Source organism: Zosterops lateralis, assembly GCF_965231275.1.
Source record: "Zosterops lateralis genome assembly, chromosome: 12".
Lineage (NCBI taxonomy): Eukaryota > Metazoa > Chordata > Aves > Passeriformes > Zosteropidae > Zosterops > Zosterops lateralis.
Window position 1 is genome coordinate 9688760 of NC_139772.1, and position 545065 is coordinate 10233824.

General features: G+C 37.6%; 5 protein-coding genes across 22 annotated transcripts; 3 read left to right on the forward strand and 2 right to left on the reverse strand.

The window, feature by feature from the left end:
- The first annotated feature begins 38757 nt into the window (after positions 1 to 38757).
- Positions 38758 to 124017, forward strand: CHD9 (chromodomain helicase DNA binding protein 9). Of its 8 annotated transcripts, none has more exons than XM_083870513.1 (41): positions 38765 to 38874; positions 46815 to 46892; positions 47693 to 47781; positions 51963 to 53565; positions 71908 to 72242; positions 81541 to 81652; positions 84805 to 84954; positions 86090 to 86158; positions 86247 to 86302; positions 87679 to 87796; positions 88306 to 88392; positions 89713 to 89850; positions 92003 to 92124; positions 93348 to 93591; positions 94678 to 94854; positions 95687 to 95830; positions 95933 to 96188; positions 96999 to 97209; positions 99196 to 99391; positions 100185 to 100352; positions 100923 to 101102; positions 102397 to 102507; positions 103153 to 103349; positions 104124 to 104323; positions 104793 to 104952; positions 105877 to 105966; positions 106760 to 106863; positions 107002 to 107119; positions 107757 to 107814; positions 108158 to 108200; positions 108360 to 108579; positions 108700 to 108902; positions 109133 to 110041; positions 112144 to 112307; positions 113236 to 113508; positions 114302 to 114443; positions 115386 to 115525; positions 115979 to 116200; positions 116999 to 117127; positions 119138 to 119242; positions 120569 to 124017. In XM_083870513.1, the coding sequence occupies exons 4-41, from the start codon at positions 52129 to 52131 to the stop codon at positions 121424 to 121426; spliced, it is 8646 nt and encodes a 2881-aa protein (XP_083726639.1). In that variant the 5' UTR covers positions 38765 to 38874; positions 46815 to 46892; positions 47693 to 47781; positions 51963 to 52128; the 3' UTR covers positions 121427 to 124017. The 8 variants fall into 8 exon arrangements, with proteins under 8 accessions (XP_083726643.1, XP_083726642.1, XP_083726639.1 ...); XM_083870510.1 differs by having other exon boundaries at positions 38766 to 38874; positions 114275 to 114443; XM_083870512.1 differs by having other exon boundaries at positions 38766 to 38874; positions 112147 to 112307; positions 114275 to 114443.
- Positions 124018 to 127236: 3219 nt separating this feature from the next.
- RBL2 (RB transcriptional corepressor like 2) lies at positions 127237 to 147097 on the forward strand (the record flags this gene model as incomplete). The annotated part of the gene is made up of 22 exons (XM_083869990.1): positions 127237 to 127431; positions 128745 to 128875; positions 130069 to 130269; positions 130961 to 131025; positions 134303 to 134431; positions 135250 to 135410; positions 135516 to 135580; positions 136424 to 136610; positions 137311 to 137477; positions 137993 to 138102; positions 138955 to 139058; positions 139410 to 139547; positions 139756 to 139920; positions 140457 to 140568; positions 141153 to 141419; positions 141717 to 141988; positions 142553 to 142729; positions 142901 to 142972; positions 143317 to 143428; positions 144455 to 144657; positions 144877 to 145041; positions 145455 to 147097. The coding sequence occupies 22 exons, from the start codon at positions 127237 to 127239 to the stop codon at positions 145623 to 145625; spliced, it is 3369 nt and encodes a 1122-aa protein (XP_083726116.1). The 3' UTR covers positions 145626 to 147097.
- Positions 147098 to 149720: 2623 nt separating this feature from the next.
- Positions 149721 to 163392, reverse strand: AKTIP (AKT interacting protein). 3 transcript variants are annotated; one of them, XM_083870469.1, is made up of 10 exons: positions 163374 to 163392; positions 158872 to 158987; positions 157394 to 157599; positions 155802 to 155866; positions 155619 to 155719; positions 154256 to 154344; positions 154086 to 154184; positions 153772 to 153879; positions 153157 to 153217; positions 149721 to 150560 (listed from the first exon to the last, which is right to left on the reverse strand). In XM_083870469.1, the coding sequence occupies exons 2-10, from the start codon at positions 158911 to 158913 to the stop codon at positions 150450 to 150452; spliced, it is 882 nt and encodes a 293-aa protein (XP_083726595.1). In that variant the 5' UTR covers positions 158914 to 158987; positions 163374 to 163392; the 3' UTR covers positions 149721 to 150449. The 3 variants fall into 3 exon arrangements, with proteins under 3 accessions (XP_083726595.1, XP_083726596.1, XP_083726594.1); XM_083870470.1 differs by lacking the exon at positions 163374 to 163392 and adding an exon at positions 163169 to 163233 and having other exon boundaries at positions 149721 to 150557; XM_083870468.1 differs by lacking the exon at positions 163374 to 163392 and adding an exon at positions 163169 to 163233.
- A 39624-nt stretch (positions 163393 to 203016) lies between these two features.
- RPGRIP1L (RPGRIP1 like) lies at positions 203017 to 253217 on the reverse strand. Of its 9 annotated transcripts, XR_014590994.1 has the most exons (13): positions 253144 to 253217; positions 249636 to 249708; positions 248836 to 248927; positions 247915 to 248089; positions 235663 to 235728; positions 231737 to 231876; positions 228697 to 228871; positions 218600 to 218781; positions 217255 to 217318; positions 211862 to 211963; positions 208481 to 208599; positions 206114 to 206234; positions 203017 to 205093 (listed from the first exon to the last, which is right to left on the reverse strand). XR_014590994.1 is itself a non-coding variant. In XM_083870246.1 (7 exons), the coding sequence occupies exons 5-7, from the start codon at positions 235698 to 235700 to the stop codon at positions 208529 to 208531; spliced, it is 249 nt and encodes an 82-aa protein (XP_083726372.1). In that variant the 5' UTR covers positions 235701 to 235728; positions 247915 to 248059; positions 248836 to 248927; positions 249636 to 249708; positions 253144 to 253217; the 3' UTR covers positions 208481 to 208528. The 9 variants fall into 9 exon arrangements, 5 of the variants coding, with proteins under 5 accessions (XP_083726372.1, XP_083726371.1, XP_083726374.1 ...); XR_014590991.1 differs by lacking the exon at positions 228697 to 228871; XR_014590993.1 differs by lacking the exon at positions 211862 to 211963.
- A 69-nt stretch (positions 253218 to 253286) lies between these two features.
- On the forward strand, positions 253287 to 474401 carry FTO (FTO alpha-ketoglutarate dependent dioxygenase). Its single transcript, XM_083870085.1, has 9 exons — positions 253287 to 253411; positions 291200 to 291277; positions 296144 to 296801; positions 304734 to 304877; positions 310809 to 310888; positions 311222 to 311359; positions 317214 to 317333; positions 349717 to 349841; positions 474082 to 474401. Exons 1-9 carry the CDS (start codon positions 253373 to 253375, stop codon positions 474233 to 474235), a joined length of 1536 nt encoding a protein of 511 aa, XP_083726211.1. The 5' UTR covers positions 253287 to 253372; the 3' UTR covers positions 474236 to 474401.
- The last annotated feature ends 70664 nt before the right edge of the window (positions 474402 to 545065 follow it).

A 545065-nucleotide genomic window follows, 5' to 3' on the forward strand; every position in this document is an offset into this window, starting at 1 on the left:
AATTGTTATGATCTCACTATGTATTCACTAAGGAATGCATTGGGCAAGAGACAACATCAACTCACAGTCTTTATTTTAAGGAAAAAGAAAACATATTCAGATTTCCTTTTTTACATATGCTTCTCAGCACCTGTTGTCTACTTTATACTCTGTAGCTGAGCACAGTAATTATTTAGACAAACACACAATGCACAAGAGGAATTTGGAAAAAAAGCATAAAGTAAATTGTTGTGTGGAATCTTGAATTCTTGATAAAGCAATACTGGAGTTCCTTTTGTATTAGAAAGATACAAGACAAATTTATTCAAAAGTCGTGTTTCCCATCTCTTCATAGCACATCTGAATGTCAAATTCACCAACATCCTATTTAAAGTTTTAACATCAAAACCAGACACCAGCATTCCTATTTTGGTCTCAATAAAGCCATCTAGAAGGGAATATTAAGTAGATATTTTCAGTACCTTTGCTTACACATTGAAGAACATCCTTCACTTCCTTCAGGGCTAGTTTCACTTGAAAAGATGCTTAGGGCCATCTCTTAGCATTATGTGTCTGGTCCTCAGCAAGAAGTAAGGGGATTGAGTTCATTAATAAAGCTCACCATCTTTCAGGACACTTTTTTTTCATATTTCTACTTACTACAAAAGTAACAGCCAAAAGGGAAAACAAACAGTATTTTGGTTTTAAACACGTGGGTCTCTTTTTCTGACCTCCACTGCGGTTCTTGTGCTGCCCCAGGACCATATCTGAAATCCTTACAGACCTTTAGACTTACTTGAAACATCCCTTGTTTGATTCCACTTCAGCTCATTATTTAATTACTCAGACATACACTCACATACACAACCAGCTGAACATGACTTAAGAGCCAAGCCTAGAACTTCAGCTTCTGAATTTATGTTCCCATTCTATTCTTACAATAAAAACAGAGGAAGAGCAGTGAAGTCAGTAACATCATTTGCTTGAGGAGACCCATTGTAAATGTGAAACCAGACAGAGCTGCAGTTCTGCAGGATAGTTAAAAGTGAGTATGGCCAGCTGGGAAAAGGGTACCTTGTTCACTATAAAAACTGCATGCACTATCTACAATCTGAAATGGGGCACACTTCAAAGTACAGCTACTTTTCTTCATCCCTTTTATTTTGGAATGTAGGAAGCTGGAAGGATTAGTCAAGAAAGCCTGCTAAAGCACCTTCATTGTTAGGACCAATCCTTCATGACTGATTTTTCAGACACCTGACAGCATTCTGGTCCCTTCTGTTGAAATGATATTTTGTCATCAATTTAAAATAGACAAAATTCTGTTCAATCAACACTACAGACACCAACTGTTCAAATAAATTATTACAGTTCACCACTACATTGCATCTTTTTGGAAAAATTGATGTCATTCTCAGTAAGTAAAGCACAAGTGTTGTAAGATTATTTCCATCTTAGTTGTTACACAATATTTGAAATGGCCTTTTTCCTAAAATGTTTTTTTTTCCCCAGCTATGCTCTAGATGCAGCTCTCATTCTGCATTTAAACAGGGTTTCAGGTGAATTAAAAAGGACAGATACGGCAGCCCTAAAGTAATATATGAAAGTCTTACTGTATTAGTCATTTTTCCTGTCATTTTGTATTAGTGTCATATTAGTCTAATGCAATACTAACATGATACTGAAATGTTAGCATATCACAGATTACTCAGTGTGTCAAGCTTGAGTCTGATCATATTACTTTACTGTGTGTACTCCAGTGATCAAACTCTTCCTTTCCATGCCCTAAAACTGAGCAGGACTAACAGAAAACACGAAGGATGTGCAAGAGCCTAGGACTTGCATAACAGGTATTAACACCTCTTGTGCCAAAGGAAAGAACCAATCTGCAACAGATCAGATAATATTGATTCAGTCTAGGATTCTGTTAACACAAGTAACATATTCCTTTTCACTTTAAGAAGATTTTTATTCTCTTCACACAAACTGAAGAACTCCCATTGAAACAGCAGCATTTCCAAAGATTCCTATGATACTCCTATCATATGTCTCCTAAATCTTCTTTGCAGAACCAAGAACTGCTAAAATTAGGCAATAAAAAAATCTGCATGTTTTCTTTAATTGCATTTTATTCTAGTGGCCTATCATCAAACAGGAAGTCAATCACATAACTGAGAACTGGGAACTGCAGCTGGGTCAGGTCTAGAAAAAACAGCAGAAATGCAAAGAGTAACTTCTGGCTTAGGCAGTAATCAAACTGGGGAAATAGCATGTTAACAAAAACAGAATAAAATCCCATCCAATCCATCTCCATTACATCCTCTTTGGTGATAATTTGTTTGTTGAACCACTAATTGAACATTTCTAATCTGGGTGAGTACCACAGCCATTACAGAGTGTTCTATTTCCCCTTCACATGAAGAGCTGCAATCTGTTTCTGTTTCAGGGGTCCCCATTCTATAATTTAAGTAATTACAGAATTTAAAATAAATATTTAAGTAAGTAAAATATTTAAATAAAGGGTTGAATGCAAACAAACACAGAACCCAAGCAAAGAGACTAAAGTCACATTCTAAAGGCCTTTGGAAATTCAGCTTCATAGACTTTTACAGAGAAATGAGAAACTTTCAGAATTTGAAATGCTCCTGTGTGAAAACAAATGCTGCTAAAAATTAGGAAACAGTTTGGCCAAAATAAAATCCACTTATTTAAGAATCCTGTGATTTAGGAATCAAGTACATTGATTTATTCCAAAACTGCAGTTAGCTAAGGAAGAATTCAGGGGAAAAAAATTCTTTTGATAGTCTTTGCCTAGTGATTACCCTGCACTGCTTTTGCAATAATTATTACAGATTACATTTTAGTGACATTACACATCTTCCCTGTCTCATTAAGTTTCTTCATAATTTTCTTTTACATGTTCTCAGTAACAACCACATCATGACAATTAGTACTGTAGAACTGTCTACTGTGACCAGGAAGAACTATCATGTGAGATTTACATATACGGACATTCACATGTACCCTGACAAGAGCCACAAGAGCAAGGGTTATTTCTAGTTTGTTCTTGAATAAGTGGGAAATGATGGATAGAAAAACATTAAGTAATAACAATAACAAACAGCAGAGCCATAATAACCCACGCGTGAAGAATTCTGCTGCAGTATTTAACTACACGTTCCAGTCGAATATTTTTGTATTTTAAAGGTTAAGTGTGCATATTACACTCACCTCAGTTCAACTCTAATAGAATGGTATAAAAATTTCTCTTCACAGTACACTAGAGAGGTATAGGCATGGGCCAGCTTACTGCTTTAATCCCATCATTTGTACTTCACATGCACAAACATGCAGTTATTTCTATATACGCAAGAATGAACCCCTCACACATCACTTCCCAGCTATCCCAAATAAAGGCAGGCTCTTGTACAGAAATATATTGTTCACAAATATTAAGTAAAACACAACATAAAATTGATGCTTATTGTTTCAGTGTTTTAAAAATTATTTTAGGCTCCCTGTTTACTGCAAAAGCTGGCAAAGTTTCATCCTAATTTTGCAGGTTTTAAGTCAAGACTCAAAACATCAGATTTTACACAAACAGGCACCACAGAAAGCTAGACTACTATTTTAATGCATTTCAATGTACTGAAAATACTGTAAGCATGTGATTTGATGAACAGAGTTTTATTGAGTTTGGTTAAATATTTAAAGCTATTTAGAGGTCTACGTAAATCGAATAAACACACATTTGATCAAACTGCCATCTGCTGGGCATTCCTGGGATTTAACTTGTTTGGTTAAACATGCACACTACAGTGTATGAAAACATTGCAATAAGAACTATGAGAATTTTTTTACATTTTAATGGTTTTTGGGTTGTTTTTGTTGTTGTTGTTGTTTGGGTTGTTGGTGGGGTTGGTTTGTTTGTTTGTTTGTTTGTTTTGTTATTTTTTGGGGGTTTTTTTGTTTGGTTTGGTTTGGTTTGGTTTGGAGTTTTTTTTGGGGTTTTGTTTTATTTGGTTTGGTTTGGTTGGCAATAAGCAATCACCCTTGTTCCAGAAGAAATCCTGTCCACAGTAGCTGTGTTACAGACATCCTGTGACCTTGCCCAGCACAATCCTTCCTCCTCACACAAAAACTCACATTCAGCTTGCTGGGCACAGCTCAGGGAGCTTCACCTGTGCAGCCCTTGAACAGAAGAGAGGACATGGCTAAATCCAGATTGCCTGAAGCAACCGTTTCCTATCACCACAGAACTTAATAGAGGTGCTGAGTGTTTGTTCAGAAAAAAAAAAAAAGTGACAAGAACAAAAAACCCCAGAAATTAATAATAAAGGAATAGGAACAAATTACACAAATTACTCCCATAAAAACAAGTTGTATAAAACAGAGTGCCAAATTTGCAATAACTCACTTTTCAGCACTTTAAGGAAATATTTCTCCTTGGAACCATCCAAGGTTATATCCATTAAGAAGCCAGGCCACTCTGATAAACTTGTTTAGCACATTAACTGTGGTACAATCAAGTGCAAACAAACTGTTCCGAGAAAATTATCATGATAAGAAATAATGGTTGCATGCAGAACTTAAAAGTGAGATTTCAAACTACTTAGGTCCTGAAGATGAAAGCAAAACTAAAATCTGGAAGTTTCCAAAAACTACTAACAAAATACATGCATTATACAGAAGAACTATATTTTCTTTTCTATTCTTCCATCTGAGAAGAGGGTAAAGTTATGAATATACAGAAGAACTATCTTTTCTTTTCTATTCTTCCATCTGAGAACAGGGTAAAGTTATGAAATACAAGCACAGAACCATCAGTGGGGAATTGGGCTGATCTGAGAGACACAGAGGTGTTTGTTGAGATATGGCTTCAACTTCTCCAAAGCAACTTGGATAGAGGCCCTGAGGCTTATCTGTGTTGCAAACCCACTGTGTTACCAGCTGCTTCTTTCCTTGAGTCCCTGATTACATTTTAAAAATCCTAAGTCACCTTTCTAAACAATTTCTAGGATATTCAGACACAAAAGTTCAGGTACCACAGTTTTTCCTGCAAGTAAAAAATCCCCTCTAGGACAGAGGAAGGTAGCAGTAAATGGCTATGTAAAAGGAACAGGTGCTTGGGGGTGCAGTTTAGAAGCTCTGCTTGGGAGGTAGGAGTGCAGCTCACACAGTTCAACCTGGCCCCTGAAGCAGGACTACTCAGCCAGCTCATCTGGGGCTTCACCTTGCTGATAAACCTGGGGTTCCAAAGGTCCATATGCATCTAAGTTTGCACAAAAGCATCACAGATGAGAAATACAGATGGCCATGGTAGTTGTTGGGGGTCTTTGAAATGCAGGGGCTCTGACCTTCAAAAGGCAGGACATCTGCCAAGATTAAGTACTTGGGATGAGACTACACTGAAAATCATCAACCACAAACTTATTTAAAGCCCATCCTTAGACAACCCTTGTTTCTATCTACTGTAAGGTTCTTTTTGGGGGAACAGAAAGTGATGAATTGCATGCACACAGGATGGCAGGGTGGGACCTCAAGCTTCAGAGATTTTTCTTAAAGCTCATCCTCCATATGAAAGAGGCAGCTGGAAGGGTAAAGGGAAAGGAACAAGAACATGAACATTTGTGTCTCATAATTTCCTTCTGGAGCACAGGCAAGATTTGGGTATGGGAGAGGAAGGTTGACGCAAAAATGGCTCAAGACAGAAGGATGCTGTCCTTCCTTCTCTAGGCCTTAAAATTATGCTACTTTACCTGCATTTGGACAACACAGAGTTCACTGTTGATTAAAAAAAAACCAAATCCCAACAAGTCACATGCTTAGCTTTCCTGTATAGGGAAAAATAGAGGAAGAAATAGACACTTGCTTGTCACACTTTCCTACTGATGAAACTCTCTCCATAATAAACGGGACTGATAAAAGTATGCCACACTAGAAAAGTCATCTCCATAGTCAAAGTCAAGAATAATGTACATTTTACAACAAAACAGAAATCAGCCTAAATCAAGCCAAAGCAATTTAGCAGAATTTAGTACATAAGATCAGGTGACACTACACTCTAATCCTATTCAGAACCAAGCCATCTATGCATAATTGCAGGTTTTCAATAAGAATGAAATAGTCTCATGGTGATTTCCTCAACATTTACAAGTGCTTGGGGATCCTGATGGGTGAAAATTATTATACAGAGACATTATTGTAATTTCTATTTCTATAGTATTTGTATTTTAAATCCACATATTCTACAAAATTCATATAAATAAGTAGGATATAGTCAGAGACACACTTCCTATATTCATAACTTATTCCCACTAACAATGATTAACTAAGAATGGTTTACATGGTGTAATGTTGGATTGTTAGTCCTTTATGACATTTTTGTACACTGTTTGAAACTGCAGGCTCTGGCATTTTCTAAGAATTACAGGATCATCATCTTATGACAGATGCTTGCAAAACCTGCACTTAGTTTAGTCAGTAAGGGCCCATTAAGTTCTTTGGGAACTGCACCAGGAGAAAATGCACAAATTGCAACTAAAAATGCTCACTCAAGAAAATCAGTGCACAACAAGTCAGCCATGCATTCATGTGCCATATTTCAAAGGCCAGATATAAAGTGGTGTTTTGGCTTTGTCTAAGTGAGGTTTATGAAGTACCTGGATCAAGATTAGTTATTCCTTAGGGAGGATTGCCTGTGCTGTCAGGGAAAGTGATGCTGGAACCAGCCGGAACCACCAGACTGCTATGAAAATAGGATGATGTCATATCTGCATTAGGGTATGAAGAGAAGGATTAGAGTTCACTTATTAAACCAAATTTCTCACTTTGAAGACTTAAATTCACCTGGATAAGATACATGTCCTATTTGCCTTTGAATGCACAGGAAAAGCACAGCCCAGAACTGCAAAAGTTCCCTCCAGTCTACAGACAGCAGATGATGATTTCTGACAAAATCTAGAGTGAAGACACTTTACACAACCAGAAACTTTTCCAAACTTTCAGGAAAATTGGAATTTTACATCAACCCCAATGCAGAAATAACCACAAGCACAATATTTGCTTCTATTAATTTCTTTGATTCTCTTAAAACATTTACACTCTTTGACCAGAGGATATTACAGTAAAGAGTCTACATTTATATTATTAGTTCATATACACTCCAGTCACTTGCTGTTTATCTGAAAACTTGACTGTCACACAACTGCAATCTTTAGGTTTGGAGCAAAGAAACTTGGTTTATTAGAGTTTGTGACTTCTCTTCAACATCCTCACCAATCAAAGACCTTATGAAATTTTAGAATGAGATCACTACATGCACACCCTATGTGAGGTAAATTACTGTTTAATAATAATCTAGGTTAAAACTACTGTTACTCTGTGCAAAGTAATAGGGGTAGCTCACACAAAATATTCTATTAATGTTCATATTAGAAGAAAAAAAAAAAGGTTTTAAGTACTGCATTTTTAAAAATGGTTATTTATACAAAAGTATACATAATTGGCATTTACACACTGAATTATATGAACACAGCAATCAACAAAAAAATTAAAACATTAATTAACTTAATTCTAACTTACTAGAAGTCCCCTAACTTACTAGAAATCGAAATGTACTGTAAACAGCAGCATCATGTTTGATCATGAATGCATGACCTTACTCTATCCACTTTAATACAAAGAATATATCTCAGGGTATCAATTAACATATATAAAAGAGTACCTAATTTTTATTCCATTTATATTTTTCATATATCACACATACATGTGAATATGCACACATTCCATATAAATACTCTTTTTTATATGTAGCTGAAAGCACTGAAACAAATAGCACAAACTACTTACATGGTCATGCCTGAAACAAACTACATTAAAGTTGGGAGCAGGTGGGGATGTCAAATCCTTTTGGAACCCTTTTATAAAGTCTAGTCCACCATCCTGCTCCATCAAGGAAATTTTATGGAGCAGATTTTTCCACCAGTTTCTTAATAAGCAACATGCAGGGATTACACCCAAAAATCATGCATATGGAAATCTGACACTGCACAAAAAAATAAGATTACCTCTGGCCCCAATCCTGACAATGAAGGGCTGGCACAAATACTTCCACTGCTGAATTAAGTAAATGCTCCTCAGGCTGTACTAATACTTTACACTTTCACATTATTTTTCATCCTTGTCAAACTATTGCATTTCTAGACCAATTCTTCTTCTTCATGCAGTAGCTTCCTACATTTAAGAGTAAGCATTTTACATTAAAATTATTTTCTCCTGTTCTGACATTACTATATTCACATAAAAGTAGCATAACATACTTGATTCCTTCTTGGATGCTAGGGAATTGAAATACTTGAAATATTTAAAAGTTACTTTTGTTGATAATTCAGTGTTTTAGTACTCAATATTGCACATAATTGGTGCTTTTACTTATATGATATGGATGGAATTGAATGGTTGTTTTCGCTCCACTTGTGTCAAAGAATTCTCATACAACGGTCAAACAATTTAACCCTATTTTACACTTGTTACTTGTACACTGCATTCCCTTATGTAAAACAAAGTAATTAATTTCCTTTTGTAAAGAATTTTGTAAATTCTTTATTTACAAAATAAATAAAGAGCTGCTCTCTTATCTGTGAAGAAAGCATGAGAATTGTAAGGCAACAGGCAGCAATAGAGATTGATTCACGAAGCACATAAAAATTCTTAAGTGTGAAAAAATATCCTGGATATGCTGGAGCCAGCCATTCTGGCATCAGTTTTTGTAAAACCCATTTTAAGCAACTGTTTTAAGTATTCCACAGAATAGTTAGGACAACACTTGATCAAGTTTTGTTTTCTGTATACTACAAGCCATACTTACATATTTATGAACAGGTTGATAGATACCATTCTCTATTAAGCTGGTGAAGGATCAAAAGTATATATGGACAGGGCACAAAGTACTACAGGACAAAGAAAATACATTTACATCACCAAAACACTTGAAGTTACATTTATGGGATTTTTTTTTTCATTCAACTATAAAATATATTCCATTCTGAGAAGAAAAACTGTCATTTTCAGACAGTTTTTCATATCCTGACATTCCCTTCCATTGTTAATTTTTTTCAAGTGTGGCATCATGTATCTCTAGCTAATCAGTAATATAACCTGAAAGGCAGCACTAAAGAGTTCTACCAACTATTGCCATGAAAACATTTATTTTTATATCTATAAAGACAAATATTGACTCAAAACAGTAACAGGCAGGAGCAGAAGTGATTTCAAGTCTATAATACTTTTCTATCTTTATCGTGTCATATTGAGGAAAAAATGTTAGAAATGTAAAAAAAACCTCTAAAGCTCTGAAGAGGTACCAGCAACATCTGAAATTGCAGCTTGTAGCAAATTGCAATCTTCAAGTTACTGGCAAATCTCTGCCGACTCTCCTCAGAAAAGGTAAGGTTATAACAAAAGAACCTAGAAAAGGAGATCTGCAGAACAGCACGTAGAGATAAATTACTTTACTATTACTCTTTGAAATCATATTCTGTGAATAAAGAACCAATTTTACACAAGATTCTCCAAGAGACAAGGATGTTACAACAATATCCTACATCTGATCCTTTGGGTGTGAATGTTTATGTTAAAACATAGAACCAGAGTCATCAGTTTATCTGCTCTGGAAAAGGGTGAATGCTGAGTGCTCAGCCTTCACATCACCCGCATTGCATTAGCATCCAATCATCTACACAGTACAATTCAGAGGATTATATATCACTAAATATATTATGTTTCACAATTCTATACAAGCACTATATTACAAAGTGCAAATTTAAGATGTATAAAATATCAATATTCCTGAACACTGGTGTTAATGTAACTGTATTTTTTCTCAGTTTGAAGGAGATGAGACAGCTCATTACTGTATAGATCAGCTTATGGAACATTAAAGAATCTGAAAGCTGTGACTCTTGAATTTGAAAATCACTAAAGCTTGAATACCTAAAAATTTAACAGCTGTTGTTTATTAGATGGCTGTCATGCATCCATTTTAGATGTTTTAATACACACTAATTTGAATTCAGTGTTGCATCAGTTAAATAGTTTCCTTCAAGTCTATCAAACAGCATCATTGGAAAGATTGGCCAAGAACAACTTCAAAATACTACAAAATAGCATTCTCCTACTCTATGTCATTTTTACTGTCTGTCAATTTTCTTCAGATCACCATCTTAGTGCACATTTTTCTTCAATTATTACAACAAAAGCTCCTTTCAAGTCATATCAAGTGATGTTATTTTCTTCTTGCAGCAAGCAGCACTAACGGAAAGTAGCAGTGATACTAAACATTGTCTACAATTGTTATGGAAATATATTTATCTGTATCCTGTTGTCAAGGAAGCCAAAGATCAAGGCATTCGAGCTACATGCAATAATTTATGCTGATTTGAAAGAACATTTCAAGGAAACATTCGAATGTATAGCTCTATAAAAATCAGACTAGTTTCAAAGGCACTAGTTACCCAAGGCATGATTCTGAGAGAGTGGTATTTCAATCAATATTAAATTCATTTCTTACATCCTCTAGGTTCTATTAATATCCAGAGTACATCCTATTTAACAGTTCAGGCACTCTCAAACTTCTAGCACTTTACTATCCTGGCATTAGACCAATTTTAGCAATGCTCCAAACTACAGAAAAGTACATTTGCTGACATTCCATATTTGTTTCTTTTTCTATAAGGCAAGGCTGTTTATTCAAGTCTGTTGTTTTGCAGTTGACCAATTTTCTAAAATGGCAAACACATGTAAAGTTTGATTTCCCACAACATAGACCTGCTATTCTTTTATAAGTTATGTTCAGTCTGTTCCACTTTTACTTCTCAAAAAAGGAACACTATCACTTTTTATGTATTAACAAGTCCGAACACTTCCTTATAATGAATTTGTCTTTTTCTATATAGGTGTGAAACATGGTTTCACCTGTGCATATGCATAACCACTCTTCCTGGAGAAATACTGAGTGGCAAATAGCAATTTATTTTAGAATCTTTATGCAGAGCAAAACGTGATACAAATGTAGTTTTGTGAAATATCAATGCATCCATTTTGTTTTATCTGCTATTCAGGAAAAAAACCCCAAACATTAAACCCCAACTTGAGAATTTAGAAAAAACCTCACCAACAGTTATCTTTACAGGATGCTCTGATTTCCTGCATTAAACCAACTCCTTAGGGCTACTAATAAAGCAGAAATTATTTTGTCACTTGCATTATGACTATTATGTCACCATCCAAATGAGAAACTGGGGTATTGCGCAGACCTGCATTAGAAGGGCATTACCATTTCATTTAAATCTACTTGTCACTGTGACTACATCTGATAATTGGAGAGACAAAATTTTCATAAGATTACATCAAAGTAATTCTAGAACAGGTAATAACAGTTTTAATTAATCAAATTGACAGTGTCACAACTTCCACGCTCCACACAGGTGACCTGAAATTGTTTTGAATTGTATTGTAATATCAACCACAAATGGAGTGGTAATGGAATCACATCAGAGTCTGTTCAATCTTTGCATTCCTTAAAGTGGTGCTATTGTCACAGTGCTGCTATGATGCAACACTGTTATGGCAGAAGGATTTACTCTTTTCCTGTACTACAACGACACAAGTTAATAATATATGCACAGTTCTCAGCTAACAGGATACTGAGAGAATACAGTATATTGGCACCTTAAAAAAGTGTGCAGTATTTTACAATTCTAGCTTGGACATTTTCACAGAGGATCAACACATTAGCACTCAATTACACCAATGCTAGGAAATTCTCTTCCCACAAAAAGTTACCCAAACAATGACAGGAACATGCAGACTACAAATCTAAAAATATTTCAAGATACACAACATTGGTTTTGTGTAAATCTGCTCAAGAGTGCTCTGGAAAAGATCTGTAAAAGCAGCTCTACAAGTAAAGAAACTTTAAAGACACCCTTCCCATCTCAATTTAGTAAAGGAGTAGAAAAATGTTCCTCTTGACAAAACTACAGAATGGAAGCAGAATTGTAACCAAGGTATGAACGGCAGGATTGTGCGTGATATTATACACAGAGAAAAAAATCTCTATGCTTAACAGTTGCATGTCCTCCAAAAATCTGTCCTCAGTTATTCAAATGAAAGCACACTAAGGCCTTCTATCCATATATTGTGGCTCATTCTATTTTTGGTTTTGGTTAGGCCATATTGTTAAGTCCATTAAAGTACAGCAATCTTCTCATTGAACAGACTTTCCCCTAAAATGTTAATAATGGTCATATAAGTTTACTCAAAAACATAATATGCCTTTTATAACAAGAATAAAAGGCAAAATGCCAATCAAATAAAAATAACCTCTCTCTTGAACAATAAATATTTCAAGTGCACAAAGACAGCAAAAATTAATTTTGAAGTGATCCATTTCTGAATTTAAATGGACATAATTATGTAATCATTACATTACTTAATGGTTCTCATTAGGCTTATTTCTGGGTTTGATGTCATTTTTCTTTCCAATTAACTCAACTGTTAAAATTAATTTTATATTAATATAAAAATTAAGATCAGATCTAAGAATATATTTGGGTACTGTATGGTTTTGTGAAGTAAATACTGTATTTGGTTTGTATTTCAGCACAAATACTCATGTGCAAATGTATGCACACGTACCAGAAGAACACTGGGTTACTTATATTTGTTCATCTTCTGTAGTAACACAAACAGCAATATTGCAGCACCAAAACATTCAGTTAAACAGAAAGGTATATATCATCTGCAACATCAAAATTACTAAAGAGAAGAAAAAACAAGAGAATTGAGAATCCTAGATGACATGAACAAATCTTGTTTTCTGCATCCTTTTACAGCTGAGAGTCTATTAACTAGGAAAGAATGCAGGTAATTTGGACTAACTTAAAAAATAAACCCAAAGTTTAGGTTATTCCATTAAAAAAAGAAAGGTATTTAGTAGGGAGAAATGGCTTTAATACTTCCTAAATGCAAGCAGAAATTACTTTATTGCATTTATAGTAGTTTAGGAACACAACATAATAATGTGAATTTTCAAAAAACATATTTGTCTCAGCTGAGAACAGAAAAATAAAGCTGAAGAGATGAGAGAAAAAGAGAAAATAAAGAAGCACATTAGCCATAAAAAGAATCTATCTAAAGAAAATAGTTAAATACAATTTAGATCCTGAGATTACAAGAAGTCAGAGCTGATTAAGACAACTTGAAATGACAATTTTTCAAGCTTTTCTCCAAAACAGGCTTTCAACTTTCATATATCAAGTATAGCAATTGTTCTTCTTCCTCTACAAGAGCCTTTTAAAATCAATATTTTTACAGCACATCTGAAGCACCAATACAATACACAATCCTCAAGGAGAGAGGAAAACTGGATTTATATCATTTCCCTTTATGAAACTCATCCACAAGTCCCAGACATCTGTTGATTTGTATTTAATTGTGCTGGCACACCCTGAGACCTACCTAACTCAGACATATTTATCAACACTATTCAATACCTACCATCTACCCTATATCAGCATTTTACGTTAAATGAGATTAATTGAACAAAGAAGAGATGCTGCTTCCTGTATTATTTTTCATCCTCCTCCTTCTTCCTACTTTAAAGGATCAATAGAGAGGGGATCTTTACATAGACACACAAATTGTAAGTGCATACAGTACTTATCCTATATATTATATAGAAAATATTTTGTACACATTTATATACACATATTTTATAACTGAACCTTTAATATAACCTTTTTTTAAATAAAAGCTCAAGATGGTCCCAGGTGCTGGTTCCCAAAATTCAGACTTCAGTTAATTCCTGTCACCAGTTTTATACTTATAAAAACATGACCAGGAATAGAGACAAACATTTTACATGCTGATTTAACTGTCCAAGTATCAACTGCAAGAGTTTTGCCAGTATCAGTTAAAAATCCATGGACACATCAAGCTAATTTGTCAAAGCCAGGAAAATCCTTATTGAGTTGCAGCAGGTCAGTGCCCAGCTGCAATATTCACTACAGCTTAATTCTGCAGCAGAAACACTGCTTGTATAGAATTTAATATGAAGCTCCAAAAGAGAATATGTACATTGCATTACTAGTTAGAAACCGGAGAGAAGATATTCAGTACCACAGAAGTCTCTTCTCTGATTAATCTTCATAATACTGCACATTTTTGTGGGTTTTTTTTTCCTTTAACACATCACATGGATTTTGGCAAATCTAACACAGCTTATGTGCTCTGGTATGATGTGTCACAACACAAACTGTCAACCACTACATCTAAAAAGGTACTTTTATAGAAGTACTCAAGACAACAGCAAGAACAGAAAGGGACAGTGTGGAACAGGACAGAAAGCAGAAAGGGATTTCAGAATACCCAAAGGGCTCCTAAAGTTTCACATTCACAGCTTTAATCCATATATGATTATGGGTCAGAGATCATTAGATCAAAGGATTTTCTGGCCATACTGAATAAGCAATGGTCCTAGCTGCCTAATTCTGAGCTTATTCAACAGGCCGAACAGAAGGCACAGGCAAACACAGAACTAGATGGATGTGGTCCTGAGTTATTCAATGATCCAGTGGCCTGTTGGTTTGGCTGCCTGGGTTACATTTTCAGGGTGCACATACAGGAAAGCTCACTCAGCATCTGAAAATGGGTAATACTGGAAATAATTCTGCCTCCCTCGCGACCAAAAAATAAATCCATATATAAACCATAGAAGGAAAAGTGATTTCTGCAGTTTCTGCAGTATAATGTTTATCTTCAAAGTCTGCGCTTTGGGTTTCCCCATCCCCAGCTGAAAGATGCTAGAAATTCTCAAAAAGGGAAAAGTTGGCTTTGTGTAATTTAATTGTTTGGGACACTTAATTGACTGGGGACAAGGGTAGATGTGCTATTATGTCCCCAAGTTCTTGCTGTCAAGAGAACCTATTCACTATTCATTTAATTCTCCAGGTAATACCTAGGAAATTACTGGAACATCATTGTGAATTACAAATAGGTGCTCAGTAATATAATGACAATGATATTTCCTTCACACTTAAGTGAAAATATAAACAACCTCAAGAACTCTGGAATCAAATAAGTATAAACAAGCTCTCTCACTGTTGCCTCATTAAAGAGAGAGCTTTTAATTAGTACACAAATAATAATTATTTTGTCTTTGTCTCTTGTTTTTGTGTCAGATTCCACAAAATGACACTGATAAACTCTTAAAATACTAGAGGAATTTAGAACTGATATTCTGAAGAAAGGGTAACAGAGTAAAAAAGCAAAATAAATCTATACATTCAAATCTCAATATGATCAGATATTAATATTTAATACTGTTATTTCAAAAATCACTTTAAATTCTTATGTAAAAGAACAATAGTCTTGTTCAGAACACCCTACTCAGCTCATTTTCACAATTGTGGAATAACTTGGAATATTTAACTGTAATTTTCAAGTATTCAGCTATTTCAAGACAGGCACAGTCACCTGATCTAGCCACAGTTTTAAGACGCTGGGGAGGAAATGGAAATTTGAAAAAAAGGCATAAACATTCTATGCACAAGTCAGTCACCTACAGGATACTTTGTTTTTCTTCTTCTCAACAGATTCAGGCATCAGAAGTCAGATCAAATGCAGTACAAAGATAATGAAGCCTTAGGCTGGAAAGAAAGAAAGAGTATGACAAATCTTTCACAGAAGATTTAGCTCCCTCTGATGAACATTCAATAGAGCTACAGAGTATGAGGAACTTCAGATCAATAACAGGATTTGCTACAGCAATTTAAAAAAAGAGAAGCTGGGGAAAGCATCAGCAGTAATAGTCTCCCTAAGCAGATGCCTACAGAGGTCATCCCTAAGAAGGACTGTAATGAGTTTACTCTTACTCCACCTAGCCTATCCATAGGGGTAGGCTACTAATGATTGTTTGGTCCTTTTGCAGCAGTTAGTGTCTTATGCCTCACTAGATTAGATAAATGAGATAATTAAGCGTCATGGGGAAAAGCTTGCTAGTGATTAAAGCAGACATTGAACCAGTTTTCTATTTACTCCTCTTCTATACATTTCAGTTCTACTCAATTTACATCTGCAGTTATACAGTTGTGAATGACCAAATATCAATGGGCAATTTGCCTTCACCTCAAATTTTGCATATCTCACACACAAGAAATGTAACTAAATCCAGTGTATACAGCTTGGCAGATATCGGGTATCTGCTCAAATAATGGACAGTAAAACTGATACTCGATTAGGATACATATTTCTGAATGATAAGAACACTCTAGAGAAATAAACAGGTAGCCATACACTTATAAGCTATTATGGCTCAAGTATCACACACCAAGACATATTCCCTTCAAGGCATAAAGTTCTTATAGGGTCACAAAAGCCTTTTCTTGTGAATTCTTTCTGTCAGCTGAAACAGTTGGTAAGTCTCTTCTGTACATGAAATGCAAGACTGCGGTTTTGAGCATATGGCCAGGATGTTTTGTTCTCCAGGAAGAATGCACAAAGTTAGGTGACAAGTTCATCACAGTGTCTGTGGAGGCTTTCCAGCTCATCTCCCACTTGAAAGCACTGAACTAGTGTTAAGGAAACTTCCATGTCCAACCACCCTCACCCCACTCTGGCAGTCACACTTGCTGGGATTGAAGCCCCTGACAGCTACACCACCCACAAGTAGGTTTCACTTGTCTGAGCAGTGAAACCTACTCAGATAACGTTTCCTTACCAACTTGACCACAGGATTCCCCAAGGAGAGTCTCAGACATTCTAACCCTTTAAATAGTCTAATCTTGGTGCAATAACCAAATAACAAAATAAGAGCTGGAGCTGCTGTCTCTGAGGAAGGACCCTGAGCAAAGGAACCTCTGAGCCCATATTCCCTCACAGTCTGAGCATTTGTATGGAAATCTCTTCTGACTTCCAGAAAAGTCTTTCTACATTCTGAATATTAGAAAGTCTAAATGCAGAGGCAGTACTAGCAGTAGTACAACTCATAAATTTCAATATGATCAAAATAAAAGTTTGCTTCAAAAAAGTATCCATTTAAAGCTCTGGAAACATTGAAAAGATTTTTAAATCCTTAACAGAATTACTAATTTTTTCCCCCCCACACGACCTCATTTAGCATAGCAGAAGACTACTTTTCCTCATCTATTAAGACTTCAATAAAATAATTCATTTACAGTTAACGGCCACAGTATTCACATTTAAACCTGAATATTAATTGACTGATAATGAGATGATAAAACTGCTTTTCTCTGCAGGTGCACCAATCAATTTCAATGAAACTGAAGGAGTATTTTTTCTTACTGCATTTACAGTTAAAAAGTTACTTTATTTTCTAATAAAGTGCTTTACATTGATCTTCTGGAAAAGTATGGTTTCATTTTCACCTTTTTTGAATTATAATAGTTTCTTTTTGCATGGAAATTATTTCCCAATACTACTTTTCTCCAACTAGTGATTAGCTTCCATATGATTAGCTTTTCAGAGTTTTAAAATCACTCCAAAAAGCTCTCTAACTTCTGTTAAACTTTCATTCTATTGGCTGGAAATATTAAACTTTATAAAAGACACAAAAGCATCAGAATGATTTTTAAGCAAGTATTTCTCTTGGACTTCTCCATATGTACCAACTGTTTAATGTTGGTCAATGTGGCTCCAAGACTACAATATTAAAGGCTTTTGATAGTCATCAATAACAGAATCCAGCCTGCAGCAATTCAAAGTGCTCATTAGCTATCAAAATTTTCTAACACATGTTTGAACAGAGCAATCAAATTTCACTCCAATAATATCATTGTCTTTCAAGTGCTAATAATTAAGGAGCAATGAACACTGTATTCTGTTTTCATGTTTTCAGATACCAGATTCACTGTAGGGACCATGAAAATTTGGTATAGATTGTTTCAAAATCAGACCACAAGTAGAAAGAAAATATGTGATATGTGTAAAACACATACAACTAAAGGCATAAATATTAGTATAAACTTGGAGAAACTAAGGACGGAAGCTTGACCTCAACTCCTTTGAACTTCAGAGGTCTGATACCTTACCGGGCACAGGTGGACAACCGACCCATGGTATGTGCAAACAACACTGGTACTTGATCAAAAATAAAGAAAAGTTTCATGTTTTAGTATTTATAGATATAGGATCACTGATTATTAAGAATTGTCTGAAAGAGAAAAACAATTTTTTCTTGACTGAATGAGAAGCCAAAACAGAAGACATCATCTACAGCATTCTCAGTGACTACATGACTAATCACACGTCAGTAACTGCTTTTGATATTGGAAGCAATGTTAAATTCCTCTGTGATCTAACAAAACTTTTTAGAGCTGTACTTGCATGTTAGACACTGGAGTCCTAGATATAAACTCTGGATCTTCAAGTGACTGTCATCCCAAATCTCTTACCAAAACAAATACTTCATAACACAAAACTAGATTTAGCAAAAACATTAAAAGTAAACAAGCAAGAAATGCCCAGTTCTAACCAGATGATTGAAGCCTGTCCAGATGGGATTTAATGTGAGCACTGTAGACTGCAGCCATCCCAGAACAAACCAAAGCGAACAACTTGCAAACCAAGAAATTGCATTCTTCTGATGAACATTGGGCAAAGAATCTGATAGATAATAAGGGAGAGTCAACACAAACTCTGAAAAGTTTAAATACAAGTTAGAAGGGCTTGGAAGCTGACTCCATAACAAACCAGAAACCAGTACACAGCTATGGAGACAAAAACAATGCCAGGAGTTAAGGTGCTAATGCATAATGTTAATGGAGACCATGTGTGTAGCTGAGACAAAGTACTCAGCCTTATTTATTTATGCTTCTCTTGAAGGATCAGTCTAGATAAATAATTTCCCATCATTACAGTGCCTAGAATTTAACCACAGAACCAGCAAGTATTTATAGTATTTATCTAAGGCATTTTTGGTAGATAATCTAAGGTAAATTCATCAGAAAGCAGCAATTTTGTTGTGACAGAAGCTACATTGGTCAAAGAATCAAGGATGTAAGAGAGTAACATTTACTATGACAGCCATTAAGTAGACTTTTACATATACTTTACAGGCAACAAATATTCTTTTTAATTTGATATCACCTCCACTAACTGCAGAACTACATGAAAAATGCAGGAAATAGCTTTCAGTTAGAAAATCTCCTTTCAGAATTTATTATGTTTTAAGTATTCTCAAGCTACATGCATAAACTCATGAATAAAACATAATTAATTTTCCACTGATCTAAGTATTTCATTTGAAGAATTTAGTTTTTTAATGGTATCATCTAGCTATACCATACCTCTGTTCATTGAAAAGTAATTCCTTTTCTTACTGCACTGTAAGAGACTGAAATACATTTAAATTAGAATAGATTTTAATTTTAGTATTTTTCATCACACGCCCAAATGTATCCGTTTCCATTTTATTAAGAATCATCATCTAAAGACAGCAAGCCTAAACTCATCACAATTTAACTGTACATAAAGAATATTTTCTTCTCACATTTAAGTACACAGCAGTTTGAAACATTTACTATAATAAAAATCTTACATCTCAAGCATTATTCTCAACTCTCCCCAGAGTGCCACCATCACATTTCTGTAAATCAAAAGTAGTTTTTTTCCATGCACTGAAGAACAAAGGAAATGGAAAGCTCCAGAGTAACTGTAGTTTAGAGGCAGCATGTGTTTCCTCAAAGGTCTCCCAACAGGATTCTCTACTAAGCCACTGACCTTATCTTTCACTACTGCTTAGCTCCAAATTTAGAAGTAATTTGTACCCTTTTGGAGTCGTAATTGACACAACATCAAAAACAATTTAAAACAGCTCAACACACTGGAGTCACAGGGAAAAAAAAAAAATCTGTCTCAGAACAGTCCCCATGACAGTGCTACAGATGCCCAAATGTGACCAACAGGCCCTGCTTCCACAGCACAGCAATGGCCACAGAGAACACAAGCACTGGGTGAGACTTAAAAACCTTCGATTCAGAAAAATGGCAAAAAATATATCAAAGCCTTGACAGTTAAATCTACTAGTCTGAAGGGCTACATATTTTAAGGGAGCTATGCAAGGTTAGTGTTCTGTATTCTTTCTTCCCTGCTGGCCCTCAGCAAGGATTCCCTAAGGTTCGACAGATTTTAGTCCTGCAATTCCTTTTACAGCACTGCCCTCCAGTGGGCTTTGCCTGCAGAGATTTTCCTCAGCAGTAGCTAAGTTCCTTCGCTGCAGAGATTTACAGAACCACAGAACTGTCTGAGCTGGAGGGGACTCAGCTGGATCATCCATCAGGTCCATGAAAGGCCCATATGGGGATGGAACCCACAACTGTGGCACAGTTACCACTGCACTCAAACCAACTGAGCTCATCTCAGGGTCATCAGCACTTCTAAAAAATGTAATAGGTCTCACCAAGTACGTTTGTAGGCATTAACTGTCCTGTAGCTAGAAGAGGAGACGGATATGGCCATCAGATCTCATTTAACCCACCTTTCTTGGAATTTCAGTTAATTATAAAAATTATTTATAAATGAAGATGGCAAGAACTTAATTCCAAAAAAAGCCTGCCACAAGGATCTTGCTACCAATTTCAGAGTTTAACTGCTATTCATACTTAAAAGTCATTGCAAAAGAAACTGTTTCAGAGTCAGAGAATTAAAACATAATTTATGTTACTCTGGATTAAACAACAGTTGTTGCTGGCCTGAGTTTCTAATTACGTATGGGCCAGCTTCACAAATTTTAGGCTCAAGTTTTAGTGGCATAATTTGCGTTTGGGCTTGAGTACTGTTGTGTGCTGTAATAGGCTCAGTTTCGGTGTTTTAATTATAAAACCCAAACTTATATTTTGGGTGTTGTAAAACCAGTAATGTCCAAAATTTAGGGTCTTATTGATTTCTGTTAGATGAGTTTAGTTTCAGCATGACTTCTCAGGAGGATATGTTGATGGCAAGGCTTCTCATGCAACTTACATGGGCTTCCTTCTGTATTCTTGTGGTGAATTCATCAGCTGAGATAGCAGATCTCACACCAGTGTCAGTCAACACAGATTTCCTTAAGATCCAATATGAAACCTGCCTTTAGCTCCAGTGTCAGTAACACAAAGATCAATCCTTTCAAGCACAAAATGCCAATAAACAAGTTGCTTACTTCATAGTTACAGTGTGTATTTGGAGCACATCAATATCCAATTTCAGCCTGTTCAGTCACATGCATTGTCCTTTATACCATCAGCAGTTGTTTCTGTGCCAGGTTCTTATTTTTTTTCTCCTTCCTCGGGTTGTTCTCCAGGCTTCTGGACAGATTCCACAACTCTTGTGCTTTTACTGGTATTGCAGCCTATTTGGTCTTAAGCAGTAAATTAAAAGATTTATCTTCTTTTGCAGATGTCTACAGAAGGCTCCCTGCATTGCAGGAGTGAAGAACAAGGAAAGGAACTCCAAGCTAAACAGCTTTCACTACTGAATTGTTAAGATCAAGTATCTCTAGTTTCTGTAACACCTCACTTATCCTGCCACTCAAACACCAGCTATTAAAGACCCATGGTTTACTTCAGGTTGGAAAAGAAAAGTTTTGAGACTAGGAAATTGTTCTTCATTAACATTTTTCCCAATAGAGTAACTCACAATTGGCTTGCCCAAGAAAACCTATTTTAAGTTTTAAACATCCTAAATCTCAGTACCAGGAAACAGTGTCTGGAAAAGGGGAAAATGCATGTTGTCAAATTAGCAAGCCTGTACAATCCTGTAAACATCTTCAGAATCATAATTTATACTGCTATATAATAACCAGTCATTTTAAATGAACAGTAACACCTCCATAGTTTTGTTCCTGTTGTTTTAATGGCTTTGAATCCAAGTCTTTCAAGTTTCCATACAAGTTTTAATAGAACTTCTTGACCCATTCACAAGGGATAGTTTGCTCAATTCACTTATAAAACCCAATTTACTAATTTAAGTCACAAAATTAGTATTTCATGACAACTTCTTTAGGAAAAACTTGAGCTATTGGCATCTTTCCTGTTGACAAATTGGGCTTCCTTTTTGACTCAGCTGTGAAGTAACAGTAGAGTAGTAATTACAAGCCCATCACTACAAAGATGATTTTCTTGGTTTAGCACCATGCCTCAAGTTGTGATTTTCCCAAGCTTGCTTTTTTTTTTTTTTTTTTTTTTTCTTTGTTACAAGCCCCAAGAAAAAGCCTTAAGAATAGGGAGACACCTTGCTTGATACATTTGTCTCTCAGAAGTGAGAAAAGTCTACATGCTCAAACCCTCATTAAATATCAGCTTGAATCTTAGACTTAAGAAACGCAAAACAAAACAAAACAAACAACCAAAACACCCCTGCTCCCCCACTCCCCCCCCCAACAAAAGAAGTCCCTCAACTCTGAAGTATCTTGAAATTTTCAGTTGAAAACAACAAGCCTGAATATATGCACTTAAAACCCAGGCCTGTCAAATTGCACATCTCTACCAGTTTCTAAACCAACAAACTAACTTACATCCTAACCCACAAGAAATTTTCTATTGAGTGACACAGTGAATTCATATGGTCATCTACCCATATAAACGGGCTACAAGCCAGTAGTACCCTCACATACAAATGGACCTCTAGTACTTGGTTTCCCATTAATAAAACTGTCTTCTCAATTTTTTAAGCAGTTAACCACAAAGGTGTATCCCACAGAACCACAGAATTCTTTCATAGAGAAGTGCTCAACAATACCAGGCCTTAAGTTGAAGGGGACCCCATCTATCAAGTCAGAAAAGGATTTAGGAGGGAAAGTTCCAGAACCATTTCCATCCTCGAACTAGAGCGAGCTAGTTTAACCTCTGACAACCTAACAGCATGCAGAATACAGCTGCTCCAGAGGAAAGGAAAAAAAAAAAAAAAAAAAAAAAAAAAAAAAAAAAAAAAAAAACAAAAAAAAAAACCAACCAGATGAATGCAAATATGAGGATCAGGCAGGGAAGAACTATAGCTGTGCTGGAACACTGGAACATCTTGTAATAACTTTTTCACCGTGTTTTTAAATATGGTATGGGACCACATTTTCTCTTTCTAGTACACAGAGTGCATTTCAGCCAAACTCTGAACCAGGATGAGTTTCACCTCAATTCAATCATCTTGGCTATACTGATAATATTGGAACATCCAGCCTAAGGGGCTTTTGGAGTGAGCTTGGCTTGAAGTTACATGTAGTCATAATGAAGTCCACACAATCACAAGTGGAGCCTTCAGGATTTTGATCTGCTGAACTGACTTAACCCAGCATGTCCATTTTGAAAATACAAGACTGGAGCCATTCAAACCCTAAAGTTACATAGGTAGTTTTTAGTTTTATAAGAAAACCCCAGGAATACAATTCTACATTTCTATGTTTCACCATTTGTATGCTTCATCCACGTCAGTATCCCTCCTCCTTTTAATTCAGGTTGGCTTTAATAGCCAATATGGTTTTGTAAGAGTCTGACAGGAACCTCAGCAGTTCTCCAAAGTGCAAATACTGGACAAGTACTAATTATTCTGCAGTTTTTACTGGTCTGCATTTTCAGAACACTATCTCAAATTCTCCACTAGATGGTAGCTGAATACTATGTTGATGGTGCAGTATTATGCAGTCTGTGATAGCCTCAAGAGCCACACCTGGTGACTATGATTTTTCAGGATTAATAACAGTATCTTAGGTTAAATATAAGATATGCTCAGAGATGACACTGACAAATATTTAAAGGTAAGAGATGCCTTTGTAATTACAATATTTTGCTACCTACGACTACTGTGGTCTCACAGCCTTCTGCTTTTAGATCAGTTTTGTATTTGCCCACTATTGCAATCATGTTTGTTGGCCTTCAGGGTCAGGCATTTCTTTCAAACACCTATTTAACACATTTACTTCCATCATCTGTCAAAAGACAATGTATTTTTTCTGTAAGGTTCTTCATTACATTCCTGAAAATGCTGAAAATTTTGAAAATGCATTGCTTCAAAATAGGAAGTCAGTCAATTGAAGTACTAATGCCCTTTGCATTAGTAGCTGCTGACAATAAATGCAGAAGCACTTTACATAAGAGTATTTAAAAAAGGCTTAAGCTGTTGTTGATTATACTTACATCTCATTCTCTAAGTTTCTGACCTCCCTCCACTCCAGTCTGGTTACACACTGGTTTAGCACCTGGGCAATAGTCCATGTACTGATGTGCTAAAAACTCCAAAAGCAACAACTTCTATTCAATTGCACCAAGCTATTGTTCCCATAGCAACAGTACTAGGTTTTTCCCATCCCATATTTCCTTTTCAAAACTGGAAGTACATAACAGCCAGACAAACAAGAAAGTATTCCAAACTTAACCATGCAGCAGGCCACTTCAGTAATTTTTAACAGATTAACTAAGACACTTCCTGTAAATGAGCTAAAAGACCACTTCTTTCCTTTGTCTATTTATTAGACTGATTATTACTTGCCAAGTACTTTCACAGAAGCATGCTAGAAGCAGAAGAAAAAAGTCTGCACTGAAACACATTATTCATTACATTGTGCTGTTCTAATTAAGTGGTTTTGTATCCTTTATTTCTCCTGACAGCAAGGGAGATCATCTAATTAATCTCATAACTAGTCCATCATCTTCAATATTTCAAGGCTGCCTAGTGGACCCCATTTACAAAGCAGTTTCAGTTTGACTGTGCTTCTCCCAATTTGAATGGATGAGCTTTCATCTCTCTCCCCTAAAACCAGAAGAATACCTTCTCTCAAACCTTTTGCAGCAAGTTCCATGCAAAGTCTAAAGGTGAAAGTCAAATGTACTTCTAAACCACGCAGACCACAAGCATGGCAGATCTGTCCAGAGGAGTTCCAGGGTTTGAAGAAGCCAAAGCACAGGGACTACTAAGCCAGTTTGCCATGAAGAATCAGCTACATAAATTAGATATTCAAACCAGTAATTGAAGAAACTTTCCAAACTCTTAAAAGGGATTTTCCAGCACAATTTGTGAAAAGCATGCAACACTTGAATAAATTATAATTTAAATGATTGACTGATAATTGTACAAACAATGCCTTGAATCTAGCTGAACAATTTTACTGTCAAGACAAGAGACAACAAAGGGGTTTGGGTCCCAATTTACTTAAGTTAGACAGAGAAAAGTTACAAGAATCAAGAGAGACCAGCCTAAGAAATCCTATAATCACATGAATTTGAGCATTCCCAATTTACCTAACATAGCTCTTCTGGAACAAGTCTTCACAGCTTTAGCTAGATTCCATTTCAAATGGCCATAAAATTATTTCTATTACCCTGTTCATGCTTTCTCTAGATTGTTTCCATCTTCATCCCAGCTTCTCATGGAAATTTGTTCTAATAAATTGTATATTTTTACAGTAAAAAATTTACACAAACTTTGAGACTTTTAAAGACTTCTTCCTATTTCTTCATTAAAGAAGTACACATTTATTCAAGTAGCATAGAGATATTCTCCCAGAGTCTTTTTATAAAGAGGTGAATTCACTCACATACGAGGTCCTCAGTCTAGAGTTTACCATACCTAGAAAAAACATGGAATTGCTTTGGCACTTACAGTAACTGAAAAGATAAAAAAATACTCGTTCAAACCAAATTATCTAATATGCAAAGCAAGCCTCTACACCATCTAATCAAACAGCTAAACTGAAAGAGTTTTTCTTCATTACCACAGGTAACAAAGTAGAAGGTTTTGCAGATGTGACCCCTAAAAATACAGGTCTATTGGAAAGGAAAATACAGTGTATAAACATTTCAGGCTACTTCAATGAGTCATACAGGAATACACTAGTGATTTCATGCTATGACTACAGCACATAGTAAGATATTAGTCCTACAGCTGGTTTTGAGCAGGAAGACTCAATTTCTTAAAGAAAATCCAGCAATCTTCAGTTTGAACCCCTGCATGGAAAGATTTTGTATCACAAACAGCCACATCTCCCCACAGCAAGCAGGATATGCACACAGATTGCTCAGCACACCTGGGAAAGGTTTCCATAATGTAAAATAAGAGCTGTCCTCTGCACCAATGACAATTTACTCAGCACTGCACACTGATGACAAGGCCCATTGGCATATTCTGGAGATTCACCTTCTGTCATGCATTCAGCTAATGTTTTATGTGCGTTACCTCCTAGTGACCAGAGTTTGATAGCCAGCAGCCAGATCCACTGGTCAAGCATTTCCAAGGCAGGAAGAAGAAACTGCAATTACTTTGCAGGTACACAACTGAGATAATTAAATTTTGGGTGTACTCAGTATATTACTTCCTTCCCCACTACTGTGCTCTGTATTTTCAGTGAAAATCTTACATTTTCAGTGAAAATACAAGCGTGCCATTAAAACTTCCAATGGCACATAAAGTATATACAGTCATCCCTGTATTTATCAGATTTTTTTAAATTTGAATGGCTAAACAAGACCTGTAATATTCTCTATTTATATTATGCTTCTCAAAGAAGCTGTCTGCCTACCTCAGCTAGGTAATCTTAAAAGATTTTTTAAATGAAATTCATGTCAAGTATGCCTTTTTAAGCTCCAAATAGGGATAGGAAAAGATACTATTTCCTAATTATTTTTCATTAGTAGATATAAAGAATTAATTTAGCAGTATGCTCTTAAAGGAATGTCTTCTTGCTATTTATTAACTCAAAAGAATAAAAAAGCATATACTGATGAGTGTTCTGTCAAGCTATCTTTGTGCCTCCATGCTAACATGCTGTTCTGCTGCTGTCAAATACGCCTGTGTTTCTGTACACTAAGGAGAAGGAACCACGACAATCTGTTCTCTCTTTAAAAACACAATCTGTGTTTGGCTGGCTGAAAGAAAAAACAAGAAGTAAATATGTTACAGCACTTGAAAATTCCACTGAACTAAGTTTAGGAACTAAGCTTTTAGAATTCTTAAGAGTTGTTTCTCTAAGATTTCTGTGCATGTTTTTTCAACATCAGAAAGAGGTCTATTGCACTGAGTTTTTAAATGCCAAATTTCTGCCATTTGCCAGGTGAGGGAGAAAGAAATAGCAAGCCTACAATATGACATGATAAAGATCATGAGATTATAAGCTTTTGTCTATTTGCCAAACAAAGATGTTACCTAATTGGTGACATTGTTTGCTGTACATACACACACTCGGTCAGCTCACACTTAATAAATCATTCTTTTGAAGACTAAGCAAAAACCCTCTGCTTAATACATGTTATAAATCTCACAAGAATCCCATTCTGGCAAGAGAGAATAAAAGTTCTACACATTCCAGCACGATATGACAGACAGTAACAACAGCCTGACCCAGTACCTCAGGAATAAGAAACTGCAGAGCAAAACAAGGAGAAAGCCAGACGAAAAGCCAGTGCAGGTTTACTGCAGTGCAAAGTTTTATTTTTATAACAGTATCTAATCATATCTTATCACTTACTTTCAAAGAAAGACTGACCTGAAGTTTTTGTTGTTTGTTTTTTATTTGGGTTTTTGTTGTTTGTGGTTTGGTTTTTTTTACTGAGGGATTTTGGATATTGACATATTCTAGCCACAAATCACATGTAACAAGGTTTTCCAAATAAAGATGCTGTAAGATGTCTGATTTGGATGGTAGAAGTCACAAAAAAGTGCTTTCAGTCTGAGACCATGACAAGTTCAGGAAAAAAAAATCAGTGTTTAAGTGGTATGCTCCAGGTGTCAGATCAATGCACAGAAAAACAGTGTAGTGCCCTGCCAAGCCCCCAGCAGGACAGATCACAACTGCAGCAAACAGAATATTCTAGAATGGAAGGGGCTCCATTTATGAAGCATCAGGTTGTTAAAAATAAATCAAGCTAGGCATTCTAGCCACAAGTTCAAAACCAACAATACACAAAAGTTTTATCACCACAGTCACAATTCCATCAGAGATTATAACACTTCAGTCATTTTTGGGACAAAGCTCCAGTTGCTCTGTGAGTCACAAAGTAGTGATTTCACAGTACTGCTAGAAAGTTACAGTCTTCCTTTAAGGTCCTCCAGAGAGGACCTTATTATTCTGCATCTCGTAGAGAGTTTGGACATTATAAGACCAATAGACTTTATAGCAGGCTGTTGATGCTGTGATTCAGTCCTTTCAGCTCTGTAGAGTCAGATTAACTCTGCAAAAAACCTCACAGATCAAAGTCAGCTCCATCAGTTGCTGATTCACCTGCTCCAAATTCACCCATTCCTTAATGAGATGGAGTCCAGTTGCTCAAACTTGTGAATAGAAACCAGAAAATTTAAGTTTCAATACACAGGCTGCACTTGATGAAACACCTTCTGGGAATGTTCTTGATCTTTGTTCTTTATCTTTTCTGCTACAGTTTAAGTAGCAGTTACTACAGACCGATCAAGCCATATAATATATGAGTAGCCTGATAGTACTGTACAAATTGTGCCACACTTACTAAGAAAATCCACCATAGTCAAAATGTTTGTCCCAAAAACCACTGAAATCTGATTTTGGCAGACAATCTGTTCACGCCTATTTGCTCTTTGAGCCAAGCAGAATGCACTTGACAATTCATTTTGTATCATTTTCAAGAGCTGGGGAGATGCTCCCAAAATAGAGGTGAATCAACAACTGGAAAGGGAAAACTGAAAAGGCAAAACTACTGAGGGGTGTATTAGCATCATGGGAGAAGCTGCTGAAGCAGAACTTGGAAAACTAGAGCATAAGCCTCTGTTTGTAAACTAGGCTCCTTAGCTGAAATTAACACTAGCCCTCACACAAATGACTGCAGCTCTTCACACATAGCTCATATTCCTGGGCAGCTCTTCACACAGACTAAGTTAAGGAGTAAGGTATTCAGGCTGGTTGGTTCTTTTAAGATAGATCACAGCAATGTCACTGCAATACACTGGAGTGATTTACTTCTTCTCACATAGGATCACATCAAATTCAGTAAACCACACTCATTTGCCATGGACAGCAGTCATACAACATTAACAAGAAGACACTAGGAACACTATTATTATTATTATCTGCTCTTGATTTATCTAGACATTCCTACTTAAGAATTATTGCTCTCCTTCTGTTTCAAAACTGTACCATAGCAAGTTTGTCCCAATAGCTCTATCTGCTCAAAATTCAAAATTGTGCCTCTCACCAATCTGAAGTCTTATTGTTTAAAACAGAAACTACCTTCCTTTTTGATATCACCTTCAGAGCATTGTATAAAAACCAATTTTAATGCTTTTTAGTTAAATCCTGTCCTTGAGTTCCTAAATTCATTCTGTTATCAGAAGCTTTCCTTACTCTACAGAAACACCTTACATCATTTCTTACTCACTTCTTGTAGAAATCTTTTTTTCTCATTGTATATTTGGGTGTTTTCTATAGCTTTTATCAGCTCCCTGCACCCCTTCATAATCCTGTAGTATACATGCTTTTCAAAATCATATAATAAATGACAGTTTTTCTTCCATAGCTTTTCATGGACCCTTCAGCTACTGGCAAAGTGGCTCCAAACCTGCCTTGTCTATTCAGTGACACACACTTTTACATAACCGAGTTGGTGAGTGTCTATGCCATTTAATGAGAAGTAATTTCAGAAGAGAAAGAAAAAGCTGTTATGGAAAATTGTAAAGCCAGCTTGTTACAAGAATTTTTTCAGCAGGTAGACACTAAAAGCCCAACAATTTGTGAGTTGCCAGTCATTCATACTTTCTCTGAGATAAAAAATCCTAAACCAAAAATTATTCAACAATTATTCTTAAATACAATAAATGTGTGTATTAAAGGTAACCAATACAAAAAAAGCCCTAAAACAACAACAACAAACCCCTGTGCTTTACAGTCCATGCATTATTAGAGTTATGTATTCACAGCTTTGGCATCCAATCCAATACTTAATTTTGTTTTACTCAAAGCACAGAAATAAATATACACCAAAAACAGTTTGCAGAATTAGAAACAATTCACCCATATCAACTAATTATTCTTTCAGGAGTCAGACCTTGAGGCAAGAGAATGCTATCAAGTGTAAAGACAAACATGTTCCTCCAGCTGTTTGACATACTTATTGGACATAATAAACTTGATATGCTGGAGGCTATAATTAATCTTTACTAAGTGAACACTCCCCTCATGATGACTTGCCTACTGAGCTGTCTGATGACACTTAAGGCTTTGATAAGTAAATAAATTAGTTCATTATGGTCAGATACTCTTCCCTTTTTTTTTGAATGAGATCACAGCTTTCTTTATCTTACTTGTCCCACTCAGTCGTCACCAGCTACAATATTCTGACCCTGAAGCTGAGAAAAGGGCATTTCATTCAAAGGTCCCAACTCTATTTTCTGTATTACTTCCAATACCTTAATTTCTGCTTAAAAAAACCCCAACACCAAACTAGCAATCTATACTGGTAAGAGCTTTGTTTTTAAACTACGCTGGAAAATGACAATATTATTTGCTTTTCTGCTGTTAGACCTCATGGCTTACAATAATATGCACAAAAGTAAAGCTGCAGTGCCCTCTTGTGAGCAGTCAAATCTCATTTTTCCAGAAGTAGATTTAACAGTCTCTTCTGAAGGTGTGGCCCTGTATATATACACTTCATATATATATATACACACACCTCCTCCATCTGGCTGCTCTGAAACTGATAAAGAGGCTCATAGAAAAAAAGTTAAAGACAAGTATTGTCCTTTTTATTAAGTTCAGTAGAATTTAGGTCATTTCTTTATTCCTAACTTCCAAATAGGAGAAGTCAAAACCCCAGTTTCTTCAGAGCCATAATCAAGGGGCACATTCATATTAAGTGCTACTGAAAAAAAATTAAAATAAATAAATAAAACAACCAATACAAAACCCCTGTGCACACATACACAATTCAAGTAGCCTTCCAATTTAGTCATTAAATAACTCAACTGACAAGGACTGGAGGGAAAAGTAACTGTTAGAGGAATTTTTTTAAAAAAATAGTCAGTAGTAGGGAGAACAAAAGCAATAAAGCAGCTAAACAACCAAAACCAGTATAGCCAAAATGCAATCCTAATTCCTATATGGAATAGGAATATAGGAATAATTCCTAATTTCCTATATGTGGGGAACCATTAGAAGATGGTGATAAAAGTCCTAAGTGTTGCATACCTAGTTATGTAGAACAAATATTTAAAATCTCGTTTTCGTGAATAACAGGAGTCCACAAAAAGTCAGCAGTTAAGTCTCATACTAAGGTAAATTTTAGTATCCCAAAGCATTACATAATATAAAATCAGTTCCAAATATCTGAAAAATTACTAAAGTTTATAGCAGCAACACAAAACTAAACAAGTGACACAGAAACAGTACCACACAGTTGAATCTGTTGCCCAGGAATCATATTAGAATTAATTGTCTAAAAAGTGATGGTGTGTTAACTGCCAGGAAATGTTGTGCTAAGACTCAAATTTCTAATTTCCTTTGCACAGATGTAGTTTACTGTATGCAGTAACCCTCAATCATTGAGCAGACAAATACTAGATACACACTTAGGCTGCACATTACTGCTTCAGTGACGTTCCACAGGTGACAATTATAAAGGCCTTAAAGTTTAATTTCACCATATTCTTCTATTTTGTGACTGGTAAAGAACTTATACAGAAGTGAAGCTGAACAAGAAATGCAAGTCAGAACATTTGCAACTCTTTAAAAGTTCATCTTATCATATTAACTAATCACTTGTGAGCAGATGTTAAATATTTGACTTCAGCCCGGAGAGTCAAGGTCCAAAGGAACTTCATTTGTTTAGGCCTAGATTCAAAAAATTATTTCAACTGAATTTAGGCAGAGAGGTCCAAATTACCACAAAACACCAACAAAACAAAACCTCTCTCCTGTGGCTTCCTAAAATTCCTGACAGACAGACACATCTCTGTTCTGCCTTCACTCCCTCTTGAACTGCATCAGTCCTGCAGATGGACAGAGCAGCTACAGCCTGTTTGTGTGACTCTTACAGCATTCAGGATACCCAAAGCACTTTAAACCAAAAGACTGCTGAATCCCACAGAGTTCACCTCGAATCAGCCCTCAGGAGAAGATACTTTGGGGCACACACACACAAAACTTCTTTGGTTTAGAAGTCCTACAATCAGTATCCTACTGCAAACCCTATGGCAGGCACAGCGAGATTCCTGGTCTAGAGCAGATGATGCAAGTTAAAATACATGTGCTGTAGTAATCAAGTGCTCAGCTACACCAGTTACAGAACTCAGTAACATTAGCAGTTACTCCATCACACCTCAGAAACTCACAAGACAACCTTCTGCACAAGCTGTATGGTACTGAGCAAGTTCACACAGTATTAAATTCCTTTTACACAAGTGCTGAACTACAACCTTTCACTTATTCAGTTGAAAGCAAAGGGAAGAAGGTTCACTTTAGAGATGATTGGTATTACTGGCACCAAAAAAGAAATTCTTTTTTCCAAATTTACCAGGTGAGTTTTATTCTCAGTTAACAGTAGAGAATTATAAAGAATTGAACTCATGAACTCATTTTCAGTTTCATGATTACTTGGCTATTACCTCAGTGGAAATTTGAGGTTTACTTATTGAAGCCAACACTGAAAAGAAACTAAATGATGAGTTTATAGTTTCATTACAAATCTTGCAAAGCAACAAATTAAAATCCACATTTTTCATCAAAGAGTCAACTAGTTGGCTTGACATATTACATTTAGATTTAAAAAATTAATTTCTCAATTTGTTTAAGACAGCACAGGAGATACCTGGTTCCTAGAATGTGTTCAGATATTAGAAAACAAGCTTCAGGAAAGCATGTCCCTGCCAGTCCTGTCTAGATTTGAGTGACAGCTTTGTCATCCAGCATGTCACCTGGCCCTACCCCATTTTCTTGTCACCTGCAAACCTCTCTAATAAAGCTGTTAACCAGAACTAGTCTCAGTATGGATCCCTGGGGTATTTTTCCTGTTACCAGCTTTTGTACAGAGTATTAAACACTCTCCCATGCCTGTTCATCCAGTTTTACATTCATCTGATTACTCACCCATTCAGAGCATGAAATCCTAACTTGGACAGATGAATACTGCAGGACATGTGATGAAAAGCTTTACAAAAGCTGAGATAAGTGACATCCACTGCTCTTCTGTCATCCACAAAGGCAATTTTTACCACAGAAAAACATTCCATATCCTGTAAATAGCTCTTCCGTACAGAAAAAAGGCATCTTTCACTTTACAGACAGCTAAAAATTCAGCTCTAAAAGAAAATTAATATTCCAGCAGCTTCAGAACAAGCCCATATCAATGGGAAGGACCACAGGAGGGCAGCAGGACCTTTCTCACGGAGAAACGAGTGGGTTGGGCGCACTCACCGGCACTGCTCGGCAGAGCTCTGCTGAATTAAACCGGAACGTTTTAGGGGTTTCTTTCATATGCCGCTCACAACTGACAGATGGATGCCCGCTTTACGTAAGACAGTATCTCCAGCTCAGTTTTCACAGGTGCTTAAATGAACTCTAATAACCAAGGGGATGTTTTCCCTCAAGTTTAAGAGATCCCAGTGTTACCTAGTTTTACAGCTAGCTGTGGATTGAAAGCAGTCCCCAAGCTACAACCTCAAAGAGTTTAGTAGAGCTACGTGGGCAAGCCCTCAATGTCTATTGTTTATGCTTTACAATTATTCTAAGTTGCTTATCTTTTGGGAGGATTCTCTCCCTACTACAGTACAAGAATAAGCAACTAACAAATTAATAACTTACTCTTACTTCTGTTTTGTACATTCAGACTCCCTGAAGAGTTTCTAAGCCTCTTTTTAATTATTCTGAAGTGATGTGCTATCCAGTATTCAGAATTCCACTCCTTACCAAACTTTAACTAGAGGCCCATTTTTGTATGGAAAATCAAGCTATGAAAAGCCAGTGTCCACAAAGGAGGCAGAGAAGTTCTGTATCTTTATTTGAAACAGCAAAAAAATCCACATTTCTACAGCTATAATTGATGTCTTTCTCTCCTGAAAACTCCTCTCTGCTAAAACCACTCTACAGAATACTGCAATGAGGCCTCAGTGCTGTCTTATGGAGACTAGAGAGAACAAGGTGACGTGAACTCCACCTGGTCATCAAAACCTGCAGCTGGGTTTAGATGGTTATTTTCTTCCTAACACAAGTCTAGAGGAGGTCCTGCATGACCCTTCTTCTTTGAAAGTGATCTTTACAGACAACACTTTAAACCCCAACTCACAAATCTTAGCACCTAGATTCACAAACTGACCTTAGCCTATCAAGATACAAACTTCTGATCTTTTTAAAGACAATGCAGTAAACCTTTGCTAAAACCTAAAACTAGGCACTGCCAGGAGTTACCCTGAAATATGCTTCATAAGTTTCTTAATGAAAAACATGATGCAGTAGAAAAATAATTTTTCAGTAAGCTCAGTTTTCAAATGTTCTCCTTTCATGCCTCCTACTTCATGACAGATTTCAGTACTATCATTAGGGTTTCATCAATTAGCAGTGTACTTGTGGCTGTCACTGTGGTAAGCAGACACAGATGTGTTTGAGGAAACAGCAATGAAAATAGTTTCAGAAACCAACACTTTGATGCCTCAGGTGCAGGTATACTCAATCTACATCAGTAGTACCCAGCTGCCAGGTAAACTTTTAGGACATAGTAAAAGCAGAACATACTAGCTGCTTTCCATTTTACAAAACAGACTGTTTGCACATTTAATTAGACATCAGATCTTTATTTGTAGTTGTTTATCACAATATGATTCATATGCAGAATTCCAGCTTCTCTTTCTGATCTGTATATCCTTGGACAAAATTGTTCTCGAGCACTGTCAAAGAATTAATTTTTTTCCTAATCTAACAAGATTTATAACACTGTCTTGGTTTACATCTGCCTCTGCTAGGACACAAGGGGAACCATCTGCTTCCGGGTACTTCCTTTGCATCTGCAGTGTTTCAGATGTGCAGGTGCACAGCAGAGCTGCTCCCTGCAGGAGTTCCAGTGCTCATTCCAGCTCACACAAACTCACAAACTGCCACCCGGCAGCACAACGAAACGAGCAGAGCTCCCCAATTTGAACCATATGGGAACATGTGATTTGAATATATTCAGAGGCAATATGATGTGAGCAGAGCCCTACACCTTGAAGAGTTAACAGCTCCAGAAGCTACCTGGAGAAAGTGTGTTCCCTGTTCATGCTGCAGGTTGCAGAGGCACGCACTGAGCAGCTGAACATCTCAGCCAAGGCTTGTTTTGTGTTGCTCTGCAGGTCTTCACCTGCACCTCAGATCCTGACCAGGCTTTTAGAGCACATCAGCAAAGACAGCGATCTGTGCACTCAGCTGCTCTCTGCTTTCCCAAGTCACACGGGGTGGCTGCTGAGAAGGATCAAAGCAGTCACTGTGGCAACAGCAGAATCTCAGCAGCACAGCTGAATGAGAACTTGATTGCTCTCTCCAGCTACCTGAAGGCTGTAGTCAGGTGGAAGGTCTCTTCTCCTCAGAAACAAGTGACAAGACAAGAGGAAATGGCCTCAAGTGGCGCCAGAGAAGGTTTAGATGGGAGATCAGGAAAGGTTTGTTAACTGAGAGTGTTGTAAAGCATTGGAACAGGCTGCCAGGGAAGTGGCAGAGTCACCATCCCTGGGGAGATTTAAGGCTTGTAGACGTGACATTGAGGAACATGGGCTGGTGCTGGGCTTGGCAGTGCTGGGGAATGGTTGGACTCAATGGTCTTAGAGGTCATTTCCTACCTAAATGATCCAATGGGTCCTTTGAGCCCTGACCTCAATACCTCTGCAGAACTTCCATGGATAACCAAAGCACAGGAAAGCACAGCAACTGATTTCGTCTGTTAGAGCTTTTCTTGCAAAATTTTATTCCACAATTACAGAAGGGTAGAGGATGAGTATCCTTGGATTATAAGACACACACATGATAAATCCTAAGGCAGAATAAATCACTATAGTTCTGTGGGAACCAAGAACATTAAAAAAATGCTTGTGTTCTAAATCTGTGGTATATGAGACATCTGAAGAAATGCATTTATTAAAATAAGAACAAAAGAGTGGAGGGACAAAGTATTCTTTTGCTCTTACCAGCTGCAGCATTTTGAATGAGTGACCAATACACTATGATCAAGACAATATAATTACCTTGTGAAGTAGTGCTGCTGAGAAAACAAAGATACCATAAAATGTATAAAACCTGCTAAAATTATGATTGCTTGAAACAACAGTTGGATTTCAGGGTGGTGATGTAAAATCTCAGAAGTTTTGATGGAAATAAAAATTAACACGGTGTAAAAGACATCTCCAAAACTGATGAGACACTGACACGTTTAAGAAAATGAAGCCTAAAACAAAAACCACCATTTAATTCTGTATTTTTATGTAACCTATTTGTTTTCTAAATTCTAAAAGGATTCATCCAAACATGAAGTGCTCATGAGTTTCAATGTCCTTTTGAGCAGCAGAATAACCAGTCACATGATCCTATTTTTGGTCATTCATGTGATTTATGATTCTAAGCTTGTGCTCTCAGCGTATGACACTGCCATTCACACTATCCAGAGCTGAGAGCACTTCACAGTGTTACACTGCTGTTGATAGTTTTATTAAGGAAGTACTGGCTGGCTAATTCTAATAAAAGGGTGAAGGCCAACTTTTTTTCCATTGAAGTACTTGTTTATTTCTTTATGGGGGGTAGTGGAGCAGAGATATCATAAAGGTTTTGATTTAGAAGCCATTAGGATTAAAAAAAAAAAAAAAAAGCTACATTTATTTTTTAAAATATTTTCTCAATGAGAAAAAGGGAAATCAGAAAGAAAAAAAATCTATAGGGCTGGCTAAAAGAAGAGAGTAAATACAGAAAGTTTAGCATGGATATTAACAGTAGTCTTCTGAACAGTCTGAGAGGAAGACTGAAGTTTTTGTGATGAAGGAATTGAGAGATACGGAAAAATATAAAGGTACTGTAAAGCTAAAGCATTTAAGTAGCTTGTTTAAAGGCTTGTCTTCTAATCTAATGCTGAGTAAGAACCAACCTTATGCTTGTACCTACAGAATGTCAGTAAAGAAACTATTTAGAAATTCTGAAATCAATTAATGAATTATAATATATAATTAAGCATATACGGTACACAACAAATCTGACACTTATATAATAACAAAATTTGCCTTAAATTATATCCTAACCATAGAATCAACAGGTTGGAGAGAATCAGAAGCATATCCCTAGTTTCCTGCTAGCAAGGAATGGAAGCCAGGGTGAGATTTCTGATTGCCTCTAATCCTGTAATCCTCACAGACACATTATCAAAGTGTAGATAACAGACTGGGAATTTTCTTGTACTCCTGGAACTTGATTTAGTCATTCGGTCAACTCACAAGAGATATGTAACTGTTCACCTAAAGCAGTTCTTTTTTTGTTTGTTTGTTTTTGTTTTGTTTTGTTTTTTTTCACCCACTACTTATTTGCCCCAGTAGATAAAGCTGTAGGCAAGACCCAGCAAGGTTTCTCATTTCAGCCGTGCTAGAATCTCCCTCCTCCAGCTTTTTGCTCTGCTGTCCGGCTACAGGGAAACGAGTCCTGTGACAGCTTTGTAGCTTGACGCTTCAAAAAAGAAGTTATTTCAGATAATACTGAAGTGTCTTTGGCAATGGTTACTTCTAAATTTTGATCTTGAAATTAATACTTGGGGTTTAACGCACTTCATCTTAATATGCTTGAAAAAAAAATACGTAAAAGAGAAGGCTTACAGTTAACTTTGCTGGAATGCACGTGCCCTGTCAGCATGTTCAAGAAATGTATTCCAGAGTGGCTTGACACAGCGCACCTGAGGCTACACTCGTCCTGCCTGGCATCCACCTCTGCCTTTAACAGGCGGGAATTCCCCTCGCTCGCCCTGCAAGCCCTTGGATTGCAATGGAAGACCTGGCGATGCCACGGCTGGGTCACACGAACCGAGCTGCCAGCCCACGGGTTCTGCCTGGGGAGAGGGAGGGAGGGAGGGCCGAGCCTTGGCCGAGGAGCCGGTGTCAAACGCGCCCCCGCGGTTTCCTAGAGCGAAGGCGGCATTCCCGCTGCCGGGCGCGCTCCTCGGGAGGCACGGCCGGGGCGCCCACGGCGGCTGCGTGAGCGCCTGGCGAAAAGGCGCCGAAGCGCCAAGTTTCCCTTTCCCAGGGAAAATCCCCGCTCCCCCGCCCCCCGCCGCCGCCCGGGGCCTGCCCCGCATCCCGGCCCGGCCTCCGCCGGAGCCTCCGGAGTAACCGCGCCCGGGATTGGCTTCTCCCGGCGCAGGGGCCATATTGGATGCGCCCAGCCCGCCGCACGCACCGCTCCATCGCCTCCGCGCCGCCCTCCCCCGCCCCGCCGGGGCCGCTCCTCCCGCGGGGGCTGCGGCGGGAGGGCGAGAAGGTGTCTCGGGAAGGAAATTCGCACGCTCCCGGGTCCCCTCTCCGCCCCCCGCGCGTCCCCGCCCCGCGCACGCCCCTTCCCGCGGCCCGTCCCCGCTCCGCCCGCCTCTTCCTCCCCTCACGCCGCTCCCTCCCTCCCTCCCTCCCGAGCCCAGCCGAGCCGCCGTGTCAGCGCGCGGCGGCGGCCCCCGCGCGGGCGGCCAATCAGCGCGGGGGTGACAAATATGCAAATGCGCCCCCCCGCCCGTGCCCGCGGGTTCTCTGGGGCCGCCGGGGTCGCGGCGCGGAGCGAGTGAAACTTGCCCCCCCCGCCCGCCCCCCGCGCGGGGCCCCTCCCGCGCAGCGCCCGCGGGGAGGAGCGGGGAGAGGCGCGGGGACAGCGCCGAGCACCGCCCGCACCGCCCGCCCGCCGGCCTGCGACACCGCACGGTGAGTGAGTGAGAGAGTGAGTGAGTGCCGCCCTCGCCCGCCGGCTCCCGGGAGGGGCGGGAGGGGGGACACACACGGAGGGAATCCCCGCGGGGGGGAGGGGAAGCCGCCGCGCCCGCGGCCGCCCCGGCGCGGAGCTGTCACAGGCGTGGGGCATCGCCGCCTCCTGCCGGGCAGCGGCGGCGGCTCCGTAATGGCGAACCGGGCGGTGAGTACGTGCGGAGGGGACGGGCAGGCCGCGCTCCAGGTGCCGGAGACACCGGGCGGCCCCGCCGGCCCTGCCCGCCCCTGCTGCCGGCGGCTCGGCGCGGCGCGGCCTGCTCGGCACCCGGGCTCTCCCCGCCGCCGCCCCCGCCCGCTTCCGCCCCTCGCCGACACCGCGGGGCTCCGCGCCGGCCCCTCGCACCTCGCCGGCGGAGGTGGGAGGAGGAAGGGGGGCGGCGGCGAGGCGAGGCTGTTCCCGGGGGCGGCGCGGGTGGAGCGGGCAGGATGGAGGCGGCGGGGGCACCCGGGGATGCGGTCCCGGCCCCGCCGCGCCGCCCAGGGCTGCCCGGGGGTGGGGGCGAAGTTTGAGGGGAGGAATTGGGCCTTCCCGGCGTGGGGGAGAGCCTGAACGTCCTGCCCTCCTACAGGTAAGAAGATGGCAGGGCGAAGGGAAGAGGGCTGGTCTCCTTAGGGAAGTCGGAGGAAAAGGCTGCATGTCCCTTTCCCCCATCGAGGAGGTGGCGGTGGGAGAAAAGGGTTGGGTGGAGGAAGGCAGGGAAGGCAAGGATGTCCCCGGCCACCTTCTGTCGTTGAGGCAGGGAAGGGATGCAGAGCCTCCCAGGCAGAACAGTGGGCATGGCAGACCTGGCTTCTCACCGCACAAGATAATAGAGGTGGGTGGAGGGAGGAATTAAAATAATTTCCCAGGGCAAGTGAAGTACGAAAAAGAGGAGCTGAGTCTGACCGCCCACTGGCTTGGACTGACCACAGCAGGATCCGTGGGAGCAGGGGAAGGGAAGGTGACAGGGCAGGGTTGACACCGGGTGAGGTGTGTCTGGCAGAGATGGAGATGGGCATGCAGTCTGCTGTCCTTCTGGGCTGCAAGATTTCTGGGCTGAGGAGAGCTGATGGTGCATGGCCACAGCTTTCCACTGCATGGGTGGAGACTTAAAAGGGGATTTGGCTGTCAAAGTGCAGGGTTAGAATTTACAGACAGGCGTTTTACAGGCAGGGACTGCAAGCTGACCTCCTCCGGGGATGACAAGGAGAGGATTTCCAGGCCAGCTCAGTACTGTTGGTAGATGGCACTGGGTGGATAAGTGGCATGCATCTTTATTCTAGTGAAGTGGAGAAATTATCACATTTCCCACTGAGGCTTAACAGGCTGGAAGGTTAAAACCTCTTCATTCCTTCTTTACACACAAATTTTTGTGAACAGGGATAAAAGCCAGGTGGAAAGGATTCTGAATTCTCTCTTTTTGGCTGCATAGCTTTGACAACAAGGTTGATGCACACACTTTCAGTCTGTAAGAAATGGTTTGCTCTCCTCACTGATGTATCATAAGTGCCTTGAATCTTTAGTATCTGGGAACTTCGTTCAGTTCATGAAAGCCATTTAACTTCATCAGTGTGAGAAAACACAGCTCGATCTCTCTCCATTATGTAGAAGAGAGCTAAACCCTTCAGTGTTACAATCCCTGCTCATGGGGGACAAAGTAACAATTTGTGGGGCAGGACAGGGTTTCTAGTTCTGTTGTGTATTTTTTGAGACTTTAAGAAGTAGCCTTAAAAAGTAACCCTCCTCTCTCAGCTAACTAGGGTACTCCTGAGAGCTCACTGCAACTGTTTTTAAACCTGGATCATCCAACACCATCAAGTTCCCAGTTGGCAGGTGTGAGGTAAAAATAATTATTTCACCTTGTTTTTTACATGTAACTGTTTGTGTGCAGTTACACACATGTTTATAATTCAAAACAGAACATTAATATTCAGTAATTTTTGAGCAAAATCTGCATTTTTATCCTGTCTCTGAATTTTAATTTGTTGTTGCACAGATGAACTTTTTTGTTAGTTTCACAAGGTAAATATTTTAAAATCAATAATTATTCCTGTCTTAGAGTTTGTGACCTGTTAAAGAATGAATGCCTTTTAGGTTTTCTAGTTTCTACACAGCCTCAACACCTTATACCTGTAACTAATAATGACTTTTCCATTCTTCCTGCATCTGCCATGAAGTTTCCAAAGTGCCACGGACTTCCATGCCCAGATTGTGTAAACCAAAGAGCAAGATTTAATATGCATGTTTTTGAATGTTAACCACTTCAGGGATCAGTGTGCCAGGCCCTTTGCCCATAACTCACAGGCACATGGAGAAGTTGGTGGGATGCAAGGTAGGATGTGAACTTCAGGTATCAACAGCTCTGTGCTTAAGGGTCATTGTGGACTCAAACCTTAAAGTAAATGTGAAGGAGTTTTTTTTCTTTCCCTGTTAGTAAGCTGCATCAATTTACTTTGAATTTATAAGATGAGAAGGGTAGGCATCTGTGTAGTTACAGTGCATCTGTGCTGGTTTACTTTGTCCTAACTGGCTTATTTGTATTTAACCAAATTGTTCTATTTATACAACTTCATGCTGCTTTTCATGGTGAAGCTGTACTAATTCATGCCACTCAGAGAAAGGCTATCATTTCTACTGTATAAAGGAGTGGAATTTGAAGTTTTAGAGTTCTTCAGAATTTTGAGGAGTCCCTTCTCATTTCACATGAGCTGCTCGTGCTAAATGCTCCTGAAGATTAGTCCAAGAATTCAGTTATCCAAAAATGCTGATGAAGGCAGAGTGTGGTTTTTAAAAAGTATTCCTGGTGGTGTTATCTAAAAGATGTATGACATGAACCACTACTGAGAGACTATAAGGACCCCAAACCAGACAATTTTGATTTGTTTCCTTTTATGAGTGAGATAAGTTAATGATGCAGGCAGATTAAACCCAAAAGATTGACATGCTGCTTTAGAATTGCCTTTTTTTGAAACCTGTGAAGTATGTAGATGCACATTTGTTCTCACTTCGTTTATAGGGTTAGTTTTAAGGGGTTTTTTTTAAATGTATCTTACAATAAAAGTATTCCCTATATTTATGGTACATGTATCCTTCAGACACTTCAAAAGTACAGGTAAGCTGGACTATTACATATTTTATGGGTTCAGATTCCTTGCAGTGCATTTCTTCTTTTTCTGTATGAGTCTTGTAGAAAGAAGTGCCCAAATACCTGCATCATCATATTTCTTTGATAATTTTCATGCAATTGAGGGTGGAGACAAATGGTATATCCTATTCATCACTGAATTGCAGTATTCTCTTTCTTTCCACCATCATATATGACTTGAATTCTCAGTAATGCTTGGTACTTGTGTTTATAAATTATCCAGTAGTCCATCACACCCAGATTCTCTCCTAACCCTAATTTTGTCAATACTTTATATTCTTCCACTGACCTATCTAGAGTTGCCCTTTTAATGATCTCAGCCCTATCAAGCCATGGAGATGTGAGTTTAATGAAGACTTTGATATCTCACACTTACTCAGGTTCCCATTCTATTTCCCAATGCTCTTCCTGTAGTCAGAAGTGGGGCCTCAGGAATGTGGAGCATCCGAGTACACGGGAATGGGTGATGGAGAAACCAGCTGTTTATTCAGTCAGACCTTCAAGAATTGATAGTTAGCATTATTATATTGTTGAAGTGTTCACTTTCTCCTTCAGCAAAAGAAATTGTCATGCTAAGAAGTGATTATTTTGCTGATGAAACAGCAACTGGAAAGTATTTGCAGCTTTTGCTTTGGCTGAAGGAGCAGCAAGATTCCCATATTTAATCTGACCAGTTCATAAATGTGAGAGTGAGCTGAACACACAACTTTCTTATTTACAGCAGTGCAGGGAGGAGAGATCGTTTTTAAGCAGTATTTTTTCCTAGAAGTGTTACAAGAAAAAAGTATAATGTGGTTTGCAATGACTATGTCTTTGAGTAACTGCAGTGTTGAAAACTTGCAGAAGACCAATTCTAAATATTTTTAACAGTGTGCATAAGATTTATCTTGACTTCAGAAACATGAGGACCTTAAGAGTACTTTCAAAATGTGTATTTAATAGAATTCAGACATATACTCTGCTACCTCTTAGAGTGAGCTTTAGTGATCAAGTAAAAGACTACTTCTGGATGCACCTTGGATCCAAGTTCCACCTTCAATGCTGACTTTACATTACATTCACTTTCTAAGCTGCAAGAAAAATATTACAAGGTAGGAAGCATTTTTTTTAAAAGTCAGAATTCAGCAGAAATTCATTGGTAAGATATGGCATCTGTCAGTGAGCAGATGTGTTGAAATATTCAACTTCATTCATACAGACTATCCAGGCACTGCCAAATATTAATGTCTTTAGGCTGACAGTGTACATGCATCTTTCTCTTTGTAAGTGATATATTTTTGTTTTAATCTTAAGTCAACAGTTAGAATTTGCAGGAAGATGGAAAAATGTTCCCATCCTTTTTTTGGAGACAAATAGTAATTTTGACTTTGTTCTTTATCTGAGTCATATTAGAAAATGTAACTGGTTACCAAATTGTTTCCATCTGCAATGTTTTCTTGGGCACTTTCCCTTGTGCTGCGTGAGCAGTATTAAAAGGTTTGTTCACTCTTTTATGTTGGTCACTAAAATTCAGGAATTCCTCCAAAATCTGTTCTGTAAATGGCTTTTGAAGAGAAATGGTTTTATTACATTTGATACTTAACACCCTAGTGAAGAAACTTTTAAGCGTCAGAAAGACTTCATTGGTGTAATGCCATGAAAGTCTGCCCATCTGATATTCCATATGTTATCGGGAATCTGAGAATTCAATACAATATATTTGTGTTTTCAATTACCCTGTAGTAAAGCTACTGTAGTTGTGGCTTCCACCTACATGAGAAACAGTGTTAGGTAAGACAGTGGGCTTGAGTCCATATAATGTGATGTTGCTGGTTTCAGCATGTAGTTCTTCAAAGTATTTCTTTGCTGTTTTTCAGAAGCTAAATCTAAATTTAGCTTCAGAGACGAGTTTTTAGGTAAGTTTATAAGAATCAATTCATAAATACTCTTGACAAGGAGATGAGTATTGTCCCATTTAACTGGGGAAGTTTCTTAAAAGTTCATTCTGACTGTCAGACTCTTGTGACAGAGTATTGGTGTCACAGGAAAAGTTGTCTGGAGTCTCTTTCTGTTGCAGGAGAATTCAGGAACATGTCCTGACTATGCTGGAAACCATGAGACAAGATAAGGAATGATGTTTTGCTTGAGTTATTAGTTGCAATTGATTTCCTAATTTAAGAACAGTATACTGAACAAATTGTGAACTCAGAGTCTCTTGCTTAACATGTGCCTAGGAGGAACTCTTTTAGGAAACTTTCATATCAAATCTCCTTAGAAATACTTTTTAAAAAAACCCCAAATAACAAAACAACAGAAAACTTGTACACAGCCTCCCTCTGCATGGGGCAGGCCTGTGATACAGATGAAACTCCTTATGCCAGTAAATGTAGTGTGGAGTGGGATGGCTGAACCTGGTTTGTTCAGTAAAGTATTGGCATATCCTAATCTGGCAGTGTCAAGACTTAAAATTGTGCTCTTTTTTTTTTTCCCAAATGCAGATTTCTGTCAATGTCAAGCCTTCACAGCTGCCTGTACTCATCAATCAGGATCCATAGGCATCTGTAAAACAGATCCTTTGCACTGTTCTAGTTGGTACTTCCAGGTTATAAACTTGCAGTAGTTTGCAGAGATGCTTATCAGAACATGAGACTTATTTGTGCTCTGAAGTCTTCTGTCTCAGATGTTTTGTAACAAAATCTTGGGTTAGGTCACATGTGAAAATAAAAAGGTTTTTTTTATGATTTTTAATGCAAATGTTTCTCTAAATCTTAAAACAGCCTAAATGTTCCTGAGGAAAAGAACCAGAATTCAGAAACATATTTTGTAGGTCTAACTTGAGATGTAACACTGAAATTGATGACAAAACAATAGGAAGCTTGTAATGTTTACATGTGAAATCTCAGCGGCACCAGAGGATTTACTTTTTAAACTTACAAGGAAGTTTGTGTAATTCTTTCTAGTGATCAGAAGTAAACTGCAAACTATAAATACATTACACTGAGTATGTTACTCTCTTTTAACAACTAAACTTCCAAAAGAGAGATTTGTAATTTGTACAGATACACTAAAAAGGAAAAAAGTTGGGTGTAGCAGTACTTAAATCTGAAGAACAAAACATGGGAGGTTTTCATTATCAGTATTAGAAGTAGAAGGAAAAAAAAATCACTGAAATCCTGAAATTTATGAAAATTTCCACAGGTACACTTCAGAGAAACAAAATTGCAATATTTCAAGAGCAGTACTGGTTACTAATATGGATTCCTTCAGTACTCTCATGGCCAAATGCATTAACTTCTTAACAGCTATTTTCACTAAAATAAACTGTTCTTTGCAATAAGGTATTCCAGACTCCTGGTATCTCTAGATTTCTATCAATAGCAACAGATTAACATGTCATCATTCTCTGTATTATTATTGTCCCTTTATTGCAATTGTCATTTTCATGCTGTGGATGTTAAAATAGAAGGTATATATACACTTCTGCCGTTTTAATGCAAAGTCTAATAGGTTTGATAAACAAACAAGAGGAAGGGTTAAAGCTAAATTGAGAGACCGTATGCTGAAGCAGCAAATGCACACCTACACGTTTTGTTCTGCAGGTGTGCTTTGAGGGCAATAACCTTTGGCAGAAAGGTGAAGAAGGTAGTTGCAAATAATAATGTCTTCAACTGATGCTGTTAAATTTTCTAAAGGTATTTGCCAAGACTGAAGAGATAAAAGCACACAAAGATGTTGTGCTAAACAAAACTGTTTTATTACATTTTACATGATGTTTTAGAAAACAGAAATTTGTGTAGAATTGTTGGTTTCCTATTAGAAAATGCATATAAAAATCTGTGGTTTAGTGTCCAGAATAAGAATCAGACTCACAGAATGGGTCAGGTTGGAAGGGACCACAGTGGATCAGCTGGTCCAACCTCCTCGCTCAAGGAGAATTACCCAGGACACAGGGTTGTGTCCAGCCAGTTCTGGAATACCCCAGTGAGGGAGACTCCACAGCCTCTGGCGGGTCTGTTCAGTGCTCGGGCTCTGCACAGCAGAGAAGTCCTTGCTCAGGTCCAGGTGGAACTTGCTGGGCATCAGCTCCTGCCCCTTCCTCCTGTCCCACTGCTGGGCACCAGGGGCAGAGCCTGGTCCATCCTCTGACACCTCCTGCAGATATTTAGAGAAATTGCCAAAATACTGTTGTTGGCTTCTTTTTTTTTTTTTTCTTAGGAAGAGTAATGCTTTAGAAATTCAGAAACCCAAGGAAAATGTGTGCACTTAGGGAAATGTATATTTTCAGTATCTTAGGAATACACAATATTAGTTGGACTGTGAAAGATTTTGTTTAGAACTTTGTAAGGTGGTTCAGTATGGATCTGGGCATGCTTAAAACAAATGTAGTTCTGGTTCTGATTAGTAAAGTATAACTTGTATTTTATATCAGTTAATTGTACCAATTCAAGATTTAAAAGCAAGCATTAGGACCTTCTCCCAAATAATTTTTTAACATATTACACTTAGAGATACATATGTATGTATATATGTGTGTTTAAAAGTTCACATGCAGTATAGCTTATGTGAGAATATGTGGAGATAGATCCTATTTTGGAGCTTATAAAAGCTCTATGTTCCTTTTGTGTGGATTTCTCTTTGGCACTTCATCTAATTATTAGTGAATCTTCTGCTGTCAGAAGTATTTTTTATATTTCAAATTTAGTATACGGTACTGAAGACCTGGTAAATGTATATCTAGTTACATATGGTTTTTTTTTCTTCCTTTCAATGTAGGACTTTTCAAACTTTTAAGTATTTCAAAATTGTCTCCGTATTGGAAGCTGTTCAAGCAAGTGGACACTGTTCTAAAGAGTAAGAAACATCTCTTTTTTTTCTCTTTATTTTGAGGGTTCAAGAACAGTCCAGTTGAGGAAGGATACACAACTGTTTTAGATAGCCAAGAACTTAAGATAGTGTTTGTCTTATATGGTAGTTACAGGTGAATTAGGTTTCTTTTTTTACTGTTGAACTCTCAGGTAGAATAAATGACTTGCTTGCAAGTTTTCAATTTTTTTTGTGTGTGCTTTGAGGCTTTTACACAGTGGCCCTAGAACACCATCATACACATTTTTCCCTTAAACTTTGTAATGTTTTGTAGCCTCTTTCAGATTAAAAAAAAAAAACTCTTGAAATTGAGCTCCTCTCCCAGCTACCAAGGCAAGAAACAGGATAGAACTGTCATGCAGGTACTCTCTGCCTGAAAGGCACTGTCAGTTCCCATCGAAGTCCACTGTCAGTGTGGAACAGCTCACTGCTGTTAAAAGACATGTACAGGGTTTCTCTGACAGGTTTAAAACTTTTCTTTTTGCTGTTGTTGGTTTTGAGCATTTACATCCTGTCTTAAAGTTAGCCTAAACCTTTTGGTTTTGTGGCACAAACTGCCCTTCATCCTAAGGGGTTTGTAGATTTGGGTTATTTTTAGTAGTCCTACAAAATGAATATGTACCTATTTACCAGACACTTACAATCTCACAGCTGCTAGTGATTGTCTATTAATTCTGGTGTTCTTGTTCTGTGGTATCTAGTGAGCTTTTGAGTTTCAGGTATTGCATTTGAATGTACACTCCTGAAGTTGGTAATTGTATGACTTGTTTAACATGCTTCATTTTCAGGTCTCTGATGATGAGGTATCCATCTGGATCTAAAACACATCTCTGAACTTCTTAATTCTTCATTAAAGAGATGTGTTCTATATTCATGGGTAAGAATATTTTTATTTTGACTTGGGCCAATTTTCTTAATTATCTTGTGATACATTTTTAATTTAGAAGATTTCAGCAGCTTATTTTTGTCTTAAAGGTTTATCAGGAACTTTTACAGTATAAGGTTCATTAGGTGCCTGTGATAGCTCTTAATTTTGATCCAAGGTAATAACTAAACTTTGGAATTCATATGTCTAAATATTAATGTTTTAATTAAATCACTAACTCTTAGTATTGCAGACAGAGAAACAGTGGTATATAGGTAAAGAATTTAAAAATTGGTCTGTGATTTGTGAGTCATTTTCTAATATGTATACAGTTCTATGGGCTTTAACTGTGCATCTTGGTATACATATTTTGAATTTGGACTTTTGGAAAGAAAGTGATTCTAACTTGGAATGCAACCAAAGCAAAGGGTCTGAATTTTGTGCAATCAAAACAAACAACACTTCTCAATAGCATAAACCTTACTTAGTCTGTAGAAACTTTGTGGTATTACACACACCTGCACTTCAAAACAATAGGGAAAAAAAAAAAACAACCACAAAAGACTCTCAAGATAATAGCATTTTTTTCAAAAAGCTACTGGTATTTTTAATTTTTGTATGTCTCTGAAGAAAACAGTTAAGTGTAAGCTATGTTTACTTCATACATTACAGAATTTGGTTTTATATCTTCTCTCTCTATATTAAGTACAGTTTGCTGAAATATCATTTTGAGGCTTCATAAATTCACCTGGAGTTAAAAAATAATGTTAACATGAATCGCTTAATGAAGTACAGTAAGTAGCTTAAGCATTGCTGTGGGGCTTTTTGATACCATGTTGTTTTATACAGAGTTGTGTGAAATACTTTCTCATTGGGCTGGTTTTGCTCTATTCAGCTTAAGCAAAGCTGTTCTCATTAAGGAAGTTGTCCTATTCATAGTGAAGGTAGACATGGTTCAAAATGGTAGAAATTTGCCTTCAGTTGCATTAGAGGATGGATTTTCTTCCCAAGTAAAATGTTTTTTGTATTGTTGGCTCACTTGAAATTCCATAAACAACCTTAAAAAATAGATAGCCGCTAATATAGCCTCTTTTTTTCTTATTTACATTTGTTATATTTATTTCCCAGAGGCTACTTGCATGAAACGAGGAGAGGTTGAGGGAGGGAGTTTGTGCATGTCTGGGGAGTAGAGGAAGGGAAGCAGTTCCATGGGATGTTAGGTGCAAGCAGGATCAGTGTAGGAATGGGAACAGGCTGCTGTGATGACTCTGACAAGCACACACAGGCCACTGTGCTCCAGTTCTTTGCTCTTACTTGGAGCTGGAACTGAAGCCATGGACTGGAACTCAGTTCTGAGAATTTAGTGTTTAAGCCCATATGTTTCAAATCTTCATAATCTTCATATTAAAATTCAAGATACTTGAGTGATCTTTTGAGTATTTTAACATGATGTCTGTGAACTCTGTAGCAGAAAGAGAATTCTAAACAAAACCAGTATGTTGAGGGTAGGATTTTACTAATGGGAAATATAATTAGAGATAATTAGAAATGCATACCAATGAAAAGTAATTTTAATCTAAAATAATGCATATGTATAGATACAATTGGGTGTATGGGTTTTTATTTGGGTTACCCAACCAGGCTACCCAACCAAGCTTCATCCAAATTTTAGTGATAAGAAAATCTTTTCAATCCATACTTAGTTACAGATACCATGGCACTCTAGTACAAACAGTCCTTTCCATTAGGGAATAAAAGAGTTTATGTCTACTAAATCTTCTTCTTTAGTCTTCTGTATGACTGGGATTTTGAGGAAATTATGTCCCTCTGTGCCTTTTAAATTTAACATGTACATTGATCTTTAAATCTACAATAGAATATCATTTATATTGACGCATCAGCAGGAAGTAACTTCTGTGTTATTTAATTAACTCAGCTCTTTGAACTTGGCTAAAGCTTTAGTTCAAATCTGACAAGTAATGATACTGTAATTGTCTTTTAATATTGGGAATGTCTCATTTCTAAATATTGTGCAGAAATGATCAGGTTTTTGAGTGTCTGGGTTTTACCATGCCCCTCTTTTGACACAGTATTCCATCTGCTAATAGATGGGCAAATCACAGCAAGCCACAAAGCTGTCATGCTGTTGCATGTTACATAGACTTTAGCGAATACAGTGATTTTTTCAGTCTCTAGCAGACTTCTTGTTTGTTATGCCTGGTTGCATTGCTTCCCTAAAAACTCCCCAAAACTAAACCCTTTGCAAACATGTAATGTAAAACTCTTAACTATGAACTCTCTGTGTCCTTTTCCCATAGTCTGGATTTCTGTTATGTCATGCTTTTATTACTTAATTCCTTGTGGTTGTTAACTTGTCCCTAGCTTCTCCGAGATGGCTTCTGTTATTTTTCTGAATAGCCATAGTTTCAACTTCTTTTGGGAAAAATGGCCACCAAAGTTACTGATTTCTCTTATTTTTGGTACTGTCACACATCAGTCATGTGGAGCAGTGCTACCTCGTGTATCAAGAGTCTGAAAGTGCAGATATCATGGTAATGTGCTTAAGCTCCACCTGATTTACTTGTTTATAACTAGAGTAGCTTGTTTTCTGTTGTCACTTCAGCAAAAGAAGTCAAAAAAGCCATGAAATAAATACAGAATGAAATAAAATACATCAGAATTTTTATTATATTCCTTTACTGCTACCCCCACTTCATGTTTTCAGAGTGAAATTTGATTTCCTTATGTGTTTGTATGAGTTCAGTTTTTTTGATGTATTCCATAAAACAGATCTTGTTTTCCTTTTCTTCTGATATACGACAGACATGAAGTTTCCTTGAAAATTATGGGCAGAAGTACTTCCCTGGTCAAAACCCAAATTATCTTTGCAACAGACTTGTGTTCAGGCTATCTATAGTAGTATTCTTTCTAAAAGAGGTTTGGGTGGTTGGTGGGGTCATTTTGGTGTGGTTTTGTGTTTTTTTTTTTTTTTTTTTTTTTTTTTTTTTTTTTTTTGTCACTTCACAATCTCCACTTTACATAGAAGCTTTCTTCATAATAAATTAATGTTGGTCTAATTAGCTGGGAGAGGTTTCTCGTGTATCTAGCCTTCAGGTTTCTCAGTTTGGAAATTCATCTGTGCTATCCAACTTGCTTCAATCCTTTAGGGGAATCTTCAGGTTATATTTCCTATTTATACCTGCTAGGATTTATTTGTGTTATAAAACCTTTATATTTTAGAAGGAGAGTTCATATTATTTGTTCATTCTTTCCTCTTTTGTTTTCCTTATACTGAGAGGAAGTAGGAAAAACGAAGATGGAAAGTGTTTCTTGGTTTTTGAGCCAAGAAGTAAATTTCTGTGAGAACAGCTCTGTGTGTGCTGCAGTAATTCCAGCTGTTGTGCAAGCTTTTGTCCATTTCCTTACTGTAAAGGGACACTGTCAGTAAAACATGAAGAGATTGTCTGGTGTACACAAATTTTAATACAGGGTTCTTTTAGTCCTGTTGAGTAGTTCTAGGCTTCTGTAGTTAAGCGCATGTATACTAGTTAATGATTGTATCCTTGGTATCTATATTGCTAAAGATAGAAGAAATATCTCTTTTTTTCCCCTCTGTTTTTTCCAGTTAGCAGAAATTGATCAGACTCAGTGTGTAAACTTACTGATACAGGCTTCAAATTTGAGATTTTTATCAGTAGTCCTTGATTGCCTGGAACATAACATTTTACCCATGGCTACCATAATTTCCATCTTATCTTTCCTCAGGTGGGGTTTTTTGAATTACATTTGTTCTGTGTCTACAGATTTTTTCCCTTGTACTTAATTTGAATTGGTTTTCTTCTGAAAAAGCTAAAGAGAGCTAAAGTAGCTCTCTCCTGACTTATCCTTTGTGTTGAGATAAACTAGGATGAGATATCACTATATTAGCAATGTTATAACCCATGCCAGACCTTCTACCTGGATCCTGTGCTTTCAGGGAGTAAAACAAATGAAACCATTACATTTAAAACATATTTTTATAAGGGACAAAAAGTATAAACCCTGCTAGCAAAAATAAATTACTTGATTTGTAGTTTAGCTGAAGTTATGAACAAAGTATCAAATACCCTTAAAAGTGTTGGGAAGAGGAAGAAGGGATGACTAGAGTCATTAAATTAAATTTTCCCTTTTTTTTTCCCTTTCACTCCTCTCAGGATGCTTTAACACCTGAAGACAAATGTTTCATCAGAAGCACTAATGGCTGTTGGCATGCCTTGGATAAGGTGGTGACCACTGGATGTCATTTGTTTCTGTTCACTGCAGAGAGACAAAATTGACTCCATTTGGAGTTGAGAGCAAAAGCAGAACAGACCTCTCAAGATGACTGATCCTATGATGGATTTTTTTGATGATGCCAATCTTTTTAGTGAGACCTTAGAAGGTTTGTCAGATGATGCCTTTGTTCAACCTGGACCTGTTTCACTTGTTGATGAATTGAATTTGGGTGCAGAATTTGAACCTTTGCACATAGACTCACTGAACCATGTGCAAGATGCTCAAAATCAACAAAAGATGAGTGAGTTTGATCAGCTGAATCAGTATGATTCACTGAAGCTTCACTCAGTAAATCAGTCTTTTAATAGCTCAGCTGACAATGTCTTATCACCACACTCTCAATTCAATTGTTCGCCAGTTCATCCGCAAAACCAGTCCAATGGGATGTTTCCAGATGTGGCTGATGGTAGTCCTATGTGGGGTCATCAAACTGCCACAACTGTTTCGAATCAAAATGGGTCCCCTTTTCACCAAGGACATTCTCAGTCTATGCAGCAAAACAAAAGCTTTGTAGCACACCATGACTTTGCCTTATTTCAGGCTAATGAACCACAGCATCAGTGTGCCTCGCTAAGGCCACAGCAGAGCAGGAACAGCACGGGGCAGGATGCTCTGAGTCAGCCAAAAGACTTCATGGAAGTTAATGTGTCTACTTCCCTCAGAGTCAGTGTTAACCACCCACCTTCAGTTTCTAATCCATCGACTTCACAGCAGCCTCTGTCTGTTCAACAGTTTTCTCAAACTGCAAGTACTTCAATACATTTTTGTGGGAATCAAGAAGGAAATTTTGATGGACAGTCCCCAACTATTACTCCATGTTCTGTCAGTAATAGTCAACAATTTTCATCTCCGTATTCCTTCTCTAATAATCATATTTCTCCTACCAGCCTTCTTCAGCCTACAACAGCTCTTTCGACTAGCCAGCAGACACACTCTATCTCTGACTTCACTGGAAGCGATGCCTTTACATCTCAAACAGGGACCAAGCAAGAAACAACCGAGCACATGCTGAATCCTAACACACCTTTGAATTCGAGTACTTTTCAAATGTTGCATTCTGCGCATCCTCAGGGCAACTTTAGTAGTTCAAAACTCTCTCCTGTGAACATTAATTTTTCAGCTTCCACTAGTTCTGCTTCTCAGATAAGCCATTTCGCCGACCCTATAGAAAGCAACGGTTTTACATCTTTAGATGACAACTTACTTCATCAAGTGGAGCCTCACAGTGAACCATTCACAGGACTTGACCCAGATGACCTCCTGCAGGAAGACCTTCTGCCACAGTTCGATGACTCTGCGTTTGTTCAGGATAGCACAAGCCATGTTTTAGAGCATGACCTCGAGCACCACATCAGCCCACAGCAAGTGACGCCGTCATCCGAACTCGTCCGGCCGCCGTCCCAAACTCAGAGCCATCCTTGGCATTCTTCAGTTTCTAATCAGCACCTGCAAGGCAGAAGTCGTGCAACCTCACAAGGACAGGTATGCTGGGATTTGGGGAGTGGGGGTTTGAACTGTCTAGTTTGTTTGATTGGGTGAAATAATAATACTGACTGGCGCTTGAGTCAAAGCATGATAACTGAAGTCTCTGAGCTGTTATTTGACCCTGAAGAAGTCTAGTTTAGGGGGAAAAAGAACCCTAACCAGTTGATGCAGACATTGCTTTCTCCTGTTGTTTTCCTATCACAGCATAAAGCTATGATCTTATCTACATGAGGTTATTCAGATAAAATGGTGTTGCTCCTTCTGCTGCTTGTATTTCTGAAGTATAGAGGAGAAAATTTACTGGTTTATGATTCTGGTATGAATATAATGGCATATTGTCTTGAAAAGTACTTAGAGAAACATGTTTTTAAGACCTTTGGTAAGGTTTGTGTGGCTGATTTCTTGCACGAATTGCAGTGGTTATGTTGTTGGTCTGTCCTTTGTTTTATGTCTTTGGGCTCATGCTCATTGCCTAAAAATACACACTTTATATTCTTGTTTTTGATGTGATCAATAATAGTAGAAAACATAAAAAGGTGTGTACATGTTGGAGTTTGTTACTTTTGGCTAAACCAAAAAACTCAGCAGTTGTTTTAGTATAACATGCACATCTACTGCAAGTATTCGAGTCCTCCATGAGGAGGCCAAGATGACATAAAAATTGTTTTCTAATTTTCAATCTGTGCATTTCAAAACAGAAGCAACTCTGACATCAAACATATAAAGCAGACGGCTTTAAAAATGTTTTAGTACCTGTTACTTCTGTATTCTTGCTACCAGTATTCTCTCTGCCTGAGAATACAGACTGCTGTCTTTCTGGCAGAAAAAAATTGGGGAAGGCAGGGATCTTAACTACTGACTTTTGCTTCTACTTAGTTTGTAGGATACAGGAGATAATGTAGCATTTTTCTTTTCCCCTCTGTTAATTTTAGATCATTAGCGTAGAGATAAGGGCTTACCACGCCTAATCTTTGGTCTTGGTTCAGTAGATTGCTTCTCCATTACAACTTCTGCTTGTGTTTATGGAGCGTGTAATTGTCAATTCCTACCAGTGAAACTTCTTCTGTAAATTGTGGGGTGATGTTAATGGGACACGGATACCCAGCAGTGTGATTGAGATGAGCTTGATTAACTGAATGATGCAGTAGATGTAATCTGTTGGTTTTGATAAACATTTCCTTTCTTTCCCTTCCCTGCCGAAGAAAACAAAAGAGGGGGCACCCAAGCAGCCACTCTAGTCAGAGGTGTCTGAAGACACAGGGTGCAGCAGCTGGCAGGGGAAGGTGATCCTGTTGGAGTTTGTGTGTGCAGTCCTGCCGTGGGAGCACCACCAGGGGTTGGGAACTGGGCTCTGGAGGCTCTTGGCCTCCCTGAGCATCCTTGGGGTGAAGGGTGAAGAGGAAATGGATTCCAGGAAAGTGAGGGTGGTGAGAAACCCAGGGATTAGTATCATTTTTGAGGAGCATGTGGGATATAAGCCAGGGAATGCAAAGCAGGTCTAATAAAACTTTCTGATGCTGTGACTTTTGTGTTGTATTCGTCAGAACCTTTTCAGACTTGCTTCAATCTCACTGACAACAGTTTTAGTGCTTTGCTTTGTAACAAGGAATAGAGGGAAAGTTCTGAGATCTGTGGAGAGCCTTTTAAAGTTTAGGGGTTTGGTTTTGCTTTTATTGTGGTATGAAAACAAAGCAACTTCGCAGTATTTAAAACTTTAATGATTTTCCTCTTTGAAATGAAACAGCCAGAAACCAGATAGTTATAAAACTTCTTGGTTTGGTTTTTATTATTTCGGGGTATGCAATAAATTGTATAAATTGGATTCTAACCTTGAGTTTACTGGTCAGACAGATGTTTAATGTTTCCTTCAGAAACTGGTTGTGAACTGGTAGCTGTCAAACTGTTGAGGAATGTACAGATGGGGGATTGACAGAAGCAAACAATGTAGAAGCCTGTTTAAACCAGTGGAGTATGTAGTATGAATAGTATGGCAATTACTGAAGTGTTTCAGATCTGTCTTTTGACTGACTACAATTCTAAGAGGGGCTTTAGTTGTAATTCTCACTTCTATTCTTTGATCTCTTTTTAGAATTTCAAGTTCAAGATGAGTTGGTTCTGTTAGAGCTTTTTACAAATGTGTGCAGTTTAACCAGGGAGGAAAAAGGCTGGGTAAAGGAGGATTTTGATCTTCCTGAAACTGATTGGCTTTAGGTAGGAGTCAGTTGGGAAGGGATTTTGACAAGTTTCCTATGTAGTAGTTAAGGTGAGCTTTTAATGTTTAAACGAGACAGTGTTTTAGTACATATTGAGGAAACACTAGTGAATTTAGTTTTTTTCCAACAGTTTCAGTTTGATAATGGTTGATGTTTTGTTAGAAAGAATAACTTTATTTTATGAAATAGTTAATGAAGTGGAGGTGCTGGAACAAACCCAATATTAGACAACCAAAGATCTTTAACTGTAGTTAGACTGAGATTATTTAAATTAAGGAAGAACATTAAATACTTGTTTCAGTATTTGAGAGCAAGCATACTCATAACATTTGTACTTGTATGGTTATTCTTTTGATGGAAATTAATTTAAAAATTAATACAATCTGTTCAGTGTAATAATGCTGGAGAATTAAAAAGACTATCTTATGTTGCTAATAGGCTTTCTGATGTAATTAGATCAGAATTGTAAATAAATTGCACCCTTAATTTTACATCATGCATTTTTCATCAGTTAGTTTGAGAACAGAAAGTAAAGTGGAGAAATGCTAAAGATTCCTGCTGAAGACTTAGCTTTGACTAATACAAGACTTCTGATCTTTTAACTCCACTTAAAACTGGTTTGGGTTTTCCAAGGCTAAATAATCTATTTGCTTCTCAGAAGGATAAAAAAAGGCTTCAACTTGTTTTACATCTTTAGAAGAAAAAGGAAGTTGAAAAGATAATGTGAAGTATAAACTGTTTGAAAAATAATGTGAAGTATAAACTTTTGGAAAGATAATCTTAAGTATAAACTGTCCTTAGAGAAGATTGCAGCTGTCTTACTGTGTATGTTATTTTGTAAGAAGTGTTCCAATGTCTTCTGGCTGCACACATGAAAGCAGAGGAATTGAGATTAAAAATAATATGAAAATGAAAAATATACTGATGAAAAATAGTATTTCATTAATAATATGAAGTGCTATAGGATGAGGTGGTAGTCTTAGTTCTTAAATCACATAATTTTTTTTTCTTTTTGTGACTAAAAGTTTGCCACCTTACCCAACAATTCAGTGTATTCATGAATTTGTGTAAAAACTGACTTGAAACATGCAAGTGTTTTTATGCCTGCAAGCCTGAACTGTCCTACCACTTCTTTTATAGAAATTGATGACACTAATCTTTTGAAAGAATTTGTCTCACCCTTGTCGAAAGTTTGGCAAAGTCTGAACGTTGTAGATGATTGCTTGGTGATGTTGTGTGTATCAGAGTGGCATAACCTCATGTATGAGCTTTTCCTCAGAGAGGGAATTAACTCTCACCAGATCCAAGTCCAGATTTATGTGCTGCTGAGATGTCCTGAATTGTCACAGGCTGTTCATGTCTGACTGTGGTTTCAGATGGCACTTTTATAACAATTCTAAACTCACTGTAGACATGTGTCCCTTGGATTACTCCACTTGTAAAACTCTTATCCTGCTACTGGTTGCTGTTCTACTTGTATATACAATTGTGGACTGTGAAGTTCTTATGAGAGAAACAGACAGTGGTGTGCTTTCTTGGCTAACTGAGAGGTCTAAGACCAGACAGCTACTTGGTATATAAGCAGTTACGGGAGATGGATCAAAGTAAAGGATACAGGATTTGTGTGTATATATATTTATACACTGTATTGTATAGATATAGTATAGTATTAGAGTGTATTTCTTATATTCTGTGTGATTTAATTTTAAGTAACCCTGTAACAAGGAATATTTTAAATTAAGGAATTAATCATACTATATAAAACTGCTCTGTAGAAGAGACTGGCTATTTTGCATAGTAGGTTTATAGGTTATGGCTCCTAAGTGTTGGTACAATACAAGATTTTAAAATTATGGTGCTGGTACACATGTGACTTGGGAAGCAGTGCAATATTCAGTGAGACTGAGCATAACAAAATATACATCTCAAAATCTGCCCTACTTTGCATCACCTCACATCTTTGCATCAAGTCAAAAGTTGGACTTAATGATTTGGGGAGTCTTTTCCAACTTTAATGATTCTATGATTAGAAATCTAGGTGTCTGTTCTAGTAAGCATTTGGGTTCATTACAAATCACACCTTGTAATTTTGACATGCAAAAAACCTTCATACCCCTAACATGGATTATTCTTCCTAAAGTGCTGAATAGTGCTGGTATACCTCCCATTAGGCATATCCACTGTATTTATATTGTTCCTGTCAATTTTATGGGTGACATCATATTAGCAAATGTAAATCTGTATCTGAAGTTTCTCTTTAAGTATTTCTACAAGTTGTATGCACTGGATTTAGTTTTCTGTGCCTCAAGAACATTTTTTGCCTTCCTTATAGGAACTTAAATCCTGTATCACAGTGAGGCAGCAGAATTCCCAGTGCTCATAAGTTTATCATCTATGCTGAAGAAATGAAAACAATCTCTCCACTGACCACCTTTGTGCAATATTGTGCAGGTTTTTTGCTTTATTTCTGTGATTTGAGAAAGACCTGCGCAAACAGGTGGGATTAACAATGGCAAAGCTGTGTCAAATGCCCAGAGTTAGTGAGAAGAGTAAGGAAGCATCTCTGAGCCTAAGGAATGCAGTTCCTGGAATGAAGTTCTAAATTATAGCTGTATATAATATGATGTTTTCATTATTAATCTAGGGCTCTTTGCCAATAACATATTAATCATTAAAAGAGCAATGTTTTGATAGATTTATTTATAGTTGAATGTGTATGAAGCACTTGCTTTTGTATATATTATTTATGTTTTATATAAACCTTTTACACATTTTATTTTTTAAAATTGCAAATTGCATAGGCTGCGTAAAGAAAGCACATGTTTGTAAGATAAATTTGTAACACATTTACTGATAAGTATAATTTTTATTGTCACCATTTTCATTTCCCCTGTTTTGACTTTCAAAAGAAAACTGTGTAGTAAGGGAAAGACAAAAATTTCTGGGCTTTTCAGAACACTGAAAATGTGCCAGAATATCTCTTTTACAGTTTTAAATGCTTTATGAGTTTCTTAGTGGCTTCTGTTGAGAAGAATTACTTTTTTTCACAATTTCTTGGATCTTTTTGCTATCATGAATGCTTTTCTTAAACCTTTATTGAGAAGGTCTCTCTCAACCTTCATCACTTGTCAAATAATTAGGCTGTCCAATTCTTTGTGTAGGTTTCCTCTTTAAAATTAAACACTTGCTGTTTTAATGATTGTCATAATATAATATTTTTTTCCTGAGATAATTGCACACTCATTAAATAACTACTATAATTGTCTCTGAAATGTGCCAAAAGAGCAGCATTTTTGTAAAAAGCAGTTAACAGATGGCAAGCATAGGAATGAGGCTTCTGGTTGGGTCAAATTGCAGGAGTAAAATAGCAAGGTGAGACTAGTTGATAAAAATAAGTTTAATTGATATGTTTTTTTAATGATAATGCAGGGTAAGTGTGGTTGAATAATCTAAATAAATATTTGGAAATAGGTGTCTTGTTAACACTGAAAAACATAAAGCAATTCATTAATGTGAGAGTACAGATGTAATTGTGCAGTCTTAGTGTGTGGAAGAAGTGGTATCTAATTACAGAGAAAAGAGAAAACAAAATCCATATTAAATTGTCTTTTAAAGACAACAACCCATTCTATAGGCTGTTAAAGCTGTAGTTCAATATGTGCCTAAACTATAATAAATTATCAGGGAAAAAGCAGTTTAAGAAAAAGGCTCCTATTCGTTCATTTTGTCTTGTGTTAATGCAGCCTTTGGGCTATGAACTGAACTGGGAAAGTCCTTGTGGTACAAAGAAACTTTGCACTTCTGTGAAGGATGTTTTTCCAGAATCGTTCCTGCTTTAGTTCTCTCAGTTGCAGAGGATCATGTTCCCTAACACAGAGCTGAGCTTGTCAGTGCACACAAACTCCTGAAGGTGTCAAGAGCAGGGGCCAGGCTCATTCCAGTGGTGCTGTGACAGGACAGGAGCACAAACTGAAACACAGGAGCTTCCATCTAAATATGAAGAAAAACTGCTTTACTGTGGGGGTGACAAAGCTCTGGAACAGGCTGCCCAGAGAGGTTCTGGAGTCTCCTTCTGTTCAAGAACTCTATGGACACATCTTTTGCAGCCTGTCATAGGGGGTTGAACTACATGATCTCCAGAGGTCCCTTCCCACCTCAGCCATTCCGTGATCCTTTGAGAGAGTGAGTGGGAAGCAATATTTTCTGCAGTACAGGCAAAATGTGTGTGGGCCTGCAGCCTTAAATACAAAGAGTGTGCAAATGGACTTGCTGTGGGACTGTCCATTGGCTCCAGTAACCACTAACCTGCTTTAACTCACACTCTTATCTACACTCTGCATTTTTGAGTGGCTTCGAACATACACTGCCTGTAAAACTTCCAGAGCAGCATTTTATCTTGAGACATTTTGTAGAAAATCAACACTTTATGAAGTGTGAGTGAAGTGTAATTACTGAAAGAGCAGCAGAACTTGTAAAGATGTTAACCAGTAGTGTGGTTTTGAAGCCAGGGAATCTGATACATTTGGAATTCACATGGCTTTTGTCCAGATGTCTGCATGTTTTGTGCACTCCGGTTTTGCAGTTTCTTTTAGCTATTATGTTATTTCTAAATATACAGATAGATCAAAATAATTTTCAACACTTTGTCTTCCTAACAGCCTCCTACATCTGGAGAGGTATTGTTTTCTTTGTTTATTATCAGTTTAAAAAAATTTGCTCAATTTCCTGGTTACACAGATTTCTAAGAGTGTGTTTATCATCAGGTGTTGAGTGCATTGAATTTGGGAACTCTTAAGGCTAATAAATATAAATTAGTGGGTTTCTTAGGATGATGAGACTGAGAATTCTAATGCTGATTTCAGTAAGCATGATAAATGAAGCTAGGAATGTAGCTTTAGGCTAGAAAAGATGACATTTTTGAAAGCTGTATAATTTGCACCAGAGATTGATTTTTCTTTCATAAATGTGGCAGGTTTTCTTTTGTGTGGATTATTTGGCTTGTATTTGTACTTACTTGAGTTTTTTGTTCTCTTGATATTTTACTGTGAAGGCAAGCATTTTAATTTTTATCTCCTGAAATTGTTTCCATCTTTTACATACTGCCTGCTCAGGAGTTAGCCCATATTTGAAAATAATTTCAAAGTTAGTAGCATATCATACATGTGTACCTAATGCCTGTTGAGCAGCATATTGAACTGCAAACCAGAATTAGTTTCATACATTGACAGGAAGGCCTCTATTAAGAAATATTCATGACCTCACAATTTAGTTTTAGTTTATAGCTTGGAAAGAAAAGATAAGTTAGCCTTAGTGTTCAAGAAGCCATTGCAAATACCGTGGTTCTGAGATTTGTGTGTATTTTCTTGGTGTTTGAAACATTGTTTCAGAACAATAATCTACTGATAGGTTTTAAATAATAATCTTAAGTAATATTAAAAGGAACTGTTTCACTGTACCTTATTTTTTTAATGAGCAAAACAATACAGAGATTTCTTTAATAGTATTTTAAGCAAATTCACAAAATAGTATTTTAGCTCTTGTGCTTTTTGAGACTTGCAACATGCTCTAGCTTCCAGTACCTGTTTGTATTCCTCAGAAGGGTAAGAAAATGCAGTACATGTGCATTGTTTATTATCTTTAAGTCATTTCAGCAGCTGTCCATGAGGCCTAGGTATGGCTCAGCCTGATGTGTAAACTTTGTTGTAGCAGGAATTTTGGTCCTTGGAACTCTTAAAAGCAGAAACCAGCTGTTAGAGAACCCAGGCTGTCACAGGGAAGGCAGGTAAATTATTTAAGGAACATCTGAGTGACAAAACCAGACATGTGTCTTACTGTCTTTGAGTTCAGTAAGAACAATTTTTAAAAGAGATTAGGCAAATTTATTTTGATGTGTCTGTATTGTAGCTCCTATTTATATCATCCTTTGGAGGATTCTTTGACGTGCAATCATGTAGTGTTTGAAATCTGATCAACTCCCGACACCACACGAGAGATGTGTTTGCTGGTGCCAGCCCAGTGTGCTTTCTGACTTCATGTGGTTTCATTGCAAATGTGTTCAGGCTTTGAGGGATTTTAGATTTCAGAAGGGGTGACCCAGCCTTGCTCGTTGGGGACAGAGATACAGAGGGGCTCCTGCTCATGATGGTGCTTGGGGATGCCCTTGGCAGCACACTGTGGTCACTAACCACACTGTCACTCTGCTCTGTGTTGGTGACAATTTCTGCTGACTTCAGATCTGTTAAAGATAAGAATTTCTCTTTTCTTGGCCTTTACAGTGGGTCTAGTCTTGACACTTTTGCTAGCAGTTAGACTCAGTTGAGGTTAGAAATACAACCATAGCAGTAATTTTTCAAAACCTGTCTTGCAATGTTTCCATACACCACCCCGCCCCAGCTTTTTCTGTTTGATTCCTACCAAAATTTATTTTATGGTTATTACTATGAAGCTCTTGGATGCTATGCTCTTTCTCTAGAAATTCTATAGGAGGCTTTTGGCGGAAGAAATAGTTTGGTTGTTTTGCTTTTTGGGTTTCATTTGCCTGAAATCAAACTGTTGTTCCCCAGTAGTAGCCTCTGACTTGGGACTTCTTAATTTTGAAACATCACTCTTCCTGATAAATTCCTTTTCTTTAGGCATCTTGTTTTACTCCTTAACTAAGGGGAAGAATTTTGTTCATGAATATTTAATAGAGAAAACTGGATTCAAGGAAAGTAGTTTCATTAGGTTAGCATATATGCTAAAGGCCTCCTTTGAACTGAAGATTCTGGCATATAAAGCTGCTAAAGTAGTTCATTGAAGCTGAAACAAAAACTATGTAAGTTGTTTTGAATTGAAGTGGAGGAAATATGCCCCCTCTTTGATTTAAATGGAAATATGCTGTGCAGTCAGTACTGATATTAGTGACTCCCCAGCTGTTGATGTTAAAAATAATTTTCCCAATTTCTGTCATATATATTTTAGTATTAAGTGCTGGGTTTAGCATTAAGTGCTGGTTTTTTTTTAGTCTCTCTGAAATTATGAATGTTGAAAACATTTTGGATATTCTGTAAGGTACCAAGTAATATTACAAAAAAAAAAAAAAAAAAAGCCACGTTCAAAGATTAGGTAAACTTTTAAACTTAACTGCTTCTAGGGAATAAAATTACTGTAGGGAGAGATGTTACATGCTAGCCTTTCTGAATATGCAATCTGTTTTGATTTAAAGATTTTTCATGATTGGTATTTTCCTCTTAATCCAATGATACCTATTTTTCACATCTGTCATCTTGTCAACAATACTTCATTGTTTTGCTACAAACAAGCACTGAAAATGCATACTTCAAAAAAAAGGAAAAATTAAAAAGAAGGCTGCCAATATGATCATAGGATCATTTCCTGGGGACTGACCAAGACAATGATCCATTGCAGCATATTTTTCTAGTAACCTTTATACTTGGAATAAGCTGGTTCACTTACTTTCTAATTGAATTGGTTTTTACCATTGCATTTAATGTGTTATAAAATGGGAGCAGAAATTGGTAAATTAGGCTGTTAAAGCATGCTGTGGAAGAAAAACTACCTCTGTGTTTTGTTCAATGTGTGGTTGTTTCTCTGATCTGGCCTGACTTCCCTTTTTGTAGGTATTTGCAGAAGTGAGGCACTGAGACAAAAGGTGGGCAGCTTCCTGCTGGTTCTGAGGAGTTGTTGCCCACTTGCCCTTTCTTTCATCCCTTCAGCAGGTTCAGTGATTCCTCCAAGTAGCAGAAGAGTACCAAGAATAGATCATGGAGGGTTGTGCAGTTTACAGCCCTTCACATCTGGAATGTCTTCTGAATCTGGGCTGATAACAACTTGAGAGTGGGAGAACTGGGGGACAGTGGAAGGAAATACTGACAGCAGTAAACTTCCTGAGGATGAAAGTGGGTTTTGTTTCAATCATAAAAATGTGTTCTTACACAGCCACTTCCATGAGAGATGTAGAGGGAACACTGTAACTGAAATCTTGATGGCCATTAAGGCCATTAATACCAACAGCCATTAATGTCCTATTGCTTTTTCTTGCTCAGAGATTAATGTTGTGCCGGTTTTTAGTATGATTGGGTCACATGCTGAAGCTACCTTGGATATTGGGATTAAGGGGAAAGAAAGCTCTTCATGTGATGCTCTTTTGAAGGTAGTTTGGGTAGGTTTTTGTGTTCTGGTCTTCTTCTCTGGTTGGTAAGAAAAAAAAAAAAAACCACGAGAAAATAACTTTCTCAGTGGCACACAAAAGTGGTGGCCATATAGAACATGGGGGGGGGTAAGTGGCAACTTGTGAAAATTCCATTTAATTTTGAGTTTGTTGCAATTTTTTTTTTCGTTCTGAAGACTTCTGCAGTCAATTCTTCATTATTTTACCTTGAAATCATCGTGTAAAAGGATTTTTGTCACCTTAAATTAGAGCAGTTTCAACTAATGTTATGTTTTGCTGCAGTTTAAAAGGTAATTTAAAAAAGAAGCTGGGAATAGAAGCTATGTGGCTTTATGTGTTAAATGAACTTCTCCAATTGTAAAATCAGGCATATGTATGTGCATGTGTTCCAGAAGCAAAATCTTATCTGTACCGTCCAAGAAGGTGTTGGATGATGTTAGATTTCAGTGGGTCAATATATTTTAGAGCTTTACCTGGGGATTTTGAACCCTAATGAGAGCTTTACCTGGGGATTTTAAACTCTAATAACTACTCTTTTTAAAACAGAAATATCTGTTTGATTTTTCTTGTCCATAACTATTTGGTGAAGTATTTTACAGATTTTTTTTCCAGATGCCCACATAAGACTTGTTTTAAACAGTGAACTGAAACCTGAATTGCCTATTATAGAGTAGAGAGTTTAGTCATCCCTGTTTTTTAAGGAGTCAAGTAATTGCAAAATTTGTAATGTTAAGATTAGGCAAGAATGCAAGAAAAAAACGGAAGTTTTTTGCTGGACCATTTTGACCCTTACATTAAAGAAGAAAATCTAAAAGTAGAGGTAGAAGTATGGCATGACTGTGAATTTGGTCTGAGCCCAGTAACTCAATGTTGGTGCCTTGGATATGATAACAAGATTTTTTCCATAGACAGGAGCCCATGGTGTTCTCATGTAAGTGCAGTGATGCTGCCATAGTGCACCATGAGCTCTGTCCTGCATCAGGCCCAGACAATGCAAGTTCTGGGCGTTCTGGCCCCGCATGGGAAAAAGAGCACTGAGAAGTTTTGCTGAGACAGTGGGTTTTTTTGGCATTGTCTCCCATTTTTCAAATAGCTCTGACATTACAGACTGGAACCCAAGAGAAGTGGGTACATGATGGGCACACAACACCAAGCCACTGAAAACTGGAACACATTAAATGCAGCAGCTTGGCAGAGCAAGTGGGATGAAGTTCTCAATTTCTTTAATTTCCTGGCACTTTAGTGTGCACCATTACATAGTGCCCCCTTTAAGAGTTACTGTGCAAATTACACACAGTTTTCATACCACTACTAGATATTCAGAAAAAGATTCTAACTATAGTTGGCACTGAGCCCCAAAATACTTTCTTCAAACAATCTCTTCCAAATAGAAGCAAAATGTGTGCTGGAGACTCATTCTGTAACTTCTGTTGCTGCCTCTGTTTAGCAGCTGCTTACATGGACATGGCTTGATCTTCCCTACATGAATGATAAGGCAGGTCACTGGTTAAGAAGCTCCTACTAATGAGAACTATGGTATTTTCACTATATTAGTGGCAAAACATGATTAGTGATATTATTACTGGGTTCTGTAGCACTGAGATGTGAAACAACACCATGTGTTGGGACAATGTGATGTGCCAACAGGTGCATGTTTCATCTTAGAAACATGACTAGCTTAAGGTTGTTGACCTTTCCATTAGTGTTTTCATTTCCACAGAAATTTAAAATTTGGTTGTAAGCATGGTGCTAAATGCTTGGTGAGGCATAAACCACATTTACATCCCAAATCACAGATGCATGTTCTGAAGTGACTGTTACACAGATAAAAATTGTTGTCTGGCCACAGTGCTGTAATTGTTACCCATTCATTTACCAACATTATAGATAACAAATATGGAAGATGAAAAAAACAGACTCACCTGGTATTTTTTTTAATCTATCTGTAGCATGTCTGTTTTAATTTGGGTTAGGTTTCATAAATGTGTGTCTTGAAATTCTGTATCCATTAAACACTGAGACTTTCATTAGCAGTTATAATAAGCTAGAAAAAGAAGGAAGTCTATTATGAGCATATTGAAAGAACCAAAATTTGGAATACTTCATCGGCTCTCTAAATAATTCCATATATGCACCAAAGAGAATGGAAAAATGATAGAACCCCACAGATCTTCATTTGCCTGTGCTCTTGGCTTTGTGAAGCAATCCCAGCAGATGGTGTGGGGCAACTGTTGAACAGGAAAATGAAATGCAGTTCAGAAGGAACTCTGGAGGGAGTTGACTCTGGAGAAAAGAAACTTGTATATTTAGGTGATCTTCCCATTAGTTGTGCAGAAGTAGCCTGATTTCAGTTTACTGTCTAAAGAAAGCTACAATCTTGCTGGGATTGCCATGCAGTAAAGGAGATGCCTTTCTGCATGCACATGGGGTGACACACATGGATATTGCAAGTAATCTTCTACAGATGGACTCTGTCAAGGCTGTGAGATTTTGGGTTTAATAAACTTTTTAATTACAAATCCACCATTAAAAGTCACTAGAGGACTTATTTTTTGCAGACTATTCTAGAGGAAAGAAATTCAGAGTGCTAGTATGGAATTCAAAAGTCACTAGGTTGAGTTTGTGCTTTGGGGGGTTTTAAAGTCACATTCCTAAATACAATTTTATAATTCAAATGATGAATGGATATACCTTTAAGATTTTTTGCTGTAGTGAGTTAAAAGCAACTGCAGTTTTTAAATTTTCATGTGATTATAATGTGAAAAAATGAGAAGCTAATTTGGATGAAGTCCCCAAACTATTGATTATTGTAAGCCATGCAATTTATTTATTTGTGGTATGGTTCTGATATTAATACTGTTTTGGTGAGTTGACATGCACAGAGAGATGCCTTGTTTAGGTAATAAACATGAACAAAGGTGATGTAGTAATGCATGAAGATCAAGTTTCCAGGTGGCTAATTTTAGCTGCTTTTAGTGCAGTTGATGTCAAGGTCGTATTGATTTCCTGAGGCAGACTGTCAAGAACTTGTTAGGCTCTCAAGGCAGACAGTACTTGGTCTGAGCATCATCCTGCAGGTGTGTACTGCTACCAGTAGGAGTGAATCACTCAAGGCATCGCAGATGTAAACCTTAGCTTTCTGTTGTTAGACTCCTTAGGGCCATAATTTAGCTTTTAGTGGTAGCTAATGTAAGTGGTCAGTGGATCCACAAGTGAAAAACATTATTTTAATAAAGTGCCTTGTATAATTCAATCACAAATGTGTGGCCTGTTAAAAATCTCAGAGAAAAGCACTGTCAGTTCCTAGAATATGTCAAGAATGGGTGCAACTTCTGACAGATACTTAGTTTGAAAGGTTTTGTGCACACACAGAATTGAAAGTAATGCTACTCTATTGTGAATGGCCGTACCTACTGTAGGAAAGGTGTTCTTACAGTGGAAGTCAAGTTTTACTATTGGAACAGATAAGGCACAATTTGGGAGGGTTTTCTAGGAGGTAGAAGCAGTTTTGGTGTTAAACTTGACTTCTCCTTGGGGCTTCCTTTGTAGTGATATGCAGAGGATGTAAAGGAATTATTTGTTGTTGTGGTGCAAATGAAAATGGGTTTAGGCCTCGGAGAAAAAAACCTGATGTCTGTAAGGGTTGAGGATGGTGGTTTGTCCTTGCTGGGGGAAGGACTGTTATGCCAGTGAGGGTCTTCAAATACATGTCCTGTGCAACCACAACAAAGTGTTGGAGGAAATGCCTTTCTATGAAAAGCCTGCTCAGCAGAGTTGGTATTGGAAAGATGCTGTCATGATTCTGCCTCTTGATATTGCCTGGTAACTTGACTGCTTTTACGCTGTTGAACTAAGAAATCATTCAGAGATTTGTGTAGGGTACCTTCTACTCCTGTGAGACAGCATGTCAAATTCCCTTGAACAGTGCCAAAAGATTCTCCCCTGGCTGTGGATCAGGGCATGTGTGGGGAATTCTACAGCTGTTGTCTGATCTGTTCCCTGAGTATTTTTCCGGGCCAGCTCTGCGGTGTGAGCAGCACCAGGGCCCGTACCTGCTGCTGCTGCTAATGGCTTTTGCAGGCAGCAGCAGTGGTGTGAATTTGAGGTGATTCCTGCCAATTTCCCTGCTGCCCACAGGATTGGTGAAGCAGCAGGGAACTGACAGGAGGCTTGTTCCCTGCACTCAGCTGCTGCTTGGCAAAGCCATTAACAGCAGCAGCAGATACCCTGGAGCTCCCTCTGTGCAGACTCGAGACAACGTTGCATTGCTTTGCATTCGCTCCTGTTTGGATGATTATCTTTGCAATCGCGAGAAGTACAAACCTATTTTTCCAAATAAAATCTTCAGGTTTGAAATATGTGGTGGCCTCAGGGTTTTTCTTTCCACCTTCTCGTACATGTTTGTCAGTTAAAATTTTTTTATTCTGCATGGAATAGGTTTGTGAGCCATTGGTGAGAGGATATATTCCTTTTGGATGTTTTATCTGCGTTCCGTCTCACTCAGGGGGAGCAGTATTTTCAGCTTGCAAAAAGGCTTTGCCCTTTTTTTGTAGATGCTGGACAACCTTTGAAATGGTTTTCATTTTGCATAATGATTTACAACCGTTCAATCATTTTACAGCTCTGTGTATTTTCGAATCATAAAATTACTACCAGAATAAAAGAGCTCTCCTGAATTAAATGGCTTTTGTTGCTAAGTACAGACAGATCTTGTCCTCTGTAGTGCATGTTTCATGTTCTAATCTCAAAACACTTGTGCTGCTTTCCAGTTATGTTTTTTGTGACAATGGTGACTTCCTTGATGAAGGTTTCATTACAGATTTACTTGGCTTAGAATGGCTGGCTGGTGCCTTCCTGCATCTTCATGAATGTCATTTCCATATGGTTAGAAATACCGTAGCAAAATTTTAAAAAACCCATGGTCTGGGATTTCTAACAAACAGCTTAATGTTTGTGCAGTGCAGGAGACAGAACTCAGAAGGGATGGTACAGAGCAAGATGCAGAGCAATTATAACATAGAGGAGCCTTGTCCAGCATAGTCACAGTTCTACAGTAAGATTATAGTAAATGTTGTTGAGGAATAAATTGGGAAGCAGCTTTGAGCTCTGAGAAAACATAGCAAAGAAACTTTGTTTTAAAAGAATAAAATATCTAGAAAGAGACCGGAAAAGGATTCACGAAAAAGCCACCATTTCTGGATTACCTACTTAATTATTAAGCATTTTTTTGTTTGTTCCTTGCTGGCCCAGGAATGTTCAAGAACAGACCAATGAAACAGTACTGGCTTTAGTAGCATTTGGCTTTTAGAGCTGAAATTATACCAAGGGTACATTAGGAATATTTTTTTGTTGTTATCTGATCTCAAAATGTAAAATGGTTGATTATTTATCATTTTTACTAAGACATGAAATAATAGCCCTAAATGATAAATCCCTGTAATTAACTATAGTTACTGTAAACATAATGGAGAAATATCTTGGATAGGGTTCTCAAAAGTAAAATTAAAATGTCCTTGTGATGCTGCTGCATCTTTACAGAAATATCTCTGAATTTAAGTGGTATTGTTAAGAAAATAATAAATTTAAAATATTGGTACTACTAGTTTTTCCACTGGACAAGGAACTTAATTTTGAAATTAATCCTAAATAGAAGAGAAATTATCTTTTAGACTAATGACTGATTTTAACAATTTCAAAATCTTTGCCATATTTTAAAATTTGTGGAAAAACATATATCTTGCAAAATAAAGGTATATGTATATACTGACCAAAAACAAATCAAGTCTCCCAATCTTTCTTCCTTCTTCCTGAGTGGGCTTTTCAGAATCAAGGGATTGCTAGGATGGAGCTGTGCTGTCAAAAGCTCCTTGTTGGTTTTTTTTTTTTAATAACCTTGCAAAACCCCCAATCTTCTTTTTGGCTTTTTTTTTTTTTTTTTTTAATATGTTCACAATACATATTTTAAAACTTGTCTGATTTTTTTAAATAGCACTTTAACCCAAGGTGGGAATGAAGAGGCGCTTACCAGAGAGGTCTCCAGCGCAGGGTCCGCAGCTCTGGGCAGGGGCACAGGGACAAAACAGAGCCCTTCTTCCATTTGCTGTAGGAAGCAGGGGAAGCCTGTCAGCAAATGTTTATAGTCACTAATACCATCTTAGAGTAATGAAGGAAATGCGAGAAGAATAATAATTTTTAAAAAAATTAAAAATATAAAATAATGGAGAGCAAAATCTGTTTGTGAGGCCCCAGGGTGGGTTCAGCCGCTGTCCCCCGTGCCCCCCCGGGCCGGAGCCGGAGCCGCAGGGTTGGGCGCAGCGAGGTCCATCCATCCCGGCACCGCGCCCGTTCCCACGGCTTTCCCGGGGAGCGAGCGGCCGCTGTGGGCGGCGCTGCGGGCGGGGAGCGGGAAGGGTTAAAGCCGATCCCCGCGGGGGTTAAACGTGGAGCCTAATGGAATAATGACGGGTAGCACCATCTGCTGGCCTAGTTCCGCGGGGAGCGGGTCTAACCAGCGCTAATATCGGCGCTGATGCCTTTTGATGCTTTGTGCGTTTCTTTGCGCGCTTTGTTGGGCTCCGGCGGTCCGCGCACGGCGGGGCCGGGCCGGGCCGGGGGCGGCGGGCAGGCCGCGGGGATGCTGCTGAGGCCCACCACTGCTCGCTCGGGGAGGGCTGTGCGCGGCCCGGCCGCCGCTCGCTAAATAGGCCATTTAGCAATCTTCTCCCCATGCTTTTCTCCTGAGCACTGCCGGGGGTGCTGGAAAAGCGGAGGGCAAGTCTTTGTCTGACGCCAAAAATGTCTTCAGTGAAGAGGCCAAGAGGAAGGGTAAGTGAGAGCCTGAATGAGTGGGAGGAGGAGGGGTTCTTTGGGCTAAAAGGCTAATGGGATTGAATAACCTTCCTTATTACTGGCTGCTGCGGGAGCCGCATCGCCATCTTGAGCCGTTCCCGAGCTGGGTCCGGCTGTTTGTTCGGCCCCGGGGTTTGAGGTGGCCTCGGGAGCGGCCCCGTCCCTGCCGCCCGCCCCGGCGCCCATGAGGCTCCCATAGAACATGAATCCCGGGAAGTGCGCGGGCTGCGCCCCGAAAATGCGTTTGGAAATTCCTGGTGGCTTTTCTTCCTGCTCTAGGCAGAGGCGCATTTACGGGTGAGAACGTAACATAACTGTTATCTGCTGGGGTTTTGTGTTTGAATAGGAAATTCTTTCCATTCCTCAAAGGGGGAGGGGAGGAAAGCAAAAACATGTCTTCTGGCTGGCTGCAGGAGAGCTCATCAGCCCCGTAAACAATTCCGCGTCCATGAAACGGGCCTTAAAAACCCCAAGATAAAAACAACTTACGTCTTTTTATCCAAGGCACGGAGTTTATGTCGATCTAAATAAAAGAAACGCCGCTTTCCGATCTCTGTATGGATATAGAGCTCTCTGATTTTAGTTTTGGTTTTATCTTTTGTCTGTTTTTTTAATCTTGGTGTGTTGTTGGAGCATCTGTTGTGTTCATCACCGAGTTAGTGCTGTAGATCATTCGTCTGCTCTAAGGTAACTGTGGTCCTGGTATCCTACCAAAGGCTAAACGCTGATGCTGTTACCGTCGGGAGCTCCTCGCTTTTTCTTCTTTTGCTGGAGGTGTTGGATGTGTGTGTCAAATGTATGGGAATGCTGCAAAGGTTAAGGGTTGGTTTCTTTAATTACAGAGGTGGAGAGAAGGCTGAGAGAATTTCAGAAGGATATTTTTTACTGACTTTGAGTACTTGGATTGGTTGTTTAAAACCAACAATTGATGTAGTTATTTTGAAACCCACGCCATTCTGTGGTATAAACTGAATTCCTCATTTTTTTGTGTCCGCATAAATCCCTGGCAGTTGCATTTTTTAAAAATGCATATCCCTATCAAAGATTTTTGCACTTTATATTTTTAAAATAAGGGGTATTTAATTTACTTTTTGTTTCTTGCTACAGCCTCCTTCCAAGAAGACTGATGGTTCAGGATCATATACTAAGTTGCAGAATACCCAGGTGAGGACAATGCCTGAAAAGAAGCAGAAGAAAAAAACAGACTCAGAAAGTAAACAGGAGAAGGCGAATCGCATCATATCTGAAGCAATTGCAAAGGCAAAGGAGAGAGGAGAGAGAAACATTCCACGAGTAATGAGCCCTGAAAACTTCCCCAGTGTTTCAGCTGAAGGAAAGGAGGAAAAAAAGGGTAGAAAAGTCAAATCCAAACCAAAGGATAAGGAGAGCAAAAAGCCGAAAACTGGTACCTCATCCAAAATTAAAGAGAAAACAAAAATTGGGTAAGTAGATTAAAACATTGTCTTCTCTTCAGACTGTAAATCTTTGATTAAAATGGAAACTGCTTACTGATAATGAAATGTTCTCCTCCACTGCCTACACAAAATTCTTCCTGATTAAGTCCATGTGTGGACTCTCTCATTCAGGAACAAGAATGCTCTGTTTTCTCTTTAGATAAAAATCACTGTAGGAGTGTCCTTTTGAAAGGAACTATTTTAAATGTATATTCTAAAATATTCTGTATTAACTTTGAAGCATAGACCCAAATATCTTTTATCTAGTTTTGTAATCCATTCTGACTCTAAACTAAGTTCTTCTGGATTATAAATGCTGTCTTTATCAGTTGTGGCATGTAGCTTCAATACAGTGTGCTTGATAAAATGCAGAGGAGAAATTGGAAGTTTAATGAACTTGTAAGCAAGAGAATATTCTTACAAATACCACATGTAAAGTAAAGCACATACTGGAAAGATTAAATTCTGAGAACTTTGTAGTCTTCGCTCATATCAGTTTAATCTGCCCTTTCAAAAATTTTGCAGACTCAGCTGGGTCAAGCTGGGTGGATACCTTGGGGTGGTGAGGAGTTTTTGGAAGGCTTTAGGTGTTCAGATGCTCCAGGGGTTTTAGGAGCTGCCTCATCTTGGGCCTCCAGAGCTAACCTGTGTTGCCTGTTTACTTTTAAAGGAGAGTGAGTGATTTCCAATGTTAGCGACGTCAGAACTTGAAATGGAAATCTTAACTACGGTCTGATTTTTTTTTTTTTTTTTTTTAGTCCATGCTCTTTTTGCAGTAGCAGAAATATTAACTGGCATCTCTCTCAAACTTAAATGTCTCATATGCATATGTATGTTTTTATGTATGGAGCAGAAATGAATGCTCTTTTAATCAGCCTATATCTCTGCACTTTCTTTTTTTCTCCTAGAGATCAGTGCTTTTTTTCATGTTTGAAGCAAAACAATTTCGAGTAGTTATCCTGTAGTATGAAGATTACTGCTCTATACCCAACTTCATTCTTAACGTGAACTTTCATGGTGTTAATTTCTTTCTGTTCTGTTTGTGTTGGCATATGATGCTGCTTGTAAAGTGCACTGAGTAGTGCTTCCTTTTCTTTTTTTCTCCGTTTAGTTTAAGGTGGGATTTTGGATGTGTGCTTCCAGAGTTGATTTCACTCTCATGTTTCTGAATTTACTCATGTTCTATAACCAACATTTTGTGGGTTTGTCTAATCAGAAAACTAACATGGTTGTTTAGGTAGTGTCAATTTCAAGAAACCTTGTGGTTTGTACTTAGTGTGGTTTTTATTAATTCTTTTGGATAATTGACAAAACTTGCCAAAATATCATTGTTACGATATACTACATAATTGCCATAATATTTTTACTGTTTTTAAATTAACAACAACAAAAAAAGTAAACTGTTACCTACAATTTATGATTCTGCACTCAGCTTTGTCTTGGTGAAATGCTTTGCTGTGCACAGCACTTAGGATTGGTTTTCAGCATTTCATCAGACGGCATCACTTGAGAAAGAGACATTTCTCAAACTGTGTTTTTAACCATGGGGTTTGTGTTTGATGCAAAGTACGTGTAAGCTGCTAGAGGAGCTCCCATTTAATTATGGTCAACGTTTCAGCATTTTGCATTGAGCTGTGAAGGTTTGCCTCCCCATTATTTAGCAGTTTAATCAGCTAATGCCCCATAGCACTCTCCTAACTTAATCATGCTGTCAGGTATTGCTTTCCTTGTGTAGGATACAGACCTAAAAATGTGGCAGTCAGGTTCTGGTAAGGAGCTGTGAAGAGTCTTCTAGAACCACCTAGTACAGATTTCTGCTCATATTCACAGAGTTGCATTTTATTTAGATGGACAGTAGCAAATCAAATGCTTTGAGACATCCAGGTACTTAATTTTTGTATCCAAACAGATTCATCTGTTGTGTTGAATTAGTGCTATTGTATATTGTTGATATATGTACAAAAAATAGTAACTGTTTAGCCAGGAGTACACCAGGGATTTTGCAGAACAGCAATTGCAATAAGGCCTTGATTTTTTTAAAAGGCTAATCTTACCAAACTGCTTTCTCTGAAAATCTAGCTGCTGAAATTATAGCAGAATAATCACTACAAAATCACTCTGTGTGTCTTTTCAACCATGGTTAAAAAAACCAAAAGTGATGAATAAAATATGTTTTATTCAGAGAAAACCGAAATTAAATAATGAGTTTAGAAAGCTAAAGAGCTCTTGTAAAGGTTTTTATCCTATCTGCTGTTCTGAAAAAATATTTCTTAATGAATCTAAGCACATCCTTGGAATTATTGTTAGGTTAAAATAGGATTGGGTTTTTAAGCGTGTGGGTTGTTCCATTGATTTTTTTCGTTACCTTAAAATAAACTTTGACTGAATCTTGGGAGAAAATTTTACTATGCTAAAATAATACCTGTAAAAGACAAGTGTTTCATGGGGCAGGAAGGGAAGATCTCAGTTTAATGAAAATGTTTTTTTCTTTGTAAGGAAAGATTTTTGAGATCTGTTTAAAATGGGATAAAAAAGAATTAAAATTGGTTTTCAATCAATAATGAAAAAAACTTTATATTATAAATATATATACATACTTGTATATATGGCATCCCTTGTATTTAGTCCGAAAATGAAGTCTCCTCATGTTTTAAAAAGATGAGTAAACAATTTCCAACAGTTAGAAGCTATTATGAACTAATTTTTCTGCAAGCATTGTAGTCGTGAGTGAAACCTTGAACCTAGTAAAGGTTTACAATTAAAAAAGAAAAAAAAAAGATCAGTGGACCTTTTTAGTTAGCAGTAGTGGAGAATTTGTTTGGGTGCATCTGCTGTTCCATTTTAGGAGTTCTGCTGTGATATGTCCATCCCAGATGAATACATTTCTTTTCAGTCAGGGTTTCTATAGCAAACTCATTTAACTTACAGGGACTGTTAAATCTGTTGATTCAGTTTGGATTTGGAGTGTCAGAGCAAAGCAGGAGTTGATGCAGAGTTGGGTGTGTTTGAGAAGATCTGAAGTCACATACATGTTTTAGATGACTCCTGTTTCATTTTTGCAGGCCAACAGGGAGCTGATCGATCTCAAACAATAACAAATAAGTTGATTTCTTCTTTTTTGCTTTTGAGAAGTGTTTAAGAAACATTTTTGATCTGGTCTTTCATATTTCTGCTTGCAACAAACACAGTCTGTTCAATACAAGCACAGTCGTACCCTCTGTAGCCCAGCACTCAATAACAGCAAACTCTTATTTAGATTGTGATCATAGACTTTGACCTCTTACAGAGCTTTTGTCTGTGTAGCAAGTTCTGTGTTGCTCTGCAGGAGGATTTTCAGAGTTACAGTTGAATTATAAATGCTGCTCCTGTACAGCTGGAACACTAATTGCTGAACAGACCTTGATGAAATTGCCTGATAGCCATCAGTTTAAAAAAAAAACAAAAAGTGCTTTAAATTGTAATACAACACACCTTTTACTGAGATTGAGTAGGCCTCATCCGGGATCAAGATGAGTTTTAACTACTGTGTCTAGATTTAAGGGGCAGGATGATTTTTAGACAGGTCCTGTTACTGCTGCTGAGACAATCAGTTTGTGTTCGGTGGCTTCATGTCAACTGTTTATATTTTCCTTAGTGATGCTCTGAGATCTACAGGTACAGGAAATTTATGGCATGATTCATTCCAATTTATCATTGATAGTTAAAAATTGCTAGCAGTTAATTTCTAGGCAGGCTGTAGTTTCTTTGTAAAGGTGAGGGTAAAGGCTTGATTTCTCTGAGCTGTGAAGACAAAGAAATGATGCTTATTAATTTTAGTCAATTCTCTTAGAAATGGATTCTGTGATTAGTAAAGTTTCTGTGCCATAAAAAGATATGTGCCTAAATGATATTATTACCAAGAACACTGTAAGAACAATGACAGAAATCAGTAGAAGAATGTTTGTATAATACATTTACTATTACCAAATAAGGTTAACCAATTTGCTTTATGCATTGATTACTGATTAAGTTAATTCTTCAAAATTTGCTTTACAATTTCTCAGCAGACAGAACCACTTTTAATATCCTGGCTATTTACCAAGGTGTGTTGACATTTAGGAATCTATTTAAACTTTTTTCATATTTTGGCATAGAACTTGTTTCCATTTATAAGCTTTTTCTAATTGATTCTACTTCTTCCATCTAAGGTGATGCATATTTATCTAAAAAGTCTACTTCTTACCACTTGATGTGAAGAATTATGAATTTGTGAACATTCTCTTGTTCAAAAAAGTAGATTGGCATTTAGGTTTTATAGCTCTCAACGTATTCCCACCTACTCAAACATAAAATTAAATATCACAGCCCTGATGAAAAGCAACAGCTCTGCACTGGTGATGTAAAGGACAATATCAGTTGAATACATTTAGGTAGTTTTTTTCTTAATCACTGCATAGCTGAAATAAATAAGTCCCCCAAATTCTAATAACTCAGTTTACAAATGTTTGAGTCAGAGTGGTAGTTTTCAGTTCAAATCTGCTGCCAGAAATGGCTGTATTATATCGTGTGCTAAAAGAGCAATGGTTAATTTTGTTCATTAATCCTTGAATTATGTAGCAGTGAATCCAGCAAGTGGGATGTGATCCTGTGCACAGCTCAGATGAGTAACTGTCCTTGTTGCCTTCAACCCAGGAGATCTCACAAATACTGTTTACAACCAGTTTCAGAACCTGGGACCCTGACGGATAATCTTTGCTTGTTGATCTGATAGTGTTAAGATGCTTTGAAACCCTTCTAAACTCAGGTAGCCAGTCAGGAGTCATGGGGAGAGGGGTGGAGAGGAGGTGGTTCACCTGTCACACTGATGCTGCATTCAGTGTAAGAACCTGCAGCTCGGATCTCCTGGGAGGCAGATGCTGACAGTTGTCGTGGTGTTTCATGCCAGTGAGGCAAGTGCTGGTGACAGGTCTGTGGTCAGAAGGGAGGGGTGCTCCCTGAATCTTTGAGTTCTCTCAGATCTGTTAAGGTCAGTATCTTGTGTTGTGATTAAAATGGCAATAAATTCAATATTTGATCCTCCTTCTGGGATGTCATTGCATGTGCTGAGCTGTGACTTGGCCAAGTTTTCTCTGCTCCCAGGTTGTAGTTTTGATGCATAAGTTCAGTCTAAGTGGAATCATCTAATGCTTCTACTGCAAACTCTATGAAAACAAAGTAGTGTGGCCTTATCAAATAACTAAACATTTGTTGGTTATTTGGCATTATTGTTTTAATGTAGTGTGAGCTTGAACTGACTGATGGTTCCAAAAAGACTATTAGGAGTGTTTAAAAATCTGTGCACAGTCCAGAAGTTTTTAATTTGAAATACAACTGGAGAAGGAGACAGTGGCTAATACTACTGTGTAAATATTAGTTATTAAAAATATGGTAAAAGGATAAGAGAAAATGACTTTATACCAGCAAATCAACTCTCATTCAAGAGGATGCAGTAATTTGTCAAGGAAACTTTGACTTTATATTTTTAGCTGAGTTTCTAATGATAAAGAATTCCTAATACTGTTGATAATGTAGGAGTTTTATTGTTAGTAATTTAACAAAGTGCTTTGGCTACAAATGATAATATCTGAGAGGTGACTTTGGACACTGATAATTAGTTGGTGTTTTCTGTTTTGGGAAAATTGAAGTAAAGTGATAAAAGCCAGCTGTACTTCTATTCCTGACGTGCCAAATACATATTTGCTGCCCTTTTTTTTTTTCTATTCTCTTAAATATTTCCCTTTTTTGCTCTTTGGAAGGCTTTGAAAAGTGTTTATCACTTAAAAGCTGTTCAGAGTACTTACGGTATTTCTATCATATTCTCTGCTATGAAACAGAGAGGGAATGAGCCACATTCTTACTGGTTCATTTATAAGAAAGAAGTTGCAGTGCTCCTCAAATAGTGATTCTTGGTAGCTCTAAACCATGGTCGGAGTCTTATGCTAAGGATCAGAAGTAATATTGGCTCATGAGAAATCTTTCTAAACCTTTTTTGTTGTGTAGGTTTCTCAACATCTTTAGTTCTTAATTATAGAAGAAGAAAATATATATTGAAAAAATCTACAATGTCGAATTGTTGAAATATTTATAGATATTATGTAATAAGATAAATATAAATTTTAAAAGGCAAGAGAAAGTGAAATTGGAGTGGAGTCTGGTGATATTATTTATTCCATGTCTACAGTGTGCTGTTAACTTCTCATAGAAATAGAATAGATAGTTTCTGTTCAGAACAGTTTGTTTCAGGGTGGAAAAAGGGATTTTAGCCAAGGATCTTTATGCTTTCATGCAGAAATTTATAAACTGGCAAGAGAACTTGTTCCCTCAATGAAAATTTTTCACAGAATTGATCCAGTTTACAAGCTTCTGAAAATCATTGTTTTCACATAGCAGCAGATTTTTTTAGAAGTTTTTGGCCAAAATATGAGCAGATTGCATTTTTACTGATAGAGATGTATGACTTTAGCACCATACTGTTGTTCAGCAACTTTTGATAGCAAGGAGCATTGTGATTCTGGGCACTGGATCAGAAAGAAGTGAAACTGTATTTATTCCTCTCATTGGCACCATATCCATATAGAGGAAGAAACATTCTGATCTACAGCATGCAGAGATGTTCAGAAAATTTCAGGGAGATGCTTGTGAAGTACTGGGGGTACGGAATGCAGGCTCAAAGCAAGACACAAAAGCTGACAAATGGGATATTGTGTGTAAGGCTGAAGGGGCAGAGCAAGAGGTGAACCCAAGCAGGAACTAAAACTAAGGAAAGGAGAAGAACAATGTACAAGGAAAGATGTAGCTAGAGCAGTCTAATCACAAAATACCCATTTTCTAAAACAGGAGGTCCTTAAAATCCTCAGCTGTTCAGTGGATACCACTAGAACTCATAGTAAACCCCATATCCCTTAATATTGTACTTCTTGAATACTAAAGGACCCTTGAGCCTGAAATAGTAAACAGCAGTGCATGAAGTGAGGTTGGGCTCTGTGGTTGCAGATGCAAATACTTAACGTAGCCACATACATTTAGGGATTGTTTTAATCTGCAATTTCACAACAGAGGATCAAACTTTGGAACAGATTGCCCAGGTACCTACCAGTTGTCAGCCTTGGAGATAAGGGGAACTTAACTGGGCTCAACATCATAAAAGAACTCTGAAGTTGACTTTGAGTAGGGACCACAGGTCTTCCCAAGACCTCTTCCAGCTTAACTTAAATCTTAACATTTGCTTATTAAAGAACAGTTATTCATTCAGTTACCATTTTTCTTTGAAAGAATTTAAGACCGGAGAAAACATACATATTGATACTTCCTACCATTTTCCCAAACCCTAAAGGCGCAAACCAGGAGCTTGGTGGGGTGGATATTGTTTCATGAATGATATTCCAGGAAATTCTCACTCATCAGTTTACCAGGTTTCCTTTTAAATGCATGTTAAATCTTAGTATCCAGAATTCCATTTAGCAACAATTTCAGAAGGTCAATCACAATGTGACTCATCTGCATTATTTTGGAATATATTAGCTGATTTGACATATTAGTGACAAGTGCTAACGTAACACTTAAATTTTATGAAACAAAGTGAGATAAAAATGGAAAAAGTGATTATCCAAGTCCATCACTAGGAAGTGTCATATTGGACAAACACCCAAGAATACAAGTCTTAAAATAAAAACCAAGAAAAAAAGAAAGATGATTCCTAATCAGAGCATGAAAAATGAGGGGAAAAAATGCTCAAACTAACCTTGAAGTCAGCAGGGAAACCACTGTGTTCACTGCTGAAATTATTTCCTGTGATTATGCAACATGTTTTCTAAGTAATAATGAAACTGAGAACACCTAATGAAAAGCCGAGGACCAGAATTTACTTGTGAACAAGCAGCTCTGTGATTTTGCTGACTGCAGCTTCATTTCAACCTGCATCCATCAGTGCTGTTCACTTCGTGCTAAAAGTAAATGAAGATACTGGACTGGAAAATCTTTGGGGGATTTTTAGCCTTTCCACTGAACATACATAGTGATTAAATATTGAAAAGCAATGAAAATATTAATTGAGTCTGAAGACATACCTGCAGTCTTTTATAACCCATGTTGCTTAAACTTTCCACAGTGTTTTGGTAATTTAAGATGCTCGTGTTCCATGTGAACTGCTAGTCTGGACCTACTAAATATGTGTGTTCTCTTGTTTGAACACTTGCAAAGAGAAGTAAATGAGTTGTGTTTCAGCCATTACATTCTTACCAATAGTATTCTCATCAGGTGGCCAATATATTTGATGTTCTACTGCTGTAAAATATCTTGTATTGTCTGTATAAAGACCAAAATCGTGTTCTTAATTTTTTTTTGTAACATGGCAGAAGCAGCTTGTATGCTGGAGCACTTCCCTCATTTTCTGTTACACATCTGATCATAAAAGAGTGTATGAAATATGTATTTTAGGACAGCTCTCTGTCTGTGATTTTCTTGATCAGTTTGCCATGATTCTACAATTATGCCACTGTAAAGGCATTTAAAGAAGTGTATTTGGCACATTTCAAATATGGAAAAATATTTTTACACCCTTTAGTTAGACACAAATCTGACAAATTGGTATAATGATGTACAGTGTAATCTTTAAATCTAAACAAAGAAATAATTGGTACTTTTTCGTTAGAGTTACCCTAATTTATTCAGCTCTGATCAGTTCTGATAGGTTCTAAGATTACTTACAGATGAAGCTACCAGATTTTGGATATAGCTTTTTTTTTTTCTTTTAAGGGCAAAAAAGGATTTGTTCAATTCCCTTATTTTTACCATTGAGTTACTTCTTTAAGCGTGAAAACTTTGCTTGTCAGCTTTGAGTGATTTTTAGGTTGTTCTCCACAGTTAATTTTTTTGAGTCAAAATAAAGGAAGCTACATTTTACAGTGGTAAATTTTTTATGATAAATCTTTTCGTGTTGTCATCTGCAGATGGTATCTCTGCTAACTTTGTGTAGTTTACCATTGTCAGTTGGTTTAAATGTTGGGTTTTGTATTTCTGTTTCTCACGTAGAGGTTTAAAATGTTTATGATAATAAGGAATTTGTGATAGCAAGGTAACTGTAGGGAAACTCACTAACACTAGTGAGCAATACTGTCTGCTGTACGGTATTTGAGACCTATCACTCATTTTTCAGACAGTGGTGCTGAGTTTTATATTGACAATATGGGAATTGCTAGTGGTTTGATCCTGAGGTTACACACACTGGTGAACAGCATTCACTCAGGGGCTGGGTCTTTGTTTCTGACAGAAAGCTGATCATCACACTGGGTAAAAAGCAGAAAAGGAAAAATGAATCTTCAGATGAATTGTCTGATGCTAAGCAGACCCCACAGCGGCCACTGAAAGATGAAGACTCACAGGTAAGTAGTTGATATTCTTCCTCTATAAATTTCTCTGTGTTATGTCTACAGATCTCTTTTCCCCCTCTCTCCAGAAAGTTACACTTCCCTTGACACGGTGCCAGTTACTCTCACACTTCTGTGTATCTCATAGGTAGAACTTTTCATCAGCAGCCACTTTTCTTAGTTAAAAATCAGAAAATCCTACAGGGTAAAATCCCTTTTCCTTAATGGGGCATCAATGCCCTGCTTGTATCTGTTTAATTTCAGTACAGAAGGCCATAGATCTGAGACTGTAGGTACTTACACTGAGCTGGCAGTTAGGCCCTCACTTTGGCTGAGTGTGAAAATGCAGAGATTGCCTAACAGACAGGACATTTATCAGTGAAGCTGGCTCTTTGAGAACTTTTAAAAGGGTTGTTTCAAGCTTTAATGTGGTTATTTTTTCTGAGCTATGCTTCTGTAGAAACTGAAAGAACAGACTTCTTGCAGTGTTGGATCTGAAGGCAGCAGTGATCAATATGCTGATAGGTTCTACTTGCTTGTGGAATACTTCTGAGGGAAGTGCCAGATGAAGAATTGAAGTGGTCAAGTCATTCCCTTGAGGAATAGCTCTCATGTAACTTACTTTCTGCAGTTTTTCCATAGATTGCCCTGAAATAATAGTAACATAGCTAATTATTTCTAAAACTTGTGCACAAAGCATGAACTGTTGATAAGAGATTATATTCTATTTATGTGTGCATTAGTAACAGAATTATAACTTCTTGCTTTAGGGCAATCTCCAGTAAAGGAAGGTTATGTGCTGGAAATGCACAGGTTTTTATCCTGTGGCAATTTCATCCACAGAGGCAAAATCAGTATTCCAAAGAAGATGCTGTTGAGTAAAAATTAATTGCATTAGTTGGTAATAGTTGTCAAAAAACAATTGTGAGATACTGAATTGCCCTCTGGTGTTTCACGGATAATAATGCTGGAGGGGACGAGGGATCAGAAACCATTTCCCAAAATGACTTCTCATTAACTGAAGTGATAGCTTGTCTTAGGTAAAAGTTACCTGAAAGGATCTGTAACTTCTCAGTTGTGTTCTGTTACCAGATAGACATAAGTTTTTAGGCCAGCAAATGTAATATAAAAGACTGAAGATCTGTTTTTTCCTGGGCATATCATGAAATCACCTACTCGTGGTGTGAGGGGAAAAGAGGATAGAGATAATCAGGAGTGGCTTGAGAGAGAAATAACTTCTACTGCAGAATGTCACAGCATTGCCCTGCTCTCTTTGAAGGAGCTGGGCAGAAGCAGGAAAGACATAAATTGCTTTACTTAATTAATTCATTTTCTCTTTAATTTTCAAACATGTTCATGATTTTATTTTCAAAGAACTGTTTCTAATTTCTGTTGCAAATAGCTGTTTTGAAGCTCTGGGGGGCAGTTTTAGGTTTTTTTCCCCCTAATTCATTTTGCATGCTTAGTTTCACATTAAGTGTCTTCCTCAAATAGATTTTTAAATTTTTTTTATTTTTAATATGATGTAGTGCTACTTCATTTTATGTCTTAGAGCCATTTATTTATGGCCATAGTTCTCAGCTCAGGGGAATACAAAAGTTTTCTTCCAAACAGCTCAGATTATGTATTAATGTGTTGGAGAACATATGTTGATGTTTTGCTAATCACTTCATACTTAAGGAAAAGACATAGTGAGAAGAATTGAAAATGCCAGTTACATAATCTTGCATTGCTCATGTTACCTGGTTTGTTTGGTTTTTTTTAAACCTACTTCTGTCAGCAAACTATTATTGATTTAAGTATAATGTGACATTAGTGTGTCTTTACATTAGAAATTCCTGTTGGTGATAACACCCATTGCTGCACGCGCTTCATGGAAGAGCAGCCAATGAAGGAGTTTGATTTTTGCAGCTTCTCTGGAGGAATGGTCATAGCCATTGTTTGCCTTGTACTGTACCCATAGATTACTGCTCTGTACTGTAATGGAGCTGGTAAATTACAGCTACATCTGTTACCAGATACCAGCCAGAGCAAGGGCTGAATTAGCAGTGAGGAACAAAAGTTCCTGTGCTGCAATCTCACTGTTACTGAATGTCTGGCTCTGCAGGAGCCAGTATGACCACAGGATTTTGGGGTTTGTCCTGTTCACAACTTGTTCTCCCAACTGAGTACTGCAGTGTAATACAACATTGCAACCTGCAATGGATTTTCCTGCACAAAAATACCCTTTTCTGTGTAGCTCAATATTATAAATATGTTTTTTAGAGACTGTTTTGTTTTGCTGTTTTTATTTTTGTGACAATCAATTCTCTAAAGCAGATTATAGTGTTTACAAATGTTAGCTGACTAGTTTGATACTGCTATTTTTATCCAGTGAATCCAATTTACAAATTAATCTTCCAGTTAAATAGGCAGTGTCTCATATATTGGTACTGAGGGGTTGGACATGTTATGCAATATCCTAATCTTAAGTATTTGAAACTGTGAGTGAGATGGAATTATTTTCTTTGACTGAACATTATTTCTTCAGCTGGAATTTGTTGTCCTCAGATTCTTGCAGAAACCAGAATGAAAGGTTAAAGGGAGAAACTGCAAAGTAAGCCATGTAATGCTGTTAAACAAACCTTGATTAAAGTGGAAGGGAAAATACAGACATTAACAAAGCAACAGACTTTATTTGCCATCACATCAGACTTCATCAGCAATCTGACCAATATGATCTAGTGAAAAATCTCCATGATTTTTTGTCTAGCACTATTTAGTAAAGACACATCAGTTTATTTTCTGTCTTCCCCTGTGACTGTGGGGTTGGATGGTAACTCTCCGGTGTTACACTGCATTAGGAAATACCTGTGGAAATACTGATGCTTGTGAGAGATCTGCTGTGTAGCAGCTTTGCTCCCATACCCTGAGAAGAGTGTTTCATGTTTGTTTTTGAACCCTAAAAAGAAAAGTATCATATTCGTACATGAAAGAGAAAGTAACAATTTAATTAATTGAACATAAGTGGGTAACAGAGGTAAATTATTTCATGTTTGTTATCAAATGTTGACCTTTGGTTTTAAGTACAGCTGAAGTATTTGCTTAGAGTGTCTCAGAACATGTAGCTCATAGTAGGGGAAATTTTGGGTAAAACCTCTATCTCTTTTCTTTCTCCTGTATGGCAGAAGAGAAGATCAAATCGTCAAGTTAAAAGGAAAAAATATGCTGAAGAAGGAGAAGGGAAACAATCAGAAGAAGAAGCAGCTAAAGTTTCTGTTAAAATCAAGAAGAATTCTGCCCCTTTACCTGCTGAACAGCCTTTACAATTATTTGTGGTAAGTAAAAATTGGCTTGGTCTGTGGGAACTTTCTGTTTGTCTCAAGTAGTTCAGTGAATAAAGCTCCTAGCTTGGAATACATTATTATTTCTAAGCCACAGTTTAGTGACATTTTGCTAAGATCTTGAAAACTGGAAGAAATTACTTCTTTCCTTTTTTGTGTGTTATAAACATCTGTTGACTTAATTGAAGTTAAGAATAAGACTAAAGATGGGTATATCTCAAGCAATTTTTATGTGGTATAGGTGTATGAAAAAGCTCTGTTCTAATGTTACCGTGACTTACAGAAACATCAGATTATTTGGAGGATCTCTGCTTACTGAGATATTTAAGAAGGACACTCCTCCCCACAACCTTTTCGGGTTTACACTTCACTGTTCAACTTGTAGACTCAAACTTACTCTCGAGCCATTCATGGAATGACTGGCAGGGAAGAAACAGGATAAAAGCGTTCATGAGATTCTTGAAAGAATGCCAGCAGTTGTAAGGGAAGGAGAGATTGGGAATGAATCAAACAAGAGGGAAAGTGACTGACTATTGCAAACAACTTGTGCAGATCACCTGTCTCTGGAGCCACAGCCCCAGTTGTGGCAGAGCCATGTAATCCCATCTGTGCCTCATCTAAGCCCTGCTGGAATTCTCAGCCATGACCTCCTCTCTCTGATTCCGCAGCATGTTTGTTAACTGGGTGCAGAGTAGATTCATCAGACTGAGTTTGTCACATGCTGGGTTTCTTTCCTCTTTTTCCACCCGTCTGTCAGAGTTCTTCTTCAATTGTGTATAAATTAATTCTGGATGTGTCCAGTGCACCAGTGTAACTCAGCAGGGCATTCACAGGGTCTGGCAAGGATCAGAATCCCCAGTGCTTGCACTGAGTGTGTTTGGCAGGTGAGTGCTGCAGCTGATGCTGTTGGGAAGTGCCAGACTTGCTGTACTTCTGCACGTAAACCTTTCTGTGTAGAGACCTGGATTTTAAATTTTACTCCTAGCCTGTTAGGGAATGCTGCTGCTGGAGATCAAATTTACCTTTATTGCTCATCTTCTAGCAAACCACGTGTGGTTGAAGGTTTCAAGCCTGAGAGAGAGGGCATTTACTGCTGTTTTGTAATACCATTGTTTTCCTGTGGTTTTAGGAAAATCCAAGTGAAGAAGATGCAGCAATTGTAGACAAAATCTTATCCTCCAGGGTAATAAAGAAAGAAGTAAGTGATTGTCATGGGATAAAATAGTTTATTTTAAAAAGGCGTTTGCATTTATCATTTTAAATTTTCCCTGAACTTCCTTTTCCAGATATCTGCTGGGATGACAGTAGACACAGAAGAGTTTTTTGTAAAATATAAGAACTAGTAAGTATTAAAAAGTTGTTTCAGTGGATGTGTTGACTGAATTGTTCAGTATCATATATATGTACTCAAGTTTTGTAGTATGAAGGTTAGTTTGTCATCTGTTGAGATTTTTCTTTACCAATTTAATCTTTAAATTTTCTAAGTATCTGTAATATGGTAGAAATAATTTTAAAACTATGAGTATTGTGAAACTAACACTGTCCAGTAAGCTGGCAGCCTTTATTTGCCAAAGAACAGATTTTTTTTTTTAGAGAAGTTATTTATTAAATTAGAAGAAACATTTTTAAATTCAGCAGGGACCACGTGCCTGAGGCAAATTTTAATTTCATGAATTTAGATCAGAAGTGGTTTGTAAACCTAGATTAGATTTACAATGTCATGCATTTAGGAGATGCTGATGTAGTAGTTGGACTTACTATTTCAAAAAGAAAGAAAAAACTTGTGATAGAAATGATTTTACATCAAAAGCAGGAAATAAAAGATTGAAGAAAAGAACTTTTTCCATATTTTATTTTAAATTTCATACCTGTTTTCCTGTCACTACTCAGTTCTTAATGCTGAAAATCCAAGCATATTTTAAATATTACATATATGAATAATTTAATCAGATTTTTGCGTTAATAAGTGTCTTTATTTTTTTTTGAGACTCTGGTTCCACATGTTGTTGGAGACCATTTACCTTGCGTTTTTCCAAAAGGGTAAAATCTGCCCTTTCATCTGAGAATGAATTATCCCCAGCTGTACTTTCTTTCTAGCAAACCTTTGGAAAGCTTCAAAAATGATGAAAATACACTAAAAAAGGGGGTGTGGAGAAGAAATATGTATACTTCTGTAATGTAATTTCAGAAAGGCTCTCCTAGGGGGGAGGCAGGTGGATGCTGCAGGTGCTGGTGCTGCTGGTTCCTCCTCCTTTGACTCAGAGCTTCTCTGCCAGTCCAGCGCAGGGCAGGTTCCCCTCTGCCATGGGCTCTGCTGCTCCTCCTGAGCTTTCCCTGGGCTGAGCTCTGTGATCCAGCAGTGCCTGTGGAGAGGTGGCCACAGGAGACACATGGGAAAATCAGATCTAATAGATTAAGTAATTTATATCTCTTGGTGACACCACTTTCTGATAGTGGTGTCAGATTTTAAACTTGACTTGTTTAAGCTCAATTGAAATAAGCTTGTTTCTCTTCTTAGTACACAGGGGAAAAAAAATTGTGAATCTATAGAGTTCTAAAGATTCCAGCTCAAAAATGCTGCCTTAACTAGCTGCTGCAAGATTATTATTTGGTGGTAGAAATCTTGATGGTGGATTCTGTTATTTTAACTGTATATTAAAAATAGATAGTAAGCTTTTGCTTTAACCAATATGTTAATGTCAATCTCTGTGATTTTAGCTCATATCTCCACTGTGAGTGGGCCACAGAACAACAGCTTTTAAAAGATAAAAGAATCCAGCAGAAAATAAAGAGATTCAAAGTAAGGAAAGCACAGAGAGCTCACTTTTTTGCAGATGTGAGTATGAAATAAAAATTAAATAAGCTTTTTTTTTTTTCTTCGTGAAATTGTGATTAGTATTTTGCTTTTATATAAAAGAACTGATTGTTAGGAACTAAAAATGAGCCATTGGTGTTGGTTGCAGCTGGGGGTGGGTTATTTAATGTAATTTAAAGAGCAAGTCTTCTGGAGTTGCTGAATTAACCTGACTTACATGGTGGAATTGGTTGACTAACTACTTGGAAGTCGTAATGAGGGAAGGATTATGTCAGTATGGTGAGTTTCTGTAGGATTTCCACAAGACAGCACTTCATCCAGAATGAATGGATCTAGTATCAAATCTCTCTTGAGTGTGTGTTGCCCAAGAGAACCAAGGGGGTGTGTGCATGGGGTGTGGAATTCAAGATCTGTGCAGAAACCTCAATAATTTCCAGCTACCAAATTCATTTTGTGTACAATGAGCCCAAGTCTTAGCAAATGCCAACTATTTTTGTCAATCTACTGATTTTATTAATCTTTCACTGCAGATGGAAGAGGAACCTTTCAATCCTGACTATGTTGAAGTAGACCGGGTATTAGAAGTGTCTCTTTGTGAAGATAAAGACACTGGTGAGGTAAATATGTCTTAAAGCAAGTCAGGAAGATACAGCTCCAAGTAGTGTCTGACAATTGTAATTTTATCACATCTCCAAGTAACAAATGATTTTAAAGCTTCAGTAATATTTTTAATGAGACATGATGGTCTTGTTCTTTCCTGTGCTAGCTGTGGATTTGAAAGAGAGCTCAGCCTTTAATAGCTTATATTTTTATTAGGATTAAAGGGTCATAGTAGGCAAAGCTTAGGTATTGACTTGACATAAATGTGAGGCTCAATAATTGTTTTGGGAGTTCCATCAAAAGGCTGATCCCATATACTGTCCTGCCTCTCTGATAGTGGCATGGGGTCACTGGTAATAAAAGCTTTAGGCAGCCAGTGATCTGAAGTGCTTTGATAGTCACCAGTGAACCTTTCCTTCTGTATTTATCAAAACTTTTTTTTTTTTTTTTAATTTAAAGTACCTCTTCTGGAAAGCTATTACAGAACAAAAATATCCTGAGATTAAAAAAAGAAAATAGAAAAGCAAATCAAACAATTAAATTGCCAAAATTCAGAAGGAGTCTGAGACAAGCAAAGAGGAAAGTTGTTAAGTTCTGAGAAGAAAATTGTTGATTAAGGCTGTTGGGATATCTATAATGCTTATTCTACCTGTGTGGATAGCAAACTGAGCAGGCTTTTACCCAATGATTCTTGCATTAATCTGCCCAAAGCAGGGTTGAGAGTTAGACTGACTTTTCATTGTATGCAGCAGATTTGTCACTATTAAACTTTTAGAAAAAACATGTTGTCATAAGAGTCATAAGACTTTCCCCTCAGCTTCTGGAAGGATGACTCTTTATTTGGTTTTTAAATATTTATGTACTGAATCTAAATAAGATAATCTGCTTTGGTTCCTTTTTTTTCTGTATGTTGTTCATCAAGCCTGTAAAGCTTTATCAAAGTTTTGTTGGTTTAGGAGCTCTAAGGCTCTGGTTTAGCCCCAGGTAACCTGATTTGGAGAGTGGAGGAAATGTCCTGGGTAGCACTTCTTAGTTGGTTCTGCTGCCCTGCCCCATTTCCACAAATATCACAAATACTGTTATTTATCTTTCTTGAGACTAAAACAAGATTTACCTGTGGGTAAGTGGGATTGAAAAGGTCTACAGAAAGTGGCAGAGTGTGGGGAGCCAAGGATAAATAAGTAGGTAACAAGAATCTGCATGGAACATTTAAAAAATAGTCAGAAATATGCTTTTGATTCCAGCTCTTGTGTAAGCAAGCTACTCTAATAGTAAGGCATATTAACAGTCTGTATACTAAATTAAAAACTGATAACATTCAGAATTTTCTTCTGCAGCCTGTTATTTACTATTTAGTAAAATGGTGTTCGTTGCCATATGAAGACAGTACGTGGGAGCTGAAAGAAGATGTAGATCAAGCAAAAATAGAAGAATTTGAACAATTGCAAGCTTCCAGGCCTGACTCAAGGAGATTGGTAAAATTATATCTAATTTACTTGTCTATCTTGGTAAATCTCACTTGGTTTTTCCAACCTTAAACTCCTGTGTTAAAACATCAGGCTTATTGACATTCTGTGTAAAGTATCTGTGTGCCTTGTTACCTAGGAATAATAAAATACTCAGGTACGCATAGACAAATATACTTATCTTAGTTGTTACTCTAAAAAATAAAATTTTTTGCTTAGGGAAAAAACTGAAGTTCTGTGACTTTGAGTTTCTAACTGAGCAAGGAGGCACATGTTGAAACTGGCTATCACAGAACTGAGCACCTTTAAAATGACAGAAACCAGAATGACGTATTAAGACATTTTTTTAGAGAAGAGAGTTAAATTTTGTGCTTCAGCACTGAAGGGAATTGGCAAATGAGATCTGTCAAACAGGTTCTGTAATTTCTTCCTGCTTTTATTTTTCTTGTCTCTGTTAAAGAGCTTGCTGAAAGGAAGAAAAACACATGTAATAAAGAAATGTGTTTGATCTTGAAATTATCAATCTTCTGTCTCCTAGAGCGGGAGAAAGCAAAATAGTTCTATTTCAAGTCCTGTATGTCATTGTCAGAGTAGGACATGTGTCCTGCGTGGTGTAGTACAACACTTGTTCTAACTTCTTTTACATAACTAAATATGCACAGTGTTTTAATTTGGATACTTTGGAATTTATTTAATGGTTTTTCCATCTACAGATAATGACAGTAGTCACGATTAACATCTTCATATTATATCGAGTTCATTTTTGTAATATTTATTTAAAATCCTGACATTTTAGCATGTGGGAAGAAGAGCTTTTCTACCTCTGTTACCATATTTGGCTGTGAGAGAAAAAGATGATTAAAGCGCAACTGTACAACTGACAGTCATCTCAGCATCAGCAACAAGTATTTTTGCTTCAGGCTCCAGCAGCTACAAGAAATTATTTGCTGACTGCAGGCCTGCAAGCAGGAGCATGGCTGCTCTGGGAGTGGGGGAGTGGACAGATGGCAGCTGGTGGGAGAGGGGAGGAAGCCACAGCTGCTGGGGAGGGACAGCTCCTGCTGTGCCCAGACCCAGGCTCAGGTGATGCTGACGCTGGCAGTGCAGAGGGAGAAAATTCACATGGAAAATTCAGAGCTGCCACATAAGGCCACATGAGTCTCGAGTGAATGCAAGCTTTTATAAATGCTGAGAGATGGGGAGGGAGAGGGGGGGGGAAGTACAGCTGGTGAGAAAAGCTCTTGCTAAAATTACTTCACTTCAATGTGTGAGTTTGTTCACGTTGGGATGCAGGAGCTATCAGAAGAGTTTTCTGCTAAAATCCTACCTAGTATCAGACAAAACCTGCATGATTTCACCTCTTAGTTGCCTGTTAAGCTAGAGGCCAGACTGTTCCGGCTCCAGGCTTGGGAATTTGTGTTTGTGTATATACATAAATATTTTACACATTACCTCTCAGTTTTCCTTAGCTTGTGAGGGCCCTGAAGGTGATACACCTCCACACTCTGTCTGTTTTGTACCATGACCCTGCTGATGCTGATGCTGTTTTGATCTGATCCCTTGGGGAAATCTATTCAGGACACTAAACCTCTCAGAAGTTTACTTTTTTGTCCTACTGGCCCTGGCTTCCTGCATTGGCAGTGGTACACAGTGATCAGCACTGTAGGACAAGTGCAGAAGGCAGAGGGCAAGAGCACAGTAACTGTGCAGATGCCCAAACTGCTTCAGCATCAGCTTCCAGAGCTGCTTAAGACTTCAGGGATGTTGTTAATCCAATACTCAGCTCTCTTGCAGGTCAGCTGCCTGTTCTTAGAGCTGCCAAAATGAAACTTCATGTAGTCTTGAAATTACGTATATAAATTTGTGTGCCATATTATTTCTGCCAAAGTATTTGTATTCTATTTTTTAGAAACCAGTTGATTAATTTAATTATATAGACTTAAATTAATTTTAAAAATGGTAATTCATAGAGAAAAATAAATACAAATTTCAGATTTCTGAAGACTATTAATTAGTAACTGATGTTAACAATGACACTTCACTTTTAAGGTTGAATAATAACATTCTAAATCTGAAGTGATACACTAAAATAGTGGGGTTAGATATTTTGGAAAAATAAAGCGTGTATCAATCTGTACATTTATTAATCTTTCCCTTAAAGGACCGACCACCTCCAAACTCCTGGAAGAAGATAGAGCAGTCCAGGGAATATAAAAATGGCAATCAGCTCAGGGAATATCAACTGGAAGGACTTAACTGGCTCCTATTCAACTGGTACAATAGGTATATGCATGGAATATTTTTTAATCTAGATTTTAAACTGTATGGAGCAAATCACTTTTATTGTGATGAATACTGTTTTAACTAAATGAATTGCAGTTTCTCTGCTTCATAGCTAAAGGGATGTACCTGGAACAAATTTTTTCTCCCTTTGGGTGTGCAAAGATGTTTTATCAACAAAAACCAACAAAATATTAAAATAATGCAACTAACATAACTGAAAATAAATTTTCAATAGCTATGAGGAAATTGAAGCAAAAACAACCAAAGCTCAAGCTTTTCACAGTTTTTGAAACTGGTAAAGACTTGCATCTCTCAAAATGATTGCTAGAAATAGTATGGTAGACTTACCTCTCTTCAAAAGTAAGGCTTGAGGATAATAGCATTATCTGTGTTTTAAGCTAAAGTTAAGTTTTGTGCATTAATGCTCTGTTTTATAAACAGAAATGTAATCACTGGAAATATCTTTTCCAGAATGGTGTATTTTCTCTAAGTTGATTTTCTGTTAATAAATCTTCCTGCTTGCTGTATTTCCAAAGTACCAGTTGCATGTCCCTTATAGGGATGATGGCAGCAGGTGTAGCATTTTACCATGCATGTCATTGATCTGCAGAAGGAAATCTGATTTTAATTCTCATTCAAGCAGTGCAGAGCTGTGTGACATCTGCAGAGTGAAGGGCTGGAATGTAAGGCTGAGGGCGAGCATGGAGTGGTGCTTCATGCAGTAATTTGGTTATAGGCATTTGTCTAGTTCTGGAGTCAAAAAGGGAAATTTGTTAATGATGCTCTAATGCACTCTTTTCATGTGAGTGTAGCTGGGATACTTCCCATGTGTGATTTCTAGGGAATCTTCATTAATTTTTAGCAGTTTTGTCAAGGTGAATGTGCGTGTAGAAAACTTGCTTAATTTAAATTCCTTTAATTAGGGCAAAGGTAGTCCCAAAAGAATCTTTCTGGAATATTTTTGTAAGAGAACTTCGCAGAACATTCCATTATCAGGTGTTGACAGTCCTAAACCTGATGCAAAGCTTTACACAAAGTTTTTATGCACATTCTTCACTTCAGCTAGGGAATGCTTTCAAGGGTCTTTTTGCAGTGCCTCAGTTTTGACAGTTGTAAACTGGTATATTTGAGCTTTGTTTTTTGTAAATCGTTTGTTTTAGTAACAGCTTTAGGGTCTGTACTTTCTTTGACGATTGTAACAAATAAATATTTTTTGCTTTCAGGCGAAATTGCATTTTAGCAGATGAAATGGGCCTTGGCAAAACCATTCAGTCCATTACATTCCTGTATGAAATCCTGCTGACTGGTATTAGGGGCCCTTTCCTGATCATAGCTCCGCTTTCCACCATAACAAACTGGGAGAGGGAATTCCGCACGTGGACTGACCTGAACGTCGTCGTGTACCACGGCAGCATGATCAGCAGGCAGATGATTCAGCAGTATGAGATGTACTTCAGGGACTCCCAGGTACTGGAACGTCACTTGTGTGCAGTAACTCACCCAAAAAACATGTTGCTCAGGTGGCAGAAGGGAAAGGGTACTTGACATTCTGTGTGCTTTATCTTGGTGAAAGTCACTTCGCGTTCCAGGATGTTACATAGGAACATCTTCAACAAATGCTTACTGGGTAAATTCAGTGGCAGTGTTTGCAGCAAGATGTGTGTGTTGCTTCACTGTGCTGAGTAATTTTGCAATTGAATAGCAGTGACGCTGGTACTCTTGTGGAGATTAAAGTGTACACAGATGGTTGCAGTTGGGTCCTGAATTTGAAGAGCAGGGAGAAAAAAATTAATACTGATTAAGCTCTGCTACCTTTATGTAGCTGATTTCCTTTTGCTGGTGTTAACTGTGTACAGTCTGAACTTGCTTTTCTGAAATACACAACATTAAATGACATGAGAAAAACTTGAAACCTGACTATTTTAAAGGGTTTTTTTTCTCCCTTTTTTATATATTGTGCATAAATAATGTTTTTTAATTCTCATGGTATTTCTTCAAAATTGATAAAGCTGAGAACTTTTATTAATTAGTGCTAAATATCAAAATGACATCTTGTTTGCCTAGTAAGTTATTCTGTAGTGCCTTGCTGAAGGCCTTACGTGTTCTTGTCAGACCAGTGGAGTAAACTGGATAAAAAGTTCTCATTTAGTTCTTAGGTGATACCATGACTATTTACTGTATGAGTGCTAACTGTATTGACATAATATATTTTGACTGATGAACTGCAGAATTTTCCTGTCACTCTCAGATTTTCTCAGCATTAGAATTGAGGTTTTATCTACATGCACCTTTTGAAACAGTTCTATTAGATGGTCATATATGGTAATTGAAAAGGGTTACATTTTTTCTGTTGCTTAGATAATACTGGATTCGGGTCCATGAAAAATTGTTCATTAGTATTAGTTAGAGAGTTACAAAGATTATTAAGTGTGATGACAAAGCCATTTATAATGTAAAATCCAGTGTGTGGCTCCTGGCAAAATTTCAACAGAATCTGTAAATGGAGTAGGTGGGAGGGAATGTAACAAATTGTGTGTGTTGATGAATTTTTAGGGCCGTATTGTTCGAGGTACCTACAGGTTCCAGGCCATTATCACAACTTTTGAAATGATTCTTGGTGGATGTCCAGAATTAAATGCAATCGAGTGGCGGTGTGTCATTATTGATGAAGCTCACAGACTGAAGAACAAAAACTGCAAACTTTTGGAAGGACTAAAATTAATGAACCTTGTGAGTAACTATAGTTCACTTTCTGGGGTTGATTTTAGTTCAGTATAGTACAATAATAAATTAAAAACTTGCTTTACATGCCAAAAAAAGACCTCTCAAGCAGGGTTTCTTGAGAGATAACTATTCTTGATACTCTTCAAACATATGTGGTTTGATAGCTTATGCTGGTATATTTGTGATTAAACAAAATGTGGCAAGTTCTCACTGTAAGCACAATCTATTTCTGATGATACTGTTGTATCGTTTTTGTTTTGATTAGGATGAAAATATAATTTAAAATTTGCTTTAGTTTTTGTGCAATGTGCTAAAATTTAGAAAGTGTTTTAAGCAAGTTGTTTAACAATAAAAGCATGCAAGTAGTAGAATTTTAGACTGATTGTCTAGTCCCGTAGTTAATATTTTATTTTATACAGCTAAAGATTTTTAAAAGCAAATACTACCATGTATCAGGTGCATCCTAGACTAGTTTTGCATTTTTTTATTGCTTCATTATTGCTTTCCTCTGTGTTCTCAATGTCCTCTGAGTTACTTTCTGATACATGCTCAATGTACATTTTTTGCACTATAGAAAGGGAGGATTATAAATCTGTGAATATTACAGGCAAAGTTGAAGTGTTCACTCCTTCATTGCAGATGCAGGATGAGAAAATTTAAAGGAAAGCTATTAGAAAATACTGGTGGTTTTTTAATAAATCTGCTTATCTGAATTACCTGTATGGCTAGTGACACACAGAAATTATATTTTCAGGTTTTGATGCTCAGACTTAATGCAAACATTTTTGCAAATGTGTGCAGATAAGGTTATGTAAAGTGGTTTTTTTTCCTTTTCTAGGAGCATAAAGTGCTGTTAACAGGTACCCCACTGCAGAACACAGTAGAAGAACTATTTAGCCTCCTTCATTTTCTGGAACCATTGCGTTTTCCTGCTGAATCCACATTCATGCAAGAGTTTGGAGACCTTAAAACAGAGGAACAGGTATGAGTTTATCTGAGCTTTAGAGTTAAGAGGAACTGCCTTTTCACTGAGCTGCAGTATGACCTTGTTTCATGTGCCAACAAATGGTTGTGCTTCCTTTAGGTTCAAAAACTACAAGCTATCCTGAAACCCATGATGCTCAGGAGATTAAAAGAAGATGTAGAAAAAAAGCTGGCTCCTAAGGAGGAAACCATAATTGAAGTAGAACTAACTAATATTCAGAAGAAATATTACCGAGCGATTTTGGAGAAGAATTTTGCTTTCTTATCCAAAGGAGCAGGGCAGGCAAATGTTCCCAATCTGGTTAACACTATGATGGAACTCAGAAAATGTTGTAATCACCCTTATCTCATCAAAGGTAAATACAGGATAAGGACTGGGTTTTTTTATACTTATTTTTTGCTTTTATTTAAAACATGTAAGAATTTTGTAATTCTTTGATATTTTCTTTGGATTTTCCAAGAATTGGATTAGGTGGAAACATTTTTTGATAGATACAAGACAAAGTTATGAGGCATTTGCATATTTGAGGCCTGAAGCTTGAACTCATTTTCTTGGATTTTACAGAACATTTAGAAGCAATTATTTCATGGAAATGGTACAACTCTTTAAAAGCAGTATGAGCAAGAACTTTTAGATCTAAGCTTTAAAATGAATACTTCTTTCAAATTACATGATTTCTGTCAGTCTTAATGGCTTTTCTCACTTACTAAATAACCGGTGTTTTTCCTGACTTGCAAGAAAATACACTTCACACTTTAAAAGTTTTGGCTGTGGTTTCAGAAGTAGTATTCAAAATACTGGGGTTTTTTTGCAAAGACTCATGACCCATTTAAAGTATCACAAAGACAAATTATCTTTTTTTTAATAGTTTTTTACATATAATACTTGAGAATAAGTATTTAAAATTTGGAGGAGGGGTGTTCACCTCATTCAAGGTGTTTTTTCTGTGGTGTTCTGCTTAAAAACTTAAGATTTATTTTCAAAGCTGATAAAAATAGATGTTCTTGCTTAGACTTCAGATCCCTCCAGAACTCTCTTCTGTCTCCATCAGTGCCTAAAGGGAAATATTTAGAGTACAGCACTGATTTTGGTGTCTTTGATTGGAATGTATGTGGAGATATTTGTGTTGATACATCCATAGACCTGGAAATACATTCTTTGATAGGTGCTGAAGAGAAGATCCTTGGAGAGTTTAAAGAAACATATAATCCAAGTGCTCCTGACTTCCACCTGCAAGCAATGATCCAGTCTGCTGGTAAATTGGTTCTTATTGATAAGCTTCTTCCAAAAATGAAAGCAGGAGGCCACAAGGTCCTTATCTTCTCTCAAATGGTGCGCTGCCTTGATATTTTGGAGGATTACCTTATACATAAAAGGTAAGATTCATCTTTTGTATCCTGTAGTATATTGTTCTGTGAATGGAAGTGCAGGATTAATGACAGCAGCCCACCAAAGCTGGGAGTTCTGTTTTCTTTGTTTGCTAATCAGTGTGTAACTTTGTATTCTGTGATCATTTGTTCACAACTAATTAAAAACTTGAGAGAAAAACTCAAAAGAGGTTGTCCAGTTTGAGTAAACAATGTGCCTTCAGTCTGTTGATTTTTCCATTAAACATTGAATTATGTATATAGTGTTTTTACATCTGTCAGAAACCTGGTAAGTTCAAGCTTATCATTGCTTGTCCCAACCCCAGGAAGCACTTAATGTGTTCTTTACTTACTTACTTGAACTGGAACCAGATGGGTCCAACATACAGCTCCTTCCAAAGCAATATAAACACGAAGGGATAAAACAACTGGGGATGTGCTTTTTATTAATGTAAAAGTGCAAATGTTCTTCCTGTCTTTGCTAAATTGACTGCTTTGAATTTTGCAGCAGAGCTGAACTGCCAGCCATAAACCTGCTCCTTAGGCTGGCTTTTGCCATCACATGTAATTGCACCCTCTGATTATTCCAGACTATTGACTCCATGGAAACGAAATGCTTATTTGAGCATGTGACTAAATAAATGCATAAAACCTTAAACTTTAAACTTGAGGACAATTAGTTGCTGTATCAACCTGAAAATCTATGACAAGGCATAGTTGTTGTTTTACCATTTGTTGCAATGTACATTCTGCTTTGAAGTGTGTAATTGTCAGTGAACTGCATCATAGTAACACAGAGTTAACATGTTGAAAAAAAAAATTATTAATGTTAAGCCTTCCTCTAGTGGATACTGGAATACTGGATAGTAGATTATTTTAATATCTGTTTTAATGATAGTTTTATATTAAAGGTGTCTCTTTGAACTGGGAGTGCGACAGTTTCTGTTTAATTTTAAAAGATTAATTTTAACTTCATAGTAGTACTTATAATTCAGTATGGAAAATGTTCCTTTTTCTGCAGCATTGTTACATTTAGACCAGTGAATCATATCTACAGCTGGAATCTTTTGAAATGCATGGAAGCTGAAATTTGCTGTGTGCTGCCATTTGATTAGAAATGTTGGAGTGCGCACATGATCAGACTTAGCACTTAACAGAATTCAGGCCTGTAGGAAATAGATGGCTGCCTGCCAGAATGCCTGTGGTCCTGTGGATTATCTGCTGTGCCATTTTATAGCTGATGAGAAGAAAAATGGTTGTGAGGCCTTTTGACTACTAGATACGCATTCAGCTTGTTATTCAGTTTACAAGTACAGAAGTATTTGCTCCCTTTTTAAGCATTTTGCTTGATTTCAGAAATTTCAAAGCAGTCTTTGTAATTGTCAAAGGTAACAAATGGCAGTTTCACTTCAGGCTTGAAAATTTGCTGGGTTTCATCTAGGAAGCCTTGATAAAGACTGTTAAAGGTGCTGTCATGTCCCTTTTGTTCCATTTCTCTTAATCTTTACAGAATCAGTATGCAGTTTGTCCAATGACAGCTCACCAAGTTTTGGTTTCTGCTGATTGCTTGTTACCCTTAATGTGTTCAGGCAATTTGATGTATAATACAAGAATCCACTTTCCTGCTTCTGTGACCCCAGATAGGGATCCAAGGATAATATGCGAAAAACCTGAGTGTGCACATAGGACTTCAGGTTAGGGCGTGTTTTAGTGCAACTAAGTAATGCACCTATAATCAGGTAATTGCTTAGTGGACAAAAAACAGAAGAGCTTGTCTTAAAATGCTCAATGTTTGGACTTGCTGATGTGCATTGGTACTACAGCTGTGCAAGTTCTGACATGATTCTTGGTTACGTTACCCGCTGCTAAGTTAGTCTGTATCGCTGTCCTGCACTGCAGACAATAAATCTGTAAGCAGTAGAGGTGTTCAGAGGCCTCTTTCCATTACAAACCCATTTGTACAGCAGTGTGTGCTGTGTCTGTGGCCCTGTGCAGGTACCTGTACGAGCGCATCGACGGGCGTGTGCGCGGGAACCTCCGGCAGGCGGCCATCGACCGCTTCAGCAAACCAGACTCAGATCGCTTCGTCTTCCTGCTCTGCACCAGGGCTGGGGGCCTGGGCATCAACCTCACTGCAGCAGACACCTGCATCATTTTTGATTCTGACTGGAATCCCCAGAATGACCTGCAGGTAAATTTCTTTGAGCGTGGTAGAGAGCCCTAATTAAACCCGATGGGTAAAAATTTCATTGCTTTGAATATTGTCTCTGTTTGAACGCACATAATTGTAAAAGGTTCGTGTTTTTAAGGCATGCGTTCAAAGTTTTTTGATGCCTTTAATTCAGAAGAGATTTCATTTGGTTGAGAACTTTTCTTTCAAATCAGTTACTTTTGAAAAATACAGCACAGGTAAAATCAGTGATTTGATAAAACCCTTAATAATTGATGACACTGATGAACCCAGGGGCTGTATTTAAGTGAATTATACTGACTTAATGAAATGTACTGACTGAATTACACTATAGTTGTACTCTCTGACACAGTTTATGGAAATTGAGGTGTTCAGTTGAAACATAATATACAGAAAAGGATTAATATGCATTAAGAAAAAGTGAATTAATCAAATCTAGGAATTGGATGCTGAAATTGAAATAATTCTCAAGTTGGAACTCCTTTTCTGTTTGTATCAGGAGATCAGCTAACTAGGAGCTAGCGGGTCTTTTTAGCTGCTGTTACTGCGAGGGAAGTCGGGAGGGTTCAGCACAGGTCATTCACCTGCATTTTTCTTGCTATGCTGTTTAGAAAACTGTTCACAATGTGAAAAATATCTGATAGCTTCTGTTTGCTTAAATGTGTGTTGATTCCTTTTGAGTTCATTCTCCTATTCTTGGATTGGGCTACAGCAGCAGCAGTTTTTTTAAAAATCAGCATGTTATTCCTAGGTAAGTCTAAATTCTAACTGCCCTCCTCCCTTCCTTCCAAAGGCTCAAGCCCGATGCCACAGGATTGGCCAGAACAAGGCAGTGAAGGTCTACAGGCTGATCACACGGAATTCCTATGAGAGGGAGATGTTTGACAGAGCAAGCCTGAAACTGGGACTGGATAAGGCTGTCTTGCAGAGTATGAGTGGAAGAGAAAACAGTGTTGGTGGTGTATGTAGATTCATTTCCTGAAATAACCTTCCTTTTGCTTTTGTAATCGTGGGAATTACTTTAAATTACAGAAACTGCCACTTATCCCTTTTTCTGTCGTTTGCATCTCAATTCTGTTTTCTGATGTGAACTAGCAATATAGCTGATATAATTTTAAATCTAGTCAGTTTCTCTGATAAATCTTTCGCTATTTCTTGCCTCATAAAATAAAAGGTAGATAATGTCAAAGTTAAAACAAGGAAAAGTTTCTCTTTCTTTCCTTGTATCTTCTCATATTAAGATAATGTGTTACTGTAATTTAAGTATGAACAGGTAATTTTTTAATAAATATGCACATCATGGTGTTAAGAATAGCCCCCAAAAAAGAGGCATGCTTGTAAAAATGTGTACTGTAAGCATCTAATTTATTATTTCATCTGTCAGCTAGACTTTTCTCATAGCTTTTAATACTCCAGATTTAGACTTATAGATCATAAGGCACAGTTGGGTTGTGGAAAGATGGGAAAGAGGAAGAGTAAAGACTTCAGGAATTTTTTTCTTGACTATCTAAACCTGATTTTATTTGCTCAGATCCAACAGCTCTCCAAGAAGGAAATAGAAGACTTGCTTCGAAGAGGTGCCTATGGTGCCATAATGGATGAAGAGGATGAAGGCTCCAAGTTCTGTGAGGAGGACATTGACCAGATCCTGCAGCGTCGCACCAAAACCATCACAATCGAGTCCGAGGGAAGAGGCTCCACATTTGCCAAGGTGCAGAGCAGCAGGGTGTTCTGGGACAGTGAAGAGCTGTGAATGTGACTGGATGTTGTAGAGCTCAGGCCTTATTTTTAAGTTATGTTTACTTGTGTTTAATGGGGGTGTGTGTGGGGTACATGTTTAAGGGTCTTGTGTATGTGTGTTTATGTTAAAGTGCACATAAAAATCAGATTGCCACAGATGCTGTAAATGCCAGGTGCAAGGAGTGTGCTTGAGCAAAGATGAGTAATGGATCTGTGCTGCTTTGGAAAAGGTTGGGGGTTATGTGAGATACAATGAGCTGCATTAACCAAGAATATTTAAAAAAATTTGGTTTTAGATCTATTTGTATTTAGATGTATTAAGGGCAGGGGGAAATATATATGAGAATAAGGGTAAAAATTGTCTGGCCTAAAGATGCATAAACAAAGGATCCATTTTGAACCTTGAGCTTTTTTGGTAAAAATTGGAGAAGCTAAATAAGAAACCTTCTAAAAGCAGTGAGTGAAGATACATAGATGTACATGGGAACAAGACTGAGACTGTAAAATATCAAGCAGTAAAACCGAGCTTGGGGTTGTGGGCACTTCATGAATGCAATTGTGAGAATTCCAAAAGAATCTAAAAGGCAAAGAAACAAGAAGACTTTAAATATCATAAATGTATATTTATATTCTTAAATAGCAATATTTAAAAATATTTTTTATTTATATGTTTATTTAGGTTTTCTTATATCTTGCTGATTTTGGCTTAAATAAGAAGTAGATTTCTAAAGATCATCATCACTGTCTTTTATCAGAAGAGTTAGAATTTTTATGTGTATTTACTCTTTTCCCAAATGCAGTGTATCAGGGTTTTTTAAATGCCTTCTGAAATTAAGCCTATTCCATGCACTCAGGCTTTGATTGTTGGCAGCTTAAACGCCCCTTTGAAATTTCCCTCAAGCGAGTACTTCTGCATGAGATGAAATCCCCAAATGCTGATAAGCCTCTTCAAAAGATTCTTTTTTCCTCCATTCGAGTAATTTAGATTCAGACTTAGAAGCAGAAGAATCTTGCTGCTTAATGTTCTTCTCTCCTAATGATGCATAAAAGTTCATTAGATTTTTCTGATATTTTATGGATCTGATTTTTAAAAATTAAGGGGGAGGAGAACTTTGAGTTGCTTTGCAGTGTAAGTAACTTCTAAAGTCTTAACAGCTGCTTGGGAGAGTTTTGATGAAATAAGGTCAGGCAATCTTCACAGCAGTGAGGCAAACTACAAACTTTTGATGTATGATGTTGGTAAGCTTTAGTTTTATTTATTACAGGCTAGTTTTGTTGCATCTGGAAACAGGACTGATATTTCACTAGATGATCCCAACTTCTGGCAGAAATGGGCCAAAAAAGCAGAAATAGATATTGATGCTATCAGTGGTAGAGTAAGTACTTTTTTAATGTGTGTTTTTTCAAGTGTGTGCTTGCTGTTGAATTCTGAAATTGCAGGTGTGGGATTTCTGGTGCTTTTTGATTAATTTTTCAACAAATCAGACTTCTTGTGCATGGGCAGTCAGCCTGCTGACAGCTGTAGTATTTCCTATTTCCCTGCTGTCCAGAAAAAGTTGGGACATTCCTGATTTTTTGTCAAAGACCTGAAAATGATTGAAAGTGTGGAATTACTCTGGTTGTCCCATTTCTCTGTCTGTAAATCTTGGACTGGAATCTGCAAAATAAGTGCTAAGACAGATAGAAATTTTATAATACTGTAATCTGTGTCCTATACTTGGAAGACATTCCCCATGCATTTGATTCAAAAAGGTTTCAGTGCCCCTTTACTCTGCAGTCTTTGTAAGAGAAGTCTGTGAGTGTTCAGCTCAGATGAGATACTGTGTTGTTTGTAACTAATGTGCTGGCATTAGTACATGAAACTCATTGTTGCCTTAAATACCACAGAATGTTTTACTTGCTCCATGGGTTCAGTGTTATTAGTAAATAGATGTGAATGACAAGAGGTAGGAATTGTTTCAGAACTGAAGCCAAGTACTGTCACAAGGTTTCTCTCACAAGGTTTGTTTGCGATTTTGCAGAACAGCCTTGTTATTGATACCCCGAGGATCAGGAAGCAAACACGGCCCTTCAGTGCCACAAAGGATGAGCTGGCAGAGTTGTCTGAGGTGGAGAGTGAGAGCGAGGAGAAACCAAAGCTCCGCCGGCCCTGTGACCGTTCCAATGGCTATGGAAGGACAGAGTGCTTCCGTGTGGAGAAGAACCTGCTGGTCTATGGGTATTGTGTACTTGCTTCTTCATTCTGTGTTGTAAAAATATGGTTTTTTCCATGTAGTAAATCACATTTGTGGAATAACTTAACTCTACATTGGCAATAACCTGGCGTGTGTGCAGAAGATGTTTTTAGAACAGGAATTTCTCTTGCACCCCTTAGTAAATGTTCCTGACAATTTGCAATTAAAGAAACATTAAGAAAGAAGGGTGAAAACCTTTTTTCAAATGAGATTATAGCATTTAATATGGGCACTACAGGAGTCTCTCTAAAAACCATTACAGTAAGTGCTGCAGGCAGACTCAAGACTCCTTAAAAATGTCTGAAGTAAAGGCTTGGTAGGTAACTTGATTTTCATAATTGTAGAACATCTTGCACTTCTGTGAGGCACAAATAGGAACTGAGAATCTAACCAGTTATTTTAAGCGTACTGAAATCAGATAAGTTGATTTGGAAATCAAATCTTAGGTCTCGTCTCACCCATCTTACAAGAAAAATAACAGCATTCTTGTCAGAATGAGTTCCCATCAGTTTTGTGCCTTTAAAGTTTAAAACAATTATTCATACTTTTTATAAAGAGGCACTTTTTGTTTAAAACTGATTTAATCAGTTGGAGTTATGTTGCAAATGTTACTTTCTTATTTCTACTCAGTAACTTAAGCTAAGAGAAAAACATTTAGAGCTGAATGTTTCAGAGAAAAATTTTCTTTTGTAAGAGAAGTCTGTAGCTACCCCAGTGTTTCACTTCCAGGTGCTGATTTGTGTTTCACTTTGGACTAGGTGGGGTCGGTGGAGAGAAATTCTGTCCCATGGTCGCTTCAAGAGGCAGCTGAATGAACATGATGTGGAGATCATTTGCCGAGCCCTGTTAGCCTATTGTCTTGTTCACTACAGAGGGGATGAGAAAATAAAAAGTTTTATATGGGATCTCATCACCCCAACAGAGGATGGACAAACACGAGAGTTACAGAACCACCTCGGTAAGGACTTAATGTGTTCCTGCACTTAAACAGCTTATAGGTGTGTGCCTGTGGTACTGGGATAAAATCAGCTAAAAACCCTCTCTGAATGCATCCTACTTGAAATAAATGGAATTTATTTCAAGCACATAATTCAACTGATGGGCAAAGAAGTGTCCTTTGCCTTGATTTGATGGCTTACCGAAATGGTGTTTGATGTGAGCTTTCATTTCATAAGAACCTCTTCTGTTCCATAGTAGGTGACAGACAGCACACTCCTCTTTTCCCTCTCTCTTGTTTGTCCTTACTGGCAGTGTGTCCTCCAGTGGTGTTCTGAGACATAAAAAGACTCCCATACTGAGTTACATACATGACTCACATAGAGTTAGTGTTGTTCCTGCACTGAAGATCACAGTATCTGTACAGGATATAGGAACTATAAGTATTGTGGGCATCTATATCTATACCTTTAATATTTTACATTATATAGGTTTATCAGCCCCTGTGCCTAGAGGAAGAAAAGGAAAAAAAGTGAAGACCCAGCCTAGCACTTTTGATATACACAAAGCAGAATGGCTTCGAAAATACAATCCAGAACATCTGTTGCAAGATGAAGGATACAAAAAGCACATAAAGCACCATTGCAACAAGTAAGCAATAGCTGAAGTGTGAATATCTTTCAATGTTTGTTTTTTCTTCTAGTTTCTCATTGTCTTAGACTTTAAAATAGTTCGGGCAGTAGGAGGAAAGAGGTTTTAATGGTGTTAGTTTGATTAGAATAAATAGGTTGTGGTGTATTTGGAGGTGAATAGATGATTTCACATGTAAAATAATTGTGTTACAATTTTTGATCTGTTTTTGTCTGTGGAGAGATCTCATGCTAACATGTTTGGGATGCCTTGCAGCAGCCAAGGGACTGAAGAGTGGGAGTGCTTATCAGAGAGGCTGAAAGCACTGAAGTTGTTGCCCTCAATCTTCACATGCTGTTTCCCTGGCACTTTTTCTAGGCTTCAGAGAATCTGAGCTACCAGCTTGTGAAAGCTTAGTCATTCATGGCAGTGAATGAGCTTGGTTTACATAAATGATTTTTCTGTAGCAAAACTTGTCCTATTCTTCTTGGAAAATTCATACAGCTGTAGTCAAGGATGGAGATAAAGCATGGAGAAGTCACTGTGGTCATGCACCAAATTGTGAGTGAGAGGGAATTGAGAGGTTAAGGGGAGGATGTTCATTGTCAGCCCAGTCAATCCTCTCTTGGGCATGTTCTAAGCAAGAAAAGGGAAATAGCAGTTTTTTCTTAGCAGTATTTTATAAAGTAAGTGAAGAGTGTTCTGCAGACCCTGGTCTTCAGGATTTGAAAGAAATTTTGCAATTAAACAATTTGTAAATGTGATGACAATTAAAAGTCTTAGGTCACTTGAGCTGGATGTTACCACCTTAAAACTGCAAGAAGTATGTTTTAGGAAAATGATTTGAAATCTCTGTGATATTAAAAAAGACAAAACAAAACCATCCACAATTATTGAAAGCTTTTAGAGTTCTAATCTTCGTATTTCTCTTTTTTCTTTATTTAGGGTCTTACTTCGAGTAAGAATGCTCTATTACTTAAAACAAGAAGTCATTGGTAGTGAATTCCAAAAGGTCTTTGATGGAACTGATGCCAGGTGAACTGTAGAGAGAGTATTTTTACTTGTTTATTTCAAATGTCAGATGAAAATTCAAGAATCTGCCTAGCCCTAAATAAGAAATGTTAAAACTAAATGTGTTTATCCTCAGGCTGTGAGGAACATGTTTTTATTTTCTCTTTGTTTACTAAACACTTCATCAACTTGACATGTGTAAGTCCTGATTCCTCTTTATGAGTCTAGCTTTATAAAGTAAAATAATACGATTCAAATAGACTGAAAAAGTGAGTGAAAGATAGAATTATATACTTGACATGATAATTGGCAGGTTTTCCCATGCTTTTGATTATGTGCTCTGTGTTCTATTAATGACTTTTTTTTTAAACTTTTTTTTTTAATGCAAGTATTGCTGTTCAAAATTTCTTGAACTCACTGCTACAGGAGCTTGTGCAGATAGAAAGTTGTAATTTGGTTCAGAAATACTAGTGAAGAACAGTCCCTCTCGTGCTATTAAACACTGGCACAGATACTCCTTGGTGTGCAAAGCTGTGCAGGCACAGGCTGCTGGGAGTTGAAGTTCAGTGAGAGAGGAAGAATATTGTATGCTGGTTTTGCTTTTGTATTCTTCCCCTGTTACTGGTCTCAAATACAAAATACCAAGCTGTCTGGGTGTTTTGTATTGCTGGTTTTAGGGTTTTACTGTACTTATGTGCTTGAAGAGAGAAGTTTCAAGTCCCACACAAAGTAGAGAAGTATTAAGAAAATTAAAAAAAAAAATATTCCTTCCTCCGAATTCTATTGATGTTGGTATGCTCTTGGTGATTCTCTTTAGTGAAATTGATGTTTGGGTTCCTGAGCCAGACCACTCTGAAGTTCCTGCTGAGTGGTGGGATGCAGATGCAGATAAATCTCTCCTAATTGGAGTTTTTAAACATGGTGAGTAATGAGAGTGATTGTGTATGTACAGTCCCTGCACCCCAATATAAAAACACTCTACACTCAATATTTGCCTTTTTTTTGTTTAGTCTGGAAGTTGAATTTTTGCCTTTTTTTTTTTTTTTTTTTCCTTTATAGGTTATGAAAAATACAACACTATCAGAGCAGACCCAGCTCTTTGCTTCTTAGAAAGGGTTGGAAAACCAGATGAGAAAGCAGTTGCTGCTGAACAGAGAGCAAATGATTATATGGATGGGTATGGAAGGGAATGTTTTGGGGTTTCAAAGCAAATGTGGATTTACATGCTGTACCTTATTATCTTTGTAACTGGTTTTACATGAGTTTGGTGTCATTGTTGTAAGGAACACTGCTTTGATTTTACTCCCATAGGGTGGAAAAGGGGAATGGTGGGATTTCAGTTAGGGGAAAAATGCAGCTACTTGTTATTAATAAGGATCTGACATCATGTTGATTTATTAAAAATACTGCCTAGACATTGAAGTGCAAAAGCATTCAGAGGTGGAGTGCTGCAGACATATTTAACTTGATTTCAGGTCAGCTTTTGATGTCTTAGTCTTGTGTAGCTGACCAGTGACCTCAGTAGATCAGAATTACTGATAACTGCTGAAAGAGAGAACTGCTTTTATTCATTGCCTTATTGCTGAGGTTTTTAGTTGTGGTCACAAAGAATACCTTTGGGTGATACAGGGAATTGGGGGGAGCAAATTTGAGCCAAAGCTGCCATGAATTACTTTCTTAATTTCAAACATAAAATTAAATACAGTCTCTTACTAAATTTAAATCAGTTTTGCTTAATTGAAAGGAGTGTAAGAATTTTTCAGTTAGTGTAAAATATTACTAAAATTACTTCTTTTGTGTTGAAATTTTAACAGGGATGTAGAAGATCCAGAATATAAACCAGCACCAGCACTGTTTAAAGATGACATAGAGGTACAGTAGGCACCATTTAATAGCTCCCTTTAACACTCATTCACTTAGACACATGTTCACTTGTAATGTAATACTTCTTTCTTTTTGTTGAGCAAATTATTACTTCTTTTTCTGTATTTCTCTAAATTGATAAAGCTTACTCCATGTGTTTCTGAAGTTGTCTGGGGGGGTGGGAATGGTAGGCAAAGGTTGCATAGTTCTGTTGTATGCCCTGTTAGCCATTTATCCAAACTGTTACTTCTGTTCTTTGTCATATTCAGAAATTGTTGTAAGATGTATGTTTAACCTAAATCTCTGGAGAAGGCTATATTTTAAATTGTGCTTCACTTCTGTTTTTTTACAGGATGATGTTTCATCCCCAGGTGATCTCGTAATAGCAGATGGAGGTAAATCCATAAAACCTCAAATCTCAGCCATTTGCTTATGTGTTTTGAATTGTTTCATTCCTGTGATTCTTAGCTAAAACATAGATTACCTGGTGTGGAACCATAGACCTCAGCAATGATCAACTTCTTTATTTTTCCCATTACTTGGTTCTCATCTAGATGGACAAATGATGGAAGGGGACAAAGTCTATTGGCCCACTCAGTCTGCCTTAACAACGCGTCTGCGCCGCCTGATAACGGCTTATCAACGCACGAGTAAAAACAGGCAGGCCCAGCAGATCCAGCCAACATTCCCAGTACAAACCAATATGATGCAGCTTCCATATGAAGAAGCTGCACTAAATCCAAAGATGGCTGCTAAGATTGAAAGACAGCAAAGGTATGTGCAGCATGAAAATGTACTTTTTCAATCTGCCCTTAAGTAAAACATGGTAAAGACATAATGTGTGAAACAGTGAAGAAACTGACAGAATTTCACATCTTTTTCTTGCTGGTCAAGATGGACAAGAAGAGAAGAAGCTGACTTTTACAGAGTCGTGTCCACATTTGGAGTGGTGTTTGACCCTGAGAGGGGACGGTTTGATTGGACCAAGTTTCGAGCGATGGCTCGGCTGCACAAGAAAACCGATGAGAGCTTGGAGAAGTACCTGTATGCATTTATGTCAATGTGCAGGAGGGTCTGTCGTCTCCCCTCAAAAGAAGGTGGGTGTTTATGTTTTTACTTTTTAAATTTATGTTGTCAGTGCTTAACTTGAAAAGGTTTTCCTTTCATGTGTTGGAAGATAAAAATGGAGGAAGGAGGAAGAATTAGGAAGCATGTTGAGAGTAAAATTGAAAGCTTATAATGGGGATAAATAACTGATTAGAGTTATCTGCTTGAAGTACTGATGTGTTGGTTTTGGCAGACTCTCATTTGCTTTGTTTTCATACAGAACTGGTGGACCCAAACCTTTTTATCCAGCCCATCACGGAGGAACGCGCCTCCCGGACTTTGTACCGCATCGAGCTCCTGCGGAAAGTGCGGGAACAGGCTCTCAGACACCCCCAGCTCTTTGAGCGACTCAAGCTGTGCCAGCCAAACCCAGACCTGCCTGTCTGGTGGGAATGTGGGACTCACGACAGGGATTTACTTATTGGAGCTGCTAAGCACGGAGTTAGCAGGACAGATTATCATATCCTTCGTGATCCTGAACTCTCATTTATGTCTGCCCAGAGGAACTATAATCAAAACAAAGTGGCTCTCTCAAGGACTTCTACCCCACTCTTGCACCAGTACCAGATGGCATTATCTGCTTCTCCTCTTACACCTCAGTCAAGACTGTCAGATGCTAAAGTGAATGCTTTTGAGGACACAAAAGCTAAAAGTGAAAATCTGAAAGAGGACCCTCAGTCTTCTGAAGAGGAATCTATGTCTACAGAGGAGACACAGACAATACTGAAATCTGAACCTTTGAGTCCCAAAAACGGCACCCCGATACAAATTACAGACCACAGACCTAGCGTGAAGGCTGAGACAGACAGGCGCATGGTGGCAGCAAGGACAGAGCCTCTAACTCCAAACCCAGCTTCCAAAAAACAGAGAGTCAGCAAAAGGGGCTCTGACTCTAGCTCTGACTCAGACTCTGACTCAGATAGATCATCCTGTTCTTCCAGGTCATCATCTTCATCCTCTTCGTCTTCCTCATCTTGTTCCCACTCTCGATCTGGCTCTAGCTCTTCATCATCTTCATCTTGTTCTTCAGCATCTTCATCCTCCTCCTCATCGTCCTCATCATCATCGTCGTCATCATCATCATCGTCTGAAGAGAGTGATAGTGATGAAGAGGAGGCACAAAAACGTGGTATGTGTGTAGTCTTACTTCTGCAGTATAACTCTTAACTAGTTTATTCTTAATGGAAAAATGTCTAAAAAAGGCTATTAAATCCCTCAGAAGTAAACTTCATTAAATATTAAGTAAATGTAAAGAAACATATTTGCTTGATTCTTCCAAGTGAGTTGGAAGAATTTCTGGAGTACTGCTTTTTGTTTGCTTCATATCAGTGCCTTGGGTGAGGTCCTTAGGATGTGTTGGCTCCCTAAGCAAGGTTGCTGTGCATGTGGTTCATGTGTGGGAGAGTGGAATGGACAGTGTTTTCTGGAAATATACTCTGTGTGTGTATTCCCTACTATGGGTTCTTTTTGTTTCTAAACAGATCCTTTAGGTTTCCCTGTTTGTTTTTTCCACTCTTGCTCACCTGTCTGTGTAGCTTCCTCATTGTTCTTTCATGAAACCTGCAAGTTTCCTTTTGTCAAAACTTGAGTCATGTCGGCTGCTTTCTATTGTGAACGGGACTTCTATTGTGAATTTTCAAACACCTAAATACTTTTCAAAAAATTCCCTTAAACCTGCTTAGGCAACACAGAGGTGACTGCAGCACATAAGACCATGTAACACAGCCACAGTGAAAGCTTCAAACTAAAAGCAAAAACCTCTGATGAAGTGATTTAGAGTTTTTAATAACCCAACCATTCATTATTTAATACACTCCTTACTTTGCTGCTGTGAAGTGACCTCTGGTTCTCCCACTGAAACTCAGAATGTGGAAAGATTTCTCTGTGTGGCACAAATGGTAATAGAGAAGGGAAGAAAATGAAGGTAGGCAGTGGGATTAAGAACCTATTTTTTTCCAATACCTAAGGGGAAGAGAGCATTGTCTTAATCAGATGGATCTTCTTGTCCATAAAAATGACAGATGGAAACTGTGGGGTTAATTTACTGGGGAAATGATTACTGGGCAAGTAAAATGCCACTTACAGAAAATTAATAATACGCTGCTGCCTGTAGCAGGGAAAGGACATTTTTAGAGGAAACAGTTGTATGCAAACAGTAAAATAAAGGCAGCAAAGGAATATTTATTTAACATAAATATTCAGATAGAGATTGTGGATACCATAACCATGCTACAAGTCCAAATATTAGGCTCATTTTGTGCCAGCTCAGTCTGTTCAGGCAAGTAATCCTGCCTTCCTCAGACTGCAGAATCCCATAAATCAGTTTGCCTTTTTGTTTTGGGGTTTTTTTGGTGATTTTGCCATTGATGTTGAAGAGATTGGTAAATGCCAGAAAGTTCACTTCATCCGTATTATAATTTTAAGCCCAGGTTTTATTTCACTGGTTGTACAATGGCAATGACCCTTTGGCATACTTTCCACATTTGAAGCATCTCTGAAGGAAGTGCTGGATTCTATCAGATGACTCAGTACAGAGCTATTGTTAAGGACAAATTTAATTTGTGAAGAGCTGCCCCTCTTACTCTTTGTGCTGATGTAGTAGTTATATTTTCAGGCAACACTGTTGTTTCAGACTGTTTCCCCATGTTTCCTCATGTCATTCTGTTGTTGTCTGGATGGAGGCAAAATGGGAATACTAATGATGAAATATAGCAAAGTCAGAGGACACACTGGAAAGATAATAGGAAAAAATCCTCAGTGATTAAAAATTGAACAGTTGAATTCTGCAGGTACACATGTTCAAGGCATGGAAAATCCACTATTCCATGCAGTAAATGAAATGGGCTGTTCTTTAAAGTACTGTCCCAATGGATTTGCCATGTGCTGGTGATAAGACTCCTTTGATTTCAATTTAGTTCTATACTTTAGTGAATGTTGTCTTACAAAGGAAGTATGTTAAGTGAAGACTGTCTGTTAGACTACTCTGAAGCATGTCTGTTTCCAAACAGCTAAATGTTTGACATCTTAAGCTTCAAAATACTAACAGGAATATGTGTGGAATTTACATCCCTTGAAAATGATCAGCCTGAAAAAACTAATAGATAAATTCTTCAGTTTAACTTTGTGTTTGGGCTTTCTCTGAACATTGTTTTGTGTGTTTTGTTCACCTGACCGTCTTACAGTGAGTGTTTAATTCCCTTACAACATAATGATTTTGATGGTTTTATTTAGCAGAAGGAACTCCACATATAAAAGCCTATGATGAAGAGAGTGTGGCCTCTCTGAGCACTACACAAGATGAGACACAAGACAGTTTCCAAATGAACAATGGGACACCAAATTCCAGTTATCTCCTACAAGGTGGATACATGTTGGCTGCATCCTACTGGCCAAAGGCAAGTTCATAATGCAACTTTGAAAACCAAAGTAGTAGTTGAAGGTGGGCTCTAACATTAATACTCTGTTAAATATGTTAGAACCATGAAGCAGGGAAAATAGTTGTAGCATTTGAGCTTCAGGACCTTTTACATGTTGCTAGGTTGACTCCTGAAATATGCATTTAAATGTGGATACTACTTTTCATAAATTTTGAAGGGGAGCATAACTTAAATGTCACAGGTCCTAGGGACGTTGTGAAAAACGATACTCAAAATGTAAAAAAGTTGACTTAGGGGGAGAATCTTGAACTCAGAAATAAATATTTGCTTACAGAAGTTGTAATTTTAGCAATGACAAGTTATATCTGACAAGTAACTGTGAAATGATCAGAAAATCCAGTAGTTTCTGTGGTCCTCATATACTTAGCTGAGTTTACTGGGACTTGAGAACTGTGCATTACGGAAGTATGTGAAGTGTTATCTGTGTTTGGTGTCCAAAGGATGAGAATGAGGAATCACATGGTTTTGGAAGCTAAAAGGAGAATAGTAGTCCAGAGATTTGGTTTTACAAATGCTATTTGCTGTATGTTATGGTGCTGCTCACAGATTCACATCCTGCTAGCAGTGAGTCAGAGCCACACATACAAATACTGCTTTGGTAGTTACCATATCTTTCCTTTAAAAATCAGGGAGATAGTATATTTCAATCATTTGCCTGACCCTGTACAGATGAGAGAAATTGGATATTTGTTTAGAGGTACCTAGTGAAATTAAGTCCAGAAGTGCTTTCACAGATTTACAGCAAACCAGTACAAACCCAGGAATTTCAAAAATCTTCAAGTCCAATGGTAAAAAAGTAATTTCTCGGCAGAACTAAGAGCTAATATAAAAATGTAACAGTGTTGGTAAGCACTGGTCTTACACAACGATTTTCTCTTGTTTTTAGGATCGAGTTATGATTAACAGACTGGACAGCATTTGTCAGACAGTGTTGAAGGGTAAATGGCCTTCAGCCCGAAGGAGCTACGACAGCACCACGGTGGCATCGTTCTACACCACCAAACTCCTGGACAGCTCAGGGGCAGCTGCAGAGTACAGTGAGCCCAGTGCACCCACACCCCCTCTTGCAGCTGTAAAAGAAGAATATGAGCAGTCACCCCAGCTGTCAAAGGTGAAGAAGCATGTACGAGAAAAGGAGTTTACAGTGAAAATCAATGACGTATGTTTATTTTTATTGCCCTAGGACCTGGTTGCGATTGCGGTGTGCGGCATGCTTTACCTGCAAGTGGCTGCCTGCTCTCACTCTCACTTCTTCACACACTTGTTTGTGGGTATTTGGGTCTGCTGCTTCTGGGCACTGAGTGTTTGGGGTTTGGGTTTGGTTTTTTGGGGAGGGGGTTCTTTTATGTTCTTTTTTTCTTTCCTTTTTTTTTTTTTTTTTAATTTGCATAAGCCACTGGAAGGAATCATTTTTGTCTCTGAATTGAATTTTTGCCATGCTGATGCTTCCTCAGACAGCTTGTTTTATGCTGTTTCTAACAAATCTGGTTAGTATAAAAAGGTATTCGTGCTGTTCAGCTGTTTTTAAACATTTCAGCAATCATTTTATTATTTCATGGTCTTTTAGAGGGTTACAGGAAAATTTCCTGGTTTAAATGCAGACTAGAAGCTTCAAATATTTTGTTTATCTGTAGTTTGAGGCCTGTTTGTAGCACATAAAAATATGCGACTGTTTGCTGTTGTAGTTGGGTCTAGGACTGGATTCAGGAGGTAAAACACCTTACCAGTGTCTGGAGTTTTCAGTTCAGATGAAATTGCTGTTGAAATTCTGGTTTTACATGGAAGAGCAAGATTGTATAAGGTCTAACACAGTGTTTTCATTCTTTCTCAATTCTGCTGGAGTAACTGTATGCGAAAACCCTGATAATAAAATAGTTCTTTCTGCTTCAGCAGAAGCTCTTCTAACCCTGGCATTTATTTAACAGGAAGGTGGTTTGAAATTGACTTTTCAGAAGCAGGGACTGTCTCAGAAAAGGCCATTTGAAAGCGAGGAGTGTGCATTGGGTCAGCAGCAATATCTGGCTCGGCTACGTGAACTCCAGAATGCTTCGGAAACCAGCCTTGTCAACTTCCCAAAATCACTTCCCAAATCAGGTACATAAAATACCAGAGAGCAGAAGGGTAATCTAGTATTAAATCTTCTGGGTTCTTCTGTTGATGTCCATGAATTGGCAGTGGAAGAGAGATGTTTGCAGTGTTGTTCTAAACTGAGGTCTGGAGAAATTCTCTCCAGTGTAGAGACATTTTCCAGTTTAGAGAACCTGATACTTTATCACAGTGTCAATAACTGTAATGTTCATTTATTACAGTGGTGCCATTATACACTGTAAACCCCCTCCAAAGAAGTTACTAATAATTATAAATTGCATCACTGTACACTGACAGTAATTTGTTTAACTCAGAATTTAATGTGGCTACTTTGTAAGTAAAGATTAAGAGTTCTAGATTTATGTCTCTGCCAATTTGGACTCTTCATAATCTTTCTTGTGTTTCATATAAAGAGGCATTGGAGGACAATAATCTAGAATCAATTTTTGATTTATAGCCAAAAACTTACAGCTTGTTTTATAACAAAGTAACTGTAGGTATACTCTTAACAATAAAAATGAGCCTGAAGTAAAGAGCTAACATTTGGATTAAAATACTAGAAATTATTAGAAATGGGTGCTTAATTTAGGCCAGCTTCTGCTTAAATTTTGCAACAAATCATTCAGGTCTTGCTAAACATTTATTTAGGGATGTCTGCCTCTCTCTGTATATGATATCAACAGTTTTCAACAGCTGTCATCCCTGTACAGATTAATTTGGAGGGGGTGGAGGGGCAGTAATGAAACTTTCATAGTAAAGTGGCTTTCAGAGCCTGATATTCATGATGCTTTAAATAGTCATAAAACAAAGGGCAATTTATCTTAGCTGTTACATGTAGAAATTGCATGCATTCAGACTAATTCAAATAAATTTTTTCCTCTTTTTATTCAGACATGTTTCTCTTTATAAACAAGCATCTGACACAAGTTTTATTGCATTATTTATTAGGTACTTCCAGTCACTTAACAGCCAGTGCCAATGGAGTTATAGTTGACAGTCAGCCTGTAGTCAAAAAGAGACGAGGAAGAAGGAAGAATGTAGAGGGGGTTGATGTCCTCTTTATGAATAGAAATAAACAGCCTAACCATGTAAGTAAACTTGATTTTGTATCCAAAAAATAAGATAAAAATTATTAACGCCTTAACTGAGCATAACCAACTGTCCCTGTTCCACAGAAACTTGTAGTCAGAACTTTCAGGTTTGGGATATTTTTTGCTGATGGTTTATAATTACACATATGACAACTGGTGGAGTGTCATTAAAAATTAGAGATATACAATATCAGTGACTGTTTTTAAAATATGACTTGAATTCTGATGAACTTTAACAGTGTGTTATTAAAAATGTGTGGCTTGACGTAGCAACACGAGGACATCCCTTCCTGTAACATCTGGGCAGTGACTTGAAGGGATTTCAGTGGCTTGAGCAGTGCCCAAGTCCTTGAGTGTGGTCTGCAAAACTGGCTTTCATTGACTCACACATGAAATAATTGTGATGGTTTGTTTTCAGTGCAGTAAATCAGATGTTTTTAATTTCTCCAGGTTAATCCAGGTATTAACTCCTGCCAGGTTACTGCAGGAATAAACCCAGCACTCACTTACACACAGTCCCAAGGCGTGCTCGATGCAGAGAGTCCAGTTCCTGTTATTAACCTGAAAGATGGAACAAGGCTTGCAGGTGATGATGCCCCTAAAAGAAAAGATTTAGAAAGGTGGCTGAAAGAACATCCTGGATATGTTGAAGATTCAGGAGCTTGTATTCCTGTGAGTATTTCTTTTACCTCTCCCTAGTTAAATAGTAAAATATTTCACATATGATGTATTTGAGTTTGTATTCTATGTCCCAGGGAATGATTTCCTTGTTCTTCTGTTTCACATAGGAAAAGGAAAATGTCCATTTCTTTTTATAGTGTGAGGTCTGCAAGCCTTTCTTTTGTCTCACAAATGTAATTGCCAAGAAAAGCAGTACTAAATCAAGACATTTGATCTTTGCATATTTCACTTATGATTTAAAAAATAATCTAGGATAAGAAAACTCATATTACCATGATACTGATGATGAGAGCTGAAAATGTGTAACAGCATATTTAGTGATGTGCAAGGGGATTAAAGAATTTATTGTGCAGTGTACCTCATACCTACAGTACAGTGCTGTGGTAGTGGTGTTTGTGTGGGTAGGATCTTCTCATACTGTTACTTCTGAATTTGAGATGTATTAATGTTTAGCAGAATGTGAGAAAATCTTATGTGTGATACCTGGAATAACAACCTTACTTCTCCATGAAGATAATATAAAACAGCAGCAATCTTCCAGACAGTTAAAGCACTGTTAAAAACTGAAAAACTAGTAAAGCAGTGTGCAGAGGCATCAGAGAGATGATGTAGTGCTGTTTACTGGGCTGCTTATTAAATGATTTTGATTAGTAAATAAATACTGTTACTTAAATATTTCTGAAGCTGGCTTCATATTAATGCCTGACTCAAGAGAATGCACAGAGATCTTGCTGTTTTTAAAGCAGTTATATCAGAAAGATAATTGGGTTTTTAATTCCTTAATAACAGAGGATGCAGCTGCATGATGGGAGGCCCAAACAAAAAAGACACCGTTGTCGAAACCCCAATAAACTGGATGTTAACAGTTTAACTGGTGAAGAACGTGTTCAGCTCATAAATAGAAGAAATGCAAGAAAGGTATTGGTGATACTGTTCCCATTCTGATACTTCCCAAATAATAAGTTACTCCAGATGAAGAACTTGATGTACTACACGTGATAAAATTTTCCCAGTGTACAAATGAAAGGCTTTTGTTTCGAAGTTTTGGCACAGAACAAAAATATCATTTACAATCTTCTAGTAGTTTTTTATCAACTATTATTAAATTATATAAGATACAGATAGAAACTTAGCCCATGGTTTATAGAATTGAATACTCAGTATGCTGCAGTGTTTGTGCCATTGACTCAGACAGGCAGGGCCACTAAAATACATGTTCAAAATATCAAAGTGGCAACTTTGTCAGAAGTTTGAGATATTTTGTACTCTTCTCATTACTATTATTGACACAATTAAAATTGTATTGAGAGTATATCTGACATGGAGATTTGTCCTTTGGAATTGAGGGAATCCTGTGCACTGGTTTGCTTCGCTTTTTGCTTTGTTCAGTGATGTATCACATTTGCCCTTTATGGATCCACCAGTAGGTATTGGCTTGTCAGTCACATTTCTAGATGAAATGGTAAGGGAACAGGAGAACAAAAGAAGGGGAAATTCTTATGAAAAGGCAGTGGAAGATGTGAGAGCAGACATTGAATTGAATTTTTGTACAGATGGTCAAAGTTTGGGAACAGCATAACGTATTTGAATAGGCTCCGGGGGAGGCTAAAGGCGATGTTGAAGAAAAGCGTGCAGAACATTAAACATTTCTGGTGTCTGTTGAACAGATCTGGCCAGATGTGTGTGATGGTGTCTTTGAATGTCAGTGTAGCACCAGAGCAGCAGTCCAGGGGGAATCTTTGAGCTGTTGTCTCCATGTATGGAGCATTTTCCCTTTCTCTTGTGGCACTGGCAGCTTCTCTTTTTGTTAGAGCAGCTACAAGGGAGGCAGGATAGGGGATTTTTGTATGCTGCTATATTAAGGTCAGGAGCTTTGTCCATCTGTACAGGAGAGCAAGGCAGAATTTGAGTCTTTAATCTCTTCAGTGTATTGAGACAGCAGCTCTAAAGGGGAACCTGAATGGTTGAGAGTCTCTTGAAACTGAGATCCATGGCTGCTCTTCAAAGCTGTGCCCTGAGGGATCTTGTCAAAGTTGAGGATCAAGGAGTGAGAGAGATGATCTCTGTTTACTGTGAAAAACCTGTGTTTTCATGATGGCTTTTTTTCCCCTCAGATTTTCACTCCATAGTTGGTACTTGGATGCTTTATTAATCTGTTTTTTCATGTATAAATGGTCTCCAATTTCTCTGTTTCACCAAACTAGTTTTTTCTCATTTTCTGTTTTAGTTTCATAATATTTTGAGTAGCAGGGAGTGAGGGACCAAAAGTAGCCTAGAAAATAGAAGTTTAAGGTGAGGTTCTAGAGAAAGTTAAGCAGAAACTGGAATTTTTTTTCCTTTTTTCTTTCTGGATCTGAATAATACATCTCATTAATTTAAAAGCTTAATTTCCTGCTTATATGCTTTTTATTAGGATATGCTGTTCAGTAACTTTAACTTGGCCTTTTTTGCATTAAAAAAACCTCAAGAACTTACTTCATGATGGCAAACCCTCTTAAAAGAATTATTTTTAGAAGTTGACTGAGATGAGAGAATAGGATTTATGTACTGAATAAAGGAAAAGTTTAAGAGGGTTGTGCTTGCGACCTTCTTGGTAATACTTGGACCACTGCTCTCAGTTCATGTAGTTGCTTTTCCATTCACTGCATGTCTAAATAAACACTAAGTATTAAACATTAGTGGGATTGTCAAATATTGAAGTCTCAAACTGAGCTCAATAGATGAGTTTGAGTTTAGTAGATTTAGAACAAATCACGTACACACCTCTCACAAGGAGTCAGCCAAAAGCTGCATCATGCTCAGTGATAATTTGAAGTGAGACTTTATTTGTGTTATTTAAAAGGTTAAAATGACAGTGTCAGGTATTAATATTGCCTTTTTTCTTATTCGTTGTCACATATTCATTGACTTCTGTCTTCTGCTTCTCAGGTTGGGGGTGCATTTGCTCCTCCTCTTAAGGATTTGTGCAGGTTCTTGAAAGAAAATCCAGAGTATGGAGTGGCTCCTGAGTGGGGAGAAGTTGTAAAACAATCTGTGAGTATTTGCAGAATAAGATAACCATGACATGAAATGTATCTGAAAGGAGACAAGGCTAACAGAAAAAAAAAAAAAAAAAAAAAAGCATACCAAGAGGTGTGATTTTCCTTTCTGGTGTTACATTAACAGCAAACATGAGTCAGTGTCAGCTTTCTGCCAGCTTAGTTCAGTAAATGCTTTGCTGGCTCAGCTGGAGTAGGGGAAAGGGATGGGACAGTGACTGGCAACCCCAAATTAGAGATTTTGTTGAAGATGCTGTAATACTGTGACTTTCTTAAATACAGCCCAGTTGCTTTTAGGGAAGATATTAGCCAAGAAATTATTTATTAATGAGACTACTTTCTCTAAAAATCTGGTTGGGAAGAAAAAATGCATAATTTTAAGTACTTATTTTACTTTTAGTGTGCACCTTTGAGAAATTAGGATAGTGAGGATACTCAGGTGGTCTTGCCTTGAAGATAAGGACAAATTTTGAACTTCAAAAAGTTGTGTTGTATAGTGTGTACCTCTGAATTGATGTATAAATAATAGCAGAATTTCTTTGAGAAAGTAATAGTTATCTGCAGTAGAGAAGAACAGAACTTGAGTTCCGAATTCCTCTAGTTGTATTAAACTAATATAAATTAGAGTTATTTGCTGAGGAAAAAAAGGCAGTTGTACTATGGTGATGAGTAATGTTTGATCCTATGATTGCCATTTTAGAAAGGAAATTTCAAGACAATACATTTTGAAGGGAATATATGTATTCATTACAATTCTTTGTGATTAGGTAGGAGGTCTTAAAGTGGTGAAGTAATACTGTACAAATCCTAAATAGAAGTAGTGTGAATTTAATTTAAATTCAAGTTGAGTCTTTTTTGTTTATTCTTCAGTTTATGGATGAGATGAAATACAAGGACATTAAAGAGACACTAGCAAAAATAAAAAGGGCTCAGAGATTGTTTGTCTGTGTGCAATCACACATATTTAACTTTAAATTGAAAACTAATTAAACTGTCAAGTGATTGCTGTGTGATACTATTTAAAAGCAATTCTAGTTTAGATCTCAGATTGAGCTTGATCTATAATTAGCTATATTTGGCTTGATGTGCCAGGAAGGCACAAAGGGTGAGTTAGCAGGGGGTATCAGGAGATCCGTGTCAGTGGAGATGATGGGTCTTCAGACATTTGGGATGTGCTAGCACAGAGTCATGGCAGATCCCAGGGAGTCGTGTGGAGATTAGATCTTTGACACTGTTCTATACACTTGAGTCTTCTGTTTGCTTTTCCTTTGCCATCTTGAAGCTCCCAAACCCCACTAAAGTGGCGCTGTGTCTCTCCCAGGGCTTCCTCCCCGAGGGAATGTTCGAGCGCATCCTGACGGGCCCGGTGGTGCGGGAGGAGGTGAGCCGGCGGGGCAGGCGCCCCAAGAGCGAGATCGCCAAGGCCACGGCGGCTGCGGCCGCCTCGGCCAGCGCCTCCCTGACCCCCCTGCTGGCCAACGGGCTCCTCCCGGGCGTGGACCTGCCCGGCCTGCAGGCCCTGCAGCACAACCTGCAGAACCTGCAGTCGCTGCAGGTGACGGCGGGACTGATGGGAATGCCGGCCAGCCTGGCTGCCGGAGGAGAGGCCAAGAGCGTGGCTGCCATGTTCCCCATGCTGCTGTCGGGGATGGCTGGATTACCAAACCTGCTGGGCATGGGAGGGCTCCTGGCCAAGTCAGCAGAGTCCGCATCGGAGGAGAAAAAGGGAAACGATTCGAAGGAGGCGGATACAAAGAAAGAAAGGACAGAAGACCAAAATACAGATACTGGTGGTGAAAACTCTGTTTCGAGTTCTCCTTCAACGTCCTCTGCCGCCGCAGCTGCCAATCCTCTCTCTCTTAACCCTTTACTTTTGTCCAACATACTTTACCCAGGGATGCTTCTCACTCCAGGCCTTAATCTTCATATCCCAGCTTTGTCTCAGTCTAATATTTTTGATGTACAGAACAGTGAAAGCAATGACACAGGCTCAGCCAAGCCCACAGAAGAAAAGGAGGAAAATTCTAGGGTTAGAGATCAGGAAGACAAAGGGGGAACAGAGCCAAGCTCTCACAACGAAAACAGCACAGATGAGGGTTCAGAGAAAGCAGATGCTTCATCTGGATCTGACAGTACATCGTCTTCATCTGAGGATTCGGATTCGAGTGATGAAGACTGATCCCAGACTCTGCACTTAAATTATAAACTGATTTTGAATTTATTCTTTAATTATTTCATTGTAAATAACCCAGTGTTGAGTGCATCAATGATTTACTGACCGAACATTTCAGTATTTGTTTAGAAGTGCAAACTGCTTTCAGAGACGTTTTGCATGTAATATTTCTTGAAGTTCATAAGTTTCTGAACTTGTATGTACTATCAAATACACAATGGTGTAAAATTACAACAAAAGGCATTATAATTTTGTTGGGGGGTTAATTTTATGAAAATAATGCTCAAGTAAGAGCTGTATATTTAATATATTTGCAGTGAACACAGAATACTTTATGCATATTATTGATTTAATTTGAATATAGTTTTACAGCCTCCTTGACACTTATAATTTACAGATCAAAACTCAGCAATAATTTGGGCAGCTAATGAATGTCATGAAAGCTGTAGAATCTACATCACCATTCATTGCTTTAATTACATGAAAATGCTCTAGTGTTGTGATGCACTGCTGTTTCCAATTCAGGTACAAGTGTGTTTAAAAGAAGATAAATTTTTCCCAATCAGCCAATTAAACTGGCTACCTGTTACCTCAGCTGAGTTAGTTTAGGAAGTTTACATTGGTTTCTATTACTTGTTTTCAGGTTTTGTTTTGTTTTTTAAAGACATCCTGTATAAGCATGTTAAAATCTGAGTTACTGGAGATAAGACTGTTGGGGTTTTCTTTTCCCCTTATTGCAGCTGTTCTCTTTGACAGCACTAAGGGGAAATTAAAGCAAAAACTGTCTTATCTCATGCTACTTGGCACCACGTAGGTCTGTTTAGTTTACACCTTGCAAAGTTTTGGGCTCCCTCTGCAGAATTAAAAGTCCCAAAATGAGGAGTAGTTTCCCCAAGACTCAGAAGAGGCAAACTGTCATAAAGTGCCACTGAAAAGACCTTTCAACACTGCATAATTCATGTAAAAATTGTTTGTTTGCTTTGTTTGTGTAGATTTCTATTTGTGTTTTATGTCATAAAACCTCCTGGAGTTCCCAGTTAATAATGGTAAATAAAATACAGATAGTTTTGAACTCCTTTTGAGTTTAAACTTCTCTGCAGATTTAAATCTGACTAAATATTAAATATTATCCAAAATCATTATTGGGATATCACTTCATATATTATGCTGAGTTACCCACTAAAGAAAAAAGCACTTTGAATAGTAAGGAAGACAAATTATTCCTAGAAACCACAGTAACAGGGCATAAGGCATCTGTTTTAATTCCAAATCCTTAGAACCCTTTACTATATAAAATCTGTCTTAAGATTTGATGTGTGATATGATTCCTCCTTCTTCTTAAGCTGCTATTACTCTGACACGGTCGAGGCCCAGATTCACATTTACAGAACTCCTGAACTGACTGAGACTTCAGTTGACCTTGGTTACATCATTTACGGTCCAAGAATAGGCAAGTGTTAAGAGAAAATAGATACAGGTACTAGTGAAAGTCATGGAAAAAGCTTTACAAAGGGATAAATTTAAAAAATAAAAAACAAAAACTGTATATTTTGATATAGTTCTGTTGCTTGCTTGTACAGTAAAACAACTGTGTTGTTTTTTATCAAGAACTTTACCAATGAAATATAAGTTTCTATGTGCAAAATAACTAGCCCCATGATTAGAAGCAGTATTAGATGTAATTACACAATTATACAAGTACCATTTGGATTGTGCTGGTTACGTATTTTCCCAGATAGTATTCTGATTTTTGGCCCTTCATGCAGTGTCTTAGCAATAGTGAAAATCAAAAACTGCCAAGAGAAGGGGGTAGCCAATTCTTCATCATTAAAATAAAAAGTATTTCATATTTAATATTTTGCCCTTTGTAATATAGCACTTTTATTTAACTAGGATGCATCTATGAAATAGCCAAAGTTTTACAAGCAGTTATTAACTTCATTTGCTGATGGAGTATGTCAACAAATACCATCACTTCCCACCCTTCCCCCACAAAACAAGTCCTAAATCTTGTGGCTAAAACCTAATTTATATCAGATTTATGAAATAAAGTATTTTCCTATTATGGTCAAGTAAGTTTGGTTACTGTTCTAGTGATTCTTTCTATGTAATAAGGCAATTACAGTTTCAAGTAATGAAGGCTGGTGTAGACTTGAACATAATTGTATTTGGGTTATTTTTCGTCAGTTTGATCCAGAGGGGGAAAAAGTGTCCCGCTATCAGCTAAACTATATGCAAATACGGTTGTATAAAGTTAAGGGTTATAAGGAAACCTCAGTAGAATTACACTAATACTGAAGTTAAAATTAAAAGGATATCCAAGGTGATGATAAAGTGTGTGTTGGTAGTTACTAAAAAAACCTTAGCTGTTATTGCCTTGTATTTCTATCCCTTGTTTCAGGCTTCATGATCCAAGTCTTAGTCCAGGTTTTTTTTGGACATTTGCAATATTTGCCAGTTGTGTTCTGTGTAGTCTGAATTTGCTTTCTGTAGTTGAACAAGCGTCTTAAAAAGTCATTTGTAATTTATTGAATTACTTTCTATGATGTTCTATAGAGCAAATGGAAGTTTAATTATTTTTTATTAAACATATTCTTTGACTACCCGTGATGTTGGCCTCAGTATGTGAAAGTAATGCTGTGTAAGGATTAAACATCGATCTTCCAGCAGCAAAACTTAAGTTTCATTGCTAAGTTTTAAAAAATTAAATTATTCTTAAGACCTTAAGAAACCCTGCAGACAAGCCAAGGATGTTACACTCACACCTATTGCCCAAGACCGTGGTTTACTCTTGTATAATTTTACTGGGAATCAGTTGCCTCTAAATCTCTTGCCTTACAGTCAAAACCAGCTGTACTCCCACCCTTCAGTACTTACGGTTAGAAAAGAATATACTGTCTAAGTTCTGGTCCAAAAGTTACCTTAATTTAAATAAGCATGTTGGCAGTGAAGTAAGTACCTTTTCAATCTTCTTTTAAAAAACTTTGCATTACTTTCCACATCTTTATTAAAGCTTTTAATTGTGCACAAAACACTTACCTCTTGCATGTGTTTCACACAGAGCACAGACATTTCTCCTGAACCCAAGTTGTCTCCTGCTTGTCTGCTGCCACCTTGTTTTAACTTGGCATTGCATTTAAATGATTCAATGGTATCTGTATTTATTTCTGTCTGAATTTTGTCTTCATATCCAGATCATCCTTTTTGAGCTGCTGCTTCTGCAGATCTGTACACAGGTGGTAAAAGTTCACATATACATGAGCTCTGATTTCAACTTCTCTTTTTTCCTTGGAAATCCTGCAAAATCTCTTGTAATATTTTTTCAAATTATTTTTAGAATCCAGTCTTCTTAGTCTATAAATTAACATATAAAGATCTATTTTTTCAATGGAACTATTCCCAAGGAACAGGTGATCTAGGCACTGGAGTGGGGGTTACTTTCTGGCACTCCTTTTTAATTTTTCCAAACAGTATGTAGGGTATGATGACTAGATAAGACTCTTTAAAAGGTGTCCAGGGCAAAGTCCTGTCCTATTTGTTTTGTTTTGTCTCAGAGAAGATTATTTGTGCCATGTTATTTAGTAACACATTTTTTATGGATTGCTCAGTGTGACAGTGCTGATCATCAAACCTTCATTTTAGTGGATGAAGGTCTAATTCAAGCTGTAGTGAGATGAAATGTGCCTGGTGTCCAAGGTTAATACAAAGAAATCTGCACAGTAGTGTTACATTAACAAATTTGTGATGTGCAAGTTGCTAACAGCTACTTTTATAAGTAGTTCCTGATCTAGTTCTGTTACACCTATAATAATTTTCCAGATGAGCAGGCTGTTTCAGTGCAGTGTGGGATTTACACTGCTGTAGCTGACCAACATTTAAAATTTTACATTTGCGCATTGTCAGGACCTTGGGCTGCTAGTGTTTGTAGAGCAGACTAATTGTACTGATGTAGCCGCAGGAGTTTACAAAATAACTGCCCAGGCTTATCTAAATGTCCCTAATGTTACACAAACAGGCAGTATAATTTCTTTGTTACGTTTAGAGGAAAAGGAAATAAAGATAATATGTTTCCAAGTTCTTGTTATGACTTTTTTTATTGAATGCTGCCTCCTTTCAGGTTCTCTCATGCAAGGAAAGAAGGAAAATGCTATGCCTGAGATCTGCATGAAGTTGAACTGGAAAATGAGGATTTGTTTGCCTCCTGTGTGCTTCCAGTGTAAATGTGACCTGACAGTGCATAATTCTCATTAGTGTTCCAGGTAAGGTCTCTTGAATAAAAGGGAGGCTGCTTTGGGGATTTCATGGGATCCTAATGTCAGATACAGTATCATCATCTGGAGAGATGAGAGCACTTTGCCTAGTGCTCACCGAAGGTGATAATATCCTCACACTGTTTTCTGCTCTCAGACAATAAAAGCATTTGAGCAAACACATGTCAGCTCCTCTGCTTGGCAGTGGTTGACCGTGTGCAGCAGCTCAAAGCAAGGGGCAAGAGCATGTTCGTGGGGAGAGTTTCTGAGACGACAGGACAGTAAAAAAATGTACTAGTGGTGAGTAGCCGAGCACCTGTGAGGGACTCGGGCTGAGAGCGTGTTTGTGACTGTCACTTGTCCTACTGGTAGATCTAGCATGGAGTCCAGTAGTCAAAATTATTCAAATAATTAACATGCCATATGAGGATAACTCTTTATTAATAAATTTTTGTATCTTTTTAATGGCGGAGGAGTGGGATGGAAAGTGGGGAGAAACAAGTGAAGCTCTCAATGCTCTGCATATCTCAGAGCAGGAGCTTGGCCACGCTGCAAAGCTCACAGCTCCTCCGTGTTACAAAAAGAGATGTAAGACATTAAATGCAGCCTAATCACTAGTTTTTAATGTAAGCTGTTAAGGCGTTTTGGGCACTGCAGATATGGGTGGGACCCTGCTGCCATCACCGTCTTCAGTGCCAGCCGGGCTTTGTGCTGTTCTCAGTGCTGGGTTACCGTGTGTCCTGAACCAGTCTCAGGGCAGCCAAAACATCTTTTCTTCACATTCTTTTTTTTTTTTTTTTTCCTCTGAAGCTTTCAACGTTTGTGGAATACCGGTAATACAAAACCAATCCGACAGAGTCAATAAATCTCTTAATCAAGTAAATCTCTTAATCAAGTACAGCCTGTTTGACTGATCACTAAATTGCCAGTCACCTGCTCTAGGACTTAAATCTTATTTTTGACAGCTTCCTCTCTGCTGGGTTGGGACTTGACCAGGGGGAGCTATTTCTGCCTCTTTCCTAACCCTCACTGCCTCTGTACAGCCCCTCCCCGCGCTGTGTGTATATATTTGTGTGTATATTGTGTGTACAGCCCCTCCCCGCACTGTGTGTATATGCCTGTGTATATATTAGTGTACAGGCTGTACCCCACGCTGTGTCTATGTATCTGTTTGTATATTAGTGTGTGTATTTTGCACTCTGTGTGTGTGTATTTTGCCCTCAGCCCCTCCCGGCACTGCCGCTCTCTCCCGGTTCCGGACTCCCCTCACGGCCCCGGCCCGGCCCCGCCCCGCCCCGCCCCGCCCAGGGCCTCGCGCGCCGGGCGCGCTCCCGCTCCCTGCCGTGCGCGCGCCGGGAGCGTGCTTCGCAGTGCACGGTAGGAGCGCGCGCCGTGCGCCTGCGCGCGGGCGGGGCGGGGCGGGCGGTCTCCCCGCGGGCCAATGAGCGGGCGCGGCGCGCGGCGGGGGCGGGGCCCCTCCCGCGGTGTTTGGATTCGAACGCGCGGGGCGGCGGCGCAGGCGCGGTGCGCGGGGCGCGGCGCTGCCCCCCAGCGGCGGGGTGCGGCATGGCGGGCGAGGAGGCGACCGGGGCCGAGCCGGGGCCCGCGGGGGGCGCGGCCGCCGCCCCCTCCCCGCCGGGCGAGGACGGCGAGACCCGGCAGCGCTACGAGGAGCTCTGCAGGAGCCTCAACATGGACGAGCGCGCCCGCGCCGAGGCCTGGCTCAGCTACCAGAGCATGAGGCGCAACTACACCCTGGAGGTGAGGGCGGGGGGCCGGGGCCGGGGCCGGGCCGGGGGAGCGCGGCGGGAGGCGGGGGAGAAGCGCTGAGGGAAGGGACGGCGGTGGGGGCGCGGCGGCCTCTCCGTCACACCGCCCGGGCGGCCGGGAATAGCCACCGTAATGGGAGTCACAGCGGCGGAAAGGTGTTAAAAATGGAAGAGCCCCCGTGGCCGCGGGCCGTTGGCTCCCGGCGGTCCGGCCCAGGAGCGGCACAGGGCCCCGGGCAGCGCGGGGCCCGCGGGGATGCCCCCGCAGGTGCGGTGACATTTGTCGGGTGTTTCTGGGGCTTGCCCGGGCCGGGGGGTAAAGGGTGAAAGGTAAAAGGCAAAGGGTTGTCGCGTCGTTCTTGAAAACAGGAACACGCGGTGACGCGCCAGGGAGCTTCGGAAGCGCCTTTTATCGGTGTCTTCCTATAGCAAAGGTGGCGCCTGCGATAACCCCCGGCAGGTCCCGGGGCTGCCCTCCCGGTGACCGGCGGCTCTCGGGGCAGGGCTGCGGGCAGGGCTCGGACCCGGGCAGGGCTCGGTGGGCGGGCAGGAGGAGCCGGGCTCCGGCAGCCCCAGTGTCCCATCGCGGGCGGGCGGCGATGCTCGGACCAGCCTTGCCTTGCCTTGCCCCCGAGGGCGTGCGCTCACCCGGCCGTGACATCACCGAGCCCATAAAACACAACAGAGAATTCACTTTTGGGCCCTTGGTTTATCTGTCCCTTTTCCCACTGAAGTGTTACTGTTTGATCAGAGATGGAGAATAAAATTTCAAGTGCTTATTAGGATTAATTTCTCTATTTAGGTACCAGATTGAATAATAGTTCTGCTGTGTAATGCAGAGCAAAATGGAAGTGATATTTTTCTTTTCCTGACAGCGATATTTTTCTTTTCCTGCTGTCCTATAAGGGCAGAAGAATGTTTTGGTTGCAAGAACTGAAGCCTTTTTTTTTTTTTTTTTTTCCCTTCTTCTTTTAAATCCAAGCAGTACAAAATGCTGTAGAAGGGCAACACTCAAAATGCATTTTCATGTACTCAAAATATATTTCGCACTTTGAGTCAAACGTGAAATTTTTAATAGCAACTAGTAAGGTTAGTTTTGATGTAGTTCAGTGTCTATTTAGCACCTGTTTTGCTGCAGTTAAAAACCCAAAGCACAACAGAAGTTTGAAACAGGTGAATGAACTTCCTCACTGGTTGAACTTTATCTGTTCAGGACACAGTGCTTTTCCCCAGTGCTGGGCTAGCTGAAAAGCACATTCTTCTTTTCAGTGGAGGTTTTTAGATGCCTGATGTTTTGATTCACAGGGAAATGACATGCACTGGCTGGCTTGTGCCTTGTACGTGGCTTGCAGGAAAGCAATTCCCACTGTGAGCAGAGGAACAGCGGAAGGAAATTACGTGTCCTTAACCAGAATCCTGCGCTGTTCAGACCAAAGGTAACTTTTATTCTTGCTGATTTTTAGACTTGCAAAATCTCAAAGAGTGCTCATCACCTTGTGGAATTGGAAGTAGAGAATGAAAGCTAAATGTGTTTCTTGTTTCCCGCTTTTGAAGACAGAGTTTATATCCCTGGAATGTTTGTGTTATAGCTCACTGCCACAGAAGGAGGGCAGCTCCTTTGGCTCAGTACTATGTTCATAAAAGCTGGTTTTCAAAATAAGCAATTGACTTCCTTCACTCAAAAGAGAAAGAAGCCACTACTGAAGAACAGTCAGATTTCGGGGTGTGCAAAATGTGAACTTCTCACATGATGAACCATTTGTAGTTCACTGCAAAAATGTTCACAAGATTTATCTCCATTTTTGCGTAAGAAAATGTCACTTTTCATATGTTCTTGCTAAAGTCACTAAATGAGGTCAGAATTTGATGAACAAATTTGTGTCAAACATTTATGTCCATAAAGTAAAAAAGAAAAGCTTCTGAAACAATTGACTTTATTTATTAGCAATCCCATTGTTTTCTAAAAACTCCTTAGATTGTCACAAAAAAAAGAATGTTTTTGTCTACTTTTTATCCATTACCTCTACTGTTGAAGCACTGCTGTTGTTTTAAACAATGCAAAAGCATTCCTCTATAAACTTTTCTTTTCCAAATCAGAAGTTCAGGGAATTGAATGCTGATAAATTGTTTCTGTGATCTGGGCTATGAAGACTAATAACACTGAAAAAGGAAGGTGTGGATAAAGAAGCAGAAAAGGAATTAAAGCCAAATTTGTAAAGTGCAATTTACTAAAACTTAAAAGATTTTTCATACTTTGTAGAATATTCTTAGCATTGTAGATCTCACAGGTTGTTTTATTTAAATTAATAAATTATTCAGAAAAATGAGGCAAGTCTGATTTCAGAATAATCTAACAGTTGGAGTTGATTTTGTCTTTGTGAGAAGATGCCAGACCTGTGAGTATATAGTTAACATGGTTATCAGCCCAGGATCTAAAAATATTTCACGAGCTGTCTGAGTTCATCTGTGTTTATAGGTGGAGTGGCTCTGAGTTCATTGTCATGTTTGCAATGCCACCATTTCATCAGCAGTTTGGACAGTAAAAATTGCACTTTTATTGAAAATATAGAGTTTATTTCTGCAGGAAAAACAAGGGGCTTTTCTGATCTAACCCGTTTGGTATTTCCAGCTTGATCGAGTTTTTTAACAAGATGAAGAAGTGGGAGGACATGGCAAATTTACCATCCCAGTTCAGAGAGCGAACAGAGAGGTTGGAGAGGAACTTCACCGTCTCTGCAGTCATTTTTAAGAAGTATGAGCCCATTTTTCAGGACATTTTCAGGTATCCTCAAGAAGATCAACCTCGTCAGCAGAGAGGAAGAAAACAGAGGTGTGTTTCTGTTATTTCCAGACTGATTTTAGACTATTACTTCAGTGAAAATATAATGAAGAACTGCTTGGTTGTTTTAGTTGTGTTTTGACTGTGTTTTCATAGTTGTTTATAATATCAGAGTTGGTTTGTCCTTGCTTGCAGTAAACTTTTAATCTCTTTCTCAGTTTCAGATCTGACAGAGGCAGGAAGTCCCAGAGCTGCTGAATTTATGATGATTTGGGGGCTGGGGGAGAGGTTTCAATCAGCCTGTAGGCAAGGGAAGCACTGGTATTGCAAAGATGGGAAAGACAGGAAGAATTTGATCCTTTTATGATCTGATTGGCTTTAATAACTCATGGTACTGCTTAGTACAATGTTTCCCAGTAACTCCCATGAATTTCTTCATAGCTGCAGATCTTGTGGTTATTTTACTTTATAGTAGAAACTTTGTTTCCTCGTTACTGTTTATATTTGGTGTGCTGTGGAATTGAACTTGCAGGCTGAGACTTTAGTGCCTACAGTAAACCTCTTCTAGGTTTTGTGCATCTTTCTGTATTTCCTTTTGTCAGGGTTTTGTGGGAAGGGTGTAATATTTGGCCACACTGTAGTAAAACTTAGTTTTCTCTTTGAATTAGTGAGTCTTGTATGATGATTTATCAGTTTTGATTCATTGAGCTTATTGTTCTCTTGCTGTATTTTCCTCCAAAAGACGACAACCGTGTACTGTGACCGAAGTTTTCCAGTTTTGTTGGGTGCTGTTTGTTCATGCAAAAGGTAAGGAATTTGAAAGGGATTAAATACAGCAGACGTACTTTTATTATTCATTAATTTATATGAGTCCTTAAAACACCCAATAGGTGCAGTGTACATATAACCTTTATTGTAAGAGCTGCCTTAAAGCTTATAAGAACAGTAGAGAATATCAGATGTTTTTCTTGATAGTGACTGTTGGGGGAAAAAGGAAGGAACAGGATTAAGTCCTCATTTTAGGCTTCAGTTTCTCAGTCATAGCACATATAGTTTAAAATCTTTCCTCATCAAATCTGTGTCCTAAAAAGTTTCCACGTGGCTAGGCCTTGTTTCAAGTCCTGCTTTGATGAGTGTTCACTGTGAGTGATGTATAAGTAAAGTATTGCTTTGGGGAAAGTAAAGACAAGATTGATACTCCATGTGGAGAGAGCATCATTGTAGGCTCAGATCCACTGATGATGTCCAGTAACTTGATTTTTTTTCCATAATATAACATCTATTAGAGGAAAACCAATATTTTAATTTCAAGGAAAGGGATAAAAGGAATTTTGGTTTGGTTTGGGAATGTGTGGTGGGATGTGTTTTTTCAAATTTAAGAGTGAATCAGTGTTAAGATTCCTACAGTGTGCTGTGATGTCCTTAACTGGATGATTTTGTGGCTGAGACAGAGAAGGCTGTGGCAATACTGAATGGCCTGGCCCTAATTTTGTTTCCAAAGCCTTTCTTTCTACACTGCCACACTGCAGAGGGTTCCTGGCAGCAGTGCTGGACCCTCAGCACCACATCCCTGCATGAAGGTCAGGGAGGGTGTGCTGGGGCACAGTGCTGCACGGAGCATTCCATCCTGTGACAAAAATGCCTTTTTGTAAGGCTGAAAATTCCACCTTCTTGGGGAAGAGAAGTCTTTTCTGAACAAGTATGGTGTTTCCAGCCTGAAACACAGCATGATTTCAACCACTGAGCCCAGAGCAGAGTAACTGTACTTATTTCCAGTCAATCAGGACTTCCCTTCCTTAGCACAGGTAGGCACCTGAGACAGTAAATAGGTCAGTCTGGAAAATCACAGCTTTTTCTTTTCCTTTCTGTAAAGTCCTCAGTTCTGTGGGAAGATTGGATGGTTGACAAGGTGCAGAGGGGCTTTATGGGTCTTCCTGTTGCTAAGTTCTTGACTGATATGTTTGAGTAACTGCATCATCGATTACAAGTTAATTACAACTACATGTTAATTACAGTTTCAGACATGTTAACTAACCCTATGGAGAATACCATGTTGCTAACACATCTGATTGAATTTTACGAGGAAAAGAAAAAAAATACAGCGCATAGAAGCTGTAAAGTTACTAATGGTTATTAAAGTGTGACAGCACAGAAATGGAAACTGAGTGTTGACTGTTAAGGCATTAGGTGCTGGTGTGAGGTTTTGTGCTGTGTGGTTTGGGGGTGGGCAGTAAATCCTTATCACAGCAACCACACATCAGTGGCAGGCCCAGGCTTGTCTGCTCCTGCAGCCCATTGCCTCCAGTTCATGCTCTGCACACTGAGGGAGCCCCTTGTTCCCTGGGACTGCCTCAGCATGCTGTTTGTGAGAATTGCTCTTCAAACTCTTTCATTTCTTTATTTAAAATTGATGGGGGAAGAGATCTCTGGTTTTTTATTATTTGGTATGAGGTTGTGAAAGGGAGCCTAGTTTGGAATGTCAGCAACAAAAAGTTACTATAGGACTGCTGGTACTGTGAAATTATATTTATTTTTGTGCTGACAGTAAGGATTGCTGTGGTAGTTGTCATGGTTGTGGAACTGAACCTGTATTATAACAGTTACTTTGAGAATTTTATTGATAAAGGTTTGCTGATAGTATTTAAGATTTTCATTGCTTTGCTGTGAACCCTTAATGATTTGGAAATAACTGATAAGTGGGTAAAATTAATTAAAATTTCATCTGGTGTTCATTATTTTAAATAGTTAAAATTATCTGCATTGATTTTTTTTTCTTATAACAAACATGGAACCAGAAAATAACAGAAATTTGATCAAACTGGTATATTACTGGTAAAAAGAATAACAGTATAATTGAGAAGAATTCTCTAGTCATATATCCATTTCAATGTGTTCTAAGTGAGTTTATTACTATATGGTCTATTTCTTCAAGAATTCAAACTGTTCTTCAGAGTGAGCTCAGCTAAATGTTTTGGAGTTTCCCTGAGAAAAAAGGGAGGGTGGAAAAAGGGAAAGAGTTATTAGTATTTAAGGAGTAATAGAAACATCATGTTGTGCATAAAAAGTAACAGAATTGTGATTTATGGTATAATTAATTATATTATTTATTTTACCAAACTCTTTTTAGCTATGGCCAGTCCTCTAGAGGAATATCATAAACATAAATGAGTTCAGTAAAGAGTAATGTACAACTCTGATTGTAATCTTTGTGAAAGGTATTAAAAGAGTGAAGAGGTTACAAGGACTCTTTTCTTCAAGAAGATGATAGATAAAAGATACTTAATAAACCAGGTCAGAGATAGGCACATTTTAGCTCTTCTGTAAAACACAGGAGAAATGAAGTTACATTTATTACTGTTTCTAATGAGTATGCCCCAGCAATTTTTTGCAAGAAAACAGATTGTTAAAAAAAAAAAAAAAATCTGAGTGAAGTACAGGTTTGTTGTGGGAGTGAGGGGCAGGGGTTGAAGCTGGGAGCAGTTTCTGGGCCCTCTGAAAACCTGGGTCTAGCATTGCTAAAGTTAAAGTTATTTGCAGCTGTTTACAGCAATGCAGAATTGGAGAGAGGAGGAAAAGTTGAGTCTCAGAACCCATTCTCCCTTCAGAGCAGAATTTGCTTTGGGCAGGTGCAGGGGGAATCCAGTGAAGGACGTGACTCTACCAGGCAGTGGGGCTGCTGCTGCCACAGTTACAGAAGCACATTTTTCTTCCTTGAGGCAGTTTGCATGATACAGTTTGTGCTGCTTCAAGTTATTTATGCACTGCTTAATGGGATTACTGTGAATGAGGGAGCAGCAACAGCTTGTTTATCAACATTTTGGTAAGGTTTGATTTCAAAACAGTGCAATATATTTGAGTCCCTTCACAATTGTTGTTGTTTCTGAAAAAATATTTTACTTTTATATTTGTTATATGTTATTGTGGGTCTGCTTTATTGCCTGTGTTGCTATCCAAGTACTTAGAGTCACACAAAGTGTTTCCAAGATCCCATTATTGATTGTAATACAAACATCAACAGTCTCTTGGTTAAAAAAATTCTTAAATCTTTGCTAATTTTATGTTTTATGTCTTTCTAATATTGCAGGAAATTTTCCTATGATCAGTGATGACTTGGTCAATTCCTACCATCTCTTGTTATGTGCTTTGGATCTCGTGTATGGAAATGCTCTGCAATGTCCTAACAGGAAAGAGCTCCTGAATCCTCATTTTAAGGGTATGTTGAAAAAAAGAAGTTGATTTGAAATACATGAGAATTAATATTTTCTGTATCTGGCTAAGCAGTTCCATTCCTATTAATGTAGTGTGTAATAACAGACTAGTGAATTTCGTCAATAATACATTAGGTCAAGAATTTGATGTACAGTGGAAATACCCTTGAAGGAAGTTCCAGATTAATACTTTGAGTTAATGAGGGTTTAATGTCAGTGAAAATGTGCATAATCACACAACCATCACTGGACACAGTGAGACTGGAATGTTCTGTGATGCAGCAGTTTGGAAAGACCCAGGACTCAAATAGGAGATTTGTTTCTCTCTCATTTCTGGATTGCTGCTGTTCTCTTTTTGAAGAGAATGGAAGTGTAGGTTGACTTGATAACCACAAATTCAAATGTGTGGTGAGAAGTTGCCATTGAATTTCTGATGTAACTCTTCCCAGGCTTGCACTTCATTTTCAGTGCTGTACAGGATTGGCCTTCACTTGTAGTGTTTCAGATGTGACCTGGGACTGTTATCTCAAATAAATATTGAGTAGTTCACCAGTGTTTGATTTTTTCCCTATTAGAATTGATATGTGTAATTTTTATCACTCAGTAACTAATGTTTTTAAATCTCTAACTCACAATTTGCTTTTGATAACATTATCCAGTTGAGTGGGCATTACGTAATTACTAGTTCTTTCACAGGAACTAATTAGTTTGCTAATTAGTTTTAATTTCATACTACCTTGACTACAAAGCATAGAATTTAAGTTTAATAAGAAAGCAGGATATGGATTTGCAAAATTAAATCATACAATATTCTGAATTGTAGGTCTACCTGAAGACTTCCACAGTAAGGATTATAAAGTCTCATCTGATCCTCCCTGCATCATTGAAAAACTGTGTTCTTTACATTATGGATTAGTTTTAGAAGCAAAAGGTATAAAGGAGCATTTTTGGAAGCCATATATTCGGAAGCTTTTTGACAAAAAGGTTGGTCAGTAAATCTGTGATGTAGAAAAATCTCTCCTTACTTGTTACCTTCAAAACCTTTATGAGAAATGAAATGCCCATCCTTTGTTCTTAAATGTCTTACAGCTTTTAAAAGGAAAAGATGAAAACCTGACGGGATTTCTGGACCCTGGGAACTTTGGAGACAGTGTGTAAGTCCCTGTTTGTGGGTTGGTTTGCAGGAGTGTCCCTGTGTGGGGCAGCTGCACTTGTTACCTGCTCTGGGCACTGGTAGTAGCTGTGCCTTGTGTGTTCAGTGATGGCCACCCAGCCCTGCCTGTTTCTGGCACTGCTGGGGGCTCAGGCCTGCTTGGAAGAGAAATGGTGCTTCAGGGTGGTGCTACCTGATGGCTGCTTTTATTCTTTTCTCTTCTCTGGATTTTTTTTGTTTGTTTGTTTGTTTGGGGGTTTTTTTGGTTTTTGTTTTGTTTGGTTTTGGTTTTGGTTTTGGTTTTTTGGTGGGTTTTTTTTTGTTTGTTTGTTTGTTTTGTTTTTGTTTGTTTTTTTGGTTTTGGTTTTTGGTTTTGTTTGGGTTTTTTTTGGTTTTTTTTGTATGTGTGTGTAATTCAGAGTTACTATGGAAAAGCTGCGGGAGCACATTGAGTAGGAAGTGGGAGGGGAAAAAATGGGTTTGGTGCTTAGAGATGTTTATGGGTAGGACTTTCTTTTAATGATTTAAAAATTGTTCAATGTAGTTTATGACACGGTGTTGTGTAAATTTGGAGGAGTTTCCAGCAAATAGGAGTTCTCAGTAATTTACTGTGCTCTTCCTGCAGCTGGAGGAATGGCAGGGCATCAGATACATAAGGAAAATAATGTTCTTGCCACTGTCATGTTTAAGCTACTGTAGATCTTAAAGGAACTTCAGTGCTTTGGTGAGGGTCAAATAAAATTCGAGCAGACTTCCCCCATGCCAGAACTGTGTTCAGTGTGTGAGCAGGTGAACAAAGCAGTCTAAATAAAGGAGGTTTGTCTGTCTTTCCTTTCTGCTGCAGCAAAGCCATCAACAAGGCCTATGAGGAGTATGTTCTGTCCGTGGGAAATCTCGATGAGCGAATATTCCTTGGCGAGGACGCGGATGAAGAGATTGGAACTCTCACGAGGTGCTTGAACACACCTTCAGGAATGGAAACAGCTGAAAGGGTGCAAGTGAAGCATAATTTGCAGCAGCATTTTGACAGGGTGAGTATGGCATGGTCTGTCTTGCTGTTTTTATATGCCACCCTCCCTGGCTGCCTGTGGAGGCAGAAATCAAACACACCTCAGAGTGTGGGGAGAAAATGGGCATAGTATTGGGAGCTGGAGTTCCTGGTGAAGGATGGAATGTATTTGTTAAAGGAAGTTACTGTGTGGTTAGGTAATTAAAAGATGCATTGTTTTTGCTGTGTGCTAATTGAAGGGATATCCTTGATGTTACATTATTTTAATGTGGTGGCTTGATCTAATGCAAATAAACTAAAATGCTGATTAAAAGGACTTCTCATGTTAAAGGTTAAACCTGCTGAAAGGAAGCCCTGGCTCAGTACACTTCTGCTATGAGCTACCTTTGTTACTTGGGCTACAAAGGGATACTGAGGTTTAGGGGAGATTTTTGACATTGGTGTAATTGTTTCACATTTCAATTCCAGCATCTGCATTTCAGCATAGGTCACACCCCCTCCATTTATACAGAACTGTTTGATACAAATACCTGAATAACACAGACAAATTCCTCATTGCTGGCTCTTACCTGAGTCATGGTCTGCTTTGGGCTGTTTGATTTGGAGCCATTTTTGTTCCATAACACAGAGTAAGAACTCTGCAGATTGATGTTTCTAGGTTATGACCTTTATCAAAGTTTATCACAGAGTGCATATGGATATGTGGTTATTTTTTATTTCAGTCCAAATCACTGAGGATCACAACCCCCCTCACTGGCCGCAAGTACATTAAAGAGAGCAACCCATACGTGACACCTGTTTCCATAGCAACCTACAGCCTGAGCCGCCTGCACACGATGCTGGCAGGGCTCAAAAATGCCCCCAGTGAAAATCTGGAGCAAATACTCAGGTAAATTTGATGTTTAGCCAAATAATCCTATTTTCTATTCTGGTTTTAGTAGCAAACATTAATGCTGAACAGTAATTTAAAATGTGAGCCACTCTTTTACTGCTGGAGTAAAATAGAATGCAGAGAGATATTTACATTTCAAAGGATTGTTCTCTTTATTTAGATTTAGATTTCTCTTTATTTAGATCTGTCCTTAGAGATTGGTGAACATCCACCTTTTAAAACCCTGCAGTTCTGAGCTTCTCTAACCACAAGTTACCAGTATAAAATTTTCAAGAGTTTTCTTCCTGTCTAACAAATGGCACTACCCAGGAAATCACTTCATACTGTAGGAGATGCAAATCAACCTTTATTTTCCATGTGGATAAACTGTTTTGCAGTTACACACATTTGGGTCTGTTCATATTGCTTATGAATATATTTTCATTTTTTATGCTTTCAACATATAAAAAAAATAGGGTGTTTTTGGTCTTAGTAGGAATAGTATATTGAAAATATTTGGTTTTTATTTTTAGGTCATGCTCCAGAGATCCTTCTCAAGCCATTGCAAACAGAGTAAAAGAAATGCATGACGTGTACTGTCAGAGCACTCAGTCTGAAGGAGAATTCAGTAATTTTTCCAAAGGTGGGAAACATTTTGCTTATCCATAAAATGCCTGTAAACACATGCATCTCTTGTAATTAAGTTTTACATACAGGTTATGCTTTAGCAGAAGTATCTTTTCTACTTCTTTTGCCTTTTGGTGTGTTCTTAAGACATACCAAATGTCAATGCTGTGTAAAATTTTACAATCAGTCTTAGCTTGAATCACTGGAATTTGATCATACTTTCAGCACTAGAGAAGTGAAATGAAAAGGACTTTGAAGTGTACCACTTTTTTATCAAATATAAGAATATTAGTGATGGCATGGATTTCTGTGCTGGTAGAGGAAAATGTGAGTAACTGTAGTCTTAAAAAACCCAACAGCAACTTTGGCTTACACATGAGGATGGATTAGTACAGGTATTAATATCCTGCCAGTATAAACACAAAAACATGACTTGCCAAGTTGTCTTGAAGTGCCTGAAGTGGATTGAATATAAGGAAGATGCTCTTGAACTTGTTTCTTAACAAGGCCTTCCTTTGTTCTTGTCAGTTTAGTTGCTTCAGTGCTTTTTGTTGCACAGTGCAAGGTGATTTTTCTGAATTTGAATTGTCTATTATAGCAGTGTTAAGGATTGTTCTTATACATGGCCGTGTCACAAAAATCTGGGTTCAGTAGTAAATTATTCTGCTCTGCATTCACAAGTCAGGGCAGTGTAGGAGAAGGACTCTTACATTAACTTGAAATGATCCAGTTTAGTCATGAAAGTATTGTATCCACAGCAGCACAGAAATCCACACAAGCTACTGTTGTGTTTCTGTATCTGATGATGAAGACTATAATACTTTTTAATTGCATTTTACAATATTGCTTCTATTTAAACTTCCTGCAGATGTTGCTAGTAAACATTTTCGTCGTGCTGAGATGCTTTACTACAAGGTCTTGGAGTCAGTCATTGAGGAAGAGAGGAAGAGACTGAGAGACACTGACTTATCTGTAAGGAAAACTAATCAAAGGGTACCTCATTTTTAAAGTTGGACCTGCAAAAACACCCAAACAAATGTAGTGCAGAATTCTTAGCTATTTAAAACGAGGGTAAATCTCTGAGAAGAACCCTGTAAGTACACCCAAATGGAAGAAAAAAGCTTCAAGAAACTGTGTTTGCCAACACAAAGGTAGACTAAATTTTTAATAAGCAAAGATGGTTAATTTTGAACTCTGTTCTGTCCCTTAAAAATAGCTTTACTTTTTGTTAGCTTGGGAATCTTGCCGTTGAGACAATAAAATGTGTTTTATTGTTCTATAGTTACACTGTAAAATAAACTTTAAAATTTGCAACTCTTGCAGGCAATACTGGAGCAAGATGTGTTTCACAGGTCTCTGCTGGCGTGTTGCCTGGAGATCATTACCTTTACATACAACCCGCCTGGAAACTTCCCATTCGTCACTGAAATATTTGACATTCCAGTTTTTCATTTTTACAAGGTAATGTGTTTGATAGCTAGAAATGCTTACAAAGTCATCAGTGCTCATTGACCTGTATGACAGACTAGGATTGAGTCATAGTAATGCAGCCTTCATATTTCTAATAGTCTCCTCTTCCTTGAAAATCAAGTAGTGGAATTAGATCTTTGTTTAAAAATGAATCTATGAAACAAGTACCTTATGTTGATCATAATTATCCACTGCACAGGTGATTGAGGTTTTCATTAGAGCAGAGGACGGCCTTTGTCGGGAAGTGGTGAAGCACCTGAACCACATTGAGGAGCAGATCCTGGAAAGTATGGCATGGAAACGGGAATCTGTGCTCTGGGACAGGATCAGAGAGAATGAAAACAAAGTTCCTACTTGTGAAGAGGTGAGGACATCTTTCTCTGTGATACATAATCACACAGGAGGGCAGACACAGGACTTTGTACCCTGAAGGAGAGGCCTTACACATCCCAGTAGCAGTTCCACCATCCCAGCCCATCAATGCAGGGAAAGCAGCAAGTGCAGTGTGCCCTGGTCTGGTCAGGGTCATCTCTATGGAGACATCTGCAACTGAGACAGGCAGCAGAGATGATTCTCACCCAGTATTTTATCGGTGTAGCAGAACAGTGAACAAAATGGTCAAGTAAGGAAGTTTTGGACCAGTAACACTTGGAAAGATTATTAGACAAGAAACATGGTAAAAAGTACACACAGTAGCCACAGAAAGACTATTGGAGTGTGTATCTTCCAGAGCAGAACAATCACTACTGTTTTTGTTTGGTTTAGGATAAATTTGTCACTTTTCTTGTTATTTTTCTACACAGTTTTCCTGTTCACAAGTTCTAGTGCAGTAGCTTTTAAAAATTTGCTATGTAGTTAATGTGAGATCCAGACACTCTAATAAAAGGATAAATATTTTAGGTCATGCCACCTCAGAACTTTGAGAGATCTGCTGGGAACAGTGCTGTAGGTTCACCATTGACACCACGGAGAATAAACGAGGTTCGTGCTGAAAGTGGAGGACTGGCAAAAGGTGAGATTTTTTAAAGCAGAACATGCTGTACATTGCTTATTAGATTAAATTATGTAAGGGAGGAAGCTGCTTTAATGCCACTGTAGGTAGCTACAAACACAGTTGTAAAGGGTATTTGTATTGTAACTCCCAGAGTTGCATCAGACTGGTAGATTCATCATATCAGTGTGAACAGTGCTGTTTTGATAGGGTGACGGATATGAACAGCATGTGTATGTATGTGTTAAACAGTATTTATACATGCACACACAGAGCTTACACTCTAATTGGTTTGCTTTATTGTTACACTAGAAAAGAAACTCCACTATATATTAAGTGACATCTCAAACTTTTTCCACTAGAAAAAATAAAATATAATACATGAACTTAGAAAAATATTAAGCATAAAAATATTAAACATAAAATATTAAACACAGCATTTTTGAAGATCAAGTAATCTCTAAAAGCAGTCTGTGTTTTTAAAAAATTTTCCTGAAGAGCTTTGCATGATATATTTTGGTTTGCATTAGATTTCCATCACGTATTTGTAAAATAAGGGATTATAAAACAAGAGCTAAATCTCTCTGTGTGTGTTTTCTCCCCAGGCCTGTCGTCCCCTCCGGCCAGCCTGTATGACAGGTACAGCTCCCCCACGGCCAACCCCACGCGGCGGCGCCTGTTTGCGGACAGTGAGGGTGTCCCCGAGGGGGGCCCGGCCGTCAGGGTGCCCCCGCAGCCCGTGGTCAGCACCGTGCCTGTGCAGAGCCCCGAGGCTGTGTCTGTCACCCCTGTGCCTGGACAGACCCTGGTGACAGTGGCCACGGCCACCGTGACGGCCAACAACGGGCAGACGGTGACGATACCTGTGCAAGGTGAGGGAAAACCTGCTGCACAACCATTCAGTTCAGCCTTGTTCCGTCAGGGTGTTGGAACACAGCCAGGGAGAGCTGCATTAGTATGGAAACCTGACTTCAACTTCATTATCCTTGGCTCATGAGGAAGTATCCAAAGTATTTTGATAAAGCAATTTCATTTATAATATACTAAATATCTAGTTATAAGTAGCTAATAAAAGAAGTACTGTATTATTTTTTAAAACTCAAAACCACACACACACACATCCCCCACACAGCTTGCTCTTATTTCAGACTCTTTTTGTTGCATTACAGGTATTGCCAATGAAAATGGAGGAATAACTTTTTTCCCAGTCCAAGTAAATGTAGGCACCCAGCCCCAGGCTGTGTCTGGGCCCATGCAGCCCCTGAGTGCCCAGACTCTGGCTGGCACCCTGAACCCTCAGATGGCTGGGGCAGCCCTGCAGTTGCCAGGCCAGTTAACAGTGCAGCAGATCTCCCCTGGAGAGCAGAGACAGACCCAGAACCCGAGTGCCACGGCTGCCAGGCCTCGCAAGATGGGCTCACTTGCACTCTTCTTCAGAAAGGTACTTTTTGATCCAAATTTGCTTTGCTTAGTTCTTATTTTGGTAAACCTGCAGTAATTTTAAAAATACACCCTTACTGGCTGTAATCATGAGGGCATATTACATTTAATCTTTACCTTAATTATTCATATACACCTGAAGAGTAGTTTTCTCCTGCAGGCCACTTCTCACTAGTAAAGGAGTGTGCTGGCACATCAGGACATGGAAATAGATTGTGTACTTGGCCAGCAGGTTCTTAAAGATGCCCTTTTTCTTGAAGGCTCTTCCAGAGAAAGAGGTTCCCTTTTGAGACTTTCTGATTTATTCAATGAAAGAATTGCTGTAGGAAATAAAGTGCCCTTTCTGTGCTCAGGACAGCTTAGAATTTAAGCTTCAAACAAATGTTTTCTTAGCACTGACACCAGGACTGAGAATGCCTGTTCCTTGTAAGCAAAGAAGTTAAATTTGAATTTAGTTATTCTTCTCTTGGCCTAACATTTGCACAAGTGTGTAAGTTTGAGCTCCTCTTGCTGGGTCAGAAGAGCAGTGCTGCTGTGGCCCTGAGCACAGTGTCCAATGTCACAGGTCTATCACTTGGCCAGTGTTCGTCTGAGGGACCTCTGTGCCAAACTCGACGTGTCTGATGAGCTGCGCAAAAAGATCTGGACATGCTTTGAGTATTCCTTGGTGCACTGCCCTGAAATCATGATGGACAGACACCTGGATCAGCTGCTGATGTGTGCCATCTATGTCATGACTAAGGTAAAGTGGGAACAAAGAAAAAGCAAACAAAAACCTCCTTTAATACTTAATATTCCCAATAATACTTCCTCAAAAAACCCCAAACCAACAAACACGCACAACCCACCCAAGCCAAACAAAAGATGCAAAAACCTGCAGAAAACCAGAACCTTTTCTGTCCATCCCCCTTAGGTTACTAACGAGGACAGATCATTCCAGAACATCATGCGCTGCTACCGGACACAGCCACAAGCCAAGAGTCATGTGAGCACAGTCACTGTTTAACCATGTGGGGTCTGCTTTATTAAATGCATTCATTCCATTTTGGGAACAGATCACTTGGCAAAGCAACATTTAGTATTAGGGGGGATGCAGTCTATGAACCATTCTCAAAAGAGAGTGGTCATATCCAAAATCCTGCACTACTGAAAGCTTTTTTACATTAAACTGTACCTAAAATAGAAAATGTTCTTTACTTAAACCCTAAGGAGGCAGTGCCCATGGGCTATTACTCCTCTCAGGAGACTGTATTTTGCCCTGCAAGAGGCAGTTTGGTTGCACAGTGAAGGTCTGCCTGGGTGACTGCTCACGGTGCTCTGTCCCCGCAGGTCTATCGCAGTGTCCTCATCAAGGGCCGCCGCCGGCGCCGCTCGGGCAGCAGTGACAGCAGCCAGCAGAACTCACCCACAGACAGGAGCAAAGACAGGAACAAAGAAAAAAGTGAGTGACTCCAAATGCCAGGTGTTTGGCTTTTATACTGTGAGTAAACTGAGAGTCAGATTTTGTGTTGTTTCACCCCAAACAGTTCCTCCTTGGGTAAACACAGACACAATTAAGAATACAGTGATAACGTTTAAGAATTGCTCTAACTCAAGGTTTTTATTGCACTCACTCTGACAGTTTCAAATTCCTCCCCACTTGCACTTACCTGAGGAATTTGCTGTGCTGGCCTGAGCTCTGAGTTCAGCTCACACACCAAAGAACTTTGGAGTCTTTGCAGAATGAGGAAATCTGGGCTAGCCCAGGTTCACAGTTAGTCTTATCACAACCACAGAGCTGCAGCAGTTTCTTTTGTAGCACTGTCTGTCTGCAGAGATAGGAACGCCACCCACAGCATTGATTTCAGCATAGCTGACAGCTCTGGGGATTCTTCCCTTGATATGTGAACTGACACATTCTCTTTGAATTAACTTTTATAAAGGAAACCGAAAAAGTGATGCCATGTATTCCTACCAACAGTTTTCGAGGTATTTAATCAATGATGGCAAAAGCAGTAGGTATCAGTATTTAATGTCAGAGGGAGGTGGCAGGAAGGGAAGGCAAAAAAATGTATCTATTTTGCAACTTCCCACATTAAATTAGCAGGAAGTATGGGCAAGCCAAGTATTTCTCCTACTGACAGAAAAAGACTACCATTCTTTACTTGAAATGGTGCCAGGTGGCAACAAGGAAGAGCTCCTGCTAAAAGTATAACACAAATGCTGGAAAGTGGAGTTTCAGCACTTTTTAATATTTAATATCATGCAACTTGGCTCCTACAGCAAATCCCTTGCAGTTTATCCAGTAAGAAGTTAGAAATGAACAAAGCTTTTGTGTAGGGGACAATGCACAGGGACCAGAGGAGGCATCAGTGCTGGTGACAGCGGGTTCCTGGTCCCCTTGCCGGGGGTGGCTCTGTGTGTGTGCAGGAGGGTGTGTGTGTTCCTGGGGGGCAGGTGGAGCCTGATCCGTGCCCATGCCCCACAGGCAGCCGTGACTCCAGCCCGGTGATGCGCTCCAGCAGCACCCTGCCCCAGCCCCAGCCCTCCAGCGCGCCCCCCACGCCCCCGCGCCTCAGCGGCCCCAGCAGTGACAGCGAGGAGGAGGAGCGAGGGGACCTCATCCAGTTCTACAACAACGTCTACATCGAGCAGATCAAGGACTTCGCCCTCAAGTACACTTCTAATGCAGTAAGTCACAGCCTGTGCTTTTCCCTGATTAACAGAGCTTTATCTTCTGACCATGCAGTGAAGTTTCCTTCAATTAAAAAATACTGATCTGGCCTAATAACACAACAAAACTTGCATTTATTGTCCATCTGTTTGGTGTGAAATGTGTGGAAAAGCCTTGCTGCAGCGAGCCCTGAGCCCAGGCTGCAGGTGCTGAGGGCCTGTGTTCTCTCTGAGCAGACAGACTCCCCTCCACTCTCGCCGTACCCGTTTGTGCGCCTGGGCTCCCCGCGCAGAGTGCAGCTCTCCCAGCACCACCCCGTGTACATCTCACCGCACAGGAACGAGGCTGCCCTCTCTCCCCAGGAGAAAATATTCTACTACTTCAGCAGCAGCCCCTCAAAGGTGAGACTAAAGGGTTTCAGTTTGATTTTTTTAAATTCCTTAACTCTGTTTTTTGGTTTTGGTAGTGAAATTAGAGCAGACTCTGCAACACAATGTTTTGTTTATCTTGTCCAACACACACATCACCACCTAAGGCTCCTCAAACTGCCAGTGCAGCTGCCACAGCTGTAGGGCTGGATGGGCCTTTGGGCTCTGCATGCAGACACACAACAAACTCCCTCGAGTTTAAGACTTACTCTGGTAAAGGAAAGAATCAGTACAGTGCTGAAGAAAATACCTTAGCAGAGTACAGGATTTCCATAAAAGAGCCTGTCCAGTCCCACTGCACTGCATCTAACAACAGTTCACATCATACTGGGGTAGTGAAAAAATAGTGAGAGCTAATCCTTCTTCTGCTCCCCTCCTCCCTCCAGAGGCTAAAGGAAATCAACAGCATGGTTCGAACTGGAGAGACACCCACAAAGAAGAGAGGCATCCTCCTGGAAGATGGAACTGAAGCCCCAGCCAAGCGAATCTGCCAGGAGAATCACACGGCTCTGTTAAGACGACTCCAGGACGTAGCGAATGACCGAGGGTCTCACTGAGCCTGCACAGCTCCTCCCTCCCTGCCTGGGCCATGAGGGGACAGAGCACTGGGGACAGGGACCATCCACCTCAGATCCCTGACACAAGCCCAGGCCCTGCTTAAGCTCTTCTGCAGCCGTGCCTGGAGAACACACCCCTAACACAGCTGTGGACCTTGCAGCAGGTATTTACAGCTTTGCTTTGCTCTAGTCAGTGCTTCACCCTTGTCAGCTGTGGCCAGACAGGTCCAGGTGCCTCAGCACAGAGCCCTGCACCAGAGTACCCACAGGCAGTGTCAGGGTTCCTCACTAACCCCCTCACAAACTAACAGCTTAGGAGTAACATTCTGACACAGTCCCCTTCTGCTTGCAAAGGGACAAGGGGAGTGTTTTGAGCCCTGAAGGAAGCTCGATGGACTCTGTCCAGAGTCAGGGTGTTCCACATGCCCTTGAGAAGCATCACGGGGTTGACTTTAATGTGTGGCCCTTAGCTGTTCCAAGGGAGGTGATTGTGTTGATCAGTTTGAGCTGTGTAACGTTTGAAAGTGAACTCCTCTTCCCAAGGTGACACTTGGGATGGGGCTGTGAAGCATCATGGTTAAGGCAGATGAATTTTGTTGTATATTTGCAATGGCACTTTCTAAATGTGAATATTTTTTGCAAAGGCCGACTTCAGCTGTCTTTCTGTAGTGAAACAATTTGACTTTTGTATTTATTTCAATCTGACATCCCATTGCTCCTCTTGTCAGCAAATGGCATTAGGAATTTATTGTAACTCGATGTATATGCAGCAATGAATGCAGGAAGCCAGGGATATGTGCTTTTTTCAAGGAATTTTATATGCTTCTTGCTTTTCTTGATAGTCAGGCACTGTAGCCCTTGCTCACTCAGCAGCAGGAAGGTGGTGCCCATCTCCTAAAATATATACTGATATTTTGTTTGTGTTTAAAGGACAGGGCTTTGGGAGTTGGATTTTGTGTTTTGTTTTGGTTTTTGTAAAAGGCCTAAACCAGGCTGCCTGGGAGAAATCCCTCCCCTACTACCAGGATCAGCAGGTGGTGCACATGACACTTACCACTTGTTTTCATTTAAAATAGGTCCAAAATACCAGACTTGTTAGGAAAGCATCAACCCTCTCCCACAGTACAGGATGCCAGTCCTCTGCTGGGGAGGGGTGTTCCTCATATAAAATGTGGCACACTCAGGTTCCAGAAGGCTTTCTGAGGAAGCCAAAGCTAAAAGCCCTGTTTTCAGTCATTCCTTCTGAATAATAGGAAAATTTAAGACTTAATTCCACTATAAATTCAACTAAATTAAAATAAAAAACTTGTTTTTTCTTACCTGCATAACAAAAAGCTGAAGTCCAGAAGTTGTGTAATGTTTCTGTAAAAATATTTATGGAAGTGTCAGACAATTCTTGTTGTTACTATATTCCATTTACTTCACTTTGTATGAAAATACTGCAAGTTGTATTTTTCAATAAAGACTTTATAAACTCACAGTGTCATGTTTGTGTGTGAAAAAGCATTGTATGTGGAAAGCTAGAAAGTCTGCAGCAAGGACTTCTACACTGTAATTAAAGGTTTAAAAATAAATAAATAATCACATCTTAGTCACAGCACAAGGGAAAGGATTTACTCCTGCCCTGGTTTAGTCACCGTGGTTGCTCCAAGCATGTCCCCTCCTGCTGCTCCATCAGAAGGCACCAGGCAGGGAATGGCAGCAGAGCCAGGGAATGCCCCAGCTCCAGCTGCTGCTGCCTGGGCTGAGGAGGAGGAGAGTGGCTGCCTCACTGCACAGCACAGGAGGGCTCAGAACAATCTGCTGTCCCTGCAGGAGCTTTTAACACAAGATCTCCCACCCAGTGACAGCAGAATCATTTCCTCACCTTTCAACTGAGGAAAACTTCTAAACATTCTGAAGTAGTTCAGAACAGCTCTGACCACCACTGGCAGTGCTGTGTTTGTACAGCAAAGGATGCACTACTCTTCCCCTGCCTTTTTACCTAGGGGGTCAGAGACCATTTCATCAGCTGATGTTCCTGTCTCTTTCTGAAAAGAAATTTTTAAGTTACCCCTCACCTGTCAATAAAGATAGAAGTTGCAGTTTCTACTTTGCAGTTTCTACTTTGCAGAAAATGCTAAAAAAAAAATCCAACACCAAAACAATCCAACTTTGACAGAGATGTCTCAAAGGAAAAAAACAAAACAAAACATGTAAACTTGCTATTAAAAAAGAAAAATTTGAGGCAGCTTCAAATAATTTCTTTCATGACTTAGAACAGTTTGGTTGGAATCTAACTGCAACCTCAGCAGGAGACTCCACTGGTGCAACTTACAGATCCCTTGGAAATGTTCTTCAGAGTTCAGATTTTTAAAGATGATATTCAGAAACATCCCCTTATCAAACTACTGGCCAGACCTTACTCTTTAATCAAATTATGTACCTGTTCTAACAGCACAACCCAGGAGAAAAGGATTTCATGGCACTGTTTCAGTGCTCATTCACCTACCTTGCTTCTGGAACAGCTTTTTTTAATACATACAAATCTGATCTCAAAAATACACAGCATTCTCTTCCCTTTCCCAGTCTAATAAAAAGACTAATTTTTCAGTTTATTCATTCTAAACCAAACAAAAGTCTACATTTTCTAAATAAATAAAATTATTCTCAACAAACTGCTGCTAACTAGATTTAACTTTGAGCAATCCAGCCTTAGTGACCAGCCTTGCAGGGGTCTGTGACAGCTCAGAGAGAAACAAAACTTACTCCAATAACCATCACTTCCACAGCATTATCCTGTCATTCCTGCTGGGCATTGTTCTTGCCAACTGTGTTTCCTGTCCAACAGCAGCACTGGCAGCTGGGGCTGCCCTGCAGCAGAGACCAAAGAGCAGCCCAAGATTAGAAGGGATTTAACTTCTACACCAGTCCTTCACCTAAGTGGCTGAGGAAATGTGCAAGTCAGTGATTTATAATAGAGGCTTCTGAATAATCATAAAACTGATTAGAGAGTGAATAAACCAGTCTGGTTTAGCTCCAGGCCTGCCCCTGCCCCAGCAGTTCATGTGCTCAGCACAAGACCAGGCCCATCATCTGCTCCACACCACGAGTCCTTTAACTAAAAACCTTGCCATGGTAAGTCCGAAGCATTTCAGTTTCAGTTTCAGCCTTCCCAATAAAGGACAACAGCAGCAACAGAACTCATTTCACAGTATTTTAGTGGCAGCACTCCAGGCCAGTACATGCAGCCTCAAACTTGAGCCACATCCTTTCCTTGAAAGGCACACAGCAGCACTCTTTCAGGCAATGCAAACTCACCTTCGTATCAGCTCCTCCATTCCTGTCTTCCACTGCAAATCTCATCAGGCACATGGCGATTCCAAGGCACTTTCAATTCCTCATAACCTGCCAGGTGTCCAGAATACTGAGGCTATTGGGACATTAATGTCACTCAGAACACTGACACAGGCAAGTGCCACAAAGCCAATCTGGTTTTCCTGTCACTGAGCACATGACACTGCTGGGAAACTCTTTGTCTATTTCCTTAGAAGGCAAGAAGTTGTTCTCAAAGAGAACAGTTTGCAAATGACAAGTGAATTTAACATGTCAGATAAAAACAAAACACAAAAATGCTCAACACAAACCCCACATCAGTGCCCACCCTCGAAAACACCACAAGTCACTAAGGCTGTTCCAAGGCAGTTGGTTGGCACTAATGCCAGCAGTACAAAGGGAGTCAAAGGAAAAGCAGCCCAGCTCCAAGGAGTTAACACTACAGGCTTTGATAGGACACTCCCAGGAGGCAAGAAAAAGCATCACATCAGGCTGTGGCATCAGGAAAAGTCTGTCCCAAGTTCACTTGAGCTTTGAAGAGGTTTTCCTGTGTGTGGAACACGAGTCTCTCCTGTACAGAGCTGCTCCTGGCACCCTGTGAGAATCCCAAACAGCTGTGCAGACAAGCACCTGTGCAACCAGGTGCTCCCACTCTTCACCAAGTGTCCACAGCACAGACTAACAGGGACAAAAGCTAGAGCACGGATTCTTTTTATTTTAAGATGTCACTATTAACACACATTAGTCAAGCTATCCTAAGAAATCCTCTGGACACCTAGGCAATCTAAAACCCTCTAAGATTTTATTAGTTCAAGAGACCACCATTAAAAGCTTTATTTTAGTGTTTCTGTACTAAAAAGTCTAACAAGCCTGACATTCTGTTTCCATCCTGTCAGACTAATGTGCGCTTTAGTGACAGTATTCATTTACAAATCAATAATACATCATACATCATCCCCAGCTTTACGTCTGGAAAGTGCTGAATGGAGTCAATGAACCGTCTATTTACAATTTCAAATCCTAACATATTTACAATAGAAACCAAAAGTATTTAAAACCATTAAATATAGTGTTTAACTCTGCTATATTAGTTTACATGAACAACAGCTTAACTCTGGCATCGTATTTCCAATACTAGTATTTCCGCCAGTAATTTAAGATTCTTCTTAAAAAATTGCTGTTCCTGGAGGGAAAAAATAAAAGCTTAAAAACCAACCCAAAACCTCCAGGCATTTCAGAGCCCTGAGGAATTACCCACCCTAGACAGTCTTCAGGTAGAAGCACTGTAGTGTTCAAGAGACTTCCAAACTCCAGGCAAGCCTTTAAAACCTAATGCATATGTAAAACATTAAGAGTCAGTAATCCATTGAACAGGTTTACTGGAGTCACTGCTACCATTCAGGTTTTACTAATCCGTAGTCAAGAAGGAAACTGCTGCTTTGCTGTTTCTCCCTCCGTTACATTCCCTCCACCCCCAGAAAGTGTTTTGTGCACCAGTGTCCAGGACAGCTAAGTGGGCATCGTCTTCTCTTCTTTGCTGAAGGGCTGCACCGAGCCAGGCTTCACCCAGGACAGGCCAGACACGTGCATGCTTTTGCAGTGCTGATCTTCTGGCTTCTTCTGGGGAGAACAAAGCTCAAGTTACAATTTTTAGGTACCCAAACCCCCTCAACTCCCCTTCCATCCATTTCACCTTTAGCAAACACAAGCACAAAAGAGGCTGGCACCATTTCCTCTCCTGAAAGGGGAACAGTAAGACAGACATTGGTTTAATCTCTGGGAATGTGTGTGGCATCTGCAGAACTACCCTGACAATCCAGGAGTTTTAAGGACTTAACTCGGTTACAGCTGCCCTATCCCACCACAAAGACTCAAGGATACTCCTCTTGCCTGGAGGCCCCAGCCCAGCATCACTGCACTGCACTTCACCACATTCCTTGGCTCTACAGAAACAAGTGTCAATCCAAACCCTCTCCCAGCGCTCACCTGTAGTTCTGCCTGGCAATGCTGGGTGTGCTGGGGAGGAGCACTGCACCCCACAGGTGACTGGGAACCCAAATTAATGTGCCAAACAGCAATTAATGCCTTTGCTAAACATGGGAGTTTCCTAATGCTTTCCAAGGATGGTTCTGTCCTTCCCTTCCCTGAGCATTTGTCACAGTTAAATGCTTGAACAGTAACTATTACCCAACACTGCAACAAACATTTTTAACTGACTATTGCAATTTAGAAGACCAAAAAAAAAAAAAAAAAAAAAAAAAAAAAAAAAAAAAAAAAAGAAGCTTCAAATTGAAGAAGAAAGCTACAACTTGAAGCATCTGTAGATTCAAAGCAGTTAAAGATCAGTAAATTAGACATCCACTCTAGGTGGCCAAAGCAACAGAAGAGCTTGCAGGACTACTTTAATACCAGGAAGTTTACAACAGCTGCATCAAACCTGGAATTGTGTTGAGCTTGAGAGTGATAATTGCATGAGCAGACTTGGTTGTAACATGGAAAGTCTTTTACTCGACAAAATAAACCAAGGCAGCAGGAGAAGACCCTGCACTTCTGCCCCTCCCCATGCTTTGTGCCAAAGGTGACAGCGTGTGACAGACCTGCCATAACACATCAGACAACAGCAAACAAGAGGGATGAGTTAAGCCTGAGCCTGGCAGTGGCAGCTGCCTCTCCCAGCTCTCCCATGCTGCACACAGGAACCACACCCTGGAAAAGCCAAGTGCTCAGCAGGGAACTGGGACATCACTGCCCTTCCTGAATGGCCCCACTGTTTCCCAAGGAATAGGAATTCAGGGGTAATAAACAAGCATCCAAGGCTGTAGGATTATTTGGGAACTTGTTTTTACAGGGAATGTTCTCAGCTACGTTGACATTTTGGGACACATTTCCTACAGCACAGAAGCTGAGCCATTCCTATGAACAAACAACTGGAGCAACTAAGTACCATGCATGCAATAGTTACTAAAAATGTTTGTTTTCACCTAAAAAAAAAAATAAAAAATCAACAAGCACCTCTAAAGAAAAAAGGACAAAAGAAAGGCTATCACATAGAGACATCAGACTTTTTCCATTTCAAGCACTCTGACCTATTATTTCTCTCTCATTTAAAGGATAAGAAGGTGAAGGATGAAAGGGATGAGAAAAAGAAGTATTGAAAGTATTTCTTAAGTTTTGTGAAGAACATCAAGAAGTCCAACTGGCCAAAATATTTTCCTGTGTGTTCTAATGTGACTCTAGCAGTTGGGAGCACTGCCACACTGAGCTAAGGCAGCATATTTTATTAAGATCCATTTAAAAATCTCATTCATGCCAGAAGACATGCAAGAACATGAGGTAAAGCTTGCAGTGTGGAAGACAAGTTCAAACTGACAAAAAAATAATTTTTCGTTACACAAAACCCCGGCAAACCATAACACAGCTTTAGGCCAAGTCAGTAACCAAAACATTCAGAGTACATTTCCTTGCCAGTCCAGCTATGACAGCAGCCACTGTTTCAGAATCCCTTTGTACTACAAGTGGAGTGACTCGTCAGGCCACTCAGCACAGACTCAGAATTGCTGTGTGCCAGCTCTTGTCAAGTGCAAAGCAGTAATTACAGAAACAAAACATGAACAGTCTGAATCCCAAATCACATCCTATCACCCATCAGGTGAACGCTCTATGAGCCAACACATTCTTGCTCTGTCAGTAAGAGCACTCTGTGATGAAGGGAACTCCCAGCACCTTTTGGTGAGCTGATGCTTCCTCATCAGAAATCAGCAGCATTAAAGAAGCAAGAAATTGTGCTTCTGCTGCTTCAGAAACTTTGCAAGAAGAAAATGCTGAAGCTTTGATGCAGTAATGAAAGATCTCTCAAGAGAAGAAAACTAAGAAGCTGGGGACTGTCAGGTAATGCAGAAATGATAACAGCCATGACAAGTTCAGGGCAGGCCAACAGGCTGCCAGTGAATCTCTTCATCCCTTCCATCCACAAACAAAAAATCTGCTCTGTGCCAAGAGTTGTACTAACAAAGCTTTCTGGCTAAGTGACTAATTGCTTAACACACTGGAGTTAGAGCAGTGACATAACTGCTTCATTAGGAGACCACAGCAGTTCCAGCATTCCTGCTGAGCCAGAAGAGGGGTGGGAAAAGGTCTCTCTAGTACACAGAGAACCTTTCTTCCTGTATCAGGCAATAAACCCTTCCTAGAGTGAAAACATGAACTTTGCACGTACCTTCTGAGTCAACATCTTCTCTCTAGCTTCATCATGTATAGCTGGATTCCACGGAGAAAAACTACGGAAAAAATATAGTTAACTCTTACTTATATTTTTGCAAACTACAGCACAGAGAGAGCAGACAGCAGTGAAGTCCCTTTGTTTAGTTTACTGAATTTTAAGTAAATTCTAAGTGGTGTTAAAACATACAGTTAAGAACTAAATTCATATTGTCATGAATCTTTTCAACAATAAATGTTTAGGTTTTCATTTCTGAAAACTGGAAATTCAGTACATGTTACATGAAAACCCACTCATATTCACCATGAATCTGACTGACTGCTCCATTCTCAATGCAGACAAGCTTTAGAAGGATTTTAAAACTCTGACCAAAGCTACAGTCATAAAAGCTGAGCTCAGGAAAGCCCGAATTAATTCACGGGCATTGGGTGAGGGAGGCGGGCACTTCACGGCTTTTTGCTCATCCTAAGGTTTGTTTGGTTATCATTTTGAGATTTTTTTCTAAAAGAAAAGCAGGTCAGTTAGCCTGACAGAGAAAGGCTGACATCAGCAACTACACCAAAACTTGCTCTCAAAACACTAGGACAGGGTGAATTTCATCAGAGTACTCACATGATTGCATAGGGGTCCTCTATTTTGGGCTGATCAAATAAATGACTACTGCATAGTTTGACACTATCTACCACTTTACTTTTGAATAGCTGAACATCCTTTTCATACCTGCAAGACAAAAGTAAGTAGTGTTAAGTAACTGCAATGAGCCACAAGTTTGCTCTAGAAGCACTGACTTGGCAAATCCCAACTTGAGTTCCTAACACAACCAAGTCTGGATGCAGAGACCATGAGGGGACAGAACTTTACAAATTTCGTTTCTGCAAGCCTATACCAAAAGGTCTTAAGAGGCCATGCACATGGAAGATACTCACAGCACTGCAGCCTCAGGGTTCAGAGGACTGGTTGTATCAATCTTGTAGAAGACTCTGCGAGCATACATTAACACTTGCCATATGTGATTATGATTTCTCCTAAAAAGAACAAAGCACAATGAAGAATGGAACAAACTTTCCCAATTATCCATCCATGTGTCAGCACTAACCTCCATTTTGCAAATGCTCTTTTCACATCCAGTTCACCAGACACAGGGTCCACTAGTGGGTGGAATACGGGCAGGTCAAAAACCAAGCGCTGTGTTAGAAAAAAAATTCATTATGACAACTTCAATCATAATGCCAACACCAGTGGGTGAAGGGCAGTCAAATGTTCCAAATACTAATTTGTTGTTACTGTATTAAAAGAAAAAAACTGCAAGTGATTGCTACCAGCTGTGAAACTGTAACCCAACACACCTGTGTAACATGCAGGGTCTTGTCCTCTCTCACATGCTATCACCAAATCAGGAAACTAATCCAGTTAACTGCACAGGCACTAGTGCCAACACAGGTAATATCAGATAAGACCAGATTAAAGGAGTTTTTCTGGTTTAGCTATTTGCGACTGAAAGCTTTTTACAAACTTGAGCTGCAATCAATACTTTTTTTTTTACCATACACACTTAAAAGTAAATTGTGCCGTGACACCTTGCTGTCTTCAGCTCTGTACAGCTCCTTTCCTCCAGTGTTCACACATTCTTCCAAAAGAAAAGTGAGTCTCAAGAGAAAGTTCTAAAGCTCTCTTCTAGCAAAAGAATGTTGTCTGGCTGAGAGATACTCAAGTCTAACCTTTAAAAGATACTGTTTCCTACCAGTTCTGTTCTTTTAAAGATGATAGCTTTACATAAAACTTGACACCAAGCAGGCAGTTACCCAACACAGCAGTTGTGTGCACCTGCCCTCAAATCTTCCTCTTAAAGAAGTGTGGCCAAGAGGGTAAGCTGCTCTGAAGAGCCTGACTGCCACAAAGTACTTTTTTTTTATTTTAAAATTGATCTAATAACTCAAACTTTTCACTAAAAAGAGAAAGCAGAGGTGGAAGATAACATCACACTACCCATGTCCTTCTCCCTTTGGTTCAATCTTCTCAAATTTTTAGTTCTTTGTTTCAACATCACTTAGAAGAGACAATCAAGACATCCTGCAGTATTATAGCAAGCACAGCACAGGTGTCTGGATTTTACATTCCATTATATCATTACTCAGAATTCTGATACCTCTTTAAGGGCTTCAATTTTAAGTTCCTGCTGAGGAAGTAGTAAATCAAGAGTGGAGGGAAAGAACTGGCTGATTACTTAACACCCTAATGCATCTGACCTCAGGAAGTTCACTCCACACCAGTCTCAGTACTCGGAGTAATATAATTCCTCCACAGCGGTTTGCAAATGTGTACAAGACATAGCAAATGAACCCAATCAAGTGAACAAAATGAGTTCAAGGAGAAGGGAAGCTAATTGGTGTATCAGCTTTAACCAAAAGCCATACTTATACCACCAGGAAAGAAATAAAAGCCAAGACACAGTCACTTACTGGGCAGTCTCCATCTGGGTAATTATCAGGAATATAGACAGTGAACTTGAACACACCATCCTGGTAGAGCCCATGTCTTATAAATATTACACCAAACCACACTGCAAGTGAGAAAGATTGCTTGAGTGAAAGAATTAAAAATGTACATTTATTAAACAATTTAAAAGTTGAGTTTAAACTTACTTAAAGCTGATCGGTAGGAGGGCTGCACGTAGACACCAGGCAACTTCTGCTTCACCACCAAGGTGCTGCAATCAGAGTCAGCATTCAGAGAGCTCACAACCACACTGACACTGCAAACCCACAATGTGCCACCCACAGCCCAACAGGGCCTTCTGCCACAAACTCACTCCCAGTGCCCAAAGCTGCTCACAGAGGAGGTGACAAGTACAGTGAAATCACACTCTTTCCCTCCTGCTTTTCACACCACTCCACTTAAAGACTTACTAGCAGAGAACACTATTCCTCTTGAAACAACTAAGTAGAGAAGCAGAAAAACTCTTCCCTCAGTAGATGAATTTAATGTATGTCAGTACAGACATTTACAAATTTCTACTGAATCCCTAGTTCCAAAGTAAGGAAGAAAAAAGAAATTCAGTTAAGTACTTCTAAACACAGATTCACGGTCAATTGTAGTTGTTGCTGAAATGTGACCAAACTTCAGCCTCAATTTTAAACAAATATTCGTCATGCTGCAGATCAAGCTGCAATTACACTGGCAATGGCCAAAACAAACCAAAAACCAAATTATTAACTTCACAGGTTTCCAGTTACTTGGCATATGGGTCCATTAAACTGAACTCCACATGCTTGCACAAATAAACAACAATCTTAAAGCAAAACATTAACACAGTTCTCGGCTTACCATTTCCCTAGTATTTGTTATTAGTTCCCCAATAACGAATTTGCATTATAGTACTAATATATTTACTCAGAAGAAAAACATCTTTCTTGAATTAAAAAGTCAGGGTCAATTTCTTGAAAAAGAGATAAATATTTTGAGAGTTATCCCTTTCAATCTAACAGTTAAATGCCAGAACTAAGACTCAGTGTTGCATAAGGACTCCAGGGATTTCATTCCAAAAGGCACTACATACTTGGGAATCCAGGATGTCTATTACAGAGGAAGTCCCTTCAGCTTTGTAGCACTAACCAGTTATATAACTAGGAAGTTTAGAGGACAGATTTTTATGCTCTCACAGAAGCCTACAAATCACTAGATTGAGTGAAATGCAACTCCTCTCTCATGAGTTTCACACTAAATATCACAGAAATGAATATAGACTTCCCAACATCCACCTGACCAACTGTATCAGGCAGTGTTCAAGTGTTTCATGTGACAACTGAAGGAAGCTCCCACATCCCAACTCTGTTAGATAGCACCGTATATTCATAAGATCCTCCCACTCGACATCTGCTTGTTTTTATATTAATACCTGTCTCAAATATTTGGTATTTCTGACCAAAAAGCCATTAGGATAACTGGTCAGGATACCTAAACTCACAATGTGTTTACCTCAAGGTTAAGAAACATAGTAATTCAGGGAATGACATCTAAAAGCACTCCTTAAAAATCTCATCTTTCTTCTCCCTTTTTGTCTCAAGAGAGCAAGACTGCTGCTCCAGTAAAAGAACTCTGCAGACAATGTTTTACTGCCTTCAAGGACTATGACAGAGACACTGTGCAAGAACTAGGCTCCTGCAGGGCTTTTCCCTTTTCCCCACTGAAGCATAAGACCAGTGACCTAAAAAAAATTTAAAAAGTGAAAACTTACAATTCTGCAAGTAGAGAGTACTCCAAATAAAAGGGCCCATAAGAAGCATGTGTTCCATTTGTGGACTGGGAGGAGGTGGCAGGTGAAGCAGGCTTGGTTATTGGCACTGCATTCTTTGGGATTGAAGGCAACTGTTTCTTTGTAGAGGCTCTCAGGGGACTGGTTCGAAGCTCTCCACTCAATGTTTTCTCTTCAGTGTCAGATCTCTGTCAAATCAAAGGAGAACCATGAGAACACAGGCCATATTTCAGACATATTTAACATATGAACATATTTTAACACAGGTTTAAACCAAATTATGGCAACTACAACTTAGGCCAATGAAACGTATCTCGGGTCTTGGTGATCTATTGCTTGAGGAAGGGCATGGAGGGATATTCCTTTGCATTTTACTTTTAAATAGACTTTTGTTCAACTAAACACAACCTGCAAGTACAAAAGTATTCAATGCTGGATAGGAAATCTGCAGATTAGGACAAATGCTTAAGGAGGCTTACATTTATTTAGAACATGAAACCAGACAGTATACAACACCAGCTTACAAGTCAATCTATTTCTAGCACACAGTGCATCAAGATAAATCATTTCTACTGACAAGCATCCTTACACTGTAGACTTCAAAGACGCTTTAAAAGTAGTGTAGTAACACTGAGATGAAAACCCAAAGTTTTATGTATTACACTTTCTGCTTGTGCTTAAGACATCAACATTTCACTTGGAACTGATCCTATAGCTCACTCCCACAGTAAAAGAATCACCACTTGGCAGTTGTATCAAGTTTAAGTAGTTTTACTATAAGAACCTTTTTAGGCCTTTGCTGCCTTTTCTTGGAAATAAAACAAACCCACTGCCAACAAACACTGTACTACTCACAGACCCCAAAGTCATTCCATAGAGTGCCAAGACAAACATGCAGGCTACAGACCTGTGCTCAGGCTACCTGTGGTGACTGCAGCCAGGATTTGAGCTGTGATATTTTGAAGGGCTCAACACCTGGACTAGTTACAATATCACCTGATCAATGTTACATAATCTGCCCTAGTACTGAACACCTGGGAAGTGATTCACCCCAGAACTCCCATGCTTTTACTACTGCTACAACCCCAAGTAGCAACAGCACTGGGGAGGCACAGTTTTGTCAAAGCTGATTGCATGTGCTATGGCTAAGCTGTAGATAAGACATTAAAATGTCCTAAAAAAAGAGTGCTTCCACCACTTTAACAAAGTAGTTTCACATTTCCTATTTAAAGATGCTTCAGATAAAAAAAGTCAACAAATTCTGGAGTGGACTCCATTGCACAGGCACATTCCAGGTAACACAGCTCAAAGCTAGTTTACACTCTTACTGAAGGTGACCACAGCCCTCGGGATAAATGCAGAGTAAAACACTATTTGCAGATCACCTGATGTTTTTTCCCAGCACTGCTACCACCCCTCCCAAGCATGACAACACTTTCTGGCATCCACTCATTACAGACCTTGCGCACAGAACCTGTAGACATGCTCCAGAAAGGGTTCATAACGTGTATTCCAAATAAAGGGCTGAAACTTCTTGGTGTCCTCAGAGGGTCCGCAGGCTCTTTGGATTTATCACCTAAAAGTACACAGAATGAACATGCATTTAACAGATAAACAGGACTCAATATATAAATAGGATTCAGATCTAATTCTGCAGTCAGCATTATCCTTCTGTAACTTCAGAAGAAAAGTTCACGTAGCATTTTAAGACCAACAACAGTTAAAAATGCCAAAGCTCTATTCCATCCTCCTGAAGAATAACATTTATTTTTGCACCTGAATCTCTGCCTTCTTTCTGCTAGAAAAAGACTCTACATTCTGCACTCCATGTTCATTTTGCCACTGAGAAGAGAAGAAAGGATCATCTCTTGGCTCAGTACAGTTTAGGATGATCCCCTACATGTGCAAATATTGAAGTTATCGCCTCCCCATGTCAGTCCAGCACCAGACAGAACTATGGCCCTGCTAAGTGCTGTCCCTCACAGACACTGTTGACTTTGCACATTTCTGAAGTGTCCCAGTTTGAGAAATTCTCTGCCATTCCCAGTGACAGAGATGATCCTTTCATTGAGTTTGCATCATCTATGTGTCATTTTGTTTTCATCTACATTGGAACGCCACCAGGAACAGACAAAGCCATCGAACACAGAAGTTTCTCTGTGGCTTATTTAATGGTTTCATTATGAGCACTAAGGCTTAGTGCACTTTAGATCAGCAGTCCAATAACAAGGACTTCAGCACTATTTGGAGTTTCAGTGTCATCTACTGTGTATGTCCTTGCTTTCTTCTCTCTTTTTCCCAAATCTTGCTATTGCTTGTTGAAGAACTCTGATCCATAGCACCTCTTGCCTGGCACAGCCTATTGCCTCCACTCCTTTTCCTCTTCAGTTCTCCTATTTTTCTTCCTCATCTCATCCTCCCATTTTTCCTCCATCCCCTAAGGTTTTGAGGGACTTTACTCAAGTTTTTTAATAGGAAGTTGCACAACATGGATCAAGAAAGTTAATTTGATATGAGAGAGACAGAGGCACAGGTTTCTATTGTGGTCAACACCACATTTTTACTACAGCAATGAAGGAAGGCAGCACCTGTTCACCATTGGTTTGATTAGTTTATAGAGAAAATGGAAACATTATGGCCAAAATCTTCCTAAAATTAAAATAAATGCCAATCTTATTGAAAGAAAAAACCGAAAACAAAAAAACTCACCCCAGACAATTTACCCAAAGAAAGTCTAGGAATTCTAAATATTTAAAAGAAACATAAATATCAATTCATAGCCTGCTAGGCTATGCAGTAGGCAAACATTCAAAAAAATCTACTTTTCAGAAAAGTGACGAAAAATAATTAATTTCCCCACCCAAAATCATTGCAAACATTCCAATAAACAACAGGTTCTTCCAGGTATTTTTTCCTCTTCAGCAGCCAGAGTTTCACATCACTGTGAGCCACTGAAGGGAAAGTCAAAGCACAGCTACTGCCCTGTGAGAGCAGGGAGAAGATGTTTTCACTTTTGCCCATCTCTTGTCTAGAAAGCAGAGTCATGCCAGAGGGCTGTGCCACAGGCTCTTCCATCAAAGCAGGCAGACTAAGGAAGGCAGGAAGACACAGGGCCAGGAAGGTACGAGACGTTTCCTCCTCGGGAACTCCGGTGTAACCAGAGGGGGGAGAACTGACGCACAAAGAGCGCCCGAGTGCTCCAGCTCTGACAACAGGGAAAAGGGCTGCTAGTTGAGGTACAGGTTGGAAGACAATTAGCTGGAATCTGGGGTGATTATGGGATTGGGGCAGGATTAGTTTATTTGTTTTGGAGTGGTGTTTTTTATGAGTAGGTAATACAAGCTGCATTATCCCAGAACCAGAGAAAAGGAGTCAGCAGGACAAAGACTGACACATGTAGGTAAAAACCAGCCCAACCTATTCCCAGGGAAACAGGGAACTTTTCTACAAGCAATGGTACTTCTTGGTAACTGATGTTAGATGCAGTTCAGTCACCAGGTCCACCTTTCAGAAAGCAGCTATGTATCTCAATACACTTCCAGCTTTGCCTACTTACATGCTGTTAAGAGCAAATAAAAATTATTTTAGCTCTAGTTAAGTTAATAATAACTTCCACACATTGTCTTGCACAGACATCTTCTATCCAGTTGCTTGCCATACATAGTATCATCCTAAATACATCCTAAATCATACATAGTATCATCCTAAGTTTATTGTTAAACTGCCTCCAGTCTCATACACCTGTTAAAATACTGTTTACAGTGGAGAACTCAGAACCTCAGAGTTCAAGCCTCCCAGAGGAGGGCCATTTAAGAGGCCTTTCAAGGTGTTGTAAGAGTTTATTTCTAGTCACATTCACTCCTATGCAGCGTGGAAGTGGAAAACTGTAGCTCTAAAGGAAACTTATCCCTAACTGCTTATGCTCTCTAGTACCCTCACCTTGCAATTTACCACCCATCACTAGTCACAGAAATTATTAAAATCACTATTGAAAACAATAGCCAAGTAACAGCAAATTTACATTAGACTGTCTGTCCTACTTCTCACTATGTCTGCAGCAGACAAGGAGAGCCAAGTCCTGATATCATGAAGGGGAATTTCTAAGCAGTTTAGGCATTCACTCCTACAACAGGGCTCAGTGTCTACCCCAAGGCACCCACCATTGCAGTATCTCCCAGTGCTGTAACTAAAACCTCCAGCTTCCCAAAATAACCCAATACTCTCTCCTCACTTTATGGAGAGGGAATAAAAACATTCAAAACCATCCCCCTCTCTCTCCTTTCACACTGTCAACATTCACAGCACCTCATCCAGAAGAGGCTCCATAGTGTGGCACTCACTAGTACATTCTACTGATTTAAGAATAGCAATAACAGCAACCCTCCTGAGCTGTCCTCCTCCCACAGCCACCTTCTCCTCGAGTGCTTTCCTTTTAGTAAAACAGCAACTCAACAAAGACAAAACACAAACTTCTGAGGAAGCACTACTTCAAATATTGCTCCTTGGAAAGGCCTCTTTACTTATCCACAGCACCACACTGGGACCAAAAGCCACCTGCTGCCAGGTGTAACTTCATGTCCACGTTCTCCAGGTATGCAATACACACCAGCAGTCAGAGCAAGTGTAAAGTCATCTGATAGTTCATCAGCACTCTAAAAGGCTTCAAAAAACCAAAGTTATCACTAGCAAAAACATAACATTCAAGCTTTTTGCTTTTGCACCTTTTGCTTCTCTTTATTAGATAGTCTCATCAAAAAAAAGTCTCATTTTACCCACTGTCACAGTATGTGTCATATCTTTCTCTTCTCACCAACAGAGTTATTTGATCAAACACAGCACTAAAGCAATGTGAAGAAAACTTTATCTGCCTGGAACAGAGCACTCTTCTAAAGATTTTCTGGAAACATCAACAAATCAAAGAGAACCACTCCTACATCTGAGAGCAAACTGAGCTACTTCGGCAGAGCACTAGAGAACAGTGCATGTTGCAGACACAGTACTACGTGCTTGTCCAGCAAACACATTTGTCAGCTCACACTGGAACTTATTCCTCCCCAGCAGAGCCACTCCTAACCTCCTTTGGACCCAAGGCCCTCGTTCACCCACACGTTAACCTGCCGGACGAGAGGGGAGCCGCTGGTGGCGGGGATCGGGAACACTGACCAGTCGAGCCTGTTCGCCAACTCCTCTTCCACAGGCGGCTTACACGCTCCATACTAACACCTGCTGCTACGGGATCGGTCCTCTAGGAAACGGCGATCTACGCCAGCGACACCTGCCCTTAGACACCGCAGCCCCAGGGACGCGGGGAGCCGGCCGGCCGAGCCCCCGGCACAGGGCGCTCCGGAGGGAGCTGTCAGCCGGGGGTCACGGGAGGTTACGGGCCGGGCCGTGGCCGTGCCGCAGCGCGGAGCCGTTTGCGGGCGGGCACCAACGGGCAGAGGACTCAGAAGGCTGGAAGGCTCCGGGCCGGGCCCGCCGGCAGCCGCCCCGCGCCTAGCGCTGCCCAGCCCGCGGTGCCCGAGCCCCCCGCGCGGGGCGGCCCCACCGGCCCCAACGGGCCGCGCCCGCCCGGCCCCTCCCGGCTCCCGGCGACGGGTGCCGGCCCCGCGGGGCGGACAGCCCGCAGCCCCTCCGTGACACAACGGCCCCGCCGCCCTCCCGCGCCGCGGGGACGGGACACCGCGCCCGCCGCCTCCGTTCGGCCCGGGAGGCTCGGCCCGGGCAGGGCCGGGTGCCGCGGCCCCTCTCGCTCACCCGCCGAGGCTCCGCCGTTCCGCCGCGCGGCCCAGGCCCCGCCGCCGTCGCCGCCGCCGCCGCCGCTCCCGCTACCCCCGGCACAGCCCCATTTACCGCCCGCCCCTCGGGCCGCACATCCGGGCCGCCTCCCGCCGCCAATCGGCGCCCGTCGCTCCCGGTCCCGCCCCGCGGCGCGGGCAGTGCGGCCTCGGCCGCCACTCACAGCTCGGGACGGGCCCGACGCGCCGGGGCCGCCCCGCTCCGTCACCGCGCGGGGCCGGGACAGCGCGCCCGGCGGGCCCCGCCCCGCGGAACACGATTAGTCTCAGGGCCTGTCCGTCTCATGGCAGGCTGACCAATGGGATAGCGCGGGTGCACCTGTCACTCTATCAGCTGGCTGAACGCGCTGGGGGTGGAGCTTAGAGAAAGGAAGAGCTCTCATTGGCCGGCGGGGCGCGCGGGGACGCACGCCATTGGCCAGAAAGCCCGAGGGGTTGCCCGGGGCGGGGCCTGGAGCCCGTCCGGCACCGCCCCGTGTCCGGGCACAGAGCGGCGGGGCCGCTGAGGGAGGAGGGCCGGGCTGAGGGCGGGGGACAGCGGTAGCCGGGGAGAGGCCGGGGAGAGGCCGGGGAGAGCCCGGGAGGGCCCGGGGAGGGGCGGGAAGGGCGGAGCTGTGGCAGTTCCATCCATGACAGCGGCGGGGATGCGTTCCCGCCCCGGACAGCGAGGGGAAAGGGAACAGCGGCACAGCGCCGCAGCTCGGTAAACACCGTGTGTGTGTGTCCATAGGCATCCACTCAGCCGCTCAGAAAATGTTGCAGCTAACGCTGCCTGTATGAGCCAAGAACTACAACCTCCTACTAGCGGTGACGCGATCAGTTATGGACTTTAGTCACTCCTTCTCGCAGGCTACTAAAAATGGACATTTAAAAAACATTTTCGACTCGATTTTTTTTTTTTTTCGTTACAAAATTACAGAATAGGTCAGGTTGGAAGGGACCACAGTGGGTCAGCTGGTCCAACCTCCCCACTCAAGGAGAATTACCCAGGGCACAGGATTGTGTCCAGCCAGTTCTGGAATATCCCAGTGAGGGAGACTCCACAGCCTCTGGCCGGTCTGTTCAGTGCTCGGGCTCTGCACAGCAAAGAAGTCCTTGCTCAGGTCCAGGTGGAACTTGCTGGGCATCAGCTCCTGCCCCTTCCTCCTGTCCCGCTGGTGGGCACCAGGAGCAGAGCCTGGTCCCTGCTGGAGCCCTGGCTCAGACAGGGACAGACAGGGCTGTGGGTCCTTCTCAGCCCTCTCCTCTCAAAGATGAACAGCCCGACCCCCTCAGCCTTTCCTTGTAGGAGACACGCTCCAGTCCCTTGATCACCTTTGTTGGATGGACCCACTCAGGAGCTCCATGGCTCCGGTGCTGAGGAGCCCAGAACTGGCCCAGCACTGCAGATGTGCCTCAGCTGGGCTGAGCAGAGGGGCAGGATCACCCCTGACCTGCTGGCAATGCTCTTCCTAATGCACCCCAGCATCCCCCTGCCCTTATTGGCCACAAAAGTACACTTGCTGGCACATTTTAAGCCTCCTTTTTAAATTAATAATATTGGCTTCTGATACTATTGCTGAGCAGGTACATAGACACACAGTGTAAATTTATATTAGCAATACATGCACACAGATATACATACAAAATATGCCTCTAAAAATTGCTGAAGAAAGGGAGGAAAAAAGAACAAACCTCAGGAGTTAGTTTTTATTTGTAATTAGAATTTTTCTGAGCCCAATAGGACAATTATAAAAGTGCTATACCAAAACTGAAGTGATTTGTCAAGGTTTGGAAGGTGACAACAAAATCCATGCTATCTCAAGTATAAAAATTACAGAGAATTTTAAAAATCAATGCACGTAGGGTGGATTTATTTTTGTTCCTAAGCTATGAGCAAAAATACCATGCTAAGGTTATCACTTTGTCTCAATTATTGTAACCTTCTCCTATCCCCCTGTCCTCAAAATGCCACTTTAAACTCTTCAGTCAGTTAATAACGTTATTATTCTGGCTAAACCACTGTCTCAAGTTTCTAAAACCCTTTGGCAATTTCCTGTTCTTCAGTGTTTGAAATGCAAGCACCTTGCCTGCACCACTGAAGTGCTGCACAACTTCCCTTTAGGCTCAAATCCTAAATTATCTGCCTTCCACTGCTACATAAAGTAGTAGCAGTCACTTGTTAACTTTTTTTTTTTTTTCTTAATCTCTTTCTTGCTATCTATTTTCTTTTTCCTGCTCTAAATCTCTTCCCACCAACTCTCCCTTGAAGGTTGTGTCTTGTTTCATGTGGTTACTTCCATCACTGGCTTTTTAGACCTAACCATTCCTCGGAGTGTCTTGCCGGTATCAGGTGCTGTCCTTGCTGAGGAATGAAAGGTGATAATGAAATCCTCACTTACATGCTTTGCAGATGTCATAGATCTTATCCTGCAAAATTTTGTGGCTTGAACAACATTTTGGTGTTGACTGTACATGCTCAGGATGTTGCAAAAGTACAAACAACGGGAATAACATTTTGATTTTGGTATGAAGGATTGTGAGGAATATTTTATCAAGCCTTTGAACGGAACATTCTAAATTCTCCAAACGCCACTATAATCCAGAGTTTCCTATTTTGCTAACTAGATGAATAATATTCTGACAAGAAAAAAATCCTTTGTCTAATAAATTTTCTTAAATGCTTTTTAAATTCCCATCCTAGTCATACTGAATGTGAAATAATTCTACTTAATGTACCTTTGACTTTTGACCAGGATAAAAGATTAATCAGGCCTAGAATGCTTTTGTATATTATTTATCTCAAGAAAGATTTCTTTCACTATGGGTGGTACCTGTAGCAAACATTGTATAATTGGTGCATGCCTAAATAACCTTTACATACCCTTTTCCCTACTTTGAGATACTCTGTATCCGTTTCACCTAGAATTCTAAATACTGTAAGGAATTTTTCCATCATACCTATGTTACACCCCAAACCCATACATACTCATAATCCAAAGCCCAAAATTGCCAAGCTTTGGCTGTATCCTTTAAAGCATGGTCAATGTGACACTCAGTTGTTCGGTGTGGGAAGACTCTGGATAGTTCAGAATTTCCCCTTGTGGTGGCTGTGGTTTTAAGAAGAAATCTGAGCTAAAGAGAGAGGAAGAAAGATAAAAATGAGTGTGTAATTAGCTCGGGCTCGGCACCACTAGATGGTGTCCTGCAGCTGCTCTAGTCACACATGGCAATCCCTGGGCAGGTAAGGGGACAGAAACACCTCCCTGGCAGGAGCAGGACGTGCTGCAGGACAGACTGATGGTCAGGCTCAGTGCTCTGCTCACCTCCCGCCGGAGTCCCCAGTGGTTCTATAGAGAGGCTGAGAAAAGAAATTTAATAACCACACAAACCTACATAACCTTACTTGATAATTACTGATATTAACATGACTTTTTCTTCCTACAGTGCAAAGGTGAAAGATGGAATTTTCTTTTCTATTGAAAGCTAAAAAGCAGAATTACAAACATAGTTAAAACCCTGAACATCTTTTTTTTTTTTTTTTGTACTTTCAAGAGCAATCCCTTTGTGATTTGTATGCTACAAGAACACACTATCAGCACTTTATAAAGCAATCTAAGTAAAAATAAAAGCAGCCAAGTAAACAGTTTAGATTTTCATTTCCTTTTTTACCTTGGTGAAAATTGTGTGTTGTTTCATAAAGATATTGTTTTAAATTTCTCCATACTGGCCTCTATTTGCATTAATTGCTAATAACAGGACATATCCTTTCAGTAAACAAGGAGAGAGAAATTATCAGATCTCTAAAGTATGTTGAAAAACATACAAAAAGTATTTTAAAATGGATGTTTTCCATTTAAATGTATCTTTGAAGCAGTGGATGGAAGGAGGTGATTCACAGTGCACAGCAGTGCAGGTTATCCATAAGGAGGAAGACATCAGGTCACAGTCCTCCCCTCATTCTGAAGGACAAGAGTACAAACAATAACTAAACAAACTGTTTGGAATAGATACCTGCTGATAAGGCTATTGCAGAGCTCTGACGTTTCAATGGCAAGGCCAGGTACAGGCCAGAGAGGTGTTTGCTTTGGGAAGAGCTTCCTGAAACTCATTGCCTGAAATGTGAATTCTCAGACAGGCCTTCATGGCTTGACAGAAAATGCTGCTCAAATTCCTCCTACCTGTGCTGAGGCTTCAGCTGCTTTGGCACATTTCTCTGTTTGGATTTGAAATTAAGTTAACAAAGTGCAAGAAAGAAAACATTAATTAGAAGCTCAGGTTTTTTAGGAACACTATTGGAAACTAACAGCAAATCAAACACAAACCCCTCTTCTAGTTTACACCTAACAGTGTGGCATTTCTCTATTTTCTTAAAAACAAGCATAAAGATGGAAACTTTTTCTACAAGTAGTGTCGATTCAAGATGATATACTTATTTTTCTTTTCTTTTCTTTTCTTTTCTTTTCTTTTCTTTTCTTTTTTTTTTTTTTTTTTTTTTTTTTATTACAATGGAATTGCTAGAATGGATGCAGCTATAGCTGCACCAATATAAAAATGCTTTTGACTGTGTGTCTATTTTCCCTGAGGAAGAGGTAAGATGGAACAGTACTAACTGCATCATCAAAATTTGTCATTTAGTTCTTAGGCTAGAATCAGAGGACCTGCTGTTGGTCTCTGCTCAGTCAGCAGCAAACTATTATAACAAGGACAAAATATTAAATTTATCTATTCCCTATAGAAAGCCTCCTGTCTTCCTAGACTCACTTAATATAAAAAGAATAATTCGTGTATAATATCCAGACACTTCTGTATTTGTGTGGCTGTCAGTGTGTTTCACAACATGAGAGATTGACTGGATTAATGGTTCCTGAACAGCAGAAGCTCCTATCAACGACTAATTAAAGATCAGATCATAGACTTCAAACTATACTTTCTTCAACATGTCTCACACTGAGGAAAAAATACATTAAACATTTAAATCTGAATGTATTTCAGATTCCTTAATTTATGAACTAGAAATCTCAGTTACTGTGAGTCCAACTGTGCAGAATTCAGAACCATGAAACTTGTAAAACTGACTTACTGTACTCTTTTATTCCTTTGTATTTGCTTTTCTTATAGCTCTTATTTGAATGGTGAGAATTACAGTTCTAAGATGAATTTTGGTTCTGCACAGTATGATTTTGAAAGTAATTTCCTATTGTGAGGAGAGAAAGGATTGCGTTATCATTATTTTTTTTAAGAAGTTGAACACTTGAATCTGACTAGAGGCTTATAATGTCAGAATACATTCCAAAGAAAGACTTAGATCCCAGTTGCACTGGTTTTCTACTTATGGAAATATTTGCTTCTAGGTATAATATCCCAGGAAAGATGGGTGGTTGAGAAGCACTCAATTTGTTAGTCACATATTTTCAAAATATGTTCCTTGGCTATCAAAATAATAAAAATCCTCTTTGTAAATGCTAAAATGTAAAATCTTAAAACTATGTATCCATACTGCTTATTTGTAGTAGAGACATTGTCAGGATAAAAGCCTGTATATTTAATTTATACCTTTGAATGTCTACTGATGAATTAAAATTTCTCTTTTTTTTTTTTTTTAGAATTTTCACAGCTATTCATTGAGAGCTTTTTATAAGTTGCTAATCAGACTAACTAGACTTACAGCTGTAATTAATATTTCCTTATGAATAGGGTTTTTTTCCTCAGTATCTTCCTTTCATGGAACATTTTGAATCATAATAACATAGAACAAACTTTTAAACAAAAATGTATGTAACCCCACACTCTCAAGGATAACTAAGATTACAGAGTAATCACAATGAAGAATCTTTTAGAAAAATCAGTTTTGCAGAGAATAGTTATTAAAATGCATCTGTATGAGACAACTTTGGCAAATCAGTGAACACAGTCCATGTAAACAAGCTTTGATCAGCAGTTTCCACAATATCATTATGAACTCCAGTGTTTGCTGTAATGGTGTGATATGATGAGTGAAAGGCAGACAAAAACCAATTCATAATTTTCAGATGGAAAATCACAGTTAATTTGTTGACTGAAAAATAACTACATAATTTCAGAGATGATAAGACATAATAAAGTAGGACTATTCTTTTCTCCACTCACACCTTGAGCCATATTTCTACACAAAAGTCACTTTCCTCCTTTCATCTTCTTATTACTTTCCCGGTAAAGTGACATATTAAGCAGGTATGTAAGTGGTTGGTAATTTTAAAAAGCTGAATATTTAAAAAACTTAGTGGATGACTGATCAAAGAACTGAATATGAAGAGTAAAGACTGGGGAGAGAGAGGGTGAATATGCAAAAGAAGCTTTCACATTCGACGGGGAACAGCTACAAACAGCTACCAAGGGTTGTAGCTCAGTTAATGAAGTTCCAAGCAGAGATGATGTTGGGTTTAAATAAAAGGCTGCCACTGAGCAGCACCTTATAGCCCACACTTCCAACTCGTAACATCCTGTCCCTAGGGCTGCTCCACCCCTCAGTGATCCAGGGCCCATTCCCAGCTGCCCCGCTGTGCCACCTAACCTTGGTGACCTCAGTATTCCAATGAAGGAAAAGCTTGTGAGAAAGACACTTTCTCTTCCCTCCATCTCTCCAAACAGAAACTGTAGCTGATGCTGCTGACTCAGAGTTCATAACTGGGAGCAGAGAAATTATTTTGGCAAACAAAGAATTGAATGGAAAGTCAGAAACACTCTTCTCCTTCACACACCATATTTTTTTTTCAGTTCTATATTCTGTATATACATTTCTGGCTCAAACTAAACAGTGTAGTAGATAGTATATGTTTAGAGGATTGCATATAAAAAACCCCATTTATTACATTAGGGCTTTCTAGAGCTAGACTGAACACACAGGGGGAAAAAAAAAAGACCAGCAGCTCAGCATCTTCCCACAGGCTGCACACTTGGCACCTGAGGCAATGTGGGAGGGTCATTCTTTCACTGGAAACAGGCAGATAGGAGCTGGTAATGTCTCAGATTTGTTCTCAAATTTTTAGGCAACACAAGCTGAACACAAGCTGGGTAGTGCAGGAAAACAGAGCAACATTTGGGCTCCACTGCAAATGGATCCCTTCAATGATCAGGAGAGGAGCAGAACACTGACTCGGATACCTGACTGTCTTGGAAATGCAATTGGACTCAGGATCTGGCTGTCCAGTTATATCTGAAGAACCTCAGAAAAATGAACACTGGTAGATGGAAAATTAAATATTTGCTCAGTAGAAAGCAATTTCAAGTCAAATGAGGTTACTGTTGGCTTCTACTGAGTCCTGCATTGCCGGGATACAGGAACCTCAGTCTGCCTCCCAGTTTGGACTATTCACAACCAGTTTTGACTAGTCACAAATTAATGCTTTAGGGACATTACAGACCAATTTTAAAAAACAACAAAATTCCTGTTAAAGCCAACAAGATTTCAGTTGAGAAGTATCATCTATGAATGAGAGCTTAGGTTGGAAAAAAAAAATAATCTTCAATAGTACATTTCTGTTCCCATCTGTTTCAAGTGGCTTATTTTTACCTGAGTTTTGGTATCTTTTCTATGCCATCTGCAATCTTTTCTTTGTAAATTAATGTAGTTCTATCTGTTTCCTCAAAGTAATAATTTAATTCAATCTTATCTCCTATACATTTGTCAGTTACTAAATCCACAAGAGATTGGGAAGTCTAATTTTTCTTCCTTTTTAAGGGACACAAGTAATGTCTCTGCAGTTCTGAAATCTGGCTTGGCTGTTTGTGATTTTATTACACAGCATTTCATTCTAAAAAGCAACAGTGTGAACTGAGATTAGATTTAAACGGAGTCTTTCCAAACATCATGAGAATTCTTCTGTCAAATAAAACTTTCATCTTAATTATCCTTAATAATTTCCACTTTGCAAACATAAGGTCCCTTAATGCCTTTGGAAAATGAAGATTATGAGAAAGAGACTATAAAAAGATAAACGTCTCATTTTGCAGAATTTTAAATACCTTCTTTCAGATAGTAAATCTAACCTTAATTAATACTAGAGTATAATATTAGATTTCTCTCTTTTATGAAAATCCTGGGTAGAATGTTCCCTAGTGTAGTATTTCCCATGTTATTTTATATATTGGTTCAAATTTAAAGCCAAGAATATTGCTGAAAAATGTCAAGTAACTTATTCAATAGTCAAGCAAAGAACTACTGTCACAATTTAATTAATTTTCATTATTTAATTATAGACTGTGTAATTATAAATTAATTTTTATTTTCAGTCCTTCTGAAATCCTGCTCACCAGTGTTTTGAACACAGGCATGTGATATGAGTATTTGAGCTGGACAGAAATTCCCCATTTTCTTTAATTTATGACAGCCTCAGTGTGTATGTCTGTGGATGCACAAGTCTGTGTATGTAAGTGCACAGAGTGCTAATTCAAACACACCAATACCTTTCTTAAGTAATCACGGCAGCTGCACACCAAGCCAAGCCCTGTATTCTTAGATAAACTAGTATTATTTTTCCTACTGCAATACATAATTCAGTATGCTAGTTTGTCTGAAATTAAGATACCTCTACAAAAAATACCCTTTTGTATTAGAACTGTTGCTACTTCCTGTTGTAAGTTGCAGAGGAATGCTCTTGGAAAGGAACAGGCAATGGGCTGTGTACAGAAAGGAGAACATGAGCCAACATCCAGACAATAGCAACACAACAGTTTTCCCCACACACTTCCATATGGGAAAACCATCACCCACACAATAACCAGCATTTCTTCCTAACACTCATTACATTTCTAGAGTCAAATCAGCCACCATCACAAAATAAACATATTTAAAATTGAGATATTTTTAATATTAGAGATAAGGAAGGATCAAAATCCACCATAAAGACAGGAAAATGAAACTCTCCTTCTTTCCTCTCTGAGTGTTTTTGTGATTAATCTGAAATAAGGATTTTTTTTTCAAGGCAGTCTTTAGGACGTGTTGTTGAAGTTTTCTGTGGCTACTGAAGTTTTCAGTATGGCCTGAAATTAGCTAAGTAGATGTGCATTTTTTACCTTCCTCCACCAAGAAAAAGAGAAACAACCAAAAATACCCAACATAAAACAACAACAAAAACAAACCCAAAAAACTCCAGAAACAAAAAAAATCCCCAAACCCCAGAAACAAGTGAACAAACAACTTGCCCCACAGACACTCAGTGAGATAAGGCAAAATAAACTTCTTTACAAATGGTAATGCAGATCAATAATTTAATCTCACTGTAAAATTATTCCCTCCCAAACAATAACAATAAATAATTTTATATGTTTATACCCTATATATAAAAAGCTTTTGCAAGTCATATGGCACTTCTGCATCCCTGAATTACAGAAAGGAAGGGTTTGGGATGGTGCTCTGGAGGTTGTCTGGTCCATTTCCCCTGCTCAGTGGCAGGGCCATCTGGGGCAGACTGCTGAGGACCACATCCAGCTGTGGTTTCAATGTCTCCAAAGAGGGAGAGACGCTAAAATCTTTCAGACCAACCTGTTCACTATTTGAGATCTTTCACAAGACCTCACCTTCATGACCTGTCTGTACAGGCCACTGTGTATTAGCAGCAACAGCAGGTCTGCAGTGAGCAGCTCTTGGGGCAGAAGACAATGTGAAAGCAAAGGTAAATTATGCAAGAGGACAGGATGGGAAACTGTTTTCTACAGAAAAAAAATATAGTGTAAACTGTAACAGCTGTGCAGACTGCTGAAAAGATCTTTAGTTGATTCAAACTTAAGAGAAAAATCTCTCCCTTTCTTGCTCATTTGATCTCCAGCTATGTGTGTTTAACGACCTGAAGGAAATGTAGGTGCTTTTACCAATTTCCTTTGCTGAACATTTTGTTATTCAGGAAGGATAATCAGAGTCCTGAGTTAGGATGAATCTGTACTGCTGTGTGGAATGCACAAGGGGAGCAGGTAAGATCATTCATGGAGCAGAAGCAGCCTAGGCAAGCCATGCTGTGGCACAGAGCTGGACTGTGCTTCTGGTGCCCACAGCCCACAGGGCATGGCAGGGTCTGAACACACAGCCCAGCTGAACTCCACTGAACACACTGGCACATCTAGAATGTTTTATATCATGGGCTGGTGACAGACCTAATATATTTTTCCCTAAGAAATAATTTACAAATGTACTTGGGTAATAGAAATGTTTAATCCATTCTCAGTGGGAAATAATAATCAAGATATGTAGCTAAAGGATGATCACAACTGCTTCAGAGACATGCCCAAAGATCCAAACTAAATACTCAATTAAAAAAAAAAATGCAGTCCTTTCTTTTAATTAAAAAACACCAACCAAAACAGAACTAAAAAAGCTCAATGTTAGCTGCTCATTACAGCAGCTATCCTTGTCTCCTGGAAAAGAGTTTAAGAGTTTAACTTTATACAAAACACTGCTTAGATAACTGATGTCATTACTTACCTGTGAGAAAAGCAAAAAGCCCTGCACCCATAGAAAGCTGGTGGAGAGACCAGGGATAATTTAAGGGATCTATTAATTTTGCTAAACACTACTGAGAAAGAACTCAATTACAAGACAATAAAAAAAGAGCAAAAATTCTGGGAGATAAATATCTTTAATCTAGTGTGGAAAGCCATAACAAGAACCAATTTCGAATAAGACATTCAGTAAATATTTTAATAGTGAGAGTGATTAACCACTTTAGCCACTGAATGGAGTTATATCTCTTGATTTCTACAAAGTGAGCTTGAAAATCTCACAGTATAATACTTTTTTAAATCTTGCTACTGGGTTCAGTATCACATTGACTGGATGAACTGCAATGGCCTACCAGAAAGGCTGGAGGTGACTTATTGCCCCTGTTTGGGATTTCTGTGAATTAATGGGCTCCCCATTAACTGTCCCTGTGTTAATATTACAGCTCATCACTCTCTCTTTCTATATCTGAATACTATTAGAGTTTATAAAAATAAAAATGTATGCTCAAGTTCAACAGCTTTAAAGCATTAGCACTTCCTCTGGCCTACCAACAGAGTGCCAGTTAAGCTCAATGCACGACTTTGAATAAAAATAGGAAAGCTGAGCATAGACATAGTCTCTCATATGGAATTTTAGCCCAGTTCTTAATTTTCTTTAAAAGAAACACTAAGCACATGCTATTTGGAATACACTTAAATATGAAGTATTTCAGGCTCCTAATGAGTATGCCACTGAGGTGGAATCACCCCAAAAGTATGGGATGGTAATTATTATCACATGGCAGTGACTGATTTATTAACTGTGCAGTGAAGGAGCCAAGGTTTGTGTTACAGGGATAGATTCCTCATTTTTACTTCCACCATCTGTCATAGTAGAATCTACTGGAAAATGGAGTACAAATCATTCAGGAATTTACAACAGTCGGTTGAGCTAGTTCTGTGCTATATCATTTCTGGGAGTGAATGCCTTTGTTTTGCACCCTAAGGGCTGCTCATATGCATAAATAGCCCCCCTTTTTCTGTTTCTGAATCACAGTGTCCAGCCAATACAAAAAAGATTATGAGGTATGAAAACCGCACATATCTCCACCACAGAACAATAATAAGATCTATACTTTGATTTCCTGGGAAATAAAAATTGTAGCTATACTTCCTGTCAGACCATTCCTTTGAACGTGTTCTCTTCATAATTTGGATTTTGAATCAAGTTTAAATGGCAGTTAAAAATCGTATGTGGCAGTACACAATGAAATTTAGCTTGACAGCCTGGACATCAAAACTAAAAATAAATGACTTCACATCCAAATAATAAGTAATAACAATGTTAGCCTGCATAAGAATAGCAGGACTGGATTCAAATACAATATTAATTTTAGGGATATGAGTGACTAGGGAGAGACAGAGGCAAAGAAACAAATCCTTCATATAGCAATAGTCTCTTCTTATCCCCCAGGCAACTGGCTGCCTTTCACCTCGGCGGCGGAGCAATTATGTGGCATAATGACTGCAGTGCAAATAAGCAGGGAGATTTTATTAAACCAAATGAGCAAATCATCTGCGTATTATTGCCATTTGATTGACAGTGACAAGTGTCGAGCAGACACGGATGTGAATATGATAAAGAAGCTTGCAGGAAAGCTCTTGATAATGTTACTCTTGATAAAGTTGCTCTGCAAACCTCTCTAAGTAAATAAAGGGGAAAGAATATGATGCATATTAATTCGCATAGTTTGCAACCTGCCACAGGACTAGAGGAAAAGTTGCAATAGGTTCAGCACGTGGCATTTCATATGAATTCTAAAATTGCATTTATGAGTCTCATAGACTTTACAATAATATATTAATATTAAAAGTAAAGGTCATTCTACATAACAGCTAAGCTGCCTGAGCTTCAACCTTTATATCAATAACAGACTCGGGCTGGGGGCATGGGGAGGAGGAAAACAAGTGGAATGATCTGAATAAATGTAAAATGTTACTTAGAAAGATTGCTGCCTTTTGCTGGGATGTCCATTTACACGTTTGTACTTCCAGTGGACAATTACATTTCTGACAGGCCTGCCATCAGAATGATTAAATCAATACCTTTAATATGGGAATGTGATTCATTGGCATGGGCCTTCAGGCCTCCAGGTAAGGCACTCTCCCATTAATGACTGCCTTATGACATCATAGCTGCACACTGCCCAAAGTTTCATCATTGCAGGCAGTGTGGGACTTGGGATAATTACTTCTGGCACACGGAATGAATTAACCAAGGTGACTGGGAAGCTTTGACAGCAACACCCATGGAAGAAAAGCAGCAGGGATAAAGTCTCCTGTGCTGCAATGGCACTAACATCATGAATAAATTTGGGCTTACAAGTTGAAATTGTTTTAGTGGATAAACCATGTGATAAATAGATCTCTTTCCTCCACTCCTTCATATTTTTTATTATTTTAAATTTGAATGTGAACAAGCCACAGTGTTATGCCACACTTCAGTGAACATTCTTTTGCCATCAAGTACCATCAAGTTGAAGGTTTCCACTCATTGAAAAAGAATCATAACTGAGAGGAAATGTTCTTGTCATATGAAGTACACTGTAAAATGTGGAAAGCATTTTTGATTTATGTTGTAATAGTGAATTGAATATCTATTTGGACATATTTCAAAGAGATCAGCTTTGCAAGGTTCTGCATAGCCTGAGCTGATTCCTGTGTACTGCTTTAACTGTGCAAGTTAACTTCAGCATTCAAGAGCTGACATGCTCAGAATAACTGAAGCCTGATTAAAAAAGACTTAAAGTCTCTAGAACTTACTTACATTTTCCAAGATGCAAGCCCTCCAACTCTAGTGAGCTTCCAAGGGGTATGAACTGAGGGGAAAAAAAAAAGAATAGAATAAAATATTAAGTACCAAATCCATTTACTCTAGTATTTGTTATATGATCCATATGTTATAATAAAAAATTACTTAAACAAATGCTATAATTTATTGTTGAAAAACATCAGATGACCTTATTTCTACAAAAACATTTTGCAGAAGGCAACACAAATCTGTTCACTGTGAGAAACAATTCAATTTTATTTAAAAAAATCATAAGCCTGTATATTCTATGCAAAATCAGTATGGGTAGGCAAGTGGGTAAATTAAGCAAAATCAGACATTAACCTTGTTATGATACCTGGGCTCTTTAAAAAGTTGACTCACGTTGCAAGCTGCTTTTAGAGGTGTGCAAACATCAGATTGTCTTTTGGGGACACAGTCTTCATTCCTTGCTTTGGTGGAGCCAGAACTGATCCTCAATTGTAGTAAGGTTGACCATCCTGGAAGGAAAGAAAAGAAAAAAACAACTCAATCAAACAAACAGAAGACAAAATTTAGACCATAATCTGCCCCCAGATCCCTAATATTTTATTCAGGCAAAACCTTTCATTGTTCTGGAGTTCTTACAAAGCTGCTTGAGCAATCCCAAGCAATCGGTGAACTATTACTGGCCTTTGCTCTTGCTGTTAATAAAATTGACTGTGCTAAGTTGCATCCAATTTATTTTATTTTATTTTAATTAAAAAGTCTGAAAGAAGTATAGTGAGAAAAGAAGTACTAAATTGTTGTTAGAGAAAGAAAGATGTTGAACTGGACCTGGCCACTAAATCCTGGCCTGGATTCAGCTTCTCTGGTAATATCCAAGCAGGGCAGCATATGACAGAGTTCTAACAGTAGATGGGAGAACTTGGCCACTGTTATGTAGATAAGATAATTAGATACTAGAGTCATCTTTGAATGGCCCTTCTTACCATGCAGGCTGAGGCTGTTCTCACTCAGAGTTTGTGGACTAATCTTGGTCACAAGAAGATGGAAATATAAATACATTTCAGGGCATTTATGCATCATACTATCCAAGCTTAGGATCACATGCTATCAGTCATAATCTGCATTATTATGACAGTCTGTCACCTTGCTGTATTCATTGTGAGAACTAAGAATTATGTCTATAATAACAAAAAAATTGCCATTGAAAAAATAACATAGAAGCATTCAAACCAAATCTTCCGCTGCACTTCAGAAATAATGAGATATTAGACAGAGGAGGCAGTGACATGAATCCCTCTGTGGGGAGGAACACAGTATTTGTTAAAGTAGGCAACAATTTAGATTTAAAATAAAAACATTAAACAAAAACCAGTTAAATTACACTTTAGGCAAGTAGTGTTCATCTGTTCTGTGAACTGTGGCTCCGCCTCAGCTCCAAAGAGTTCAGTTATGTCTCTAATGATGATAAGTCATGGTTAGTTTCTGTTTTCTGTGAAAAACTGGAGAAAAAAGGAAAGTGCTGGGTCAGGAGCTCAGGGGGTAAAGTGATGTCTCCTTGTGGGTTTGCCATTGCTCCCTGATGCCTGTGAGCTGTGAGCAGGGCCAGGATCCCTGCCCCAGGATCCTGCAGGCAGGACAAACCCTGAGCACTGCAGACCAACCCCAGCCATGGCCAAGGAGAGCACCTTGCTGAGCAGCTGGAACAGAGCTCACAGAACATTCGTAAACCAAATCCAATGGGAACACATCCTACACAACGCAGTTTGTACAACTAAAGGCAAACATCAAACAAACCATCAGGATGTTTCTCAATGCTCTCATCCATCCCAATTAAAATAAATACATGTAATGTAAGAATCCTCATATAAAGAAAGCCCCCTCAACCATAACCAAATACATTAGTCACTCTCCTAGAACCTATCATTTATTTTGGTACATTCTGTGACACTGACACTATTGAACTTTAATAGCAATGAGATTTTTCTATATTATTATTTTTGAAAAGAAAATACAAGGTTATTACACAGAACATTTGATAAAGTCTGCACAAAATAGAAACCACAACTGCCTCTTTTTAAAATTAAATTGTAAATATTTGGGAAAAAAACCTAGAGAAACAAAGGGATAAATATGTGGCTCAAAGTTTCATTAAAAAGTACATAGAGTCCTAGACTGGACACTCATTGCCAGTATTCTATCTTCAGGGGAAAAAAAAAAAAAAAAAAAAAAAAAAAAAAAAAAAAAAAAAAAAAAAAAAGGTGTGTGAGGGGGAATATTCTCAGATAGGAGAAATCAAAATGATTGTGTCTGAATCTCATCATTGCCCTTGTAACCATTTGGGACACAGGTAGGATCCATGCAGTCTCTCAGGTACAGTCACACTCCTTGCTCCACCCAATAAACTCCTTCACAGACTGCCCAGCTTGTGGGATGACAACTTGGACAAGTAAATCCTGTTTAGATAATTCCATGTCAACATATTAAACTCGTGTTCTGTACCAAACCCCCTAACTATTGCCAGTAATATCACAAAAGAACTGAAGTAGGTGGTTGACAATAACAGTAAAAGGGTGTTGGATTTTTTTTTCTTCCTTTAATTCAACCTCAGAAGGAGGAAAAACATGCCTCCAAACCAATGAACATGCAAGTCTACTAAGCCCAGCATATGCTTAGCCAGTGGATGCATTTCTGTTGCTCAGGGTGGCACCAGAAGTTACATGTTGTATTTTTCATCCTCTGCAGTGGTAATTTCTTGGTCATTTACCTCCTCAATAATAATGTTTAGCTGAGTAAAATAATGCTTTAGGCTTTAAGACTTAAAGGCTCTTCCCCCTTTGCCCCCCTCAGCAGGATGACTGATTTCAGTCCTTTAGAAAAATAAGCTTACTTATGAGACATTAGTGGCATTATTGCCTCCTTTAATATTCGTGACAGTCTCCAGCAAATGTATCACAAGTTGGCATTTATTAGTGCTAGGCACAAGTAAGGGGCATGTTATTTGATTTGAATAACAGCTTGGAGCTACAGTTTGAGTCCAGAAATATATTAGTCAGAGACAATCTCATTTAATAACACAGAAACTAATAAAAGAAAAGTATTCCAACTGATTCAAAATTGAATTTATGAATATTGCTTAGCAGGATTAATGATCAAAAACTGAACCTGTTTGTCATGTTATAACAGACTTTTCGATTTAAATGCAAAACTAGAAGTCAATGAGTCCAATGGATTGTATATTGCTTTGAAGAAAACCAGTTCATTTTACACATAAGCTTTGAAATTGGCAATAAACTTTAATTACAGGGTCAGATAATCAAATTATAATCAAATAGCCTCACATAAAATCTGTGTTTGAAATTAATGAGATACAATTCTACTAGTCTGTAATGTTGTACCTCTGAAACTTACTAAAAGACATTTCATTTTCATTTAAAAGTCACCTTAAGGACTTTTCCCTCAATTTCTTCTGCATAGCTCAATTTTATTTGGAAATGTCTCATTTTCAGACCACACATTTCTAAAGATTTTTGCATATGGAAAAAATCATTTGTTGCTCCACAGATTTTTTTTTATTGATAGTAAGAATTTTAATATAGCAATATTAGAAATCCTTCAAGTAGATGCATATTTATGCATTTTTAGAGAAAGCCACAGTTCAGATAATAAAGCTGTATAGTTGTTCAAATGCACATACTTATTAAAATTTTCATTTAAGATGAAATTTTTGATGACTGATCTTAACTTGCAAGTGCAAACATATATGCTAATGTACACTAGTGCATAATCTATTTCTTTCTGGGTATACAACCACGATAATTTCTCCCTGCATGTCTTACCTTATTTGGAAGAAGAAATATATCTTATATTTAAAATAAAAGATAGAAAGAATAAATCCAAACTCACTGTGGCTTTCTTAAATATTTGCTGCTCTGTGGCTTCAGGCAAGTCATATTATATTTTATAGCTAAGCTTTCTCATGAAAAATGGCAATTACAGCTTAGTACAGCTTCAGTGCAACTTCACTGGGCTTATCACGGGACCTTATTAATTGTACAATGATTATCAAACTGAAGATGCAAAATTCTTGGATAGATAATGTCAGACTTCATTAAACACACAACTGTAAAAGTACAGAAAAAGTCAAATACTTCTAAAGCTGTCATTCTACTCAATGGCAATACAAGTGCTTCATAGCAACAATGTAATTTAAAAAAACCCTATGCCTTGTGCTGAAGTACAATTGTAAAATTTTACTACTAAGCAAAACATTTTTACTTTTAAAATCAAGTTATTCCAAGTTAAAAAATAACAATTGCCAAAAATAACTATTTAATACAACCAGTCATCTGCTCTAGCTGGACTACAACAGTGAAATCTACATCCTTGCATGAGAAAACCACCACTTAGTAAACTTGAGCATGAACTTACATAAGAGTAGTTCCCACATCTCAGGCCCCAGTGGGGCACTGTAGTCTGATTTCCTTCATTTGCCAAGAACCAAGACCATTCACACACCTTCTTAGTGTAGAACAGAATCTTTTCCTGTGTTCATGCCCTAAAACTCAATAGTGACTTTTTTTTGGAGTACACAAATGAATGTCTAGAAAGTTAAGGGAACATTGCAGCTATTCCTGCTGATTTGTCCCATTAAAAAACAACAAAGTCATCTCTTTTGAATGACAACAGAGATTTTTAAGAAATCCTCACAGTTGCTCAAAATTGTTAATATCACTGATTATTACAGGTCATACTGAGGGTGTTAAGTACTGAGATATAGTGGATATTAAATACTGAGCTTTAGCCAGTCATTGTTCAGCCTTGTCTGTCCCAGATAATGCTTGAGAACATGTATCACATTTGGGGTAGTTTTAAAAACCCTGAGGCAGTGGGGACTCCTAACACCCTGCGTAACCTACAACTTTACCCATCTCACCATTACCAAGTTCCTTGTCTTTCGTAAGTGTGGTCTTCTTTCTGTCACTCGGTATTATTAAAATCAGAACTTGCTTCTGTTTGCTAATAGGCATGGTTGAAAATGAACACATTTTACATGGTATCTCTGTCTGCCAGGAACACAAATGGCTTGTGGCTTCAGCCATTGCAAACCTTTGCCTCTTTTATTTTCTACATATGCATTTAACCAGAAAAGATCAATTACAGTCAAACTTCTGTCTGTAATACACTTGACTGGAAAGGAGAGAGAATTATATAACAATGCTATAATTATGCTTCCACTATTGCATCAATATAAATTCAAAGTAACAATATCAAGCTCAAACATGCAACTACTTTGCAGGGCAAAAGTGCTATGATGTGGAGACCTCAGCCAGAATCAATGTTTTAAAGCTGTGTGTGTTTCCCCATCTCTCTCAGTTTCTGAGTGTTTTATTTCCTTGCAGAGGACAAAAGCCAATAACGGCAAATAACAGCTTATCTAGTGAACATCTAAGCTGTAAACAGCTCGAATTGAACTTGACAGGTTAGCACTTCGAGACAACAGGTCATGAGCAGAAATGAAAGAAGAGACAAAGTCAAGGACTGGCCTTGCTCATGAGACTTTTATGAATCCATTTATACAGCAGCATTTCCCTGGATGCTTTGCAGAATGGAGAGAAAGTCCAGTCAAACACTCTACATGTCAAGGTCTTAAACATCTTCAGATGGATGGTTTGCACTCTGATAGTGACAATTTAGGCTGGTTTGAATGATGCTGGTTCAAGTGGGAATTCTGATGGCAATTAGAATCAGCAAAATACCTCAACTAAAAAAAGTTTTCCTACTTTGTCAACTCCAGCCTCACATTTTTCAGCAAGCAGTAAAATTAACTAATTTAGTGGCATAGTTTAGCATTAACATCACAGTTACCACAAACTAAATATTACCAATGGTTTATGGTATATAGAATTTGCAAAGAAATAAAGCTGGAGCAGAAAGGATTTGTGAAGATCTCACTTGTATCATAGTTATCAGGTGAAACTGCAGCTCTCTGCAGTGACTGTCACACACAGTGAGAACAACCTGGAGATTACAGGCAACTCTCTGTTTGCCATTGAAGAGCACCAACTTGTTAATTTTGTAGATTTCTTTAGCTTCTAAGTTTCAAGGATTTTTTCACATCTTCTGACTTTTATAGGAAAACACATGTTTTGGATAAGAATTCAAATTCTTTCTCTGTCAACACAATTCCAAGTTGTTACTATTGGACATACTATTTCCCCCCCTTTTTACCTCAGTTTTGAAAAATATACAAGCAAAAAACCCTCACCAAAACCACTTCAACAACCAAAAGTTTACTAACCTCCATTTGTTTCCATTTGAAAAAAACCAGATGCTGAAATCAGGTGTTTTTTTCCTTTAATCCTCTATTTATAAAGAATGTCCAACAGTCATGAACAGATGGAAATTGTTTCTTTGCTTCTTGATTCAAAGACTTTCTTATTCAGCACATCATACAATCATTATATTGAGGCAATTTTACTGAAATCCTTGTTATCACATCATCTATTCCTTATGAACTACTCCTAATAAAGTCTTGGGGCTGAAGGTATCCCATCCATTACTTCTTATATGTGTGTACCAGCATTTTATTGGACTCCTCAAAGAAGTTCTGCTTTTCTTTCTCCTAGGATTGTCAAGTCATGCTTGGAAGCACTACACAGAGTACAGCTAAGAGTCCTTATCTGCTGGAGTGCTTTAATTCTTGCAGAAATAAATATGATTTTTAACTGCAGGTTTTATACATAAACCAAATTATTTTCTTTCCTTTTTAGGAACTTCACCCATGAGAATAGTATTTTTTAGGTCACTACCAAACACTGCATGAAACCTCTGAAAAGGTGGTCCTTCAGGGTTTGGTTAAATTCCTGATCTGAGTAATTTTGCGAACAACCTGTCTACAGACTAGAGAGTCCAGAAGACTGACTAAAACAATATGTCATTCGCCTCAGCAAAGTGCAAGCAGGTTGAGCTTGCTTTCTTATGGTCTACTTTGGAAAAAATGTCCAGAGCTGCAAGGCTGTGAGAACCTCTCCCAGGTCCAAGCATAATGTGCAAAATGCCAAAGTTCCTGCAGTCCAGCAGCTAAAAAATCATGTTATCTCTTTATCTCCCCAAATTAAGTACAGTCTCATGTTACAGGTACTCACCATTGGAGAGGCCTAACCAGCACAGTTAAAGTTATCCCACCCAGAGAGGCCACATCCTGATCATGTTCCTGTGTGTCTTGTGATCTGGCATTCCAACCCTCTTCTTCTGCTCAACAGTGCCCTGTCCTGGTCATCAGCAGCTGGTTTTCACCTCCTGGAGAATTCTTTATTTCTCACGTTCAGCTTTTATTTTTATTGCTCAAAAAGATACTTTTCCAAGTAAACAGTTCAACAACTGCTTCTTCATAGGCAGCACAAATTGCAACATCCTACTTCCAGTTTCAGCAGCTCCTGGGTCTAAAATAGAAAAGGCTTTTTTTTGGTTGATATCAAGTTCACTCATTCTTGTCTATGGAAATAATTGCAACTAGCAATCCAAATCCTACATGAATGCAAAAGTAGCATTGCCGTGATTGTCCTCCAGTTTGTGGCAAAATGTGGTAGATTTGCAACTGCTTGGCAAGTTTGCCTGAGAATACCTGAATCTACAGAACCATTGAATGAGAGCCATGATCTACCCTGATCATAAATTTGCCATGAAGAAAATATCCCTTAGCCAATAGTCACGAGTTAGTTTTGCAATGATTTTGCTTTAGAAAACTGCTACCCCCATGTGTCCTCCCCCTGACCTCCCACCCTGGCAATAAGTGAGCAATATCTCAACCCTTTGTGTTCCTGTGTCAACACTACCCCCAAACTGTAAGTGTTAGCAGCTGTGCACAATATGAAAGAGGGCTTGAAATGCACAGCCTAAAACAGGAGCAATCACAAGAGCCTCTTTGACTCTCAAAATGCTAAATCACACACTGCTGATCACTGCAATGGTTTCTTTTCTATACCCAACTTATGTAGTGGTTTTGCTGTTCTGGCCAACCTACAAATGAACTTTTTGTAATAGGAGGCCTAAAAATTCTGAGCATATGTGAGCATCCAAAGAGTTGGCAAGTTTCGAACAGCCTCAGCTTTCCTTTCTTTATGAAAGTTTCTCTTCGCTGATTGTAGGCTTGCAACAATTTATTTGTTTTAATATCTATTCACATTTCTTCACATTGAATTTTTAATTCCTACTGTAAGGTTACTCTGTTTATAATGTATTGGTTTCTGCTCATCTAAATTTTCCATGCTTCAAAATATATTTTAGATAGGCTGGGAAAAAAAAAAAAAAAAAAAAAAAAAAAAAAAAAAAAGAGTACAACAATGTTCTATAAGCCTGTAAAATGTGGTGACACAACAATGCAATAATAAAAAGCCATCACTTTAAATGACCAGAGACCAGTCCTCTGTATGCAGGCTCTTTCTTGCCTTCCATCTTTTCTTCTATTTGTTGTCATTTTTTTTATAAATCCACTCCAGATGAGCAGTGGAAAGCTGTCACAGTGTTAAGGGTATTATCTGCTCATGAGTTAAAAAAAAAACCCAACAAACCCAAACCCTGTAGTTCACCAAACATCCAATACTGCAAGGTTTTTCTTCAGTTGAACTGTGATGCTTTTTATGCATCACTGAGTTGCAAAGGTATTTCCCTTCCCCCTACTGGAAAATGCTGAGATAACTGGGAAGCAACTATTTCCCCCCTATTTTCAACTGCCTTTAGCTTGGTCTTGTTGATTTGGAGCATTAGTCATGATTTTTAACAGAATAGTTTCTTTAGTAAGTTTTTTGTTCCTCATTTAAGTGTGGAGCACTGCAATAAAACTAGTCTAGAGAAATAGTTTTGTGCCAACATCCATCACTCTTTTCTTTACAACACTTGCCTATTGCAGTACCTGCTAGAGCTGCTTATTATAATTTTACTGTTCTTGTTTCTTTCTTTTGCATTTCCTAGTTCTCACAAGCACTCAGGAAACAGACAGACACCCATTCTGGCTTTATATCCCCAAGAAAATTAGCAAATAGTAGCTCTGACACAGAGGTTCCAGCAGGTTCCATCACCTGCTCCACATGGACATTGGGCATTCTCTTGCTGGGCACAACCCTCCAGTAAACAGGAAGGTCGTGCACCTCCCTGCCCCTTGAGGTACTGGCAGTGTAAGAACTGAAATTTGCCCTCGCTCGACAGCTATTGCTGAGACTTTTGCAACTGCTGGGAGAATTGATGCAAAGGGATGTTGAGAAAGAATTCACTTTGTGTGAGCTTTATTTTAAAAGAAAACTGACAACAGTATTTTTTGTGTGGTATTTTTTAAAAAAGTTATTAACCAATGAAAACCCCTAAATTATCTTTTGTTTATCCATTATTTCAATTACTCAGTCTTCCTTTTCTAACTAGAAAATTCAGTGTTAACCTTTGTTACTACACAGTCCCATTTTTAACAACACTCCTTTTAGATTTTTAAACATGCTTTGTCATGCTCAAGGGAATGCCTTTCTTAGCTACTATAATGAAGTGGTAGCTAAACTACTGTAATTTTATATAAAAAATGCAAGACTGATCTTTATATCTTGAAGCTTTGTCCCACCCACTTCATCTATATATTTGCTTAAGTGTGAGACTTGGAGTAAATTATGTCAATGCTTTGTATTATCCCATATTTAGCCCTTTTTATTGTTATTTTTGATATTTATATGTTTTCCCTGAGAAACTACCTCCTTCTATTTGTTACATAATTGAAGAACAATATTTGGGTATTTTTGTTTGCATGTTTTCACTTACATAAGATTAATTATTCAATAGATTAACATAGAGACATAGTAATAAAATAAACACACTTGCACTTACATATTGCTCAGCTTCTACCTTCCTCACAAGTGGCTGTCTTCAATTCTGCTGCATTGTTTCAAAGAAATGGAAGACCTAAGTCAAATTCCAATTCATATGCTGACAGCAAATGTACCAAATATGAAAGAACCATTTTAGTTATTTAGTTATAGTGTCATAACTGTTTCTGAACGTTATTGGAAATCAAGGCTGAGGATTACATCCAATCTATTTTAACTCAAGGTCAATAGTGGCTTAAAATCAAAAGGATACAAGAAGTTCCTTAAATACACTTTGACTGTCAGTACTGGAATGGTGCTCATCATCTGAGGAATGATGTTCTTGAAGAGCCTCTCAAACTGAAATAGGGAGGAGGCAAAAATCCTAACTATTTTAAAAATGGAATGTGTGAGTGGGATTATATGATAACATTCTCTGTGCCTGTTAACCTTTTGATAATAAAATTACTTGAAATTTAAGCCAACCCTACCAGAATACTGGCATATATAGCCAATGTAACCTTGCCTGCTGCTTTAATGGAAACAATTAGAGATCAGCTACTTTTAACTGTGGCTGCAAAGCAGCCTAAAATATGCTGGCCCAAATAAAAGGAGAGTTTATTATGGTCAACATGGTGAATCAGTGTCCCAGAAGCTGAAATCTCTGCCATCCATGGTAAGATTTGCTTCCTCATGACTGTAGATGGAGCCCTAACATAAGTAAATGCTCTCTTGGCAATACAAGTTTGGAATTTCGTAGAATATATTGAGGCTTTTCAGCATTTTTACTTATTGAGATTTTAATTTTCAGAACAAACAATGTGAGAGGCCCACTGTTTTTCTGGTTTCTCAATATGCCAAACTGATTCAGCTCACCTCAAAAATCCAGGACGGAAGAAAAGCAGTTGTTCAACTTTTATTCTGTCCTGCAATTATCACCCAATCTAACCTTCTCTAACAATTTCTCTGCTTAAGGGCATCTCTAGGGTTGTCAGACCAGCTGAATTCATTTAGAAAATGAAATCCTAACCTGGCTAGTCTTATTCATCCCCTGTACCCATTATTCCTTTCATAATTTTGTGCTACTGTACTAAAAGGCAAGGCAACAGCACATTTTGTGGAATTTATTGTATTACATATAAAACAGACTGCTGAAATATGACTGTAAGTTTCTTGGTGATGGAGGAGGGGTCTCAGCACCATCTGACTGAAAGATGTTAGATAAAAGAGGAGCTATTTATAGGAATAAAATATGTCTACAGTTATTACTGTGGCTAACAATACAGGGTTCACCAGTATAATTAATCCTTTCCTTCCTATAACTCACTTGTTCAAAAAGCAAAATATTTTGTCATTCCTTGCAGCAAAACAAACAAAAACTTGCACAAAACAAATCAGCAGAAATATCAAAACAATATATTCTTTCATAGTTCTCAAGATACTTTGTCTGTTTCACAGTTTAAGAAACAATTGGTATCACAAATGTTTTGGAACATTTAAATATATTAAACAGATATGCAAGGACTGTTGGTATTGGATTGGTATTTGGCATCTAGGACTGAAAACAGAGAGCTGTAACAACCATAAACAGTTTCAGAACACTACTACTTCTTTATTATTACTTTATTTTTAAAAGCTAGTGAAAAACCTTCATTTTATATCATGGTTGGCAAATCTCACTGGCTCTAAAAGCTGCACATCAAACAGTTCACACGGCCAAGGGTCACTCCTGAGAGTCTTGAGAGAGAAAAAGGAAGGACCAGAACACGGGGAGCACTGTGGGATGGGACTGGGTCACTGCACTCCCTCTGAAGTTCACAGTTTAAGGTAGTTGTGAGCCCATTGCCTTCTGTATTGACATGGCATCACTGCTCCTCCAACCCTCAAACACACATGAGCCACAGATGATTTAAAAGACAACCATCGATTCCAAATATTTTATATGCCTTAAGTTATGTGAAATGAATAGATAACATGAGTTTATTTTGAGACTGGGGTTAACTTCTGGTAAGCATGTGTGAAACTCACAATTTTCCATGCAGAATGGTCAAAACACAATTTTTTAGTACACGTTCATGAAAGTAAATTTCTAATTGTGCAGTAAAGTTGTACAATTACCAGCTCATGTTACATTACATAATGATGGAACTGGTATCTCAATTTGAACCAGGTAGTATTTCCAGGTTCAATACGCAGACACTGAATATAGACACAAAAGTTGAATATAAACTAAAATTCAAACTAGTGTTTAGTTAGGTTAATTACACTTGCTATGCATTTCGTATAAATTGTATATTTAATATCAGTAATTGCCATGAAGATGATTTTCAGACTGAAAATTATTTGCTGATTCAATTAACATGTTATGTTAATATTAAAAGCTCTTGGGAATATCTAGGTTTATTGCATGCTAATGGATTCTCAGACAATAAATATGATATATCTGATTAATTATAAATTGTTTCTTTCAGTTGGACTTGGACAAAAGTACTTAAGTACTTAAATGTACTATACAGATTGGCAGCTTAATTTTGCTAATTTGCCTTATTTTGGAACCAAAGACTTTATAGTCATTTATAAAAAGATGATTTTTTTTTTTTTTTAACCAAGGAGCTAAAAGTTATTTTCTCATCACTCAGAAAATTTGCCTAAATGACTGATAATAACACTCAGCTTCTTTAATTTCTTTATTCAATTATAAGACAGTGGTATCTGGTAATTTTTGTATATAATTTTTCAACTCAAGGAAAAACAACCTGTACAGATGAATGATATTAAATTTAGTCTATCCAGATGCTGAACTGTGCTCCAAGCTATCCTATATGAAATATCAAAGATGTCTGTGTGTTCTATTTAAGTACAATTTTTCAGATTCTACTTGACTAAAATAAAATTAAGTTGCTTTTAAAAGCTAACTATTAAAAAGATGCCCAGTAAATTCCTGTGTGAGCTATTTATTGTTTTAATCTCTAATCACTTATACAATACTGTCTAATAGAAGTACATACTGTTTAACATCAAGAGATCTATTTAACCCTCACTCTTTATAAAGATAAATACAGAAATGAGCAGAGAGAAAGTGAAGAAAATAGGTTAGATCTGTCCTATGGTGACAGAATCAATATATTTAAACCAGCACAACATAGTTCAGAGAACTCCTCTTAGAGTTCCAGTGTTTCTGAGCAGTTATTTGAGCTTTGCTTCATTACATGGATCACATATGAGCAGTAAGGAAACTGCATTTACCTGCAGCATCTTTGGGTACCTGTTGACCTCCAGACCGAATCATTTAACTGCAACTTTTAAACCCTGCAGCAAATGCAGTACATAATTAGGTGTAACGAGATAATCTATTTCAAGGAATTCATTAGCCAAGTAAAAGAATCTTCTAACTAAAACAGTTATAGCGATTCATTTTATTAAGATCAACATGCTATTTATTTATTTCATAACTCTGCTAAGGCCTTTTATAATATATGACAGTATAATTCTTTTTCTGGTGTTCTGGCTTACATTAGATAACCACTTTTGGATTTTATGCAAGACATATGGAAAAATCCATCACTGATTTACTGCACATTTCCACACACAGTCAAACTAATATCTGATCACTCTTGAAGACACAAAGCCCTGCTTGGCAGTGAATATTTAAGCAAATTTCCAAACACATGGGTGTGCACAGTCTTGTGCAAGAAAGCTTCTGAGAGTCAAAATGCAAACCAATACACTGCAGTATGTACTGGGAAATAACAAAAAATAAATGATTGGGATTTATTTTCACTCCAGAAACTACTGCAACAGAAGCAATTGCAATAAAATAAAAGTAGAGCAAGAGCTACCTCCATTATATTACATATAATGGATTGAGTTTTATAATTATCCATATGAAACACCTTGAGAACTTTTTATTTTTTTTTAATAGCTCTAGAAGACAGCAGTTTTGAATGTTAGTAATGAAGATGAATCTCCAGGTGTCAATTAAGTCTTTTAAATTCTATTAATTCTTTTAGGTGACTGCAGTTATGCATACTGATGCCTCCAAGAATAAAAGGTGAATACTCTACCTCAGCATCGTTTTTAACTTTTTGTCCTAAACTCCTCTTTAATATATTTCAGTTTGGTCCACAAGGGTAGTTTTAGTATTACCACAGCAGGTGGAATGACCTTTACCCCTTTCCTATTTTACAATGTGTTTTGTGAGACTCTTGATGCTTTACTTCAGACCCCATTAGGAGGAATATACTGCAGAAGTTATTGTCTTCTGAAAGTAAGATTCAATTATTTTCACATTTCATTACAGACAAACCTAATAATTTTCAGTTAATCAGAAATCCATTCTCTCTTTAAGGTCACAAGCATTTTTGTTTATTGGGGAAAAAGTAAACAAGAAAAGGAAACAGAGGCTGTTAATCCTAATTTGGGAAGTGTTTAACTGCAGGGCATAGTTCACAGATGGTTTTGCATCCTCAACAGTTTTGTGGGCAATATGGTTAGTTTTGATTATATGAAAATGTCAAGACAAATTATCAGGTGAAAAAAACCTCAAGAACTTTTCTGAGGTTAAATGGCAATAAGGAGACACCTTTCTTCAAGAAGCAGAGGCAAGTATAAATCATTTTGATGAGCATAGTCCCCCTGAACAAAGGAGGAGCCCACTGAAACAGAGCATTTGAAAAGCAAAATCATGCCTTTTGATAGATACTTTCTGTCATGAACATAGCAGTTAATCCATTTTTTTAGCAAGATTAGCTGTCAGATTAACACATCACCGATGGGAGTCAGAGTTAGTCTAAACCAAGGATGTGCCTGAAGAATGATGTGCACCCACATGAAGGAGGGTTTACAGAGGCTGACTTACAACACCACTGTGGAATGCAAACCCTGCCTTTTTTTTTTCTTTTTTTCTTTTTTTTTTTTTTTTTCTTTTTTTTTGCTAATGCTGACCAGAGCTCTACAAACAGCCATTCTCAATTGCTGTATCATGCTGAGTTGATACAAGCCTTGATGTGGATTTTAACATCCATCTGCAGGCCTTGCATCTGCCACACACATCCATGCATTACCTCCAGGGCCTCTATTATTCTGGACAATATACATTTATGTGTTAAAGAATTTACTTCACCAAAATGTTCCTTAAATACACTGGTTTCATCCATTCAGGAGCATTTGACTTCTTGTGGAAAGCTAAATTTAAGTAAATTTAATTTCAGAACAGGATATGCTCTGTGAGCATGTTTTCCTATCAATCAAGGGAGCAGAATCTTTCCGAACAGCTGATAGGTGTCAATATTCCATTTAAAAAATACATCCTGAGCATATGGACCTATAGTTATATCTCTCAGACACCAGGTAAAGAAATACAATAGGAGTAATCTCATCTGAATTCAAGGATGGTTCATTTGGAATAACTTGCTTTTGGAAACATCATATTATAAAAGATCGTATAATATGTGGCTGCAGTTTAGTGGTAAAGGCCTTTCCTCCACAAACATTTTATTTCACAATTTTATTTTACTCTCCAGTCTTACTCTATCAGTGGCTTTGTTTTTCACCCCTCAGCAGGCCAATAAGGCCCCTTTTTGCACAGTCTGTATCTGTATCTTTGTGCAATCTTACAAAGTCAATAAGAAAGCTAAATGAAGGCAAAATTCAAAGCTCTGAAACAAGCTTTGTTCCAATACAGGAAGATTTGGCAAGAAAAGAAGCCTTCCTATGGAGGCTCCTTAGCAGACAAGTCACAGCCAAACATTCCAAGCAGTGTCTGAAGGATTTGAGACTTTTGTGCATAGTCAATATTTGCTATCCATTGGAACAGCTAAAAGTAAAGAAATAAACTTTCATTTTCTTGCCTCAGCTCCCTGTATTTGATCATGAACTCTCTAAACAGGCTTGGCTTACCTTGCACATGGGCCAGCTGGTCTCTGAGGCAACCCCACGTGTGTGCCAGAGCCCAGGACAGAATATGAATGTTATCTTTATAATCTAAGGACACCCGATTGCCATTTGAGAATATCTTACAGCTACTGAGCTCTAGAAAAACTGTAGGAGTTGACAGATTTAAGTCCAAAAAGCAGCAACAAAAATAAAAACAAAGAAATCCCCAAACAACCCAAGAAAGTTTCTATGTACAACTTCATTAACAAACTGAATCCACTCTGAAATGAGGAAGCATCAGATTTTAGACCACTGGATACAGAACAGATGATTTCATGTGGTCTTTTGTATCAAAACACACTTCTTTTAGACAATTTACCAACTCAGGTCAAAAAATATTCTAAAACTAGATTTTTTTAAGAAACGAAGCAAAGAGCATCTTAAACAAGCAATTTGAAAATATAGAAAGTATTTTCAAGTGGTGCACTTGGTCTTGCTTTTAAAGTGAAGTACACAGTATGAACACAACATGACATATTCTTTGTCAAAGCAATGCAGTTTTGATTGCATGAACATTACTTCAAGTCCTAAGTCTCTTCAATGTAACTAAAAAACTTTATAGGAAGAAGCAGGGGAAATTCCAATCAAGTATTACTCTAATCATCCACACCCAGTGACTGTAATAGGTAAAGAGTGAGGAAGCTGTTAGAGGCCAAGTGTTTACAATCTTAGTAATAACAGGTCATTCAACATATTCAGCTAATTAATAAAGATGCCTCACCTATTTTGCATTCTCTCCAACACTAACAACATCCCAGAGTCAATAAATTCAAAAAACAATAACAGAAGCAGCAAACAGGGACTCATGTCAAGTTCAAAACCAGGAAACTCAAATTCCTTTTAGATCAAGATGAGATTCAGTATTGCCCTATAACTTAAGATCAGTTGTTCCTACATCAAGCATTTATCCCCACAGAGAGAAACAATAACTACTAATTCTATTCATTCTTTGTTCTAAAAATGAATTACTGACAGAAATATTATCTCAGTACAAATCTGATGTTATTTCAGGTTGATAAATGAAGATAGTTCCTGCCCCTTTATTTTATCTCCAAAGCACCAGCGTAAAGGTGGGGAATCGTCTGATTTAATGTAGAAGATAATGAAATAGTAGAACAACAGATGAGTAATGAAAACTGACAGGTTTTGTATGTGTTTGAAGTAAAGATATTTTTTTTTGTCCAGTAGAAATGCTGTTTGAATTGTTTCCCCTTATTTCATTTTAAATTTCAAAACAACATTCTTTTCTAAGTAGACAATAGGAACCAAAGCAAGAAACTGCATTAAATAAATCTCTAAAAATCTAACAGGCTTCAGGCTATGCTGTACTTTTCCTTTCAAATATTTCCACGTAAAATCAGATGTTAACTCTCTGAGTGAACCCATGTGCAAACTCTTTATTCATTAGATTAATGGCTGTGGAGCAACAGGCAACTGAACACATTTTCACACACATAAGGTATTCATGACTTTCCAGAAAACTTCACATTATTGCAACTATTTTTCAGTTAAATATGTTGCATCTAGTGAAGAAGAAAATAAATTGCAACAAGGTTTAACGGGAAACTACAGTAAATGTATTGACACTACTAGAAATTTGTTTCTTTAAACACGACCTTGTTATTACTCTGACAGATGGATTTTTGTCTTTCCATACACTTGAAAAAGCAAAGAAAAACCAGCCTTTTCTCTGAGATACTTCAGATTGCCGAGTGTAATACCTGTCTCTGTTGTTGCTTTTATTCTGATCCAAGGCACAATCCATAGAAGAATTTAGTCAGCCTCTGTGCTATAGCAGCTGAGGTACATGTTCAGGACAGAATATACAGAAGCCAATATTCTATATCACATTGAGATTTATACTGCATATTAGTAGATGCCTCTAAATTTATACAGCTTATCATCTCAAATACACAGAGCAATGTACAATACTAATGGTAAGGTTCCACTTCCGGTCACTTTGATCAGCAGGAACGTGATAGATAAAGACAGGATAAAACATGCTGGTGTCACAATGAGAGCAATGAACTCAGTAACACTTAATGCAAAGGTGACAATATAAAAGCAAAATTAAAGAGTGACTCAACATTTGCACATGTGATGAAAGCGAACTAAAATAGAAAGTGTCAAGAAGCAAACCCTGGGAAATTTGAAAAAAAACTCCTCTTCAAATATCTGGTCAAGCTACCCTTAAGTTTCTAGGATAAAAATATTTATTTTCATCATTCTTTCTCCGAGAAAGACATCTGCAGTACTGCAGGATGCCTGTGTTTTAGGTTGATCAGTCCACATTCTTTCAAAAATACTGAATCAGATCTGTAACTCGGTCTGACCCTGTTTGTAGATCCTTATAAATATGATTGTTATGTTGTTCTTTTTGTTTTTAATTTAACACAGATAAATTTACAGTCTGGTGGGATACAGTGAAACCTTGCTAAACTGAACATTTTGGGGCCACACCAGATTGAATGAGAGGAAGTTCCAACTTGTGCAACACAGTGGTTGCTTGTTCAAGTATGTATTTTTGCATATAAAAACTTCAAAGCATATGCAGTAAACATGAAATTCTTGAAATTATAACAGTGGCTAAAGAACAGCGAGAGTGGCAAGTCTGCAAACCACTGAGTGATAATTTGATTACTGGGTTACAGAATAGTTAAGTCCCACTGTGACCCCAAACTGAAAACTGTGTACAGTTCATGACCTATGGACTGCAAGGAATTCAAGAACAAAGGACCTGAGTTTTTAGAATACATGACCTGTATCGTGCTTCAGCATTCCTAATGTCAATTCCTAATTTCTTTTTGCTCTTTTTGCAGTTTAAAAGTCTCTGCTGTACTGCTGTCCCAAGCAGGACTATGCAGAATGCAGTATATGCCATTGGAAAGTTTTTTTGAGCAATGAAGTAAGAAGCCTAACAACCAGGACAAGGCTTAATTTCATGTTCTGATATAATGAAGTCACTAGGAGTGCCTAAATAATGACAGCAGGGAAAGCATATACAACACATCCTCCTAACATTCTGTCACCCTCTACCCTTTTTCATCTAGGGGCATTTCTGAGCCACAAGTGCCTTCTAATGCTTCTAAGCATTTAGTAAGCCTCCATGGATTTCTGTTCCTTAAGCTTCTCCTGTTGTCCCCTGTAGGCATACAAAGCTTAACATTTAGTGCAACATCCAAGGAGAAGCTGCCTCCTGCTTGACATCTCCCTGACAGTACCAATAAATCCTCCAAAAGAGAAACGGGTTTTCTACAGAAGTTACAGGAGCAACAGGTACTGGGACTGAGAGGAAAGACTGTGTGCCTTCAAAACCAGACCATTAACTCTGCAATTTCAGTCCTTGCACGATTGTGTTGCCACTTCGCCATTGACAGATCTTCAACTCCCACCAACTGCCTCGAGGAAGGGTTTTTTTTTCTGTTTCTCTTTTCAAAGTAATTTCTATGTGCTACACAGGTTGTAAGATGCTTTAAGGATTCCTTGTTGGAAATTGCAATCCAACGATTGTATTTGAAGAAAACTGTATTTCAGTATCCAACAAAAATGGTATCTAAGGCTTAATAACAATGTAAAAAAAAGTTAATAATACCAAGGCCAGTCATCATCTGTTGCAAAGTTATGTTTGGCATTTATTACTGAATCATTAAAGATATGTACGTTCAAATTGTTCTAACAGACATAATTTGAAAGCATAAACATTGACAATTTTTTTACCACTGTAGCTGATTTCAAGTACCATTTGTGCAGTGTAAGTAGAGGCACATATTTACATTGTGACTGGGACAATGCTTTACAAGCTTCCAAGTGGTTTGGCAATTGTCATTAATTTCTTCTCAGTCCTTAAATTATTTATGCATGTAATGATTTTGACGTGCTAATTTGCACTGCTGACAAATTTTCACAAAGCCTCCATAGATAGTGAAATTGTACTAACTACTACTATTTAAGGGAATTTACAGTATTCAGGAAAGATTTTTTAAAAACTTAAAAACTTGTATATTTGTTTCTTAATGTCTACAACTATTTGAACAGAAAAATATTTCTCAGATTAACCATGTGTGGTTGGTACATTATGGAAGGATACTCTGCAATTACTGTGTAATCGAAATAAGAGCTCACAAAGGGGTAGTCTGCAGCAACTAAATAGACGCTGAAAATTAATATTTTAAACATACTTGCTTTAAAAGTTAAAAATATTATCAAGAATAGAGAGTCTCTCAAAATTATAAATGAAACACCAATAATTATCTCAATAGATGGTTGTAAGCAAATGCTAGGGCCAGGATTTTACTAGAGCAGTCTTTCAGCTAATTTTCTTCCTGTAATGTCTGATCTTCTATGCATCATATGTCCACATGAAATTCTAAAGTTTAGAATTAAAACATGTTCTTTAAAGAAACAGTAGAGAAATTAACCTCAAAAGTTGTGAATAACAATTCTGTATGCAAATGTCACATCAGACAGTAGGGGGCAACTTTCATCCACAAGTGGTACTTTGTTCATTCTGATCTATAATATCATGACACGAAGTGAGTACTTTCAGCACTTACCTAAGTTTACTGTGTGGTCTATATCAATTATCTAAAACGGAAGGTTTAATTTTTAAATTCCCTTTTTTTTTCTCCAGGCAGTGTGCTGAGGAAATATCTGGTGTACACACTAGAAAAATGCTGCAAGATAAAATAACAAACTACAGTCCCAAAGCTGTTGAGAAATGAAAGAGAAGGACAATTATATTCCTCTAGTTTGCTGTCAAAGGATTTCTGAGAGACCAATCTCAAAAAGATTATTTTTCCACACTTACATTTTGATAAATAATTCTTCCCTGAACAAGCAATTTTTAAAAGCAATAATTTAACACCCTAAAGCTCAGAACATGCATTAATATAGAAGTTGACATAAACAGCAAAATATTTATTAGTGATTTTAGCATGCGTAATGAGATTGTGTTTAACAATGAATTCACATTTAAAAATGAAGTGGTGTTCTATATTGTGTATCAATAGCTGAATCAGCTGAAAAATGAAAGTTTTGCCATACATCTCCCTTGACAGTACATGCTAAAATGAGGCATGCTAACAAAGGAAAAAAAAGTCAGACATAAAATAGTATTTTTCAAATGTGCCTCACTATATTACACAACAATAATTTTTAATTAGAATATTATATAATTTATATAATTTAATATGCAACGAACTGGTTTACCTCTCAAAGTTACGTTAAATTTTTTAAATTATCAGATTGGTGAAGGTAAAGAAGTAGAGTAGCACTGAAAATATTTTCATAGCAAACTTGTCAAGCAGAACAATAACACTTGTAATAAACCCCCAAACCCAGGGCTAGTCTTGCTGTGAGGTTCACACAATGAAGTGGTCAGACTTCGGGTGAGTTTTTAGCAAATTTAGGTAGACCCATGATTTCAAGTGAAGGATGTCAAATAATGGGAACCAAATCAGACAAACCGTCATGCTCCATTTAAGCTTCAAGCTTGAGAGTAAAACACACTGGATGTCAAACTGCAGTAACAAAGCAAGAAAGTGACTGCAGACCTTCCTCCTCAAGTGGCCTGAGATCCTTCAGTAATTCAGGCAGGTAACTAAATTCAAGAGCCTTTGTTAGGGAGTCAGAATAATTTATAACAAATGTCTTGCCTGGCTTCAAACCCAAAGAAAATGAACTATACTATTTGCTTTTCTCAGTGATGCAACTAACAATTATTTCTCTAAACATAACCCCACCTTAAAATATAAATCTCCCATTTCACTTAGTGCACTTAAACTATTTTACTTAATAGACAGAGCGTAACGTAAACAAGGATTACAAGATGTGAATAGCATCCACCCTCCAGCAGTTCCCAAAATGAACTTATATTTTCATGTTAATACTCAGAGACCATGTGTGTAACTGGTATCAACAGTACTACTTTACAAGAAAAATTAATCATAAAAAGCATAATAAAAAAAAAGCAGACCAGACATTTTACCACAAGAGATTACCTCATGATCCCATAATTTCTGATGCTTTACAAATTACTGGGTGGGGTTTTTTGGGTTTTGTTGTGTTTCTGGTTGGTTTGTTTTTTCTTTCTGCTTTTTTTAAAATTTATTTTGTTGGGTTTTTTTTGTCTTTTAACTAAGTCTGAGAAGCATCATGCTGTGTTAACATGTTTTGACAGGACTGAATTCCAGGTGAAATCAAACAGCTGTTTCCAGCACCCTCTTTGATTCCCACTAATGTTTTTCTGTCTGTGTGCCCTTTCATGAGCTGTGTGCCACGACTCAACCTCAGTTCATTTGCCTGTGCACTTGTATCCAGAGTTTGATTTCACGTGGATGATGTGGCTGAGGAGGGCCATCCTGGAGGGACAACCAACCTGACTGGGAAGTTCAATTTTGTCCTGCATCTTCCCTTCCCAGGCCTGTTACAAATGCTGAGGAGAAGCTCAGTGGGAAAGCTCACTTTGGATAGGACACCCACTTCTTTAAAATCTTAACTTCTCTCTCCATTTTCCTTTTAATTACCTCATCTTATTTTTTCTTGTTCCTTTCTCCCAGGATATCTCGCATATAAATTCCTCACCCCCAGACCCACCTTTTCCCTCCCTTTCCCCACTGACATATGGCAAACCCAAGAAGGAGCCCATATGCCTTGCAGGCACTCAAGAGTCACCAAATCCTTTGCAGCTACGAGTTACTCTTGGGTTGACACAGCTCTTGAATCTCTCAGGTGCCACCTCTGCTTTCTCCTGCACCAGGTGTTCCTGCAGCAGCCAGGCTCCACCCTGCTGGTCTCTGGTTGCAGGGATTTCCCTCTACGTGCCTCAGGAGAAGTGGGAAACGTTATAAGAAGATTTCCAGTCCTTTCTGCTTCCTCCCAAATGATGGGCACTGATGTGTAGGAATTATCTTAAATACAGCAGAACAGTCACTAGTAGTTATGCTTCTTCCTTCATTAATTGTAAAACCTCATTTCTCACATGGCAAGCATAAAGATGGAGGGAAGCTTCCAGTAAATGCCTACATAATTTCAACTCTTATTTGAATAAAAGCCTTTTTTCCAGCAACATCACAGATGCTTTTATTTGGGACCTTTTCAAGGATTGTTTCTGTTAGGAGGAAACAATTCTGCTGGATTGTCAAGCCACTCTTTTGCCCTCTTAACAATAAACTAATTCTTAGAGCTTAATCTCTTTTCCCTACATCTTTCTGTGCTTTTTTTTTTTTTTTTTTTTTTTTTTCAGTCATCACTGCAACTTGTCAAAGTTTGCCAAAATTCACAGTGAACCAAGTGCAAGAATTAAGGTTATGGGTCTGATAGAATTTGGACTTCCCACTTATGGCTGTGCAGGTGAAACACAAAAAGTATTTTGATTTGTAGCATCTAGGAAGTTCTTGTCAACTTTCTCCAGAGCCCTTCTGTTGATTTTAAAACAAAATTCACCATTAGTAGAAAATCTGCCTCCCACTGCCCTGCTGTAGGGAGACTGTCCTTCAGAGAAGGATGAAAACGCAGGAACAGTTTGTCTCACACTTACAGGCTTCTCAATAGCCAAATTCTGTGCCCTTCCTGAACAGGCCAGCTCAAAAAGAGAAGATACAGAGGAGAGATTCACCAAAGCTCCAGCACTCAGTGCTCCCCACAACACATGCTGCTGTAGGATCCATCAACAGCTGTACAGGGCCTCTCTTACAGGCCCCTATCATGTCTGTCTGATGTTGTGGGTGGAAATATAATCCCACATAACTTTCACAAACGTCTGCAAAAAGCTCTGTTACTACAGACTTTGAGTCAATCACTGTAAATTCCATTCTAAAATAAATGACAAGTTACCCTGACTTGTTTTCCTTAACTATAGATAGGCCTGCCAATATATATTGTTGCTGAGGTTATATCTACTGCTGATACACAACTGGTTCTGTTTTATAAATAGATCCATTTTTGTGCATTTCATCTAAGATGTAAATTATACCACTGACAATACCAACTGGAAAGTTTCCAAACGGGTCTGATTTTGGTATACTAAAATAACTTCTTATTACAGAGGAAAGGTTAAGGAATATTTTCAAATTGTGGAAAGATTATCTGTAAAGATTTTCTAATGTTTTCTTAAGTTTACTGTGTTCTCTTTATTGTTCGTGTATTTTTTTTTTGGAATAAGATGCTGATTGGTGTCTCCTCTCATTTCTCTGGGAAAATTGCCCTGTATATGATAGAACATCTTCTGTTTTTCATTGTCATTTAAGTCAAAGACTATCAGCTACTGTAGCTATTTATACTTATGAGTAGGTAATTAAAATAATCACTGGTTGATAACAGTTCTTCAAGGAAAAGAAACTTCACTTTATTATTTTTTGTTGCTGTTGTAGTAATAGAAAGACCTCATTTCTTTCAATGGCTTTACAAGAACACTTCAGTTCTTGCTGCTTGATTATGTAGGAGGGAATTTTGTATCCAACAAGAATGACATTTTTTCAAACTAGGAAATAGATTAATTTCTAAATCCACAAACAAATCATTTCTAGATCATGCTCAGGACCTGTCTTGCACAGTTGCAGATATTGGACTACTGAAGATGTATTTTGACACTAATAATGGTCAGTTGTTGATGTCAGACCTCATTGCTCAGGGCTGTATCCACTCTGGCCTGGAAACCAGTTCATGAAAGGGCACACAGCCAGAAACTGTTCCCTGAGCCCAGACTGGGTACCCCTAACCCTGCAGGAGGCTGGACTAGAGACCACCTGAGGTCCCCCTAACCTGAATGATCCTATCCTGACATAGTATTGTGACAGAACTACTGATATCCATAAGCATTGCTATTTGAAATCACTTATTCCCACAGATAAAATATCCTCAGCTGGTACCTGATCATTTACACAGAGCTCTTCTTGGAGATGAAATTTTGCTAGGACTGAGTTAGACTTTGATGCTGCCAGATGCTGAGAGCTTGAAGTCTGATTCAGCAAGGACCTTAAAAATAATAATAAAAAAAAACTTTTAAAACGCTTCTAAAACCCACAGATGCATGATTCAAGTTCCTCAGAAGTTGCCTTGTCCCATTTTAAAAAATGGAAAAAGAATTAAAATTCGTCATAAATACCAAAAGGAAACAAAAAGCAAGGAGCAGTACACGTGGAGCCTACTGTGCCAAAAGCAAATTTTTATCATGTGCTTACTAACCTGAACTTATATTCTGCAATTAATTTCATACATTTCTTCCAATTCATTATCAGTTGCAGGACTGATATCTAGTCCAATTGCTAAGAACTATAACATAAAGAGTAATGTAGGTGAAGTCATATAAAAATATTTATTATCTTTTGGAATATCTCATAAAACTGATGCATAAGTCTCTGTTATCCCTTGCAAAAAGACGTGTCTGTAATTAAAACATGTAATACATCTCTGGCTCTGAAATATGGTTTGTAGCACAATTTTAAACCTGTATTTTAATTTATTTCTCAGTTACAACACAAAACAAAATTAAATTTAGAAGCTAGTATTTAGTCTTGATATGTCTGGAGTCTTCTTGAACTATGATAATGTCTCACTGCCTTGAAATAATGAAAAGCATTTAAAAACAATATTACTATTAACTTTAATATTGATCTATGAAATAAGTCATAAATTTTGTCATACTGTATCTGGTCTTATATAACGACATAAGTTTTGACTTACTCTACAGCAAGACTGATTGATTTCACAGAGCTGTTACCTGGTCCATAATGTATTTACTTTTATAACTAACTTCTGTTCCTAGGTTAAGGTTATAAAAGGTTAAAAGCAACATTTAAAACAGATAAAGTTTATTTGAGCTAAAAAATTTTCCATCTTGATCACCATTGCTGGGAACCTGGAGAACAGCAGTTATCACACCAGAAGATGGAATAAATCTACAGACTGCAACAATAAATGGGAAAAGATATAATAACAAAACTGATCATTTGACACTGTCATTTCATCTTATGCAGAACCACTGTGGTGACCAAGTTACACCATAGTAAAACTTCATCTATTCCACAAAAATGAATGTTAACTGAGTAACATTTTAAAGCATGGTAGTACCCAGCTTTAATGTGGCTTCTTTGTACCTTAGCCTAGAGATTACATAGATGCAAGTTTTCTTCAAAGCTATTCATTGCTAAAATCTAGACAAAATAGTACTAGGTTACATTTTCCACTTTCTCTGCAGAATGTAGCATTTAGAATTAAGATTTAAGAGCATTTTGGAAATACAGACTACCTAATGCAAGAACAAAACTTTCTGGTATGATCACATGTTTATGTTGCATAAGATAATACAATCCATCTGTTGGGAAAATCCTTGCTGAATATTATATCTGTTTTAGCAATAAACATGAATAGAAATCAGGATTATTTTTTTTAAATCCGAAACTGAGTAACAGTGAGCCTTATGAAGAAATATGTCTAGGAACCTGAGGCAAATTATACATGTTAATGTTGGAGTCACTGAGAACAGTTAACACAATGTAACCAAATGTTAACTGGAATATTTTGCAGTAACTTACTGAAGAGATCTGTGTTTAATGAATATATGAACGCTTGGTTTCTAAGTTTCCAACTTCAGATGGCGAAGATTAAGTGTTAAGGGTGTTACTGTAAATGTTTAAGTGAGATGAACATCACTGATTTTCTAATTTTACCACATGGTTTATTTCAGAAGAAAACAAGCACCAGTTAACATAGTTCTCCTGCAAGTCAGTAAACAGTCACACACAAAAACTCAATACAATTCGCTTCTTTGTTTATGTGCAGGGTATTTAGTTTGGTTTGCAAAGTATTAGAAGAATAATAAGAACCTCCTGACAGAATACCACAACTAAATTTCTAAAAAGCCACTCAGTTAATCTCAGTGTTGAATCTGGCTGTTTCAAATTATTGTAATGTATAATAACAGTCTTATTGACAATATAGATGCACAGAGCCAAAAAAAGCTAGAAATAGTGGCCAAAATGATGAACTAAGTGCCAGCCCAAATGACAACAAACATATGGCCATTAACTGAAGAATGGAGGGGTTTAGGAATGCAGCTGTCTGTGGTCTCCTAAAGTTCCAGAGGAATGAAACGCTGTGAGGATTGGCAAAGTCTGGATGAGAAGTACTACTGAAGATGGTAGGTCCTAAAATGGAGTCAACCAGCAGACCATGTTGGAATTCAGAGATTTCTGTGGTCAGAATATATTCATTCCATTGGCCTCATAATGTACATCAACAAATTAATATTGTATGGATGTCATTTCAAAGCCTACTGAAGACGAAGAGCCATTACTGAAGCCATTAGAGCACAGATGGTTCAAACTATATGCAGATATTCATACTTGCATTTCTGCATTATAGCAGGGGTTTTTTTTTCTGTTGAACTGTAATGAATTGTCTCATAATCTATTCCATCTTCTTGCCATTAGCAGGCTTTGAATGTTCACAAATAGGAGCAAAGAACTCATTTTCCAGAGCTTTAATCACACAAAGAGGGAATGCCTAATTCTCTAAATGAAATGGTCTGTGATCACTGAAGCAGAGATTTAATATATCACGGCAAATTAGGTAGATTTTAATAAATTACTTATCTCTCTGAATACTTTACATATGCTTATGAAGAAACATAGCCTGTTTGCAAACAGTGGAAATCCACAGTCTATAAAATCCTTTGAAGAAAACGACAAATAAAAAAGTAAATTAAAAAATGAAATGTATTATATCCTCGTTCTCAAGAGACAATCCTTTTGCAGCATTGATTCACAGCTCCATTAAAAATATCAATTAAATCCTTCACTGAGATTGGTTAAAAGCTGTAAAATTAACTTTCCACACTAGACAGTAGTTATTCAGATACAACAATTTATTGTATATGTTTGATGTAAGTTCTAAAAGTGACAAAACCCAAATGAAAACAGTTGCCCATCCCTAAAGCCCAAAGTAGGTGAAGCAAAATCTGATACTCCATGGCTTCTTTTTTGTGCTTTGACAGATGTTGGCTGCAAGTAAATCATCTACTGTACAGAAAGTGATTGCGCCTGCCCTCCCCCCTACTTCAAATTATGGTAACCATAAACAGCTGATTATGTTAGTAGAGGGGTAAAAGTTATTTAAAAAAAGGTTGCAGTAATTTAATAAGTCCTGCAACTAGCCTAATTTTTTATATTTAATTGATAGGAACTGCATGCATCAAAGAAAACACATACTGAGATTTAATGTGCATAAAATGGATATTAGCATTTTAAAGAGGCAGATTAACACATTAATCCAAGTAATTTTCATATATTGCTTTTAATAAAATCTTCACAGTATAAAATTCTTAATGAGGCTAATCACAGGCATTCCATTTAGCGGGGTGATTAGGGATAACATAAAAGTATTTTTAATCAGTTTTCTAAGGCTTATGGTTTTTTTATTAAAAATTAAAATTTTGACTTGCATTTTTATTACTGTTTTATGTAGGAAAAAATCTTAAAAATGCAAATAAAGCACATCGTTCAATCATGTAGGTATTAATTATTTACAAGGCCTTGTCCATTGTGGAGATATTCTTAGCCTTAGGGGGGAAATATAAAAACAAACAGACTGAAAAGTATACAAAACTTTACAACTACAAATCAAGCGTCCTTTTCCATATAAATTATACATTAAATATACTGTAGGAATTACAAAGATCTCATCTTTGATGCACTATCAAGCATGTATTTACACTGGGAGAAGGATCTTCTGTAGGCAAGCTTCCTTTCATGCCTCGTAGTCATCTTTGCATTCCCCTCTCGACTGAGGGCAGCGCATGGAGGGCTTTCCACTGCTCCTTTGAGCTTTCCAATTACTGCACCAGCGTCTTGTGAATCAAAAACTAGAAAGGAAACATTACAAAACAGCATTAGCAATTTCATTTTAAGGTTTCACTTTTGTTCTGATAATCTTCCTTAGCGTTTGGACAGATTAAAAGGCTCCTGGTATATGTTAAAAAAAAAAACAACGAACAAGAAAAAAAGGGAGACGTAAATAAATAATAAAGAAATCTCTATTTTTCAGGTACTCAGCCTGCTGGAAACTGAGCACTCTGAGAACTAGAATGTACATCAATGAAAGTATCAGGGTTGAAATTAACTCTGAAATAAAGAAAATGATTCATATAATAATTGCCTATATAAATTAATAATTTTCACAATGTGTAAATAAAGGTGTTCTAAGTTCAAGTGAAAACATATATGAGTACTCAGAAATAATTCTTAAAAATATTAAAAATATTTAAAAATATACCAATTAATGCATTTTCTATACCATGTGGATGATGGGTCCATATCAGCCTGGACAATTATTAGTATTTAAATAGGAAGTTGTTCTTTCCAGTTTGTGCAGTGCAAAATTATTTAAATTCCAAGCTTCTGTGTGTTGTAAAATAATGAAGTATGAGCAAAGATGATAATTTCCCTAGACTAAACTAACTACCTTCATTTTTGTAGATGTGGGTTTTAAAGTAGTATTTAAAATTTCTATGTTACAGAAATTAGCTGACATGATTTAAAATTGCACTCTTTTACAATATCTAAGTAAGCCCAGAGGGCCAGAATCTCTGCAGCTGTGATTAAAACATGCTGCTAAGCCAAAAATGAGGCTCTTTCCCAGCCCTGCACAAAAAGGAGTGAGGCTGCCTAACATGACTCTAGAAGGAATCTGAATAAAAACAAATAATCTTGACAGCATATCTTTTCAAAGGTGACAAATAGTAAGGTTATGTATTTACTCTATTAACTAGGGTAAGTACTCTGGGACACGCAATGGTGCTTCATGTTGTAACTTCTAGGCTGCTGGGACAGCTCAGAAGAGGTTTAGAGAAGGGAAAACACAGGATAAACCTTCCATCACTTACCCTGTTGAAAGACCTATTACAAGACAGATTGGACGCTATTCTTAGAGATCCAAAGCATTTTGTATATTCTTGAACAAAACACTCAGTGGAATGTCACCTTCAGAGGATAGTATTGTTTTTACTGTAAAAACAGTAAAAAAATATAATTAATGATATCAGAACATTAACTCTCTTTTATCAGTTTTCATATTGTCATATTATCTCTGAGACTTATTGTTAGATATCTTGACTGTACAGTCTCTTTTTCATCCATCCTCTTGCTTCATGCACTTAGTTGCTTCAAGTTTCATCGAGGCCACTTCCACACAACCAGCAATGAAAGAAACAAGATATGAAAAAGATCCCTACTTGCAGTTCTCAAATAGACTGAATGAAGGTCATGGTGTCTGAGAATGACTACATCTTTATGTGGTAGTGTCCTAGGAATTTTTCTAAGTTTATTCTTTTTCCCTCAAACCAATATCCATCTCAGAGAATGTGCACACATTACTCAGGAATTCTATTTATCATGCCATTACATTTAATCAAAGTCGATGTCCAGATCTTGAGAACAGATCCTTTTCCAATAAATTAGTCCAAGAAAATACAGTTATAAGCTCTTCTGCCATGATCTAACATATATTAATGCAAAATTCATTTCAATTCTCTGGAATTTCTAAATTTTCAGAAAATATGCACTGTTATATGTTATGGATGCAACAGAAACATAACTATATTGTAGCTGCAGGGAAGGGCAGAAGTGTGGATAAGAAAAAGAACTTTTATTTTTATCTATTACTATAATTTTAATAGATATAATGCACTTAAAGGAAAAATTAGTTCAAATCCCTTATGATTAGGGGAAGAATAAAATAAATGCTCCTCAATATTGAAGTAGCTGTCACTGCATAATAATCATTAGCTTTTGAAAGAACAATAACTAGTAACAAAAACCAGTCCTTCCTGTCATAATAATTCTCTCAGATGATGATTAGGATTTTTAAGAGTTTTGTGAACACTGACTTTCAAGGGTAAAAGATTATATTTATATTACTAGTAAGTCTTAGCAAATAGAACAATTGGAATTATGGCCTTAAAATACAGAACAAAAACAATCTTCCAGTGAGAGACTACAAAGTACCTTTCTGGAGGAGATGTGCTTTTGTACAACTACTTGGAGAAAAATTATCGGTGGAGAAAAGCTCAAGTTCAGCCACATTAAGAGGTGCATCAAATCTGTGTATTATTTTCCCAGGGTATGGAGATTTGATTCTTTGCATTTTCCTTATCATGTTCCTGGAACTTTGAGTATTTATACTCTTCTTTGTGTATTTTAGGTACTGCATGGATGCAAACCATGCATGATAGCAGAAATGGTAAGAAAGCCTATTTCTTTCCCTCAATACTCTGCTCCCCATAGCTCAAGGTCTGGTAATTACCCCCAACAGTACAATTAGCAAACTGGCCTGGCATTCCAGTAGGGCTAACTGGAATTTCTGTTATGCAAAATCCACCTTGTGTGCACTGTGTCCAGGCTTGGAGCTGGTTCAGGAACCCACAGAGGGACTGACTGCTTTATCACAAGGATACTCTCAGCTTCTTTCCTGAGCTTCACCACAATGGGAAAGAGGATTGAAATGAAGAGGGAGGAGAAAAATGCACCATTGGTAACCATGACCTTGCTACCACAGGTAACAGGAAACTAAGCAAAGAGAATATTTTCTTCACTGATTGTGAGAGGACTGAGTAACCTCAAGTCGTCTTAGGAGTACTATCAAAACATTGTCCAATGGCCCAGGAAAGGGAAGATTCTACAGTTCCTACTCACCTCACCTTGCTTTGGTGAGTCACACTGAAGGGCTGGTCAGAGGCTTTTTCAGAGGGGTGCTCACACTAAACTGACCCTTAACCAACCCCCCCAGTATTTCACACTGTCCCAGATACACTTTTGTATGGAGGACACAAAAGCTGGGCGTTATATTGTAACTTTAAATAAGATACAGACATCAGCAATATAGAATTACTGACATAAATTTTAATTAAAAAAAAATCCTTATAGTCTTATTACAATAAAGTATGTTGTAAAAAATAGTGAATTACAGGAAGCAGACATGTCCTTAAAGTTCTTAGGTTTTATAAACTAATTACTAAGAGCTGGGGATGCTGTTTGGTTTTGGTTTTTTTAAATTTATTTTAAGGAATGACAGTAATAATTTCTGCAGACTTTTGCAAACAAATGTGGAAGCCCTTAGTTAACATTAAAGAATTTCTTCTTGACACAAATGTCAAACCATTTCTTTCACAATAAATCTTGCAGAGAAAAGCAGAAATTCAACAAATCATTTTTAAGCTACAAAAGTTTACAAAAAAGTGGTCTCTAATACTCACCATCGATGTCTTGTTCAGTGGTATTTCTTTGGTTGTGGAATATCTTTTTCAAACAGATTCAGCAAAATCAGTATCTCCACATTCAAGTTCCTGCTCATCTTCTGAGGTATCACTGAGCACTGTAAATTTTAACACACAAAAAATAATTGCATTCAAAAAGGATTAAAAATCAACTTAAAAAACAGAAAAAAGGCAAAACTGCATTCTATTTTTTATTCTTCTACTGCTTAAACAAGAACTCTTTATCAATTAAATTCAACATCTCCATCACAAGAACAGTCCAAGACCCTCTCTTTTAAATCTTCCCTTCTTCTTTATTATTATTTAGCCGTACTAGAAGGACAGAGAAGTTATAGCCATAGATCCACAGGCTTACAGAAATGTTTCATTTTTGTTCCCCCTCCCACCACCCCATGATACAATTCTTGTTTATATGGTTACACAAACAACTACACAAAATATATGCTTTTCTTCTGTGAACTTAAATTACACCCATTGCCTCCAAGTATGGCTTTCCTTTCAAACACGTAATTCCAATATAGTGTTTGGAGCTGGCTTGAGTTAGTGGCTTGTGCTGGGGCCAAAAACACCAAGACTGACAAAATGACAGGAATTTAGAGCTAACATTCGGTATGTCTTGGCATCATTGTTCAAACTGTGAATGTCTGTGAGCTTTACAACCTAGAAATGTTACAATAGGCATAATTTCAAATGGGTAACATCAAGTTAGATTACATCTAAGGCTACAGGAGAGGATATCTTACACAAAATACGAATACATGAATAAAACTATGGATAGTGTTACTCTCCTATATTTCTCTCTGTGATCCCAGACTTTCTCTCTAGCTGATTTCTTTTCTATAATATCAGGTATAAGTAGGCACTTTCTTGCAGGAATTCCAAACCTACTGAATCGGAAGAAATTTTAACATCCTGTTAAAAAACACCATGAGGAGATAATTGCTAGGCAGTGCAGGAAATAATAGAGAACCAAATGAAACTTGTTTGTCAAAAGAAAAGTGAAAAAACAGTAAATGCTTTAAGCTTAAAACATGTTTTACAATGAGAGCCTGAATGATTATTTATTTTTGTTTTTAGAACAACACTCAAAGGCATTATGACCAGCAGGAAATTTAGAGCAACAGGACAGAAGCTCTTATATAGGCAAATTTGATCCATTTTTTTTTATGCCAGAGATCAGAGTTTTTATGCAGCAAGTAGAAAACTTTTTGCACGAATTCAGTGTATGTGAAGCTTACACTGTACGCATGCTCTATTCTACAACATGGAGGCACAGATTTTGTTACTTTGGGAAACAATGACTTCATATAGTCTGCTCCTTGGAATAACAATCATTTCCCACCAAGAAATGATGCACCTGTCAGGATCAGCCTGGAAAAACCTCTTGCATAAAGCTGTTCACTCTTGTTATCACAGCAGGGTGACTGTTAGAGGAATGGATTCTTCCATTCTTCACACATGTCTCTCCTGACACTTGTCAGAAGAGCACACACTCTTCCTCCAGGTCTCAACACTTCAGCTACAAACTGGCATGGGGAATCAGGGAAGTTTCACTACATGACTGAAATTTCTACACTCTTCAAATGCTGAAAGGCAACAGTGGAAGAATAAAAAAATAACTATGGCACAGTTACAAAAAGTTAAATGGATGGCCAGAAATGTGTCCTGTTAACTGATGTAGAGACATGAACAAGTAAGTAAATTATGATGTGGTTCAGATGCTGAAATAATAATCCTGTATCCTGTTTTTATTCAAAAATTTTGCAAATATTAGCAAGTATGTCTTCCTTAAATTAATAAGGAATTTGAATCCCCATTATACAGAAAAAGAAACAAAACAAAAAGGCTACCCATGTCACACAATACAGGTATAAGAAAAGAAAATATTCTGACAAATTCTCCATATTAATGACAGAGACAACAACAGTCTGAAAACATAAAGAAAATATGCAGGTCAAAAGAAGAGGACCATCTTTGTGGTTTTCAACAATTACTAACCTAAAAAGGATTTCAAACAGTCTTCCTAGTCTCCTACTATCTCATACTCATATATTTTACATCTTATATCATTCTATTTAACAGCATATTTTTCTTGGGTTTTTTTGACACTGATTATTTTTGCCTTTTCTGCAACAAAAGCCATTAATTTAAATGTGCAACCAAAATCAACATTTCTGATCAACTTTTAAAATGATTCCACATCAATAAATGAAATTGAAAAAAAGAGAAAAATTAACTTTATTTTGAAATCTTATATTCATGAACAGTGAATTCCACTCCAAACAAATTTTAGACTGAATATTAAGAAAAAATTATTCACTGAAAGAATTGTCAAGCCCTGGAACAGGCTGCTCAGGAACTGGTGGAGTCACTATCCCTGGAGGTATTTAAAAATGCAGGGCTGGATTAACAGTTGTACTTCACGACCTGAAAGTTCTTCTCCAACCTAAATATGACTCAAAAAAATACAATATATTTACAAAATATATAATACAAAATATTTTTCATATAAATTCTATGCCAACTAACATTTATTTATTTGTATAGCCAAAACTAAATGGGTATAAAGCTGCGAAATGCATTTTTCAGGGCCAAATTGGTTCAGTTTCAACTACAGAATTAGCCAATAGTTGCAACTTTGGCTTAGCAATAATTTTATGTATTGTAATAGTTATCTTTTTCAAGAGCTATTCATTAAAGTGATTCTTCTTTTAGAAGACAAAAATAGCATGTGATTTATCTATTTATTTATGTTCTAATATGGATTCAATCATTATGAGTATCATTTCCAGCAACATTCATTGTGACAGAATAAAAATGAATTAATACATTACTTAATACACACAATACACTGCCTATGCTGCTATAATTTGGCCGAGCACAAACACTAATAAAGTGTCAGGCTAAACCATCTGCAGGCAATTTTCAATGATATTTATATCCTTGATAATTTGGTTTCCTGAGCTTTAAAGCATTAGTTTAGTTCAGTTCCTGTTTCAGCTGAAAAAGCTCTGATACTAGTTTGTAAGGCTCGTGATAGAAAACATGTGTTGAAGATATAACTAGGCCAGGTTTAAAATGCACAGAGTTGGAAACTTTCGGTGTATGGGCACAATCTTTCCATAAATTTTGTTTCTTGGTGGTCCTCTTGCTAGGATCAAGTGGGGAACTGGACTACTGATGAACTTCCTGTCTTCCTATTTAGCCAATGCAGAACTGAAATTTCAATGTGAGCCAACCCAGACATATCAGTGACTGCAGAAAACAACCCACCTACAAACACAGGGGATAGTACCATAGTAGCAAGACATAGAAGATGATGCTTCTGTTTCGAGAAAAAGCTCACTGCTGTAGGCTTACCTTACTCTCACCTTAGGCTTGTAAAATAATTATTAAAAATATCCAAGTATTTATAGGAAAAACCACAGCACACCAACTAGTTATTTTCCTTTGCTAATTTATCTGTCGGGGAGGGGGAAAAAAAGGAAAAAAAGGAGTATTTTACCTTCAGTACTGTCAAATTTTAGTAGAACATTATCAACTTTCCTATATGGTAGAATAAGTTATCTGCTTGCTTATTAAGTGAAGTATTTTTCAGGTTTTTTTTGTTTTTTGTTTTTTAAATCTCCAAACCTAAGAATTGTTTGGGTATGATATTTCCATGCCAACAAGTAATCATTTCATTGTGTGCCCTGCTCCATTCCACTAAAACCTGTTTTCTGGCCAAGACATGAAACTCAGATCTAGAATTGAAATTAAGAGAGATCATTCCTCCCTACTGTGGAGTGAATCAGTGATTTGTGAATAAACACATGTTTAAAAGATTTACAAGTAACTTCAACATTTAAAATACAATCAGCAGATGTGATAAAAATAGGGTAAAAATTCGTGTATAAAATAATAATTCGATGTATAATGAAACAAAGCTAAAGTAAAATTGTAAAATCCAATAGAAGGGTAACCGTTCTCTCTCAGCCTGCTAATCTCAGTTGAAAAGACAGGACGAAGGTCATCAAATTAGACAAAAGACACTGGCCAACCCTGATAAGAATCGCTTCCTCGCCAAGGCAAGGAGAAATTCCTTCCTGACGTCGATGCCAATTTCATCAACTTTCTGGTGCCACGAGCGGAATGAAATCAACATAAGACAGACCCTTGGAATTGACATAAGAAAGGAGCCTTCCCGGAATGAGACAACTAGACTTGATGAGGTCCGGGAGGGCCATCGAAAAGAAATCCGGACTATTCAACCCACCTTGGACACCTGGACTGCCTAAGGGCAGAAAATTCCTATAAAACGGTGGACTGAGAGCTGCACTGGCGTGGACTAGGGCGTCTGGTACATCGGTGCGGACCTCTATCCACCCAGCGCGCACTGACAATTTCCTATTTTTGTGGTTTTTCTCTTTTTCAGGTGCTCGATATTCTGTTATTAATAAATTGTCATTTATTAACCTGAAATTTGCCTTTGCATTTATAACAGCAGATATCTTACTCTTTCACAAATCAAATGAATCTTTAAATTAGTGATTATTCCATTTTAATCATTGACCTTCAAGAGAAAATGTAATCAAAGGATGTCATTCATTCTGTGTAAGTAATGTACATATGATCACAATAAAAAAAATTGAATAAAAACAAATTATTATGAGATAATTAGAAATTAGATAAGAGTAATTTATATTCTTTCTGATATGTATTCACACAATAGCTGCTGATCTATCTATATGTCTATCTATGTATCTATCTATCTGGAAATTCTAGGGCCAAGGAACAATGTCTAACAATTTCTACTAAGAGCTCTTAGACTCTTAGTAGTATTCTGAATTCAGAAAGCAACAAACATACTACACTACACTGGGCAGATATGTGCTTTTCTGATTCATTAGTGACAGAATACTGGTGATAGATTCTCTCATTGGAACAAATTTGTTAAAAACCAACCAACCAACCAACCTCCCAAACCAAACTCCAAACCACAGCACTAAACCAGCATTAGCTGAGGTTGCAGTATTCCATGCCACATGAACTTACACTGGGAAGAAATAAGAGCAATTGTCCCATCAGAATGCAGTTATCATTATTAGCTGAAACAATTTTTTTTCTAGTTAGTTAGTTAGGTATTAACTCCTCAGTCAAACCCCCTCAAAAGAGACTAACAACACGGTGAACCACAAGCATTATTTCCTAAGACCTGTAACAGAGTTTTCCAGCACTAATATGTACCTGTCAGTGTATAGATTTGGCTTTAGAACAGACCTGAGACCTCTTTCTGCACAATTATCTATCTGCCTTAACCACATTTACCACTGCAAAGCAAATCAGAATTACTATTAGTATCAAATGTTTTTCACCTTTTAGAAGAGCATGAGGAAAAGAACAAAGAAAAACAAACATTTCTTTTTTTCTAAGGAAAAGCAACAATGCTAGAATCAAATTTGAAAGGCCATGTGACCAAATGGTGTGTCACTGGCAGGTTTATGTGCACACTGTCAAAAAAGATACAAGCAGCATCTAAGCATGCCACATAGCTGTCACTTTCTGTTAATGGCAATAGCACTCATGATTTTAAAAGCCAGTGGTCTTTATTGCTTTGTATTTGAAGTGATTTACTGCATTTTCTTCCACTGAGGAAGCCAGTGATAATGATAATATATGGCAGAGTGCTTGTCCTTTTTGACAGCCTCAGTAATTTAATCCTCCTTTCCTGCCACAATATTTCAAGAAGAGAAACCTCTAGACCAATGGACTGGAGAAAATCCACAGCCTGGGGAGTGTGAGTGAGTGCTCTGAAAGCTTTCCATTGTTTTAATTTAAAATACAAACATGAGGATCAGCTTTTAATTTCTGTACTATTAACATGACCTAGAGTGAAAGTTACCCTTGGTTTGGAAAACATACTAGAAGAATGAGAAGCCGGGTTTTAAGAAATTCTTTAAGAAGTTTTTTGGTATCTTATACTAGAGAAAGTAGCTGCTTGCCTGCAAATAGTATCAGTCTGCAAATATCAGCAAGCTACTGTGAAAGATTACACAAATTGAAAAGGTGTTAAAGGAATTTTTAAAAAATTAAATAAAGAAATGAAACTGAAAAGGTTTTGCTAGGATGGAACTAGAGTGAATATAGCCCCCTAAGAATCAAACACAGATCTTCAGAACTGGAGTTTTCATTTGGTTTTGAGGTGAGAAGGTGGAGCTAGAAATTTGTCTGTCAGTAAACCCCAACATTTTTAATATTCAACTTTCTTCTAGTTACTCTGCCACTATTCTCACAACAATTCTTTTTGACTCTCCACAATCACAGTAAGGTTTCCTTTTCCCCTACGCAGACAGAAATCTTTAACATATCTCATACTGTCTTCTGCTACCCAAAATAAATTTATTTGGATAAACAGAAAATATCAACTCTGCTATGCAGCTGAAAGCATTGGAATACAGCAATATGAGAAGATAAGAAGGCCTAAATTCCTTGTAGAGGGATTTATTGAAGGACATATCCCTATTAGTCCTAGGAAGCCCAGAGCTATTGATTTTCCAGTTTTCTCCAAAGCTGTTCCCCAGTTCTGACATGAGCAGCAGAACTGCTGTTGGGAATGGGTTACTATCACTAAACAGCCAGTCCAGTTGGTGAGTTGTTCAATCAAAGCAATCTGCAATTTGTCACCTTTTTCTCTACTAACAGAAAGCAAAGCACTGGCATTCTGTCTCTGAATCCTTCGTTCCCACCCACAATTTCTTACTTTCTTAGGTTAAAAGAAGTTGTTATTGTCATCTGCTGTTCTTTTGGACACGTGGATGACTTTCCACATGTGCTACTCTCATGACCAAGTGCTCCTGAGGCCACCACAGGAAGTGATGGGGAGGCAGCAGGGAGACAGATGGACAGCCAGAGAACTTCAAAGGAAATGCCACATCAACAGATTATTCCCTTTCCCATAAGCATCCCAAATGGAATTTCCTAAGTTTATTAATACTGTATCTAAAACAATTTTAAATGCAAATTATTAACAAACCTAAAGAGTTCAAATTCATTTCACTCAATGGAAAAATTCAGACTAGTAAGTAAAACATTTGGCACAAGAACTTCATTCAAGTCTGGGGAAAATGATTAACCAGAGTGAAAATATATTTTTAGATTGTGATGAATAACATGCTTTCATAGTACCCCTTAGTACTGCCTGAACTTAGAAGCATTAACATTGCTGCAAGGCATGGAACATCTCATATTTCTATCCAATTAATTGCAAAAATAATTCAAAATTAACTTGTGACAGTTTGCCTCTAAAATTATAATTTTAAAGTTAGTTCTAAAGAAGTATTAAAAGCTGAAGATTACAATAACCCTCAAACCTTGTTAGAAATCTCTGCAGTTCAAAATGTTGCTGTTCTGCTATAGTTCAGCTTTTTCATAGTTCACATTCTAACAAAAGTCAACAATTACATAATGAAGCAGATTTTCATCAAATTAAAAAAATGCTCCACAGCCTTGAGCTTATTGTAGAGAAGGAATAAACGCATAGAACTGTAACAATGTTTCCTGATACAATAGGAATAGGGATCTTCAGAAGTTTATTTTTAATAAAAAGTACATTCCATCTTTTCTACACCTCTCCTCTCTACGTCCACTTGTACTTCAAGTTGATCAAATAGTCATATGTTCACCTAAGAGAGACAGGTTTTTGAGAAAAGAAAACTTCCCAATTAAATTTCATATAATACTTTTGCCAGCTTTCCTAAATATTTCTTCTATTTCTGCTGTCTGTTCTCTAGAACCATTGTATAATTTGGCAGATTTCACTGCTCTCTGAATATAGGGGCCTGCAGTGTTTGGAAGCATTCTCAGATATTCTAATAACTCTTTTCAGTGGAAACAAACACAACAGCTCCTCTCAGTCACTATGATCATCAGGAGGTACAACACAATGTCATGGACAATCAAGGGGTTTGCACCATAATCCTGGACTGTCTAAACTTCCCCACCCAAGTTGCTATTCCAACTAGAAGAAAGAAAATGATCTTCTAACCATTCTTAGTGAAAAAGTCATAGTTGAAAAAACCCAATTAATGCCAAGTTACATGCTTGAATCACCTGTGAAAATGGAAACTCATGGGATCTTTTATGTCCAGATCACTGCAACTCTATTGTTTTTCAACAAGGTTCTGTTAATCTTCTGTATCTCACATGCCAAACAATGACAATGAAGAATGTGCAAAAGGTATGTTTTTAAAACAATGAATCTCATGAAGCCTTCTGTAGCAGTTAAGATGTTTTTAAAACAGTCAATCTGTTCCAGCTATAGATAATATAAAATGCTTTATTTATTTTAAGAATTAGTGATTTTTTTAGATTACTTATGGACTTACTCTGATTTTCTCCTTGCAAAAGTCTAAAAGACTATTAGTTTCCTTCTAAGCTCAAAGTAAATTTCTTTCTACCCATGCAAATCTCGTTTTTATTAAAGAAAATATTCAATTAACCTCAAATATTCAGCATACTCAAATCTAATTAGACATGAATAAGAGATGCAGCAAAGCTATAGTAAACACACATGCAGATTTCATTACTATTATCTTACTGGCTTCTCAACTGGTATTATCAAAAAGCAGACTCATTAGGTTTTTCCCCCTGTATGCAAAGCTAATCTTGAGTAGAAATTAAGACACCCAATTATCTAAGCAAACCTCTACAAATAACAACCACATTGGTATAATGCTGCAGAATACAGTCCTGAAGCAATTAAGACCAAACCCCACCTTTCAATATTGATTTGTTGGGATATTCTGAAGTTCAAACAGTCTTATAATCCATACCCAAGCACTAAATAGAAAAATCAAAGTTTCACAGCCAGGTTATGATAAACAGAATTAACAAAATAGAGCACTACTACATTGGAAAGCCTTATGAATTACAGTCTCTCAAAGCATGATGCTATTTTCAAATATCACAGCTTAAAATATATTGAAGTTTCATAACTACCTTAGAACTCTGAAATTTTATTCTGTATTCATCATATCTTTCCTGCATTTTTAGTTAAACTTTGCAGAGCAAATACCTAGGCATAATTATGCTTAGACCATAACTAGTATACCCAGGAATCAGAATATTATGTAAGACTTTTATACCTTCTGAATGCTTGTTATGTTCAAAGTAAGGAGAATTCAAAAAGCAAGAGAAATGAAAAGCCTTAAGAAGCTTTGATTGGCTTATGGTATTATTTCAACAGGTTTTGAAAAAGATATTTCATTTATGTCTGCCTAACTAGAACATCTGGAGAAGTGCCTACAGAAGCTAAAAAGATGAAATTGTCCAGCTCATAAAAAGAGTTCTTATTCATGCAATGTCTTATTTAGCATGTGATGGCAGAAATCCCATTTGTCTGAATGGAAGGAAGCCTCAATGAATTCAGCACTTTGCACAACTACTGTTTTTTGGTGGGTTTCTTCTTCTTTCCCAAGGCCTTACAAAGATCAATGTCCTTCTTGGAGTTACAAAAGTTAACAATTGCATGGTGGATTGAGAGCAACTACTTTCAGATGTTCATTTATTAAGAGTCCAGCATGTGCAACATGCAAGATTAAGTATTCTGAAGTAAATAGCAATTTATTAGTATTAAATACAGTTGAGTAATCTCCCATTTTAAAAAATCATATTAAAGGTATACTGAGTATTCACAAGTGATGATCAAATCCATTATATATTTTCTGTAAATGTATTTCAGCTGTACATGGTTGGATAGAATGTTTTCCTTTTGCTATATCATGTATCAATAGAAAAATTAGTTTGTTGTGCTCTTAAAAAAATTATGTAAAGCCTGATTTTAAAATATATGCACCACCAGCATATTTAAATATATTGCAATTTCAATTTCTTACACAAGCCTGCTTTGGTATTTTAGTTTATACTTAATAATTGCATCCTTATCTCAGTTCTTAAAAACCATCATTAGTATTTCCCAAAATAGTTCGAAGAATGACAAATACAACCAGTACAGAGATAAATGAAAATATAATGTATTGGAAATATGCTTTGTTGCAGGCATTTTCATATAACACAATTTTAGGGAAGGAACACATCTGCTCAGGGATAGGTTCCACTCACCAGTGCTATAGTCACAGTCACCCACTGACCACCTGGTGGGTTTGGGAGTGACAGTGGAGTGTCCTCTGCAGGGAAATTGTTTCATCTGCATTCTATACTCAGCTGCTGTACTGTTTCATCTGATTTAATTCATGATTTAGTAAAACCAAGTAATGTCATTTTAATCCAGATTTTTCAACTTTCTATATAAAAACAAAACACAAACCAAAATAATTATTTTGTGTTTCTCAAAGTGTTAACACAAACCAAACATACATGTGAACCATTGGGTAGTTTACAGAATTAACACTGATGGATTGATTTGACAGACACAGTAAGAATTGAAACCCCATGGTTTGCAGTTAAGAATACTGTTTGCAACAGATACTGATTGACACTTGATGCTTAAAATATTTTTGCAATAGTCATAGTCTACTGGAGAAGATTAGGTTAAGATTATCTTTATTTACTAATGGTATCTGAACCACTAATTTCAGTTATCATAATTTTTAGCTACACAGCAAAGTGATCCTGTAAGTGCTGGAAACAATTTCAGTAGTATTAGGTACCAAAGTTTTCCAAATGGAAGAGAATTGTTAATGCCACTGTAGACTATGCATTCAATTAAAATCCACCAAGTCATGAAGTTGTTAGGCATGTAAAGTATAACTGCACTGATATGGAATTCAGCTTCATATACTGAACTTCACTAATTAAATCAAACATACCTTTAAGAGTTAAATTTAATAATATCATAAAATTAAATATAATTGTTCTTCATCAGACCTTTTCTTATTTTCTTTTCATAAATTGCATCTTTCTTTTCCTTGTAAAATTGTCTCACACTATTTAACAATGTCTATGGTACTGTGTACAGATACATTGTAATAAGGTTTCTGTATTAAAGTGTGAATGCCAGACTCAACAGAAAGTCTCAAGCACTTCCCTAGGTAATTTGAAGAAAGAAAAGCCACTCTGGTTTCCAAAGTGGAGTATGTAGGTGAGCATTCAAAGACAACATTCTTCAAAGAGCAAACACAACATGCTGGAGTACAGAAATGTCAAAAAAAATTCTTTTTGCTCCTTTCATTGCTTTCAAGTTCATATCTTTATTAAAAATATTTCCCCTATGTGGAAATATTTTGACAATTTTTGATTTTAAGCCTAAATCACTTGAAGTATTAATCATATGCAGAAGATTAGCTTTCTAGATTCAGTGTTCGAACTGCAAGTCAATATTCTAATTTATTATGGAGATAGCTTACATTTCCCCAAGCAAATTATATGATTAATCAAACTGAAAAGCAGGTGTATCCTATTGTAAAAATATCCATCATATAGAACAATTTCCATTGCTGTCAAGTCCTTTCAATATTTGATGAAGTAATTTTACCCCCTCCTTTCAAAAGACATTTCCTTTTATTATGTATCCTAAGACACTTTAACTAAAAACCCAAATCTGAATATTTCAATAAGGTTGTTTTATTATTCAGTAGATTCATGGAAATTTTACTAGGATGACAGAAAAAATTCCACACCATTCTGTCTCCACTAACACAGGTACACGGCTTCAGCTGGCAATATTACTGGGATTAGCATAGAATGATGAAATATTTAAAAGGAATTTTTTTTTCTAAAATCTAATAAATCAAATGACTGCCAAATGTCATTAAAGTGATGGTCTCTGACTTGAATATGCTTTTCATATTCAAATTTGAAAAGAAAGAGATGAAAGCCTGGAAAGGTTACTCAGTTTCAACTAATAACCTCAAGCACTCTACATTCACATGCATAAAAAATGAAATTGGCTCTATTGTCTAATTTTACTTCAGAAACAACTCTTTTCTTCTTGCACTGAACAGATGTATTAGCATCTGTATTTAAAGGGATATGCTGAGTGGTTTTGTTCGCCCCAAAGTATTTAGCAGCTATGTCAGACTAGTTTGTACACAGACAGTAGCTTATGAATCAAGTCCAAATACAATATCCTGTATTATAAAGTGTTCCTTTTACATATCTTAAAATTTGTTTGACACATTTAACACTTGTAATTGCATACAGTAGGCAAAGAATATTATACTTTTTCAAGGCTAGTGGGGTAAATCCAGGTAATCTGCTTTCTAACTTAAACCAAAGCAAATGAGTCATACTATTAGAAAATTATAAGAAAAAAGAATTATCTTGGAGCTTAACAATCAAGACTATTTTGAGTCCCAGTTTTATTGATATTAAATGTGAATACAACATATACGAAGCAGAACAAAGCTGATTAAGAAAGATATTTACAAATAAAATATACAGAACTGCTTAAGAACAGCATTACCTACCATGTTGTATTTCATCATTAATACAAAACCACTGACATTATGTAGCCATGGTGAAAATATATATAGCATCCAATATATTACAGGAATTCATTTTTAAACAACCATTTGTATTTCTATGATGCAGAGTGAAGTATGTTATTGAAATCTATTCCTAAGCTGTTTTTTTAAGCCCTATCTTATTTATTAGGTACTGTTCAAGTGAACAATGGATAGCTTGTCAATTACTGCTCACAAATAATTCTGTTTAATAGGAATAAAATTAGTCTTTACATTTATTATTTATAAAAAATATAATACTAAATTTCACCTAACACAGAGAATGGGCAGGTATTGAAGAATATTAAATGCTTTAAAAATGTCTCAGAGAAACTGGTTCAGTGCTTTCACTTCAGGTGAGGAAAACAAAACATGGGTAAGATACTTAGTCTATGTCAAAATGCTTTCTCTGCCATTTAATACTGACTCTTTGTAATTAATGTTACCCACAGATTTGGAAGAATCACTGAACTCCCTCAAAAAGCTTTAGCATTAGGGAAGTACTAAATGTATTGGACATTACATCTGAATTTGAAATCTCAACTTTTCTCACCTCTGATTTCTGAGATAAAAATCCCTTGGTGTAATCTGTAATTAGTCTTGACTGCCACCTTCAAGCAGCTATATATTCCGTATCTTGATTTCCTTTTTGGTCACAATAAAAGGCTAACATTTTTATATGAAAAATAGAACTCCAGTTGTCACAAATGCTCAACAACAGTATCCCACAGAAGTAAGTGCTTTGAAAAATAAGTTTGTGCTTCCTGCACAGAACAGCTGAGTTGAAAATACCTTGCTTATAGGTCCAACGCTCCTATTTTTTACACCCACAGTTTTATCTAATATATTGTCTTGGAAAAACTCAAAATAAAGGGAACTTCTAAACTGTAAGATCAACTTGAATCCTATGTCTACAAATGTTCAAAAATATGCTTGCTTTACTCCTTAGCATTTTATATGTTTATTTCCAGAGTCCACTTATTCACTTCTATTTCAAGCAAAGAGCATGTAAGATAAACTATAGGCTATTCTCCAATAATCACAAGTAATCATCCATTTGCTATCAATATTTCAATCACTATGAATATTGATAAACAAATGTATTATTGAATGAGAAATAATCCTCTTCCTCTTAGAAGTGCTGAATTCCTGTCATCATCTTATTAACAATGTCAGAACAGAGGATGCTATTACAGGAACATCAATGTAATTCAAGTGTACAGAGACACAAACATTATTCATTAAGTAATTATGATTAACAGGGCAACACAGAATCATATACACATAAATATTGCAAAAAATTTATTCTAGTCCTGTATGCAGTGACTTTTCATGTGAGGAATAACCACATATAATCTTCCCCCAGCACCACTGTTGTGCCATGAGCCAGGAGAAGAATGTAATAGCTCAAGATTAGCACCATGACAAGGTTTCGTGCAACCCCTTCAGCTGTCATAGAATTAAGAACACACTGAATAAAAAAATTTATTTATGACAACGAAGGGAACTCTTGTTGCTGCCATTTTACCTAGTGCAGAGTCCACATGCACCACTTTTCAGACCAATGTAAATTCATTTTCAGTATCTTCAAAGGCATGAATTACTTGCTACAGCTTGAGCCAATTCAATGATTAGGTACTGGCCCTCTATGCAAATCTGTAATGTACCAGCCATGAACTCTTTCCCAAATGAAAATTTCTAATTCAGTATAGACCACTAAACATTTCAGAAAATTTCTGTTTTCTAAATAGAAAATAGGTTCATGACACAACCATGAAACTATACATCTGATCATGAAGTCACATCTGCACTTAGCTCATAATAGAACTTTTGATGGCTTGCATAGCGCTTGCTTTCTCTTCAGCTTACCTCATACCCTTTCTGAAGAAAAACCATAAAATTGTTCAATGTTTCTCCGCAAGTGGAACTAGTTTTAAAGATGTGGTTTTGCACCTTGCCTGTGGCACTGCCTTACCTAACCTATTTTAAAGATTAACTGTTTCTAGAGATGTATAAATACAAAAAACATAAATATATCTGGATCTGTTTGATTGTGAGATACAAACTAGCATAATTCCGAATTTTATTCTCTCCCCAAGAACCTTGGAAAACTACATTAGCAATATTGTTCCTATCTTGAATGAAGATACACCTACTCCTGAAGACTGTCTCAAATAGAAAACTTCGCTTTTTTTAATGTTTAGTCACTCATCTTTGATTATTCCATCAGAAAAAATAAAAAACCAAACACCAATTCTTATCAAATCTCAAAGCCACTGAGCTACACAACTACCAACCGGTCACACAATTGAGAAATTCAAAGATTGTGTAAACTTACAACTACCTTTCATTTCAAAAGGAAGCATGATTCTTAAGTTAAAAAACGTATGAAAGGCAGAAAATTCCTTGAGGAAAAAAGATATCTGTACATTTTTGGTACATTGAAGTACATCAATAAGATGAAATAAGTAGCAGTATTACATAAAAATCTAGTCCAAGACAAACATAATAGGATTTCTTTGTATATGCAGCTATGCATGTATTTTTCTATATGTAGATCACAGACTTCTGTCTTGATTTACGAAATGAATTAAATTAAAAAAAAAAAAAATTTTGAAAGTTAATCTATTTAGGAAAAAATACCTCATTATGGGAAGAAAGCAGAAGTATCAGTATAGTATCTTCATTTGTTAGGAGTGCATCTGTAGTAAATAACTGCATCAAACTGCACATTTTTAATGTGATTGTGTTTCTTATTTAGAGTTTTAATAGTCAGTATTTGATACTGTGTCCTCTCCTTGTCATTACAGAATTGTGTGAGAACAATAGATTTAAAGATGAATAGAACTTGATTCTTATAATATGCATATTGTGAAAAAAATGATGCTTGGTGATATTTATCACAACTAATCAAACTCAAACTCTGTTTTAAATCCCATCCTTTGCTTTTCAGACCTCCAGTTAGAAAAATACATTCTATTCGTAAAGTCACCATAACTTACTGCTATGTCCAGTAGCTCTGATAAATAGTCTCTCCAGAAAGCAACTGAGGAGCTTTCTATTCATAACTTCAAAAAAAATTAACAGCTAGGCTGAGAATGACTCAGCTGAAGCTGAAGCTTTTCCTCAGAGCTTACACATTCAGCCCTAAATCTGGCCTTCTACTTAATTTCATATTCTGACTAATTAGTTTTATTTTTTTACCTAAAAAATAATGGGTCATGACTTAAGATTCTGTAGTTTTCAATAATTTTTGAAGCTGGTGTATTATTTGGTATTATTTGTCCTTCTTCTTTAATTTCTTCTATCACAAAGAATGACTTGCAGTTCATGCTTTCAATTACAGCTTCAAAGTATATTTGACAAGGAGCAGATAGAAGCAGTAAATCCATCATTTCAGCATAGTGTCTACTCAAACTTCTGTCATCTCACACTTTATCAGTTGCAAAACACAGTTTAGGTATTTCCTGGATTCTTTAAACTTTCTTTCACTTTGGTTTATGGATTATTGTGACCCCCACAGCAAACAACCACCTTAAGATGGATAATGGCAAATGATTCTTTTTACTCTTAGACCAATCAGTAGTCTTTGAAAGCACTTACTACAAAGTTTAACAAGTTACTTTTATCATACTCTGATAAGACTGTTCTGTTTCATAGATTTTATTCCTTGTTTTATTAAACACATTGGTGCAGCACTTTTACCTCCTCAGTTTCTTACAGAAGAAAAGCACAAAGCAACAGGGCATGGTTCTAGACAGGACTAGGAGAATACAAAGGATTACCATTTCTGGGACAGTAGAATTGAGCCAACCCAGTAACTCAGGGTAATACTAAAACCCTAAAATTTGATTCTCTAAATTCAGATTAGATATTGACAAAAGAAGCTAGGTTGAGGAAAACACACTGAACACTCAAAAATCTCCCTGAACTACACCAAAGACATTCAAGTCCTGCAGAAAATAAGTATAAAGAGAAATCACAGCCAAAATTTAAAGCTGCCAAATAATATCCAAATAATTTCCTTTTTTTAAATGAATACAGCTAGTACATAGGCAGAAATACATTATTCAAGCAATTGTACCAAAAAAACCCATAATAAAAATAATAGTTTTTATTGCTTTGCCGTGCATAAACTTGAAGCTTTACAGCTTCTCACCTTAGCACAAGCATGTGCCCTTCACCAGGAGAACCATGAGCAACGGGCATTGCTTTTTTGCTGTTTAAGAAAGATTTTCATGTCAAAATCAGTTACAACTTGAGATCTTTACTTACAGGTACAGGTAATGGCTGCTATCAGTAAACTGCTATTTTAGAGTAAGAGAATGCACTAATGGTATCTGCAAGAAAAAAAGAAAGAAACAGAATCACTACCAAATAAATTGGGTTTGCCAGAGATTGTCTCATGGCACACCTTAAGACAACTCGAAAGTTGTCAGCAGTAAATTTTATTGGGAAAACTGAATGCTATATAATTTCCTGTAAGGATCTGGTGTAGATGTGGGAGTGCAAAGGAGGAGGGGATGGAAGAGAAAAGACTTTCTTAATTTATTTTTTTTAATATAAAGACCATGCCAAAGAAAATGCAAATTCCCAGTTTTGATGTCTATTTTGAGGATCTGAAACAAGGCTTTTAATCAATGTATTATACATCAAATTGATAATGTTAACTTCTGATTATTCAAATGTATGAAATATTCATAGAGAACTGTCCAAACTTTTACATTTCTCAGACTTCTTTTCTCTATTAATTATCATGCCTGGAAGCTTTTTAGTAAAAGCAGCAGCCATCAGCCTGACTGAACCTGACAAGCTAGCAAGGCCCAATTACACTGGCACTCTGTGGCACTTTGATGTACTGGAAACGAAAAGAGATAGGGGCAAATTGTATAGCACATTATGTTAATGACTTGATTTAATCCAGCCACTAAACTTTATGTAGCCTGTTAAAAAAGATGCTAACACTAATTATGCCACTTTGGAAAGGAAAGAAGGGGACAAGCATTTCATACCGACAAAGTGAAGCTCATAAATGTTGTAAATGAAATGAAACAAAATGAAGTAATCTATGATTAATCATACATCATAGACAAGAAGAAAAGAGAAAGAAGCAAGTGGTACAGTTAAGTACTGGAAAATCTGTTAGATACCCTTTATGATCAACATATCTAAGAAATAACCATGAACTGTCTAATTTGCAACATGCAAAAAACCCTCAGTATGATCTTAAATGGCTGAAACAGTTTGGCATAATACTCAGATTTAGGGGATAATTAGCATAACGATCTCTAAAAATCACAAGTTTTATTTACAGTGTTTGATTACCAGCAGGATATTTATCTCAAAAGATAAAAGGCAGTGATTTTTAATCTTAAAAAAACACAACTTCAGTAACAATTTTGACATGCTGTATTCTATAATTAACCCAAGAATTTATATCAACCAATGCATATTTTTAAAATCCAATCTGTATCAAATACATTGTTGTCTTAGTAGTTCAGAGGTTTTATTGTTTTATCTACCCTTCATGAATAGGCATTTTTGTTACCATAGGAACAGATCAATGGAGAAAGGTAGAAATTGATGAACCTTAAATGAATCTACACACAAAGTTCTTGCAGAAGTACTCTTAAATGCTCTTAAATAATTGTGATAAAATAAAATACATGATGACTAGAAAATAACAGAATAAGTGTATTATATTTTGACTTAATAGAGATGAGTAGCAGTAATTACAGGTGAAAATTTTTTAACATTATACATATAAACAATGCAATTCCATCTTCCAAATTACCTTCTGCATCTTTCTGAAGAATATAAGAGTGATAGCATTTCTAAACCTCTTCTACAGCTGAAAAAAAGAACAGCTATATTTCTCATACAAAGAATTGCTTCTTGCTGCTAGCTGCTTTGTAGGATGTTCTCTTGAAAAGAGCATTTAAAAAACAATCAAGCTACCTCTAGGATATCACATTGCAGAACACTAAAAACCGTGAAGTCTGATAGGATCTACCAGTACAGTCCTGTTCCTTTAAAAGAAAGCTAAGACAGATCAGAAAAGTATTAACTGTTAAAAGCACTGTCATCAATTTTAAGTACTCGTTTTTAATTTTTAACATTGCTCAATCAAGGTTAGATCAAAAAGTATGAAATACTCTTTTTTTTTTTTTTTACAGAATTATCCTACTGAAATACTGTTCAAAGTAAATTTTCCAGATTTGTATTAATGTCGTCTTATTTTTTACATATGTCTTCATGGTAATTAATTGCTGGTTTTAAGAACAAGTCAAGAGAACCTGATTAGTGCCCTTGCCCACAAATAATAGAAAAAGAAGTACACTGAGGTGATTTGATACTGTACATATATAACTTCACTGAAAACTGATGTTGGATACAGCAAAGCTACTATCAGAGGGCATTAGGTTTAAAATACTTTTTTTTTTTTTCAGTCTGGCCAAATAATTGCCATAAACATTCTGACTCAGCTGTTTATTAATCGTGGATAATGGACTTGAAATAATACATTCATTGCTGTCAGTTTTTATTGCATCAAGAGCATCATCACCTTGATCTGAAAAACATTAGAAGCATCAATGTGATTAAGTCCACTGTGGTCCATCTGAGTTTTGCTGAGGAACCTGATAGTAATATAGGTTCTTTACTAACAAATGAAGAGTAAGTGCCAGGCAAATCGTCTCTTCCTTGCACAAGATTAACCCTGCAAATCAATGACCTTTAGAGCCATCTAAACTTTTCCTTTTCCTTTTTTTTTTTTAAATTTTTTGTTTGTTTGTTTCTTTGTTTGTGGTGGGTTTTTTTGTTTGTTTTTGTTTTGTTTTGTTTTTTTTTTTTGTTTGTTTTTTAAAGTAGTGTTTCCCCGATGGAAGTTGAGGACTGGAATGATGTAAGTCCTGTGATGAACTGAGGTTAGCTTTATAGAGGAGTATGGCCTGAATTTGTGGATTTTCTCTATGTTTAACACTGTGCACACATAAAGAATAATGTATTCTTTTACAAAATAAAAAAAAAAAAAAGTTCTGTATGCAGGTGGATTATTTCAGAGCATTCTGGTTTTTTTTTTCTCTGAACCAAATTACTTAAAAACACAACAGGGATTCAACATCCTGTTTTTTCCAATTTTTCCAATGTGTTCTTACTCAGAACCTACAAACAAATGAACATGAAATTTTAGCAATCTGTTAGTGCTTTTACTGTAGATTTGGTATCATGGATTTGGTTTATTTCAATGATAAACAGTTTAAGCTCAGAGGTGGAACAGGATGACCTGCCTTTTATAATCTTTAAAGAAATCTGCCTTGAACAACTTTAAGTCAGAAATATGATAAGACATACTACCCCTCTCTCTGTCTGAAAGGATTTCCAACAGCAGCATTGGCTGTTATCTGCAGACAAAAGGAGCATATTCATTAAAATAGTCTTTAGAACAGCATAGTTCTAAGGAAGAATATAAAGACATTTAAAATAGAAGCCAGGTTTCCTTTAATATTTTATGAATCTAGGTCAGATACCAGATTTTTGCATTCAATTACGATATAGTTTCCATTTGGAAAGAAAATAACACCACCATATCCACTACCCAGCTTCAGCTATAAAGTACACCAGAATATAATTTCTGTCATGGAGCTTCTCATAACGAAGCAGCCCCCACCACTAGCAAGAAATGCTTAAGAAAACATTAAGAGACACAGATTTATTAACAAAAAACAGTTACTTATTCATAAAAATGAATTCTACCTTCTGGTTCCAATTCTTCAGTTATTTCTCTCTCATTTCCAGAAGTAATTGGTGTTTGGTCAGCTAACTGCTCCTCTGACAGATGTGAGAGCTTTTCTGTCTTCTGTGAAATTTCTTCAGCCATCTCCACCTTATCATCTGCTAGCCTTTCTTGTTTAACCTCATGTCCCATATGCTACATAAAAAGATAAACTTACAGTCTTTATAACACCCTTTGAATAGTAAAACTTACTAAAGTTCAGAAATTGAAGAGTTATGGCCCATATTCATTATGCCAAGCCTTTAAACAATGGTATTGCTTATGCAGCACAGGAAACAATGAGAAGTTGTCAACTGCAGTAACAAATAATTGATTCAGTAAAAAGAAATTCTCGAACAATGTATATTTGTGAAAACATAACTATTATAATAATTTGGTACCTGTCAACATATATACAGCCTCTTAGATTTCCAGATTCATTTATATTTCAACTCCTTCAGTTCTACAAGACTCAGTTAAAAAAAAACAAAAACAAAACCAAAAACCCCACTCCACTACTATCTTATTCAGTTAGCAATTTTACAACTAAATTATACAATATTTTTTAATACCATATAAAAAAGAATCAGCCTTGTCACACAGTACAAACATTCTGTAAGTTAAAATATCTTTAGTACACAGCTTACTCTGAGGTAATCTTATCCCTTGGTACCCTTTGAGTTCAGTTACATACAATAACATCTCATCAGTGGATACAACATTGCAGGGTTATGTGCAGGATGGAAACTTAGTGATGACTTAGTGAAGTCAGTCATGTTAAACCCTAGAGAATTGAGGCCCGTTATGCTCTCCTGGAGCACAGCAGCAGTGCCAGCACCTCCCTCTGCATGGGGCACTCCCAGGGCTCACACACCCTCTAATCTGCCACACTCAAAGGACTATCACAGACAGCAAGGCCTGGGCTGATCCCCATCATCCACACATTTCCAGAATCTTCCAGGTCTAAAAGCTGCTTGTTGGGAAACACAAAGGGACTTGATGTGGATTATTCACTGAACCCATGGTAGGTACCTCTTAGGCTGATAGGTACCTGTACACACAGAGAAATAGGTGCACACATCACTTTTCCTGTGTATGGGAATTGATTATGGTATGAATGTCATTATTTCATATCCACAGCCAAGTCATTTTTATAACTGTAGTTAATCCTATGGAATTGCTTGATAAATGTTAAAATACTCAGTGATTAAGTGCTGCTAAACTCTTTTCCACCTTTATTTTTTCATCCATATCTTGGCACACTTACCTCCCTTTGCATTCCTGACTTTAGTATAAATAATTCCAAATTGCTTCTAATTTGATCTTCCTTTGTATGCTTTAATCTGTGCTGTAAGTGAGCCTTGCCAACAAACTCTGTAAGGTCATGTTTTCACAAATTCATATGAAAACTGCTTTTGCCAAAACCTTTGATAGTGTTTCTTTAAGTGGCCAAACCACTTGTTCACAATACCTATTCAGCTATATGCCGAACTCATTCCATTTATTCATCACTTCCCTCTGCTATAAATCGGTAATTTTTAGAGGGAAGGCAAAACAAACTCCATCCAAACAAGAGCAAAACGTGCAGGGCCAGAAGCTAGACCTGCATAATCCTTGTAGGTGCCTTCCAACTCAGTGTGTTCTACAATTCTGTGATTCTGTGACATGATCCCCTTGTGATCCCTTCAAACCTGAACCACTCTGATTCTGTGAATACTTCTGCAGTAGCAATAATAAAAAGCTGTAATCAAATCCTAGATACACAGGGCTTAAAGGTTATTAGAACATCTACACAAGCTACAGCAACTTAATAGTAATTGAAAGTGTAGTACCCTGGCAATACAGTCAGGAGTACAAGAAGCTATGAAGTGCCAATCTGGGGAAGGCAAAGATTGCCACTTAATTATGCCTGTAGGAAGGAGAGAAGATGGAAAGCGTTGCCTAATTTTCCCATTCAGCTTAACCAAATAATAGTACAGCCTGTGATATTTTCATGCTCTGAATACCATTTTAAATTTAGCATTACATAATCAAGCTGTCAGTAACAACTGCCAGTATGTTGTAACTTCATATTAATGTAGCTTAAGGTATCTGTATTTATATTAGTATCACTTAAGGACAGTTTTGCAAACACTTGCTATGGTCAAAGAAAATGTTTAAATGTTCAATTTATGTCTGCCTCTAAAAAATGCTACACAGAATTTTCATGGTAAGCACATGATGAACTGAAGCCATACCCATAAGAAGACTTATTCACAACAAGTTGGTCCACTTCATTCCATTAGATTGTTCACAGAAATACACGTTTTAAAAAATATACATTTGAAGAATCAAATTGAAAAATATATACTTACAGGCTACTTCCTGCCTGTGCTCTTCTTTTGTAAACTTTATATTTTGCCACAGTATATAACAGAGTGTTGAGATACAAAAAGCGATTGCAAAGTCTTAAATATTCACTGAGAAGTTGCCCAGCAGCATGGAAAAAACACGTATGAAATAATCTCTTCAGTAGATTAGGAGAAAAATGTATTATTGTAAATATACACAGATGTAAATAAAAATCAGTGTGTACTGAAAATGTTAAAAATTTCTGAATTAATGAAGTTGAAAGACAATTAAACATGGCCAAGGGCCCATACAGGCTTCATGTAACTTTGCACAGTAAATAGAATAGTGGCTTACAATTTTAGGGAGACTGTCAGATGGGCCTCCTTTCATAAGAGCTTTCAGTGTAGAGGAGAGAAGAAATACTGAACGAAGAGTAAGTATTAACTCAACAGAAGAAGAATAAATGCAGCTGAAAAAATATGAGCCTCATTCAGCATATAATCTGTATTTGGTCAATTTTTGTACTTAATAGCTAGTTATAACCTTAGCATATTGTACAAACGTTCACTTAAAAGGCAGCTTTGAAATCACCAGCAATAGGAACTACACTTTTCTGGGCAATATTCCTGAACTCCAACATAGGTATGACCTCACATCTTGAGAAAATATTAGATATTTTCAGAAAAATACCTCTTTCTACTTTGATCTTGTCAAGGATTGCATTTTTGTCTGCTAAATCAGATTTGATAGCCATCTCTAGTTTAGCAATTTGCAGTTTCATTTGCTGTTCCTTTGATTTCCATTGCTGTTCATGGGTCATACAGAAGACACTGTAATAAAACATATGGCATGTGAAAAACTTTTAGAAATCAGCTTCAACAGAAAATAATAAAGGAAAAAGCTTTTAGTGGCACAGAGACCACTGTCATCATGTCTTAGGAATTAAGTAAACACATGCTGGTCTGCTGCTGTTGAAACCAAGGCGCCTTTCTCAGGCTGCGGTTAAAAAACATGAAAGAGTTTGTGGGATGAGCAAAGGAACTGGCCTTAATTTAGAGCTCCTAAAGTCAAAAAGTTGGCAGCATGCAACATTTGTGGGACTAGAAAAGGAATTCAGATGCATATCCCAGAGTAATCCACAACTCCAAACCTCAGCAACTGACAACTAACAAAACCATTCTTTCCGCATACAAAACCTCTTAATGTAGAGAACTGGGATCATCCACCTGATTTCTTTTAAATCTGTGAAACATGCAGAGCATAAAGTCAGTTGCGTGTTCAAAGGAAAATGTTGACCACAAAGTGACAACAGTTTTCTCATACTGTAAAACAACAATTCTGATACTGATTAAGAAGCACATTTAAAATAATCTTTCTCCTACTTTAAGAAATAAAAAACAGAGGTGGGCCAAGAAATTAGAATAACTTTTTTGCCTGTAACACATTATTTACTTGTAATCTACCAATCTATGTGCAATAAGGATTGCGTGGGCACAGAACCAGAACTGCTGAAACCACAACAAAAAGTGTTACTTAGATTAAAACTAAATTAAGTACATTATATAATTTACAGTGTAATTCTCAGTAGGCAGAAAGACAAAGCTATGCAACGAGTTTTCATAGACATTAGACAGTGAGTGGTATGGTCTTCATATTACCATATTTGCATTCTTATTTACTTGAAAAATGTCGAACTTCACCAAACACAAACCAGTTTATTCACTTTTGTACTTTGTGAAAAATCAGTAATTGTAGGGTTTTGTCAACAAAAAAAAAAGTCAGTTCCTCAACTCTTTGATGAAGCTCATTGGCTAAAAAACTTTATATTTTACCTACATCTATGTATTAAAAATCTTCTGATATCTATTTATTTATCCACCTATCTCATTAAGAGATCTATGTAACATGACTTGACAGAACAAGAGGAGAAAGAAATGCTGCATAAGAGACAGCCCACACAGGTTAACAGACTCTACAGGCTGACTGAGAGCTCTGAGTACCTGTGAGTGCATTTGTAGCTATTATATTTGAAGAACGACTTTAAGATCAAAGAAATAAAATGTTATAGTTGCAAACTCTAAAGTATACAGGGTTTATATCCCTGATATGTATTTTTCATTAAAAAGTTGTATACCTTTATTTTGTCTTTTTCTCATACTACATCTAACCTATGTACACAGTTCTCTAGCCATAGATCATTTTATAGTGTGACTGTTTTCACAGCATGCATGAACTTAAGCAAAGCCTCTAAGTCCTGCAGTAATACATGCACTGCTCTCCTATAATTTTGAAGGTAATATGCAGGCAATATAATGCACTGAACCCACGATCACTCTACAGTATTGCAAAGGTACACAAGAGACTGTGTGTTCTCCAATTGCTTAGAGTTTGATTGGTTTCCATAAGGAAAGCATAATTCTCTTCAAAATAAAAGAGTTTGCTTGTTTGTGAGTTTTCACACTCCTGAAAATGTTTTCAATTTTGAATGACCACAACACCCAGTTATATGTGTTTAGGTACAATTACTTCACATAAGGATGCAGCCAGGTACTAGTTCAGTTTTTTAGAAGACTGTGCTGGCAGAAAAATTATTAAGCATTATTATGATTGGTCATCAAGAATTTAGATGTTTAAATGAAGAACATTTTAGAAGACAGGTTTTATCTGAACCCATATAATGCTAATGTTTGTGTCAGTTTGAATTGAGTCCACATGTGTTGCTTTCTTCTTTCAAATTTTAAGATTACATTTACTTGAATTCATGTGGAATTTCTTTCATATTTACTGTATTTCACTGGAGTTGGAGCCATCTGTGTAACTATAATGGTCAACCACATCTGGCACTATTTCCTTTGGAGGGAGTTTAAGCATTGCTAGATTTGCATTACAAGGTCATATGAAAACAATTCCTCCAGACTTTTTATACAAACAAATTGTTTTCTTGGATTCTGACTAAATATTAAGAGTCAACTGACAAATTCATACTTGTTCTTTGCAAACGTTTCAGATCCAGTTCCGCAGTCTTTGGCAAATTCCTATCAATGTCAAATAAATTTCCCAAAAAATAACTTTAGCAAAGAATGGGTTTATGCACCTTTGCCTCCATTTAAATAAATAAATAATAATAATAAAAAAAAATCAATTAAGTGGCACCTGTGGACACTGGCCTATCTGCTGCTGGCACAGGTTAGCTCTAGTAAACTTGTATTGTTCAAACAGGCAACCAAAAGAGCTGGCCGTTAAATGGTGGATATATAATCCTTCTCTTTCTAATTTATTGATACCTATACAGAAACATGGAATGCTGAAAGAGAGCATATGAAACGAGAGCATATTAAATGAGAGCATATGAAAAGATAGATCAGTTTAGCAAAAGAAACACCACAGTATAGGTTACTGTGCTATAATGGAAGCTTATTTTCAATTTCTCTTGTTAAATATTTTTTAAGTCATTCCATTATGTTTTTAAGTAGAACAGAAAATTTCAAGTCAAGATTTTTAATTTAATTTATTAGTAAGAATTATTTCTCTGAATAAATGATAGAGAATAAACAAAACATCATCAGAAATATTTATGACATGATCAAATTTTGGATCCTCCAGCAATTAACTTAAGTGAGAGACAAGTGACCAGCTTCTCCATACAAAACTCTAAATACTGTGATTAAACAATTGTTGCACCTCCTAAATAAAAAGTTTTAAGCTGTTTGTTTCGAAGTTCACCATAGACCATACAAAACGTATGCCAAATATTGCAAGAATAATATTAACAAAATTTGATATCACTTAATTATGCTTAGTCAATGGTATGCTTTTGACAGACATCACACTGACAAGCTAAACAAATTTTAAGAGAGGAAATAATCTGGATACGAGAAAAGACTTCAAGATCTACTTTCTGCAATTATTAGCTGTAGGATGTATGTCTGATTTTCTAACCTCTTCAGTGTAAAAGACAACAGAAGTTCACAATAAAGGAAAAGTTCATTGAAAGGTCATTTTTTCCTTTAATATGCTTGTGGAAACTGACTATAATTACTTTTTTTCTTTAACAGAGGATTTCTGAATCATATCTTAACAATTTGTTTTCATTTTCTTTCTAAGCACTGCTGATAAAATTTATAGATCTTATTATATATAGGAACCTTTGTAAAAACTCATGTGAACCTACACAAAAATTGCAAGCAGAATCAGGGGAAGTGAAACAGTAACTATTAAACAACAAAACCACCCCTCAAAAATAAACACTGGAGAAGCTGTCAAATATCAGACTTTATGTAAGTTCATTGAGACATGCTAAAATAAGAGCTTTTTGAATTTATGTTCAAAATAAAGTGACTCCTACTTACTTTTAATTACATTTTTTAAGAAGTAATCTACTATTTCATTAGAATTAGAAGAAATATGGAAGGTAGTCTGTTCCAACAGAGCTGATGAAACACAGCAGAGGAGCTGAGAGTTTCCATATACACAGTCAGGATGAACAGCAGTATGAACATAGTTACAGGTGTGCAAAAGCACAGAATTTGTACAGACATATTACAGCACACAGTATATTAAGATCTACTAGAAAAGGACCAGAATCAAAATTTCTGTATCCAGAAATCCTAACTTACCTCACACAGCTTATCATAGTTTTTCTCCAAGAGTTCATTCTCTTTTTCTGGATTGTTTACTCTTTCCTGTAATTAAAATGTAGAAAGAAGTTTCAAGTAATACACTACATAAAAGGAAATTATAATGATAAATGTGTAAACAGAAATAGCAAATAATTTTTAGGCAGTGTCAGGCTATTATTTGTTCTTTTAATAAAACTGCTTCTTAGAAGCTGCATAAGAAGATAAATCCACATAGATTTACATTAGGCCCAAAGTCTTTTCCATGCTGTTTAGATGAAGCTGATTGTTGCTGTTGATCAACAATATCTTATCACATTGTGTCTTATGCAAAACAATATAAAAACCTGGACCATTATATTTTTGAATTCCCTTTTAGTAAGTGAATATCAGTTTTAGCTAGGGCATGGCTTTTGCATAGAAAATATTTTTATTGACATTACAGGAACAACATGTCCTTGCTTCCAAAACACTCATTACAGCAGAGTATGTTTTAAAGACATGAGATACTTCAACCAAGAATATCTACTCTCCATGCATTAGAACACTTTAAAGGTTTGGTGAAAATATCTATGAGGTGAACTTGGTTCATGTACAATACATTTACATTAGGTAAAGCAGGTGGTAAAACTAAACATAAGTTGCTACAAAATGCAAGAAAAATCACATAAATTTTCACACTCTTATTGTTCATGCATTGAAGAAAATGGGGAAGAAACTATTTGATGTTTAGCCCTGTATCTGGACAATTTGTTAGTGATGACAGAAGTCTCTGAGAGTTACTAGAAAAGAAACAGAAGTGACTGATTTGAACTGCTGAGTAAGATGCAACACTATAATTAAATCAGGGTCAAAGAATACTAAAAACTAGCACTACATGATCAATAAACCAAGTATTATGATTTTTTTTTCTATTAATAAACCACTTGTTACTATCAGAATTGACATGATATCTTCTGCTTTAACTTCAAATATTGTCCAAACACCAAACACAGTGTTTGGACAATGGGGCACAGGGATCAGGTACAGTTCACAATTCTGAAAATATGAAATATAAACAGCATTTTGGTCAGATGTTTTTCTTTTGAATAGGATAAAAATATATATAGTACCAGGTCACTCTTCTAGAGTATGTTCGAAAGGACTATTCACATCTCCTTCATTGAAATGTATCCCAATGTTTCTTTTTCCCTTATTTGTATCCACTACCTAAAGTAAAAGACTCAAGCTCTTGCCCACAACCTCACCTCCTCTGTCCCTCTGTGCGAAATAGTTACTGATTGCAATCTGTTCTTAACATGGTACCATTTTAACTGCCCCTCTTTAAGCTGTCCATTCAGTTCATCACCTTTTGCTAATGAAGCATTATGGTTGGACTTAGAGTTCTTTAAGCTCTATGAAAAGGAATGAATATCCAGAAAAAAATAAAATAAATCACATCTAGTAGAATGTGGCAACATAGCACATTCCAACAGCGGTCTCCCCTGGCAGTATTACTGTATAAATTCTCAATGTGGTCAACAGGAGACACTCTTGATCCAAGTAACCGAGTGCATGGCTGGGGGAAGGTGGCACTCTTGATGCTCTCATGAACATTAAACCCTCAGTTCAGTCATGATGAAAACAACCAAGAAATACATCTGTTCAGCAATTAAAAGATTTTGCTGTGGTTATGGTGGTTAGACATGCTGACCAAAAAACACTGCAGCAGCAAGCAAAAATGAATGTTGACCACAGTTATGGTAATCACAGAGCTTGCCACAGCTCTGTTAACCCTTAATTGTAGATATATAATTGTTTCATAATCCTAATACACTCAGTTCTATTTTCCTACTAGTAGTACTTTAAAAGGGGACTTTTGATTTCTTCTACATTTTCATTTATTTCAATGGATGACATTACGGCACATTTAAACAATTTTAATATTAAATGAAGAATGACAATAGAACCTTTATTTTCAGAATATTAGTTAATACTATAGTGGCCACATTCCATATGTGCTTTAAAAAAGCTTCATTCATTAGGAATTTCAATGTAAATCATATTCAAAGTATGACTTGAAACAACAGAGCACAGAAGCCAATCTTCTGTTTAATAAAATGAGTATATGAAAATTTATGCTAAATACATATGTGTGTATACATAGTGCTTAAAATGATGCAGACAGAAAAAAGTTAGCTTCAGTTTTTTCTACAAAGTAGTTGAATGGAGAGGCTGAATCTGAATCCTGTACAAATTGTTTATGTTCACATATGTATGAATATACAAAAAACAAATAAAACCCCACTGAATACCAACCACCAACTTGATCTTCAACCTTCCATATCTCACTTCTGAGTTAGAAAATATAACGAAGAATCGACAATATTAGCAGCTAGTTTTATTTCACAGAGTTAATAAAGTGCATTGTTCATCAACAATCTTTCTTCAGTGCTCTTCTTGCTCTGCCCTGTACCTATTGCAACAGCTTCAATGAATTACACCTTAGAAATAATTTTTTACAGCCCTCATATCTCTCCATATTTTATTTTCCTTCTTATCTCAATAACAGTCCTTAAAGTCTCTAACCTTTCCAACTGTGCAAGTGAACTCATTTTTTCTTTCCCATCTCTTTGCTACGATTTTTTACCTGAAGTTCTCTTCCATTTTAACACACAATATAGGAAGAAAAACAAACAAATAAACTAACTAACCACCTTGGCAAAGCCAAGGCAAAGACAAGAAATACTGAAACATGCTGTGTTGTATGTGCATGTTGTGTGCCATCTAAACTAGAAATTTTGGATTTTACAGTTTTTACATTTAGTAGACACGTCTCAAACATTCAAATTATTCAAAATGGGAAAAATATTGTATTCATCCTTTTATAACAAAAAAGAGCTACAGAAAACACTCATCTTTCTCCGAAATGCAACTTTCAATGGGAATATTAGAAACAATGTCTTCAAACACCAGTTTGAGTCCCACACACGTTCTTTCATTCAGCTGCTGCCAAGAAAGAGGCAAAAGCACTCCAAGTTTGTTGTAAATCACCAGAAAGTTGCATATGATTTAAAATGGAAGTTTACTTAACACTTTCTATTTAAGAACCCAAAAAGTCATGTGAAACCCATCTCCCCTGGAATTTACATAGCTCATCCTATGAAAAACTAGATTTGAGCTGCTCACAGAAGAGCTGCTTTGGCAGAAAGGATATAGGTATGACACCAAAGAGGGGAAGAAAGCAAAGCACAGCAAAAAGTAGAAATTAAACAACACAGGGAAAAAAGGAATGGAACAAAAATCTAATTGCACAAGTGCAACTTGGAATGCTAAAGAGTAAGAGCTAAGAGTTTACAGGGATACCTGGGGCTTCCAGCTCACAAGGCTAGGTAACTTTACAGAGCTCTACTGCAGTTAGGACTCCCCTACTTACAGGAACTCTCCTGCCAATCATACAACCTCTATATGCACATGGAGTTCTCCAAATACATATGGGAAGAAGCAGGTAAGAGCTGTTTAACTCAAACCTACAGAGAATCTACCATGCAATTGCACATTCTGGTGATACTTACATAAAATTGTTCTTTTGATAAAGGAAATTATTACTTATAGTAGCTGTCTAAAATAATTTCTATGAAAATAAGAACACAAGTTAAAACTGAATCTGAGAACAAAACCGCCAAAACTCCCTCACTTTATCAAAGACTGTTAAAGTGAGGGGGTCTGGTATCCTTTTTCTGGTAAATCAGTATATTTAAGTCAATATTTAAATCATCAGGATTCTCTCTCAGGAGCCAGACAACTCATTAATTCTTCACAGTCTGCCTGGGATGACTTAGCAGATAAAAGCACTAAGACCTCCTAGACTCTTTAGAAAAAAACCCAAAATTTAATACTAAAAATCCTTCCTCCATTTGGAGCAGCCTGAGAGAAGTGTAATATGTGGCTCATTTTCATGTATTCAGTATTGACACAAAATCAAGAACTGTGTATATTTCTTTTCCATTTACACTGGCTTATGTGATGAATAGAGAAAGGTACTGATCAAATTCCAAATATCTCTTGAAACTGGAGAAATTTTCCTTCCGTTGCTGAAAGAGTACTGCTTTTCTCAACAAGTTGTTTATAGACCTTGACAATTTCCATACTGTCCCAAATGTTTAGTCGTCACATTAAAAAGAAATATGTCATGAGCTTAGAAATACAAAATTAATAATTATATTAGTTTTGTTTTGGAAAGTTGAATTCCTTTTGCAAATCGACTTTCTACAATAGCTTTTTCAATTCCAAAAATCTGGGAGAAGATTTAGTGTGTAATGCGGAAATTAATCTTTTCTTCTATAATTCACATTACAGAATGCAAGTAAATAAACATGATGATACAGCAGCTTTAAACAAGGCACCAACATCATTGATTATTGTATAAAACAGAACATGACAGAAAAAAAATCCATTTTACACTAAAAGAGATTATTTGTTCTCCATTCACTTTTCTACCATCTGAAGTATTTGGTGCCAGCAGAATACCATTTCACGGAATTCCCTCTTATAGTTTAAACATATCAGATTCTACTAATAAAAGGGTCTTAGCAACTTGAAACACCTGCAAGCTTGTCCTCAAACATGTTGCAAGTGTACCTTAACTACATGAAAATATTTATTTATGTAGATATTATTACAATTCTAATTTTACAATCACAAAATTTGAAGATAATTTGTATTAATTATTATATTATTAATTATTATTTAATTATTATAAATTAAAATAAATCCTTAACATTTAAAAAGGTATTTTCTCTTCCAATATTTATCAATTTTAGACATATTGGGACATACTGTAACAATGCCATGCTGGAGCAAGAGAATGGACTCCAAAGCTTACACATCTGTAAACCAGCTGAGTACGTGAAATATTTTCCTACTATTCCTCAAAATATCAAATGCTATTGTGTTTTGGCATTGCCCAGTTAATTGTCCTTACACAAAAGATAAACACAGTCACAAATCTGAGATCTTCCCCAAGAAACAGGCCTAACTCAATGCTAAAACTATCATGTGTCTAAAACATGTTATCCACATAAACCAAAGTTGTGGTGAGTACAGACAGCAGCACTGTCTCATGCTAGCTATTTAAAAGCTAATGTAGTGGCACGTTTTTATTAATCTTGTTCCACACATCAAACAAAAGGCTCTGATGCCTTCAAAGACCCTTTCTCTTCCTTTCTTTTTTAAGCAGGCCCTTTTTTTTTCTTTTTAAGTAGAAAAAGGAGCAGATGATAGTGAAATTTATGATGTACAGATGTAAACTCCATAGCTTCTGACAGTCAACATTAACTATTTTTTCAACAGTGAGCGAAACAGCATTTGATTTAGCAGGTTTTAGATACTAATATTATGGATCAAATTATTCAAATTTGGAAGTGAAAAATTACTTTTTATTTGAACTACTTCAAATTTTGCAATTGAAAGAGCTAGATAAAGCATGTGCAATTAATTACTCATTATTGCATTACATTGATCACAATTTCTTTATTTATTTAATTAAAATATGACTAAGAAATGTCCATTGCATCCAGGTATCTGAAAAAGAGCTTGCTGTTGAACAGTGAGATCTTTTTAGGTTTCATGGCTAAGGCACAGTTAATTGAGTTAATGAGCAAGTTTCATGGGCAAGGCACAGTTAATTGCTGCTGGGAAGGATCATTTTTCTAGAAATAAAGTCCCAAACCAGTAGAATAGAAAATGAAGATCTAGACAGGCTTCTCCCTCCCAGGTAGGTATATTCTGCTCCCTGAGCATCTGCCCAGGTATTTTGATATCACTTAAAAATAGGGGGTTTATACAGATTTAATAGAAATTAGCTAGTATTTAGAAATATTTTCTTTAGTGCCCAAAAAGTTAAAAATTGCCACAGAACAGAAGTCAGAAAAAGAAAAGGAACTAATATCCCTTTCAAGGCAATAATATGAATTAATGGGCAAACTGATCTAGCTCTATGCTTTCTACCACAACTGCAGAAATAAGGAACATGAACTCCATCCTTCCTTTAAACCTCATCTTCAAGCTGGCTTTGAAAGTCTGAAAAGGAAAATGAAGTGAGGAGAAAGTGACTCTTTAAAAAGCTAAGAATTATCTTCAGGGTTAATGTCTGAAGTACACCAAAGAGACAGTCTCTTTTCCAGACCTCTTATCATTTGGATTAAAAGCACATCGAGTGGAGTCCCAATAACAGGCTGGGGACCAGCTGTGTGGGAATGGGGCACTGATAGCAACTTACACCAGAAGGAAACGATTAAAGAAAGGATCTTGACCTCCACTGTACAAATTTATGCCAGTAAATCCCAGATGGCTAAGCTAATAAAATTGAGGTCTAATTAAACCACATCCCTTGCATCTTGTCTTTGCTTCCATATGAGCAGGACATGGATACAATACTGAGACCACTCTTAAGAAGCCCTGACTGCTGTATTAACTGGATTAGTGGCTAAAAAACTTTACCCATTCATATTCAAAACTGGAAAACCAAGCAAGTAAAATACGAATCACCACCAAACTTCTCAGGGTCACTTGCCCTCTGTCTGGCAAAACAGGTGAAAAGCTTTTCAGCTAATTGTTCTCAAACACAAATACACCAAAGGCCAAGACACAGAGTTCCAAGCAGAGAATAGAATGTGAATGTGTAGCACTATCTAATAGATCTACATACATCTAATTGATGTATGTAGATCTATTAGTTGATGTTTTATTTGTGCAATAAAACAACACACACAGACTATTCTAGATAGCACGTACAAGACTCCCAAGAAACCAAGCTAATGAAAGTCTCCTAAACATAATGTTCATGTATCCCTTTAAGTTCTGGCTCTGTTCATTCAGCATAAAAAATACATGACTTGGAAAATATGAGGATTAAGGGTCTTCCATAAAGTATTCTGGTGGCAAAATTATAGGACACACACTATTCTACATGTGTACTGGTAGACATTTTTCAATTAATTTCCTAGTATTTTCAGTCAAACACAGCAACTCTCAAATACTAATGTATCTTCCATCAGGTTTCAAACTAGAAATAAAGGAAATACTTTCAGAACTTAACTCATGGATAGTAACTTAGGTCAAGTATCATGGTTTGGATACAAGGAATTTGATAAACATAAATAAGGATCTGTACTGCTTTTTATTGCCTGGATTTATTTAAAGATTTTTTTAAGCTGAATTTGAAGTGCATCTTTAACTTTCAAACTCCTTAAAAGTTTTCACATAAATATGGTAGTTGACATCGAATTTGGATGTTATCTTTGGTTTCTGTCTGCTGTACTTGAAAAAGAGTGTTTGCATGAAAATGAAACACAGAAGTTCTTCAAAACAGATTACTTTCAAATAATGAAAAAAAAATTTAAATATTTTCTGAATTCACTGTAGGCACAGACTGAGAAATTATTTATGATAACAACTTCTTTAACCTATTTAAAGTATATAAAGGAAAATCTGAATAGGGGAGACTTATGACTCTGTGAATAATTTAATAGCAAACATTATGATGTATTATTTATGTAGCACCACTGATGCACAAAAGAATGCTCACACATAATAACGGGGTCCCTCCCTCAAAAGGCAGTTAAAGAACTGACGACATATTTCTCACCCAAGGAGAACTTCCATGGAAATCAAATGAGGAAGGACTGCAGGATCATGCCATACTGGATCCTTAATACAACTGAAGGTAACAGTCCAAAACTGAAACAGTCAAAAAGGGGAAAATACATGCAAAGCTGTAGAATTTTGCATATATTATTTTGCAAAAGCAAAAAGGAGAAAGAAAGAAAAAAAGATTTAACTAATAGAGGCTTTATTATGAACATATTCTGCATGTATGTTTGCCTGACTGCTGCACTGCACAGCTACGCCATACTTGCTACTCAATCCTTATACAAGGCAAATTGTTTTCTACTATTTCTAGAATTCAAATTATTCGTGGGTAGTAATGAAGATTAAATTGCTTGCTATGAACTTATACCTAAAATTTTGCAAGAACTATATTGAAGGTCTTTGAGATCAATTGGCTATGGTATTTTTAAAGCAGCCAAACACAAAGCAGATACAGTAAGGTATATTTATTCTTTGTGGATGTTTTTTGTCTCTTCATACCCTAGAGATAGCCAAGTTCTCCTGAATTTTTCCAGGCATTTTCTTTCTGGATAAGTGTCCTGCACGTTTTCTGATCTGCACTAATAATAATTTGAGATTCAGACTCAAGGTTTTACTGAGCCCAGTCTGTTGGGTTTATCATAATTGATCAAAAGAGCATATACAAAACAAAAACATGAAATAGTCTATGCTTAATGAATATTATAGAAAATATTCTCTAACCTTATCAAAGGCAATACTACTGTGTTCAAGTATTGAATATTGGTTACTAGATTTCTATTAAGTCTTCACCTTAGGAAAATGTGTTCAAGAAATTGCATATTCAGTGTACTCACATTACCAGATCCCCTCTGGTTTGGACAAGGCCTCAGAAAAAAGACAGACACACTAGAACGTCTGCAAAATTCCTGAACATTGTTATCTGACCTGGACCTTCTGTGGACAACTTTTCCTTCCTATGTTTTTTTTAGTTACTCATGTTTGCTTCAGTTTAAGAATCTCTGCCTTAATCAATATGGTTCCAATCCTAGTTCTGCACAGGACGTCTTAGATCTGGATCTGTTTCCATACCAAGATAAGTCTTCCCATTCTGTCATATCAACATTTGATCTCTATTCTCAGAACCAAATTCCCCTCTTCTATCTGGTAGCACTGGGCCTGAATAAATTTATTATATTTCCACCCTATTTTTGAATTGTTAAGATAAAAACCGAAGAAATTGATTTTGGGAATATAACTGCCCAATTAATGATATGAAGTATACAAACACAGGTATATGAAAATCATCAAAACTTGCACTAGATATAAATTAGAGAGGCAAATTGGTAGATACAAAGACTTTTTTATCTGTCTAAACACATGAGAATTGTTGCTCTTGTCATATACCTGAATCAGTGTAATAAAAATGAAGGCCGGTGTGAGGGTGTAACTCAGGCCACCAGCCTGATCCATAGCTTCTGGAAGTTACAGAGACAATTCTGGTGACTGGGTTTGAATCAGGGCTGTAGCTGTTGGGGCTTTTTAAAACACATTATCAATTCAGTGTATAGCTTAACTGAGTACAACTACTTCTACAAATGTTCCTATGGAAATACAAAAGTTTTAAAGAGTGATTTCCAAATGAAACTACAGTAAGTAAAGGACTGAGAGGGAGACTGCCTTAAGCAGGCTGTCTCGACAGTAAAAAGCACCATTATAGATGGCTGCATTGTAGTATTTGCTTTTCAAAGTCCACACGTGTGATAGATTTTTCAAGTCTGCAATGCTCTGCACACATGTATCACGAGACTAGAACAAACCTTGAAATTAAAAAAGGAAAAACATGTGCAAACAAACTACAGATGTGAAACTTTGTTATAACATGAAAACACTCAACTTTTTCATATACTACTTTTATAACCCTTTAACATGTAGAGAAGTTATATTAAGGAAGTCCAATGATTTTAACTATTAGAAAACGTGCCTGATAGCTACTGTCTTCTCAAATCTGTACATTTATTTAACCCCAACTACTGTGGATTCTCATAATAAGGACTTCAAAGGCAAGCAAGTTATCATGACTACTCTAAGTAAATCCAAGAACAAAGGGAAAGAACAATCTTTCTGCCTACAGGTACTATTATTGCCCACTGATGAAAAAAAAAAGAGTATGGACTTGCTACAGTGAAGCAATTATTAGGGATACTGATACAAACCATTGATTTTAATAAATGTGAATTACACCTTTCTTTGTGTGCTCTGGCATCCCAGCAGTCTCGCCCACTTTTCTGAGACCACTGCTAATCAAAGATTGAACACAAGGTCTATGGCCTGGATTCTGGAGCTGCTGGTCAGCTGAAAGGAGTTTGCTGGGGAGGCTCTCACTTTGTTTCTCAAGCTCACTAACTTTTTCTTGTCAATGCTCAATCCTTCCTTCCAGCTCCAGGCCTGACCCAGCCACTTGGGGCCGCCACCAACCTGTTCAGACTCTTTTTTATCATTAACAAGCTGTATTAACTTGGTGGTCATTCTGGGGAAAATAATAAAAAAGATGAAAAAGAATGTGAAAAGTCAGCATAAAAAGCATTCTGTTGAAAGGAACATAATCACTGTGAAGACTTCAGCATAGAACCTGAATAATAAATTTCAGGTTTTGATATAACTATTACTGCCTGTGAAGAACTCTTTGAAGATAATTGAAACCACTGTGCAGCAATCTGCTTTATAGCACTGACAAATAACAGTTTCCTAAGGCTTATCATTTAAGGTTAGTAAAGGGAGGACACATATTTACTCCATATGGTGCTTAAATGTAATTTTTAACGCATGACCTTATATAGGAACCTCTGCACGCTGTTAAGTAAAGTTACAGATTTGGGATGTGGTGGGGCAAACTATAAAAGCTACAATTCCACGAAACATTCAGCTATTGAAGGAATGCTAATAATATGCATCATTCCAATTATATACAATTTCTAGTATTTTGGGATTTAAATATATATTTAATGTCTAAAGTGGTTAAAATATATAGGTGGAGATATTTAAGAAGGTACTCTGGAAAAAGAGACTTAACAGTTCTCATTACCATACTCAATTTAATACTTGAAAAATATTCCCAGTGTGCTTTGGAGAAGGAACAGTTAGCTGCAGAATATAATTAGATACAGAGTGTATAGTTGTCATCTGTCTTTAGAAGGATACAAATTTTGCTTTTGGTATCTCAAGTGTTGTACCTTTGATTTCCCTTAGTTCTGATAAACATTGGTAAGCTAGAACAAAAGGCAGAGAGGGAACATGGGGGTGATGTAACATGCACGAACAGAAAACATACCCAAAAGTGAATGCAAAAAACTTGGCATATAAAGAAAGGAAAGGTGGCTTTGATGAAAGAGACAAGTACAAGACTTTACAAAGTCAGTTGCACATCTTCGAGACCTGTATTTAGTTTACAGGAAATCTATTTTTGAAGGCCCAGAAAGAAAACTGAAAATAAGGACACACTTCATTTGTTTAAAGGGGCTTGTTTTATTTTTTGTATACTTGTGGACAGAAGCTTCTACTTAAAAGAACAAAAGTGAAACAAAAAAAAATTCCCTAATAAGTTCAGGATGTCACAGAATGTTACTTGCCTGTAAGCAGGTTTTTTGTTTACGTGGTGTTTTTTCAATATTCTTCTACTGCAAATTCATTCCAAACTTCTAGTTAAAAGCGTTTTGGCAAGGAATGATGGAAAAGAAATTTAACTTGAGGAGTTAAGTTTTTTCTGTGGCAAACACTGTATTTTTTATTTTCTGTGCCATAAAGTATTAACTCAGGTATTCCAATTTGGACATTCTGTGTAATGCTACCTAAGTGGATGATGAGTGCATTTGGTAAGACATCTAACAGACATACAGGAAATGCCCTTTGGAATAAGCAAACAATTCCCTTGTTCCACCATCTTGGATTTGACAACAGCCCGACAGAACAGATGGAAGTTATGCCATGATGGTCACTTTGTTCCTGACTCACTGAATACTGAGTCAAAAGGAAAGAATGCTTTGGACTTAAAAAAATTATGAAATAGTCCCACCTATGGAAGCAATATTTTCAGCTGCCCTTTTATGAATCTGTTAGCTTCTGAGTACACCTTGCTTGGATGCAGTGTGACTTTATTAAGTACAGCACAATGTGAGCAGAGTCACAGTGCTTTTGGATTAATTTGCCCTCCTGCAATGCAGTAATACCATGAACATTTCTGCTGAGCCCACACTGGTTTGCCAGCACAGCACTAAGTTTAATAATAGGGGTGGAATCTCACCATATAGGCAATTTTGATTCTAGAATGAAATTCCTGATGAATCATTAGGCTTCTAGAGCCTCTTCTACAGTTCCCAGCACACTCTGACAGCACAGCTCTGAACTCAAGGCCCCAGCTCCAAAGTCACAGACAGTGCTGTAGCTCTGTACATGGAGATCTAATACAGCCCACCACAAAGACATACATACACTGACATAACCAGAAATTAAAAAAAATAATTCCAGAGAGTGATTTTTGCTACTGCTTTAAAAGTGCTCTGAGATAAATCAGCATTTTTAATTTGTTTATGTTTTAAAGGGCAAAAATATTATTGTAAGCTAAATTAAAAGTATTAACCCCCCTACCTTTTAGTTTTCTCCTCTTGCTCATTTGCATGCTGCTTGAGTAAGATGTGATCATCATGTACATGAAGAAATCTGTCCTCCAGGTCTTCTTGACTGATTTGTTAGCTAGCTTGTTGAGCTTTTATATTCTGTGCAGTTGATGATTCTACCCAAAACCAAGACAACTTCAAATTACCTTCAAAATATTGAACAACATGTAGATCAAAGTCAAAACTCATTTTGAAATACTGACCCTCCCCAGCTTTTCAAGTAATTTTATATTTTACAGTTGCATGAGTCTGTTATATTTTTTTATTTATTGTCATTTTAATCACTTCCTTTTTCCTTCCTCTTACAGATTTTTTTAAAGCTATTAAAAATATACAGCAACCCTATTTACATACTAGACAACAGAAAAGCAAGTTTACCAAGCAACCAGGTTCTGCCAAAGATACTATCTAAAAATAAGCATTACCAAAGGGACTCCTTCTAATCTGTTCCAAAGTTAACATATTATCTTGAAGCTTGAAAATATTAACTCATAATTCTGTAAATTTACTCAGATACAAGACTAAGCCCAGTTGTTCCATTCTAATAGCAGCTGAGTAAAATAGCAAAATTGCATAATACTTTTGGTTCCCATTTCGTGAAATGGATCTGGCCTCGTCCTCAATTCAGCAAAAAAGTCCTCTTTTCTTCTGGAAGGATGAATGTTACAGCTCAATGACATTTCCAGTTTTTACCATCTCACAGCAATTCCCCTCTTATAACATGCAACTTGAACATAGAATGGGTCACAGCATCTTTCACAATTTAACCCAGATTTTGAATGGTATTTGAACCTAATTTTGTGAGTGGCAACATCAGAAACATTTTTAGAAAGAAACTAAAGAAGCCACTGATCAAAGTCTGTAGCTGTAATAAATAGCAGCTGGTACAAACCTTGTAATCCTTCAATTCCAGCTGGAGTTAGACCTGTATGTCTCACAGGCAGGTCCCCCACAGTTACATCAGCTGCAACAGGCATGGCTTATCTAGGGATAACAAAATTCAAATGAAATTCCTCTTCATCTGTAATTTAAAATGAGACTAGAATGAACAATAGACCATATGAAATGAAGGCAAAAGTTATGGCAGAGCCACTGAAATTACTGACTTCTGAATGCTCCTATCTCAACTGGATTGCTCAGAGGACAATCTAAACTCTCAAGTTTAATCCTATGCCAGTTTTAATCCATTCCCAAAATGCACCTTTGTTGTGCAGTAGCTCTAATTCTATTTAATATAATGTACAATTAGCTTTCTGAAGTTCTAGTTCTGCTGCTTTCAGGAATCTTTGGGCTAAGGCTGTATTTCCAAGTGGATGTGGGAAGGGGACCTCTGGGTTTTTTGATTGGTTAAGTTTTTTTTAACTGTTCATTTTAAGAAAGGTAAAAGCTTAAGGCATTGACTGGTAGATGAGTAATGCCATCTTCCATGTTTTGAATGGAACTCTTTGAAACAGGTGCTGGGGGTTATGAAGTCATCCCAGTGTTGCCTGGTATTCTCTTAGTCTTCTTTCAATCATTGTCATATAAGAAATTACTTTTTAAGACAGAGAGTGTCCTATGAATGATTCTCATAAATCTGGACATGATTCTATCTTGCGGCAACAGAAAGCTTAACTACCTGACAAAGTGAGATCAGGAAAGTATTAATGTGAAAAAGTACTGTATTTGTTTTGGTGTAATATATGAACATACTTGTTAACAACTGCTGTTTCTTTCTTGTCTTCTGGTGCAGAAAATTATATGTTGGTCACCGAGTCAAGTAATGCTGAAACAACAGGAAAAGGAGAGATGTGAAGCCCTTTTGACAGTCTTATCCCCAAAACCATTGTTACACTCTTCAGGTGATATAAATCCTTAGTCAATCCAAAACCACCTAGGAAAGCATTGGGAAACTAACAGTGATGCTACCAGAGACTTGCATGAGAGGGCAGAAGCAACATGGTACAATCAACAGACACCCCATGAAATATCTGTTAATTCAATAATAATCAAAAGTGCTGCCTAAGCTCTTTCTTCCATCATAAATAAGTTTCCTTATGGCTTTGTTCTAAAGAAACAAAAGAGATTAATGGAAATTTAGTTTCCAACAAGTCAGTCTTGCTTTTAATCTTTTGGTTTTTTCATCACTAAAATTTATGATAAAATATTATTTCCAGACTTCACTGTTTATGAATAAACAGGAACACATTTTTCTTCCATGTGGAACAAATGTTTCCTTATCATGACCATAGAAGTGAACTGATCTACAGTTGTAGACTCGCAATATGGTTGCAGTTTCAATGTTGCCAGTGACAGAAACTACTCTGTGATGTTGATGTCCACACACTCAGCTGATGGCAACTGGCAACCAGTGACAAATACACATCCCCTGGACTCCAGCTCCCCAGCATCCTCAGCTCTTTTTGCATTGCTCTTACAAAATCCTCAATACTTTTTGTAAATTTTAAAATTTGCTCTATCTACAGTCATTGGCTTCACTCAGGTCTGTGCTCATTATTGTGGTTACTGTTGTATGTCTCTGTACCAGAATGGCTACAGCAACTGAGATCAGAATGAAAGTGAAACATTTCACCTCCAGAGGATCATCTAACTTTGGTTCACGATGGTAGCAAGGAGAAGATGCTGCCATTATACATCTTTTTAGAACGTGGTTGTCCTTGCTTTCACAAATCAAAAATGACAGAGGCTTTTTTTGGGTTTCAACAGACATCAAGAGCTAAACAAGTATTTAATCAGCACAACTCCACAATGTTTTTGATCTATCAAAATCAGGCTTCAAAAACTCCAGAACAGTAACAGGCACAGACAAACATTACTGGCTTTCACTATTTGCTGAAGAAATTTACTATGGATATCTACCTGTTAGCCTCAGTGTGAGAGAAAGCTACTCATTTAAAAACAGAGACAAAACACCACATGCTTGTCACTCAAATAAATTGTCACTCAAATAAATAAACAACTCTTGTCAGTAGTAATCCTTTACTGGCTGCAGCAAAACCACAGAAATACTGGAGCTATAAGCAAACTAACACAGCAGAGATGCACACAAAGCCAGCTTTTACTGGCAACATGACATGACTTGCAGTGACAAAATAAAACAACCTCAAATCTAAAGTGTCCTGAAAACTTAGAAGGTGAAATTTTCAAAAGGAAGAGGAAGAATTGTTTCATTTCCATTACAAAGTGTCAGGAAGTAAGCATTCAGCTACCTTTTCTGTCCTGGGCCACAGAAAAAGAAAACAAACAAAAAAAATCCCAACCATATTAATTGGTTTTATCAGATACAGTGGTTTTAGACAGAAATAGTACAGACATGCCTCCTGGTTTTAAGGAGGCCAAATATAACTAGAGATTTAGAATTTGGCTTGGCAACTTACTAGCCTGATTAGTAACATACCCATGTCTTTAATAGTCACTAATAACCACCAGTTATGCTGCTGCTTTGAGAGAGGACACTTCAAACATCAAAGCATGTGTTACATATGTTACAGCTCCTCTTTGAATATTATCTCAGTGTCAATCACAAACACTTAAACAAAATTACTTTTCCTTGCAGTCCAGTTCCCACATTATTTCTAAAAGCATATGAGATTTCTCCACAGCATTCTGTATTACTTTTGAAAGCATTTCCAAAGCGATTACATCTGACAAAACTGTACACCAACACTGCTACAAAACTTATGGTACTTAAAAGTGCAGCATTTCCTAAAAGAAAGCATAACAAAGTGAGATAGAAATTTGTATTTGCATCTGGGGAGAGCCACATGCCATCCTCAACCTCAAGAACTTAAACCAGGCTTTATTTCCAAGAAAGGATACCCTACAATCACTTCAGCACAGATTGTTCCTCAAAACAGGAGAAAAGAGCTTAATGTACAAAGAGAGGAATATTCCCCATATCTCTGGGATTAGCCTATAAGAACTTCCAGTTCTTATAAGGAAGAATTATCGATAGAACTACTGAAGTTAAAGAAACTGCAACTCTCTTATACAGTTCACTACTTACAAGTGATTCTATCACGACCTGTATCTGAAAATTCACTACAAAAAACTGCACACGACTTTGCACTGTTATACAAGGCTAACAGGATTAAAATTAATACTTATCAAACCTCATGCTTTAGGTCCAGTTTCTTATATAACTCACTGAAGTCTACTTTTGTACCATGATCATTCAGAGGTAGCAACACTGAGTGGGGATTACTTAATTTTTTAGAAGTTCTCAGCCAATGGGGCTAGAAGCGACTTCCAGTGAGGGGATTTCTAGTGAAATCATAAAAATTGCAACTTAATTGTTTCAACGCGGATCTTGAATTTGAGTGTCAGACATGGCCAAGACGATCCGTTGGTTACAAAATCCTACTCTACTCCCCTGGTCGAGGGAATTTAAAAAAGGAGGTGGGAAGGACCACCCACCTATCTGAGCTTACCACAACATGTTTCCAGCCTACATTCCCCCTCTATTGACTCCTTAAAATATATATGTTTGCACTTTATTGGTCTTGTAACCTAAAATAATCTCATTTATTATATGGCAGAAATACACACACATATCTTTCAAATATCATGCGTCGCAGTGCTATGTGTTTTGGGAGGTGGACAAGGAAAAAAAAGAGAAGATATGGAAAAGTGATCATAGCATCCTGCTATTGCCTGAGGGAAGAAACATCCCTCAGAGCTATAAGTCGTGATTCAACACAGAAAAATCGAAACAACTGTGTCTTGCCTTCCACATATTTTAGCAGGGTTGGCAGTTTTGATGGAGCCGCGGCAGTTCGGCGGTGTCGGGCAGGGCTGAAGGGGCAGGCCGCAGGGAGGGGGGGGCAGGCCGCAGGGAGGGGAGGGCAGGGCTGGCCTCAGCAAGGAACGCCCACCCTGCCCGGCCGGCCCGCCCTCGGGCACGGGGCTCAGCTCCCGCTCCAGCCCGGCGCCTTTCCCGCTACCAAACACCTACAGGGTACTGTTAATGAGGCTCTGGGCCTTTCCCCACGGGCACCGAGCGAGGAGGAGCCTCTGGGCTCTGGAACCGCCGCCCGCAGCGCGGGACCCCCAGCCCCGCTGTCCCCTCCCCTCCCCGGCCGGGCACCGCCCGCTCCAGGACACGGCGCCACAGCCCCGGGCAGCTCCAGCGGCCCCGGGCAGCTCCAGCCCGTCCTCCCCGTGCCGTGCCCAGGGCAGGAGAAGCTCTCCCCGTACTCACGGCCCCGCCGGCCCCGGCTCCGCTCAGCGCTCCCTCAGCAGCCGCCGCCGGTGCCGGCCGGGCCCTTCCCCTTCCGGGCCGCCCTGGGCCTGCCGGGACTTGGAGTTCGGGGCGGGGCCCGCGTTCCCGCGGTCCGGGTGATCCCGGCGGGAGCTGCGCGGTATCCCTGCGGTGTCCCCGCGGTGTTCCCTGCGCTGCCCCGCTCCGGGACGACGGCTAAGGCGGCACCATGAAGAGGAGAGCAGGGGAGCGGGAGAAAGAACTGAAGGTACCTTCCGTTTGCTCCCCGCAGCCCCCGGAGTGTCCGCGGCCAGCCTCTCCCCGCCGCTGTGGGGCTGTGCGGGCAGAGCCCGCCGGGGCTCCGGCAGCTCCAGCGCTGGGGCCCCGAGCCAGGGGACAACGAGGCCGCCCTGAAGTTCGTTGTGAGGAGGAAGGAGCCGGTCAGAGCCGGGCTGAGCTGGGCTGGGCTCGGCCGCGTGTGCCCAGCGCCGCCCCGGGGCTCCGGGAAATCCCATCTCCATTGACCTGGAGTGTCCGAGCCCCTCCCTGAGTGAGGGCACCTCGTACAGCCCTAACAGGAGATAGTGGTAACGGCACTGTGCCGTCTGGGCAAGATATTTCAATTTAAAAGAGAGTTCTGTGGTGTGTAAAAAAAAATAACGCAAGGACTGTACTTTTTGTTTCTTGTCGAGACGTTCACAGTGAGATGATGCGCTGTGTAACTGCGCCGAATTTTTAAATTTAAGCATGCTCTACACTAAGCCTGACCTAAATAAATATTTTTAAGTCCCTTATAGCGCCCGAGCTTTATAATGTTTATTTTTTTGTTCACGTGTTCAGATGCTGTGCTGTCACACGGTTACACTGGAGATGTTATTTCACTGTCTGTGAAAGCAAACAGGGGTGCTGGATGTTTGCAGCTTCAGGTGCCTCTGAAGGGCTTGTTTTATTACATTGTACAATGTTTTACTTCAGCTTTTTATGGTTGTTATACTTATGCTGGTCTTGTTTACAAAACAGTAGTACTGAGAAACCAGTAAGTGACTTGTTTGAAAGCATTGTGCTGATATTAGAAGTGTTAATGAAAGGAAGGTTAATTCCATTATAAATTTTAAAAGTGCCTTTGAAAGTGGTAATCTCATACACGTGAATAGGGAACATGCTGGGTTTGGTATTAATTTACTATTCAGTATTAAATACACTATTCTCTGCAGAGGCAGGGAAAAAGTCTGATGTAAGTTTGCAACTAAGTATTTTACTAAAAAACTTCAGAGCCTCTTAGTAAGTTTCATAGCCCTAGTAAGTTTCATAGCAACTCCTGAAGGACTACCTGGTTATTTTGTAATTTGTCTTGCTGCTATCCCAACATGCTGAAGGACAGCAATTTCAGTGTTTACATTACTGTTCTGCCCTTTCCATATATGTCAAAACATACAGATGTCCCATCCAACACCTTGCAGAAAAAAACCTCAACCCATACTTTTTTTTTTAGCCTGTACATTTGTGCTGTCCATCCAAGGGCCTTTGTCTTTTCAATGGGCCCTGAATATGTTTGGGAATCATTTGCACTAGGAAATTAATGGCCTTTGATAAGATAATCATTCCAGGATAGGTGTGAGGGGTAAAAGGATGGTGCTGTGAACTACATTGGTGAAGGCTGTGGAGGAAAGGCACTTGAAGAGGTGTCAAGAGCAATGCATGAGAAAAACTTGAGGTCAAGTGCAGGAGTACTGCTATTGACACAACTCAGTGTTGTGGGTGCACAGACAGAGAAGGATGAAAGATAAAAGATTCTTACAGAGAATTTAAAGGTGTCAGTACTTACAGAATGCCTTGGGGGGATGTGGTAAGTTGGGTACTACCTGAGAGAAGCTGCGGATATTGAAGCAAAATGAGCCTGCAGAATGTTTTAGAATTAAGGCTGCCAAAAGGGAAACCAGCAATGGGAAAAGGGTTTATGTGCCAGAAGGAACATACAGGTTGGGGTTTTTTTCCCATGGAAGCATCCTTATACTGATTATTTTCTACAACTTAATTGGAGCTGTAATCTCTGGGCCTCTGGTACTGTGCCAAGTCACCCTTCAGTCCATGGTTTTACCCATTCCTAGTTTATGTTGATCACCTGAAAAATGCTGAAGACAAAGGAACAGTGTCTTTATTGTAGTAGTTCTGCCAAGACTTCCATTTACGTACTGATTAAAATATTTTTTAGCAAACCAAATATTAGTGAGGTTAACCCAACCTCTTCTGGAGAGTAAGATTTATGAGGCCTTCTACTGAGAGGGAAGTGGTTGAGTGGAGAAGCTGGTTTGGATTATGTGCCTCCTGGCAATGTCTCTTCTTTTCCAGAATTAAATCCTGAATAAAAGTTCTTGTTTTGCTTTTAATTGTGTACAGTTAAATGCTGTCTATCAGAATCCCACTGATTGGCTTTTGCTTTGTAATTATGTAGTATGTTTCTTATATGTGATAAACTTTTGTCTGGCTCTAATTTTCTTGTCTATAGCAAGTTTAGATTTATGCTGTTATAGAAGAACATTTCTGTTCCAAGTACATGTGGCAGAAGTTCTGTAGAGTGCAGTGCTGTCATACAGCAATTTCCACTTTGCAGATCACTCAGTTGGATTAAATGTGTAGCAGAAATGAAATCGTTTGTGCTCGTACTTGGTGTTCCAAGTCAAGACACGGAGGATACAAATTCATCCTTGGGAAGAGGGTCTGAAAAAAAAGCAGGAAAATAGTAGCCAGAAGTTAACTAGTTATCTGTTCTAAACACCATATTGGGCGTGTTAATGTCCTGTAGAATATTTCTCTTGAGTCTTAAGTGGACAGCAGAAAACAACTATTCTGAAGTTTCTAAAGAGCCTTTGGAGCTATCAAGCTCCAAGTTACTCTGGTCTTCCTCGTAGCAAACTTGTGTGCATAAAACCAGAGCTGTTAGAGTAGATGTTGCTCATTAGCTAGAAAGGCATTTTTATAAAACAGTTTATTGTGGGGTTGTTCATACTTGTTTGTTTTAGCTTAGAATTCCATTTTAATTAATACAGTTTATAGTTACTGTGATTCTTTTTTCTTTACACTGTTGATCAGAGTTGGTGACTTCTTTTTCAGTGGGTGTAGAAATGTACTATGCAAAGCAAAATCAAACAAAACTCCTATTTGGTGACCTAAGTAGGCTATTTCTTCCTTTTAGACTTGGGAAGAAAACTTTTTGCTTTTAGAATGTGGAATATCTTGATGAGTTTAAAAAGTTAATATTTAATGTAAAACCTAATGTTGTCAAGATTTATTCAAAGTGGATTTTTTTAAAGTTTCAGTATGACAGAGGCCAAGTTCTAGTTATTTCCTGTATGTGCTTCCTCTACCACTCTTTGCATGTTAACACCCTGTGCCATTACCTGGTGAAAGAGAAGATACTCAGCTAGTCTGGAGTATTATTTTCTCTTAAAGTAAAGGTATTACCTTGATGGGTCTTTGGAATAAACCACTAAACCCAGTTCACAATTACCTGATGTAGCTGTTTATGCTAATTCACATTACTGCGACTGCAGAGAATGTATTCCACAGACACTACTGTTATGTTTGTACGGCTCCCAGTGCAGCTGGGACCCCAATCCAATAAAGTTATTGCTGTACAAATAATAAATGCATCAATGTGCACATATCTGAATATTCACAAGGGTTTTTACAAAGATATTCATATGCAGTATCACATTTGTGAGACATGTTGGACAAAGTGGCAAGGAAATATAAAGCTTTAAATAACACAAAGCTTTGTATGTATTTTATTTACAATGAGAAAGAGAGAATATACTGTGTTTTGGCTGAGATATCATTGAAGGTCTTATTTCCTGCATCATCCTCATTTTGCTACCTACAAAATAATACATCTTTACAAGGTAAAACAGATTGCTTCAACATAATAATGCTCAAGGAAAATGAGGAGAGTATTCTCAAAGCACTTCAAAGCATGATTAAGGGTTTGGTTTTGGAGTTAATGCTGAAAGATGGTGCCTGTACCATACAATGAAGTTAAAAAACTTTAACATTGTTACCACGGTTTGTTCTAATATTACAATTATTTATTGTTTCCAATTATTGTTCAACCTCTTAAGATAAAAACATTTTTAAAAAGGCCCAAACGAAACAAAATTTTCTAATTGACAGATTGGATTCTTTTAGAAGTTGTATTTAGGAAAATTAATGAAACAGCTTAGATGCAGTTAAATAAGCTTCTTGTCATGTCATATTTCTGCTTAGGTAAATGGTGTGCAAGTTTTAGCAGAATCAGCAACCAATATGCCAGTAGCAATTTTTGTGGTAATCACATTATTGGACCTTCCCATTATTAATGAGACAATAATTAAGAAATAGTGTTGATAGTCACATAACACATGGTTTGTATATTGGAAATGGTCAGGTAGAAGCCTTGCATATGCAGAATAAAATACAAGAAAGAATGAGTGGCAAATGTTTCTTGCTTTTAAATTCATCACATTCCTGCTGTTTAAATTGCCTCAGCTGCTAATGCTGGAACCATTACAGTAATGGACTCAGCAAATGAAGGAGAACCGAGACACACACTTTATTACTGGAGGGGTAATTTTCTCTTCATCTGTAATAGCAGCAGTGCCTAGTATTGATCAGACCATCAAGATACTAATCCTCTGTAAAATTACTTGTTATAACTGAAAATGTGTTAATCCAAATTAGTCTGTGTCCTGACTTTCTACTTACTATTGAATACAGACTATTAGATGGTTTATTTTTTGTGATTTAAAGCCTTTACATCGATAATAGTCAGAGCTTCCTTTGCAAGAGCATGTGCTTAATCTTAGCTATGGCCCAAGGTTGTCTTTTTGTTTTAACTAGAACATCACCCACTTAATTAAGAAGTGCAGGTCTATCTTTCTGCTTGGAATTATATTGGTACTTTAGGCTCTGCAGATTTATTAAACGTTGCTTTACATTCAGTCACTTGTTTTTTGCTGTAAATTAGGACAGATCTATGCTTCACATATTGGAATCTACGAAGATCTTGGAGCTAAGGATGTGAGGAGAATGGCTGTTCAAAATATGAATTTGAGTTTTGTAGATGGTGGCCTGGGAGGCTCTTGTGTATGGGAGTAGTGTCAGGGAAGTTCAATGCCAGGGATCTAAAGGTCTTCAGTTTCCTTCTATTCTGGTGGTCCACTATGGTGAGCTGTGCATGTCCCATTTCTGAGTATTGGAAGGCTTTTTTTTTTCTTTTTTTCTTTTTTTTTTTTTTTTTTTTGTGTATGTGTGTGTTTGAAATGGAAGCTCACATGTGTAGCTTGTACAGCCTCAGTGCAGTGGCCGTTCTCATTGCAGACACCCTGCAGGACCTGAGTGTGGGAGATGGTTCCATGTCACTGGACTCACTGCTCTGGGCTCCTGCCATGGACAGCCATGGGTATCCTGCCAGCTCATGGTGGCCAAGGAGCATCCTAGAAGTGGGGCAGGTTGCCCCACTGGTTCTCTATTTGAAAGACTCTGCTAGGCCATGCATTTTAGAAAATTTTTGTTGTCTAAGTTAGATTTTTTGCTGTGATAAAACAATATTTTTATCTAATTATCCTTTTGCTTTATTTCTTCATTGTACTTTAATCAATTCAACTTGTATCATTTGGAGAGACTTCAATTTCCTAAAAGGTTTTAGAGGGATTTTGATTCCTTGTCTGCCTCAGAACACTAAATTTTCCCCTCTGTTCTAAGGAAGGGGAAAATTATGGGAAAATATGGGACAATTAAGGGAAAATATGAACACAGTATATGATTCTTGCTAAATGCCACTTTCCCCAGTGAGAAGCCTCTTTACTCTAGTTTTCAAGCTGTAGACTAGAAATGCGTAGAGCAAAGCATCTTGTGTAACAGTGTGGTTTGGAGGAGTTCACTTACTCAGCTGAAAACTCTGCTACCACATGTAAGGTGAACTTTAAAGTTTCCTATTGTCTTAGTAAATTGCTACTAGACTATTATTAAACATGAGTATGTTCTCAAACAGCAATACTGAGACAAAGAAAACAGTCATTTACAAATCCAGTGTTAGACATGAATTTCTGAAAACGTGGTGATAGTTCTTTACATTATATTTCAAATATTTCTATAGCTTGTAGCATTCAGGAAAATTAAATTTGCCCCCAGAAATGAGGGAAAGTAAGTTTTGAAAATCCTTCCTGTTTTCTATAGAAAAATAAAACTTCATGTAAATTGAAATTTGGGGTTCGAATTAATATCTCTCTGAAGAGAAATCTTGAGAAGTTTGTTAGCAAATTATTCAGTTCCAGAAAGCTAGGTAGTCACCCAAACCCCTTAGTCTTCTGTTTCTGAACTGAGTTTATAATCCTAGAAGTTTCAGATGGAAATTAGCATTTTTGAAATAAAGCCACAGTGAAATGTTTCTATTGGAGATGCAATACAGGGCTACTTCCAATTTTAATTTTAGATTTTGAAAACATTTGACAAATAATTATTATACTTTTTTCTTTCACCTCAGAATAGATTCACTTTCAGCTGACCCAGGTTGGTGAAAACTAGACAGGTCAGACAGTGATTAACTAAAGCTTCTTTCGATGCCCTTGCAGTTGATGATCAAACTTATGCAGCCTTAAGCTGAAGCAGGATTGGGCTGTTATGCTTTTAATAATTCATCCATTTCTTAAATTATTTAATTACCTATAATGACCAAGATCATCCAAAATACCAGATGATCCTCTTTCCTCCAGCCAAGGCTGAAAAGCACTGTTCTGTTTTACTGTATTCTGTGAGGTTCACTAGTGAAGTGCAAAACATGGTTATGAGCATTTATTGGCATTTAAAGTATAGCACAGATGAAACATATAGTTGAAGCCTTATAGATAGAAAATTACAGTGCTGTAATTTCAAAATACTTGTGATTATTTGCTGGAGTCTGATTATGGGAGGAAACTCTGTTCTACCTTATTTAACTTGGCAGTTCTTTGCCTTTGTATACATGCTACCTCAATTTCTAAAAGAATTACATCTTTATCTCCTAGAACTTGTTCAGCTTCATTTTGCCCTTTTATCTGCTGCTCTTCCCACCATTTTTATTTAAGACTGTAAAGTTACCTTAGTGTAACTGCTCTTGTCACCTTTGCCCTCAGCTAATCAAATAGTTTACCTTCAGGGAAGCATTTATCTCCCACTTTCATTATTATTATTTTCGTAGCTGTAAAGATATATATTTTATGTCTCCAGAAGGGTGTAACAGTGAAACGAGGTATTGATCTGCTGTATTTGGCAATTTCTTTCCACCTTGCCATCGATATCATGTCAGCCTCTGTCTGTACTGTGGTTGACCTCACAAATAGCTCTTTATGTTCCCATTGGATTCAAATGATATACTATGCTCAAAACTAAATCAATGAATGATTATAAAGTTTTTAGTATTATTTCATAACCCTCAGGCAACTGGTACTTCATGCAGTGAATACTTGAAAAGGTACCTGATTAAAATATGCTGTTGATTCTATTCTAAGGTTTAAAACTGTATTGAAATCAAACACCTTGTAATATTAAGAGATTCCATTCTTCGCTGGCATAAGATTTTACTTAAAGTCTCCCGCATCTCATGGGTGTTCTCTCCTCTGAGTGCAGAAATGTCATGGGCTGGATCTTGCCAGGGATAAATCATGATTGTGCATACCCTGTATATGTTTGGAGGGTGGGGGGGAGGAGATAAAGATCAAACAAAGATTTTCATCTCCAAATAGTGAGAAGTAAGTTTAAGCAACTTTTGGACTGGCAAACATTGCTATTACTGTCATGTAAACTCATACACTTATATATAATTCTAACAGTTTAACTGGTAAAATACATGTTAAAATGCACATTTAATAGTTTTTTTTTACTGTGATGGAAATAGGTAGGATTTTTGCAAGCAGTTAAAAGTCTTTAGAAGCCCAATCTTGCTGATTTTGAATGTGCACTTGAGATCTGGAAAAATCTTCAGATTCTATTCTGTGTTTACTTCCACTTTAAATTATGTCAATGCAGCAGGTAATGATGCTCTTGTGCTTAAAGGAAATACTTCATTGTCTGATATCTAAACCATGTGATGACAAACAACTGCAGTTAGTAAAATACTGAATTGAGCTGTGATGTGTATGTAATCACTGAATGAAACCAGAAAAAACTATTTAGTCTAATGATGTTATGTAGGAGAAAATTTTTTGGGGCCTTCATTGTAAACAGTACATATAAACATCAGGAAAATGATCATCTTTCTGAGTCAGAGCCTAAACAGAAATTCTTAATAAACTGTTTTAAAGAAAATGAGCATTTGTCAAACATGTGTTTTACAAGACATTTATGCAAAAAATTGTGAAAAGGTTTTCCAATTAGATTAATTTTGAGTAAAATATTTTATTGTGTATTCTGACACCATGTAAGTGCCATATTTTAGTATACAATATAAAACCACCAGGAATTATACCAAAGCTCTGATCAGTTTGGAACTGTTTCTGTAGGCCTGGATGTTATCTAAAATGTAGAGGAACATTTTTTTTTAATGTACTGCAGCTATTACACACTTGTAAAAAAATCCAATTCTGTCTTCTATCCACATAGGAGACAAAAAGTGACTTTTTTAACTAAATCTGTTATTTCAGATACTGTATTTGTTGAGTATAATGTAACTGACTTGACAGGAGGTAAGATCAAATGGCAGTTCTATTCCCTACTCTCCAGCCATTCCCATGTCAGTTATTTAGAATAAGATGGGTTGAATCAGTTATGTGGTTCTTTGCATCTGTGGTAATGGGGAAGGAAAACTGTTTTGGTTTGGATGTTTTCCTGTGATGATTAGTTCAGTAGTCAGTTATCTTTTATGGTTGTTCACTGCTCTGCTTTTTCGCCTCTGGCACGTGAAATGTAAAATGTGTACCATACTGGTGGTTTGCTTCTTTTTAAACTTCATGCAGAAGGTGGTAGTTGAGGAAAACTACAGGAACAACTGTTGGTTTGTGTAGACTTCCCCCATTCTTTAAACCAAAAGTCATTAAGCTTTTGCACTGGGAGGCATCTGGTATGTGCTGGCTGTCATTTCTTTGAGCTTCTGGTGCTGCTGTCTAGGAAGATGGTCATTGATGCTTTCATATGGACACTATCAATCTTGGTTCAATAAGAAGTGTTTATGGAAAGCATTTATAAATGGGCATAAATGAATTAAAATCAGATTATGAGTACAGCCAATGTTTTTATTTCACAGTCTTGTATTCCATTTTAAAAACATTCAAAAATCTTTTACTTGCATTAGTAAAAGCTCATATTTCTGGGTGCCTATTTTGCTTGAAAGTGCCATGGGGAATTTTTTTTAAAAGGGCTTCTTCTTCTGAGTTTCTTTGCATTCTTGATATTCATATTTTCAAGATAGATTCCATAAGCTTTTCTCCAGTATTGTTGTAAATAGGAGTTGAAACTTGTAGGAAATTTTCTGACCATGGGAAGCGGTACTTTAGAAAACTTGTCATTATCACTTGACTGTAGCAGGTTGTGCTTGATGAGAGTATATAGCAAAGTTCTTGGTGGCGTTGTAGCTTAAACTTTTATAACGAACTGTAGATATTGGCCAGCTTTCCCTGAACTGTTTTAAAAATGCCTCTTGTTACTGAAGTATTTCTTCACAGAAAGAGTGATTGGGCACTGGAGGTGGTGGAGTCACCATCTCTGAAGGTGTTTAAGAAAGGGTTGCCTTTGGTACTTAGTGCCATGGTCTAGTTGACAAGGTGGTGCTGTCACATTGATGATCTTTCCCCAAATTTACAATTTCTGCTTTGTATAGGGCAATCTTGCCTGTGTAGAAAAGCTTTGCAATTTTTTATTCCGTCAAAAAAAGCTGAATTATAACTTTATGGTTCTGGTTACCTGAAAGTAATTCAGTGTGATCAGGACAGTAGATTGGTCATTATCTGTGATTTCTGTGATTTGATAAGTGTTGATATTATGACTTGTGCAATAGAACATATGAATGTAATGCCTAAGGAGTTTGTGCTCTGTGTGTGTCTGTATATGTGACAGACACATGGGTTTATGCTTTATGATCCAAACATATTCCTCATAAATAATGCCAATTCATTTTCTCTTCAGTTTGCAAAGCACAGTTTGTGATTAGGGTCTTTAAAGGCTTGGTGTCATGACAGAAAGTGGTCAAAGCAGTAATGTCACAGGCAGGAGGATGCCAGTGACCCGGTAAAAGAAACAAGCACTTTGCATGTTGATCTGTTTTGTGAGAGGGCAATGTTTGGCCCTGTAAGTGCAGAAGAGATGGACTGTTCATGAAAAGGGCACAGAGAGCCAACCCAAATGATCCTTTGTCAGCCTGATTAAATTTAGTGTCAAGTGTTTGTTCATATGAAAAATGAGACACATCACTGTTTATCTAATAGAAAAAAGTATTTCTATTTTTCCTGAAGTCTTTTATATGTTAATAGAGGCAAACATGACCATGATCACATAATTTAAATGTGTAAGTAAAAAATATACATCTTTACTGGCAATGGTTTAAAAGTAAGATGTATATGTTTTATGCAAAATAATGCAATTTCATTGTTAATCATGCTGTTCAAGCCATAACTCCACACAAAACAGTGCTTTTAAACAAATAGAATATACTGTTATTGGGCCATTTATAATAGAAATGCTTAGAATATTTAGAGACTGATGCAAAATATTTATTTTGCATGCTTTAATGTATGCTTCTATTGTGACATTAATATACAAATGCAGAATTAGAATTCCAGGTGTTAGACCTAATTGTAAGATGTTAGACTCCGCTTTTTAATACTGGAAGAAACACCAATGTTTAGAACAAGGGTTCCAACAGATATAATTTTGGAAATAAATGCAGGCATACAGGAAAATTGAAGAATTTAATGTTAAATTATTGAACTTCTAAATGTTTAAAGAATGAGAGGGGAAAAAAGTTTAGATGTCTTCCCCCTTACTCTTCCTACCCTGCCAAATGTGGCTAGGAGTTCTGTTTAATGTTATACTTTGCATGCATTTGTGATTTGAAATAAGTAAAAAAAAAAAAAAAAAGCCAAATTTGACAGAGACAGTTTGAATGGCATGCTGTCAGTTTGGCTCCTCGTGAATTGGCAGTGGTCTCATTTAGGACCTTCAAATACGTGTCTGCCTGGACAGAATGAGAACATTTTTGCATGTTCTTGAGAAGACAACCACTCCTTGCTGCCTCACAGTACTCAGTGGTGCATGACAGTTGCCCTTCATCGCTGTCTTCCCCGAACTTAACCTTTGACCGCGCGCTTTGTTGCCGCGCAACGGTTAGAGCAGCCCAAGATGTTGGTGAATGACGGGCATTGGCCTGCAACGTGCTTGTCATTATTTGACTGTCAAAAGTAGCCTGCCATTGGGCTCCATCAAGGTTTGAAACCTATGTGCAGCAGTCCATATTACTTAACTTCCAAGACTTGTCAACAGGGACGATCGAATGTGCATAAAAAAAAATGCGTGTTGAATATGTCTTTGATCATAATATAGGGAGATATTTTCTGTGTGTGCTAAATGTATTCATATGAGTTTCACGGGGGCCAAGAGGTTGATTCTGCTGCCATGGTAAAAAGTGAACTGTTGTCTCCTGTGGTCTAAGTTTCAAATAGCACAATTTAGATTTGAACAGCTCTGCCAGTTAAACTCTCAGCTTGTCTTGCGTATCCTATCAGCTTTTCAGCCAGCAGTATAAGCAGCGAGATACCAGACCAGTGGTGCCTGAGGTTAGCTGTCAAACTGGAATGTTATTTTGGATCTCGCTGTAATGTAATATCATAGAAGGAGGTCAGGCTGTGTGATTTGTAAAGCAGTTGTGCAAACTTAAAATGACTGAAATGTTTATTTCAGGTACTATTTTTTCCATCTAAAAGAGTTGACGAGAAAATAGAATTTATTGCAAAAAAAACCAAAGGCAATATAAAATGGTCATTTTTCTATTGAGTACAGAACGCAGTGCATAAAAGAGCATCAAAATCCAATATGAGGAGCCAGGCTGAAATTCACTAAGTAATAAATGCTTGACATGGAAAATATTTAACAGACAGATATCTGTGTATTCATTCTGATAATGAATCCCAAAGAGATTTGGGATGAACCTCATACTTAATTTAATGAATGGGAATTGTGAATATAAACATGGTATGTAGGTAAATCACTTATGCAATCTATCATATATTAACAAATACTTCCTGCTTGGAAGTGTCATATCCTACTTTAGTGGAATATTTGCTATTCACTTGGGCAACAGTGATCTGTAACTGAAGTTTATTTTATTGGACTTGAAACTTGTCTGTTTTCTCTCAAAATATATCAATTCCTTTGTAATTGAAATGGTATATTAAAATGACATCACAGAATATCATCTTAAGAAAACCAGAGATTCACTAGAGCTTGTTCATAATGACTTCTTTCCAAACCGAAAAAGTAGCATTATCTTGCAAACTGGGTATAAAATTACTTTTTTTTTTTCTTCAAGTTTCAAAACATCTTTGGGCTAATTAAGTAAAAACAGTAGAATCCTAGTAGTGGTTATTGGTTGGATTGCTTAGAAACAAAAACGTATTATTTTCATAATAGTTTTGCCCTCAGTGTATTTTCTGAACCAGAATTTTTCTGCTCACGGTATCATTTGCAAGAGACCTCAGTTCAGAGGCAATGATCTAAAATGCTAGATTGTGTCATGGAGATCTTTTTGGTCTTCTTGCTCTTAATGATAAATGCTGTGACTATTTAATAGCCCAATTCTTTGAGTCTTTGCCGGTGTGTTGATATCTGGCTACTCTGAAATAGAGTATAAAATGCATGCATTCAGGAGTTTGTGTACAAATATGTACACATGTGTGCCATAAATGTGCAAAATTCTTTGGCGCATGAAGTGATCTGTTATTATATGTAGAAACTATTATCTGCTAAACTCTTTATCCTGCCCATGAAGTTGCTGTTAATAAGTTTTGGTTTATGTTTCCCCTTTCTTGAGTAATGTGTGTATATATAAATATATGTATATGAAATACGCCTTCGTGAAGAAGAAATTTTCCAATCGTGCAAATATAAAAACTTGCAATCATTTAAGTACATTTAAATAGACAAATAAATAATGAGCATTTAAATAATGAGCCATTGTGTTGGTTGATACATCTCTGAGTTCAGAACTCCTTTTCAGCCTCCAGTTTAAAAAAAATATGCTACCAAAATTAACAGAAAAACTGACCCAGCTATTTTCAAATTAAAAGAATGTTATTTTTCATTCTAGAAAAATGTTGCTCTTTCTTTCAGTGTACAAATGAAGGTTTCATTTCTTCTGGGAGTTAATAATACTCTTAATAATACTCTTTGTAGTTTTGTTACTGAGGAAGAAAAGTTTGAAATCTTCACGCAGAAATTTATTTTTTCACTTGAAGTATGGAATACCTGTTCCTCCTCTAAAAAGCAGAGGTTGCATTTTTTTCCTATTTTGAAGTAACATTTTACACTCATCTGCAGAAGAAACTATGCATCATTATACAGTTAATTGCAAGTGTGTTCTTATCTTTATATTTTTCCAAATGGAAGTACTTTATGAATTCTATCCAATCTGTGTCATAACTAAGAGTTTGCAATGTTTTTCCTCTTGCCCTGCAGATCTTTTTATCATCACTATTTTAAAAAGGATATGGAGAAACCAGTTTATTAACATAAAATGCAATAAAAAGTAAGTTCTCATTCACTATTAGGAGCTGGAGTCTTTCCCCATTGCCTTAAAAGATAAAAGGGGCACTATAAATGTGTTTTCTTGCTTTCTTTAAACATTAGTATTTGAAAGTAAAAGCACAGTGAATAAAGATTACAGCAGTTAAGTGTCATTATTTTGTTTTGTGTTCTGAATTAAGAATATCCTGGCTGAAAGCAAAATGTTCTAATCAAGCAAAGAAACTTCTGAGGTGGTTCTCAGGATGGCAGGAGGTGTCCAGGTGCTTTTTATTTCAACTTCCAAAAGTGTTCAAAAGCTGCATAACTGTATTTGAGAGGTTAAACATCCATGATGCTCTGTGGTGCTATAGGAACAAAATAAATCCTATTACCCAAAATAAAAGAGAGGTAGATACCTTAAGGGAAGTGCTTTGTTGTCACCTATACCCTCTGCAATACAAATATCAGCTTGTCACAAAGGTTGAGACCTTTGTGGTGCATTCTTTCAGGGAACAGATCTGTCTTCTGGCTTTAATGTAAGAGCTGTGAAATATCTGTATTAGGTAAAATAGAGGTTAAGGCACCTTAAGGGCACTGAATTCTTATCTCTTTTTTACTAGCAGGGGTGTCAACACGTACTAAAATGTGATGACCTACTGTCCTCTTTGATAAAAAGGAAAATGACCTGTCTACTGTGGATGGTGATAGAGTTGCCTGGGGCAGATTACATTGTCACCTTCTTTAGTGTTGGTGTGTAGGAAAATAAAAAAGGCCAGGATAGTTCTGTTTACCACAGAAGTATTTGACATTTCTAGCTACCGATAAAATATACTCAGGGGTAGAAAGAAGAAGCTGGTTTACAGTACTAAACAAGGTTATGAAGAAAGGCAGAGATTGTTTATTGTGTGAGCCCTTGGTGTTGCAGGATGTATGGTTCGTATCAAGAGATTCCTTCTGAGCACTTCAGACACTCAGGGTTCAAGTTCTGTGTTTAACCCTGCTCTCCACTTGTCCAGGGCCTTTTGGTACACCAAAGGCTGACATGTCTTGGTCATGCCTTGAAATTCTGATGTACCCGTGGACTGTGCAACTTAGAGAGTCTAATCATGGACTTAGTTGATACAAATAACAATATTTCTTGTATTCTAGAAATAATTGGTGTCACATTCAAGACCTTTTCTCAGTAGCCTTCCAGAGCATTTATAATTTGTAACAATTAATTTAGAAGTCGTCGTTAGTCATTGCCTATTGCTGTGTGTGATGAAATATATATAACTTAGAGAGCTGATTTAAATTGTAGAGCTGAAACAAACTGTTAAATGTACTTTAAGCTTTAATTAATACTTCTTTGCCATACTGTAAAGGAAGGTGTGCTTCCAACTAATTAGAAACTGGAGTTAAGGACAAAGGAAAGATTTCTGTTGCACTCTTTATCAGTATTGGAGTATAATGGGTTTCAGCATTTCTTCATGTTTTGCACAATGGCAATGAAATTTAGATGTCTCTTGTGTGAGTTCCTTGCATAATAATCTTGCCTCTTGTTTGCATAAATAAATTTTAAAAGTTTTGTTGTTAGAGGTATGAGACTCCAAGGGATGGGAAGGTGACTTCCTGTTGCCAAACAGATACTGGTTTTAACATTGTTTAAAACTGAAATCTGTGCCCAAAATGAGTGAAATCATAAGTGAACATTCATGAGAGAAACTGAAAAAGTTTCTTTAAAAGACATGGGAGCCATTTTAAAAAAGCATAAACCCCATAACTTTGGTCTAGTTTCGACTGTTTGCAGGTCAAGCTCATTGAGGTATTTTTGGCCTAAAGCTCTCAGTATTCATGGAGAAGGTAGAAATCTGTTGGTATTGGGTTTAATGTCAATAGAAGATGAAATGTAGAAAAATCAATGTTAACTTATTTAAATCAGGTCAGTGAAGTGTGTCATGTTAGATCCTGAAAATTCTGACATTATATTCTTCTGAAGCGTAAATAATTAACTTTGTCTTTCCTAATTGTTTAGAATTTTTTGTAAGGCTAGTAGCTAGCTATAAATTAAAGGCCTATTGCTTTACAGAACTTTTCTCTTTCAATTTTTAAGTGTTAACAGAATTCAATATTACATTGGCTTATATTTAACTGTGCATGATTTTGCCTGTGTTTGCAATTAAAGAGTGTTTAGAAATTTGCATTAACTAGCCCATTTATTTATCATCTTTTTTGTTTGTTTCACAATCAGTGGGGGATTAGTTACTGTTTTCTTGTAAATGCTTTTATTTCAAGGAATTTAGGTAAAAAGCAGGATATAATCCAGTTCTTACAGAAAAATCAGAGCATGAAGACAGTAGTGAAGGTGGTCAATGAGTAATGAAGGAACAAAATGACTCAAGAAAGAGAGACGTGCTGAAAAATGATAAAATACTAAGGCAATGTGATATTTTGGGAGGAAGATTAGATAAGAAGAAAAGTAACACAGAACTGAATGATAGAGAATCAACAAAAAGTGAATTACAAAGCCAGACATTTAGTGGATTCCTGTGTAATATTGTAGCATTTATTTGACTGAAATGTAATGAGAGACTGTTGTGTACTGTATATATGTGAATTTACATGTGTGGTTTGCTGTTCAAGAGAGGCTCTTTGGCAATGTAAGTTAAGTACATCAAAATTTTTTAAAGCCAAGTTATTTTTCACTTGGGCATCGGCTAATTCTTGTTTTCTGAGGAGTAATGAGGGAGAGTAATTAATTGATACTGAGAAAAAAATGGAAGATTTTTTAAAGCATGGAATGTTAGCATAGCTACAAATGATAAAAATAAAGAAAAATCCAAACAAAGAGTTGTGAAGAATATGTGACCTGCTCACGTATAAGTACCTGCTGGGCCTTGGCCATTGAGTCCTTTAGAGAGGTACCTGGCTGAAATAGTCTGAACTTCTTAGAATGGATTTATTATTCTTAGAAAATCTCCTCTTCTCTACAATTGTGGCCTTGGGCCTGATCTTCTCTCCTTTCTAATTTAGTTTGGAAATTCTTTGAGAATTCCCAATTTCACCTGTGTGTGCAAAATGGCAGAACTTTGCATGCATAATAAAAGCTCAGTGACTTCTTGACAGTGCCAATGGTGTGATTAATTCCCGTGCATAATATATTCAGTCATCCTATGCATATGCAGTGGCAATATAAGCAAAGGGGACTGAAGGATCCCTATGGATGATGTCTGGGGGAGAGCTCTTGTCTTGCTCCTGTCAAATACGTTTGTCTCTCCCCATGTCCCCAAAGATTTCTTTCTCCTTGGGCTTTATGCCAATCGCAGCGTCTTCCCCATCTGGTCAGTATCAGGAAGGTGGACCACACCTCAACCTCTTCTATCAGGTGCTGGCAAGTTTGTGTGACTCTTGGTACAGAGGCAGAAAATAGAAGAAAGCTGGCATTTTCCTAGGGAGCCTTTATCTAATAACCCCTGGTGTTTGCCACATTGAGTCTTTTCCTGTTAAATAAATTAATAAATAAAAATAAATTGCTGTGTTTGCAGACAATCATGCCAGGTGTTTGACTGAAGCAACTTTGCATCAGGTGATGTAGTGCCTCATATCCCAAATATTAGGCCTTTGATTGCATTTTTTCTTAAGAATGATCCAGACTTTTCTTGGGTAAACTCTACAGCGTTAGTTCATTGTGTTTGTAGCATGCCACATGATTTTGTTCTGTGCTTCTACAGATAATTTCTAGGCATTATTCCATGCACAGTAGTAAAAATGCTAAGATTTTTAACTAGGATCACCAAAGCTCTAAAACTAGAAAGTTACCTCAATCTCTTTTCTGACATGAACAGTTGCTCTTGCAGGCTCTAAACTGGGATTATGTGGTGCGTGTAAATGTTAACAAGAAGCCTTAGAGAACTTCTCCTGACAAGCCAGGATAGCTTTATGACATGATGCAGGCAAAACTCTGTATGTCATGTTTGTATCTACATATGTGGAAAGGTACAGTGCATTTTGCTAGCTGTAGTTTTTAGGCAGGTATGGTGATTTGATGTCATGCTGCACATATTTTTGTATCATGGTAAACAAAATACTTGTATCTCATTAAATTAATAAATCAAGGAGATTTTGTAGCTGTGTTTTAGTAACTGGATAAAATATAATTTAAATTCTGGCTGGTTACCAATGTTTATCAGTGATGAAAAATTACAGATTAGTCTGTGTTTCTATAATCAGAACATTTACACAATGGATATATTGTTACAGTTGTCGTTTTAGTTCTGATTATTACTCAGTATGTCTATTGCAATTTTCTCATTTACAGCTGTTATTGAGCTCCATGTGTAATAGATGGAATTACTGTGTCTACCATTTATTTAATGAATAGCCTACAGAAACATTAGTGTTAATAATATTATCCACTTAATGTACACAACAGTTTATAATATGGATAGATGAATAATGTGTTGCACTATTTAAATTTTATTGGAATGAGATAAATAGATCTAGTGCATTTTTGTTTGTAAATGCGATGCTAGAGTCATCTGGGGGATTTAAAAAAAGTCAATTCTAAGCAAAGTGATTGCAGCTAGTCTGTTATCTAATATATAAATAAAATAGTTTAGACCTAAAGCTCTTTTTTGGGGGGGTGGAATTTGAACCAAGAGGAAATTTTTCCTTTTAAAATAAGTGAGAGTGTCAGCTGTTCAAGTTCACTCTTAATGGGGGCTATTCTACTAATAAGGGTTGGAAAACTAACAATTTAGTTTCTTTGCTCAGTAGCAAGGAAGTTTACATGAGACACATATATTAAACAGAATTAACTAAATTTACCAATTTGATAAATATGACATGCAGCTCTGATTAAATAGCAAAAATAGCAGCCTGTATAGTAAGCAAAGTCAGGCCTTGTCCAATGCAGGCAGCTTCCTGGCTACTCTTGCTCTTTATCTGCTTTTTTTGGCTTAGATCAATGTAGAAAGGTTTGATTTTGTAAGCCTAAGAGGCAAATATTCCTCCCACCTCCATTTTGAGTAATTTTGATTGTATGAAAGAGGAACTACTTGGCCTGATTTGTCAGACTTAGTAGGGCTTCTGTAAACTGATTCTTCAAGATAATATTTTTGAAAAAGTTGTTGTATTACAGGTAATAAGGATATACATGGTTTCATGAAAAAGTACTGTAATGTGGAACAACCATAATTAAGGTGTTTCTCCATTTTTTTTCTGAATAAATAGGCACTTAAGCAAAATCTCCAGTGAATGTTATGTAGAAGTTATGCTGTTTGAGTGAGAGAGTATGAATTTTCAGTTTCTGACAACAGTATTTAAATTCTGGTATTTTCCTTGCTGTGTTGAGACAAATTCAATAGGTAAAGGTAGTAATTTATTAGATCAACATGTAAAAGTATAAAAGTTAGACAAGGCTTATGTGTCCTAAAGCTACACTGACCTTGCCTGGTGGCTCTGGGTAGTCATGGCTGTTGTAGCCCAATGAATTTGGGGTTAGTTGCCCCCACATCCCCAAAATGTTCTTTATAGCAGACAAGCTGTGCTGTGCAGACCAGTGAGTCTTTGCTGCTGAAGTTACACAGGTCTTACCTACCGTATAACTCCACAGATCTCAGAGTAAATCTGGCAGATGTTGGCCTATTCAGTTGTGAATTTTAACGGATTCTTTAGTTATAGTTGTAACTCTATGGTAAATGGTTTAAATTGAGTGTGTACAGAAAACAACAGTTTGTGCCTTTATGTACATCTGAGAGGTTCTTCTACTAAATAAAATACCCACCAAAATCTTCCTACCTTAAGACTTATGTCCTCATAGCTGTGTATCCAAAAATTCCTTAATGTTACCAATACTCCATGCTGAGCTACGTTGTAGTGCAAGGGATTCATGAGCAGTGACTTGCCAGCATTTCAGGACTACCAGAGGACTGCAGAGAACTGTCTGGTATTTTAACTCGAGTTCCCCAAAAATACTTGGTGTTTCAGAGAAGGTAAAACGTGTACATTGCATACACATGCTTTTCTTCTGGCCAGTTTTACAATGTTGTGATTTTCTTCCTTAAAAGAATGTGTTATGTGTTACTTACTTGGGCCATCCATAATTCTTTGGCAATGTAAAGTAATTTACTTCCAGCTTTTATGTGATTATTTTCTCAAAAGTGCAGAGCTTTCTAGAAGTCCTGTAACATATCATATCACATGAAGAATAGCACAAAATGGATATTTTAGAATAAATAATTTTGGTATCTTCAATGTTTTCTCTGGTTACTCTTATCAGTTCTTTTCACAGATTTTTTTTTTCTTTTTTGCTTACTACAGAAAAATTACATCAAATGCAGGATAACAGAACACTGTCAAACTAAGAAGGTTTTATATGGACAGCATTAGACAGGAGCAGAAAGATCCAGTGCACTAATAGGCACGCTCACATGAGCTACCTAGTCCATTGACAGATTTTTCCTTTGTTCTCCCTCTCGACCCACTTTCTGCCAGTGATTTGTGACATATTTTGTAAAAGATCAAATAAGCCCTTGACACCTGATTGCAATGTAGTGCTTGTTTACAGTTGCATTTTTGAAGGACCTCTAGACAAGATGGAAGGTTTAACTTAAAGTAATTAAATTTGCATCTGCTCTGTGACAGGAATTTTCTTATGTGTGTATCCTGTTGAGCAACTTTTACTGTAATTGGCCATGAAGTACCAAAAGAAGGATCCAGGTAGACAAAATCATTGTTGCCTACTACTAAAATCTGTCATGGTATTTCTTAAGGACTGGCTTGTACTTGGCTTGTGCCATGTTCTTTGAAATATAGTAATGCCTACTTTTCTTTTTTTTTCTGTTATTCTTAATGTGGGCTTGAAACAAATTAAGCTGAACTTGATGAATAGCATTTTCTATTCACATTTTAAAATCTAAAGAACTATTTTATAGCTACTTTGAATTCAACATGATTAATTAATATCTATTTTTTGTGGGATAGTTTGGCCAGATTGATATTGTTGAATTGCCTCTGATGAGTGAGATTTGAAGTAACATACCAGGATGTTCACCTAATATGAACTGAAGTGGTTTTATGAGGACCAAGAATTATTTGTATCTTGCATGACCTGTGCTTATGGCTACTTTTGAGTACAGTGTAGGTTAGAAGTAGTTATTTTCAGCCTACTGACTACAAGAGAGATTAATAGCTTTTAGAAGGGCTGTAATGAAAGGCTGACCCAACTGGCTTTTGTATTACATCCTGTTTATCCTGCTCTCATCTCTATCACCTTTGGGCTACAACAAAATGGAATTTATGTTAGCAATGCTTCATTGAAGGTGAAAGGTCACATTTTTAATGAGGGGTAGCCCTGATTGGGATTCAGGTTTTAAAATGTTGTGTGGTAGAGTACAGTCAACAAAGTCTATTTAAAGAAAACAATTGCAGAAAAAGGTGAGAAAACATTATTTGAGGGGGAAGTCTATCTGTTTTATTTAAAGTTCAACTAGCAGAAGTTAAATAGCTAGGAAAAGGGATTTAACAAAGTACCAGCAATGTCATGCTCAAGTTTAATAAGCCTTTAAAATTTTGGCAGAGTGGTGGGTTGTTTGTACTGAGAAAAATACTTTGCAGGTAATCACTTCCCTCTTATTTTGATCCTGTTTGCTAGAAACATTCTCTCTCTCTCTCTCTCATATTTTTGATTTGAGTGGAACAAAAATGAAATGACCACCTGTGCTTGTTCCAGGGAGAACTTGTCTGCATTTGGAACAGTTAACCATAGTACCCAACTGGGTCTGAGTTTTCCCTTTAGAAGGCAAAGTTGCCTTATGTTCATGAGATTGAGCAGTGGTGTCTGTTAGTGGTATGCTTTAAAAATTATCCTGCTGGATTTTTGTTGAATGGTGTTAATATTAGAATTCACTATGTGACTTACGTATCCAATTTTATGAAACATGCACTTTCTCGTAGAAGCCAAAGTTTTTTGAGATAGGTTAAAACTTTAAGAGAATTCTAGTCAAAAGATGTTTAGCAGGTACCTGGGGAAGTTTTAGGGTATAAGCAACAAAGGTAAAGTTGTCAACTCAGGCAAAAGCTGATTTGAAAGAAGTTCTTGGATTTGGGTTTTACCAACATTCAAATACTTACTCTGTGTGACTGGTGCTTGCCAGGAATCTCACTCTCATCTTTCATTTATGTGTATCGTTTGCAAGTAACAAAGTGCTTCAGTTATGTTCAAGAAAGGAATGGGAAACACATCAGGGATTTTGAATTTCATTACTTTTTGTGGAAACAACTTCTAACCTGAGCTTAGTTCAAAGTTTGCCTAGAGAAGAGTGGTGGAGCAAGCCGCTTTGGTTCTTCACAGCCAAATTATCTTTCATAGAGACACAGATTATCAAAGCCTGAACTTTTATATCTTTTTTTTTTAACCGTATATATGACTGTGTGACAGTAACCACTGTGAAGAACCATAAGGCCCATAGGATTCATTCTGTGAGTGAAGTGTAGGAAGGCTGCAGGTTAGATTGCATGAAGGCTGCAGGTTAGATTGCTTAAGAGTTGCAATAATTTGAAGAGGTATTGTGCTGATGTCCGAAGTTTGGGTTTTTTCTCCTGGTTTTGGATTCTTTTCTGTGTCTCATGCTGCACCATAACTAAACTGGATTGTGCCCCTATATGATAGGAACTTTTTTTCCCATGGTGATATGTGAAGCAATCTATTGAGGCCCTGCTGTAGCATTTGAACATTGGGTTTCCCTTCCTTCTCCCCAGCACTCCCCTGCAGCTCCTGTAGCTGCATTTGATTTTTTAGCAAGAGGCCAGCCTTTCTATGCTCCTCCTGCAATGCCTCTCCATCCCACTCTCTCCCTTCTTCCCTACCACAGCATCCCCTGTGCCTGGGCTCCTGCTCTCTCTTGGCAAGGAATAGAATCACACTGTGCTTTAAAGCAACATAATGTTGGGATTCCCCTTCTTTTCATCCGTGCCAATAGGTCTTGAACTATTAATGCAAATCTTCAAAATGATTCTTTTAAATTTACACTTGTTTTACATTATTTTATAATTAAGTTTTAGTGTTTAAAGAGAAGAAAGGAATAGAAGTTTTTGAAGTGATTAAATATTAATTTTATTCACATTTAACCCTAATTTACATTAAGGATGTTAACTGAAAGGCAGATCTTTTGAATTCAACATTTTCATTTCCTTTTAGCCTCATTGATGAACAGTTAGATCTTGTCATTTAAAGTGTCAGGGTCCACTGGGATAGAAGGAATAATTGTGCAGTCTTGTACTTTTTGGGATGGTCTGTTTGTGATGCTTACTGTTTCCTAAGAAAATAAAACAAACAAACAAAAATCAAATTAAAAATATTTTGTTTAAATTAAAACTGAGATTTGAAAAAACCCCTTTTATCAAACTGCTGGAGAGACTGTCCTACTTAAGGACTCTGGTGATTCTTCTTGTCTGTCTTAACAGGACTTCTGTGACTTAAAAAGCTGATTTCTATAATCTTTTACTGGAAGGTACATCAAGGGGTGATATTGGTGATAAAATCTTGTATTACATACATGATATATATATATACTACATGTAGAGCTCTCAATTTAGATAAATACAAAAAATATTGTGCTGCATGCAACTACAACTAGGTGTGAAACTGACCACTGATGTTTATTTCCTTTTCAGATAATTAAATTAACTAAAATATGCTCTGCATCCTTCTGTTAAGATCTACAGTTCTTAGCTGAGAGTTCAAGAAAAGTAGAATTTATTTCTGGCGTTTAAATTGCTTACAAAACCCTGGATAAAAGTTCAGTCTTGGTGCAGTATAAACTGCTGCAGCCTTTTGGATGCATTCAGTGCTTACACCTGCACAGGCAAAATCCTGTGAGTGATAGAGGCCTTTGTGCTCTGTTTAATAAATGATGGAACTTTGAAGAATCTTTGAGAAGTGGGGCCTGCATGTGACTGAGCAGCAGACATGAATAAGTGTTATCCTCCAGTGTATCTAGCAGACAGTAATAGATGCTTGAACAGACAATATGAGCACTGAGTGAATGATGGTAATAACATTAAATATTTACATATAGCAAAAGCATTTTGACAGCAGAAAAGAGACTGTCTCTGCAGTAAGGTGGGTAAACCCCAGTGTGATATAGTACACCTTTCTATAGGACAACTTTTTTATTAATAACTAGCAGTGTTTCTCTGCAAGACAGATTCTATGATCTACTGTCATACAAGACAATTCTCAAGACTTTATTGGTGCAATCTCCAGGTGCCAATATTGCCCCACACCTACCATAATGCAAAAGCAATTACTGAGTTCAGAAATAAGAATTGATAATTGGATAGTAACTAAATGCTTCATATTAACCAAAGTAGATTTTAACCTGTTACCAAAAGCCTAGATTCACTCTACTTTGCCTTACCTCAGTTTTATGTTGAATTTTCCAACATAGAAGCTGTCTGGAAAACTGTGTCCTAAAGCATATTGTCCTGTGGCTGTGCCTGAAAGAGTTGATGAAAGCAAGAAGTCCTCCTGCCCTCTCCACTGCTGAGCAGTTTCCTAGAAATAAATTCCTTTTATTAATTCTGGCGTTCTTGAAGTGCAGCATATTTGTTTTCATTGCCCTCATTTTGGTTTTTTGAGGGAACCTGCAAATTATGATTATAGAACAGTTGGTATTCCTTGCACTAGACTTGCCAAAATAGGTGATGCTTGATTCACACATAATTTTAAAAGGAAATTATTTTATCAAAAGCATAGGATAACAGGTTTTATACTGAGAAACATAAGAATTTTGTTAGAGATTTTTATCCTTCTAAATGCATTTCAAAAACGTTTTACTTATAGGAAAGAAAGAAAACAATGGTGACAGTAAATTGATTTTTTTAAAAATGCTGTATGATGCTTGTATTACTATAATGAGCCTGCTTGCATTTAATGATCTGTCATGTCATGTAATTAAAACAAATTAATATTGAAAATGAACTAAAATTGAGTGCTATCAAGCCACTTTTTCATATATTCATTTTCTTGTCACAGCAAAAAAGAGCATAGACCACAATTCTAGAATTTGTTGCTTTAAATAATCAGTAAGGTTGTATTTTGTTTTGTTTCAATATTTTGGAAGTGGATTTTTTTCAATTTTTTGGAAGTGGATAAGGGAAACTTGTAAAGATGCTTGGCAGTTCCTTTCTTGGCAGTGGCTTCAGCGTGGGTATCCAGTCAATGTCCATGAGTAATGTGCATCATTTGAGAATATGAATAACTATGAATATCTGGGATATCTAAGGCATATGAGTAGTTGAGCTTTGGTCAGTCAAGCATTTCCTAAGCTATAAGGGCAAATACATTTTTACAGCTTTTAAGGAAAAAATCTTAATCCTGTGTAGGAAAAGGCTGGTGTAATGCAAAAAGGGAAAAAATGTTATATTCCTGAAAATGTGTGAATGATATGCTTTGCAAAAGGGATGTGACAGAAATTTAATGTGATGTGTTCTCTTCTTGGAGGCATTTTTCTTTGAGGGGAAAAACTTTTTCAGGTGATAGCTGTTCTGAGGAGCATTCCTCTGTGGCTGTGAAATTGATGTGGGCTACAGAGCTAGAATGTTGATCACTTGGTGCCAGTGGATGCGAGTTGAGGTGTTTTGAGTGGGGACTGCACTGAAGATAAGCCCAAGTGGGCTCATTTCACTGTCAAACTTGAACCATATTCCTTGTTTGTTTCTTGACTATCAAGAATTGGAAATTATGGAGCATTTAAATTTCAGATTGAATCTGGAATCTAGCACAGCAGTGTGCCCCTGGCTTTCAGAGGGCAGCTCTTCTCAAGATCCTTAAGAAACAATACCTGTTCTGGAGTAGATGATCTGTGTGTGTTTTTCAAGGCAACTACTAGTTTGGGATCTTTCTGGATTAAAAACTTCTGACATGCTGATCAGAAGTCACTCTAGTTTAAAATCAGTTTTCTTTCAGCCTCTGTGTTAAAAATAAGGAAGTATTCTTGTAAAAACAATGAAACAACAGATTCCTAAAAGACTGAACAATATAACATTTCAGTGACCATCAGACTTTGGACTTTTTTGCTCATTGCTGTGGTAAACAGGGGGTTACAGTTGTTGCTGTTAATGCTGCCTTCTTTGTGTTATGTCTACACTTCCTCACCATTTTTCATTGCTTTGTATCAGCACATCTTCCCTCCCTCTGCTTAGTGAGCTTTCCAAGGTGTCAGGCAGTGAAAGTGCTCCAGAAAGTACTTTCTTTAAATCTGGAAGAGCAACTTGAGAAGCCATGAGTAGAATTTTATATGACACATAAGGAATCTTCCTTTTTATCTTCCTTTTTAACTTCATATTTAAAGTAGGGACAATGTTGATTCTTGTGGCAGCAGTTTAGGTCCTAAAGTAGGGTATAGGTTCAAATACTTAAAGTGTATTTCTGTAAATACACTTTAAAGGTTTCCAAATCTAGAATTACAGTGTGCTGACCACTCACTGAGTGAAGCTTCTCCTATTTGAATTTCTAAGAGAGTTTAGTACTAAATTTGGATTTCTAAGGGCTTTTTAGCAGTATTTGTGCACTTCACATTATAACTGTTTGCCTAATACAATGGAAGGTTTAGTCCAGCCTAGTACAATGGAAGGTTTAGTGTAATGGTCAGGACCTGAGAGCATATAAAACTTTGCTAAAGTTTTCTATTTCCATTTCACTGAGTTTGTGGTGGGAAAATTAAATTAGACAAACTCTGCATCTGTCAGTCTGTTGCAGCCTGAATAATGTTTACACAAGCAGTGTTTTAAAACTTGTTATTCCCCCTCTTCATTCTTGCCCCTCACACTTCTTGCAGCTTTGGAATTTGGAGAAATTATTTTTAAAGCAACCTTTAGGCACCTTGTGATACAAGTTATATTTTAATCAGAAAGACATTTGGTGTCTTCCTGTAACAGTGAGTCTGCCTGGTGTGGATTTTTGATTTTTTCCCCTTTGTTTTGTAGTATACATTTCTACATATGCTGAAGTACATTATTTTTGCCTAGTTTAATGAAGCACATGAAATTTGGAGTCATGAGATTCGAGTCATGGCAATTTAATGCCAGTAATAGGAAGCAGCTTGGTTGAGGGTGATTTTCTGCTGAAATTAGTACTATAAAGTATTAATATATTGCTATTCATATCATGATGATAGATGTGGGGTTCAGATATAGCATTTTTAATTTATTCATCAGTATATTTAGGGTCCATAAATAAATGCTCTCTATGTGCTAAATGGCTAGAGAACATAAACTTTTTCTTGCCTTTTTCTGTAAAAATGTTGTGAAATAAAAATGTAGCGATTTATAGCAGAGATTGCACTTTTTTTGCAATCTATTCTTTTAACTTGATCTAAGCATGTAAGCAAATCTTTTTATTTGGTAGACAATTGTGCTGGTATTCACACATTAATTTATATTCATCATGAAACATTTTAATGTCTCCATGGCTTTTCATGAGTGAGGTTGTCCTGCAGAGTTTAGTTTGTTTGGATAAACTTCAGCACTGAGTGGAATAGGACCAAGGTAACAGAGATGGGGGATGGCTGTAACTCCATTGTGATGACAATAAATATGATGGCAGGAGTATTCAAAGTATCAGCATGCAGGCAAGGAAAGGAAGAATATGCAAGTTTGCAGAACAGTTTTATTAAGCTGTGAAAGCACTCCAGATAGAAATAGTAGTGATAAGAGTCCATTCACAGCAGAGGAGGGTGTTTAAAAAAAAAAAAAAAAAAGAAAAAAAAAAAAAAAGAAAAAAAAAAAATTTAAAGGCGCCTGTGCTGGAGGTGTACAGCAGGAAGGTGTGTGTCCCCAGGACCCCTTTCCCTGTTTCCCTGGCAGGGGACCCCGGTGTCCCTGTGCTGTCCCAGCCCTGTGTGTGTCACTAGGTGGCACCGCAGCACCGCCCGCGCCTCCCAGCGCCGGGAAAATTGTTTTATTGGTAAAGGGCACGGTGTAATATATTCATCTCCATCCCAGGCAGCCATTTAATGCCCCGGAACATGCCCTCTCACAGCTCTGGCCTGTTGGCTGTGCTGATTTGGTGTAATAATTAGCGGAATTTCTCGCTAACAGCGGTACTTACCAACACCTCGCGTTTCCCTCTGTGTTTTTGTACGTGATGGATTGTGCATTCTATGAATAAAGTTAAGCGGGTCACAGCCTAAGCCCTGTACAACACAGCTATTTTCTGCACAATAGTTGTGAATAGATATATATTAACTCCTTTTTAATCCCCGTGCTGTGCAATGCAAACAACTTTTTGTAATGGGCCATTGAAAACTTGTAAGCACAGAACACTTAACTTGTCAACTTAAAGAACAGAAAAAAAAAAAAAAAAAAAAAAAGAGAAATGGAATGAGGAGCTACAGAAATTAGAGTACAGTATCTTTTACCCATGTGCTTTAGGAGCCTGTTCTAGTTCTTCATGAACTCACTGTACTTTGTTCTAGAGGAACAATTTTCATATGCACGTTAAAGGTGATTTCTCTGCTGTTGTGGTGTTCAAAGTTAGTCTGCTTGGTATGAAAATAAAGGTAGGAATTCTGAGTTAAACAGTACTTGGGTATTTTTGCACTGTCCTAGCTGAAAATGATTTTGCTTAAAATTCTTGCGATGGAAATAAAAAGAAAAGGTTCCTGAATAAATGCTGCGAGTTGGGATCCTCATCATGGTTCTTTCCAAATGCCGGGGCTGATAAGGGTTCCCAAAATTATTAAGTAACTCTAGTATTTTTTCAGTTAAACTCCTAAGTAAAAATTTAATGGAATCCTTATATAATGAACTAGCTCAACTAACAGTGGTTTGAAGTATATTTCACATGGAAGCTCAGCTCTGCAAGGAGACTATCAAGCCTTTGTCACTAGTTTAGTTGGGAATTGCAGCATATGTAGTGTCAAATGTGGGTCATAAGCTCTTGCAGTTGTCTGTTACTTAATTTTAAAATCCTCCCTTTGAATATTTTTTTTTTTAAATCCTACATCGTTCTTTTTTTTTTTTTTTTTTTTTTTTTCATTCAGCCCTTCTTGAATTCTAGTTACTGCTGAAGCAGTTCCATTGTAGAAGGGGAAGTAATACAGCATATTAAGCCAGCAAATAAGAACAAAGGTGGGTCTGGCAGCTTTCTCTTAATGTCAATTCCTTGCCCTCAGCCTCCCTTATTAATGCAACTGAGCTGCTGTCACTCAGCTGGCTTTGACACAGACATGCAGGCTACGTGTCAGAAAGTGTGGCCTAGATTTTTGAATTTCAGGTTGAGAGTACCCCAACATACAGAACCACTGTATCAAATTATAAAATGGTTGACTCCAGTCCTTGTAGATATTCTGGAGGAAGTGAAATTTATTTATTGTTGTCTTTGACGTATCCTCTAAGGAAGCAAGAGAGTTTAGATTTTAAGGTGTCTGCAGTATTTTCAGTTGGATGGATGGAGACTTTGCTGTGTGCCTTTAATTTTATGATAGTTCAGAACAATCCTTCTCTTTGTTAAGTTGTACTTCCACATTAGGATTATTTTCTGTGTGCTTATATCTCTTTTTTTTATAAAGGATTTTTATGTTTTCTCATTGTTCCTTCACTTGTACTAATTTACTGTGGGCTTTTTGAGAATATTCTTATATCATACAGAGACATTTACTTAAACATACAATCAGAAGTTATTTGGTGCTTTTTCTTTACTGGGTCATTTCATGGATTCAATTTTGGTTGTCACCACAGAGTTCATTAAACATGCCTGTATTGTCTTATCAGTATGGCTGCCCCTCTTCTTTGTTTGTTTAACAACCAATCCAAGCCATTCTAGAGTGAGTTAGTACTCTTGGTAGGGTTTGTTTATTAAATTTGGCAGAAGAAACAGTAGTGTAAGTCTAGGATGTTTTGTCAGCAGAAGGGAGCAAGTAGGGCAAAGGAGAGTTAAAATAGTTGAAATCTGGAATGGTCCTCCCAGTGCCAGCCTCTCTCTTTTTCATCTTCAGAAATCCAGCCTGTATTTGACAATGGCATGGAGAAGGGAAGAGATGATTTTTAAAAGATTTTTTATTACTGTACTACTTCATATGCTCAAAATACAGGCAGAGGTAGCTGCAGGACTATTTAGAATCTTAGACCAGTTAAGAATATAAGTGTATGGGGAGAAAGGACAGGCAAGTGTTTTCCCTGAACAAATGTACAAGGAAGACTTAAGAAATAATTTTTGTGCATTTCCATTTTAGTTGAGTATTGCTGCTCTGCAAAATTATACGTGAACATTGCAAGTGAGGGGAAAAGTTAACAAGAAATAAGGCTGTATATGCAAATAATAGAAATGAAAACTGGAAATTAAGTATTAGCCTTTTCATAAGTCAGAATGGCTTTATTAAAACAGCATTATTTGAAGATGTGGGAATTCTTAAGTTTGCTCAAAAAATGTATTCTTAAGCAAAATGTTGATTGGCATTATGAAATTCACCTGGATTTGGCACAAAGAAAATGACTTAACAGAGATTTACTTCCACAGCACATCAGTGTTCTCTTGTATTTTATCTCTTAGTATACCCTAACATTATTTATGTTGTGCAAAGATGGCTTAAGACTAAAATGTGAGTAGCCTTCCTTTTAGCTATGGTTCTTTAACCTTATGATAGTTCTGTAAATGTTCTCAGTACTGTGAGATACAGATCCCAAACTCCTGGTTTTTTGGCTTGTGAGGCAGAACAGAATTTCTAACACCAAGGTCTCCTGGTTCACTGACCACTGGTGACTGGCAAAGTGATTAATCAAAACCAAACTGAGGAATGAGATGTGTCAAACGTTCAGTCAGTGTGGCTCTGCTGCCTCCAGTTTATTTGCTTAGGCTGCATGTGCAGAACTCCTGAAAGGAATATGAATGATCCTTTGAAGTCTGATGGTCTAAACAGTTTAGGAACCAGTCATTTAGAAAAACTTCCAAAGTTGATATAAGAAAAAATTCCCATGAGGGAGAATTAAGGTTTTTCAGAGGCGTTTCCTCCAATGCCTAATTATCCTTTCTTTTCAGTTGTGCTCCCTGTTTCTGGTCTGGACTTGTCCAGCATTTCAGACCCTGAATTTTGCTCATTGTTGCCTGCCAAGGTAACATTTAGATGTTAGCTTTCTGTCTACCATGTGGCTTAATTCGGAGACTGTGAACAAAACAAAGCCTTCCAAGCTTCAAAATTAACCAAGTCTGAATTGTTCACTATGAGGTGTTTCTTTAAATTACTTTTGTTGAAAAAACCCCCTTTTATCAGCAAACCATATAGCAATATCTTTCTTTAATTTATATGCCAAAATTCAATCCAACAGTATTTCATTAATAGTTGTCTTATTATAAAGTTGAGTCAACAACTGTAGTATTTAGGTTTTCTAAGTGAGTGTTTCCATCATTTCACTGATGGTGTAGTGCTAGGAACTTAGTATGTAATAAATACAAACCAATATCTGTGCATTTATTACACAAGTCACTCTTCTAAATCATAGAATCATAAAATACCAGGTTGTAAGGGGACCTCAAGGATTCCCTGGTCCAGTTGTGTGAACTGTTACAAATAGCATTTCACCTCACTTTAAACCATCTTCCTGTCTTTTTATTCTGCACTGAAGAATGCAATTATGCATTCTGCAAATATGTACATGTGATGTCTTGGAAGGCTGTCAAGGTCTTCAGATTTCACCAAGTTTGTGAGTGCTGTTAGGCTTTCATAGTGCTTATTGTGCTAATAAAACCTCTGGAAAATTATTTGGTTCTGTAAAAAATACCAAGAATCAACAATTTTGTGATGGCCTGTGAAGATGTTCAAATACTGTGTAATGGGCATGACAGTTACAGTATGTGAAATTTAATGCTCTAGCTCCTTATTGATCTTCCTTGTAGCCAATTGCATGGCACATGCATTTGCACTTAACACCTGCTCTTTCTACATTAACACTATCTTCTTCAGTGTCACCAAGGGCAAGTTATAAGCTGCATTTGATGCTAAACTGAAGTATTTAAGGAAATAGCTGTATTTTTTTCATAGCCTTTTTACTTCACTTTTGACTACTTTATCTTCTGGGTGATATTTTAACACTTGGAGTTTTTCTCCCCCCTTTTTAAAGTGTTCTTATTTGACATTGATTGCTTCTACCATTGCCTCTCAAGATATATAAAGACCAGCAGTCCTTCCAGGCTTGTTATTTTCTGGAAATGATGAAAAGATGCAGGAAAATTTATTTTGTCTTTGATTTTGCTGGTTGTTCTGAAAAAAATTGTATTAGTGTGACCTGCCACTATTTGTGTTGGAAAGTTCTTTGTATGTACAGAAGTTATGAGCTTGTTGCAAAGGTTCTGAATCTGCATTTCAAGGTGTCAGTCCTTGGGTTTCTGTCTGGAGGTCCTTGGTCTGTTCCGTGGTTGTTGCTCAGTGTGTTTGCTCTTATTTTGCTACATTAATTAGGTACTGAATCCCAGCGAGGTTTGTACAAGTCAACATTGTAGATATGCAATATTTCCCAAAATAATGTGGAGATTCTTAATGTTTCTTTCTGTTTCTTTGTGGCCTTCAGGGAGAAATAGCACCATGTCACCATTTTTTTCCATTCTTGAGCATAATATGCAACTCCTAAGGCTACAGAGACCAGTGCTGTCTGTCCTGGTAATAGATTTCCATGGAAGTTAGGAACCATCAGTATATTCATGTCATGAACATGAGATGAACAGCAACACCAAATGTGTCATAGTTTCAACATTAACCCTTGTTACAGTTTTTATTTTATCTGTCTTTAATCTTTATTGAATCTTTTGTCTGTCAAATACTGTTGCCTAGTATTTCACAAGTGGTCAAACCCCCCTGGGTTCTTGGTACTGGGTGTGCAGGGGTGTTTTTGCTAAATCACACAGAATCAGTTATTAGTGACAGTCACTAAGGTTTCTGTCTGCTGATTCTTTGGAGGTGAGCTGGTTAAGAATTGCTAGATTAAGAAATCTGGTCTCAGAATCTGTTGGCCAGCTTTTAGAAACTATGCAAAGAATGACATGCAGACATGCCTCAGTGTCCTTATCTGTTCATAAGGATTCACAGCCAGTTGAACTAAACACTGTCTTAAGTGTTTTCTTAAATACATGTGTGATCTTGCATCCATATGTACAAGACAAAACTAAGAACTAGAGATCTGATTAAAATATGATGATTTCGAAGTTTGAATGTTCTAACTTCTCACCTAATCCATAGAGCTAACCCATTTACTAACTGCTACCTGCTGCAAGAGGATGCACAAATGCTAGGAGGTAACAAGACCTGGATGATGTTATCAAGATGCTTGCAGTGATGGTAGAAGAAGTTTATTCAGAATTATACAGAGGGGCCTTAGGGACATTCTGTCAGCCCAAAGTGTCTGTGATTGAACTATTTATTACTTTGTATTTTTATTATGATTACTTACAGTGCTAAACCATGTGTGACAAATCTACACTCAGCTAAGTAAGGAAATTGCCAGTTCAGTTCCATTAACAGCCACTGGCCAAAGGAACAATGTTCCTGTAGGTTAAAACAACAATTAAAGGGCCCTTAACACTTCAAGGTGGGGAAAGAGGGGATACTGGCAGCAGACATTTTTCACACATTGCTAAGCTGCTTCAATGCATAAATTAACTCTTAGTTCAGTTACATCAGTTGAGTGTGTTGTGCATATGCATGACTGGTCTGTGTGTGTGTGAACCAAAACCTGGGCCTGTTGATTTATGAGAAAGGGTAAGAGAGGTTGAAATTAGTAAGCAAAGCCAAACAGTACCTTTGCAGCACAGAATATCAAACAGTATTTGAGACAGCTACTCACAGATGCTGATGTAAGACCTGAGGTCTTTGCATGGCAGGGGGTTGTTCATTACGTAATTTTTTTCATGCCCAGGTCACTTGAACTGCATTTTGTTACTTCTGTAGCTGGACCCATTTGTTCAGTGGAAGAAAAGGATTCACTGCGGTTATATTAAATTACAAGTATAATTTATTGGAGTATAATTAGCAAGTGGTTATATGAGGCATGAAATATTGCTAGACTATTGTAGGTATTTTAAATAAGTTTACATAGAATGATAATAATAATAATAATAATAGTAATGATGATGCATATTTTTGCCCTTAATATAAAAATGTTCTTGACTTATATTAGGACACAAGGAAGGCAGCTTGTAGCATGCAAAGTGTGGTACAGTATGGTCATATGTCTATCAGTGGTTTTGGGAGGCTGTATTGTAGAATGTGGCACAGACAGGGTTTTTGGTAAGTCTTGAGTGTAATAAAGAGTAGACTGGCAATATAACATTTTCATGTCACTAAATGGTGCTGTAAAATTGGCCAGTCCCTTAAGATCTTTTGATGAGTAGAGTTTACAGAAATAATTTGAAGAAAAAAAAAAATCTGAAATCTTATATATGTGATAATGGAGAAATAAAAGCTGTAATGGTACATTTAGGGTGTATTTTTTATTACTCTAGTTTCATTTCTAACATAACTTGAGTGAACCACTTGAATGATCTTGGTAGCTGTGAAGTTTTAATAGCTAACACTTGGAAAGCCTTGTAGTTTCAACAAATGTCAACTTCAAAATCACATTCCTTCCTTAAGAAACTATCACAATTTTATTCTTTTATAAAAAACCCTGATGTATGAAAGGCTGTTAGGAGGTAATGTTTTGGAAGTTTCTGTAAAATGGTGACTTTTTTCTTGTTGGGGTCTTAGTATGGTGTCACAAAATTTTTGCTATATGTTTAATCTTCCTCCTTTATAAAATTGTTTATTAAGCATTTCAGAGCACTAGGCCTTTGCTTCATGCAGGATTTGAAAGAAATCCATATTTTATTGGAGTTGATTAAAAAAAGAATGAAAGGGAAACAAAGCCCCTAATGGACATTCTTATGTGAGTAAAAAAGGGAATAGAAAGGAGAGATTTTTGAGGAACCAGAAGTTTGCATCTGAACTGTGATTCATATCTTTCTTTCTTGACAAGAGGCATTCTCAGGCATTCTACACCTGGTAACTTTTTAGAAAACAAAAGGCTATTGAGAAAAGCTGTTGGAGAAGGAAATGATACTTTCTCATGCTTTGAATTGTGGCTCCTTTTTTAAAAGATCTATCTCTGAAAATTCTGCAAAAACTTTGGGTTGCATTAAAAACAAACGAAAAAATCAAGTGTTTTACTAGTTCTGGTCCCAAGTAGTGCCATAAGTGTAAAAACTGCAGCAGGCACTTCACAGACGTTTTAAGATGAAAAAATTGGCAATGTTTTAAGAACTTCTGAGGAAAGGGGTTGAGGCAGAGGGGCTGTTGTAGGCTGGAAGTGGAGATGATGTTCCAAAGGTCCTCTGTGCACCTTCACCTCTCAGCTGTGTTTCTGTTGTTTCCCTTGCACTGTGACATACAAGGCACCGCTTCTCTTGCCAGGAAAAAGAAACAGTTACATGTATAGTAATTGAGAGATTCCAATTATTAATATTCCACTTGCTGAATTTTACAACCAACTGTCTCATTAATAATCCTATTTATTATTAATAAATGAGCAGAGATTAATGTCTGCAGAATGTTCATTGCACACTCTAAAACTGGGCATTTGTGTTTCTGATCTTCATTGCAGTCACTTAAAATAGCTCCAGTAACGCTCACAGCAGCCCACAAAATAAGTATTTGCAGAGGGTTTTGCCTTTGTGAAAGTCCAAGATGAACATTTAACAGTTTCTAAAGCAGTGCAGTGTGTGGTGACAGGGATGGTGCACATTGGATTGTCTTTCATGTGTTGGCATCACTAATGTCTGTGTAAAAATCACATTGTTTTTTAAAACTTAAGAAGCATAATCTTGATATCTGAATAAACTATTACACTATTGATAATTTTTAAAATTTAAAATGCAAGTTTAGAAAAATGCTTTTTAAGAAGCCTGCTATACCATCAAGTAAAAGCATTTTTTAGTTTTTACTTTGGGGGTTATGTGTTTGAAGAGCCAATAAACAATGCTTATGTAACACTGCTTAGACTTTCACATCAGCCAGCTGGTATAGCCAGATACTCAGTTTTTCTTTTATTTTTTAACTTTTTGGAGGTATTTGTGAGCAGCTTGATGTTTTTGACATTTGTGTGACAGCTTCTTGCATAAGAGATGAGCAGCATGTTCTACCACCCAGCTGTGTGTATTAGTCTGCACATCAAGCTGAAGAGCAGCACTTAGCCAGATCTGACAATCAAATGTGAACTACTACTACCTATACACAAGAGTGCATTTTAATGTTGTGTGCTTTATGCCAGGAGCCTGATATTTGACAAAGAAATTGTCAAAATCTCTCTTCCTCCTACTTTTTTTTTCTTCCCACAGATGTGAGTCTGTGTTAAAATATCTTTTTTTTTTTTTTTTCCTGCAGTTTAATATGGTTTATCTTACAGATAACAAAGCCAGTCTAATGTTTTCAGAAATTTCATGTCATAAAATTCTGGCAAGCTTTTGGTAATAGAGGAGTGTAATTGTTCTAGAAAATGCAGGAAATCAGTGTGTCACTTTCTGCCTACTTCAGATTAAGTTACAATCTGCTGGGCTTCACCACTGACTTCATGTCAACATACCAACAATTTGTCCCCAAAGAAAACTGAGAACATAAAGAAATTACACCACCAGTTCAGAAATGTCAGTGCTGTTCTTCTCAGGCTTGTTGAGAATTGGTGCTCAGCACATTGTGAGTGTGTAGATGAGTAAAGAGCCACCTGCTCTTATTGTAGTTTGACTCATCTATGAACCTTAAAATCCTCTGCACTTCCACCTGACTTTAAGCCTCTGTTGTCTTTCTCGATGCTTAAATTTGAATAAATGGAATTCATTGTCACAGAATGCACAGTTATACTCCCATAGCTCAGCTTTCCTTGTTTATGTGCTTGCTATAAGCCAGGAGTTAGTTAATACATGGGATGTTTTCTCTTCCTTTTTTAAATAGTAGTGCCAGAATAGCACAGATCTGTTTTGACCTTGATTTGAACTTGGTTTTATGAAAGTGTTAGTCATCATACCTTTTTTTTTTACTTACTGTTTCTCTTTGTATTATACCCTTAATATTCTTTTAAAAACAGTGTTCCATTTCCATCTGGTCTTTCTCATAGAACATAAAAATATTGAGTTGTTTCTTGTGCTAGTGTTTATGTAATTGAAAGTATTGCAATAAAAATAAGAATTTGAATCCCATTATATATTTAAGCATTATGGCAGATACAGTTTTATGATCTTTGAGTTGCAAGTACGTTGAAATTTGTTAATAATCAAAGTTTGTAAAGAGCAATCCTAGCAAGTTAAAAGTAAGAAGTAGAGGGAGGAGTTTATTAATTTCTTAGGCCAGAACTTCCAGTGTAATAATTTTTACACTGTGGTAATCTGTATTTCTATAGTTAGTGTTGAGTTAGTCTGTGACTAGGTAAGTGTGAATGAACCTGTCGTGGATCAGGATTGTTTGATTCCAAAAATTCTGATGGCATCTTTCACTCATCTCTTGCACTTGGCAAATCATTAACACAATTAATTGTACATTGCCACAAAAAAATCTATTGATTAATAAAAACCTAAAAAATACAGTTTGGAGAGACATCAGGCTTTTATCTTAGCAATTTATTAATGATCACATTGACTAAACATGGGTGGAGATGCTCTTAGTCTAAACCAGAAGTAAAAGTGGAGTTAGGAGAACAAGGAAACAGAGAAAACCTGCTTTTACAGGCAGATGGTTTTTTGTGCACTCCCAGCATCAAACTGGATTTATGGCTGTCTCTGGGATGGCAGGTCTTGAGGATGACATTTTAAATATTGTCAGGCTGTGGGGGCTTTGGGGTACAGTAGATTGTGCTTTCCTTTCCTTTCATAAACTATGTCAGGAAATATTTTAGAGTACCCCCAGCACTGGGGCTTATTGTTTTGGTTATTGAGCCATTTGATGAAATATGAGCTTTAAACCTATTGGCTGCACAATTCGAAGTAAAAAAGAAAATGGAAAGGAAACAAGACATTAATGTGTAGTTATAAAGTAGGTATAGATCTGAAGAACGTAAGGCTGAGATGAATTTTGATCAGTGTAACAAGGACTGATTATCTGAAAAAGAACTTGGGAGTAAAAGTACTCATGAGCTCTAAAGCTACCTAAACTGAATTACTGCTTTATAATCCCCTGATTATTTTTTTATTTGTTTCTCCTTGTTTAATTTTCCAGAATTGAAGGTAGTAAGAGAAGTAATTGCACCTGGTTTTGCCATTTAAATACAACTGCTTTTATACTTCTCTGTTTATATCTTGGTTTTTAGTCTAATTTTCTGTTTCATTTTTACCCCTCCAAAACAGAAGAAAAAACTTCTTGAAGAACTTGGAGAGAACAGTCTTCCATACCTGACACCAGCCGATGCTGATTTCCACCAGCTGGTAATGTATTTCTTTTAAATCATTTTAAACTAAAGTGGCTGTTTGCACTGGACAACAAATAAATCTTCCTTCAAAGAGACACTGTGAAATCTGATATAAAAAAAGGTGTCCTGATGGCTGATAATGCACTTCCAGGTGGTGTGAAATAAGATCTCTAGAACTGGGATATTCACAAATGAGAACTTGCTGAACTTTCTTTATTTTTATGGTTGTTCCCTCACTACAAGTAATGTATAACAGTTAATCAGAGTTTTTCATGCTTTGATGAAGCAAAATTCATGTCACCATTCTTTTAATTTATTTTTTCTGAGTGGTGAAGAGACCTCTATAGCTCATGTTTAGCGAAATAGGGGGAATATTAACATAGAAATTTAAAGTTTGGGGAACTTAATTCTACTTCCCAACAATAAATAATTACTAATACTTTGCTTACAAAACAAACTGGAATGCCTCAAAAGAACTCAAGCAGAAGTAATATCAGGCCCAGTAGCCACGTCAGTAGTAAACTGAGTGAGTGTATGCAAGAATATAGTGAATAAATAGAGTTTTCTGTATCTCTCTTGGATCTTTCTAGATCAGCTACAGCACTCACGGTATGTTCAATCAGATCAAATTGGATCACGGTAAGAGAAAAAGCATAAGGAATAACCTGGTTGTTTGAGCAGCTCCAGTGACCGTACTCACCTTACACAACACAGGAGTGGAGCCTGCCTTGTGCTGATGTATGGCTCAAAGATGTGCAAGTGTAGAAGAGCTGGGAGAATTTATAAGAGTGATACAGATGTATTTTATTATTTCTTTTTTCTTTACGCACAAACCCAAACACGTTCTTTTTAGTCTTAGCACTCATGAAGAAACTCTTTTCCCTTTTAAGAACTGGGCAGCTGACTTTTCTCCTTCCTAGTCCTGTTACATCCCCTCCTGTTTGTTCCCTTCTTCCACTGATGCTGCCAAGAGCAGCTGTGCCCAGCATCTTTTTTTCTTTTTCACATCTTTGTAAATTCAGCTTCTCATGGAGCTGATGTGAAAAGAGAGGGTGGAGCCAGGGTTGCCCAAGTGGCTTCTTATTTGCTCAGGGTCAGTAACCCATAAATATAGAAGACAAGGAGAACAAGATAAGCAGTAAAATCACACCTGTTCAATCCTTCATAAAGTTTTGATACTTTTTTTTTGCAAATACAGAATTACACTTTTAATGTAGTGTATGTGTGCATGCTAGATATTTTTAAGTATATATTCTAATCATAAGCATCACAAACACCTTTTGAAATCTCTGGTGGTTATGAAATGTTACTGGAATCACAGCTGTAGAAATTACAGGTTCCAGGATGCTTAAATGCACTACAGCTGGAGAGGAAAAGAAGGGTGAGAGCTTGAAGACAACAAATCAGCAACGTAAAATATCACGTACAGTTTAGTTTTATAGTCTGTCTTTCCTGGACAGACCTGCCCTACTCCTTGAAAGATCTACCTCTTATAAAACAGTATTTTTTTTAACATGTTAGAGAAGTTAGGTAGGATGCAACCAAAAAAACTGTCTTATCCTGTCAGGTGTGGAAATGTACAGCCTGAACAGAAGTAAGAAATTCTATCACAAGCAAAACTTCCATTGACATCCTCTTTCAATGTGTTTTTCCTGATAAAGGATTTTGGAAATGGGCCCTAAGCCGTAAGCTGAAACAATGTAGTGTTTAAAGCTGGTAAAGGACAAGAAAGGGGCTTTAACAAGGTAGTTCACAAATATTGAAGTACAGACTATCATTTCATGATGCACATGGCAGTCTGCTTATCAAGGGTCCTTAATGCTGATTCCTAACTTTATTCTGTCACTCAAGTCCATAGGGTAATTCTCTGTGCTGAGTATCACCATCAGAAGCGAAAGCATATGTAAAATCTTGTGTGTAACATCCACAAGAAGATTTGAGCATCAAATGTGCTTTTTTTTCCTGTGCTGTAGTTGCTTATAGTGCTGCCAACTTCTTTCAGTGAGTTGACCTTTAATACTGGCTGTCAGAGTTACAACACAGAGTACATGATTACTGCCCTTCCCCATCCCCCCAAAACAACAAGGTGTCCAGTGTGAACCCAGCAGTCACCCCATGTTCTGATCCTGTAATTCTTTCCTTATGGAGGGCACAGCACAGGCACTGGTTGAGGATTTAAAGAAGACCAGGCTGTTTTCATGTGTCGGAAATGTGTTTCCACTTCCTGGTTTCTTTTGAGATACCTTAATGATAAAATAGTTCTTAAGTCTGTGATCTTAAAGCACAACCCAAAGGTAACAGGCCTCTGACTTGGCTGGCAGCAAAACGTGCAAGGCATTTCCTCTGCACTTCAGGAGGGGAGTACAGTGTTGTTACCTTTGTAGAATCTGTGTTCTTCCTTTCTAGTGCATGTTTTCAGAGATTTAATTGCTTTACACCATATTCTTATTTCCCTCCTTCTGTTTCTAATAATTGTTTGGAATTTCATGTGTGTGATTAATGTGAGAAATTCAGTGTGTTTATATTTTCATATAAATGGTTTAAAAATATGTAGTATTAGTGACTGTTTAAATATACCATGATAGTATATGTAATGTGGTGTGAGTATGTCCAGTATACAGAATTATTTAAAGAAATACTTGGGTACTTCTACAGAACTGTTAGAGCTCATTCTTTCATATAGGGCATTTGGATAGTGAAAGAAATAATGAAGTAATAATCTTTATATGTCACAACACATAATATTTTGGCATTCTTAAGTAGGATTATGAAAGAATATTTATGATTCCCATCAGCCTGTACCTTCGCATCTGACTGCAGCCTACAGCTCTAAGTCTTAAATTTACAGTTACTGATTTCACTAGTACAGTTTTTTTTTCACTGTACTGTTCAAAGGCTGGAGATACACAACACTGATAGAAACAAGGGGCAATTCAGGACCTCTAAAGGAACCATTTCAGGCTTTTGACAAACTCAGGTGAATTTAGTTGATCAAGTTTGGATTCACTTCTTTGAATGAAGACTGTCATCCTGTGTTCTGGGGTTGTAGAGGGACCTTCACACAGATCTGGGACTGTTTTCAAGCTTTGGTGTTTGAAGCTAAGTGTGTAAATACAATTGTCAGAAATTATTATCTGTAGATACTTTTACAGGTTTTTTTTTCCATCTCTCTAGGAAGCTAGCTTTTGGAACCGTAATAATGCATAAAGAAAAGGAGTTAGCTTCATTGTAAAAATTTCACAAGGAACGGTGACGAGGTTTATAGATAAACCAAGATTTATTACATGTAATCATTATTTTTTAAATAGGCTTCCTTTTATATTCTCCTTTTTAGTAGAAACAAGTGATCCTATAAAGCCAGCTCTTCAGTGTTGTAGGATAACAGTGCATTATGATGCGAAAGTCTGTTTCCATGCAGTGGAAAATGTGCACACTTACTGCCTGGTTTGTGTTTTTTAAAGGCATGTTCTTTGGATTTTAAAATTCATTTCCTGAAAGGCAGGTTCAAATGAGACTTGGGAGTAGATAGTGCTAGTAAAGGGGCTTTGAGTTGTACCAGAAGGAGCTCATAGATGTGTTGTAGGTCAGTGCCGTGCTTTGTGTCAGTGACTTTTATTTGTCTTTTAAAAAGCACTTTGAACACAAGCTATTAGAGTAATAAAAGTTTTAGAAGATCAGTTTTGTGCATCCATGTTCTCTTGCCCCATTGCCTGACGCCTTCAGATTTCAGTCTACCTTAATATGTGTCCCCCACACCACCGTCAGTACCTACCTTTTCTCCAAACTACTGATTTCTGGACAAAAGGAAATAAGGTGTGGTGAATCCTTAGGAGCTTCACAAGTGCTAATTGATGCCTGGTACACTCACATTACAGCCCTTCCCTTATGCACTAGTGTGCATCTGTTTCTTTTATTTATCTATTAATTTTAATGAAATATATTAGAACTCACTCTTTTAAAGAACCTATTCTCTAGCCTTTGTCTAGTTTGCCAAACAGTCTCAGCAGTAGTTGAAGCAGATTTACAGGCAACCAATAAAAGGTGTGATTATGTGATACTCACTTCCTTAGAAAACCAGATTAACAAAATAAAATTATCCAAGCCTTCCTGGAGTGGGAAGCAGTATTGTGCATACAAAGCAAGAAGCTGCTGATTAGCAATGTTATACCTTGCTGGGAGTTGCTGCCTCCACACACTGCTGGATTCTGAACTCCAGCTGATACCAGAGCTGGTGTGGTCACAAGAGGATATGAGGAAAAAGGACACTACAGGTAGGGAGCTGGGAAGGAAAATAAGTTTGGACATTTTCTGTTATCTAAAGAGGGCTTTTATATAAAATGAGAGATAATTGGCAGGCAGTGAGGAATGTAAAAAGAGAAAGCACCAGAATGTTAGCAGCACTTTTTTTTTTTAAATGTACATTTATGATTTTTTTTTCCCTGGAAAGTATTGTATGTTGTATGAAATTATTTAAGTTTATCATGTAACCCTCTAATTGCTGTACATCAGAATAAAACAGAAGGGTGTCATTGCAAAAAGACTCACTTTCTTACTGCTTGGTATTCTATTGTTTATATATTTAAAGGTGGCATTATCTACAGATTCATCAGATGAGCTGTATGTTCTACTGAATAGTTCTAGAGTCTTTGTATTTATTTGTTTGGAGATTTGCTCTGACTGAAGCCACTGGTACATATCCACAGTTTGTGCAATATACTGAAATATGAAAATAAAATGACAAGTGCTGGCATCTGTATCTTCACCACATTCTAGGCTCATTCTTGTTAACTTGGCAGCTTTTCCTTATCTTGAAATATCTTGACTCCTGTAAAAAGAATAATTATTTTCCTCTTTTTGTTGTTTGGGTTTTTTCCTCCTTTAGTGGAAGACCAAGTATTCCAAGCTGGTTTTCAGGAAATCTGACACAGTACCTGAGGAGCTCCATCAGATGGTACAAGAAAGCTTTCTGACCTTGAGGGAACACAATTGTTTCTTTCAAGATCTTGTAAGGATCAAAGGAAAAGACTTTCTTACTCCAGTGTCTCGTATATTAATTGGAAACCCAGGATGCACTTATAAGTACTTGAACACAAGATTATTTACAGTTCCTTGGCCTACAGAAGGTTATGATATAAAATATTGCAGTCCTCAAATACATGATGCTTGTAAAGCATTAATGAGACTTAATGACTACTTGCATATTGAAGCAGTCAAGGCATTACGAGGACAAAATTTGTCTGAGACCAAAGAAATTAAAGCTACTACTGTAATAAATAGGGAGCAAAGTTTGGCTACTTCTCTTACAGAGCAAGGGTCTGTTTCAAAAGATCAAAGCAGTGTTTGCATGCCAGAGGATGACAGAAGTCTACAGAACAGAACATCTTATAACTTGACTTTACTAAATTATATGGATCCACTACAAATGCTGTACTTGAAACAAGAGCCTTACTTTGGAATGGGAAATATGGCAGTGAGCTGGCACCATGACGAGAATCTGGTGGAAAAGTCAACAGTGGCTGTGTACAATTACAGCTGTGAAGGTGAGTGATGGACTTGAGCACTCACAAAAATACCTGAAATCCCTGGAGCTCTCCTGTGTTCCCTTGTGTGTACACACATCAGCGCACCTGCATGGTGGTCTAGACTTGCTTCTGAACACATTGTGGCACCTTTTATATTTAAGCCTTATCTTTATTTCCACTAAAACCTGTACAAAATACCTGTGTTTACTGCAGCTGGCTTAGCAGTTGTTCTCTAACTAGATTTAAAAATTGGTGTAATTACCTCCCTGACTAAGAGCCAGGAAATCAAAATCTGTCAAATACCTTTCTTAGGTTAATGCATATACATGTTTTCTATCCTGTAAAATGTTTCACTGTGGTTGGGATCACCATTTTCATAGTGTTATATACAGACTTGCTTTGCTTTATGCTGATTTTACTACCCTTCTTTCTTTAAAAAGATCATTTTCAGTTGGTTTTGGATAGAAATATTACTTTATTTACTTAGAAATATATGCATTTTGTCTAGGTGTGCTGTAGTGTCAATGTGTGTTTTATGAAGGGCTTGCCCACATTTCTCTTGCTGGGAAGGGTGGACACTGCATTAAAACAACTTTTGTCTGTCAGGCTTTGTAGACTTGGTTATTCTAAAACCAACTGTATACAGTATTTTAGGGGTGGTGGTGGTGGTAAAAGTGCAGTTGAAGCATCATTAAATATTTCATTTTTAGTTTAAAGTACCTGTCACATTTTTATCTTTATTGAAGAGCAGACATGAGGAATTTTTTTTGGTTGTTTTTTGTTTTTTTTTCCTAACAGTGCTTGAACAAAGGCCTGGATATTTTTTTAATGACTCTTAGTTTTGCAAACATAAGATTAGAAATTAGACACTTGATTTGTATTTGCAAATTTTCTGTTACGTTTCATAATTCACAATGGATCTTTTCTTCTTCCAAAAATCCTGTGATCTTTGCTTTAGAACAGGGGAAGAATTTGAGTTGACTTCTGTAGGTTTTGGCTAAAGACTGTAATATAAAGATAATAGTTAATACTCCCAGGTGCATTCTCTTATTGGTTTAGTTATTAGTTTCGAAACTGTGTGTCACTTTGTTACTTAATGTACAGCTGAAGTCATATTATTTACATTTTCCTGGATATAAAGCATCAGCTGGCTTAGCAAATTGAGTAGAAGAGATTTCCTGACTGGTAAAAGTGTAAATTTCTTCATGAACTTCTTTCTGTCCTATTTGTCAATGGTGTCAAGTAGATGTGTTGGGGTTTTTTCCATTAGTACTGTGGAGAAATATTTTTTCAGTAGGATTTTAACTTAAACCTAAATATGAACTTGAAACAATAATACTGTGTATGAGGATTTATTGTAGTATGCTTAAAACTTTTTTACTTTAACATAAAGTTTGCTTATGGAGGGGAAAAAAAGTGAGTCCCTTTAAGTTCAGAGAGCCATAAATTAACAAAAATGAAAGCTGCTATGTTTATTCATAACTTGTCAGTTGATTTTATTTATTTTATTCAGCAAGTTAAGTAAGTAAAAATTATGGTGTTTTAAAACCACTGTGAATTCTGTAGAAGATTTGATTGATGTGGGTAGAAAGAAATATTTTATATATTTAGGTTAAAATTATTTTTATATCTATCTACAATTAATGTTTTTGCCAAATACAAGGTTTTTTTAATAAATAAATTTATAATTAAAAGTTTTTTCTGAAAAGATTGGAAATAGATGTGAAAAAAGCAGGATCATTCTAGTAAATAAATTGTTTTATCATTAAAAAAAATTAAAGTTACTACTTGAAATTTTTCTGGTTTTGCACTGCTCAAGTCGGGTTCTGGAGCTTTAGAGGGAGTTTCAGGTGTCTGCCTTGGCTGTGGAGCACCGTGGTGAGTTGTCCTGCAGTCCAGCTCTGTGTGCCAGCAGTTCACTCCCATCTGTGTTCAGGGTGTGGTTGTCATTGTGTATCCCTAAAGCAATCACGTGTTTGTTCATAAATTGGAGGAAATGGATCCTGTTTATAGCTTAGGAATATGGTTTTGTGACTGGAGTGTCAGTAAATATCTGTTAGTGTTAGAGTTTTGTAGCCACTGCATCCAAGAGGGTTTGATTTTAGAGAAGTAGATTGTCTTTTTGCTCTTCTGATTATCTGTTTACAGCATTCCAATGCTGGTGGTTATAAGCTCATCAATGTTTATAACATTATTCTTTCCAGTTTTATATAATGTCAATCTTTTGATGGTTTCTGCAGTTAAAAAATACTTTCAATATTTCCTATATTATCAGGTCTCCATAACTGTGAAACATGGGGATCTCAACATCATTTTGAATGATATTGGTATATCTTTGTGGAATAATGTCTTGACTTATCTTTTTATTTTCCACAAATATGCTTAGTTTTTATGCTGACATCTTTTATTAGTACTTACTCCATTAATTAATTTGGTATTGAATTAGCATTGAGTTCTTAGTTTAGTGTAAAAAGACTGTCACAGAATCATTACAGAATACATAATAAAAAGAATAGATGTGGTCAGAATTTTTTTTTGTTGGAGCTGTTTTCCTTAGAAGATGTAGATGAGCTGGATTAGTAATCCTCTGGGAGAAAACACTGATTCTGTGGGAAATGCAAACACAAATGAAGCATGTTGATTTTTGTTGGAACTGGCTTGATTCTCTTCTTTGCCAGGTTGTGCACGTTTGTTTTGTCAGCTCTCAATTCCTCAAATCCTCAAATTGTTTCTGAGGTACTGCAGACACTGTGGCAGCCTTTGCATGTGGAAGCTCAGGCTTCCAGAGCTGCATTTCTGCTGCTGATCCACCCTGCTGCAAATGCAGAATCCCCAGGCTGGCAGAGTGTGGAGCAGCAGGAGCCCTTGGAGTCAAGCAGTCTTACTGAGCTATGGCAGCTCTGTCAGACTGTTTAGAGATGCACAACTCAAGTTATATGGTTTTCTTTTTACTTTCATTTACATTTTTATATATCAGTATTTGCTTTGTACCTACTTACTGGATTAAATAGCATTAAAACTGATACTACTGTAATCAAAACAACTTGTGTTCTTGTTCATTTGTTCATTGTTTGATGCCATAATGAAAATTTCATGTTTGGAACTTTGATCAGTATTAATTGGTGTAGAAGCAGTTTTCAATATGCCAGAAAAGAAATTTAGACATCAACATAAAGATATTGGAACAAGCTGATATTCTAATTGGTATCAGTGTTTATTTTTTTTGTTTCCAGTGTAAAACTCTTTCAAGGCAACTTCAAATGAAGTACATTTCTAACAACCAAATAAGGTAAACATTTTGCTTGATGCCTTTACTTACATTACTTTAGGTTAAGAGTAGGTTGTCAGATGATGAGAATGGGGTGTCATAAAAATTTGAGAGGTTTCCTTTTAGTTTGTATGCTGCATGGAAGTGCTTGAGTGGTAGTCAGGGTGCATATGCAGAATTGAATAGGTTACAGAATGTAACCACTAACAGTATTTAGAATTAATTTACTTTTTAGAATTTATCAAGGAACAGGAATTTCAAATTTTGACCAATTCAGCATTTTCAATAACACATTAGCTTACAAGTATCCTATCACCTGAGAGCATGAACATAAAAAAATTGTTCAGGATTTTAATATAGTAAGCTAAAACCCCATATTTATTTCCTTCAGCAGTTATAAAAGTGGACTGCAATCCAGTAGAATAAGGGCATTTTCAAAAATTGGATTTTATCCATGAAAAGTTCCTAATGACTAGCTTTCCATCAGGTCAATGTAAGTTTTGTTGGTAGTTTTATTACTTAGCAGAGCACTAGTTGGTTCTAAATCTGAAGATGTTCTTTGAAATAGAGACTTGTTTCAGTTACAAACTGTGAGGAGATAGAAAAAATGTAAACACTTGAAGTGTGTCCATCTTTGTGTTACCTGGATTTCCCACTGAGAAAGAGATTAGGTAAGTAGTTTTCTCTAGATTCTTTACCATACCTAGTTTGCTTTCTTGCTCTATGGCCTGCTTGCTGTTAACTTTTGGAGTTCTGCACAACTGACTCTGTCTGCTGACACGGTAATGTTAAAAGGTTTAACAAACTTACTGTTAGTTGCAGTGGTGACTAATTTTCAAGGACCTTTTGTGCTTGTTTCTTTTGTAAAGTGCTGTGTGTATGTTTTTACTCTGTGAAGTTAGAAGCAACATCCTGGCATGTAGCCTAATGATGGCTATTTCATTTAATTGGGAATAAAAATAATTGAGATGCACTACAGATGTATGTTTCCTCACATACAATTAAAAAAACATCCTGAAACTACCAAAGTTGTTCAGCATTGAAGTCAATCTAACTTTGTAGTTGATCAATAACCCTCTTTATGTACTGCTTAATGGATAAAAGTCATGGAGTAGATGTTTTTTGCAGGATTGGAATGGTTTCTAATGTCAATAATATAATAGAAATAACTACTTGTAACAGAAATAACAGAAGTGGTATGTAGAAAATTTTACATTACTTTTAAAGAAATGAGTAAGTGCCTGAAATGGTCACAGCTCTAACTTGTAGGATCTGACCAGTTTGATTTATGTTCTTAGAGTAACAATAATAGGTTAGAATCCCTGTTGTCTAAAAAGAAATCATCACTTGAATAGACTGTTGTGGGTTGTGGGGCTTCTTTTGAACATGTTCTCACTGATCAAATACAGCCTCTCCTTCAGAAATGAAGAGATGACAGAATATTGTTTGTTCTTCTTTTAATGCTTTTGTTCCTGATATATCTGGATACAGCATTCCAAACATGAATTGATAAGAAGATTGTTGACAAAATCTTATGATTTTTTGGTTTTGTGAATGTCAGTTGCAAGAAAATTTCAAATATTAATAGAATTTAGCCTCTTACACTATGGCTTTTCAGTAATGAGGTAGAGGAGACAACTTTGGGTAGATACTTCATCTTTCCCAAGAGCTGCTGTGAAGCAAAGCATGCTCTGCCTTTTTCAGTTTTTGTGTGTAACATACATAAATTGCTATTGAAAGACAGTAGTAATTTATGTACTTGTTTAATTGAGGAACATGTGCCCAAATTCTTTTACAATCTGGAAAAAAATCAGTCAATCTGTAAAAAAATAATATAACAATGGTCAGTTGGATTTAATGTTGAAGTAAATCCTTACAGTTCCTAGTGATGTGTTGGCAGTGATTCTGTTGTCTTAAGAAATGGTGTGTAAGGTTACATTTAGGATAGAGTTTGGCATTGCAGTTTGACTTGAATAGAGATCATTTAGGTTTCAGAGAATCAAAAAAGTCTCGAACTCTGGAATATTTTGGAGCCGAATAGCAAAGAAACCTTTCAAAGGTACTTTTCCTTTCTGTGCTCTGGAACAATAACCAAAGTAGTTCCAGGAAAACAAGTTTCATGTTGTTCTGAACCTAACCCTGACTCAAAACTGATAAGATCAGATGTAAGTGCTGGAACATCTCTGAAATTTGAGCTGTCTAGTTAAAAGCATAATGCTGTGGCCAGTTTTCTGCAGCTACATTCTCTCTTTCATGGTTCTGCCATAATTACAGGTTTGATGAGGTATTGTTATGTTGTGGTAAGCTTTTTACTTCATTGCACCATTTTATTTGGGATTCCAGTATAAAGGTTTCTTGCAGGCCTATAAACCTCTGCTGACTGTAATTCAAATCTGCACATAGTTTTGTTATATTTCCATTAAATACTTTTATATTTGTCCTTTTCTGTATGGCTTATTATAAATAAATTTGTGTTCTTAGGGTGATGGGTATGTGATCCATGATTTATTCTCAAATACTTATGGTTTAGATGTGTCCAAATGTTTTCACTTAAATGGCAACTGTAATTATATCAATAAATATGCAGCATCCAGTCATTCTTGAGGTGTCATAGAGAATTTAATAACAACTTTTTATGTAAAAGTTGGTTGGTGCTACTTGGGGATATGCCACAAATGTTAAGGTGTCTCTATTTTCCCCTTGCTCTCAGTTTCAGGGTAGCTTGCATTTAAAAGCAAGTAGCAGCTTGCTTCCATTTGTTACCAAAATAACATGGTAGGAGCAATCAGATTCAATTGCTGCTGATAATTATAAGGTGCAATAATTGAGAATATAGAGAAAAGGAGACTGTGAGCTGTATTTGAACTCAGTACTTAAGCAATAAAAAATTTATCAAACTGCAAAAAATAAGTCATTTTAACGAGCACATTCCAAAGGTGCTGGATTTATGAGGAGACCCCAGGAAACTTTGATTGAAATTGCTGTCTCTGATTGTAGTTCTATATTTTATTGGTGCCATATTGTGAACAGTGCTGCTGCCAAAGTGAATGAGAAGGCAGCATAACAGAGAGAGTTAACCTAGAAAGGTTACTTCTTTTTATAATATCCATGATGTATTGCATTAAAAATGCCTTGAAAGCCATCCTATTTGCAGTTTTCAGAAAACATTTTTCTTAAATTAAGTTACGATTTATCTGAACAGGGTAGAAAATATGAAAGCCCCTTGAAGAGTTTAGTATTGATTTTCCTGAGTATTTGCTAGCTCTTGTTTTCTCATTTGTGTGCTCCTTGATGGAAGGGCCTAGAGCTGCTCCTGAGCCAGAGCTTCACTTGGAGAACTGCAGCAGTGAAGGGAGGGAACTTGGGGACTGTAAGAATTTTCACTTAAGAACATTCAAATTTGCTCTTCAATAGGCTTTGTTTTTTCTGCTTCCTGAATTTAGACAACATTTCATTGACGTAATAGTTAATAAATTGTCTTAATTTTCTAAAGGCTGCCCCCAGCTAACCTGCAGTTACCATGTGAGATAAATGACATGAATATTTTAGAAGTGTGAGTTTCTAGTCACACTTTGTGTGTGCCTCTTATAATAAGAGCCATACATCTTTAATATCTTTCTTCTAGAATTAAATTAAGACAAAGGTTTTAAAAATTATTACATGAAAGCACATTTCAAGTGGACAGTGAAATGGACACAGTTACTAAGTTGTAAGCAAGAGTTAGGCATGGTGCATAGTTAATTTCTTAGTGTTCACTGCTGTTCTGTGCCAACTACTTATGAAAACTTCATCCCTCCTCTGTCAAAATGCACTGTTACTTAAGCTGTAAAACTGTTACACCATAGCTCCCAAATACCTTGTTATAAATGCTGACTGTATCTTTCAATTTATACTGCAGTGAAGTAAGCTTATGAAAATAGTTCTGAGGGATTAAGCTCTAAATACTATTTCTATGCAGTGGATTATTTTTTCCCCAAGCTCAACACGTTCATGTTGCATAATGATAAGAAAAGTGTTGTGACAAATGTATTGAAGCTTCATTGGCTCTTGCACATGTTATCTAGCATGTTTGACTAGTAATTTTGAGAAAAGAATGACAGAGATGGTTCCAAGATTTGCTTTGTTGGTCTAGACTGTTTTGTAACCATTATTTCACCTTGCTTTTCCTCAGTTTATGATTTGGTGAAATTGTGAGTACATAAACAAAAATAAATTGTTCCTAAAATGCTTCGGCAATTTATGACTTGAAATTCTTTCAGAAGTTATCTATTGTTGTATCAGTGTTGCTGCATTCTTTGATTTTTTTCTTCCATGCTTGTACTTTTAGTGGTAATAAAAAAAATTTCATGATGCTTAACTGAAACTCCCCTTACATGTGCTTAAAAATTTCAGAAAACCTTGAGTCCATTACAAGCCTTCACTTGATCAGCCTTCACTTGGTAGTTAACTTAAAGTTTTCATCTTGGTAAAGTTGGTTGCAGAAAAATTTTTGATCTCATATGAGGGTTTTTTGCTTCTCTTACCTATTGCATGCTTTTGAATTTGGAGATGATGATTATAGCAAATGGAGACTATGGAATCTTTAAGCCTATTAAGATTGTACCACTATCTTTAAGTCGAAACCAGATTTTGTATTTATGATTATTACCTGTTCCCTCATTTTTTGTGGTCTCTTTCTCAAGATTCAGCCATACAAGAAAGCCATGAACAAGAACTGAAGGGAAGGGATCCAGCTGTTTGGCACGTAGGCTTGAAGGTAGCCTGGGACATAGAGACACCTGGGTTGGCAGTTCCACTTCACCAAGGAGACATCTACTTGATGCTTGGTAATTTTCAAGAACTAAGAAGTTGAACTTTCTGTTGAAATTAGAGAAAATTATCTTATGTTAGAATAAATTACCATTCCTTCCTTACAGTTAAGACTTTTATTTACTGTCTGGAGTATATAGTAAATTCCTCCTACTCTTTCTACTTCCTGAGTATTTTTGGGGAACTTTTTTTTCTTAATGTTTCTTTCACTTTACAGCTAAGAAAGAAATAGTCTTTTTTCACCTTTTCTGTCTGTTGTGCAGTCAGAATTACTAGTCCAAGTTAGGCTTCAGGCCATAACTAGAATTTTCACAGATCTTGCCAGAAGTTATGCTGTATCTCTCCCATCCTTGTGTTTCTAGATTCTTTTTGTATTCTGAATGCAGTTTTTCTGAGCATCTGTTACATTCAACAAATAAGTTTCTGTCTTCAGCTTGGCTTATCAAGTGACACCTCTATTATGTAAGATGTGAATGAATCTCCTAAAGTTTTCTAGTACCATGGTCCTTGAGGTTTCAGTCATTATGCCAATCTGTGAATATTTTATTAGTCACCAATTTTACACATGACACTTCTCTCCTTCTGTTACTATGTCTATATTCAAACATGCTGTTTTCTAGTAGTGGGATTATACTAAGATCATAATGAACACAGCTGTCTTACTCCAAGAATGAGTCTCAATGTCTCAAGCGTAGAGGATTAAAAAAAGAAAATTAAATTGAGTTAATTTGCTTGAGCAGCTGAGCTTGTGTGCTAAGGTTTATCCATTGAAAGAAACGAAGCGAGAACTGTTGCTAAGGTTTGTTGGCACAAAATCTGTTGCTTTCTCTTTTGGCTTCTGTTTCTCTTGGTTATAATTTTTTGTTAAAATAAATTTAGTTATAAATCACACAAAAACAAGAACAAGGCTTCTGACAACATGATGTGGGCCTGTTTAGTGTCTTGGTTTGACCAACATCATCTTGGAAGACTGAGAGCATTTGCCGAGCTCCATGCTTTTGTGATTGTGACTTGGAATGCATATTCCATGGAATGTCTCTAGAATGACTTGTCACACTCCCAACTTTATGGGCAGAACAGTCTTTTGAACTTTACCTTTCACAGTTTATCTACTAAAAACAATACCTTTATAGGCCATCATGAAAACCGTGTAGCATTCCTTGTTCTTAGTTATCTCATCAAATCTTCTGAACTGTCATCAGGGAAGTGTTGTGTAAAAGTAGTGGACTAAGTGTGCTCTGAAGTGTGTTCAGACATGGAAAGATAGGTGTTAAGATGTGAGATCCTTTGGCATAGTGGTCTGAATGTGCCTCCCTTTTTTGTAAGGGTATAAAGTAGAAGCCTAAAGGGGAAGAGGGATAGTGAGAATGAAGTTTTAAGTGGCAGCTAAACATTCCTAGAAAGGTTATTATAATCTATTTTTGTGCAATAACACTTAGGGCATCGAGTAAACTCCTTATCTAATCCTTCCTGACTGGAAACTTTGAGCATATAGAGCAATGCTGGCCAACAGATTCAGAAGGTATTTAATAAAAGAAGGGGACTAACTTTAGTATTTTTATTGCAAAGTACTCTAGATTGTAGTTGATTGAGTTACCAGATCATAAGAGTTTTTTATTCCCTAGTGGAATTTATATAGTAACTAAAGTATTTTCAGAGATTCTATATGAAGGGTAGATCAGAAAGTTAGTTTATTTAATGAGTAACATCATAAGCATGTTTAGATGGAAACAAAGGATATATTAAACATTCTTTTGAAGATGATGTGTAAATCACTTTCTTATTAATACTTTTGAAGAGCTACAGATTTGAGCTCTGTAGGCCAGGTGTTTTTTTAATCTCTTCTGCATTTCCATGGTCTTTGTATTTCTTTTCAATTACTTGGAAAAAAATTACTCTTCTAAATAGTCTTAGAGAGTATTCTCAAAATGGCCCTTTTATTATGTTTCTTTGTGTAGCAGAACTGCCTTTATCATTTTGACTTGGGGTGAAAGACAATATAAGGAAACATGCATAGTTTTAGTGCATTTTTTTCTGTTCAGACTTTTTGCATTAATTTTTAAGAGGGGGCATCTTGAGGATGCCATCTAAAAGACAAAATATGAAAACTCCGTAAAAAAAGAAACTTGGCAATAATAATAATAAATAATTTAAAAATTGTTTTATGCTTTTTTACATGCTGTATTCCAGAACCTCATTTCAGTTAGCAGAGTCCTCTTATTGGCTTTATAGTGGCAGAATGCAAGACATCTAGAAAACAGAACCTGAAAGAGTCCTGCAGCTGGTGGTGGTTCATGTAGAGGCACAGATTGATAGGACTGGCAGGATTGGTGGTGACCATCACTGACTCATCCACCCCAGCACAAAACTCAGCCACTCTGTAGGTCTGTTCTTCCAGTCGTTGGAATGGTGTAGTGTTACTGCTTTATATGAATGTTGAAAATGCTGAAACATCACATTCAATATGTTGCTTATAATTTAAAAGTCAGGTCCTATCAATTCCTGTACCTGTAATACCACTAGTATTTCCTGTGCTACACACAAATCTATAGAAGAAAGTGTGGTAACTGCATATTTCTTATAGTAATATGCAATTACAGTAACTTGTAAATCAAGATCAATGGGTAGAGCAAAGTAATAAAAAAACCCACAATTTTTTTTTTAGTATTTCTAGTAGACATTTCATAATGTTTCTGTTCCTCTCTTCATTGGCTTTATAAATGTTTTTTTTGTTATTCTGGGGAGAAATTTAGTAAAATGTCTTATAATTTAAATTTACATCTTCCTTCTCAGCAGCCCTCTTCAGATGAAATCATGAGCCATAATTTAGATGTATATTAATACTAAACATAAGGTGATCACATCCATTCATTCTTCTTTTAAGCTATTACAATAATAAAAATGTATATTTTTAAGTAAAACCAACAAAAACTCAAAATTACTTTCAGTAAGACAGACTTTAAAATAATTTTTTTAGGCTTTATGAAGAAAAAAGTCTGGTGCATGGCTGCAAGTCTGCTGCCTAAAAATTCAAATCTAAACTTTATATCATTCATGAAACGGAAACACTTTAGCTCAATTTAGGATAATATATTGGTCTGCAGAGGAAGTGCACACTGAACCCTGCTGTCTCAAGTACACAGTCAAGGGGTGTCTAATATGAAACGTGTTGGGTGCGTGCAATAAATCCAAAACGCGTGGAGGTGAGCAAAGGGCCCCATCTGCTCTGTCCTAGAGCATGCTTAACTAGCCTTGTCATGGTCCTACTATTAAATTGGAATTTTTCCCCTAATCTTTGAGTTAGACATGACCAGATTTGCAAGCAGATTTACAATTTTCACTAATTTTCTTACCATGACTTCAAAACATACTTAACAAAAATACATTCTGGACTCTTTCAAAGGCAGATTTACTTTTCTGCAGCTGTTTCCCATAGATCAAGCTCTTTCTTGAAGGTTAGGGTTTTAAAACAGCATGAAGATGAACTTTGAATCTTATACCACTCCCCACCCCCAGCAAATTCTAGTTTGAGAAGCATCAAAAAATTATTTTCATAACCAACCAGAAGTAGGTTGCACACATTGCAGAGGTTGGATTGTGGTAAAAGATAAGTATTTAATGGAAACACTTCCACATGTATATAGTGACTCATTAAACTATTTCTAGATATTTAATCTGCTTCTCTTTTCACAAACTAGCTTGAACCCTCTTTGCTCTCTAGCATCTTGAATGTGTTGGAGCTTTTCACTCCCTCCCATTTTTTTTTTCTTGAGTCCACATTTAATCCAAATGGTATATTCCCTACTATTAAGACTTAGAACTCCAGAAAAGTATTTGTCATTGCCAACATATTTCTTTTAAAATCATTATTTTTTTAGTGTTTAGACCTTTAATTCATTCTGTTTTATTTCTGCATGGTTTTCTTGTTTGTTAATGATAGTTAAGAAAATTAATAGCAAAAATCCATTTCACTTTTGTTTGTAGATATTTGTGGTGGTTAGAATATCAAAGATTTTGCCAGTGCTTTAAACACCACTGTACCTTTTATTTGCTTTTCGAATTGTCTAAAAAGTTTGGGAGGAATGCTTTAGAGATGATAGAAAAGACTATATAAATCCCTGTTGGTAATTTTGGGAGCCATTTTTGTTGTGGTTTGTGTTTTCCTTGGAAATACTTTGCCTCCAAGTAATAAGTTTAGGGCCTTTAGCCCCCACTCCTTTAAGGATTGGCTAAGAGTTCCTTATCTTTCTACCTTTTATTTGTGATGTTGCTGTAGTCTGCAGTGAATGGGTGTAGAGTCATTGTTCCTCTCAAAGTGCTTCGGCTCCTCAGCTCACTGATAATTAGTTCAGTAGCAGAATGAGAATTAAGTGTGTGTATGTTATTTCAGTGTTTGTATACTCACAAATCCATTAATCTTTCTTCTGACAAAAGAGCCCAGGTAATTCAGCTGTCAGAAGAAAGCCCTGAGTGAACAGAGCAGGGGCAGGGACTGAGAACGGGATCATAGAGAAAAGGAAGGAATTGGCAGTAGTTTGGAGGAGAGGAGAGGACTGTGCTGAGGTTCTGGGATGTATTTTGAGAAAACAAGAGCCAAAAATCCCTAGATGTCAGTACAGTGCTGGGAGAGACAGATCTACCATGTGAACTTGCCTCCACAATTAAAAATTGAATATGCAACATCCAGATTCCAAAATGTATCTGCTATCTGTAAATAACAGAAAAATCACTGAGAAGTTTTACTGGTAGGGGGTCCCACATAGAGAATAATAGCCTGCATGCTGTTCTGAAGAGTCTCTGTTTTGGTTTTGCAGGCCTCAGGGGTCAGTGCTTAGTCATGTAAAACTGAGGCTGATTCCTTAAGTGTTGTTTTTTACTGAACCCCACAAGGCATTATGGTACTTCCAACACGGATGACCAAGGAATGAAACAGCTTTGGTTTGGCTCTAAATCCAAAATAATCTTCTGGGTGTAGTGTTCTGTATCTGAATAAAAGCTTTCAGTGCCAGATGGACAACAGCCAATTTAACAAAGAGTGATTTTTCTTTTCAGTTAATATACATTTAGGAGAAAAAGAAACTAAATCTTTGCCACAATCTTTTAAGAACTCAAATGCATTTTTAAATATGCTTTGAGGTGTGCAATCAATGAAGCTTCAACTATTTTTGTACCATTAGAATTTTACATTAATTGTAAACTATTAAATTAAAATTACAGACTTCTTTCTGAGACTGATAAAGGATTAGAGGCAGTTGGAAGCAATTCCAAGGTGAAGCTCTACAATGAAAGATTTGCCAAGGGTTTCAATAAAGGTGCAAACCAAAATGAGATAAGTCTACTTCTATGTTTGCTACATACAACCATAGAGAATGGGTACTGAAAGGGGTAGTGGAAGTGTTTAGGTTTGTTTTCTGACACAATTCTTCTTGAAAGTGATTGTGGTATTTAAATATTGCAATGTCCAGACATGATAATGTTCTGTGGCCCTTGCAAGACTGGGTTCTCTACAATTTACCCTCATATGTGTCTATAGTTTTTTTCATAAGTTCTTAGTTTTGTTAGCATTTCTTTTGAGAGTTTTCAATATTTTTTAGTGATTTTGAGGAAAGAGATTGTAACTTCCAAGTAGTCTGTTTAGTCTCCTCAGTAGTCTAGACTCAGTAGTCTCCTCAGCTTTGGAGGAATTAATTTGTTTAGTTGAACTTTCCCTATAAGAGGTGGGAAAATGCCACTTCTAAACTGTCTTGGAGAAAACCAGTGTAAATAGAAATACTTCTGACTCTAAGATAGTGAATAATTACTGTGTTCTGCAAAACATTGGACAGATGTGAATGAATTCTCTAAGCATTAAAGGAAGAAAAGTACTGTACTTAATTCATATTCAACCAGATTAACTTTTATTAAGAATATTTTTTCCATGTACTTAAGGTTTTATAATCTGTCCCTAGATGATCTCAATATGACACATCAGCACTGTGTTCTGGCTGGTTTATCCCCTCGGTTCAGCTCAACTCACAGGGTGGCAGATGTAAGTATCAAAAACATTTCATTGTTTGGTCCCTTGCAAAACCAATATCCTGGTGCCCTATAGGCAGCACCGGAGTGTCTTATCAGAATTGTGGTTCCTGTTATGCTTTTGACTCCAACTCTTTTCATTAACAACTGCTGTTGTTTATTTTTGATTGAGGTACACTTGGCTCTGTATTGGTAGTTGGCCTTAACTCTCAGGTAGACTTATCAGATGTGAATTGAGAGTGTGCTGCACCACACCTCATGGATTGCTGATGAAGTATAGTTGAGAAATAGAAATTTTCTGAAGTGGCTATATATTTATTTTATATATTTTATTGTATCTTTATAGTCTTCAAGAGGAACATTAGAATACATACTTGGACAGTGTGAACTGGCACTCCAGAATTTACAGACTGATTCTGATTCAATGGCTTTGAAATCACTGGAAGCTGCAGTGGTGAAGCAAGTAGAAGAAATACATAATGAGGTGAGATGATCTGCACTGAAAATACTTCAGCCAGGTCTGAACAGGACAGTCTCCTCATGGAGTTAATGGCTATTAAGTGTGTTCAGCTGCTTACAAGGCGTTTTTGTACAAGGCACTTACACTTTGTACCAGTTTGCAGTGTGGCTTTTATGGGTACACTGATTGAGATTATAGTGGAAGTTTTCTTTTTTCCTTCTTAAAATCCCTCTGCTGGTAAAGTAAGAGAAGTTTCACAAATCACTACACCAGAACTGACAGTGTGATGGTCAAACAGACTACTCTAGCCCTTCTCTAACAGAAAGGAATAGAGAGAAGGGATTAGAGGAGAAGGAGCAGGTCAGTTATTCCTCCCTGGTTTTTGTTGAACCAGGTTTTTGCATAATGCCATGGATGGCATTAGAGAGTGTGGGCTCTAAATCATGTACTGAAGAAAATACAGTGGAAATAATTGTGAGGAACATATTTAAGCAGGCCATTTAGTGCTACAAAAGATGCAAGTGTATTCATGCACTTTGACAGGATTCCACTGAAGCTGGCAGTGCTTTCTTGCTTGGAGCTCTGCTGTATTTCTCCTAAGATAAATTAGAAGCTCTACATTTGCACTCAAATTAGAATTCATGTAAAATGTTTAAATTGCTGTCTGCTAAGGAATAAAATATTGTGTAGTGCTACTAAAACTTTGTATAACACATTTTTAGCTGTATTGTGTTTACAGTTGGTAAAATGGAGCACAGTGTTGGCAAAAGATTTGCGCCCTTGACTTTTACCAAAACAGCTCCTAGGGCAATTTAAAGAAGTCTGATGCATGCAGGGGTTTACAAAACATTAATCAGGCTCAGTCCATAAAACTACACGCATATGTGGTTTGCACAGCAAGGGCCACAGGCACAGCTGGTGTAAATTTGCACGGGTCCTTTAACATCAAAGCCATGTGCTGTTTACATCAGGTGAGAGAGTAGCCCCTGGTGTTTGCAGTCACCTGAATAATTTTGCAATGTGACATACAGGGATGTTTCCTGTTACACATATGGGATATACTGTAACAGCAGTCCTTGTTTAACTTGTACATATTGTGCACTTAGTAGACACACTGGATCTGTATTTAATTTGAAAAGAGACTACCCATCCACCTATTTTACTATTCTTTTCTCTTTTTTTCTTAATTTTTTATCCCAAGGTCAAATCTTCACTTGCTATTAGAATGCTACTTAAATTTCATTTATTGCTGCACAAGTAGACACAATTTCTAGAGGCATATATCTGTGGTAAATGTCTATTTCTTTTTCAAATATCACTGAGCTGAAAATATTAAGACTTGTGAAGCTAATGCAACTTTTTTTTGCATATGAAAGCTTCCCACTTTCCTGTATGATAAATCTTTGTCTTTTAAGGCACTAATATAGGTTTTAAACTTTATCAGGCAGGTGGGAGAACAAGAGAGTGTTTTGTTTCTTTAAAGAATCAAGCTGCTTACTGATGAAAATGAGCCTTTCATTTCATTCTTAAACTTAGTTTGTTAGCAGTTTTTAATGCAAAATCAAAATAGCACTAAAATCCAAATCTCATAGGATTAATGGAGAACTGCTGCCCAGTTTCCCAATTTTGTCTGTGTGTTTCTGATATATATTACAGCTTTCTGTGCTATTCCTAAAGCTCCTTGCGATTTCTTTTTCCCTCTTCCTCTGAACCAGAGATCATGACCTTGACATGAGATAGTATCTAGAGCTGACGATATTGTTGTATTTTATTTTTAAATATTGTCATAACTGAAATTCTTCAGTTTCAACTCTTATAACCAGATGCAGCCATTCTTCTTGGTTCTTTATCTTCCTGAAATGCTACGGGTTCATTCTTTTTACCCCCTTGCTGCTACCTCCAAAGCAATCATCAGAGAACATTAACCAGAACAGAACCATCACAGGACCAAGCTAAAATATACTAGTTTAGCAGATTCACAGTCCGTGCTGAAATTAACTGCTCTGCCAAATGAGGCCTGGATGAATTATCTGAGTCTGCTCGAGGGAAAAAGCCTAAGAGCGGGTCTGAAAGAATGAGGAATGATTCTGTGCCTTCACTTTTGTACTCCCGGGCAGGAAAATTGACTTGCTGTGCTGATAAAGTGTGTTTGAACTGAGGATCTGAAGCATAGGTGGAGACTTCATTTTTTTCCAGTTTTGTGGTGGGCAGAGAAATCTCTAAAAGAGTATCTGGGGGGTGTCCTTACTTGATGTTACATTTCCCAGAGTTCATTTGTCAGGGCTGTGTCTTGACAGAAGTATTCCTGCTGAAAAAGTAAGATGCCAACCTGAGGAGGATTTTAGCATCTCTAGTGGGCAGCCAGGTGGTGGAAGTTTAATATTTCTTTAAACCTATCTTTGTTGTCATGGTCTCCCTCTCTACAACAGCCTTCAAAGGAATAGCTGAGTAATTGCAAGGTATGTGCTGTGTGTTAGGTGTGTGTCACTTCTCTCCCAGTGTGTGCTTTGTAGTTGTAAGTAAAGATAACGTTAATTAAAGGTGTTCACATGCAGTTTGTCTGTGTAGCTTATGGCCTTGCAGTCTGAACAAATACTTCAGTGGCAGGGGTGTAGGAAGGTGCACAGATGTAGTTACCTGCCAGCTCACACAATACAGCTGACACACAGTCACAGTCAGATTGTTGTTTGGTCAGGAAAAGTTTATCCCAAAATAAATGATCTTGCACAATTCTCTGAATGGAAACCTCTTGCTCCTCCTACTACTTTCCTCCTGCTTGGCTTTCCTAAACATGTGCAGCTGCTGAGTACATCTCCAACACAGCTACAGGGCACCTGGGGAAAACCACTGGCAGATAAATTCTCTTAAAGGAACTAAATATTGCTGGACAGATCATGTAAATGCTCACACATATAAAAAATCCGCAGAAAAGATCTTTGCCAGCCTGTTCTTCACATTTCAAAGAAAATTTTTCTTGCTCTGACTAATGCAAAATCCACTAATAGCTCATGTTGGTGTGAGGTTCTGTCAAGACTTCTGTATTTGCCAGCACCAAACTAATATTCAGATGTTCTCAGTGTAGTAAAACACCAGAGGAAGTCTTCTTAGTGTCATAGGATTGCGTTGAAAATATGGCAGGTTCCACACTAAGTACTTAAGTTTGAAAGGTGGGAGTTTGTTCACATCAGGGTGTGATAATCAGATCCATGATTACCATGATTAGAGACTGAATTGGTTGCCCTGTTGCTTGTGAGGTACAGTCACTTTTGCCTACAGCAAATCTGGTTTTATGGCAGCAGTAGATAAATTGAGCTTGGAGAATGCACGGGGAGGTAGAAAGCCTGGGCTAGCAGAGCTGAAGGGATGTGGAGTTAGACACTGAGGTCACAGATGAGAAAGGGAGAGGTGTAGGCAGCCAAAGGAAGGTTAATATGTTTTAGCACATTACAGTGAGCTGACAGTATGGTTGGTGGCTGACTAGTATGGCAGAGAGAAAATATAGATCACCTACATGTGTGGCATTTAATAACAAGGACTTTTAAATAATTGGCTGAGGAGCATTGCCTCACAAAGTGTCAAATGCTACTGTTGGCCTTTTACTACCCAGTATTGACAATAACCTAAAATTGGCCTTTAATCATTGCTTAAAGGACAACTTGAAAATTTGTTGAGATTAGACATGTGAAGCCTGATTCTGAGCTTACTTGCACAGATGTAAGTCATAAATGAAAATCAATTAGAAGATGAAAATTATTCCACAGACACTCAGCCTATGTATTTTTGTATGTAAATATGTTTAAACTGTGTCCTCTTCAGTCATGTAAAATACTTTCTAATGATAACTAAAGTTAGTTCTCATGTATGGGAGTCTCCAAATTAAAACTCTCTGACAAAATCCTTAGCAAGAGCTGTTTACCTGAGAGTTTTGTCACAGAAGATGAATGTCCTCTAACTCCCATTCCAATAGGGCTAGAAATGAGCTTTTTGTGTCTCTCCAGTATTTAGTGTTGAGGTTTTTACTAGTAGAGGTTCTCCTGTGTATGGAAGGAGACAAACCAAGAGAAGTGAGTTCCTGCTACAGAAAGAAGTTATTACAGAAGAGAAATCATGTCACCGTTGCCTCATCAAGATAATTTTCTTTCTCAGAACCAACAGTTACTTGGTCAGAGGTCATAGTTCAGAGCAGACACTTGTCACACAGCTTGGTGACTACCTTGGAGGGTTAGATGTTGTTTTTCTCCCCAAGCCCAATTTATTAACCCAGGTTAGAGCTAAACAGATACTGTGAGATGAATGCAGAGCAAAGTTTGGTAGCTGTGTGATATGACAGTCCACATCATTAAACAGCCCCTTGTTGCAATTAGGTGCACACTGACCTCTGATGAGACCAGCTAATTCTGCAGAAAATGAATTAGCTGGTTGTTTTACTTTGTCTTAGACCTAAAAAGTGACTCTTTTGTGTCAAATTATATATATTTTGTATGGGATCAAGCTACATTTAAATTCTGGCCAATATGCCAGAGCAATTAGAGTGAAGTTACATAGATTATTGCAACAAATCAATATGACTAGGTAAAAATCAGATTGACTGGAATAGATCTATGATGAGTCATATTTTAACATTGATTTTAATAAAAATAAATTTTTTCATTGATTAATGGCCTCATGATGAATTTCATGGAACCTGTTTGCCAGACATCACATGGTAGAGGCCAAAAACCTCAAAAAGAAGTGAAGAGAGGGAAAAAATGTTCTTAAAATTCTAATTGAATGACGATATACTCAGCTTTCCCAAAACTGCATATACTGATTTTTTTTTTTTTACCAAACTGTAAACTGGGTCCTTTGTACCTTGTTAATATTATACAGGAAGCAAAGTTTCCTTCAGCTCTTTTTTTTTAGTTATTATTATTATTATCATTATTATTATCATTATTATTATTTTAGGAAGGATGTCATTAAACTTCTGTGCTAAAAAGTCACTAGGTAGCATTCAGGATTTAAAAAAAAACATTTTAAGATCTGTGCCTAATCATGTTGTATTTGACTAATAAATTTGCTTTGATATTATTTTTATACACTTTAAGGTGTATATAAGGTGAAAATTTAAGGTTTTTTAAATTGTAATCTTTAATGTATTGATCAAACCTTTAGTTAATGTTAACTGGACCACTTTCAGATTTCTGTAGCTGTTCAGTTTTCTCTTGCAGGAAAGGCAGTGTTAGGTGACAGCTTTGGGCAGTTTTCTTTATTCTTTCACCTTGGTAGGTTGTCTTTGTTTGCATCTTCAGAGTTGAGTAGGGATAAACAAATCTTCTTTGTGGTACAAATAATGATTAAAGCAGCTTTGAACTCAGTGTGAAACAGAACTACCACAACAAAGATAAATATGGAATTCTAAAGACCAGAACTATGGATTACTCTTAAAGAAAAGCAGCACCTCTGGTAGCTGAGCTGTCTGGTGAAGGATGAGAGGCTATGATTCCTTGTGTTATTACTGCAAGTTGGTTTTTTAAAAATCTTCTATGACTGAAACAATTTGAAGCCCACAGTGTTAATCAAAATAATCCAGAGTTGGTGCATATTTGACTGGAATTTTTAAATGTTTGTTGTACATGTACACCATGTAAAAAAGGGGGGAAAAATAAGAGTTGAATTTTGCACCTCTTTGGGTTTGAAGAGAGTAGCTCAGGTCATGGATGGATGTGGAATAGAAATAAACAGCTGGGTGTAAGGGTGTGTTTAGGAATAACCTACTTTGGTAACTTTCTTCTTTTCTATGGGGCTATTCAGATGTAGCTGGATTCATGCATTACCCCATTCCTGCCCCACATAAGGACCATGGGTGTTTATGTTGCCATATGTTTTCATCTTGCAGGTTGAATTTGAGTGGCTTAGGCAGTTTTGGTTCCAAGGCAAGAGGTATTTGAAGTGCACTGATTGGTGGCTTAAGCCTATGGCTAAATTGGAAGAATTTTGGAGAAAACTGGAGATTATGGTAAGTACTAGTTTTAAAGTCTAAAGCCTCTAGGGCCTAATTCTGAGAGCACTCACAATTATGTTTTTAATTGTACTCTAGTAATGGGTTTTAGACTTTATTCAGAACATATGAGAAGCAGAATCAATGTCAGCCTTTCACTGTCTCCTCTTACTTTCATCCCCCAGTAGCCAGAAAAAATGTGAGCAAAATCAGATCCAAAACCCCAGGATTTTAGTTAGTTCTTGATTTTGCTTGTTTTTGAAGTTTGAAAGCCTCATAAAAGCCTCATATGAGCCTTTTAGAGCCTCACAAGATGACAGCCATATATTACACCACACAAATGCTGTGTGTTGTCAGCTTTTTTGTACAACCCTCAGACAGACAACTCTGCTAATGACAACAGTGGGTGTCTGAGGAAAGCGGAGAACAGTATTGGTGACCTGGAAGTACAACTGTCTGTGGTCCACCTGCACACTTAGACCATAGCCAGAACCTGCAAGAGGGGATTATTTCAAGAATAAATGTAATCATGATTTCTGGGTGCTTCCAAGTACATTGTGCATTCCTTGAAAAGGGATTCAATGCCAAACATGTTGTCCTGTTGCTGCTGCTGTCCATGTAGAGCCTCAGGTGAGAGCTGTGAAGCTTTGAGAACAGTTGCCATGTGCCTATTCCTGGATTTGCTCTCAAAGGGGCTGTGCTGGCAAACCCATTGTTCCCCTCTCCATCCATCTGCAGGAGAAGCTGCTTCTCAATTATTTCTGGTGGCCACAACAAAAATTAGCCTCAGTTTGCCTGTGCTGGCTTGGAACAGTTTGTACTGTGGGTGCTGAGTACAACTCATACCAGGGGTGTGTTGGAAGCTCTGGAGATGTGGTGCAACAAGAACGTGCTCTGGAGTCTCACAGGAAATGTTGGGACTCAGCTGCTCCAACACATCGTGAGCTTCCTCAGCAGTGGCTGATTTCAGACTTGGAAAACACGCCTGGAAAAGTGGATATTTCGGTTGTGGAATTAGTAGCCACAAGAAATCAGTTGAACATTGAATTTTCCTACAAAAGGATAGAAAATGTAGCTTGCTTATGCATTTGGGGCTTTTTGGCCCTCATTTTTGTGTTCTTATGCGCTCACATTCTTGAATGACCCTTGTAATTTAAAAAAGAAAATCTTTTGGTTTGTTTTTCTTTCAAATGACAACTTACTCCCTTGTAACACAGGCTTAGATGAGGTAGAGACAAGAATGTTTGATATTTTATATCCATTGTGTGCTGAAAACATGGCAAACCAGCAAACTCTGGAGCTCTCAAGGGTTAGGTTTTCTGCAATTGGTGTGACATTGCCATGTGTCTCTAATTAGGAACATGGTGGCGTCAGTGTATCTCCTTTCAACAGGCCTGGGGATGATATTTATCAGCAAACCCAAGCTCGGGCCAAGACAGAAGCTGCTTCTAATTTATATTTTAAGGATCGCTTTAATGTTTTATGACTTATAACATATTAATCACAATTAATTGCAGCTATTGGAGGAGACAGAGGAGAATGTTAATTGGGAATGTCTGGGTGAATTTGGTGGCCGGGGCTGTTTTTTGGGGCCAGAATTGGCGTTTTTGGCTGCGGTTCTGGCTGGGGCCGTCAGGGGGCAGTGTTGACCCGCGGTTCCCTCGCCGGGAATGGGAATGTGGCATTTCCATCCCGAGTTATCCCTCTTGCTCCAAGTTACCCGTAATCTCTAAGATTCCATAACACAGGAAATCAATTGCGGGTTAACAAATTCAACAGCAATTTAACATAAAAAAAAAAAGTGCAGTGTTTTGGTGCGTGCTTAGCTTCCACAGCTAAGCTGAAAAAAAAGGGTATTTTTGAAGGTACTGCAGTAGCCTGCAGTCAATGGGGTTTTTTTCCTTCCAAATTTATAATTTTAGCTGGAGGATTCTTAGAATATAAAAAGAGAGAGAAGAATGCAAAATGAAAAAAGTAAAAATGTCTTAGAATTATTAGTCTTGTTTAGGAAGAATTTCATTGCTTAAAAGAAATTATTTCTTAAAATAAAATATTTAAGCAATGTATTTTTCCTTTGTGTGTGAGCTGAACAACTGTTGACTTGTTTTTATATATATATGTCTAGAGTGATACAAAAGTCAGTCTCGGGGACCTTCTGTGTGGATTTTTAGGTTTTCACCTTGTTTAATAAAGCAGCTATAAAGAAGAAAAAGTTTCAAAAATTGTCTCGAATTCTGCTAATTGTAATTACTCTTCTGTTACAGCAGAGTATGATATTTCAGGAAGTTTAGCCCAGTGTCTTCAAACCTGTGGGCTTTATTTAATATTTTTGTACATTATAGCAAGCACAGAATTTTATCATAATGTTTATTCCTGGCATTTCTTTCCCTGAGGATAGTTTTACTTAGAGCTCACTCTTGTGATGTAAATGTTAAACCTTTCATTTGAATGACATTCTGATAAAACATCACATTTCCCACAATATTACCTCATGAATTTATGAGCCATTAAATCCGAAGCAGTTTAACCAATCTTCCTTTTTTTCTCCCCTCCCTTGAAAATATGAAGGCTATTCATATGTTGGAGGGTTTTTTTTTTAAAAGTCATCCAAGATTAACACGTTATCGCCTGCAACATCAGGATAAATGCTTGCAGAATTCAAAGGGAGAGTTACCATTTGAAAAAAGACCGTACAGGCTTTGCTTTCTGGGTAAAGAGAAGTCTGAAAAGCTGAAATCTCATGTGATGTGAGCAAGTCTTGCTGTAGCTGTTCTGAGATTCAGTGGAGAGACAATTTGTCTCTCAGGGTCTGATATCATGCAAACCTTGCAATCTGACATTTATTTTAGCTACACCAAATCTGTAAGAACTGCAGAAGTCCGACATTCTTTTTTTGGTTATTTTGTTTTATGCTGATTCACATGAGAAAAGTAAAATGCAGATCAATGAAATTATTTTTGTGGAATGAAAAGTAAACATATATGGCTACATTTGCATGTTGAATATTTGAAGTATTTTTTTACACATATCTAGTGGTCCTTAGAAAAAAGAAAAAGGCCCTTACAGTGTGTATGGTGTGAACTGTATTTCCTGCTTTGACAGTCCATTTAGCAATGTAGCAGTGTATTTATATGGCAGTTGGCCTTAATAACCTTTATTGACTTTAGTGGGAAAGAGCCAAGACTGGCATTATTAAAATGTATCAATTTCATTGCAGTATAAAATCACAACATATATAATTATGTTAGGTAGGCTAGGCTCCATTTAATCCCACCTATTTATGCAGGAATTTGGCAGGACGAAAGAAAGTGGAACTGAAATGCAGAGAAAAGTATGAGTGACTTGGAGTTACATTTAACAGCACAACTGTTTGCCTGCAGTGAAGGGACTACTTAAAGGAATGAAACATAGATCTTGAGGAAGTAATTTCTTAATGGGATAACTGAAACACAAGTAGTAGTTACACCATTTGTTTCATTTTTTGGCGTCTTAAAGCAGAGCTGATGATAATGAAATGCAGCACACCTTTTAATTTCTGGTAGTGCAAAAGCAGAAGTGTGCACACTTGGCGTAAGTGCAATGATCAAAGTGGCATTTCCTGCAGACTGGTATCTTCCTGCACAACTTTTCTCTTGATTTATAAAACTTCTTTAAAACTATCTTTCATCTTGTTATTACTGTTATTTTCAATAACAGGCTTTTTGTCAGTTTACATAACTGAACTGAAATCAGAGAGCAAGGCTATTTTGTTGTAAAATTATTTTTCTTTCCTTTTTGAGGTCTGTTCCATTATTTGCTCCTATTGCTGTATATGAAGTATGTCATAGTTTCAGCTCTAAGCCACTATTGTCAGGGGCTTACAGCCTGACAGTTAGAATTGAGTCTACGCTGAAACTTGAGCTACAAAATCTCAGCCCAGAGCCATTTTTTTCCCCCTAAATTAAAGCAAGGGTTTAAATATGTATTTAAATCAAGAGCATTTCAGTTCCCGGATAACCATGAAAAGCTCTAAGAAAAAAAAATGTTTTTACAAGGAATTCTCTTAGCTTTTGTAGACCTTGGCACTTTAAACAACTAACCAATTATTTCAAAAAAAATAGATAATGGGATCACAAACAGGCTGGTTGGTTGTTTAGCTTCTTTCAGAAATTGCATAGCAACTTAACTGACACTTGAATTGTTTTGACCTTGTCAGCCAAAATTCCAGGAACTCTGAGATATTATTTTAATTTCTCTTCTGGTTTTCCTGTTGTGCTCAGATATTGCAGTGTCACACTTTATTGGAGGGCCATGTGGTGATGGGTGATCGGATTTGCCTAATGAGCTGTGAAATGGAGGTACAACATGGCAGCTCAAAGACCCAAATTTTACCCATATTTATTGTCTTTTGGGGCTCTCCTTATCTGTTTAGGCCAGAGCCTTTAAATAAATGTATTTTTGGCAGATTATATTTTATGTACACTGGAAGTCAGATGCTTCTGGAAATGTATCTTTTATCTTAAACAACAAAACCAAAACCTGATCCTGGAGACTTACTTTTCGTTCTTTCTTGTGCCTTTTTTTTTTTTTTTTTTTTTTTTTTTTCTGGCAGTAATTTTTTTGACCCCAATATTTTTAGCTGTCAGAAATGGGAGAAAGGATTTAGCATTGTCTGTAGTAGAATCACAATGAAACTGTAAAAAGAAAAAAAAAAGTAAAGTTGTATTGCACATCTTTGAGGAAAAAAATTATTTACAATTCTGAGGGAATTCAGACTTAAGCTTCCAAAACAACATGTGTGCTGAAAGCACAAAAGACTGTGTTTATGATTCTCTTTGAAGTGTTTCTGCAACAGGATAAGGAAAATTTTAGAAACTGTCTGATAGTGTTCAGGGTAAATACTTAAACCCCTTTAGAGAATTTCACACACAGATACTGTGCAGCAGAAAAAAGGATACTTATGTTTCCTAAAGCTGCTACAGCCTACAGCTTTGTACTTAAAGACAGAGGTGTTGAATAGAATTCTTCTGAGGATACATCCAGCGACAATATCTACAGGAACATCAGAGCAAACCAGTGGATAGCACTTTCTATTTTTAACCCTTCCGTGAGCTGGTTGAGATCTGAGCTGCGTTGATATGAGCCACTGTAACATTTCTGTTATAAACTGGAATTGTTCAAAGGGCAGCCTGCCCACTCTGGGAAAATCACACTGACAGCATTAAGGTGGTCATGTACCCTGGCATAATCCAGGAGCAGTTGAGGACCATTTCTGTCCAGTGGGACATTTCTGATGGCCCAGGTGGGAGCACCATGGGAGGGGTGTGTAGCTGTGCCCCTGGTGTGGTCCTGCCTCTGCCTTCCCCTCCAGGTGGGTTTGCACCTGAGTTACCAGTTTGCCATTTGTAGGTGTTGTGGTGCACACAGCTGGGTCTTGGTGAGCTGCAGGTTTGGATAACTAGAATTCTGCTGTCTGGTGCTTTATTCTTACTGTAACAGGGCATCTTTCTATGATTCTCACTATTTTTATACTCTTGTACAATTGTGTGTTCTAAATACCTGCGCTTCCATGTAAAATGTCATGAGTTCTGTGCTAGTGTTTAAGGCATAAATACATATGCCACAATCAGCAGAAATCAAATTTGTTCTCCCAAAATGATGGGTATACATGAGCATAACAGTAGATCTTTGTATCAATAGTGTTTTTGTTTATAGAGGCTTATTATTTGCTTTGGAAATAATGATATTGTCACACTGTGCTGTTTTACTAGTCTCACTGCTCTTTGCAAAGTCTTTCACAAGGGCATGGAGTGACAGGACGAGGAGGAATGGTTTTAAACTGATGGAGGGCAGGGATAGTTTGGATATTAGGAAGAAATTGTTTACTGTGAGGCTGTCCAGGCCCTGGCACAGGTTGCTCAGAGAAGCTTTGGCTGCCCCATCCCTGGAAGTGTTCAGGGCCAAGTTGGACAGGGCTTGGAGCAACCTGGGATTGTGGAAAGTGTCCCTGTCCATGGCAGGGGAGGTTGGAAATAAATTGTATTTCAGGTACCTTCCAACCCAGAAGATTCTATGATATGCTTTAATGTTCTCAGAAATCTATTTCCTAGTAGAAAAACTTAATAAAGGACCGTATTTGGAGACTGGGAATAGTATTTATTGAAAAGAACTTAATCTGTATTTTTAGAATTTATATGCTCTGTGGAAATTGATTATTACCAATATTTAAAATTATTTCTAATTCTTATTTTTTCAATCCTAGTAGTGATCAGATACAGAGCTTATGGATTTGTATTTGTGTATATATGTTTATGGACATGCTACACAGAAAAAAAAAGGATTTGGTTTGGTGTTAAAACTGTGAATTACAGTGGTTTAGCAGGAATAATTTGTACTGTGATTGTTATAAACTAGGGTAAGTTGTGATTTTGAATGAAAATGAAAGCAAATGGCAGTATGACTGAAATGTCACCATCTACATTGCTGTATTTTTTTTCAATATAGCTAGTGTTGCTAATTGTGGTTTTATTGCTATTGTATTTTAGTGGCTCTGTAACCACTATAAAATAGAACACAGCTGCTTTACTTTCCAAATGGCTTTGGTAGGCAAGGGAGGTGACGTCTTCTGAAAAGCTGCTGTTGCTGCATTGATACCTTTTCTTTCCTATCTGATCATCAGTCCTTCTAATTTCTAACAAGATCATGACTGAATAGTATTTTTGTAATGTGTTCTGTAACAGTTACTTCATCTTTGCTCAAAATGGCAGCTTTCATTTTATACATAAAGAAATATAACTTGGCTTCTGAAGTTGCTATGGAGAGCATTATGCCCTGATGAATTAGGTGCTAATTCTTTTACTGACCCTCTGTTTAACTTGTGCAAGTAACTTAGGTGTGCTTTCAAAATCAGTCTGGCAATCAAAACATTGAGGTCTTACTTTGGTTTTAGATTGCAAACAATTTATGATCTTAAATTCCTCCTGAATTAAATGAGGCTATGATTTTTTCTGTATCTGACAATTAGTTATTGGCTATGTCCTAGGGAGAGAACATCCTGCATTTGAAGAATACCAACAAATTTCTGCCTCCCCACATCATGATTGGAAAGTGGAGATGGGGCCACATAGCCTTTTTTTTTTTTTTTTTTTTTTTTTTTTTTTTTTTTTTTTCAGAATGGCAAATTCTGTCTGTTTAAGAAAGAGCTTTCTGTGTTTTGGCTGACCCTGATTGTCTTCTGGCAGTTCCCAGGTCTTGTTCTCAGAAGCTTTTGCATGAATCTTTTTTGCACTTTCTGTTTGTCACTACACATGCTTCTGCTTAATGATCCTGAAGCTGTAGTTATAATAATGTTTACTATTCTGCAGTAGAAAGATAATTACTGGCTTTTCTCAAATGTTACAAGTGAACATCAGATTTTGGCAGTTTTCCTTGGACTGCTAGTCAATCTGAACTCTATATAATTTTCACAACAGAGGCACTAATAAAGTTTAAATGTAGCAAATCCTTTAAATTATTCCAGTTAAATAATGTGATTGTTTATCACAATCAGACTAGTTTTTGTAGGACTCATTTTGAATTTCTGTAATAGAGTAGAACAATTAAGAGGATGGTGAGAACAGGCAGGATTGTTGCTGGGGGACAGGAATGGCAGCAGTGGAGCTGTGCTCAAGATGAATCCAGCTCTGTGCTTAGCATGCAGTGATCCACAGAGTGCACTGTTAATAGCTGGGAATAGTGCATCAGTTCATGTTGTCTAGCTGCCTTGGGATCAATATCATTGTGTAATAAACTGAAGTGATTATTTTTATGTCTCTGTGTATATATGTATGCATATACACACTGCTAATAATTACATTTTAGCTCCATCTTCAAGCTGTGTCCTACATCCTAATGGATTAGAGCTTCACCAGCTAGCTGCAAGGTCAATTGTTTTGTGATGTTGTGGGAGGACTCAGCTTGGATAACTGAATTATAAGACTTTTTTTACATGGCAGAGCACGTTAACTCATTGTGATCCTTTTGGTCTCCTTCTGTCCAATGTCACACTTCCATTTCATGAAACAGAAGGTTTTGTGCTGAAATAATTTGCAGTAGTAGAAACACAGAATTCACTCTTTTGCTCCAAAGTAATGGTTGGTTGTGTTGCTGATGGCTGATAGAAATACTTTTAAGATCAGTCTGTACAAAGCAGTTTATGCTGATGCTGTGTAGTACCACACAGAGGTTGTACTTACCAGGCTTACATGAGGGGATAGAAAATCTGAAAATCCACAGAGCCTTACATTTCTTCATGTCTTCTCTTATAGGCAAGAGGAAAGAGCACGATGGTGTTGCATGTCCAATGATAACACATCTATCCTCAGGAAGCAGGGCTGAGGCAAAATGAAATTAGTTATATATTGCATTTATGTCGGTGCTCAAAGCAAAGACCAATACAAGTCCTAAATAAGTCCTAGTCGAAAATCGTATGATGCTTTTGAAAGTATTAAAAAGAAACAGAATTAAGATTATTACTATTTCTCACCTTCAAAAGTCTTCTCCTGTAGGTGTTATCTTCATTAAAGGAACCTTTCAGGGACTGCCTTTGTCCCTCAGAGGAAGGATAGCAGAGAAAGGAGAGGTTACCATGCAGGTACACTTGTACAGTCAAGGCTCTTCAAAACATTTTTTACATTGCTGATCTTTTGTTGGTTTTCATGTAGGACTTACTTGGTACACATGTTTATAAAATATTTATACATTCATGGGTCAGTTCCACTGATGGTTGTTATGCTAAAGGAATTGTGAATTTGCAATAATTAGTAATCTGCTGGGGAGAAGAAAAGATGAGTAAGGCAACAGGTGAATCAGTCTTGAAAACTCTTAAAATTTCTGGAGATGTTGAACAAAACAAAACAAAAAAAGTCTCACTAGTTTCTTTAAGAAATCCTGATGTTAAAAAACTTGATAACAGGGCTGTTTTCTCAAGTTTTGTCTTTGCTTTTCATCTTCTACATTTTCTTCTTAAATGTAAAATACTGTAATTGAATCACAGCATTAGCTGGCTTTTCCCAACAAAACAGCAGATTTAGGCTCTTTGCTGCTAGTTTCAAAAGTAATATGTATGGAGAGGGAGCGCAAAGACAAAAATTGAGCACATAGATGTATAATCCCAAAGGAATAAACTGACTTCTACTAGACAAGCTGAAAGCTGATTAAAATATTTTTCATCCTTTGGGTATGCAACAGCTTTTGATGATGGAGAGTGTATTAATATTCAGCTTAGCTGCTTGTCGACACTGCAGACAGGTCCCAGGAAAGACTCTGATACTGACCAGGTTTTCTCACTCTGCCAGAAATCTTTATGAGACACAGAGCAGCAGCCTTGTACCAGGAAAAGCCAAGATAAGAGTACTGCTATGTCTTTATTTTAGAAATTGCTTTTATAGATTTTAAAAGGATTGAAAATTTTAAAGAATTCTTTTAATGATATAAACACATTTAAGTACAACAAAAGAGAAAGATTATTCTTATTTTAAAATAAAGCTGCTGTAATCTATTCAATTTTCACTTTGTCTGAGTTGTTTGTTAACTTACAAAGATCCCAGTAATAATATCAGTGGTCAGGATTTTTGGAGAGTGTGCTCCTACTCAAATTATTTTATAACAGTAATATCTGTGGTGGTGGAGTACTGTTCTCTTAACTTTGTCTATTCCCTGGTAATGTAATACCTACCTTCCAGACAAGAATGAGATGTAAACAGCTCCTTTATCAGCTGAGACTTCTTCTGTGCTTTTGTTGGCAGGCTGACATAGGGTGTTTGCTTTTTCCCCTTCCACAGTGACTAAATATGTACAGTATCTCTGGAAAACATGTCATACACTGTGAGAGGTGCCTTTAGGATGGCTCCAGGGCTAAATACTTCCTGTAGTAGGTGAAAGAGCATGGCTTAATCAGCTTAGTTAACTTAATTAAGCTGTGCTTTTTCTCATGGTAGAGCTTTAAAGTGTATTTTATTTAGACACTGTATTTCATAGTTGTGGAATGACACAAGGTTGGATAAATTCTGTGGGATTTTTATAGTGGGCTTGAAAAGATAAGATTTGGTAGTTATACTGTGATGGGAGGAAGTGAACTAAAGGAGTTTATTGAAGAGTTAAAGGGGAAATTATAATGCAGTTTAGATTGTAAAGGCTTCTGAAACTGAGAAAGTCTACTCTGCTTTTTATCTCCATCTGAGTTAAAGATTTGTATACATGGAAAGAACTGTCCATTTTCATCCCAGCCTTGGTTTCCCTGCTTGTAGATGTGTCACCAGATTCCGTGACTCTACATTCTTTTATTGTTCTTTGGAAGAAATAAACTAAGGCAGTGTGGTTGTGAGAATGTGGATCATTTCTCCACTGGTCTTCAAGTCTCAGCAGAAGATATTATTACAAATTAAAGTAATTTGAACTCAGTTGTTCTTTCTTGAGATGAGTTGCTCTTTATATTCTTCATGAGGAAAAGGGTTAGGAGCCTTGTACTGGCAGGACTGAAGGGAAGGTGAGTGAGGAGTCCTGGGACAGCAGCTTTGGAGTCAGTGCAGAAATGGGTGTGTGGGTGGAGTGGACCTTTGGGTACAGTGGGAATAGAAAACCAGCTTGGCAGGAAAAGCTTTGGAGGTTGAGAAAAAGTAGGAAAGGATGGAATGGCATGGTTTGAGAGAAAATAGGATGGAGAGGCTTTGCAAGTGGGAAGTGGTTATGGGGAAGATGGCAGAAGATAAGGGTGTAGCTGTGTGTCTCCTTCAAAACCAAATACTGTGGGTAGTGATTTCTTTGAATTTTTTTCCCATCCCTTTAAAAACTTAGTGTTTTGATAGAATTATCTTAATTGATACGTCTGTGCTGTAATAATACTATATTTAATATGCTGCTGGCTTATAGTAGAGAATCAAATAAGGGAGAAATAATCTTTGTTTAAGCAAAAAGTAATTATGTTGAATGCAGAAAACTATTTATGTTGGAAAGTACTTGCTTTTGATTCCACAAACATAAAATTATTCAGAAAAAAACCCAAGATTATGTATGCATAGATTTTTTTTTTTTTTAATTTAAAAAATGCATATAATGGTTAAGGTTCTGGATATTTTTTGTGTGTTTATATGGCACATGAATGCATATATATATATATCTCGGTATATATATATATATCCATGTGCACACATGGAGGGAAAAAGATTTGCCTATTTAAATAACTATGCTGCTCTCCATAATGCTTGAAGTGGCAGAATCTCTCTGAACTGATACAATTTGTTAAGTTTCTCATATTAGTATTTCTCATCCCACTGCTTGGGCATAGTTCTGTTATAGACTTCAATGTTTCTTGATTATATGGGGTGTTATAATTTCCTGATGACTGGTTATGTTATTTATAATACAGAGGGTGTTAATCCTTTGGTGATTAACACTCTATTTGAGTTACCAGAGGTCAAAGGTACATTCTTTTATTTGGAGTTTGGGTTTTTTAGTGTTTTTTTCCTTTGATTTTTTTTTCTAAAGGTTGCTTCATTCTCTGTTTTATCTGAAAATCATTTTGAAACAATTTAGGGTAAGAAGAGGAGAGAAAGGGCCTTTTCCTTAGAGGCCCAAGTCTGTTGGAGCTGTAGGCATTAGAACATAAGTTCTCTTTGCACTGAACAGCTCCTCCAGAAATCCTCCAATTAAAAAAAAAATGAAAATCTCATAATCAGAAGAATCACAGTAAAAAGCACATGGATGAAGATATTCCCCACTTAAGCCTGTGAAAAACTAAATACCTACCTGTGTCTCATTCTAAGCCTTTTTGGAAAGATTTATTAAAGATTATAAAAGTGTGTGCATATTTATTTGTGTATGTATACATATAAACACACTTTATAAGGTATAAATATATATATGGCTGTCATTTCAGGTGATGTGGAGATATTGCAGAGATTCTTGTCCAGCTGCCAGCTGTATCCCAGCCATTGTGGTTTCAGAATTGAGGAGCTATATTAAAAGCCTTCAGTTGTTTCAAAGGCTGTGGCTGTGCAGAAGTTACCCTTGCCCTAATATTTCAGTTCTTTCTCGAAATACCGTAGGGTTTTTTGTGTTTTTCTCATCTCTGTTCTTTAAAGTGCTGGGGCAGACTGAGAGGTAAGCACCAAAGGATTTTTTCTGATTTGTTTTTCACACATTTCTGGGGTGTGTGACCATTCCCACAGCTCCTGGAGAATTCAATTATGTGTCCAGGTTTGCTGAGTTGCTGTGTCCACCTGCAATACCTTTAGAGTGGCCTACAGCAATTGCCAGGGTACACCAAAGTGCTGTGACACTGGCTTTGCTCCCTTCTGTAAAGGTGACAATAACACATTCCTTGACTGCAAATCTGAAGTACCTGGAGATGTCTTCAGGCTGTGGTCATTCCACCTACTCCAAATCTGGAAAATGTGGGCATGATGGAAGACCTGCAAGAGTTCCCTCACTGGTGTTTTCCCACTCCAAAACCTCTCTGGTAGTACCTGACATGGTGACAAGCCAGTTAGAGTAGAATTATGTTGTTGCAGCACAGCCCTCTGCAGTGTTTAGGACTTGCATGTAAACAAAGAAGATGGTCAAAGAGCAAAGGAAACACAACATAAAGCTGGGAAGCCAAAAACAGGAGAGTGGCTTGTCTGGTTGGGGCAGTGCTTTGAGCTTGTGGATTGTTCTCAGCTCAAATGATGCCAGCCTTGGAAGCTGTAACAGGGTATGATAAGCCTCTCTCTGCATTTTTCAATAGAGGCATAACTGCTCCTGACTTGCTGTTTTAAGAAAATTCAGCATCAGACTAGACTGAAGCAATGTCTCTTTTGTAGAGCTGGGATGTGAGTTCACTGGGGTATAGAAGCTCTGTTTTAACTCAGTTACCAGAATGGGCTTAATGCCTGAACTGCTGGATGAAGTCCTTCAGTCTGCCAGAAAATTGAAACATACTGTAGTAATTCTTAAACATTTAATCTACCTACCAAGCCTGTGGGTGTTTTAATGTTGCTCTACAGCAGATAGGATGGTTGTTAAGTAAATGGAAGCACAAGGGGCCAGTTTCTCCTGTCCAGCCTCATTTGATGAGGCCTCGTTTGACTCATTTGATGATTGTGTTTCACTGTCTGTGTGTGCTGGGTTTCTCTCTGCTTTGCTGTCTGGTGTTTTGCTCTGAGCTCAGTGAGGTGCTAAGATTAGTGCTGGTTTGCTTTTGTCATAATCTTTCATGTTTGCTGTGACGGATAGGTGAAAAAGTAGTATTTGTTCTGCTCCAGCATGCAAGGAATCCAGCTCAGACACTGAGGGCAATTAGTCCCTATGTTGTGGGATAAAAAGCAGACATGCTAAAATTTTAGGGGTACATTTTTCCTGTACATGCTCCAGGGGGAATGCTACACATTGCACTGTGGCTTCCTACATGATTTCTCTGTTTAAGGTTGCTGAAGTGCTGACTGCCATTCAACTGCTGGCCTGTGGTTAGTGCAAATACTAAATACTGCACTGGCTTCGTTCCTTGTGCCTTTAATGTTTCACTTCCATTTTAATAGTTTCATTTATGCTTAGAAACTATTTTTTTTTCTGACTTCTATGAGTAGTCTGGCACCAGAAAATGTATTGAAAGCATTTGAAGTAGTTCGGTAGGAGGCAGGATTAAAGGTCAAAGTGGTTTTGTGAGCAGAGCAAGAAACTGGGAGGAAATAAGTTGCAGAAAAGAGGGAGTAACAATAACCAAGTGAGAGAAATAGGAATAAATATAATGGAAGTATAAAGAGTCTTGGAAGTGCACAGGATGCTAGGGTTAAAAGAACTGAAGGTATTAATATGATGGTTTGAATTTTCTCTTAAACTTGGCTGCAGCATTTAGTAGGGTCTTGCTCTGGGGATATTAAATAATGTAAACTGCTAATATAAACGATACAATTACTTAGAAATGTGAGTTCTGTGTGAATGTATAATTTCACTTTATATGCCAAAATAGTTTTTGTCTGCTGACATAGTTCTGAGTCAGCTTTCTTGAAGGAGTGGTTGTATTGTAGCCTCACAGTAGCAGAACTCTGAGCTTGAAAGTCTGCAGATAGAACATTTGCAATAGTGTGTATGTGTGAAATTTTAAGTGATGAACTGCCTGATTAAAACCAGAATATGTTTTTACTGAAAATTGTTATTGGTTTAGTGTAAATCCATTTTTAATACTAATAAAGAAAAAAAAACGGACTGGGGGAGGGAAATAAATTAGTGGGTAGCAAGCAAGACTGAAAGAACATGCAACTAAAGGTTGAGAATAATAGCCATTTTACTAAATCAGATTTGCTTCATGAGAGCTGGAGAAAGTTGTTTGCTGATTTAGCTGGTATAGCTAGAACAATGTACTTAGCTGTTTTCATATTGAAGATTATGTTCTGTACAAATATAAAGTAGATTAGAATTTTGCTAGTCCTGTTTCAAAATATCCTGAGATGTTTTATTTTCTTGGGTTGAACGATAAATATTTGTAGAAGTGCTGTAATCTTTTTATAAAAGCAACAATTTGAAAATTTGCATAATAGACTTAAGTGAATAACATGACTTACAAGTAAGGCTATGAATATGTTGCCTGCGATGCTCTTTTTTGGTGACTTGTGCTGTAATCAGAATTTATATAATTAAATTAATTACTAGACATTCAAATTAAAGACATTAGTATATATTATATTACATTACTAGACATTAAAATATGCTTAGAGATTTACATCAGAAATATTAATTATTTATATCCTGTTTTCATTTTACACCTCCTTTTGCCTTACATTTGTACTAACCCAGTCAATAAGCATATATAAACCATGTCAACTTTTGCTGTTTCATTGAATTTTTTCTATTTAATTGCATTTTTCAAATAAATTTCAATCAAAAATATTTTACTGCTTATTTGCACTGCATATCTCCTAAATTTAAGACACTAGTGGGGTCAGAAGATAGCAGGTAGACTATCCAGTGTTTGAACTGGTACTCTAGTTCCTGGTTTCCTGAGGATAAATGTGATTGCTCCAATATAAATGTTTTAGATCACAGTGACAGCTGTGGAAATTAAACATAGCCAGCAAAATCTATTTTCTGTCTAGCTAAGTAAAGGAGAAGACAGATGAAAAAATTCCCTGGGCGAATGAATTCTTATGAACAGTGATGAATCTTTTCCCTTTGCTATATTAATTTTATTGTATTGTTAGGAAAAAGAATCTAACTTGGATTTCTGTGTATGTTTTTCGTATTCAAGTTTATCATATTAAGGTGAAAAATTTAAAATACCTCTCCTCCATGCTGTAGCACACATTGCAAACACTCTTCTAACCACAGGGGAAAGTTAGCCTTTAGGATAGTTTCCAGAGAGTTGCAATGGTTTGTGAATGAAATAAACTTTAAAATTTTATGAAAATCTGGGGCTTGGGGAGAGTTGAAAAACTTAGTTTCCCAGGAATTTCCTTTCTCCTAATTTATTACGAATGATGTTTTTTTTCCAGAAGCTTTGACTTATCTTGCCTTAAAGTATCTTAAAATTTTGAGTCTACAATTTTGTTTCTTAACCAAAAGCTTTGATACCTGCTTCAGAGGCTGCTGTCATGCAGAAGAATGCAGAATTTTCTCATACAGGCTGCGCAGCAGGCTGGGCACCAAGGAAGACTAAGAAGAGAGAGATATAGATTTCCCTGCTGAACAGTAACCCTTTGAGTCATTTTCATCACTGGTTTGTTTTCTATCTGAGGTGTGGTCCTGGCCTCTAGTTCTGGAGGGTGCCTTTTCCCATCCAGTCAAACTGCTCAGCCTTGACCAGTGGTTTGAGTTCACTGTTTGCACTGAAAGGAGACAGACACAGTTCTGCCTTTTCAGGTGCTTCGTTCAGCTGGGCCTTGGGTGCTGCTGTTAATGAGCTTAGATTCCTCTTCTCTGGGCCAATTCTTTCTTGTTTCCTCAACTACTTCTTAAGTAACTTCCTGTAGCAAAGTATGCTTTGTAAAACTTGCCATTAGAAGCAATTTGATAGTCTTTTTTGTGAACTATACCAGTCACTGGATATTTCTGTTTAGGCTGAAAAGTCAAAATGAACAATGTAGTGCTCAGTTGTTGCATTGTGATTTTTTTTTTTTTTTTTTTTTCCTCCTGAAGTGGAGGAGTTAATATAGGTAGCTCAGAAGTGAAGCTATGGGACATTATTTGTATTTTTTTTTTAATTAGTATATTGTGACCCTTAAGATATATAGGCACTTCTCTTTTTTTTAAGAGAAAAAAAGCAGCTCTCTTTAAAAAGTTTATTGCAAAGTAAATGGTTAAAACGGAGCTGCAGTTACTTGAAAGAGACAAATATACATTCATTATTTCCTGAGTATGTTGTTTTTACAGGAGAGCAAAGGAAGCAATGGCTGGGTGTCATTAAGGAGTAGCTCGTGGAAAGCGGTGAAATGAGCAATGAGACTTGTAAAGTGTCATGAAAACTGAAACACCAGGGTACAAAGTACTGCTTATCCTCCCAGATATGGATACCATATGGCAACATGAAGGGAAGTAGAGAGTAGGAGACAAGAATCCTATTATTCCTCACACTTTCATTTGCTTGCTATTTGCTTTGGGCAAATGACTTAAGAAGTTGTGCCTGAACCTTCTTCTGGCACAGTATTTATTGACAAGACACCTGTCTTCTCTGTCAGGCTCCTTGAAGTTCCTTTGGTGTAATTCCAGCTTTGGCACTTCTGATTACAAATTTATTGTTTTTCTAATAGTGTTGAAATAATCTCTTATTGACTGTTCCTAAGTTAAAATCTATATTAATTTTCTGGTAGGGTATCCCTTTCTTCTCTTACAGCTTTCACTTATTTTCCTGAAGAAAGGCAATCTGCTATGGTGGGTTCTTGCTGTGCTAGAAATCTCTGCCTCCTCCTTTATTTTCTTTATCTGGAAGTTGTCATTTCTGGACAACTTTCTACATCTCTCTTTTATGGGTCTTTGGAATCAAATGGACAGATGGGGGTGCTGGGAAAGATCTGGAAAGGATTTGACTTCTGGAAAGACAGCTATGTGGTCCATGTACCTTTGAAATGGCACAGAGGAGAAGTCTTTATCAGCTCTCGAGGGACTGACACAGCTCTGGGAAGATTCTGTCACCTCCTCCCTCACCCATTTTCTCTGTTCCACCCCCTGAGTACACACCTGTCTACCACCCAGTGTTTTCTTCAATTATAACAGTTTCACAGCAGTTTCATATCTGAAGTTAACAGATCTTCCTTGAATATTGTTAAACTAAGTCTTACCAATATACAGTACAATAATCTTCACTGTAATCGTTGTTTAAAATGACAATTCTGGCAAGTTTCACCTTTGTCCTTCTGACTTGATGTTTGTGAAGCTATACATGAGAATTTGTGATGATGTCCCCCAAAGTTCATGGTTGGTAGATAAAACCAAAATCAAAAGCCAGGAGGAGCATGCTTACCCACTCTTTTATTGTTACTTACACGGAAACTTTCACCTGTTTTGCCTCATACCATCTGAGGGGATCATGAATGTATTTGGCTTTGCCTTCACCCTAAGGCTGTGGAAATGAGCAGCTATTTGACTGTGTTGCAGCAAGAAAATGTGATTTTAAGAGCAGGTCATTTTGTCATAGCAATGGGTGCTATGTCAAGAAAGAATATGAAAAGCTGCCCAGAAAGGTTGTATGGGAGGTCTAGAAAATTGTACAAAACTCAACAGAAGATGTTACAAAGGGAACCCCTGATGTATAAGGTTCATGCTTTGTGTCCTGCAATTCTTAAAATAAATGCTTTGTGTGTCGTACCAGACTGTTGTGGGCATGTAGTGGTGAAATTACAGATAATAAATTACTGCTCTTTCTATTGAAGCTATATAACCTTCTCCTAATTTTAGCTCCACAAGGAAATGCAGTTTAGTGGTTCTCTGTGCTGTGGAGTTTAGTGCAAATGTTTGAACTTTCCAGTTGTCTAGGAAAACTGACATTTTAAGAAATATGTCATAGTTGCATAGGTTACCATTACAGCGTTATAATGACTTTGCAGTGCTTTGTTCAGTAGAACACTAGCCTGTTTGTGGGGGGAAAATGTCCAAAGGACATCCTAACTTCTGTTCCCTACAGAAGTGTTTGATATGACACAGCATTAAGGGATAGAAACAAACCCATACATTCTCAATTTCAGAAAGAGGGGAAAAAACTGAAATACGAAGCTATTCCCACTAGAAATGTTGTAAATCTTACAAAATATATAAGTTTTCCTCTTGAACATACATCAAAGGCATAAAACTTGGGAGATTAAAATATGTTTTTAATCTTGGTTTGATGAGCAAAACTTTCACTGTAATATTTATTATGAGAGGCTCTACTTGTGTTGCCTCTTCCCTTTGTTCTGTTTATATATGACTTCCTTTCTTCCAAAAAAAGTAGGAAGTATCGTTTTCACAAAGCTGAAGGATATTGCAATGGTTTGTTCATTTAAGCTGAGTTGTAGGCCCACGTGGCAGACACAAACTTTTCTTTTATTGTCCTGGGTCCCAGAGGACAAGCAATGCTTTCTGATGGCTTCCCATGAATGCCTTTCATTTGTGGAGGAGTTTCAGTGGCTTATGCTGACTGTACAAAGATCAAACAAGCAGGAAAATTGTGGTTTTATGAAACTTAGCCAAGATCTTTCTTATTTTCTCAGAAGTTTTTCTTCTCTAACCCTGTTTTTTAAGGACACTATTAGGACAATTAGTTTTAGCGACTGATGGAAAAAAAGATTGTTCTGTCATTTTCTCTTTAAAATTTAAGTATTTTCTCGGTTATTAGAAAATTTGTAGGCATGTTTAAAGAAACTACTGACCATAATTGCAGCCTGTCTTTATTGCATTTGGAATCAATGGTATCCAAAATTAAGCTTTAAAAAAATATTGTGGCTGTTCGGTCCTGCAATTTGATCTATTTTGGGCCACTGTGCCTGCAGAGTTTTGCTGAAATCACCCAGTTGGTGTTTTGTTTGTGTGGTTGTTTTTTTTTTTTTTTTTTTTTTTTTTTCCTGGGTACAAGGGTCTGCCAAACAGATTTGATTTTGATTTGACCTGTCAAAGTCTCATTTGTCTCAAGAACAGTGTTTTTTTTCTCAACAGGTTCTCTTAGCATTGATTACAGAGATTTCCTTTTTGCTCAGCTGTTGGCAAGCCTGAGCATTGGAGAGAGATGTGCAGACCACAACGTCTTTTTAACTGCAGCAATGGCATGTTTTGCCAGCAATACATAATTTTCCTTGTGTTACTCATATAAAACCTCATGTTTGTCGTACAAAATCAGTTTTTGTTGAAGGATTACTTTAATAAAGCTAAAATGGCCCAAGTTTGTGAAGTGAAACCTGTAGCATCTTTAGGGGTCAGACGTTGCTGTAACTTGAACAGCTGTACAACATGCATCCTAGATTGTTTTTAATTGTCTTCCCTTTCTCTAACAGCAGTAATTCTTGTTTATATTGTCAAGAACCTTTCCACTGAGCACAAGAGCACCATACTTTAAGGTCGCATGCTTAACCCCACTGCGGGGTTACAATGTAAATGGGCCCCCTTTGTTTTCATTAATGTGTGAGGGGTGGGTGCAAGGCAAGGCTGTTCACAAGGCTTAAATAACTTATTGTAAAAGTGTCTTAGAGAAAGCATATTTTGTCTCCATACCACAGTTGTTTGGCATTACTCTTGTGCATCCAACCGACAGCCGGTTTGGCAATGGATTTTTGTGTGTCATTTTGTTCTTTTGACCTGTGATACTTTTTTCTTTTCTTTCTTTTTTTTTTTAACCGAGCTAATGGATTCACCTCAAATAATACAAAATGAAGAAGCTTTTTCTCCTTCTGTTCCTGATAGCCTAAAAAGTAGTAAACAAAGCTGGAACTGCTCTTTTCCACCCCAAACCCTTTACATGACAATTTGCCAGCTACCGTTTCTGTGTTGATGAATAGGTTTTAAGTTAGGACTTTCTAAAAATGTCAAATTAAAATAGTATTCTCAGTGCTTCTAATCAGTTAAAATTAACAAAATGTAGCCTTTTGAAATGGCTTCAGGAGTTTGATGTCTTTTTTCTGCCTGTCACTGATGTGTGGAGGAAGAAATCTCTTGAAATAGTTGAGGTTGTTTTGATTATCTAGAATTTGCCCTAAGTTCCAAGATTTTAGATGATTTCAAACCCAGTGCTGATGGTAATTTTTGGCTGGCACTTTCAGTTGGTTCTGTAGGCCAAAATAACTTCAAAAAAGTTGAAGTCATGCTTTTAAGTGCTGCACAGTGTCAAAAATGGAGCCATTTGAGGGGGATATCTCACTTTTTTTTCCAGGATGAAAACTCTTCAAGATGATGAACTTACATTCATAATATTTGTTTGGTCTACTTTAAATGGAAATGCGGTGACAAGTTTTCACAAATGCTTCTCAAAATACTCCTTTTCCTCCCAATAACTGTTATGCTCTTGGGCTTTGGGCAGAGACATTTTGTCTTGGGTTTTAATTTTCTTACACTTCATCTCTAGTAAGAGCAACTTACTATATCTAGTGATCTCTCCAGTAGGGCAATAACTGATTTGACTGGTTGTAAACTGGATGAAATCTGCCAGCCTTAGAAGATTATTTAGTGCTCAAGAACATAGTGGTAGTTTGATATTTAAGGAGTTCTGCTAATAAATATTTAAGAAAAAAATTTCGTGAAACAAGAAAAATGTATAGCATTTAAAATAGCACTAAATATGAGTCTTTCAGCATGCAGTCTTCACAGACTTGTTACTAAATAGGAAAAAATAGTCAAATATTGCTTAAAAGCAGTCCATATCCTAATGAAAATGTTTTAGATTTTGTTGGGTTTTTTTCCTAGAGGAATGTAGTTATCCCTGGAGATTGATTTAATACACATAAAAAGATTGCAAAATTACGTTCTAAATTAAAAATTTAAAAGTAGAAGAAAAGTAAAGAATACCAACTCCAGCATTCAAATGCTGAGAAGACACCAGATTATCGAATTATGTGTTTTCCTCTTTAAGAAGAGAAATATTTTTATAAACCCCATTAATAGTGTGGATGATTGTTGGCCTAGGCTGTATCTCTTGTGTGTGGGCTCTGAGTGCTGTGAAGTGTGATTTGCCCTGTAGCATCATGGTGAAGCAGAAGGGGAGGCAGGTAGACAGTAACAGCACATGGAGATTTTTAGAGCTCTGACACAGCTTCTCATGATGTATCTTTAACGGTAGAGGTTTTTGTATGAGAGAACACAGGTCAAACCCTTTTCCACAAAGGGCTATTTTTCATTTCTGCAGCAGCCCAGGAGATACAAAAGCTGTTTGGGGCTAGTAGAGATCATCTCCTTTGTGGCATGTACTCAGGACGTGTCTGTTAAGGATGCTCAGCCAGTTTGTGTTAATGCATCCTTGACATTGCTTTTTTACCAGTGGATTAACAGTTCCTTCTGGAAGAGTGCAGAGGTGATTAGTCAGGCACCTCTGACCTCTCTCTTAAGTTGGACTTGGCAGCTGAACTTGAGAACCCATATCTTGTTTCATGTGCCTGTAGAAGGAAGCGTTGGTGAGTGGAGAGGCAGGAGCTGGGAGTGTGGTGGTGCAGGGTAGCAGAATGCACTGTTACAGGGTGTCTGAGCTATTACAGTGCTGTCTGTTTTCCAAGCTGTATTGTCAGAATTGGTGAGCACATCATGCAAATGTCATCTCTGTTGACTTGCCAGAATGTGCAGCACGAGATTTTTGTTTCAGAGAGAAATCAGTGTGCACATGTTTGTGTGTGTTTGATCTGGTGATCACACTGTTTGTTTTCTTTGTTAGGCACATGAATCAGAGGATTAAAGTTTATTTTCCCTGATTGAATGCTGTCATACTAATGAAAATGATCTATTTTTATTTTTTTTTATATAGTGAAATTTTCAAATAGTTGGACATTCAGTCTTCTTCTTCAGTGTTGTAGCATGGTGTTTTACTGAAAAAAGAGCTCAATCAGAGTAATCAATAGCTGCCTACAGTTGGCATTAACAGCCTTATAAAGTGTAGGTTTTACAGATACATTGCATTCAGAAGAATATAAGTAGCAATATATATTACCGAGTGCCTGCCAGAATGGAAGTTGGGAACTGAGACAAGAGGATGAGACCCTTGGTGGGAATTGATGTGTCCTCAGAAGGGGTGGAGGTGTGCCTGAGTGTTCCTTGGGTTAATGCTCCAATCCATGATGCTGCCCTGAAATTAAGTGGAATGTGATGAAACAGTAACTGTGGGTGTGTGGTGTCCTGGTGTGTATATAATACACTAAACATGAGTTTACACATATAAGATTGGATGGAGTTTTAATATTCTTTAGTTTAGGAGGAGCTAAAGGTGGTTTGTGAATTTTTAATTTATTTTTTTTATTCTAGAAAAAAAGTATTGTTTTCTTTTGATCAGGCATATTAACTATAGATCAACATTATAATTTTGCAATTATATTTTTTCTTGTAACATTTGTTACATTTATACATTAGTGCTCCCCTTTATAACTTGTAATAGAAAATAAGTTTCCATGTATAAGTGAACATATATATATTACAGGTTTATGTAATTTTATGCTCTAATAAGTTAGAATGACATGTGCAAAACTTTATTCCTGAACATGTTCTGAATGCGAGAGAAGTAAGAGTCAGTACTTGCCTTGTTCTTACAGAAGGAGTCCGTATTTAGTGTAAATACTGAGTCCAAACTAGAGATGGTACATATTTTGGGCAACTGTTTGAAGTGAGTTAAATCAGTAAGCTTTTCTGTTTGCTATTCTTTGACAGCTCCCCCATCTTTAAAATTTGCTAGTACATTGCATTTTATGATACATTTTACACTGCACATCATCATCATTTTCATGGCCTTTATGTGAAGTACCTAGCTCATTGTTTGATGTAAAATATAGTTATGTACTGGAACAAAACTGGAGGAGAATAAGGCAATGAAATCAGACGCCTAGTTTTCCATTGAGGAATGAGGATCATAGTTTCCAAAAAAGTTTCTTTTAAGCATTTCCTAATGCTGTTGTCATCAAGTACTGGCAATGTCTGGTGGTGTTCCCCTTGCTGCTTGACAATGCCATGTTCCCCTTACATTAAATACATGTAAGTGTAGCAGGCTCTGTTTTGGTTTTATTTCCCGTGCTCTTCCCAGCAGTGTGCTCTCAGTTCTCTTTCTGTCTGTTTTGCCATGACAGCTGGTATCACTACTGCACTTAAATGATTATGAATTTTAAATCTTCACAATGGTGTGCCATGGTGTCACTGGGGGTAATGAAGTTGTTACGTGATCCAAGTGTGACAAAACTTCATTTTTGAAAAAACATGGTGAGAATCCCATTCTCACAGGGATATCCACAGACCTGGTGCCTTTAGTGCTGTGAGGATGATAAAGGCATTGAACCCCTTATGTCATTTGAAGATATGATTCAGCTGTATGTGGTTATCTTGCATATGTACTAAATTGCTATTCTGCTATGGCATGTGTCTTAGACAAAGCATGCCCACAGGCACTTCTGGACATGTGGCTTGCTGTTTCATTTGATTGTGGCTTGCAGCTTCTTCATTCTGCAGTGTTTAACCCGTTCTGTAACTGGGCTTTCTGTTTGAAATTATTTCAGTAAAACTAATGACACTGGAAATACACTTTAAATTTCTGCACAACTATATTTTAGTAGACAGTGTGTTAAAAGGTGTTGTGACTAAGGCAGTAAGTAGTTTCATGGCAACAGGTAGTGGCTTCAGTGATAGGAGAAAAATGCTGATATTCTAGGCTTTTCCACACTAAATAGATACTGATATGTGCTGTTGAAAAAACTCAGTAATGTGACATGTAATTAAACACTAAAAAATAGTAAAAAATAAAAATGTAATTATGAATTCAGAATCTAGTGCTCACTGTTTTCCATTTTTCTTTGTAGCTTGTGGATGTTTAAAATTTTGTTTTGGTGACTATTGCTGTTACCTTTGGAGACTCCAGTTTGCATTTTGAGTGCTTCAAAGAGCAGTGATTTAGTTTGGAGATTTTGGTACAAGTTTGCATTTATAAATATTTTAAGAAAAGCTTATATGTAGCTTAAGAGTATTAGGGCTTCAGTATAAATTAGGATGAGTCAAAGCAATGCCTCATGTCTCAAATTATTTCATTAGAATCAGTAAAATTATATGAGTATTTAATTTGGACTACAGTTCATTTCAGTGTCTGTGAGATAGTATTACCTATTCCTGGCTTTGAAGCCCATAATTTTTTTCCTCTCTTCTCTCTTCCACCCTAAATTATTTATAATAGTTGATGATGTTAATTTTGAGATGCCAAGAAATTACAGGGTACTCTTTCTAGTTTTTTTTTAATGCTTAAAAACATTTGTTGTATAATTCTTCAGTGCCTATTAGAACTGCACATGATAGTTGATGATGAAAATTCAGGCTGCTGGCTCAATGAGCATGTGCAGGTTGTACTCAGCGTGATTCAGCACTGCAAAATCTAAGCTGTCCAGAGTGCAGATTAGCCAAGTGAGTCTTGTAGTGCATCTTAGCTCAACTGATTTCAGCAATAGTGGATAATCACTGAAGCATACACTGCTGTGCAGTCCTTCAGGACTTAAGTGTTCAGAGTAACTACTGTTTGCATGTGACCAAAATGGAGAAAGGGAGGTGTATACAAAGGAGTGAATTATAACAAAGAACACTTTCTGCTTCAGTTCTTGTTCAGAAAACATATGTTCAGCCATGCAGGCAACAGTTGGGCTAAAGACACACTGTAGGTTTGGAAACAAAAGGCGTGTTCTTTTCTTGCATTCACAATGTTCTCAAACATATTCACTTGTTAGGGACTGGCCTGTCAGCTGGATCTTCTTGCAAGCGTGATTTCTTTTTCCTGACTTCTTTCAAAAGCTTTTTCCCCACAATGTTTTACACTTCATATAATCCACTATGCATGCTAGGCCTGCCTCTGTTTTTGTGCTATTGATGATTCAGAGGTGGAGGGGCCGTGCTCTGGGAGAATGTGGCTGAAGGGTAACCTTTCAGTCACCCATACATCTGAAGATGCTAAGCCACTCTTATTCCAAATATCTTACGTGGTTTAGTTGCTCTTTCATGATGAGGTAGGTTATACTTCACCTCTAAGAACATTGCCAAACCGATTAGTGCAGCAAAAATATTTTGAAAGTGTTGATCTTTTTACATTTTTTTAGTTCGTAACTACATATTGAAAATCTTACAGACTCATCATAACTGCTTAAATCATCCAGTAAAAAGAATTATTTTTCTCAATTGGAAATTTATTCAGTTGTGGCATGCCAGAGTAACCAAAAATTACTTGGGCATTGCTTATGTTTGGATTCCTTTTTCCTAAATATATGGTTCAAGACCCAGATATAAATATTCTTATATAGGCATAACGGTAATGCTTATTTCCAAATAAGCTCAACCTGGTTTAATTTATGCCTTTTAAACTCATATAGCTGGAAAATGTACTGCTTTAGCTCCACAGGTATAGATAAATGGAACAACTTTCTAGTGCAGACAGGACCTACAGTTTCTTTGGAAATGTCGAAGTGATCTACTCGCTGTAGGTTTTTCTAGGTCAAACTACTCATCTATCAAGTCAGGTATTCATCCTTTGTTGTCAGCAGTGAATACCTCAAAGCCAGGCAGGGCTGTCTACATTTTAATGCCTGTAGACTTGTATATAGAGCTTAAGCATATGTCTGACTTTAAGCATTCTGCTCTATAATTGGGTTATGTACATGTTTAGTTTTGATGTACACCATTGAATATGATGGTAGGGGAGAATGTATAATCTTTGTGGTGATGGTTTCACACCAGCAACTTGAGTTTCCATTCCTTTTATGCTACAGAAATGACATTTCTTTTGTAAAATTCTCTATTCTTTATATTTTATTTAAAAACAGACATAATGTTTATCTTAAAACCCTTGATTTTATGTTGAAAGTTCTCAATCAATAACCAACACTTAGGGAGTTTTATGTTGACTTGCAGAGTATTCATGTGTTTTGTTGGAGTATTAATAGTGTAATCTGAATTCTCAGCCTGGGAAATAACACTGATAAATGTCCAATGATTAGAATTTCCCATATAAGGCTCTTCAGACTATGAAGATCACTTACGCCACTAGAAAATCCTCAGACAAGAAAACTCCATGTAAATATTTTCTTTTGGAAGGTGCCAGCAAATGCATCCTTGCCAACGTACGTCAAAACTGCCAGGAGATCTGTGAGGATGGGGATTAACTTTTTAGCACTGTCATCTTAAGAGCTTTGACAGGGAAACATTATTTAAATGTTTTTCCTTTGACTGTGTATGACTGAAAAGATGTTAACGGTAGATAAAACTAATATAAAACAGTTAATGATACTGACATATATTCCGGGTCTGCACCTTTTTCTTTTCTTGAGGTCTGTGTCAGAAATCCTTAAGAATACTACAGCTTTAAAATAAATTGTCCTTCCTTCTCAAATGAAATTTGATGATTTGTCTCCCGTCTGATAAAAGAAAGCACATGCTAGTATATTGCTTCTTTTGAGGAATTTTTTGTTTTGTTTTATAGGCTCCTTAAAAATAAATTATGTTTTAGATGTTGCAATGACTTCTCTGAATCTCAGAAAGAAAATAGTTAATAATAATTTCTTTCCTTTCAGTTCCCATGAGCCTACCTCCATTGCACAGTTTGCATATAACAGCTAGTAAGAGTAGAATGTACTGAACCTTAAACAAATCTATTAGGATCACCATGGCAAGAAACTGGGAAAATGGCAGGGAAAACGAACAATGATTTTGTAAACCCTCCAAAGGTCAGAAAAAGGCTTTCAGTAAGTATGCAGAGGCTAGAAATCAAATCCCATTTCCTATCATAAGAAACCAGTTGTTTTAGCAGCAGTGGTTAATGTACTGTATGTGAAAGATTTAAGACTAGTTGGAAAGCTTTGCTTCTGTTTTATTAGGCTGCTATTGAAAAGCCAACAGCATAACTTCAACTAGGTGCTTTGAGATTTCTTAATGGGCTGTCAAGGGCAAGACACCAGGTCTGTGCTATACTAGCTCTTTCCTGTACATTAAAACAACAGGGGCCAAATGATCATATACAGAAGTATGAATTACTTGATGCTTTCTCTGTTCCATATGGTCAGCCATGTCTTTGGCAATTAATCATGTACAGGATCAGTTGAGTGCTCTCTGAAGCATTGAAGTCAACATTTAGTTGTACCTGTGCCAGTGGGGGCAGTGGGGGTTGTGAGCATAAAATAGCAGGATGAGGAGCTGCTGGCGCCGCAGCCAGAGCAGCTGGCTTCTATAAACAACACTTTTTTCCTCTTTACCTTTTTTTTTTTTTTTTTTTTTTTTTTTTAACTTTCTTTGACAAACATGACTCATTTTTCAATATCATCCAGAACATGAGGGTTGCTGAGTGAAACTGTGATATCTGGCATAGTGGATTAATAAACAAAAGGCAGAGAATTGGGTTTAATGTGCCCAAATTACTGGGTGATAACTTAAACCACGCTGGCTGTTTCCACTGTATCAATGAAAATGGGTGCATTTGCTGGTATTTTAAGTAGAAATTTTAAAAGTAAAGAAGAAATGAGGAGGGTTTTGTAATCAATTACTAGCTATTTTTATCATGGAGGAGTTACAACATGTTAAATTAATGTAGCTTAATAGATTTCAGGTTCTTTTTCCCTCCCTTCTAAAAGGGACCATGTTCTAGTTGCATAGAATTTCAACAGGATACTTTTTTCACTGAAAGCAAGTAAAATGACAAAAATAACAGGGAAAATACACAATAACATTTTAGCCCTGCTTACAGATTTTACTCTTTGTTTTTCCTTTATGTATTAGTTACTGCTTTTTTAGAGATGACTGCTATATTAAAGTAGAAATGGTTGGTAAAGATTCAGAAGCATATCCTATTTAAACTGGTGGTGGGTAAATTAAATCTTAACTTAGAGTGAAAAATCTGATTTGTTGACCCAATAAAGTAGGACCAAGAGGCAAACTGTCCCAAGTGCCGCTTTAGTTCAGACTGAAGGCTAATTTGTTTGACAGAACACTAAGCTTTGTGTCTCCAGTTATACAGTGTTTCTAACCTTACGTCTGACTCCTCATGAGGTCTGTATTGAAGGAAGGAAAAAATCTAGCTTTATAGGATTGAAAATGTACCAGTGTGGGTTTTGGAGTGTTTAGATGTTGGTTTTCCCTTGCTTGTTGTGATATTCACCCAGGATACACAGTTCAGCAGGGTGGTGGCCTATGGATGTTAAAATAGAGGGTTTTTTGCTGCGTATCTAAGGAAAAAATATTACTGTAATCCTGTTACAATACCTAGATTAGCTTTGTTAGGTATCTAATTTTGTGTGTATATCATGGGTGAATAGAAAGACTTGGTTATAACAGTTTCTATTCAGTCCTGTGTCACTGATTTATTTTGTTGGTGATAATGAGAGAAATAGGGTGTTGGTGTCTTGAAATCTAATCTTAGACCCTTCCTTTCTTACATAATGAGAGAAGATGCTCTGATGGCTCTTGCCTGATATGCCTTCATTTAGTTGTGCTGTACCAGGAGGAAGGCAAAGAATACAGTTTCCTAAATACTATGTTTAACATAAAAAGTTGGATTTGCTCCTGATGCATGTGTACATATACAAATATATGTATGTGTGTGTACATAGCTTTGAGCTTTTTCAGAGGTGAATTGTGCATTTGTTTTTAAGACTTTGTGCCATTTGGATTTTACAGGAAAAGCCCTAAATACACTAACAGATCTGTAAGGAGAATTGGGTAAGATTTACTGAAAATACTAGCAGTACTGCTTATTAAAGAGGTATGCTGGCCAATGAGACAGGGAGTTGCTTCCCACAAGTGATAAGTGATTTGTGTAATCTCGTTGCTTAGGTTGTCCAGGATATGTTTTTGCCAGCTCAGGAAGCAGAAGAAAGAAAGTTTCACCAGTTTGTAAACATTACCACCCTCAAGAATCTCTGTGAACACAAGGATGAGATAAGACAGGCTGTAGGGCTGGTTGCATTGTTTATTTATTCTACTGTCCTGCAGTCCCAAGTGTGCTGAAAAACCCTGAGTCAGTGCTGAGTCCAGTTCAGAATTGTGAAGGCTTCACTCAGCATTGGGTGAAGGGGGCCCCTGCAGGCAATTATCTGTCATTATAAGAATTCAGACACAAGATCAGATTTTCTTTGATGGGATGTGCAACTCTATAGTGATGTTCAAAAGAAGGTCATTCCTGCTTTTTAGAGCAGGGGTGGTATCAGCCGGGTTTCTGATGGATTTTTATCAGTGTTGATGTGAGGAAATGGCTTTCCCAGCTGATAACATCTTTGACCAAGTTTCTTGAACCCTTGACCTTTATCAGTCAAGGTATATATTGAATCCCCTTGTTAAAAATAAATCCCAAAACAAGTTTCATGGAAAAAAAAACAACTTTCAAAGGAACATGCTTTGTAGTATTATTTTACCCAGAATGCTGCTTTATTTGTTACAATTCGAGATTTTTATTGTGATTATAAGAATAGTAAGTTATTAAGAAATGGCTCTGTAAAAGCTACACATCAAGTCCTGCACTGGCATTCCAGGTGACCTTACTGCCCTTTCAGCACTCTTAGAAAACAAGTAAATCAGTTAAATTGCTATGTATTGTTGTTGTATGTTGCTTAATAATACTATTTCACCCTCCAGGTAGCTGTGACTGTACTCACAGGGCTCAATAAAGAAGCGTTTATGATGTCAGTGTCAAACTATGCGTTTGACTTGAGCCATGTACATCACCACATAAATGAAAGGTGTTAACAGAAGGCTGGAGCAATATAATTGTTCTCTCAGTAAACAAATAAATTATCTTCAGTTTCCGGAATGATGATGTTTCTGGAGATGGAGGAGACTTCACTTAGTGAAACTCAGGACCAAACTTGCAATTTGACCAGGTCAACTGAATTCATACCATATCACATACAGTGTGATTGTTAATACTTGGAGAAGTGATCACTCATCTCTGACTAATAATACTCTCTTAACATCATCTTTCCATCAGATTGTAACTGAAAATTCTTTAGCACCTCCTAGTTTCCTATGCTCTGCACTTTGAGTCACTTATTTAGGGGATCTTGATGTTTGTTGCAGCAAATAACTGTAGTTTTAGTTTTATGAGGCATGGCATCATTAAACTTGGGACTTTCCTGAGCAGCACACATCTCACTCTCACCAGTGGATTTTCCTGTCTCTCTGTGAATAAAATGTCATTCCAAACGTTCTGAAAGGGAAATCTTGGTGGACTGTAGCCTAGGTGTGTGGATACAGTCTGATCATCCCATAATACAGGGGTAAACTCTGGTTTAGTGCTCTGTTATGACTTGTACACGATAAATATAAAAGTTAAAGCCTTAGTAGATACATTTATTGTGAATGACAAGGAGTATTAATTTTCACCATTAAAGAATGTACACCAGCTCATGTGAGTGTGTTTCACTTGCTGAAGTCCTCTATCAAACCTTGCTTTAAACTGTGCAGCTGCTGGAAGTGAGGCTCTGAGGTCAGGGCTGTTGAAGTTGGCGGATATTAGAGCTTGTGGAAAAGATGTTGTAGGTCAGTGCAAGGGAAACCCATGTCAGGGAATCCTTATCTGAAAATGCTCTCTGGCTTTTTGTTTGCTTTGTAATGTCAGAGCAGGGTCAAGAATGTGATCTGTGTAGACAGAGTTTTGAACATTTGGGGTTTTTACAAGAAAATGTTCTTTTTGATGTTTAAGTCCCATATGATGGGGTAATGCCTTTTGGTAGGCCAACTGATAGAGCTGAGAGGTGAGGAGAAAGATGCTTTTTGTTCTTTGCATGTGATGTTGGTGCAATAAAGTTATTTTCTGTCTTTGTGAACTCTGTCATGCTTGTCTCTTGAAATGACCATAGCAGTAACAATGCTACTCCTACTTTACATAGCTTTAAGAAGTGTATAATTTGCATATCATTGTTGTGGAAAAAAAACCCCAAACCCTCTTTGAATGGAGATAGATCTCTCTGTTTTCACAAACTGAAGATAATAACAATAATTTAATAATTTCTCTTGCAGAATTCCCAGAGGGAATTAGTTGGGCAGGACAGAATGTAATGTGTATATGATGTTGAGGAGAAGACAAAATGCCATGTTTTGTCACATTGTTCCAATAAGGGAGGTTATGCTAGAAATAGGAATTGCAGCTCTTTGTTATGTTTGGTTGTGCTTTCAAACTCACAGCTTCCCAGGCTAGAAACCTTTTTTTTTGCCTCTTTTTCTGTGATGAGAAAACAGGTTTATGCAATAATTTCATCTGTTCCGTCATCCTTCTCAAAAGCATTTAGATGCTTTGATACATTTGCAGAACATGTGGCTGAAGGTTAGAATATCAAAAATAATTGCATGTATATTGGAGGCTGGTTAAGGTGAAAAAGGCAATATAATATTATCATTTAGGGAAAAGACTCTCAGTCTCTGCTGTGGAGACTCTGCTGCACATCGAGGAGATGTGGGCACTGGTGGATTTAGGACAGGTTGGTAGCTGAGCATCAACCATTTCCTTCCCAGCTTGGCAGACATGGGGAAGTGCAGGGAAGGAAGAGGAGAATGAGGTGCAGGATTCAGTAAGCAAAGATGGAGTGAGGGAGCTGGAATTAGCTTGATGGGAGGATGAAGCGTGATAAGAACATCCCCAGTTCTCTTACATCAATATTAACTGTCAACACAATGTTTGGGAAGGGCAGTAACATTTGATCTGCAGAGACTGAGTGTCATCCTGCTTCACAGATTATTTAAATCCATTGCATCTCTATATGTGTATATATATATATACATGTGTATATGTATTTTTGAGCACTTTTTAATTTATCCCATATGTGAACAGACTTTATTACTTTTTTATTTGAAGTATTTAATGATAAAGAGAACATGTGGACATCAGCAGAAATTGCATTCAGTAGATAATATACAAACAGATATTTTCTTCAACAGCTTTACCAAGGAGCAAAGGGGAGCGTGAAATCCCCCAAACAAATGCTACATTGTGGAAAATACTTCTGATATTATTTGATATAAGATAATATTTAGAAAATAACTATGCCTCAAGAAAATGTGGGCTAGAATGCACAATGTCTTAGTGTGATACTTAAGGCAATGAGATTTTAAGGTTTACCTTATGTGCCATGTATATTGATTAAATACCAAATATATGGTGGCCATTTCTAACCATCATTTACTGTATTGATTTGTCAGCAGTGGAACTGTAATAAAAAAAGCTATTGATTTACTGTCCTTATTTGCTTATGGGCTTTTTATTAATTTTACACATTGTTTCCTATTTCTAGATTATAATTTTTATGTGTTTCCTCCCTTTAAGACAAGTCTGGTCCTCTCTGAAGTTAGAAAAGAGCAGCAAATTGAGGAACAAAGGAAAGAGACCATCAGCTGCTTCCTGCTCCTTCTTAAGGAGAGACAAAAACTGCGTCAAGAATGGACAGCAAGGTGAGAGATACTCCTATAAATCCCCATAAGTGGGGTAAAGTGACTAAATTTTCATTGTTCAAGTACTAATGCCTTGAATGGGATAGTCCATGTTTCTGTGGGGTAGTCTGCTCCCTTACTCACAGCACAGGTCACTGATAACAGCTGGGTAGGCAGCACTCAGGTCTGAGGAGTGGTGCCACCTAAAGTGCCCTCAGGTTTTCCACATATTGCTGACAGAATGAGCCATGCTCTTTGCTGGAATCCTCTGCTAAAACTCCACTTCTTGGCTGCTTCCCTCGTGCTCCTCCCCTTTCCCTGCGGTGTCCTCCTGGTGTGAGCTGGATGGTGTTGGGTGAAATGGGCAATGGAGTTCATCTCGTGGGGTGTTCTACTGCACCTGAACTCTGAAAGAGACCTCACTGCCATACATCAGGAGATGCTGTTAACTGTGTTTAAAAATCATTTGTGTTTGTTTTTGGAAAGGTTTGTGTTACTGGAATGTAATCAGCTGAATGCATTTCAGAAGAACCACATACACCATACTTCTGGTTTGTTCAGAAAAGGTGAATGAAAGAGGATTTCCACCATGTTCCATCTTTTCCTTCTCTTAGGCTGCTGAATGAGTTGATGTCACCTTTTTTCATGTCTATGTCTAAAAGCTATAGGTTTATACTATTTTTTTAATCTCTTACTATTTTCTTATTTAATATTTACATAAAATATCTAGCAGTCTATGAATTTTTTTCTGCCAAATATACGGCTTTTATTTAAAACCAGGAGATGTTCCTTACTTACAGTTAAATTCAGTTTTTAGTCAAAAGTATTTTTAAATCAGATTTTTGTTATTCAAATTTACCTGGCATGATTGTTTCCCCTGCACTAAGTAAAGTTAAGGGAGATCTCTTGTATTTTGCTGGTGTAATTCCTGAAGACTGAGATTGCTTTTAAATGTTACCTGTAGATTTTGGGTCTGACACTTGGGTACCTTTTCTGCTCCAAATAAATACAGCAAATGAAGTGGAAACGTTTTAGAAACTTCAGATAAAAATTGAACATATTTACATATAATTATTTGGTTAATTACAGGTTGTGTTTTGTAAGTTTGTGTTCCAGTAAGTATGGAACGTTTGCATACGCTACTCACTTAAGATTTCAGAGTAAGCTGGCTCTAAAATATTCTCCATATTATCATGTGGGGTTTATGTTTTTCTTCTTGAACAATTTAAGGGATTTTTATGGGGGTTTTGTTGGTTGTTTTTATTATTATTATTATTATTTGTTATGGTTGGTTGCGTTTTTTTGAGTGGGATGTTGTTTGTTTGGTTTTTTGCCTTCCATCACCATGCTTACTCAATAATGCAAATGTTTTAGCTCTGTTGGAAACAGAGGAAATCACTTAAAGCTTTTCTGTGGGACATGTTTCATTGTGAAACAAGAAAGCAAGCTTCTAATAAGTGGAATACCTTTTTAGAGTTCACTTCGTGTAACAATGATTTCCTAGTATACAAAGTCATCAGAAACCATGGCAATAATGAGTAATTTAGAGGTACTGTGAGTTTCAGTGTGCCTGGCCTGGCTTGCTGCTCACCGGGAGCTCCAGGGCTGCAGTTGGAGACGTAGCTCAGCCTCTGACACAGCAAAGCTGCAGCTCCTGGGGGGGTGGGAGAGGCACAAGCAGATGAAGTGCAGGCCTCCTTAAAACTAAACACCTGAAAGAAAATTTCAAGAGCATTGTGCCTTGAAAGTTCTAAAAGAAAGTGTCCTTTGAGTATTAAATATCCATAATCCTTTTTCTTTCCATTTGATGTTTCCCATCCCAGTGACCTATCTGGGAGTCTCATCCATATGATCTGCATAAAGAGGCTGTTACTGTACACCTCACTTGGCTCCATCAAAGCCCCAGCTCGGTGTCTGGAATGAAACACTGGCTGTGGCAGCCATGGAGCACACGGTGCTGAAAGTTATAAAACGTCCGCCGTGGTACGAGCAGGGCTGCCCATGTTTTAGAGATCAGTCTATTGTGTACTTTGGAATTACATGAGAAAAATGTGCTTGGACAGGAAATAATTAGCACTTGTCAAAGGGCAGGCAATAGGTTACAGTACTTTACTTTCAACAGGCTATCAGGGGATCAGCTAGATTAGATAATAGAATTTTTTTTTTCCTGTGGAAGTTAAATACAGATGACTCTAATTACCTTACATTGTGCATTAGAGAGCAGATTATGAGCAGTACAACTTCAAGAAATTTAGGTCAATGAAGGGAGGGCAGCTGGCAGAAAACTTCACTCTGCACTTGGTCTTTGTAGAGTTATGTAGTCATTCTGTTCTTTCGCGTGTTTTGTGTCGTTAACAGCTGAAATTAAAAAAACAAACAAAAAAAATACACATTGGGAACTGCTAACACAAACTGATTGAACTTTTGGAAATTTAGCCTTTCCCAATGAAAGGCATATGAACTGTTTTGGTATGTACCTACTCAGTTAAAGCCTATTCTAGTGTTATTTGCTTTAAGTTGTACCAGTGTTTCTGCATATTAATGAGCTGAAACTACTCCTTAAGATTTTATTTCAGCTCCACAGCCCAAAACACATGGCAGTGTGCTTAGTGTTGCACTCACCATTTCATAGACTTGTGATGCAAAGATGTCATCAGTATCTTAAGCATCTGAGCAGGTGTTCCAGGGATTCAAGTTGTTCTCTGAGTGGTAGTGATCCAAAATACTTCAGGTAGGACTCAGTGAATGTCCTCTGAGTGTTAACAGAAATGGTCCAGAGTTTCCAAAGCCCCAGATTTGTTTATACTGCGTGATAGTGCCTGATGGACAGGTTGTTATAGCTGTTAAAGAGCTGCTCTAGCCCTTTGAACTGACCCCTTCTTGACCTCTGCTTACAGAAGGTCACTGTTCAGCTTATAAAGTGAGGGGAACCTCAGATTCTACTGTAACAAATAGAGGGTGAAGAGAACAGCTGTGAATTTTTGGACTAACCATGCAAACCTGGATAGACTTTTTAGGGTCACTGTATGATAATGAAAATTGTTACCAAATTATATGGAAATTTAACAGCAATAGTGGGAAAGAGAGGGTGGAGTCTAATGCATTGGGTTTGATAAATGAAGTGTGAAGTTACCCATCTGGCTCTAGACAGCCCTCTTTTTCTCTACGAAAGGGAAACATTTAAAAATAACCATGGTACATCTAGAATCAATGACCCATACAGAGAGCTGGAATAGATCAAGATTTAATGGTGGCTGTGGAAGAAATTATCATTTGAAAAGTGAGACAAAGGATGAGAAAGTACAGTTCAATATCTGCACCTGATTCATTTTTAAAAAAGACCTTAATATTTTTCCATGTTGATGATGTTATTGAGATTTTTTATTTTACTTTTTAACTGGAACCAGAAAAGTTGTTATATCACAAAGAAACAGGGGGAAAAAGAAAAAAATACTTGAATTTCAAGAGAGGATGTTACACTTTTCCTGATCAGTAAGTGCCTGAGAGAACTGGGGTGTACTTAAATACAATTGTATTTCTCCTAATAGAACTTGTATTATGTTATAATAGCATTGTCTTTAATGCTTGCATGACATACTGCACTTAATTGCTAGTAGGTTTTTGTTGTATTTTTCATAGACATACATTTACTACCAAACTAATTTGTCATCAATAAATCAACAAGAGATTAATTTAAAGGGTAGTGTTTAACTGCATTGAAAATATTGACTGCTAGGAAAAAATATGGTTAATTAAACCATTACCAAAGTATGGGGTTTTCAAATGGAAAAATTGTATTAGTCCAGAATGGTTTTATTATAACATAGACTCTAATGTCCATTTTGCTATTTCACTCAGTGAAAATGTACCATTTCTCTTAGAGGAAATTCAGCCAGATACTGGAAAATGTAAAGTTTTGGAGAAAGACATAATGAAGTGGAAAGTTTGATAAAATAATTTATGATTGTTGAATTTTCATAGTTGTGCTACTTATCCAAATTCTGAAATCTTCTCTCTAAATCATCATCTAATGACAAATTGACACAGTGAAAACAGAAAAAACATTCCATAAATAATCTATACCAACATAAACACAATTCTTCTGGTTCATGAGATAAACAGCAGAAAAGTGTTAATTGATTATATGTTGTAAAAATCAATAACTTATAACCTTCCATCATCAAAATAACACAACAAAAATCTCTTTTTATGGGGTCATTCTATAACCCATAATATTTTGTAGACTGGGTCACTATTTCTAGAATTTTTATATTCTTGCATTTTTGCATGGCAGTGGAAGAAAGAACCTCTTACTTGTGACAAATCATGTTAGTTTCAGGTTTCAAGTCAGATGTGAGCTGTAATTCCTCAGTATTTTTGCTTTTGTCAAACCCCTTCTTAGATCTCACAATTTTGACATAACAATTTAAAGGTATACATTTTTTTCCTAGTTAAAATGAGTACTAATACTACAGAGATAGTCTTAGCTCTCAACAATTAAATCTGGATTTTTATGTTGATATTTATATAGGAAAATAGATTATAAGTACCTAGTGAGAAAATTGAGTCCTGATCTGGATGAAAATCTTCAATTCTATAATAAGAAAAATGAAGAATCTTAGTGTGGAAGCCTGAAATAGTGTGCATGTAAATATGATACAAAGTGGAAGATCTTATATATTTTATTTTCTGTTTTGAAGAAAAAGTTCATTTTTTCTTCTTATGCCCACCCTCCCTATACCTTGGAATTTTAGATCATAAGTATGAGGTAATTGAGGTAGATTTTACTCTTTTTAGCTCCAGTAGGAGAAAGTGGTGCTGATGTAAAGAAGGACCGTGTTTCCTCTGTAACTGAGGAAATGTTGATGAGTTAAGAAGTTAGCACGGGCTTTGGGAAAGTCAGAGCTTTTTTTTCCCTTCTGTCACAGGCTTTATGTATTTTCAGAAACTCATGAATGCTATTTTTCAAATGAAATGTGATAATACCAGTTCAAAGACTGGTTGAAGAATATGGAAATTTTTTTTAACTCTCACAGTCCTGGCAAGACGATAAGTGTATGAAATAATGTGAACTCTTCAGAAAATACTACAATAGGAGCTACACCAGTAGCCAAGATTTTACAAACCAGAGATATCAAAGTTTGTCCGAGAGTGGGGGGAAGTATTTGCGTTGTTTAAAACTTGTGGTTGTTTTGTGTAACATGAGACTGACAGATTTATTTTTTTCCATGTTGTGGAATCCAGTATCCATGTTTCTGGTATTAGTGAGAATCTCAGTACACAGAGCTGTATGATCTCCAGTGTGTTTTTTGATAACAGTTCTCTCTGGACAGTGGGTGTCAGTAAGTTATCAATGAGCATACACCAAAATTTTGATCCACCATTTTGGAAATCAGAGGGAGAGAAGGAGAAGATTACATTTGGATTCTTTGACATTCATGCTTTAGATGTATGTGTGTGACTACTGGTTAAAAGAAGAAAATGAAACTGTTCAGCACCAGCATGTAAGAGAAACCGGGTTTTCAGAACGTAAATGCATTTAGACAATGCGCAGAAAGTAAATTGTGGCTGAGTAATCCTGAATACTATATGTTAATCAAGAAGATGCTTTGACTCAGACTGAAAACCAACCTTGCAGCTCTCAAATGAATGGAGAAAACACTGCAAAGTCGATGAAGTTGTCAGGTGGTCTGCTGTAGTTATGCTTAGACATCAGCTGCCTTGATTGACCTTTGACTTTTCTCCAGTTGCTTATTGCCAGATTTCTTTTGCTCCTTGTGACCCTTCCTGTTTTACTGCCTCTGTCTTTCACCTGTGTTCCTTGCATGGAGGAGTCTTTGAAGCAGCCAAGCTTGGGATCAATAGGTACAAGTACTCTTCAGAACAATGGAAATGCAGCTTGATTAAATGCTGCTGTTTAGCTGTTCCTTTGAAACTGTCTTGACCCTTTACCCTTGGAAAGACTCTCTGTTTACAAGCTGTGGCTTCTTACAGAAAATCCTGCCTCTTACCTTGTGATGTCACTAGATACGCAGAAATATGGTGCAAAAAAGCTACCTGGTGTAGCAGCCTAAACCAAATGGTATTATAGGGCAGGTTAACAAAAGGAGCAGAACTTCAGCTCTGTGTCTCTGTGTGTAGCTTTTGTTTGTGTCACTGTGTCATTAAGGCACTTCGTAGGGATTGTTTACTCTGAGTATTTATCATTTTAGTTTAATTTTAATGGTTCACTTCTGAAATCCATAGACAGATGCATGATCATCTTATACGTGAGTAACTACCAAATGGAACTTCTTTGACAATTTTTCTTTTTTGATTCCATGATTTTTTCTTCTTGCGCTAGATGAGTTTTTCAAATAATTCAAAGGCACTTCCAAAACTGGAAAATTACACAAATTTAGTCCTTATTTATAGTGTGTTCAGAAAGCTTATTTAAAGCTTCCAAAATTTTTTCCCACTCTATCAGAAATAGTTCAGTTATTTATGATTTTTATAATTGGTTTTACTTGGACAGGCTTTTAAAGTCAGCATGGGTGAACTTTCCTTATTTATGTAAGCTTTCATAATTGGAGTACAAGAAAGATAGGTAGTGTTGTTTTTCCAGTGGCTTGACAATGATTTGTTCACTACCATTGGGAGACCCGAATGCTGGAAATAGAGATTATTGCATTTCCAGGCTACAGGATACTGGAGATTGACTGGATCACAGAGGTGACAAATTTGTAATCTGTAGAGACCAAGTGTTAGTCACATCATCAGACAGTTGAACCACAAAGTAGCATTAGCATCTGCTGTCATCTTTCTGTAGGAGAGAATGGTGTCTACCAGAGGCAGGGGAAAAGGAGAAGGGCTGGGAGAGTTCAGTGTGTTTTACAGTGCTCTGTAGCTGCCCACATTAGATAAAGGCCTGGTGTTACAAACTAGGGATAAGGTGTGAGTGGTCCAGTGAATGAAAACTTATCATAGATTTATTATACTTTATCCACTGAGGTCTATTTCTTCTGCAGCATCAATCCATTCTTTCCTTTGCCTTCAGCAAAATGTGCTGATGTCATGGTATGTAACATTCATTAAACTACTGGCAAACTTATTGTGAGCTAAAACTTTGTCTAAAACTAGACATTTAAAATTAAAAGAATCTGAAGACAGAATTCTCTCTAATGTAAAAAAATAGGAGCCTTATCCAAACAGGGCTTTAATGATTTTAGTACCATTATTGTCCTAGCTTTACCTGCCATAAACCTGAGTTAAATGTTCAATCTGGAGGTGTGTTAAATAATCTGTATCCATTACCAGTGGTGGTAACAGAGGGTAACTTAAAGGGTTTACCCAGCCAAATGGTGCTGATCATGTCATGCCATGAGTGTAAGTGAGCAGATGCTTACATAAGTTCATGACTTAAGTCTTAAAGGCTGTCAGCCTTGTGTTATTAAAGTTTTTCCACATATATAGAGCTTGATGGCTCCAGGGATTGGCAATGGAATACAAAGCCTTTTGTTTTCAGGTCAGCAGTTTAAATCTGGTTCAGGTAGGTGGTGCCAAGGATTATTCCCATTGGGCATCTGTTTGATGGCCTATGTAAAATGCATCTTTTCTCCAGCCCTGGTAGGCAGGTGTGTATATCACATAAAGCAACTGCTGCAGCTGACACTAATTGGTACCCTTGCTGGCACTTCTGGAGCAGCCAAAACTTAATGGATGTTGAAACTGAGCAAGGTGCTGTCAATGCTCTGAGCAGTCCAGGCTGTGGTGGTGAGGGGGTGATAAGCCAGTGAATGTCAGGGGTTAGTGTGGGTAAAAGGGAGGATCAAGCTGTTGCATTGCTCTGCAGTGTGCTTGCAGTAAAGTTATGGCAGCACAATCATGTGCTGGGAGAGAGGGTGGATTCCTGGGCAATCCCAACAGGATTGGTGAGAGAGGGAAGTGCAGTCCACAAGGAGGTCAAAGAATGGCTTGGGGATGTATCAACTAATGTGAGAAAATAAGATGAACTAGAGAATAGGATTTGATTTACTTGCTTATTTTCACTTCTAATGAGATCTTTTGGGCATTTGAGGAGTTTGATTTGGCTACTATTATTTGCTCCTTTCATTTTGTATGAATTTTCAATAATTAATGTATCATTGCTGTGGAATTATTAAATTACAAAGTATGATGATGTTTTAATATAGCTAAAAAGGGAAGTTGGCATTTCTTAAGCTTAAGAGGTTCTGTAAAAACAGAGAACTTGGGGATCTGTTACAGAGCATAAGTTGTTATATTATTTGTCTTATTTTGGTGAATGACAGCAGCTGCAAATGGGAACACTGCTTAGAGCATATGTAATAATAGTAGAAGAAAATCCTATTATAACTTACTTGAGTAATGCAGAGTTTGTGGGAGAAGCCAAGAAAAGTCTACTGAGTGTTAAAGTGAGGGCAGTAATACTAGGAGAAAAGAGTACTCTGTTAGAAAATGAGAGTTCTTAGAATTCTGAGAGCTACCAATAAGAGAGTGTTCTAGTTCTTCTGCAAGGGTAAGAAGAATGGATCCATCAATTATGCCCATGATATGCTGGAGTTAGATTTAGTGCCAAATTATTCTGGTTTTTTGTACAAGTTTGGACAATACAGTTAAAATTTTTGCCAGTTGTTTTTAGGCAAGCCAACATTTTCTCATTTTTATTTTCTCATATTTAATAACGTCAGCATTTGATCTCCCTGAGATATAAAAAATATTTTTATCAGAATAATTTTTGACCACCTAGTTAACATGAATTTGAGCAAGTGCTGAGCAGAGGTGAAGCAATCCAAGTACCCAGTGCAGTGTAGATGACTTGCTGGCTGCACAGCATGTTTACTCTGAGGCATGGTGTACTGCATAAAAGATCCAAGTATTTTATATTTGGCCATCCTGAAAGCACTTTAGGTATTTGCCCTTCTTTTTCTACTTGGAGAGATGGATAATCCCCAAATCCAGGTGTGTATTATTAGGGATTGAGGGGGAGATTGGAGGAGGGGAGAGCAGGGGAGGAGGAGGATTTGAGAGGTAAGAGGGTGCAATATTGGAGGAGGTTTTTGACTGTTTTGCTTGCCTGTAGGTGACACTGTTGTATCATTTATCTGTACGTTTTCTCATATGTTGTCCAGGGACAAAAAAAAGTTTCATTGAAATAATTTAAGGGATTCAAAAAAATAATTTTCACTAATGATTCTTTAAGCCTTGGCTAGAGAGTAGAGTCTTAGATACAGATACATGAATTGCATGTTCACCTTCCCAAAGATGGCAGCAGTTTATAGTATTATTTCTGATTAACTGGCATTGCATCTTCAGTTCAGTATTCCCTTGAAAGGTGAGATTCTAAAAAGATCGCTCTGCTTTTTTCTAAAGACTAATGTAATAAACCAAAATGATAATACACTGATTAAAAAGAAAAAAAATCTTAATTTGCTGCTAAGTTACAGCAATATAAAGTTAAAATGTTTTTCTTTGCTCAAGTCATTTAAATTAATAATGTGTGTCATTAAGTGAAATCTCACAGAGGATTTTTTTTCTTCTTTGCCATTAAGTCTGCTGGCTGCAGCAAAAATGAAATATTCTACGAGGCTTGAGCAATCATCTATCTCTGAGCTACAGTGTGCCTGCTGCCAGATGTTCAGGTGCTGGTGCTGCTGCTTTGACATGTATATCTCTTCCAGGCAAAAAAAACAATATATACATCAGTCCAGGTGCAAGGTGGCCTTGCCAGCAAACCTGCCTCCTCCTAGCTGTGACACTCATCCACTCCCCGTCAGAGTGTGTACGTTGGAAGGGGATTGTAATTAACCCCTGGAAAGCATAGGTTTCACTAAAGTGATGTGCACAGTAATGATATTGTTAGCTTCCTTAATTTCCAGTTTCACCATCAATTATGCCATGTGTTTCATCCAGTTGGTGCTACCCTCCCAGTGTTAATTATAACCTACAAGACTGTTACAGTTAATTTTATGGCAAGCATATTGTCTCTTCAAGGCTCCACAGCAGCTCATAAATTATCTTGAAGGTAAAATGTAACTTGGGGAACTAGTTATGAAAATTCCATCCATCTCGCTTAGGAGGTGCAGCTGCTACTGTCAGCTGCCTCGCTGCTGCATTGTGAAGGAATTATGGTGGGTCAGGTTTAAGAGGCGAGGCCCAGGCTGTCACTGAGGAGAAAGGCTGTCCTGGCCCTGTCAGACAAGTACCTTCTGCCAGTCCCTTGTGGTTTCACTTTGCAGGCAGTAAAAGGCAGGCAGTGCAGGTGGATGGTCCCCAAGCTGTCTCTATTCATTACTTTACAGAAACTTGTTTTAGGTAGGCAGGTACGGAGACCTTTTCACTGTTGTCATAATGTTAGGCATCATCTGCAAAGTGCAAGATAGATAACTCTATAAATAACTGGCTGTTCTGTTGGGCTGGGCTGGTGAAGAAAAGATGATTAGCACTGTAGAGGCACATGAAATAGCTCGCTGGTTTGTAAAATGACTGTTGGTTTAATTGTAGCAATAGCTTGGTCTGGAAGAGCACATCTGTTCGCCTTTATTTCACATACACAATAAGAGGAGGGGCAATTTCACTGCTAAGTAATTTGTGTTGGAGTTTCACATTAAATAAATTAGCATGGGTTTATATGGGCATTATTTATGACATCTGTGTGTGTGTCCTGGAGTTTTTGCTGAAGGAACTGCAAATACTCATTTCTTAAAAGAGAAATAAAAGTGAGGGGGAATAATAAAAATAAAGCAGCCCATTGCTCAGAACAATGAGATTGGCATTCAGTGCTATTTATATTTTAGTCATACACTTTTATTATTAGTATAATGCTATATTCTGCTCTTTGTAGCAATAACACAAGATACCATAGAGTATAATGCCTTATTCTGCTGCCTCTTCCTTAAATATTTTGTATTTCAATAGTTTTAAATGCTGTTAAGTTTTGTGTGTTGCTTTAAGAATAAAGTCAAACTGCACATCAAATTTCCTGAGAGGCTTTTTATTCTTCCACTCTTTTACCTTTCGAAAGGCCTTCTGTGTTTATGGTGTTGTTTCCTAACCTCATTTACAGCTGGGAGGGCACATGAGAAGGAATACTGAAACCTGATACTTTTCCATAGGCAACCACCAGGCAGATGTGAATGTACAGACCCATTGTGAGTGAGTAAATGTTATGAATTCAATTGAGAAAATGAACAAACACAATAATGAAAAACATTAAGGATAATTCGTCTAAAGAGATATTGTTTGTTTGTTTTGACAGTCTTCATTCAGTTTTAATTATTTTTGGTTATTCATGACACAGGGAAGAAAACATTTTCAAAATAGTGCTGACATTGTAAATTAGACTTCTTATATGTTTAAAAAGGGGAAAAAAGGCTCATTAGAGCCTGAAAATCACTACACTTCTAATGTATGGTCTTTATTTCTTTTCCCTTGGAATTTACAGTAAATATGCCATGCGATACCTTTTAGAGTTCCGTCCTTTGAGTCAACAGCATGCTTTTTGGTTTATTCCCAGAAGAAACCACTACATTTCAACTGACTAGAACTCTGTGTTTCTATTTGTTTAGTTTATTTAGAGGGAAGGTCTGCATTAGGCAGATCCTTGGGCAAAACAGGAGTAAACCCAGAGTTGTTGCTTCTCAAAGTTCTTTTTGGCTTCATCCTTTTCTTATCTCCCACAGAAGAGAAGGGGAAAAAATCTATAGTGTGGCTGGAATAACCCATTTAATGTGGGGTTGCTTCACCAGGTCGTGTGTGTGATTATCTCCTACACTGTAGGATGTCAACCTGTAAACAGAAATTATCCATAAATATTGCCACAGCAATTTCTCTGTTGTGGGGTGCTCCCAGTTAGGATTCTGCATCAGAGCTGGGGGGTATCTGCAGCTGCTGCAGTGTAATTCTCATCACTTTGTGTATGGACAGAAGGCTGAGACAGGAGAGAGCTCTGAGAATTCAGGTGTCCATATTGGTTTCTTAGGAGATAATTTGACTGCTGAGTATTCAAAACTGTAGTATTTATTTTGTTTAAAATCATGTGAAAGTATCTGGATTATTGTCATCATTGTCTCTTCCTAGCTTGTTTTTTGCAGCATTGCAATAATGCTGAGTTTAAGAGACTTAATTTTGATTTGAGTTGCTGGAGTTGAGAACAGAATTAGAGCACAGGTCTTGGTAAATATCCTTCACATTTTCTGGTGATGGAATCTCAGGCTTTGGTTGTGATACTGTTGCAGAAAGAGACACATCTGATTTGAGAAATCTTTGTGGGTTTAATTTAAACCATAAAAAGTGTGTTCTCTTTTAAATATAAGAATTTTTTTTTTAATTTTATTTTTTCAATTTTAATGCAATTGAATGAGAACCTTTTCTTTTTTCAGAATGAAGTGCCTTTATTTCTTAGCTCTTGGCCAACTTTGATAGGAAAAATCAGCATTTGGAAAGAGAACTGAAGTATTGAAAAATTGTTTTTTACAAAAATGGACTGAATTAGTTGTAACATAATTGGAGAGAGAACAACTTAAGAGTTGGAGCCAAACCATTTAGTTTCACAGGCAGACACATTTAAAAAATATTGCTGTTCCTTGCTTGACATGATTCAATATGTTCTATTATCAACCCAGGGAAAACTGAATTTTCAAAATAGCCTCAGTATTAATCATTAGGTTCCAAGAAACACTTGGAAAATAAGGATTTGAGGAATTGGCTTGTGATTTTAGTCTTATTTATGACACAGAGTTTAGACTTTTATTTGTTGCAAAATAAGTAATTTAAAAGAATGCAAACTCAAATGTTTGCCAGCTAAGTGCTTTATCAGACAAATGAATTCCCAAGGATAAAAATAATTGTAGCTCAAATATACATGAATATAAAAGGGATTTAAATCTGTGATAGGTTGTGCAAATCAGTGTTTAAGCTTGATGCTTCAAAATGTATAAAGTAATTGTGATTTTAATGTTGCAATAGACAAAAGAATGGGGATTATATTTTTCTGTTGGTTAATAGTTAATAATTTGAAGCTCAAGTAGCATGGGGGGAAGGCTGCCATTTTAGGGCCCTCAGACCTATTTTTTCTCTAAGACAGTCCTTCTATAATTTGCCTTGACTGAGAAGTGTAAAACTTTGAGTAGGATTGCTTGACTACCATAATACTATGCAAATTTAATTGTGCAATCAAAGTTGCATGATTAAGAAACCTGATGTTGATATGCATTTGGTTCCTGACTCAGCAGAAGTATGAAACAAAATAATTTCAAGAACATTTATGGTTTCTTTGAAGGAAAACAGCTTGAAACAATATAAATAGAATCATGTATGTGAGTTTTCACATATTCAAGGCAAGATACTCTAAGTGTTTCTCTTGGTATCTCTTGGTATTTAAATCCCCTTGGTATCTCTCGGTATTTAAAGCAAACAAAATGGCAAAAAGAAACAAAAAATTCCAGCAAAAGAAGGCCAAACCCTCCCTTGAACTTTATGATGTAATTCTGTTTATGAAAAATGTAACTTCTCTTTTTTCTCACTGGAACCTATTGGCATATGCATTAGTGTGCTAACATAGATCGTGATCTTAAAAAGTGTTGACTGACTTTTTCTGCACACTCTTAATTACTAACTGATATGGAAAATTCTTCCTTCATTTTTTGCTAATTCTTATTTTTATCCTACAAAAGAAACTGTAAGAAAGGAGTGTCCTGACAAATATATTGTTTTTAAATCTAAGTGTACCACTTTTAAAAATCTGTCAATTATTATGAGGGGCAGTTGAAGATGAATACAGAAAAATAATTTCGTTTACCTGCTGATTTTTTGCTCAAAGCTTGGTCTTTATTTAAGCATATTATTTTTCTATGTCACACTCAAAAAAATAACCCTATAAGATTTATTGGCGTTTGTATGGAAAAAATGAAAGGATTTTCATGTTTTGTAAGAAACTTAATACACTCTCACAGATGGCCCAGCTCAGGTGTGATTTTAATTATGAGATAAAACAAAGCCCAACACAGTAGGAAGTAGTCTTAATAAACGGCCTGAAGCTTTTGTCTTCATGTGTCAAAAAGCCTTTTTATTGTGTGATGAATTTTTTTTTTCTAGCTATTTCTAAAAATTGGTTGAAAAAAATACAAGGGCTTCCAAAGTTCAAGTGAATTATTTTGGCCAAGTTAAAAATAGGAATTTTTTTTATTATTATTTTTCCTCCCAAAAAGTTTAGACTTCTTGCAAATGATAGAAAAAATGCATTAATAATAATTAAACCTGCAAGGACATAAATGCTTCATTTATAAATAAAATAATTTTCTAATTAGATGTTGTCATTGTTTATTGCAATATCACATTACTTAGTAGTAACACAAACTGAGAACTTGCTAAGCTTGGCTTAAACTGCATTATCAGAAACTAATATTAATTTAAGCCTGGCTATGGTATTCAGCCTTCATTATTAAAACACAAATAGTATTATCCTGTTGTTAAATATTACTAATATATTATAATAATGTTGTACTGTCTTTCCCTTAGTGGGGAATTATGAGGACCTCATGTTAGGACCTCAGTGTCCTGACATAGTTAATTATCCATAGATAATGGTTTTCAGCAGTGGCTGTTCTGAACATCACAACCTCACTGTTAAGGGCTTAATAAATATTTGCAGACTCAGGTGCAGAGCACCTACGTCCTCCTCTGCAGAAGCAAACAGCTGTGGTTGCCTTCCTGGGCCATACATCACCCCCAGCCTCTCATTTGTCCTGGCAGACCTAATGGTGCAAATGGCAAGTTTTATGTCCTGTGCTAGACTGGGGTAATGTTTGCTGCAGAAATGCTAGCTTGCCTTTCAGGAGTCATCTGTCTTTTCTAATGCAGAAATATCTTAGGAAGCTGAGACTTCTGGGGTTTGTTACTTGAATGCTGTGGGTATTGATAAAATTATTTAAAACTTCATTTTAGAGTGTGTGACCACTATCACCACCCATGCTGGAAGGTAGAAAATAACAACCAGATGGTTCACAATTGAAATCTGTATCCATGAGCTTACTTTTAGGGGACAGTTATTTGTAATAATTATTTTAATTATAGGACAGTGAAGAGCTTAATCATAATGAGCTTTTACAAGTATATATAGGTTACGGATTTTTTTGTTTTGTTTTTCTGTGTGGTTGAATATATCTCATGGGAGGAAGTACCCAGAAGCTCCAGGTAGCTGTGTATCACCTTAAATTAGGGCTTGGAATATTGTGTGATTCTTACATAACACCCCAACTGTAATTGCTGTTGAATAATGGAGTGAAAGGAGGAAACTCTAGGTTTATGTACATGGAACTGAGCCACATTCAGACACAGACATTCTAGAAATGGAGTAACTTACATGGTCTTTGATGATTAGTAGTCAGTGAGCTTCTCTGTCTAACCAATTACAATAGCAGCCATATTTGAAATGCTACTCAAAAACTCTTTGGCATTCAGTCCAAAATAAACCCACCAGCTTAACTTCATATTTTTCTTACAGATTTCAGTGCTATCAGCAAAAGCCCTAAGGGGAAGTTCTTGAGGTTTTTCCCCAGAAATTTTTATTCTCTGCTTCCTCCTTGCCTTGCCATCCATGCATCATTGATCCTCATCCTTTGCCTTTTTTTGATTTTTAATTAATCTTGTCTGGTCATATTCATCCTGTATTATGAGGGAGTATTATATAAAGTGTAATTTATAATAAATTATTAATGATGTGGTTCAAGTTTTTGACCATGTGATGATTAAGGGAGCATTTGGAAGAGTATTGTATGGTCCATATTCTACAGAATAGGGCAGTTTAGGTATTAGAATGATCCTTGTCTTCCTTGTCTGTCCTATTCTGTACTAAGCGTTCTGATTCTCAGATTTTCTAGGAAATCAGTTATTGCTGAGCAGGGGAAGCAATCATGATTGACTTGCATAGATTTCTGTGAATTGGTTACCCTGGTCTCTGGAACACTACTAATTGGCTTCTTCTTTTCAAACACACAAATTTCATTATTCTCACCATTCAGTAAACTATAGTGACTATAGGAAATCAGTCTTAATAGTGCTGTGAGCTTTATGTTTCAATTGAAGTTGTGATTATGGTGTTGCTTACTCAGTTATCAGTTTGGTACAGACCTAGAGGAAGGAATTTTCATTCTGATGTGCACTGGTTGTCTTTCCTACTTGTTAATCCAGCCCTGGTGACTGACTCTGGGTGAAACACAAGCTTGCATTCCTGGTCTGTGTTGCACTCACAGATGCTGCATTCTCCTTCTGCTCTGGGTGTGAGCAGGGCTAACATGTCACTAACCTGGCCAAGAAGTTATTAATGTCAGATAAAATCCCCAAAGTAAACAAAGGGTGCTGTATTTCAGTGGGGATAGACTGTTAGTCCTAAGGGTTATATCTCCTCCTCAAACAGAAGATGCAATGGCAGTGCTCACTTTCCCTTAACTTTTAATGGTACAAACCCAAAAGTTACATGAAAAACACAGGCATGACTCCAGAATTAAAACTCAGTAATTTAACTCAATCATATTCCTTTCTGATTGGGTGCACTTTAAATTGTGTTGTAACTGTTCTGTTGGTAGCCTACGTCCCTTTGAGTCATTAACAAAATGTAACTGATCTTCATCTGTTTGGTTGGAGGGGGGGTGGGTTTAATCTTCAAAATAATCAAGGCAAGAAGCTTTTGGGTCATGAAAGTAAATGTTTTCGATCCTTTGTTGTCAGATACCACAATTTTCTCCACAGCAAACTTAGATGAAACAGAAAACTGATACACTGAGCCACTGGAATTGCAGTCTTGTAATTTAGAAATATCCACTTTATCCTTTATAATTCACTAAGATTCTTCAGTCTGAATCTGATATAGGTAGGAGCCAAGACAAACAGTAACCATTTATAATCATTCAGAAGAGTTTGCATTTCACTAGAATGTAAAGCCAAAGAGTTCTTGGCTTTGTTTCATGTGTCTTACAAGGATAGAAAGTGTGTTTAAATTGTAGCATTCACCATAGTTGCATGTTTCTGTAGTATCTGCAAGCTTTTATTTTCAGCATTATAAAGATGTGAAAGTATTGTACACTAAAATTTCTCACTTTGCCAGCTGAAGAGCTCAATTTAAAGTCTTTTAACTTGCTAGAAATAATGTATACAAAAAGCTGTCTGCAGTCCTTCAAGCAGGAATGAGAATTTAGTGATACCAGGGGTGCCATACATGTGCTTATATGAGGAAAAGGGCAGGTGTGCATCCTTTCTGTGTGGGGCATTGCCCTGGAGTGCTGACACCTATTAAGAGTTCTGATCCTTCAGAACACTTCTGAATTCACAGCTGACTTGCTGGGCTTTTAAAAGACAAGTACTGCAGCAGAGAGTATTTGCAGGTCTGAGCCATAAAATTGCTCCTTTCTTTTAGTGATTTACTTGTTTTAGAGGTATTTGCCAACTAGCTATGGCTTTGAGTGAAGGTTCCAGTTGCACAGGACAAAAATGGAAACTACATTTATTTTGCCTCAGGAGTTTTAAGCCTAGAATTATAAAAGCTATCAAAATAGGCTCTGCCCCTCATTTTAGTGTGTTACTGACCTACCACCCAGCATTTGTGTGCATGCACACCTGACTTCCAGGTATGTATATGGAATTGATACACAAAGAGTCCTTCTAATGAGGAGAGTTTGCCAGAATATCATTCAGAATTTGTCTTGTCATGCCCTGTCCTTCTGAATTATAAATAACTTAAGAATCAGAGCAACAGTGTAATTGCTCTGTACCTCCAGAAAGTTCTCTTCAGTATAGGTTAAACTATTTATCCTACCTTATATGGTATTTTGAAATTCCTAGATGAAATTGCCAACATATATGACAATGAAAAAGAGAGAAGCCTCATGTTTACAAAATCCATGCTGGGAAAGCATTATGGCAAAAAAAACCACTGTAGCAACTCTACTCTTTACAGCTGAAATTTGTGAAATGTTTTGCCCTGGGCATAGGTAAGTTTATGGTGAGCTTTCCACATCTGGGGTCAAGCACCAGCAAAAGTTGTGTTTTCCTTAGATGTGAGCTGGGCTGGCATTTCTGACAGACGTGCAAACAGATGCAAGCCTTGTTGCTAATGACAGGTGATTATAAGTGGCGTGGGTGCCAAGGTAATTAAACCATGCCTTGACAGGAACATTTGGTGAAATGGTATTTCAGCATTAGAAAAATTGTTGCAACACTTTTTTTCCCTGCTAAGCTATAACCTGAATATCATTCATTTTGATTCTTTGGCCTCAGTGCTCCCAAACCTGCTCCCTGCTTTATGTATAGAGGTACTGAGAAAGAGCTGAATAGCACCAATACTTATCAGTGGGGTTTTGGAGCTTGGAATTGAAGCATCTGCTTCTAAGAAGGCTTTTAGCATATAAATACAGTATAAAGTCCAGCATGGAGGGATTGGTGATGTATTATCTTACTTTATGACAAGATAATGGTTATTGTGCCAGATTTATTAATGGCTGAATTATTGTGCTACTGTTTGTCATATATTTCTTATTGGACATCTTAACTGCTTTTACTGCTGAAAATTGTAGTTTCTAAATCTATTGAAGATTTTTTTTGTGTGTGTGAATGTACTTCACAATGAAATACAGTTTATTCTTAAAGTGAAAATAATGGTTGCTTTAGAAGTAATGCACTTGATATTAGAACTTTTATGAACTCCAGGCAGTATTTTCTCAGCTCTTCATACTGCAATTTCATAGTTTAAGATGACTTTATCTTTTCCAATTTCTGTAGCTGATAGTGAATAATGCTAAAGTTCCTTATTGATCTCAAAATTCCAAGCAACCCTTTATTTAAAATATTCACTCACATATTGCATCAGAGCAGTGCAAAAATTTGGTTTAATACTATAAATTAATCAAAATTGATTTAATAAAATATGAAATATCTAGTTTAGGGATATTTTTCCATTATTCTGTATGAAATTCATTATAATCTTAGGATGGAATCTGACTGTTCACATTATTGATGTTCCTTTGGTTTTTGCTTCAGCCTTGAAGCAATAAGTGTTTAATATAATAATCTCAGCTGAAATTCTGGGCTTCTACAAAATTTAGGAGCAGAATTTAAGCCTGTTTATTTTTTGTTCAGGGCACTCAGGATGGAAAGAAATTATTTCTCTCCGCTCGTTGATCAGGACATTAAGCAGAATAAGAAACTGCTACAAATATTCGATTGGAGCAAATACAGTTTTAACAAGTGGGCTGGGTACTTAGCAAAAGGTCTTTGAAATATAATGACTTTCAGTTTAAAGGTGGTTCTTAATAATGAAATTTTAAATATGGTGACTTTTCACATCAGTTACTTGAACAGATGCAGTTAAATAGTTTCTCAGATACCTTTCTTCCACATCCTTATAAGAAGGTAAAATTGAGCTAAACCCATCAAGATGACTAGGAAATTTTCAATGTCTTTCGTTGCCTTTTTTTTTCTTTCCCTGATCACCCAGTTCAAGTCTCTCAACTTTGCATCCCCTGAATTCTAGTGAATGGGCTAACAGAATATTGATGTTCAGCTAATACAATCGTAGCATTTTAAGCCTGAGAAAGATCCTGTAAATAACTTGTATGGTCTGAAGATGCTGGCTTGAATGCATCTGATGAATTCAAGTGTGGCAGAGGTGAGTGGTGTGCCTGTCAAATGCTGCAGCAATGACCTAGCAAAGTGAAGTTGAGCCTCTACAGAAAAAATAAATTAGGGGATCACTTGTAAGGATTGTAAAACTGAGAACAGAGAGGGTAACTGGCAGTTTTGCATTTAGAATTTCTATGTACAGGAGTGTTTCAGAGGTTAGAAAAGTTTGGCTGTTTTCCATCGTCTTCAGTGAAACAAGGTGTGCAAGTTGTGATCCTGTTACTGTTTGCAGCTTATAAGTAAAAAAAACGTAGCAAAGAGAAAAGGATTTGGATGCCCATAGTTGAGAGCTGTAATATTTGTAAAGCCTACCCAAAATAAAATAAAATCAGTGTCATATTGAGGTCCAGAATTAAGTGTGGGTTTATACCTACAACTTTTTCAAAGGATTTTAATGTTATAGTGCAAGTAACCTTGGAGCTGCCAGTTCATTTTATTTCTGATGTTGCCTGCTAGTCCCTGAAGCAGATAAACTATGGATTTTTTTTTTTTTTTGATCTTCCATTTGCGAGGCTTTTGTTATATTGTGGTTACAGTCACAATGTCAGCACATAAAATGTTAAACATCACTGGTCTGAAAGAAGCTTCCATTGTCTTCTACTTCTGGTGCCTGGGGATTCTTTCTAGTCTTGCAGTGGTGGTTCTGTCAGTGTAATATGTCATGAAGCATTTCTCAGTAATGACAGACATTGAATATGAGTGACAGGAACTCTGACCGAGTGAAATGGGTTCAATTACCAGAGATGTAGGGTTACCTGAGATAAAACCAAATGGTCCAATTGTGCTCGGTTTTGACCCTGTGACTCCCAACTATCCAGCAGCAAAGACAAATGGCTGATTAACCATCCCCTAACCCTCCTTTTCTGTGATAAACTTGTTTGGATTTCCTTGTCTGAATAAAAATCTAAGTGTGGCATGTTTCTAAAAGGAAATATGATAGGAAAACAATAGATACTGGTGCTAGTCATTTTCTTCTCTTACCGACACCAAACAGAAAGCTGTCATTCTATCTTGGAATGTATCTAGGACATAGTGTCCAGAAATCAATACAAGATAAATGATTGCTCTCTTAACCTCACCTTTCTTCTGCTGCAGCGGTTACGTTGCTCCTGTTCACCTGTAGCCAACCTGACGCCAGAATAAATGAGAGAACCTGCCATGAAAAGTATCTTTTTTTTTTTTTTTTTTTTTTTTTTTTTTTTTTTTTTTTTTTTTTTTTTTTTGGTGTTGGAGGGTTTTTGTTGGCTGGGGGGGCAGGGGTTGCTAGTCAGTATTGAGAGCCGTTTTACACTTGTTCTAGTCCAGTGCCTACAGCTCCCAGATAGAGTTATAGCAAGCTCCCTAATTAAACTGTCGCTGTCTGCCCTCACTTGACTGCTTTTACAAAGTCATTTAACTAACAGACATTCCTGACTATTAAAGCTGGGAGCTGCGTGTCTCCAGTGCTGGAGATAAAATGAATGAAATTTGTTAATCTCCATTGACACTTGATCCTAGATGTTGAACTAACGCTGTTGCACCTGAACTTTTTCTTTATTGTAATTACTTCTCATGTTATTATTTCATGTAATAAATTGGAAGAAAATTTCAACAGGTATTAAATTATTCAAACTGATTTATGGATGCTGAGTGAATATGACATTCATCTTGTGCATTCTTCAAAAGCACAATTCAGTGGATGTTCAGAGCTGGATTCAAGGTTTGCACTAATAGAAAACAGTAGTAAGAGGATGTATTTCCTTCATCTGAAAGGAATGCCATTTTAAAGTCTCTACCTTTAGTAATGAAGATAAATGTTGTGTTTGTGATTTTATCTACTCTTAATTTAAGCAAATACTTAGATTGAAAATTTAATACATTTTCAAATAGTGCATTTAAAAATTGTATTGCATTGGTAGAATTAGAAGGGATCAAATTACAAGGAAGAATTCAGTTCTATTTGAAGAAACAAACACTTTAAAGGGAGATTTGTAGTTTATTTTCCATCTTCTCAATTTGTTTGGTGTTCTTTTTCTGTCATAGATTTTAAGTCCAGAGGGGACATTTAGACCATCTGGTTGGAGCACATGTATATTTTAAGAAGTTACATTTCACTTGGCTGTCCCTTTATTGAGCCCAGTAATTTGTCTTTGGGTTTAAATGCATTTTTCAGAATAGTATCCATTGTGGTTTGAGGATAGTGGGAATCTACCATTTCTCTGGAAATGGAATCAATTACTAATTAGCCTCACAACTTAAAAGTTGTGTTTTCTGTTTCCTATTGGAATGCTTTGCTTCAGTAGCCTTTCTGTACTACTTCCTTCCTATGATTTTTTCTTCTGGAAGGAAAAATCCTGACATTAGTGTCCTGTACTTTCTACAGAAGGATGTGTAAACTGCAGTCATTTCAGTCTTCTCTCATTTCCAAACATCAGGGCAGACTGAGATCTAGGAGGGTTTATACTTCATATAAGCTACAGGCAGAGCTGCTGCTGTGGGTTCAGGAGGTTACATCATGTTACCTCAAGGCTCTGCAGCACCTTCTGTTGCTTACCTTTGGTCCTGTATTTCCAGTGCTGTGAAACTTCTGTGGGTTCTTTACTGTTAATCTTTTAAAAGAGCACAGCAAGCCAAAATACAGTTATTATTATTACTAATAATAATAATTTTCTCTTCCTCCTCTTTAGTAACTCTCAGATTACCTAGTTATGTGGTTCATTTGAAACTCCTATAAATAACACGTGATAATTCATAAAGCTTTTGATTCCTAGTGACCTTTTACAAGTTCATCACTGTCTTCATCACTTAGTTGTGCTCTTTATTTCCAGGTCAGAGAGTTATGTTTTGAACCTTTCTGACTTTTCTGTACAGTGTACTAATAAAAGTATAAATACTAGGAGGTTTGGTTGTTCTTATTTCACCATCTTTTTCTTGCTGGGTTGGAAGGCAGATGTTTCTTTAAAGCACCTAAACACTGTCTTTCCACCCTAGAGATACTTTAATTAACTTCCTTCTGCTAGAAACAAATAATAATGGTAGTAGAGACTGAGAATGCAATTTGTTGATCTAAACCAGTGGATGCAGTTACTGAGCTCAGGACTTTGGGTGATGATATAAATGGTCAGTCATAGGTGGTTAAATGTAATTTTTTCCTTAAAAAAGGTTTCTTTACAACAATATCCAGCTGTGTTTCCTTCTAGATAGATCAGTGGGAGAAATATTTTGTTGTTTTTAAGTCATACCTGAAAGCTTTACTATAAACTTTCTTGTATAAAAGAGTATTTTTTTACTTATTTTTAATGGCTTCTTGCATCTGCTGGCCAGAACAATGTTGTGATTTACTCTAGTCCTGGAAGTAGTGGATAACCATGAACTACCTTGTTCACATCTTTTTTTTGTGTGACAGGTAGTGGTATCTGGTGCAGTTTAATTTGCTTTAAAAAACTGTTAATTGTTTTTCCATTCACAAATACCATTCCTGCCACATATAAACAAAGTTCTAGAGAACTTCTGCTGACTGCTAGGTGTTATCTGGCCTCTGTCCTTTACAACTAACAGCAGCCAATAAAAAAAAAGTCTGTTTTCTTTTTGGGATACGATGTGGTGATACAGGATTGGATTTCTTGAAATAGATGGGTCATGACCAATATCAATTCTGTTCATGCCAGAAAAAGCTTGGATACAGCTCATCTTTTTTATTATATTTTTGCAGTAGAGACTAATGCTGAATTTGACAGTGACTCAGCAAAAAGCTGTGTGCTTATCTACACAGTCTACAGAAGAGAAAGGCATCTCCAGGAAAGTCTCACAGTCTTTCACCTGATCATAATAATTCCTTAATTCCTCACATCTCTTAATGCCTGTGAATTTGCATCCCCAGTGTAGCTTTGGTGTCCCCATTGTGCCCACCTAAGCAGTGGTTTTCAGGTGACAGATGTGTGGCTGCAAAAGGGCAGTGCAATAAGTTTAACAGAGTCTTCAGCCCATTGTAGTGTTTATTTTTCAAATAAATAAATGGTTTGTTTTGTTTAGTTGATTCAAAATCGTCATATTTTGAGTTGAATTTACTCTGTTTTAAGCCAGGCCTTTCGGGCTGTTCATAGAAATAGGATGTTCAACAAATCAGCTTTTGCAGCACCAAAATACTCAACATCAGTGACAACAGCCAGAGATGGATTAAAATACATGCATCTTTATTTGCAAATCTAAATAAAATATGTATCTGCAAACTTGTATATAGTATCTATCCAAACGTCTATATAGTAAAGAGTTTTCTATGAATACAAGACACATTTCAGTAGCACTGGAGTATGGAATAGTGTAAACACTTACTTGCCAGTTAGAATTCTACATTTATTTCCTTAATTTCATTACTGTGTTGTGATAATGTTTCTATGGCATCCTTCCTTTGTCTCCTCTTTTTTATTTTGACCTTTTACTGGTACCATTATAATATATTGTAATTTACAAGATAAATTCTGTGAACATTAGTTCTTTGGTTGATGTACCTGCTTTTTTACCCTCACGTTCCACAGCATCCAGCATATTTACAAGATCTGTATCAATATATTGCAGATTCCAGTCCCATGCTGCTCTTGCCTGTGCAGCTATCCAATAAAAATGCCTTCCACAGCTGTCAGGATGGAAGTTTGCAGGAAACCAGCCATTGCATCCCACTTGGAGCACTGTTGGTGCACTACTCCCCCTGAGCCTGGCGGGCCAAAGTGAACAGTGGGAGCTGGTGATCGATGGATAATATTCAGTTCCAAGCTTCCACAGCACCTTATTCTGAGGCTGACTCATTCACCAGCCTGTGTTCTATGCCATGAGAAGTTTGGAAAAAAAAAACCCTGGCATTTTGGCATTCAGAAGATTTAATAAAATTTTGTGTGTTGAATTATTTTACTCTGTTGTGTGAAGAGCAGTGGATCTGGAGTTAAAAAGTATGTGACACCATGTCTTTAGAAAAAAAAAAAAACAGATACATGTGTCCAAAATTATATTGTCGAGATTTAAATGTGAGCTAGCAGAATCATCCTTCAGTGCCAGGTACACTTTTGAGGAGGCAGTTTGCACACAGTGATTTATTCACTATTTTGGGGGAGTGGGAGGTTGTGTGTGTTGTTTTTTGTTTTCTTTACCAGTATGTCTCCACTTTAATAATTGTCTGTTACTCAACAGACAATACTAGTATTCTTGAGGTAGTTGGAATGTATTTTATGAGTTTAAAAATAAGTACAGAGCAGGCTTTTCTCTCATTTTCTCAGTTTCCATTTAAAACCAAACTAACCAACCAAAGCAAGCAAAAAGCCTTGCCCTCTGTTATTTCACAGGCTCTGTAAAAGAAAGCTCTGCTTAATGCAAGATTCAGGAACATTACAGTTTTCCTACATTACTGTAAAGGATACAGGTATAGTCCCTTGAGTGGCCACCAAAGGATACTTGTCTTCGTCTGTGTAGGACTGTGAAGTGAAAAAATTTTGTAGATGTTTATTGCACTGAAAAGCCAGTTTGATCTGCAGTCCTGTAAGTGGTCATCTACCTCAGTATAAGATGACCTCTTGGGTTTCTTTCACTCAATCTTTCTTTAGAAAGGTTGTCACAATTATGCTTATAGGTTTAAAAACACAATTCACAAAAAATATCAGAAAAAGATGGTCCATCAGATACAAGTTCAAACATGGAGAATTAGATTGAAGAAGTATTAAACTGATAGAGTAGGGTTTTGGTTTTTTTTAATATATAAATGTGGTATTGTGCTGGTTCTTCAAATGTGTATTTGAGAGGGATACAAATTTAAAAACGAAATAAATCTATTAGATAAAACTACCAAGCTCTATAAATGGAATAGATACCTTGGTTACTTGGAGTAACCCAAAATACATTTTTTAGTATTGTAAGCTATATATTAATTAAAAATCACAGTGCAGCTATCATATTTCTAGAATGTAATTATATATTTCCATATAGTAAAATTCTGTGAAAAATAGTATGAAGTTGATATTTTGGAATCTAACATAATGTTGATATTGATATTCATTGTATTAGTAGGAAATAATCTCTACATTTCCTTGGCACATTTAGTAAGGGTGAAGTTTCTTTTCACAGATTCTAAACCAGTCACATGATCTTAGTGAAAGTGCTTTATTAGTATTTCTGTGAGGTCAAATTCATTTTATTAAGAGCATAGGACATTTTCAATGCTGTATTTTCTGCATAACCATGAGACTTGGGCAGGATGGGTGAGCATTTCCCTCGCAGAGACTTTATAGCTCTGCAAGCTAAACCAGATCTTGGTGCAACTTTTTCGGTGGGCATCCACAAGTACACACAGCCCTGTTAATTTTAAAATTCTTCTGCTTTAAATCCTCGTCCTCTCACACTTGATCTGTGTAAATAAAGCTCCTCGTGCAAGGCGGCCAGGAAAACATATGATACCATTTGCGATTGCAGAATGCGGCATGCTGTTCTTCTGTAATTATAATGGCCTGAGCAGTGAGGGGTTGGTTAGCCTTCCTTAGCAATCATTAATCTAGCCAGTCTTGGGTACAGTGGCCCATCTTGGAGAACAGCAGTCCTTGGCATGAGGCACCTTGGGCTGCGAGTTTGCTGCGAGCGAGGGATCGCCTTGTTTGTTACATGCTGCTGCTCGCCGCTCCCTCAGGAGTCTGGGAGGAGGCTTCTGCTGTCTCCTGATTGCTGCCTGCCCTCTCCCTCACTCTCTCGCTTGTCCCTTTATTTCTCCTTGTTGTGAAAGTTTCTTTCTGTGTGACTGGGAGTCTGTTTAGCAGACCATATTGCAAGTGAAGGTGCATCGTTTGTTGCCTGATTTTGGCAACGCTGGGCAGTCAGCTGGGATGTAATTAAGACTCTGAGAACAGGCTGTCTTCTCCACAGGAAGGGCATGTTAGATGTTGCTGGGATTTGGGGCTGTCAGTTTGGCCAAGGCTGGAAACTGAGAGCTAGGGACAGTGATCTTTTCTTTCATTTATAATCCCTTTATGTACAGTGTATGCACTTGGCAAAGTTTACATATAACCTAGTGGCTGGAGCTTGCAAGCCAGTGTGGCTGAATTAGCATATGTTACATGTATATTTTAGTAATATTTTAAAGCAAGTGCAAATTTCCAAAGTGAATTATGCATGTATGACAGAAATAGGGTTGTGTTGCATTGGGTGTCAAATCCCACAACTTTTTGTCAAGACCATGGATTTTACATTAAAAAGGCAGAGAGACTAAACGAGGTAAAACAGTTTTAATTTTTAACAGTTTGTTCCAGCCCAAGGAACTGCTCTCTGACAGTTATAACTGACATTTGAATAATTGGATTAATTCAGAGAGGGGCAAATCCTGTATTGATGGCTGTGCTTGTTCTATATATTTTTTAACTTAGGGAAGGAGCCGAATGGTTTAATTATTTAAAGGACACTTCTTGCAATATAAAATACTGCTGTTTTGAAACTTTAGTCTAAAATCAAGGAGGAAAAATATTTGCATTATTTCATTCTTTACATATAAAAGCTTAAGAAAAAAAAAAAAAAACTTACTGCTTTGTGGTTTTTAAGCCAATGTAAAGAAAAATGGGAGAGGCAGAAATTCTCATTTGTGGCCCAAAGCACCAGAAATGGAGATGAGCCTGATTTTGTCAAGTAGATTCCAATCTTTTTTAGGGAAGTGTAAACCCTCAGTAATAATCACATTACACTGCAATGCAGGATATTCAATCAACATCATTGCAAAAAGGACAGCTTCCAGTTTCCTTAAGCTAATACAACATTTCTTCTTTTATTCCGTTTCTTTTTTTGTTTGGTTTGTTTTGTTTAATGAGAAATTTAAATTTACTAAAGTGAGCTTTACTGGTGATGAAAACTAAAGGTAGGAAGGCTAAATATTGTCAGGGACAGTTCAGAACACCAGTTTGGTTCTGGCTGTTTACCCAGCAGGACATAAAGAGTATTAACACTCAAGGAGAAAATGTGGATTCGCAGCTTACAAAATTAACACCCCGTAAATGAAGTATGAAACATGGCTATGAAATGTCACATGCATATATGGCTGCATGTATGATTTTAGACAGGCAGAAGTGCTTTTTTAAAGGTGTGTGCTTTAGTTTTGTTAGTTCATGTTGCAAAACAAGCAGCACCTTTCCTAAGCATTCCCAGCTTTTAGGCTGCATTTATATGTCATACTATCTTAAATTCTGCTAACATAATTCTGGTTTTCAAAAGGTTTGTTTCAAAATATTTATGTATAAATAACCAAGTGAAATTTGAAAGTGTGTGAGTAAATTCTAAATTTTTATTCTTAGATGGCAAGGAAGTATTATTTAAAGTGAATATTATTTAAAGTGAATTTTTTTAATTGGCATCCTTAGGAGTTTCAGTATAGCCTTCAAATGTTTTATCATTTGCTTCACAAACAAGACAGTTCAGCTTTCCTGTATTCAGACTATCATTCCTTTGGGAATACTCAAAGCCTTTTAAAATTGTGGGGGTTTTGGTGTTGGTTTTGTTTTGCGTTGTTGGTTGTGTTTTTTTTTTTTCTGGGGCAGTCTAAGGAAGTCCCAAGAGTGAAGTTGCCATCTGTCCTCTATATTAAAAGAATCTTCTATATTATATACCTGATGTTCTTGTCCCAGAGATAAATGTTGATAATTAAAAGAACAGCATTTGTCCTTTATTCTGAATTTAAAATTCTTTCTTACAAACAGTTACAAAACTTATGAACAATTTTTAGGTTCTTTAAGCTCCTATTTTCTAGTCTCTGTCCTTTTTTCATATTACAGAGTTTTGAAAAATATTGACAAGTAAATCAAATAGTTTATTAATCTAAGCATGTGCATGTATGATTTAAGGAAGGCTTCAGCAGTGCTGAATACAGTTGAGTTGTAAATAAATTATTGTTAAGTATAACTCTGTCTTGTGGTAGAGAGGAGGGAAAGCCATGGGTTGAGAATGAGAGATTTACATAAGTCAGGCATTAATTTTGGGAATGTTTCCTCTGAATAAATTGCAGGTTAGAGACTCCACCTCCCCATTCAGGAAAGGAACCTTCTTCATTGTATGTAATTCCTTCCCCAGCACACATTTGCCCAGGAACAATTCTGCATCTTTACACTTCAGCTGTAGCTCATTAGTGTCCCTAGTTGCTCCCAGTAGTCCCTCCTTTCAGAGCATCCTGGTGCATGCATGGCCTGAATACCAAGTGCTTCTATTCTGAATATCACACTCATGCAAGGCAAGATTAATAATTTTTAAGTAGCATCTTTGCTTGTTGTTTTAATATTCCCTCCATTTGTGGCTTTAAGACAATAATGTGAAGAATATGTCTATCAATAAGAAGAGTTGGGGAAGAAGAATGCTGTGAAGTTTCTGTAATAATCTGTTGTGCTGCTCTCTTTCCCCCATGGTGAGCAACACCAAGCCAGGTCAGACCAAAAACCTTTCTAGCTCAGTGCCACGCAGTGAGGGACAATAGCCCACAGCAAAAGAAAATTTAAAAAGAAAAGGGGAATAAGTGATTTTCTTTCTGGATATTGACATAGCCCAGATAATTTGTGGCTAACAGAATTTCTGATGCAAAGGTGATCCTGCTTAGATACTTGTTCTCAGTGAGTTTATGCAGTAGTTTTTAATTCATGTGGACTTTTAATAGCCTTGCTATTCTTTTCTGAGCTATGGCTCTACATAATAAAGATTATAATCACGGGCTCTCCTACTCCCTCCTCCCCAAAAAAGCCAAAACAAACCACCAAAACCAAAAATTCCACAAAACCAAAAATCCCCCCAAACCAGAAGTTCTACCTCCTTTTGATAGCTTGTTGCTTTTATAAGAAAAGAATAAAAACTTAATTCCCTAGGTAGTTTGCAGGTTGGATTGTGGTTTTTTGTTCATTCATGAAATCAATTTATTTTATTTTTTATACTGAGTCCTCTATGCATCAGTCTTTCTTGACTTTCTTAATTGCATTGTATCTGCTTTGAGGCAGGGACCAAAACTATTTAGAGCTTCATACTTTGCTATCTAATCATATCCAAACTGTACCATATTCATGTAAATTACTTCATTTTCTTCCTAGTTTGAATGTGGTTTTACTTCTAATTTGTCTAAAAGAGCCTGTATATTTTTTATGAGGTGAAATGTCAGACATAGGATTAATAATTGTTTTCCCAATGCAGTACAAGTCTAATATCTGCTATTCAGATCTAAAGTTGTGTCATTAAGCATACAAGGTGGAACTGAAGTCAGATCAGAGTTTATTTACCTGCCTTAGGTAAAAGGATGAAGACATTTATGATCTCTTTGCTAGGCAGAATACTGGTGTTGATATATCAGTGTACAGGTGAAGGAACTTCTTAAGTATCTGCTCTAAACTGAGGTTGTATTCTGTCTGGCATACCTTGGATATAGAAAAAATGCAGAAATTAAATTCAGGAGCTACGCTAACAAGACTCTTCCTTATAAACAGGCCACTGAAGCATTATATAGAACTTTATATTAATATTTAGTTCAGGAGGATTGTTTGCATACAGTGACTATCATTTAATTTTAGTGCCAGACCATCAGCAATCAAAAATTTTATACTGACTCCCAAAAACTTCTGTGCAGCAGTTCTGTATATTTCTGTTACAAACCAGTCTTTTATTAGAATAGTAACTGTTGTTAAGTTTTAGTTATTAAAGATTTTCTTTCAGTAATTTTAAAAAATAATATCTATTAAATGTTAGTCATCTGTAAAACATGGAAACATGTTAACATTCATTATTGCTTTTGTATTTGCTCTGACTGATGTATGAAGTCAGTTAGCAAATTTTTGGGTAATCACTTTGCTTCATGTGAATATAAAATATTTTGCGTGGTCCTTAATGGCATAATATTAGGCAAATGTCTGCTGAACACAGGTCCAGCTATTCCACCTTTGTGTTGCTCCCACAGAGGATTCCTGCTTAGCAGTTTTGGGTGCAGTGAGTTTCCTGCTGATGACAGGCATACAGGACACTTGTATTTTATGTAGTGATAAACAGTTAATTCGATCTTTGTTCTTCAGCTCCTTAAGAGTTATTTGTTCAATTTCCTATATCAGGTTGTGGTTTAGTGTATGTGAGGTGGCAGTGCCTAATTGATGAATGACCTTCCAGAGCATATACAGAATTGTTTGTCTCTTCTTAAATTCAGTCCTTGCAGATTTTCTTTTAGACAGTATGCATCTATTTGATGGTGTAATCTGTATGATTATTGAAAACTTAATTAAAAGAAATTGGGTTCCCCAACAGCTTCTAATGCACCAGGTTTTGTTACTTTAACATTTTTCTTTCATTAATATTGATTAAACTGTAAAGGGTTTCATTGCTGTTAATGGGGGGCACATTTTAAATTTTAGATCATTAACATTTAAATAGATTTTAATTGTTGCATTTAACAAATTTATGCAGGTAAAGATTCAATTTCTTCAATTAATTTACATTTACATGTTCAGAGATCTTTCACTAGGGCTATTCTCATAAAACTTTAAGGGTCCCAGAAGATCTCTCTATACTTATATTCTTTTCATTTTATCCCTGCTACTCTCTCCATATTATGTCTTTGAAATTACTAGGCTTATTTCCATGTGCTACTTCATGAAATAAAATTTATTTTAGCCTTTTAGGAGGAGGTTTGTTTCAACAGATTTATGTATAAAGAATCAAGTGAAAATTATGTATATGAATGAATTCTAAATTTTACAAGTTTTATATTTTGATGTCTTCCTTGACCTGGGTCTGGCATGTCTCTGGACCACATTATCCTGGGTGTAGCCACTTTCTACACAGGATATAAGTATAAAGGGTGAGTTTTTTATCAGTTTGGTAAAATGCCATGTTTTACTTCATCAAACTTATTGACTTGCATGATATCAAAATAAAACATAGTATAGAGCAAGGAGAGGAAAGACAGAGGTGGTGAACATCTTATGTCTTATGAACAAGAGCACAAGCATCTCTTGCAATATTAAATTTCACCAAGAAGGGAGACAAATTTCTTCATTTTCTTAGAAACAGCCAGATCAGCTCATAATAGCATAAGTATGCTCCCAAATAAGGTGAAGATTACATGTGACGCATTTTATATTTCTAAATGTTATTGTGTGTCTTGAAGTAATTTTCTGAATTACCTAACCCAACATGGAAAAACAGGGACTCAAGGCATTGTAGAAGATGGATCAGTCATTTGAAGTTTTGAAGTTGATAAGAAATTGCAGAGTTGTCAGGGGCACAATGTGAGTTTGACAGTGGGGTCAAATCAATATACAGCAGAGTGTTTATTATGTTGGAAAGCAAAAGTTTAATCCATTCCATATGGAGGAACTGGTCACTTGAGGAGATGACCAAGACCCAAAATGGGGCAGGACCTGCCAGATGACAGTATCAGACTGTGGAAGAGAATATCAAATGAATATGAAATTAATCTTAAATGCTCAAACACAAACATACTTTTAGGATTTTTGAGCCCAGCAAGATTAAGGCCAATAAAGAAGAATAAAGATGCATGGAAACAGTAAAGGCTCTTAAAATTCTCAAGGCAGTTATTACACCATTTAGTGGACAAAAGGTGGTCCAAGCAGAGGTGATCAGAAAGAAAGCTGATAGAAACTTGACACAAAGGTAGTAAATAGATATTCAGTGTGTATAAGAGGAATAAAAATGGAAGGAAACATTGAAAAGGAAACTAAGTCCTAAAATATCTTTTTTTTTCCCTGATGATAATAAAACTTAATGTTTTGAGAGGGTTTTGCTGATAAGGAGTGAAAAGGAGACTGAAAGAAAAAATAAATTGAGATGCGGAAAGGAAATATTTGGAAAACAATAGGAAAGTTCATATAATTGTTAGTTGACATAACATATGATCAAAAGGACACCCTATTAGAATATACTGACCATTAATGAACAAAAGCATATACATATCTTGAGGGTACCTTGTCTTGTGTTATGAAAGGCAGCTTGTGTTGGGGGTTGGAGTGTTTATCCTGGTCGTTATTTATCCTGTCAGACAGTATTGATTTTAGTTGTGTAGGAGGTACTACAGAAAACACCCAGCAGCTCCACCATGCTGGCACTTAGTGATGCAAGTTTACCAGAGTTCTATGAAGAACTGTTGGCTTCAGTTCTTGCAGCATTCATGGTTTGTGAGGGGCAGAAACTCACTTGAAAGTGTGGAAGTCACTTGGAAACTGAAAAAGAATTTAAAATAATTCTTCACTGGATCAGTTGCTTCAGTTTCTGATTATCAGTGTTCTACATGCCCACCCCCCAAAAAAAGAAGTTGCAGAACTATATATTTGTAGAGGAAATAGAGCTAAGTTGGAAAGTGATGGAAATTATCTCACAGCATAAATACAATTCAAAACAAAGGATATTTCCCTCCCAGAGACAAGAATATAAAAATATTTTTCTTCAGCTTTTTGCTGAAGAATTTTCATATTCATATTTATGATTCTACATCTGTCCATTACTAAATGCAGACATAATTTTATGCATTTAAGACGGTAGAAGACAATCTGATTTCTAAGAAGGAAAGTCTTTCATATTAAAGCATCATGGCAGTCTTGGGCTTCTGCTAATGTGAAAATAAGAATGTTTGCTGCTGAGGGACTGAGATCTCCACATAAAATATCTATGAAGGAAATAAATATTTTAAAATGCAAGCACTAAAGTGGTATTGGCACTTCAAAATAGGGTCAGAGGCTGATTCCTCCTTTAGAAGTGTCAGTGTTCTAATGCTTGTGACTGCATACACTGAACCTTTCATGATAAAGTAACTACTGTTGATTTTTTTTCCAGTAGAAAAAGCACACAGTTCTTTTTTTCATTCAGATCACAAGTTTTCTATAAATAGTAATACAGGGCCTCATGTGCTCTGAAAATGGAAGTTTTTATAAAGCTGATTTATTCTATCCAGACCGCACAGAAGAGAACACCAGCATAACATCTGCCTGGCAAGTTAATTCATGTTTCATTTAATGAAGATTATTTCTTTACAATGAGCAAAGAATAAGCTATGCTTTTGCAAGATAAATGTGTCTTTTCTAGATGATCTAGATCTCATACTGAAACATGTAAAATTGTACTTCAGCATATCTGTACTCAGCCTCAGTGCACGAAAGGAGAGGTACTTGGAAGCCAGGAATTTCTGCAGCCAGCTGTCATCAGCTCTGACTCCTCTTTGTTCTGGGTTGCATAAAGGATGCAGGAGAGACCAAACCTTTGCTTTTAAAAACTGCTTGCACGTAATGATGGTGATGTTATTTGATCTATCTTTTTAAGACAGACTGATAATAAATAATAGGACTTTCCAGTAGTCCTGTTTCCTTCTGATGAACAACAGCAACAGGGAGTACTCAGATCTGCTTCCTGGCTTTGCATATTCCCCCAAAATTGGTTTGTGCCTCAAAGCACATGGTTTTGGTTTCAAGGTCACATTTTTGTACAGAATCAAATTATATATTATTTATTGAGTAATTGTCTGTAAATATTGAACTCCTGGTAGTCATGTCTGGATGCATAAAAGCAAGAGAAGAGTAGACTATTAATAAAATAGAATGAAAGAATACAGATTTTGAGGACCCTAAATGTGAATTTCACTTGGGTCCTGAGCTCAACACTTACCGAGTACCCATAATTAAATTCTGAGCAAACTGAACTTCCATTGACCTTGGAACTGAAGTTGTTTCAAATGTGTCTCTTATCATTTCAACAACCCCCAAGTTTCTCTTGCAAATTACATATGGTTTTGGATAAGTGGGAAGGTTGAGTACCTTGTGCTTTTACTTGCCTTGTCCTGCACTCAGACTGCTGGCAGATGAAGCACATGTTCAGCTGTGTTACTCTTTAGAGTTTGTTATAGTTCCAAGACTAAAATAACAAAGAGGACGAGAGGATGGTTTAGTGGGGAGTGGCCACCTCAAGTCAGTCTGGTCAGATTGCTGCTGATCGCAGTGGCAGCAGAGCAAGCTCACAGAGCAAAAGCACTTCCCAGGTGACATTTGGGTGTTTAGATTATATGTTAGGAAGAGATTCTTCCCTGTGAGGTGGATGAGCCACTGGAATAGATTCCCAGAGAAGCTGTGGCTGCCCCATCCCTGGAGGTGCTCATGGCCAGGTTGGGTGCAGCTTTGGGCAGCCTGGGATAGTGGAAGGTTGGCAGGGGGCTGGTAAAACATCATCCTCAAGGTCACTTCCAACCCAAAGAATTCTATGATTCTATGATTTTATTGCTATTCTTAACTGTTTCTTTAATAGAAAAATAATTTGTTAGGTTAACAAAAGGGCCTGCTTTTGCATGTTCCTACCAAGCTCTGCTAATCAGCTTGTTGAACTTTCATTAGTCATATGCAGCCTAACAAGTACATAGAAATGTAATAGGATACAAAGAACAGTCAAAAAGAGTGTAGATGTACATATACAACCTACGTAAGAGCTGGTTCGTGGCAGGAGATATAAATTTCATAAACTTATTATCCACCTACACAAGTCTGTACAAATACCTTGGGTGGAAAAGCATGCAGATGGCAAACTCCATAAAAGTGTGAACAAATCAGGTAATTAAAAGATAGGTTTTATGGCAGATAGAAATATATGATTGCTTTTCCCCTCAAGTGGTACTCCAAGAGAAGTCACAGCTTTTTGCATGCAATGCAAATATTTTAATACAAAACATTACCACTATCTTAAGTTCCTGAGAGTGACAGTAGGAATACAAAATGCTGTATTTGTATTTTGTTTTCCAGACAATCTCACTTATGCTTAGATGTATCTTACCAATGCAAGTCACCCTTTTGTGTCCATGCTTTGAAATTTTATCCCTTTCTGGCAAATAGGTTTGAATGAAAATTAGGTTTATTTTCCCTTCATTAAATAATCGAGGAGAATTGTTTCTAATCTTTTCACTGTACTCATCATCATATTATTATTCACTCCAATTTATGTCTAATAAATTTATGTTTGCATACATAAAAATAGAAGTAAATATGATATGTGTTCTGAGATTTTAGCAATTTTCTGCTAAAAATAAAAAAAAATCACACTCAGGTTAAATGTTAGGTTGCGATTCCTGAGTCCAGCCACTTTAGACAGGTCTGCCTAAAACTATAATCAAGTGGAATGCAATGCATCAGTATTCTGATTTCCAATTTGGGATTTTGCTACATAAACTCTGGTAGAGTATGTCTAGTCCTTATGAGACCCAAAGTCTCTGTATAAACTCACTGAATTTTCCTCCATGTGTCTCTGCTAAACTGAGATGTGTCTTCTGGCTGAGTTGTAGAGACATTAAATTACTGAGTAAATCAATACAGTGCTGTTATGTCACTGTATCTTTTTCAAAGACCAGCTCAAATTTTGTGTGCTGTAGCTTTGATCCCTTTCATTTAATTCTAAGAACACTTGTTATTATAGTAACTGTTGTTTGTATGTTATTTTAGCTTTTTACTTAAGTAGCTATTTAGCAATTTAAATGAAAATGTAATTGGGTTACATCTGTTTTACATGTATGTAATACCACGCAGATGTAAACTTATATTAAAACCATATTTTCTTTTTGGCAAAAAGACATAAAAATAGAATTGTAGCAATCATGCAATACTTTTTTTTTTTTTTTTTTTTTTTTTTTTTTTTTTTAAAGCAGTGTACACAAGATGTATTCCAGTGTTTATGTTGTGATGGTAACAGCCCTTTCTATTTTTATGAGAGCTAACTGGTATAGCTGTACAAGGACAAGTACACTGTTTTGCTGGTGTAAATCCAAAGGAACTCCATTGAAGTTAGTTAAAATTCCTTACCAAACTTATCAGTTTCAGTAACTGACTCTTTCCAGAGTCAAATTCCACTCCAAGGATCTCCCCTGAAATGAGGAATCTTTGTGAGGCTACACAGTTATGAATGACACTGATATTCAGCTTCCAATAGCTTTATTTTAAAGAAAGATGAACATGAACTTCTTGCTGGCTGATCTTACAAAGTGCTGAGTGCCCTCAGCTATTGTTGATTTTGATAGGGTTGTTTACTATGCTGTGGAAAGAGAGATAAGAGATATGGATTCACTTCCAGCTTTCTCTCTGCTTTGTATAGGTACTTAGGGAAGGTGCTTAATGTCTCTGTACTGCTGTAATCATAGCACAGAATTCCTCCTGCCCTATTTGCCCTGCCTTTTTTTTTTTTTTTTTTTTTTTTTTTTTTTTTTTTTTTTTCTCTCTCTCTAGATTCTTTGTAGCTGATTATTATTCTTTGTTTTTGTGGTGTCTAGCACAATGTCAGAATTGTGAGTAGTATCTATTGGTACAGGTGTAAGTCCCAGGTGAAATATAGGAATGAATTAGGGTACCTGGCAATTCTCTAAAATAACTGGGATCTTTAAAGACATTGGAATTTATTTAGAATAGCTCTTTTGTCTATCAGCAGTCTAAAAATATTAAGTATTATGTTTGTTCTGTAGTCTAGCACACAGCTTTTTCATAATGCAATGCCTTGAAGCCTGTTTTAGTAAAGGAAGATTTCTTACTCCCTTAGTTTCACTTACAGAAGCATAAGTTCAAAATAAACCATATATATTTTACTTGGAGCAAGGATATATTTAGAAGACTTTATTATTTCAATATATGTTCCTGTTCAATAACTCTGCCTTTTTAAAGAGTAATTGTGAAGGACACATAGGAAAACTGTTGCACTTTTTGGTCTTACTTTTTACCTGTGAACGTTTAAGGCTCTGATTCTACAGCCATGAATGTAAACATGTGAGACTGTGGAGACAAAATCAGAATATAATTTAATTTTATTCCAGTTCCTCATTATTAAGTGCTTTTAATAAAAAAGTAGATCTTGTTGCACTGAAGTGTGAATTTGGCCCAAGTGAGGACTTCAAGATTGTCTCTGAAGAGTATTTAGGCAGGTAATTTGCAAATTACCAATGAGAAGCTGATAGAAAGGTAGAGGGAGTCAGTATTAAGGTATTGTTTCTCAGTTGTGCCCATTAGCTCTGCTACAGTTTCTGTTTGCTGCAAGGTTTGTATTTCAAGAGTAAATAATGCATTTATTCTGAACAATCTGTAATGATCCACTTAAAATAATGTTCTCCAAACACTTAGTTTGTTTTCCCTTATTTGTTTGAATTTGCTAAGCCTGGGACTTCATGAGAAGTCCACAATCCAAGTCTTCTTTAAAAATTATTGCAAAGTAGTTTTGTAAATATTGACAATTCAGATTTTTGTGAGCGTACAAACATTTCAAAATACTTTCCCCACCTACAACACTGTGTAGCTCCTAAGTTTTGTCATTTCATTAAATTTATCTTTTGCTTTTGTGTTAACTGAGCTGGCCCAGTTAACTTTGCTGCATAAGATACTCTAGATTTTCTTCATAAGTTTATTGGAGAAATTGATGGATGCAGAAATCTTTACTTCCTACATTCAGACTTCAGTTAATTGGTTGTCTGTTATGCAGTTAAGAGTTGGACTCAAAGATCCTTGTGGGTGCCTTCCAACTCAGAATATTCTATGATTATACAAGTGGTGTATACATAGGATGGTAATATTAACAGAAAAGAAACATGAAGAAGTTTTATAAGCTTTGTCAGGTAAAGACTGGGAGCCAGGATACTCTGTATATTTCCTCTTCCTTTCTGCAAGGAAATAAATTTTCCCATTCAGTGCCATTCTCCTTCCCTGTGGACTGGGCTGTGAAGCACTTGCCCTCGAGTTGAGATAATGACTTATAGAACTAGATATAGATATATGTATAAATATACAGAGAGAGATGTATATATACAGATGTATAAATATCTGTCTAGGGAGATGTACATGTACATTTTTAAAACCTCTTGAGTTTCAGGAATTTTTTGTGGCCCAAAGCCATGCTCTCAGTACTGAAGGAGCTGTCTCAGTTTCCAGACCGCTGGTGCCAAGGCCCCTCAGCTGCTGCTGCTGGGGATAACTCTGCTCTCTGCACCTCTCCGGGTGTCTGCAGACTGGGTAAACTCTGCACAGAATGATTCACTGTTAACTCACATGCTGACTGCCTGCATGATTTATGGAGATTTTCAGTAGGAACCTAGTATGTACAGTGGATTCTTTCTATTTCTGCCTCCTTCAGGACAGCCATACCTCCATTTATTCCCTGTGAAAACTAACTGCCTGTGCTTGGCAAGGAAAGCCATCTCAGAGATGTGTTGGGGAGGCTTAGAACCTCTAAGTACCTTGTCCTAGATCCACAGCTGGTCTAGCCATGCTACTCAAGCATTCCCTATTTTGGCAATGAGACAGAACATGTCTCTAACCTGCCCTTTTATGCCAGTGTGATGTAATGCTTGTGGTAAATAAAAATCACTGTAGTTCCAAATTAATGTCAACTTTGATTGCTGACACCTTGAGTTGACTAAGACTGATCTCTGATTATTAGAATTTTTAAAATAATCTTACAAAGACTGAATATATTTTTTCAGTGTATTGAGTGGAGGGTGAGAACATAGTTACATGATTAATAACAATTATTAAAGCACTTGATGTGGCATGTAACATCTTTCCCTTTATGCTATGACAACTTCCTTTGCTGAAGAGGTAAATGAGTGTCTGTTACAACTGCCAGAGTGGGAACAGAGCACTGAAATTTGGACTCAGTATCAGATCATGTTTCACTAACAGAACAAGGTTGATTTATTGTGTTACATCAGGGTTAGATGGACCTAGTACTGCTTCACCACATGCTATTTCATTCCCTTGTCTACTAAGTATGCAAGTACAAACAGCTTTAACACAATTCTTTACCTAGAAACAAGCCTGAGGCTTCATCCAAATACTTTTAACATATGAAAATTGAGCTGCTTTGAACTTGTATGTTTTTGATAACTGCTTGGTATGCTTCCTGGAGGATCACCTGTAGGCTTTTCTTTCCAAATCCTAATCCCTTTGATTAAGTGCCAGGACAGATAGCTCTCATTGAATAACTCCAGTCTCGTAATTCTTCCTTCATTCAGAGTTGAAAGGGAGCTGCTCAAGCTTCAATAGGTAAATCCTCAGATTTAGTTAAAGTAATTCAGACACTTAGAAACTGAAATTGTTTTGTTCTGAAACAGGGTTCAGATGGGCTACTGAACATTTACATACCACTTGCTGCCAGAAGCTGTAGGATGAAAAAAGAAAAAAAAAAAAACAACAAATTTTTAGCAAGAAGGATTAAGAGTAGGCAAACTTTGAGAACCAGACATTAAAGACAACCTGGCATGGAAATTTAAAGCCAGAAATAGGAACAGAGTTACTTTGCTTGAATGCTCTTGTGGGTTTTTTTCTGCAAGATCAGACTGTGATGCTGGGCTAAACATTCCATTCCTTCCTTGGCCCTTCTTGTTAGAAACTACCAAAATAGGGAGTAAGCAGGGGAAAAAAAATTCTTAGTCTTTTTATCTTTACAAGTATGCCTGCTGGGAACAAACCTGAGCCAGTTCAAGATTCTTCTATTTAAAAGTGTTTGTGGCAGACGAGTATGACGGGGAATTAGAACTAAACCTGTTAGCTGCTGATATCTGGGGGAAATTGAGCTATCTATTGCACATACAGTTTTGCACACGTCAGTTTGCCTATGTGCATAATGAAGCAGTTTTCTCTGTGGAGGACTTGCTGTTCACCTAGGAAATGAGAATATTTCCACATGAATAATTTGCCTTGGTTAATTCTAGTACAGCCAGAAATGGAGCAGAACAATTAGAGAAACTACACTCAGTTCTTATGATACAGATTTTCATAGCTCCTTCAACCTGAAAATTTGTTATATTTAGCAGAATGCAACCTGCCAAAATAGTACATGAAACTGAGTGTTGTGGCACTGTCCTAAAGAACTGCCCATTCTGAGAACAAGAGATGGGGCTTCCATGGCTGTTTATAGTTAAACAAAACCCATGGGCTGACTGTGCACCTTGTTAGCATTAGGCTTTCAGGCAGATCCTTTTGCCTCTTTGCCACCAGATTGTTCCAAAATATTCATTGGCAGTCATTTACTCTTGTAGGTAAAAATAAGACAAGTTCCTATACTACCTCACTTATTTGTTGTTGTCATGGCAGGCAGTGGTGTTGTTTCCGCAGCTCTTTGGCAGGTGAGATGTGTGAGCCATTTGGAGATTTGGCTCTACCATAAAAACAAACCAGCAGTTGAATTAAGGATAGATCTTAAACACTATAACATTGGATTAAAAATTAGCAAATATGTAAAAAAGCCAGCCCCACAAGTCTGGAGTAGTCCTGACTGTTCAGATTGCTTTCCATTGGGATGGTAAAGTTCAGCTTGATTTTTTTCTTTTAAGAATACTGGGTCTTTTTTCTAATCATATCCCGCATATCAAGAGATTTGTAATTGAGTTGCAGCTCAGCTGCATCAATGCAGTTAAGTCTGGAAAAGGAATGGAATAGTATCCAGCTGCAACTAATAAGCAAAAGCAAGTAGGCAGGATGACATAAATGAGCTAGAATTTATAAGGACACAAGTGCTAATTTCTTTGATCTAGAAAATAATAACATAGGGTAGAGGATTAGAATTTCTGTCTTTTCTGGGAGATCTTGCTGCAATCAGCAGAGCAGCACCTATGGTCTCAAATCAGTACAAACTCAGTGTTACATCCAGCCAAGTTCATCTCAGTCTAATATCATGAGGTTTTTAAAGTTCTTAGGTCTAGCTTATTATTTTATTCCCTAACTAATTTAATAAATGAATGGAGTAGGTATTAGAATTGTTATTAGGGTAATGACAACTTGAGGGTTCTGGTTAATAAGATAAAAATAAAGTAGTTTGGTTAAATAAACTTTGAAGCAGAAAGCCTGAAGGCCTCTTGTTATTACCTCATTAACAAGAAATGCCATTAAGTTGTTATTACTATTATTATCCTGTAATGTTTCTCCTTCTTATCACTCTTGCATTCTGATCAGCAGGGATATTTAATGAAATAGCAATAAATTTTAAGAAATTGCGTGTACCAAGGCAAGACTATAAACTAAAAATGGAAATAGAAAGATTTAACTTTTGCACATACACTTTTGAAATGGGAAAAGATTCTGCATGTTCTTCCAACAAAGCTTTGGAATGAAAGCAAAAGTTTATGACACATTTTATTAGACCTGTAAATCTGAAAGCTTAGCTGTAGTTTTTAATTTTTATTTTGCCTCCATAACTATTTTTATGCCCTCTTTATAGTTGACTGGTCCAAATAAGTTCTGCTAAGAGTCTATGCCCCATTAGTGTTCTATAATAAAATGTGAACCAAGCTAAAATAAAACATGATGCCTTAAGAGCAATTAAGAATGGTCTTTTGTAGATAACAGTAACATGAAATACAATCACTGTTTTTATTAATGGATTTGGGAAAAGCAGCTCAGTGATTTATAGCACAGAAAAGGGTTATTTTACATTTCTATTTCTTTTATTTTATGTCTCACTCTTCAGAAAACCTTTTAAGACTCCTGAAATAATCAGAATCTGTGTTTCTAATGTTTATCATGTTAATGTGAACCTTGATATCCGTTTTATTTATTTAGTGCTAAGATGTCAGCTAAGAAGGTGTCCATTTTTTGCTGTTACTCCATTCCAAAAAGTGTTGGTTTTGAAAGAAAATCTTGTTGAATTTTTTATAAGAGTGATAAAATGTGAAAGCTGTGCATTGTGCTTATAAAGGCAGGATTTGAAGGACACAGACATAACCTACTGGGCATTGTCTGAACACAAAGCATAGCATTTAATTAACAAATAGTTTCTTAAAAAATGTAAACACAGTTGACATGTGTCTTTCTAATTGAATAATAATTGTTTCTTTGTGATTATTACATTAAGCTTCTAATAACTTGAAGTCTTCAAGATCAGAGTTTAATATGGCTGGAAATAGAATCAACACTATTGAATATGGAGATGTTTTTACATTTGACACATTTAGAAAACTTCTATTTGGATTTACATTGTACTAAATATGGTATTTGCCTGCAAAAAGGGTGAATTTGGCATCATTATGAATGGAGGGAGAAGGACAGAGAAGAAGAAAGGTGTAAAATGAACCGTGTCTTTTCTTATCTCCTTGAGACCATGAAGGCTGCCGCTGTTCTGTGGGCTCTGTGCTCCTTTGGAGGCTTTCCCAAAGCCCTGAAAGCTCCTCCTGGGTTCCCCCTGACACAGCAGGTAGCTGGAAGGCTGTCACACACTGTCCTTCACATCCAGTCTATGTCTGTGGGGACTTGCAAAGTCTTGAGGCAGCTCAGTCTTGGTTGCGCAGAATTAGGAACATGTTTTCTAGACTTTCTACTAATGTATTGGTATCTCCAGTAAGAAATTGATTATTATGTGATAGTGTTTGAATAAAGGTAGCTCATTTGGTCTATGAAACCTCTTTTTTCCACAACAGAGCTGAGTGTAGCTTTAAAAGCCATCAGCATGAGAGAGAAGGGCCACAGCAATATTCCTCACAGGGTGACTTGCTGGCATTTAGCACATCCAGGCTCAAAATAAAATGTGCCTTGTAAAGAATGGAGTATACACTCCTTCAGGCTAGGTAAGTCTAAATTCTAACTGATGAAACTGAACTAAATTTCATGTCTGATACCAACATTTGAAAAAGGAATCCAAATTACATTAGCTAAAGTTGTCTTCAAGTAAATATGTGTACAGTGTTTATGTACATATGTGTGTGCATACGTATGTGTAGTTTATACATATATATATTTGAGGGAGTGGGCATTTTAGTGTACAAGAGGCTCTTTATGCTTCTGAAGGGCAGTAGAGATATGATCACTGGCCTTATTGTGCTCTTTGTTTCATCTGCCTTAAGGAAGGGCAAGTTTTAAATGAAGTTTCTTCTACAGGAAATTCTGCTTCCACAACTGTGGAAGTACATGATAAAAATCAGTACATGATAAAAATCAGTGGCCTTACACTTCTGTACTGACAGTAAGGTGTAGTTGCAAATGAAGCAATTTATTTGATTTGTAAGCACATTCACAAATGTTTTGACAACCTTCTAGTTTACTCCACAAGTTGTGTGGTAGCAGTGACTTCTGGGGTTAAACCTCCTGGCCCAAAACCAAGGGTGGCCTTAACTGTCTTTGCATGCTTGGCCCAAAGTATTAATTGGTAGGGACAAATAGTAGCTGACATACACTGTGCTAGTAATATCCTCTGTCTGCTGTAACAAGATCCTTCCCCAGCCAGTGCAGTGCCCTATTTTTGGAATGTGCTGGCTGGCAGTACAAAGTGGGCAGTTAGTCACCTTGAGTTCCACCCGCTTGACTTTCACTCCCCAGGGTCTCAGCTCCATGCTCAGTGCTAGCTGCTGTTGGCACAGGCCTTGAGTCAGTCAAAATTCTGTTCATTCTTCAAGATAAGATCTGAAATAAATGTGCCTTTTGAAAACTTGTGTGGTTGCCATAGCCATAGGAATGCAGCCTTCATTTAAAATCAGCAGCACATCAGAGTCGCTGTCCGTGTCTTTCAGAAAATGTTACGTGGGGTTATCCAGACATTGAGTCTAGAGAATGAGGAGGCATGTGCATTTCCTTGGCTTAGTCTTCTTCAGAAAGGTAGCAAAGAAATGTTAGACTAAATCAAGACAATTCAAAGAATCTGGTGTGTAGATTCTCTTTAAAAGTGGTAGAATTGTGCTCTGAACTCAACTAGGACAGCTGTGAAATGTGCTACAGAAACTCAAAAGAGCTAAAGGGTTAAGTATCCTAGGAAAAAAGACTGCTTTGAGACTCAGATTGTGCAAATCCACTTGCCCCAAATCCAGCTCCAGAAGAGGCAAGGGAACACTGGGTTCTGTAACATTGTGCTGCATTATCTGAGATAATTTGGTAATGGAGAACTCAGTTCTGTCTCTAGCAAATCTGAATATAATGGCATTAATATAGATGATAGAATGATCCCCAGCAAATTGACACAGTTATGTAAAATTTGAGAAAAAATATTTACATTGGCATCATAGCACAGGAGCATGAATGTATTATGTGACTGGTTTAAAAAGGTTATATGCTAGATATTTTTCCTTTCTCTGCATGGCTCTGAATCAAAATGAATGATAATTGTCATTTTGCTATAGTTATTTATAAGCATTAGTGTAATAGTTCTAGGCAGCTTTCACTTCTAGTGTCAACATGGCCAATTTCCAAGGGTTGTCCGTGGTTGGGGAAAATCTACTTTCATGTGATCTTTCTCTTATTGCAACTGTCAACACATTTGAGAGATCTGAAGGATAATTTAATTCTCACTGTTTTTTCCCATTAAAGCAATTAAAAACAACTTGCAGAACAAGTCAAACAGTTAAATATGCACATACAGGCTAAGAAGAATTCCTGAAGACACATAGTTCATGTTTGGAGACAGGAGTGGCTGTGGCTGAAGGGAGTGTGTGATTACTGTATGGTTACTGCTCATCACAGATAAGCACATTTTTTTCTTTTTCTCTCTTCTCCTCTTTGCTAAGATAGTTATTAAATAGTTCTTGTAAATGCAATCATTAGTCTTTTTTTAATCTTTAGTACTTTTAAACACTCAGACATTATTGAAGGACACTGTACAGTGGAAGTACCATGGGTTGCATTAAACAAAATGGGTACTTTGGTCTCTTAGCAGTTGTATTGACTTGAGAGTGAATAATAATGAGATTTAAGATGTATAAATCCATTCAGGGCCTTTGCTTGAGAATTTGTGTTGATGCAGTTCACATGTTTTTTCACTCTTCCTATCTGCTGCTCAGCCTTTTACCTTCAAAACAGGCAGTAGGATTCAGGGATTAGCCTTACTTTTTAGTTTTCACTGAAATTTGACATTTATCATTAATATTTCCATAACTTGAGTTTCCTAACATGAAGAAATTCAGGGGTACTTGGATGTCTGTGAGAACATTGCTATTAACAACAGCAGGGGCTGGGATTTCATTCAGGAGTTTTATAGAGATTTTTCTTGTAGCAGGTGCAGAGCTTCAAATACTGTCCATAATCATAGAGAGCATGTGTATCACATCTCACAGCAAGTGACTAATAATCTTCTGGAAAATCAGATGCATGCTAGAGATCAATTATGCAGAAATGAGTGTTAGGACTGTTCAAGTTTAGAATTCAGATTCTAGATACATGGTTTCATTGTTTTCCCTTCATGCACATACCTAGCCAACGCCAGCTAATTGCAGTGTTCATGGCACATTTGATGAGGTGGCTGTTCACAATCTAGTCAACAAAAACTGTCATCACTACGTAGCATTCTTGACATTTTCTGTTGGCATTTAATATATTTTATATATTCTGATGTGTAAGTATTTATTAGAGTATCCCAGAATTAGTTTTTTCAAGATAATAAAAGAAGATAGAGGAGCATAGGCAGAAATGATGTTACTATGTAGAATCAGTAAATATGTTTGTATATTCATTGAGCTCAGTTGTATTTTAAATTCTGTTCCTGTGAGGTATTTTGTACTGTTTTACTCCTTATGAATAGATAATAGGTAAGTGAAGCTAAGTTTGATTTTGGTTTATAGGACCAATCATTGATATTTTTCATTGATGCACAGTAAGATATGCCTTCAGCTCCCTCTATATACAACAGATCTCCAATTAACTCTGTGCTAGTTTGCACATACGCAGCAGCTTTATTTTCAGCCTACTGTGTTTCCACTCAAGTCTCTACCTACAACTGATGCCTGTGGTGGAATGTTATTTTCAGTATTTGCTTATATAGAGTATTTGGGGTAAAGCTTAATTATTAAAATAATGGTTTATAAAAGACCTATGCTTTTATATAGAAAACTGAAAATATCTGGTTTTTGTGTCCATTTAGTTGTTGAATAGAAGAAGCACAAAAATATTTTTAAACATTTTTTTTTTCAGGTCCTTGTGTTCTCTGCTAGCAAATCATTTTGCCTTTTTGTAATTCACAAGAGTTACCTTGTGCATGTGCCAGTGGTGTGTGACACTGAGTTCTGCACTGCTTGTACTGAGACACCTAAGTTGTTTAGGTTGTCCTCTTAAATACCGTAAGTGATATGAAATATGCACTAAGGACTTGCATAAAGAGAGAAATACTTCCTTAAAATTTAGTTTACACAGGTTTGGGATGAAACAACCCACAGAGCAGTTGCTGAGATCGCATACACAGACATTGTGCTTTCTGTAATTTTTAATTGCTTTTTAAATTATAGACTAGGAGCTGTTTGATGTCTTGAAAAGGGCTGAGTCTTTCTGTGGTTCGTGCTCTGGTTTGGGGGCTCTGGCTGAAATTTCATAGTCCTTTCAGGAATTCCCTCAGTTAGTTTGGAGGAGTCTCTTCATGAAATGTGAGAAAGCACTAGTTAGCTAACTGTGCAGAGCAGCTTGTACAGACAGGAGAGTGGATGTCTCCAGCCTCCATACATAAGGTATATTTAAAATCACATTTACTTACAAGCTAAATGGTATGTTTGCACTACACTAACATATTATGTTTAATGGATGCTGGAAACACCACTGATAATCAAAGGATTTTTGGTGAGATGTGTTAGTGCATTGAGGCTGGGTTGAGATACTGGAGTATGAGTGTTCTTTCAGCAGGAGATATCAAACTTCTTTGTGTTCCTTCACTTAAGGCCAAATGTCAGATCATCTTTCAGTAATGCTAAATCTTGTCTGTTCTCTCTCTCTCTTTTTTTTTTTTTTTTTTCCCAAGGGCAGATAATGTTGTGACAGTATTTCAATGCTGTTATTCCCATAAATTGCATACTGAATGAAAATGTGTCAAGAGTATCAACTGTTTATTGTAAAGGTATATTTGCTCTGCTTACCTGAATCCTTGCAAAATTTCTTTGAAAGTCTGTAAAATCATTTTGTGTACTATCTGTAGAGTATAAATAGAAAAGGTACACAGAAGAGGGGGATGAAAGAGCATTTCAATTATGTGATAAATAGAAATGCTTATGTCCTTTTTTAAAAAAAATCAGCTCTGTGTATTTCAGAGTATATTACTGGAGCAGCACCCTGAGAGGTTTCCTGCACGAGGGTCAATTTAATCTTTGTGTTGTGTTGGACACTGCCTACACTGGCTCTGAAAGCTGGTTTTTTTGAGAATATAGTTGCTTTGAGTCAGATGAAAAGGGTAGTAAGAATGCAATAATGTTGGTAAAATGGAGTTCTTGGGAGCAGTGCATTATCCCTGCTTGTGAACTTTTAGTAGTTTGATTTTCTATCAGAATAAACAAGAGGTGAAAGATGACTAGGTCCTGCTGCTTATGTGCAAGCTTTATCACTGAGCTATTACTATCTGAAGCCTTGTGTAAACAGCTGGACCGCAGGGGACGTTCTCTGAATTGCGAGGTCTTCCCGCTTTGCTACCACTGAACGCTGGCTGCAAGTCAGTCTCTGCCAGCTCCTGTTGCAACAGACCCAGTCCCTGTGTTAGGTCATCTACTAGAGATACATCTCTCTCTCCTAAATCAAATTAAGCTTTTTCTGGGCATCTGCTTTTTATCATCAAGATTTTTAAGCTGCTAACGCTCATTACCAGGAACGAAGTTGTCTTACTGGAGGACTAAGTAGCTGCATATGGTTTCCTATGCTTTGGACATGAATTTCCATGCTGCATCTACATGCCTTTGAGGAAAGAGGCATTTTGTTGATCTGCTTGGCTTGTGTTTGTGTCATTACTGCAGATGCTTTGAAGAAATGGGATTTGCTTGTGATTGAAATTGTGAAGTTAAGGAGACTTCTTTGGCTCAATTGTAAAACTTATTGTGAGAGCTACCTGCTAAAAGGGCTGAGCTGAGAAAGCTACAAGAAATATTTTTTTTTTGTTTGTCCTCTTCAGGTCCTGTTGAAAATATGCTTGAAAAAAATTATGTAGAGACATAAGGGTCTGTGTTTTTAATAAATATAAAGGCAAGTTTAAATATGTTATGTAGAAGTTAGAGTAAGTAGAAAGAAAATCAGTGTAAGGAAGTTAATAAACACTGACATTTTTATTTGCATAATTCTGCTTTAAAATAAATATGTGAAAATCAGCATGAGGCTATACAGACATCTTAAGATCAATGAAACCCAGTAATGAAGCAGCACACTTGTTTACAGCTCAAGTGTTAAAGTCAGATGGCTGAAGGAGTTAAACACCTGGAGCAAGGCTGCCAAACTGCTAAGCTGGCTTTTGGCAGCAGTGGCAGCGTGCAGAGAGAGTTTTCCCTTCATTATGGTTCACTGACTAATTCATTCAAAGCTGAGAAACCAATTGAGAGTTGAAAACGCAGGAAAGCTTCTTTGCCTATTCTAACCTTTATATATATTGATATGTAAGAGGACTTGAGCTGCAGGTTTAAAATGCTTGCTGGATGTCAAAGACAAAAACAAAAGAATTAGAAAGGTTTTTTTCATAATATATCAAATACACTAAGTTTTATTTTAACTAAAATACAACTATGCAAGTAATTATCGTCTTGTACATTTTCAATTTTTTGAAAAGGTAGATGTAAATAATATTTTTATCACTTTTACTAAATATTTAAATAGTTAGTAGATATTTCCATAGCAGTAAAATGTATAAATTGGCTAAAAAAGTATGTATTGTGTAAAATGCAAATTGACAAAATGCATTTTTATCAAATATGGTAGTTATAATATTGAGTCATAAAACAATTTTTTTAGTATAATTACTCGTCAATTAGCAGTATTTTTCTGAGAAAACAACTGAAAGTTTTAATTAGTACTCCTTGGCTTCTTACAAATAATCCCTTTTGGCATTTACTTTGTCGGTCCTCTAAAACTACTTTTTCATGACAAAATATAAGGTTTGTGTGTCAGATCTTGAGCATTTACAGATAGCAATAATTGGTTTATTAAAGTATCATCTCAGGTTTGCCTATTTGAAAATAAATACTTCTTTAAAAAGGCTAGAGGTCATGTATGTTTTGATAAATTATATTTTTTTAACCAGATCTTTTTTCATTCTGCCTATACTTGTAAAGGCAAGGAAGAAGTCTCATGTATGTTTTGAAGTTCAGTTTAAGCCTACAGCCAAATTTGTTGAATATGTTTGAAAAGTTTGGATAAACAGATGGACTTACAGAGAATTGAATGACAGGAAATATTCAGTTTGCCGCTTTAATATGAGTTATTCTTCACCTTTTGATTGGGAAGGTAGACATAAGTTAGAATATTTTAATATCAACTTTTGGCTGTGATCTTTTAGTTACCTAAACAAAGACTTAAAGCAGTGTTCACAGGAATGCATCAAGTATTGGTTGATTAAGATTTCAAACATTTTTGTAGGTTTTTTTTAAGAGAGCATTGCAATTGTAGATGAATATTTTTCTAGCTTATTAAGCTCTATTTCATCCCTCTATAATTTCAAGTTTCATAACCTTTCCCTCTTATTTCAAGAGATATTTTGTATATGAAAAGATCATGTCAAAACTTAGCTCTACCCTTCACCAGGCTTTTTAAAATCTGAGTTAGAATTCTGTTTCTAAGATAAACAGATTTGGATCAGAAAGATTTTCAACTAGCTAGTATTCATTTTGGCTGAGAGTTCAAGCAACATCTTTAATCATATTTTTGTTGATTATTTATTAGTTTCTGTGGGAAATCAAAGGACAGACAACCTAAAATACGTCTTCCGTAAGATACATCATGAATCAGAAGCTGTAGCAAAGAATTTCTAGGATGTGCCTTTCATGTACTTATATGAACTGATTGAGAGATAAAATATACATCTTTAGTGTGTGTATAAAATGCAGATGAAGGCTGACCCAAAAATGGAAGGCACCAATATGTGGCTGGAGTAGGATTTGTTTTTCATTACCAGAGTAAGAAAATCCGTTGTGGGAGAAAACTATTTCTGTTCTGTTCCTTGACATCTGAAGGACACTGGTTGTCACTAATGCAAAACATAAAAGAAAATTGGCATAAAAGTGCACATTAAGGAGACATTGGCTACCTTTGGAAATTTTGCAAAACATGTGTTTCCATAATTGACATGTACTTTTATGGATGGGGTAGTAATAAAATTTGATATTGTCCCAATATATCTATGAGACCCCCATGAACTTTTAGTGGTCACTGTTATGTACTTTTGAATTATGACAGTCAAAACTGACCTTAGCACTGACACTAACGAGGAGACAACAGTCTCTTCTTGGAAAAGACTCTGCATTTTATTGCACACATCAGTGGTAGAAGAACAATCAGTTAATTGAAAATGTCACTATGCAAAACTAATTCTGCATTTTGAATCTGCTACTGAAAAAAAAAAATCATTCTAAGATTTTTACAACTTCAGTAACCCACATTTCATTCAGGAAGCTCCATGGCCAGGGAGAAACACCACTGTCTAACAGAACAAGTAAGAAGCGTTTAGTTCATTTCTAGCTCCAGTTCATGTCTCTGAGCCTTTCTAGCTTCTTCAGCTTGCAGGGGATTTGTCTCCTTCCTGCCTTCCCTTCCCCACTCTTTCTGATTTCTAGATTTCCTACTTCTCTAGTAGCAGGGTACCTGTCATCAGCGATGTAAAATTTTGCTGCAATAATTTGTTGATAAAAACTGAGCAGACAGAATGTCTATCATCAAATGCTTCACCAGGATGCTGCTGGCTGCCGAGAGAAGGATTGAAACATTGAGGAAGTGATGGGTGCCCCTAGCAAAAATACTAGAGGAGAAATAAATGGTGAGCGGGTTGATGCCAACTTTGTGGTGGAATTTGAATTTGTTTCCAAAATGTACTGACAGTTTAACAAAAATAATTTAAGCATGGAGTTTTATCATTAAAGCCAATTATTTTTCTCATCTTCATTTCCAGTGTGAGTAGCAGATACATTTTTCTCTGTGTATACCAGTTTGGCAGTAGAAATAATTCTATTTTTTTCCCTCCAACACAGGATAATAGAAACCAAAAGACAAATATAAAATTTTTATAAAATAAATAATATAACATGTTCTTCATTTTTTATTGGAAAGCAGTCAAATATCTTGTTACAAGAATATTTTTCTTCCATAAAATACATCGAGCTTTTTTTCAAAAAGCTCTTTCTTATGGGGGGGAAGTAATGATTTCATTTCAATCTTTGGCTTTTCCTTGTGAAGGTTTCTGAAGGGCAGAGTCTGCTGGAGTATTAAAATAGAGGTTTAGTGCTGTATTTGGAATTGGGTGGTATTTGGCAGTCTGGAGATCAGTGGTGCCAAATATAATATGATTCAAACACCACTAATAGTTTCTACTTAGCCATATGTGCGATTTTGTAAATATCTATGGAAATTGTGCAATACTCATTTTTTCGGGATGATCCATAGAGGCAAACACAAACTGTGTCCTCATTCTGCTTCCTAAGACAAGATCTCCAAAGAAGAGAAAGTATGAGCCACTAGCCAAACTACAGCATAGCTTTTATTTTGAGGCCATCTTCAGTGTAGAAGTTCTGTCTATCCAAAGATAAATCTATTACCTTGTGCTTCATTTTCATCCAATGAGTCAAGTCCTGCAGGAAAGCATCAGCTCTTAATTAGAGAATTAAATAAGAATAATTAAAGAATAAATAAGGTAGAGCCCCATGTTTGCATGCCTTTGTCATGAAGGTGAGAGAAGCTACTGCAGTTTATTTCACTTGCATCTTAAAATGAGAGCAAAGCCTGCTGTGTTTTCCCCTGCCCTTTTCATAAATACTTCTTTTTTTTTTTAATTGAAGTGATTTAAGGACACTTGGGACTAAGAATTTTTATTTTTTTTTAAATAGTCATTATTTAGTTTCTAGATGTATTGGTGAGGAAACAAAGATTACCTTGTTCATAAGGGAATTGGTGCCCCAGGTTAATGTCCAGGTGTTCTTTCAACTGATGGCTGAGACTAATTTCTTCCTGGCCCTCTGGTAAACCAGCTGAAGCAGAGCCCAGCTGGTATATCTTCACTCTTGCATACCAACATCTTTCACTGATTCACAGATTTCCTTATATCCTCAGTACTTCCTCTACTGCTTAACAATCTTTGAACAGTAGTTTGAAGATAAATGCTGTTTTGCCTTGCGATGGCTGCATCTGAACCAAGGAATGAATTTTTTTTTTTGCTTTTTTAAATCATAATCTTATAATGATCCTTGTAAGCTCCATTTGTCAAAAGGTCATAAATTTGAGAACCCATCAAAGGTTTGCTAAAGAAATACTTAACACTGAATATTATCTGGTTTGAATCATGTGAGTTTGGATGGCATTTCAGCAGGTAATGCTACAAAGAAGAGTTTCTAATACATTTAAGTCCAAGTGTTCAGTCTCTTATTTTCTCACACATGCACCCTTATCTGCTGCCACCTGTCAAAGTTCACAATTTGAATCAGATTTTACCTGCTACACATCAACTATGTCAATCTAAAAATACACTGAGCAGCACTGTTCTTTCATTGTATTCTGAATTTTAGGGCGTATATATATCATGTGCTTAGTTTTTAAGCTTCCTTGCAAGGTTTACAGTTTTTTTGTATTCACCATTTGGTATGTGCTCTGCTTGAATAAGGAAGGTAGTAAATGTTAGATGGGAGCAGGTGAGGGGACAGCAAAAGGGATGCCATCAGTTTTAATTGCATCTTAGGAAAGAATATGCTTACCCCGAGGCTACAGGAAAGTGAAAGTTTCAGAATTGGAGTTTCTTGTGGGAAAAGATGACAAGCAAAGGGATCTTTGCAGGTGCTGTTGACCAGTGAAGTAGGAACAAGGCAGTTCACTATCTGTGTGGTGGAAAATGTATGATAGGAGTGCACAGAATAGAGAGAAATAAATTTAACCTCATGCTGAAAACACCAGCTTGAGGAAATAGACTCTGAAGACCATTGTCAAGACAAAACAGTACAATCACGAGAGATTCACTGAAGTAAAATAGCTTCAGACTTTCATATGAGCCAGAATAAAACTTCACAGTCCTGAGTGCTGCTCAGCACTACTGTAGAGATATTGGTGTGGTGTTACTTGGCTGAGTATACAGGTTATGTACATTTGGACATTTAGACCAAATTGATTTCAGAGTGAATTACACATAACTGCACTGGCTATGAAGGACTGGTAATTAAGATGTGGAAAGGGAAGGAAGTCCTTATTCACCAGAATGTCCATAAAACTCCATGCCTGCTCTCACTGTGTCATTCAAGACTTTTCCATCCCTGACAGCACGAGAAACATTTAAATTTAAAATTAAATATTGACAACCATAGAAGAGGGAAAGTGGAAGTTACTTATAATGGTTTTTGTAAAGGATTTTTTTGTTTGAACAGCTCTTTTGAGAGAACTTCTGAAATTATTCCTTTTGTATTCCGTAAAAACTAAAGTGCAGTTCAGTGAGTTATGTTAATTCTCTCAGGTACAGTACAGTACAGTAGCTTCTGGGGATTCTTCAGTTTCACAAGGACCTTCACAGCATAACTGCATGTTCTATTATATAATCACACATTTACACCACTTATGTCATTAAGTATAATTGCATGTGCCATGTGAATGTGCAATGATAGAGCAAAAATTACTTCTAGAAAAATGATACAGCAGAATCTTAAAAAAGACATTAAATGTGTAAGACATACTTATCAAAATATAATATAAACTAGGAGCTAAAAACCCACATGATGCACAAATATTTGCAAAGTCTCAGTGTTTTCTAGTGCAAGCACTTGTGAAACATTTGCCTTAATTTGGGTGCAGTCTTTCTTGTTAAACTCATCTAATGTCTGGGCTAATAATACTGGTTGTTGAGAACTGTAATTCTGGATGTAGGCAGTTAAACCTTTGTGTATGGATTCTACCATCCTGTTTAGCTAAGGAAATATGGTCTAAATTGCTTGGTAATTTTACAAGACTTGAGTTACAGAAAAACATGGGGCAGGAGTTAGTGTGGCACGATCTGCAAGTGGCACTCTCCATTCTGTCCCTGGTGTGGTATTGTCAGTGGCAGCTATTGTTCCACTGCTGATGGATCAGCAATATTTTGGATGAGACAAAATTTCTGTCTTTGAGGTATTGTGAAGATTCCTAGCAGGTATTCCACAAGCTCTCTAGGAAGAGAAGAGCCTTGGTCCCACTGGCCATGCAGATAGGTGCACTCAGACTCATTCCCCACACTTTTTCATTTGGACCCCGATTTATCTTTTCCTAAAACTGTTGATTTGTGTTAAACAGCTGTTCCCTTTTATTCAGACCTGGCTGGAGTTCAGCAATTTATCTGAAGTTGTGAAGGTAGACTAAGACAACTCATCAAAGGCTCAGCAAAAACAGTTTCTTAATGGGAAGTAATTTTCCAATCACCATATAACAGAGCTGTAATAATACATTGGAGTATCCTTTGATGTAGCTTAAGGCATACAGTTGCCTAATAAGAATGCCTAATTGTGTAGGTTTCATTGTACCCAGCTGAGGAACAATTTTAAATAGCTTCTAACGTATTATGAGTTACTTTTGACTGAAATTTAAATTCAAGATTATATCGTATAATGAAAATGGAGACATGCTGCATTAGCATAATTATATCTCTCTAGTTGTAAATATTTATATAACAATACTGCAAAGACCAAATATAGCTATGTGTTTTTGTTCCAGATGGTCTAAACATTCAAGAAAAACTAGTTCTTCAGCAGTTCTAGGAATAGTTTACTCATCAAGTTACAAATAAACTTTTAGAGAATTTAGGTTCACCTTTCTAACATAGATTTATTTTTTCTTATTTATTTGCTTCAAATATTTCACTCTTTTTTAATGGCATCCCATGGAATTTCTTGTACTTCCAAAAAGATTTTAAAAAGTAAGCCACTTTTAAGTGAAGGTTTCTGTTGGAAAACCATGTTTATAAAGCTCACCTGTACCTTTCTTTTAAAGAGAAGCCCAGAGAAGGGACATTGTCTGCTAGGTATCTCTCTGAACATATGGGCTGAATTACTCAGCAAAGAATTGAACTACACTGTTTCAGATTGGTTACGGTGGTAAAAACTGCCTCGCGCTGCTCTGCAGAAGAGGGATGGATAAAATGCTCTTTGAACAGTCAAGATTTTTTAAAAATGTCAGTGCAGAGGGCTTGCATTTGTGTTTGGCTTGCTAGACCTGCCTCTTGACCTTCTAATTACTTGATTTGAAACAGCACTGAGGGTATAATAAAACTGGAGGTTGTCTCTCGTTTGCTTTATCATAAATTAAAGCTGTTAGTTTGGTGAGGTGAAAGTAAAGGCAGAGTGTTCATTACTGCTCAAGTGACGGCTTGTCAATAGCACTGCCTTTTAGTTTGTTCTAGTCAGCACTTGCTGTGCATTTTGTTGGACCACTGGGAAATAAATACAACAAGATTATACATTTGGAATACCACAAGAGTTCATGAAGGGAAAAACCAAAAAAAACCCCAACCAGATGATAAATTATACACTTGGTAGAAAGTGACATGCTATCTTGTGCTATTAACAACCAGAGATAATTGCAGTGAATTGTAATTGCAGTTTGCAACTTACAGTACAGTGTGTCCAACATCAATCTTAATAGTGAACAAAGCAATTTATATTAAAAGTTAATTCACTTGGTAAGTTTCGGCTGTATACAAGGGAGCTAACAGATGTAGCTTTTCAGAAAGTTCAAAGGCATTTGGAACATGGAGAGAAATGCTAATGTAGTAAGCCTCAGAGAAATATTGCATTACTACTTGTAATGAAAACAAATGTATGCCATTATATCCCAGTTTGTGTTTATTTAATAAACTATGCAGTTTTGTACATTGACGAAATTCTGTTCTTGAATGTAACAAAACCAGATTTTTACTCATAGATTACACAAGAACAGCAATTACATATGTATATATCAAATGGGGGTCTAGATTTCCATCTATTTGATTCTATATTCAATTTTTACTTAATCCTTTTATGAGTCAGTACTAAAAGGAGTGTGTTTGTGTGTATGTGTTTATACATACATATTACTGCAATTTTTAAATCTAGGCTTTTATTCTAGAATTGTGTAGTAGTGCTCTGAGTATTTTTCTAGGTTGCCTGGTCATAATTACCCCAGATTTTGAGCGATATCTTTAATTGGTTTTAATTAAAGTGAAACTTTCTTTTGGGAGAGCCTAACACCCCTTCTCATGGAGATGATAATCTGGCATTCACTGACCATCCAGTGGTGCCCTCCTGTCTGGGAGAGCTGCTGCGTACCCGCTGACTTTGTTTTGTGGGCTACAGCACTTCACATTTACTTTAACAAGCGTTACCATTCTCTGAGTGTTGTGGTCAGTCCCTGGTGGTCATCAAATGACAGAGAATTCCCTGATCTGCAGAGTCATGTTCCAAACACGTAGTGACTGCTGTGCTCTGGGACTGGCTGTCCGTTGGTGGGTGACCATCAGTTCAGTTTGAAGACGCAGGGTAAAAGTGCTGCCATTTTCAATAGTTAGTTGGCAAAGTATGAAAATCTCCAAATTAAGACACAGTTGTATTTGCTAACTGAATAATTGCTACGCTTTTTAGAATGGAAAAACATTGAGAGGGAAGGGGGTTGAGGAGGACCTTTTGCTTACCGTCGCCTTACAGATGCTCACCTCGTTCAGAGGGTTCATCCAACAGAAGGAAGCATTGCTCTGCATTTTGTACCATCTTGCTTTTCATAAATGACTTGTCCTTATGAGAGAGCAGAGTTAGTTTGTATATAAGTTTTGTCTAGGGAATCACCCAGTGTGAACTGCTTTAGTTCTGCTCAATTCAGTGGAACAAAGGCATTTAACACTAGCTAATGATTGATTCTCACAGGAGTTTGGGGAGGTTATTTTTCTTCTTCATGGCATTTTTTTTGTTAGGTAGGTAAGAGTGTGTGATTCAGAATTAACAATCTTGTTTAGATGGATAGCTTGGAGCTTTGCTTGTCTCTGCTCAAGGAAATCCAGGGCTGCCTAAATGTCTTATATGTGTATCTTGTACTGTCTCTTATACAGTATACACATGGGCATTAGGCAGGGGTTTAATTTCAGTAAAGGTTTAATATCCTATTAAAAAGACAATCTTAAATTATTTGATCATTAAAGTTTTAATATGGATGTTAACTAGTGATATGTAGTAGCACACTTTTAAATTTGATTGTAAATACTTTGGTGGAATTTTTAGGATTATATAGACAATTAAAAAAAACTTTGCTTTTTTGCTGGTGATTAATTTTCTCCTGTATAACAACATACTGAACCTGACATAAATTGGCAGGAAAGGTAATTTGAGAAACAAAGCTTAGAATGTTACAGATAATTTTCCATTTGTTTTAACAAAAGTCATCTATAGATCTAAGGGATGTTTTGACAGCCAGTCATTTTGGATGTACATTATCCAATTCAAATTATTTTTGTTTACTTTTTCATAGGTAATAGTAGAAAATATTAAAAATACAGAAAATTATATTTTACTTCATTTTATGCAAGTTTCTGCATGTGTGAATTACAACTATATATTGTAATTAATTTTGCAGAAAAGGGCATGTGGTGCTGCCTGTATATATGTGTAGGTATATATACATTTTATATGTTATAATAGGAATTGAGTTCTTTCCCTTAGCTTTGTAACTGTAAGTGCATGTTCTATGTATTATTCTGCTAGCAGAACATCTATCCAAAAAAACATCAAATTAATCCTAAAACGTATGCCTAGTCTGTAACCTGTTTTACACTGAAGAGTAGAGGGCAGTTGGACAGGGGGCTGTGTAGCATCACTGCTCCTGCACTGGGACATCTCCTGCCAGCATGGGCACGGGGATAAGCATAGGAATAGTGCTGTAAGTTCAGAGCAAGGATCCATCAGACTCCTGTTCTGCCTGCAGAAATTCCCACATGCAGATACCTAGGGAATAAGAACAGGGCAGGTACAGATGGCATTTTTTTCAGTCTCTAGGTATGAATGAAGGGGATTCTTCTCTTATTCAAGGCCCCAGTGCTGTGTCTGGGCAGCTGTTCCAGGTGTGTGCTGCAGTAGCCTTGGAGTGACCAGCTCTTGCACCGGGGCAGTGGTGGATTCCTGCTTTCCCTCTCTGCAGGCAGCACTGGGATACAGCAGCAGTGCTTGTGCTGGGCAGCACAGGCTGCAGTGGGGTAAGATTGCCTTGCAGGAAAAAAGAATTAGAAAACATGAGGAATCAAATTTCTGAAAAGCTCAGCAGTTAAGACTTTCTATTTAACAATCTGGTTAAAGGAGACAGGTTTTCACAGGTGTTCACGTTCCATGTATGTATTTACTCTCCTTATATATACATTCCATAAAAAGGTGTGCCTGTCTTCTTCCCCAGGCACTCTTTGAGAAATGTCAAAAGTCCAATTATAGAAATAGACTACTTGGGACCCTTCATTCACCTAGAAATTAACATAAATCATAATGTGGGAACAAACTTTATTCCTAGGTTTTATTGTCTCCCACCAGAACAGTTAAATGGCCAGACATCAAAATTACTGAGCTGCTAGAAACTCTTCACCCAGAACAGGATTTATTTGGTTTTTGCACATGCATATCCGTAGAAGGAAAATTCCTGAAAATTAGTCTCATGAGTCAGACGTGGCTTAGTATTGCCCTTTCTTTATGTAAATGATGTCACTTTGTCCATTAATGAGAATGTTTAGCATTAATTTGTAGTATCTTTAGCAGCTACTTTGGAGAAAAAGTTACAAAGTGTTAAAAAAAGAAACTTAGTGTCAGGAATTTATTAATAATGAAAATGAGCAACATGGGAAAAGCCTGAAGGATTCTACAAGATAAGTAATGGAGCATGCCATGAAATACCTTTTAATGTAATTGAAATTGAAATAATTTACAGTATTCCTGAAACAGAAAAATGTAAGTAACAGAAGGATCTGCTATGATATTTTTATTTCTTCAAAACTGAAATATATTAGGGTTAAGGAGAGGAACAGAAAGCAGAAGATGCTGACTAGCAACTCCTTTTTAAATATTAGGGTACTAGAACTAGATTAACTGGTTTGCCAGTGGAGTTGGAGAAATAAAAGCAATAAATTTGATAGTTATAACTTCTGAGTTCCTCTTATTTCTTTGCAAGATTCCAAGAAATTGCATGCAAATAGGGAAATACTTGCACATTTTGGTAAAAATTCAGTACCTTCAATTATAGTTTTATGTTTGCATTCTGTGTTCACTGATACAAACATAATTATGTTAGTCCTTCCATATTACTTCCATATTACTTTTAGTCTCTGAACGTCTTACTAAGAGGTAAATAATGTTACATGTGAGGAAACTGATGAACAAAGAACTCATTCAAAGTGACTTTGAAATATTGTGGTGTGTTACTTTATTTAACAACTTTTAATTATCCATTCAAACAGTCAGACCAGTATCCTATTTGGATAGCGTGGCACATAATGGAAATGAAAAATACGCACTACAAGAAACAAGATTACAGAGACCGTTGTCTGAAAACAATTTGCTGAAAGCATTTAAGGCCATTCTTTCAAAATAAGGATGTGTTAAAAAAAATTTATATTCCTGTAAGGAATTTTAATAAGATCCTCTTTGAACTTGAACCTAGTTCCAGTCCTTAGGACTTTTGTGGGGAAAAACAAGTCTAACTCTGGTTACATCAAGACAAATGAAACCAGGTCAGGAAACCCAGCTCCTCCACCACTACGGGCTGTGAAAACACGATCCAGCCTGAATATTTGGTGTGGTATCTGTGCTAGGAAGAAGCATGAACAATTCTGGTAAAGTAGTGAAAATAGGAATTTGGGGTTTGGAGGGGGTTTTTTTTGTCATTATGAAATAAGCAAAATGGGTGAAGTTATTGCAAGCTGGATGTTTGCTGCAGTCCATTTGTGTTTCAGGATCACAAGTAGCTCTCTGGTTTTAGGCATTAGAAAAGAGATGACAGTGGGAATTTATTTTTTTTTTTTCAAAGTAAACACACAAGTAGCAGGGTTAAACAAAGAAAAGTTTAGGTTATTAAATAAAGTTCCAATACGTCTGACTCGCTCAAGATATTTGCAGCAAGTTCTCTGGAGTAGAAAATGAAGGGAATGTGCCATGCAATTTTTCTTTAGCCTTTTTGCAATGCAACAGGGCAATCGATACAAATCTTTGCAGTAATCATATATTGATTTTCCTAGAATATAACTCCATTTAAAGCATTTTTATCCCCAGGAGTGAAAGCATTGGAGGCTATCAAAGGAGGAAGTAGCTTTCCTTGACCCCATCTGCAGTTCACATTGATTAACAGAGGCTAGGTAAAATAAATAAATATGTGTGAGAGAGAATAAAGAAGAAAGAGTCACAGAAAGGTTAATACTGGCTGGGGAGAAACATAATTATAGTGCATTAGGGTTTTTGTAAAATTATTAGGTCAGGATAAGCTAACAAGTGACTTGGAGAAGGTGGATTCTTCATTAAGTCACAGCCAAATATTTCACTACCTATTTTTCACTGACTGCTGCAAATTCAAATAATGTGGAGCTTTCTAATGATCTGTCCCTGTGCACATGCAGGTATCAGGACAGTGAAATTGAGTTGAAACTGGTAGGTTTTCACTTTACCCTGTAATGGAATGTCTGCTATGATATACTGAGCCTGGGACAAATTCGTAGTGAGTGTGTAGAGGTGGCATTGAAAGAAGCTTGATGATCTGTGACATTTTATTTTCATTAATTGTAAAAATTGCTGATGTTGTAGATGCAACTTGTTAAAAGTTGTAAAAACACAACAGAATTGTTTTCTTTTTTTAATTTTATGAAACAATAAAAATAATGGAATATTTTGTAACACTGAAGCAAGTCTCTCCTACTTTCACATGCTGAATACAGTTTTTGATTTTTAACCACTTGCTTTATTCACTGGAATTGCAAAGTAGGCAATATCACATCTCATGTAAGTGTCACACTCTCCTAGGAGACACTAAAACCAAGGCCATATGCCATGATTTTGTAATCAGATTTTTCTCAAAGCCTGAAATTTGGGGGTTTTGTGATTCACCTTAGCTGCCCCAAAAGTCCCTGTAGCCCATCCCATGCATCTCTACACTTTCAATCTGGCAGTTTTACCTCTTCTCTTGCCACTTTGGTCACTTTTTGGCCCTTATCCTCCCTTCCCTATGTTTTTGTGGCTGAAGCTAAATTCTCACAGATCAGCCTTTATTAAATTAAAAGATGCATGTAGCCTCATTATCCTTTGCAGTGTGCTGTAGTTGATACTGTTTATTTTACCAGCAGCTTCAGAGCTTTTTTTGCTTCAGGCAAAGCAACTACTACACATTGTCAGATAAAGTACCTTATCTGTCAACAGCACTCTTGTGAATTAATCATAATTCAATAGGTTTGCTAATCAAGATTTGAGATGAATGTTTTGATAGAGCAATCAGATTTGTCCAATCTATCATTACTTGACAGTTGCTTTAGGCAGAGTGCTAACTTGGCATTAGGACCTGGTTTGGCTCAGTTTGGAGTGGCCCCACCAGTCAGTGGCATCAGTTGTTGAAGTGATGGACTTCTGCATAGATACTAATTAGAGTTCTTTTTCAGTTTTGAGAGAGACTGGAGTGAAGCTGAGATCAGGCAGCTCACACCTACCCTGCTCCACATTATCAAAACATTTTTGAACCAGGAGTTCACTTTGTAATTTTTACAAATAACAAAACTCCTCCAAGCCCGTTGACAAATCTGAGACATGATTTATGGTAGCATATGCAAACATTGCTCAGGACTGAAAGGGTCACTGGAATAGAAAGGAGATAAAGTTAATATATTGTTAAATGTTGCTAATTATGAATCAAGTCACGTCTGATGTCACTAAAATTTGTTCTTTATTTTGCCTAGTTAAACATTCTTGGGGGTAATTTACAACATAGCTTGCAGCAGTTTCCTCGATTTGAGAGCATAAATGAAGGCTTTCATTGTATATTGACATATTTTTCTTGTTAAGCAATGTTTAAAGTACTGATACAAGGTGCTGTAATAGTGGGTTAGACTGCAAGTGCAAGTTTGGTACATTGTAGTCAATAATGCATTAGTGTGGGAAAATGAAGAGGAGAATTGATGTGTTTGGGGTTTTTTTAACATGGGTGGAGAAGAAGGGAAAAAAAGCCTTCAAGCATCCACAGCTAAATATAGACCTTTTTTCCTAGGTAATGTAATTTTAGGGTATGTTAGAATGAACACAATATATGTGTGGACCTCTAGTTTCATCATCATTTCAGCACATATTCTTTCTCTCATGCTAATCTGGTACTTGTGACTTTAGGCAGAGCATGTACATGGTGATGTGATGGGAAGCCCAGTGTGCACTGTCCTCTGTACAGACAGTGGCTGGAGCTGAAGTTTGTTCTTGTGCAGCAGGTACTGAGAACTGTCTACCCAATTACATTCTCTTGAAGGTCAATATACAGAGCTAAAACCAGTCCCTTACCAGTGGGATGTCAGCTCTTCTGGCTAGTACAGTTTCTTTTTTAATAATTTGAAAACTTGAAATACATTAGGTGAAAGAAGAAGCTAAAAAGTACTAGTTCTAATATAGATAACCAAAAATGTGCAGGCTTAACATTTTATACAGCAGAAATGAGTGTCCAAATGCCTTTACTGTTCCAGTTGGAGGAGTTTGGTACAATATTGGGGTAACTTGCATTGCTGATATTTTGGTAGCAATGTCTTTTAGTGATGAGTTCAGAAGACTGTGGTATAAATATTTATGTTCACTTGACGCTAAATAAGCAATCAGAATGCTAGATCTTTGCAGCCCTGCTTTAATTGCTTTCCTGGAGTGATCTGTGAGCTCCAAAGGTTCACTAACTTTCAGAATACCTGCACAGCTGATTTCTAAAGTCCTGCTGCAAACATTTCTCGGAAACTGTGCTGGAATAAGGCTGCCAGCAGCACTAAAGAGTATTGGCAGGTGAACTGAGTCACAGTCTGGTGCTCACCTGACCTGTATTGTATCTGTGGCAGACAGTTAGGACAATAACTCCTCTCAGTAATGATCAGTGAGATAGTTTTCTGGTTAACTTCAGCATGAGTGAAATGCCTTCAGTGTCTGCTGCTTGTCAGGGAGAATGTTCCTGTGTCATCTTGTAAAGCAACACTGACTAGTAAAAAAACCCCAAAGTGATACTCAAGTGCGAGGAAAAATGAACCTCTAATTTTAACATTTTGGATTTTTTTTTTAGCATAGCCTGCCAAATGAAAAAAAAAAAAAAAGAAAAAAAGTACCATTTTATGACTTTTATTTTAAAAAGAATTTTTGTATTTTTGCCAGTCACTGCTGTGCTAAAAGCCAAAGTGAATATTATTTGTACTCACTGCTCATAAAATACCATAGGCCTGTTTCTGTGGAGTGATGAGAATTACATTGACTCTGCCACCACAGGATTCCTTCTAATATCCTGTCAACATTCTCATGCCCTGCATTTACTGCTGTGCTCAAATCCCATCTCTCCATAACATTTAAAAGGAAAAATGAAAGAGCATCTTTACCAATACCAAACTACCCCATTTTTTCATTTGTGCACTGAACTGCTGTTGATTAATTTGCAAGTTCACTCTAGCCGATAAACTACCTGGGTGAGAATTTTTTCTGTGCAAATTTGGATGAAGAAAGCTTTTTGATGATCAATGAAGTACCATGTATGTAAAGTGGTTAATTAAATTTCTTTCCTTCCCCTTCAAATTCTGCAAGTTAAAAATCCCATTCTGAGGTTCTCCACTCACTCAAAACCCTAGTGCCTTGACAGCTACCTTTGACTTAATTTTCTTCTTGATAAAATCTATCATCTCACGCAAGAGTGACTCGCTCATGTGAGATGAATGATGGTCCTTCATACTTACCACAATAACATGAGATTAACATAGATCAAAGATTTGCTGGAGTTATTAAGAGTAGGCAGTCTCCACATACTTAATATATCTGGATTTTTTTTCTCTTTTGCTAGTTAACATATCAAACTAATAAATAGCAATACGTCATTCTGCTTTTTTTCCTTTAGAGTGCTAATAAATGTATATGAGTTGACAGTTTTATAATGGTGAAGAGATAAAAAATGTTCTCAGTAAAAAGATGCTCTGTGTGAATACTTGTATGCATTTCTGTTCACATGGTCATATATCTAACACCTGTGTGATCCCTCAGGCAATTCAGTCACTCATTTTTCCTGCCAATTTGCTTGCTTCATTTTGATCTATGTTTGCTATCATTTGTCAACTGACACCTTTAGCATGTTTTCACATCAGTTGTTTTGAGAACATGAATGCTGATAATTACATCAGTGCTGCCCCATTGCAGAAGTATAGACTAGACAGTCACTTGGGACTGTTTTTTTATAAGTTATTTAACAGTTATTAATTTCTGATTTTCATGTGTTGCAAAATTGCTGGTTGCCTTATCCATGTCTCTCATGGCAGGTTTGTAGCAGTTACTACAACTCCTCTTAAGTGCATGTAAACAATGGCTTCAGTATTGGAGCTTTTGGTTGGGTCATTTCCCCAGCTGTGCATCTCCTGCCTCCCCTTAGACAGATGTCAAAAACCTAAAGAATAGTCTGAGGTTTCTTAGTTTTTCTCAAGTTCTGTAGTTTAAAGCAGATTTCCCCAGAGTTTGTGCATGCACATGACTGCCATCTCTGCATTCCTAAATTTCCATGAAAGACCAGTCTTTTTCATGACTTACTGAAATTCCCTAAGGGCTTCATGCAAATATTCCTGATAGTGTCAGGTATTCCTTGTAGTTTCTTTTTTTTTTTTTTTTCCTCATTATCATGATAGTCCCATCACCCAATTCCAGGTGCTGGTTGTTCTTCCTTTCTGTGAGAGCAATCTTCTCTCTAGGATTCACTTTTAAAGGTAACTGTAACAGAGATCTAGACTGAAACTGTGGTTCCCATTCATTTATGGTTTTGCACAAACAAGATATCCCAGAAGACTCCTTGCCAAAGTTCATTTTCATTTTAGTCAACTGATTCATATGGTTTTCTTCCTTAAACCTCATGCCTTGAAAATTGAAGTGTTCAGTGCAAGGAGTAACTTGTCTTTTTGTGTATGTGGGACTAAACATTTCCCCAAAATGTTGTCTTTTTATTTAGACAAAGATCAAAGGACATCATGAAATAAGCCAGAAACTCATTGAAAAAGAATTACATCACTGTAACAGAAACACATTTTGTATCTAAGCAGTAGGTGAAGCTCCTTAACAGAAGCTTTAAATAAAACAAGAATTGTTCCAGTAGTATTAAACAGTGCTACTGCTTTAAAAGAGACTTACCCCAAAGGGCTTATTACCACAATTTTCCAAGTCTTTAATTTATTATGTGCTTGGTGTTTTACTACCTTTTCCAGATTTTAGTTATCTCAGCCCCACTCTTGAGTGCTGGAAGGTCAAGAGGTGCACTGCAAAGGCTGTGAGTGGAAAGACACATCAATGCTAATATGTTTAGACTATTTGAAATCAAGGAATACAATATAAAGCTGTTGACTTCTGAAGTGCTTGTGCATATTTTGAAATCCAGCATAAGCCCTCTTTAAACATTATGATGCATAATTATCATTTTCCTCTGTATCTGTGCATCTCTTCATAAGTGTCTAGAATGGGATTTACTGTGAATTCAGTATGGGTCCATCAGGTTTTCAGACTGAAATCTAAATGTGTGAATTGTGTGGTTATGTTTTCTCTTTTTATTAGGTTTTTTTAATGAAATTTTGGCTTTTTGGTGTGTCTTCCTCCAGGAAACAAAGTGATAAGGCATGCACAACAACAAAAATCCTGTCTGCAAACATCTAGATGTGCATGTGTTATAGGGGGACACACAATTTAGTTGTTTAAAAATAAAAATTAAAAATATATATATATATGTAAATAAATTTATGTAGCACCTTTTATCCCCAAGGATCCCAAAGTATTTTAGAAAACTCTTAACATATGTTGTATCACATAGCATAGCGCTAAAGTTTTATGTGCAACTGTTGTACAGAGAACAGTGGTCTTTAAAAGAGGGAAAATAATTTTTTAAAATATAGATACAAAAGATGATAAGCGTCCAGCTCAAATGACACTGAAGTCTTCCCATCAATTTTGATGGGAGTACGCAAGAAAAAAATCAGGACATGCCACCATTTTATATGGCAGTTTGAAAAAAAAAAAAAATTTCCACTTTTCTCCCCTGCCCAAAATTTGTACTTTTACAGGATCATTAGTATACTGCTTATGATTTTAGACTGTAAGGAGACATTTAAATCATCTCAGTTTAACTTCAGTTGTGTATACTTAAATTTGCACTGTCCAGCCCCTGCATCTGGGGAAGGGTTTGGGACAGAGGTGCACCTGGAGATGGGGCACAGGTAGGGGTGGCACGATCACTCCATGGTAACACTAGTGGTGTTAACTCTTTTCCAGAAAAAGTATCCTTTATTAAGAACAAATGGTCTTGGGGAAGAACTCTGATAATTTATAATGCATTATCATTATTAAAAATGTATTTCACTTGATTTATTGTAGTAACCACTTCTTGGAAGACAGATGGAAAGTACTCTTCTGAAGGTCCAGTGGATTTAGCTTAGCTTTGAGAAACTTGGTACCCAGTAGCAGTAACCAGCTCAGGCATGTTTTTAATTCCTGGGAAACATCTGTGTGAAAGAGGTTTTTAATTTCTGATGTAAAGGTTTTAGTTAAGAAACCTCATTTTTTTTGGCAGTTGCATGAATGAGTTTATTTTTTTATAATTAAAATACTTTGATTAATTTGTTTCATTTCAGTGAAAATGTCAACAACATTGATTACATTTAGATATTTTTCAGTCTAAACTAGATGGTAAATATTTTGGTAAATGAATTCATCTGTTGTTAAGAGAACTTACAAGTGTAAAAGAAAACAGTTAATTTGTTTCTTACGCCATTGACCATCCTGCTAATATTCACCATCCCTGTGTAGCACAAGTTACAAAGTGTTTAATACCTTAAGTTGGAAAACTATATTGACATTCTTCATGGCCCTTTTAAATATGTCTGGGAATGTTTCCACACCGAACGTATCTTCCTCAAAATCCCCTCCAAAGAGAAGTAGTTTTAAATCACGATTAGCCTTTATCTAAGAGTAATGTTTAGCAGAGTGGGATGGAAGTGGAATAATTACTTAATGTCATTAAATATAATATAAATCCAACTAGGAACCTAAAGATGTGATTCTTTTTTCCCCTAAATTATTCTCCTTAAAAAGGCAAGGGGCAAGTGGGAATAAGGCAGCCATTGCTGTAGGAAAAAAATTAAGAAATATCCATTATTATGCTCTATCTGTTTCATTGATTTCATGCAAAATAATGGCTTCTGCATGTTTTTAGAGATGCTAGTTGGGTGTCATAAGAAATTAATATGCTTTGGAAGATGTCCAAAATAATAATGCCCTTTTATTTTAATACTAGTTATTAAATATTCAGTAGTTAAAATAGTTGACAGCTGAGTGTTGATTAGGGTAGGATAAATCAGAGCAAGTATTATTATAACTTGCTTGTGTTCTGCATGGGCAAAATTTCAAGTCAATGATAAAATATTGTTAATCAGTGGATTGATTTGACCATAAAGCAGTTGTATGTTGATGCAATCGAAGCATTAAATTTGAACATTTTCATCTCTGTGTGTCTGAGATCTGAAAGCCACATTGCACATCATGAACTCCCCAGTATTGATGGTAATCAGAGGACTTCTAATGGAGATATCCACCCTCTACAGAATGGAAAGGGTAGAAGTTCTCGAATGAATATGATGCAAGATGATCAAAGTAGATCATCAAAGTATGCAGGAGCTACTGCACCCGTCATGTCTCTACTAATGACCCTTGCTGTCTGTTTGTCACTGAACTGTAGAGAGAGGGAGGGGAAAAGTACTTCAGAGGACAGAGTAACTTGGTGAGGAGATTATTTTCCCAGACACGTTCATGATATTTGAGTTCCCGAATCTGAAATGGTAAGTCAGAATATTAAGCAGAAATTTTAGATCTATTACAGTTACTGAGCTGGAAGTCGTAGTTCAGGAGACTCTGAGGTCCAGGTTTAATTCTCCAAGAAGTACTATATGGATATTTATATTGACATTAGCAATACACTGATTCAAAAGCTTTTTCAGTTGTAAACAGCTGATCTTTTCCTCTTAGAAGTGGGTTTTCATCAGGTGGTCTCTCCTGACAAAGGAGTTGTACTGAGGTTGGAGAACTTCTTTGTTTCCAAATAAAAGGACATTTGAGTCTAGGCACAAAGGAAAATGTCTGCTCTTTGCCTCTGTAGCATCTCTCAAATCCATTGGAATATGTTTATTACTTCTCTGAAGACTGTAAAGGCTTTGAATTGTCAGTGGCACATGTAGTCACACACAGAAATCTGAGAGAAGCTGGAACTTTTTTTGTTTTGACTAGCACTTGCTCGACATCAGCTAAGTGAAATGCAGCATGTAATGCAGTCGGTCACTGTGAAAAATTTCCTCCTCCTTTTTTTGTGTTCATATTTTATCTACTGTAGCTTGCTCTCAGTGCTCCAAATAATCTTAAAATAAATCTGATCCTATTTGATAAGACCAACAGTTTCTTCCCGTCTTCTCTCTTCAAATCCAATCAAATTCCTTATCAGCCTAAAAATAATCAGAGCAAGTCTCTTGAGAATTCCGCACAGCCATTACCTGACTTTGCCCAGAATATTTCCTCATCTCTTAGGGAGAAGGGAGTGCCAAAAAAATGCCAATAGCCTGGCTTCAAAGAAAGAGATCTCACTCACTGACTGGTATTGGTCCTCCTGGGGGCTTCTTCTGTGAACAGTTGCAGCATTTGTTACTGTGGGCAAATTAAAAAGAGAGGAAGGGGATCCAGAAAGATAATTTCCCAAAAGTTTTGGTAATACACAGGAAAAAACACATTTTAAAAGGTGTTTAAAAGACAGCAGTAAATAGAAATTTCCATTGCAAAGCTTTGCAATGCTTAGGGAACCACCACTTAGGCAAATTGCACACTGGTTACGTTTTTCAAATGGACTCATTCTAGATACAAAACATTATGGAATTGTCATTGACATGTTTTTTAGTGTAAATGAAGTAATAGTTCAGCAGAAAACAAAACCAAGCAAAAGCAGATGGTGTGGTGTCCATTGCTAGGGAACATTTCTGAAGCATGGCACAGCAGTTTAAATAAGCAGAAAACTTGTGTGATATCTTAACCCAGTAATTCTGTATTGCATGGTTAAACATCTCAAATGAAGTCAGAACAATAAAGAATTATAAACTGTGTTTAGCTATTTTTTCAAAAGCTACGCACATTATAATAACATATAGAAATTCATCTCTAATTGGGGTAACAATGTATGGTGATGAACAGATGCTCAAGTGTCTGAAATTAAATTGATTGGCCCTTTCTGTAGTCACAACCATAAAGGCAAGAGACTTACTGAAGGCCATCTAGTGAGTTCCTGGGCATGCCAAGGAGAAACTTGTATGGAGAGGTGCTCCAGCTTCCTCCAGCTCAGCTCTTTGATTCATGAACTCTGACCATAACTGAGTGATGCTGTTAATGTAGGATGTGAATTCTTGCATTTTTACCTCTATAAAATGTAACTTAATGAATGACATGAACTGAATGGGAAAGCTGCCATTGGACTCATGAATTCTTGTTTCCTCTTTTGGGTTTGGCAAAAACAATAGTAAGGGCCAAGTCATTTGATCACCATTATGTGTAGTAATTTGTCTGAAATTATGCTTCAGAAAAAAAAATAACATAAGAGGGGTGAAGGGGACAATTTACAGCTGTTTTTAATAATTCATTTTAGCAGTGACATGTGACAGAAAATCTCCATTTGAGCTCAGAGGTTGAAAGCTGTTTCATAGCAAAAGGAAGTGACTTGTTTGCACTGGTTTCTTAATACAGAATGCTTAAAGCAGCAGGAACTACATTAGTAAAACTGCATGAAATAAATACAAATATATTGAGGGGATTTGGGAAATGCAGTTTGTGAATGAGTCTTTATGAGGACAGAAATGAAACCCGTAGTATTTGGGTAGAGATTGTTCCTTAGGCTGCAAACTGCCTTTAGGTCCATACGCTTCTCTCATCTGCAAGTACAAAGGAGTCTGTGCACAGGGGAGGAGAGAAATGTGGCCCTTTATGATGAGTGAATTGAGAGCTTGAGTACACATAAGCACTGTTCTATTAGCACAGCCCAAGACCAAAGGTATTGCAAATTAATTGAGCAAAAGAATTTGTGTACAGTTGGCATGTCTGTTCTTACATGAATCAGAAGGAGGAATTGGACAGAGCTCCTTTTAGGAAGAAAAGAAAAACATATGTTAATTATTGTATTGAGAGGATGTTTTTATGAGAAAAGGGGATGCTGCTTCATTAATAACTGACATGTCACACCAATTCTGGTAGGTCTGATAGATTAAACATGAACCTCTCATTATTCAAGCAGCTGAAATGTATTGGCTGCTTTACCCACCTAATATTTATTCCTTGCACAGTATAACTACAGAATTGACATCTTCTTTTAAAATTGTTTGGCTGTAATAAATATAAAACTTTCACTGCTGATGTAAAGCATTGCTAGCTGGCATCATTTCCTATCCCTTTTTAATTATTCTTGACACTGTGGAGAAACATCTAATATAAATCTGTAATGTGCTCTGATGACAAACTACACGGTTGGAAGACCATGTAATCTCTCCACAATTAATTAAAGTGCACAGAGCTGCTTTTTTTTCCCTTTTTTTTTTTCCTTATTTTCCAACCCCCCCCCAGCAACCAGATGCCACTGACTGGCTGAAATAACATTGCTGTCAACTGTAAAAAATTAAGATCCAAACGCTAAGAAAAGTACTTAAATAAAGAAACTAGATGCCAGGTTACTTTTTGATATTATGGCAAACATCTTAGTGGAAGACACTATTGTTCAACATCTGTAGCTTTACATACTTAATTACTGACATAGCAAATCTGTTGGCAGTTTATTTCCACAAGTATCTGTCACTTCAACAAATCCTTTATTTCCTTTATTGAAAACTGAATGATGCCAATCAGTGTGAATAGTTCACCAGCACGCCTGGAGCAATGAAATTAAGGAGGATTTGGCTGCTGTTTTTTCAATGGGCATAACCTTTTGTTTTTGAATGAGTGTGAATCTGCCTCAGAAGAGCTTCAGCTCTGTGCTAGAAGCACTTAGCAGTCCTGTAAGGCTTGTGGACACATGGAGTTGATCAAATGCAAATTAATAACAATTTTAGGCCACATAATAATAATAGTAATAATAATAATAATAATAATAATAATGTTGTTGTAACATTTATTGACTGTAATAATACTGTGGATGCAAGACAGGTTAATAAAAAACTATTTATTAAATATTTTTGTAGCACCATATGACTTTTGGTGGTGAAATCTATAGCCACAGGAAACTGCAGGTGCAGGTTAATTTGCAAGATAGCAGCAAAGTTCAGAACCAATAATTAACATTGCAAGAAAGAATTTCATAAGCACAGTCTTTTTGTTTGTTTGTTTGTTTACATTAAAAAAATCACCTCAAATTTATTATTTAATATAGCTTTTTTTGATAGAAACATTTGAAATGCATTAATGTGCTTTCCGCTGTTTCTGTAACAATAGAATGAAAAGGATGATACTCTGGCCTCTGGTTTTCCTACTGTAATAGATGTAGGATCATTTATAACACTACCCACCTGGCAGGTGTATTTAGATCAACAAAGTAAAATGTTTTAGGGTCACAGTAGTTCAGGAAAAAACTCCACTATGCTTCATTACTTTTCAGTTAGGGTTGTTTTATTATTAAAAAGAGTTTTTCAAGCATCACAAAATAAATGATTGTGGTTGTTATCGGGGCCTTTTGTGGGTGGAAGGTGGGACAGTTTTGACAGGCAGGGAGTTTCCCCATCCCCTGTGCCCGGGCTGGCTGTAGGGCAGATGTCCCGACCATCCATCTCCTCAGGATTAGCAGCTCCATGGCTCTGGAGCCCTGGGACCCTCTATCTCAGCTGGTTGGGCAGGACTGAAGGTTTCAGGTGCGGCAGAAGGTCTTTAGTTCTGCTGTGTTTTGAGGAGGTTTCTCTTTATGGAATGGTGGCAGTGTTTGTAAACTGTTCTCTTAACTCACAACTCAACTTCTGATTCACATTTCGCTTTATGCCACTCACTCACTCCTCACAGGTAATATAAATCAATAGGATTACAGTCCATTTCCTGGCTGTGTGGTGTATTTTTTAAAAGAAATTACTGCTATTGCTAGAGACAAAGGAGGGTTTTTTGCTACAAGACAGTTGGCACAGCTAGAACCTAAGCTGCACTACTTGTTCTTGTTTCTCTTGGAGAGGAAACTCCCTTTTAGCAAACTGTACTGACTCATCAGTTTTCTGTTTCGGCGTACAGTGAAAAGGTTTTTAAAATAGAGCAATCAAAACTACAGAGCAGTTCCTAAAAGGGGAATATGGATGCAATGTGGTGGTGTAAATCTATATGAAACTGATGCAAACAATAAGTTTTTCTGTGCTGGTTATTTTTGCTATGTTTTTAAAAATTCTTTGTGTTCTGTCAAGGAGTTTAATGTATTCTCAATAATAAACTTTTTTGAATCATCTTATTTGGAGTTATATACGGCAAAATCATGTTATTTATACTTGCATTATAGTTGAAGGATTTGAAATTGTGTTACAAACTATGGATCAAATTTCGCTATCAAATATCTCCAAGAAACCTCATTAGTTCACCCATTTCAGTGGGCTGTAGCTGAGAGCGTGTAGAGATCCAGATGAATGTGTTCAGATGCAAAGCAGTCCTTGCAACCATTTGAGGACTGGACCCAGAGTGCAGAGCAGGCAGTGGGGACTTCTCCCTGCAGAAATCAGGAACAGAGCATAAAACTGGTGCATTAAAAAACATTCCAGTTTGGGCAAAATCAACATTCTAAGGGCACAGTAATTGCCAGGGGATTTTAGTGACCACAAATGGTTAGGAACTTGGTTTTACATCTCATCTGACCAATGGTTTATGACGCGCTGTGGTTTTTGCTTTTCTGTAACAACATGTTTCTTGGATCGGTTAAAGTATTTGGCTTGCAACACCTCTGAGGCATGGGTTAGCTCACAGTAATGCCTACTTTGATGTATCTTATTGTTAAATTATATAGTGCGTACAATATTTCATTTTATTTAATACAAATCATTTTTATTTACTTAAAAGGAGCAAGCTGTCTTATTATATGTGTTTGGCTTAGAAACAAAGGAATTATATTCTTTTAAGAGGTGTTTTATGTTTTATGGTTACTGAGAGAATAAATGGCCTTTTAATAGGCATTTATATAAGTGGGATCCATGTCTCCACTCTATTATATATTTTCAAATAATTAAAAGTGCAATACAAATGCTATATGATAGCCTTCCAAAAAAAAAAAAAAAAAAATAGGGGAAACCCATGTGGTTTAAGATATCAGGAAAATAATCCTGTTTCTTGGGGAGGGGAGAGGCAGAGAGGTTTATTAGGGTAATTTAATTTCTACTGATGCTACAAACATGCAGGGGATGAGGATGTGGGAGTTCAAATGTAGACGCTGCCCGTGCTGTTCCCTATGGTGACCTGTTCTTCATTGAGACACTCAATTGACACAGACGCCAGTGCATTTATTACTGAGTCTACTGTAAATGAGGCTTTCAGTCTTGCCAGGGATAGAGTTTTTTTCCCTATGTTCACCACTATCACACATCACGTTTCGAGGACGAGGGGAAAAGGAACTTTTAAAACAATAATATCAAACAACTTGGGAAAAAATGTTAAATATTACCATATGAAGAACTGATTAAATTTGTATGGTTTTCTTTCAGTAAAAATTGATATGTGATGAAACACAGTGCAGCTGGATAACTTGTTTTGGCTAACGTTCCAGTGTTCTCTGATCTCTTTACCCAGCTCTATATAAAAAAGAAACCATATCAGCATCCGTGTTCCTGTTGTACAGGCTCTGACATAAATGCCCCCTTTTGGTTTGCCCATACCATCTGGACTATAAAAAACCTAACATGAATTTGCCAGCAAGGTAGTTTATCTACATATCTTCTTCATATTCAGATCTACTCTCAAGTATAATTTTTTTCAGTCTACTCATTGCAGTTTTCATGCATTAAATTTGTAAAAACTACTGTATGTTGGTATTCTAAATCCATCAATGCTGGAGAACCAAAGAGCAGATGCTGCTCACATTTCCTTTTCAGTGTAGCCCAGAGAAAAGCTTGTTCTGAAACCTGGGAACCAAAGACCAGGTCTCATTCAGACATTGTCTTATTCCATCCCTCAGACTTCATGGAGTCTTATACACAGTCATTAATTAGTGAAAATGCCACAATTTTAGGTACCTCGTCCTGTTTCCTTGCAATTTTTTTACTTGTTTGTGCGTATATTGGGTTTATGATCATGGTATTTTTTGTGTGTTGAAGAAATTCAGGACCACTTCTTCCATGAGGATAATATGTTCGAAAAGTCACCTCATTCTTGAGCAGGCATAAGTAATAAATTTCTGCTTGTCAATATCAGAGATTATTTTAAATTTCGTATTCCTTATGACTATTCCTCAACACCTGAAATGCAGGATCGTGAGTTTAGGCTAGTTTGCTTACTTTAAATTCCTTTCTTCAGCCAAATGTCCTTATATTGCAGGCTTTTTGGCTGGCACAGGAAAATCAGACTTCCTGCTCATTGATGTAAATAGACTTTTTCTTTTATTTTGGGAGTGGCAGGGGGTTGCTACAAAGTTTAATTTTCCATTTTGTTAACTAAGAACATATGCCAAGGGTCTTGGACTCTCTGAAGTACTGACTGACATAAAATATAATGGCAATCTAGCATGGGCTGGGGCTGAAAAAATTTGGATATTGTCCCACTAGATACTGGAAGACTGCAGATTTTTTTTTTAACTGGGATAGATAGCATGGGTAATTTGCTCTTCACTTTGGCACACTCTGTTTAATTGCAACTACAGCAGAGCAAAACCATCTGCTAAAGTGATCAAGGTCGTGGGTTTTGAGTTATGAACATTAGAGAAAGTCATAGATACAGTTCTTCCTGTCATTTCTTGTGGTGGAACCCCGTGGAGAGATCCTCATCCCTGGTCTGTAGTGGTTGTCTCTGTTGTTTGGGAAGTGCCAGCCCTGTGCTCCATCCCCTGCCAGCCTCGTGCTGCTGCAGCTGCCACCACACCGTGCTGCTTCTGCTTGCTCTGCTTGTCAGGGATGTTCCTAACCCTTCCATATTTTTCAAGGGTGTTCGGTGCAAACCGTGTGTTGGAAAATAGGGAAAAAAACAAAGGAAAGCTTCGTAACCAAGTTAGGAACATCTGGAGCTACGAAATTTTCCACACTTTGTAACAACAAAGCTCTGCTTTAGCCATTTTAATCAGATTTTCTGCCTTTGATGCTATCACAACGTTATTTGCTTAGGAAAAGTTTGTGCCTGTGGCATCCTTGGACTGTCCATGAGGACTGCAAAAGGAATGATTCCTCCATTCTTGTGTTTGTCACTGCTCACCACTCTGTTGGCTTTCAAACTGCTCTTCATGCTCAACATAAACTTGCTCTGCAAACATCTCCTCAGATTCCTTTTTTTTGTATTCAGAATTCTAAAAACTTCTCTTGGGAAAAAAAAAATCTATAAGCCCCCCAACAGAGAATTAAATAAGAATGGGAATTTATATCCCTGCAAGAATTATCTTGATTTAAAAGGAAATATCTGCAGTTCATGTACTATTAACACATTAATTCTAAAGCAAGCTTTCCATTTCTAATAATTAAATTCTCAGTAAATGCTAATGAACTTTTGTATTAAATTGGATACATTTTCTGTTTTAAGTGAGGAAGGTTTAATATTATTTATTGAATGGCAGGACAGAAAATATTGCAAGGTACCTTTATCCCCAAAACACTCAGAGCAGAATTCTGACATTGTGATGATGTTCACATTGTGTTTAGCCTTCTTGAATATAATTGTTATATAAGGATATTACACCTCTTTTTTTGTCACTGCAATGCACAATTATACTTGTGGATTGTGTATACTCAGAGTTCGTACTGTGTAAATGAAAAATGTTTCAGAACCAATTTTTATTGTCCAAGCTCCTAACAATGGATAGGAAGGCTGATATTCTAAAAGGGGCAATCAGTAATTTCTATTTTTTGAACAAAATTATGATGCAGTCATTTTCTGTACACATAAAAAAGAAAGATCATGGCCTTTTATGCCCTTTAAAACTTTCTTGTTTCATTTTTCTGTCTTACCACTGCTACCATAGCTTTCTTTCTGTTCATATCAGTTAATGTTATATTTGTGTTGCCAACTTAACCTTCTAGAGTGAAGAGTATCTCAGTCATAAGATTATAGAAACTGCTATAGAAATTCAGGTGAAAGATTTACCTAATTTTTCAATCCAGTGTGAACTGTGTCTAGTTTTGAAAGCATAGGGAAAGAATGAAGAGAGGAGTCTTGAGGGCAAAAACTGTTTTTCCACATCTCAAACTTACTAGACATTTATTGTTCTAGTATAACTAAGTAGGAGTTAAATCTGTTGAAATGCAGTAGAAATTTGTAAAAATAACTTAAAAATTCATATACCATTCTGTGCCCATAATTTAGTTCACATGTGTGTGTATTAATTCTGATTTCAGCATGGTGTGATGTATATTCTAAGTTATGACTGACAACCTAAAATTAGAATTTCAGTTTATACAAAGAAAAACAGATTATTTAATAGGTGTACAGAACTGAGGAAGCAATTATATACGTTCTGTGATGCCTTTGTTCACTCAGAGGAATACTACACATTCTCTGTAGTAAGATTCACTCTTTAGAATTATAGGTTAAATAATAGACTTTATGAAATCAATAATTTTTGCAAGGCTCAGTTGCTTCTTTGCTTAAGAGCATTGTCTGATTTGTAAACTTTAGAACCACAAAATTTTCACAATTACTGCTACCCCCCAAAATTACATTGTGTTATCCTAAAGCCCAGCTAAGCAAAGTACTGTATCCATGTGTATATGGGATGATTTGTTTTCATTGGAAGAAAGAAAAAGTTCAGTTTTTAGACTCTTTTAGAATACCTTTTACACTTTTCCTTTAAATAGCATCAGTCCTGAAGTGTAACTCATTGGAAGGAGCATATTTAAATACGTGGTCCTTAACTTCTGAGCAGTGGTTACTGCCTGAGCTTTGTGGCCACTGCCTTGTTTTAGTTCTAAAATACTGGTTCTGACATGGTACAGAGACAGCAGAAATGACCAAGAGAGGGTAGGAATCAGCTAAAACAAAGGGAAACAAGTGCAAGGGAGCAGTAAAATTTTTTTCTTCTATCAGTTTGAAGTCTTGTCCATCTGCTCTTAATTTGCTGTCATGCAGACATTGGATCTTTCACTGCTGTTGGGTCACACAATGAATCAAATCCTGTTTCCTAATTTCCACCATTTTAAGTTATGTTCCTAGGAAATGGAATTCTGCAGTTTCTTGCCTCTCTTCATGACAGCTGGAGCGAAGGAATGAGGTGAAGAGAGGAAGCTGGCAGTGTAGACCCTTCACTTGGCACTTACCTGGGTCCTTCAATTTGGCTTCCAAAGTGTTGAGGTTTTGTATGTCTTTGACAGCCTTTAGGTAAGGACTTCCTGTGGCCATTGCATTCTTTCTTTATTTGGATACAACTGCAAAGAATTTGTCTTATTTTTGCTAGATGCTATTCAAAGTTTTAATGGTATTTCTTAGAAATAAAGGTGAAAATGTTCTATGGCTGAATAGCAAAAGAAAACCCAGATGGCTTGCTTCATGCATTACTTAGCTGTCCCCTTCCAATAAAGTTAAAATTACATGAAAACCTTGGAGTATCCCTTCTCAGATTTTATTTGATGATTTCAATATGCCTGATTTCTTTATTTCAATGATGTTGAATTAAGGATGTATATAGTTGGGAAAGAATTTTAAATAAAGTTTGGGCTCAAAAAGACTCCCAAGTTCATGGATCTGCTTAAAGGTTAACTGCTTTTCATAAGATGTGAGAAGAATTTGGTATGAAGTGACACAAGTCTGGGTATTAGGCTTGTTCTAAAGATAGGAAGCTGCAGTCACTGCTCTGTTGTGTTCTCCAAGTGTCAATATATCAGGATTTGTGATTGCTGCAATTTTAGAATGCCCACATTTCATGTGCACTGACTAGGCAAAGTGCAAATAAAACTAAGACAGACTTTGGATACTTCTGGATGACAGAGCAAGGGAGGTTTTGGCAGATGGTGTCCAGGTCTGCTTGGAGTGCCTGTGTATGGTATGTGATGAATCCACAAAGAGTATGTGATGCTTATGTTTGAATTCAGCCTATAATTGCATCATGAGGTCTGATACCTTTAGTTTAAAACTATCAATTTTAAAATACAGATAGCTCAATGGGCAAAACTGTGCACCAGTCACGGCACAGTCCAATCCCATTTGAAGCAAAATAAAGGCTGCAGAACAAGGAAATACTTTGAGCACTTGTATTATGTGCTGCACTGAGGTACCAGCTATTGTGAAATTACCTTTATTGTTGCAAATGTCAGCAGCAGACTTCCTTTCCCCAAAAAAAGCATTTTGAGAGGATGTTGTTGTCTCAACTCTCAGAAGAGCTTTCCAAATTAATTTTTAAAATCTAAGCAATTAATTTACTTATTATGTTACATTTATGTAAGCTGTTAAATGTAAATGCTGCACTTTCAAGGGAAACCTAAATCATTTGTACGTTGTGGTGTAATCATTTTCCATCAGAATCAGAAGAGTTTCCAGTGAGGCTTTCTCCCACACAGAGTCAGTATGCAGCCCCTCTTCTTACACATCCTGGTGTAGGTTTTTTCCGTGAACACTTTTTGCTCTTTAGTTATTTGTTGTAATTATCAAGTTCATTTTTCTCTAATAGATGTGATTAAGTATATTTAGCACTGTGTAATGAGTTTTCTGCCTGGTTGCATTCTGGCTAATAAGGAATTCCTCAGAGTCTCTTCTGACAGCTGCTGTGGATCCCAGGTTTGTGCTGCCACAAGAGACCTCTTCCATGAATTGCTAACATTAGAGAAATTAACTCGGTTAGACTAACCATAAAATCTGGGCTGAAATTTGATTACTAATAGATCTTGTGCTAGCTTTCAGCAGCACCGATATTGTGGTGTTCTCTTGCACAGAAAGATCCACAAAAAATCACCACCATTCAAAAAGGCTTTTGCATTCACACATACCGAGTATGTAAACTTCTTTGTGGAGGCTGTACTGATTTAAAAAAAAAAAAAAAAAGAAAAAAAAAAAATTGAAAATAACACTGCCAACAATTGTTCAGTGTTCTTGTTACGGTAGCTTTTTTTTTTTTTGCCTTTTTTTTTTTTTTTTTTTTTTTAGCTCTTATGATCCATCTGCCAACTTACCGGTCTATGGATAATGGTTTTGTTATCCATACTACTTCCTATTATTACACCAGCTCCCAAATTTGTGAGGCTGAAAATGATGGGAGCAATCTGTACTTGGTGATGCAGTGCTGTGGCTGAGTTGCTTAGCAACAGTGGCTGCAGCCCCTGCGCCCGCTCTCCGGAAGGGGGATACAGAGACAGGGAGATGGAATAAACACACCTTCAACGGGGCTGACTTGAGCAGGGAATGATGAAGGTTGGAAGTTATTTTTCTGCCAAGTGCCAGTGACTGTGGGAAAAGTCTTCTCTAAACAGGTCCTGTGAAAAAGGAAAAAAAAAATGGAAAGTGGTCACTTGACTTTCTGAATTACTGGAAGAGGATGAAAATCCAGCAGTAAATGGGTTTTCTTGCTAACTGTGAGCCTGTGCGGCATTATGAGGTCTTTTCTGCTGTGGTGCATAATCGTAACAGAAAATGTGTAATCATAACCATGTGTCTTCTATTTATCACTACAATTGAGTACCAAATTCATGGAGAATAGGGATTGAAAATTAATGCCAAGTACCTCTTAAATTCCCTGCTGGTATGTTAATTACATAAAGACTGTTCATAATAGGGTTAGTGGTAATGTAATAAATATGGATGGGTCTACACTTTTAAATTCTTTTGAGATCTGAACAGCTCTACATTTAGGATCACACAGTATTAATTGCTAGGAACTATATTTCAATCCTCTTCTGGTTTCCAGTCAAATATTTTACAAAGACTTGTGTGATTACTGAAGTATCACAGTGTTCAGTGTTATTTTCAGTTCCGTATATCCCGCACCCTCAAGCCTTTGGAAATCATCTGTGCTTGAAGGGTCTCTGTAGAGTGAGGTATCGCTTTGCCACGATATTTAGTACAAAATATCAGCCTTTAGGAAGCATAAAATGTAGAAGGGAGTAGGAAGTAAGTTGATGCAGATGTACCCAAGTTTGTTAGGGGGCTCTTATCTGCAGTCACCAGCATCACACGGGATTTTTCCAAGTGCTGGTTATTTCTGCTACTCAGTGCTGCTTTGCAATTAGTGTTGGAGCACCTCGATAAGGTGGATATATAGGAACTAAGAACAGATAACATAAATGCAAACAAAGAAATTTCAGTCTTTCAGCCTTCTTTGAACTTGTTTATTTCTGGACTGACTCTTACGCGAGCAAGCAAAATCGGATTGCTTTTTTCAGTTCCTTTGCAGGAAAAATATGTCCAGAAATTTAGAAAGATCTAATTATTTGAGAGTTTGTATTGCTTCACCTCTGTATTTTGCAGATGGTGCTGTACTCATCATAAGCTTGGTGCTAAAATTCATCGTAAGAAAGGCACTGCTTATCATAAAAGCAGAGGTTTTGATCTAAGTGGGAGTCTGTGGGCTCATTTTTAGAAGGTCAGATTGATAGACAATATCTCACAGTCTAGATAGTGACTCTATCAAACTAATTCTTAAACACATAGTAGTACAATGAATTATTCCTGTCTTGGAAGTATGGTTTATGACCTTTCTGCCCCAGGTATTATTGCTGATTATTATCTGAGAATGGGTAGTAGCATGCTTTTTGTTTCATTGGGTTTTGTGGTTGATTTGAGGGTTTTTATTTTAACTCAGATTTGTTTTTTACGCAAATCTGTTTTATGAAGCACTTAATGCAACAGATTTATGATAAAATAAATTTATCTTATAGCATAGTAATAAAGAAATGCCCTTCACCTTCCTTTTCTCCTAGAGGTTATTGTTTAAACTCGCTCATGTTGTAGAGATAAATATTTCTGTGGCCTTTTATTTGGCTTTTTTTTTTTTAACATCAATTTGCAGAAAAGCGTGAGCATTTTAGGATATTTTAATTTATTTTGCAAAATCTACACTTGCTAATTGCCAGCTTTTCAAAAACAAAATGGTAGAATTCTTCTTACGAGGCTGCATAAAAGATGGACCTATTTTGTATATAGAATATTGCCTGTCCTTTAGATCTATGTGTTTTGCTTATGGAATAAACCAAAGTAGGAGAGATAAACTAATATTTTGTATAAGCTCAGCCAGACAATACACATGATAAAGATGTTTCATCTTCTTATGTATGCAGAAAATATGAAAAATTGTAGTTTACACATATTTTCTCAATTCAAGTGTAAAATTGGGCCCCCAGATTGCCCTGGGCCACGGTGGTTGTGTTAAAGAAGCACTATTTACCTAGCAGCTGAGTGAAAAATGATCAGAATATTAGACTCATCTAGGCCACATTAAGGAGCCATTGCATTTCCCGACAATTTTATGCTATCTCAATATGAAAACAGAGCAATTTCAGCTCATATCAGGTTATGATCGGCAATTACAGTTGCATAATTCACCTAGTCGTCTCTTTTCAGGGCCTTTATTTTCCCTCTTGGTGACATTCCTGAGAAAGTGCCTGATAAAAATGTCATATATCATCCCGGCTTTAAAACTCGTAAGGGGGTAATCTGCTATGCCTTGCTGAGCCTATATTCATCACTAGATTTTTGACTTGGAGGGGTCATGACACTCATAATTTCCTTTTTGATATTGTCCTCACTAGATATGACAAGGGGCTGTAAAAGCTGCGTTGTAGGCTGTGGTTAAGAGCCGTTCCAGTGGGGCTCATCACCAGCAATAACAGTGCATTACTGGGGATTGTGCAGTACTTGGCCGTTTCGAAGATAATTAGATTTGATGTCAACATTTCTTTATCACCTGCATCCTTTTGTGCATCTGCGTGTCAAGTTGTTATTTCCGGATTTATTAGCACCCTCAGAGCTACTATCTATCTGTCAGCCTGTGTGGTGTTTGTGTTGACAGTTGTAAAGTTAATTACTAGTACTAATGAGCATCGGGCTTTTGGTGGACATGGCATTTTGGGCATTTAAAACTGTAATTAGATTTTTTTTTTTTCCTTTGTGTACAGCCACAGGAAAAATGCAGAAAAAGAAACTGAAACCGAGCACCCTGACCTCAAATCTCCATCTCCAATTTGACATTGTTTGCAGTGTCTCTAATTCAAAAAACTCAAACGGGCAGTTTGCTTTGTGCTGCATTTTCTTCTCATCATTAACTCCATGAATATTTGTTTTATCATGTCATCCAAACACAGATCTTAAAGGAAAAAAAAGTTTTGTTTTTAGATGATTTTATTAAAAACATATCCAGCTAGCATATGTATCAGCTGCTCCTTTTTCTGTAAAAGTATTTGTATTTTAGCCCACAGACAATATAAGTATTGTGGTTAAAAATAAATTTCTAACAACATCAAAATTAGCCCATCTTCTGATCCTTCTCCTTTTAATATAATAATGTATTAAACCCAGTGAATACATAGACACTTCTTGCTTATTATTGAATTGTAAATCCCGAGTAATTTCAGTGGAGTGGGATTAACAGAAATGTAACAGAAAGAAGAATTTTGATACTTATTTGCCTTGCATACATGTTAAATTTCCTATCCTGTAAATCATATTACCAGCTCTTTTATGTGATGTTCCAAGTAACATATAAGTCATAGGATTTAGAATAATGGCACTTATATGTGACATATACTTTATGTAAGTATATTGTTTATTCTGCTGCTGCAACTAAGAACCACTCCCTTGCTGCTGTTTCTATTTGCTTTCTATTTATCATTATCTGCCATTTTGTTAAACAACTACCCTTCCCAGGCATAAATCATCTGTAAAAATACTCTGGCTCAGAGAAAATTTCACCCTGGCACTGAAATGATGAGATAACCATTTTCATCTCTTGTTGAAGCATTGAGATTTATTGGGCTTTGATGGGCTACAGACCAGACATCATTCTCTGCTAAACAGACTCCCACTTGCATTTATTCTTATTGCATTTAGCAATTCAAAATGGAGCTCCCAAAGTCCCTGCAGAGCCCCTTCCCAGCTTAGGTGGGGCACAGGACGTCAGTGTTATTACTTTATATTAGATAAGGAAGGGACACACACTGAGGCATGTGGTGATTCAGATGATTTTTTATTTCCGTTTAGCGGTGATGACAGAATGTCATAGTGAAATGACTTCAAAAGTCATTTTTCCCTCTGCCCTGGTTCTGCAGCCTTGTCCCTCGAGGGCACTTCCATTGTACAGTTATATTAATTCTGCTAACTTTCAGACTTCATTGCTGACAATAGGCCTTTTGGCTTTCTCAGACTATTACATTAAATTTCCCATCAAACCATGTCAGCCTCTGAGGTCAGAGATTCCAGGAGAAGCTTTAGATATTTTGCCTTTTTGACTTCATGGGCAGGTATTTCTAAATTGCTTTTAGCTTTGTTTTTCCAGTGTCAGAAATCATATTGAACCTATCTGAGAACCCAGACAATGAGTGTTTGTCAGGTGAAGGACAAATGGTCCGAGGGGTGGGGAGGGTGTGCACGGACAGCCAAACATGTGTTTGTGGGAACACTCCTGTCCTCGGCTGTGGCAGTGTCACTGAGGGTCAGGCACCCTTGCTCCAGCTGCATTTCTCAAGGCAGCAGTGCCTGACCATGCATTTCACACAAACACACACCCTGGGTCATTCTCTAAACGTTTATATTCTAAAAAAAAAAAGGGTTTTGTTTTGTCTCAGTGTATTTTTAATGTTGACTAGTTTCAATACTCTGCAGTATTTTTTGCCATTTTAATGGGAAAATTTGCTGTAACAATCTTCAGGTCACAGCTGGGGAAACTGAGGCACAAGAGAGATGAGCTGATATAGCAAGATCATGAAGGGACAAAACCACAGGGACTCTCCTTCACAGAGTCCTGTCCATTGTCAGTGTCTGGAAACAGTTACCTTGAGGGTGTTTTGAGGAATTGAAGTACACTGGACTTAAACAAAGCAGAACTTATTTGCATAAAACACGGCTATATAATAATCACTGAAATCTTAGATTATACTGTGTGACCATGAAGTAGTTTTTAGATTATTAAACAAGCTTTGCTGCTGCAGATTTTTTTTTCTTTGTATTTATCAAAATTCTCAGCCTTCTTCAAATAATATATAAATTGTTTTAACTGAATGGATTTTTTTTTCTCCTTTTACATCATGAAGGGGGAAAAAAGTTTTTAAACCAGTGCTTGTAACATGAGATATTAAATTTATCACAGATAAAACACCCAATGCTGAGCCGGAGAACATGTTATTTTAAAAAAGGTGTTTCTGTGTGCAGGATACAATTAAGTAAAAAATACAACAATTATAGGGAAAAAAAACAGGCTTTCATTGATAGAAAAAAATGAAAAAATTAAGAGCATGAGAGCATGGATGGTGTATAGAATTCAGCAAAAATCAGTGTGTGTGTATTTTTAGCCACTATTTTGAAATTGTAATCATGGTTTCTATATTTAGAAAACAGGAATTCCGCAGTGTATTCTTTCCCCAAAAGTCTATTATTTAATAAGGCAAATAAAAAAAAATATTTCACCCTGAAAGAAAACTCTGCTCTCTCTTTTTTTGGTGGTAATTTTAAAGTACCAAAATTAGAACTGTCTTTAATCCCTAGCTGAGGTTTCCATCCGAGGAGGGGAATGTGTGTGCAGAATAACAGGCGGGTGGCAGGGCTGGAGAAAGATGAGCTGAGGAAGGCAGTGTCGATGTGTTACTACCTGCTTGCAGCCATAAGGCCAGGGAGTCATTTGTGACACTCTGGGGACAGTTTTGTCACCCTGACAGTAATGCTGTTATGCACCAACTTGACACACAGGAAGAATCCATAAAGACAGATAAGTAACTGTGAAAGTGGCTGGGGATCAGCCTGAGTGCTACCACTCACCTGCAGTGACAAATAGATAGTCATGAAGGATTGAAAATCCTGCCCAACACAGAGATATGTCAGTCCAAAGCCAGAACGCTGCATGGTTACATGGAGGTTGTAGTAAAAATACACATAAGGCACATGCACACCAGGCCCCCAGGCATAAGTATGAGAAGGTTAACTTCAAAGTACATTAGTTCTTCTTTGTAGCATTTTTTTTTTCTTAAGAATACTTGATGTCTTTCACAATTGGACCAAATTCTTTTATTAATTGCATTTGATTGGGCTAATTCCTTCAACTTTAATTGAAATCGGTGTATGTTAACGTTGGTGTAATGAAAATGAGATTTTGGCCAATGTGATTTTTGTGGGAGCCAATGGGTCAGTTTCCAGGTGTCATTTTTTTAGTAATTATTTTATACCAATAGAGGTCCCCATCTGCAAATCCAATGAAGAAACTTGTGACTTAAGAAATACAGTCTGCTTTTAAAAATGCAGTCAACCATAAGTGCTAAAAATCAGTGCCAAACTGTTTGCTGTTTGTTATGTTCAAAACTGTGTTAACTCCTACTGCAAATGCATTTCTTTTTGTAAAAAATAAAAAAATAAAAAGAAAAGAAGTGATTTGCAGTTTAAAAAAATTTTATAGAAAGCTAATGGCAGTTTTATTGGTTTTTTGGTTTGTTTGTTTAAGACAAAGGGATGTAATCTAACCTTGGAGACCACTTCTGAATTCAGTCGCTCTTTTGTGACTTCTGTTTCATTATTTATGTTTGATAATTTGAAGTTTATTTCTCAGGAAAGAAATTACGTACAACCAAAGACAGATGATGGGCTTGAGTTTCTATTTTGTTTACTTTATAATCTCTGCTTTTCTTCTTTTCTTCTCAGTCTAGCCACTGCCTTTTTAAGGAACCTCCCTTTGTAGGCAGTCTCCGAAATAATTTTGATCCCTGGAAGAGGGACTAAAAAATTCTGTCAACCATACATTTCCTTACATCCCACATGCTCAGAATTTTTTTTCCCATTTTTTTTCTTATTTTCTTCCAATCTGCAGGTTCCTTATTGTGTTCCCAGCTCCTTTGCAGAGTCTGCAGAGGTCCCTTCAGCAGAGCTCAGCGGGGTGTGATGGGTCTGATGCTCAGCCCTGAGTGCCAATCCCAACCTGAGCACTTCCACACATCACATGCACATCTCCCACTGAACTGTTTAGTTCATGCATTACCAGTTTATTTTTCATTCTTTACCTCTTTGGCACAGTGTTGGGCACAGACTGCCTGGGTGGTTTGTGCAAGGTGGGGTGTGGTGTATTTGGCCTCCTCCCCACATGACCTGACTTTCCTCCAGTCACCCTTTTCTTGAGCTGCTTTGGCAGGAACATTTTGTTCTCTTGACAATGTCCTCCTCTGCAAACCCTGAAGAATGAGAGTTTGGGTTAGCTGAGGAATCAGTCCCAGTAATGACAAGTCACTTAATGAGCTTTTGTGCAGTTTTTCATCATCATTATCAGCACTTTCAAACTATTTAGCAAATACCTAGCTGGCTTCTCCATTGCTATATTTTATCTGAAGCACAGATAAAATAAACCTAATAAACCAAAATGGCAAAGCCTATTTTCTCCCTTGCCCCCTGCCCCATCTCGAGTTCCTCATCACAGAATGCTTTTTAGGATTAAGTCAAAATATCTCTACTCTGCTGGATCTTATCCCTTACATTCCTGCACTGTTTTTTCCTTTTTTGTTTGTTTTGTTCTTTTCTTTCCTTTTGCCCACTCCTTGTGGTAGAGTACCTGTTTAGACAAGCTTTCCATGGCTTGCAGGTCTTCTCTTGTGCACTACCAGCCTGGACAAGTGGTTCTTTCTGTTTGCATGCTTCCTTCTTGTCCAAGGCAATAACAAGTGTTGCCTTTGTTAAGAATCGTGTGTAGCCACTTTAGCCTAGCGTAAGACTTTTTTCTGATTTTTTTCTAGCTGTTACAGCAATTTGGAGTACCTAGAGAAGAGTTTTACTGTAAGAAATGTCTCAAGAGAAAAAGGAATTTATAAACTTGGGTTAAACAGATGTTAGCTTATGTCACAACTGTTGCTGAGATGGTGTCATCCTCCCTGTTCAGGCCCGGCCTGACCCCCAGATACACATTTTCAGCTTCTTTAAGACCATTTCTAATATGTTTTAAGCTTCTATTTTTGAGCAAGTAGGGCTTATATTTCCATTCCAATCTTGAACTGTAAAGCCTTTTTAAAGATATCAAGATTCATGTCTTATCCAAGTATAGAAATTATTCAATAAAGATGCACTGAATACTCTGAAAATTTAGTGGTAGGAATTAGCACAGTAATATCTATTCCCATTTCACCATATTTTTGCTGAGTCACAATCATTTGAACTAATCAAAATTAAGGTCAAATACTTCTTCACCAAAAGGTGCAATTTTTACAAAGCTAAAGCTTTGTTTGATAAATGTCTCTGCTTTATTAAAACAAAATCTGTTTAGTTTTTGAGTTTGATCTGAAGTTCTGGTTTTTGATTATTCAAAAAAAATTTAATATTTTGGCACTTGAAATTGCCTTCTAGAAGGGTAGATCAAACTCCTGTTTTGTTCAGTTTGTTCAGCTTCGTGGCAAAAATACTATATCTTTGATGTTTTTTGGACTTTATAAGCTAAAGCTGTGTAATGGCCTGTAGGAGTTAAATGACTGCTGAATAAATTATGGGAGATGTCAACTCATCCCATAAGGGATGTCAGCTATAGTGTGAATGTGAATGTCAGACTCACCTGCCACAAGTCCCATCAAGCTGAACATCACCACAAAGAAAACAGCCCAATGTTCTGCTGACTAAAAACCAAGTGCTTCAGCTCAGTTCTACAGATCAGATTGAGTTTTGCAATTTGGAATTATTTGGCCATTATTTGATAAAATAAATGCAATGTATAAAAAAGCAATGGAAATTTCAAAATTTCCTCTGGCACGGAGATTTGCGGTTTCACTCAGCTTATGTGCAATATGCCATTGGCAAAGCAATTCCATTCTATAGTCAACTGCTCCTGTTGGCTGAACTGAATGCTAATGCAGGAGCTTTTATCTCATTTGAAACATGTTAGTCAGAACCCAGAGAGCAAGAGGATACTGCCAAAAGGTGTCTTGCATTGACAGCAAAACTTCTAACTTTGGAGTTCATCTTTCCCATTTCCATTCTAATCTTAGCTCTGATTTGGGTAAGGAACATACAGTTGTTTACTGTCACTGCCTAGGAATTCCTTTTAAAAAAGTTTGTTTCATGTTTTACTTCTCTTTTTGTAGTGCCTCTACCCAGAAGGTACATAATTACTGCTGTGTTTATGTTTTAAATGGTGTTAAAGCAGTAGTTGTGCTTTACTGCCTCATGGATTTGCAGAGGGTGTTGGAAGACTTTTTTTTTATACTGTATTCCATACACTCATGAAAAAATTGAACGTAATAATTCAATGGATTGGAAACATATTGCTTAGCCAAGATCTTTTTATTTCTGAAGTCAAGATCTCACAATGATTACCTCTTCAGGCTGGACTGGAAATGAGTAGAATGGTATGGTCATTTGTCATCAAGAGATTGAAAATGATAGCCTTAGATAACCTGAAATTCAGTATGTGTGGTGATTGCTACATCTCCTTTTGTTAATTGTGATTGTTCTGTATTTTCTTGGTGATTACAGGCAGGCTACTTACACTTTTGTATTTTCTTCTTTAAATATATATATATATATATATTCTTTTTAGCGAAGATTCATAGTAAACTCATTGGTCCAGTGCTTTGGCTGGCACACATTCTTCAGGCACAGTTTAAGTTGAACTGATGGGAAAACAAGAAAAGCATCTCATCTTTGACTGACTTGATCCCAAGTAGGACATGCTTACTGTGCTCCACTGACTGCCATGACACTGCATGAATTTATGTCCTTTAATGCCACTTTCAAGGTTACTATAAAATTTAAATGGAAAAAAAAAAAGTATGTTGCACCCTCCCTGGAAAGGCAATGTGTTAGTAATTTTGTGGCAGGAGACTTACAAGGCTAGATAATTTTTTATAACACTCGACATTTTTGCCTTTTATACACACGAAAATAGTAGCTTGGGCCATTGTGCTTAGTCATCTGCTGCAACTCAGTATCCAAATTCTTTATTGGCCATGCTAATCTAGAGTTCTTCCAGAAAGGAAGAAGCATAAATTGGAAGCAGGAGAATCTGGATTGTATTTGTTTCTAAAATTGCTGATCATTTGCTACATCAGGCTGCTTTATCAACCATCTTAAGCATTTTCTAAAAGATACCTCAAATCATATATTTTTAATTTGGGTGGGTCTATAGTCATTGACTAAAGAAGATACCAATGGGGTCACAAGAGACAAGTGTAGCAGGGGTTTTCTTGTTTGTAAAATCAGCAAATTTGATGTGTTGGCTACTATAGGCCTTTGTGGTTACTATAGGCCATACCATAGTTCCTGATTAGCAGAGGAGTTATCTGTGAAATGTATCTAACAAGAATGCCCATGTCCAAAGGTAGGGAATGGAAGGAAAGCTGGATTTGTGGGGGTTTGGTCAGAGACCCATGGTGCTTCTGAGCCAGTAGGACCTGGGATGGCTGACAATTCAGGAAGAATGCTGTCCACTAAAAAAGCAATGTGGACATTGCTTATAAAAACAAGGAATTGTTTTGCAGGAATTTTTAGTGGGAATTGAAGTTAGGAAACACCACACGTGTTCTACTGCAGAGAAGGCTGGAGTTGTGCACAGAAGCAGAAAAGTCACAATGTTATGAGAAGGGCTCACAGAGGTCAAACCCTCCATTACAGACTGAATAGATTGTAAATAATACACGTAGGTCACAGACATATCTCTTTTTCCAATGATTAATTATGCAAATCTGGTATTCTATCTCAGGTCAGTTCTCTGACCATGTAGTTTGCTCCTTTTTGTGGAAAATTTCTGAATTTTACCCTCTGCTCCCTAAAAGGAGCTACTAGTAGAGTTTTAGAATTTTCAAGCTGCAATTTTTGCTAATTTATTTCAAGGGAAGTGCCTTTTATGGGCTTATCGACTATTTTTTTGCATTAAAACACAAGCAGAGCTCAACCAACTTGAACAGGTTGAGTGCCACATCTGTGCAGAAGATATCAGCACACTTATTTATGGCTCAAAGAAACAGAGTCTAAATTAAAGCAGCTATTGCTATAGAATGGATAAGCGGCCATTATGAATTATCCTTAATTATAGCGATTTCCTAAACTAATAAACCTGCTAAATCTTTTTTGCAAAGGTTAGTTTACACAGTGCATATAAAATCCGCATGTGCTACGCATCAACCACCAGCTGTCTGACAGTGTGTTGCTATTGCAGTGAGTGTTCACATAAATTTTATGTTGGTTATATTAACAGTCAGTCCATATCACTACCCACAGATGCCAGTAGACATAAAAATTGCTCTCCAGTGAGCCTAAATATCCCTAGAAGCTAGTTGTGTCTAATGTTCCATGTAGTATTTGTACGTGAAAGCAGCAGATTGAAAAGTTATTTACAGATGAATATTTCAATCGAGTTAGTTCATATTGGCCTACTTAGGGTTCTTTGCTGGTTTATTTGTATGCTAAATAATTCACTAAAGGTTCTTGTTTACTTTCAAAAGTAGTTTCTATGAAATGCAAACAACAGAGCCAACTTTAGGTGCTCTAAAGGCTAAGCAGCCCTGTTTTAAATGCAGGTCAGAGCTACAGACAGCATCTTGCAGATGGGCTGTCACTCGCAGTTTCACCCTTTTAGTTGCTGGGTCTTTAAAGAATTTACTGGGATTTGATGCTTTAATATAAATATTTTGCAATAATGGGTTATTTTTTCTTACTCAAGCCTTTTCTGTGGACAAATGTGAAGTCCTTGAGGATCTTCCCATTAAGCAGAGAGAGCTGGCATGTTGTGGGCTGGTTAGATGGATTCTTGACAGTGCACAGGACTAGCAGGTGCAGTAAATATGTGATTCCTCCTGCTGTAGGACATAAATACATTTTCATATGAATGCCTGTGGTCTAATATTTGCATACCATTTGTTGTATATTTTGATTTCATCATTAATCAGAGCACTGGACAAATGCAGTCATTGTCTTTTCTTTTACTGAGATGCAGGAACTTAGCCACACTCCTAACACAGCACTATCTACATCACAGTGTTCATCTGTGTGCTAACTTTTTTATTTTATAATATTGATTTTATCATTTTTACTGTTTGTAGTAGGAGTTGCTTTATTGATATTTACTCAACCCCTCTTTGTGCAAACGCTGTGGAATACTTTGTTGCAGGTATTGACATACATTTGCTGGTTGCTTCACCAGCATCAGCTTATTTCACCCAAATGGTATTCAGATGCTGTAATTGTTTCTTGCTATTGATCTTAGATTGCATTTATAACATGCTTCCAGAGACCATGGCACACATGCTGAGTCTGGCTATAGCTTTAGTTCATCCTTTTCAACAAGAATGTAAATCACACGTATTAAAATTGCAACTCCATAATGTTTTAAGTCTTGATTTGCTTTTCAAAGATCTCTCAAGAAAGATGGAGACCAGTCAATTCTTGATAGATTGTGAAGGAGTATCTTACTGCTTCCTAAAGAATTCTGACCTATTAATGAGTATTCTGGCATAATACTAGGGATGATATTCCCTAGTATGCTCTGTTTTTGTACAAATATATCATTGCTCAGGCATAGGTTCACAAAGGCATTTAAGAGTGAGTTATTTTGTTGCCTGCATGTCCTAGCATTTGTAAAATTAGGACTTTTGAGCAAATCACATCTTCAACAATTACTTCAACAATTTAGTGGCATCTCCCAGGAAATGAAAATCCAAAATATAAATCAAATTAATTTCAGTAGGAAATACCCAAGAATGGAGGAGAAGCTTATGATATCACCTGATAATGTTAACCAGAAAAACATGCATAATGTGTCTAGTGAGTTTTATCTATTATATTTTTATATATTTATAAGGCAACAACCGTAGACCAGACTTACAAGTTTAGATAAAATTTAGAAACTTGACAAAACCTTCTAAAAAACCTTCTAATAAATGTAGGTGCTATAAAGCCTAGGAAGAATTCTTCTCTTGTGACTCTAATAGAGGAGATGGCTCCTGATTTGTTACTCATTTAATTGGTGGTGCATTTTGGACAGCAAGTGCTGTGTTCCCATGCTGGTAAAACTTTACAGATCTATAGAACATCTCTTTGAAGAACTGAATAGTAGCTTTTAAAATTAATTTGCATACTTGTTTTTGGAAACTGAGTTGCATTTTAATAAAAGGAGCATGGTACATTAAATATAGTTAAAAACAGAATCCCTAGGAAGGTTCATGAGGATTTGTACCAAATGTACAGATTGTTCCAACTGGGTGGATTTGAAAATTTCACTTGCATTAAAAAAAACTTAAAAAGGAACATTTTATGAACATGCAGGAGTGTAGATTTATGTGGAGGGAAACTTCATTACAGAGGGAATTATTTTACCCAGAAGATGAGTTGAACACTGTTGGTATTAAAATACAAAACCTGTTTGCCAAGATATCAGCAATCAAATGCAGTCCTCATGTGATTGCACCAAATAGAAAACCTGGCCCCACTGTGTTATCAGTGACTAAAGACAAATCAGCAGCTCTTCCACAGCAGACAGGCAAGGAAAAAAGCCATTATGAAATATTAGTGAACATGTCATGAGACATCAGTAGTTTGCAGAAGCTGTCCCGTTTGTCAGTGCTGCCCTAGTTGCTTAGAATACATGTATTTAAGAAAAAAAAAATCTGTGTAATTTTATATGTGGAAAAAAAAAACTGAATTCATTCCAACTCATCACAAAGCACAAGTGTTATGAAAGGAATTAAATTGCATGCTTTGTATTTAAGTAAGAATGTAAATGTTTTGCAAGTGTACTAAATATTTAGAATGTAGCATTTTAGGGTGGAGAAACTGTGGCATCTTCAGAGGGATTCTCAGCTTTCTGCTTCCTGAGAGCTTTTCCTGAATTCAGGGAAGGTTTCCTCTGGGCAAGGAGCTCAGGACTGGGCTCCGTCATCGTCAGTTAATTGGGCAGAAATCTGAAAATGGCAGTGTTTGAAAGAAGTGTGTGTATGAAGGCAGACAGGCATCCTGCAGCAACTAATTCACCCACACAGCACATCTTTGAACTGTCTAAGGCATAGCTAACTGTTTACATGCTACCAACAAGAGTAAATTCTCTGAACAGAAGGAAGAGACAGAGTTGCTGTGAATAAAGAAAAGGGTTACAAGACAGCCCATCTGCTAGAGAGTACCTGTCACCTCCAGTTACAAACTGGAGGCAGCCCTACCTTGGAGCAACTAGAGAGACCACTTTATTATTCAAACAGGAGAGAGAGAGAAGCTAACTTAGACCTCCACTTTCTGTCTGATGCAGAAAATGTCAAAATATCAGTTGCAGAGAATTTTGTGGACAGAATAGTGAGGATAAGTTGAGTCTCAACACTAACAAGAAACAGCTAAAAGAACTGCTTCAGCAGAGTTAAATGGCTCTCCTAGCTAATAGCTATGCAGGGGATTGAACACCCTGGCTCTCAGGTGTAAACAAGAATTCTGCCAAGGAATGTACTACTGGCAACAAGGATAAGGATTATATTAATAGCTAAGGCAATCTTGTTATCCTTAAGAATCCTGATTATAGTAATTTAAGAAACAATCACCTGGTTGTCATTCTACTGCAAGCCTGACAAAGGCAATTTTAGAGGGTCTTAAGTCATATAATTTCCTTTTCTCTTTGGAATACCTATTGTTTTTATATATATAATATAGCAGGGATTGGAATATCTATTGTCTTTGGAAACCTATTCTTGTTGTCTACAGCCAGGTCAAGTTTCCCTCCTTCCATTACCATTGTCAAGATCAGGTAGGGTGGTCGCAGGCAGTTTTCACTCCTCTTACAATGTGTGAGGAACCAATTTAATTTTATTTAGGCCTCAACACTGTCCAATTTTATTTCTTGAACTGTGGGTTAAGAATCCATTTTTGACAGCAGGTGGAAAATTTCTAGAGGAGCTGTACACCACCTTCTGAGGGCCCTAACATGTGGCACGTGTAGAGGTCAGCTAGCACATATGGCAGGGGTGAAATTAGTCTCTAAGCAGGACTCCTTTAGAAAATGGAGGGAAGCTCTGTCTCCGTGGAGATTTCGCCTGACAGTCATCATGGGAGAGAAAACTGCCACCAGTGGGCTGCAGGTGACTCCCCTGAGAGGTGGGAAACTCCTGCTGCTAGAGGACAATCCCCCTGACTAGCCAATGGTCATCCTCAAGGGATAGGACTATGGGAGGAGCCTCAGCATATAAAAGCAATTAAATCAATCATAGCTGGGATCCATCCAGTTTTTGGTTCTCTTGTCTACTTATTCATCCCCTTTTTGCTCCTGTCCTTGCCCTGCTTGCATTGTCTCCCTGCAGTCCACCCTGCTTTGTCCCTGCTTGCCTTCCCTGTCCACACCTGTTCTGTCTATCCTGCTCCACTGCCCTGCCTGCACTGCCCACAGCAGCCTGCTGCTTCCCAAAAAAAATCCTTTTCAGTCTGTGCCACGTGGGGCCGTGAGAACCTCTATCCCACTGCCAAACTGCCTTCAGACTTAGGGTTAGGTTTGAGAGAACCAAAGAGCCTACAGGTCCAGGAACATTGAGGCTGGAAGAGGCTTGCCACAGCAATCCCTACATTGCTGCTCCTACATTTTTCTGATCTTCAGCACCTGATCTAGCCCAAGGATGTCACCCAGGATTGCCCCCATTCCAATTGAGGTTGATGGGACCTCCTACTCACAAGACAGTCAGTTTGTTCACAAGGTTGGCAGAAGGGAATCCCAAAAAAACTAATGGATGGTCTTCCCATGGACCCGTGTTAGAGAAGGTGGTATTAGAATATCAGACAAAATGTGTGAAAAACCAAGCTCAGGGAATTGTAGTATGAACCTGAGCACTCACCCTTTCAATGACTGAGGTGGGGAAGAAATTGTGCTGCCATGACTTGAAGCACACACTCTTGACCTGCTGGTTGGAAGCCAACAGTGCACCCCAGGATTCTGGTGGTTCTGTCCCTGTCTTTCTTTTTCTGTCTTGGTCTCTCTTTCCCTCTCTCTGCTTAGTTTTCTCTTCCTCTCTAGCAAGGACATATCCTTCATTATCAATAAAAGGTTCTCAGATACAAGGTTTGCCTTGTTTGTGCTTGATTTCATCCAAGAAATCTGTTAAAAAGAATCCCTCCCACAATACAGCAGAATGTTAAAAAAAATCCCCTCCCTTATAGCAGAATGCAACACAATGTTTTTGTTTTACCTATTGTCCCTTGGGGAATGGACAAATTGGGTGCAGACATGTAGCAGGCCATCTTGACATTGATTTTTGAAGGTTCATTAGATAAATGCTGACATCATAGATTGATGTCTCTTTAAAACAGTGCCTGGCACAAAACCATTGGGAGAATCAAAAATATCGACTTATCATGTTTGTGCAGGAGGCCCATGGAGATCTCCTGCATTAATGGGTCTATCAATTTAGGTATTCTTTAATTATTCTAATTGTACACCTTGCAGCTGGAAAGTGGCTTTATTAGGGCTTCTGACTAGGTAGTCACACCTTTCAAAGAGAAGAAATAGGGCTGTATTATCTACTTTGTCATCACATCTTGAATTGTTCAGGGGGTTTTTCAGTTTGTTTATTTTTCTTTATTATGTGTTAATTTGCCTGTGTAATGTGGTGGTAAAAATGAATAGGGATGCAGTGATGAGCCAATGCAGAGGCCAAAATACTATGTGGTAGTTTAGAGAAATAGATGCTGGTAAAATAAAGTTGATGGTTTTGTTCGTGTTTAACCCCTCACCCTGGCACCATCAATAGATTGAAGACATCATTTGTATCTGCAAGTGTTTGTTTAATTAAGACCTCCTAAAAATCTTTGCTATTGATTCATTCCATTATCTTATTGATTAACTGCACTGGATCATGTACTTGCTCTTTAGTGGAAGGCAACAGTTTCAGCCTGCTGTCATTTACCCACAGATGTGAACAGTAAGCAATGTTCAGCATCCATGTCTGCCAAAGTGTCTTGTGTTTTAATGAAGTACTGGCTGCAATTCCCTGTATTACATGAGAAAAGCCAGTTGTCTCCTGCTGGTGGTGTGACCAAGCATAAAGGTTTTCTTCCAGTTATTCATAAAGCAGCTGCTTACCAGGGAATGTTGGAAAGTTGTGCTTTGCATTTCTGTGTTTAAATCTAGAGGTTTGAGTCAGAGCAGCAAATTAACACAGATGACCTGCATATCTCATTTTCACGGTTTGTAGTTTGTTTTTTTCTGTACTGGAAAATAATGTAAACCAGCACTTTTTATAATACAATGTCATATTTGTGCCTTGCAGCTTCACCTTGTGGAGTTTTCTGCATAACTAACTATGAATATGTGCATATATGTGATAAAAGCATCTCACCACTGCCTCTCTGAAGATTTTTCTCAGGAAAATGATTCAGTAGCAATATTCTGACTGCCCAAGAATTGCACTGTCTGGCTACATTTGCGCAATTGCACATGCCCTTGTTTGTCAGCTCTTTGTCTTTGGGGTTTTTTTTAGAGACGAGTCCTTTTATTATACCATTGTGATAGCAGTGTGACATGTAGTACCTTATTTTACAATTCCAGAAATGAGTTTCTGTGTTGGAAGTGGGAGACCAACAACTCCGACCTGGGGACCAGCTGCCTCAAGGTCACACAAGTGTAATGACCTCAGCTGCTTGCCCACCCTGGGGTGGGCTGAGTGCTGCTCTCACAATTGTTCATGCCACCTCTCAGATTTTTAGGGAATACCATTAGTGGCAAGAAGAAGGTGGTGACTGACAGTAAAATTATTGGTAAGTCTAAAGCGAGGGGAAAAAACCCCAGCCCAGCATTTTCTCTTTCTGTCCTGACATTTGAGTGACAATCCAGATTGGACCAGGGTAACAGCCAATATTTCAGTGGAAAATTTTAAGATATTATGCATGCCATATTGAGGTGTTCCATAGGAAATAGGGCATATATTCTTTATTTTCACATGCAGCTCACTCTTGACATTTCCAATATACTCTAGGTGCTGTGGGTGGTCTCCCAGTGAATGCCAGCGGGTTCTTTGCTGCCCTTGTGAACGAGGGGCTCAGAAACTCCCACCATGACAAAATCACTACTTTTTCCTCCCTTTTTTATATAAAATGAAAACTTCTCTACTTGAGCTCTTTTAAAATTCTAGCTCAATTGGGACTTTTGTGTTTAGTTAAGTTTATATATCTGCTGGCATGCTTTGTTAATTTAAGCCAAACCCTCAACTTTACCTTGGCAGAATCACTGATTTTGTTGGGTTCTCTGCACCCTATTAAATGAGCTAGCACCAAAGCAACATCCAGAGGACAGATGATTCTGTTCTGATTGCTTTTCAGGGTCTTTGATGGCAGCAGTTGGTCCTGACACAGCCTTTTTGACACTTTACCATGGCAATTTTCAGTGCCTCAGGTTATTTGTAACTGCATAAATGCTAAAATTAAATCACAAAGTACAAGTTTTTTAAGTTCTTTTCTTTAAGCTGTCTCTGAGGAAATGTACAGACTTTTTTCTTCCTTTTTTTTCAGAATCCATTTATGTGCAAATAATAGGTTCTTCTGTTTGCTGTCATAAATAACTGTAATATTTATGATTTAGATATGTAATATGTATCACGTATGAGAAGTTGCTGGTCAGGTTCTGGAATTGTGCAAGACAGGGTAGAAAGGAGTACCTTGTTACAGGAATTGTCGTCGTTTCCCTTCTGGTCCAGAATCATTAATTTTTTCTGTTTATTTAACCCAAATGACTGCATCACTTTGAGGTTGCTGTTGTGGGAGATCCTGGCAGTCTCTTAGGTGGCTGGTAGTATCCTAGGAGGCTTTGTCTCAGAGGAGATATAGAGCTGAAGTTTGTATTTCGTGGGGAATCAGTAGGAACACAAATATTTTCCTGACAGGCCCACAGGAGGCTGAAGGACTGGGGCAGCAGCTGCAGACATGGGACAGTGTGGGGCTTGTTCCTTCCCCTAAAAGGCCTTTCTCAACTGCATGGGCTTGGCATCTGTGTGATGTTCTTTCTGTGCCATGCTTGGCTTGCATTTTTTGCTTAGCTGCAGTCTACTCCTTTCCTTAGGTTGTGAGCACTTACTGTGATTAGAGAAGGCTCAGCCAGAATGGGCTCTGTCCAGTTCTCACCAATAATTGAAATGATGAGAGAGAAGCTCCATGTGTCCTTTATTTCATCTCTGGGTGGGCTGATCAGACAGACTGTTTGCAGTAAATTCACCTTGATGGCTTTAAATGATCTGCAGGAGGTTTTGGTGAAGCCCAACTACACCATGTCCATCACCTTGTTGAGGGCCCAGTTTACTTTGCCAGATCAGAGAAATGCACTTTATACTGAGCACTCTTGGATAAACTGTTAAGGGTATCCTGGCTAGCTCAGAGATGCTTAGAGAAATGGAATCACACCTTTGGATTGTGAATTAGGCTTTATTCATTTATGTTCACAGAAGTAAAGAGCAGAATAGTTTCAGTGTTTTTCTGGAAAACAGAATGGTTTGGTTTCTAAAATCTAATTACTTTGTAATCTTAAGTAGTTAATTTATATCTCTGCCGGAAAATGTAAATAATAGTAAGGAATACTGATATAAAGGGCAGTTGTAAGACCTGGGGAAAATGACAGCATTTGAGACAGTTTCCATAAGGACAAAAGGTCAAATTCTTAAAAATTTACCATAACCTTCAATTCAGAAGACACTTTAGCACTGGTTAGTGAAAGTATTTTGTATTTCAAAAATATGTATGACTTTGGAGAGATCTTTTGGATATATTTAGCTAAATGTAAGTTACTTGTTTTGAATGTGTTAAAATGAGGGGGTTTTTACAATTGGAAATGTCCTTCCAAAATATCTTTGAAACATTCAATAAATTGGAATCAACTCGTTCCATCAACTTTTCTGGTTTCAAGAAATTAAGATTTTCTGGCAAAAACATGTTTCATTGAAACATGGTTAAATCTATTGAAGATTTATTATTTATCATGGACCAAATCTTGCTTTCTGTACCTACATAAATAGTTAATGAAAGTGCTTCCAAGCATAAAGCATGAACTATTTGGACCAATGTTATAAAGTGCTTTGAGCTGGGAGAAATAGAAGCTGAAACATGGAAGTTACATTATAAGCAGAGTTATTTTTGTTCTGTAGAGAAACTTTTAATTGTCAAAGAATTTAAAAGAAAGTATTTTTTCTCCCCTTTTGAATCCTACAAGAGTTAACTTCAACACACATCCAGTATTATATTGTAGTTGTCAAAAACTCAATGCTACTGTTTTGATTACTGAAACATAGGTGGAGACCAACTGAACAATTATAACCTCCAAATAACATTTCAGTTATTGTCAAACTGAACATGAGCTTCCAGTGGAAAGGACTCATTTTAAAGTGGAAGTTTTGGTGTATAATGATCTTTGCCAGTTTACAGCTTTGCTGACTGGAGTGTAGAAAGGTATTTCACAAAACACAACACCTTGGTCTTTGCTGGAGAGTGAGCTTACTACATTCATATAATAGAAGTCTGAACTCATGTATCTTTATGTAACATTGATTAAAATAGGGTATTTAATAATTCCTGAAAGTGGCACAAGTGACTGCAGTACTTTGAAATCTGAATAGAAAGAACAGTTTGAAGTGAGCTCTACATTAAAACATAAAGGTAATCCAGCATTTTCAGGAAAGAAAATGCTGGATTTCTCCCCAAAATTACTATTCACCATTTAAGATCAATTAATTCTGAACACGCTTCCTGTATAAAACTGAACACTCTGTCAAAGTGAATGGGTGTCTTGTCTGAATGAGAACAGCAGAATAAGACTGTGTTTGTTAATATGAGGCTTTACCAACTGAAGGATGTATGTTTGAAAAAAGTAAATGAAAGCTTCACAAATCTTTCTTGTTAACTATATCCACTCTACATATACAAGGCAGCTTTCTCAACATAAGGAGACCACTGGTTGTGAACGTAATTGGGCAAAGCATGTGTAAGAACTTGGGGCATCATCCTGTTCTGAGCCCTTCATTGCTGTCAGTGTATCAGCAATTTCCAGATTAATTTTCACATAGAATACTACAGAACAGAACTATCCTAAAACAAATACTTTCTATTCAGGCATTCTTTGATTTCCTATAGACCTGTATAGTTCAGATTCAAACTGTGACTATCCTTGTAACTATCATGTTTGCCAAAACAAAACTTTCTACAGATAAGACAGTCAGAATTTTCACTGCCATGGGTAGGCTCTTGTTACTTGCTTGTATTTGCTTATACTATTGGTGAACTTGCCCTTCCAGCAGAGATTTTGGTAGGTCATTCCAGACCAATGAGGAAAAAAGTGCACAACAGAACAATCTAAAAGTAAATAAACAGAAGCCTCAGTGGAATTTCTGCTCCGTAAAACACTGTGTTGTGACGATTTCTTTCTAATTTCCCTTCTTTTCCCTCCATCCAAGCCCAGATATAAGTCCATTAGGATTTCTTGGAGGCTGTAGCAGGCTGAAACAATCCTTGCTGTGATTGCTGGTGCACTTGTGTGGTTTTGTCCTTTTTTCCCCTTGTAGACAGAAATGTAAATTTTTCAGAATCTTTGGCCAGGGCTGCCTTAGCAACTTTCTGTAAATGAGAGATACTTTGGAAGAAGGATCCAAAGGTGTATAACTGCATGTTGATTTTCATGCACCCCCAAAAGACTGGACTGTTTCTATTATTCCCTTGGCAATTACTCCATCTCTCTGTAGGTAGGCAAATAATTTCTCGCCTGGAAATGAAACAATGAGCAAACTTGTATGAATTGCTTTTTTCTTCCTGACCACTTATTGCTAAAACACTGAAGTTTAGTTTTAATCTTGTCTATACTTCTAGAGAGTCCCTAGGGGAAAGGAGCTGTTTTATGTACAGCTTAGCCCGAAGCACTTGCGTCACTGTACAGTTTTGTATTGCTTGTTTAATAGACCACAAAAGTCAACATCTCTTTGGAAGAACAATTTGTGTTTAAAGTAGTCACAAATTCCAAGAGATCCTGTTGAGGCAGGATGTTGTGAGAAACCCAAAGTTGGAACAAAACCTCTTGTTCCCTAATTATAATGTTAATTCTTAGGAAAACGTAAGCCAGTCTGTGTTGGTTTATGTCAATAAAGGTTTCTTTCTTGCCCATCCTTCTTTGGGAAACTGGAAGTAAGTCAACATTTTTACTTTCAATGTAAGAATGTTTCAGTTGCATATTATTATGGAAACAGATTACATCTCTGAAAAGAGACAATCTGCATTTAAAATATCTCTCATAAAAAGAGGTCAAAAACTTTAATTCACAGATTTATAAAATAAGTGAAATTGAAAGGGATTTCAGGAATTGTATAGACTAACCTGTTGCTCAAAGCTTTATTATCAGTGAGGTCAGATCAGATTGCTCAGGGCTTTAGCCAGTCAGAGCTTAAAAACCTTCAAAGATGGAGATGGTGCAACTTCTTTGGGCAACCTGTTCTACTACTTGGCTACCTTCGTGGGAAGAATGCTTTTTTTTTTAATATCTGGTTAAAATATCTCTTGTTTCAGTTTTGATCTGTTAGCCCTTGTCTTCTCTGAAGAGCTCGGCTCCAACATTTCCTTGCATGAATCTCTATGGTACTTTGTTGGTTTTTGTCATGCAGGTGGAATGCAAACCATTGATCTCTTTGCTCTGAGTTCTCAGAGTAATTTTTGTTTTGGCTTTCTAGGTGTCCATTCAACCTGGGATGACCTTTTTTTTCCTGTAGTTGTAGGTGTCTGTCAGATAAATCTTTCCTTTGGTCACAAGCACTAAACATTTGGCTGTTTAGTATCTTAGATGGGTTCTTTACAGGTAGAACACAACTAAGTCACTAATTTTCATAGGACAGGGCATGTAATAAATGCACTTACAAAAGTGCACAGTATACATTTACACAGAAAAGTAAGCAATGAAGCTAATATAAGATTGATGAGAAAAAGCTCACTGTCAGCATGTCATAGTATTACAAACTGTATCAGGTTTGTGTGCCCAGCATTAGGTTTAAAGAAAGCACATTAAAAGCAATGTATGGTTGCCTGGTTTCTTCTTCAACTATCAAATACAAAGCCACACATGAGCAATTTTGAGAGCTGAATATAACCCCTCTGACAATATCAAACTCTTGAGTTCTTCTGACAGCCACTGGTGAAACCAGCTGATTTGTAGAATAACATATTGTCCATTCCTTCAGACAAGTAAAATAGCTGTCCTCACCTGGCCATATTGAAATGATTTAACTGACTTCAGCAAAATCCATCTCTAATCACCTACAACCTTTTAGCAGTTTCTGTTGAGATGGATAGTTTTACACTTTTCAGACAGCAACTAGAGCTTCTATCCTCCTGTAGACATGCTGGATAGTTCTGTGTATACTCTCATGTCTGTATTACGTATGTTTTGTTCCACAAATTGCTAAACATTCCAGGCCTAATTATTCAGGCTGTGTGTAAGAGAATCAGGAGTTCTGTTGAGACCCGTGTCTGACAGTGAGCCTGTGGTGAATGACTCAGAACCAGAGTATGCAAAATATTGTGGGGTTGTTAACAGTTTGGGGTTGACAAGATCCTAAATGTCTAGATTTTATATTCGTCTTGAATTTTCCATCAAAAAATAGTTCCACAAATGTGCTTTCACTCTTTTTGAAGGGAAAAAAGAATGTCAGCTTTTAAAACGTGGCATGGCCAAGCTAATCATGCTATATGGTTTATGCACCTACAAACATTAATTACTAACAGCTTAAGGAGAAGAAATACAGCACCCAGGAATAACAGTGTTTGCCTCTCACTTTTATTTTTCTGAGAAGATTTAATTTCAATAACCAAGATAAAACAAACTGAACATAGGCAAAGCTAATTAAACAGGAAAAAAAAAAGGTCTAAACAAACTGTTTTCATCTGTTTGAGGACTCAGCACTTATGGCAAATGAAATACAGCAGTCCTGTGGAATAAAATACTAAGGCACATTATTTAGCCAGACCAGAGAGTGGCTGATGTACTAAAATGTGATAATGACCTGAGGGAGATGTGTAAAGAATCAACTGTATGAACATGGAACCAAGCACATTTGAGGCCAGAGAAGCAGCAAAAAAGGTCAGAAAGACCAGCAAAATGTCTTTTGGAAGCTCATTTTTTTGGACCTTGATCTTATGCTAGACAGCAAGAGCAGGGAGCAATAGTAATTGAGTTGAAGATACTTAATGAATTACAGCAATAGAAAAAAGCATACTGCTGATGTAAAATGGAGCAAATCATGAGGGTGGAAGAGGACTTTTAGGGTTCATAGGGATGAGCAGATTTTTAAAATTATTATTAAATATTATTTCTGGTTTTTTTCCTGTAACAGCAAGCAAAATTTCTATCATACAGTAACATTTTTTTCATCAACAACTGATTGAATCCATTATCTACATCATTATAGAATACATGGAAGGGGGAAATTTATGAAGAACATTATAAAAGATATGACTTATATGGTTATTCCAGGTTGCTGGGATCAAATTTGAAAGCAGCTTGCTCAAATTTCTAGGCTGCTGTGCCCTAGCCCCTTGAAAGGTGCCTGTTATTTCCTACCCATTCATTATAGTATCCTGTTCTTGGCAGGATGCCTACTATTTAAGGTTACTTTCATTAATCAGCCATAAGTTAATTTCTTTGCAGGCAGAATCTCTGATCACATTATGTTGTTTTTAAAGCTGAAGACCTCAGGTTGTTTTATTTTTACTTTGATACCACTGTAAAAAGATGGACTTAAGTTAATGAATTGTGTCTCTGAGGAATCATTTGGTAGTCTTTGAAAAAGTGACAAATTGGACAATCATGAAGCAATATTCTCATCTTTAGTTAAAAGTTACAAAATTCAGTGACTGATGCATTTCTGGAATGTGGATCATATCCTTAAAATAACCTGCACTCTATAGATTGCCTTGCAAAAGTACATAGAATTATTCTCACAGGCTGCCTGGTGTCAGGGCTAAACACATAATTAGGTCAGTGATAACATGAGAAAAATCATTTTTCCTGCCCATTGACGCATGATTCTTTTACTAGGGCTTATGTGCATATTTAGCTTGTAGCTGTGACTCTCTGTGTTGTACTTCTTTCTTATTTTTTTTAATAGCAGTCAACATGTTTAAAAGTTTATAGACTGATCCATGACTCCCATGCAGTACATTTCTGCTTTGAGATGTTTCATTTTTCTTTTCTAACAGGCTGATCACCCTTTTCCTTTTCTTTTTCCTTTTCCTTTCCCTTTCCCTTTTTTTCTTTTTTTCTTCTTTTCCTTTTCTTTTTTTTTTTTTTTCCTTTTCCTTTTTTTCTTTTTCTTTTTCAAGATTGGTGGCCATTACCAGTACATGGGAGCAGCAGTCTGACTTGATATGTTGCATATACTATGAGTTTAATGTTTCTTTCCATTGCACTTCATTTCCCTAATGCTACCTGAGGTACTTCGAGACACATGCATCCCTGTCTTCTGTCTTTGAGAGTTAACTTCAACTGGAGCAATAAAATCTGGGTGCTTTTTAGAGCATTAAATCTGGCGAGTGGATATTTGTCATGATGTCTTTCAGGACCACCAGGTGTATGTCAGGGAGTGGGAAAGTTGCTCCACAGGTAACTCAAATCTCTCTGAGCAAGCCTAGTACATGAAGAAGCCATTTGTATCCCACTGAGTCCCACGATGTTGGGAGCGTTGCAGAGATTTACACGGGTGCAATCTCTGCAGCTGATAAGAAGGGTGGCTGCAGCGTGTGACCTGAATCCCTGCTTCTCGTGCTTCACAGCAGCACTGGTGGGCTTTTTGGGTTTTTTATTTGTTGTGGTTTTAGCTGGGTCAAAGCTACTGCAGATGGTGCATTTTATTAAACCAGGCAGCTGGAAAGTGGTTACGTGGGAGAGCTCAGGAAAGGGAGCCACGCAGCCTCTGGGGGATGGAGTGGGAATGCTGGGTCAAAGGGAGCATATTGGCAAAGGCCCTGAATGCCTGTTCCCATAGCTTACTTAGGGCTGCCCCAATGCTTTTAGACAGGATTGTTGTCAATGGTATTGATCAGATGTTTTGATAATCCAGCAAGCTTCCTGATGTGTTAAATTCCCTTCTTTCCCGTGGTGTTAAGTGTGGAAGAAGTATATGTAACTCTCAGTGGACACCACCAAAGGATGACTGCTTGCCATCAATTGTGCTGCTCATGCCAATTCCAATTAGTCATTTACTAGCCACTTTTAACACTTGCTAGCAATTCCGTGTACCCCTTCAAATATACTTTGTACTTCTGGAGTTTTCATTTGTGTTTTTATCAGAAGAATTACACAGAAAGTTTTATTTTCATCAGACATAGAAAATACTGAATTAAATTTCTGCTACCCATGGATTCTTAAAAGTGTATATTCAAACTGAAAAGAGGACAAAGAAGCTATCAACTCCAGAGGAGCAAAATTTTGTATTTAAAGCAATATAAATAGAACAAACTGGACCAAATGTAACATTTGAGCGTAAGCTAAAATTTGGAATGCATCTTAGAAGGAAACTCAACTTTGCTTAAGCTTGTGATTTCTTTTTCATAGTTGCTTGATAGTTTTACGAACAACTTCTTTCTGCAGAAAATATCAAGTTTTCAATCTGCTTTAGCTTGTGCTTTGAAGCGGTTACAACATAAGAAGAAGGGTGAGATTTTTCAAGACTTCTTCCTTTTTATTTGTGTGCATGCATGTGCAGTAACAGCTTCCTGGTTTCCCATTCTCCATCACCACGACTTCAGAAGAGCTGATGGTGCAGACAAGATCAGATTATCATCACCAGTTTTGTCTAAAGGGTCTTGTGTGATGTCCCACTTTATCAGCACCTCCTCCCTTGCTCTGCAGTGGAGAAGGGCAGGAGTGCAGCCCATGGGAAGGCATCCAAAATTCCCCTTTAGTCAAAGCAAGTCTTAATACAGCAAGAAATGGGTTAATGATCGTATCTCCACTTCAGCAAACGTGCAATAAAGAGGTAGATTAGGAGAGATGAAAAATTTATTGCAAAAGTGGCACAGTATTATGAAAAACAAAATGATTTCATTGAGCAGGAGTTCTGTTACTATAATCCTCACAATAAACTCTGTTACAATAATAATAGGAGAAAAACTAATTGCAGCAAGGACAGGACAAATCTTTTTTAATCCTCCTTGTCATCTCAACTAAATCCAAACCTATTTGTATTAACCTTTGCTGACAGAGTCACATGATGGACATAATTTCTAGTAATTTACCAGCAGTAGATCTAACCTTTCTTCATCAAATATTCATAAAGGCATGATTCTCAATGATTTTCTGTCTCTTTTCATATTTACAGCTTGTTGTCTTCTTCCTTTTTACTATAATTTGAACACAATTGAAGTCAGATGGAATTAAAGTGGGATTGCTATAGTGGCTACAGTACCTGAAAGCAAAGAATAACTAATTGAAATTTCTTATAAGTCGAGATCATGCTGTACTCTGATGGGACTGCATTAAACTGTCCATGTGTCCTTGTCTTTTGAGGGGTTAAAAAACTCAACCCAGATTAAATGGTGTCATTTATTTTTGTTTGCATAACTGTTTAAAATGTGTGTGTCATGCATCTGCATAATCACACGTGGAGTTGGAAGTATGAACTTTTACTGAATCCTTGGACAAGAAATGCTGTGGGCTCAATTCTTTCTTTAGGTGCAAATAAGACTGACCATTGAACTCTATTCAATTGCTTTAGTGTAAAACTGATGTAAAAGGTTGAAGATAAACCAGTTTGATTGAGGCAGGGTAGAACTAGTATGAAATCTGGACTATGCATCTCTTGCCTTCTAGGAAACTTAAATCTGAAATATGATTATATATTACCTGTAAAATGATCACACATCACAGTAGTATTTGTTTCTAATGAAGAAATTAGACACTCTCAATGCAAATATAAAGTATAATGGAAAATATTAAATAGAGATTGATATACATAAAATATTATGTGATAAATTCTCAGAAATACTTTAGACTGGTATATTTGAGTTTAAGATGATTGGGCAATTGCTGTAAACATCCTTTGCCTCATGCTGTGAACCAAAACTGTGCCTGTGAGTAGCTCTGATAGACAATGTGGTGTCACTGTGCTCATTCTCACCAGAAGAGATTGTGGATAAGTGGAATCATTATAAATGATTTAAAATAAGCTAAAGATCAGCTTTTTTCAGTAAGTATAGTGTGCATAAGATTTTAGATTTTTTTTTCCTTGACTAGTTCAGGTGCTGATTTCCCATGCATAGAGAGCATGTTATTGTGACACCAGAAGGGGCTTTGGTGTTTGGATAGAGCAGTGATAAGGGAAAGTAGTTAAATATGCTTTAGAAGGAGATGAGCTTACAGGTAAATACTATCTATTTTAGCAGTTGATGTGCTTTAATTACAACATTTGGTATATTTAAAGTTAGGCGTAGAGGTTTTAAGAAATTCCTTAACTGAAACTAAATTAAATACTTTGGAGAAAAATGCAAGAAAGCTGTCTTGGAAATAAAAAAAAAAAAAATTTAAAAGGCATAGAGACATAGATAAAGCTGTTGCTTCACTTCAGCTTTGCAGAGAATTAGAACAAATCATATCACTTCAGTTATTCCAGCCTTTGTCAAAGAAAAGCCTTTTTTATAGCCATAGTAATCATGAAATAAGAGGAATTATACCATAAATGACATATATGCTTACTTGAATGCTCAAAATTACTAATTTTCAGAAATTAATTTTTTTAATTACCAAAATTAAAAGCTGTCCTAATTTTCCATCATTTTAGAATAAAACTGAAGTGCCCTTGTTTGTATATAATTAGAACTTTGAATTAATTGTATAGGGCTTTAAATAAAAGAATTTTATAGGAATGTGCAAAACTGCATTTCCTTTCAGGTGACAGTTTTAGCTATTACAGATAAAATGTTTATAAATTCCATAAATAACATTAATGGCATTTTCAGGTCTGTCTCATATAGGTTGTGATTGCCTGAATTCACAGCTGGTTGATCTTTAGAAGTACATCCAGTGTACTCTTTAAAGTGCAGACTGCTTTAAAAAACAGAAAGCCAAACAATTAACCATAACTATCATCCTCTAATCAGTTATTGACATGGAGCTGTGGTTTACTCTTTACAGCTCAGAACATTGCAGCGCCATAAAGTTAAATGAGATGTCCCAGATCATATTCAAATTTGGAAACAGAGTCAGAAGTTACACAGAAAGTCCATAAAAGGAGGTGTGTGTGCTCTCACCATTATTCAGTATTTGCTTCTTTCTCAGAAATAAACCCTCAAAAATCATAAAAATATACCACACACATTTATTCATTCTTTGTGTCCAAATTATTAGAATTCTATTGGGAAAATTATGGTGAAAATACCATATTTTTACCGTGACCAATGTAGTAAGAACTTCAGTGGGCTTTTCATAGATTCATGACAGACAAAATATCTTCAAAGGACTTATAGTAAATACAGAAATAACCTGGTTATTCACAAGCACATGGGATATAATAAAGACAATCTGAAACCAAGTATTGGTGTGGAAGAAATGGTTACAACCCAGAGATTCCCCCCCCTCTTTTCCATATCACCCTATTTTATGAGGTTCTGGCAGTCTGCAAGTTTACAATAACCAGTTGTTGATGCAGTGAAATGGTCACCAGCGTTCTGATGCAGTTGATTACTCAATCATAATAAAGATATAGAAGGAAACTGCACTGGGTTCTAATACATTTTATATTATATATGTAATTTGTTTTCTGTGGTGAGCTAATTATGTTTTAATAAGTCAAATTGCTTGCTCTCATGGGAGTATGAGGGAGGATTCAGCACAGGGAAAACACACAGTTTGTAATTTAGGCACACATTGAAAGCATGGGTTTAGTCTGTTTGTGTTGTAAAGACAGTGCTTTAAAGTGTCTGGCATGTGTTTGCAGGTTATTTCCTGTAACACTTCCTTCCTGGTTACTGTGCCAAAGTTATGCTCCTCTTTAGCTGACAGAATCTTTACACAGACTCTGAGTTTAGACTGTCTTCATGTTTAGAGAATTTGTGATTATCAACATAATTATAATGCTGATGGTAATTGCAGCAGAGAGTCGTGAGTGTGGTTTAGTGCTCCAGGTGAATCTCAGTCCCTTCACCTGTGTAACTGCATCCTCAGAGTGTGATCACCAAGTCAGCAGCCTCCTGAGAAACTGGTTTTTCCATCAGTCCCGTGGCAAGGGCAGAAGGTTACTGGGACTAATCAGGTTGGTCCTGTGGGTAGCCCGGGAAGGTTTATGGCTTCCCAGGTGACCTTGGTCCTGTAATGTACCGTAAAGGACTGGATTTCTCCATTAATAGTTTGTTTGTGAGGGCTGGAAAGGCAACTTGTAATACAGCTGCTTTTCCTGCTTCTTCCATAATGACATTCTGAACAAGCAAGATGATGTCCTTTGATTCAATGTGACCTTGTATTTGTGCTGATTGCATGATGTCTTTAGAGAAAATAAGTAAATGAAGGTATAAATGTGCTGTTTATGTATATATTCCATAATTTTAATTTTTATCATAAATTACATCACAAAATTTAATATTAATTAAATGTATGTGTGTGTACAAACCTTTTTTTTTTTTTGGCAATTCTCTTTTCAGTTAAACCTATGTATATTAAACATTAGACTTATGCCTGTCTATAACAACTACAATGGAATGGGGAATATGATGCTTCCTAAAAGGTTTTTTTTCCCCACGTAAGTGTTTTTCTCTCTGTGGTGGTGTTGGGTTCAAAGGCTAAACTGATTCTTTTGGGGCTTTGAAAAGAGAACTCTTCTGTCTTCTTTCATTCTCCTGGAGTATCTTTTCCACTTCGAATGTATAATTTTACAGGAAGATCTATTACAAGGAGCTTTGAAAGTCTTATTCAAAGTAAGCTCATTAAAGAATGGATATATAAAAGTTTGAGCATCATTATATTTGGGATTTTTATGTCAGTTGTTTTGACTTCTATCACAAGCTACTAAATTTTGTTCCTTTATGCCTGTGCTAGCTGTGTAACTGCATGGTTTCCAGGCCAGAATCTTTTCTTGATTTGAAGATGTCAGAAATTAAGAATGTTCTGTTTCTTTAACAGTTTTTCCCAGTGTGTGATTGGCTTCACTGTAAAAAACAGGCATATTCGAATTTCTCTGGGTTCTTTTTCAAATTTCAGCCTCCACTGCTAGACTTATCCAAACAAGATTCTTTCCTTCAATCTATCATTTTTAAATCTGATAAGTGAAGAAAATTGAATAAATTATCATTATCATATGTTTTTCACCTGTCTCCACAGTCTCTTTTCACTGTTTCCTTCAGCCTACTTCTAAAAGGCTGGAAAAAAGGCTATTCCATGTTATTCTCATTTTGTTTGTCCATCAATATTTGTTTTCCAGAAAAAGTGCACTGATTATGATGCTTTATATATTCATGTGATCTGTCAAATTAGTCCTGTACCAGATTTTCTGTTGCCTGATGATCTGCTACAGAGCCTGTAGATCCCAGGAACACTCCATCTCCCTTCTCATGATAGTAGTGCTCTAATAGTTTATAATTTCCAGAATTCAAATCAACATTATTGGGCCAGAGAGTTCTTCAGTCTGCTCCGAGTTAATTGCCCAACATAGTGCAAACATTGACATCTCTAAGAGGCTGTGTGCAAAGGTGGATGTTGTTTGTGTGGATGTATTCTGGAACAAACTGAGAAAAAACAGGTTTGAACACTGCTAAAAGCTTGGTGGCACAGCCTGAGCTAACTTCTGTCAAGTGGGCTTTTTACATTGGTAGTAAAATATTTAATTCCTAAAATTCGGTGATGCAGAGAAGAACACACTTTGTTGCTCTTTAAAGCCCAAAGTTGTCATAATCCAAAGGTTTTCTCTTGAAGGTATTTAATGAAAACCTTCTAGTTAGAAAGGGCACAAATATATCAAGAAGATTGGCCTAGTTTAAATTATGGGACAAATGTAAATGAACAGTATTTTTCTAATACCTTGTCAGGAGAAACACAGAAAAGAAAGGAATAAGTGCATGAAGCTTTCCTCAGGGGCCTGAAAAGAACAGGTGGTTACAGTGTGATTCCACCCTGGCTGTGCAGACAAATCAGGATTAGGTAAACTGGACCTGATGAAGTCATTATGTCTTGGAAAAGGGAGATGAAGCTGATAGCTGTTATCAAAAATAGCTGAGCCAGGCCTGTCAGTGTTGGGGCAGGCAGCAGTGTCCTCCGTGCTCAGTCGTGGGGAAACGCTGGAAAAGCTCAAGTGAAAGTGCAAAGGACAAACTCTGCAGGAGAAGGTCTAAGAAAATGGGCTTCTCATCGTCCTGAGGAATGTCATTAACTTCCCCAGATACTCCTACTGGCACTTCAGTGAGCAGGATAGAGGGTGAAATTTCCATGTAGAGCTGCACATATCCTAAAAATGCAAACTGCAGATTTATAACTCCTCAGGAACACTTAAGAATGGAAAAAAGAAAAAGGGACACCTGCTGTTTGGACTGAAAAGAGGAGGATTATGTAGCTACTGCCAAAACCCTTAAAGTTTGCATTCATTTCTTGGCATTATGACAGGCTGGAGTAATAGCATTTCAGCAGAGAAAAAAGTGACCACATTGCATTGTAGATTGATATGGTCACAATATTATTTGAAAAAGCAAACAATGTAGGAGGGATATTAGGTCAGTTGCATACTAAGGGAAGCAGTTTTTCTTGTAACAGGAAGAGAAAAAATTTCATCAGCAGTTCATTGTAAGGAAGCTCAGCTGGCAACCTATAAACTAGGAAAAATGGAGTCTGAAATACAACATTCCTAGACAAAATAAAATGTATAGAAGGCCAAATCCTCCACTTTTCATAGAGTTGAAAGAACTATTCTTTAGCAGACACAGAACAAAAGAAGACAAAACAGTCTTGGTCTCTTGTGAGTGTAGTGAAATGGATACTTTCCATGATATATATCTTGATTTTCCATGAATTTGCACAAGTATCGAGGGGTGGACAGTAAATGACACCCAACAACAAAATATTTCTGTTTCCTTGCCATCAAAAAATTACACCATTATCCACAGAATTTGAAGCTGGCAGTGTAATGTAGATTATTTGACAGAAACCCCTGAGAAGTTCCACTGGTAGGTTACTGAAGGTGACATGCAGCAGATTTTTGCCCATGAGTTAGAACTTTCAGTGCAGCACAGGGACTGGAGACTAAATGCAGAGAGAGGGATTGGGGCAGGGATAGGATGGCTTGGCTGCCTCAGGTCCTTAAGAGAAGTTGCAGATAATCCTGTGTATGTGTGTGGCTGTGCTTTGAGCAGTGATGCAGAGATCACCTCCCAGGCCCTGCACAGTGGAGATTTTCAACCTGTGCTGAATCCTAAATATATTCAGAAGTTCCACTCAGCTAAATGAGATTTAAATGTGTGACAATGTGTTTTGCTCAGAACTGAGAGAAGATCCAATCAGGTCCTGAATTAACTAATATAAGAGGTTTTTTGAATTATGATGTGGTGTTTTAGGAGGAATTATATGATAAAGTAACATGAATAGCCTTGCAGGTCAGTCAGCACAGTAGATGTTGGCTTTCCTTGTTAGCAAACTTTGGGTTTTGTCACCATTTCATGATAAAGAATAAGTCAAGAGAATGCACATAAATGAATTTGAATCGTGCCTTGCAAATACTAACAAAATAACCCATCTGAGCTACTCATAAGGCGTTAGCATCATATACTTTATTATGATTGGACTGTTCCCTGTGGCAATAACTTCAAGAAGAATTTCAGGAGTAGTTGCATTATCTATTGAGAAGCAATTTTTTACTTTCTTTGGAGGCAAGATAGTTTTACGAATAACTCTGAAGTTGACTCTGAAGGCCATTTCAGTCGTCCATAGATCTTACGATATTATGTTACCTCCTTTCGTTTCAAATTCACAGCATAAGAAAGAAAAAGAATGACATAAATTGGATGCTAGAAGAGTTCTGAAGATAGACATCAGAAGAATTCAAGAGTAAGAAGAGAACTCAGCATTATTTGTTATTTTTCGTCCTAAAGTAAAAAGAGAACAAAGCATCAAAAGCATCAGTAGTGAGAGAGGGAGCTCAAAGCCAGGACTATATATCATAGCATATAAAACAAGTGAGTTGGCACCACCAGAAGGTCTAAAGTCTTAGTCTGTGGTTTAAACTCATTGATATTGCAGTCAGAAAGACCTTTCAACTGCAGAAGTGAGATGAAGAGCTCTATGCATTTGTTGCAATAGACATTTTAGGTTTTGCCTGCTAGTAGCATTTTGGTGCTCATTAGGGTGAATAAGTGTTCATGGTGCTGAGAGAATTCAAGTCCACTGATAGGATGTTAGAGATCAGAATCTTGCACTTTTTGTAAGTACTTCTGAAAGTAATGGCTGTGAATGTAGGCCAGGATCAGATGCATGTACTTTATCTTGTGTTTAAATGTATTTAATGCATTTCATATTCCATAAACTAAAGCATATTCCAGTCTAGTAACTTTATATCATCATCCAGTCTTTACTGGAATTTTAGTTGGTTTAAAAAAAAAATTTCAGAATTACCTTAATTCAAAAATTTTGAAGTATAGTGGTGTTGAACTTGAAAGTAAGTAAAAAATATTTCTTCACATTGTATTTGGGCAATGGTAATTATTTACAAGTGAAAGTAGAAAATGATATTTCAAATCTCTATATAATGTTTGCAAGTATTTGAAATGCAAAGGGTAATGGAAAAAATTCTGAGGTCTTGCTTGGTAGTCAGAAGGATTTACTCCACTTGTAGAGAAGCAGCTTGTTGAGCATATTGTTGCCATATTAGTTTTATTTGTGGCCGGATGTACTGTCACATTTCCTGGGATATCAACTCTATTTCTCTGCCAGCACTGGAATTTTTTTTTGGTGGTATATTTTTATAGCAATTTATCCATAAAATATCACTGAATAAAGCACCAGCCATGGAGAAATTCTGCAGTGGTTGAAATGTGATTAGTTACATGAGGATTCCTTTTTTTATTCCTAAAGTCCTACATCCTCTTGGGCCCCTCTGCTTTTCTGGTATCTGTTTTATCATTTCCCTATTACCTGTTCCCTCCTGCGTCCATTTCACCTCATGTTGACCTTATAGAAACTGTGTTTTAGCCCACAGGATTGCATTGCTCTTACAGTAGGAGTTTCAATATATGTTATAAACATTCTGGTTGCAGGCTACAGCCAAGGTGCACAACACAGGGAAGAGAGTGTCATTCTGCAGCACAATAAACCTTTAGTTTTTTTTGTTTCTTTGTTTCCTAAGCCTCTTAGGAGTTCAAGGCCACAGCTCTTGATAGAAGATGTGGTAAAAGCTCTCCTTATATGTGTGTGAGTGTATATATGTATAAAGAGAGAGATGTCTGTATGTGCATACATGTATTTATGCCTCAAGTTATAGTGATTTAAGCAATATTTTAATTTCAGTCTCGAGAGAGTCTTGGAGTTGTTTGGCTCTTGCATGTGGTGCTTGCTATCCATCTATCATAGCTTCCTTTTGGCTATTGAAATGTGCAAATTCTCTGAAATGGAGCAAAGCAGGCAAGAGGTGCATCTCAGTAAGAGTCTGAGAGGATCCAGGTGGTTTCTGGGGCAGGACCTCCATTTGGTGTCACTCCCTTGTGAGCCATACATGCACAAAGGGCTTCTCCATGTAATATCATACCTGGAGTCTTTGCACAGTGGTTACTGCACATGTCTAAGGTCTGCAGTTCCATTCAGCTCCCAAGTGCTTCCACTTCTGGGTCACCCTTGTTTGGTCCTGATGGAAGTTGGGGGATTTTGGGGGTGGGTTGTACTTGCAGCCAGCAGGAGTCATGCAGGAAGGATTACATTGCTCTGATGCTGAGAAGATATATACCCTTTCTCTCCAGGCTGATTTAAGGGTCAAGTAATGTGGTTGCTGTTAGTTGCATTCAGTCATGTTTCCTTTGATTTTACTTTCCTTATATAACAGGGATTTGTCATACAGCAGTTGATTTTTATTAACGTGAAAAGGTGCTTTATGGAAAAACATACAAGGAAAATGTTTGAGCTTTCTTTCAGAAGGGCAGAGCCTCCAGATCCTGAAGTTCAAATGGGATTGCTTCTTTTAAATGAGGTGGCATTAGATGGGAGGGCCATGATCCTGCCTTGTCATTTAAAATGATCCTATGTTTACATTTTTGCTTACCTATATGACTTTCACATAAAAGGAGTACAGAAAATAAAGCGAGAGAGTAAATGATGCTGGAAGCATCATTAACTTTTCAGATGACATTCTTTTGGAAAATAGTGTCTCTCAAAAAAATGTGCCATATGCATGGCTCAGCCCCAGATCTTCCAGCAGTCTAATACTGGCAAGGGAAGGCATCTGTAGCCCCCTGGGAAGTGGGCTATGGGGATTTCCTTTTCTCCTCTTTGTTGGTTTTTATTTCCATTTCCTTTTCCTCTTTTTTTCAGTCATTTAACGCTGTTCTGCACAACAGAGGGGAGCATCTGGCCCCAAGTAAACACCCAATAAAATAAGTGGGGGAAGTTCACAGCTCCCTTGGTGCTATTGCGTCTGTCTGTCTGGTTGTGGACTCAACAAGATAACCATGCATCAAATTACATTGTCCAGGCTATCTTCACAACCAGAAGTGCTTGAAACCTTATTTTAATAGAAGCTTAGATTCTGGAGAATACTATAAAATCTCTCCAAAGGCTCCAAATCAGCAATTCCATCTGTGTTTCTGCAAATGTAGAGGAACAATGCCCCAGCTGATTATGCAAACAGAATGAAAATAGTTATTTTAAAAGTGCATAAAATCGATACTTTGGGGAAAACAAGTCAGCTGTGTTTATACTCAGCATATAGCAGACATTTTGCTTCTTTGTCTGAAAAAATCATAGGGAAGCAAGGATTGCAAGTGAAATAAAACAGCCGATCATACGGCGCAGCAGAGGGGACTGGAACATCAGATGTCTCAGCAAAGGCTTAGAGAATTTTAGGTTCCTTTTGAGAGAATATAAATTATATTGAGGTTGATATATTTGTAAGTTGTTTGAAGTCAAAGCCAAATATTCTTAACACGGTGGGAATAACTCCCTTCCCATTGCTGATCATGAAAAGTATGTAACTAAATCTATGTCTGTGGTGCTGAAAATTTCCTCCTAAATGCTGTCTCTTTTGGACTAATGGGATTTTTTTGCAAGTATTGGTGTGAAAGGGTGTGCATATAAATATGTATAAACGTGCTTCTCATACAGTCAGGATACATTCCTTGTATACATATTATTCTAAATACAGGAAACAAAAGCATCTGAGAAACAAGACTGAAAGGGAACAATTTTTAGATCTATAAGTTAAATTGGATTAAACTTCATCTTTCAGCAAATGTCATGTTATTTATTCAGTGTTTCTCTGGGGGATTTCCCTACCCCCTACACTTTATAGTGAGTAGTGATGTTTCTTAATTAAAAAATCAAACAAACATGGAATTCAGGCTGCCCCACATAGACGTTCTCCTGTGGGAATAGGAGGTGCACTGATTTTCTCATGGACAGTTTCTGGGTCTGTTGGACACAAAAAAGGGGAAATAGCTGTGTCTGGGGAAGTCAAATTCACGTCATGCCTCTGATGCCAGGACTATTCTCTGTTCTGCAGGGCCATCTCCTTTACAGGAGAGAGCTGGTAGACATGGTGAGGAAGGTCACTGATAAACTCATCAGAAGTCAGGTAGATTTCTTTCTATTAATTACTCCACAGTAGAGATTACTGTCTTGGAGAAAGGAAGTTCTTGTTTCCTCATTTTTTTCATTCTTTCCACCCAGACGTGGAATGTTTCTGAGGTTTCAGGGCTTTACAATCCCCACTCTGTAGCTGAAACAAACCTTTATCCTTTTCCTTAGTTTCTCAGCTAAATAGTTAATTTTGTTCATTTTGACCAATTTTAATTTTGTGAGAGGAGAAGTATTTTAAGTTCTTTACAATTAAGACAAAGCATTTTTTTTAATGTTTTTGAGTTTAATATATTTCTACAAATGCATATGAAGTACATTGGTGCACCACTTGAAAAATCTTTTGGTTGGACTCCACCGGTGCTTTGGCTGCTGTTATTTCAACATGTGGAGGGTTTTTCTCATATTTACCTGGTTTACTATTTGAGTGATAATAGAAACTCTGACATTTTCAAGCTGATGCAACTGTCGTTTCACCCTGTTTAGTGTCAGGTTCATTGATCTCTTCCCTGGCTCTGTGGAACAGCAAAATGCACTCTGCAGGCCAGTGTTAAAGATGGATTCTGCTATAGATTCACTTTGTCAAAGTACACACAGGGCTGGCTGTTTTCAGGCTATCCTACTTTGTCACCAGTGATGCCTCAGGATATTGCAGCCAGCATCCTCATTTCCAGTGGAATGGTTTGTTCTGAAGGCGTAAAGCTCTTGAGTCAGTGACTGTAAACTTTGGTTCTGTGGTGAAGGGCCAAAAGCACCAGTGACATGAGCCATTATCAACTTCTGAAAGAAACAGACAGAGAGATCATCTGATGTGCCAGCAAATGTATTTGTTCTTGCATCTTTGTGCAGTTGATTTTTTTTTCTTAGATTAATATTTAGCTGATACTGCCTCTATCCCTTTCCTAAAACTGACATTTTCTTTTCAAGTTTCTTATCTGGAAACAAACTCATTTTGTCCCTTCTATAAATGCAGTCCTGGTCTCAGTCATTATTTATGTCTGGGCACACTGTAGTTACAGCACATGAAAGAACATCAGCAATGACTTATTGTAAATGGGACAGACTTCTTGGGAATGCACTGGGGATTAGATGTCCAAAAGAATGAAGCGCTGCTCTCTTTCCATCTGGCCACTTCATTTCACTGCCTGTTTGGGACCAGTACTTCTAAAATCTAGTTTGCGAAGTCAAATATTGATTTAATTTGTTTTGTTCTTAAAGGGTAAGGAGTAAACCTGGGAAAATTTTGCTTGTGCAGAGTCGCAGGAGGGACAATCAGGAAACAGCTGAAAGAAATGCTTTCTGCCAAAGCTGGAAATTTTCTGATTGGTTAAGTTAAAAAAAACTGAGAAAGTCTTTGGGCTACATCAGACTCAATAACTTTCAAAATGTCAGTTTTGGCATGAAAATTAGAAGGTTTTTTGGTGATATAGGCATATAAAAATGTTATGTCAGTATATTCATATTTTCTCCATCCTCTGTTTTTTTCAGTAAATAGACTTTAGGATGCAAACTAAAAAAGTTACTACCAAATGAAGGGTTTTTAATTATTAGCTTCTTTATGTTTTACAGAGTTGAAACAAAGAGATCAGAAAGTATTTACCCTAACCCTGTGTTATGATGGGGCATTAGTCAACCCATCTTCCAAACACCCTTCAAAACACCTTTGGTGAAGTTCCAGCTGAAATACTGATTCTATATGTGCTGTTTCTTCTAAAATTAGCTAAATCAGAAGTCAAGCTTTCAATATTTTTTGACTATAAGCAAGTTAAACTCCAGCTCCCTATGTAGATCTTGTGTCTTGGATTAGTTATCCAGGAAAAGCTCTAGGACAGCATAGGGCTGGTTTCCCTTGGATACAGGTGATCCAGGCTGGAGTACAGAATGCATTTGTCTTAATAAAGTGATCCAAATGCTTTTTTTCCCTGAGCTACTGTTTTAAAAGTTACCCTGAAGTTTTGAATAACAGTAAGTAACACCTTTGTGCCAGCATGAATGGAGGGAGAAAATAGTTCCCCATATAAAACATAGAATTTCAGGAATGCTGAGGAGGAAGGAGGTGTGTATGTGTGAGTGTGTGCTTTTGTATCTGCAGGGCGAATGTCCCATCCTCCTTTTCAAACCATATCAGTGCATAGGGAAATCAGCCAGACCCATTTTCCTTGTCTTACCCTATGAATTTCCATGTTGTCTCCATTGGTCTTTGAACTGCCAGGCATAGGCAACTAAATTAGTTCCATCTTGGAAACAGGACTGTTTGTACCCTCTCCTCACTCTTAATGTGCCTCTGCAGTCTGAGCCACAGATTGACCCCTATTGATCTGATTTGACTACACTTCTGTGGAGTAGACAAACAGTGCAAGAGAATCCAGGGACTCTAATTCACAGTACCTTATTTAGTTTCCTAGGTAATAATTCTTATTTGCATTAATCACATTCAGTAGCAGAACCCGAGGCTGCTTCTTGCCTTCTATGCAACAGCACAAAAAGGTATCTCCTCTGAAGAAAGTGTTTTAAGTATATTGACACTTGATACGTAATAGTTGCAAAACTTAACTGTTAGAAAAAAGAGTTTTTTTCAAATCAATGACTCACGCATTACTGTAAAATATATTGATTAAAAACAAAGCATAATGTTAGTCATTTAGTCAGTAGAGTGATGCAATACTGAAATAAATTTATCCTTTGACTTTTGCATTAACCTTTTATTGACTGCTTGCATACTCATAATTAACACACACTTTAGCTAGCTTGGTTAATTTTAGCATTGTGATCAGTGTCCTCTAATGTAGATGACACCCTGATCATCAAAAATCAGTGCAGTCCAGGGAACCATGACCAGGCAAGTGTCTGTCTCAGGGAATGCACACCTGCCCATGGAGATACCAGCCACCTTCCAGGGAAAGCATCACCTGCTGTTATACAAACAGTCAGTCATAGAAATGTTTATCATCACTTAGTTGAACATTGGTAAATGTTAATGAGCAAATTCCATTTGTCAAAAACAGACAAAAGGGTTATGAGACATCTGAGAACTTTAGAGGGTAGAGGTAGTGAGAACGTGCTCTTTAACCGTAACTAAAAATGGGCTTTTTTTGATTGAAACTGTCACAAGTCTTGATTGTTCTATAAGAAAGTAGGAACCGTAGAGTTTTGTGCATTCTATAAACAAACAATTCTTTCTATAATTTGTTGTTGAACACTTATTGTCAAGGTGTTTCAGCTAAATTGCTCTGAAATATATCAGGGCAGTTTTCCTGTTCGCCTGCTGCAGATAAAGTATTCAAGGTGTCTATTCTGTATTTCAGAGTCTGTGTGATTTCCACTATTTACACATTTTTACATATAATATGCACAGGTTCGTCTTATTTTCTTTTGGAGTTTTGACTCTAGTAAATCAACAGGTTTTAATTGATACAGAATATTTTCTTTAACTTACAATATTGTATCTCTTCATACTTTCCCACTACCACCACAGCTCGATGTTTGCAGCCTTTTTTTGTTTATTTTTATTTATCAGGAGTTATTGTTGCTAAATCATATTAGCTGTCAGATACAAAGAATTTTAATTAATTCTGTGCAATCATTTAGATGTCTTTGATTGTTCTAGTTCAGCTTAAAACATTGCTGAGCTTTTGGCAAGATCTTCAGCTCTGTTCCACTTCTACAAATTGAAGACCATTGTAGGAACAATTTCTCCAGTAGATTATTATTTTTTTTTAATCTGAAATATACTCATCTGGAAAGGTCTGGGTTTTGTACCCTAATTCTGAGTGAGAAAGCACATTTTTGACCATGTTCCAGACTGTTATTCAGGTGAATTGCTTATTGAACTGCCAGGTGCAGGGATGACTGCCTAGAACCAGCCCCATAACTTTGAATATGAAAAACTTAAACTGTCTTTAATGCCAGCAGATCCAGCACTTGCATTGTGATTTTGGTCAAAAGCGATGATTGACAAATTATAAAAATCTGTCATTCCCTGCTGTTCTTGCTGGTATGGAGCAAAGCTGTAGAAATCCAGCAAAAAAAAGCACCATGGGATCACTGAACTTGGAGTGCTGTGGCAGTACTTTCCCTTTTTTATATTTTTACAGCACATTGATGCATTTCTGTCACCAGACTGGCGCAGTAAGTCTGAGGACCTGACACACTTCCATTCTTCTAATCCCTCACATGGAATATGCTATGGCTAAAACCTCCTCAAATGCACCATTGCCTGGAAGTTCAGGCATGTGCTTGGTTGTGGGGAAACCTCTCTGGTAACAAATATAGAAAAGGGAAAGTAGCAAGTAGTGGCTCTTGGGCTGTCCAGGCACAGCATCACTGTGGTTGCTACCACATGTACAGCAACACAATGTGAGGGAGAAGCTGGTCAATCTGTTTGTATGAGAGAGCAAGGAAAACAAAGCAGGAAAGGTAAAAAGAGGACTCTGAAATGCTGAAGGAAGCTAAAGGTTGATATATCTTTTCTCTCAGTGAAAAATGTTGTTAATAAATGTGGGAGATATATAATAATAATAATAACTATTATTATTATTGTTAGCTGAGTTTTGCAGATCACATAACATGCCTTTAGTATTTACTGTCTGAACTTTGTGATTTGTCATCTGCAATAATCTCTACACGGTTAATTTATCCATTTTTAGATGGAAATGCTTAAACTGGAATGTCTTATACTACCCACCAAACTGAGTATATTACTTTATGCCAAGACAGAAAATAAAACAAGCTTTTAGTAGCCTTATAGAGTTATGCTGTAATTAGTTTCAGCTTCCCCTGCATGTTAATTTTCTCCTGTTCCTTTATATAATTTGGAAAATGTCTTCAGAACATGATGGCACAATCAGTTAAGTACCTCTCAGAACTCACACACTAAACTGCATTTGCTATAACAACTATTATAAAGCAGCCAGCAAAACAAATCCTCTGTTATTCTGTACAGTGCAGCTTATCAATGCAAACAGTTTAATATTTATGCTAAGAGGATTGTCACAAGTAGCTTCTGTTCCTTTAATTCTTGTTTTAAATAAATAATGAGAACATTTAAACACATTACTCTTCCCAGGGCCCTGAGGTCGGCTAATCTTATTATTTATGAAGTGATGTGCTACATAATAGTACTTAGTGCATGTTAACAGATGCTATTATCAGGGGCTGATGTGGAGAGCTGAAGATATATTGGAATGCTATGTGTTAATACTGTCCTTGTAGTGTAATGTACGATGGATTGAGTGCCCAGGATGCTGGTGCAGCAATTAACCACCCACCAACATGGGTGTAAAGCTGAAGTATGTTTTCTCATGGGGATTACACTGCTATTAATAATTCCCAGGAGAAGAAGACATCTTTCATTTGGCAACAGTCTCTTCCAGAAGGTCAGTGGTGTGGACAGGGAAGTTGCCTCTGTCAGTATGCTTAGAGTTCATTCTACTGAGGTGAAAGACACATATATGTTTAAAACAACTTTAAAGTTCGTACAAAAATTATGTGCTTTATAGAACATGAATTTTAAAAAAATGCCATGCAAGACATGCATGGCATTGCACTTTTCAAATAAAAGTGCATTTCTGCAATCTGGTTGTTACCTCTTTAAAGAGCTATATAGACCTGTAGTATATACCAAAATGAAGGTAATTCTCAGCATTTTTCCTTGTTTTGCCCCACTGCAAATATTAACTAATTAATCAGCAATGTGGAAATTGTTTGAGGGGGAGGGAAAAGAGAGGAGGAGAAATCCTCCTTGAACTGTGACAATGATTTTGATGCAGCATGTATTACAGTCTAATCTTTAGAGATGTGATGGTTTCCACTTATAAAAACTTTCCTCTGCAGGCTGCAGTTCAGTTGAATATTATAATTAGACTTCACTAGTATTGATGAATAATCCATTTAATAAAAAACATTGTAATTTAAACATTTTCTCTGGGGACTAACATACACTAACCTCTTAATTTAATTTTATTGAAGTTTTGCCCACCCATTCATCATTGAAAGTTGTTATTAACCTCCATTTCCATTTTTCTTTATAGAATTTTCTCTTTTTATATTGCCTTTTTCAGTGCTAAGCAGGTTGATACACTTGTAAATCTTCAGAATCTACAAAGCTAGTCTGGCTTCTTTAATGTTGTTAAATCTATCCCCCCTGACCTTAATGCAGTAAATTCAGTTTAATCTTTCTCAATAATCTAGTAATACATTGGAAACCAGCAAACATTTAAATCTGATAATGATTTAATCACATACTTTAAATAACAGCTGAGATAATGAAAAAATAATTCACCATATAAAGGAACACTAACTGAGTTTTCTCTGTGATTGGCTTTTTGAGAAATCCCGATAGAAAATACAAAGCCTACAACAGAAATCAACTTCACTGGAAATGTGCAATCCATTTGGTGTCAGAAGATGTCGTATTTCTTTTTTATTATCATCTTTCTCTTTAAATTAATGCTCAAATGTATCCTTGCTGAGTATTCAGTTTCTTGATGCAGTTTTACTTAAGTGGTTTATCTGCTTACCTTTCTTTTCAGATGCCAGTCAGACGCAGCAGAGAGCTTGCCAGAGGACCAGAAACCAGAGTGCCATCCCTTCTGGACAGATGATGATGAATGTAATATGCCTCTGCCATATGATCTAGAAGAAGTAATTGCTTATCTGCAAAATCTTGTTCAATGGATAGAATAACAAGTGACCTTCCAGCCTAGAATTATTGATGCTGGTCATCTGGGGAGAAGCTTTGTCATTATCATAAATCTTTTCAGCTTTATGATTCCTTGATCATATGTTATTTTTTGTGTCAATGCAGATTTTACCAGTTTTTACACAGTATCTTTGTTACTGTCTCATAATAAAAAAAGACTAGCCCCCAGATTTACAGAAGTGTGTGTTTTTTAAGACCTGAAGTCCAGAACACCACCTTAGTTCTCTTCTCCTCCACTGTAGTTCCCATTGACCCTACAGCCCAGGGATATCTGTGTTTCACAGGATGACAGAATGGGTCAGGTTGGAAGGGAGCACAGTGGATCAGCTGGTCCAACCTCCCCGCTCAAGGAGAATTACCCAGGACACAGGATTGTGTCCAGCCAGTTCTGGAATATCCCAGTGAGGGAGACTCCACAGCCTCTGGCCAGTCTGTTCAGTGCTCGGGCTCTGCACAGCAGAGAAGTCCTTGCTCAGGTCCAGGTGGAGTTTCCTGGGCATCAGCTCCTGCCCCTTCCTCCAGTCCCACTGCTGGCACCAGGAGCAAAGCCTGGTCCATCCTCTGACAAACCTGCAGATACTGACAGACATCAATTATGTCTCCTCTCAGCCATCTCTTCCTGAGGCTGAGCAGGCCAAATTCTTACCAGTGTTTTGACACATTCCCTTGGTATCTAAATTTCAGTTTCCATGAGTGCCTAGAACTGTCTCTGGCCTGGCAAGTTTGAGCAACTCAAGGTGTAGCTCACACCTGTGGCAAAGCATGTCCTGGGCATCCTGAGGAGGGGCCAGCTTGGGGTGAGCCTGCTGGAGATCTTCAAAACAGAGCTGGGAATTCTCCATCCAGTGACACAAAGGGGCAGGAGGTGCTGAAGATATTTCTTTGTGCAGTGGCTCCTTCTTAGACCATTTTTTCAGATGAGGAATTCTGTAGGAGCATTCTAACATAGATCTCAAGACTTTCCTACAGTTTTTCCTCCTGGCAACTGAGTACTACTAAGAGTGATTTCTGATGTGAACCTACACCTCCTGAGTTCCCTGGCATTCAGAATTCAGTTCCTAATCATTACTTTGTTTCTGCATGTTGTGAATCCTATTTTGAGGTCAGGTTTCCCAGTGCTTTGCCTAAAGAGCTGATGTCCTAAGACCTTTCATTTGTGTTGTTTGGTCCCCTGAGAAACTAGATTTAGATTGTGTGATATAGGGTATTGCAGCATCAAGGGATATATATGAGCACTAACCCAGAAAACTGTGAGAAACAAAGCTGTTTGTGATGTTTTGTGATATAAAAAGAACAGTTCTGTGTGGGATGATACAGGGTGCTCCTGAATGAGATGGAGAATTTTGATTTGGCAAATTACTGTTTTAACTGAACTGGTTGGACTGGTGTCCAACTTTGCCAAAAAAGCAGAAAATCATTAGAGTGAAAAATCACTCAGACTATATTACCACTACAAAAGAAGCCAGTAAGATTCAGAGTTTGACATTGCCACCAAGAAATGAATATGCTTCCTCTATTAATGTGGTATTTAAAGTCTCTGCTGAGGCCAGACTCACCCAGAACACACCAGCTCTCTGTATTGGCAAAGTGCTGTGTGTGTGGATGAGGCTTGTACTCCTGAAAATTGTACTTTTGACAGTATAACATATGCCAGACCTCCCTGGAGCTAAGGAAGCTGTGCCAGTAAAAATTCAGTTTAAGTGGTATAAAACTGTGTCCACACCTACCAGCTTTTGCCAGGACAATCATATCAAGTAGAGATTGTACCTCATAAGACTTTTAGTAAAGCTGTGCCAGCAAAAGTATAAATACCTGAATCAAGTGTTTCCATTGTAGTCCTGGGCTTATGTGAAAACTTTCAGTTACCCTGTAGAATGTAAAGACTCTCCAAAGAGTAAGTTATTGCTTAAACTAGATTTGATAATATTACCTTGATCCACACGTTTATCTGACGTCTCTTGTGCCATAGATTTCATAATGTTTGGAAACACTACCATGGGCATAGCTTTCAGTTCCCTGCACTAGCTAAAGCTGGCTTTACCAGTGGGCAAATAGCACATATTTGGATTAGTGCCACACTAAACACTGTTTACTTTGGAGATAGCTTAGAGAAAAGAGAGCTGAAGATGTGGAAATTCTGCTTTTGTAAAGGCAGTTCTCAGAAACAGATACTGCTTTGGAAATGAGCAATTCAGAATTCAGACAAGCCAATGATGTAACGGTGTCAACATAGTGTTTAGGGGGACTGTTTATTTGTGCTGTTACTTTATGATTACTTTGTGCTTAATTAAGCACTGCTAAAATCCATGGGGATCACAGTATTGAAAGGAATCCGACCACCACAAAGAGTGGAGAAGTCACATCAATGATGTAGTTTGTAGCTGAAGTGGAGGCAAAGCTATTAAAAAAATGATTGGCAAATGATTATTTCCAGCAGCAATAAAAATAAGGCCAAACCAAAACAACCCCAAACCTATTAGGAGTCTGCTGGTAGTAATAATAGAATTTTTAGAATACGTGTTCCCAGGTCTTGCCTATGCTTGAAGATTTAAGGTGGTGAATTAGCTGACCTAGTACTAGTCTCAGTGCAGTCAGATAGCCCTTATCTAAGCCATGGATAGCAATGACATGGACAAATGGACACTTCTGGAATGAATAAGACTGACAAAATACCAATAACCAAGTGGTTTAGGGCTCTGTGTTGCATTCCAGTCTTGCATCATCTAAATCAGTATAACCTGATGGAGTTCAGTTGAAATGCACAAGTATGAGAAGATTTCATATCTCCAAAGCCCACAGGAGTTGATAGTAATAACATGAGTAAGATGGTGGAACTGTTTGAAACACATAGTAATGCCAAAGGGTACCCCAAAACAAGAACACAGTTAAGGGTAAATATATATAAAAAACCTGAGAGATCAAGTGTAAATTATTGCTGTGTGTAGATTATGTGTTAGAAGCTGAAAAATACTTTGAAGATTTATTTTTTTTATTCAAGTGGTTGTAATTTAGCTTGTTTCAATGATTCTTTAGCAATCCATTTATATTCCAGCATAAGATAACCCACTTCCTTTTTAGATGAGCTGGAAGACACAGCCTCTAATTAATGTTCTGTGTATAGCAATTATTTGTCAAGCCTGGATGCTTTAGAAACATGAGGACCAAGGTCAAGTTTTTTCAAGGAATAGGTGAGAGCATAAATTAATTTCTGACATTAAATTCAGTGGTTCTTTTAAAATTGTGAAGTTCATGACTTTGCTTACATTTACTTTTCATCAGCCAGGACTGAATTGAGGTAAAATAGTTCAGTTGCACGTGTGCGTCAGGCTAAATGGATTGCAGAAGATACAGATCTGTTTGCCTGTCTGCACTTGCCTTTAGACAATATTCATCAATTTTACAAAAGCTACTGACTAAACATGGAACCAGTACAAATGAAATGCTCAAGGCAAGGGCTTTCTTTTATAAATCTGATACAGAGTTGGTTTTACACTGATAGAAAGAAAATGTTGGCAGAAAATGAAAAACTTCTATTGTTTCTGTAATTTGGGGGATGAAAGATGCAGACTGTTTTTAAGTATTTGATAGAAAACTGCTGTGTTATGCAATGTAATTAGAAATGTTTTTATAATGGTTTGTTCATGTCCTGTATATGAAAATATTTTATCTCATAGGTCCTTTCTTCTATTGAAAAGGTTATGTAAATAAATAAAATTAATCTCAATACAGTAGATTTTAAAGGCACAATACTTATATTCTAAGCTTTACAGCAGGTTCTGATTATTTAAAGGGTAAATATGAAGGCCATTAGTAATTACTGACTGAAAACTCAAGATGGGTAACATGCACCATAATAAATATCCAAATCAATTGTCTTATTATTATCTGAGTATGGTTTTAGGCTCACTGGTAATGGTACAAGATGCACTATAAAATCATGCTTGGCTTAATGCAGTGGGGCAGATTCAGGAATTCCATTTACATAACAGCACAGAAATCAAAAGATAATTAATATCCATCATGAAAGGTGACTTAAATATTGTAGTGTGTTAAGAGTTGGCATTGCTCTTTCCTCAGTTATAGCAGTGCAGTTCCATTAGTCCTGTGCCCTGCAGTGGAGTTTGGGCTGTTGGATATTTAACCAGGCCAGGCTTAGGCTTAGCCTTGAGAGCAGGGCAGGAGAGACAAGGTGAGATGCACAGGAGACCCAAGGGATGTGCTTTCTCAAGGCCACAACTTCATTAACTGGACTCATATGGGAGTCATTGAGCTCAAACTTGTACAGTGCAGGTCAGGATCTCTCCCTTAATTGTTACCACCTGGTGCAAAGTTAATGTTGGCTCCCTAAACCCCTTCCTGCCCCTGACAGCCAGTCCTCAGCTTTCTGCTGGGAGCTGACCACTCTCAGCTCACACCAAGATTACAGTGTTGGGGAGAGGGGTTGTTCCACTGTAGCAACAGGGATGAGAAACTCTCATCCCCAGCTTCAGGCTGCACCTCTGTCCTGCTGCAGCTCCAAGGACTGAGTACCTCCAAACATTCTGCTTCTCATTGGAGATTCAAGTTGCTGCAGCTCATCTTGTGTCCTGTCCCACCAGGACAGTGATCTAACACAGGGAAGGGTCAGACAAGAAGAATTCTATTTCCATGAGGTTCCTCATCAAAAGAGACACCCATTTCACTTAAGAGTGAAAAATTCAGGATTACAATAATCTGCCTGTAGAGGGTGGGAGCTGCTAGGGAGTGATGAAGGACTCTGGCTAAACCACCAGCATTTTTTATCCTTTAGGACTCCCTTCCTGCCCTGTTCTGGCTCATCCCATCTGTACAGGCAGAGGCAATCCCGAATAGAACCACTGCTCTCTTTCCTGTCCAAACTGACTATTCACCTCCAATGTGGCTGGGCTTGCACCTTCATTTACATTCATCTGTCCTCTTCATCTTAGCCTGGGGGCATTCATTGAACAAGAGAAGATAATTTATACAATTTTAAAAAGCCTGTACATGGAAAGGCTACAGAACTGGCTGAATAACATGCAAAATAAAAGCCAAGAAATAACTGATAAAATTAGCACATTAAAATGCTGATATTTAGGCATGAGCACTTCACATGTCACAGGAACTATTATTTCTCTTCTTATTGCTTAGAAGATAACATTCATAATCCAAAAGGATATATTATGCATTGGTTTACATCCCCTAAATCTCCACTGGTTTTACAGGGCTTGTCCATGATGATCAAGAATTTGGTCACAAAAGTTGTTCTCCTCCCCCTCCCTATGGTCAAATACTTGCTTTCATGCCAACACATCTTGGTCTGATTAGTTCCCTTGATTACAGGCTAAAGTAAAAAGTCAGGTGTATAAGATTCCCATTATCCTTTATTCCACTGCTTCTAAGAACAGGTCAGATAGAGTTATTTCAGTGAAAATGTGAACAATCAACTTCTGTTTACCATTAACCTTCAGTTTTCTTTTCTTAAAATCAAATCAGGGCTTGGTAGGCAGTTATTTTCATACATGTCCCTTGATCAGTGGAACAATCTGTCAAAAGCCATTAAAGCCTCTATTAGGTTGAATTGCATTCAAAGTTAAGCTCTCCAATCATCTGAAGGGCTGTGATGATTGTTTTTAATACAGTATACATTGATTTCTCTCTCAGAGTAGCAACATAACTTTGAAACTAAGCGTGTATGACTTGAGCATTTTGCTCTCCAGTATGCCTTGAAAAGCTTTGTTTCTTATGGAAGATGAATGTCTACATAAAAAAAAGGAAAAAACAAATGCAGTGAAAACACCTCTTTGTTGTCACAAGTTTTTAACTTTTCCTAGTTCATTGTAACCCTGAAGGTGTAACATACAAAATAGAAAGAAATTTTCCAGGGTCCCTTTCCTCAACAGCTTCACTGAAAAATTTATCTAATTGTACAGGTATTTTAAAAGTGGTTCTTTATCTTAAAATATCAGGATGATTTACACAGAGAAACTGAGGCAGAGGTCAAAAGTGCAGCTGGGATCTGAGTGCCAACACTGGATTGTGTGTTATGTAACCCTCTGTCGCTGGCATATCTCTGTTACCTCCAGTAATCAGCTCAGTTTACAGATTAAGGATGCTCTCATAGAACTTGTTGTCCTCCAAAGTTATATCTGAAAGTTGAGCTGGAATCTGTCCTACTCATGTCATATTTAGCACAATATTTAATTGCACAACATACAATAGTGTATCTCATATAATAGAGATCTTTCAGAGCTCCTAAGCTTTGATTAAAACTTTCCAGTGAATCTTTTAGTTACATTCCAAGTCCCTGAGCTCTCAGTGGGAAAGATAGATATTATTGGAATTAAATGATTCCATGGAGAATATGCAGTATATAATACAATATAATATAATACTATCTCCACTCTTCTAGATCTATTTTAGGTATTTCCACTGCATGCCCCACAAGGTGGTACAGCTGCTGTATTAGGAAGCTCTTAAGAAAATACCTTGTTGGCATTTGTGCTATTTTTAGCAAGGTGAAGGTGAGTTGCTGGAGCAAACTGGAATGCTGGTTATGCACCTGTTAGCACTTTTGTAGTCTTGTAGTACTTTACTGAGAGCACTGTTTTACTAGCTATTTTGATGAACATCCTAAAAAATTATTATCCAACATCAAAGAATTCCACAATTCTTCTATTGCTGTTCTTTCTATTCTATTGACTGATGCCCCTTCTTTCCCTTTTGTCTCAGTATTAACAGTAATGTAATTAACAAGTTTTGTTCTTTGTTAGGCTGATGTGACCTTGAAGTGAGAAAACTTTAGAATTATGTATCAGATATTCCCTGAAGTACATCTCTTTTCAAACCAATTTATTATGTTATTTTGTCTCCTTTTTCATTTGTTACTGCTACTTTTTATCAAGACCTGTTTATAGAACTCTCTAAGATATAAAGTGATATATAAGTTTGTGTTATGGATTTACTAATTTACTTACATTTATCAAATAAACTGCTTAAAGGATCTTTGTCTGTTATTTACCCTTCAGAAGGTGCTAGCTCTTGTCTTCAATACCTCATTATTGCAGTTCATGGAAGTTCAGGTGCATAGGTGATAAAATTGGTTTCTGTAAGCTCTCTATATGCCAAATAGGGAGAGATAAACTTTGTCAAAGCAGCAAACTTGAAGATGCTGAGTCTACTCTTCAGTGGCACCTTGTTCACAACCTGAATTGTGTGTCAGGTCCAAGTGTGTAGTTATCCTCATCTGCCTATGCTGGCAATTTAATAATGGTAAATGGATAAAATAGATGGTAGAGGGTTTGCTTTTATTCTTGAATCGATAGAATTAAATACTGGTTATATTGCAAATATTCTAGTAAGGGAGGCAGAATAATTTCTGTAAGAAATTATTGTTAAGGCTTTGGTAATCTTTGGTAAGACTCATATCATAAATGAGTATGACTGACTTCTACTCCCTGTAATAGTGTTTCCTTCAACAAGAAATTATGTCTCTGCTAGGTTTAGAAGACATTCTTCTGGCAGTGCAACCATACACTTCCCATGTCACACAAACTCTTACTTTATGTGAGTAATAGGAACTCAGTGCCCACCAACACTGCATCAACCTGCTTGAGTGTATAAATTGTTTGCTCCATGTTTGTTGCAGTAGAGCTTGCAATTTAAAACATGTGGAGTCATGTTAAGCAAGGCAATGTGTCTTGTACATAGACTAAGAGGTAGTGAGGTTTGTGGTGTCCACTGTTTCTAAGTTTCATTTCACAGGTTTATATACACCCACATCAGATTTTGTGTAGGGTTCTGCTGTGTCAGAGGAATAGTTGTCATTAGCTGTCTCTTCTTCCCAGTGGAAAGCTGTGTCCATGCTATCCCAGATTTGAGTGGGAGAGCAAGGCATGCAGTGATACTGCAGATCTGCTGTGATGCTCTGACAGGAGCATTGTGGGGATCAGCAGAGTGATTTGATGTGCCCATGGCCATGTGGCTGAGGTGCACTGCGGTGTTCTGTGGTTCCTGGAGTTCCCTTAAGGCCAAAGGCTGTGTGCACAGATTATTCTGCATTAGGTGATTCCAGCCAAGAGGTGATGGAAATGTGAATAGTATTGGCTAGGGTGGAATGGAGTCTTCAAGTAACAAATTCGACAGAGAACATTATTAACACACACTCCAACTCAGCATCAGCAAGGCATCCAAAAGATGAGAAATTTGATTTCTTAGCCTAGAACAGTCTTTCCTTGGCTTTAGAAAAGGTTTAATTGATTTAAGTAAAACCCAGGCAACTGGATCAAGAACCATTTGCAAAACCAGTGTTAGTCTGAACATTTCTTACAATCCATTATGGTAGATCCTATACATATCAAGAAGCACCAAGATGAGTGTCCCTGGGATCTAGAGTGCCTTGAGCTGTTCCTTTTCTTTTCTTTCCTTTTTCTACTTTCAGAGCACACTTTTCCTTAACTTTTCCTAAAAATTAGTCAAACACATGACAGCAGTGACCTTTCAAAAAAAAAAAAAAAAAAAAAAAAAAAAAAAAAAGGACGAGACTCAAGAAAAAATACAAGGAAAATATCTTTGGGGGTTAAGGTGCTATTCCAGCATCTCCATTCAAGAGCAGCTGGTCTTAATTGAGGCACAGACTAATCAGGATTCAGTGTTGAATTTTGATTTTTACCCTAATTCCATTCTTTCTCTAGGAAGTCTGTCATGAGAATCTAAATTCTTCTTGAGGAAACAGACTCGTCACCATAAAGACTCTTGCACTCTGTTACCTACAGTCATCACCCTGCAAATGAGAGTATCATGAGGTTGTACACCCTGCCATAGCTGAAAGATATTATTTTCATTTGGTGATGAGACTTCATTTCTGATCTAAAAGGTCTCAAGTTATATTGCTGAAGTTGCAGATGAAATTTACCTGTCAGCCAATGTCTGTATTTTGTGGTCATACAATCATAGTTCAAAGTGAGTTTTTGCTAAACATTTTTAAGTGTTGAGGTTTTTTATTCCAAGATCATTATATAAGAGAACTGTCATCTCAGACCAGAAGAATCACACTGAATTTGAAAATAGGTAAAAAGAAGTAAAGAAAGTTTGTATCACTCTGGATTCTTGCTTCTTCAGTGGGTCCAGAGTATGATTTTAGAGTTTGTAACTGAATCAGCTTATCTACTAAATACACACGTGCAAGTTTTCATCTGATCTGTGTGGTGCCCTCTTTGCACAATCATATTTCATTTCATCTCATCTGTAAGAAACTTGCTGCATAATTATCACTAAGATTTTGGAACTAACAGCACTTCATTAATTAGGTTTCTGTTATCCTGTTCCTAGTTGCATGTTAATTATTAGGGTGAAAATAAAGGGGGCTTTTCATAAGCCTTCATATTTTCTGTTTACAAGTATTTTGCTAACATCTAATAAACTTAATGGCCTCTAACAACAAGAGGAAGTGAAATCCTACTTAGCAAATTCATAGCTTTTCAATGTATCTTGTGGCTTTATGGTATGTTAGACTGAAGGAATGTAAAAGCGGTTTATGGAGCTGGTGCTGGGTTCAACTAACTGCATAAAGTTTTAAGTTATTTTTGTTTCTCCTTTATTGCTTAACCTCTGGGGCCTGAGTCTGGACTACTTGATAAAGCAGTCATTCAGGAACTTGAAACTATACAAGCTTTGACTTGATAGACTTAGAACAAGATCTTGTATTAAACATACATTTTAAAAATATAATTTCAAATCTGGGAATTGATTGTGGCTTGACCTGTATATACTGAAGAGCTCGCTGTTCCTTACTTTCTTTGCTTTACTGATATTATTAGATCTATTGTTCTTTTACCAGAACTCCCAGCTGATAGAAGAAAAATCAATGTAGAGCAGAGCATATTGGACAACAGCACTTTCATTAGAGTCAGGGCCACAACTGACTAACTAAGACTAAGTTATGACATTTCCACTTTTAAAGGTTGCAAATGCTTGTATTATGCATTTTCTGATATTCTCAGGGGGGCAGAGTCAAACATGCATGAAGCAAGCTTGGAACAGAGCAGTCTTTTAAAAAAAATTCAATATAACAGTGATTTTTTGTACATGCCAATATGAGGATTATAAATCACAAGGAATTTCTCTCCAATGCTTTTTTTTTTAAAGATAACATACATCCAAAGTTACACTTCCCAGCATTTTATATTTATCTGCATACCCTTACATTCACTCATTTCAATGGACTGCTGGGCACAGTGATCTCTCAGGTGCCCATTGCAGTGGGCATTCAGCACTTGCCTGGTGCAGAGCAGGATGCAAAGGGATCTCTGAGGATGCATCCCTCACACACACCATTGCCTGAGCCAGCTCATCTTGGATTGAGGATGCTCAGAGGTCTGCAGTTCAAACACACGTCTGCCCAGCTAATGGGGTCAGAACATCTCCTTCCAATAATGGATTGGTTCTCTCCAGGGTAAAGTGCCTCTAAGAGAAATTGAGAGGAGATCCATCCTTAAATAAGATTTGATGCCACCCAGGAGAATGACAATTACATCTCTTGCTAACACCATTTCTAAGCCAAAGTCATGCTTTGTAGGAAGCAGGATGATGGAGTACTTGAGGAGATTTTTGTGCTGTAGTGACTAGTAGATAGGTCCATGCTATAGAAGAATCCTCTGAGAGAAAAAAATGCAACTCATGTAAGTGGCTCTTCTGTTGCAGACAGAGATAAGTGTCCCTGTGTGGGTCATCTTAGTAAAGCCTGGATTATTTTCTTCTTGGCCTAAATGCACCTGGTGACAGCAGCAGATATTTTTATCCAATGGATGGAAAACACAAGAGCTGCTCCTGGGGTTGAAGTCCAGGGACCCAGCTGAGATGTACAGTAAAAGAGGCACTCAGAAGGGGCTGCCAAAATCAAGTTAGAGCTGCAATTAGAATTCATACCTGGATGGTCCTTTGCTGTGTCCTGTGACATAAACCTCAGCCAAGGGTCTGGGCTAGGGCTGGGCAGGGGTGATTTCACTGGAGACAGTGAGCTGTGTCTACACTGAACTTTCTCCCTCTCATACTCACACATACTATTTCCCCACACTGTGCAGGAGTGTGCACACTCTGCAGCAAATCTGCCCCAGAACTACCAGCACAGGGAGGACACCATGGGTGAGTGGGCAGTAATCCTGTGGCAGGGAAGGGAGGTCCCAGCAGTTAGAGGACTTTAGAGCCACTACTGAGCTGATGTGGATCTGAACACAAGCAGGGTGAGTTTGTTTTCCTCTATGATTCCCAGATTACTGATTCACAGAAAGGCATCTCCAACCATTATTCTTAAACTCAAATCCTGATTTTCATGGCAGGTCTGTGGCTGTGTCCTGGGTTGCAGTGTAGGATGTACACAAAGTATTTATTCTATCACCATCTTCATGAACTGTTGAAACCAGGTGGGCTAGTGTTTTCCCAAGCCCCCTGCCTTTTCTGCTAATGGCCCATGAGTCACAGGTAACTCCCTCCAGGGGTTATCTCTGTTAATGGGCCATCAAGGACCCATTTCACACTTCTCATGCTATTGTGAGATGCTCTGCCCAGGGGGCGGAGCCAAGCATTCTCACCTGGATATAAGCTGGGATTTGGGACAGTGCAAGTAGCACTTATCCACTAAATTCCCAGAAGAGCAAAGCTACCAGACCTTTCTACAGGATCACTGCTTCAGAAAAAGCACCTCACCTGGACTGCTACCACCATCCTGCTCAGGTTGTATTCTGACTCTGTCAGTGATCCTTTGTGTTATTGTATTTATTTTATTTTACTTTTACCTTTTTACCTTTCTTCTTATTAAATTATATCTCTGACTTGGAGCCTCACATTCATTTTTGCTTTCAAACCACAACAGGCTGAAATACAAATTGGAGGTGGGGGCAGTAGCTGAGGTTTTGCCTGTCTCTGACCATTAATTTTCTATTTTGTAATTCCACAGCCTTCTGCACATGTCAGTTTTACATGCAAGATGTAGCAGTAGGCTCTCCAGTCATTGATCCTGACTTAACTGATGTCAATCATCCATTTTGGACACTTGCATAATCCTCCTGACCCAGACTTCTACATCAGCACTGGCTTGTCAGAAGTTCAAGTTGCACAGCAGCACCTGAAGCCCTTTAGAAAAATGTCTGCAGCTCCCTGCTGTCACCTTCCTGCTGTCCCCCGGTGTGGAGAGGGCAGAGTTCTCCCACTTACCTTCCTTGTCTCTTTCCCAGCTTGTTCACAGGTACTCGCACTCGCTGCTGGCCTTGACCCTGTGAGGAGGGTCCCTTTCCTTGAAGAAACATAACTCAGCAGTAGTGATGAGACTGGAATAGGTTTCCCAGAGAAGCTGTGAATGTCCCAGCAATGGAAGTGTTTGAGGCCAGGTGAGGTGGGGTCTCGGGGAAGGTGTCTCTGCTCAGTGCAGGGGGCTTGGAACAAATTGATCTGTAAGGTCTCTTTCAAACCCAGCCATTCTGTGATTTTGAGACTCAGCTGCCTCTGCTCACTGTGACAGCTCCCCTGTGACTGCTAATGACATTGGGCTGCCTGCTCCCCTGGTGTCCTGCCTGCCCTTACCTGCTCTCTGTGTGACATCTGCTGACTCCACCTACAGCTGTGTCCTGTCCCGTTTGCCCACTGATGGGGTGTTTATTTGGCTCCACCTCAGCGGTTCTGGCAGCAGCAGGGTGGTGGGGCAGTGGTGAGAGTGGCTGGGGAGGGCAGCCAGGAGCTGCTGCTGCACATCCCCTTTGCATCAGCTCAGCTCTCAGCTGGCAGTAGGTGTGAAAAGACATCTCAACATCAAGGCTGTCTTTGTGAAAGGGTTTGACACAACGTGGCACGTTGAACTGCAGGTAGTGTTTTATGCCTTTTTTTCCTCTTTGAGAACAAACATGTAGCTCCTTGTTAGTGGTTAATAAATAGGAACAGGAAAATCTCTCCAGCTATACATTCATAAGTTAGCATTCTGTGGGCAAGGAGGGAGTTAAATGTACAGTTATCTGATGGAGCCATAAAATAGTTACAAAGAGCTGCATAAGCAAATTAATGTCAATGTGGCTCTTTACCTCTCAGAGCCCCAAAGGAGAACAAAAAGGAACTGATATGAAAGTAGCTGCAGGATGGGATTCCAACATACCTGTGGAGTACCTGCCCTGCCTCTGCCATCTGCCAGTGCCACTTGTGTTGTAGTTCTGTAGCCTCCATCCTCTGCTCCCTTTGGTGTTGCCAGGGGTAAGCAGCACAGCAGCATCAGTGTTTGCTTCCCAAGGCAGCCCTCTGATTGTCCCCAGTCTCCACCTGAGCAGTGGATGGGCATTGCTGAACACTGTGTCACTCCTTCCTAATTCTCATTTACTGTATGTACCTTTCAGAGCCTCACGGGGCAAAAGATAAAAGAATACAAATTCCTGTAGTGTAAATAGAAATCCCAGCGCTAAGGAGCAATCCTGAAATGTACTGCAGGATTTTCTATTATTTAGAAACACTGTAAATCATTATTTTATGAGGTAAAATATGTAAAAACATTTCTGTATAGTTCTTTTTTAAATCTGACACAGAAGCTTTCTCCTCCTTTTTTTTAAAGCAACCATTTAATAAAGTCTGACACTTAGCAATGTTTTGAAATAATTTTTGCTGCTCTGCCAGCAGTTAGCTTTGCTGTGAATCTCTAAAGACAAATCCATCTACAGTGAATCTAGCAAAATTCAGCTCTGTGTTGTATGTCAGGGTTGAGGACTACTTGTCAGCTCTGGCACTGTCAGATTTTATCTTTAAATATGACAGGCAATTTGTTCAGGGAGCACTTCTGAATGACAAGATATAGTGGTGTTGTAAAACATGGCACCTGTGTGGTATGCCCTGCCTCTGTGGACATCAGAGGCTATTGTTTCCTTTGCTATTAGACAGCCACAGTCACACAATAAGGTGTGTAAAATGTTCACAGAAACCTTTTAAATAGAGTAGCAGGAAAGTAGATACCCTCCGGTCATTTAAGTCAGGCCATTTATCATTTTATCTTATAAAACACAACATTCGCTAAAATGCGATGTAAAGAGAAAACCAAACGCTCTGCTGAGCAATGTCGGTGCCAGCCAAGGGTTGGAGCCATGCTGTAATAAAAGAGGGTTATCTTTAAAGTGAAATGCAATAGAAAAATTAGGATTTTAACTCCTTCCTGATCAGACAGTTAGCAAGAGCCATGCAGAGGGCTGTTGTTGGCCTATGGGATGAATGTGGTCCCACTGAAAAATCCTCTGTTACTACAGTGGGGCTTCCTGAAATGGGGCAGTCAGAGAAGATGATGAAACATTAACACACCTAATATGTTTGGTTTAAAAATAAATAAACAGATGGTCTTTTAGGACAATTTTCTTGAAATATCAACCGGATCAAACTGGGAAAATTAAAGTGGAGACATTATGGGTATGCCACTGCCAAAGGCAAGAGGGGGCTTTTCCACCCTGCAAGAGCCATATGTCCGTAGGGCTGGTGAGCAGCCTTCCTCAGAACATGAATGTAAAGCTGAGTGAGTCTAGCATGGTCTAGTCTGCAGTACTACAGAGGTACTGCATGCAGACATACCCCAGTACACCTGTGCCAATGCTCTTGCCCTGCTGACAGGGAGTGGTGTCTGTACTCTGCAGGACATGGGACAGGGCCAGCTCACTCTTTAAAAATAAAAAATAAAAAAAATCCCTTTAGGTTTTTGTGTTGGTCTGCTTCTGTTATCAAAGAGATGGCCAAGTGTTGCTGCCTGAAGGCTGAGTGCCTGTGCAATTGCCTGTCAGCCAGGACAGTGCTGTGTCTGTCCAGTGGAGCTTCTCCCTTGCCTGTACAGGACGTGCAGCCTTTGCACATGAACCAGCTCCTGAGCCCATCCCTGCCCCACCAGCACCACTGCCCTGCCCCTCCCTGTCTTGCCTTATCTGCCAGCCAGTGAAACTGCTTTACAGCCAGGGGAGGAGGTACAGGTCTGCCCTTAGGGGTGAAAGAAGGGATCTGATCTGTGATGTGCATTCCACTTGCCCTTGGGGCCAGGCAGAGTCTGGGCACAGGTAGATCTGAGATTAAGCCCATTCTGTGCAGATTGTCCAAGTCCAAGAAGAGGGAAAATGCCAAATGATAGAGGTTTGATTAGCATTAACACTGTGATCAAATCATACTAATGTGCAAGGGTCAGCTGGAAGGCATGCAATATTTGGGATTTTAATAGAAGTCTCAAGCCCTGGAAATGAGAGATTCTGTAAGAACATTGTTTTAACTTTCATGCAAGAAGCGTTTGAACTTCAGGTTCACAGCTGAATGGAATAGAAGTGAACTCTGCAAACTCAAATACTAGGTGGCAAATAAAGAGCCAACAGTTAAAACCTAATATTAGTAGTAGCCTACATTCTCAATTTTTGCAGCCTGCCCTGTTAGTAGCATTTAATGATGGCAGTAGTGGTGTGCATGTAGCTTTGGCATGGCAGCTGGAACAAACATAAAAATAATACATGGTGGTGGGTGATACGATGGGCTTGGTAGTTAGAAAGATGCAGAATATGTACAAACAGATCCCTCATTAAGGAGGACTTGGCACAGTTTAAATATACATTTTTGTTTCTTATTATGAAATTAGGTAATATCTTTTTACCTTGGTGTAACTACTTTAAAGGAAATTCTCTAGATGAAGCAGAGGTAGCCTGTGCTATTTCTTTTTTGGCAGACAAAACTATCTGCCATTTTCACTCTTAGTATGATTTTCACATCTTCAGTAGAAAAAAATAATATTTTTGTTTTTAAAGTGGCATAACTGTGTTCACATATGTATTAATTCTCCTCAGATATTTTTTCCTTTTTTACATACAAGGTTCCATCATTTTAGACCCACTGGGAGTATGAACATTCATCTTTACCTAAGCAGAGGTCTTTTGACGATTAGCTCCATATTCTGAGATGGTTTCCACAATGAATGAATAGCAAGAAGCATCTCCAGAGGGCTAATCATTCCACCTGGACTGGTATTTATTTCATGTTAGCATGAACTGTTGCTGAAGAAGTCTATCCTTTCCCAATGACTCTGGGGAGAGATGAGGTAACTTGCCTGTGTAACTTTCAGCTGAATTTGGCTGAGGAAAGTCATCTTTAGTCACCTAAATCCCTTGACTTTCTCCCTGACGTAGCAGCCTAGATAGATAGATCACAAAGGTGTTTTCAAGAATGTTTGCCTTCTTCTTGTTCACCAGCATTTGCCTATCTGTGATACAGCTTCATAATGGAAGCTAATTCAAAGGGCTTTTAAAAACAAGGAGAAAGATTTTTTTGTAATTAATAGTGATAGATGACTGGTATGGTCACACAGAGCAACATAAATCTTTGTGCCATGCCCAGTGCTAAAAAGCAGACAAACTCTAGCTCAGGGAACTCGGGTACTTAAGCACAGGGAAGTCATACAGGGAAAGGGGTTTAGACCTCATGTCCATTAGGAGGGCAGACAAACATCCAGTGAAGTAATTTTGCCTGCCCATCACTGAATAATGTACTCTGAAAAGAACGCTGCACTTCAGTTCCATCCTCCTCAAGCAGGTGGCCTTGCCAGCAGTTTTTGAAAGAATGTAGTCAGAAAGACAAAAACCCCTCAAACACTAAAAAGCTGCATGCATCAAAGTAACCGCCCCAAGTCAGTAGCAACTGTGGATGATTATCAGTTATCTACCTGTGGATTTTCATGAGGAATAAGATACAAAATACTTCATATATATTTCAAATGCTGTGTATTTACTGGGGTGTATGTTATAGAATAGTAAAAGAAGTACTAGTATCAAGGAGTAGCAGGGTCTTTTTTTATAGCTGAAAATTGAAAATTTGGGATAAAAGTGAATTGACCAGCAGTGAAAAAATACATAGACATCTCACAAACTGTGTGCCAGTATATAATCTTTTGCTGCAACAGCAATTTCTTCTCTTAAATACTTTCATTTGAATATTGCTGTTACAGGAAACCTGAGATGTGCCAGGTAGGAAGGAGTAGTTAATCATATTATGCACTCTACAAATGGTGAGCATGCTTTATTAATTTCTTCTTTATAGATAAAATTAAGTGATATCTTGGAAGTATCTGTACTAAAGGTATTTTGTGGTCTTTGTTTTTGGTTTTTTTTTTTTGTTTTTTTTTTGCTTTAGTAGTCTGCTTGTGTCCTCAAATTGCCTTTTCTAAGCCATGATAGTCGTTATCATATAAGTTGGGCTTAAGTAGGAGTCAAAATAATGGCATCAAATACACAGGAACAGATTTCTTTGTTAGGGAAAACTGCAATTCATTGATGCACAAGAGGCCACCCCTCTGTGAGCCCAAACCAGGATGGACATGGTTATCCACAGCTGGAGTTAGTCTGAGATGACAGGAAATGGGAGCACAGGCGCAAAAACTTCATTTATTTATTACCCAGCTGTCCTGGAGAATGGCTTGAGCCTGTGGCAATGAAGGGAACTAGAAATGTGATGGGGAGGAACTCAAGGAGTCTGGAAGAAGCTGATGGACATTCCTGAAAGCAGGAAGGTAAGTGGGAGTGTTTCTCCACACTCCTGAGTTTACTGTGGTGTTTTGCACAAAGTCTTGACTTTGGTAGAGTAAATAACTAAATATGTTCTGTGATTAATAGAGGGATCAAATTCAGCCACGGACACTTTTCATCAGGACTCTTCCATCTGTAGGAACAAGGCTTTGTACCCCTCTGCACTGAGCTTGGCTGGGGAGCTCTCTTTATTCTGGTGCTTTTAAACTCATTGTCCTTAAGGCTGTTGAATTTATGGCCAAGTTTAATCAAATATGAAATAAAAATGCAAGTCTCAACAACTGAAGTTCTGAAATTGTTTTGTTTGGAATGTGGCAAAACGAGAGTGACAGGCAGCAGAGTCCCTTCTGAAGAGGAGCCAGCAGGAAGTGCCTGTCACTGTCCCTCAGGAGCAGCCTGGTCAGTCAGCCACAGCAAGGGCTGTGTCCTGTGCAGAGGAAACACTGAACAACAGGGAGAGAGAAGAACTGTTGTGGTGAGGGCATAGGAGCAGGATTTTGGTGACAAAGAATTTGAATTTATGGGAAATTAGTCTTCATTAGTTCTGCTGTTCACCCAACCTCTTTCTGGTAAACATGAGAAAACCAGGGCTTTCTCTGTTTTACACTAATAAAACTAGGGTAATGTTATTTAAAATGCCTTGGCTGTACAGCAGTTTCCCATAAGCTTCCAGCAATTATCCACAATGGATGCACATTCTTAACTCATGTTTGATTTTAATAGTCAGTGTGACACTGAGTAGAATTGGATTGGGCATTGAGCTTTTCAGTCCCAAACCACCAGTGCACTTGGGGGTATATTTAGATTTAAATTGCATGACTTTCAGTTGGGAAAATGTGTAAGAGCTTTGCTGGATCCAAGCTGGTGCTTGGTATCTCAGTTTTGTAACTTTTTGAGCAGAGTTTTTTTATAAAAATAAATCATTTCACGTGGTTTCCTAAAGAATAATGTTTGCAGTTGTGCTATGTGCTCAGACAAGGACCCATTTAAACCAAAATGAATTGAATAACAGAATAAGTTTCTGCTGGTTTTATGAGAATGGAAGAGAGGCATTAGTAATGCCTGTAAGGAAAAGGCTGTTTTGAGGACTCAGTCCTACTAGAAATCAGCTCACCTACACAGGTCTGGAATTATGAGTCTGAACCCCATAGCAAGTGGGAATTCATGAATGTTGTGGCTCAGAGAGCTATCTGTGGCTTTTACTGTGATAAAGCTTTGAAAGCAAACACTATTCAAAACAACTGTTCAGAATGTTTCACCCAAAATGAGGATCTTTTTCTTTCTAAGGGACATGTGTGGCAGGCTGCACATTAATGCAGACCTTAGTGTTATCCAGGAGCATCCCAAGAGCATCCTTGGCTCTGCTGATAGTGAAGGCTCATGTACCAGCTGACCACAGCCTTCCTCCTCTCCTCACCTTCCTAAACCAAGGCGAGCACTGGAGAGAAAGGTGACCCAGGCATGCTAATGTGAGTGTTAGGATGAAGAACAAATAGATTGTCAAACAGCAGTATTGTCTGAGCTAATCAAAGAGTCATGGACTTTTTTGGGTGGGAAAGACTTGTAGGATTGAGTCCACCAGTATCCCCAGTACTGTCAAGCCCAGCACTAACCCATGTCATTAAATTCCACGTCCACACAGCTTTTAACTGCCTACAGGAATGGTGACTCCATCACTTCCCTGGGCACCCTGTTTCTCTCATTCCTACAGAAAGCTGGCAATTAGAATTGCAGCTTTATTTTATTTTGCTCTTCTTAAAAATCAACTGAATATCAATCTACAATCAATAAAGAAAGTTGCCTATAGGCAGTTCTACCTTCAAATCTACTCCATGGATCAGCTGCTGGTAATCTATACACAGTCAATAAGACACGTTTCAAAAGTGAGGTTTTTCTCCCAAAAGGCAAAACTGCTCTAATTTACAGCTGGATATGAACTGGGCTAACAGTATACACCTGAAGTAAATGTAATTTCCAATTTACAAGAAACTCTGGTGAAAGATTAGATCTGATCTTCTCTCTATGCAAGTAATCTATGGATATTTATATTATGATAACTGGAGAGCACAAATTGCTTTGGTTTTTCCTTTTGGGTATCTTTTTCATTTGTTTGTTTAGCAAAACCTGCAGGGGAAACTCGAACAGCTATAATTACAGTCACAGTTACAAGTTGTGGGGTCTGTAGATAATAAGCTACAAGGCTTTTTTATTGTGCTCTTTTATTATTATTTGGTTAAAGAATGCTTTTTTTCCCAAGACAATCCATCTGTATTTTGTAGGAAGGAGAATCAAAGCAATAGCTGTCAAATATCAGTGAGATAGCAGATTTACAAATTAATCCCATTGCTTTGTATTTCCACAAAGGTTGAAATCTATAATTGGTGCTAGAAACTATAATTAACTTATTAGAAGCAGTCAGACAGCTAGGTGTGCAAAATGGCAGCAGGTGTATAATATCATTAGAAATATACTGTATTAAAAACACCTCGGAGTTTTATCCCTTTAGTTTCATGCTACCAGCTGCCAATTTGATTGGTTAAGTAGTTTTGGGCCATGCAATACTCTTTCTTTTGGATTGATGTGTTTATTACTTTTTATGACAGGGGATCCCAAGGCAGATGTTCAATAAAGAAACAAGCTGCTACAGACCAGAGTAAAGAGATAGGTGGTGTAGATGCAGGAAATTGGGAAAGTTATCATATGCGCTAAGTTGTTATTGAAGATTTTGCTCCCAGCATTTGTAGCAGTTGTGTTATATGCTCTTCCACAGACAGTAATCTAACAGGGAATTATTGAAAGCCAAGTGCCAAGATTTCAAATTGCACTGTATGATGTGGAGCTGCTACTCGAGCAGGGAGCTGGAGCTGAGAAATGATAAAGACGTGGCCATGCCATTTTTCGGGGCTGTGTGGGAGCAGTGAGAGCTGCTGTGCTCCTGCAGAGCCTTTTCTCACTGAGACACAGCTGAAGGTCTGCTCTTCCCTTGCACCTTGTGCAATCCTTGGTGAAATCAGTTACAATAGCACAAAGGGAGGGAAAATTGTTACTGGGAAGGAATATTGTTCAGAATTTGGGTAAAGGGTGAGCAAATTATGCTCGTACGAATCTAAATCAACCAAAGCCAAATTCTGCTCTGTGTTTCACCAGTAAAAAATACAGGCTCATTGTATTTAAGTGGATGGGAACATAGAGATGGGTACATGGGCAAAACTGAAAAAAGAGACAGGTTTTTAGTTCCTATAACTGTTTACCACTTGATTTGTTTTGCTTAGTGCTACAGGGAAGAGAAAATACAAGTTTCATGGCTTTTGGAAACTTCTGAATACTCCTGTAGGGGAAAAGCAAATATTTTCTAGAGAGGCTTATTGGCATAAACCATTTCTTTTTCAGTGTTTTAAAAGGAAGCAATAGACTGTGATTGACATAAAAATTTTCTCTTTAATTGATTTAGTATATTTCGCTGGTTTTGTGACTTTAATTTAATCTATTACAACCAGATATGAGGAGAGCTAATAATTCATGAGAGATGTTATTTTCTAATTAGATTTTTATGAATGCCCCTAAAGCTTCTGCCCAGAAATGGAAGCTGGCCAGAAAATTTGAATTATATTGAGAGCAAACTGTTCTGGTCTGTCCATATTCTTTGATCCATTGCTTTCCTTTGGTTTCTTGGTGTATTAGCATCATCCCTGAAATAGTATTTTTCCCGTGATTGGAAGGGATGAGTGTCACATTCCTTCTTTCATCACCTCTGAGACACTTCCTGTCCTACTCCTGCAATCTCCTCTTGACTTTCTGAGCCTCAGCTCTTCAAACTGCACTGGGCACAGAGTGCTGCCCTCCTTTCTCTTGCAGAGAAGAAGGTGTGACTTGTGCCATCCCAAATCTTCCCACTCCTCTGTGTGTCAATAGTCACTTAACCCCCTCCCCCCGACCTTCTTTGGTTATAAGGCTGTATCTTTCCATGCCTTTTCCTGCTGTTTGTGAATTGTGGCATGGCTACCAGGGAGGAAAAGGAAAAGTATAGTGGGCTCTTGCTGTCTGTAGGGAGAAAAGCTGTTCAAATTGAGACAGCCCTATGGTCTGCAGGACTTCTCATGGCCTGAAATGGCAAATTTCATGGGCTGAGACAATATTCCAGGTCACATCTCAGCTATTCCATCCTCTTCTAAGCTATTGAAGCCTTAAGGAGGGAAGAAATATAATTTATCAAATTTAGGCTATTTTTAGACTATTTGTCAGACCAGTCTATCCAACAAATTCCAAATGCTGCTCTGGGTTTCTGATGGTTGCAGTTCTCAGTTGGCAGGAGGCACTGAGACAGGTCAGGGAAGGCTGAGGATGTGTGGGATCAGCTGAGAGAAATGCCAGGGATGTGCTGAACATGTGAGGCAGAAAAGAGAGACTGTGACAATGGAGTTATGTCAGAGAAGGGGCTGAACATAAAACTCAGGGGTACTTTCAGTAACAGGATGTGTTCTGATGCACAAACAAAGGCAGTGAAAGAGACAATGCAGACCTTGGGAGCTGAGGAACATGGGAAAGGGGAATCATGCTAAAAAGCAATATGAGCCGTTGTGGGAAGTGACGTTTTAAAAACAAACCACAGTGGTTGCTGCATTGTACAAACCTAATAAGACATAGTGAAAAATATTGGATTTATTTTTACAAGTTAAAAGTGACCTTGTTGGCCTTATGAATGGATTCACTTCTCACAGTACCTCTTAAGGGCATTAGGGTTATGACTAACTCATAAAAATAAATCCAATATTTTCCCCTTGGCCATGTCATATCCAATGTTGGAATTCAGCTGTGAGAACTGGTGGGGCTCCGACTTTCATTTAGTTTGACCTCCTATTATGAGAAGTACCTGGCTCTCAATCCTGGTGGGCTGCAGCATAGTTCCAACAGTGGTTATACATACAGAGTGGAAACAGAAAATATCTGAGAAGGGCTGGAAATAGAGGGTCGTGCAACACAACATGTAACTGAAAACAACACGTGAAAGGAATAAGGGTTTCAAATACAGATAGATTTTTTTTCCTTTCCTGTTTTTCATTTGACCAGCAGAACAGATCAAGGCAGGACTGTCAGTTTAGTCCTAGACTGTATGTGAGGGAGGCAGAATCCAAGCTGATGACTGAGTTCATTTCTGCTGGAGTCAAAGGAACTTTAAAAAATCCAGTCAAGAAAATAACTAGAGAACAAGTGATTTAAAAATGAGTTGAGATGTTTAAAGGCAACAGACACACCTATCTAGTATTTATGATGGCACAAGGCCTCCCCTGAGCAGCAATCCAGTCTAGCACAGTAGGGAAAAAATAATACAAACTGTTTTCAGCACCCATGGATGTCTACAGTTACAAGTCTGAAGCTTTATTGCTGTGGCTTTGTGGGCTCTGTTGATCACTGAGGGGTTGTATTGGTTCCACACATCCAGGTGACTGCAGTGTGAGGTGGTCACTATCACATATCGATGAGGAAATGTTCATTTTAAGTGCATACCAGAAATGCTCTTTTTATAACTCATGCATTCTGCTTATCTGCTCTGCCTGATAACCATTCTCTTTCCAATAGGTTCAGATGAGTTCACCTTCCTTTTGGCTGAAGAACTTCAAAAGGTGCAGTAGATGCACCTGGATGTGGTCCTGGGTGGCTGGGTCCAGGTGGCCTTTCTTGAGAATGGGGTTTGGACTGGGTGGCTTCAGCCCCAACAATTCAGTGATTCCATGACCTTAAATCCAAGCTGTGACAGCACAAACCTCTGTATAAACTCAATTACCCTGTAAAGAAATGTAGAATGGGCAGAAAAACAGCTGATGACATAGGAGTGAAGGTGCTATGGGACTAATAAGAAGGTTTGCCAGGTACAATTAATCAGGCTGAGCTAAAATAGAAGCAGAATGAGATCAAATACTTCTTGCATTGTAACTGTCCTTGCAGGGGGAAACCCTTATCTAGTCTAATTTGGATTAAATATAAACTCAAGTGCAAAGAATATATAAATCCATTTATCTGTGTTTATCTGAAGCTGAGTAGGATTCCAGCTTTGGTTACTGCAAAGTTAATTTTGCCATTGTTCAGTGTTGCCTTTTGTCTCCACAAACTTTCTCCCAACAACTTGAGCAGCGTGCTGAATTATAACTGTAGAAAATCATGAATGACATGCATATGTTGTAGGCATTTTTGAGGTTGCGGGGCTAACAGTAAATATTCACACTTAAAATATTGAATTTAGGTTTATATGCCATGGAAATGTTGAGTACCTTCTTTGCTTTGTTTCCTCTGCCTCTGCTTTTCCCATGATTCTTTTATTACACTGAACAAGTTCCCTATCTGTAACATACAGAAGTTGACGTGTTCTCATATTGCATTTCCTTATTTTCTCTGAACGAGTTTCAATGAGTATTATTTTACCTGCATCATTTTGGTGTCCAAAGTATTCCCATAGTCAGATCAATCATGGGAAAATTTTCATTCCTTAGAAATATATCGGATCCAGAGATGGGGGTTCCCCAAGTGCCTGAGCTTCAGCCCTGCCCTGCTGTGCTCTGTGCAGCACATGAGCTGGTGGCTCTCCTGTGGAGCGGTCCCTGCACCCCAGCACTGCCCCAGGCCAGGCAAGCCCTGCTCTGAGCACTGTGGCCACTGCTGCAGTAGCTACCACACACTGAAAAGCTGTGTGGGCAAGTAAGCCACAACCACAGATTTAAGATTTCTTTTATGAGACAGCTTTGTCAGGATTTAAAGGTGTTTTTTCCTAAACATGATAAATAAGCCTGCTGAAGCAGCTAAGAACACTTATTTATATAAACTGGCGCTGATGTTACCTTGTGTAAAATATGTTTAATTTTAGCCAATGCATATTTGAGTTATAGTTTCCATAAATATTTGTGAATACATTATGATAAAATCTAAAACCTTGGCAACAGTTAAGAGAAGAGTTTGTGGATAAAAATCAACATTGCCTGCAGTATCCCAGGAGATCATACTGCTAGTGAAGTTTAAATTAGCTTTGCTCTAAAATCTAAGACATTCCTGCAGCACACTTTAAAGCATCTTAAAGTGTGAAGGAGTTAAGCTAATTACTGTAGCATTTGAAGACAAGACATTTGTAAAATTAATAGGCTAGAGTCTGCAGTCTTTCATTCAGCAAAAAATTCCTACTGCAATTGTGCATTTATTGTGGAAGAGCTGCACAACTCAATCCTCTGTTTTAAAACAGTGACATCTTGACAGAATATTGTCCAAATACTGGGGGGTTGGGGGAGGTGTGTGATTTCTGGTCACACAATGAGAAAAGGAGGAGCATGAACCATTTAACTTCAAGTATCACTTAATGCTATCTGCCTGTGATAACAGAACCCTATCCCAATCCTCAGCAGAGGCTCTGCCTGCACCATTTCCACTGAGCAGATCTGGTCTGCTCACCAGTTGCTGTGTTTGTCCTTTGCTCTCCCTGGGTGCACAGGGCCAAGCCTACACAGATGAAAATCATCCAACCCAATCAGAGTGGCCCTGGAAAACAAAGCATGTGCTGCTAAAGGCCCAAAGGCCACATTATGGGTGTTTCAGGGAGGCCTACTGTACATCAGCTCAAGGCTGTGCCCACACACCAAGTGTGTGCTGGCAGGTGAAGAACATCATGTTTAGTTTCACCTGAGAAGATCCCAGTTTATTCTGTGGCTTTCTGCTCCAGACAGGAGGTGGTTATGGTCAGGAAAATCACCCCAGCTTCCCATGTGCACTGACACACCAGGCAGATGTGTCCCCATGCCCTAAGGGTATCTCCCACTCACATGGGGCACTGTGGTTACTCTGCAGGAATTGGGGTGTTCTCACTCTGCAGGAATTGGCACCATCACCTGCTGAAGAGGGCAGTGAGAGTAACAGGATCCCAGGCTCTGCTGCTTCACCAATGCAGGGGAATCTCTGCTGATGTGATGTCTGTGCCCCACAGACATGGAAGGAAGCAATGGTAAGGCCATTGCTGCAAGGTCTCCTGCACACAGGAGAGGTGACCAGAGTAGCTGCTGAGAGGACAGGAATGTTTATCAGGAAGACACAAAGTGTTTGGTTTGAGCATGAGCTCTGTTCAGCAGCATTGCTCTTTCTCAGCCTTCAGTGTTCTCACACAGGGCCATGGCTACAGAACACAGATGTATAGGAAGGGATTCAGTTAACAGTTTCCTTTGTTGAGGTGTTAGAAGGATGCAATTCTCTGTTAAAGTATTTATAGGGCAAAGCACTGGTTCCCTGCAATTCACTGGTGCTGTTCACTGTAAGAATCTCTGAGCTCAGGCTTAGGAAGGTGAGTTGTTTGCTATTCAATTGATCCCAGCCCATTTCTCCTCTAAACCAGTCCAATTCAGTAGTGCAATTACAGAGAAGACTAAAACAACTTTCATTACCCCCTTAAAAACAAGTAGCCTTGTTCCTTCCAGGCTACTGAGACATTTCATCCACACTTGGTTTTTGAAGATTTTTTACAAAGCATTCACAAATGTGAAAAAAGAATAGCATGATATGTGAAAATTTTTCCAGCTGCATCTTGACAGGTTTTATGTTGGTTATCGAAGCTGCTGGCTAGGAATGGGTCAGTAGAACTGTAACAGACTTCTTGCTTTTTACTGTTTGACTGAAAGAGTCCAGACTTTGCTCACCTTAAAAAAAAGCCTTGCTTTGATTTCCTGACTGAGGTAGGATTCGGTTAATGGAAGTTAAGAGTTGGTTTGAAGATGAGTGGCTGGATGGGGAGAGGTTTGCTGCTTGAGAATTTACAGCATGGACTCTCTTGGAAAATGCTAAGGTATGTTTCACATTTTTTATCTAAATATAATTTTGTTACTGAGTGTTGGCCAGATGAAAAGAAACAGTGCACCAGATGCAGTTTATACACACACACATATGCATATGTGCCTTTGATGTTTATAGAAAAATATTGTCTTCCCAGTGGATTCATTTTCAGATGAGCTTGCTTGTCTTTTTCCAATTCAAGGTTGTAGTCAACAACTGAAGTTAAGCTGGCAGAGATGGTTTACTGAAAACTGGTCAGGCTCATGAGAAAAGTGTGATAATTGTACCTTTTATAGCTGTCATCCAATGCAGTTCTGTTTCACTGGAACAGCAACTGTAAGTATTTCAATTCTTTCCAACCATTATTTGGAGATTTGTAAAATAAAATTTTCCAAGTGTTCCTTAGCCTTTTGCAATGCTTTTTTATAGTTCAGTGCAATATTCCAAATAACAAGTCTTTATTATTTTAGAACCAACATTAGAAATTGCTTATGCAGTATCTATACAGCTCATCAGCTTTTTGCAGGGCACCTTCTGTGCCTGCTCACTTAGAAGTTTATTGATTGGAACCACATTCTGAATTTGTCCTCTGCCTTTTAACTCCTTTAGCATCTCTTGATGTGCCATTGACATATGAGTCTTTTACCTTTTTTATTATGTCTGCCCCATGTCTCAAGCACCTTTTTGGCATGTAGTAGGAGCCTTCAAACTTCTTACAGACAAGCAGCTAAAGGAAGGTGTAATGGCAAGGCCTGGGACCTGGAGCCCTGGCAGGCAGGACTCCTCTGTTCACCCCCAGCAGCTGCCCTTTCAGAGCAGGTGGCAGAGCTCAGTCTCCTTGACAGACTCCTGTGTGTCCTTTCTGAGTTGTTTCTTCCCTCGGGCAGTCTGAAGGAATATGCCTCAGATGACCGTGTTCAAGCAAATCTCACCCTTACATTTCACTTTAGTCAATTTAAATCTCACACTTTATGCTGTAGCCAAAGCCATCAGCCCATGTCATCCTGCACTGTAATGCAGATCTGCTCCTACCTTATTACAATGTGCATAGCTCTACCACAGGGTCTGATACACACATCCAGAGCTACACTGAATTATTAAGGGTGTCACTTAAACCAGCAAGACTGGGGAAGTTTGGAAACTCTGTCTTTAATGTGACCTGTAAGGTTGAAGTTCTTGAGGTCTCTCTGAACAGTTGGTGTTTTTAGTACATTCTGTGTGGCACTTCAGATCTGTATAATTACATGGAATTTGAAAGAGAGATATATATTCTGACTTTGGACAACTCTGGCTCTATTGTAGCTTGGATACAACAAAAAAATCTAAAGACCTTTTCCTCTTATGTACATAAACAATGAAATCCTCAAATCTTCCTTGTCAGATGAAAGCCTGGGCATTCCATAATAATATTTTTCATGTGCTTACAGTAGAAATTATTTTGAGTGCTCAACTTTGACTTAGTAGGTCAAAGATGATATTCTTTTTATACAGATCTTTAATATAAGCAATATTCTCTTTCACCCCTGACTCATAATACAGCAGTTTTCCTTCAAAGCGTAAATTAAAGTGAAGCCACAAAAGGGTCATTAATGGACTTGGTAGAGTCAATACTGAGGGTATCATGTACTGCCTGTTTAATATTAAAAGTGAAGTCAATGGAGGTATGGTCTTAATATATATGGGCTTTGTGAGTGCCGAGAGAGAGCAGAAAGTTTAAACTTGGGAGTGTGCAGGGAGATGAAACAGCTTGCAATGCAGCATAATGTTGGGGTTCATTCCTGAAAACCCAGGAAAATATATGCCTGCAGCTAAAGGTCAGAAACTATTAGTGAGGATTAGGATGGTGTCATGCACTGTATTTCATATGTGGAATTTAAAAAAAAAAATCTAATGGAAGGAAGAGATTTGTAATTCCAGAGCTACTAGTTAAGCAGTAATATCCAAATCATTGGCTAATCTTTTCCTTCAAATTAATGAATAGAAAGGCCAGAATGCCAGAGCAAAATCCCCTGCAGAACATACTTTGTGAGAGCACTAATAAGACACACACTGTATAACTTTATTCTGCTTACAGTATGGAAGACTTTTAAAGGACCAATTAAAAGAGACTTAAAATGCAATTAAAGTGGAAATCACTTGGCAACAAGGCATTAGCCATCTCTCCCATCAGCCCTGCATTAGTGAGCCTTTAGCAGGAGATTTGCTGGTGGATAACATATTTGTGAAGCAAAATAGTAGGACTGAGCCCAGGCAGCAGAGAGGAGACTTAAGCCAAGCTGACCTCCAGGGAAAGGCCTGGGATTGCCTCTTCTTGCTGTGCTGAGGTGTAAATGGTGGCAGGTGACGGGAAAGAGAAGCAGTTTCTGAGAGATGGCTGCACTGCAGGACAGAGGGCACAACCTGTGGGAGCTTTTACACCCCTCTGATAAATGGTGCTGCAGCAGGGAGCCCATCTGTTTCTCCAGCTGACAGTGCAGATTTCTTTTTAATACCAGTCTCTCTTTCCTTGGGAGGCGGCAGGCAGTATTGCCATGGCTGGTTTTGTCCCAGGAGATCCCTCACCAGACGTGTAGGGGAACAGCCAGGCAAGGTCAATGGAGACACCACTGGCCAGTGTGTGATTAGCTCTTATCCTCAAAGTGCACCTTTGTGTTGGGATGAGGGGACACTTCTGATATACTTAAAGTTTGTGTGTTGGAATCTGGGCCAGGCAGCTGTAAAATAGAAAATTCTGTAATTCTGTAAAGGTAAGAAGAGCTGCTTGTACTAAGAAAAAGCCAATGGCAGAAAAAATATGAGGTTTGCCTTTTTTATTTAAAAAACAAATCAGTAAGTAGTAGGTTTGCATGTATAAATCCAGGGGAGAAAAAGAAAACACACAAAAAAACCCTCTCCTTTTGAAATGAAGTTAAAAATTGCAGCCACAGAACTGAATTTAAGACTTGGAGACCTGATTCAGGCAATGCTCCTTGCCCGTGGGAGGGACTGCCAGCACAGGGCCTTAGGCTAAATAATGTCTAATATTCTCATTAATATTAGGTGATGAATGCCACAAATTCAGCCACATCAGTAGACGAGAAATGTCATTTTAAATATGTACATGCTGCTTGGGCAATTAAAGATAAAGAACATGTGTGCATGGGGGCTTTTGAGTACTCCATGTTGAGAACCTTGCTCAGTCAGAGGTTGACTCTGCTGACTCAGCCCTGTGTCAAATGTGTGCCTGCATAATGCAGAAGTAGTTTGAAATGTCTGTCATGTGTGGCAGTGACAACAAACTGCTTCCAAGCCCCTCATGCCAGAGCTGATCCCTGGGCAGGTGCAGCTGGCCAGGCTTCCCCAGCTCTGGGTTATGGATTGACAAACCCCTGGCTGCTGCCACGGTGTGTGGGAGAGGTGCCTGTGACAGGATTCCTGTGAAAACAGCCAAGCCGTGAACCAAAAGGCTGAGTAACTGGTCTGTGTTGTTTACAAAAAGACACCTTAGGCAGGCAAGTCCAGGATTTGTGCACCTCCTTTCTCCCTGATAAGTAGCTCTTAGTCACACACTACTGCTAATAATCTTCAGAAATGAACATTAATAATTTATTTTTCCTTTTCCACTGCTGATTATGTTTCAGACACAACCTGAGTGTCTCTTAGCAAAATGGTGCTGCAGATTTGCATAATTACAACCATGATGCATTTTCAAATTTTAATAGTGGATAATTAGATTTCTTTTTTTTTTTGTGGAAGGAAATACCTTAAGAGAAGGCAAATCAGAAGCTTGGCCACTTGATTTGAAGCCACATGGCATGTACAATGAAGAATAACTAAGTCATGCAGGCTTTATTTAAATGAAAGAAATGATGGGTTAATATTCCTTGTCTCACAATGCAGCAGAGCCCTAAAAGGCCACATGTTTAACCAAAGCACTGCAGGCCCTGACTGGTGAAGCTCCTCCACAAAGTGTGGGGCTGACATTCCAATTTAGAAGCATCACGTAAAATCTTAATCAGTGCAACCAAATTAGCAGAGAGAAGCTTTTAGACCATGTTCCTTGTTTACGCTTATCATTCTTAATAAATTCTAAATGCTTTTACAGGTGTGGAAATAGGCCTATTACCAAGATAATTTTCTTAATCATAGGCATCTTAGATTGAGATGTGACATTTGCCATAATTCCCTTGCTCTATCTCACAGCTTTCTGAAAGCTGTCTATATTTCCAACACCATCTCTGTGGTAGAAGCAGTCTCTTGACTGATGTATGTCCAAATAACCCTTTGAATACTTTTCCATACTGGCCTTGAAATAATTCAGATGTCAAATTACCTCTCTCCAGACTTCCTGACTCCACCAGGCCCCTTGAATATGTTTTTTAAAAAAAGTATTTAGGGGGAAAATATTAAATTTTTCTAAGCTGGGTCAGGGTTCATAGAATTTGCTAATAAAGAGGCAGGCAAGGAAGATATTTACTTGGGGAAGGCTTTGAGTATATTTCATGTAACAGCTGCAGGTTGAGACAGCCTTTAGTTTGTGTTTTTGAGTTTGCATGCCTCCAAGCTTTTGGCATCTTTGCTTTTTTTTTTTTTTTTTTTTTTTTTTTTTTTTTTTTTTTTTTTTTTTTTTTTTTTCCCTCCTGTTTTCCTTTCAAGACAAATAAGGAAACAATTTCAGTCTTTTCACACCAAGCCTTTTAGCATGGTCCACATATTCAACCTCAGGTTGAACCACTTCTCAGTTTGACAAGGAATATCCTCCAGCTTCTCATTTTGTTCTCTTCAAAATGCTCTTACAGCTGAAATGCATTGAGAGCCCAGAGCTGGGAGGGTCCATCAGCCAGGTGTGCTGCAGGCCACAGCACTGGAGCAGTTGCTCTGCATAACATTTGTGTGATGGAGCTAATCAGGAGAAATGACTCCTGCTGTTGTTTTGGTCAGCAGAGTCAGCTGTGTCCCAAAGCTTTGGGATCGTTTTTTGTTTGATGTTTGACTTAATCACCCATTTGTCTCTCTCACTGGACGTTGTTATAAAGTCCCTATTACTGTTCTACCCAAGGACCAGGTTGTAAATTTGTACTGCCCAGGGCCAAATTTTGACTTTCAGCAAAAAATCCCAGGTATGTTTTGGGAGCACTTTGCAACAGTGATGGCAAATGGCCTATGCCTTTTTCTGTGAAGAATTAACACAGCAGCCCCTCAGCCACAGCTGCTTCCAGGGCTCTTTGTAGGGTGGCTTTGCATATCCCCATCAGTTGGGTAATGTGAGTTTAGGAGAGAACAGGGACTGACTGGCCTCCTCCTGCTGTATTAAAAACTGTATCCAGAGAAAGGTGTAAGGTGGAAAAGGTTTCCATCTCAAGATAAAAACTTTTCCACACTGGATGGATTCACTGTGGTCAGTTCCCATCTGAACCCAACACAGGCACAGGGGTTTTCTCCTGATGGGCCTGGAGCAGAGCAGGGCTTTCTCTCATTGCTGCTCAGGAAGTTGTCTCAAAATACTCAACCCTTTGAGGTTTTGTTGTTCTTAAGTGAGAAAAAGATGATGAAACAAATAAGTTTCACAAAGATGTTGTTCTCCAGCTCAGTGATGTTTCTGCTGAAACCTTACAAGTGGGCATGTAAGCCAGGGGGTAGGAAATGTAAATAAAATTCAAACCTGGTTTCATCTTGTCTATATTAAGATCATGACATTACAAATACTACCAAATAAAACTATAAGATGCTTAATTACTGAAAATTAACTATTTCCAGAAAGATATCAATGAGGTTACTAATTGATTAAATATTGCAAGTTGGATATGAAACTTTAAGGTCCAGTACTACAACATAAGACTGACCTATGCTATACTGAGATGGAAGCCGATGCTTATATTTTTAATAAAATAAAAACAAAAAGTATCTGAGGTTTATTTTCTTTAAATAATGCACTAAGAATGCTAAACTGAAACAAAGGTAACATTAAAGTAATACGTGTGGAGTAGGTTAAAAAATACTTTTTAATTGTCCTTATTTTAATAATCTGCATTGTGATTATACATGTGTGAGAAAATGTGCTGATTTTCTGTCTCCATTACTAAATTTGGTGTCCCTGTATTCAGGCCCTTTATCTAGTCTGCTCTCTGTGTTTTGCTCCTACCACTTGAAAAAGGGGTTAATTGCAATTCATCACTATTAAGAACACGTTTGCTGCAAGCATGTGATATTTGTCAGGTGGTACAGAATTTGTTCAGAACCATTGACCTAAAATGCCCACAAGTATTGTTTCCTTTAAAGTATTAGCCTTATCTTACAGTGTAGACTCAAGCAATCTGAAAGGTAAATAATCAAAGAAAAGCTATTACCCAAGACTGCTTACAGTTCTTTAAATCTTTAAAGTGTCTATGCAAGGGTAGAGATGCTGTAGGTAATTTTAGAAACAAATATGTGACAGCAGTTACACAGGCTCAAAAATGTTTAAATCCAATGATTATAATCAAAAAGTAATTATGCACAACATTGAAAAGAGACAGTTCAATGCGTCTCAGAGATCAGTTACAACCAAAATCTGTGAACAGGAGGAGTGAGCTTGTATGACTGTCACGCAAAGCCCCTCCAAATTACTATTCACTTCGATTAACTTTCACTGCCCATGTCTATAGGCTGCTTGGTTAATGGTTTTCTGTCAATACTGTAAAAATGCTAACCTGTCTTTACATCTAATCAATTTTGAAATGGCTCTTTACATAAATGGTCTATTCCTTTACTTCATTAAAAAAAAAAAAAGCCCAACAAAACCAGAAGCAATCAAATAGGATTGAACTGAACAAGCATTTGTAAAAAAATACAATAATTAATTTTAAGCCTGTGTATTTTGAAGTAGTTGTCCTTGAGTATTGTCTTCATAACCATTTTTTAAAGGGCATTGAAAATCAATGTTTCATTTTACTATCATCCATCTTTATATAGTAATAAATTAAGTGGAAAATATTGATATTTTTGACTGAGCTTTTAAAATTTACATACTAATGACAATTGTACCCTTGTGACTTTTTATTTCTGTTGCTGTTTACTGACACTGAGGGAAATTTTAGTCATCTGGGGACCATTTTTCCTCTGAAGGAATAAGACAGTGTCATGTCTGTGGTTTTATATTATGCTTGAGATCTTAGCCATGGTATCTCTTGCTGGACATCTTTTCAAAAAACAGTGTAGGCAGCAAAAGTGGTTGAAATGCTTATCGTGTTGCTCTGTCTTTGTGTGTTCCAGCTACAGGGATGTACATTGCAAGCACAGCTAATGGACCACAGGAAAACCAGGCTGTGTGGCAGGGAACTGAAAATAAAAATGCTGGTGACAAAGTAGAGATGTCTTTGTGTGCCTTTGGAGATGCAGCTGGTCTTGGGAGGAACAGGACCCCTATCCTGGCATGTGTTTGGAATATGAGGAATATGAACCTAGGATTGTTGGTCAAATCTTATCCTTTCTGGCTATTTTTCCTTTGTATGCCAGACTGATAAGCAGTGTCTGGATTGTATGATAGCCAAAGAAACCTAAATCCAATTTATACAGGAAGGAAGCCTTTGCAGCTTCTATGATCCTTTTAAAATTTATTATTTAGAGTATAGCTTATAAATAGAGCAGGAAGTTCAGAGGGGTTATTTTTAGCTATGTGTGAATACTTGAAAAATTTTTTGTATTATTTCAAGTGAAAGCTGCAGGTGACTTTGACGGTATTTGCTCCACCTTTGTTCACTTCCTGGGAACATTATGAGCTCTTTTCTGTGAATGAAAACATTTGCAGACAGAACTCATGATTGTAAATTAGTGGTGTCAGAAGTATGTGGTTGTCTAGTGCATTCCTTGCTGGCATGGGAATCTGCTAATCCCATACAGCAGGGAGCAAGGGAAAATGCTGCCTGACTCAGGTGAGGAAGTGCTGAGCACAAGTAGTTGACTGCCCAAAGGACATATATTCAAAGTAATAGTTGTGGTAAGCAACCTGCCAGCGAAAGCCCTGGCAGCAGTTTGCTGACATGATCCATTTGCTGAGTAATTCTAAACAGCAAATAGACACATGAGCTCCTGCTCTATTTGAGGATAATTTGCAAACATGGAATGACAATTTTTTTTAATAACTAGTTCATTGCACATATCTCACTAATAGTTTTTTTTTCTACTGTTTATTCTCTACAAAATAAATTCTATGACATTTCTTCTTCTAACTGCATGATTTGTTTAGGCAGGCAGGATTTATTTTCATTTTTTAATATCTTCTAATTAATGTGATGAGTATCAATTCTTAGTATAATGACTAAAAATGTCTTTTGCTGTGTTAGCTCTCCCTTTTAGTAACATACAGGTAGAAAACAAACAACTTTGCACTGTATGATAAAACTAAATATTGACAGGGTAGCCTTGTTGGATTTTCTGAAAAGAAAATCTACCTACTTCTGGATGTAAGTAGATGTATTCATGTAAGAGTGTGCAAGTGCTGGAATATGTTGAGTGAGTACAGAAGTTTAATGACAAATAGTATGCCAAAGGCCAAATTCTGAAATGCTTAAGCATGCATCTTATTCCAAAAATCTGTTTCACTGAAGTAAAAGGGTTTCCTCTGAGCGACTCGTGAGTGGTTTGTAATTTGGGTAGGAAAAGGTCTCAGGAGGTCTCTTGTCCAACCTCCTGCTGAAAGAAGTCAGTTGTGGTCTTTGAAGTGGTTATTCAGGGCTTTTCTTGTTGGGTCTTGAAATCTTTAAGGTTGGAGATTGTATAACCTCCCTAGACAACCTGTGCCCTTGGTGTTTCTCCTCATTTCCAGTCCTTATGTCACCTCTTGCCCACAGGTCCTCATTTTCCCACCCTGTACCACTGTGTCCTGGCCCTGGCTCCATCTCCATGCTGACCTCCTCATAGGCTCTGGCCCCCCAAGGTCTTCTCTTCCTTAGGCCAGGTGAGTGCACTCCCCAGGCCAGCCCTTGCAGGGCAAGCGTTCCACCCCCAGTTGTCTGCTGGACCTGCCCTCTACCCTGCCAGGGTTGGGCAGGTGGTGGGGCAGGAGCAGAGACTGCTGTGCCTGCTGCTCTGGGGTGTGTCAAGCACCAAAAGTACTTGCTGAGCCACAGCAGAACCTCTGCCACTGCTTGCTTGGCATTGAGCCACTCCTCTGACCAAGGGGATGGCTACAGGTTCCAGGGCAAAACCCCAAGTGATTAATTCTAAGTCCTACAGTGTTGAGTAGCTCTCTGACTCTGGTTCCACTTCTCCTCCAGGTGGGTGCTAACCCCTCTGGAAGAGAGCCCTGGGACATGAGCTAAGTCTCAGTGTGCTCACAGAAATGGTTTGGTAGCTGCACTGTACTCATGCCAGGTTTGTTTTTTTTTTCCCTATGAGCAAACAGTGGCTCAGTCATAAAGGCTAATTTTCACAGTAATATTGATTGCCTGCAACACGCTCAATTCTAGTTTAGATTCCACAGGATAAAGATGCAGCAGCACTGATGTGTTTTTTTCCCTCTGGAACTTGAAGGGTACTGGAAAAGACAAATACAAAAGAAATTGTGCACCAAGGTACAGACAAACCATATGTTGGCTGCAGCTCTCCCCAGGGCAAGGTGCTAAGTTTTGTTTACATTTTGCCAAGACAGCAATAAAATTGTTTGTTTACAGATGACAGGGAGAAATGGGATGTCCTTAAAGGCAAGCTATGCACGGGGATGCAAACAGCACACAGAGGCACAGCTTGGAGCAAAGTGCAATCAATACTTCCTGGAAAGCCCCCAGCCCCCTCCATTCTGGGGGTTAGCCAATCCTGTGGGTCATTATGCAGGATTATAAAAATATTAAGGCTGATGAAAGTTTGCCTTCTCCAGTTTCCCAGCAAAAGATGTATTGCGCTATTAGATCCCACTGACCAGGATGTGCCTCGCAGCCCTGTCTGTGTGCAGAGGACAGAAAATATGAGAGGTGTGGAGAAGGACTCACTTTCATCAAAGTATCAGTTTCCAGGATAGTTTGGAAGCCCACAGCATTATTGTATTACACATTGCACAGAAGCGTGCCTTGTTCATTTTTTTTAGTGTTTTAGAAATAAAAGACTTTTCTTCCAAATTGCGCTGGGAGGCAAATTCTTCAACACTGTAATAGAAAATGTTAGACAATATTCCTTACTGGAGCTATTGACATTTTTGGTAGTCGTGACACTTTGATTTTTCTCAAAACATATGGATCAAGCCTGAGTGTGTTATTGGACAGGAAGACCTGATGAAAGGCCTTCCTTTATCTTTCTTTGTATTTCTTTCCCCCTCTGTTTGTTCATGGCTTTCTCTCTGAATATAATCGCGGTTTTCTTATGCTGCCCAGGGAGTCGTTATTGCCTTACTAAATATTTTATAGTGCACAGTGCACCATACCTGCCAACTGGTTATTATTTGTTATATGAAAAAAATCGGGGGTAGCATCTGAAAAGGAGTGTGTGTTAAAATTTCAAAACTACACACAGAATAATTTTAAACCCTTAAGTTGGATGTCAGACTGGGTTTGTTTTTTTAGTTCAGATTTTTTTTTTGTTTGCTTGAAAAGGATCTGTATAGTTTTTGGGGAGGTTCCATTCTCTTTTTGGTATTGTGCCTCTCTGATTCCAAGCACTTGTTTCCTCACAGTTTCACTTCCTATTTGTTCAAAAGGGAAAAGTTCAAAGCCACTCTGACAGCTGAGGGAAAAGCTTGCTGAATACTAACCCTCAAGTGTCTGTCTTGTCCTGACCTTGAGAAAGTAGCAGTAAACTGTTCTATTGCAAACACCACATGTGTGTTTTGTTAGACCAGGTTAGGAGGGGTCAGAGCTCACCTGAGGCTTGGACTGCAGATTTAGACTGCTTCTCAGCAGCATAATGTATTTTTAAAAAGGGACATTCTCGCCTTTGTATGGGCCTAATATAGGCTCTGTTTAAAAACCTGTCAAAATCCCAAGCACACACTCCATAAAATATAAATAAGTACTTACTGTTTGCAGATGTTGCTTGTTTTTCATAATGTTTGTATTTGAAGTCCTGAATCCCCGCTTCCTGTCAGAGCCAGCCCTGTTGCTTTAGTCCATTTATTTCTGAAGGAACGGGAAGGACTTCAAAATACAATTTCTCAATGAAGACACTTTCTGTCAGACCTGTCAGCATTCGCAGCACAATTACCTTTTTTCAGACCAAGGCTAGCGTTTATGGCTTTGACTGCATGCACAACCTCTCTTTCCCCCAGCTCAGCTAAAGCAGTTGCTGTTTTTTAAAATACTCCCACTTGCCATAAATTGTGCCTTTAGGTCCTTTCAAAGCAACAGGATAACTTAGAAGACCTTTCTCCTATTTGCATGTTTTAATTCCTTTGATAATGGATACGAAGTATATTGTGGGGAACAATTCTGTCCTGGGAAAAGGGATAGATCAGATTTTTTCATGTGCAATCTATCAAGCATCTCCCTGGGTAAGGTGAGCTCTGTCGAGCCATTTCTCAAAAGAGGAGAAAAAAGACAGGGGAAAAAGAATTGTTTCAGAAACACGGTGACCAGCTTGCCTCAAAAGAAAAACAGCATTTTCTGACCTACTATCTGTCTGAAGAGTAGGTATAGATCATTTTTAGGGGACCATCAAACTTAGTCCCAAGAGAATTTTCTCAGATTTGGATTAAGCTTCTGCTCTACCCACATTATAAGAAATAGTGCTTTTAATAGTTAATTTATCTGGGATTATTTAAGGTATTTTTTGGGTTATTTCTCATACCAAAAATTTGAATCATCTGGGTAGAGAACTTCAGAAGTACTTTTTGCTGAAACTTGTTTTTGCAGGGATGTGTTTTCCACATGTGATGGATATGTTTGGGCTGAGGTGAACAGCATAACAGGTAATTCCTGGGCATCCCACTGCCCAGCCCTCCTCCAGAATCCCACAGCACTAGGAGTGTGCTTTATTTGCGATGTGTATTTCCCCATTCAGTGAGGAAACCTTACCTTCATCTGCCTGCTTTAGCCACCATTTTTTCCTATTAAGTTCCTTTCTCTAAGTGCCTCCTCTCCCGGGTTAACCTCTCCTCTAGCAGCAGGCTCTTCAGTGTGCAATGCCACCACACTGCTGGCAAGGAGAGGGGGAGAAGAAAAGCCTCTCCTTTGTATTACAAATTCAAAGGGTCATTATTCCATCGCTCCCTATGGACGAATGTGTGAAGATTATTGTGGGAAGTTAGTATTTATTCTGAAACCCTAATATGATCCTCTTGAACATTTTAATAATGCATTCTCTGGGGTCCATGCTGCAAGTGTTTAAAAGGAAGCAGAATGGGTTAGCATTGGATGGCTGCTGCTTTGCTGGAATAGTCTAAGTTGTGGGGTTGCTTTTGATCAGTCCCTGCTTAAAAAAAAAAAAAAAAAAAAAAAAAAAAAGGCAGAAGTCCCTTTGCCCCCTTCCTCACCAGCCTAGAGTTCTTTTATCAGTTACATTGATCTAGAAGCAAGAACAAGGCCACAGTATTATATGTCTGCATTTGTTACACTGATTTACGAGTTTCTTAATTCTAAGACCCTTACCTTATCAATGGCCTCAGGAAGTGCTAAATCCCTGATATTAAGCAAAGAAAGAAAACATTTAGCATCAAAATAGGTGGGGGCTTTTATTTTTATTTTTTTCTCTCAGAGACAAATACAGGATAAACAGTGTTCATTTGCAATTTGCTGCTTTTGCTGGAATTTTAAAGCTTCCCTAATATGCATTGTTTCTGTAGGGTCTGATTATAAACATATGTGTGGGACAATGCACATGCATGCTCAGATCAGGTCAGTGGAGGTTTCTTCATCTTTAAAGCTCAAAAACCATAAATCAAGATGAAAATACTCCAGCCAGGAGCTTTACCAATTGATACAATTTTAAAATAGGCCGCTGCTAAGGCTTGGGGGAAAGCTGACATGATGACTTTTATAATAGCAGAACGTTTAAGGTTATAGAAATAAAAGGAAGAGGATGAAATCAGTCGCGTTGATCTTAGCCTGCAGGCTCTCTCAGCTAACTCGAAGCTCCAGCAATTATTTCTGCTCTGGCTTTTCCCCCTTTTTTTCAGCAGTCTGTTTGAAATGAAGCAGAACCAGGCATGGCAAGCTTATCAGTGTCGTTAGCTGACAGGGAGCACATCACACCTGCTTTTACTTGCTAGTTTTTCAGGCACTTTATGCCACAGAAGAATGTTGATTTTGTTCTTATAATGTGTAAAGATTCATTTATTTCACCTTTTGAACTTGACAGAACCACTCAGTTTTGATGGGAGTTTGTTTTCAACCTGGCATTTGGAAAACCCTGGCAATTACTGGACTGTGGCCCAAGGCTGCCTTGATAAAATATAGAGATGATCAAACCCAATAGACTGTGGGTCTGGCCCAGCTAAAGCACCCAGCCCAGTGAGAGCTCCTGGGACCAAGGCTGAGGCTCAGATGTGCCAGTGTAACCTTGGTCATGGTACAGCTGTTTTCATAGTCACTCACCAGAGGACACAGTCAGGACTTGGAACCCTGCAGGACCAGTGGAAGAGTCCTGGGTAGAAGTGACAGCAAAGATAGGGCCAGGAAGCTTTTTTTTCATGCTTGTCACCTTTGGAATTTCTCCTTAGAGAAAACCTGGAGTATTACAGTTGTTGCCTGATGTGTAGTTATTTTAGCAGCTCCTGCCCAGCTTGTTATGGAATCATGCAAGGTTAGGAGGATCATAATCCACAATAAGAGGTCTAACCCATCTTTTCCAAAAACCTGTTCCCATCTGTGGTACAGATAGGTCATTCTTTCTGTGCTTTGCAGACAGGCCCATCTAATCACACTGCTCAAGGAGCAAAGGAATTCATTCACCCAAAGGGTCCCATTACAAGATATTCTGTCATCTCCATTTTAAACCTGTGAAAGCCTTATTTTGAGTGCCACTGCCAAATGTGATAACAGGAGTCTTGCCCTGCTCAAGTATCTGGGATCAGTGCTATGTAATTGTTCTTACACAGACCTACTTTCAGTTGCACAATGATGCTTGCGGGATTTGAGCTTGTAGCATTGAAAGCAGTAGGATCCTCTCTGCTGACTTTTAATGAGAACAGCTCAGACCTTCACTAAAGCTGGCACTCGGGCAAAAGATTTCAAATGTTTCTTGCAGCTATTGTTGCTTTCTAGCTAAACAACCTACTAGTGACAATTTTGTAACTCTCAAATACTTGCAGATAACTGGCTAATAGACAGACATGCCATGTCTAAATTCCAGGTGCTCTTTCAAAGCTGGTACCATGTCAGAGCTCTGCTTTCCAGATGCAGGCAGTCAGGTTCTGAATATATCCTTACTGATTGATCTTCACATTTGGTCACTGGGAGTGAATCTCACTGAAGAAATTCAGAATAAATCTGGGCCGTGAGTCTATAATGTGAACATACCCAATCACACTTTCTAAATGGTGAGAAATAAAAGCCAGAAGCATTTCTGGTGACTGCTTAGAGAACAACTAAATATTCATATACATATGAAATAATTTGGTGTGCCTGACATGGAATCCTTGGCACAGTATAAGCTATTTTAATAAATTCCTGCAATTAAATCTAAATTACAAAACAAAGTGCTTGGGTTGTTTATAGGAGTGAGGGGAGCTGATCAAGGGCTGGACTGTGCCATGAGCTGGCAGCTCTTAGAGCAGATAGGGGCGAGCCTGGTTCCCTAAATCATCTTTTCCTTTCTCCACTCCTCTACGACAGACCCCATCTCAAGGTATATTCTCCATAACCTCTGTGGGCTACAGAGGAAAGAGGGAGAAGCCTGAGGATGCAGAAACCCTTGCACACTCCCAGCTTTACTGCATGGGACATAATGCCTCTCCTCCTGGACAAGGATGGAGAGAAAAGGAAAGGCTGAAACTTTTATGAGCTGCTTGTGGAACCCAATAGAATATTGCTGGGAATTACCTCAGGGAGGTGTCTGAAAAACCTGGGCTTCAGGAAGGGCTGTGGTCTGTGTGGGCAGGATTTGGCTCTTTGTCTTAATTTGAGGAGTGTCTGTGACTCCACCTAATGCTTATTTTCCTGAGTCCAGTGATAAATATCTCAAAGGACTGTATGATAGACATGCAGCAGAAACAATTTAAGTGCTGCTTATAGTGTCATGAAACAAAACCAGATTCTCTGCCAGCTGCTTCCTTTATCAGCTCTTCTGGGAAGATTTTCCTGTGTTTTGAAACACATGGCTGTTTTTTAAAGTGCCAGACAAGGGTTTTTAATGAACCTGGATAATTTACTGGTTTGTTTGGTTAATTGTTGGGATCATAATCATAATCAACCCCAAAAATATTTTTTTAGCAGGTGATATTTCAGCAGTATTACTGCATTATTATTTTTCATCCGTATCATTTAATACATTATTTTTCTGAAATACATTATTTTAAATCTGAAACAGTTAATCTGGGAATGTCTGAAATTGCACCATTAAAGATGTGATTACAGATGAAATGAAGTTTGTAAACAGAAATTACAAGGTTGCTTATTTTCTGGACCTTTTCCCATCCTTCTTAAAGAGTGCCTTGTGAAAAGGACTGGGTTAAAAATGCACAATATTTACTCCTTCCTTCCCCCACCGTTTACAAGCACTCAGGTTTTCTAGACTATGTATAAGGGATAAAGAGACTGTAAATATACCAGAAATCTTTATAAGTCTGCTACCATTCCACAATCAGCTGTAACTGTCCAGCATAATGTGTTACACACAGGCATAAAATATGCTCCTATGTGCCTTTATAGACTATGTCTTGATGAATATTTATTATATCTCATTATTGCAAAATGTTCCTGCAAAAGCATCTGATTGACAATTACTTTATTACTGTTTTGTATCATTTTTGCTTTGGAAGAGCCTTAAAAACTGACAAGCATTTATTATCTATATTTGGCTTTGGAAAGCTTCTGAAAATTCACTGAAAATGTATACATTAAAAAAAAATACCCAAAGCAAAGTAATCTTTGTTTGACCCTAGGTTATGTTTTGTGGTATCCTAATACCACCTCCATTATTCTCTTTAGTTTAAACTAATGGGCTGATATTATGCTGGGCAACTTTAATTAGGGTGTCTATTGCTTAGTAGGCAGCATTTTTGCTTTCAGGCAAGTATGACATGTTGTACAGTAGAGACTTAATTCCTGTTTAGGGAAAAACCATAATACATCTCAGTTGCCAAGTGCATCGTAAGCAACCACTCTTAGAGAGAAAAAAAAAAATAAAAATGTATTCTCTCCTAGATACAAAACACCCATAATCCCATTAATGTAAATGAGTGATTACACGAGTGTGCATCACTGGGAGAATACATTGTCAGGAGATGCCAGAATTTTAGATGAGATAGAAATAGCACATGGTATATCATTTAATGAAGAACCCAAATATTCCTGAGAAGAAAGTTCTGTGTTACTGTCAAGGCAGAATCTCTGGATTTTTATTTTTATTGTTTCATTAGAATTATAGGAGAAATAATCTCTAAGGCTCTATTTCTATATTAATAATTTTTTATCTTCAGCTTTCCTTTCATAGCTTTTTAGATTTGCCTTGCAAATTCAAGCTCACATTTACTGGAGATGACTTTAATGAAAGGTGAGTTTGTTAGATGACATTGTGGGTGCACATATATTTCTGGAGATATTTTGTTGAAATGTTACAGTCCCTAGGACACATCATACAATTCAATATCAGTGTTACTGACATATCTGTGAAAACAATCACAAAGATAAAGAAGGTGCTCCATCATGTGTTCATTTCCATCAAATTAATAATACATGAAGTTCACATAGTACAAAATGTCAATTATTTATTTTTTGTATATGCAAAACCCAAAAAGAACTGTGCAGGAATAATTTTTGTTGTCAGAAAAAGAATATGAATTTAAAAGATCAATGGTAATTTTTCCATTTTAAAGTAAAAATTATTATTTTTGCAATACAGAAGAAGATGCTATAAAAATGTTTGTTTATACTATATTCTGTTGGACATTTTGTGAAAGCAGACAGAGATTTATACTTCAGTCCTTTTAGAATATACATTATAAAAAATTAAGATATACACTGCCATATTCCTAACCTTTTGCAGGAAAGGAATAAGGACGGAATATTTCAGTAAAAACAAGCAGTGATTTTTAAGTTATAGTAAGACATTAAGACTGGGAAAACTCGGGTGAAAAAAACCCCACTGTAAACATAATGAAGTTATTGATTTTAATTTTCTGTCTTTCCCATTGAAGAATGAAGCATCTGTATAGGACAGCTGAAACAGAAAAGTGAAGGAATTGGAAATCTAGAGCAGATCTAGTGGGGGGCATCCATAACTTTAAGATAAATAAATTTCATTTTTTTCATATGCTTGACAGGGAACAAAAAAATACTGAACAGTAGCATTAACTTAGTTGTGTCTCCACAAGTATACATGTTTGGACATATTTCTCATTGGTATTCAAGTATACATATGCCAGTCAGTTTAGACCATTTAGCAATAAAATGAAATTTATTCTGAAAATCCAGACTCCTTTTCCTGTTCACAAATGGAAACAATGACACAAAAGCTCACTCCTAGGGAAGGCTGGAGGTTTAGTGTGAATTCAATGACCATGCCCTAGATTCCTATCTGATTCTAATCTCACAAGTTATTTAGTATCTTTATGCCAGTAAAATAACAAATAATTTCTTGCCTATAAATAGACCTGTTGTAAAGTTGGTTTTATGGAAAGGCCATTATTTCCTACAATGAAATCTTCAGCAAAAGCATACTTTGCCTTGGTAGCTCTGTTGCCAAAATTGTTACATGAAAAATGCTGACCAAACCAGTTTCTTTTGGATTGTATTATGATTTTCTGTGGAAGTTTAGCATACTGTGCAATTGAAAAATTGCAAGTCAAATATTTTTTATTATTGAAAAGTTTCTCTTCTGGTACGTTAAAAACCTATGAAGAAATTCAAACCAGAAGTCATAGTTAAATGCCTGAGCTTCCACGCAGACATATGAACATCAAGGAATTGGAAATTCTGGGGTGTTTTTCTCATTTTTTACTGTGTCTCTGACCTAAATAGTGATTTGCTTTATCTCTGCTTTTGTCTTCTATCTCTACAACAGTGCTGTGAAGATTAATCCATTAATGATTGTAAAGGGCTCGTATTAGTAGTGGTGGTGTAGTCATGATAGTCTTAGAATAAAAGTGAGGCAAGATATGTAGGGGAGATTCAGTATCTCTTGTTAGTTATAGGCGTTATAGACATTAGAGTTATATTAGACATTCTTATGGAGAAGCAGATAGAAGATGGACATTCAAGCCCACTTTTCAGGTCTGAAATACCAGCAGCAACCTTGGTACATTCAGATGAGATGTTCTGGGACTCGTGTAGCTCTCCCTTGTCCAGCCAGCCCCCAGCTCCCCTGTCAGCCTTGGAGGGCCAGGGCTGCTGACAAAAGCTGTGGAAACACAGCTCTCAGAACCTTCAGGACTTGGGGTAACACTCCTGGTACCTGAGAAACAAGAAAAAGGCAGTATGTTAGGGGTCTTGTGCTCCACATTCCCATTGGAGTGAGAAGTTAGAGACCCACTTGCTAAGCACAGTCAGTGGAAAATGGAGTTCCTCTTACAGTACACAGGAGCTACTGATGCCTGTGCTGACAATATTCAAAACCATCCATTGCCAGCAAAAAATAGGATGACTACATGCAGTCAAATATGTGTGCACATCCATGTTTCTGGGGGAATCCACTGTCAAACTTCTTTGAGAAATATACCGAATTTCCATGCTCTTAAGTAAGACAATAATATCCTCAAATGAAGATCACTTTCTTCTCTTAAAATAATGACATTTAGCGATTCTTTGGCAAAAGAGGTAGAGACAAGCCATCATGTCTCATTTTCAGCATTCTGGTGTTGAGGAGCTGTAGTTACAGACTCGAATGCTTCACTGGGCTCAAGAACATGGTTGTGCTTGGTGCTATACAAGCAGAGCTGATAGGCAGGTCAGTCCTGTGAGTCAGGAAAACAGAAATACACAAACAGCTCTGTGGGTCAGAGTGACAAACAGAGGCTTTAGCACATCTAAGTACCCAGGAGTTGCCACACTCTGTATGGGTGCAACAGCAAAGAAGCTTGAGAAGGAATTTGATGGAGACCTCTGCTATCTTGTACTTCTGAAGATCAGCTGTGTTCTGTGGGTGAGGAATTTTTGGGAATGCTTAGTGCTGCGGTTGATGAGGTGCATTTGGGGGTGTGGGGGCTTACATGCCAGGGATTGGTGACAAAGGGACAGGAAAGGGGGGACAAGCTGCAGGACAGCTGGCAAACAAGGCAGGAACAATGCCACCTACAGCCCCTGCCCCAGCTTCTCTGCCAAGTTCAGTTTTGGCTCTGGAGGTGCAAGGAGCTGATTCTACAGGGAAGTGATGGCTCTTTAGGCACCAACACAACTAAGATAACTCATGCTAATTGAAGTACAATCAGCAGCTTCAATCCTGCAATCCTTCCTGGCACAGCTAATCAGGGCTCTATCCAGAGGGTTACAGCTGTGCACAGGACCACAGCCTGGCTGCTCACTCACTGGTTGAGCACTTAGTGTTTTTCATCATGTTTTTGTGCAAAGCAGCATGGCACAGTAATTCCAGGGAAATGTATAATGCAGAGAGACGGTTACTGGGTCTGCCCAGCTTCTTTGAGGTTAGAGGCCACGGGAAGCTGTGAGTCACTCTGAAAATAGGATTCATACAGTCATGATGGCATTTGAGATGGCTGAAAACATTCCAGTTGCTTGTTCTTGTGTACAGGCACAGAGCACAATAAATCAGTGATGTGGAGCTCCTGTTAGGGTGCAGCACTGCAGCTTTGGAGCAGGCATTGCATGGGGCAGAGCTGCTGGGTGAGGCAGAGCCCTCCTACAGCACCAGCACTGACTGCCACCAATGAAACAGCATCTCAGTGAGATGTGCAGCATCCCTCATTACACAGTGAGCCTCATTTCCCTTCTTAAGTACCTTAACTTGGCTGGAGCTCTTTGACTGTGCTGTGGTTGAGGGAGGGAAGACCAGATTTAATTCCTTACTCCAGTTGTGATGGGTTTTCCATCTACTCATTCCATTCTTATGCTGACATGTCACCATGGACTTCAGTTAGTTTCTTCTGAATTGTACAATTGGAGAAAGAGAAACAAATCTATAAGCTGATACATTTGGAATAATTTTTAAAGAACACCAATAAAGATTATCTGTATAAATTCTGAAAATCTGTGTTCCTAGATTGTCAGACTAAGTTAAATTAACATATATAAAATTTTTGGACTTCTAGTTATTTAACGTTAAAAAAATCCAACTCTTCTCACAAACATTGCTATTAAGGACAAAAATGAAAATACAGTTGTCATCTCTGACAAATGTTTGCATGAAACTATAGGACTGAGAAAACTACCATATTTTTTTTTTCTTTCTCCATTCTCTCTCCTTGATCCTTGACAGAAATTATGAGTGTCCATGGTCTCTGAGCATATTGATTCAATCCAAAGCAACCCTATCTGAGGCACTGTAGTAGGCAGGAACAGAGGCAATGCAACAGCCAGCTGGAATGGACCCTCCATGCTTCTGGGAGTGAACCTCAGGCACTTACTGTGACAAACATCTCAGCACAAGCACTTGTGATCATTTCCCAATGCCTCCATCTAGGAAAATGTTTAGTGCATCAATTACTATTAATGCTTCAAAGACACCCCCATCCCCCCCCCCCCAAAAAAAAAAATCAAACTTTCATCTACACAAAACTGTCACATATCAGCAGGACTTTCAAAGTTATTGAAGGTTTTATGAGTGGCTTAAAAATTATTAACAAAGAAGAAAATATAAGTTCTTTTTTGTGTACCCATGCTTTTCAAGTCTCTAAGGTCACATTTGCAAGCTATTTTATTCTATGTGTTTGGACAAGCAATAGTCTCCAGTCAGATGGTCAGATAATTTACATTTTTTGAGCTGCAGAGTTCTAATCTGAAAAAGTTTTTTTGAAAATGAAAAGTTACAATTCTCACGCAATTCTCTGGCTCCAGAAGTTCAAGTACAAGAACAACAAACATTACGAGACACTTGATAAAATGGTAACATTTGCAATAGCAGCCTGATCTCTTTGTTTGCAAACGTAATGTGGTGTGGCTGTTCAGGGCAGGTGCCTGCTCTGGATGCTGGGCTTTGGTGAAGGTGATGGCAGAGCAGCCCGACCCTCCAGGCTCAGCAGGGACCCTGACACAGCCAGGGTAGGGATGGGAAGGCAGCTGTAACCTGGAGCAGGCTGCTGATGGAGGGGGAGAGCAGCAGCAAGCTCAGGTGGTTCTGTTTCTGTCCAGGATTTCCTGGAGTGAAATATGTGCTCATGTGCAGAGCAGATGCTCCGTGCATTTGCAGCAAAGCTGTGGAGCACCAGAGCTCCAGCACGTGCCCTGTGCCCTCAATGGGTGCTGTGCTGGATACTTGGTCTATACTTGCTCAGGAGCCACTGGTTTGGTATTTCAACATGTCCATCAGTCTGCAAGTAGTTATGTCTGGGTTCCCAAAAATCCTAGAACAATGTCCAGAGTGTTTACATTCAGCCCAGGCAAAATTTCCAGGGGGGAGAAAAGTGGGCAAGTCCACAGCAACACCGTTGTAGCCTGACATAAAATCTTCTAACACTTGGAAAATATTAATACTTTAAATATATTATTAGTTTTATGGTGGCAATCCATCCCTTCAATGAATTTTATGAAGATAACCCCCTGTGTAAAAGAAAAGCAGATTTTTTTAGTCTGAAGTAACCAGGTAGAGCAACTGTATTAATGCATTACCTACTTTCAAGGCAGTGTGCCACACACTGGTGCATGCTCCACTCTAAGGATAGCTCCACTCCATAGAGCCATGAGGTTTCTTAGTTGATAAATTGTATTTACTACACACCTCAAAAAAAAAATTAAAAAAAAAAAATTTAAAAAAAGTTTTCCTGTGATTTTGAGGATCTTTTCAATCCAGACTGAATAGGTCCTTCTGTAATACCACTAAATTGCCTCTGAGTGTCTCTACAGTTCATCTCCTTCTAGGAGCAGCCAAGCAGGAATAATGCAAGAGAAATGAATCACTGAAATTTATTGGTGTCAGCTTTGGTTTTGTATTCATAACATCTTTTACTGTTATTTTTAAGGATATTGCAGATTGAAACAAGGGAGGATCAAGTGTCCCAGTTGTGTTTAAAGGAAGTAAATCTTTAAGAAATTATTGTGAAACAGATGTTAAATAAATGATTTTGAGTTCAGATCTGTGACAGAGCGGTTACCTAGGGAGACTCTTTAATAGCAGAACTTACAGTGATTTAGACCTATGGCTGATGAAGGGAAATCAGACTTTTTTATTGTTTTAACTACATAATCCAGTGATTTAACATGCAAGTAGAAAAATGGGTTGTTAAGTCTCCTACATTATTTTAAGCCAATGATTACTTACTTTAAGAGAGGATCCTAGTATCTGTCAGGGGAAGAAGTTCATTAACGTTTGCAGGTGAAATTCCAGTGGCGTTTGGCCATGCACAACACTGAGATGAGTGTGTTGGTAAGAGTGGGTAGAACTGGGAATTGTATGTATCTTTATCAGAGTGGGAATCAGCCTTTGAAAAGAAGCATCTTGAGCAGATAGTAAGAACTTGCTGATTGTTAATGAGGCTTTGATATGCACAATATTTATATTAAAAAAAGAAAATATTGTGCACATACGTAATTTGTACAAGTGACCTATACACATGATTGTTCAGCAGCACATAATTGAATAAATGTCCTAAGGAATAACTAATCCCTTTTCACAGGGGAAAAATCCCAAGCACATTAAGTAGACAAGGCATACTAGGTTTTGTCTCAGAGCTGCACTTGTTCTTTCTGCTCCATAATAGCATCCACATGCATGTAAGGGTTTACAACTTTGAAATTGAAGTTACTCTTATTCAGATAAGTTTATCAAGAAGACATTTCATTACCATATTTCTTCAGGACAGTTCAGTTACGTTATGAGCCTTACAACTGAACTGGCCATTCACAGGCAGAGCAGAAAATATTTTGTTTAAAGAGGCAAATGAAGTTTTAACAAAATGGAATTTCATTCTATTGAGAGGCTTTGTTGCTGCTGTATTACATATTGACCCACCTTTGCGTCATAAGTTGTATGCAGAAATCACTATGGAGAGAAATGAAAGCTGAATTTGTGCTCCTTGGTCTGATGTTTACAGTAGGAATATTTCTCAACCTCAAACGTGAAGCTCTCATGAACATGGAGAACAATTGATGCATTCAGTCAAACGTGGAGAATGTAGACACTTGTGTTGTTACAGCTCTATGAATAATGTTATGGAATAGAGGAAATACAAACATTCACTTTTTGCATGGTAACAACACTGGCTACAGTATATACAAAAAGGGAGGGAAAAAGATGCAGCTTGTCTCACTCTAATGATGAAGATTCAAGATTTTGAGATTACATGGCAGAATAGCAAATCACTTTTAAATAAAACACTACATATTCATTCCTCTCTAGGAAACTTTTACACCCCTCAGTGAGGGAAGTAATTTGGCCTGTAGTATATAAAAATATATCTTGTTCTGTTCTCTTTGAAAGAGCTCTTATGCTCATTGTTTGAGGCAGGGATGTGTTCCTTCCACTGAAAATAAGTATTATGCCTTGATAGTAAGTTTGACAAGGTTAGACTTATGGTAATAGCTTCAAGTGCTTGTCATAATGAGAATAACAATACGGCTGAAGAAAATGAGATTTTAAAGTCCTAGGCCTTAGAAAATGGTTTTGTTTTCCCCTATCCTGCACCTTGTACATCACTGCATGTATGAGGACTTTGGGGAGCTCTCAGTGATCTCTGATCACACATCTCTCTTGGCAATGGCCTCTCTGTCCTCAGCATCAGCTACTTGTACTTGGAGAAGAGGAATCTGAGACCAGAAAGGGAGCTCTGCAGCAGGTTTTCACAGGCACTATTTCAATAACTGTCCACCTTGCTGCTGTGGTGTGCTTGGATATTTTCTGTAGCTGATAGAGTCCTCCATCCTGGTGTACTACATCTCTGCTGCTGAGGGACATCTGGGCAAAACTGTTCTTGCCCTGGGAAGTGCTCCCTGCCTACCTTAGACTGCAGGAACCACCAAGGCTGTTCCACAGCTTGGGAGATGGGGACTTGCAGAACAGAGGCAATCTTCAGCATCAATCTCTTGGAAGTATCAAATGACAGCACAGCAAAAACGGGTGTTGTAATACAGTGTGCATTTGAGCTTTCCCATAGGCAGCTGTGTGTGCTGGAACAGTGTCCCACACGCATCCTCTGCGGCGCGGTTTGCGCAATGGAACCTGCAGCTTGCAATGACCACCCTCTTACTCACCTGCTCTGTGACAAAGGTGCTGTGTGTGCTCTTAGGTTGTGCAACGCAGAAATGCACAAAACATTGTGACTCAAGCGTGCAATTGAAAAGGAGTAAAGTGAATTAAGAGCATCTGCCAGATGATAACTGCTCGTATGTGCCCATTGGAAAAGACTTCCCCGTGTTTTCAGAAGCCACCAGATGCTGATCTGCTCTGCTTAAAACCCGTGCTAAGTGTTTCTGAGACAGATTTGTACTGAGCACTAAACTTCTTCTCCTGGGGTTGAAAACCATTCTTTAAATGTTACTTGTGCGAAAAACCTTCCTGTGTGCAAACCCTGGCATGCAAGTCCACGAGCATGGTGAGAACCAAGGGGCAGGTTGGATGCTCAACCCCTCGAAATGCACATGTGACCCATGGCCCTGTCCTGCACAGTGCAGGGAAGAACCCTTCTGTTCCAGCTTGAATGGTTGTTGAAAGCAATGGGAAATGTAATGGATAAGGGGCTTGGCACTTCAAAGGAGGCGGCCTAATTTGTGCACACAATGGCAGCCATCCAAATATTAAGCAAACGTGTCAGAGATAAAATATGCAAGACGTAAATTGTAAAACTGGAGAAATATATTGTACAGTGTGAGAAAAAGAAAAAAAGAAATTCAGGCAGACTCAAAATGTGTGCCATAATAATTTATATTCTACTACATTATGATGCAATCTATCTTTTTCTAAAAATGCAATAAAAATCATACAAAATAAATTTGCTGATGAAATTAATTACTTGTCAAATTTCAGGTTTGAAACACAAATCATTTGATTACAAAAGAGCACTTCAAGCCACTGATGTATGTTATTTGCTTTGGCTTTGCGTAATTTAAGAACCCAATTGACATCTCTTAATTTGGTACTTTATGAAATTCCCTCCAGGGCCAAGACCTTTCTTTCCAGATTTCCTCCAAGTACAAATTTTTCTATGGAAAGTTCTAAGATCTTGAAACAGGCTTAACAATAGCAATACAAATGTGTTACTATAAGGATCCCATTCCCTTTAATTTTTCCCTTTTCATCACATTGCAAGCATGGAGAGAAAACATGAGCTTCTCCATATGGAATTTTAAAGAGGTAAAGATGGAGCCATGTCAGTTGAGATGCTGCTGAGGACTGAGACATTGGGAAATCTCAGGGCAAACAGCATGTGCCACAGCTGTTTTAAAAATGCACTTTAAACCCATAAATTTCAAGTTTTGGTTTTATTCCTCAGATTTCTCCTTTTGATCTGAGCAAAAAAGGACTAGGTATGACCAACAGACAATAACTGGGTGATTTTATGAAAAAATAGAATGATTTTATTTGTTAGCAGTATTTTGACTGTCATTGGGATATTCTTAATTATTTGGGCTTTGAAAAATGAGTTTTGGAGCAGCGGCTCTATCTGAACAGAGACAGAAAGAAAGTCCCCAAAACTGAGACATGGGAATGAGAGAGACTTTTACCAAGTTACCTGCAGCAGGCTCTGCTTTTGCCTTGATTCATCATTTAATGTGTGTGCACCATCTTACTTAGCCGAAATTAGTATGCAAGAAAAGATGCATCAAAGTCAGCAATTAAAGTGACTTCATCTAACTTGTTGAGACAGTTGAGTAGCTGTGTTTGATTTTGCTTAGGAAATCATTAGCACCTTAACAGAAGGCAGGAAACTTTGATCAAGATATGATAGATGCAGATCAATATAATGTGTAAAGATTTTATTTGGCTGTGGTATTGACACCTGGTAAAAGAACTGGCTTATGGACAGTTCTCTTGGAAAGTTTACAAAATTGTTCAATGCTGGCCTAGTGTTTTACGTGGGAAATGACAAAACCAGAACTTGTGTTACTTATATTACTCGTGTAGCTTATATTACTTCTTTTTATTCCTGCAAAGGCTGTTTATCTGTATTTCAAGGGATCATTTATGAGTAGGTACATAACCTGTTCCAGTCAGTGAGGCATCCCAGTGGAGATATAACTGACCAGACACACTTGGCATAGGAAGATGGAAACAGCCAAGTCATGAAACTGGGGGACACAGCTGGGCTGAGCCAGCTGTGCCATCCTCAGTGAGCTGAGTGGGGTTAGGAGGATCAGGAAATTCACACACACGTACTCTTGCCTTACTAAAGGTCACTGTCTGTCATATCTCCTGGCACAATGGTGCACATTTCTCAGTTATACTTTGTCAGGATTATCTGCTTTAATTTGACTTTATTTTCCTAAGTCAATGACTCTGAAAAAGTAGGTGAGGGAGTAGCCAGTGGGCTCAGTGGAGGTGAGCAGTACAGGGAATCCCCAGGCTTCTTTGAGACCATCTGTAAGTAGCCTGTAGGGAATAAGCAGGAATTTTCTTCCTTTCAGGCTGGAGCACCTCTTTGCTGGTCTGGGTTGGGGTGCAGAGGGTGCAGCCCTGAGTGAATGCTTGTTCTCAGCAGTGTTGAGCCCAGCCACCTGCATGTACCCTGAAGTGTCTTCTAGCTCTGCACACCCATCTGTGCCTTTACCCTCTGATAAAGCTGCTTGTGCACATATTTTGATGGATTTAAAGGGACTCAGTTCTGTGTAGCATGAAAGTTGCACTATCCATCACAGAAATGTTGTAGGCTATGATCATATCTTTATTGTCCTTTAGCTTTCTCTTTTCTGCTGCCTGAAGCTGTGAGCGGTTTGGAAAGGTGCTACAGCACTACCTTATTCCTCAAATTGCTGGCTGGAGACTTTACTTGAGTGGTACTCCCATAACAAAATGCTGAAAGTGTTTGTTCACCTTGAGGGTGACAAACCTAATTTTCTTTTTTAAATGCACTTTAGAAATTTTAGGATTTTTGAGAAGGGAAGGGGAATTTTGACCACCTCCTCATTTTGTCCTATCTGTATTGCTTTCAGCTGCTCTCTTTTATCAGGATCCTGTTAATGTAGTTCCCTGGCTCTGTTGGACCTGTACAGTATTTCCTTTGGAAGACAGGCATTTGAAATTCTTTATTAAACTTAAAGGTATGGTCACGTAAGAGTGTTTAGTGTTCTCAAGGGAGGGAAAGCTTAAATGGAGGGTTGATTTATGTGAATAATCAGGTTGGCATGAATAATTATGGTATTTAATAGAAGAGAAACTTTAAACACCTTAGCAAATGTGTCACTGTGTGAAGTTATAGAGCAGTTTGATGACTTGTTCAGGTCTGAATTTATGTTGGACTCGGCTCTGCAGAGCATTGCAAGGGAGTGAAATTCCAGGCTGGCTGCAGTCAGCAGGAATTGAGGACAGCAGTGCTTGGCTCAGTAGTACTCACATCTCTTTCTGGCTTGAGCCCTTCCCACTATGTGAAGATTATACTATTTACTGAAGTGGATATTGCAGTGATTACTTAACCTTTACAATGCACTTCTAGGATGACGATTCCTTGTTTGTCAACTTCTGTGAGTTTCTCTATGTTTTATGATAGTTGAAGTTTGTTGGACTCCAGCTTTAAGATTTCATTTAAAACACAGATAAAAATTTGTAGCCTACTTGGTTATGGAGAAAATTACAAAATAATTTAAGTGTAACAAAGTTAGCATTGGAGAAAAGAGAACAAGATCAAGGCTGATTTTAGTTTTTCAGAATTTCCTATGGCAATGATTAAAGGGAGGATAGTAGTGTTGACATCAACAGAACACAGATACTACAATGAGTATTGCTTAATATAGGGAATCCATACACCCATATACTTAAAGATTAGCTAGTACCTGTTTTGAAAGCATGCTCAAAGGAGCCAGCAAGTTCAATAATCCAGTAAGCCTGACACCTTGGAGAGGCTAGGGATGGGCTGAATCCTTTTACCATAGTAACTGAGGAGGGCTTATATGCACATATATGCACATATACTGCAACCTTCCAGAGGATATCACAGCTCAGCTATGATGTGAGTAGGCTGACCCTTGACGGTGGGATAAGGATGTATCCATACCTCCTACAGGAGGGATGGTAACACATGCCCTCCTGCAGCCCAGAACAGGAGGGCTTTCAAAGCAAAAGAGGAAAAAGCTGCATTACTCCAAATGCAGTGTCCTCATAATGAGTTTACTGGCACTTGAAGTGAGAATAGCCCCATCACTTTTAAATCTGTGTGTTTTGGCCTTTCAACCTGAGTAAGATCCAAGCCTCAGATGGAATGAGTTCAAGAATGAAAGAAGACCAGAAGTACATGAGTAACACACATGCACACAAACCAAGTTTTTCTCCAATTCCTGATTCACTTCCTTTGAAGTATTCTGCTTTTCCTCCCTTCCTAGAGAAAGCACTGAGGACAGAAAAAGAGCAATAAAATATTTCCAAATAACCCCTCACAGCTACAAATTATAAATATTTCATATTTTGAGTTATTTCTGTTTCATGTGTTCCCAAATAGCATTTAATTTCTTCTTCTCTGCCCGCCTCTAGCTTTAATTAAGTCTCATCCCTTGCCTGTCAAGCCTTGATGCCCCCTTTGTAACAGCTTGCTTCCAGGTGAGTTTTCCTGGGCTAATTCAGCCCCTGCTCTGTGTTTTCACAGATTCATGGTAAGACTCTCTCTGTAGCCCAGATCTGACCAAGTGATTAGCAAGGAATTTCCAATTTGTGCTTCTCCTTGACTCACAAAATTGAGCTGGTAGAGAATAAAGCAAAATAAATAAGACGAAAGCCAAATGATTCAGAAGAAGGATCTCAGTTTAAGTGTCATCTGCCTTGTATCTGCTATGAAAATGGTAGGTCTAAATTCCAGCTTTAATGTGCAGACTGCCCACACACTGGATTTTATTTCTCTGTACACATCTGTCATTTGGCAACAGATTCATCTCAAGTGCTGAGCTCACTCCTTGAGCTGGAGCTGCATGTGCTCAGTGTCTCCCCAGCTGGTTGGTGCTGTTGTGGCCCAGGGTCCCTCCAGCTGCTTTGCTCTCTCTGGAAAATTTCCATTCTTGTTGGTGGAGGGACTTTGGATTTGCAGTGCTTTGAATGATGATCCAAATCAATAATCTGTACTCATCTCAGAATTAATTTAATTATATACCAGAAGTAATTTAATAAAATGATTTTTTGCCCTGTATATTCTGCAGTGGAGAGCCAAATTTTTCTAATTTAGTAGCTACTCCCATTCATGTGGTATCTCCATGGAATGTCTTCAGGGTCAGGTCCTCGATGGTGTCAGTGTGTTCTCAGAGGCAGGACAGATGTAACTGTACATATGAAACACAGAGCTTTGAACTACAGCAAGACAGACACTTCCACAGGGAAAAATTGCTATACATAGAAACACAGGATTTTGCACTGTAATTTTAATTGTACTCCATTTAAAGTCTCTCTGTAATCCTAGGTGGGCAGTGCTGTTTCATGTTGCCTGTATCCAGTCAGCTCTCTGTGCTGCAGCACTCAGGTGCTGCACACCCTCCTCCTTGCTGTCTTACAGGCTTTTTTAATATATATCAGCTAATTCAGACCTGTTAAAGGAATATCCAGTTTGTGATCTCACAGGTGTGGGGGGCGGGTTGAGAACACAGAAGGGATGGAAATTGTAGACTAAAATTCCTTTTCTTTTCTGGCTTCATATGTTTCGATCAGCTGGGGTCCAGCAGTGCCTCATGTTCAGAGCCCATATGGGGCATACTCTCCTCTTAAAAAATTAATGTCACCAGTGGCTCTTGGAGGTAAAAGCTGATATGAACAGGCTGACTGGCATCTTCTCCATGTTTTGCTTTTTCATGCCTCCATGGGTAACAGTCTAGTGGAGTGAAAGCAACTTTCACTCAAAAATATTTTTCTCAAGTATAGTTTTACTCTGTTTTACAACTCATGTTCTGAACAAGCCTATCCAGGGTGAAAAAAGTGTATAGGTTTGCACCAAAAAGGGAGCAATCCACTTCAGCAATCCAGGCTGAAGTGAAGGATTTTAGAGGTGGTGTCATTTATGTGCCTCACTGGTTACACGTTAAGTCTTCTCAGTATCTTTTCGTTGAAACACTCCCCCCCCCACCCCCCCACCCAATATTTTTTCCTGATTAAGAGCTGATGCTCTTCATCACAATCTCTTTGTATCTCTAATAAAGCCTGCTTTCTCCCAGGCAATCTTGAGGCATGCTGGGACCATGCAGACGGCTGTGTCCTCTCACTCCAGTGCTGGCCTATGACCTTACAAGTAGGGTCAGTCAACATGCTACAAAGCTTTCCTTGCCATTTATCAAATAACAAAGCAAACCAAATTACATAGTTTCTATAGCAGGGCACTACAGTATGTAAACTGCAGAGAGGGCTTACACTGCTGCCTCATTCTGAGGTGCCGACAACATGAAAGGCCCTTTCGTTCCAGTGCCCAGAGCCTGTATTTGCCTATCTCACCTATTACCAGGAAACAAAGGGGCTGCAGAGGTTGAGCAAGCAAATGGAAAATGAAAATGGAAGAAAAAACAACTGCCTGTCTTCGAAGAAATGTTTGTCTAAAATGTATGCAGACATGTCTGAGGCAGTTTATAGGTGCTGAGGGCCCCTTTTTCTGGCTGAGAGCTGCTCTCCCTCTGCAGTAATAGAGTCAAAGAAAGGTTGAGGCAATGTCTCCTTTAACTGTATAATGTATTTATCCTCCCAACTGGTGAAATGCTCAATAGCTGTCATGATTAATCAAGTGTATTAGTATTTCATCTCAGCCAATCCCAGTCATGCGTATCACTACAGATGTATTTTCTGAGAAGTGCAGCAGCATTGCCAGTGCTGCCAAAAATCAGCTTTCCTAGTCTTGGAGCAGTGAGAACATATCATCAGGTGAAATTTGTCATTATTCAGAAAGTCTGCTCAAAGCTGTGAATGAATTAAGCTGTGGAGAGACCTCCCCTTCAAAGTCTATCTGCTTCACTGAGAGAAGCTACTGCTCCTGGGTATGGATTTCCATTCCCTGTTCACTCTCAGGCTTTACTGCCTTTGCTGATCTGCCAGGGAGTTTAGTTCATGTCAGGTGAGCATGGCTGGATGGGCACAGACCAGTCATGTAAACAGTGTAAACAAGTACTCTTTATTTTGCCTGAGCTCTGTAAAGTGTCTGTATCCTCCACAAGGGAAGTGGTCACAGGAATTTGAGGTTTGTCATCTGCCTGCTAATGGAGTTGCACTTGGAAGGAAATGTGTCCCCACAGTCCAGGAGCTGGCTGGTTGCTGACTTTTGTGAAGGATAAACTTATTAGACAAATGGTGGTAAGGGCATGTGTTCCCCCTCTGCTCAACAGTGGTGAGGCCACATCTGCCTGATAGTACAGAAATAGTAATACAGGAGAGATGGGTGTGAGTTAGCCCAGAAAAAGGCTGAAAAGCTGGTGAAAGGTTTGGAATATTTGTGGATATTTGTGGTACAAGGAGAGGCTGAGAGAGCTGGGATTTTCCAGTCTTGAGAAGAGAAGGCTCAGGGATGCCTCATACTCTTGATGGGAGGGGAGTAAAGAAGATGGACAGCCAGGATCTTCACAGCAGTGTCCAGTGAAAAGGCTGGAGGCACATAGACTGGAGGGACATAGACTGAAAGAAGTTTGGTTTAAAAGTAAAATCTATTGTACAATAAGGATGATTGAACAGTGGGACAAGTTTTCCAGGGAGGTTGTGGAGTGTTCACCCTCGGAGATGTTCAGAACAGTCCGGCACACCCTTCTTCAACTCACCCTGCTCAGTCAGGGATGGGATGAGATGACTTACAGAAGTCTCTTTTCACTTCATCTATCCTGGGCGACTCTGTGGTTTAGTGCCCTACAGTGAGCATGGAACCTCCTCTGAATCTGAATTTCAATGCTGCTGAAGAGCTTCCAGGGATGGAAGAGATGGAATGTACATGTGGAAGGCAAACTTTGAAAAGGAGTTAATATGTATTGGCATGAGGATATCTGCATACATCCACAGAGAAAGTTTTCCAACTTTTTTTTTTTTTTTTTTTTTTTTTTTTTTTTTTTTTTTTTTGGAATCAGCAGAACAGTTGTTTTAATGAAAGGAGCTTATCTAGGCAGAATGTAGGAAAGAGAAGCAAGGGATGAGTGCAGTAGGATGAATGGTGATTGCACAAGAGTTGGCAAATGCAACTATTTCCAAATATAATGGCATTAAGTGTTCATTGTGAAATTAGATCAGCTTTTTAAGAGCTGCAGGGTGAAAAAACCACAGTATTCAGCTAATTAGACAAAGTAAAAAGATAATGTTAAATTCTTTTTCCTTCAAAAAGTATTTGTCTGCACTACCATGAATTTTAAAATAGAACTGCTAGAGATGGCAGCGTTATCAAGTGATCTGCCATTAAAGGAATTATAATTCAGGTCTTTTTAATTCCCTATTGTGGAAATCTTTAAATTAGAATATATCTAAACTGTACAAATCTGTAGTTCTCCTAGAACAATGCTGACACAGTTCTCTGATGTTCATTAAAAATTTTTATGCCTTGATTTCTATATAATGGAACATGAAGAAATTTAACTACATTTACTGGGTCTTGTGCCCAATCCAGCTAATTACTGTAGCATCTTCCCAACTTTCAACACGTAAGTAGTTTAATCAAAGTTGGTAAGACTACTGACATGCTTAAATCAACTGAAACTGTAGTTGTCATTCTTCATTTTGAGTGTTCTGAGTCAAAGGCTGTCACTCCTAAGAATCCAAATCACAGAATATGCAGAGCTGGAAGGGACCCACAAGGATCCTCAAGTCCAGCTCCTGGCCCTCAGGACACCCCATGAGTCACACCATGTGCCTGAGAGCCTTGTCCAAACATTTCCTGAGCTCTGTCAGGCTTGGGGCTGTGACCACTGCCCTGGGGAGCCTCTTCCAGCACCCAGGTGCCCTCTGAGTGAAGAACATTTTCCTAAGTCAAGAAGTTAAACAACAAACGTATATCAAGTTGAGAATATTGCAACTGACATCAAATGAGTTTACTTTTGATAACTTACATCTGTACATTTTAAACCACATTACTCTTGTATGTGTTTATTGGTTGTTAAAAGTGCTTTGCTCTGAAACTTTGAGGTTCTTTAATAGAATCTAGCAGCAAGAAAGCTCGGTGATCAAGCTCCTTGAAAATTAAAATTTAAAAAATCCTATTTATCAGAGGAAAATTGTTCTGTGCTTTGAAAAGATACTTTATAGTCTTTCATTATCAAAGCAATTTGACCATTGTTTTTTTTTCCTTTTCCAAGGAATATATCATTAACTACCGTAGCACAAATAATGTTTCTGAGTATATACTTCTTTTCTGTTTGGCTTTTAACTTTTTTCTATCTCTCTTTTGTTGCTAAAGCTCTTTGAGACTGAAAGGGTTGGTCCAGGATTGGGGCATAATTTGAAACAGGCATTTGGTTAGTATTGGAACTTTATTGTCTAGGGGGTTTTTTGAGTTTGGATGAGATTTGCTATCCTTCTCCTAAAGATGCCATGCATCCAAATTACTTATTTTGCTCCTCTTATCCCAGATACAAAAAATTTTAATGATGCACTTATCCTTAAACCTGTGCTACATATACCCTTGTGTAAGGATGTGAGTGTGTACTGGGGTAGCTTGCTGAATTAAGAGCCAGAAGCACATCCTAATTTGAGTATAAAATGTACTTGCCTGTCTCTGGGGGCCATGGGCATGCTTTTCATATTTAGTATAATATTTCCAGTATTTGCTGCAAGCACAGTCACCACAAAACAAATCTGAAAACATGTCCACAGCTCGTGCCACTGGTCTGTGTTAGCACATGTTGTGTGTTGATGGGGAGGCAACGAGCTGCTCCTGTCAGACCTGTGGGCAGGGCAGGGCTCAGCCTTGGGACAAACCTTGTCGTAATCAGGGTCACCCCATGCTCAGGGCTCTGGAGAAGGTGCCCAACTCTCTCACAACCTGTGGGCCATAAGGAGTGACTGAGATGTGTTGGTTCAGATAATTAAAAGTATGTTTTCAAGCAATAACTCTGAGGTCATGCACTGCCATTCAAATATTTGATTTCATGTAATTGAACTGTTCCTGACAAATACATTCTATCTTATGATTTTTGTCTTATTGTTTTTATTTGGGCCATATCTGAGAATATTGTGCCAGACATGGAAGTCAGTTACTAGCCTACTGGAACTTTTTTTCAGAGTTGTAAGGGATTTTCTTAGCCTGTCTCAAATTAATGAAGTGTACTTAAAAGAAACTTGCAGTTCTTTGTCTGCAGATGGAAAGACTCCCACAGGCTTCTCTAGAAGCTAGTCTGGGTGTAGAGATGAAAAAGATCCTTTATGCTGATGAAACCTTACATATATGGAAAACATTGAAGAACTCTCTTTGTAAATGATCTGCCCAGTGCAGTCCTGAATAAATTAGTCCAAACATAAGTAACATTACCAGTCAACAACTAAAACCAATTGTTCATCAGTAGTTCTCTATTATTTTGTAACTCAGAACAACTGCTCACTGATTTTGTAATGTGTTTACATATCAGATTAAAAAAAAAAAAAGTAGTTGAGGATAAAGCTTTCTTTATGATTTTTTCTTTTACATTTTTCAGATCATCTCTAACAGAATGATAAAGTCTTTTCTAAAGGAAAAAAACCCCAAACATGTCCTGAACAAATGGACTTGCTTTGTAACTGTTTTCATTATTATTAAAATAGCAAGTAGCTAGAATCAGTGGTCCATGAAGTTTCAGTTGGAAACAAAAGAAATCACGAGAATTTGCCTGTTTACTAAAGCTAGATTCTCCCCCACTAGAAATGGTTTCTGCTAATGTGAGAACAGCATAATGTAAACTTGCACAGTGTGTAAACAACACTTCATTAAGTTCCGTTTTCCTTTTGAAAGTATCTTGTCTTGAACAGAAGGGCAAATTCTACCAAGTGGAACTGCTTTCACCTTTGCATGATAGGGATGTAATTGAAAGTAGCCCTAGGTGTTCTTCTTGTGCTATTTATTTAAGGTATTCATACAAGAATAAAAACCATTGAGATGAAACCTCACATATCTAGAGTAGTCTGTCTGCAGTAAGGATAATATTGATTGGTATGGCAGAAAACTCTGAAGCCAGGTCACCTTCCAGCCATTGATTGTCTTCTTTCAGACTGCCAATGATGGCTGCATTAATTGCATTGCTGAACTTAGCAATTTCTTATGTTTTTCTTATTTTACCTCCATCCATTTTCCTAATATGATTGAAATGTAAAAAAAAAAACAAAAACAAAAACAAAAACAAAACCAAAACAAAAAACAAAACAAAACAAAACAAAAAACAAAAACAAAAAAAAAAATCTTTGAAATAGAAGCTAGAGGAGTTTTAAAGGAAAATATTTTTTGAATGCTAATCAACAACATTAAATAAAATCCCTGTCTTTCCATTGACAAACCATAGCCCAGTTTGAGAACATGAGAAAAGAAAACCAGAAAACCAGGAAGAAAGTACTGGGCTGCTTGGGAAAGATTCCTGGAACATGGCAAAAAATGAGGACCTGATCTGCAGTCCCATGTTGAATGTTTTAATCTGGAAGTTTATTTCATTTGAAGTAGGACTTGCTGACATTTATCTGTCTTTATTGCAAAAGTATTTACATTTACACCTATTTTAGCTGTTTTTCTTCACGTGTATGTGTGTGTGTAGCTCTACACACATAAAATGGGTAACACAGTCTGTGACTAGAAGATGATGTTTGTTCAGTTCCATAAATAACAATGATAAAGGAAAAGACTTCATATTCTTTCACAGCTTTGCTGCCAGGAGATATGACTGGTGTTCTTACAATATGATGGTAGCCAAATTTTGTTAGTGTTCTTTTAAAATTCATATTAAAGAATAGGGCTAGTCAGAATCCCCAGTCTTAGATCCTGTAATGGGTTTTAAGTTTGGGTTGCAAGTGTCAGCATGGAGAATGGTTTTCCAAAGAAATGTGATGAAGAAGGTCTCCCAGAGCTTCCTCAAGGTTTGTTCAAACCCACTGCCCAGCTATCCAAGGATTTGTGTCCTACCATCAAACCCTTCTCACCAGTTACAACTGCAGCTATGGGCAAGAGGAAAGGAAAAGAAAAAGTAACACAACTGTGTTCAGCAATGCAGCCTGTGAGCCCACAGAACCTCTACAAACACAGCTGTGGGTTGTATGTAAGGGCAGCATTGCAGAGCAGAAACCTTTCCTCAGAGTAGGACACTGCCAAGGAAGAAAGTTCTCAAGGAGAAAAATCTGGAGCACAGCAAGGCTCCAGGAGACACCTTGAAGAAGATTTTTTTCACTCTTTTGCCATCCCTAGTCCTAACATTGGCAGTTTATATCCTCAAATCAAGGTGTTTCTCTGGGTCAGGGCTTTTAAAGCCTGAACAAGCCACTGATAACCAGTTATAGCCATTTCCTGTTAACCTTCTCCAGCTCACCTGTGGTGCTGCTCTTGTTCCACAGTCCTCCAGCGATCATTGCATCCCCAAGCAGACCTGGAAATTACACCTTTATCCTCTTTCCCTCTTTCAAATTCTCAGCTGATTTCAGCTGTGATAAAAGCTGGTTCCAAAACTAAACAAGTACTATGAATTGGCAGCAACACTGACTAAGTGTCTCATTTGAAAATATCAAGACATTTGTGATTTCATGTAGCAAAATAAAATAATGAGTTTCTTTAGCTATTGGGTTATTGAATTAGGTACAATAAAACACTGATGTCACATTTTTACTCAATTTCCTAATTTAAGATCATTTGACATATATTTTTCATACTAATGTATTCATATGTTCATTTGATTCTTAATAAGGAGGATGAAAAATATTAATTTTTCTTTTATATGAGCTCTTATACAAAGGTCAGACAAGATTTCAAAGATGCTATGCTAATAGTGTAAGTCCAGACACCTTACACATGCCAGAAAAAGAACATCTGTAAATGCTGTCCCGGGGGGGGGCAGATGTGCCATGAAGTTTCACAGCCTTGGAGAGGCATGTGGAAGCTGCCTCAGATAATACACAGCTGACAAATTAACAATTTTGGGTGTGAGGCTCTTTTAAAAGGGTATTTTTTTATTAACACATGTGGACAAAGTACAGTTGAAGAGCTGATATATTGGGTTGTTGCAATAACAGTTCCAATACCCAATGTGAAAGGCCACCTCCCCTTTAAATGGCTTGAAATGGAATACATTCCATAAACACAGTGGAAAAGAAAAAGCTCTCCTCACCCCTTCCTCTGCCTAGGTGAAATATTCCTTAGGGAAATTGGTCCAGTGAGACTGATTTCCAGGTTGGTGCTACACAACAGATATGCCTGGTATATTCTATTCCCTTCTTTACCATTTCCTTTCCTACATAAACCAAATGTAAATCCCTTTGTACCCATCCCTCTTACAGACAGCTGCAGCTTTGGTGTGGTGTCTTGTTTAGGAACAGCAACAGCTGCCCAAGGGTCAGGATTTGTCTATTCCTTCAAATCACACACACTCTACTTAGAAACTTTTTTTTTTTTTTTTTTTTTTTTTTTTGGCAGAGGAGTTAATAAATAAAAATGAGGATGGTACTATTGTTATCTGAGAAGATCAGATGTGTCATGTAAGCTGTAGAGTCAGGCACCTGCACCCATCAAATATTTAAGAAAACATCTTAGGATAAAATGTAGCACCATTCTTTAATTTTAAAATCTCTTCCCACAGTACAAAAGCCATCCTCATAGATACTTAGTTTCTAGAGGAAAGAATACTTAAAATGAGATTCGATAATCAAATTTCTCCACATCTATCCTTGTTCTTTAAATCTATATTTTAAAATAAGCAAGAATACTTTTCCCCAAACTTCAGTCAATATTTTACCTTTATAAGATGTTTTTTTCAACACAACCCAACCACTCTCTATATTGCTTGAATTTTTTACAGCCAACAATTTTATATGTGGATAAAGTACTAAACACTAAAGTGCTGTTCTAGTGTTACACATAGTGCTCAATGGAAACATAAACTCAGAATTAGCATCACACTGAGGAGTAGCTGAAGACATTTTAAGAAATGTCCCAAATTGCTTCAGTGTCTAATAGCCAGACAGAAAAAAAGCATACACATTGCAAGATTTTCTGAACCTTAAAATAATAAATGGAGATGTTTGTTAAGGTTGTTGAGTTATGGTTTAACACAGAACACTGCAAAAGAGATTAGACTGGGGGGAACATATTCAATAGTCCTGTTCAATAACATCTACTAATTGTAGCCAGTTAGGGAAAAGTAAAAGATCCAGCTCTGTTTCATCTGATTTTGTAAATGAACCAAAAATGGTGCATGATTTTGATACAGACGGACATCTGTAAATGACAAGAGCTCCACTGAAGTATTTCATTTCAGTAGCAATAAAAAGAGCCTACTGCTCAAATCATTAAGTGGCTAAAAATCTAGCATTCTTTTGGAAGACTTTGCAAGTTTGCATTAAGCATGCTTTCAGTTGTCAGGCTCCTGTTGTGACATATTGTTTGAGTCAGACTTCATCAATCTACAAAGCATTACTTGAGGTCTTATGGCATGTGCCTACACCCAATATACTATGTACAAATGGAAGTGATACAGGATTCTGCAATTACTGCATTTCTTTTTAACCCATAAATATTTGGTACACTAAATTTCTGCCCTGAATTTTTCAGAAACCAATTAGTTGGTTGCTTTATCTGTGCAAAGTAGATAAAATATTGTGGTATTGATGATTTTTCATGTGCAGATGTTTTGATTTTAGCACATCTGTATGCAATAAATCTATTTTCTGTGTAGAAATCGTATTTTATTATATGATTTAGTATGGAATGTTGAATAAATAATTTAAATTGAAATTCTTTCTTTGGGAGCACACCAGAATTATTTGCAATAGCTGATCATACCACATATATCCTTCTTTGCACATAAATACATTAGTCAACTGCTTTTAAAAAAGCACCAGTTTTGCTAATATTACTTTACACACAGCTGGATAAATGTGAAAAATGGTCTTATGTGTAGTCTTCCTGCATTTTAGTTGTTTCTTGTGTTTCTCTCATTATAGATGTGCTAGCTTAGCAGACTGGGTTTGCAGCTAGAATGTGGTGTTGGCTGTAAGGAATGGAAATGAGTGCATGGAGGGAAGAGTGGAAATGTTGGCTTCCTTCTGTCTGTCTTCTGTTAGTCATCTGTGAGCGAGAGCAGGGCTTTGCAAATGCAAAGTAAAGCCTCCTGTACTATAAATCCTATGTAAATCAACCTCTAAGGACAAATTTTGTACACAGTGAGTGGAGTGAGCAGTGAAGCTCCCAGCCCTGGCAGAACACTTGGCTACAACCCACAACCTGATAGTTCAGTCATGAGTAACCAAGACTGAGTTTTGATTTGTCCTTCACTGTAATCATTAGTACCAAATACAGTGAGACTAAACCACCAGGCCAATGCAAGGGTTGCAGGATGTGGGAGCAGCACAGGGAGGCACCATGTCCCATTCCTCTGTAGGGCCTCACAGGGCAGAAGCTTTGGGAGAACAGAACTCCTGCAACCTTTTTGTTTCTGTTCTCAGAGGCATTACATAAAGGTGCTAAAGCAGCTGCATAAGGGGCCCTCCTTCAGCTGCAGAATCACAGGGTCTGTTATCTACTTTCCCTCACTGAAAAGATAACTGCACTTTCTGGTGAGGAATTGGTTGTAATGATAGATCCATGTTAGAGGTGACACTTCTCCTCTGACAGTCCTTGCAGTTCTGTCTGTAGGAAGGCAGGGTAGGCGAAGAGCAGGTATTTTTCTTGCTTCACTTGTGGGGTTTCCATTTTAAATAGCTAAGTGGACAATGTAGGACTTTTTCTACATATTTTTCTACATATATATACATGGTCTGTGGACAATAAATTGCTTCCTGACCATATGACTGTCCTGCAGGTAGTCACATAACGCTTGTGCAGAATTTTTTTGGGTTTTTTTGGTTTTGTTGTTCTTTCTGTCATCAACTCCTAAATCTCAGCAGTCGGCTAGTTTACTTTATTACCAAACAGAATACTTTTACATGGCTATGGACAGTCCATAGACTTAGTCACTTGTTTCTCCTACTAGTCCATCCAAAATGAGAATTATTGGGCAATAGTGCAAAGGTTTTCTATCCTTGTCTGTTTATCAGTGAGGGGGCATTGTTGGTTGTCTACATCCATAAATATATGCATGTATATAAGCAAATGCATTCAGAGTCTATTCAGAGCTATTTGCTGGGAGTTTATTTCTGCTGATACCAGGGCTCAGGTGTTTTCTAAGATATTTTATACATAGTGCCTCTGTCCTGCTGCACCCATATATATTGCAAATATCTATTTCTAGACACTCCTCCAAATTTTTAAGTAATGCCCTCAATCCTTGTAAGCTGATCTCTGATAACATATTCAGTAGTAACCCTCGGCATCAAATTATTTTAAAAAAATATCTCTGGTTTAAAGTAAAAATATGTGCTGCTTTCCAAGTCTGTGGTGTTACCTAGTGCTCCTGACAAAACCACTCTGACTTTTATTCTGTGTGCCATGAGCCTGTGTATGTGTGTCTATCCTGCCTAGTCAGAAAAGTGCTGTCTGTGACTCTGATCTCTTCCCCAGCTGAGCTCAGTGGAACACAAGGGATATCTGCAGTCATGGCTGAGTGTTGCTACCCTACGGCCAGGGCAGCACATTCCAGGGCTGGAGCACAGAAACCTTTGGTAACAGTCTTGCTTCCTGCATTGAAGGCTGTGGCATTTGGTTGTTTTAGAGTCGGGTTTTCTTGTTTTTTTTTGTTTTTTTTTTGTTTTTGTTTTTTTTTTTTTGTTTTTTTTTTTTTTTTTTTTTTTTTTTTTGTTTTTTTTTTTTTTTTTTTTGTTTTTTTTTTTTTTGTTTTTTTTTGTTTTTTTTTGTTTTTTTTTTCATTCTATCTCCAGTTTTTAATCCTATAACCAGTCTGGGACTGGGCAACAAAAACTGGGAAGACAAGCTTAGGAACCTTCACACGTTACTCATCAGGAGTAATGTGTGGTCTGGGACCAGGGAGGTCTTGCAATCTCAGACATAGAAGAAAACTTCAGTGGGTTTGGTGGATATTGCATTTGCCAATATCAAGCACAAGAGAAACTTTAAACTGTTTTAGGAACAATACAATGGTCTAGTAGGTGAGGAGCAAGGTGAGTCAGTATTCTTCATTTCTACCCCTGGCTCTGCCAGCTGCTTGCTGTGTGACCTTGGGTGAAAGACTTATTCTCTCGGTGTCTCAGTTTACGCATTAGTGAAATGAGAGTAATGATACTTACCTATCTCATTGGGGCTTTTTGAGGCTTAATTAATTGATGTTTGTAAATCACTTTGCGATCCTCTAGTGAAAGTTGTTAGAGATCTGCCAAGTATTTATCCTCTCAGGTTTTTTTTTTCCTCCTGCTTGTCTGCACTCATCCATCTAATACCTAAAAGCATGCTCACAGCTAGCAACAGATACTAGCCAAATTGCTCTTAACAGGAGATGTATGGAAACTTTTACAAGATTACTTTTGCAAATTACCATGCTTTTTGAAGTACCATGTGCAGGGATGTAATGAAAAACTGTGTAGACAAGTGTCTGTGCTACTCACTGAACTGACTGAGTTGTGATTTCTCTTGTAATATCTTTCAGCAGTCCCAAACATATAGGACTGTTTTGAATTTCAGATGTGCCTTTCTTTTAACTGATTTCACTTTGGAAAATTCTTTGGCGGTCCTAAAATTTTTTCTTATGTTTTTGATTTCATGTAGACTTGTCAGTAATTGGGATGTATGTCTTTTCCTCTAGAATGGCAGAGAAAATACAGGTTCATTGTTATTACCTATTTTGCAGTTTCCTCTCAGTCTGGGAAGAGCTTACAGACCATGTCCTGCAAGAGGTTTAGGGTGGGTCAATTGTTCAATTGTTATAAAGGCTTGTGGAGGTACGGGGCTACATCCTTATGCATACAACATTGCCATAAATTCAAGCCCTCACTTGCTTTGAAACTGCAAAGGAACTACATTCTTTCCTGGAGAGGACAACTGAAAATGCAAATGAGGGGGAAGCACAACCCTCTCCCCACGCAAAATTGCCTTTTCAGAAGCAGGAGTTTCTCCACTGCTACTCTAAGTGGCTGTGCTGTGCCTAGAGACCTGGCAGAGTGCAGGACTGAGCCCATGAGCAGGAGGTTATCCCTGCATGTGAGAAACTGCTGCTCAGAGTGGTGAAACTGGGCATCAGAAAGTACATCTGAGGAGTCTTCGAGGAATTTGAAGACCAGATTTTGCAACAAGATGGGAAGGGATCCAATTTAAACATAAACTTAAGTTCTCAGACATCATATTTCTTGTAGATATCACTGCCAGTGTTAAGGGAGGAGGTAATTCTAGAAATACTGTCCCTGTTTAACAAAAGAAAATGTGTGTGTTGCTGCATTATGTTGATGTACATTCCTGTATGGAAGTATCAGGACAGGCTCTGACAGGTCCCTCCATGCCAGTGAAGAACTCTCAACTAATTGATAAGTCATTTCCTGGGGAGGACATAAGGGATTGTCTCTGCTCAGGAGGTGCTCATTCCCTGCACTGGACCTGCATCTTTGTGCATCCAAGACAAATTTCAATACTTTGCAAAATGAAAGGTTTTGTGTGTGCATTCACGTTTGCACATAAAGTCCTATTAAATACTATTAAAAACTGCCCAAAAAGAGATCTCAAAAAGGACATCCCAAAGTATCCAATGTTATAGCAATGTTTTGCATCAGATTTGATAGTCAGGAAAAGTCTGTGAGGGAAGAGCAAGGATAAGATTACACAGTGAATTAGGCTTAGACATAAATAGACCATGAACTATTACACAAATATGAGAACCCACCTCTTTAGATTTTTTCTTTTCCCCAAGTATTTCTGCATCTTGATACTGTGCTCACAGGAATGTCACAGGGGTGCATCTGAGCTCAAGGACTTGACTGAAAGACTGACACCCAGCCTTGGCCAGGGCCAGTCAGGTACTAAAAATCTCTTGTTACCATATCTGGCCCGTTATCTGGTTAGAACATATTAAAAATAAACACTCCCTGAGAAATGAAACAGGATTTTTATCTGTTGAAATTTATGAGGCAAACAGCAAATGTGTGGGTGTGCCTGCTTCGCCAAAGAGTGCTGCTTAAATGACTGTTTGCAAAGTTGGATAGCTATCGGGAATTCATTTGGAAGTAGGCTTAAAATACAATTACCTTGCTGTGCAAAAAACATCATAATACCTTTGATGCTTCCTTATTGACAGACATTGCAGGGGAAGCAGTGAAATTATAGAAAAAATCTACAGGCCAACTTTGAGTGTTTATTTAAAAGAGGACATTCAGCTACAGTTCCAAAATCAGTTGCAGTATACACCACTGAAGTGCTTGAGCTATAATTAGTGAGGTCCTAAATGAGATAAGCGTGGCAATTTAATTATCAGATAACTTTAAGATATGTTTAAAAGGATTCCAACTTGATAAGAATTGTGATAATGTTTTCTACTCAGGGAAAATATCAACATCTAAATATTTAATACAGTCACAGGAAATTTAAATGAAGTAAATTTTCAGAGAAAAACGAGGCGAAATGCTTCCTACAGCAATATGGCTGAGACAGGGTTTCCGTTTAATTTTTGATGAGTATTTGTTCTTCTGAGGGTTACATAAGCAGTATCACAAATTCTAAGCCCTCTTTTTCCCTTCCTCCCGTGGTACAACTAAAGACACATTTAGCTTGCATGTTAATTCAGAAATGTGCCTGATAGATCTACTTAACCAAACTGCATTGCAACTTTGTGATGGGAACTAATCTGTGAGCTGAGCATCCTCTCTTCGTTTTGCTCATGAAATCCAGCCGTACTTTATATAAGAATGCAAAGAAGAAAGACAAATGGTTTATCCTCTAAGCCACCCAGCATCCTGTTCTTGATATTTCAGTAACATATGCTAACATATGCTTTCCTCAAAAACTTCAAAAACATGCTTTTAGCAGCAATGAAAATAGTACCATACATTGAATTCAACTTTAAACCTCATAGTTTACCTCTAATACCATTACCTCATGTATAGAAGAAAATGTAAATCTAAAATATGCTGGTGATTATAACCTTTCTTCCTGACAGA

What these genes read in the sequence shown, in the direction of transcription:
- CHD9 (XM_083870510.1), top strand. Translation starts at nt 52,129, where the DNA reads ATGACTGATCCTATGATGGATTTTTTTGATGATGCCAATCTTTTTAGT. An exon ending in GGCCTGACTCAAGGAGATTG is followed by an intron (nt 89,851 to 92,002) that starts GTAAAATTATAT and finishes TTTCCCTTAAAG; the next exon opens with GACCGACCACCTCCAAACTC. An exon ending in TTACAGTGAAAATCAATGAC is followed by an intron (nt 113,509 to 114,274) that starts GTATGTTTATTT and finishes TTTATTTAACAG; the next exon opens with GAAGGTGGTTTGAAATTGAC.
- RPGRIP1L (XM_083870246.1), bottom strand. Translation starts at nt 235,700, where the DNA reads ATGAACTCTTGGAGAAAAACTATGATAAGCTGTGTGAG. An exon ending in ACTATGATAAGCTGTGTGAG is followed by an intron (nt 231,877 to 235,662) that starts GTAAGTTAGGAT and finishes GTTTTATTACAG; the next exon opens with TGTCTTCTGTATGACCCATG. An exon ending in CAAGATCAAAGTAGAAAGAG is followed by an intron (nt 208,600 to 231,736) that starts GTATTTTTCTGA and finishes TAAAATTTACAG; the next exon opens with TGCTCAGTGATACCTCAGAA.
- AKTIP (XM_083870469.1), bottom strand. Translation starts at nt 158,913, where the DNA reads ATGAACCCTTTCTGGAGCATGTCTACAGGTTCTGTGCGCAAG. An exon ending in CTCCTACCGATCAGCTTTAA is followed by an intron (nt 155,720 to 155,801) that starts GTAAGTTTAAAC and finishes TCTCACTTGCAG; the next exon opens with TGTGGTTTGGTGTAATATTT. An exon ending in GAGGACCCCTATGCAATCAT is followed by an intron (nt 153,218 to 153,771) that starts GTGAGTACTCTG and finishes TTTTTTCCGTAG; the next exon opens with TTTTTCTCCGTGGAATCCAG.
- FTO (XM_083870085.1), top strand. Translation starts at nt 253,373, where the DNA reads ATGAAGAGGAGAGCAGGGGAGCGGGAGAAAGAACTGAAG. An exon ending in AGCGGGAGAAAGAACTGAAG is followed by an intron (nt 253,412 to 291,199) that starts GTACCTTCCGTT and finishes CCTCCAAAACAG; the next exon opens with AAGAAAAAACTTCTTGAAGA. An exon ending in GTACAATTACAGCTGTGAAG is followed by an intron (nt 296,802 to 304,733) that starts GTGAGTGATGGA and finishes CTCTTTCTCAAG; the next exon opens with ATTCAGCCATACAAGAAAGC.